Source organism: Rana temporaria, chromosome 8, assembly GCF_905171775.1.
Source record: "Rana temporaria chromosome 8, aRanTem1.1, whole genome shotgun sequence".
NCBI lineage: Eukaryota > Metazoa > Chordata > Amphibia > Anura > Ranidae > Rana > Rana temporaria.
Window position 1 is genome coordinate 12,837,834 of NC_053496.1, and position 447,500 is coordinate 13,285,333.

The 447,500-nt window shown below is 45.5% G+C and overlaps 2 protein-coding genes across 3 annotated transcripts; both read left to right on the forward strand.

Annotated features, from left to right (window-relative positions):
• The first annotated feature begins 20,385 nt into the window (after positions 1-20,385).
• On the forward strand, positions 20,386-237,978 carry LOC120946684 (ovostatin homolog). 2 transcript variants are annotated; one of them, XM_040361310.1, is made up of 38 exons: positions 20,386-20,518; positions 31,045-31,104; positions 35,824-36,025; positions 40,103-40,259; positions 47,995-48,047; positions 52,705-52,725; positions 55,857-56,025; positions 58,284-58,368; positions 60,585-60,711; positions 64,381-64,495; positions 68,389-68,501; positions 85,631-85,789; positions 98,441-98,680; positions 110,041-110,098; positions 123,423-123,565; positions 129,864-130,013; positions 131,922-132,089; positions 134,269-134,380; positions 137,728-137,751; positions 141,597-141,672; positions 146,386-146,617; positions 150,020-150,143; positions 155,425-155,543; positions 157,575-157,626; positions 161,474-161,557; positions 165,780-165,956; positions 168,320-168,398; positions 174,013-174,166; positions 180,631-180,711; positions 187,484-187,646; positions 196,908-197,125; positions 200,106-200,321; positions 212,604-212,731; positions 219,877-219,967; positions 224,305-224,364; positions 229,001-229,100; positions 234,151-234,206; positions 237,955-237,978. In XM_040361310.1, the coding sequence occupies exons 1-38, from the start codon at positions 20,454-20,456 to the stop codon at positions 237,964-237,966; spliced, it is 4,443 nt and encodes a 1,480-aa protein (XP_040217244.1). In that variant the 5' UTR covers positions 20,386-20,453; the 3' UTR covers positions 237,967-237,978. The 2 variants fall into 2 exon arrangements, with proteins under 2 accessions (XP_040217244.1, XP_040217245.1); XM_040361311.1 differs by lacking the exon at positions 31,045-31,104.
• Positions 237,979-295,852: 57,874 nt separating this feature from the next.
• LOC120946685 (ovostatin-like) lies at positions 295,853-445,900 on the forward strand. The gene is made up of 36 exons (XM_040361312.1): positions 295,853-295,972; positions 310,861-311,044; positions 314,193-314,349; positions 317,759-317,811; positions 319,625-319,645; positions 324,552-324,720; positions 326,148-326,232; positions 328,630-328,756; positions 332,643-332,757; positions 333,858-333,973; positions 334,966-335,124; positions 338,724-338,954; positions 351,659-351,716; positions 355,954-356,096; positions 357,115-357,264; positions 359,732-359,902; positions 362,640-362,808; positions 371,432-371,507; positions 372,373-372,601; positions 375,031-375,154; positions 379,405-379,523; positions 379,981-380,032; positions 383,206-383,289; positions 386,402-386,578; positions 389,581-389,662; positions 392,635-392,791; positions 395,264-395,338; positions 412,853-413,015; positions 416,899-417,128; positions 423,093-423,308; positions 428,072-428,196; positions 431,874-431,964; positions 434,855-434,917; positions 439,200-439,302; positions 444,009-444,063; positions 445,615-445,900. Exons 1-35 carry the CDS (start codon positions 295,908-295,910, stop codon positions 444,056-444,058), a joined length of 4,389 nt encoding a protein of 1,462 aa, XP_040217246.1. The 5' UTR covers positions 295,853-295,907; the 3' UTR covers positions 444,059-444,063; positions 445,615-445,900.
• Positions 445,901-447,500: the final 1,600 nt, after the last annotated feature.

Here is a 447,500-nt window from a genome sequence, read left to right on the forward strand (position 1 = left end):
CCCAAGGGGTTTTTACAGTTCGGGACTGCGTCGCTGTGACGGTATCGGTATGATATCCCCGTCAAGCATTCCCTCCTCTCCATACAAGAACATCACAGGATTCCCCACACATGAGTCAAGACTGGATGCTGGAACCAAGACACTTTATTGACACAAAAACTCAGCTTATATGTGGTTACAGCCTGTTAGGAACGCCCCCCTCACACAGTGGGGTTTCCCATACAGATTATAGGAGACAAGTCGGAGCCGACCATGCAGACACGTTTCTTTAGATAAAGACATCAGGGGAGTTAATTAATACACTGAAGCAATCAGACTATTTAACATACTACTTCTCTAATCATTTAGCCTGATGATACAATACTCATCTTTTAAGGGTAAACACAGATCTTCTTTACACAACACAATAGATCAATTAACCTTTAGAATAGTGAGGGGACATTAGCACGTCAATAACCGGTCAGAGGAATGAATCACACATGAAATTCCTTTCTACCTCTACAGACATGGCTAGCAGGGAGCAGTAAACTGAGACATATAGGCAAATGTATCACAATGGCCCCCCTTTTGCTCCCTGCTCCGGCAAATCCGGTTGGACCTTCCCTGGTCCAGTAGGGTTGACGGGTTCAGAGCTTTTAGTCCGAGGTTAACTCCGTTTGGCATGACTGACCTCCCTTGGCAACTGCTTCAGACTCAGGTATGTCACCGGGTCGTCAGATCACACGCCGGTCAGTCCCCAAGTCTTTGTGCGATCTGCAAAGTCACCAGAAGTCAGTGTGAAGACAGCGAATGGGTCTGTGCGCCGCCATCTAGGTGTCCCGCTATGGGAGGGGCAGGTTATGGCTCTGAAGTGACAATCACAGGAGATTCATAAACAGAAAAAGTTATATTTGTTGAAATGCTGTAGCACTGGTGCTCAGAGTCCGGGGGGGGGGGGGGGGAGAGAGGGGACTCAGAGCCCCATAAGGTCAGCCACCCCCTGCTCCCTCCGCAGCCGCCGGTTCTCCTCTTGGAGCTTCTCCAGCTCCATCTCCAGTTCATGGAGCCTGGGGGGGTCAGCCCGCTGTGACCTCAGGTGGTTGTTCTCCTCCTCCATGCGGCTTATGCACTCCTCCAGCTCTATGTACTCACGGATCAGCTCCTGCTTGCTCATGTCCTGCAGGCTCTCCACGTGGTCCTTCATCATCAGGAACTGGGTGGTGGTGTAAGGGGCCACCGGTGGGCCCTTGGCGAACATCTCGGCCCGCATCTGGGACGCCCGCTGCGACTCCCTCTCCTCCAGTCGCTTCTTCTCCTCCCAGGTCAGCTTGTTATACGGCTTCCAGGACCTCTTCTTCTTGAAGGGTGGCCGGCGGTGCCTCTTTCTGCCCAGCTCCCTCCAGGGCCCCTCCGGCTCAGGGCTGGAGCCCATGACCAGCTGATAATGGTGTTCCCTGTTGTCCGTAATAGCAGATTGTACCATGAGGGCTTCGTAAGGGGTGCCCAATGGTTCTTCCCGACCCCGCTCCTGGGGATCCCAAGCCGAGTCTACACAATGGGCTGCTGCTGGTGGGCGGTACCCAGGTTGAGACCAATTTGACCTGGTGTTGTCATTCATGGGGCAATTCTGCTTGAAGTGACCCAACTGTTTGCACCGGAAGCAGCGTTGTTCGTTGTCCTCCTGGCATGGATAGCGAGGGCTAGATGTCACCGGTCTGTTAGGAGGTTGGTATCTAGCGGCTGGTGGGTGTGAGGGCACCGTTTGTGGTGGAGGTTGTTCCTGTGGTGTGATCTGGTTCGTCTTGCGAGTATCCGCATATTCATCCGCCAACTTAACGGCCTCTGGTAGAGTCATGGGCCTGCGATCTCTCACCCAATCTTTGACATCCGTCTGGATGTGATTGTAAAATTGCTCCAGGAGCATTAGTTGCAAAATGTCCTCTGCGGTGGTGGCCTGGCTGCTGTTAGCCCAGTTAGAGGCCGACCGGGACAACTGGCATGCCCATTCCGCATAAGAGTCTTTCGTGGTTTTGCGTGAGTCCCTGAACTTCTGTCGGTGGGACTCTGGGGTTACTGCATAACGAGCCAGGAGCACTTCTTTAACCCGGGCGTAGCTATGGATATCCTGATCTGGCACGGTCCGGAAAGCATCAGAAGCTTTGCCTGACAGTTTGCCTGACAATATTGCGACCCACTCTCTTCTAGCTATTCGGTGCAGGTTACATTGTCGCTCAAAATCCGCCAGGAAGTTATCAATCTCACAGTCCTTTTCATCAAAAGCTTTAAAAGCGCTAAACGGAATCTTCCTCGTGTCTGCTGTGCTGTACTCACTGTTTGGAGAAGGTGCAGCTGCTTGTCGGACTGCTGCCAGTTTTAACTGTAGCTCTGCATCTCTTATTTGTTTAGCCTCCTGTAGTTCTGCATCTCTTATTTGTTTAGCCTCCTGTAGCTCTGCGTCTCTTATTTGTTTAGCCTTCTGTAGTTCTGCGTCTCTTATTTGTTTATCCTTCTGTAGTTCTGCGTCCCTTATTTCTTTAGCCTCCTTCGCTAACAGGTCCATCACTTTCAGCACCACATCCGGCGTTGGGTTCGGGCCGAACCACGCTAGATTCTCTCTCATTAGCTTGTTGGCTGGCGATTCCTCCTCCTGAATCACTGGTGTCTCCATCTCTTGTACTGCTGGCGTTGCTGCAATCCCGTCCTCCTGGTCTAGCTCCATTGATTCTGCTATGATGACCCGCTTGGTTTTGTTGCTAGCAATCCTTCCACGAACTTCCAGTAGTTCTTCCAGTGTCTGCTTGGAATCCGGGTGTAAAGGAGAGTAGAAGGGAAAATCCCACTGCTACCAACCAATTGTGACGGTATCGGTATGATATCCCCGTCAAGCATTCCCTCCTCTCCATACAAGAACATCACAGGATTCCCCACACATGAGTCAAGACTGGATGCTGGAACCAAGACACTTTATTGACACAAAAACTCAGCTTATATGTGGTTACAGCCTGTTAGGAACGCCCCCCTCACACAGTGGGGTTTCCCATACAGATTATAGGAGACAAGTCGGAGCCGACCCTGCAGACACGTTTCTTTAGATAAAGACATCACTGGAGTTAATTACTACACTGAAGCAATCAGAATAATTAACATACTACTTCTCTAATCATTTAGCCTGATGATACAATACACATCTTTTAAGGGTAAACACAGATCTTCTTTACACAACACAATAGATCAATTAACCTTTAGAATAGTGAGGGGACATTAGCACGTCAATAACCGGTCAGAGGAATGAATCACACATGAAATTCCTTTCTACCTCTACAGACATGGCTAGCAGGGAGCAGTAAACTGAGACATATAGGCAAATGTATCACAGTCGCTTTAACAGACAATTGCGCAGTCGTGTGATGTGGCTCCCAAACAAAATTGGCGTCCTTTTTTCCCCACAAATAGAGCTTTCTTTTGGTGGTATTTGATCACCTCTGCGGTTTTTATTTTTTGCGCTATAAACAAAAATAGAGCGACAATTTTTAAAAAAATGCAATATTTTTTACTTTTTGCTGTAATAAATATCCCCCAAAAACATATATAATTTTTTTTCCCTCAGTTTAGGCCGATACGTATTCTTCTACCTATTTTTGGTAAAAAAAATCGCAATAATCGTTTATCGGTTGGTTTGCGCAGATTTATAGCGTTTACAAAATAGGGGATAGTTTTTTTGCATTTTTATTTTTTTAATTTTTTTTACTAGTAATGGCGGCGATCAGCGATTTTTTTCGTGACTGCGACATTATGGCGGACACTTCGGACAATTTTGACACATTTTTGGGACCATTGTCATTTTCACAGCAAAAAATGCATTTAAATTGCATTCTTTATTGTGAAAATGACAGTTGCAGTTTGGGAGTTAAACACAGGGGGCGCTGTAACATTTAGGGATCACTGTGTATGTGTTTACTAGTGTAGGGGGGTGTGGCTGTAGGATCAAGTCGATCGAGTCTTCCCTATAAAATGGATCACTCGATCGATGCGCCGCCACAGTGAAGCACGGGGAAGCCATGTTTACACACGGCTCTCCCCGTTCTTCAGCTCCGGGAAACGATCGCGACGGAGCGGCTATAAACAAATAGCCGTGCCGTCGTCCCGGATCGCTCCCCGAGCGGATCCGACCTCCGCAAGTACCGGGGGGGGGGGGGGGTCCCGATCGGACCCCCCACCCACGTCTAGGCAGGCACGTACAGGTACGTTGATGTGCCTGTCCGTGCCATTCTGTCGACGTAAATGTACATGAGGAGGTCGGGAAGTGGTTAAGGACCGCCTCCTGCACATATACGTCGGCAGAATGGCACGGCTGGGCACAAGCATGTACAGGTACGTCCTCTTTAAGTGCCCAGTTGTGGGTCGCGGGCCGCGGACCCGATCGCCGCTGGAGTCCCGTGATCAGTCCCCGGAGCTGAAGATCGGGGAGAGCTGTGTGTAAACACAGCTTCCCCGTTCTTCACTGTGGCGCCGTCATCGATCGTGTGTTCCCTTTTTTAGGGAAACACAATCAATGACGTCACACCTACAGCCACACCCCCCTACAGTTAGAAACACAAATGAGGTCAAACATAACCCCTTCAGCGCCCCCTAGTGGTTAACTCCCAAACTGCAATTGTTATTTTCACAGTAAACAATGCATTTTTAATGCATTTTTTGCTGTGAAAATGACAATTGTCCCAAAAATGTGTCAAAATTGTCCGATGTGTCCGCCATAATGTCGCAGTCACGAAAAAAATTGCTGATTAGTAGTAAAAAAAAAAAATTAATAAAAATGCAATAAAACTACCCCCTATTTTGTAAACGCTATAAATTTTGTGCAAACCAATCGATAATCGCTTGTTGCGATTTTTTTACCAAAAATATGTATAAGAATACGTATTGGCCTAAACTGAGGAACACATTTTTTTTTATATATTTTTGGGGGATATTTATTATAGCAAAAAGGAAAAAATATTGCATTTTTTTCAAAATTGTCGCTCTATTTTTGTTTAAAGCGCAAAAAAATAAAAACCGCAGAAGTGATCAAATACCACCAAAAGAAAGCTCTATTTGTGGGAAAAAAAGGACGCCAATTTTGTTTGGGAGCCACGTCGCACGACCACGCAATTGTCAGTGCCGAATAGCAAAAACTGGCCAGGTCCTAGCCAGACTATTTTGTTGTACGAATGGAACGGGAAATCCCCGTACTGCTGTCGGTGTCCTATCAATATGGGTCCCTTATCAGATAGTGCCCGGCCTGGACTGCGCATGCGCAATCGGAGATCACGGAAATCTCAGAGAATGAACATCTGTTACATCAGCTGTAGTTGGAGCATGCGCAGTTAACACGCCGCCACTCGCTGGCCGCGCTTACTCAATACAGCAAGGAGCGGATGGGTGTATTATGCTTATCCACGCCGCTTGTTCTATCACATGGGGGACCCATCTCGATAGAACAGCGCTAGCCGCCCTCACTCAATACAGCAAGGAGCGGATGATTATCATGCGGCCTTTTCCCCTTATTGTGTTTGAATGTATAACCATACATGCGAGCATTTGATAAAACCATCCGCCCCTTGCTGTATTGAGTGAGCATGGCCAGCACTGTTCTATCGAGATAGGTCCCCCATCTGATAGAGCGAGCGGCGTGGATAAGCATCGGCAGCGAGCAGCATGTTAACTACGCATGCTCCAACTAAAGCTGATGGAACAGATGTTCATTCTCAGACGTTTCCGTGATCTCCGATTGCGCCTGCGCAGTCTAGCCCGGGCACTATCTGATAGGGGACCCATATTGTTGGAACACCGGGACACAGCGCTGTATACTGTATGCACCTGATACAATATACAGTTTATACAGCGCTGACAGTGGGCACAGCTGCTAATAAATGGAAATTGTTTGTTTGGCCCAAATGAACCATTTGCAGTCTTAGGCTCCTTACACACGACCGAACATGTCTGCTGAAACTGGTCCGCGGAATAGTTTCAGCAGACATGTTCGGTCGTGTGTAGGCCAGAGCGGACAGGATTCCAGCGTACATTTGCCCGCCGGGCCTTTTTCCAGCGGGCAAATATTTCCAAACTTGTTTAGAAACAGCCCGCTGGAATCCTGTCCACTCGGACATGTTCGGTCGTCTGTACAGACCTACCGTACATGTCCGAGCGCCCGCCATCCCTCGCATTGCGTCGAATGACTTTGACGCATGCGTGGAAGCATTGAACTGGCAGGGCCGCCCACGTCGCCGCGTCATCGTCGCGGCGACGGCGCGGCCACGCCCCGCGTATTGTTTACGCACGGATTTCTGTATGATGGTGAGTACAGCCACCATACAGAAATCCCCGGGCAGACATGTACAGTGAAAACGGTCCGGCGGACCGGTTTCATCGTACATGTTTGCTCGTCTGTACGCGGCCATAGTAAAACTGGAGTTAGACTTTAAAGAAGGAGAAAACCAATGCACCTGAAATGCCCTTTAAGACCAATTAGCAATGGTTATGAAACCAGGAGATGTTTTCTTTATTGAGGTTTATAGTGCATATGAGGATTTGAACAGCTACTTGCCCCCAGGCCATTGGAGTCCAGCGCTGGCTGCCATGTTGTCAGTGTGTGTTGACTCTTCATCACCTACTCTTCCTGCTACTGTCATTCAGACACAATTACTTGGCTCATATTAGCAGCAATAGCTCCCTGATGATTTGCATGTTCAGCTTCCGAGATCCTGGCACCTTTCTTCCAAATTAGCTACCGAATGACCCAAACTGGCTTATTCCATTATTCGCTTCCCGAAGAACAAGTCTGCGATACAACAAACTCTGCACACGTGGCTTTCTCAGGGATGAGTGTTTGCATTTCACTCACAGTTTTATTTGTTATTTCAGAGAAGGAAATTTATTCCCTCTATTATTTGGCATAGTCAATTTTTTTATGACAGTGGCTACGTGTCTCTTGCCGCAGTCTGTACAAGATGTGGCTAATTGGCGTTTAGAAATATTATGTGCATTAAAGAAGCATTCCAGGTATGGATATTTTATACATACATTGGTCAAGCTTAGACAATATAACTATTGTAAGTTATCGGGGTGATTAGATTCAAGTGGTGCAGGCAGTTCTCCAGAAACGTGCCACTCCAGACTGCGTTTTTAAAGGCATGGCAGCCCACTTTTACAGTATTTAAAGGAAAATAAAAAATTCAAACAAATAGTAATCTTCCCTCGCAGGGGGTTCCACCATCACTGCATAAACACACTACCCGAGTACCCGAGTGTTGTGAGTGCATGAGTGTTGTGAGTGCATGACTGTTGTGAGTACCCGAGTGATGTGAGTGCACGAGTGCTGTGAATGCATGGGTACCAAGTGCTTTGAGTGCCCAAGTGCTGTGAGTACCCGAGTGATGTGAGTGCCCGAGTGCTGTAAGTGCACGAGTGCTGTGAATGCATGAGTACCAAGTGCTGTAAATGCCCAAGTGCTGTGAGTGCCCGAGTGCTGTGAGTGCTGTGAGTACCCGAGTGCTGTGAGTACCCGAGTGCAGTAAGTACCCGAGTGCAGTGAGTACCCGAGTGCAGTGAGTACCCGAGTGCGGTGAGTTCTCCAGAAACGTGCCACTCCAAACTGCGTTTTTAAAGGCATGGCAGCCCACTTTTACAGTATTTAAAGGAAAATAAAAAGTTCAAACAAACAGTAATCTTCCCTCGCAGTTCCACCATCACTGCATAAACACACTACCCGAGTACCCGAGTGTTGTGAGTACCTGAGTGATGTGAGTGCAAGAGTGCTGTGAGTGCATGAGTACCAAGTACTGTGAGTGCACGAGTACTGTGAGTGCACGAGTGCTGTGAGTGTCTGATTGCTGTGAGTGCACGAGTGCTGTGAGTGCCTGAGTGCTGTGAGTGCATGAGTACCCGAGTGCTGTGAGTGCATGAGTGCTGTGAGTGCATGAGTGCTGCGAGTCCCCGAGTGCTGTGAGTGCACGAGTAATGTGAGTGCACGAGTAATGTGAGTACCCGAGTGCTATGAGTGCACGAGTGCGGTGAGTACCCGAGTGTAGTGAGTACCTGTGTATGTGAGTACCCAAGTTCTGTGAGTGCACAAGTGCTTTGAGTACCTGTGTACTGTATTGTTAAATATTAGTGTCAGGAAGTTGGCTGTTAGTTACAAGCACCCTCCCCATGTTGAGGGCATGTGGCCTGGTACGGTCTAGGAGGGGGGGTGGGACGCTCGCTCGTTGCCCCCTTTTCCTGCAGCCTGCAAGGTTGCGTGCTCGGAAAAGGGTCTGGTATGGATTCTGGGGGGGACCCCCACGTCATTTTTTTTAATCTTTGGCGTGGGGTTCCCCTTTATATCCATACCATACCTGAAGGGCCTGGTATGGATTTTGGGGGGACCCCATGTCATTTTTTGAAAATAAAATGGCGAATGGTTCCCCCAAATATCAACACTAGACTTGAAGGACCTTTTATGGACCGGGGGGAGGGGGGTTGGGGGGTGGGGGATCCATGTCGTTTTTTTCAATGATTTTTATGTATATTGCCAGGATACGGTAATACATTACATCCGCAAGCGGTTTAAATTATTTTTTTTCCTTTAGAAATGTCATTCTGCTGCTGTCATTCATTACACTAAGTACGGCAACTATATTAGCATCCTTACACAGTGTGAGGCGTGGACTTAGCCCCCTGAGCCATGATTGGCCAAAGGCACCCTGCTTTTGGCCAATTATGGCTCTCTTAGCAGAGCACACTGTGATTGGCCAAAGCATGCAGGCCAGGTGTATTCTTTGGCCAATCATAGGATTCACAGTGCATTATGAGGGGAAATAATGTTCAGAATTCCCCAAACGATTGAACACCCAATGTTTGGGTCGAACTTACGTACAAACTAAGGTCTGCATGGACCAAAGGGTGAGTACATGGATTAAAAACTGGCTAAAGGGGGAGTTCAGATGGTAGTGATAAATGGGGAGTACTCTAAATGTTTTTTGTGGAAAGTGGGGTCCCCAAGGGTCCTGTCCTGGGACCAATCCTATTTAATTTATTCATAAAAGCTCTAGAGGATGAAATAAACAGCTCAATCTCAGTATTTGCGGACGATACTAAGTTAAATAGGGCAATAGCACTTACTCATGGCAGACACGTTAAAACTTATTTCATGGAATGTTAGAGGGTTGAACTCACCTGACAAGCGGTCCCTAATGTTTTCCTATTTAAAGATACACAAACCCCATATTATCTGTCTTCAAGACACTCACCTTACGGGATCTAAGCTAAAGTCCCTTAAACGTCCCTGGTTGGCTACTCAATATCATGCCACTTATTCCAGGTTCTCACGCGGGGTCTCGATTTTGGTGGCAAAGGCCCTCACGGCTGAGACTTTGCGTGTGAAGTCGGATCCCGCGGGTCGATTTGTTATACTTACCCTCCGTATAGCTTCCTCAATTCTCACGTTAGTAAACATATATATTCCCTCACGGTTTTCTCCAGAGGTTCTCTCCCATCTATCGTTAATGTTTTTATCCAGAGTCCTGGGTCTCCTGCTCTTTGTAGGTGATTTCAACGCTGTACTTGACCCTACGGTGGACCGCTTGCAGGGTGGGGGCAGGCCCTATCTCTCCTTTGTTGACTGGACCCAGGTATTTGCCCTTACCGAGCTGTGGCGTTGGAAGCACCCGGATGACAGACAGTTTTCCTGTCATTCGGACTCTTTCCATACTATGTCTCGCATAGATATGGCATTCGCCCCGGCGGATGTACTTCCACTGGTTCTTTCAATTACGTGTTTGCCCAGAGGGATTTCGGATCATGCCCCTTTGCTGGTTGGTCTCCTCCTCCTGCCAAAATCGGGCCCTCAGGTCTGAAGATTGAATTCCTACTGGCTTGAGGATGAGATTGTGCAGGTAGAGTGCCAAAAGGGTATGACTGAATACTGGAGACTGAACCAGGGTACCACTGGATTCAGCAATGCCTGGGATGCTTCCAAGACAGTGCTGAGAGGAACCTTTATGTCCCTGCGCACTGAGGAACTAGAACAGGCTTTGGTGCAGACAGAGGCTGAGTACTCTAAACGGCCTTCTGCGACCACGTTGCCCCCTCTGGCTTCATAGTCGCAGGGAATATGAACTTTGTTTACTAAATCTCACTAAAAAACGTATGCTCTATGTCACACAGAAGACCTTTGAGCATGGCAACAAAGTGGGTCGCCTACTCGCATATCTTACCAGAGCTGATTGTGCCCCTCTATCCCCAGGGCAGGGCCGCCATCAGGGGGGTACAGGCAGTACACCTGTAAGGGGCCCGGGGGTCCCCAGGGGCCCGGATGACAACCCCCTTTTAAAAAAAAAACTAATAATATTTTTTTTTTTTTTAGGGGTCCGGAGGTCCTCAGGGCCCCAGATGGCAACCCCCCCCCTTTTTATATTTATTTTTATAAAAAATATATATTTTTTAATATACAGGGAGTGCAGAATTATTAGGCAAGTTGTATTTTTGAGGATTAATTTTATTATTGAACAACAACCATGTTCTCAATGAACCCAAAAAACTCATTAATATCAAAGCTGAATATTTTTGGAAGTAGTTTTTAGTTTGTTTTTAGTTTTAGCTATTTTAGGGGGATATCTGTGTGTGCAGGTGACTATTACTGTGCATAATTATTAGGCAACTTAACAAAAAAAAATATATACCCATTTCAATTATTTATTTTTACCAGTAAAACCAATATAACATCTCAACATTCACAAATATACATTTCTGACATTCAAAAACAAAACAAAAACAAATCAGTGACCAATATAGCCACCTTTCTTTGCAAGGACACTCAAAAGCCTGTCATCCATGGATTCTGTCAGTGTTTTGATCTGTTCACCATCAACATTGCGTGCAGCAGCAACCACAGCCTCCCAGACACTGTTCAGAGAGGTGTACTGTTTTCCCTCCTTGTAAATCTCACATTTGATGATGGACCACAGGTTCTCAATGGGGTTCAGATCAGGTGAACAAGGAGGCCATGTCATTAGTTTTTCTTCTTTTATACCCTTTCTTGCCAGCCACGCTGTGGAGTACTTGGACGCGTGTGATGGAGCATTGTCCTGCATGAAAATCATGTTTTTCTTGAATGATGGTGACTTCTTCCTGTACCACTGCTTGAAGAAGGTGTCTTCCAGAAACTGGCAGTAGGACTGGGAGTTGAGCTTGACTCCATCCTCAACCCGAAAAGGCCCCACAAGCTCATCTTTGATGATACCAGCCCAAACCAGTACTCCACCTCCACCTTGCTGGCGTCTGAGTCAGCTGGAGCTCTCTGCCCTTTACCAATCCAGCCACGGGCCCATCCATCTGGCCCATCAAGACTCACTCTCATTTCATCAGTCCATAAAACCTTAGAAAAATCAGTCTTGAGATATTTCTTGGCCCAGTCTTGACGTTTCAGCTTGTGTGTCTTGTTCAGTGGTGGTTGTCTTTCAGCCTTTCTTACCTTGGCCATGTCTCTGAGTATTGCACACCTTGTGCTTTTGGGCACTCCAGTGATGTTGCAGCTCTGAAATATGGCCAAACTGGTGGCAAGTGGCATCTTGGCAGCTGCACGCTTCATTTTTTCTCAGTTCATGGGCAGTTATTTTGCGCCTTGGTTTTTCCACACGCTTCTTGCGACCCTGTTGACTATTTTGAATGAAACGCTTGATTGTTCGATGATCACGCTTCAGAAGCTTTGCAATTTTAAGAGTGCTGCATCCCTCTGCAAGATATCTCACTATTTTTGACTTTTCTGAGCCTGTCAAGTCCTTCTTTTGACCCATTTTGCCAAAGGAAAGGAAGTTGACTAATAATTATGCACACCTGATATAGGGTGTTGATGTCATTAGACCACACACCTTCTCATTACAGAGATGCACATCACCTAATATGCCTAATTGGTAGTAGGCTTTCGAGCCTATACAGCTTGGAGTAAGACAACATGCATAAAGAGGATGATGTGGTCAAAATACTCATTTGCCTAATAATTCTGCACTCCCTGTATTTGTATTTTATTTTTTTTATTAAAGTGCCAATTTTTTTTTTTTTTGCAGGTCCCCAGGGGCCCAAAGGCCCCCCAGAGCCCCGGATGGCAACCCCCCCTTTTTTTATTTTATTTTTTATTAAAGGGACAATTTCTGTTTATTTGTTTAGTGGTCTGGAGTTTTTTTTTTATATATATATATATATATATATATATATATATATATATTTTTTTAATTTTTATATATATAATATTATTATTATTATTATTATTATTATTATTATTATTATTAAAGGGACCAGAGGTCCCCAGGGCCCCGGATGGCAACCCCCCTTTATGTATATGTATATATATTGTATTAACCACTTCCCGACCGGATGGCAACCCCCCTTTTTTTTATAAAAAAAAAATTATATTATTATTATTTTTTTTAATATATATATATATATATATATATATATATATATATATATATATATATATATTGTATTAACCACTTCCCGACCGCCGCATGTACATATACGTCGGCAGAATGGCACGTACAGGCACATTGGCGTACGTCCCTGTCTAGACGTGGGTCGGTGATCCCCTTTATAGGGGAGACTCGATCGATGACGTCATTCCTACAGCCACACCCCCCTACAGTTGTAAACACACACTAAGTGTACACTAAATCCTACAGCGCCACCTGTGGTTAACTCCCAAACTGCAACTGTCATTTTCACAATAAACAATGCAATTTAAATGCATTTTTTGCTGTGAAAATGACAATGGTCCCAAAAATGTGTCAAAATTGTCCGAAGTGTCCGCTATAATGTCGCAGTCACGAAAAAAATCGCTGATCACCGCCATTAGTAGTAAAAAAAAAAAAATTAATAAAAATGCAATAAAACTATCCCCTATTTTGTAAACGCTATAAATTTTGCGCAAACCAATCGATAAACGCTTATTGCGGATTTTTTTTACCAAAAATAGGTAGAAGAATACGTATCGGCCTAAACTGAGGAAAAAAATATTTTTATATATGTTTTTGGGGGATATTTATTATAGCAAAAAGTAAAAAATATTGAATTTTTTTCAAAATTGTCGCTCTATTTTTGTTTATAGCGCAAAAAATAAAAACCGCCAAGGTGATCAAATACCACCAAAAGAAAGCTCTATTTGTGGGGAAAAAAGGACGCCAATTTTGTTTGGGAGCCACGTTGCACGACCGCGCAATTGTCTGTTAAAGCGACACAGTCCCGAACTGTAAAAACACCTTGGGTCTTTAGACAGCATATTAGTCCGGGGCTTAAGTGGTTGAAGGGCTCAGAGGTCCCCAGGGCCCCATGTGGCAAACCCCCTTTTTTTTATATAAATGTTTATGTTTTTATTGTTGTTCATATTTTTTCTTATTTTTTTTTTTTATTAAAGGGCCCAGAGGTCCCCAGGGCCCCCGGATGGCTACCCTGCTCCAGGGGGCCCATGCCTGAAGCTGTGTAAGGGGCCCCATAATTCCTGATGGCGGCCCTGCCCCAGGATATTAGTCTCAGGGAATAAGATTAGTGCTGTCCCTCAGGATATAGAAGAGGGACCTCAGCTGTGTCTGGCAGTGAACCTTCTCGCTGAGCTATCTGGGATGCTGGACAGTTCCTTGTCTGATCTGCTGGACAGCTCCCTGTCTTGTGTCTTGATTGCCTTGAACCCCCTTGCTTCTCCCATGCACTTCCTATATAAGCCTTGTCTCAGCACTTCCTCTTTGCCAGGTTATTGTGCCTTCCCAGCCAGTGCCTTGCGATTTGTCTACCCAGCTGCCATCTGTATTTGCTACCACTTGTGATTGACCCTCGGCCTGTTCCTGGACTACTCTATTGCCTGATCCCAACCTGCAACCACCCGTGTTTGACCCTCGGCCTGTTCCGGGACTACTCTATTGCCTGATCCCAACCTGCAACCACCCGTGTTTGACCCTCGGCCTGTTCCTGGACTACTCTATTGCCTGATCCCAACCTGCAACCACCCGTGTTTGACCCTCGGCCTGTTCCTGGACTGCTCCATTGCCTGATCCCAACCTGAAACCACCCGTGTTTGACCCTCGACCTGTTCCTGGACTACTCTATTGCCTGATACCTGCTCTGCAACTGCTATTGCTACTGGCCTTCAAGCCTGACGCCTGATAATGACAGACAGTGTAGAATGGCCATACCTGTTTCGGGTCTTGCAGTTGTATGGCTTTGGCCCTCGGCTGATTGCCTGGATCCGACTCCTCTATACCATGCCACTCGCCCGTATTCGCATTAACTCACAGGTTACTGACGCCTTTCAGATTACCAGGGAAACCAGACAGGGCTGCCCTCTATCGCACCTTCTGTTTGCCCTGGCTATGGAGCCCTTTTCTATTCGGATCCGTACTTCCCCACTCCTTCATGGCTTACCCATAAATGGTATAGAGGAGCGGATCTCTCTCTATGCAGACGATACACTGGTGTACTTGGCTGGCTCTCAGGACTCACTTGCTAATGTCATTTCTGCTGTGGTATTGTTCTAAACACCGGCAAAATGTGCCACTTTACAGGCATACTATAGACACTCCCCATGTACAGAATTTAAAGGAATATTTTATTTTTATTGTTTTACTTTAAGCATTATTAAAATCACTGCTCCCAAAAAAACTGCAGTTTTTAAAACTTATTTTTGCATTGATACATGTACCCTGAGGCAGGATCCGGGTCCCCAAACCCTTTTTATGGCAATAACTTGCATATACCGTAAGCCTTTAAAATTGGCACTTTTGCATTTTCATGTTTATGTCCTGTAGACTTTAACTGTGTTTGTCCAAACTTTTTGCCTGTTCGCAAGTTCTGGTGCGAACCGAACCAGGAGATGTTTTTTTTATTGAGGTTTATAGTGCATATGAGGTTTTGAATGGCTACTTGCCCCCAGGCCATTGGAGTCCAGCTCTGGCTGCCATGTTGTCAGTGTGTGTTGACTTTTCATCAGCAACTCTTCCTGCTACTGTCATTCAGACACAATTACTTGGCTCATATTAGCAGCAATAGCTCCCTGATGATTTGCATGTTCAGCTTCCGAGATCCTGGCACTTTTCCTCCAAATTAGCTACCGAATGACCCAAACTGGCTTATTCCATTATTCGCTTCCTGAAGAACAAGTCTGCGATACAACAAACTCTGTACACGTGGCTTTCTCAGGGATGAGTGTTTGCATTTCACTCACAGATTTATTTGTTATTTCAGAGAAGGAAATTAATTCCCTCTATTATTTGACATTAGAATTATTTTTATGACAGTGGCTACGTGTCTCTTGGTACCATCTGTACAAATTGTAGTTAATTGGCGTCTAGAAATATTATGTACATTAAAGAAACATTTCAGGTATGGATATTTTATACATACATTGGTCAAGCTGAGACAATATAACTATTGTAAGATATCGGGGTGATTAGGTTCAAGTGACGCATGCAGTTTTCACTAGGAAAAGAAAAAGTTCAAACAAACAGTAATCTTTCCTCGAAGGGAGTTCCACCATCACTGCATAAACACACTACCTGAGTGCTGTGAGTACCCGAGTGCTGTATGTACCCAAGTGCTGTGAGTGCATGAATACTGTGAGTACCCGAGTGCTGTGAGTACATGAGTACTGTGAGTACTTCAGTGCTGTGAGTACTGTGAGTACACGAGCGCTGTGAGTACTGTGAGTACACGAGCGCTGTGAGTACTGTGAGTACCCGAGTGCTCTGAGTACTGTGAGTGCACGAGTGCTGTGAGTACTGCGAGTACCCGAGTGCTCTGAGTACTGTGAGTGCACGAGTGCTGTGAGTACTGCGAGTACCCGAGTGCTGTGAGTACTGCGAGTACCCGAGTGCTGTGAGTACTGCGAGTACCCGAGTGCTGTGAGTACTGTGAGTGCACGAGTGCTGTGAGTGCTGTGAGTACCCGAGTGCTGTGAGTACCCAAGTGCTGTGAGTGCACGAGTGCTCCGAGTGCTGTGAGTACTGCGAGTACCCGAGTGCTGTGAGTGCACGAGTACTGTCAGTGCACGAGTGCTCTGAGTACTGTGAGTACCCGAGTGCTGTGAGTACTGTAAGTACACAAGTGCTGTGAGTACTGTGAGTAGAGTACTGTGAGTACACAAGTGCTGTGAGTACTGTGAGTACCCAAGTGCTGTGAGTAGAGTACTGTGAGTACCCGAGTGCTGTGAGTACTGTGAGTAGACGAGTGCTGTGAGCAGTGCCGATCCTGACCTCCCAGGGGCCCTAAGCAAAATTACATGTCACATTAAAGTTGAGAAGCGGGGGGGGGGGGCGGGGTGGCACTGCCGACAGTGACATGTCACATTAAGGATTAAATTTGAGAAGCGGGGGAGGGGGTGTTCTGCTGTCGGAAATGACATCTTATATTAAAGTGAGAAGCAGGGGGTGCTGACTTCTTACTTCTTACCTCTTCTCCCATGCAGCCAGCGAGGTGAGGGTCCGAAAATGATTTCTCACCAGGCGGGGCCTCTAGTAATTTGGGGGGCCCTCTGCAGCTTAGCGGGGCCCTAAGCGGCTTGCATAGTGAGCCTATAGGGCGGATCGGCCCTGACTGTGAGTACCCGAGTGCTGTAAGTACCTGAGTGCTGTGAGTACTGTAAGTACCCGAGTGCTGTGAGTACCCGAGTGCTGTGAGTACTGTGAGTACCCGAGTGCTGTGAGTACTGTGAGTACCCGAGTGCTGTGAGTACTGTGAGTACCCGAGTGCTGTGAGTACTGTGAGTACCCGAGTGCTATGAGTACTGTGAGTACCCGAGTGCTGTGAGCAATTTTTTAAGTGTGTTTTTTTGGTGGGAAATGGAACAGTTTCATGACTTTAAAAAAAACAGCAAAGTTAACCCAATTTTTTTGTATAATGTGAAAGATGAAGTTACGACGTGTAAAAAGATACCTAACATGTCACGCTTTAAAATTGCGCACACTCGTGGAATGCCGCCAAACTTTGGTACTAAAAAATCTCCATAGACAACGTTTTAAACATTTTTACAGGTTACCTTTTTAGAGTTACAGAGGCGGTCTTGGGCTAGAATTGTTGCCCTCGCTCTAACATTTGCGGTGATACCTCACATGTGTGGTTTGAACGCTGTTTACATAAGTGGACATGGTGTACATATGCGTTCATTTCTGTGTGCAGGCGGGGACTGGGGCGCTTTAAAGATTTATTTTTTTGTTGTTTACTTTATTTTTTATTTTATTTTTTACACTTTCTCAGTAAATTGTATTCACTTTTATTCCTATTACAATGAATGTAAAAATCCCTTGTAATAGAAATAGTGCATGACAGGTCCTCTTTATGGAGAGATGTGGGGTCTATAAGACCCCATTTCTCTCCTCTACACAGGAAATACTGATATTAAAAAAAAATACGATCTCGGCCTTTCCAGCCTAGTAATGGCAATGTTTACTTCGGCCGGGCCTGACGTGATTTTATAACATTGTGTCCAGGCCTCCGAAGGTCATAGAGACTGTCCGGGAACATCTGGTCACCAGAAATCTCTATGGCAAACTTTTGGCGCCGACGGATTCTTTCTCAGGCTCGCCGATTGCACGGGCGAGCAAGTAGAAACACCGGAGGGCGTCGGGGGAATGTCCCCTTCTGCCTAGTGGATATTATTTGGTCTTTGTGAAAGTTAGAGAGTCTACAAGCTATGGTGCAACTCATAACAAATTGATCACATCTGATGTATTGACGGCCTATCTCACAGATGGCACTAATACGTGGCACTAATGACAGATGGCACTAATACGCGGCACTGATGACACGTGACACTGATAACAGATGGCACGTGACACTGACAGGTGACACTGAGGACAGGTGGCACTGGGGACAGAGGACACTGATAGGTGGCAATGGGGACAGATGGCACTGATAGGTGGCACTGGGGACAGATGGCACTGTCAGGTGGCACTGGAAGCAGGTGGCACTGGGGACAGATGGCACTGATAGGTGGCACCTGGGACAGATGGCACTGACAGGTGACACTGGGGACAGATGGCTCTGATAGGTGGCACTGATAGGTGGCACTGGGGACAGATGGCACTGATAGGTGGCACTGAGGACAGATGGCACTGACAGGTGGCACAGGGGACAGATGGCACTGATAGGTGGCACTGGGGACAGATGGCACTGGGGACAGGTGGCACTGGGGAAAGATGGCACTGATAGGTGGCACCTGGGACAGGTGGCACTGATAGATGGCACTGGGGACAGATGGCACTGACAGGTGACACTGGGGACAGGTGGCACTGGGGACAGATGGCACTGATAGATGGCACTGGGGACAGATGGCACTGATAGGTGACACTGGGGACAGGTGGCACTGATAGGTACTGTGTTTTATGAAGTGTTTATTCACTCACGCTGCAACACAGGTCGCTCTCCCTCCTCACACGCGGTCTCTGTGTAAGGAGGGAGAGCCGGCAATGAGAGATGATCTCATATGTTTACATTTGAGATCATCTCACATTGGACATTGGACACGCCGATCGAGTGCTAAATGGCCGCTGTGATTGGCTATTTAGCACAATCTGTGATTGGCTGTGTCCAAGGGACATGGCCAACGCAGATTTTCCCTGATGCGTGCCCGCAGCGGCACGCGGGGAACAAGTAAACAGGAGGATCTCCAGGGACGCCCTCCTGGCAATTGAGCGCCGCGCTGTAGATGTCTTTCGTCTATAGCATGGGCTCAAAGTGGTTAAGATATCCCCACTGAAAGCCCAGGACATGCAGTCACTATATCTGGTCACCCACAATACACAGAAAATTAAAATCCAATTATTTTAGTAAATTATAAACTATAATTATAATTATAATCATCAGCAGTATATAGAAATTGTGTGACTTCTATCAGTGCCTGGTTAAAGTTTGAGGAGTTGTAATTCTACTCTATAGCCCTGTACACGCGATCGGATATCTGATGGAATCTAATCCGATGGATTTTTTCGTCGGATATCCGATGAAGCTGACAACTCTGGGCTGGCTGGTGGACAACTCTGGGCTGCCTGGCGGGAAACTCTTGGCTGGCTGGCGGACAACTCTGGGCTAGCTGGCAGGAACTTTGCCTCTTCACTTGTGACAACTCCGGGCAGCAGCTCCACCTCTTCCAGGTCATACTGTGGCTGCAAGGGAATGTCTGTACTTGCGAGTGTACGTAAAGCGGGGTATGCCTATACTAGGTATCCTATTATCTCTATCCATATGCAAATAGGATGTGGCATGATACGCAGTGATGTATCGCAAAAAATGGCTTGGGCAGGAAGGGGGTAAAAGTGCCCTGTATTGAGGTGGTTAAATTATGTAGAGGGTTCTTTATTGTAAGAGCGGTAAGGATGTGGAATTCCCTTCCACAGGTGGTGGTCTCAGAGGGGAGAATCAATGGTTTCAGGAAACTATTAGATAAACACCTGAACGACCACAACATACAGGGATATACAATGTAATACTGACATATAATCACACACATTGGCTGGACTTGATGGACTTGTGTCTTTTTTCAACCTCACATACTATGGGGTTCCTGAGGGTTGGTTGGTGGTGGGTAGATATATATTGGTGGTATATATCAGAGATGGTTGGTAGGGTTTGGGGCCTGTCTCGGGATGGGCACCTTCCCTATCTGGTTAAGTGGGCTATTGGTCAATCGGGCTGAACAGTGAAGGAACGATCAAGTCTCGGAGCTGGTAGGAACATGGCTAGAGGCCAGAATATCTTGGTGATGGTGTCAGCCCATGACATAGCATTTGTTTACCTTCTCTCAGGAACCTCTTACGCAATAGGTGGAAAAAGTTATTTGGGTTAATAAAAAGTTGTTATGTTTAAATATATATATATTTATTTAAAAGATAATATATATTTATTAAAATGGTTATTTTATAAGTTTATTTTATGTTACCTTTTGGAATTAATAAAGGGGCATTTAGTGGCCAAATTAATCCAGAAGGTGTCATGTCTTTAATCTAATGATAAGTGTATGTAGGGGTTTTTTATTCTAAAGGGGTCATGAGCTAGGACTCTATCAGTGCACCAGTCATGGCTATTGTCCAACTCCATAGGAAAATAAAATCCATTAAACAATAGTGTATCTACTGTAATGACACAGGTGGTAGTTCTCTTCCTCTTTCCTTCGCAACTAGCTCAGCCTTACCCTGAGGCAAGCATTGTTCAGAGATTTCATCTGATCCAAAATATTCTAGCACCTGACATGTTCCTCTTGCAGTCTAAACATTTACTACCTGGATCCTGATCCAACTTAGCAAAGATTCCTTGTTGCATAATATTTGGACAGCTGTGCATAGGTGTCAAGAAACGTAATCATGTTCATGGGGTGGCACCAACAGATCTCAGAGGAGGTTCCACCTTTAGGTCTATAAAAGTTCCAGGTTCCAGGTATACCTTGAAGCTGCGTCCTGCTCCCAGTCCGGCCAGCATCTGTGAAGATGGGTTCCAGAGGTCTTCTGCTGAGTGTCACCTTCCTGAGTCTCATTGCTGGAGGCATATCAGAGTAAGACATTTTATTTTTTTCTTTACTTAGGAAGTAGAGAGGCCACCATTGGTGAACTCTTCTAAAAACACCAGTTCTTTAGCTGTCATGCTTTTCCTAAGGTTTTGGTGGCTTTTCTAGACACTGATCTCAACAAGTATGCAGATCAGGAGTTCACTTTGACTTTTCTGATCTGTTCGCTTGCTCTGAGCCTGTGACTTACAACATGCTAAAACCAGAGACGGACAGTTGACTACTGTTTCATAGCTCCCAACTGTCCCCTGGTTTTGAGGGACTGTCCCTGATTTGGAGCAATGTCCCTCAGATAAAGGAGGGGGCGGGGGGGTTAGCACTTTAAATGAGATGTGTGTTTGAACAGTAAACAATCGTTCCAAAAAGAAATATATAAAAAATTTTTTTTTATTCATAATGACATAAATGGCACAGGAGGCATAGTACCAGGGCCGCCATTAGGGGGCCCCTTACACGGCTTCAGGCATGGGCCCCCTGGAGCAGAGAACCGGGGGGGGGGGGGGCACGAATTGAGAAGCGGGGGGCTCTTTACAAAAAAAAGAAGAAATAAAGAAAAATATATATAAAAAAGGGGGGTAGCCATCCGGGGCCCTGGGGACCTCTGGGCCCTTTAATAAAAAGAAAAAAAATAAATAAAAAATATATATAAAAAATATATGTTTATTTTTAAAAAAAAGGGGGGGTTGCCATTTGGTGCCCTGGGGACCTCTGGGCCCTTTAATATAAGAATTAAAAGGAATAAAAAAATATAAAAAAAAAAATAAAGGGCGGTTGTCATCCAGGGCCCTGGGGACCTCCGGACCCCTAAAAAAAAAATTGTCCCTTTATTAAAAAATAAAATAAAAATATATTTAAAAATATATATATTTTTTATAAAAAAAAGGGGGGGTTGCCACCTGGGTCCCTGGGGACCTCCGGTCCCCTAAAAAAAAAAAAAAAAATTGACCCTTTAATAAAAAATAAAATAAAAATATATTAAAAAAAATATATATTTTTTTATAAAAAAAAAATAAAAAAAGGGGGGGTTGCCACCTGGGGCCCTGGGGGCCTCCGGACCCCTAAAAAAAAGGGGGTTGCCATCTGAGCCCCTGGGGACCTCTGGGCCCCTTACAGGTGTACTGCCTGTACCCCCCTGATGGCGGCCCTGCATAGTACATAGCAAATATGACAGACTGATGTGAATTATAGCCCAGACAATTCAAATGTTGCACAAAAATAAGTAAACTTCCTGTAAAAGATGGAATATAGACGCATAAAAAACTGCATTGAAAATCTTGACGCGTTTCGTGGATATCATTCCACTTCCTCCGAAGCAAATGCAGAATGCATGTCTAAAAATAGATAAAGATATTCCAAATTACTAAAAAGAAGGACAGGGGGATGAATGAAACTAACCACCACAAAAGATTACTTACATAACAGCCCTATGAAGGGTCATAAGATGCTGGGAGTTTACGGAAGGCTGGGGAAGGTCCCATGTTGGGAGCTGAGGGGACATTCATCCACTGATAGCCAAGGCGGACAACCCCACACCCAAGGGGAGGAGCAGAGGAAAGAAAGGTGTCCAGGAAAAAGGACATGCCTGGCAGCACATCCCGAATCTGAAATGGTGATGGAGAAATAGAGTGAGGTGAGGGAGATGGGACTTGAAAGGAGCGAACAGCCAGTGTGATGGTAAAGAAAAAGAGTGGGGAATGCCAGGCAGCAAATCTGAAATGGTGATGGAGAAATTGGGTGAGGTAAGGGAAATGTGATTAGAAAGGAGCAAACACTGTCCCTCATTCCTCCTCATTTGTCCCTCATTTTGGTCTGATCTATATAGATGTATATAAAATGCACTTTTTATCTATCAAAAATTGTTTCCCAGTGCTAAACCTTTCATCTGATTTCTAAATTTCTGCATTTGTAAGTTCTAGAAGCAAATATAAACCAATACGGGTGGTAAAAAAAAAGCACTTGTGAGTTTAACCAAACTTGTTTTTTTGTGCAATTCTCCTTTAAGGGGGCATGGCAAGGGGTGTGTCCTATGCCTGTATACTTTTTCTGATAGGTGTCCCTCATTCCCATCTCAAAAAGTTGGGAGGTATGCTGTGTGCAGATAGAGGTCAACAATGGGGATGAGCCAAACTGTCAGTTGGGCATGGGTGTAGGAACCCTTACAAATCTGGGGGGGACAGCATTTTTACTCGCCAGGTATATTCGTATCTCAAGCCAATAGATCAAACTATTAAAGCAATCCAGAGAGGGTAATGCGAAGAGCAATATGCAGCAATAAAAAAATAAACCATCATCAACCGGTATAGCATTAGTAAAAACCAACCCACATGGCATCAGTAAAAATCAACCCACATGGCATCAGTAAAAATCAACCCACATGGCATCAGTAAAAATTAACCCACATGGCATCAGTAAAAATCAACCCACATGGCATCAGTAAAAATCAACCCACATGGCATTAGCAAAAATCAACCGACATGGCATTACTAAAAATCAACCCACATGGCATAAGTAAAAATTAACCCACATGGCATCAGTAAAAATTAACCCACATGGCATCAGTAAAAATTAACCCACATGGCATCAGTAAAAATTAACCCACATGGCATTACTAAAAACTAACCCACATGGCATAACTAAAAACTAACCCACATGGCATCAGTAAAAATCAACCCACATGGCATCAGTAAAAATCAACCCACATGGCATCAGTAAAAATCAACCCACATGGCATCAGTAAAAATCAACCCACATGGCATTACTAAAAATCAACCCACATGGCATAAGTAAAAATTAACCTACATGGCATTAGTAAAAATCAACCCACATGGCATTAGTAAAAATTAACCCACATGGCATCAGTAAAAATGGTGGCACAGTGGCTGCGTGTGATGGGCACAGTGGCAACAAATGATGGGCACAGTGGCAACAAATGATGGGCACAGTGGCTGCGTTTGATGGGCACAGTGGATGCGTTTGGGCACAGTGGCGACAATTGATGGGCACAGTGGCTGCGTTTGATGGGCACAGTGGCTGCATGTGATGGCACAGTGGCTGCGTGTGATGAGCACAGTGGCGACAATTGATGGGCACAGTGGCTACTACGTTTGATGGGCACAGTGGCTGCATGCAATGGCACAGTGACTGCGTTTGGTGGCACAGTGAGGCTGCAATTAATGTTTGTTTTTTTCTTTAGTCAGAGAAGGCAAGCTCAAAATAACAAACATTTTTTTAAACTGCTATTTTTTATTTAAAAAATTAACCCACATGGCATCAGTAAAAATGGTGGCACAGTGGCTGCGTGTGATGGGCACAGTGGCAACAATTGATGGGCACAGTGGCTGCGTTTGATGGGCACAGTGGCTGTGTGTGATTGGCACAGTGGATGCGTTTGGGCACAGTGGCGACAATTGATGGGCAGTGGCTGTGTGTGATTGGCACAGTGGATGCGTTTGGGCACAGTGGCGACAATTGATGGGCACAGTGGCTGCATTTGATGGGCACAGTGGCTGCATGTGTTGGCACAGTGGCTGCGTGTGATGAGCACAGTGGCGACAATTGATGGGCACAGTGGCTACTACGTTTGATGGGCACAGTGGCTGCATGCAATGGCACAGTGACTGCGTTTGGTGGCACAGTGGCTGTGTGTGATTGGCACAGTGGATGCGTTTGGGCACAGTGGCGACAATTGATGGGCAGTGGCTGCGTTTGATGGGCACAGTGGCTGTGTGTGATTGGCACAGTGGATGCGTTTGGGCACAGTGGCGACAATTGATGGGCAGTGGCTGTGTGTGATTGGCACAGTGGATGCGTTTGGGCACAGTGGCGACAATTGATGGGCACAGTGGCTGCGTTTGATGGGCACAGTGGCTGCATGTGATGGCACAGTGGCTGCGTGTGATGAGCACAGTGGCGACAATTGATGGGCACAGTGGCTACTATGTTTGATGGGCACAGTGGCTGCATGTGATGGCACAGTGGCTGCGTTTGGTGGCACAGTGAGGCTGCAATTAATGTTTTTTTTTTTTTCTTTAGTCAGAGAAGGCAAGCTCAAAATAACAAACATTTTTTTAAACTGCTATTTTTTATTTAAAAAAATATGGTCACCTCAGCCTGAGGTGACCATAATTTTTTAAATAAAAAATAGCAGTTTAAAAAAATGTTTGTTATTTTGAGCTTGCCTTCTCTGACTAAAGAAAAAAAACATTGAGGTCCTCAGCTCAGTCCAACACCCCCTCCCCACACAATACTTTCTTACTTTTTATGAAGGTTCTGTCTTCTTGCAGACAGTTTTTACTGTAATCAGTAAGGCAGGCCAGGCCCAGGCGCAGCAGCAGGCTCCTTGTGACCGTGAGTCACAACTTGTACTCTGACTGGCGCCGACAGTCACTCTCGCTCCCTCCTCCCTCTCTCACCTCCGGCCGCCGGCGTGACGTCACGCGGTGCACGGCGGTGGAACTGGAATGAACCAACTCAATCCTCCATGGGGGGGGCCAGAAGACGCACAGAAGGAAAGGGAGCCAGCCAGGAGCGCACGCGGCAGCCAATTAGTCGGCGCCAGCGGGCACACAGTTTAGTGAGCGCAGTCACATCTGGGGGGGATTTTACCATACATGTCCCCCCTGCATTTTTTCGTGGGGGGGATGCGTCCCCCCCGTCCCCCCCGGTTCCTACGCCCGTGCAGTTGGGGCAGAGTTTGGCAAACTTCAAAAGCCAAAACCCATTAAAAATCAATGGGTGTCAAACATGTTACATCAAAAATATCAATTTTGTCGACTAATAGGCAAAGAGTTTTCAACATACTTGCATGGGGGGGGCATTGTATTGGGGAACATCTATCAGTGCTACATTTAAAAAAAATCCCATTTGGCTATCAGCACAGATTTTTTAAAGCACTAAAATGTACAAAAGAAAAATGGTTTTAATTTGCCAAAAAATTGTATCTTCTTTCTGTCTTCTATAAAAAAAAAATTATAAAAAAAAAAAAAAAAAAGGCAAACAGACACCTGTTAAGGTCTCCTAAAATATTTGGCGATCCTTTATCGGGGTATGTGTGATTTTTAATTTTTTCTTCTAAAAAGAAGCCAGAAATTAAATGCAATTTGGCAACATGGCCCCCACCCGTCCCTATAGCCTAGCAGGGCGGAAGTGACGTCAAAACGTCAGTCCCGCCCATGCGTCTTAAAGGCACATTTTTTTGCTGTCATTTTTTCAAATGACAAAATTTCAATTTTTTTTTTTTTTTTTTTTGCATTTAAGTCTAAATATGAGATGTGACGTCTTTTTGACCCCAGATCTCATATTTAAGAGGACCTGTCATGCTTTTTTCTATTACAAGGGATGTTTACATTCCTTATAATAGGAATAAAAGTGATCAATTTTTTTTTCCAGTGTAAAAAATAATAAAATAAATACAAATAAATAAGAAAAAAAAAAATTAAAGCGCCCCGTCCCGACGATCTCGCGCGCAGAAGCGAACGCATACGTGAGTAGCGTCCGCATATGAAAACGGTGTTCAAACCACACAAGTGAGGTATCGCCGCGATCGTTAGAGCGAGAGCAATAATTATAGCCCTAGAGAATTTTTTAAACGTCGCCTATTGAGATTTTTAAGGGTAAAAGTTTGATGCCATGCCACGAGCGGGCGCAATTTTTAAGCGTGACATGTTGGGTATCATTTTACTCGGCGTAACATTATCTTTCACAATATATAAAAAAATTGGGCCAAATTTATCGTTGTCTCATTTTTTAATTAAAAAAAGTGAATTTTTTCCAAAAAAAGTGCACTTGTAAGACCGCTGCACAAATATGGTAGGACAAAAGTATTGAAATGATCGCCATTTTATTCTCTAGGATGTTAGAAAAAAACATATAATGTTTGGGGGTTTTAAGTAATTTTCGAGCAAAAAAAAAAAATGTTTTAGTCTTGTAAACACCAAATCTGAAAAATACCCAAGGTACTGAAGTGGTTAAGGGGGATCCTCATGGAAAAACAAAACAAAAAAAGTTCTTCTTTGTAAATCCATTATAAATCATGATGCTTGCTGCCTTCCAACTCGTTGAAATAAAAAAACCTGACAGTACCAGTGCACGACAAATTCCGATAGTACTGCTTGCCGAATGACAGCTAAATAAGGGAAAAGACAGGGACACTATTGACATTATTAACGATAACGATTATTAACATTATTAATAGACATGTGCATTCATTTTCGTCCGAATTTCAGGTATTTTCGTTATCGTTTTAACAAACGAAAATGAACGCGCAGAATCCGAAATCCGAAAGATTCGAAAATGAAAAAATGTTTTATTTTCGTTTTCATTGATCCAACAGTTGGATATAGATAGGAGATTCGACACAACGGTGACAATAGCGATCTGTGTCTATCGAACCTGTGGTTGAATGTGCCTAACCTTACTATTAGTCCAAGATTATTCTACATAGAGAGAAAAGATTCGACATTATAGAGAGAAAAGATTCAACATAATTATAGTTATAGTTTTGGGGTTGACCATTCGACATGAACAACGAAGATTCGACAAAGCAGCGAAAAAACATACAAACGTTGAATCTGTCATTGAAGGCTTATGGTGTCTGTGGAAAGTTCCAAGAAGATTCGACAAGCAGCTAAACTGTACGACGCCACAATCGTACGTTTCCGGTCAAATGCTCGGCCCATAGGCTATAGAAGAATTTGAATGTTGATTGACTAGTAATAATCATTTATAAATATAATTATTACTAGTCTCATACAACATTAGAATTCTTCTATAGCTTGTAGGCGGAACCGTCGACCGGAAATGTACAATTGCGGCGTCGTACAGTTTAGCTGCTCCGTCCAATCTTCTTAGAACATTCGACAGACACCATAAGCCTTCAATGACAGATTCAACCTTAATTCGGATTTTCGGACGAATGCATTTTTTAACTAAACAAGATAAATAAAAAAAAAATTTCAGGAGTAACTAAATTAATTTATACATTTTTCGTACGGAAACGAAATTCCGAAACAAAATATTTCAGTGTGCACGTGTCTAATTATTAACAATAACAAAATTAGTTAATGTCATTGCCTAAAGATGGTTAGGATTACAAAAAAAGTTTGTGATTGACTACAATTTACAAAAGATATTTTCTAAAAAACTGCTGCACTTAATAAATTCCCTTGAATACTGTTCTGGTGCACTGTTTCTCCATAGTGAATAAACATGTGCAAAAAATCAGGGGAATAAAATCCACCTCTCTATATAATGCCTTTGCTGATCCAAAATAATTATATATAATAAAAAAGTGCTGAGTGTATTCATTTAAACATAGCTGATGAGACATACTATTAAATGCAATACATTAAGGCCCAGATTCACAAAAGAGATACGACGGCGTATCTCCTGATACGCCATCGTATCTCTGTTTTAGGGTCTTCCTAACTATGCGACTGATTCATAGAATCAGTTTCCCATAGTTAGCCCTAAGATCCGACAGGTGTAATTGAATTACACTGTCGGATCTTAGGATGCAATACCTCGGCCGCCGCTGGGGGGAGTTTGCGTCGTAAACCAGCGTCGGGTATGCAAATTAGTACTTATGGCGATCCACAACGGTTTTTCGCGTTCGCTACGTCGCTGCTAGTCTAGTTTCCCGTCGCAAAGTCAGTCGTCGTTTTTGCTGCCCTAACTTTACACAGCCCACGTATGTGCTGTATAAAGTATGGCCGTCGTTCCCGTGTCGAAATGTGAAAATTTTTTGTTCTTGTGTAAGACGTCCGGGAATACGAAAGTACGCTACACACGTCGCCGTTCGAAAAAATGACGTCACTTCGCGCAAAGCACGGCGGGAATTTAAAAACGGAGAATGCGCAGTAGGTCCGGCGCGGGAGTGCGCCTAATTTAAATGGCCAGCGTAAGTTTTCATGCAAGTGCTTTGAGAATCAGGCACTTGCGATGAAAACTTGCGGCGGTGTAACGTTTTTCCGATACGTTACGCCGCCGCGATTCTACGTGAATCTGGGCCTAATTTCATACTTCAAAATATAGTACAGGCACACCCCACTTTTAAGTACACAATGGGATCAGAGCATGTATGTAAAACTAAAATGTACTTAAAGTGAAGCAATTCCTTTTGTTCACTTCTCAATGCAGGTAAATACACTATCTCTATGGGAAATCTTGGTCAGCTTGACATGGCACTGCTCCCTGTTTTTTAACATTTAACATTGGCGTCTGTGGGAAATTTTGGTCAAATTGACATGGCACTGCTCCCGAACAATAAGTGACAGGGACATCAAGCTTGGGGAGCACATTAAGGGGACCCAGAACTATGACATGGTAGATTACTAAGGCAAGCTGGCTGAGCAGATATGTTGTAGTCCTGGGTCCCCTCTCGGTGCTCCCCGAGTTTGATGTCCCTGCCACTTATGGTTCGGGAACAGTGCCATGTCAAGCTGACCAAGATTTACTATAGAGGTCAATGTTAAAAACCAGGAGCAGTTCCACGTCAAGCTGGCTAAGATTTCCCATAGACGTCAATGTTAAAAACCAGGAGCAGTGCCACATCAAGCTGTCCAAGATTTCCCATAGACGTCAATGTTAAAAAAACAGGAGCAGTGTCACGTCAAGCTGGCCAAGATTTCCCATAGACATCAATATTAAAAACCAGGAGCAGTGCCACGTCAAGCTGGCCAAGATTTCCCATAGACGTCAATGTTAAAAACCAGGAGCAGTGCCATGTCAAGCTGTCCAAGATTTCCCATAGACGTCAATGTTAAAAACCAGGAGCAATGCCACGTCAATCTGACCAAGATTTTCCATAGACACCAATGTGTCCGTACTCGCGAGTGTACGTAAAGTGAAGGTACGTAAAGTGGGGTATGCCTGTATAATACAAAATTGTGCTCCAATGTATGTACAGTAAACCAACTTATATTCCAAAGACCATGTGAAAAAAAGAAAAATATCTCCTACAGTTCATAAAATTTCTCTGCTGAAATTGGGTGTATAATTCCAAATATCCCACATGCAAAGAGATGTGCGAAAGCATCCTTGTGCAAAATAAAGCAGATCAAAATGTGATTGTGGCTCCAAACCAAAACAATTGGCTGCTTACCAGACCAAATAATCCCAGTTCACAAATCATATGCGCCTTATAAAAAATCACATCTGAGGGTTGGTTGTCAGTCGGCCTTAATACAAAATACAGACTAAAACTTGCGCTAATGGAATGATAAATAAGTGAAACAATAGTGAAATAGTACAAAAATAGACCACAGCTGCTGTTGCAAAGGTGCTAGAACCTTAAAGATAAATATATAAATTTGTTAACAGCGCTAGTGGAATGTGGATTTTAACATATTTAAACGTAATTAAATACAAAATACAATTGAGGTAAATAAAGTGCAATAAGATGAAATAAAGTGCAAAGTGCTTCCATGGCAACTCAAACCTCCAGGTTGAAAGGAATCTCAGAGAACACACTCCCCTCTTATCTCTCTCCTTTACCTCCCTCCTTTTTTCTCTCTCTTGCTCTGAATTTTTTTTTTTTATTATTATTATTTTTTTTTTTTATTATATTTTTTGGGAAAAAATGTTTTTATATAGACTTGAGCTGCTTTGGTTGCTTGTAATATTATGTTGGTTGCATTTATCAGTATACTATTTGTATGCTATATTTCTCTTGTATTTTACTTTGTTGTGGTATTTGAATGTACCTTTCTTTCTCTTTCAATAAAAACATATTAAAAAAAAAAAAAAAAAACACACTCCCCTCTTGTGACCCCCATTCACCAGAGTTAATGGACCCTCAGCTTTGCAGTCCAGGGGTCAGAAATGCTTTAAAAGGTTGTGGCATATAGATCCGAAGTTAGAGAAGCTTCCATAAACAATTTTTTATGTGGACCGAGGAAGATGGTGCATATTAAAAGAGAGAAGAAAGTACATAGTGATGTACTGCCGACACTGGATAACTGCGCACTAACAAAACGCCACTCACGAGACGGCTTGAAAAAAAAGGCATCAGTGTGTTTTCCGGGTTTGCAGCTGCAGCGTGCGTTCCATGGAAAACTGGAAGTTGTGTCACTGGTACGTGAAACCCGAAATACGTCAATGTGTTTCGCCCCTCCTCCAGGGCGATACATTGACGCGTTTCACCCACCTCCAGGGCGTCCTTGATGATGCCATGGAGGAGGGGCGAAACGCATTGACGTATTTCCGATTTCACGTACCAGCGATGCAACTGGGCTCTGTGGGGGACAATTGAGTTCCTCTACACCAGACCAGTCAAACCATGTCTTTTTGGAGCTGTTTTTTTTTTTTTACATAGATGTACAGTCAGTACAGGTAGAACTGAAAAGTGTTCTTCATCAAACTGTTACCACAAGTTTGGAAGAGCACAATTGTCTAAAATGCCCTTGTATGTTGTAATATTAACAGAACCCCTTCGTTGGAAACACTTGAACTCATTTTGCTTTGGTAAAAGAAGATAAACTCACATTATTAAATCTCTATTGTGTTCTTTACTACAGATCAGTTCAAATTCTACCTGGTCCTGTGCCAAATGAATCATGCCACTCTCCAGAAATCGGGTATGTCTGTTCTGATGTCTTTGTAGTCTTGTTGAAGTTTAAGGGCCAGATTCACAGAAGAAATACGCCGGAGTATCTACTGATACTCCGGCGTATTTTCAAATTTGCCGCGTCGTATCTTTAGTTTGAATCCTCAAACCAAGATACAACGGCTTTTGACTTCGATCCGACAGGCGTACGTCTTCGTACGCCTTTGGATCGTAGGTGTAATACTTCGGCGCCCGCTGGGTGAAGTTCGCGTCGTTTTCCGCATCGGGTATGCTAATTAGCTGTTTACGGCGATCCACGAATGTACGCGCGGTCGTCGCATTCTCTTACATCGTCGCTAGTCGGCTTTTCCCGGCGTATAGTTACAGCTGCTATTTCTTGGCTTATATTTAGACTTGCCATGTTAAAGTATGGCCGTCGTTCCCGCGTCGAATTTTAATTTTTTTTTTTTTTGCGTAAGACGTCCGGGAATAGGAAAGGACATAACGCACGTCGCCGTTCAAAAAATTACGTCGGTGCGACGTCATTTCGTGCAAAGCACGGCGGGAAATTTCAAAACGGAGCATGTGCAGTAAAATCTGTGGTCATTGAAGGATTCATCTGCAGAACATCTTTGTACAGGGCTGGACTGGGGCAAAAATTTGGCCCTGGACTTCATCCAGACTGGCCCACTTTGACAGGTCTCTCCCATGGTGGCCGGACAACTCCTGCACCCCCCCCACCCAAGCCCCCTCTCCCCCTTCACTAGCCACTAGCCGTTCTACTTTATTAGAGTAGAACGGCTGGTACTCTTATAGGCAGTACCAGTGGGGAAGCTAGACATTATGGGCCAGATTCTTGTGGAATCCACGGCGGCGTAGCGTAAGCCATTTACACCACGCCGCCGCAATTTACTGGAGCAAGTGCTGTATTCTCAAAGCACTTGCTCCGTAATTTGCAGCGGCGTAGTGTAAATGGCCCGGCGTAAGGCTGCGTAATTCAAAGGGGGCGGCTTGCATTTAAATTAAGCGCGCCCTCGCGCCGATCGAACTGCGCATGCGCCGGCCGTAAAAATAGCCCAGTGCGCATGCTCCAGCTCACGACGGAAAACGTCAATGAAGCCGACGTGAGCGTCATTTACGTAAAGCCCTATTCGCGAACGACTTAGTAAAACGACGTAAACGATGGAAAAAGACGACGCTGTCCCAACGCCATATTAAGTATGGCGTCGGGACAGCGTCCTCTTTTTCCATCGTTTACGGCATACGACGGACCTTCGTAAATTTACCCCTCATATAGCAGGGGTAAGTTTACGCTTACGGAAACGACGTAAACGACGACGAGGCGGCGCAAAAACTTTCGGGAATCGGCGTATCAGGCTCATTTGCATAGACAAATGAGAAATCGTCGTAAACGCCATCTAGTGGCCAGCGTGGAATTACATCTAAGATCCGACGGTGTAAGTGACTTACGCCAGTCGGATCTACGCCGTATCTATGCCTAAATGATTCTCAGAATCACTCGCATAGATACCCGAGCTCAGAAACAGAGATACGACGGTGTATCTGGAGATACACCGTCGTATCTCTTTTGAGAATCTGGCCCTTTTTCACCCGGGCAAAGAATCAGTTCCGTGCCCCCCCCCCCCATGGGACAAGATTAGGCAGAAGTGAGAAACTCCCAGGCTATAGCTGTTGAGTCAGCTGTCTGTCCCCTCCCCCATGCTCCTCTGTCACCCCCCCCCCCTGCTCCTCTGGTCCTCCCCCTGCTTCTCTGTTCCACCCGGGTCAGCGCTGTGGGGAGGAAGAGAGAGGAGCGGAGGGGGGCAGCAGTCTGCTGTCACTGAAGCCGGCCCTCTGAGCCATCGGCCCACCGGGAAACTCCCTGTAGTCCCAATGACCAGTCCATCCCTGTCTTTGTATGATCTCTAATCCTCACTAGTAAAAATTACTGAAAGAATCACTCTACTTACAGAGGAATTCCAGGTATGGATTATTTTACATAGTTACATTGGTTTAGCTTGGACCAATGTATCTACTGTATGTATTTACCATGTCTGTAGGATCTCTCTAGTAGCTGGAATTCATTGTAGTAGACAAAACTACTCCAGTAGCTTCCGGGACCAGTGCCAAGCAGCTGTCCTGCCACATTGTGAACACAGGAGGTCGGCATCTTGGCACAGACACCATTCAGGGAGTGCTTTGCATTCCCTGAGTGGACAAGGTGGAGCGCATGATGGGCCATATTCTGGTACATTGTAGGTGGGCGGCGCGTGAGCCATTTACACTACGCCGCCCCAACCTACAGGAGCAAGTGCTGTATTCCCCAAACACTTGCTCCGTAGTTTGGGGCGGCGTAGTGTAATTGGCCCGGCGTATCCCCGCGTAAATCCAAGGGGGCGGCTTGTATTTAAATTAAGCGCGCCCCCGATTCGAACGAACTGCGCTTAAAATAGCCCAGTGCGCATGCTCCAGTTCTCGGCGTAAAACGTCAATGACGCCAACGTGTGCGTCATTGACGTAAAGTCATATTCAAGAACGACTTAGGGAAACGACGTACCCGACGGGAAAAGACGACGCGGACCCGACGCCATACTTAACATGGCGTACGTGGAACTGGCGTAAGGTTACCCCTCATATAGCAGGGGTAACCTTACGCTTACGCAAACGACGTTAGTGACGGTTACGCGACGCAAATTCGTTCGGGAATCGGCGTATCAGGCTCATTTGCATAAACAAATGAGACCTGAACGTAAACGCCACCTAGCGGCCGGCTGGGTAATTACATTTAAGATCCGACAGTGTAAGTGACTTACACATGTCGGATCTTAAGCGTATCTATGCGAAAATTATTCAAAGGGCCAGATTCACAAAGAGATACGACGGTGTATTATCTACAGATACACCATCGTATCTCTGACTTACACTGGTCCTATCTATGCGTCTGATTCATAGAATCAGATACGCATAGATAGGGCTAGATCCAACAGTGTTACAATGTGTTACACTGTCGGATCTTTTTTTCAATTTAAAAATGGCGCCGGGGGCGTTCCCGCTGATTTACGATAAATAATATGTAAATCAGCAAGATACGGAAATTCACGAACGTACGCGGACCCGTCGCAGTGTTCTTACGTCGTTTCCGTAGCGGTTTTCCGTCGTATACTTACCCCTTCTTTTATCAGGCGCAGCCAATGTTAAGTATAGCCGAAGTTCCCGCGTCGAATTTAATTTTTTTAACGTCGTTTGCGTAAGTCGTTCTCGAATACGGACGGACGTCGTTTACGTAAGCGTCGCAACCACTGACGTCCTAGCGACGTCAGTGGGAGCAATGCACGCCGGGAAATTTCGCGGACGGCGCCTGCGCATTTAAATCGGCGCGGGAACGCGCCTGATTTAAATAGTACACTCCCCTAGCCGCGGAATTTGAATTCCGCCGGGGGATTTAGGATCCGCCGTCGCAAGTTTGGAGGTAAGTTGTTTGTGAATTAGCCACTTGCCTCCTAAACTTGCGGGAGCGGATCTTAATTCACGTAGAACGAGCGGATCTATAGATCCGCTGCGCTACGTGAATCTGGCCCAATGAATCACTCACATAGATACGCAGGCCAAAAAAGAGAGATACTCCATCGTAACTTTACTCAGAATATGGCCCTATGTCTTCACCCCACCTCTTTAGCCAAGTGGCTGACTGTAGTGAAGTAGTATCATAGGTGTGTGCAGCCTATTGCATTAGGGTGTGCACCCCCAAAGCTCCAACACATATGCAGTGGATGGTGTCAGTAGGGCAGTGGACGGTGTCAGTAGTTTTTATTTTTATTACCGTATTTATCGGCGTATAACACGCACATGCGCATAACACGCACCCTAACTTTAAGAGGGAAGTTTCAGGGAAAATAACGTTCCACAGCCCCATGCGTATAACACGCAGGTACAGTTTACCCACTATTTATTTTTTATTATTATTTTTTTATTTTTTTTATTATTATTATTTTTTTGGGGTGAAAGATCAGGGGTCTAAACAGGGGGAATATGTGCCACATGGGGTAATTAGGGTGTGCCCAGGCACACCTGGCACACCCTGTGTGCACGCCTATGGAAAGGAGCTGTGTGTTAGTGGGCGTCCTGACACTCCTGCTCGCCCCCCTCTCACCTCAAGAGGCTGTCTCCACACCAGGAAGCTTTTTAGGGGATTTTTCTTTACCTTTACAACCCCGAATTTACCATTCACAAAAACGGCACGTAGACATAGGTGCCCGTTTTTGTGAAAATATCTCCTTAACCGTGTAGGTTGAGGAGATATTTCTTGCACCTACAGGTAAGCCTTAATCTAGGCTTACTTGTAGGTGCAAGTTGTGTGGTTGGCTTTACAACCACTTTAAGAATGGAGAGCGAGGAAGGAGCTAGTAAATATGTAATTTACCTGCTCTTTCCTTTCTAAATTAACACAATTAACACACTCACTGGGGGTTATTTACGAAAGGCAAATCCACTTTGCACTACAAGTGCACTTTCAACTCATGGGGCCCCCGGGTAATAGGAGATTATGGGGCCCCCGGGCAAAAAGAGATTATGGGGCCCCCGGGCTATAGATTATGGGGCCACACAGTATACACACATACAGTATACATGCACAGTATACACACACACAGACACACAATATACACACACATACAGTATACATACACAGACACACAATAACCGAATGGGAATATCTTTTTGGGCAAATTAAAATGTCCTGTTCTCTTTACAGCACTGAACCCCCACCCCCCAAATGTGACTATACGATGATCGCATCATTCAGAATGGCCAGCGGATCCCAAAGCAAAGTCTGCACGAGGATGAAGAGTGAAAAGCCCGTCACTATCACGGTTGTGCTGGAGTATTTTTCTGAAATCTTAACCATTCTCATCAAACCAGACACTTCTAATCATTATGAATGCACTGAATTCACCGTAAGTCATGTCCTTTCAGCTACAAAAACTCAATGTTCTAATATATCCTTTATACAATCCCACCATTTATGGACATACCGCTAAGGGAGCACAACATCACCCTGCAATAAAGTGTGAAGGTGTACTCTACCCCTGCTGTACACCACACATGCCTTCTCTTCTTCCAGTACTGACACTGAGCCCCGCTAGCTTCCTTCGATGCTCCCATCAATTCAGCAGGAGTGGTTGGGGGCAGTGGCGTAGCGTGTGGGGTGCCAGGGGGGCCACCGCCCCGGGTGCAAAATTTAGAGGGGCGCTGTCACGAGTGTGGAGAGGAGGGAGCACCAACAACAGATGGGACATAGGAACATATGCACAATGTCACCACTCCAGGCTTTACCAGTCATTATCAAGCACACTCTACTCTTCCCTACAGCCACCGCTGTCTCACACAGTGCATCATGTGACCAGACTGGAGCTAGCTGAAAATAGGTAAGTCCACGGGTCAGGGAGGCGCAAATTACTTGCCTCGCCCCAGGCGCTGACAACCCACGCTACGCCACTGGTTGGGGGTTTCATCCTGAGACCATAACACCCATTGTGTCGTGATGATTGAAGCGCCAACACCAGCCATTCCCCGATAAATTGCCCCCCAAATTTTTTTTCTGGAAGTGCCCCTCCCGAGACTAGACTCTGGAACCGCCCCCTGCATTAAATGTAACCATATTGCTACACTTAGGCCCCATACACACGAGAGAATTTATCCGCGAATACGGTCCAGCGGACCATTTCCGCGGATAAATCCTCTCGAGGATTTCGGCGGATTTTCATGCGATGGAGTGTACTCACCATCGCATTGAAATCCGCGCCGAAATCCTCTGGCGATGACGTGTCGCGCCGTCGCCGCGATTATGACGCGGCGACGTGCGCGACGCTGTCATATAAGGAATTCCACGCATGCGTCGAATCATTACGACGCATGCGGGGGATCCCTTCGGACGGATGGATCCGGTGAGTCTATACAGACCAGCGGATCCATCCGTTGGGATGGATTCCAGCGGATAGATTTGTTTGGCATGTCAGCAAATATCCGATCTGCTGGAAATCCATCCCAGGGGAGAAATATCCGCGGAAACAGATCCGTTGGCGTGTACACACCATAGGATCTATCCGCTGAAACCCATCTGCTGGGATTTTTCAGCGGATGGATTCTATGGTGTGTACGGGGCCTTAGAGGCGCCTCTCTTCTCTTTTATACTCAGTTGTGACATGACGCTACTCTTATATCAAGACATCGCTTGTATATCAAGTCAAAATGTATTACAAGTTAGCTTGTCTTGCAAAACGCTCTCAAACCAAGGTTTTACTGGGGTAGATTCAGATAGATTAGCGGATCTTTAGATCCGCGTAATCTATCTGATTTACGATACGCCGGCGCAAGTTTGAGAGGCTAGTGCTGTATTCAGAAAGCACTTACCTCAAAACTTGCGGCGGCGTATCGGAAATCCCCCGGCGGAATTCAAATTCCGCGGCTAGGGGGCGTGTACAATTTAAATCAGACGCGTCCCCGCGCCGATCGAACAGCGCGTGCGCCGTCCGCAAATTTTCCCAGCGTGCATTGCTCCAAATGACGTCGCAAGGACGTCATTGGTTTCGACGGGAACGTAAATTACGTCCGGCCATATTCGCGAACGACTTACGCAAACGACGTAAAAAATTCAAAACTCGGCGCGGGAACGACGGCCATACTTAACATAGGATACGCCGCACTTACCCCTCCTATAGCAGGGGTAACTTTCCGCCGGAAAAAGCCGAACGCAAACAACGTAAAAAAAAAAAAGCGCCAGGCGGTCGTTCGTTTCTGAATCGGCGTAAGTGCTCATTTGCATATTCGACGCGTAAAAGATATGGAAGCGCCACCTAGCGGCCGGCCTGGAATTGCAGCCTAAGATCCGACGGTGTAAGTCATTTACACCTGTCGGATCTTAGGCATATCTATGCGTAAACTGATTCTATGAATCAGGCGCACAGATACGACGGCCGGACTCAGAGATACGACGGCGTATCAGGAGATACGCCGTCGTATCTTCTTTCTGAATCCGGTCCAAAATGTATTACAAGTTAGCTTGTCTTGCAAAACGCTCTCAAACCAAGTTACTCTCAAACCAAGGTTTTACTGTATCTACAACTGGTGGTTACCATATAACACACTGGGCCAGATTCTCAAAGGGCTTACGATGGCGCAACGCCATTTGCGCCATTGTAAATCCTAATCTGGCCCGGCGTATCTATGCGACTGATTCTTAGAATCAGTTACGCATAGATATCCATTAGATCTGACAGGCGTAAGGCTCTTACGCTGTCAGATCTTAGATGCAATTTTTTTCCCGCCGCTAGGTGTCGCCGACGTCGTTTTCCCCGTCTATGCAAATGAGCTATTTACGCGAGATTCCCGAAATTACGCGCGGTCGACGCAGTGAATTTACGACGTTTCCGTAGCTTTTGCGATGCGTAAAGTTGCCCCTGCTATATGAGGGGCAACCAATGTTAAGTATGAATATACACTAAAAAACCGCGCTAACACAACACTACAAATATAGGCAGCAGCTAGCGTGTGATGACAAGAAAAATAAACAATATAAAAAGCCGCGCCAAATAACAAAAAATGAATATAATAGTTCAACAGTCCACAGGTAGTGTGAGTAATAGTGGATATTGGATTGATTCTCCAGCAGAAACAAAAACACTGTATTGATCAGAGGCTGATTTGCATGTAAAGATGTTGATTTTTCAATGCACCAGGTGACATGCATACACTGTGTGAGATCCCACCACCGGAATTGTGTATCAGCTTACCAGATAGCAAGCCTTTGGTGCAGTTGGCTATAACCCAGCCACGGCCTTTAAATCCCCCGGGCTCAGATTTCCAATCAAAAAGACAGCTGAGGTTTGGAGTTGGTGTGTAATTCCGATTTAGGGCACCCCACAATTCATCAGCAACCACAGTTTACCGATACGCGTAACCCAATCCGGCTCACATGTAGACAGGAGAATAGAAAGGGACGCAATAGCGTGATATCGTAGGTATACAAATTTATTTAAGAAAGTAATGTACTTACACTTAGGCAGTATAAACACAGCATTAAACAGATAAAACAAGCCGGCCGGCTTACGGAGCCCTCCTCCTAGGCGTGGTGACGTCACTGACGCTGCCTCCAGACGCGTTTCGTCCTATTGGACATTGAGAATGTCCAATAGGACGAAACGCGTCTGGAGGCAGCGTCAGTGACGTCACCACGCCTAGGAGGAGGGCTCCGTAAGCCGGCCGGCTTGTTTTATCTGTTTAATGCTGTGTTTATACTGCCTAAGTGTAAGTACATTACTTTCTTAAATAAATTTGTATACCTACGATATCACGCTATTGCGTCCCTTTCTATTCTCCTGTCTACATGTGAGCCGGATTGGGTTACGCGTATCGGTAAACTGTGGTTGCTGATGAATTGTGGGGTGCCCTAAATCGGAATTACACACCAACTCCAAACCTCAGCTGTCTTTTTGATTGGAAATCTGAGCCCGGGGGATTTAAAGGCCGTGGCTGGGTTATAGCCAACTGCACCAAATGTTAAGTATGGCCGTCGTTCCCGCGTCTAAATGTAAAAATGTACGTAGTTTGCGTAAGTCGTCCGTGAATGGCGCTGGACGCCATTTACGTTAACGTCGAAACCAATGACGTCCTTGCGACGTCCTTTAGCGCAATGCATGTCGGGAAATTTTAGGGACGGCGCATGCGCAGTACGAACGGCGCGGGAACGCGCCTAATTTAAATGATCCACGCCCTCTACCTGGATCATTTGAATTAGGGCCGGAGGATTTACGCTACGCCGCCGCAACTTTACAGGCAAGTGCTTTGTGAATCAAGCACTTGCCCGTAAAACTTGCGGCCGCGTAACGTAAACGAGATACGTTACGCCGCCGGAGATTTACTCCATTCTACGAGAATCTGGCCCACTGTATACATACCCCAGGTGATTACAGGAATTCTCATTTCTTCTTCTTCTTCTTCTTCTTCTTCTTCTTCTTCTTCTTCTTCTTCTTAAGGTGCCAGAAGTTGATGAGGAGACACAAGCTTTTATCAGTTTTGCGGCTACTGGTGACGAGGTTAATGTGGCGGATCGAAGAGCTGTCGTGATTGTTGTCCCGCAATCAGCCTGCATGTTTCAGAAAAGCCAACCTATCTACAACCAAGGGGAAGAAAGTGAGTGCAAAGGAAGTGAGGGAAGGTCAGACCCTCCCAAAACGTATGCTTTTTTTTCTGTCTGTTTAGAAAAAGACGAATATCCGCAGATTAAAATGATAATTTATTCTCTGTTACATAAAATGATAAATGGTTGTGGAAAAACAGGTCAGTGACATCCATTGCATCATTTGCAGCATTGTACTGCGAGTCCTGCCTGATGTGATGCTCCTCCACGGGGGAGGGAGAGGGGGCGGATCCATAGGGTTGCCCACACCTCCCAACTTTTTTAGATGGGTATGAGGGACACCTACTAGCAAACGTATATAGGCATGGGACACACCCCCCTGCCACACCCCCTTTGAGGAGAATAAAACAAATAAAAAAAAAGGTTAATTAACCACTTCAGCCCCGGACCATTATGCAGCTAAATGACCGGGCCACTTTTTTGCGATTCGGCACTGCGTCGCTTTGACTGACAATTTTTTTTTTTTTTGAATAAACATTTTATTGAATATTTTCAACAGTACAGCGTAATTCAAGACAAAAAATACTTCGGTCATATTACAAATATCATCTTGACGGAATCTTATATTGACAAATCACCCTGCAAGACTATATACTTTCCTATGCAACAATACAACGACATCGTTAAACTATAAAGGAATGTAACCGGACAAGAGATCGAGTGTCTCGGGGCGACCCACAAGTCCCACCTTGGCAGAGGAATGCGAGCTCCGTGGCCTTCCACCAGACGTCTGTGTCCGGGGTCCCCCTCTGCCCTACCCACCCCTTAACGGGGACTTTCTGTGGGCAGCACAGAGAGCGGACCGGTGGAGATCGGAGCAGAATAAGTTTAACTTCCAATATCTATGGGAGGCGATAGCCAATATTTGGCATACTACTAGTGGCTATGGTTCCACACTACCCCGCCAATTTAGGTCAGTCGGTTTCTATATTTTTAAGGGAGCATATGGTCCTATATAAGAGAAAAAAGGGGGGGTCGGACTTATCTAACTGTTAGGATTCTGGGTAAGTGTACCCCCTGATGTTATGTTAGGAATCATGTAGAACTCGGGTATCGCTTATGTAGGGGGATCTCTATACCGTGCCCAGCATGACCATGTCTGTCTGTAATTCTCGTGCGTATCTTTGGCTTGATGGATTAGGCGCTCCATCTCCTCCACCCTGTCAACACGGGCATGCCAATCCTCGACTGTCGGAACCGTTTTGGATTTCCACCACTTGGGGATACATTGGGTGGCCGCATTCACAAGGTGGAGAGTTATTGATTTCCGATATTGCATTCTAGGAATAGGCGTATGGTGTAGTAAGAACTGTGCTGGATCAAGGTTAATTGGCATTGTTGTAATTCGTACAATACGTTCATGCACCTCTTTCCAAAACCGGGCTAAATGAGGGCATTCCCACCAGATATGTAAAAGTGATCCTTCTGCTACATCACACCTCCAGCAAGATGAAGAAACTGCCGGAAAGATTTTATGGAGTTTCTCTGGTGTTCGGTACCACCTAGTACAGAGCTTGTATCGATTTTCTTGTGCTGAGACATTAATAGAACCCCTATGTGTGTGGTCCCAGATCCGGTCCCAGTCCTCGTCAGACAGGGATATGGAAAGATCCCTGTCCCAGGCTGAACGTGTGTTAGAGGATGGAGCAGATTCCGGTGTCAGTAGTGTGTGCAATGTGGATATCAGATGGCGTTTTGGTTCACCCGCTGTACATATTTGTTCTAGGGGGGAGAGATCTCTGCACCATTTCTGATGTGTCTGGGTAGGGCCTAAAAAGTGCTTGATCTGGAGATATTTAAATATGGACATATTCACCTGAGGGAGAGCTTTAGTTAGTTCCGAATAGGCTAATAAGATACCTTTGTGGAAAAATTGATGAGCTCGAATAGCCTGAGAGTTGGGATCCAATACTGGATGTTTGTAGGATATGTTTGGTGTGAAATCTGGGTTGTGGGATAAAGGGGTCAACGGGCCCGGGGAGGGAGTTGTTTTAAGTGATCGACATATTATCTTGAAATTTTTAAGCGTTGGGCCTATTAACGGGTGGTTCAGACCTTCTATAGGTATCGAATGGTAATCTATCCACGGCAAATGTGTAATTGGAAAGGGAATGAATGCATTCTCCAAGGCAATCCAGTCCTTGTTACAGCAGTGTAGATGCCAATCTACCAACCTTGTGAGTAAACAGGCTTTGTGATATAGGGCTAGGTCGGGTATTCCCAAGCCCCCCCTGTGTTTTGGTTGGATCAATTTGGACCAGCTCAGTCTGGGGGCCTGGCCTGCCCATAAAAATGTTCTACAATGTTTTTTAAATGTTGCAAAAAAGGTCTGAGGGATTGTGATCGGAACCGCCTGAAGAAGGTATAAGACCCTCGGGAGGATATTCATCTTGAGGATAGCTGATCTACCAAACCATGAAAATCTGCCGTTGTTCCAGTCCGATAGGTCTGACTTAATCTTTGAAAGAACCGGTAGAAAATTTAGAGCAAACAACCTACTCAGGTCTTTAGGGATCTTAATGCCCAGGTAAGTGACATAATCTGATTCCCACCTAAAGGGGAAGTTTTGTTTACATAAGTTGACTACTGAAGATGATAGAGAGATATTTAGGGCTAACGATTTGTCAAAATTAATTTGCAAATTCGATATGGTCTTAAACAGTTTGAAGTCTGTCAAAAGGTTGGGGATTGTGGTTATCGGATCCGAAAGGAACAGCAGGACATCATCTGCGTAAGCCGCTGTTTTGTACTGCCTTCCCCGGATCTCGACACCCTTAATGGCTTCATTCGCCCGAAGCTTTCTGAGAAAGGGTTCCATCGTGAGGATAAAAATAAGGGGGGATAGGGGGCAACCCTGACGTGTTCCGTTGGCTATGGAGAAGGCGCTCGATAGGTGGCCATTAACCCTAACCCGGGCAGTAGGAACAGAGTAAAGCACTTGGATCATTTGGGTGAGGCGTGGTGGTAAGCCCACTTTAATCAAAACTGCCAGCATATAATCCCAGGCCACTCTATCGAACGCCTTCTCAGCATCCAGTGACAGAAAAAAGCCACTTGTTTTTGAGGAGGACAGCCAATGATGTATGTTGAGGGCTTTAATGGTATTGTCCCTTGCTTCCCTGCCAGGGACAAACCCGACTTGATCGGTTGTGATAAGTTTGGGGAGCAATGGGAGAATACGGTTGGAGATTATTTTGGCATACAATTTAACTTTGACTGACAATTGCGCGGTCGTGCAACGCGGCTCCCAAACAAAATCGATGTCCTTTTTTTCCCCCCACAAATAGAACTTTCTTTTGGTGGTATTTGATCACCTCTGCGGTTTTTATTTTTTTGCGCTATAAACAAAAATAGAGCGTCAATTAAAAATAAAAAAAAATTCAATATTTTTAACTTTTTGCTATAATAAATATCCACCAAAAATAAATAAAAAAATAAAAAAAAATTCCCTCAGTTTAGGCCGATACGTACAAAAGTTTTAGGCCCAGATTCTAAAAGGGCTTACGACGGCACAACGACATGTGCGCCGTCGTAAGTCCTAATCTGGGCCGTCGTATCTATGCGACGGATTCTTAGAATCAGTTACGCATAGATAACCATTAGATCCGACAGGCGTAAGGCTCTTACGCTGTCGGATCTTAAATGCTATTTTTTTTTTCGCCGCTAGGTGTCGCCTCCGTCGTTTTCCCGTTCGAGTATGCAAATTAGCAAAATACGCGAATTCCCGAACATACGCGCGGCCGACGCAGTGAAGATACAACGTTTACGTTAGATTTGCGACGTGTAAAGTTGCCCCTGCTATATGAGGGGCAACCAATGTTAAGTATGGCCGTCGTTCCCGTGTCGAAATTTAAAAATTTACGTCGTTTGCGTAAGTCGTCCGTGAATGGGGCTGGACGCCATTTACGTTCACGTCGAAACCAATGATGTCCTTGCAACGTCATTTAGCGCAATGCACGTCGGAAAATTTTAGGGACGGCGCATGCGCAGTAAGTTCGGCGCGGGAACGCGCCTAATTTATATGATCCACGCCCCCTACCCGGATCATTTGAATTAGGCGGGCTTGCGCCGGGGGATTTACGCTACGCCGCCGCAACTTTACAGGCAAGTGCTTTGTGAATCAAGCACTTGCCCGTAAAACTTGCGGCGGCGTAACGTAAATGAGATACGTTACGCCACCGCATAGATGCGCCGATCTGCGAGAATCTGCCCCATAGCGTCTACAAAATAAGGGATAGTTTTATGGCATTTTTATAAAAAAAAAAAATGTTTTTACTATTAAAGGCTGGCGGTCAGCGATTCTTTTTTCGTGACTGCGATATTATGGCGGACACATCGGACACTTTTGGCACATTTTTAGGACCCATTGTCATTTTCACAGTGAAAAGTGCTATAAAACTGCACCGATTACTGTGAAAATGACACTGGCAGTGAAGGGGTTGAACACTAGGGGGCGCTAAGGAGTTAAAGGGGTTGTAAAAGTTTGTTTTTTATTTTCTAAATAGGTTCCTTTAAGCTAGTGCATTGTTGGTTCACTTACCTTTTCCTTCAATTTCCCTTCTAAATGTATTTTTTTTCTTTGTTTTCTTTGTCTGAATTTCTCACTTCCTGTTCCTCCTCAGTAAGCTGTTCTAAATGACTTTCCACCGCTCGGATGATGGTGGAAAGCTTACTGAGGAGAAACAGGAAGTGAGAAATTCAGACAAAGAAAAGAAACATTAAGGGAAATCAAAGAAAAGGTAAGTGAACCAACAGTGTACTAACCACTTAAGGACCGCCTCCTGCACATTTACGTCGGCAGAATGGCACGGCTGGGCGCAGGCACATACAGGTACGTCCTGTGCTAGTACCCAGCCGCGGGTCGCCGAATCGCAAAACCTGGCCGGGTACTTTAGCTGCCTAAAGGTCCGGGTCTTAAGTGGTTAAAGGAACCAATTTAGAAAATAAAAAACTAACCTTTACAACCCCTTTAAGTGTGTCCTATTGTGTGTTTCTTACTGTAGGGGGTGTGACTGGACGTGTGACGTCAGTGATCGTCGTTTCCAATAACAGGGAACAGACGATCACTGACATTGCCACAGAGAAGAACGGGGAAGGTTTGTTTACACTCACCTCTCCCCGTTCTTCAACTCCTGTGACACGATCACGGGACACCGGCAGCGTTCGGGTCCGCGGGTCCCACGGGTGCGGTCACGGAGCTTCGGACCGGGTTGCGAGCGCGCCGGCGGCGGCACGCTCGGGACCCATGGCTGGGTTCTTAAAGGGGACGTATCTGTACGCCCTTGTGCCCAGCCGTGCCACTCTGACGACGTATTTTGGCGTGCGGCGGTCCTTAAGTGGTTAAAGGAACCTATTTAGAAAATTTTAAAAAACGAACCTTTACAACCCATTTGATCTTATTTTCTGGGGCCTGAACAGAGGGCCAACAAAGGTGAATTTATGGTGTTCTGGGGCCTGAACAGAGGGCCAACAAAGGTGAATTTATGGTGTTCTGGGGCCTGAACAGAGGGCCAATAAAGGTGAATTTATGGTGTTCTGGGGCCTGAACAGAGGGCCAACAAAGGTGAATTTATGGTGTTCTGGGGCCTGAACAGAGGGCCAACAAAGGTGAATTTATGGTGTTCTGGGGCCTGAACAGAGGGCCAATAAAGGTGAATTTATGGTGTTCTGGGGCCTGAACAGAGGGCCAATAAAGGTGAATTTATGGTGTTCTGGGGCCTGAACAGAGGGCCAATAAAGGTGAATTTATGGTGTTCTGGGGCCTGAACAGAGGGCCAACAAAGGTGAATTTATGGTGTTCTGGGGCCTGAACAGAGGGCCAATAAAGGTGAATTTATGGTGTTCTGGGGCCTGAACAGAGGGCCAACAAAGGTGAATTTATGGTGTTCTGGGGCCTGAACAGAGGGCCAATAAAGGTGAATTTATGGTGTTCTGGGGCCTGAACAGAGGGCCAACAAAGGTGAATTTATGGTGTTCTGGGGCCTGAACAGAGGGCCAACAAAGGTGAATTTATGGTGTTCTGGGGCCTGAACAGAGGGCCAATAAAGGTGAATTTATGGTGTTCTGGGGCCTGAACAGAGGGCCAACAAAGGTGAATTTATGGTGTTCTGGGGCCTGAACAGAGGGCCAATAAAGGTGAGTTTATGGTGTTCTGGGGCCGGCTTTAAAGTGTACCTGTTTTGAGCCTGAGCCTTGAGCTTCCATGGTTGAAATAACTGAAATTGAAGGAATGGAATGGGGTGGGTCAGGTTTCTGGGGAAAGGGCTGGAAAATGCTGGATATCCTTCATCCAGGAAACGAGATGGGCTCTATATGACATGCTGAAGCTAGGGTGACCACGTGTCCCGGATTGCCCGGGACAGTCCCGCATTTTGAAGGTCTGTCCTGGGCACTTTCATTCCAGGACAATACAGAGTCCCGGAATGAAACTTAGGCCCCGTACACACGACCAAACATGTCTGCTGAAACTGGTCCGCGGACCAGTTTCAGCAGACATGTTCGGTCGTGTGTAGGGCCGAGCGGACAGGATTCCATCAAACATTTGCCCGCCGGGCCTTTTCCCAGCAGGCAAATATTCCTGGACTTGTTTTAAAACAGTCCGCTGGAATCCTGCCCGCTCGGACATGTTCGGTCTTCTGTACAGACCTACCGTACATGTCCGAGCGCCCGCCATCCCTCGCATGCGTCAAATGACTTTGACGCATGCGTGGAAGCATTTAACTGGCAGGCCCGCCCACGTCGCCGCGTCATCGTCGCGGCGACGCCGCGGACACGCCCCGCGTATTGTTTACGCGCGGATTTCTGTACGATGGTTAGTACAGCCATCGTACAGAAATCCCCGGGCAGACATGTACGGTGAAAACGGTCCGGCGGACCGGTTTCATCGTACATGTTTGCCGGTGTGTACGCGGCCTTACACAGCTAACCCCCGGGTCAATCTGATGACCCCAAAAAAGGCCACCACATCACCGCCTTACTGACAGTACTTGTCCTGGCAGGGAATGCCTGGAGGAGCACAATCCCCGCCCCCTGCTTGTGATTGGAGAAATCATAAATCCCGCCTCTTGTATCCAGGGCTTTTTTTTCAGGGGGAACTTGGTGGAACTCAGTTCCACCACCTCTGGCTCAGACCCTTGGGGGGGGGGACTGCCACAATCACTTGAAACACAGAAGTCCGATTTCTGTGTTTACAAGCGACAGCTCTGCACTCTGTGTAACCCCCTGAACTCTCCACTCTGTATGTAATGCAATCCTCTTGTTTAGTGTCCCTAAAAGACCCTTCTACTGTTCGTGAAATTTGTCTGACCACACCCACTATTTGATGTGATTTGGAGTGTGTGTGGGTGGAGGGGCTTTGGGTGGTTGTGGTTGAGTTCCAGCACCTATTGTTTGAGAAAAAAAGCCCTGCTTGTATCCAATCACTGTGCTGTGATTCGTTACAGCACAAGCTGATTTTTGGGAAGGGGGGTGTCCCTGAATGGTAGTTTGGAAATGTGGTCACCCTAGCTGAAGCTTCTAATTCACACTGCGGGATGCTCATAGTGTGCAGTCAAATTGGAGTTTCATATTTTCATTAGAAGCTATCTCTGTGATAAAAACAAATTTTACATTTTTTTTTTAGTTCCTACAGTCTAACTTTTCCAAACTCTTTCCAAAATAAAAACTATTTGTTGGGTCTATCTCATATGTACCAGAGATCCCTGTAAAATTCTGTTTCTTTTTCCGCAGTACAAGTAAAGATGGTATGTTACGATGAAAACATGAACCAAGTTGTAAGAAATGTAAGAGACTTTACTAATGTTTCTGCTCCTTATATATATATTTTCATGGCCTCAGGCAGTTTACTCTCAATGATTCAGCAAATATCATAATTGAATTGTCTCGTTGTTTGCCTCATCTATAGTATATGGCCCACCATAGTATTATAGAATCCTCCTATGTGTAGAGATCACCTCCCTTCCCTCGAAAACATGGTAATGGTCATTCCCCGCCTGCCAGATGACCGCACAGCTTCCTCGTTATGTTGTACTCTCCGTTGTCCAATGGTTTTACCGTATTTATCGCGGTATAACGCGCTCCCGCGTATACCGCGCACCCCTAAAGTGGCCCCCAATCCTGTGGAAAAAAGTTTTTTTGTACTTACAGTTTTGGTGTCTTGCGCAGCGTCCATCGGCGGCCTCGTCGGGTCCGGCGTCCTTCTGCGGCTTCGGGTGTCCTCTTCGGCGGGTCCGGCATCCTTCTGCGGCGGGTCCGGTGTCCTCTTCGGCGGGTCCGGCGTCCTTCTGCGGCGTCCTCCCCGCCACGAGTTTGAATACTGGCATATACCGAGCGCAGTACACTCGTGAATCTTCGGGCAGGCTCGGCAACTGTCGCGCTGACGTCCTGTACGTACAGGACGTCAGTGCGAGAGGCGCCGAGACTGCCCGAAGATTCACGAGTGTACTGTGCTCGGTATATGCCGGCGCAGTATTCAAACTCGTGGCGGGAAAGCGGTATCGGCGTATATCGCGCACCCACGATTTTTACCCTGATTTTCAGGGCAAAATAGTGCGCGGTATACGCAGATAAATACGGTACTTAATGGAAAGAGTGGGTACAGGTCCACAACTGGCGAGGCAGTCAGGTACTAGGATGCCAGTTACCTACTCTACCATTACAAATAAAAGACTATTGATACACTATATGGCCCAAAGTCTGTGGATGCCAGACCAAAACACTTACCGTATATACTCAAGTATAAGCCGACCCGAATATAGGCAGAGGCACCTAATTCAACCCCCAAAAAACTGGGAAAACGTATTAACTCAAGTATAAGCCATGGGTAGGAAATGCAGCAGCTACTGTAAGTGGAAAAGAGGGTCAACAATGCCCATCTGCAGCTTCACTGTGCCCATTTGCAGCCTCACTGTGCCCAGTTGCAGCATCACTGTGCCCATCACAAGCCTCACTGTGCCCATCGCATATTTCACTGTGCCCCGTTGCAGCCTCACTGTGCCCATCACAAGCCTTACTGTGCCCATCGCATGCCTTACTGTGCCCATCACATGCCTCACTGTGCCCATCACATGCCTCACTGTGCCCATAGCAAACATCACTGTGCCCATCGCAAGACTCACTTTGCCCATCGCAAGCCTCACGGTGCCCATCGCATGCCTCACTGTGCCCATCGCATGCCTCACTGTGCCCATCGCAAGACTCACTTTGCCCATCGCAAGACTCACTTTGCCCATGGCATGACTTACTGTGCCCATTGCATGCCTCACTGTGCCCATTTGCAGCCTCACTGTGCCCATTTGCAGCCTCACTGTGTGTGATCGCAAGCCTCACTGTGCCCATCACACGCCTCACTGTGCCCATCTCATACCTCACTGTTCCCATTTGCAAGTCTCACTATCCCCATTGCACGCCTCACTGTGCCCATCGCAAGCCTTACTGTGCCCATCGCAAGCCTCACTGTGCAAGCCTCACTGTGCCCATTGCAAGCCTCACTGTGCCAATTGCAAGCCTCACTGTGCCCACCGCATGCCTCACTGTGCCCATTGCGTGCCTCACTGTGCCGATCTGCATACCTGATCTCCATGTCATGCAGTGGGCAGTCGTCCAGAGTAACCCCGCCCCGCCTCCTCCTCGGTCTCGTCCCTGATAGACGGAACACTAAGTTTCCCAGCAGTGAGTCAGTCTTCAGTGTTCCAGCCATCACGGACAAGGACGAGGAGGAGGTGGGGCGGGATTACATCGGACGCCCTCTGACTGCATGACACAGGGGCTGATCGGAGAGACTCGAGTATAAGCAGAGGGGGGTCTTTTCAGCACAAAAATGTGCTGAAGACTCGGCTTATACTCGAGTATATACGGTATATGTGTTTATTGGACATCCCATTTTAAGACCATGGCCATTATTGTGGCCAACCTTGACAGTTAAAGCAGCATCAGTACATGAGCTTGTTGGACATCCTATTTCCAAAACCACGGTCATTCATTTGAAGCTGGCTTTTAGCTTTGCAGCTATCACTGCCTCCACCCTTCCGGGAAGGCTTTCCACAAGTATTTTCAAAAGTGTCTGTGGGCATTTGTGCCCATTTAGCAAACAAAGTAAATGGCATTTGAATGAGAAGACCTGGCTCCTATTAAGCGTTCTAAGTCATCCCAAAGACCCCTTTCACACTGGGTCGGTTTGCAGGCGCTATTGCGCTAAAAATAGCACCTGAAAAAAAAAATAGATGGCGCTTTACCGCCGACGCACCTCCTGCCCCAGTGTGAAAGGGGCCAAAAGGTGTTCAGTAGTGTTGAGGCCAGGGCTTTGTGCAGAACACAACTTCCCCAAAACCAGTCTCACCAGTGGCGGCTAGTGCTCAAATTTTTTTGGGGGCGCAAACAAACGAAAAAAAAAAACATCAATTGCAGCCTCACTGCCCATCAAACACAGCCACTGTGCCATCAATTGTCACCACTGTGCCATCAATTGTCGCCACTGTGCCATCAATTGTCGCCATTGTGCCATGCCATCAATTGTCGCCACTGTGCCATGCCATTAATTGTCACCACTGTGCCATCAATTGTCGCCACTGGGCCATCAATTGTCGCCACTGTGCCATGCCATCAATTGTCGCCACTGTGCCATGCCATCATATGTCACCACTGTGCCATCAATTGTCGACACTGTGCCATCAATTGTCGCCACTGTGCCATCAATTGTCGCCACTGTGCCCATCTATTGTCGCCACTGTGCCTATCAATTGTCGCCACTGTGCCCATCAATTGTCGCCACTGTGCCATGCCATCAATTGTGACCATTGTGCCATCAATTGTCGCCACTGTGCCCATCAATTGTCGCCACTGTGCCCATCAATTGTCGCCACTGTGCCCATCAATTGTTGCCACTCTGCCATGCCATCAAGTGTCAGCCACCCTCCCTCCACGCTCCCTCGATGTCTTCTCCCGCCCTCAATGTCGCTTCAGCCAATCAGGTTTCCGGTAACCAGACCCGGTGAACCTGATTGGCTGTAACACATGTCAGTGTTAACCAATGAATGCACACCCTAGGCTCTGATAGACACTTCCAAAACCAACCGCTGTTCTTCAGATGGCCGGCGCTCACCAGGGGCCGGCCAACTGAATAGTGGGCAGCAGCGGCGCCGGCGACAATACATAGATTCATGCAATGCATTGCAATTAGGGTTGTCCCGATACCACTTTTTTAGGACCGAGTACAAGTACCGATACTTTTTTTCATGTAGTCGCCGATACCGAATACCGATACTTTTTTTAAATGTCATGTGACAGTTTTCAAACCACAATACAGACTAAGGATATTTTCTTTAGAATTATGAAGAACTCTAACTCAAGACATTATAAAAGAATAAAAATGAGTAAAAATGAATAAAAATGTTTTATTTGCTTGTCACGCAGTAGTAAAAAACTCAAAGAATTTTCATAGAAAATGTTGATAAATACAAAAAAAGTATTCTATTTAGGTATCGGGAGCATTTGCGCGAGTACGAGTACTCCCGCAAATACTCGGTATCGGTCCCGATACCGATACTAGTATCGGTATCTGGACAACCCTAATTGCAATGTATTGTTATCTTGAGTGACAGGTGCGGGGGAGAGGGTGGGGGGGGCGGCGCTCCTGCGCCCACTATAGGGTGACCAGACATCCCCAGTTTCAGGGGACAGTCCCCTGATTGAGGACACTGTCCCCGGACCAAGTCTGTCCCTGGTTTTGTCCCCAGATTGGATTTAATAGGGGGCAGGGGCAATTTCAAAGACAGTCAGTGTAGAATTAAAATAAAAAAAATTGAATTAAACACCCCTGCTAGCTTAGGGGGGTTGTATTTTTTTCATTTTCATTCGGCTCTGCTCGCATGTTCTTCTGCCTTGGCTCAAATCCTGGCCAGCCACCTGCTTATCTCCTTGGCTTCCCTGGCAGAGTGATCTTCCTCCGCTCCCCACCCAGTAGTAGCCGGGGCCCGGAGAGTAAGACTTGACAGGCTGTGAGGCAGGGGCGGCATGCAGAGAGTCGCAGATTGTTGCCATTACTAGTAAAAAAAAAAATATGTCCCCTGATTTTATTTTAAAAATCTGGTCACCTTAGCCCACTATGGACGCACTGCCACTGAATCTCACCAAACCATGTGATTATAGAGTTGGCTTTGTCCACAGCCATGCTAAAACTGAAAAGGTCCTTCACAAAACTGTTACAAGGCTGGACGCCACCAATTGGCTACCATGTCTTTGTATGATGTAGTATTATTAGAGCCCTTCCCTGGAAACACCTGAATTTATCAGGAGTGGGATCCACACACGTTTAGCCAAATGGTGTGTAACCGCGGTGTGTGTATGTTCAGTTTTTTTTAATCAATGCCAAATGATACAAACCATTTATTTACTGCTTTTTGAATAATACCTTGTTTTTTCTTTTATTTTAATTTTTTACAGTTCACAACAGTCACACTTGTGGTAAGACTTGACTTGTTTAAGATGCTTGGTTGTCATTCATGATGTTTCCATATGTTGTTATAATGGTGTTATTTAACCACTTGCTTACTGGGCACATATACCCCCCTCCTGCCCAGGTGAAATTTCAGCTTTCGGCACTGCGTCGCTTTAACTAACAATTGCGCGGTCGTGCCACGTGACTCCCAAACAAAATTAACGTCCTTTTTTCCCCACAAATAGAGCTTTCTTTTGGTGGTATTTGATCATCTCTTCGATTTTTATAAACGAAAGAAGAGAGACAATTTAGAAAAAAAAAACACAATTAGCTAGATTCAGGTACAGTTACGACGGCGTATCAGTAGATACGCCGTCGTAAGTCCGAATCCGCGCCGTCGTATATTTAAGCGTATGCTCAAACTGAGATACGCTTAAATGTTGCTAAAATACGACCGGCGTAAGTCTCCTACGCCGTCGTATCTTAGCTGCATATTTACGCTGGCCGCTAGGGGCGTGTACGCTGAATTATGCCTAGAATATGTAAATCAGCAAGATATGCCTATTCACGAAAGTACGTATGCCCGTCGCAGTAAATATACGCCGTTTACGTAAGGCGTTTTCAGGCGTAAAGATAAACCACCAAAAAGATGGCGCAGCCAATGTTAAGTATGGACGTCGGACAGCCGTCCAATTTCACATTGTTTGTGTTAGCCTGATTCAGAATGGGGCTGGGCGTAGGTTACGTTCACGTCGAAAGCAAGGACTATTTGCGACGTGATACTGAGCAAGCGCGCGCATGCGCCGTACGATCGGTGCTTCATTTACATGTATGGTAATGAATCGTGAATTCATTACCATACAACACGCCCCCTACCTGCCTATTTTGAATTAGGCGGGGTTACGTCGGGCCGTTTGCACTACGCAGACGTAACTTAGGAGGCAAGTGCTTTGTGAATACAGTACTTGCCTCACTATGTTACTTCAGCGTAGTGCAAATGGGATGCGCTACGCCGACCTAAAGATAGGCGGCTGTACGTAAATCTAGCTGAATATCTTTTACTTTTTGCTATAATAAATATCCCCAATTTAAAAAATCTTTGATTTTTATCATGACTGCGACTTTTTGGGGGACACATCGGACACTTTTGACACATTTGTGCGGCCATTGTCATTTATACAGTGATCAGTGCTATAAAACTGCACTGATTACTGTGTAAGTGACACTGGCAGGGAAGGGGTTAACACTAGGGGGTGCTGAAGGGGTTTAGTGTGTCCTAGGGAGAGATTCTAACCTTGAGGGGGCTTGGCTACCAGTGACACGTCATTGATCTCTCCTCCTGATCACAGGGAGCAAAGAGCACTGTAATGTCACTAAGAAGAACAGGGAAATGCCATGTTTACATCGGCATCAGTGTTAATTTTGACAGCAAATTTCTGCCGACGTATATTGGGAAGCGGTTAAAGCTTTGTTATTTTGGAAATTCTTGGAGGATTTTTAAAGCCAGACTCCAACTACGTCCCTCCTACTCTTGCTTCCCCATCCTCTTATGCCTCGTACACACGATCTGAATTTCCGATGGAAAAAGTCAGACGAAATTTTACCATCGGAAATTCCGACCGTGTATATGCCCATCAGAGTTTTTCCATCGGATATTCCGAGGAATTCCATCGGAGTTTAGATAGAGAACATGTTTTCTTTTACTCCGATGGAATTCCGATGTGAGTTTGGCCGGGCAAAAGCGTGATCGTGTGTACAGGGCATTACTGTGCTGTCCAGTAATATGAGTTCTTAGTGGCTCCATGTGCTCTAAATTTATTAAAGAAATATGTTGCACATGAAGTGAAATGGTACTTTCTCTGCATAATTACAATTGTTAAAAAGAAATGTTAAAGTCACTTCCTAAACATCTTGCCACCTTAGGAAAAGGCTTGTTTTGTTCTTCCATAGATCATTTAAGAGAAGCCCAGAGCCAAATACAGAGTATAGGCAGAGGGCTGGCATGACTAAGTAGCAGGGAACCGTAGAAAGGGTTAAAAAATAGGGGAGTGCCAACTTTAGTTTGGAGGGGGTGGCCAGAGTTAATATTTTCCCGGGGTAGGAGGGTCTTGGGGAAAGGTCTGCAGTTCAGAGCGGGGGCAGCACAGGAAGAGGAAGCTCTCACCCTCCCTATTATGTTGGGATTGTATGTACCGTATTTATCGGCGTATAACACGCACCCTAACTTTAAGAGGAGAGTTTCAGGAAAAAATCTTTCTACAGCCCCCTGGGTATAACACACAGGCACAGTTTACCCTCTATTTTCAGGGTAAAAAAGAGTGAGTGTTAGGCCTCGTACACACGTCCGAGGAACTCAACGGGCAAAACACATCGTTTTGCTCGTCGAGTTCTGTGTGAAGCCGCCGAGGATCTCGGCAAGCCGAAATTTCCCATTGAACAACGAGGAAATAGAGAACATGTTCTCTATTTCCTCGCCGAGATCCTCGTCGGCTTCCTCGGCCAAAAGTGTACACCTGCCCGGGTTTCTCGCCAGAATTCAGCTCCGATCGAGTTTCTGGTTGAATTCTGCCGAGAAACTCAGTCGTGTATACGGGGCCTAATACTCCAATAAATACACTAATGTGTTGTATTGGGGTGGATTTGGCGGTTGGGGATGTTTGGAGGCAGTAGACATTTTGACCAATTTGGCATAAGTGGGGAACCATCAAGGTATGGGATCCTCGGTTATTGCCAGCTAACCGTGGTTTAGCTGGCATTGGTTGATGGGTATCAGCGTGGGGAAGGTTCAGAATGCTATGGTCCTTGAGTCGGTGCACTGGGACTGGGATCTTGGATGGCCCCGCTGGTAGGAGGGAAAATTTGGTCAATGCCTTCAATCATCTTCAACAGGGTGGCAATTGTATATGTGAAGGATTGTGTAGTGAAATAAATATGTTGGATTAATTTGTTAATAAAATGGCCAAGCGGACAATTTTACTCCGAAATGGATGTTGCCTGGTTATTTATAAGTTAAGGTATACTTTTGGGTAATATGGCAATGGGAGGTTTACCTGACTTACTATAGTCAAGGGTTATCTAGAAGAAATATAAAATATGTATACATACAATATTCCTACAATCAAGCATCATTTCCAATGATTCATTTATTTTTCTGCAGGACCCAAATGGAGCTCATGTTTGTCAGATTCTCAATCCCTCGATAATCCATGGTGTGGTGCACGTGGTCTTCGAACTATCTCCTCTCGCAGAGCTTGGGTTTTGGCAAATAACGTTTGAAGATGATAAGAAAGCAACTGAATATGTATCTGTTCAGGTTAATAGATTCGGTGCGTTGAATTGTATCACCCTTGTAACTGATGTAGTGTGTAATGCAGAGATGCCCATTGTATAAGTTCTCACTTTATCTGGTCCCCTTATCTAGGCCATCGAATACTGAAACCTTTAAGTTTGGAATATAGGGCCAGATTCACAAAAGAGATACGACGGCGTATCTCCTGATCAGTTTACAGGTAAGAGTTTTGGCACTTCAGGCACTTACGCTGTAAACCTGCGGCGGTGTAACGTAAATCAGATACGTTACGCTGCCGTGGAGCAACGTAATTGTATCTGAATCTGGCCCATAGTGTGGAAGTAGATCTCTGACATTGTTGTTCTCTGTGACCACACTGAGGAGATTTTACCTTTAGGCCTCGTACACACAGGCAAAAATCTCGTCAGGGAAAAAAAACGTTGCTTTTCCCAACGAGATTCTTGGCAAGAATCTCTTGCCGCCTAAGTGTACACACTGACCTTTTCAAAAGAACCGCGGTTCTCTTGAAAGGCAAGAACGCGGTGACGTCATTGCGTACGACGAGCGTGCGCTCGTCACATTTGATGCCGTCGCCGCCATCTTGCTTCACCCTACCTACGCCGTGGAAGCTAGCGCGCATGCGTCAAAGTCATTTCGAGCACCGCGATAGGTAAGTATACACACACTATCGGGTTTCTCGTCGGGAAACAGGCCGACAAGAATCTCGACAAGAAAAAAGAGAGCGCAGGTTCTCTATTCTTCTTGTTGAGATTCTGGCCAGATTTCCTGACGAGAAACCTGAAAGCCTCGTACACACGAACGGGAATCTCGGCAAAAAGCAGTTTTCTTGCTGGTTTTTGCCGAGAAAACCGGTCGTGTGTACAAGGCCTTCCAGTAAAACCTTGGATTGCGAGCATAATTTGTTCCAGAAACATGCTGGTAATCCAAAGCACTTGTATATCAAATCACATCGCTATAATCTTTTTACATGGACTATCAACTGAAGGACTTATGAATAAATAGTTGTGGAACGAATCATTTGATTTTCCATTATTTCTTATGGGGAAATAATGGAAACTCAAATGATTCATTCCACAACTATTTATTCATAAGTCGTTCAGTTGATAGTCCATATAAAAAGATTATAGCGATGCGATTGGTTGTGTAACCAAAAAATTTCCATCCACAATGCATTCTATGCATTAAGGTGAAAAAACATCTGCCGATTATAGCAAAAAAACGTATATAGGCCCAGATTCACAAAAGAGATACGACGGCGTATCTTCAGATACGCCGTCGTATCTCTGAGTTGAGCCGTCGTATCTATGCGCCTGATTCTTAGAATCAGTTACGCATAGATATCCATTAGATCCGACAGGCGTAAGTATCTTACGCCGTCGGATCTTAACTGCATTTTTTTTTTGGCCCGCTAGGTGGCGCTTCCGTCGAAATCCGCAAATTCCCGAACGTACGCGCGTCCGACGCAGTAAAGTTATGACGTTTACGTTAGGCTTTTCCCGGCGTAAAGTTGCCCCTGGGTCTATGAGGCGCAGCCAATGTTAAGTATGGCCGTCGTTCCCGTGTCGAAATTTTAAAAAGTTACGTTGTTTGCGTAACTCGTCCGTGAATGGGGCTGGACGTAATTTACGTCCACGTCAAAACCAATACGTCCTTGCGGCGTATTAGGAGCAATGCACACTGGGAGATTTCCACGGACGGCGCATGCGCCGTTCGTGAAAAACGTCAATCACGTTGGGGCCACAGTAGTTTAACATAAAACACGCCCCCCCTTCCACATTTGAATTAGGCGGGCTTACGCCGGCCAATTTACGCTACGTCGCCGCAACTCACGGAGCAAGTGATTTGAGAATACGAGGGATATGGAATTAGCGGACCTCCAGCTGTTGCCAAACTACAAGTCCCATCATGCATCTGCCTCTGGGTCTCATGCTTGATGCTGTCAGAGTCTCGCTATGCCTCACGGGATACCCATGGGCAAACTGTGCATCCAGAACCCCTGGTTTATTGAACATAGTATAGGCTGGCACTGCCCAACTGTATAATGCAGTATTAAAAAAAAAAAATAGCAGAATTCAGAAATCATGAGTTCACATGAAAAACAAGTCACAAAAACTCATTATACTGTAGTTGCCTCTTTATGAAACGCGTAGCCCGCTGCTATGGATGGAGCCTGGTACACCCATTACAGGGGGACTGCATTGCAAGAGTATCAGGGATAATATATACAGCAAGTGCCCTCCTAGGATGAGAGTTGATGATGTTATTCACTTTCAGATCTACCAAGAGTTGATTGGAAAGCCAAGTGTCCCGACACCATCTCTGTTTTGGACGAAAAAATTGACATTTCTGGAGTTGCAGAGTAAGTACAGTTCAAGCTCACAAGTCTATAAACCGCCTTCTACTCTGAGGGCATGTTCATATCATAGTGGCAAGGTAACATTCAGCGTGTGTTACACGTGTTGGTGCATAAGAGTGCCACCTTCTCAGTGGAGAGCAGCTGAAAATACTACATTCATGAATTTTTGGTCCATTGTGGTACATTGGGCAGCCCGTTTAAACAAATGAGCTTCATTGTGATGCACCTTAAAGCGGAGTTCTGGCCACAATTCCACTTTTTAAATATAAATACCCCTGTAATACACAAGCTTAATGTATTCTAGTAAAGTTAGTCTGTAAACTAAGGTCCGTTTTGTTAGGTTGTTACAGCATTTAGACACTTTATAAAATAGAAATTGACTGGGGCCATCTTAAGTGTGGGCATTATGAAGCCAGACTGTATGACTTCCTGGATTTCAGCCTTGCAGATCTAGCACATGCTCAGTGCTGCACAAGCAGTGTAATAGGTTTCAGATTAGGTTTCAGCACCTGTACTGTCCAAGTCACATGATTCTTCGAAACTGGGGAGTGCACAGACTCCTGGAAAGTTACACCCACTACATTCCCAGGAGTCTGTGCGGTGTAGGTTAGGAAGCTTAAGCACCTAGGTGCAGGAAGAGGGAAGATTAACTATTCTGCCTAGCAACAACACTTTGAAGGCATCTAAAAAAAAAAAAAAATTCTTAAAGGACTAATGACATTTTTTTAAAACTACTGATGTAATGTTATATTTATGGGTGGAACTCCACTTTAACATGCAACTGCATTCAACACGAAGCTGTTGTAAACGGGCCCTGTTCTGTTTTAAATGCTGCTTTATGCATTGACATACCTCCTTAGGCCCCGTGCACACGACCGAACATGTCCGATGAAACTGGTCCGCGGACCAGTTTCATCGGACATATTCGGTCGTGTGTACGGCCTATGGGACCGTTTTCCAGCGGACAACAGTTTCTTAGCATGCTTAGAAACTTGTCCGCCGGAAACCTGTCCGTCGGACATGTCCGCTGGTTAGTACGTCAAACCAGCGGACCGAAATCCCGCGCATGCGTCAAATTGATTCGACGCATGCGTGGAAGCATTGAACTTCCTGGTTTGCGTATGTCGCCGCGTCACCGTCACCGCCACGTCACCGCGTTCTCTGTCCATGGGGATTTTGGTCTGATGGTGTGTACACACATCAGACCAAAATATCCCAGGAGACATGTCCGATGAAAACGGTCCGCGGACCGATTTCATCGGACATGTCTCCTCGTGTGTACAGGACCCGAGACCCAGTTGTCTAGACCAGTGTTTCTCAACTCCAGTCCCCAAGGCTCCCCAACAGGTCTAATAAAATTCCCATTAAAAAAAAAAAAATCAGCTTAGTCGGATACGCATTCTTCTACATATTTTTGGTAATTGGTTTGCGCAAACGTTATAACACCTACAAAATAGGGGATATAATTATTACTTTTTTTTATTACTAGTAATGGCGTTGATCTGCTTTTTTTGTCACGACTGCGATATTGCGGCAGACACATCGGACACTTTTGACACATTTTTGGGACCATTCACATTTATACAGCGAACAGTGCTATAAATATGCACTGATTACTGTGTTAATGTGACTGGCAGGGAAGGGGTCAACGCTAGGGGGCATCAATGGGTTAAATGTGTATCCTGGGAGTGATTCTTACTGTGGGGGGAGGGGACTGACTGGGGGAGGTGACCAATGGTTGTCCCTATGTACCATCTCTCTCTAACAGGACGTGGATCCATGTGTTTACACACAGAGCTCCACGTCCCTGGCTCTGTGACTGCCGATCGCGGGTGTTTGGCGGACATCGCGGCCGCCAGGCACGCGCATCAGCACCTGTGTGACACGGCGGGCGTGCGCCCCCCAGTGGCGCGCGGCCAGAGGCCGTATATAGATGGCCTCCCAGCAGATTAGAGCCACCTTGTGGCCGTATATAGTCGGCTGCCGGGTGGCTAGTGGTTAAAAATGGTCGTATGTACGCGGCATTAGAATGGCCCAGTCACAGTCCAGACCCAAATCGCATTGAGACTCTGTTTGAAGACTTGAAAATTGCTGTTCACAGACGCCCTCCATCCATTTCAAGGGGGTATGAATACTTTTTCAAGGCACTGTATGTACCTGTGCTATACTGTTTATTGCTTTCCTCCTCACAAATGCTTATATATTCTTCCGTTCTCCAGATACACATATGGGGACCCTGTACCAGGCACTGCTGTGGTCCGGTGCTGCAGAACTGTACCTAAATATGGAAGAGAAGCCAACTGCTTCCGGGGTATTGATGACATCTGCGATGAGTTTACAACAGAGGTGATTAACCACTTCCATACCGGGGCACTTACGCACCTTCCGCCCAAGCCAATTTTCAGCTTTCAGCGCTGTTGCGGCTTGAATGACAGTTGCGCGGTCGTGCTACACTGTACCCAAATGAAATTTTTAGCATTTTGTTTACAGAAATACAGCTTTCTTTGGGTGGTATTTGATCACCTCTGCGATTTTTATTTTTTGAGCAACAACTTAAAAAAGACCGAAAATTTTGAAAAAAATAAAGTTTTTATTTTTTCCTGTTAATTTTTTTGTAAATAAGTACGTTTAAGTACACGCGGCGGTCGGCAAGTGGTTAAAGCCTCGTACACACGATCGGATTTTCCGCAGGCAAAGCGTCTGACTTTTGTCCAAAGGGTGTTGACCAGGATTTTGTCTTGCATACAAACAACACACAATTGTCGGCCAACAAACACGAACGTAGTGACGTACAAGACGTACTATGGCCCGGATTCACAGACATCGGTGCATATTTATGCCGCCGTAGCGTATCTCTTTTACGCTACGCCGACGCAGCGCACAGATGCAAGCACTGGATTCACAAAGCACTTGCTCCCACTCGCTGTTAAAGATACGCTGGGTTTCCTCGGCGTAAGCCAGCGTAGGTGGAAGTGGGCGTGAGCCATGCTAATGAGGCTTGACCCCATGCAAATGATGGGCCAAGCGCCATAGAAGTACTTAAAATGAACGGCGCATGCGCAGTCCCGTGGCCGCATCCCAGTGCGCATGCTCAGAATCACGTCGAATCACTGCCTACGACGTGAACGTAACCTACGCCCTAGCCCTATTCACGTACAACGTAAACGACAAGAGATACAACGGCTTGTGTTCCCTGGCCCATACCTTTGCATGAGTTGCGCCTCCTATATGGGGAATAACTTTACGCCGGACGTACGACTTACGCAAACCGCGTATATTATGCGCCGGGCGCAACTACGTTCGTGAATCAGCGTATCTCCCTCATTTGCATATGTGCATAGAAAATCTATGGGAGCGGCAAATGCGCCCGGCGTAAATATGCACCCACGATACGACGGCGTAGGCAAGTTACGTCGGTCGTAGGAAGCCTATTTTCAGGCGTATCTAGTTTTGTGGGCGCGGTGCACAGATACGACGGCGCATAGTTACACTTACGTGGCGTATCTCGAGATACGTTGGCGTAAGTGCTCTGTGAATCCGGGCCTATGTGTTTTTTCAGCTCTTTAGCGGGCACCGTCTGCTAATGTTGTGTTTGGTGAGCATTGCTTCCGAGCATGCGCATTTGTACTTTGAACTTTTGCCAGAAGGACTTCTGTACACACGATCGGAAAATCCGAGAACAGACCGCCATCCAAGCCTGCCATCCAACATTTGTCCCCGGGAAAATCCGACAATTGTCCGGGGGTGCATACAAACGATCGGATTTTCGGCCAACGGTCTGTCAACACACAATTCCCGTTGGAAAATCCTGATCGTGGGTACGAGGCTTTAGTCTAAAATTCTAGGGCCAGATTCACGTAGCTCAGCGGATCTATAGATCCGCTCGATCTACGTGATTTAAGATCCGCTCCTGCAAGTTTGAGAGGAAAGTGGCTAATTCACAAACCACTTACCTCCAAACTTGCGGCGGCGGATCCTAAATCCCCCGGCAGAATTTAAATTCCGCGGCTAGGGGGAGTGTACTATTTAAATCAGGCGCGTTCCCGCGCCGATTTAAATGCGCATGCGCCGTCCGCGAAATTTCCCGGCGTGCATTGCTCCCACTGACGTCGCTAGGACGTCAGTGGTTTCGACGCTTACGTAAACGACGTCCGTCCGTATTCGAGAACGACTTACGCAAACGACGTTAAAAAATCAAATTCGACGCGGGAACGCCGGCTATACTTAACATTGGCTGCGCCTGATAAAAGAAGGGGTTAGTATACGCCGGGAAAGCCGCTACGGAAACGTCGTAAGAAGACTGCGTCGGGTCCGCGTACGTTCGTGAATTTGCGGATCTCGCTGATTTACATATTATTTATCGTAAATCAGCCGGCGCCATTTTTAAATGGAAAAAAAGATCCGACAGTGTAACACAGTGTAACACTGTCGGATCTTAGCCCTATCTATGCGTATGTGATTCTATGAATCAGGCGCATAGATAGGACCAGTGTAAGTCAGAGATACGATGGTGTATCTGTAGATACACCGTCGTATCTCTTTGTGAATCTGGCCCCTAAAGTCTAAGGGCCAGATTCACGAAGCAGATACGACGGTGTATCTCAGATACACCATCGTATCTCAGCTTTTTTCAGGTCCTATCTATGCGCCTGATTCATAGAACCAGTTACGCATAGATAGGGCTGAGATCCGACAGTGTTACACTGTGTTACACTGTCGGATCTTTTTTTTGAATTAAAAATGGCGCCGGGGGCGTTCCCGCTGATTTACAATGAATAATATGTAAATCAGCGAGATACGCGAAATTCACGAACGTACGCGGACCCGACGCTGTGTTCTTACGTCGTTTCCGTAGCGCGGTACCCGTCGTATACTTACCCATGCTAAAAGCAGGGGTAAGTATTGTTAAGTATGGCCGTCGTTCCCGCGTCGATTTGTATTTTTTTTACGTAGTTTCCGTAAGTCGTTCTCGAATACGGAACTACGTAGTTTGCGTACGCATCGAAACCACTGACGTCCTATTGACGTCAGTGGGAGCAATGCACGCCGGGAAATTCCCCGGACGACGCATGCGTATTTAAATCGGCGCGGGAGCGCGCCTGATTTAAATATGACACTCCCCTAGCCACGGAATTTGAATTCCGCTGGGGGATTTAGGATCCGCCGTCGCAAGTTTGGAGGTAAGTGGTTTGTGAATTAGCCACTTGCCTCCTAAACTTGCGGGAGCGGATCTTAATTCACGTAGAACGAGCGGATCTATAGATCCGCTGATCTACGTGAATCTGGGCCTAAGGGCCAGATTCAGAAAGAGATACGACGGTGTATCTCCGAGTTCTGCCGGTCGTATCTATGCGACTGATTCAGAGAATCAGTTACGCATAGATATTCCTAAGATCCGCCAGGTGTAAGTGTCTTACACCGTCGGATCTTAGGCTGCAATTCCAGGCCGGCCGCTAGGTGGCGTTTCGTTTTTTTTTACGCGACGAATATGCAAATTCGGATTTCCTCCGATTCAGAATCGAGCGACCGCCCGGCGCATTTTTTTTACGTCGTTTGCGTTCGGCTTTTTCCGTCGTAAAGTTACCCCTGCTATGTGAAGGTGTATCCTATGTTAAGTATGGCCGTCGTTCCCGCGTCGAATTTTGAAATTTTACGTCGTTTGCGTAAGTCGATTCAGAAAAGGGCTGGGCGTAAGTTACGCTCACGACGAAACCAATGACGTCCTTGCGACGTCATTTGGAGCAATGCACGCTGGGAAATTTTACGGATGGCGCATGCGCAGTTCGTTCGGCGCGGGGATGCGCCTGATTTAAATTTTACACGCCCCCTACCCGCGGAATTTGAATTCCGCCGGGGGATTTATGATACGCCGCCGCAAGTTTACAGGCAAGTGCTTTCTGAATAAAGCACTTGCCTCAAAAACTTGCGGAGGCGTAACGTAAATGAGATCTAAAGATCCACTCACCTATCTGAATCTGGCTCTCAAAGACTAAAATGTCTACTTTGTCCTTGCAGCTGGACGAGGACGGCAAGTTCAGTGGATGGATGGACTTGGCTAAATTTAACTTACCATTTTCTGGACTTTCAAATTACATGACGTGTGACATTACAATGAAAGAAGACGGGACAGGTAAGGTCTACCTCTTTTGTTCCAAATTAAAGTAAATCTACACAATAGAGATAAAAGAATGGGCACGACCGCCTACTAAAAATGCTAGTTGATGGACTGTAGCCCTAATGTACGTGTTGCAGAAACAGGGCTGTCTATAATTCTGATTGGACCCTGGGCAAAAAAAAATTTGGGGCCCCCCTCCAATGCAATTTTGCTCTCCACCTGCTCTGAGGCCCCGTACACACGACAGAGGAACTCGACGTGCTTGGCACGTCGAGTTCCTCGTCGAGTTTTGGGATGAAGCCGCCGAGGAGCTCGGCGGGCCGGCTTCTCCCATAGAAGAACGAGGACAACGAGAAAATAGAGAACATGTTCTCTATTTTCTCGTCGAGTTCCTCGGCGGCTCCATCGAGCCAAAACTGTACAGACGACAGAGATTCTCGGCAGAATCCGGGTTTTGACCGAGTTTCTCGGCGAATTCTGCCGAGAATCTCTGTCGTGTGTACGAGGCCTGAGACTAAAGCCCCGTACAGACGAGCGGACTGTCCGATGAAAACGGTCCGCCGGACCGTTTTCTTTGGACATGTCCGCTCAGAGATTTCGGTCTGATGGTTGTACACACCATCAAACCCAAATCCGCGCGGACAGACAGCGTGGTGATGTGGACCAGTTTCAGCAGACATGTTTCGGTCGTGTGTACGAGGCCATACAATAAATATCAGCTAGACTTAAAATCTGTTTACTGTATCAGATCAGGCAGTGATTGTGATTGGTTGCCAGAGGTTACAGCACATCATTACCACTTGCTGACTGGTTGCTAGAGGTTACAGCACACATTACAGCTCACTGATTAGTCACTAGAGGTTACAGAACATGATTTCTTCTTGTTGGTTGGTTGCTAGAGATTACTGTACAGTAATACTGCTCACTGATTGGTTGCTAAAGGTTACAACACATCATCTCTTGACTGCAGAGGGGCATGATATGCATATGAATGCCACCTTCATTACATATGAATGCAGCTGGCCTCAACTATTTACATATGAATGATCCTGTTATTTACATATGAATGATCCCGCTATTTACATATGAATGATCCAGCTATTTACATATGAATGATCCCAGTATTTACATATGAATGATCCCGGTATTTACATATGAATGATCCCGGTATTTACATATGAATGATCCCAGTATTTACATATGAATGATCCCACTATTTACATATGAATGATCCTACTATTTACATATGAATGATCATGTTATTTACATATGAATGCTCACGTCATTTACATATGAATGGTCCTGTTATTTACATATGAATTCTGCATGCCTCCGCTATTTACATATGAATGATCCCGTTATTTACATATGCATGCCTCCATTATTTACATATGAATGATCCCATTATTTACATATGAATGATGGTTATTTACATGTAAACACAGGGGGCTAGATTCAGAAAGACTTACGACGGGCGTATCAGTAGATACGCCCTCGTAAGTCCGAATCCGCGCCGTCGTATCTTTAAGCGTATGCTCAAATTGAGATACGCTTACATGTTGCTAAGATACGACCGGCGTAAGTCTCCTACGCCGTCGTATGTTAGGGTGCATATTTACGCTGGCCGATAGGTGGCGCTTCCATTGATTTCCGCGTAGAATATGCAAATGATCTAGATACGCCGATTCAGAAATGTAGGTGCGCCCGGCGCATTTTTTTAAGTCGTTTACGTAAGGCTTTTTCCGGCCTAAAGTTACCCCTGCTATATGAGGCGTAGCCAATGTTAAGTATGGACGTCGGGACAGCGTCAAATTTTGCGTCGTTTACATCGTTTGCGTAAGTTGTACGTGAATAGGGCTGTGCGTAAGTTACGTTCACGTCGAAAGCATTGACTATTTGCGGCGTGATTTCGAGCATACGCACTAGGATACTTTCACGGACGGCGCATGCGCCGTTCGTTAAAAGCGTCAATTACGTGGGGTCACAACTATTTTGCATACAACACGCCCCCTTCCAGCCTATTTTGAATTAGGCAGGCTTACGACGGCCCATATACGCTACGCCGCCGTAACTTTGGGCGCAAGTTCCTTCTGAATACGGGACTTGCCTGTCAAAGTTACGGCGGCGTAGCGTATATGAGATACGCTACGCCCGCCTAAAGATAGGCATTTGTATCTGAATCTAGCCCAGGGTCGGTAGGTGAGTCATCTGTACACAATAGGGCAGAGTTGGGCAGCATTAGTATCAGCACTTCACACTGAGATATCAGGACACAGCAAAGGACTAAAACTTCAAGGGACAAGGGAATTTAAACTGGGATAGTTGGCAAGTATGAGGCTGCTGCTTTGGGCCCCACAACAATGACAGGGCCCCTTTTGCCCTGCCTTAAAGACGGCCCTGCATAAACACATGTTAGGTTATGTATGATATGCCGGGGAGACTCCATCCACACTCAACGAACATTGCCCCAATACCAGGACTTCTGATGTATTTCATGTGCTTGCATACACCTACCTGGACTGTACGGCCTCTCCTTTTGCTTGGATTGCTTCACTTCTTATTATACAGTATGTTTTGCACATGCCAGATTACTCCCTACATGCATGCAGTGGCGTAGCGTGGGTTGTCAGTGCAAGAGATTTGCGCCCCCTAACCCACAGATTTTTAGCACTCTCTGAGCCTCTTCCACTATTACAGTAGTACTGACCAACCTGATTCCTACACCGACCTACCTGATCACTATACTAAACTACCTGATTCCTACACTGACCACTAAACTGACCTATCTGATTGCTATACTGACCACTACACTGACATACCTGATTTCTATACTGACCACTACACTGACCTACCTGATCACTATACTAAACTACCTGATTTCTACACTGACCACTAAACTGACCTATCTGATTGCTATACTGACCACTACACTGACATACCTGATTTCTATACTGACCACTACACTGACCTACCTGATCACTATACTAAACTACCTGATTCACACACTGACCACTAAACTGACCTACCTGATTTCTATACTGACCACTACACTGACATACCTGATTCCTTTACTGACCTGCCCCCCCCCCAGTCTCCGCATGGTCACAATCCCGGGGATCACCATGGCTGGTCTTCAGTGTACATTTACTCACTGCTGTGTCAGTGTCACTGATGGAGCCTAAGCCGGGACAGCATCGCAACTTTTTTTTCATAGCGAAACGGAAGAGCTCACAGTCTCCTAGACTGCCCAGGGCAGGAGAAGAGCTGCAGGTAACCTGCTGTCTGCCGCTGCGCCCCTCTAAATTTTGCGCCCTGGGCAACCGGCCCCCTGCCCCCCCCATGCTACGCCACTGCATGCATGCATTCAGCTGGGCTCATCTTGCCATGTTCATGGTTACCCTCAGGCAGGGGCAGACTGACCATTGAGGCTCTCGGGCACTGCCCGAGGGCCCCATGCCACTAGGGGGCCCCATCAGGGTTGCCAGGCTCAATAAAACCAGGGATAGTATGTGTGTGTGTGTGTATACTGTGTATGTATACTATATATGTGTGTGTGTATACGGTTTGTGTATATTGTTTGTCTGTGTGTGTATACTGTGTATGTACACTGTATGTGTGTGTGTGTGTGTGTGTGTGTGTATATATACTGTGTGGCCCCATAAGCTGTTGCCTGGGGGCCCCCAAATCTCCTATTGTCCGGGGGCCCCATGAGTTGTCAGTACGTCCCTGACTAGAGGGTGAAGATGACGGCAGCCTCATATGTTATTTGTCAGCCTCCATAGGGACCTTGCGACCAAATACTGAGCTGCCTGACAATTCTGTGTGATGGGGGAGAGAATACAAGTGAATAACAGCATACACAGTCAGCCCTGAGAGCTCATTCACAAACATGGACTCTTTTTTCACAGGTGATGTGTATCCTAGTTCCTGCTACATGCAGATCACCAACAGGCTCGCTGTCATCCGGCTGGATCGTACATTCATAGGCTCGAGCTACAATAAAGTCCACCTACCAGTTGCCGTGAGTATAGCACATTCTAGGTAAATGTAAGCATGCGTGCATTTTTTTTAACCACTTAAGCCCCAAACCATTTGGCTGCCAAAGTCCAGGCCACTTTTTGCGATTCGGCACTGCGTCGCTTTAACTGACAATTGCGCGGTCGTGCGACGTGGCTCCCAAACAAAATTTACGTCCTTTTTTTCCTCACAAATAGAGCTTTCTTTTGGTGGTATTTGATCACCTCTGCGCTTTTTGTTTTTTGCGCTATAAACAAAAATAGAGCGACAATTTTGAAAAAAATGCTATATTTTGTACTTTTTGCTATAAAAAAATATCCCCGATTTTTTTTTTTTTTTTTTAAAGCAATTTTTTTTTTCAGTTTAGGACGATATGTATTCTTCTACATATTTTTGGTAAAAAAAAAAAAAGCAATAACCGTATATTGATTGGTTTGCGCAAAATTTATAGGGCCAGATCCACAGATAATTAGATGGGCGCAGCGTATCAGAGATACGCTACGCCGCCGTACCTTACCTGGTGGATCTTCGAATCGTCAAAGAATTTGCGCCTTAAGTTACGGCGGCGTAGTGTATTTCTGGCGGCGGAATTCAAATCGGCGGGTAGGGGGCGCGATTCATTTAAATGAAGCGCGTCCCCGCGCCGAATGAACTGCGCATGCATCGTTCTGAAATTTCCCACCATGCAATGCGCTAAATGACGTCGCTAGGAAGTCATTTTTTTAATTTAGACATGAGTTACGTCCATTCCTATTCACGGACGACTTACGCAAAAAAAAAAAATCAAATTTCGACGCAGGAACGATGGCCATACTTAACATGGCAAGTCTATCTATATGCCGCAAAATACCGGCTTTAACTATACGCCGGAAAAAGCCGACTGCAGACGACGTTAGAAAATGCGACGGCCGCGCGTACGTTCGTGGATCGTCGTAAATCGCTAATTTGCATACCCGATGCGGAAAACGACGCAAACTCCACCCAGCGGGCGCCGAAGTATTGCATCTAAGATCCGAAGGCGTACGAAGCCGTATGCCTGTCGGATCAAACCCAGAAGCCGTCGTATCTTGGTTTGAGGATTCAAACTAAAGATACGACGCGGGAAATTTGAAAGTACGCCGGCGTATCAGTAGATACTAAAAGTATATATAATATTGCGCAAACAAGAGTAGATCTAGGCTGCCAGCATAACAAAAGGATGGTTTGTGAAAAATATGTGAATAAATGTAGCGCCTAATAAATGAAGAAAAGAAACCTTAAAAAAGGATCTCTAAAAAGGAAGAAAGAAAGAAGTATTCCAATGGTGGATATTCTTTCATCCACTCAGAGAATATGTAAAGTGCACAACCATGTGAGGTGAGTCTTTAAACCCTGTATATAGTGGTGAGTAAATAATTAAGCTGAGTGTTTAATGTGAGCACCAGGTTATAATATTTAATCCAGTGATCCGGGACTGAAAGCCTTCCCTGAACAAAGGGAGGGCAATAATATAAATGTCCCAAAAAATTTGCACTAGTGGTAACAATCAAGTGATAAGTGAATGCATCAGCTGTTAGCCGACAAGGATAAAAGTGAATAAAGAAAAAAACTCTTATCCACCAGAGTGATGATGTAATAACATATACAGTCCTAAGCTTACATGACACTCGTGCAACTTATTTGGAAGTTCAGAATATAGCAATTCTTTACCCAAAAAAATTATATATACACTGATCTGGGTTCAAACAATTGTAATGAACAGAGTCTTTGTAAAAACAAGTCCAGTGTAGACAAATCAAAAGTGTCTGTATGGCTGACATACACACAGCAAAGGTCCTTGTGAGTGATGTATAGTGAATGTATATAAAAAAATTCTTCCAATGTGAGATAGAGCAGATATCTTCAACCCGGCAACTTATCAAGAGATATTTTGATAAATAGAATAGGTGGGTACTCTTACCAGAGCAGTTGGACCCTCTACTCACCGTACGGTGGGAGGGTCGTCAAGGCTTGTACAGACCGATTGTCTGAATCCAGAAAGTGGTCACTTCTATATTCAAGGATGACTTGGTTGTTCAGAGATATCATGCCAGACTTCTCACTATCAGCAATGGCTCAAAACACATGCGGAAGAAAAAAATATAGAGGTGCTCCTCATGGTGTAAAACTATTATATTTAATAGTATAAAAATTCCAAAATTCAAATAAAATCATAAAAGAGGCTGACACAGCCACACATGATGAAAAAACAGCACACCAGAAAAATCGATCACACACAAAAATGCAAAAAAACAATATTCCAAAAAAATGATATAGCAGCAAACTCCCACCTTTGGATAGGTAAGGGAGTAATTCAATAGTATGTAAAATGCAGCGGAGGTACGTTTGGAACGGTCACCCTACCGGTTTCGTCACAACAAGGACTTCAACTGGGGTATCTCCCAGTTGAAGTCCTTGTTGTGACGAAACCGGTAGGGTTTCGTCACAACATTGGAATATTGGAATATTCCAATATTGGAATATTGTTTTTTTGCATTTTTGTGTGTGATCGATTTTTCTGGTGTGCTGTTTTTTCATCATGTGTGGCTGTGTCAGCCTCTTTTATGATTTTATTTGAATTTTGGAATTTTTATACTATTAAATATAATAGTTTTACACCATGAGGAGCACCTCTATATTTTTTTCTTCCGCATGTGTTTTGAGCCATTGCTGATAGTGAGAAGTCTGGCATGATATCTCTGAACAACCAAGTCATCCTTGAATATAGAAGTGACCACTTTCTGGATTCAGACAATCGGTCTGTACAAGCCTTGACGACCCTCCCACCATACGGTGAGTAGAGGGTCCAACTGCTCTGGTAAGAGTACCCACCTATTCTATTTATCGAAATATCTCTTGATAAGTTGCCGGGTTGAAGATATCTGCTCTATCTCACATTGGAAGAATTTTTTTATATACATTCACTATACATCACTCACAAGGACCTTTGCTGTGTGTATGTCAGCCATACAGACACTTTTGATTTGTCTACACTGGACTTGTTTTTACAAAGACTCTGTTCATTACAATTGTTTGAACCCAGATCAGTGTATATATAATTTTTTTGGGTAAAGAATTGCTATATTCTGAACTTCCAAATAAGTTGCACGAGTGTCATGTAAGCTTAGGACTGTATATGTTATTACATCATCACTCTGGTGGATAAGAGTTTTTTTCTTTATTCACTTTTATCCTTGTCGGCTAACAGCTGATGCATTCACTTATCACTTGATTGTTACCACTAGTGCAAATTTTTTGGGACATTTATATTATTGCCCTCCCTTTGTTCAGGGAAGGCTTTCAGTCCCGGATCACTGGATTAAATATTATAACCTGGTGCTCACATTAAACACTCAGCTTAATTATTTACTCACCACTATATACAGGGTTTAAAGACTCACCTCACATGGTTGTGCACTTTACATATTCTCTGAGTGGATGAAAGAATATCCACCATTGGAATACTTCTTTCTTTCTTCCTTTTTAGAGATCCTTTTTTAAGGTTTCTTTTCTTCATTTATTAGGCGCTACATTTATTCACGTATCAGTAGATACGCCGGCGTACTTGCTCTGTGAATCTGGCCCATAGCATCTACAAAATAGGGGATAGTTTTATGGCATTTTTATTATTTGTTTATTTTTTAATAGTGATGGCGGCGATCAGCGATTTTTATTATGGCTACGACTTTATGGCGGACACTTTTGACAAATTTTTTGGACCATTGTCATTTTTACAGCGATCAGTGCTATAAAAATGCAATGATTACTGTACAAAATGACACTGGCAGGGAAGGGGTTGACCACTAGGTGGCGCTGAAGGGGTTAAGTGTGTCCTGGGGAGTGATTCTAACTGTTAGGGAGAGGAGCTACCAGTGACACATCACTGATCACTGTTCCCGATCACAGGGAACAGTAGATCCCTGACATGTCACTAAGCAGAACAGGGAAATGGCTTGTTTACAAAGGCAACCCCCTGTTCTGCCTTTGCCAACCGCGATCGCCGGCCGCCCGGGAACATCGAGTTCCCGGGATCTGCGGGCGCACTCACAAGGCTGGGCGTCAAATTTAAACATACGCCCATTTGCCTGCCTGTGCCTTTCCTCCAACGTATATCGGCTTGCGTCGGTCGGCAAGCGGTTAAGAGGTTCTTTTTTAGTGATATCCTTTTATTACCTGTTATTTCTACAGCAAAGGAAATTAAAGGAAATCTTCCCAATGCAACAAAGATATTAAAAAATAAAAAAAAAATTCTAAAAGGGGTTTTAAAGCTGAACTCCAGGCAGGGTATAAAGGACACAAACTATTCAGCTCTACAATCTACAGTTGAACCTCAGATTACGTGCATAATCCGTTCCAGGAGAATGCTCACAATCCAAAGTACTCACATACAGGGGCGTAACTAGATATCACAGGGCCCCATAGCAAAATGTTGTATGGGCCCCCCCCCTGAAAAAAAAATCACGCCCACCAAAATGCCCCACATCCTTTATTTGATATCATTATAACTAAAGAGGACCTGTCATGGCTCTATACATGTATAGGAGTATAAAGAGGACCTGTCATTGCTCTATACTTGTATAGGAGTATAAAGAGGACCTGTCATGGCATTATACGTGTATATAGAAGTATAATGAGGACCTGTCATGGCTCTATACATGTATGTAGGAGTATAAAGAGGACCTGTCATGGCATTATACGTGTATATAGAAGTATAATGAGGACCTGTCATGGCTCTATACATGTATGTAGGAGTATAAAGAGGACCTGTCATGGCTCTATCCTAGTGATTAGGAACAGAGATCTCTCTCCTCCTCCAGTCAGTCCCACCCCCCCCAGTTAGAAACACCTCCCAGGGAACACATTTAATCCCTTCCCTGACAGTGACATTTACACATTAATCAGTGCATTTTAATAGCACAGATCGCTGTATAAATGTGAATGGTCCCAAAAATGTGTCAAAAGTTTCTGACCTGTCCACCGCAATGTCGCAGTCTCACAAAAAAAAAACAGATCACTGCCATTACTAGTAAAAAAAAATAATAATAATAAAAATGCTTGAAGTGCATAATTTCTATTATTACATTGTTATATAAAATAGTTCAACTCACCATATTGCAGAATCAGTAGGAGCCCCGAGCGTGTCACTTGCCAACGTCACCTGCCTTCAGATGCGGATTGTCACTTGCCGCGTCACCAGATGCGGGTTGTCACCTGCCACACATTGCAGATTGTTACTTGCCACGATGTCACACATTGAGGATTGTCACTTGCCACCTGCCACACATTGCAGATTGTTACTTGCCACGATGTCACACATTGAGGATTGTCACTTGCCACCTGCCACACAATGCAGATTGTCACTTGCCACAACGCCACCTGTCACACATTGTCACTTGCCACAACGTCACCTGCCACACGTAGCAGATTGTCACTTGCCACATCACCTGCCACACATTGCGGATTGCCACTTGCTGTGTCCCAGAGTAAAGGCAGGCAGCAGAGAGATAATGTAATCTCTCTGCTGCCCGCACAGTGGGGACAGATCTGCAATGATGCAGATGATGTCATCTCTCTGCTCCCCCGCCCGCTGATTGGCAAGCAAGCCCGCTCACCCGCTGACTGTTCTCCTGTTCTGCCCGCAACGCCCAGGTGAATGGAGCGTGCTGGCAGAACAGGTGGAGCGGGCTGGCTGGCACGTGGGCGTCAATTTGCCTCACAGTGGAGCGCGGAGCGGGCAGAACGGGCTGGCAACAATTTGTCTCACAGTGGAGCGGGCTGGCGGAAATTTGCCCCTCAGTGCAGGCAGGGCCGGTGCTAGGCAATTTGGCGCCCTAGGCAAGACCAGCTATGTGCGTCCCCCCCCAAAGAAAATGTCCCTGCATCCATCATATGTAATGTGCACCAGTAAATTTAAGGGGGTGGGGTGGTATGAAGATTACAGGGGGTGGTAGGAAGATGACAGGGGTGGGTGGTAGGGAGGTGACAGGGAGGATGGAGATGACAGGGGTGGGTGGTAGGGAGGTGACGGGGAGGATGGAGATGACAGGGGTGGGTGGTAGGGAGCTGACAAGTGTGGGTGGTAGGAAGCTGACAAGGGTGGGTGGCAGGAAGAAGACAGGGAGGATGGAGATGACAGGGGTGGGTGGTAGGGAGGTGACGGGGAGGATGGAGATGACAGGGGTGGGTGGTAGGGAGGTGACAGGGAGGATGGAGATGACAGGGGTGGGTGGTAGGGAGGTGACGGGGAAGATGGAGATGACAGGGGTGGGTGGTAGGGAGCTGACAAGTGTGGGTGGTAGGAAGCTCACAAGGGTGGGTGGCAGGAAGAAGACAGGGAGGATGGAGATGACAGGGGTGGGTGGTAGGGAGGTGACGGGGAGGATGGAGATGACAGGGGTGGGTGGTAGGGAGGTGACGGGGAGGATGGAGATGACAGGGGTGGGTGGTAGGGAGCCGACAAGTGTGGGTGGCAGGAAGAAGACAGGGAGGATGGAGATGACAGGGGTGGGTGGTAGGGAGGTGACGGGGAGGATGGAGATGACAGGGGTGGGTGGTAGGGAGGTGACGGGGAGGATGGAGATGACAAGGGTGGGTGGCAGGAAGAAGACAGGGAGGATGGAGATGACAGGGGTGGGTGGTAGGGAGGTGACGGGGAGGATGGAGATGACAGGGGTGGGTGGTAGGGAGGTGACGGGGAGGATGGAGATGACAGGGGTGGGTGGTAGGGAGGTGATGGGGAGGATGGAGATGACAGGGGTGGGTGGTAGGGAGCTGACAAGTGTGGGTGGTAGGAAGCTGACAAGGGTGGGTGGCAGGAAGAAGACAGGGAGGATGGAGATGACAGGGGTGGGTGGTAGGGAGGTGACGGGGAGGATGGAGATGACAGGGGTGGGTGGTAGGGAGGTGACGGGGAGGATGGAGATGACAAGGGTGGGTGGCAGGAAGAAGACAGGGAGGATGGAGATGACAGGGGTGGGTGGTAGGGAGGTGACGGGGAGGATGGAGATGACAGGGGTGGGTGGTAGGGAGGTGACGGGGAGGATGGAGATGACAGGGGTGGGTGGTAGGGAGGTGACGGGGAGGATGGAGATGACAGGGGTGGGTGGTAGGGAGCTGACAAGTGTGGGTGGTAGGAAGCTGACAAGGGTGGGTGGCAGGAAGAAGACAGGGAGGATGGAGATGACAGGGGTGGGTGGTAGGGAGGTGACGGGGAGGATGGAGGTGACAGGGGTGGGTGGTAGGGAGGTGACGGGGAGGATGGAGATGACAAGGGTGGGTGGCAGGAAGAAGACAGGGAGGATGGAGATGACAGGGGTGGGTGGTAGGGAGGTGACGGGGAGGATGGAGATGACAGGGGTGGGTGGTAGGGAGGTGACGGGGAGGATGGAGATGACAGGGGTGGGTGGTAGGGAGGTGACGGGGAGGATGGAGATGACAGGGGTGGGTGGTAGGGAGGTGACGGGGAGGATGGAGATGACAGGGGTGGGTGGTAGGGAGCTGACAAGTGTGGGTGGTAGGAAGCTGACAAGGGTGGGTGGCAGGAAGAAGACAGGGAGGATGGAGATGACAGGGGTGATAACATGTATGACAGCCTCAGAAGTAGGATGGTGGGATCATCGTGCTCCTCGTCACCCCCCTGTTCCTGGCATCCCACTGGGATGCCAGGAGCAGGGGGATGACGAGAAGCATGATGATGACAGCAGACAGTAGGTGGCATCACAGCATTAGGGCTGTGTGTAAGGTCATCACAAGCAGCTGGTAGCAGGGACATTTCGGGCGCCCTTGTTCAGGGAGTGAAATCGTATGCTTGCAAGCCAGACCCCCCCCCATCCCCATCATCATTAAAAAAAAATTGCAAGCCAAGCCAGCCCCCCCACCCCCCTCCCTCCATCATTATCATGAAAAAAACATCAGGTCCCCCTCACTCAGCCTGTGCTGTTACTCACGTCTCACGGCGGTCATCTGTCACGATGCTCCCCCACTGGGTTCTGGCGCGCTGATACATGTCCCGCCCTCCTCCTCTAGACCAGCTTGTGTGACAGACAGCTCACTGGCTCTATCACACGAGCTAGTCTTCTCTAGGAGGAGGGCGGGACATTTATCACAGCGCGGCGCGCTCTTTTCCTCCGCTGCCGCACTCAGCAAAGCCGTACAAAAGAGCCGCACTAGACACTCGGCGGCGGCGGCAGTGAAAAAAAAGAAACCTCATTGCCTTGCCCTGCTCACCGGGCCCCACTCGGCTGCGGGCCCCATAGCGCCCGCGTGGGTTGCTATGGCGGTAGTTCCGCCACTGCTCACATATCAAAGCGAGTTTTCCCATTGAAGTCACTGGCCCAGATTCAAGAAGCAATTGCGCCTGTGTAACCATAAGTTACACGGCGCAATTGCTTACTTGCTCCGGTGTAACGAGTGCTCCTGATTCAGGAACCTCGTTACACCGACTGCAGCCTAAAATCTGCGCGGCATAAGGCTCTTATGCCTCGCAGATTTTAGGCTGCATTCTTGCGTGTGCCGCTAGGGGGCGCTCCCATTGTGATCAGCGTGTAGTATGCAAATTGCATACTACCAACTGATTCACAAACTTGCGCGGGCCCCGCGCAAGCCAGGTACGGAGTTTCCGTACGGCAACTTTAGCGCAAGGCTGCCCTTTCTAATAGCAGGGGCAGCCAATGCTAAAGTATAGCCGCAGCTCCCGCGCCGTGAAATTTGAATTTCACGGCATTTGCGTAAGTGATTCGTGAATGGCGCTGGACGCCATTCACGTTCACTTTGAAGCAAATGATGTCCTTGCGACGTCATTTGCCGCAATGCATGTCGGGAAAGTTTCCTGACGGAGCATGCGCTGTACGCTCGGCGCGGGAGCGCGCCTAATTTAAATGATTCCCGCCCCCGGGGGGATCATTTACATTGCGCGCGCTTACGCCGGGCAATTTTGCCGGCGCGCCCTCGCAATTCACGGAGCTCTGTGAATCGAGGGCAGCGCAAAATATTTGTGTGGGCGCAGGGCAAAATCGTTGCCATGTGCCCGCGCAAATATAGCGCAATTCTACCTGAATCTGGGCCCTTGAAAACTAAAATAATTTGTTCTGCATTGACTTCAATGGGATGCAATACCGAATGCGGCCAGAGGTGGGGGGGGCACCAGAAAGCGCTGAAAACGGCCGAAAAAGCCAGAGGACACTTCGGCTCGTTGCATGAGCCCCCATACTTCAGGCCAAATGAGGTATTGCAGGCCAATGTTCGGCTTCTCTTGGCTCCTGCGCCCCATGTACCCCAGGCCAAATGAGGTACTGCCGGCCCTTTTTTCAGCTTCTGCGCCCCCGTACCTCAGGACAAATTAGGTACTGCAGGCCTATTTAGCTTCAATTCTGCTCGTCTTGCAAGTCAACACTCGCAAACCGAATCAGAATTTTAAAAAAAAAGTTGCTCGCAAATCAAAACGCTCTCAAACCAAGTTACTCTTAAACCGAGGTTCCACTGTACTCATAATTAATTGTGTCTATTAAGTGCAAGCAGTGATTTTAATTCAAATAGTTTTTTATTGGAATTTCAAAGTACAGTATTACAGATACAATAACAAGCGAGAAACATGTCATTAAAGTGGTAACGTACCTACTATGACATTATCCAAGTATTGAGTGCACACTAAAAGGTGCGTCCGGTTTCATACGGTATAACAATAGGAGTATAGGTATTAACAAAAACCAAACCGAGCAGAAGGTCTAGGGGTGAACCTAGTGTGTGTTGTGTCTGTAGCATAACACAAGGGGGAGGGGAGCAGGGGACAGGGAGTGGGAGAGAGCATGCTGAGAAAGGGGGGGGGGTAGGGGGGGGGAGGGGGGGGGGAGAGGGAGGGGTAAGGTGAGCACCAGTAAGGATTTTAGTATAGAGCACAGTTGTATCATTTGGTGTATGTGGTCGTGTACCAAAGGGTCCAAGGGTTCCACAGGGCAAGTAGTTTTGAGTAAGTGGGTTTCCCCCGAGCCGAGACAGTTTCATACGTATGGTGTGTTTGTACTAAGTTAATCACTTCCGTGAGTGTGGGAGTGTCTTTTGTTTTCCATTTCCTGGCAATCAGTAGCTTTGTCGCTAGGAGAATGTGCGTGGTCACCAGTCTATGGTTTGGTGGTAGGTCATTGATAGTTAGGTTAAGGATGGCCAGGTGGGAGGATAAGAGTATGGGGGAATGAAAGATCTCCCGCATGGTTTTCTCTACTGCCCCCCAAAGTTGTTTTATGCGTGGGCAAGTCCAAAAGATATGTAAGAGAGTGCCAGGTAGGGTGCACTCTCTCCAGCACATGTTAGATGTGTGTGTATAGAATTTGGCTATTTTGTGAGGTGTCATGTACCATCTCATGAGTATTTTTTGGGAGAGCTCCCACAGGGAGGTACAGGATGTGTATTTGTAGATCGATTTGATAGCCGCCTGCCACTGTTCATCAGTAAAGTGAGTCTGAACATCAGATTCCCAGTCAGAAAGGGGTTTGGATTTGTGGAAGAGGGTCTTGTCCTGCAGAGTGGAGTACAGTATGGATGTGCCTCTAGGTTTGCTAAGAGTGTTTAAGAAGTAGTTCCAAACATGAATGGGCAAGGAACATTCTAAGGAAGGGTTTGCCGTTAGGCACTTTTGCAGCCTATAGTATGTATAATAGTCTGTGGCTGGAGCATTGTACTGTTGTTGTAGTTGCAGAAAGGAGGTAGTGGACGCAAGGGAGCGAAGGTCAGAGGTGGAGACCACACAGTCTGAAAGCCAGGTCGGGACGGTCAGGTCAGGTGATAGTAATTCCAGTGTCTCTAGGGGGACGGGTACGGGTTTGGTCAGATGTTTCGTCCAGTGGGTGTTGTGGAGGATCCTCCAGGCTTTAACTGAGGCTTGGATGGTAGGTGAGTAGGTGGTCAATGGTGTGTTCTTTGCGGTCATGCTAAACAACCATCTAGATAGGTTAGGTCCCGGTGTCTTGGTGTTTTCTATGTCTCCCCATAGTGTAGAAGGTGATATGGAGAACCAGTCTCTCATCTGGGAGAGGATGGAAGCTAGGTAATAGTCCCTAATGTCTACGTGCCCCATTCCGCCCACTGATCTGTGTTTAATGAGTTTGGAGTGACTACATCAAGGTCTTTTCCCCTGCCATACAAATTGTGTTAAGATGGATTGTATAGATTGGAGATACGAGCGTGAGAGAGGTATAGGTAGCGTGCGGAAAATGTACAGCAGCCTGGGGAGTAACATCATTTTGAAGGCCGCTAGGCGGCCTGCCCATGAGAATTCATGCTTGGAGAGGACAGTAGTTTCCTTGATCAGGATATGCTTAATGTTAGTGTAGTTATGTTTAGAGATATCTTTGAGTGATTTAAAGAGTGTTATTCCCAGGTATGTTATTCCATTTTCGGCCCATGCGTAAGGATAGGTGTTTCTGAGTATGTTACTTGTAATTGCATCTAAACCCAAGTCTAGAATATGAGATTTTTGTTCATTCACCTTATAATAAGAAACATTACTGAATCTCTGTAGCAGCAGTTGTACCGAAGCCAGGGAGGATATTGGGTCTGTCAACATTAATATCACATCATCCGCGAATAAATTAATTTTGTGGTCTTTAGTGCCTAAGCGGAAGCCCGTTATAGCGGCGTGAGCCCTGACATGTTCCGCAAGAGGTTCCATAACTAGGTTGAATATGAGCGGAGACAATGGGCAACCTTGACGGGTGCCGTTGGTTATGGGGAACAGGCGTGATAACATTTCAGAGGTGTATACTTGTGCCGAGGGGGAAGAATACAGCGCCATTATGGCCGACAGTATAGGGCCCTGGAAGCCAAATTTAATAAGGGCGGCTCTCATATAGTCCCAGTGGACTCTATCAAACGCCTTCTCTGCGTCCAAGGATAGGAGCAGAGAAGGCGTTCGTGTGGATCCTGCATCGTGTATGATGTTGAGAATTCTACGGGTAGCATCAAATGTTTGTCTCCCTTTTGTGAACCCAGATTGGTCCTTATGAATGAGTAGGGGCATTAGGTCAATTAACCGGTTGGCTATGAGTTTGGCATAAATCTTGGTGTCTATGTTGAGTAAAGATATAGGGCGAAAATTTTGCGCGTGGGTGGGTTCCTTACCTGGCTTCGGCAGTGTGATAATCAAGGCGGATAACATTTCTGGAGAGAGAGAGGAGGATGAGGCAGCGTCATTGCAAACATTTGAGAGGAAGGGTGCCAGCGTGTGGCCAAAGATTTTATAGTATTCACTGGTGAGTCCGTCAGGGCCCGGGGATTTGTTAGAAGGTAATTTCGAAATGGTTTGTAGAATCTCCTGGGGGGTAAACGGGGCATTTAGTGTTAGGAGTTGGTCGCTAGATAGTCTGGGAAGGTTAATCTCCTCTAGAAACGAGGAAATGTCCTGGGGCGAGGGTTGTGGTACAGATGAGTCATCTTTTAAATTATAGAGAGTGGCATAGTACTGGCGAAAAGCGTCGGCAATGGCCGAGGGGTCTATGACCTTTTGTTTGGAGGTTGGGTGGTAGAGATGTGCAATTTTGGTTTTGGCGTAGTGCCCTTTGATTCTGGCGGCCATGGTCCTACCGGCTTTGTTGCCCGTTGAGTAATGTGTGGCTCCGAAGCGGGTATGGGCCTTCTGATATGAGTCTAAAAGATGGGACCTCAATTCTTGTCTAAGGAGACCTAGTTTGTGTTTGAGAGTATTGTCAGGGTGAGATTGGTTTTGGGCTTCTAGTGACTGGATTTCTGTCGTCAGGGAGTCTAGACGCTGTGATCTCCTCCTCCTCTCCCTAGCTCCTAACTGGATGAGAATCCCTCGTATGAATGCCTTATGGGCATTCCAGAGGACCGAGTTATCGGCAACGGATTTTGCATTCAATGTAAAAAATTCTTCTAGGCTGTTCTTGATGTGGTCTGAGTAAAGTGGTGAGTTCAGGAGTGCTGAATTAGCTCTCCAAACCCTCGTGACTGAGGTCGATGGAGAGTCACTGGTAATCAGGGTGACAGGCGCGTGGTCGGACCACGTGATGGTTCCTATCTCGGATGCAGAGGCAGTGGGCAAGGTCCATTTGTCCACCAAAAAGTAGTCAATGCGTGTGTAGGAGTTATGGCATGGTGAAAAGTAGGAATAGTCTCTTTCGGAAGTGTGGTGGCACCGCCACACATCGTATAGGTCGTGTGACCGTAGGAATGTACCCATCGGCGACGATAATCTGTTGGGTCTGGACGAAGCATCTATTGAGCTATCAGGGACAATGTTAAATTCCCCGCATATGACAAGGCGACCTTGCTTAAAGCGGTCTATTTTCTTCATGAGCTTGGATAAGAAAGGGACTTGCCCTTTGTTAGGTGCGTACACAGTTACGATGGTATATCTTACCCCATTAAGGGAGCAGTCCAGTGCTAAGTATCTGCCATCGGGATCGGTGAGGGTATTGTAAAGGTCTAGAGAGACCGAGGTCTTGAAGGCCATTAGTATGCCATTCTTTTTGTCAGGCCCCGAAGCTTTAAATAGGGTAGGAAAGTCCTTGTTTGTGCATTTGGGCTCAGCTGTGGTCTTAAAGTGTGTCTCTTGTACACAAAGGATATCGCATCCAGAGTCTCTGGCTGTTTTCCATAGCGAGGCCCTTTTGGCCGGATGGTTTAGGCCCTTCGCATTGAGCGATAGGAATTTCGGCATTGTGAAAAGTAGCGCTGTGTGTATATGGTAGAGGTTGTACTCACAGTTCGCTTGGCGTGGAGGTAGGTCCCAGGAGGAGTCTGCAGGCTCGGAGGATCCCGGGGGTGAATGCCTCAGAAGATGCTGTTGCGAGGTAGAAAGGTGCTCTTTCCGGATCAGGATAGGTAGGGAGGAGAAAAGGACAACAGTTATTGCGAGATAGCACAAATGCAATAGGGACAAGCGGGGTGGTGAAGCAGGGGAACAACAGAACACGAACAGGGGTCAGTGGTATACCAGTAGAACCACTGAGCGGTGTATGAGGGTAAAAGTTCGTGGACTAGTGGCAACGAGCAGGCACTGGACCGGAGTGCTAACTGAAATTTTGGTATGGGACAGCACTGAAACATGGTCACTTGATCCCACTGAAGTGGGGATTTGTCATGGGAGGCATTTATTTCTCTGCACCTGGTCTGTGGGACATTGCTTCTCCGTCAGGGATGATCTTCCATTTTCTAAGCAAGTTAATACCCTCCTCTACCGTGTGGATAGCGTGTTTCACTCCATTCTTGGTCACTAATAGTTTGGTCGGGAAACCCCATTGGTAGGGTATCTTGTGGTTGTTGAGCGGCTTGGTGATAGTTTGCAGCTGCCTACGTTGTTGCCTGGTATATTGGGAAATGTCTGCAAAGAGTTGCAGTTTGGAGTACGGTGGCGGCAGTTGATCCAGGCGTCTGTTTTTGGCCAGGAGCATGTCTTTGGCGTGGAAGAAATGTATTTTCATCAACGTGTCACGAGGGACTTCTGCAGGCAGATGGGGGGGTTTTGGTAGGCGATGGATACGATCTATTATAGTCTCCACCGGAGGGAGATCTGGTAGCAAGGTGGAAATCAGTTTAGTGGCATATGTATGAAGATCGGCTGGGACGATCGATTCAGGTATACCGCGAATCTTGACATTATTGCGTCTCGATCTGTCTTCGAGGTCCGCCATTTTAGCCCGCACCCACTGTTGTTCCTCTCTGACATGGTCATGGGCGTCCACTAAGTCATTCACCGTTTCAGTCATGGCGCTCATTTGACCTTCTATGTGCCCCATCCTGCTGCCTAAGTGACCCATTTCTAGTTTAAATGCCGCAAACATAGTGGATATGTCACTGTGTATGGAGCTGTGCAGCGTAATGAGCATGTCCTTAAGCTGCGTGTCTACCGCAGGCTGGTCTGATGTGGGGAAGGCCGCAATAGGGGACGTTGCTGGTGGTAGCATGAGGAGAGTGTCCTGGTCAGGCCTTACCTCATAGGCCTGCGCTCCGGGGTCAAGCCGCATCCGCGTCTTTGCAGGACTGTTGGAGGTGGATGGAGGTCCGGGTGTAGAGGAGGAATCCTGGGGAGTCGTGTGAGGCCGATCGAGAATCTCATCCTCGTCAGGCAGGTCAGTGTAGGCCCGTTCGCCGCGCGGTGAGCGGTCGCGGGCGCCATCTTGGATTCGTCCCCCTGATGCTGAGGAGAAAAAGTCGGTCAGTTTCCGAGGGGCCGGTACTCTTTTCGTTTCCGGGATGTTCCGGTCTGGGTCCCCGCTGCGTGGGGGTCCTGGTGGTGCATTTTGGTGCGTGTAACAGCGCTGTATGCTGGTCGGTTCTCCGTTCAGTGCAGGAGCTGTAGAGTCAGCCGTCCATTCAGCTCGCCGGCTAGCCATGCCCCCCTGCAAGCAGTGATTTTGACCTGCTATCAGTCTATCTGTCACAGTCTGGAGTAAGGCTCAGAGGCCAGTGGCTATAGCAGCAGAGCAGGTATTCACTCAGGTCACCCCGGGGTCTAAGCACTAATCGGTATTCACCAGAGCTCCTGATGGTGGAGAAGGGCTTTTCATGCGTGTTATTGCCAGGTCGCGGTCCTCAGGATAGCCCCACCAGGAGGTGAGCAAGCCGCGGTCCGGAAGCAGATATAACAAGTAGGAATCAAGCAGAAGCGTAGTCGGGGAATGAGCCAAAAGTTGGTAACAAATAGTTGCAGGTTGGGATTCAGCAGAAGCGTAGTCGGGGGACGGGCCAAATGTCGGTAGCGAATAGTAGGAAAGATACGGTCGGCAGCAGGAGACAGGAGCAAGATATTGGCTGGTGATGGCACAATATTCTGGCAACCAGGAAGTGCAGGGACATGGCTTAAATCAGGAAGTTCATGGGAGGAGCAAAGGGTTCAAGGTTCAAGGCAAAAAAGATTCAAGACAAGAAGATCATTCAAGGAATTGTCTAAGGGGCTGTCCAGCATTCCAGGTGGCTTAGCAAGCAGAGTCACCACCAGGCACACCATATTCCCAGGTTCAAGCCCAGGTCCTAACACTATCACAGTTCCTGTAGAGCAGAGCTCAGATTCAGCGAGGAGAAGCGCCACAAGAAGCTTAGCAGGCGGGGGGCAAAGTAACAGAGAGAAAAGCTAATCGCTGTGCTGCTTCTTCTTTCACTGTACAGTCACAGTCTGGGGAGGTGGGTCCAGGAAACTGGGGCTCAAAGGAAGTGGGTTGAATGATGCTGGCCATCAGACTAAACATCTATTGCCAGAAAAAAAAAATTGGTTATGGGGATTGACGGTGAATATTGCAACAAAGGTAATTCTTCTACTTTGTTAGAACTTTGAGTTTCAATCAGCTATATACATTCCAGGCGGATCGGCATGCTGTTTTTCAAAGTAGTCTCTCTGCAGAGTTCTGCACGCACAATCCTCCTCTTTCTGAGGGGTGTTCCTGAACGTCCACTCAGAAGAAGAGAGCGCCCACCCGGCCGTATATATGCAGTGGCCGGGTGGCATGTAGTTAAAATGGCCAAAAACGAAAAACGCCTATAAACGAAACGTTGCTAAACGCAAGTTACTGCGTTTAGAAGCGTTTGGCGTCTGAAACGTCGGAAACTTTGGCGTCTTTTTTTTTTGCCTTAAAAAAAAGGCCTAGAAACGCAACTGCCTAAAAACTACAGTAAACGAACCTGTGTACATGTACACAAGATAACATTGAATGAGTTCAGGGGCAGTTGAAAAAAGTGACTCTGAACGTCCGTTTAGCAGCAGCAGTGTACATGGGGCCTTAGACTTTGCACGTCTAGAATGTACAGTGGAACCTCAAAAAGAGATTTTCCAAGCATTTCATAATTTCATAATGGCTCCGAACAGCGCCAATCTGTACCGTTCAGCTCTGCCCCCCCCCCCCACTTCAGGCCAAACGCAGTACTGCACACTGCTTTGGCTTGAATCCTGCTCATTTTGCGAGAAAACACTCACAAACCGAGTCAGGATTTTTTTTAAATACAGCGCTCGTATTGCGAAACGCTCGTTAACCGCGTTACTCGCAATCCGAGGTTCCACTGTATTTAGCAAATATAAAATACAAAGTTCAATAGGGCTTTACATTTAATTGCTGTTTTTTGTTTAACAGAAGCCAATGTTTAATTGTGTATGCTTTTTTTTTTTTTTTTTAGGCAACATTAACAGATGAGAAAGGCAACCCGTTGCCTTTTGCAAGAATTAAAGTGCAGATTGATGGAGCAGATGTCAAATGTCTAACAACTGACGCTGATGGAAGAGCTGAGACTGAGATAGACACATCTTCCTACAACAATCCCAACATCACCCTTTCTGTACGTACATCATACACAGAAAAGGGATAAATACACACAGGCACTTTTTAAACATTTTTGGTTGTGAACATTGGGGTAGATTCAGGTAGGGGCGCGCACTGCTACGGCGGCGCAGCGTACCGTTTTTACGCTACGCCTCCGTAAATTACTTGAGCTACGCTTCATTCACAAAGCATTTGCTCCGTAATTTGCGGCGGCGTTTCGTAAAAGGGGCCGGCGTAAGCGCACGTAATTTAAATGTTCCCGTAGGGGGCGTGGATCATTTAAATTAGGCGCGTTCTCGCGCCGAACGTACTGCGCATGCTCCGTCTGGAAAATTTCCCGACGTGCATTGCGGTAAATGACGTCGCAAGGACGTCATTTGCTTCGACGTGAACGTAAATGGCGTCCAGCGCCATTCACGATCCACTTACGCAAACGACGTAAATTTCGAAAATCACGACACGGGAACGACGTCTATACTTACCATTGGCTGCGCCTCCTAATAGCAGGAGCAGCCTTACGACGAAAGCGACGAACGCAAACAACGTAAAACATGACCGCCGGGCGCGCGTACGTTTGTGAATCGGCGTGAGTATGCAATTTGCATACTCTACGCTGACAACTACGGGAACGCCACCTAGCGGCCAGCGTCAGAATGCAGCCTAAGATACGACGGCATAAGAGCCTTATGCCAGTCGTCTCTTAGGCTACAGTCGGCGTATCGAGCTTTCTGAATACAGAAAGTTGATACGCCGGCGCTACTTAGCAATTACGCTGTGGATACACAGGCGTAATTGCTTGCTGAATCTACCCCATTAGTCTGAATTTATCATGCCAAGTATGTCCAGCTTTTTTGAAAAAAAAACCTCTATTAAAAAGTAAACTAAGGCTTTAACCACTTGCCTACCGGGCACTTTCACCCCCTTCCTGCCCAGGCCAATTTTCAGCTTTCAGTGCTGTTACACTTTGAATGACAATTGCGCGGTCATGCTACACTGTACCCATATGACATTTTTTTTCCCCACACAAATAGAGCTTTCTTCTGATGGAATTTAATCACCACTGTTTTTTTTTTGCTCTATATAAATGAAAAAATACCAAAAATTGGGGGGTGGGGGGGAAGCAAAACAAGGGTTTTGATAGGTTGTTATACAATTTTGCAAACAGGTAATTTTTCTCCTTCACTGAAGGGCACTGATGATGCTTCTCTGATGGGCACTGATGAGGCTGCTCTGATGGGTACTGATGAGGCGGCACTGGTGGGCACTAATGAGGCTGCACTGGTGGGCACTAATGAGGCTGCACTGGTGGGCACTAATGAGGCTGCACTGGTGGGCACTAATGAGGCTGCACTGGTGGGCACTAATGAGGCTGCACTGGTGGGCACTAATGAGGCTGCTCTGATGGGCACTGATGAGGCAGCACTGGTGGGCACTAATGAGGCTGCACTAATGGGCACTGATGAGGCTGCTCTAATGGGCACCAAGTTGTCTGCCATCCACTGTTCATGGGGTTGCCAGACTTTTTATGTCTACCTTTGTACAAAGTCTCACGCACCTTGGCCCAGATTCACAGAGAGCACGGCGCACATTACGCCGCCGTAGAGTAACCCATGTACGCTACGCCAACGCAGCACAGAGAGGCAAGCATGGAATTCAGAAAGCCAGTGCTCCCAACGCTGCGCCAGCGTAGCGTGGTTATCAAAGGCGCAGGCCGGCGTAGATGTAAGTGGGCGTGACCCATGCAAATGAGGCGTGACCCCATGCAAATGATGGGCCGAGCGCCAGACAAGTACTTATAATGAACTGCGAATGCGCCGTAACGTGGACGCATCCCCCTGCGCCTGCTCACAACCACGTTGGAACAACTGCATAAGATACACTGGATCACTGCGTAAGCCGTGAACGTAACCTACGCTCAGCCAGACACATGTCCAATGTAAAATGCGCCGGCTTGTGTTCCTTGGTGCAGACCTTTGCATGTCTGCTGCTGGGTTGCACCTCCTTTATGGGGCATAACTTTACGCCGGACGTACAACTTACGCGCACCTCACGCAGGTTCGTGAATTGCCGTATGTCCCTCATTTGCATGTTTGAATAGCCAATCAATGGGAGCGGCACCATGCTCCCAGCCTAAATGTGTGCCCACTCTATGCCAGCGTAAGCAAGTTACGTCGGCAGGGTGAAGCCTATTTTTAGGCGCATCTCTGTTTGTGGGTCTTGCGCACAGATACGATGGCGCACATTTGCACTTACGTCGGCGTAACTTGATATACGTTGGCGTAAGTGCTTTGTGAATCTGGGCCCTTGTGTTTTATATAAAACACTCCTATTGGCCTCCCACTGATTAGTTAAAGGACTTCTTTTCACCAACTTGAGGCCAACTGGTACTGCCAACTGATACTGTGCAATTTCTCTTCCATCAACAGGATCAAAGTGAAATTTCTGTTTTAAATGAGCTAAATTCATTCCAGGTGCATCAAAACAAAGGAGAGTTTTTTTTGTTTGTTTTTTAAGCTACAGCCTGAGTAGAAAAGCCTGTCTCCTGCCAGCAGCTACAGAGTAGGACCTTTGCTCTCTGTGGGGAAACTGATCTTTCTTCAAAAAGGTCCGATACGCCCTGTGCTGGGTCAGAGCTGGAGCTTTCCAGTCATCAGAGTGCATAGCTACATAGTCAGGTTGAAAAAAGACACAAGTCCATCCAGTTCAACTATAAAAAAATAAAAAAATAATAATATCATACAATCCCATATACCCAATTGTGATCGGAGCCTGAATACTGGATAGTAATCAACGCCTTACCCCAACCCTAGCGACCTGAGGTGTGCCGTGGTCGCCCGTGAGGGTACGCCTAAAAGAGGGCATACCCTATGAAGAAGTAATTTAAAAAAGGGGGACTGGGTGGGTGGGCACCCGGAAGCAGCGCCGACGTGCATTGGGAGAAGAGGGCGAGCATATGAAGCCCCACGCTCCTCCCACAAACCCAGGCAAGCCAATGGCTAGCCTTAATACTTGTGATCGGAGCCTGAATACTGGATAGTAATCAACGCCTTACCCCAACCCTAGCGACCTGAGGTGTGCCGTGGTCGCCCGTGAGGGTATGCCTAAAAGAGGGCAAAAGGACACCAATTTAGGTACAGTAATAGTTTAATGGCAACTTGAAACAGATACATGCTTAAACCAATAACACCTCAAAAGCCTGCCTAACCTCTGCGTGGGGATCTGGAATGTAACGCTGGAAGCACGAGGACCGCCAGCGGCCCATGTACTTGATGACATGAGCCGGGACCCCCTGTCTGGAAGCTGCAGAAGCAGCACCGATTCTAAAGGAATGTCCCGAGAACCTATTCGGGTTAAACCCCAACCTCCCAACCAGAATCCTTATATGGGAAATGAACTGGGATGAGGAGAGGGCCAAGGTAGGAAAGGGAAGCAAGGGGCTCTCAGGCGGAGCTGCGGCCAATAAACCCACAAGCCGGTCCAAGACCTTCACCGGACACCAGGCCATGTTGGAGCTATAAAACTTTACCACGAACCCCTGCCCCACCTGCCTAGTCTTGTTATTGGGCAGCTGCAAAGAAAAATGATCCGGCCACCTGATGAGATCCCCTTTGCGGAGCGCCGGGGAGTCGGGTCCTGCTCTGGCAACCTCCCCAGGCCTGAGGAATCCGAAGAAGCAGAGGAACACTGCTGCCTCCAAGACCAAACTGGGACCCACCCCGAAAGGTGACAGGGCCAGTAAATCCGCCAACCCCCGCACCATGGACCCTGAGATGGGCAGACGTGTCACCACCGGTCTTCCCTGCGCCTTCTGGATACCCCTGAGCATTGCCCTGACGGGATAAGCCGCAAAAATGGACGGCGATGCAGGTTGAGCCAGGGAAAAATAATGCTGGATACCTGCTAAGTACACCTTGATGGTACTATGCGACAGACCTAGACCATCATGACAAAAAGCCATGAAGGCCAACATGTAACTGATATCATGACCTCTGGCGCAAGGATGAAGGGACGTAAATTTGCAAAAACACCTCCAAGCCGTCTCATAGGCCCTGCGTGTGTTACTGGCCAAAGACCCATGGATAAGTTCCGCTGCCCGACACCCGAAGGTTCTCAGTCCAACCTCCGCTGGGCAAATGGCGGCACCGGCAAGCCCCTCCGATCCGCCTCCGGATGCTGCCGAAAGAAACGAGGGAAATCAGACCTGGACAATGCATCTGCCGCCCCATTGTCCACCCCGCTGATAAACTCCCCCCGAAAGTCAAAATTAAATCTGAGCCCCAACCAGGTCAGCCTGCGCATAAACGCCATGATAGCAAGGGAACCTGACCTCCCCTTGTTAATGATAGCCGCGGTGGCAATATTGTCGGTAAAAAACACGACCGTATGGCCAGACCACGAGGGCCCCCAGGTATATGCTGCGGCCACAATGGGGATAATTTCGAATAAAGCGGACGTTCGGGAAAATCCCGGAATCCCCGCCACTTCCGGAGGCCAGGGCCCAGCGAGCCACTGCCGCCCGTAAATGGCCGCAAAACCCACTGATGCAGCGGCATCAGAAAACACCCTGGGGGAGGCTGGGGTGGGGAGTCGGATGAACAAGGACACCCCATTCCAGTCCCTCAAGAACAAATCCCACATGAGCAGGTCTGCCCTAGCATCGGCCTCCAACCGCACTCTCGAGTCGGCCTCCTGAAAGAGCGGCAGGAGAGCCAACAGGCGAGACACAAACGACCTACCCTGTGGGATAATACGCATGGCGAAATTCAGCATGCCTAAGAGAGACTGCAATTCCCTCTTAGAACATACTGGAGATCTCACAAAGCCATGGATGACCCCACGAATCCTGACCAGCTTGTCCTGTGGCAAGCTAGCAACCATTCGTACCGTATCTAACGTGATCCCAAGGAAGGTGACTGTGGTAGCTGGACCCTCCATTTTGTGGGCAGCCAAGGGGACATTCAGATCCCTGAACAGATCGGTAAGTGTGGCAAGATCCCTGGGCGCCTGAGCCGGGCTCTCCAGTACCAGGAAGTCATCCAAATAGTGCAAAACCTTACCACACCCCAACCGCTCAGCCAACACCCAGTTGAGTGCTGAGGCAAATGTGTCAAACAGCCACGGGCTACTTTTGGATCCAAATGTCAGCTTGGTTGCAAAGAAAAACTGCCCCCGCCACTTCATGCCGTACCACTGCCACAAAGACGGCATGATAGGGAGGAGCTTGAAGGCATCGGACACATCCGCCTTGGACAACCAAGCTCCCACACCCAACTGTAATATGTGCTGGATGGCAGAGTCCACGGAAGCGTATTTCAATGCAAATTCCCCCGAAGGGATGAGGGAGTTCAAACTGGGTATGGGTGATGAATGAGGAGCAGACAGATCGTACACCAAACGATATTTATTCGAAAATTTCCCCTTCACCACCCCAACAGGACTCACCCTCCACATGGCAAATGGTGGGAACAAAAACGGCCCAATGATGAAACCCTTGGCCAACTCCACCCCTAGCAACTCATCCACCAATTCAGGGTTAGTGGTAGCAGATAACAAATTACCGCACTCATGCGACTGCGACGGAAGAGAAATGAGGCCAGTATGAAAGCCCTCCTCAAACCCTTCCACCAAAAATCGCCTGAGCGCTTGCGAAGGGTGATGCGCCAACCAAAAATCCAGCCGTGGAATGTTCACTACACCTAGTCAGGAAGCCCCTGTGGGCTTGATCGGGCAAGCAGTTTTGGGGTGTGCCCTAAAACAAATTGCACAGACGTGCAACAATCTGCACTGATTATAGTTGCATGTCGTGTAGTTGTAATTATTACACAGTTGCGACTTCCCTAGGACATGGATAGGCCTGCCAAGCTTGTCAACTAAGCCCGACGGGCCTGAAGAAGAGCTGCCTGACCCAGGCCTGCTGGCCCCAACTGCCCCCAGATGCTCAATATTAGGACACCAGTTAGCCGTGTGGGCCGCAGACTGGCAGGTGGCACATGTTGGAGACTTTTGGCTGGCAAAATGCCTGCAGAACAGCTCAGTATCGATCACGCTCCAACATGACACCACCTGGAACTGAGCCCACATGGCCGCGACTTTGGCCGAGAAGGATCTGTGATAGTCGTAAAACGAGCTACCGCCATACTTGTGGGCCAAATCTATGATCTTATGTAAATAGAGGTCCAACTCCTCCCTCCTGGCAGGACTAACCCCACAAATGATGTCCCTAAAAATCCCGAAGGCCAGGACGAACTCGGCGATGCTAAGTTTGCGGTTCAACCTGGGATCGCGGGTCCTGAGGACCACCGAGACCTCCCCGCATGCATACGCCTTATTCTCCACTACATCTTGTGACGCAATGAGGAGCGAGGCCAAGTTAACGTCCTTGCCTTCTAGAATATCCTTCTTCAGGTTGGCTGGGATAAAATGGGCAGGGGAGATGGATGGTACCGTACCGAAACTAGCGGGAACCGCCAGAGGAGACGGCCTCTCTGTGACCGCAGCAGGGACAGCCGACGGCCCTGGAATCGAGACAGCTGATGGCCCCGAAATCGGGACAGCCAACGGCCCTGGAATCGGGGCAGCCGACGGCCCTGGAATCGGGACAGCTGCCGGGACTACCACACCGGCTGGCCGAGCCTCCAAAACATCCATCCTATCCTGCAACAGCTGAACGGAGGTTGAAAGAGTGTTCAGCACCGTATGGATTTGTGTCAAAGCGGTGAGCAGGGATGCTTGATCGGTACTGGTAGATGGCTGCGGTATGGACTGCGTGGGAAAAAGGAGTCTGAATAACTCTGCCTTTCTGGCTGAGGCCGCGAAAGGAATGCCCCTGGAACGGAGCTCGGCCATGAGCCTGGGAACAGTCCAGCTTCTCAATGATGGTGAGCTGCCGTGCTCAGAGCCCCTAGACGGTGTGGCCGGGATGAATGCAAGATCCTCACTCTCTGACACGTGGGACATGTTCACAACCTATAAAAAACAACCAACAAGTCAACTACGCCACCCGACAACCCCGCAACTACCTAATGTGTGGTGCAATTTATCGAAGACATGCGCATGACAAACTAATGACCATGACCCCCTGCGTGCATGTAGCGCGAGCCCGAGCACCTGTGGCGCTGCACAGGTAATTAAAAACGCACACTCAGGGCTTAGAACCTACAGACCGTGGTAGGCAGAAATAGGCGTGTAAGTGTGATGCAACGTATGACGTATGAACGTACAGGCGAGTTGATTGCAAACAATCAATTAAAAACGAAAACTCAGCCCGTACTGATCCGAAGACGTGACGGATCTGAATATGTAACCTAACTAAATCCCCTCAAAAGGAAAACAGACACACCTCGCTGGCGCAGACACAGCTGAATCCACCTGCGAAAATATATCACGAATAATTAACAAAATGATAACCACCGTACCGCCATCACCCCCCACCCAGAGTGAACGTGCTCTGCGGTGGAAAGTGACCCTGGGCAGAATGCACCCAGTAACCTGAGCCTGCCATGTGCGAGGCCATGGCCCAGAGCTGCCGTGCGGCCGCGGAGCCTGTAGCCGATGCGCCAGATACAGGTATGCTTGAGACCTAACCCAGCACACCCCATGTTGCGCCAGAGTGAAGCTGCGTAAAGAACTATGCCCTGTGCCCCCCAGAAGCCAGAGGAGTGGCACCGCGCTGCCGTGACCCAACGTGAAAACCCTCCCCCTAACACTCCCAGCGTGACTAAGCGGTGAGTATGCGTGGCTCAGAGGGGACCGACTGATGGTGCACCGTGGGACTACAGGTCCCAGCAAGATCCATGATGCTTGCGGGTAAAACCTCTCACCACCGCCGCCCCCCCAGTGATACCCTGAAGCAGAGGCCCAGACTAGCTACCCGTGCCCCACCCCCCCACCTAACCGCAGTACTTACCTTGATACACCTGCAGTGATACTGCCACCTGCAGGAAAAAACAGACACCCTGCACAAGGGATGGAAGAAAGCAAATCATACCCAGCTCACGACAAACCAGCCCCCCCATACCCCCCCCATCCACCAAGACTATTCTGACAAGCATGAAACATAGCAGCATCTATGCAAAGCATACCAACAAAAGAAATGGCCAGAAATCCAACAATACGTTCCCCAACACCAGCTCCCCCCCCCGGTCCGTATGATGACCAGCCCCCCCGGTCCGTGTGATGACCAGCCCCCCCCTGGTCCGTGAGATGACCAGCCCCCCCCTCCTCTTAGTTGGAGGACGACCAGGCCCCCCCCAGTCCGTATGACGACCAGCCCACCCCCCGATCCACGTGATGATCCGCCCCCCCCCCCGGTCCGTGAGATGACCAGCCCCCCCAAACCTACCTGACCCTACCAGGGCGAAGCAAGGGCGCGCGCACAGAGGTTAGAATGCCACCCGAACGAAGAAGGGAGCCAGGCCACACCCCCGACACGGGTGAACGCCGCCAGCCGACGGATTAGCCGCCCACGATGTGCGGCGATATCGATCGATCGGACGGACGGACGGACGGACGGAGGAGGAGGAGGAGGAGGATCCCGGAACCGGAAGTGATGCGTCCTGACCCGGAAGCAGCGCCGACGTGCATTGGGAGAAGAGGGCGAGCATATGAAGCCCCACGCTCCTCCCACAAACCCAGGCAAGCCAATGGCTAGCCTTAATACTTATATACCCACAGTTGATCCAGAGGAAGGCAAAAAAAAAACAGCAAAGCATGATCTTTACTCATGTGTAGGGTGCTGATGCCAACCAGTTATGACAAACCCTTGCCCTCAACAGAACTTTGTCAGCCGTCAATGCTTTCTCTGTCCAGAACCAGCACTATCCAAGACTCTTTAGCTCACTCAGTCTTGGAGTACATCAGGAATAGCCTTTTTATTTGAGATCTCACACAAATATATACACAAGGGGGTAGATTCAGAGAGCAATTACGCCGGCGTATCTATAGATACGCCGCGTAATTGCCAAGTTGTGCCGGCGTATCTACTTTCTGTATTCAGAAAGCTAGATACGCCGACTTTAGCCTAAGATACAACTGGCATAAGTCTCTTACGCCGTCGTATCTTAGGGTGCATTCTGCCGCTGGCCGCTAGGTGGCGCTCCCGTAGTTTTCAGCATAGAGTATGCTAATTGCCTACTTACGCCGATTCACAAATGTCCGCACGCCCGGCGTTCGTTTTTTACGTCGTTTGCGTTAAGGCTTTTCCGGTGTAACGTTGTTCCTGCTATTAGGAGGCGCAGTCAATGTTAAGTATGGACGTCGTTCCCGCTTCGAAATTTGAATTTTTTACGTTGTTTCCGTAAATCGTTCGCGAATAGAGCTGGACGTAAATTACGTTCACGTCGAAACCAATACGTCGTTGCGCCGTACTTGGAAGCAATGCTCACTGGGATATGTACACGGACGGCGCATGCGCCGTTCGTAAATCACGTCAATCACGTCAGGTCATCACATATTAACATAAAACACGGCCCCCTTCCCCATTTGAATTACGCGCGCTTACGCCGGCCCCATTTACGCTATGCCGACGCGACTTACGGAGCAAGTGCTTTGTGAATACAGCACTTGCTCCTGAAAGTTGCGGAGGCGTAGCGTAAATACACTACGCTGTGCCGCCGTAACTTTAGGCGGAGATACCTGAATCTACCCCAAGGATGACAATACAAACTGTAACCAGAAACCAAATTAACATGAGCTAATTACCAATCCTTTAGACAGCCTAGGTGACTCAGAGGCATGACCTTTAGGACAGACTTGCCGTCTTTTAGCTCAAAAGACACAATCAACATAATCATAAATAGAAACACAGAAAACCTTCACACAATAGCAGAGTTAATTAACACAACCAACAATGGGTGAAATACTCTTATGCCACGTACACACGATCGGTTCGTCTGATGAAAACGGTCTGATGGACCGTTTTCATCAGACCAACTGATCGTGCGTGGGCCCCATTGTTTTTTTTTGACAACTTCATTTTTTTCAGCACGTCGTTGTGTTTTACGTCACTGCGTTCTGATACGATCGGTTTTTTAACTGATGGTGTGTAGGCAAGACTGATGAAAGTCAGCTTCATCGGATATCTGATGAAAAAAATCCATCAGACCGTTTTCATCGGATGAACCGATCGTGTGTACAGGGCATTAGAGTCCACACTAGCCTTATTTACAATAAACACAATATAGCAGACAACAGACAGACAGATGGCTAGAGTTGATGACATCAGCATCTTCTATGAGCCCCAACATTATGAATCAGGCACTATTTATTATAATATGGCATATACAGGGTTCCCAGAGGTTTGTGTTTTGGGGGGACATGAACTTGAATCCAAAGTAACATTACTTCAAGGCATACACCTCGCAAAGAGTATTGTTCCCCTTAAAATCCAGGGCCCATAATCAGAAGGCAAGAGGCTAGCATTCAGTCCTTTCCAAAAGCCTCTGTCCCGGCTCGGTCTGTCACACTCAGTATGAAGCCTGTTTGACCTCAGATATGTGACCGCTGCTTCCTCACAAAAGAGCAAAGGTCCTTCCCTACAGTAAGCTGGCAGGAGGCAGGCTTTTTACTCAGTTTGTGGCTGATTTAGATAGATAACAAGCTCTATGGCCCTGTACACACGGGCAAGAATCTCGTCAGGAAAAAAACGTTGTTTTCGCTGACAAGATTCTTGGCAAGAAACTCTTCCCGCTCGAGTGTACAGACTCCCGTTTCAAAAGAACCACGGTTCTTTCGAAAGGAAAGAACGCAGTGACGTCATCGCGTACGACGAGCATGCGCTCGTCACATTCGATGCCGTCGCCGCCATCTTGCTTCACTCTACCTATGGCGTGGAAGCTACCGCGCATGCGTCAAAGTCATTTAGAGCATGCGCGGGTTTCCACGGCGACAGGTAAGTACACACACTGTCGGGTTTCTCGTCTGAAAACAGGCCGACAAGAATCTCGACGAGAAAAAAGAGAGCAGGTTCTCTTTTTTTCTCGTCGAGATTCTGGCCAGATTTCCTGATGAGAAACCTGAATGCCTCGTACACACGAACAGTAATCTCGTCACTAAGCAGTTTTCTTGCTGTTTTTTGCCGAGAAAACCGGTCGTGTGTACGAGGCTTAGGACATTGAACACCTTTTGTGTTGATACATGTGACAGACTCACCCGGGACAGAGGCTTTTGGAGGGAACTAAATGCTAGCCTCTTGCCTTGCGATCATGGGCCCTGGCATTTGGGGGAACGGTACTCTTTGTGAGCTGTATGCCTGGGGACCCTGTCTATGCCATATTAGAGTGACTGATTCATACTTTTGGGACATACAGTGTAAGGAGATGCTAATGCCGTCATCTCCAGCCATCTGTCTGTTCTCTGTGCTAATTGACCCTGCTATTGTGTGAAGATGTCCTGTGTTTACACTTATGATAATGTGTATTGTATAGCAGGTGAGCAAGGAGACGTGACGTCTACCCTGAAATGTCATATCTATGAGCCACCTAGTCTGGGTAAATGATTAGTTAATTAGCTCATGTTAATTTATGTTCTGGTTACCTCCTCTTTAACTGTAAATAAGGTTGTATTCTTGGTTCTAATAAACACTTTGGCCCGGATTCACAGACAGCAGGCGCACATTACGCCGCCGCAGCGCATCCTCCTGTACGCTACGCCGACGCAGCGCAGAGAGGCAAGCATGGAATTCGGGAAGCCAGTGCTCCCCACGCTGCGTCGGCGTGGCGTAGGTTTAGAAGGCGCAGGCCCGTGTAGGTGGAAGTGGGCTTGACCCATGCAAACCCATGCAAATGAGGCGTGACCCCATGCAAATGATGGTCTGAGCGCCAGACAAGTACGTTTAACGAACTGCGCATGCATCATGCCGTGGACGCATCCCCCTGCGCATGCTCACAACCACGTCGGAAAACAGCTGCCTAAGATACGCCGGATCACTGCCTACGCCATGAACGTATCCTACACGCCCAGCTAGACTCACGTCCAACGTAAACTACGTAAAATACGCCGGCTTGTATTCCTTGGTGCAGACCTTTGCTTGTCTGCTGCTGGGTTACACCTCCTTTATGGGGCTTAACTTTACGCCGGACATACAACTTACACGCACCAGTCGTAGCCTGCGTCAGGCGCACTTACGTTCCTGAATCGCCGTATTTCCCTCATTTGCATATTTGAATGGCTGATCAATGGGAACGCCACCATGCGTCCAGCCTAAATATGCGCCCACTCTACACCGGCGTAGGCAAGTTACGTCGGCTGGATGAAGCCTATTTTTAGGCGTATCTTAGTTTGTGGGTCCGGTGCACAGATACGGCATTGCATAATTTGCACTTACGCGGCGTATCATGAGATACGTCGGCGCAAGTGCTTTGTGAATCCGGGCCTCCATGTTCAGCAGACAAACAAGTCTCGTCTCATTGTGTGCTTGAGAGCAGCTGGAATATCTGATATCTATATCCAGACTGATAGGAAGCGGTATATGACGGAAGCACTCAAGCGCAGTGTGGGACGTTCCCGTTGCAATACACCTGGAATGTATTCAGTTAATTTAAAACGGAAAGCTTTGTTGGGCTTTCATTTACCTTGATCACGATGACATGTTGTCTTTTTTTAAGTGTTACTATGTTATAGTTTTCCTTTAAATAATTTGATGTCTTTCTTTTACTTTTTACTTCCACAGGTCTCTTATGAAGATGACGACCTCTGCTATGGCAGGAATGAATATGACAATTACTACATCAATTACCCCAATGATAAGATGGTGCTCTTTCGTTCTTACTCAAAGTCACGGAGCCATATACGTATAAGACCTCTACAGGGTCAGTTGTCCTGCGATAAGAGTTACAGCATGAACGTGGATTATTCATTCACAGAAGAAGGAGTTGGGAAAGGTGCAACTACCATCAACATCCTATACATTGTGAGTTTTACGCGCAAAATAAGTCACTTGAAAACAATCATGTATATCCACTTAACGCCCGCCCACTGTATATATACGTCCTGTTTTTAAAGATGGATATCTCGGTAACGGCAGCAGCTGCTGCCACAACCGAGGTATCCATCTTTTCAGTGGGCGGGCCTGTAAACGATAACGGCAGTCTCCGCGGCGGATTCGCCGCGAGATCGCGTTATCGGTGGCGGGTGAGGGCCCCCCCTCCCGCCGCTCTCCCGCGCCCTCCGCCGCTTACCGGAGCTGTCGGTAGCGGCGGAGGAGATCGGGTGCTGCTGCCCGATGTGTGAGGACTTGAGTGAGGGCAAGATGGCCCCCACCCGTCCTCATAACTTTGCTGGGCGGAAGTGACGTCAAAACGTCAGTCCCGCCCAGCGTCTTAAAGGGACAATTTTTTTGTTGTCATTTTTTTAAATGACAAATTTTCCTTTTTTCTTTTTCTTGCATTTAAGTCTAAATATGAGATCGGAGGTCTTTTTGACCCCAGATCTCATATTTAAGAGGACCTGTCATGTTTTTTTCTATTACAAGGGATGTTTACATTCCTTGTAATAGGAATAAAAGTGATAATTTTTTTAAAAAAAATAATAAAATCAATAAAAATAAATAAGAAAACAAACACATTTTTTTTTAAAGTGCCCCGTCCCGACGAGCTCGCGCGTAGAAGCGAACGCATACGCGAGTAGCGCCCACATATGAAAACGGTGTTCAAACCACACAAGTGAGGTATCGCCGCGATCGTTAGAGCGAGAGCAATAATTATAGCCCTAGAGCTACTCTGTAGCTCAAAAAATGCAACCTATAGAATTTTTTAAACGTCGCCTATCGAGATTTTTAAGGGTAAAAGTTTGACGCCATGCCACGAGCGGGCGCAATTTTAAAGCGTGACATGTTGGGTATAATTTTACTCGGCGTAACATTATCTTTCACAATATATAAAAAAATTGGGCCAAATTTATTGTTGTCTTATTTTTTAATTTAAAAAAGTGAACTTTTTCCAAAAAAAGTGCGCTTGTAAGACCGCTGCGCAAATACGGTGTTACAAAATGTATTGCGATGACCGTCATTTTATTCTCTAGGGTGTTAAAAATATATATATATAATGTTTGGGGGTTTTAAGCAATTTTCTAGCAAAAAAAACCTGTTTTAGTCTTGTAAACACCGAATCTGAAAAACAGGCTCGGGGCTTAAGTGGATATCAGCATAATGTGGATAATCTTACCAATAGGTGAATTTTCTTAACCACTTTCATACCAGGCCTATTCTGGCAATGTAAAAATCTTTTTTTTTTTTTCCCTAGAAATTCTAGGTAATAAAATGGCGATCGCTGCAACTTTTTACGCCACGTGGTATTTGCGCAGGAATTTTTCAAACGTGTTTTTTTTAAAGAGAAAAACTGTTCCATTATTTAAAACAAACAAAAAAAAAAAACAACAACAGTAAAGTTAGCCCATTTTTTTTTTTTTGTATAATGTGAAAAGATGATGTTACGCCGAGTAAATAGATACCCAACATGTCACGCTTTAAAATTGCGCACACTCGTGGAATGGGGCCAAACTTTGGTACTTAAAAATCTCCATAGGCTACGCTTTGATTTTTTTTTACAGGTTACCAGTTTAGAGTTACAGAGGAGGTCTTGTGCTAGAATAGTGGCTCTTGCTCTAATGCCGCGTATACACGATCGGTCAAACCGATGAGGACGGTCTGATGGACCGTTTTCATCGGACCAAACCGATCGTGTGTGGGCCCCATCAGTTATTCACCCCCCCCCCAAAAAAATTGCAATAAGCGTTTATTGATGGGTTTGCGCAAAAGTTATAGCATTTACAAAATAGGGGATAGTTTTATGGCACAGTAATAGTAATGGCGGCGATCATCGATTTTTTTCATGACTGCGACATTATGGGGGACACTTTTGACACATTTTTGTGACCATTGTCATTTTCACAGCGAAAAGTGCTATAAAAATGTACTGATAACTGTGAAAATTACACTGGCAGTGAAGGGGTTAACCACTAGGGGGCGCTAAAGGGGTTAAGTGTGTCCTATTGTGTTTTTTTTACTGTAAGGGGGGCATGGCTGGACGTGTGACGTCACTCGCTTAGGCCTCGTACAGACGAGGGGTTATCCGCTGGAAACGGTCCGCCGGACCATTTCCAGCGGACATTCCTCCTCCGGATTTTGATCCGATGGCTTGTACACACCATCGGATCAAAATCCGCGCAGAAAAAACATCAGCGGTCACGTGTGGCGCCGTTGCCGCGACGATGACGCGGCGACGTGCGCGACGCTGGAAGGTAAATACTTCCACGCATGCTTCGAATCAATACGACGCATGCGAGGGAGGGGAGCGGACGGACTGATCCGGTGAGTCTGTACAGACGACCGGATCAGTCCGCTGGACTGGATTCCAGCGGATAGATTTCTTAGCATGCTAAGAAATTTATATCCGCTGGAAATCCGTCGGCTGGAGAAATCTCCACCGAAAAATGTCCGCTAGGCGGTACACACGACCGGATTTGTCTGCTGGAACTGATCCGCGGATCAATCCCAGCGGATAGATCCGGTCGTGTGTACGAGGCCCCACACTCATTTCTCCCCGTTCTTCAGCTCCTGTGACCCGATCGCGGGACACCGGTGGCGATCGGGTCGCGCAGTCACGGAGCTCAGGACTAGGCCGCGAGCGCGCCAGCGGCCGCGCGTGCGCAACCTACGGCTGGGCTCTTAAAGGCAACATACCTGTGCTCAGCCATGCCCTTCTGCTGACATACTGTATATCAGCGTGAAGGGGTCCTCAAGTGGTTAAAGCGGGGGCTGGGCATAATTATTATTTATTTTATTTTTTGGAAAATTAATTACATTAAATATTACCTAAAACATATAAATAATTCCCCAATCGATCCAGTAATCATTGCAAACACTTGCCTTATATCCTGTAGCTCACGGTTGTGGCCGTTTCCATCATATGTGCGGGTATGTGAAGCCCAGTTCCTGTTTCTTCCTGGTTTAACTGGGTAACCAGCATGCGACTCTCTATCTCACGCAGTAGAACGGCGCTCGTAGCACAGTTAGTTTGCTGTGTTGCCCCTAATTGCGTCATTTCCTTTATGTAAATGACGTGTTTTTTCAGCAGAGGAAAGCTCACAGACTCCTGGGAAATGATGACACTCATTTCCCAGGAGGCCACTCGGCTTAGGAAGGGGAGAAGACACACCGCGGTCCAGGAACTAGGCAGATTTATTTAGAGGCAATAAAATAATAGTTTTTTGACATAATGTTTTAGTGTATATTACAGGGAAGCTACAGTATTGTGATGGAGTTACATTTTTTAGGGTGGACCTCCGCTTTAAATTTGTAAGGCTTAGACAATCTGTCTCATATAATACAATTCTTTCTAAGGTTAGTTTTGAACGTTCCTCCTGCAAGTATGAGGTCATGTCCCCGTGTTCTTGAACTTAGCTTCATATTGAAAAGTTTATAAAGGTTTCAGTCGTGTCCCTTCTTTCTTCAAGACTGTATATACAATGTTCCTGCAGTCGCTCCTGATATGTTTACCCCCCCCCCCCCAGACCTTTCACCCTTTGGCCCCGTACACACAATAGAATCCATCCGCAGATAAATCCCAGCAAATGGGTTTCTGCGGATAGATCCTATGGTGTGTACACGCCAGCGGATCTGTTTCCGCGGAGAAATCTCCTCTGGGATGGATTCCAGCAGATCGGATATTTGCTGTGATGCACAACAAATCCATCTGCTGGAATCCATTCCAACGGATGGATCCGCTCGTCTGTACAGACTTACCGGATCCATTCGTCCAAAGGGATTCCCCGCACGCGTCGTAATGATTTGACGCATGCGTGGAATTCCTTATATGACAGCGTCGCGCCCGTCGCTGCGTCATAATCGCGGCGACGGCGCGACACGTCATCGCCAGAGGATTTCCGCGCGGATTTCAATGCGATGGTGTGTACACTCCATCGCATAGAAATCTGCGGAAATCTTTGAGAGGATTTATCCGTGGAAACGGTCCGCTGGACCGTATCTGCGGATAAATCCTCTCGTGTGTATGGGGCCTTAGTGTTGCTCATCTCTAGACTTGCTCTATCTTATTAGTATCTTTTTGTAAATGAGGTGTCCAGAACTGGATATGAGGACTAAATAAAATACTATATAATAGGTAGAGGAATAAGAATCTCTTTTACCCACTGGTGATCCCTCTAGTATTAACTAATGATCTATATAGAGGGATCAGGACATCCTTCCTCCCATTGGTGACCTTCCTAGTGATATAAAGATCTATATAGAAGAATCAGGATCTCCTTCCTCCTGCTGTTGATCCCTCTAGTGATATAAAGATCTATATAGAGCAACCAAGACCTCCTTCCTCCTGTTGGTGATTCCTCTAGCAATAGATCTATATAGAGAAATCAGGACCTCCTTCCTACCTACCTCTAGTGATAAAAAGATCTATATAGGTAAATCAGAACCTCCTTCCTCCTGCTGGTGATCCCTCTAGTTATATAAAGATCTATATAGAGGAATCAGGACCTCCTTCCTCCCATTGGTGACCCCTCTAGTGATATAAAGATCTATTAAAAGGAATCAGGACATCCTTCCTCCTGCTGGTGATCCCTCTAGTGATATAAAGATCTATATAGAGGAATCAAGACCTCCTTCCTCCCGCTAGTGATCCCTCTAGTGATATAAAGATCTATATGGAGGAATCAGGACCTCCTCCCTCCCGCTGGTGATCCCTCTAGTGATATAAAGATCTATATAGAGGAATCAAGACCTCCTTCCTCCCGCTAGTGATCCCTCTAGCAATAGATCTATATAGAGGAATCAGAACCTCCTTCCTCCCACTGGTGATCCATCTAGTGATATAAAAATCTATATGGAGGAATCAGGACCTCTTTCCTCCCATTGGCGATCCCTCTAGTGATATAAAGATATAGATTATATATATATATTGTAACAGTAGGAGCTACTGTGATGGTAAAATGGACCCAGGGTATGCACACTTGAGATGTGCAAAACTACAGAACATAGCTGTGGACTGGAGAAGACTGCTTTTGCAGCTTTCTCCAGGTTTTGGTAATCCAGGCTTTGTTCATTACCAGCAGGGTGTGTGTGCTCAGGTGAGCACAGCCCTTTATAATGAGTGTGTGGGAAGACCTCATGGCTCCCAGTAGGAGACAGCTCTTGGAAGAGACAGGAGGTCTCCAGGAATCAGAGAGGCTGTAGGAGACAGCCAGAACGGTGACTGCAAGAGGCAGAGCTGTAGACGCTGAAGGGAAGCGGTCTATGTTGAGGAGTCCGCTGGTCTGGGCAACCAGGATAAAGAGCAGAGGTACTGCTACAGAGAGCCAGAGGAGGACTAGCATTTTTCTATTGTATATTTGATGGAGAAGAACCCCTGCGTGGGAAAACGTTTGTTTGGACTTATTTTTGCCTTTTTAATAAAAATGGGCTACCATGCCCTTAACCATAGTTCCTGGCTGGAGTGAATCGCTGAAAAAACGCCCATACCACGAGAGCTAATAACCCCCAACCTTACAAGTGGTGGATTCATGCGGGCACAAGACGGTGGCATCCGGGTCCTTGCTCCACAGTGAGTTGAGTTCACGTCAGGAACTGTTGGCTGTGTGTGGAAGTGCAGCCAGGCAAAAGGCATTGCAGGTTATGTACCTGTGAAAGGACAATCTTGGCAGAACTGGAGATCTCTGCAAAAGTAAGTTCATCTGTTATATGAACTGTGTTTGTGTGCTTGAGACAGCACAATCTGTGTGCAGCTGAGGAGAGCTTGCATGAAGTGAAAAGCAACTTGCTTTAAAGTGACAGTGCTTCATTTTTGCTGGACGGTGCAAAAGTTTGGTGGAGTGACTGCAAAGATGATGCAAGGGTTTGAGCCTGCCGGAGAGTACTGCAGACTGTTTTTTGCTAAACTAACGCCAGTTAAAGGGGAAGTGCATGTGGTTGCCCCTGGTAACGCTAGTACAAGCAGGCCAGCTGTTAATGTGCAAAGTCCTAAGGTTGAAAGAGGATGCAGTTGGGGAAGCCCTGCTAAGGCTATGAAGCAAGAGCGCTGTTTGCGGTGCAGTGAGTGGGGGCATGTTGTCTCCAAGTGCCCTTTGTCTCAGTCTCCAAGACAAGGTGACATGGCCAGACAAAGGTCTGCGACCATGTTTGGGAAACCTAATTTGAGTGCCAGGAGTGTCCAAAAGTCGCATACAAAGTTCGAGAGGTATGTGGTTGCCCGTAGCAACGGTGGAGATATCAAGTCTGCAAACCACGTGAGAAACGAATTGCCGACAAAGGATCGTGGCAAGTTGAAAGCAACAATGTTTCAAGGATCGCAAAGTCGCTGCGTTTGGGAGAGTCAGCAAAGTACAGCTGGAAGAGTGCCATCTCCCTTGGCAACGAGAGATCAAATGTCAACCGGAAGGAGGAGCTACTGTGGAGATGTAAAGAGGCATCCCATTAAAGATATGTGTAAAAATGTACCATGCCTGGAATGTGGCCAGCTGGGGCATGAAATATTGTCTTGCCCTAGATTCTGGGGTGCACCTGGAGATAATGAGGCTGAGCCAGTTTCCTGTGAAAATATATTTGCCGTCTCCCCTGGCAACAAGGAGTTTTTTGTTGTGCCTCCTGGGGGTGCTAAGGAGTCAGAAATTGCTGCTGCAGTTTCATCCCATGGCCACCAGGGAGAGTTGGCCAGTGAAAGACAACGTACTCAAATGAACATGGCAGCCCCCGTTACAGTGATCGGTAAGACTGTTGCTGGTAAATGCATGGAAAAGATTGACTATGTGAATGTGCACACTGGAGTTGCAGTGACCCCAAATGGGAGATCCACTGTCTGTGTGGAAAAGGACTTTCCTCGCTGCAGTGCCCTGTTCAGTGGGGAGGCAAGTGGTAAACTTGAATATGACAATGTGATGGGTAAAACTGATATTGTGTTGGCTAAAGTTGATGGCCCAGCTGCTAATGGGCTAGTGCACCTCACTAGAGATATAAATGTTGATATGAATACAGTTAAAGATGTGCTATCTCCCCTAGCAACCGTGATGAAGGCCACAGAGGTGTCCCTAGAAACCCCCAGGGAGCTCTGCGTTTTGGAGCCGGAGGTTGCCTGGGACAGCTATGGTGCCACTCTGAAGGATAAGACGGTACCTGAACATGGTAATAATGAAATGTTAAATGCTAAAACTAATATGTTTGAAAACACTCATGATGGAAGTGTCTTAATGCTGTCTGGCAATGACAGGTGTGAAGGTCTTCATGCATTTAATGAAGCGCCACCAGAAGGTGAGAGTGTGGTATTGCAGCCTGCAATGGTTAAAAATGTATTACCACAGTCTGGTTTACACAAAAGTGATGTTTGCAATGTGTCTGTTGCTGAGCCACTCTGTCCCTCTGGTAGCGCAGAGATAACAGATTGGGACAGATGGACAAAAAGCCTGTTGGCTTTGTTGGAAAAGGCCTCTGTTGGTAAGAGTGGAGCAGACATGATTTCTGCAGTGCCAGATGAAGGACCTGCTGAGCAACTTGTATGCAATGGTGCATTTGCTGTTGCAGATGATGTTGCTCACAAGATGGAAGCGCCAAGTAACGGCGAACGCACAGAAGAGGTCATGTCTGTGATCCACAAAGGTTCTAATGATGTGGTAATGGATGGTGCCATGCCAAATGAGCTGATGTTGGTGGAAGTGCCAGAGGGCACAGCAATAAGTGAACTGATTGTAGTCAAAGATCCAAATGTTGTGTTATGTGATGTTCAGCGGTCGGGACAGTTGCTGGCAGAGGATCTCATGCCAGTGGAGTTTGCGTGTACTGAAGCTGCCGGAGACAACCACTCCGTTGGGTGCAGTTCCTCTCCAGACACTGCCCTGCGGAACATGGGTGAAATTAAATATGACAAATGCATTGATGTTTCTGACCATGATGAAAAATGTAGCATGTTGGCGATTTTTGATGGTATGGTTGCCATGGGTGACATCAAAAATAATGGTAGACATGATGGTCTTGGTCAAGTTGATCTGGTTGTAGAAAACCCTGAAAATTGTAGCGAGACAGGGAATGATGGGTTTGACACAGAAGAGGAAAAAGGTATAGCAGAAGTAGGCCCCCTAGAGGTTCAGGAGGGTAATTCTGGGGAAGGTTTCCTGAGGTTTGAGGAACTTCTAGGATCTGAGAAGGATCCTGGTAAAAAATGGTTGGAGGGAAAAAGCCCAAAACTTAGCAAGGTGTCACATGACTTAAAAACCTCAGAGTGGCGAGATAGTCAGGATGTCCTTCAGAGGGAGACTAGGACGAGGCCGCAGTCATATGAGGATGTTGCTGATGAAACTGACAGAATGAAGCATGCAGTGTACATGGGGAAACAAGTGATGCTAAATTTGGACAGTGTTCCAGGGGAGCATCCGGCTGTGGTGGCTACCTCCAGTGAGGTGGATGCCCCTTTAAAGGTCTCGGACCCCCAAGCTGCAGTGAATGAGCCCCTCCATGTCTCTAATAAGGTTAAGGTCCCCAAAAATGTTTGGCATATTGATGTGGAGTGTGTAGAAATTACAGATATGCTAGTGGATTTGCTTGAACTGGTGAAAGCACAGTCCTTGTATACCTGGGTGCCTCCATTACAGTCAGAGGTGGTGGTACTGCGTGGTACCAATGGATGGAGCCAGGTAGTGCAACCTGTGCCGGTTAAAATTAGTCACCAGTGGAACTGGTTAGTACAGTGCTTTCTGATAGTGTGGCAGGTGATCTCCCAGTTTCCTGTGAGGGTGCTTCCGCATACAGTTCAGTACGGAAGGCACTCTGGGGGGCTGCTGGAGACATCAGAGGTCTCTCCGCCTGATGCGGTGATGGAAATGTCTGCTAATGTGGTCCGAGGTGCGGCTGAGCAGTGTTTTGTAAATGGCGCGGATACTGCCTCACCCGTTACAACTAAGAAGGAAGGGCCAGATACGGACACAGCAAAAGCAGATATTTTGTCTCTCACCTACAAAGAGGTACAAGTTGGGGTACCCGGAGACACTCTAAAATATAGTATGGAGAGGAACAAACATTGGGATATGGAAAAGTGTGAGCTGGCAAAAGTTGGTACACCCAAAAGTAGCAGGAAAGGCAGGGGGCCACCAGAAAAGAAACATGAGTTCAGGAACCCCAAGGACAGAGGGAGTAGGCTGGGGAAACAGAATAGTAGGACCCCGTTCCGATCCAGGATAGGGCGTGCCTGGAAACGCACCCGAAAAAAAGATTGGGGCACCTTTGCGCCAGCTGTTAGCTGCGTAGGCCCAATCAAGGATTCAGGCTTGTGTGTTCCGCCCCCTACGGGTTCAAAACAAGGGGGGGAGGTATGTAACAGTAGGAGCTACTGTGATGGTAAAATGGACCCAGGGTATGCACACTTGAGATGTGCAAAACTACAGAACATAGCTGTGGACTGGAGAAGACTGCTTTTGCAGCTTTCTCCAGGTTTTGGTAATCCAGGCTTTGTTCATTACCAGCAGGGTGTGTGTGCTCAGGTGAGCACAGCCCTTTATAATGAGTGTGTGGGAAGACCTCATGGCTCCCAGTAGGAGACAGCTCCTGGAAGAGACAGGAGGTCTCCAGGAATCAGAGAGGCTGTAGGAGACAGCCAGAACGGTGACTGCAAGAGGCAGAGCTGTAGACGCTGAAGGGAAGCGGTCTATGTTGAGGAGTCCGCTGGTCTGGGCAACCAGGATAAAGAGCAGAGGTACTGCTACAGAGAGCCAGAGGAGGACTAGCATTTTTCTATTGTATATTTGATGGAGAAGAACCCCTGCGTGGGAAAACGTTTGTTTGGACTTATTTTTGCCTTTTTAATAAAAATGGGCTACCATGCCCTTAACCATAGTTCCTGGCTGGAGTGAATCGCTGAAAAAACGCCCATACCACGAGAGCTAATAACCCCCAACCTTACTATATATATATATATATATATATATATATATATATATATATATATATATATATTAATATATATAGAGAGAGAAATCAGGACCTCCTTCCTCCCACTGGTGACCCCTCTAGTGATAAAAAGATCTATATGGAGGAATCAGGACCTCCTCCCTCCCGCTGGTGATCCCTCTAGTGATATAAAGATCTATACTGAATGAATGCCATTTACAACCACACTATGATGTAACGCTCCCCAATACTTAAGCGAGAAAATAAAACCCTACGTCACCAAGCGCGTGCTCCCGTCAACCAACCAAAACCTTCTCCAAATCCCTAAATCTTGCTACAAATCTAAGGGAGAATGTAGATTTGTAGTCCAAGGACCACGGCTCTGGAATGCTCTACCCATGACCATCCGCTTGGAAGAAAACCATCAGGCTTTTAGGAAAAAACTAAAGACCCACCTCTTCTGAACGTCCTGTACGACTCTGGATGCCAAGCGCCTTGAGGCGATTAAGTTCGCATTTGTTGTGCTATACAAAAACTTTTTTTTGGCGGGGTTCAGATATAGTATAGTAGGAAAGGGTATGTTTCTCTTAGTTTATTTTTTCTCCCGCCTGTGTTTCTTTAAGTCCTGTCCTGGATTTACAACAGAAAGTGAAAAGAAATGTCTATAAAGTGAAGAGAATTTTCCTCTTATGCCTCGTACACATGACTAGTTTTCCCGTCTGGAAAACTGCCATGACAGCTTTTGGCTGGGAAAACTGGCCGTGTGTATGCTCCATGGCAGTTTTCCCGACAGGAAAACCGCCGGGAATCGCGGCAGAAAAAAATGAGAACATGTTCTCTTTTTTCCTGCCCCGATTCCCGGCAGTCTTTTCCCTGGCAGTTTCTCTATGGGAAACACTGCGGTGGAGCATACACATGGCCGGGATTCCCGGCCAAAGCTCTCACCGCAGTTTTCCCGATGGGAAAACCTCTGGTGTGTACAGGGGGAAGTGACCGAGCAGGTTCTAGTGTTTCCCCCCCAGGATTCCCGGTGGACTTTTTACCGCCGGGAATGCCAATCGTGTGTACGGGGCATTAGACAGTTATCACTAGAGCAGCCTGCAGGTGTCCCCATTGGAAGATTTTCCCTCACCTTTTGCAATTGCGACCAATGTAAAATGTTGTATTTCCCATTACTTTCTGTCTCTGAGTCTGAGACAATGGTCACCAGAATGAACAGAAAGAATGAATCTCTCCAGCAGGGAGAAAAATTCATTAAAAACCAGACAGAAGTTCTAACTTTTTCTTACTCTATAAACTCTAAGAACAGAAAAAAATAATGTGTTGGCTATATATAAAAACGTTTTAAATGATTTGCTTTTTTTTTTTATCTAGTCTGCTTTTATTTTTTTCAGTTTATGTCAAGACACAACATTGCAGCTCATGGTGAAGTCCCTATTGACCTGTCAGAAAGTAAGTAGTGTGGATAAGGGTTGTGTGTGGCTATAGTTCAGAGTGATTCGATGACACCAGTTTTCTTAAATTTTACGTTTTAAAAGAAATTGTTGGTGGAAAATTATAATTACAATAGATGTTCGAACAGGTTTTAAAGTCAAAGTAGAAGACTAGGGGTGCAACGGATCAAAAAAACACTCTGCACTCTGACCCCTCTACATACCAGATATCCCCCCCAGCAATCTGACCCCTCTTCCCTCCCAAGATATCCCCCCAGCACTCTGACCCCTCTACACCCCAGATATCCCCCCAGCACTCTGACCCCTCTACACCCCAGCTATCCCCCCAGCACTCTGACCCCTCTACACCTCAGATATCCCCCCAGCACTCTGACCCCTCTACACCCCAGATAGCCCCCCAGCACTCTGACCCCTCTACACCTCAAATATCCCCCCAGCACTCTGACCCCTCTACACCCCAGATAGCCCCCCAGCACTCTGACCCCTCTACACCCCAGATAGCCCCCCAGCACTCTGACCCCTCTACACCTCAGATATCCCCCCAGCACTCTGGCCCCTCTACACCCCAGATGGCCCCCCAGCACTCTGACCCCTCTACATCCTAGATATTCCCCCCAGCACTCTGACCCCTCTACACCCTAGATATTCCCCCCCAGCACTCTGACCCCTCTACACCCTAGATATTCCCCCCAGCACTGTAACCATATACCATAAGATACCACTTGTATTGTAACCCCACTACATCCCTGATACCCCCTAAACTGTGACCTTTCTACATCCCTAATACCTCTAGCACTACAGCCACCCAAGCTACCCCAAGCATTGCTACCCCCTATACACCCCAGATCCCCTCTCAGCATTGTTTTACCCCATACACCCTTGATATCCCCAGCACCATTATTCCATCCATGTAGTACCCCCTTTTCCAGTGGAGATACAGTGCATGTAAACTTTAGGCTCTGTGCCCACCTCTAACACTGCACTCACCTCCGGGCATTCCAAGCCTTTTGGTGCAAACAGTGCTGGACAGCTGGGCTCACCATGACACCATCAACAATGCTACTTCCACAGGTGGGCTCTCGGTGCTGCCGACACAACAGCTCCAGCTACTACCCCGCAGCCTTCGAGCCCCGAACGTTCAAGCTGCATGGGGCGGAGTCCGGACCCCGGCCGGGTACCCCGCGGTACAGGAGATTCAGTTTCCTGCTCCCGGCCAGACTGATAGGCAGTGCACACTGAGTGCTCACTTCCTGTCAGTCCGTCCGGGAACAGGAAACTGAATCTCCTGCCGCGCGGTACGGACCCGGTAGGGGGGGGTGGGGGGGCCCGGGGGAGTAAAAAGAATATGGGGGGATTAAAAAAAACATAGGGAGGGGGGAGTAAAAAAAAACATGGGGAGGGGGAGGGGGGGAGTAAAAATAACAACATGGGGAGGGGGGAAATAAAAAAGAACATAGGGAGGGGGAGGAGGGGAGTAAAAAGGACAAGGGGAGGGGGAGTAAGAAGGACACAGGGAGGGGGAGGGGGGAGTAAGAAGGACACAAGGAGGAGGGGAGTAAAGTCCAAACACATCCTGGTTATGTTAACTTTCTTGCACCATGTATAGTTGATATCACCATTGTATATTGTAACAATGTTAATCTGTCTTTTCTTTCATTACCTTGCACTAAAAAAGGTGACAAGGGAGGCCTTTCCAGCACATAGCTTATTATGGACAGCCTCAGCTCTGTTTCTGTGTGCTGTATAAAAGGGAGTGCATCCCTTCCCTCCAATCAGCTCTCAGAGCACTCCTTACTAAGCTTTGCAGAGTGTAGTTTCAGATCCTCGCCCCGTTTTTCTAAAAGCTCAAACAAGCAGTATAAATTCAGAACTTTGATTAGCTGTATGTCATGAATATGCATCATGTCTGTCTGCCTACCTGATCTCCATGTGTTCATTAGAGGCAGATCCTGTTCTGGTTTCCCTTCTTATCACTTCCTCTTCCTGTATGGCTCCACCCTAGTCCATCCCAGGAAGCCTATATTAACCTTTGCTCTACAGGTCTGCAGTGCTGTTCAACAGTGTTCCAATGCTCAGTTCCTGTCTGCAGTGTATTGCTAGTTCCTGGTTGCAGAGTGCTACGATCATCTTCCGTGTACCGTTTTGGCTTGTCCCCGACTTCCCTGTCTGCCTGTGCCCCTGACTATTTGCATGTTCCACGGTTATCCTTGTCTGCCTGTTGCCCTGACCTCAGCCTGTCCATCACCACTGTTTGTTCTGCTGGCTGCTTCCCCCTTCTCCCTGCGGAGTGTGACCTGAGGAATCCCGGGAACGCGACCTGGACCCAGTTGCGGCCAAGACCATCCCTACCACCAAGGGCTCTGGTGAATACAAAACTGGGTCTTAGACTCCGCGCCCTGGGTGATCTTGGGTTACGCTTCCTCCCTGCCAGCAGTAGTCGGCTATAGGGTTCACTTCCCTGCGGTGCATCCCTGACCCCTACAGGGTGCACTTGTCACCTGGCCACAGGTGACCTGACAGTTTGAACAGCCATGAACCCGGCCGACGTGCCGCTTCCTGCAGATGACCCATTACAGGGCGTTGTTCACAGACTCGAGACGCATGAAGCTAATCAGGCTCAGGTGATGCGTTTCCTTCAGGATCTGGCTTCCCGCTTTGATCAGCTTCAGACCTCGTTGGGAGCCCCGAATCTACAACCCCAAGTACAACCAGCGGCAGCGGCTGCGCCCGTCGCACCAGTCGCAGAGTCGCATTCACTGAAGCTACCACCTCCAGTCCGTTTTTCTGGAGACTCCAAGGCCTGCAGGGGGTTTCTTAGCCAGTGCACCATCCATTTTGAACTACAGCCTCAAAACTTCTTGTCTGATCGGGCAAAGGTAGCCTATATTATTTCCCTCCTTTCCGGTGAAGCTTTAGCCTGGGCTGCCCCTATGTGGGAGAGGAATGATCCGGTAGTTTTCAGCCTGTTCAACTTCCTAAAGCTCTTTCGGAACATCTTTGAAGAGCCGGCTCGGGCCTCTTCAGCAGCCAGTGCTCCGCTACGTCTCCGCCAAGAATCTCGTTCAGTGGGTCAATATGCTCTTCAGTTCCGTATACTCTCAGCTGAATTGAGCTGGAACAATGAGGCCCTGGTCGCTACCTTTTTACATGGCCTCTCCGACCGAGTGAAGGACGAATTAGCGGGAAGAACCATCCCCGTCGGTCTGGACGATGTCATCTCCCTGTGCAATCAGATCGATATTCGTTTTCAGGAGAGGTCCATTGAGAAAAGACACCAGCACTCCCTAGGTCGTAGTCAGTCTGTGCTTCCCTCACTTCGTCCCGTAGACCACCCCCTGCCTGCTGAGGAACCTATGCAGTTGGGCCGGACCAGACTAACACCCGAAGAACGTGCTAGACGCAGAACTCTGGGCTTGTGCCTCTATTGTGGAGGCAAGGGCCATCTTCGTGCCTCCTGCCCGCTTCGCCCGGGAAACGCTCAGGTCTAATACATTTAGAAGGTGGAGTATTGGACCCAGAAACATCACCTTCCCGTCTGCTCCTTCCGGTGTCCCTTCATGTAGGCACTTCTCCCCTATCGATCTCTGCATATCTGGATTCCGGGGCTGCCGGCAACTTTATGGACTGGAGAACTGCTTCTTCTATGAAGCTTACCCTTTCACCCCTCACTACGCCGCTGGTAGTCTCGGCAATTGATGGCACTATTCTCCCAGGGGGACCTATTCGCTTCCAGACACTACCCATTAGGCTGTCGATAGGATATCCACTCCTGGTGGAGAATCCCTTTCTCATCCTACCTAAAGCCTCCACTCCCATTGTATTGGGCCTTCCTTGGCTACAGCTCCACTCTCCCCATGTGGACTGGGCTTCTGGGCAGATTCTGGCTTGGGGTCCTTCATGTTTCTCGTCATGTCTTTCCAAGGTGACTCCTAAGGGGGAACTTCCGGTTGCTACCACATCAGTATCTTCGGATCTTCCCACTGCTTACAGCGATTACCGGGATGTGTTCTGTAAGAAATCAGCCGAGGTGCTTCCTCCCCACAGATCTTTTGACTGTGCCATTGACCTTGTTCCTGGAGCAATTCTGCCCAGGGGTCGCACATACCCTTTGTCCATCCCAGAGACCCAGGCCATGTCTGAGTATGTCGCAGAAAACCTTGACAGAGGTTTCATTCGGAAATCGTCATCGCCTGCAGGAGCAGGGTTCTTTTTTGTTGCCAAGAAGGATGGTACCTTGAGACCCTGTATTGATTATCGAGGATTAAACGCTGTTACTGTTAAGAATCGTTACCCCTTACCCTTGATATCTGAATTGTTCGATAGGTTGAGGGGTGCCTCCATTTTCACTAAGTTGGATCTCAGGGGGGCGTACAACCTCATTCGAATACGAGAAGGTGATGAGTGGAAGACTGCGTTTAACACTCGAGACGGCCATTATGAGTATCTGGTCATGCCTTTCGGGTTATGTAATGCCCCAGCCGTGTTTCAAAACTTTGTCAACGAAATCTTCAGGGACCTGCTGTACCAGTTTGTTGTCATCTATCTGGATGACATTCTAATCTTTTCGGAAAATCTGCATGTCCACAGGAACCATGTTCGCACTGTACTCCAGCGCCTCAGAGAGAATAATCTCTATGCCAAACTGGAGAAATGCTCCTTTGAATGTTCTGAGGTCCTGTTTCTAGGATGCTTTGTTTCAAGCTTGGGCCTTCGTATGGATCCTGGGAAGGTCTTAGCCATTACCAACTGGCCTCTTCCTGCTAGCCTCAAGGCCACACAGCGCTTTCTTGGTTTCACAAATTATTATAGGCAGTTCATCAGGAATTATTCTTCCATTGCCGCGCCTATTATCGCTTTGACCAAGAAGGGTGCTAATGCCAAAGACTGGCCTCCCGAAGCTGTCTCTGCGTTTCACGATCTGAAACAGGCCTTCGTCTCTGGACCTCTTTTGAGGAGACCAAACCCTGAGGAGGCATTCTTTATTGAAGTGGACGCTTCTTCAGTGGGAGCGGTGCTTCTTCAACTTTTTGAGAGGAGACGTCAACCATGTGCGTTCTTTTCCAAAAAAAATTTCTCAGGCAGAGAGAAATTATGCCATCGGTGACCGGGAACTTCTCGCAATTAAATTGGCGCTAGAAGAGTGGCGTCATCTTTTGGAGGGTTCTCCTCACTCCATAACGATCTTCACCGATCACAAGAATCTACAGTACTTACAGAATGCTAAACGTCTGAATCCCAGACAGGCCAGGTGGAGTCTCTTCTTTTCCCGTTTCAGTTTCACGATTACATACAAACCTGGTTCCTGCAACGGTCGGGCTGATGCGCTTTCTAGATCCTTTGACACCTTGGACGAAGATCTCACTCTTGAACCTGAGCCGATCATTCCAACTTCATGCATTGTTGCCCATTCTACCACCCTGGACTCAAAAATTCCTCCTGGTAAGACCTTTGTCCCCACTGAGCTAAGAGCCAAGATCCTTCGTTGGGGACATGATTCCAAGGTGGCGGGCCATGCTGGTTTCCTCCGGTCCTTCCTACTCATTAGTCGTCACTATTGGTGGCCAAATCTCCGCTCAGAGGTTAAAGACTATGTCAAGGCTTGTCATGTCTGTGCTCAGTTCAAATCCTCCACACAAGCTCCTGCTGGTCTCCTCATGCCCTTGCCCATTCCCAAGGAGCCCTGGGCTCACATTGCCATGGATTTTATCACCGATCTTCCACTGTCTGACGGTAATACGGTCATTTGGGTGGTAGTCGATCGGTTCTCCAAAATGGCACATTTTGTTCCCCTTCCTGGTCTGCCTTCTGCTCCTGCTTTGGTCCCCATTTTTGTTCGAGAGATTTTCCGTCTTCATGGGGTTCCTTCTCATATTGTTTCGGACAGGGGTGTTCAATTCACGTCTCGTTTTTGGAGAGCCTTTTGCAAATCCCTCAATATTGCTTTGGATTTTTCCTCTTCTTACCATCCTCAATCCAATGGGCAGACGGAGAGGGTTAATCAGGAGTTAGAGGTTTTTCTTCGTACCTTAGTCTCCGCTCATCATGACGATTGGTCCTCTCTACTTCCATGGGCGGAATTTTCCCATAACAATCATGTGAATACCAGTTCGCAGAGAACACCCTTTTTCTCAGTTTATGGAAGACATCCTCAACTTCCACTTCCCATGACCTGTTCTCTGGATATCCCAGCTTTGGCTTCAGCTCAAGAGTCATTCAATTCCATCTGGAGCGACGTCCATGATTCCCTCCGGGCAGCTGCCGACAAATTCAAAGGCTTTGCTGACCACCGCAGGCGTAAACCGCCTTCTCTTCAACCAGGGGACAAAGTCTGGCTCTCCACCAGAAACATCAAGCTCCGAGTTCCTTCTCTGAAGTTTGCTCCAAGATTCATTGGTCCATACACCATAATGGCTAAGCTGAATCCAGTTTGTTTCAAGCTTCAGATTCCCAAAAACCTCAAAATCTCTAACTCCTTCCATGTTTCCCTTCTGAAGCCTTTAGTCCTTAATAGGTTCTCTCGTCCTCTCCCCACCACGGCACCAGTCTCTGAGGAGAATCAGGAATATGAGGTCAGTCAAGTACTGGATTCCCGACTCTGTAGAGGCGCTCTTCAGTACCTTGTTCATTGGAAAGGCTTTGGTCCTGAGGAGAGGTCTTGGGTTCCTGCATCTGAGGTCTTTGCACCTCGTCTATTGAAGAATTTTCATCTGAAGTTTCCCTCTAAACCCGGACCCAGGCAGGGAAGGGGGAGGCCTCGTAAGAGGGAGGGTACTGTCATGAATATGCATCATGTCTGTCTGCCTACCTGATCTCCATGTGTTCATTAGAGGCAGATCCTGTTCTGGTTTCCCTTCTTATCACTTCCTCTTCCTGTATGGCTCCACCCTAGTCCATCCCAGGAAGCCTATATTAACCTTTGCTCTACAGGTCTGCAGTGCTGTTCAACAGTGTTCCAATGCTCAGTTCCTGTCTGCAGTGTATTGCTAGTTCCTGGTTGCAGAGTGCTACGATCATCTTCCGTGTACCGTTTTGGCTTGTCCCCGACTTCCCTGTCTGCCTGTGCCCCTGACTATTTGCATGTTCCACGGTTATCCTTGTCTGCCTGTTGCCCTGACCTCGGCCTGTCCATCACCACTGTTTGTTCTGCTGGCTGCTTCCCCCTTCTCCCTGCGGAGTGTGACCTGAGGAATCCCGGGAACGCGACCTGGACCCAGTTGCGGCCAAGACCATCCCTACCATCAAGGGCTCTGGTGAATACAAAACTGGGTCTTAGACTCCGCGCCCTGGGTGATCTTGGGTTACGCTTCCTCCCTGCCAGCAGTAGTCGGCTATAGGGTTCACTTCCCTGCGGTGCATCCCTGACCCCTACAGGGTGCACTTGTCACCTGGCCACAGGTGACCTGACACTGTAGAGTAGAGAAGACCGCAGATAAACAAGTACCACTTATGAATGAAGATGTATTTGTTTAATTTATGTGTATTAGCTTAGACCTGCCACTTCACTGGGTATATGTAAGGTTTTACAACCACTTTAAAGCACACCTTTATATGTTTAGCTTAGCATAGCTTGACTAGTAAAATATTTACCTTCCTCCCTGCTCCAGTGATAGTCACTGTACGGCCCTGCCTGATAGACATGTGCAATTCGTTTAGTTCCGAATTCGTTCTTTAACAAATTTTGTCAAATTCATTAACCAGTTCCCGACCCGCTCATGTACATTTACGTCAGCAGAATGGCACGGACAGGCACATCAACGTACCTGTACGTCCTCTGCTTGACGGGGGTCGGGGGTCCGATCGGGACCCCCCCCCGGTACATGGCGCGGGTCGGTAATCTTCAGGAGCGATCCGGGATGCGGGGGCGGCAGTTCGTTTTTGTCCGCCCCCTCCGGATCGCTCCCCAGCCAATCAGCTTCCTCCCCCGCCCTCCTCTGCCTGCATTGTAAACACAGGCAGAGGAGGAAGTGATGTCACCGCTCCTCCCGTCGGTATTTTCGTCCGGCGGAGGAGCGGAGACATCACACAGTGAGTACACAAGCACTACACTGACACACAGACACATAGGCTTACGATCCCCCCCCCCGGTCACCCCCCGATCGCCCCCACCAGCCCCCCCCTGTCACACCGTCACTAAATTGCAGTGATCATTTACTGATCACTGCATTTAGTTTCAGTGTGACAGGCAGTTAGTGTCAGGCAGTTAGTGTTAGGTCCAGGATAGCCCCCCCCCCCCCAATAAAGGTTTTAACCCCTTGATCACCCCCTAGTTAACCCTTTCACCCCCCTTTTGCCAGCGTCACTAAGCGATCGTTTTTCTGATCGCTGTACTAGTGTCGCTCGTGCCACTAGGTAGCTAGTTTGTTTTTAGGTTCGCCGCCATGTTTTTATAGCGTTAATAAATTTATGGGGGTACCTAACGCTATAAAAACATGGCGGCGAACCTCAAAAAAAAAACTAGCTACCTAGTGGCACGAGCGACACTAATACAGCGATCAGAAAAACGATCGCTTAGTGACGCTGGCAAAAGGGGGGTGAAAGGGTTAACTAGGGGGTGATCAAGGGGTTAAAACCTTTATTGGGGGGGGGGTAGGGGGCTACACTGGACCTAACACTTTTAACCCCTTGATCACCCCCTAGTTAACCCTTTCACCCCCCCTTTTGCCAGCGTCACTAAGCGATCGTTTTTCTGATCGCTGTATTAGTGTCGCTCGTGCCGCTAGGTAGCTAGTTATTTTTTGAGGTTCGCCCGCCAGGTTTTTATAGCGTTAGGTACCCCCATACATTTTCTAATAAAGGTTTTAACCCCTGATTGCCCCTAGAGTTAACCCTTTCACCCCCTATTGCCAGCGTCACTAAGCGATCGTTTTTCTGATCGCTGTATTAGTGCCGCTGGTGCCGCTAGGTAGCTAGTTATTTTTTGAGGTTCGCCCGCCAGGTTTTTATAGCGTTAGGTACCCCCATACATTTTCTAATAAAGGTTTTAACCCCTGATTGCCCCTAGAGTTAACTCTTTCACCCCCTACTGCCAGCGTCACTAAGCGATCGTTTTTCTGATCGCTGTATTAGTGTCGCTGGTGCCGCTAGGTAGCTAGTTATTTTTTGAGGTTCGCCCGCCAGGTTTTTATAGCGTTAGGTACCCCCATACATTTTCTAATAAAGGTTTTAACCCCTGATTGCCCCTAGAGTTAACCCTTTCACCCCCCTATTGCCAGCATCACTAAGCGATCATTTTTCTGATCGCTGTATTAGTGTCGCTGGTGCCGCTAGGTAGCTAGTTAGTGCCAGTAACGCTTACACCCACGCGCAAAACATACTCCCCCCATATGTGGAATTACACCCCAAAATACATTCTGCTGCTTCTCCTGAGTACGGGGCTACCACATGTGTGAGACTTTTTGGGAGCCTAGCCGCGTACGGGACCCCAAAAAACAATCACCGCCTTCAGGCTTTCTAAGGGTGTAAATTTTTGATTTCACTCCTCACTACCCATCACAGTTTCGAAGGCCATAAAATGCCAAAATAGCACAAAAACCCCCCAAATGACCCCATTTTGGAAAGTAGACACCCCAAGCTATTTTCTGAGAGGGATGTCGAGTCCATGGAATATTTTATATTTTGACACAAGTTGCGGGAATATGATAAACTGATTTTTTTTTGCACAAAGTTGTCACTAAATGATATATTTCTCACACATGCCATGGTTATATGTGGAATTGCACCCCAAAATACATTCTGCTGCTTCTCCTGAGTACGGGGATACCACATGTGTGGGACTTTTTGGGAGCCTAGCCACGTACGGGGCCCCGAAAACCAATCACCATCTTCAAGATTTCTAAGGGCATACATTTTTGATTTCACTCCTCACTACCTATCATAGTTTTGAAGGCCATAAAATGCCAAGATGGCACACAACCCCCCCAAATGACCCCATTTTGTAAAGAAGACACCCCAAGCTATTTGCTGAGAGGCATGTTAAGTCCATGGAATATTACATTTTTTTGCCCCAAGTGATTGAATATTGACCAAAAAAAAAAAAAATTACAAAACGTTGTCACTAAATGATATATTTCTCACACATGCCATGGTTATATGTGGAATTGCACCCCAAAATACATTCTGCTGCTTCTCCTGAGTACGGAGATACCACATGTGTGGGACTTTTTGGGAGCTTAGCCGCGTACGGGACCCCGAAAACCAATCACCACCTTCAAGATTTGTGTGAGTGAAATCAAAAATGTATGTCCTTAGAAATCTTGAAGGTGGTGATTGGTTTTCGGGGTCCCGTACGCGGCTAAGCTCCCAAAAAGTCCCACACATGTGGTATCCCCGTACTCAGGAGAAGCAGCAGAATGTATTTTGGGGTGCAATACCACATATAACCATGGCATGTGTGAGAAATATATCATTTAGTGACAACGTTTTGTAATTTATTTTTTATTTATTTTTTTGGTCAATATTCAATCACTTGGGGCAAAAAAAATTAAATATTCCATGGACTCAACATGCCTCTCAGCAAATAGCTTGGGGTGTCTTCTTTCCAAAATGGGGTCATTTGGGGGGGTTGTGTGCCATCTTGGCATTGTATGGCCTTCAAAACTATGATAGGTAGTGAGGAGTGAAATCAAAAATTTATGCCCTTAGAAATCTTGAAGGTGGTGATTGGTTTTCGGGGTCCCGTACGCGGCTAGGCTCCCAAAAAGTCCCACACATGTGGTATCCCCGTACTCAGGAGAAGCAGCAGAATGTATTTTGGGGTGCAATTCCACATATAACCATGGCATGTGTGAGAAATATATCATTTAGTGACAACTTTGTGCAAAAAAAAATCAGTTTGTCATATTCCCGCAACTTGTGTCAAAATATAAAATATTCCATGGACTCGACATGCCTCTCAGCAAATAGCTTGGGGTGTCTACTTTCCAAAATGGGGTCATTTGGGGGGGTTTTGTGCTATTTTGGCATTTTATGGCCTTCGAAACTGTGATAGGTAGTGAGGAGTGAAATCAAAAATTTGCGCCCTTAGAAATGCTGAAGGCGGTGCTTGGTTTTCGGGGTCCCGTACGTGGCTAGGCTCCCAAAAAGTCCCACACATGTGGTATCCCCGTACTCAGAAGAAGCAGCAGAATGTATTTTGGGGTGCAATTCCACATATAACCATGGCATGTGTGAGCAATATATCATTTAGTGACAACTTTTTGTAATTTTTTTTTTATTTTTATTTTTTTGTCATTATTCAATCACTTGGGACAAAAAAAAAAAATATTCAATGGACTCAACATGCCTCTCAGCAGTTTCCCTGGGGTGTCTACTTTCCAAAATGGGGTCATTTGGGGGGGTTTTGTACTGCCTTGCCATTTTAGCACCTCAAGAAATGAGATAGGCAGTCATAAAATAAAAGTTGTGTAAATTCCAGAAAATGTACCCTAGTTTGTAGACGCTATAATTTTTGCGAAAACCAATATACGCTTATTGCGATTTTTTTTACAAAAGACATGTGGCTGAATACATTTTGGCCTAAATGTTTGACTAAAATTTAGTTTATTCGATATTTTTTACTTTTTGTTATAAGAAAAATCTTTTGTTTTCAAAATTTTCGGTCTTTTTCCGTTTATATCGCAAAAAATAAAAATCGCATAGGCAATCAAATACCATCAAAAGAAAGCTCTATTTGTGGGAAGAAAAGGACGCAAATTTCGTTTCGGTACAACATTGCATGACCGCGCAATTACCAGTTAAAGCAGCGCAGTGACAAATTGTAAAAACACCTTGGGTCTTTAGACAGCGTACTGGTCCGGGGCTTAAGTGGTTAATTCAGAAATTTCCGAATTTCCGGATTGTGAATTTCCGGATTGTGAATTTCCGGATTGTGAATTTCCGGATTGTGAATTTCCGGATTGTGAATTTCCGGATTGTGAATTTCCGGATTGTGAATTTCCGAATTGTGAATTTCCGAATTGTGAATTTCCGAATTGTGAATTTTAGAATTTACGAAATTTAGAATTTACAAATTTTCGGAAATTCAGAAATTTGAAAATCCGGAAATTCGAATTTTGGAATATTTAAAATTCTAAACTAGGAAATTTGAACGTTCTAAATTATGAAATTTGAACGTTCTAAACTAGGAAATTTGAAAGTTCTAAAAGTTCTAAATTAGGAAATTTGAAAATTCTAAATTAGGAAATTTGAACGTTCTAAACTAGGAAATTTGAACGTTCTAAACTAGGAAATTTGAACGTTCTAAACTAGGAAATTTGAACGTTCTAAACTAGGAAATTTAAACGTTCTAAACTAGGAAATTTAAACGTTCTAAACTAGGAAATTTAAACGTTCTAAACTAGGAAATTTGAACGTTCTAAACTAGGAAATTTGAACGTTCTAAACTAGGAAATTTGAACGTTCTAAACTAGGAAATTTGAACGTTCTAAACTAGGAAATTTGAACGTTCTAAAAGTTCTAAATTATGAAATTTGAAAGTTCTAAATTAGGAAATTTGAAAATTATAAACTAGGAAATTTGAACGTTCTATAAATTATGAAATTTGAAAATTATAAACTAGGAAATTTGAAAATTATAAACTAGGAAATTTGAAAGTTCTAAATTAGGAAATTTGAAAATTATAAACTAGGAAATTAGAAAATTATAAATTAGGAAATTCAAAACTCTAAATTTAAAAAATTCCAAATGAAAAAATTGAAAAATCGGATATTAGAAAATCAAAATCCCAAATTTGAAAATTCCAAATTCTGAATTTGTTTAACACATTTTGACAAATTAGTTCATTACGCAATTTTCCGAATTTTCAGATTTTGTATTTCCGAAATTTTGAATTTTTCAATTTAGAATTTTCAGATTTCCGAAATTTTGAATTTCCCAATTATGAATTTTCGTAAATTCAAAAAATCGGAAATTCGAAAAATTGGAAAATTTGTATTTTTTAATTTTCAAATTTTCCAAATTTCCGAATTTTTAAAATTCCGAATTTTCGAATCTTTCAGAAATTCGTAAATTCTAAAATCCGCAAATTTGAATATTCAGTAAATGCAAAAAAATGTATAAAAAACAAACACATTTTTCGGCAGTGCACATGTCTACTGCCTAATGCCACAAAGCCTTTGCTATGAAAAAATCCACACTGAGCTCTCTTCCTAGTGTGCATGCGCACTGTGGCATCATTCATTCCTATGGGTAAGTCGTACTCATGACCCCGTTCATCATTGGTAGAGCTGGGAACCATAGTAGGCCCATTGGAACCAGACTGTGGATTGATTATGCTACAGAACTTTTGCTGGGATTTCACAGTGTATGTTCCTCTGTCTTTACAGGTTATAAAGGATCAGTCACAATAGAATTTACCGTTGATAGTACATTTGCAACAGGAGCTACATGCATGGCCTATGCGCACATGACGGAGGACATTATTACAGACACTGCATCACTAAACGTAGACGCCTGCTTCAAGAATAAGGTATGAGCTTTGAGAATAAGGTATGAGCTTTGAGAATAAGGTATGAGCTTCCACAATAAGGTATGAGCTTCCACAATAAGGTATGAGCTTCCACAATAAGGTATGAGCTTTGAGAATAAGGTATGAGCTTTGAGAATAAGGTATGAGCTTTGAGAATAAGGTATGAGCTTTGAGAATAAGGTATGAGCTTTGAGAATAAGGTATGAGCTTTGAGAATAAGGTATGAGCTTCCACAATAAGGTATGAGCTTCCACAATAAGGTATGAGCTTCCACAATAAGGTATGAGCTTTCACAATAAGGTATGAGCTTCCACAATAAGGTATGAGCTTCCACAATAAGGTATGAGCTTTGAGAATAAAGTATGAGCTTCAAAAATAAGGTATGAGCTTCAAGAATAAGGTATGAACTTCCACAATAAGGTATGAACTTCCACAATAAAGGTATGAGCTTTGAAAATAAGGTATGAGCTTCGAGAATAAGGTATGAGCTTCGAGAATAAGGTATGAGCTTCGAGAATAAGGTATGAGCTTCGAGAATAAAGTATGAGCTTCAAAAATAAGGTATGAGCTTCAAGAATAAGGTATGAGCTTCAAGAATAAGGTATGAACTTCCACAATAAGGTATGAACTTCCACAATAAAGGTATGAGCTTTGAAAATAAGGTATGAGCTTCGAGAATAAGGTATGAGCTTCGAGAATAAGGTATGAGCTTCGAGAATAAGGTATGAGCTTCGAGAATAAGGTATGAGCTTCCACAATAAGGTATGAGCTTCCACAATAAGGTATGAGCTTCCACAATAAGGTATGAGCTTCCACAATAAGGTATGAGCTTCCACAATAAGGTATGATACAAATCACAGAATGGACCTGAAATGTCTAAAGTTTAGGTGGACTTTATCATGCAAATATACGCTTTGGGTGAACCAGTGTTACCTGCCAGGGATGTCCACAGCTTGGAGCCAGTCTAACTAAACGTGGGTTGTCAGGACCGGCTTAGAATCACATACAATCTTCTCATATTACTCAGATACACTACATTACCAAAAGTATTGGGACACCTATTTTTACACGCACATGAACTTTAATGGCATCCCAGTCTTAGTCCGTAGGATTCAATATTGAGTTGGCCCTCCCTTTGCATGTATAACAGCTTCAGCTCCTCTGGGAAGGCCGTCCACAAGGTTTAGGAGTGTGTCTATGGGAATGTTTGACCATACTTCCAGAAGTGCATGTGTGAGGTCAGGGACTGATGTTGGACGAGAAGGCCTGGCTCGCAGTCTCCGCTCTAATTCATCCCAAAGGTGTTCTATCGGGCAGGCCTGTCGATACAAGGCAGGCAAACCAAGCAATTGCTTGGGGCCCCGAGCTGGCCTAGGGCCCTTGCCGCGCTTCCTACAGCCACCTGAGCGCTCTATAGAGAGCCTGCAGCAACAGCACTGCTGCTTCCTGCCTTGAGTCATCACAGTCACTTCTTCTTTGTGTAGCATGGCCGAGCAGCTCCTCTTCCTTCCTCCTGTCCTGTCAGTCCGGACTCCGGCCGGGTACCACGTGGTACAGGAGATTCAGTTTCCGGTTCCTGGCCGGACTGACAGGAAATGCACGCTGAGTGCTCACTTCTTTTCAGTCCGGCCGGGAACAGGAAACTGGTAAGGAGGGGGGGGCCTGGGGGCGAGTAAAAAGAACATTGGCGTACATCAGCGTTCACGCCCCTAGCGGCCGGCCGAAATAGACAGTTAAGATACGACGGCGCAGGCCGTCGTATCTTAGCTAGATTTAAGGGTATCTCATTTTGCGAATACACTTAAATATACGACGGCGCAGATTCAGAGTTACGACGGTGTATCTACTGATACGCCGGCTTAACTCTTTGTGAATCTGCCTAATAGTGTCTACAAAATGGGGGATAGTTTTATGGCTATCTTATTAATAATTAATTTTTCATTATAAATGGCGGCAATCTGTGATTTTTTATTTTGACTGCGACATTATGGTGGACACATCGGACACTTTTGACTATATTATTTTGGGACCATTGACATTTATACAGCGATCAGTGCTATAAAAATGCACTGATTACTGTGTAAATTACACTGGCAGGGAAGGGGGGTTAACCACTAGGGGGCGAGGAAGGGGTTAAGTGTGTCCTAGGGAGTGATTCTAACTGTTAGGGGGCGTGGCTACAAGTGACACGACATTGATCACTGCTCCCGATGACAGGGAGCAGTAGATCAGTGTCCTGTCACAAGGCAGAACAGGGAAATGCCTTGTTTACGTAGGCAGCCCCCATTCTGCAGCTCCGTGACGCGTTCGCGGGTCACCGGCGGACATCGAGTTTGCGGGTCCCACGGAACTCACGGCAGGGCCGTGCGCCTGCACAGCGGCAAATTCAAAGGGACGTACAGGTTACGTCCCTTCGCGCAGCCGTGCCATTGTGCCGTTGTAATTGTTCGTGCGGCGGTTTGGCAAGCGGGTAACACAACACAATGGCTTACCACCAATATACAGGTCCCACACCAGGGTTTAGGGTAACGTCTGCTTCGGGGTGCAGCAAATGCTGCAGCTCAGCAATGTCTCAGTCGTCAGGCAGTCCGCACTTTATCACAGCTGTGAACTACTCGCCTCCACCTCACCTCCACCTTACTGAGAGGCGCTGACTCCTCCTGCTCCTTTTCAACCCCCCCCCCCCCCCTGCAGGCATCAAAGGCACCTTTTGGGATCAAAGTCTCTGTAATCAGGGTTTTGGAGGTTATTTCCCACTCAAAGTCTCTTTCGAATTTTGAGTCCCAAATATGAACTTACTAATCCTGAGAATTCTGTAAATCAGTCCTCTCCTCTCCAACCGGACTACCTCAAAATCCTTCACCCTACATGGGTAAGACCCCCTGAGTAATGGGGACACGTATTTTCTGTCCAGCAGTGTTAATTTCGTCGACTAAAACCAACTAAAACGTTTTAGTCAGCTAACCCAATACTATTTTCTGCAAAATGCATCAAACAACGCATTAGTGTGAATGGAGCCTAACACAGGAAGAGATGGACTAATGACTGACTAGACATGTGCAATTAGTTTAGTTAGTTAAATTCGTTTAATGAATTTAGACAAATTACTGAATTCCGAAATTTTTGAATTTCTGAATTTTCAGATTTTTGGATTTCCGACATTCGGAATTTCGAGAGTTAGAAATTTCGAAGATTCGAGATTCGAAAATTCGAAATTGCAAAATTCAAACATTTAAAATTCGAAAATCTAAAATTCGAAAGTTTAATTATCCGAATTTCAGAATTTTCGAATTTCGGAAGCTCGGAATTCTAAAATTCGGAATTCGGAGATTCGAAAATTTGGAATTTTAGAAATGAAACTTTCCAATTTCCCATTTTCGAACTTTGCAATTTTCGAATTTCCCGAAATTCTGAATTTCCGAATTCGGAAATTTGGAAGTTCGGAAATTCGGAAATTCAGAAATTCCGAATTACCCAAAAAAAAAAAAAAAAAAAGCAAAAAAACGAATGAAATGAAAAAAGCAACGTTTTCGACAGTGCACATGTATACCAATGATGCTTTATTTGATTTGTGTAATTTGTGTAAGGCCCCGTACACACGAGAGGATCGATCCGCTGAAATTGATCCGCGGATCGGTTTCAGCGGATAGATCCGCTGGTGTGTACGATCCAGCGGATATTTATCCGCGGATATATTTCGGGCCGACCGATTTCCAGCGGATAAAAATTTCTTAACATGCTAAGAAATCTATCCGCTGGAATCGGCTCCAGCGGATCGATCCGGTGGTCTGTACAGACTCACCGGATCGATCCGTCCGAACCCATCCCTCGCATGCGTCGTAATGATTCGACGCATGCGTGGAATTCCTTATATGACAGCGTCGCGCACGTCGCCGCGTCATCATCGCGGCGACGGCGCGACACGTCATCGCGATGGGAATTCGGCGCATTTCGATCCGATGGTGTGTACACTCCATCGGATCAAAATCCTCAGAGGATTTATCCGCGGAAACGGTCCGGAGGACCGTATCCGCGGATAGATCCTATCGTGTGTACTAGGCATAATAAAAAGCCCTTTTATTCAAAATGCTAATGCCGCGTACACACGACCGTTATTCATGTCATGGAAAAAAAACGACAACGATCGTGATAAAAAATGCTCGAGCAAAGCGCGGTGACGTACAACACGTACAACGGCACTATAAAGGGGAAGGGGATTGGTGAAACTCTTTGGGCTGCTTTATGCTAATTTCCCGTATCATAACTTGCTTCTGAGCATGCACGTTTTCTTCCCCCCTCGTTAAAGCGTACACACGACCGTTTTTCACGACGAGAAAAACAATGAGAAAAATTAGAGCAGGTTCTAAATTTTTAATGCCCGTTTTTCTCGCCGAGAATGCTCTGGAGCCCACACACGATCGTTTTTATTGACCAATTTAAAAAAAAAAATGTTTCTCGTCATAAAAAACGGTTGTGTGTACGCGGCATTAGACTGAAACGAAATTGAAATTTGACGTCAAAATTAACATTGGTCTGTAGCGCATGTTCATGCCTCAATACCATAAATAATAACATATTAGATTTTTCACTCCAGCAGTCTATAATGAGTTTGGAAATTGTAGAGAAATTATTAAAGGGGTTGTAAAGGTAAAAAAAATCCCCTAAATAGCTTCCTTTACCTTAGTGCAGTCCTCCTTCACTTACCTCATCCTTCCATTTTGCTTTTAAATGTCCTTATTTCTTCTGAGAAATCCTCACTTCCTGTTCTTCTGTCTGTAACTCCACACAGTAATGTGAGGCTTTCTCCCTGGTGTGGAGTGTCATGCTCGCCCCCTCCCTTGGACTACGGGAGAGTCAGGACTCTCTCTACGTTGCAGATAGAGAAAGGAGCTGTGTGTTAGTGGGCGTCCTGCCTCTCCTGTAGTCCAAGGGAGGGGGCGAGCACGACACTCCACACCAGGGAGAAAGCCTTGCATTACTGTGTGTAGTTACAGACAGCAGCACTGCAAGGCCAACATGGGGGAAGCCCAGGGAATCGGCACTGCACATAGTGATTAGGGTGTGCCTAGGCACACCCCCTGTGTACGCCTATGTTCATGTGTTAGAATGGCCCAGTCACAGTCCAGACCTAAATCCCATTGACAATGAAAAACTTGAAAATTGCTCATCACCCTGAACACACCATCCCCACTGTGAAACATGGTGGTGGCAGCATCATGTGGCGGGGATGCTTTTCTTCAGCAGGGACAGGGAAGCTGGTCAGAGTCGATGGGAAGATAGATGGAGCCAAATACAGGGCAATCTTAAAAGAAAATCTGTTATGCCCCCGTACACACGATCCGATAGACTTTTTCCATCGGATTTTCTGATCGTGTGTTGCCCAATCTGAGTTTTTTTCATCAGAAATTCCCATGAATTCTATCGGAGTTTAGATATAGAACAGGGATATGCAATTAGCGGACCTCCAGCTGTTGCAGAACTACAAGTCCCATGAGGCATAGCAAGACACTGACAGCCACAAGCATGATACCCAGAGGCATGATGGGATTTGTAGTTTTCCAACAGCTGGAGGTCCGCTAATTGCATATCCCAGATATAGAACATGTTCTATAGTTTTCCGATGAAATTCCGGTGTGATTTGGCCAGGCAAAAGCCTGATCGCGTGTACGGGGCATTAGAGTCTGCAAAAGACTTGAGACTGGGGCAGAGGTTCACCTTCCAGCAGGACAACGACCCTAAACATACAGCCAGAGCTACAATGGAATGGTTTACATCAAAGCATATTCATGTGTTAGAATGGCCCAGTCACAGTCCAGACCTAAATCACATTGAGAATCTGTGGCAAGACTTGAAAATTGCTGATCACAGACACTCTCCATCCAATCTGACAGAGCTTGAGATATTTTACAAAGAAGAATGGGCAAAATAGGCCCTCCCTAGATGTGAAAAGCTGGTAGAGACACCCCCAAAAAGACTTTCACCTGTAATTGCGGAGAAAGGTGGTTCTACGAAGGGTTGACTCCGGGGGGCGCCATACAAATGTCCCCCCCCCACACTTTTCACATATTTATTTGTAAAAAATGTTGAAAACCATTTATAATTTTCCATCCACTTCACAATTATGTGACACTTTGTGTTGGTCTATCACATAAAATCCCAATAAAATACATTTAAGTTTTTTGGTTGTAACATGACAGAATGTGGACAATTTCAAGGGGTATGAATACTTTCTCAAGGCACTGTAAAAGCTTAATTACATAGAAACAATATATCATGCCAAATTCTTGTTCCGTTATAGGTGAATTTGGAATTCACGGAGGAGATTGTGGCCCCAGGAGCGACCGTTCATCAAAAAATAACAGCTGCACCAGGGTCCTTCTGTGGGTTAAGAGGAACAGACGCCTCCTTCACATTGCTCAACCTATATGATGAATTTAATGCTAATCATGTAAGAACTATTTTACATTTTTTATTATTATTTATTTTTATTTATTTATTATTATTATTTTTTTATTATTATTTAACCACTTCACCTCTGGAAGAGGTCCCCTTCATGACCGGGCCACTGCGTTACTTTAAGTGACAATTGCGCGGTTTTCGACCTGGTACCCAAATAAAATTGGCGTCCCTTTTTTTCCCACAAATAGAACTTTCTTTTGGTGGTATTTGATCACCTCTGCGTTTTTTTTTTTTTTTTTTTTACTTATAGTGCAAAAACAAAGCATTGATGTGAACATGTTCTAATTTTTCAATTTCTGAATTTTAGGATTTCCGAAATTTCGAATTTACGAATTTTTCAATTTCGGAATTTCTAAATTTTAGAATTTCAGAAATTCTGAATTTTGAAAATTCGAGATTCGAAATTGCAAAATTCGAAAATCTAAAATTCGAAAATGGGAAATTTGGAAAGTTGAATTTACGAATTTTCGAATTCTAAATTCCGAATGTTTCAAAAATTTGGAAATCTGGAATCCCAAATTTTAGAATTTCCGAAAAAAATGCATGAAACAAAAAAAAAAAAACGACGTTTTGGATGTGGGTCCATTGAATTCTATTACATGCAAAATGCTGCTTTTTGCAGGGGAAAAAGTCCCCGACCCTTTCCAAAAATGCAGAGGCACAAAAAAGCATTGATGTGAACGTGTTCCATAGGAAACCATGTTAAAAAAATTTCCCTGCATTTCTGCAAAATGCATCAAAAAACACATTAGTGTGAATGGAGCCTAATGCCGCGTACACACGGTAATTTTTCATCATGAAAAAAAACTATGTTTTTCCAACTTCATCATTAAAAACGATGTTGCCCACACACCATCGTTTTTGAAAAATGATGAACAAAGGGCGGTGACGTACACCACGTACGACGGCACTATAAAGGGGAAGTTCCATTCGCCTTTGGGCTGCTTTTAGCTGATTCCTTGTTAGTAAAAGACGATTCGTGCTTTTCTGTCTGTTACAGCGTGATGAATGTGCTTACTCCATTATGAACGGTAGTTTTACCTGAACGAGCGCTCCCGTCTCACAACTTGCTTCTGGGCATGCGCGGGTTTAAAACGTTGTTTTTGCCCACACACGATCATTTTTAACTACACGAAAAACGAAATTTTAAAAAACGACCTGAAATAATGCAGCATGTTTGATTTTTTTTTTTACTTTTTTACAGAAGCCGAAAAACTATGTGAAGCCCACACACGATCATTTTAAATGACGTTTTTAAAAACGTTATTTTTCATGCCGAAAAATTATCGTGTGTACGCGGTATAACAGGAAGAGATGGACTAATGACTAGACATGTGCAATTTGTTTAGTTCCAAATTCGTTTTTTAACAAATTTTGACAAATTAGTAAATTCCGAAATTTCTGAATTTTCGGATTTCCGAAATTTAGAATTTCCGAATTTTAAAATTCGAAATTGCAAAATTTGAAAATCTAAAATTCGAAAATCTAAAATTTGGAAAGTTTAATTTCCGAATTTCGAAAATTCGGAATTCGAAAATTCGGAAATTACACTTTCCAAATTTCCCATTTTCGAATTTCGAATTTTGCAACTTCGAATTTTCGAAATTCTTAATTTCCAAATTCGGAAATTCAGAATTCTGAATTTCCCCCAAAAAAAACAAAAAAAAAAAAGAATGAAACGAAAAAAGCAATGTTTTCGGCAGTACACATGTACTGACGCTTTATTTGATTTGTGTAATTTGTGTAATGATAGCCAACACGTTTTGCAGTTTTATTATCTTCTTTATCCAGACTTTTTTTTTTTTTGTAGGTTTTTTTACATGGGAGGGTGGCTTGGAAATAGCAGGACCTTGTATGTATACATTTCATGCAAATTGGACTTCTGTTTCCTTTACAGGTATACAATAAAGTGCAGTCTTATATTTATGGTTTAAATCATAACGACATTCATTATGAGGACCCCAAACCTCCGTGTATTGATGGAAACAAGGAAGACTTTCACAATGGGATGTACTGTAGGCCAAGCAGCTGCAGAACAGATGAGGAAGCCTATCAAGCCTTTAAGGTAAGTTATAGGCTTCATTGCTGTAAAAAAGCTTGACCCCCTGACATATTTATTAAAACCCCCCGCCCCCCTGCCCTGTGTCATAATTCCGAATTTTTGAATTTCCGAAAAAAGCAAAAAACAAAAAAACAAATTCGGCAATTTTGGAATTAACAAATTTGTCAGAATTTGTTAAAGAACAAATTTGAAACTAAATGAAATGCACATGTCTAGTCAATATAGACATGAGAATTCCGAATTTTTTAATTTCCGAAAAAAATAAATAGAGAATTAATGAAATGAAAATGAAAAAAAAAAAAAAGAATTTCGGAAATTCTAAAAATTCGGAATTCGGAAATTCAACTTTCCAAATTTCCCATTTTGAGATTTTTGAATTTGAGATTTTTGATTTTGAGATTTTTGAACTTTAGATTATCGAATCTCGAATTTCGGAAATTTTGGAATTAACGAATTTGTCAGAATTTGTTAAAAAACAAATTTGAAACTAAACGTATTGCACATGTCTAGTCAATATAGACATGAGAATTCCGAATTTTTGAATTTCCGAATTTCCGAAAAAATTAAACGAAAACGAAAAAAAACTAATTTCGGAAATTCAAAAAATTCGGAATTTGGAAATTCAACTTTGCAAATTTCCCATTTTTAGATTTTTAGATTTTTGAATTTTCGAATCTGGAACTTTAGAAATTTTCTAATTTCCGAAATTCGAAAATTCGCACAAATTTCGTAAATTCGAAAAATCATAAATTTACAAATTTCGAAATTCGGAAATTTTGGAATTAACGAATTTGTCAGAATTTGCTAAAAAAAAAAAATTGAAACTAAACAAATTGCACATGTCTAGTCAATATAGACATGAGAATTCCGAATTTTGGAATTTCCGAATTTCCGAAAAAAGCAAAAAAAATAAATAGAAAATTAATAAAACGAAAACGAAAAAAATAATAATTGTGGGCGTTAACCGGTTAATTAATTCAGATTTTCGGACGAATGCATTTTTTAACGAAGCAAAATAAATAAAAACGAATTTCGGGAGTAACTAAATAAATGTATTTTTCGGACGAAATTCCGAAACAAAATATTTCAGTGTGCACATGTCTACATGTGACCCAATCGCGGGACACCGGCGGACATCGAATCTGAGGGCACGGTCACGGAGTGCGCCGGTACCCTGTAAGCAGACAAGATTCTTGAACTATGGAGGTGGATGTCTGTGAAGGTTCTCATTCATTCAGGTCAATCAAAGTAACTAGACTTGCTATATTTTTCTTGAAGACGTTTTGCTGGTCAGCCGTCAAGCTTTCTCAATTCAGAATGACTTGTACAAAAATTCTTTGGGACTGTCCGGCGGTCCCGCGGGGACGTACCTGTACACCCATTTGCGCAGCCGTGCTATTCTATCGACGTAAATGATAATGTGGCGGTCGCAGGACCGCCATCAGGGGGTACAGGCAGTATACCTGTAAGGGGCCCGGATGGCAACCCCCCCTTTTTTTTCGGAGGTCCCCCAGGGCCCCCCGGATGGCAACTCAGCACCCAAAGTCCCCTGACCTCAATTCGCAGGCCCCCCCCCCGCTTCTCAATTAGCGGCACACCATCCCACCTCTCAATTTTCTCAATTCGCGGCAGCCCCCCTCCCTGCTTCTCAATTTGCGGCGGCAGCACCCCCCCCCCCGGATCGGATCTCTGTTCCGGGGGGCATGCCTGAATTGTAAATTCCTGATGGCGGCCCTGGGCGGTCGGCAAGCAGTTATAGGCTTCACAGGCAGACACAATTATGAGGCTAGACCGCTTGGGTATCTGTTTACTTGGCGCAAACTCATCTTTTATATTTTAACAAAAATTGGGTAATAGATTACGTTTGTGTGCTCTAAAATGTGTTTTTATTTTTTACTGAGAATATGCGCTTGATAAAATGATTTTGATTTAAAAATTGAAACAACCCCAATTTTATTCTCCAGGGTTTCTGCATTATTGAAATATATTAAGTTTTTTTTTTTGGGGGGGGGGGGTAACTAATCTTCAGGCCTAAAATGTGCATTTGAACATGTGGAAAAGAATGCAAAACTGTCTATGGCAGTGAAAGGTTCACACCATTCTCAAAGGCCACAAACTATGGTTGCAGTTTTCCCTGTAGTTTTTAATGGAACAAAATTTAAAATTGATGTCGTCTCTCCAGGATCTCAATTTGCAGATGGGTTCAAGTCTTGACACGAGAAGACCCGTAGTCTGTGGGATGGAGAATGAACCTGACTTTTCATCTTCATTTTCAGGTGTCGTTTTTGCTGCAGGTAAATACATATGAATCCTGTTCTGGTATGAAAGGAGCGACCTCATTCCAAAACTGTCACATGACACGAAAAATAGGTATCGGTAAGGCCCCGTACACACCAGAGGATATCCGCTGGAAACGGTCCGCCGGACCGTTTCCAGCGGAAACATCCTCTGGCGGATTTGGATCTGATGGCTGTACTCACCATCAGATCGAAATCCGCGCGGAATACATCCGCGATGACGCGTCGCGCCGTCACCGCGACGATGACGCGTCGCGCCGTCACCGCGACGATGACGCGGCGACGTGAGCGACGCTGGAAGGTAACTACTTCCACGCATGCGTCGAATCATTACGACGCATGCGAGGGAGGGGAGCGGACGGCTTGATCCGGTGAGTCTGTACAGACGACCGGATCAATCCGCTGGACTGGATCCCAGCGGATAGATTTTGTAGCATGCTACAAAACTTTTATCCGCTGGGAATCCGTCGGCTGGATAAATATGCGCCGACATTTGTCCGCTCGGGTCTACACACGAGAGGATCTATCCGCTGGAACTGATCCGCGGATCAATCCCAGCGGATAGATCCTCTCGTCTGTACGGGGCCTAATTGGTATTGGAGAAAACCTGAGAAAACGTATTGGCGCATAGTCTTAAAAAAAATGGTATTGGTGCATCCCTATTTCCAACCATCTATTCTTTTAGGTTGGCCTTTTCTAATATCGAGAGAATAAAACAGTAGGAGTGAGACTTTATGGTGGGCAGCATAGGTGTGCACAGCCTATTGCATTTGGGTGTGCACCCCAAAGCTCAAACACATATGCCTGTGCATGTGTATACAGTATATACTGCGGTGTCAGGCCTTGTACACACGGCCAGACATGTCCGATGAAAACGGTCCGCGAACCGTTTTCATCGGACATGTCTGCTGGGAGGTTTTGGTCTGATGTGTGCACACACCATCAGACCAAAATCCCCGCGGACAGAGAACGCGGTGACGTAGACGACACCGACGTTCTCTGACGCGGAATTTCAATGCTTCCACGCATGCGTCGAATCAATTCGACGCATGCGCGGGATTTCGGGCCGCTGGTTATACGTCATAACCAGCGGACATGTCCGATGACTCATACTAACCATCGGACATGTCCGACAGACAGCTTTTCAGCGGACAAGTTTCTTAGCATGCTAAGAAACTTTTGTTCGCTGGAAACCTGTCCGCTCGGCCAGGAATCCGGTCCGCTAGGCCCTACACACGGTCGGACATGTCCGCGGAAACTGGTCCGCGGACCAGTTTCAGCAGACATGTTCGGTCGTGTGTACGAGGCCTGAGTAGAGCAGTGGACGATGTCAGCAGGGCGGAGTTTGATGTCAGTGGGGCAGTGGACGGTTTCAGTAGTTTTTATTTTTACTATTTTATTTTGTATTTTTTTAGAACTACCGTATATACTCGAGTATAACCGACCCAAATATAAGCCTAATTTTACCTCAAAGAAATGGGAAAACTTATTGACTCGAGTATAAGCCTTGTCTCACTGTGCCCATGCCTCACTGTGCCCATGACTAGACTGACGTTTAACATGTAAGTCTATGGAAGGGGTGCCCGGCTTTGAAAAATCGGTGCTCCCCAGCCTTGTGTCTCTAAGACAACAAACTTTGCACACTTGTAGAGGAACAGGGTCAGTGCTCAAGTCCTGCGGGAACGCATGGGAACAGAGTTCCTGCACTTTTTTCCCAGCAGGAACTCAGTTTCCTTTGCAGGACTAGAGCAGCCGAGCCGCCCGAGCCAATCCTTCACTAAGCGGCGATGCCCAGCTCGAGTCACAGAAAGAACTTGCTTCTTTCTAAATCCTGCGATAACTCACGGCAGACCTCCGCAATGTCTCCTGGGAACAATGACAAAAGCTCCCAGGAGACATTGCGGCATGGAGGAAGTAACGGAATACCTGCACACACCCCGATGAATCCATATACAGGAAGCGGCCAGTAACATAAAGGGTTACTAAGGTACAGTGGATCGAAAAAAAAAAAAACTTGCGGTTTAGTAATTATGCATATGAGCGTATCATTTTTTTTTTGGTGGGGGAGTGGATCTTGGGTGGGAGTTCCCACACTTTTTTCCCCAGGACTTGACCCCTGGCCATGGTGGCTACATGTGTGCCAAGTTTGGGGTCCAGAGGACCTAAGACCGGCCGGTATCGGGTCCCCAAAATCCGGGTGATCAGGGGCAAAAGGGTGACCTGAGTATAAGCCGAGGGGGGCATTTTCAGCACAAAAAAATGTGCTGAAAAACTCGGCTTATACTCGAGTAAATACGGTATATATATATATATATATATATATATATATATATATATATATATATATATATATATATATATATATATATATATATATATATATATATATATATATATATATATATATATATTTTTAGGCGTTGGTGAAATATCACGGGTCTAAACGGGGGGCGTCTGCAGCATACAAGGTGATTAGGGCACACCTGGCACATCTATGGTGGGCAGTGACGGCCACTTCATTAGGGGTGCAGGGGCGCTGCCCCCCTAATCCATGCACACGGGCCCTTATCTCTATGCAGGGCGCATGGTTTTCAAAGTGTTTTTTTTTTTAGAAGCACATGATTAGAGCCTGAGGCTCTAATTGGCTTAAAAAAGGGTGGGCTTGGGGCACTGTATCCCAAGCCTACCCAGTTGTGTGACATTAAAGGGGTTGTAAAGGTACAATTTTTTTCCCCTAAATATCTTCCTTTGCCTTAGTGCAGTCCTCCTTCAATTACCTCATCCTTCCATTTTGCTTTTAAATGTCCTTATTTCCTCTGAGAAATCCTCACTTCCTGTTCTTCTGTCTGTAACTCCACACAGTAATGCGAGGCTTTCTCCCTGGTGTGGAGTGTCGTGCTTGCCCCCTCCCTTGGACTACAGGAGAGTCAGGACGCCCACTAACACACAGCTCCTTTCTATAGCGCCCAGAGGTGATTAAATTCGCATGTGCTGCGCTATATATAAGTTTTTTCATTCATATCTTCAGGAGAATCAGGACACTCTCTACATTGCAGATGGAGAAAGGAGCTGTGTGTTAGTGGGCGTCCTGACTCTCCTGTAGTCCAAGGGAGGGGGCGAGGGAGGGGGCATACGCATGTTCACTTCATCAAACCTGGCCCTCTTTGAAAAAAGTTTGGACACCCCTGCTCTAGAAGCTGTAAATCTTTGAAGTAGACATCGCTACTCCATTGATCTCCACTGGCTTCCAGTTCCCTCTGGGTCCAATCAACATTAAAGACGGCCCTGGTACCACCAACCTTCACCCTATTGCACATTCTAACAATTTTGTCTTCTTTCCACAGAAGGTAGACCTTTTGCGGATGGAGGTAAGTGCCAAAATTCTGTGTATTACACGTTAAAATCAATATATAAATAGGTATTTAAAAAATAATTTCAACAACCTCTATCATATCCCACTTGGTCATTGGGAGGAATTTGGCTCCATCTTTGGTGTCATTGGGAGGAATTTGCCCCCATCTTTGGTGTCATTGGGAGGAATTTGCCCCATCTTTGGTGTCATTGGGAGGAATTTGGCTCCATCTTTGGTGCCATTGGGAGGAATTTGGCTCCATCTTTGGTGTCATTGGGAGGAATTTGCCCCCATCTTTGGTGTCATTGGGAGGAATTTGGCTCCATCTTTGGTGCCATTGGGAGGAATTTGGCTCCATCTTTGGTGTCATTGGGAGGAATTTGCCCCCATCTTTGGTGTCATTGGGAGGAATTTGGCTCCATCTTTGGTGTCATTGGGAGGAATTTGGCTCCATCTTTGGTGCCATTGGGAGGAATTTGGCTCCATCTTTGGTGTCATTGGGAGGAATTTGCCCCCATCTTTGGTGTCATTGGGAGGAATTTGGCTCCATCTTTGGTGTCATTGGGAGGAATTTGGCTCCATCTTTGGAGTCATTGGGAGGAATTTGGCTCCATCTTTGGTGTCATTGGGAGGAATTTGGCTCCATCTTTGGTGTCATTGGGAGGAATTTGGCTCCATCTTTGGTGCCATTGGGAGAAATTTGGCTCAATCTTTGGTGCCATTGGGAGGAATTTGGCTCCATCTTTGGTGTCATTGGGAGGAATTTGGCCCCATCTTTGGTGTCATTGGGAGGAATTTGCCCCATCTTTGGTGTCATTGGAAGGAATTTGCCCCCATCTTTGGTGTCATTGGGAGGAATTTGGCTCCATCTTTGGTGTCATTGGAAGGAATTTGCCCCCATCTTTGGTGTCATTGGGAGGAATTTGGCTCCATCTTTAGTGTCATTGGGAGGAATTTGGCTCCATCTTTGGTGCCATTGGGAGGAATTTGGCTCCATCTTTGGTGTCATTAGGAGGAATTTGGCTCCATCTTTGGAGTCATTGGGAGGAATTTGCCCCCATCTTTGGTGTCATTGTGAGGAATTTGGCTCCATCTTTAGTGTCATTGGGAGGAATTTGGCTCCATCTTTGGTGTCATTGGGAGGAATTTGGCCCCATCTTTGGAGTCATTGGGAGGAATTTGGCTCCATCTTTGGTGTCATTGGGAGGAATTTGGCTCCATCTTTGGTGTCATTGGGAGGAATTTGGCTCCATCTTTGGTGTCATTGGGAGGAATTTGGCTCCATCTTTGGTGTCATTGGGAGGAATTTGGCTCCATCTTTGGTGACATTGGGAGGAATTTGGCTCCATCTTTGGTGTCATTGGGAGGAATTTGGCCCCATCTTTGGAGTCATTGGGAGGAATTTGGCTCCATCTTTGGTGTCATTGGGAGGAATTTGGCTCCATCTTTGGTATCATTGGGAGGAATTTGGCTCCATCTTTGGTGTCATTGGGAGGAATTTGCCCCCATCTTTGGTGTCATTAGGAGGAATTTGGTACATTTCACTGTCTGTTGCAATTCCCCTCATTGGCACAGGAAGTGGGGAGAAATCTTCTAAATGAAGACAAAGGGCAGCAAATAAAAGTTGTCAGAGGTCCTAACACTAAAATTATTTTGGCTGTAGTCGTGTTTTAACATGCAAACACCAACCCCAGTGGCAGCTGCTGTTTTTTTTTTGGGGGGGAGCGTCATTGGGAGGAATTTGGCTCCATCTTTGGTGCCATTGGGAGGAATTTGGCTCCATCTTTGGTGTCATTGGGAGGAATTTGCCCCCATCTTTGGAGTCATTGGGAGGAATTTGGCTCCATCTTTGGTGTCATTGGGAGGAATTTGGCTCCATCTTTGGAGTCATTGGGAGGAATTTGCCCCCATCTTTGGTGTCATTGTGAGGAATTTGGCTCCATCTTTAGTGTCATTGGGAGGAATTTGGCTCCATCTTTGGTGCCATTGGGAGGAATTTGGCTCCATCTTTGGTGTCATTGGGAGGAATTTGGCCCCATCTTTGGAGTCATTGGGAGGAATTTGGCTCCATCTTTGGTGTCATTGGGAGGAATTTGGCTCCATCTTTAGTGTCATTGGGAGGAATTTGGCTCCATCTTTAGTGTCATTGGGAGGAATTTGGCTCCATCTTTGGTGCCATTGGGAGGAATTTGGCTCCATCTTTGGTGTCATTGGGAGGAATTTGGCCCCATCTTTGGAGTCATTGGGAGGAATTTGGCTCCATCTTTGGTGTCATTGGGAGGAATTTGGCTCCATCTTTGGAGTCATTGGGAGGAATTTGCCCCCATCTTTGGTGCCATTGGGAGGAATTTGGCTCCATCTTTGGTGTCATTGGGAGGAATTTGCCCCCATCTTTGGTGTCATTGGGAGGAATTTGCCCCCATCTTTGGTGTCATTGGGAGGAATTTGGTACATTTCACTGTCTGTTGCAATTCTCTTCATTGGCACAGGAAGTGGGGAGAAATCTTCTAAATGAAGACAAAGGGCAGCAAATAAAAGTTGTCAGAGGTCCTAACACTAAAATTATTTTGTCTGTAGTCGTGTTTTAAAATGCAAACACCAACCCCAGTGGCAGCTGCTTTTTTTTTTTTTGGGGAGCGGGGGGCGACAAACACCCCCCGGCAGCTGGCAGGACCCTCAAACCCCCCTAGCCCCACCCTGCGCGCTCGCTGTCTTACCCCATCTAGGTGGCAGGTGGCGGGTATCACAAGCATTCACATAGCCGTCATGACCAATCGCCGTAAATGAACCTAATGGGGGAGATTCAGAAAGAGATACGCTGTCGTATCTCTGAGATCCGACGGTCGGATCTATGCGACTGATTCATAAGAATCAGTTACGCACAGATCTCCCTAAGATCCGACAGGTGTAAGTGACTTACACCGTCGGATCTTAGGCTGCAATCTCCCGCCGGCCGCTAGGTGGCGCTTCGGTTTTTTACGCGACGAATATGCAAATTCCGATTTCCGCCGATTCAGAAACGAACGCCCGCCCGTCGCTTTTTTTTTAACGTCGTTTGCGTTCGGCTTTTTCCGGCGTATACTTACCCCTGCTATTAGCGGCGTATCCAATGTTAAGTATGGCCGTCGTTCCCGCGCCAAGTTTTGAATTTTTACGTCGTTTGCGTAAGTCGGTCGCGAATACGGATGGACGTAATTTACGTTCACGCCGAAACCAATGCGACGTCATTGGGAGCAATGCACGCCGGGAAAAATTCACAGACGGCGCATGCGCATTTAAATCGACGCGGGGACGTGCCTGATTTAAATACTACACTCCCCCTAGCCGCGGAATTTGAATTCCGCCGGGGGAGTTACGATCCGCCGGCGCAAGTTTCGAGGTAAGTGCTTTCTGAATACTGCACTAGCCTCTCAAATTTGCGCCGGTAGATCGTAAATCAGATAGATTACGCGGATCTAAAGATCCGCTAATCTATCTGAATCTAGCCCAATATGTTTATTTCCTAGGATCGCTAGGTCCATCTGGTGGCCCCAATGTGGTATTTTCCCGATTTTAGGTATTTCAGTAAAATACCGCATTTTGGCCACTAGAGAGAGCCAATGGTCATAGGAAATAAACATATTGGGAACATTACAGGGATTATTTGTAATAACTGGGCGAATAATTAAGACATTCCCACAGCAATATATTTTTTTGTAGAAATAGACCCCTTAAATTAACCTCTAAGGGGAGCCCAACTGTTCTCCATTTTTATTTAAAACAAAAAAGTGTTTCCTTCGAGTTCCGCTTTAAAAGTAGGCCTAACCTAGCAAGGCTGCATTAATGAATATGAATGTAAGAGTAATATTTTTTATATTACAGAGCCTAGGGCAACAAGTATTGACACCATTCGTACAGACTTTAGTGAAAGCTTTGGATATACATCAATCATTATTGGGTAAGTGTTCCCCCCCAATGCAGGAAACAATCTGCATTGAGAGAGGTCGTTTTGTAGCTCACATATGACAGCTGGAAAAGCCGATAACATTGGGGTGGATTCAGGTACGACTTGCGCCCTCTTACGGAGGCGCAGCGTACCGTTTTAATGCTGCGCCTCCGTAAATTACCTGCGCTACGCTTCATTCATGAAGCAGTAGCTACGTAATTTGCACGGGCCCTCCTTAAAAATGGCCGGCGTAAGGGCGCGTAATTTAAATGATCCCGTAGGGGGCGTGGATCATTTAAATTAGGCGCGTTCCCGCGCCGAACGTAGTGCGCATGCTCCGTCGGGAAACTTTCCCGACGTGCATTGCGGCAAATGACGTCGCAAGGACGTCATTTGCTTTAACGTGAACGTAAACGGCGTCCAGCGCCATTCACGATTCACTTACGCAAACAACGTAATTTTTTTAAATCGCGACGCGGGAACGACGGGTATACTTAGCATTGGCTGCCCCTGCTAATAGCAGGAGCAGCCTTACGCGGAACCCGAGGAACGCAAACGACGTAAAATGCGTACGCAGGGCGCGCGTAGGGTTGTGAATCGGCGTTAGTATGCAATTTGCATACTCTATGCTGACCACTACGGGAATGCCACCTAGCGGCCATCGTAAGAATGCAGCCTACGATACGATGGCATAAGAGCCTTATGCCAGTCATATCTTAGGCTGCAGTCGGCGTATCGAGCTTCCTGAATCAGGAGCAGTCGATACGCCGGCGCAATTAAGCAATTGCGCTGCGTAACTATGGTTACGCAGACGCAATTGCTTACTGAATCCACCCCACTGTTTGCGTTTTATGGCAGTATCGTTTGGTATTTGTCCATACTAGTAATAAAAATGTTTTTAGCTTTAACCACATGCCGCCAAGTCACGTACCTGTACAGCATTGGCTTCAAGTGGTTGTAGCGGAGTGATGCCAGCCGGCTTGGTTGGCCGGAGACCCGAACAAAGCTGGATTCGGCTCTGATCGGGTTTCGGATGTAGTAACCCTGAAGCGACGTCATGACTTTGCGCCGTTGGCTCCTGAGTAAACCGGAAGTGGTGTCATGACGTCACTTCCGGGTTACTACATCCGAAACCCGAACAAAGCAGATTCCGGCTTTGTTCGGGTTTCAGAGGTAGTAACCCGGAAGCGACGTCATGACATCACTTCCGGTTATTAACCACTTAAAGGCAGGGCCATCTTAATGCAAGGGCACTCCTGGGCACTGCCCAGGGGCCCAAGGTACATGGGGGGGGCCCCCCAAAATAATCTTGCATTACATCATACTTGCCAACTGTCCCCGGATTTGCTGGGACAGTCATGCTTTTTACTAAACTGTCCCAATATGGTCGTGTCCCGGAACCTATACTGTACCCTCCTGATCCCAGTGTTGTGCCCTCCTGACCCCCCCTGTACTGCGCCCCTCTGCATTCCCCTCTGTTCTGTGCCCTTTGCGTTGACTAGTCTTTGATTTACGGAATGTTTTCCTTTTGTAAAATCGATTTTATTGAAAGTACTAATGAATATATGTTTAATTCTATTAACTATTTATACTGTATTTCTTGAAAGTAGGTGTGTAAATTGGGGCAAGCTGGGAGGGGCCCCAGGGCATTACTTTGCTATTAAGACGGCCCTGCTTAAAGGGGTTGTAAAGGTAAAAATATTTTTCCTTAAATAGCTTCCTTTACCTTAGTGCAGTCCTCCTTCACTTACCTCATCCTTCCATTTTGCTTTTAAATGTCCTTATTTCTTCTGAGAAATCCTCACTTCCTGTTCTTCTGTCTGTAACTACACACAGTAATGCAAGGCTTTCTCCCTGGTGTGGCGAAAGCCTCTTGAGGGGGGAGGGGGCGAGCAGGAGAGTCAGGACACTCTCTACTTTGCAGATAGAGAAAAAAAATGTGTTTTAGTGGGCGTCCTGACACTCCTGCTCGCCCCCTCCCCCCTCAAGAGGCTTTCTCCACACCAGGGAGAAAGCCTCGCATTACGGTGTGTAGTTACAGACAGAAGAACAGGAAGTGAGGATTTCTCAGAAGAAATAAGGACATTTAAAAGCAAAATGGAAGGATGAGGTAAGTAAAGGAGGACTGCACTAAGGTAAAGGAAGCTATTTAGGGATTTTTTTTCCCTTTACAACCCTTTAACCACTTAAGGACCACTGCACGACGACATACGTCAACGGAATGGCATGGCTGGACACAAGGGCGTACATGTACATCCCCTTTAAGAACCCAGCCGTGGGTCGCGAGCGGTCCAAAGCTCCGTGACCGTGCCCGCGGGACCCACAGACCCGGTCGCCGCCGGTGTCCCGCGATCGGTCACAGGAGCTGAAGAACGGGGAGAGCTGTGTGTAAACAAACCTTCCCCGTTCTTCTCTGTGGCTTGTCACTGATCGTCTGTTCCCTGTCATAGGGAACGACAATCAGTGACATCACACGTCCAGCCACGCCCCCTACAGTAAGAATCACGCACTAGGACACACTTAACCCCTACAGCACACCCTAGTGGTTAACCCCTTCTCTGCCATTGTCATTTTCACAGTAATCAGTGCATTTTTATAGCACTTTTCGCTGTGAAAATGACAATGGTCCCAAAAATGTGTCAAAAGTGTCCGATGTGTCCGCCATAATGTCGCAGTTATGAAACTAGTAAAAAAAAAAAAAATTAATAAAAATGCCATATAACTATCCCCTATTTTGTAAACGCTATAACTTTTGCGCAAACCAATCAATAAACGCTTATTGCGATTTTTTTTTTTAACCAAAAATATGTAGAAGAATACGTATCGGCCTAAACTGAGGAATAAAAATGTTTTTTTATATATTTTTGGGGGATATTTACTGTAGAAAAAAGTAAAAAATATAGATTTTTTTTCAAAATTGTCGCTCTATTTTTGTTTATAGCGCAAAAAAAAAAAGAGGTGATCAAATAACACAGAAAAAAGCAATTTTTTTGGGGAAAAAAAGGACGCCAATTTTGTTTGGGAGCCATGTCGCACGACCGCGCAATTGTCAGTTAAAGCGACGCAATGCCGAATCGCAAAAAGGGGCTTGGTCCTTTACCTGCATATTGGTCCGGGTCTTAAGTGGTTAAAGTGGATGTAAACCCGAAATATTTTTTATTTTATTTTTTTGATGTCGCAATGTACAGTATACGATTTCCTATCATCTGTGCCCAGTCTTGCCACACAGAGTTAATCCAGCTCTGAGCAATCCTCTTTTATTGTTCAGTGAAATAAAACGGACTTACAGAGAAAAACCTTAGTCCGTTCCGCCCTCTTGCTGTGAGTGACAGGTTATTTACATATCTCATGCACTAGCCTGGAGACAGGCATTATTTTTTAATTCCCACCCCCACTCCTTTTCTGAAGTCATGTGGTTGCTTTTTTGGATTTTGACTGGATGTTAGTGATCATAGCAGAATTTAGTGTAAGGAATACACAGGAAAAAATGCACGTTGACAAGGGGAGTGTAGAGGAGGGCGGGGAGTCTACTGACATCACAACTCCACCCACCGAGCTCCAGACAACAGACCCACCCACAGAATCTGCAGTTTTTCAGTTCTTATACCAGACAGAGGGGAGACATTTGACAGGTAAGGATACATGCAGGAGGCATCTGTAACAGTCACCACCGTTTACGACCTTCCATCAACTACGACAGCTCATCTGACACACAGACAAACCAGCAGGCCTCCCATTTCCCAGAATAACAAGACTTGCTCCGTGTTCTCTGGTTTCAAATGAAGACAATTGTAATGGTTTCTTCTCAGTCTTTTATACAGTACAACCATGTGACAGTATTCAAAGGGACCACCCCCCTAATCACACACTAAGGCTAATTACTAACCATTCTAGACAGGTCGGCGCCGGCCTATAATTATCATGTCTAATCACTGCACATTCCTTCATTAACAGCATAACAAACTTAAAACCCCATCACACACTGAGTTCCCTAGGCAGACGTTCCGTCTCCACATACAGCTTGACACCTATTCACACCTCTGAGCATCACTAGGCTTTAGACAGTGTTATCACACATAAACAGTATTTAGCATGCATAATTAGAGTTCTGGGAGCAGACTTGGGTTAACACCTTTACACAAGGACAATGAAATGTCTTCCAGGCCCTGACTCAATTAGCATGTCACTAGTCAGGGCTAATCATAGAATGAGTCACTATTGACTGGTTGGGCCACCATCCTGCAGTATCTCAAAATCCTGCAATACGAACTATCAGTGATGTCCTATCTCATGTAATACATGAATTATGATTCACTTGCCACCCCATGCCCAAACGGCACAGGGTGGACTCAGACCCAAGAGTTATCAGTGACGCTGACACAGGAGTATCCCCCATCCTCACAAAGTCACAAAGTCTCTGGGTGTCCTGGGTCATTCCGTTACAGCATCTATATCCTTATAGATCAGCACTATGGCAGTAGTTTATAAAGGATGAGAGTGGCTTTACATCCACTTTAATACCGGAATTAGAGGGCTTCCAGAACACTGTTTTCTGCATTAAAGAGGGTTTTTTTTTCTTTAGCATGCATATATAAGAGGAGGATGCTCAGGTTAAAAATGAACTAATTTATGGGACTTATAGAAAAAAAACTCCTTTAGCAACAGGTCCACTTTAAACCCCCAAAAATGTGTTTAACAATTGGTCCAATGCTATTCTTTTTACAGTGAAGGCGGCGAAGAAATAGTCAGTGCGGTAATCTCACAAAGTATCACTTCCTGGGAGAGTGACGCATTCTGCATTTCGGCTAACGAAGGTCTAGGCTTGACCACTGTGCCGGCAACGACCACCACAAAACAGGATTTTTTTGTGCAGTGTTCTATGTCAACGTACGCCATTCGAGGAGAAGCGTTGACTGCCAGTATCGGGGTCTCCAACAACATGGACAAATGCGCACATGTGAGTATTGGGGGACAATTTTGTTGTACAACCACCTCGAAATAGAGTGAACACTCAAATGCTACTACATTCACCCAAAGTGGCTTTGCCTATATAGCTATATAAAACTGTCAATACTACAGTAGAGAGTCAGAGACCCGGGATATGATACACAAAGAGTTAAAGACTGAGTAATGTATGTTCTGTAGGAAGACAGTCAGAGACTGGGGGGACATGTTACAGGTGACTGCTAGAGATCACTGTCATTACAGTCCATTTGCAAAGCAATGTTTGCTTACAGCTCAGTTAAAATGACTGGTATTGCGTATGATATTGGATACCTAGAACATGCTATAATGACCGGAGCCATGTGGTTATAGACTGAGTACATGATGCAGGAGACAGTTAGAGAATGGGGATGTTACAGGAATGGTTGGAGACTGGGGACAAGTTACAGGAGATAGTCAGAGACTGAGGACGTTATAGGGAAGGTTGGAGACTGAGGACGAATTACAGGAGACAGTCAGAGACTGAGAACGTTATAGGGATGGTTGGAGACTGAGGATGAGTTACAGGAGATAGTCAGAGACTGAGGACGTTATAGGGATGGTTGGAGACTGAGGACGAGTTACAGAAGATAGTCAGAGACTGAGGACGTTTGGAGACTGAGGACGAGTTACAGGAGACAGTCAGAGACTGAGGACGTTATAGGGATGGTTGGAGACTGAGGACGAGTTACAGGAGATAGTCAAAGACTGAGGACATTATAGGGATGGTTGGAGACTGAGGACGAGTTACAGGAGACAGTCAGAGACTGAGGATGTTACAGGGATGGTTGGAGACTGAGGACGAGTTACAGGAGACAGTCAGAGACTGAGGACGTTATAGGGACGATTGGAGACTGAGGGCGAGTTACAGGAGACAGTCAGAGACTGAGAACATTATAGGGACGTTGGAGACTGAGGACGAGTTACAGGAGACAGTCAGAGACTGGGAACGTTACAGGGACGGTTGAAGACTGAGGATGAGTTACAGGAGACAGTCAGAGACTGAGGACGTTATAGGGACGGTTGGAGACTGAGGACAAGTTACAGGAGACAGTCAGAGACTGAGGACGTTATAGGGATGGTTGGAGACTGAGGATGAGTTACAGGAGACAGTCAGAGACTGAGAACATTATCGGGAGGGTTGGAGACTGAGGACGAGTTACAGGAGACAGTCAGAGACCGAGGACGTTATAGGGACGATTGGAGACTGAGGGTGAGTTACAGGAGACAGTCAGAGACTGAGAACATTATCGGGAGGGTTGGAGACTGAGGACGAGTTACAGGAGACAGTCAGAGACTGAGGATGTTTTAGGGACGATTGGAGACTGAGGGCGAGTTACAGGAGACAGTCAGAGACTGGGGACATTATAGGGATGGTTAGAGGCTGGGGATGAGTTACAGGAGACAATCAGAGACTGATAACTTTACAGGAATGGATGGAGACTGAGGACAAGTTACAGGAGACAAGTCTCGTACACACGCTCGGTTTCCTCGGCAGGAACCAGCAAGAAAACTGCTGGCAGAGCTTTCTTGCCAAGTAAACCGAGTGTGTGTACGAGACTTTCAGGTTTCTCGTCTGGAAATCTGGCCAGAATCTCGACGAGAAAAATAGAGAACCTGCTCTCTATTTTCTCGTCAAGATTCTTGTCGGCCTGTTTCCTGACGAGAAACCCGAGAGTGTGTATACTTCCCTGTCGCCGTGGACCCGTGCATGCTCGAAATGACTTTGACGCATGCGCGGTAGCTTCCACGGCATAGGTAGGGTGGAGCAAGATGGCGGCGACGGCATCGAATGTGACAAGCGCATGTTTGTCGTACGGGATGACGTCACCGCATTCTTGCCTTTCAAGAGAAACGCAGTTCTTTTGAAAGGTCTGTGTGTACACTCGGGCGGCAAGAGATTCTTGCCAAGAATTTCGTCGGGAAAAGCAACATTTTTTTTCCTGACGATATTCTTACCCGTGTGTACGATGCCACAGTCACAGACTGGGTACAAGTTACAGGAGACAGTCAGAGAATGAGGACGTTACAGGGATGGTTGGTGACTGGGGATGAGTTACAGGAGATAGTCACAGACTGAGGACATTACAGGGATAGTTGGAGACTAGGGACGAGTTACAGGAGATAGTCAGAGACTGAGGACGTTACAGGGATAGTTGGAGACTGGGGATGAGTTACAGGAGATAGTCAGAGACTGAGGACGTTATAGGGATGGTTGGAGACTGGGGGCGAATTACAGGAGATAGTCAGAGACTGAGGACGTTATAGGGATGGTTGGAGACTAGGAGCGAATTACAGGAGACAGTCAGAGACTGAGGATGTTATAAGGAGGGTTAGAGGCTGAGGACAAGTTACAGGAGAGGAGACAGTCACAGACTGGGGAATTTACAGGAATGGTTGGAGAATGAGGACAAGTTACAGGAGACAGTCCGAGACTGAGAACGTTACAGAAATGATTGGAGACTGGGGACAATTTATAGGAGATAGTCAGAGACTAAGGACGTTATAGGGACGGTTGGAGACTGGAGGCAAATTACAGGAGACAGTCAGAGACTGAGGACGTTATAAGGATGATTAGAGGCTGGGGATGAGTTACAGGAGACAATCGGAGACTGGGGATCTTACAGGAATGGTAGGAGACTGAGGACAAGTTACAGGAGAAAGTCAGAGACTGAGGACGTTACAGAAATGATTGAAGACTGGGGACAAGTTACAGGAGATAGAGACTGAGGACGTTATAGGGATGGTTGGAGGCTGAGGACAAGTTACAGGAGACAGTCGCAGACTTGGGGTGTTACAGAAATGGTTGTATTATAAGCACAGGTTACAGGAGATAGTTAGAGACTGGAGACGTTACAGGAATGGTTGGAGATTGGGGATGAGTTACAGGAGATAGTCAGAGACTGAAGAGGTCACAGGAAATGTCAGAGACGGGTCATATTTTTCACATTGGTACACAATGTATGACTCTTTGGCACTCGAAGGACAGCACATAGAGCACCGAAGGGTCACACGTTGAGCACCGAAGGGTCGCATGTTGAGCACCGAAGGGTCGCACATTGAGCACCAAAGGGTCGCACATTGAGCACCGAAGGGTCGCACGTTGAGCACCAAAGGGTCGCACGTTGAGCACCGAAGGGTTGCATGTTGAGCACCGAAGGGTTGCATGTTGAGCACCGAAGGGTCACACGTTGAGCACCGAAGGGTCACACGTTGAGCACCGAAGGGTCGCACGTTGAGCACCGAAGGGTCACACATTGAGCACTAAATAACTACAGGTTGGGCACTAGGGAGGTAGAGGAACTCCTATCAATTATTTCTTATACTAAACAAAAAACACATTTGCATTATAAATTATCTTAATTTCTGTGCACAGGTTGAAGTATCATTCGATGAATCTGAGAACTTTGAGGTGGCCTCTGTGGACAACAAGGGACAGCAATGTGTCTGCGGAAAGCAGAAATCCTTCTGGACAATATCAATCTCATTTAAAATCATAGGTAAGGATTCCGAACCCGGCTTTTATTCTATCCTTATGAAGCAACTGGATTTTTTTATTTTTTTTTATACTTGGGAATACCCGCTGGAAGCATCCCTTCCCCTGTCTCTATACTAGTTCCAGCTGCAGTGACTCTCCATGAGGCTTCTGAGTTTGCTTCCTCCCGATTATTCTCACATAGGAGATTGCCTTTAAAGTGTACCTGTCATTTTGTGGCAAATACTGTGTTGCAAAGAAGGCACTTCCCCCTCCCCCTCTAATTTATGAAGGTTGTTTTATATTTTGGAAGAGTTAAAGCGGAGTTTCAAAATAGAACTTCCGCTTTACGGACCCCCCCCTCCGGTGTCACATTTGACACCTTTCAGGGGGAGGGGGTGCAGTCAGATGCCTGTATAAAACAGGTATTTGCACCACTTCCGAGTATTGACTCCCGTGGGGGACTCCCGTGTCCCCCCCCGCGTTGTCTTCTGGGAAACACACTGTTCCCAGGAGAGAACAGGGACCAGTGACGGCATGCGCAGTAGAGAATCGGGCAGTGAAGCCGCAAGGCTTCACTGCCCGATTCTCTCACCGAGGATGGCGGCGGCAGCATTCGAGAGACGAGCGATTGCTCGTCCTCGTCTGACGGCATCATGGGCACGCTGGACAGGTAAGTGTCCATTTTTATAAAGGGGTTGTAAAGGTAAATGTTTTTTCACTTTAATGCATCCTATGCATTAAGGTGAAAAACCATCCGACGGATCTGCCCCCCCCCCCCCCCCGAGCCCCTGTTTTACTTACCTGTCCACTCGAAAGTTCTGCGCTCTCCCCCGTCATCCTCCTTGGTTCTTAGTCTGGCCGTTGGTTGGCTACACTGGATGGATTGAAAGCAGCGCAGCCATTGGCTGGCGCTGCTGTCTATCACATCCAATGACGTGGCGTGCAGGGGGCGGGGCCGAATGGTAGTTTGGAAATGTGGTCACCCTACCCTGAGGTGACACTGATGGGCACTGATCAGGAGACACTGATAGGTGGCACAGATGATGAGGCACTGATTGGCAGCACTAATAGGTGGCACTGGTGGGCATTGATAGGTGGCACTGGAGGGCACTGCTTAGCAGAGCTGATATGCACTGGTAGGTGGCACTAGTGGGCACTGCTTAGCAGCAGTGGGTCTGGAGTATGTAGGACCGATGTCCTGTTTACACAAGACAGTTATCTGATTTTTTGCCGGGATTGGCCCCTTACATTGATCTGTGATCAGCTGAGTCTCATGAACTCGCTATTCACAGAACGTGCCGGGCCCACCCCACAGAGGGTGCGCAGACATCACATGCACAGAAGGATGTTCGGTACATGGATGCCCTCCTGGCAATTTAGGCACACGCTGTAGCCATCTTTCGGCTATAGCGCAGACGGCAAGAGGTTATGGACTGTACAGTATTTATGGGCCCCCCACAATTCCAAACCATTAGGTTTGACTGATCAGCTGCAACTATATGTATACTGGAGACCTAGACCCATTCAACCTATGTTTAAGAAGAGACAGGTAAGCAATAAATCAATTCAAATTAATCTGAAACTGTATGCAGAGACTGCATCCACCCCGCCCCCCACCTTGTCAAATTTATGAGGCACTTCTCTGCTAAGGTACATTGCTGTATATAGCAGAAGAGCCCTATTGACCAGAGCCTTCCAAGACATTTTCTTCCATAATAATATTTTTAACTTTCTGGCATAAAATAATAAAAGGGTGAGCAGAGTGCTTATTGCTCTAGTGGAAGCCAATTCATCAACCAGGCCCAATAGACAGATGCTTATGGATGGCCCAAAAGTGAAAGTAGCACCTGACGGAATACAGCGAATGACCTGGTTCCAATTGTTTTTTTTTTCCCAGACAATCCCCAAAAATATGTATGAAATCTGCTCCAGAGGCAGAGCATCTCCAACAGGTTGACGAGACCGTACCAAAGATTTTCCCCAATTTATCAGGAGTCAAATATATGCCATGTAAGAACTTCTAATGTAACAGTCGGTCTCTTGCTGATATGATTCGGCGGCACACGGGGACACTGTGAATCGAGCGAGGACCCGCTCGCTCACACAGTGGGGACGCATCGCAGGATCCAGGGACAAGGTAAGTAACTTTGTCTGTGGATGCTGCGAAAGGTAAGCCGCGCCGCTGCACGCTCTGCACATCTACCCCGAGCGTGACTCGGGGATACCGATAGTAGCATGGAAAAACCACCCCGAGTCACGCTCGGGGATACCGCTAAGGGGGTTAACTTCAGGACTCACTACACAGACACACTCCACTGACACACTTCAATATACTGCAGTAAAAGTGCCCAGACGCACTTCAATATACTGCAGTAAAAGTCCACCAACACACTACAATATATTGCAGTAAAAGTACATCAACACACTTCAATATATTTCAGTAAAAATGCCTTGGCACACTACAATATACTGCAGTAAAAATGCTCTGACACACTTTAATATACTGCAGTAAAAATGCACTATCGTACTTCAATATATTGCAGTAAAAGTGCTCTGATGCACTTCAATATACTGCAGTAAAACTGCCCTGACGCACTTCAATATACTGCAGTAAAACTGCTCTGACGCACTTTAATATACTTCAGTAAAACTGCTCTGGCGCACTTCAATATACTGCAGTAAAAGTGCCCTGATGCACTTCAATATACTGCAGTAAAACTGCAGTGACGCACTTCAATATACTGCAGTAAAACTGCAGTGACGCACTTCAATATACTGCAGTAAAACTGCCCTGACGCACTTCAATATACTGCAGTAAAACTGCCCTGACGCACTTCAATATACTGCAGTAAAAGTGCCCTGATGCACTTCAATATACTGCAGTAAAAGTGCACCAACACACTTCAATATATTGCAGTAAAAGTGCCCTGGAACACTAAAATATCCTGCAGTAAAAGTGCTCTGGCACACTTCAATATACTGCAGTAAAAGTGCATCAACACACTTCAATATATTGCAGTAAAAGTGCCTTGGAACACTAAAATATCCTGCAGTAAAAGTCCTCTGGCACACTTCAATATACTGCAGTAAAAGTGCATCAACACACTTCAATATATTGCAGTAAAAGTGCCCTGACACTACACTGAGGCCTCGTACACACGGCCGAGGAACTCGACGTGCCAAACACGTCGAGTTCCTCGGCCAGTTCAGCCCTGAAGCCGCCGAGGAGCTCGGCGGGCCGAGTTCTCCCATAGAACAACGAGAAAATAGAGAACATGTTCTCTATTTTCTCGACGAGTTCCTCGGCGGCTCCATCGGGCCGAAAGTGTACACACGACAGAGTTTCTCGGCAGAATCCGGCTCTGACTGAGTTTCTCGCTGAATTCTGCCGAGAAACTGTCGTGTGTACGAGGCCTGACATACTTCAATATACTGCAGTAATCCAGTAAAAAGACGTTCTGAAGGCAAAAGGGGGTCCAAGCCAGTAATGGCAAGGTGTACTTAATAAAGTGGCCAGTGAGTGAGTGTGTGTGTGTATGTGTATATATATATATAAACGCAACACTTTTGTGTTTGCCACTATTTATCATAAGCTGAACGCAAAGATCTACAACATTTTCTATGTACACAAAAGGCCTATTACTCTCAAACATTGTTGTTCACAAATCTGTCTATGCCTAGATTCACATTGAAGCGATCTGAGAGATCAAATTGCATGACAAGTCGCAGCCTATTGGTGGCAATGGCACTGTTCCAAATGGCGTTGGACCGATTTTCAAAAGAAGTTCCTGCACTACGTTTGCCAATTTAGGCTGCATTCACACCTCGGCGTACTAAATCACGGCGTTTTGTCCCGCGAATTGCGGCGACAAATAGCGGCGTTTTGTACCGCGATTTGCGGCGACAAAACGCCGCGATTTAATGCAGCCTTCACCCCCTCTATGGAGATGGTTCACATCTCCTCTGCCGAACGCAGAAAGACGCCTGAAAAAAAGGTCCGGGACTTTTTTTCAGGTGACAGGCGGCAGGCGTTCGGCGTGGAGATGTGAACCATCTCCATAGAGGGCAATGTTACATCATCCCTCTGGCGTGTCGGGGCGGCAGCGGGCGTCACACTACAGGCGACAAAACGTCTAGGTGTGAATGGGCTCTTAAGGTTAGACTTCAATAGACATCTGTGTATGAAGCCACACAAATGTCTATCAAGTAGCACCTGAAATCACGTAGACCTTACTACTCTGAAATCGCGCTAATTCAAGTGAAGAAACCGTCTCATGAGAAATAGGGGCAAACACAAAAGTTTTGCGTGTATAAATTTTGCTCAGTGTATAATTATATATATATATATATATATATATATATATATATATATATATATATATATATATATACACATATACACACACACACACATATACACATATACACATACATACACAGGGGCAGATTCACATAGAATTAGAACGGCGCAGCGTATCAGAGATATGCTAAGCAGCCGTATCTTACCTGGCTCTAAGTCGAATCCAGGAAGATTTCGCGCCGTAAGTTACGGCGGCGTAGTGTATCTCTGGGCGCGTAATTCAAATCGGCGGGTAGGGGGCTTGATTCATTTAAATGAAGCGCGTCCCCGCGCCTATTGAACTGCGCATGCTCCTTTTTGAAATTTCCCGCCGTGCTTTGCGCGAAATGATGTCGCAACGACGTCATTTTTTGAACTTAGACGTGACTTGCGTCCATCCCTATTCACGGACGACTTACGCAAAAAAAAATTCAAATTTCGACGCCGGAACGACGACCATACTTAACATGGCAAGTCTATCTATACGCCGCAAAATAGCAGCCTTAACTTTACGCCGGAAAAAGCCGACTAGAGACGACGTAAGAGAATGCGACGGCCACGCGTACCTTCGTGGATTGTCGGGAAAAAGCTAATTTGCATACCCGAAAACAACGCGAACTCCACCCAGCGGACGCCGAAGTATTGCATCTACGACCCGAAGACCTGTCGGATCAAACCCAGATGCCGTCGTATCTTGGTTTGAGGATTCAAACTAAAGATACAACGCGGGAAATTTAAAAGTACGCCGGCGTATCAGTAGATACGCCGGCGTACTCTCTCTCTGGATCTGCCCCACAGTGTGTATATATATATATATATATATATATATATATATATATATATATCTGACCACAGTACACTATTCAGTAAAGAAGCTTCAACTGATTTACATATTCGGTTTACATTCCAAATTGTCCATTTTGGCATGTAATGAATGAAATTCCCTTTTTTATATATTTTAAAGGCATTTTCGAACTCGGAATTACAGCGAAAACAACGAAGATCTCTGATACATGTGATGGAGACAATGATGATACCCAGCCGTCCCACTCAGACAAAATCGTACTGATCATCACATCGGAGGTAAGAGGCTATAGGCTCAATTCACTAAGATATAGTGCATGTGTCATCTGCCATAACGGTGTATCTCATTATTACTATTATTACTATTATTATTATTATAGTCAATTATTATTATACAGGATTCATAAAGTGCCAGCATTTTTTTTTTTTGTTCATATTCACTTTTTATTTTATAGACATAAATAATTAGAGTCACATGTTAAAAACATCCTATTCCTTTATCTATGCTCTATCCAATGATTCCCCCCCCCCCCCCAAAAAAAAACACCCCATCCCCCTGCCCTCCCTCCTTCCCTCTTTGATTCCTTCCACCTTCATCAATTCCTCCAGGTTCCCGACTCCCTGAAGTCCCGCCATTTCCCCCATATATCCCGGAATCTCCCCAGTGAGTCTTCTATATGGATAGATTATTCTATGGCTCTTATCGTTTCAACCCTTGCAACCCAGTCCTTCATACTCCTGGGACCTCCAGGCAGGGCCGTTTGAAGGAATTTGGGGGCCCCAAGCAAAATGGACATGGAGCCCCCCCCCGCACGCACTCATGCACCCCCCCCCCCATATTTTTTTTACCCCCCCCTATGTTTTTTTTACCCCCAATGTTCTTTTTACTCCCCCCAACCCCTCCCTCCCTATGTTTTTTATTCCCACCCCGGCCCCCCTCCCCACCCTACCGGGTCCATATCGCATGGCAGGAGATTCAGTTTCAGAAAATTGAATCTCCTAAACCGCGCGGTACCCGGAGTCCGGACTGACAGGAGGATAGAAAGAGGAGCTTGGCTACAGAGAAGGGGAAGTGACGGCTCGAGGCATCAGTGCTGCAGGCTCTCTATAGAGCGCTCGGGCAGCTGCAGCATATAGGAAGCGCAGCAAGGGCCCTGCTTGGGGCCCCAGGCCAGCTCGGGGCCCCAAGCAATTTCTTCGTTTGCTTGCCTTGTCGCGACGGGCCTGCCTCAAGAGACTCGGGATCAGGCTTTTGGCCGCATTCAAAAGAAATGGAACTAAAGTATTCTTATATTGAGGGGCCGTTTTCCTGTGATTTGATAGGTTGCTGCCAATATTCCCTCCCAATAGGGTTGGATCTTTGTGCATTCCCACCAGAGGTGCGCAAAGGTCCCTGGGGCATCTCATTCCCTCCAACAAGTTGGGTGTCCTCTACCAAGATCCTGTGTGCCCTCTGGGGGGGTCACGTACCACATTTCAACTGTCTTTGTATCTCCTGAGGAATGGCACCCCATTCTCAGAATTTTCCTTCTATGTTCCACATCTCTGAGCGAGCCTATCTCCTCTACCCATTTCCCCAAATATGGAGGGAATTCCGGTTCTGTTTCTTTAACCGCTTAACGACTGCCGCATGTATATGTACGTCCACAGAATGGCACGTACAGGCATATGGGCGTACATGTACGTCCCTGCCTTTCCGCGGGTCGGGGGTCCGATCGGGACCCCCCGCTACATGCAGCGGTCGGAAATAGCCGCACCCGCCATCCCGTTCTCTGGTCCCGGTCTCTTCCACTTCCTGCGGGTCGGTGACTCACAGTGCGCTCAGCCTATCAGCGGCCGCAGCAATGTCCCGCCGCGGCCGCTGATAGGCTGAGCGCACTGTGAGTCACCGACCCGCAGGAAGTGGAAGAGACCGGGACCGGAGAACGGGACGGCGATATCGGAACAACGGGGGATCGTAGGCAGGTAAGTGAAAGTTTATTTTGTATAGTTTTACAGCCCGGGCACAGCGGGGGTTAAAAGTTTTAGCTTGGAGAACTCCTTTAACTAATCCCTTTAAGCAGCCTGGTCATTGTTATGATAAATCAGGATTTCACTACAGGTCAGACTTGTCACCAAGCTTCACACAGTAGTTGATACATATCAACACAGAACTCCTTCATACAGAGGCCTCTAGGCTTTGTTAAGACAATAATAAACATTCATTTAGACTTCCCATATTGCAGGGGGGGGGGGGGGTCTTTATTCTCTATATAAGCCATATATAAGCTACGACTAATTGTATATTGCCTCTTTCACTTATTTTGAAAGGCTGAAGGTATTAGAAGACGGGAATCTTCCAGTCACTTTCTCAGTGTCTCAGGTAAGAGCATAAAAGGAATCTAGTAAGTGTTCTTTTAATCCTTTGAAGTAAAGCTTTCCTGTGATAGATGGAGGCGACCATTGCTGCTTCTTATGCCTATCCCTTTTTTTTTTGCTTACTCTATTGTTTCATAATTTAGGGGTCTATTTTATAAAATTTGTATTCCTCTTACATTCGTGCAAGCTGAACGAAACGTCGCCATAATTTTTCTAAGAGATTAGCTCTTGAATCATCAGCTCCATCTAGTGGCCAAAAATGCGGTATCGTTTGCGGTATTACAGAAAACGATACCACATATTGGCCACTGGATGGAGCCGACGATACAAGCGTTAATCTTTTTGGAAAAATACAATGGGCTGGATTCAAGAAGCAATTGCGCCTGTGTAACCATAGTTATGCAGCGCAATTGCTTACTTGCCCCGGCGTAACGAATGCTCCTGATTCAGGAACCTCGTTACGCCGACTGCAGTCTAAGATATGCGCGGCATAAGGCTCTTATGCCCGCATATCTTAGGCTGCATTCTTGCGATGGCCGCTAGGTGGCGTCCCCGTTGTGCACAGTGTATAGTATGCAAATTGCATACTAACACCGATTCACAACGTTGCGCGAGCCCTGAGTACGCAATTTACGTCGTTTACGTACGGCGGTTTTCGCGCAAGGCTGCCCCTGCTATTAGCAGGGGCAGCCCATGTTACGTATACCCGTCGTTCCCACTTCGCGAAATTTGAATTTTACGTAGTTTGCGTAAGTGAATCGTGAATGGCGCTGGACGCCATTCACATTCACTTTGAAGCAAATGACGTCCTTGCGACGTCATTTGCCGCAATGCACGTCAGGAAAGTTTCCCGACGGAGCATGCGCTCTACGATTGGCGCGGGAACGCGCCTAATTTAAATGATTCCCGCCCCCCTCCACTCCTTCGTCTCTCCCTCCCCGCAGTGCTCACCTGTAGGGGAACAGAGAAGCAGGGGTAAGACCAAAGGAGCAGGGGGGACGACAGAGGAGCACGGGGGAGGGGACAGACAGCTGACTCCACAGCTATGGCCTGGGAGTTTCTCACTTCTGCCTAATCTTGTCCCATAAGGGGGGGCACCAAACTGATTCTTTGCACCAAGTGAAATAATGTCTAGCGTCCCCACTGGTACTGCCTATAAGAGTACCAGTACCAGCTGTTCTACTCTAATTAAGTACAATGGCTAGTGGCTAGTAAAGGGGGAGAGGGGGCTTGGGTGGCCGGGGGGGGGGGGGGGCGGGATTTGTCCGGCCGCCATGGGAGAGACCTGTCAAAGTGGGCCAGTCTGGATGAAATCCAGGGCCAAATTTATGTCCCAGTCCAGCCCTGCCTGGAGCAAGTATGTCTTTTTTTTTTCAGTTTTTCGGGTTATTAGTTATTAACAACATTTGTTATTTGGAATAAATTCTAAAAAATTCAAAATTTGTAATGCTTCATTCGTTTGAATGCGATATTTGTTATTTCGGAAATTCGAAAATCCAAAAATTCGAAAGAACGAAAATCCAAAAATGTGAAGATAATTTTTTTTCGAAAATCAGAAATAGTAAGTAACTAAAAATAACGATTTAATTGTAGGTATTGGAATCTCCTTTCAAATTTGCCTGTTTTAGTGAACATAACGAATACGAATTCTTTCGAAGTTACGAATTATCCGAAATAACAAATGCTGCGTCAAAACAAATCTTTATAAAAAAAAAGGGTGGGACTTTAAAAGTGACCACAAGCAGAATAGATTTTATATAAATATATCAATTTTATTACAATACAAAAATAGAGATCACGAATAAAAGACACAATGGAATAGATTGAATCCAAAACAGTGGGCCAGATTCATAAAGAACTGCGGTGGCGTAACGTATCGTCTTTACGTTACACTGCCAAAAGTTTTCAGCGCAAGTGCCTGATTCACCAAGCACTGCATGTAAACTTACGGCGGTGTAACGTAAAGCCGTCCGGCGCAAGCCCGCCTATTTCAAATGGGGCGTGTACCATTTAAATTAGGCGCGTTCCCGCGCCAAACGTTCTGCGCATGCTCCGTGTGAAAATTTCCCGACGCGCATTGCGCAAAATGACGTCGCCAGGCGTAATGTTTTGAACGGCGACGTGCGTAACGTACTTTCGTATTCCCGGACGTCTTACGCAAAAAAAAAATTGAAATTCAACGCGGGAACGACGGCCATACTTTAACATGGCTCTTCTAAAGTTAAGCCATGAAAAAGCAGGCCTAACTTTGCGATGGGAAAAACCGACTAGCGACGACGTAACGAACGCGCGTACCTTCGTGGATCGCCGTAAAAGCTAATTTGGATACCCGACGCTGGAAAACGATGCAAACTCAACCCAGCGGCGGCCGAAGTATTGCATCCTAAGATCCGAAGGTGTACGAAGCCGTAAGCCTGTCGGATCTTAGCCAAATGCCGTCGTATCTTTTATGTGAATTACAAATAAAGATACGACGCGGCAAATTTGAAAATACGCCGGAGTATCAGTAGATACTCCGGCGTATCTCTTCTGTGAATCTGGCCCAATATTTCTTCGAATGAACACGGACCGTGTGTCCGTGTTCACCCGATCCGATCCGACAGACGGAAGAAAAAATAGGGTTTTCTTCCGTCCGCAAAATCGGATCTTTGCAGAGGCGGGTGATTACGGGTGTCAGCGGATAGTCATCCGCTGACACCCGCAATCACATAGGGACCAATGTATGTCCCGTTTTCATCCGCAAACGGATGGATGAAAAAGAGGACATACGGGGGCAGATTCAGATAGATTAGCGGATCTTTAGATCCGCGTAATCTATCTGATTTTCGATCCGCCGGTCCAATTTTGCGAGGCAAGTGCATGATTCACCAAGCACTTACCTCGAAAATTGCACCGTCGGATTGTAACTCCCCCGGCGGAATTCAAATTCCGTGGCTAGGGGGAGTGTACAATTTAAATCAGGCGCGTTCCCGTGCCGATTTAACTGCGCATGCGTCGCCGGCGAAATTTCCCAGTGCGCATGCTCCAAATGACGTCGCTAGGACGTCATTGTTTTCGGCGGCTACGTAAATTCCGGCCATCCGTATTCCCGACCGACTTACGCAAACGACGTAAAAATTTGAATCTCGGCGCGGGAACGACGGCCATACTTAACATTAGCTACCCCTCATATAGCAGGGGTAACTATCCGCCGGAAAAAGCCGAACGCAAACGACGTTAAAAAAAAGCGACGGGCGGGCTTTCGGTCTTGAATCAGCGGTTCTCCTCATTTGCATATCCGACTCGTAAAAAACAGCGACGACACCTAGCGGCCGGCGGGAGATTGCAGCCTGAGATCCGACTGATGTAAGTCACTTACACCAGTCGGATCTATGGGAGATCTATGCGGAACTGATTCTTATGAATCAGTCGCATAGATCCGACCGTGGGATCTCAGAGATACGACGGCGGATCTCAGAGATACGACGGCGGATCAGGAGATCCGCCGTCGTATCTCTTGATGAATCTGGCCCACGGTCCGCACATGTGAAAGGGGCCTAACTGCGCAAATATTGTGCTACATATAAAAATTGCAACTTTTATTCTCCAGGGTCTCTGCTTTCAGAAAATCTAGATTTTTACAGTAGTTTCTGAAAACAAAAAAAAGCAGACTTTAACACGTGCAAAAAAAAATAAAGAACGATCGCACCCAGTAAGAAAGAAGTAAAGTGGGGGGGGGGGGGGCTGTAAAAATGCAGCTCAACCACATGCTTCTACATTCCCCCCCCCCCCACCCCCATCCAAACAAAAGTCTAAACCAGCCCTTAAAGTAGAGAAAAATGCATTAACCTTCTATTCTTCTTTATCCTCAGATTCAACAAATGAAGCAGAAATCAGTGTAGTTGAACCAGATGACTTGGTGCCTGAGTCCTTTGAATTAACTGTACATATCATGGGTAAGTCGACTGCATGAAAACAGATGGGAGGGCACATGGGGTAAAGCCCAATTGGGACCAGACTTACGTGCGTAATTACTGTCTAACTTGGGGCTCCACCTTAACCACTTAAGGACCGGACCAATATGCTGCTAAATGACCCAAGGGGTTTTTTACAATTCGGCACTGCGTCGCTTTAACAGTCAATTGCGCGGTCGTGCGACGTGGCTCCCAAACAAAATTGGCGTCCTTTTTTCCCCACAAATAGAGCTTTTTTTTGGTGGTATTTGATCACCTCTGCGGTTTTTATTTTTTGCGCTATAAACAAAAATAGAGCGACAATTTTGAAAAAAATGCAATATTTTTTACTTTTTGCTGTAATAAATATCTCCCAAAAACATATATAAAAAAAATGTTTTTCCTCAGTTTAGGCCGATACGTATTCTTCATACTTATTTTTTGGTAAAAAAAAATCGCAATAAGCGTTTATCGATTGGTTTTCCCAAAATTTATAGCGTTTACAAAATAGGGGATAGTTTTATTTTTTTTAATTTTTTTTTACTACTAATGGCGGCGATCAGCGATTTTTCTCGTGACTGCGACATTATGGCGGACACTTCGGACAATTTTGACACATTTTTGCGACCATTGTCATTTTCACAGCAAAAAATGCATTTAAATTGCATTGTTTATTGTGAAAATGACAGTTGCAGTTTGGGAGTTAACCACAGGGGGCGCTGAAGGAGTTAGGGTTCACCTAGTGTGTGTTTACAACTGTAGGGGGGTGTGGCTGTAGGACTGACGTCATCGATTGTGTCTCCCTATAAAAGGGATCACTCGATCGATGCAGCCGCCACAGTGAAGCACAGGGAAGCCGTGTTTACATACGGCTCTCCCCGTTCTTCAGCTCCGGGGAGCGTTCGCGAGGGGGCGGCTAGAAACGAATAGCCACGCCCTCGTCCTGGATCGCTCCTGAAGCCACAGGAACCGCCGCATGTACGGGGGGGGGGCCCGATCGGACCCAGGACCCACATCTAGGCAGGGACGTACAGGTACGCCAATGTGCCTGTCCGTGCCATTCTGTCGACGTAAATGTACATGCGGCGGTCCGGAAGTGGTCAAAAGCTGCTTTAACAGCATGAAATCACTTCCTGTTGTAGGGTGACAATGCTTACAATGTACTGCTATGGATCCGCAGCATCGTCACCCCAAGCTGCTTGCTTCTAAATTTGGCCTACCATACACTTCCCCCCTCTCCTCATCTGCTTAACATAGAGTGGAGGTGTTCTGTAGTTCACAGAGGTGACCTGTGGAGGGCTAATTAGATCACTTGAGATAATGCTACAAGTTACAAGCTCACTGGAATTGACTTCACTTCCTGTTTGGTGAAACCGTAGCCGCAGGACAGGAAGTGGAGGGGAAATCTTTAAGATAACAGCAAAAAAACAGAAAAGTTCTAATCCTTTACTACCCAATCAAAAACGCTCTCGACATACACTACTTTTAATGCCCCATTCACATCTAGCGATTTGGAATGTCGGGAAGAATCGGCACAACTAATAAGTCTGCTTGAGAAGTAACAAGCTCATGGGAATTCTGGCACTATTAACCAATCTTTTCCCTCACTTCCTGTTGTCAGCAGGACAGGAAGTAATGGGAAATCTTTTGGACCCAACACAAGTCCTAATCCTTCTCTACCCAATCAAAAACACTTTAACAGATCAAAAGGGAGCAGATATGAGAAGCTTTTTGTTAGGGTTCGCGCTAGGGTGACCACGTGGATTGCCCGGGACAGTCCCGCATTTTGCAGGTCTGTCCCGGGCACCTTCATTCCAGGACAATACAGAATGATACGGAATGAAACTGACACAGCCACCCCTCAAGCCAAACTGATGCCCCCAAAAAAGGCCACCACATCACCACTTTACTCACTGACAGTACTTGTCCTGGCCGGGAATGCCTGGAGGAGCACAATCCCCGCCCCCTGTGTGTGATTGGAGAAATCATAAATCCCGCCTCCAATGTCCAATCACTGTGCTGTGATTCGTTACAGCACAAGCTGATTTTTGGGAAAGGGGGGTGTCCCTGAATGGTAGTTTTGAAATGTGGTCACCTTAGTTCACGTGGCTCTTGAATTTCGCCTTTTTTTTCTCAGAGAATAGTTGTAGGAACCCTTCTGAGTCACCCTTCTTTTCTGCTCCCCCACCATCCCACTGAAAAAAAACAACCCTGCTTTTGGATCTCTTGGACATACCTCTTGGATCGCTTCATGTTTTCCCTTTTTGGTTCATATACATTTTTGATCCCTTGGACCCAACACAAGTCCTAATCCTTCCCTACCCAATAAAAATACGAGCTTGACTGCGTTCCCCCACGCTCCCACTCAAAAAAGCCCTGCTATTGGATCTCTTGGACATACAGCGCCTCTTGGATCACTTCCGGTTCAGGTACATTTTTGATCTCTTGGACCCAACACAAGTCCTAATCCTTTCCTTACCAATTAAAAAACTAGCTTGACATACACTAATGCCGCGTACACACGATCGGTTTGTCTGATGAAAACGGTCTGATGGACCGTTTTCGTCAGACGAACCGATCGTGTGTGAGCCCCATCGGTTATTTATCCATCGATTAAAATAACGAGGAACTTGTTTTAAAATTATCTGATGGTTAACTAACCGATAGAAAAAAACGATCGTCTGTGGGCACGTCCATCGGTTAAAAATCCACGCATGCTCAGAATCAAGTCGACGCATGCTGGGAAGCATTGAACTTAATTTTTCTCAGCATGTCATTGGGGTAGATTCAGGTAGGGGCGCGCAAAACTGCGGCGGCGTAACAAACGACATTTACGTTACGCCTCCGCAAGTTTTACGGGCAAGTGCTTAATTCACAAAGCACTTGCCTGTAAAGTTGCGGCGGCGTAGCGTAAACGGGGCCGGCGTAACCGCGCGTAATTCAAATGATCCCGTAGGGGGCGTGGATCATTTAAATTAGGCGCGTTCACGCGCCGAACGTACTGCGCATGCGCCGTGCCTAAAATTTCCCAACGCGCATTGCGGTAATTGACGTCGCAAGGACATCATTGGTATCGACGTGAACGTAAATGGCGTCCAGCGCCATTCACGGACGACTTACGCAAACGATGTAAAATTTTCAAATCGCGACGCGGGAACGACGTCCATACTTAACATTGGCTGCCTGCCCAAAAACTACGTACGCAAACGACGTAAAAAACGAACGCCGGGCGCACATACGTTTGTGAATCGGCGTAAGTATGTAATTTGCATACTGTACGCTGACAACTACGGAAGCGCCACCTAGCGGCCAGCGTCAGAATGCAGAGACTTATGCCAGTCGTATCTTAGGCTAAAGTCGGCGTATCTAGCTTTCTGAATACAGAAAGTAGATACGCCGGCGCAACTAAGCAATTACGCTGCGTATCTATGGATACGCAGGCGTAATTGCTACCTGAATCTACCCCATTGTGTTTTACGTCACCGCGTTCTGAAACGATCAGTTTTTTAACTGATGGTGTGTAGGCACAACTGATGAAAGTCAGCTTCATCGGATATCATCGGATATCCGATTAAATAATCCGACCGTTTTCATCGGATGAACCGATCATGTGTACAGGGCATTAGGCCTCGTACACACGTCCGAGAATATCGTCGGGAAAAACCTGTCGTTTTCCCTGACGAGATTCTTGGCGAGAAACACTTGCCGCCGGAGTGTACTGACTTTCATTTCAAAAGAACCGCGGTTCTCTTGACAGGAAAGAACGCAATGACGTCATCGCGTATGATGAGCATGCGCTCGTCACATTCGATCCCGTCGCCACCATCTTGCTTCACCCTACCTATGCCGTGGACGCTACCACGCACGCGTCAAAGTCATTTCGAGAATGCGCGGGTTTTCACGGCGACAGGTAAGTATACACACTCTCGGGTTTCTCGTCTGGAAACAGGCCGACAAGAATCTCGACGAGAAAAAGGAGAGCGGGTTCTTTTTTTTTCTCGTCGCGATTCTGGCCAGATTTCCAGACGAGAAACCTGAATGCCTCGTACACACGAGCGGGAATCTCGGCAAGAAGCAGTTTCCTTGCTGGTTTTTGCCGAGAAACCCAGTCGTGTGTACGAGGCCTTCCAGATCAAAATGGATCAGATATGAGAAGTTCGTTGTTAGGATCTACTTATCCTTCATTTCGTCATTTCTTACTTTTGTCTTTCTCTTTAACTGTTAGGTGAGCCTGTGGCCTTAATGGCAGGAAACTACAACAACTTGCTATCTACTCCCTCCGGGTGCTGTGACCAGATGCAGGGTAGCTTGCAGGCCCTTATCTTCCTTAAAGAACATCTAGAGAACCTTGGAGAGCTAACTGATGACGAATCAAAGAAAATGGAGGATAAACTTCTAAAAGGTATGAAAAGACCCCCTTGCTTCCACATATAAAGCAATGAAGATTAAAGTACCATATTTATCGGGATATAGCGCGCTCCCGCGTATAGCGCGCACCCCTAAAAATGCCCGAAATTCCTGTGGAAAAAATATTTTTTGTACTTACAGTTTTGGTGTCTTGCGCGGCGGCCTCGTCGGGTCCGGCGTCCGTCTGCGGCTTCGGGTGTCCTCTTCGTCGGGTCCGGCGTCCTTCTGCGGCTTCGGGTGTCCTCTTCGTCGGGTCCGGCGTCCTTCTGCGGCTTCGGCTGTCCTCTTCGTCGGGTCCGGCGTCCTTCTGCGGTGTCCTCGCGTCCTCCCCGCTCGTTTCCCGCGCCAAGTTTGAATACTGCGCCGATATATACAGAGCGCAGTACACTCGTGTATGGTCGGGCAGGCTCGGCTACTCTCGCGCTGGACGTACGATGCTGCCGAAAAAATATGTAATCTCTTCTCTCTTGACGCAAGATAATAAGCGGGGGGGGGGGGGCCTGGGGACAATCGGGCCCCTTACAGGTGTAATGAAAAGAAAAAAACAGGAGGGGGGCCAGCCAGGCCTGTAAGGGGCCCTGGAGACCATTGGGCCCCTAAGGCCGCATTCACACTACAACGCGGCGTACGCGGCGTATTTTGCCGCGATTTGTTTAACTTTTTTTTTTTTTACAAATTATTTCCATTGCTGTCTATGCCAAACGCCGAAAGCTGCCTGAAAAAAAGGGTCCGGGACTTGTTTTCAGGCGGCAGGCGTACGGCGTGTCGGCGTTTGGCGTGAGATGTGAACCATCTCATAGACAGCAATGGAAATTCGCCCCTCCAGTGGCACGAGCGTTGCGCTTCAGGCGTATATACGCCGAGGTGTGAATGCAGTCTTACAGGTGTAATGCAAAAAATAAATAAATAATATATATAATTTTTTTTTATTTAAAAAAAAAAAAAATGGGAGGGGGGCCAGCCGGGCCTGTAAGGGGCCCTGGGGACCATCGGGTCCGCCCCTTACAGGTGTAATGCCAAAAAAAGGGAGGGGGCAAGCCGGGCCCCTTACTGGCGTAATGCCTGTACCCCCCCCCCCCAATGGCGGCCCTGGTCATGGCTCTCAACAGCCTGCCCATGTGTGTAAGGAAAGGGCTCTTGGAAGATGTAGTTCTGGTGGTATGCGTATCTAAATAGGAACTGACCTCTGAGCGTGTATCCCTGCAAGGAGGAGAGGGAGGTTTAGGTTTTAGGTTAAATTTGGGCAAAAACCTGTCTCAACACTCTAAAGCTGGCCATAGATGGATCCAAATCCGTCTGGTTCAGCTGGGACTGGCTGAATTTTGATCCATCTACGGCCACTCCCGCTCAACAGAAGTTGATCTAATGATCGTCTGCTGTCAAACAGTAAATGTTGGAAATTTTTGCAGACCATTTCTTTCACAGTAAAACAATGCTGCCATCTTGACTCTCAACAGCCTGCCAATGCCTTCTGCATTGGGAAGGGGTTCTTGGGAGATGTATTTCTGGTGGTGTGCATATGTGAATGGGAACTGACCTCCGAGCATTTAATTCTGCAAGAAGGAGAGAGAGGTTTTGGCTTAAATTTGGGCAATGCCTGGACACTTTTAGGTAGATTCAGTAAGAGTTAGGCCGGCTTATCAGTAGATAAGCCGACCTAACTCAGAATCTACGCCGACGTATGTTTAAGCGTATGCTCAAACAGAGATACGCTTAAACATATCTAAGATAGGACGGCTTGCGCCGTCCTATCTTAGATTGCAATTTTTCGGATGGCCGCTAGGTGGCGCTTCCATTGTGGCCGGCGTAGATTATGTAAATGAGATTCACAAACGTACGCCCGGCCGCCGCAGTCGATTTACGCCGTTTCCGTAAGGCCTTTTCAGACCTAAAGTTATTCCACCTATTAGGTGGAATAACAATGTTAAAGTATGGCCGCCGTTCCCGCCGCGAGGTTCGAATTTTTTACGTCGTTTGCGTAAGTCGTCTGCGAATCGGGAGTTACGTCGTTTACGTCCACGTCGAAATCAATAGGCCCTTACGGCGTACTTAGCCGCAATGCGCACTGGGAAATGTAGGCGCCCGGCGCATGCGAAGTGAAAAAAAAATGTCAAAAACGTGAGGTCAAGCCTCATTACCATTAAACACGCCCCCCTCAACCCATTTGAATTAGGTGCCCTTACGCCCGCTCGTTTTAGGCTACGCCGCCGTATATTAGCAGGCAAGTAGATAGAGAATCATTACTAGCCTAGCTAATTCACAGCGGCGTAGCCTAAACAGGCTAAGCTACGCTGCCGTAACTTTATGCCATTGTACCTGAATCTACCTATTTAAGATTTATTTATTTTTCACTTACAGGCTATATGGATATGATTAGATGTCAACAATATGATGGAAGCTTCAGTCGGTATCCAGGCACCTCTGGAACAAGCACTTGGTAAGGACAATGCACAACCAAGTTCACATGGGCATTGCATACATTTACTGAAAAACACAAGTGAATTAGAGGCTGGGATTGACAGCTAATGCAGACTGTTGGACGGAGGCTCAGAAACCCGCAGTAGGCGGGGATTGTCGCTGGCAGAATCTTCCCTAACAACCAGGATTCCAAATCTTTTCTTTTCTAATATACCGTTGTGCTCAAAAGTTTTCATACCCGGACAGAAATTTTTGGCATTAATATTGAAAATATGACCGATCGCGCCAAAAAAAACATCTTATTTAAACCCTTCCCGACCAGCCGCCGCAGTAATACTGCGTCAGGTTGGCACAGCTGCACGAGCCGTCATTGCTGTATGTTGACTCGTTAAGATGCTGTTAGCAAGAGCACGTGCGCCGCCGGCAGCGCCCGCCGGGCACGCGCATCGGCTCTGGGGACACGCTGCGGGCGCTGCCGGTGGCGCACGTGCTCCTGCTACAGCATCTTAACCACATAAGGACCGCCTCCTGCACATATACGTCGGCAGAATGGCACGGCTAGGCACAAGCACGTACATGTACTTTGCCTTTAAGAGCCCAGCCGCGGGTCGCCGGCACGCGGACGCGACCCGGTCCGAAGCTCTGTGACCGCAGCCGCGGGACCCGCGGACCCGATCGCCGCCGGTGTCCCGCGATCAGTCACAGGAGCTGAAGAACGGGGAGAGCTGTGTGTAAACACACCTTCCCCATTCTTCACAGTGGCGCTGTCATTGATCGTCTGTTCCCTGATCATAGGGAAAGACGATCAATGACGTCACACATCCAGCCCCGCCCCCCCCCTACAGTTAGAAACACATATGAGGTCACACTTAACCCCTTCAGCGTCCCCTAGTGGTTAACTCCCAAACTGCAATTGTCATTTTCACAGTAATCAGTGCATTTTTATAGCACTTTTCGCTTTGAAAATGACAATGGTCCCAAAAATTTGTCAAAATTGTCCGAAGTTCAAAAAAAAAAAAAAAAAATTGTCCGAAGTGTCCGCCATACTGTCGCAGTCATGAAAAAAAATCGCTGATCGCCGCCATTAGTAGTAAAAAAAAAAATATATTAATAAAAATGCCATAAAACTATCCCCTATTTTGTAAACGCTATAAATTTTGCGCAAACCAATCGTTAAACGCTTATTACAATTTTTTTTACCAAAAATAGGTAGAAGAATACGTATCGGCCTAAACTGAGGAAAAAATATATTTTTTATATCTTTTTTGGGGGATATTTATTATAGCAACAAGTAAAAAATATTGCATTTTTTTCAAAATTGTCGCTCTATTTTTGTTTATAGCACAAAAAATAAAAACCGCAGAGGTGATAAAATACCACCAAAAGAAAGCTCTATTTGTGGGGAAAAAGGGATGCCAATTTTGTTTGGGAGTCGCGTCGCACGACCGCGCAATTGTCAGTTAAAGCCACGCAGTGCCGAATCGCAAAAAGGGGCAACGTCCTTTAGCTGCATAATGGTCCGGGGCTTAAAGGAGTTGTAAAGAAAAAAATGTTTTCACCTTAATGTAATCTATGCATTAAGGTGAAAAAACATTGAATGCTGCCTCCCCCCCCCCCCCCCCCGAGCCCCCGTTATACTTACCTGACCCCTCGAAAGTCCCGCGCGGTCCCAATATCCTCTTCGCCGCTCAGCCTGGCCGCTGATTGGCTAGAGCGGATGTATTGGGAGCAGCGCAGCCATTGGCTGGCGCTGCTGTCAATCACATCCAGTGACGCGGCGCGCCGAGGGGAGGGGACGAGTGATACAGTGAGCGGCTATGGCCGCTCGCTGTATCACGGGAGAGCGCCTGCAATTACTGACCACCATGCGAGCTCTCGCATGACTGTGGTGAGTAATTGCGGGGAGGACCAGAGACAGCCGCCGAGGGACCCCAGAAGAAGTGGATCGGGGCCACGCTGTGCAAAACGAACTGCACAGTGGAGGTAAGTATGACATGTTTGTTATTTATAAGGTAAAAAATGTTTTCCTTTACAAACGCTTTAAGTGGTTAAACTGTACTTTTTCATGAAAATATGTGTTTGCTAAATGACTGTGCAAATATCGTGTGACGTAAAAAAAAATTAGCAACCACCATTTTATTCTCCATGGCCTCTGCTTTTATAAAACATACAATGTTTTAGGGGTTACATGTTTAGGTTTTTACATGTACAGTAAAACCTTGGTTTGAGAGTAATTTGGCTTGATAGCGTTTTGCAAGACAAGCTATTTTTTTTTATAAGTTTTGACTTGATATACAAGCGATGTCTTGATATAAGAGTAGCATCATGTCACAACAGAGTATAAAAGAGAAGAGAGGAAGCCTCTCAGGCTGCATTCACACCTGAACGCGGCGTATTGTACAGCGATTTGCCGTGACAAAACGCGTCGTTTTTTAGCCTAAAATACGCCGGAGGGGTGATTTAACATTGTCGGCTATGTCGAACGCCGAAGCCGCCTGAAAAAAAGGGTCCGGGACTTGTTTTGAGCTTCAGGCGTACGGCGTTCGGCGTGGAGATGTGAACCATCTCCATAGCCAACAATGTTAAATCACCCCTCCAGCGTATTTCAGGCTGCAATAGCGCCGGGCGTAAAAACGCCTAGGTGTGAATGGAGCCTCAAGTAGTAATATGATTACAGTTAATGAAGGTACAACATTTAGCAACTTATTGCTACACAAAGGGCCCATACACATGATCTGACTTTTTTGACAACAAACTTCAAAATGACCAGGTTTTTAGAAAAATCCGACCGTGTGTACGCTCCATCGGACAAACTTTTTCGGTTTTCATCGGACAAATGTTCGCTCTGCAGACAAACTTTTCGGCAACAAAAGTCTGATGGTGCAAAGTCCGATCGTGTGTTCAGAAACTTTGGATTTAAGTCCAAAGTAAAAACACGCATGCTCAAAACCAATGCAAGAGATCAACCAGCAATGGCAGAAGTTGCCCAAAGGGTGGCACTAAAGAGCAAAAAAAAACACGTTGTACGTCAATTACGTCACTACGTTCGTGATTGTTGGCTGAAAAAGTCCTGCCGTGTGTATGAATACCAACAACGCCCTTCGAACAAAAATCCATGGAAAAGTTTGTTTGAAGTCCGATTGTATGTATGAGGCTTTAGAGACGCCTCTCTCTTTTCTTTTATACTGGATCTCCTGCTGGATTTTGCGTCTAATCCCCTTGTGGAGGCTTCCATTTGTGGATGGACATTTTATGGTTACACAACCTGGTCACATTGCTATAATCTTTTTATATGGACTATAAACTGAATGACTTCTGAATAAATGGTTGTGGAACGAATCACTTGAGTTTCCATTATTTCCTTTGGGGAAATTTGCTTTGATATACAAGTGCTTTGGATTACAAGCCTGTTTCTGGAACAAATTATGCTTGCAATTCAAGGTTTTACTGTATGTGAGAAGTGTTATGTAGCGCTACCCCCTCAGGAGCCGCTGGTTAGATTGGGACGGCATGATTATGTTACCTCTGTGATGTGTCTAGGGATGATGATGATGATGAGCAATGACGGAATCTCCAAACTGCAGGGTGTCGTTTTCTGTGCTTTTATTTCTCGCCTAACATGGCAAACAGTTAACATGAGGTAGATAGAGAAAGGTTGGTGAAAGGAGAATTTGCAGATTCAGGCCTCTGGATACCGGAAGCAGTCCTGCCTCCAATGGGACTTTAACTCATGTCGCCACTCCAGACGGAGTGGGTAAAGTGTACCTGGACAGGCCTCTCACACCGACCTGGCAGCCAGGGTATCACTTAGAACTTCTGAGGAGGAACAAGTCTCTGCCACCGACTTGGCTCTAATGGAATTAGGATTAGGAGTGGAACCTCTGCCACAGGCCCTCTACTCAGGAATGAAGATAATAGAGCGAATCCTCTCAGCGAATATAATTTGCCTGAATCTCCCTCAGGTAGGCTTCTTGGTTTTAGGGGTCACCGACTGACAAGTTGCAGCATACAACTTCTCAGTGCCCGGCCACCCAGATCCCCGATGGATTGTCTAAACCCTGTTGGATCACCTGCCTCCGGGGCTCACCTCAGACCGACACCCCACCAAACAGCACAACTCGCTTGGGATCTTTCTCATGAAGTGTGGGGACTCAGTAAGTCACTGGGGCCCCATTGCAGCTTTAGTTGCTCTGGGCCATGAGGGCCCGGAGTCAGGAACTCCGCATAGCACGTGCGCCCCGGCCTGGTAGGCCATCTCGCCCGGGGCCCGTGATTGTGCACACCCTAAAGGTGGGTGCCGCACCTGGAACCAGGAACGGGCGAACAACCCCACAAAATGGCGTCTGCCTAAAAAAATACCCTCCCCCAGCATGCCCCGCGAGGGAAACAATCCTGATTGGCTGCTGGAGAAAGGCGCCTCCGCCTGGACCCCTCTGGCACCACCTGCTATCCAAAGATGGAACGGTATCTTTGGAACACATAATGAACCCACAGGACAGCCCAGTCTGGCAGAAACCCAATTTACACAAAACAACATGGATGAGAGCAAAGTAACTCTCTCATCCCCCTCTAAATTTAACATAGCACCTGTACTGAAAGTACACAGGCGCTACAGTTAGAATTGGCCTAATTTTGAAGAGCAGAGAGAATGGCAGTGGGTACAATCATGGGCGTAGCATCAGGGGTTGCAACTGTGACCACCACCCCTAGCTCCAGGGGGGCCACAGCTCTGCTCCCTGCTGTCATATTACTTTTGATTTCCTCCTCAAAATTCCAGAGCTGGAGTCCAGCTCTGATCCACCTTGTGTCCCCCAGACACCTTGTGTCCCCCAGGGCCACACCCTTCCTCTGCTCTTATTGAATGGAGTCATGTCATTACTAGGATGAGGGAGGGAGGCGAGGTCATGTCATTACTAGGATGGGGGGGGGGGGGGTGGGCGATGGTTTCCACAAAATATTTTGAATTGCCCTCTCAATATGTACATACATCTCTTGCCTTGTACAGACGAGCAAACATTTTAGATGAAACCGGTCCGTCGGTTATATCTGTATATATATCGCCCGGGGATATCTGTATGGTGGCTGTACTCACCATCATACAGAAATCCGCGAGTAAACAATATGCGGGGCGTGTCCGCGCCGTCGCCGCGACGATGATGGGGCGACGTGGGCGGCCCTGCCAGTTCAATGCTTCCACGCATGCGTCAAAGTCATTCGACGCATGCGAGGGATGGCGGGCTCTCGGACATGTACAGTAGGTCTGTACAGACGACCAAACATGTCCGAGCGGGCAGGATTCCAGCGGACTGTTTTAAAACAAGTCCAGAAATATTTGCCCGCTGGAAAAAGGCCCGGCGGGCAAATGTATGCTGGAATCCTGTCCGCTCGGGCCTACACACGACCGAACATGTCTGCTGAAACTGGTCCGCGGACCAGTTTCAGCAGACATGTTCGGTCGTGTGTACGGGGCCTTTGAAATAACTCTGAGTATCTTGGCACATAATGGGAGTATCTTGGTGTGCAGTGGAAGGGGCAGGTAGTAGTGAGGGGCACCAGGACAACTTTTACATCAGGGCCCACATACTTTAAGCTTCACCTCTGGGCACAATTATGGATTTTCTTCTTTTTTTCAGGGGGACCATCTTAGGTCTTCGTACACTTATCCATCTGAGCAAACACATTTATATTGATGAGAACATCCCAAAAAAAAACTTTGCATACCTAGGAAAAATACAGGACTCGAAAAGTGGCTGCCTTAACCCTGAATGGTACTGGTCCACCAACCAGGTGAGTGCAATACTAACTAAATTATTATTATTATTTTATTTTACTAAATTCATAGATCACAGCAGGCATTTTCTGTAGGCCTTAAGAAAAATGTAGTACCATTCCATCCAGTTTTCTTTTGACTGATGAGATCCTATCACTTTGCCCACTCAGGGCCAACAGACAGTGTGACAGTGGTGGGGCCTGAGAAAGCAGGTTGTATATGGGAAAGCCAGAAATTGTCAGGTTCCCAACAACCCAGAAGATACTAAAAATGAGGATGTGCTTGTTCCCAATGAAGGTGGTATAAGGGCTCATTGACACCAGTAAAATGAACACATTTTGTATCTTGTGTTAGAAAAATGTATCCAAACCCAAAATCAAAAATATAATATGAGGGCTGTACGTTCAGACGTCCTTCATATCTCACCGGTTGGTAGAGTGACTCTTCCTCTATAGTAACCCTTCTTCTTTGCAGATAAATAATGAATTGTAAGCAGAAGCAAGATTGAGTTCTTGATGAAGAAGGGGGTACTGGCTGTCTGATATCAGACATCACCGATATAGAGGGCCATATTCTGAGTATAGTTACGACGGAGTATCTCAGGATACTCCGTCGTATCTCTCTTTTTTGGCCCACGTATCTATGCGAGTGATTCTTAGAATCATTTTCGCATAGATACGCTGAAGATCCGACATGTGTAAGTCACTTACACTGTCGGATCTTAAATGTAATTACTCCGCCGGCCGCTAGGTGGCGTTTACGTTCAGGTCTCATTTGTTTATGCAAATGAGCCTGATACGCCGATTCACGAACAAAATCGCGTCGCGTAACCGTCGCTCATGTCGTTTGCGTAGGCGTAAGGTTACCCCTGCTATATGAGGGGTAACCTTACGCCAGTCCCACGTAGGCCATGTTAAGTATGGCGTAGGGTCCGCGTCGTGTTTTCCCGTCGGGTACGTTGTTTTACTAAGTCGTCCGCGAATACGACTTTACGTCAATGACGCACACGTTGGCGTCATTGACGTTTTACGCCGAGAACTGGAGCATGCGCACTGGGCTATTTTAAGCCCGGCGCATTGCGCAGTTCGTTCGAATCGGGGGGCGCGCTTAATTTAAATACAAGCCGCCCCCTTGGATATACGCGGGGATACGCCGGGCCAATTACACTACGCCGCCCCAAACTACGGAGCAAGTGTTTGGGGAATACAGCACTTGCTCCTGTAGGTTGGGGCGGCGTAGTGTAAATGGCTTACGTGCCGCCCACCTACAATGTACCAGAATATGGCCCAGAATGTTTACTGTGATGGCACCATTAATAAGAACAATGCCTTGTCATTGGTGACTCTTCTCAATGGCGTTCTCCATAAACATTCTGTAGACTTCTGTGGATGTCAGACAGCCTGCACCCCTTCTTCATCAAAAACTCAACAATGGCATATTGCTTCTGCACACAATCTATTATTTACCTGCAGTGAAAAAGAAGAATAGTTACTATAGAGTAGGGATGAGCTTTATGATCGAGACTTGAACATTGTCTGTTTGCCCATTCGCTAAACAACATTGTCTGTTTGCGGAAAATTCGAAAAGCCGCGGGAAACCCTTCAAAAGTCTATGGGAAAAATCAAAAGTGCTCATTTTAAAAGGTTAATATGCAAGTTATTGTCATAAAAAGTGTTTGGGGACCCGGGTCCTGCCCCAGGGGACATGTATCAATGCAAAAAAAAAAAGATTTACAAATGGCCGTTTTTTCGGGAGCAGTGATTTTATTAATGCTTAAAGTGAAACAATAAAAGTGAAATATTAAATTCCGTACCTGGGGGTGTCTATAGTATGTCTGTAAAGTGGCGCATGTTTCCCGAGCTTAGAAAAGTCCCTGCACAAAATGTAATTTCTAAAGGGAAAAAAGTCATTGAAAACTACTCGCGGCTATAAGGAATTGTCGGGTCCCGTCACAGATAAAAGTAATTGGAAAAAAACAGCATGAGTTCCCCCCTTAGTCCATTACCAGGCCCTTTGGGTCTGGTATGAATATTAAGGGGAACACCGAACCAAAATTTAAAAAATAATTGCGTGGGGGTCCCCCCAAATTCCATATCAGGCCCTTCAGGTCTGGTATGGATATTAAGGGGAACTCTGCGCCATTTTTTTTTAAAACACTGGAAACATGCGCTATTTCACAGGCATACTATAAACACCCCCCAGGTACGAAATTTTAAGGAATATTTCACTTTTATTGTTTAACTTCAAGCATTATTAAAATCACTGCTCCTGAAAAAAACTGCAGTTTTTAAAACTTTTTTTTGCATTGATACATGTCCCCTGGGGCAGGACCCGGGTCCCCAAACACTTTTTATGACAATAACTTTTATATTAGCCTTTAAAATTAGCACTTTTGATTTTTTCACATTCGTGTCCCATAGATTTTAACGGTGTTTGCGTATTCTAACAAATTTTTTGTCTGTTCGAATGTTCTGCTGCGAACCGAACCAGGGGGTGTTCGGCCCATCCCTAGTCACAGGTTGGTAGAGCGACTCTTCCTCTATAGTAACCCTTCTTCTTTGCAGATAAATAATGAATTGTAAGCAGAAGCAACATTAAGTTCTTGATGAAGGAGGGGGTACTGGCCAGTGTTGCCAACCTACCAGATTGAAATTTACTGGCACGACACCCGAAATTTACTGGCACAGCCACGTTTTTACTGGCATTTCACAAAAGTTACTAAATTAAATTTTTAGGTGCAAATTTCAGTATTTAGGCTACAAACAAGTACGCTAGTCAAATAGCAATGTGATTTAAAGTAGATACTGTATTAAGGTAAAAAAACATATTTTTAGTGGCGCTTTACCGCCAATTTCGCTGCGCTATTCGGCTGCTAGTGGGGCGGTTTTCCCCCCTGCTAGAAGCCGAGAAAGGATTAAAAAACCGCCGCAAATCGCTTTTGCAAAGGCGCATTGCCGGCGGTATAGCCACGGTGTTCCATTGATTTCAATGGGCGGGGGCGATGGAGAAGCGGTATACACACCACTCCTTCACCGATCAAAATATGCGGCTAGCAGGATTTTTTTTACCGTCCTGCTAGCGCACAGCTCCAGCGTGAAAGCCCTCGGGCTTTTACATTGGAGACACAGCAGCGGCTGAATTACGCCGGCGTATCTACTAGTTTTAAAGTTTTAAAGTTCCCGCGTCGTATCTTTGTTTTGTATCTACAAAACAAGATACGACGGCATCTGGGATCGATCTGACAGGCGTACATCTTAGTACGCCGTCGGATCTTAGGTGCATTTTTCCGCCAGCCGTTAGGTGGCGTTTCCGTCGAATTCCGCGTTGAGTATGCAAATTAGCTAGTTACAACGATCCACGAACGTACGTCCGGCTGGCGCATTTTTTACGTAGTTTGCGTTCGGCTTATTCCGGCATATAGTTAAAGCTGCTATATGGTGGCGTACTTAATGTTAAGTATGGCCGTCGTTCCCGCGTCAAAATTTGATTTTTTTACGTCATTTGCGTAAGTCGTTCGCGAATAGGGATTTGCGTAGAATGACGTCACCGCCGTAAGCATTGGCTTGTTCCAGTTTAATTTCGAACATGCGCACTGAGATACCCCTACGGACGGCGCATGCGCCGTTCAAAAAAAACGTTGTTTACGTCGGGTCACGACGTATTAACATAAAACACGCCCCCATCACATCATTTTGAATTGCGAGCCCTTACGCCACCAAAGATACTCTACGCCGCCGTAAACTTACGGTGCGCATTATTTATGGATTTAGAAAAAAAAAGTTACGCTACGCCCGGCGGGAAGATGCGCCGCGCTAGGTGGATCTGCCGCACAGTGCATAACAAGTCAAGGTAACAAGATTAGCTACAGGGAAACCACATTCAATACTGGTGTATAGCCCCGTAATTGTTAAGGGCACAGCTTTCAAAGTTCACTTCCACTTTAAAGTCATTGTAAATGTTTGCATAAAAAAAAACAAGTTATACTTTAAAAACTTACCTGCTCTGTACAATGATTATGCATGGAGCAGCCCCAGTCCTCCTCTTCTCAGCTCCCCCACCGGCGCTCCTCCCTCCTGCCAAGTGCCCCCAAAGCAAGCGTGTGTGCCTTCTCATTCTTGAGCCTCGCCCCCTGCTCCCTCCTCATGGGCTGTGGCCAATGGCTCCCACTGCTGTGTCTAAACCAATGAGAGGGGAGAGAGCTAAGAGAGCCGCTGCTCTCATGCACATCACAAGATTGAGATGGTCCCAGGTAAGTACAAGGGGGGGGGGGGCTGCATACTAAAAAAAAATGTTTACCTTAATGCAGAGAATGTTTTAAAGTACAAAAACCTTCACCTTTTAGAACCACATTAAGGATTATGTTTTTGTAGAATTTCAGCGGCTCACAGCAGGAGTCCGGTGCGTCTCCATTCACCATTTCAGCCCGAATTTTGGGCTGAATTCAGAACTGAAACGGACTCTGTGGAGATGTGTGAAGCGGCTCCATAGAGAGCCGGTCACAATCTCCTATCATGCAAATTGGATGGGGAGGGAAATCTGCATCCAATTAGCAATAGTGTGAACCGACTCTAAAGGGTGACCCTTATGCCGCGTACATACGATCATTTTCGGGTTGTTAAAAAAGACGTTTTTTAAAAAGTGTCATTTAAAATGATTGTGTGTGGGCTTCAGAGCATTTTTCGGGGTTCTGAAAAACGGGCAAAAAAAATTCGAACTTGCTCTATTTTTTCACGACGTTTTAAACAATGTCGTTTTTCGGGTTGTAAAAAATGGCCGTGTGTGGGCTTTAACGACGTGAAAAACCCGCGCATGCTCAGAAGCAAGTTATGAGACGGGAGCGCTCGTTCTGGTAAAACTACCGTTCATAATGTAGTAAGCACATTCAGCACGCTGTAACAGACAGAAAAGCGCGATTCGTCTTTTACTAACACAGAATCAGCTAAAGCAGCCCAAAGGGTGGCGCCACCCGCATGGAACTTCCCCTTTATAGTGCCGTCGTACGTGTTGTACGTCACCGCGCTTTGCTAGAGCATTTTTTTTTTCACGATCTTGTGTAGGCCGTTTTAATGATCAAGTTGAAAAAAACTTTGGGCTGGATTCAGGTAGGAGATACGACGGCGTATCTCCAGATACGCCGTCGTATCTCTGAGTTGCGGGGTCGTATCTATGCGCCTGATTCATAGAATCAGTTACGCATAGATTTCCCTAAGATCCGACTGGCGTAAGTGTCTTACACCGTCGTATCTTAGGGTGCATATTTACGCTGGCCGCTAGGTGGCGCTTCCGTCGATTTACGCAAGGAGTATGCTAAATAGGTAGATACGCCGATTCACAAATGTACGTACGCCCGGCGCTATTTTTTTACGTTGTTTAAGTTAGGCTTTTTCGGCGTAAGGTTGCTCCTGCTATTATGAGGCGTACGCAATCTTAAAGTGGGGGTTCTCCCTAAATTTTTTTTTTTCTAGCATGTTATTCAGCATAGTAGCGTGAGCTACAGTATGCCTTTATATTTTTTTTTGGCGCCGTACTCACTGTTTAATCGCTTAGTAACGTTTCAGGGGAATGGGCGTTCCTATGCAGAGGGCTCGTGATTGATGGCCGGCTATGGCGCGTCACGCTTGACGGAAATAGCCGAAATAGGAGTTTGCTCTTCATGGCGCCTGCGCAGTCAGCTCCGATGTCTGTGCGCAGGCGCCGTATAGCGCCGAGAAGAGCCGAGACCTACTCCGGCTATTTTCGTGAAGCGTGACGCGCCATAGCCGGCCGTCAATCACGAGCCCTCTACATAGGAACGCCCATTCCCCGCGGGGAGTCTGAAACATTACTACGCGATTAAACAGTGAGTACGGTGCCAAAAAAATATATAAAGGCATACTGTAGCTCGCGCTACTATGCTGAATAACATGCTAGAAAGTTGTTTTTTAGGGTGAAACACCGCTTTAAGTATGGACGTCGTTCCCGCTTCAAATTTTGAAATTGTTACGTCGTTTGCGTAAGTCGTTCGCGAATAGGGCTGTACGTAAGTTACGTTCACGTCTAAAGCATTGACGATTTGCGGCGGAATTTCGAGCATGCGCACTGGGATTCTTTTACGAATGCGCCGTTCGTAAAAAAACGTCAGATACGTGGGGTCACACTAAATTTTAATAAAACTCGCCCACATCATCCAAATTTGAATTAGGCGGGCTTACGCCGGAGCACATACGTTACACCGCCGTAACTTAGGGCGCAAGTTATTTCTGAATACAGAACTTGCGCCCTAATTTACGGCGGCGTAACGTATCAGAGATACCTTACGCCCGCACAACATTACACTGGGCTACCTGAATCTAGCCCTTTTTCTAGAGCCTGAAAAACGTTTTTTTTTTATAACCCGAAAAATGATTGTGTGTACGCGGCATTACATTGTGATTGTTATAAGCTTTGTGTTATATTCATGTATATTGGATAAAATATTTAAACGTTTGTATTTCTTTCACAGGTGAACAATAATGCCACCATCGCGTACAATGCCATGGCGGCATCTATACTGTGGGAAATGTCTGATACATTTAGTGCCGCAGTAAGTACATCATTTGCTGTGATATACTGCTATAAGGTAAAGCAAGCTATTTAGCCCAAAATTTTTTGTTTAGTGATCCTTTAAATGATGTTTCTTCCAGTGTGATTACACGGAAATCATGATTTGATAGACATCAAACATGACATGGATATTATGCATTTTCCCCTTAGGAGATGTACCGTATATATTCGAGTATAAGCCGAGTTTTTCAGCACATTTTTTGTGTGCTGAAAATGCCCCCCTCTGCTTATATTGAGTCACCTTTTTGCACCTGATCTCCCGGACTTTGGGGACCAGGTAGGCCAATTTCTCCTCTACAAGTATGCAAAGATTGTTGTCTGGGGGACCTACGGCTGGGGAGCACCGATTTTTCAAAGCCGGGCACCCCCTCCCATGTTAAACGTCAGTCTAGTCGTGGGCACAGTGAGTCATGGGCACAGTGAGGCATGGGCACAGTGAGGCATGGACACAGTGAGGCATGGACATAGACACAGTCAGGCATGGACACAGTGAGGCATGCACATGGACACAGTGAGGCATGCACATGGACACAGTGAGGCATGCACATGGACACAGTGAGGCATGCACATGGACACAGTGAGGCATGCACATGGACACAGTGAGGCATGCACATGGACACAGTGAGGCATGCACATGGACACAGTGAGGCATGCACATGGACACAGTGAGGCATGCACATAGACACAGTGAGGCATGCACATAGACACAGTCAGGCATGGACACAGTGAGGCATGCACATGGACACAGTGAGGCATGCACATGGACACAGTGAGGCATGCACATGGACACAGTGAGGCATGCACATGGACACAGTGAGGCATGCACATGGACACAGTGAGGCATGCACATGGACACAGTGAGGCATGCACATAGACACAGTCAGGCATGGACACAGTGAGGCATGCACATAGACACAGTCAGGCATGGACACAGTGAGGCATGCACATGGACACAGTGAGGCATGCACATGGACACAGTGAGGCATGCACATAGACACAGTCAGGCATGGACACAGTGAGGCATGCACATGGACACAGTGAGGCATGCACATGGACACAGTGAGGCATGCACATAGACACAGTCAGGCATGGACACAGTGAGGCATGCACATGGACACAGTGAGGCATGCACATGGACACAGTGAGGCATGCACATAGACACAGTCAGGCATGGACACAGTGAGGCATGCACATAGACACAGTCAGGCATGGACACAGTGAGGCATGCACATAGACACAGTCAGGCATGGACACAGTGAGGCATGCACATAGACACAGTCAGGCATGGACACAGTGAGGCATGCACATAGACACAGTCAGGCATGGACACAGTGAGGCATGCACATGGACACAGTGAGGCATGCACATGGACACAGTGAGGCATGCACATGGACACAGTGAGGCATGCACATGGACACAGTGAGGCATGCACATGGACACAGTGAGGCATGCACATGGACACAGTGAGGCATGCACATGGACACAGTGAGGCATGCACATAGACACAGTCAGGCATGGACACAGTGAGGCATGCACATGGACACAGTGAGGCATGCACATGGACACAGTGAGGCATGCACATGGACACAGTGAGGCATGCACATGGACACAGTGAGGCATGCACATGGACACAGTGAGGCATGCACATGGACACAGTGAGGCATGCACATGGACACAGTCAGGCATGGACACAGTGAGGCATGCACATGGACACAGTGAGGCATGCACATGGACACAGTGAGGCATGCACATGGACACAGTGAGGCATGCACATGGACACAGTGAGGCATGCACATGGACACAGTGAGGCATGCACATGGACACAGTGAGGCATGCACATAGACACAGTCAGGCATGGACACAGTGAGGCATGCACATGGACACAGTGAGGCATGCACATGGACACAGTGAGGCATGCACATAGACACAGTCAGGCATGGACACAGTGAGGCATGCACATGGACACAGTGAGGCATGCACATGGACACAGTGAGGCACAGTGAGGCATGCAGGTGGACACCCTAGGTTTATACTCGAGTCAATAAGTTTTCCCATTTTTTTGTGGTAAAATTAGGTGCTTTGGATTATATTCGGGTCGGCTTATACTCGAGTATATACGGTAATATGACTAATTAGACTGCTGCACAATATAGCATGGTCATGTTTGTTATCAAACTGATTGCTATTCTCTTAGGGCCCTTTCACACGGGGCGGATCAGTAATGATCCGCCTCCGTGTGTCCGCAGAGCTTAGCGGGGATCCTCCGTAAAATCCCCGCTGAGCTGGCAGCTGACAGGGCGATCCCCGCACACTGTGCAGGGACCGCCCGGTCTTTCCTCCGCTCTCCCCTATGGGGGGATCGGATGAACACGGACCGTGTGTCCATCCGATCCGATCCGCCAGACGGAAGAAAAATAGGATTTTCCGCGGACCAGTTTCAGCAGACATGTTCGGTCGTGTGTACGGGGCCTTAGTGAACGTAACAAATAAGAAATTTATCTGAAGTTGCAAATTAGCTGAAAAAACGAATGCTGCATCTAAACGTATGGAACGGAACAAATTAAAAATAATAATAAAACGTTTTTATTATTAACTTGTTCCGTTCCATTTGTTTAGATGCAGCATTCGTTTTTTTTTAGGATAATTCGTAAACAAATTGAAGGGAACAAATTAATAATAAATAATAATAATAAAACGTTTTTTATTATTGTTATTAGTGGTGCACCGAAATGGAGATTTCAGAACCGAAACAAAAGCGAAATAAAAAAAAAATAATGTCAGCCCGTAACCGAAACCGAAAATTACTTTTTTTTTTTTTAATAATTGCAATTTTTTTTACTTTTTTTTTACAGTGATTTTTTGTTATTGTTATTATTTACATTTTATTTTTTATTATTATTTACATTTTATTTTTAAAATTATTTATTGCAAATTTTTTTTTTTTTTTTTTAATCAGCCCTGTTGGGGGGGGGGGGGCTTTGGTGAGATATCAGGGGTCTTAACAGACCTCTGACATCTCCCCTCTGAGACAGAGAAAGGGACTAGGGACACAGGGCCAGATTCAGGTAGAATCGCGGCGGCGTAACGTATCGTAAATACGTTACACCGCCGCAATTTTTCATCGCAAGTGCCTGATTCACCAAGCACTTGCGTGAAAAATTACGCCGGCGGCCTCCGGCGTAAGCCCGTGTAATTTAAATGGGCGTGTGCCATTTAAAATATCCCCCCAGCACTCTGACCCCTCTACACCCCAGATATCCCCCCAGCACTCTGACCCCTCTACACCCCAGATATCCTCCCAGCACTCTGACCCCTCTACACCCCAGATATCCCCCCAGCACTCTGACCCCTCTACACCCCAGATATCCCCCCAGCACTCTGACCCCTCTACACCCCAGATATCTCCCCAGCACTCTGACCCCTCTACACCCCAGATATCCCCCCAGCACTGTGACCCCTCTACATCCCAGATATCCCCCCCAGCACTCTGACCCCTCTACACCCCAGATATCCCCCCAGCACTCTGACCCCTCTACACCCCAGATATCCCCCCAGCACTCTGACCCTTCTACACCCCAGATATCCCCCCAGCACTCTGACCCCTCTACACCCCAGATATCCCCCCAGCACTCTGACCCCTCTACACCCCAGATATCCCCCCAGCACTCTGACCCCTCTACATCCCAGATATCCCCCCAGCACTCTGACCCCTCTACACCCCAGATATCCCCCCAGCACTCTGACCCCTCTACACCCCAGATATCCCCCCAGCACTGTGACCCCTCTACATCCCAGATATCCCCCCCAGCACTCTGACCCCTCTACACCCCAGATATCCCCCCAGCACTCTGACCCCTCTACACCCCAGATATCCCCCCAGCACTCTGACCCCTCTACACCCCAGATATCCCCCCAGCACTCTGACCCCTCTACACCCCAGATATCCCCCCTGCACTCTGACCCCTCTACACCCCAGATATCCCCCCAGCACTCTGACCCCTCTACACCCCAGATATCCCCCCAGCACTCTGACCCCTCTACACCCCAGATATCTCCCCAGCACTCTGACCCCTCTACACCCTATATATCCCCCCAGCATTCTGACCCCTCTACACCCCAGATATCCCCCCAGTACTCTGACCCCTCTACACCCCATATATCACCCAACACTCTGACCCCTCTACACCCCAGATATCCCCCCTGCACTCTGACCCCCTCTACACCCCAGATATCCCCCCAGCACTCTGACCCCTCTACACCCCAGATATCTCCCCAGCACTCTGACCCCTCTACACCCCAGATATCCCCCAGCACTCTGACCCCTCTACACCCCAGATATCTCCCCAGCACTCTGACCCCTCTACACCCCAGATATCCCCCCTGCACTCTGACCCCTCTACACCCCAGATATCCCCCCAGCACTCTGACCCCTCTACACCCCAGATATCCTCCCAGCACTCTGACCCCTCTACACCCCAGATATCCCCCCAGCACTCTGACCCCTCTACACCCTATATATCCCCCCAGCATTCTGACCCCTCTACACCCCAGATATCCCCCCAGTACTCTGACCCCTCTACACCCCATATATCACCCAACACTCTGACCCCTCTACACCCCAGATATCCCCCAGCACTCTGACCCCTCTACACCCCAGATATCCCCCAGCACTCTGACCCCTCTACACACTATATATCCCGCCAGCATTCTGACCCCTCTACACCCCAGATATCCCCCCAGTACTCTGACCCCTCTACACCCCATATATCACCCAACACTGACCCCTCTACACCCCAGATATCCCCCCAGCACTCTGACCCCTCTACACCCCAGATATCCCCCCAGCACTCTGACCCCTCTACACCCCAGATATCCCCCCCAGCACTCTGACCCCTCTACACCCCAGATATCCCCCCAGCACTCTGACCCCTCTACACCCCAGATATCCCCCCTGCACTCTGACCCCTCTACACCCCAGATATCCCCCCAGCACTCTGACCCCTCTACACCCCAGATATCCTCCCAGCACTCTGACCCCTCTACACCCCAGATATCCCCCCAGCACTCTGACCCCTCTACACCCTATATATCCCCCCAGCATTCTGACCCCTCTACACCCCAGATATCCCCCCAGTACTCTGACCCCTCTACACCCCATATATCACCCAACACTCTGACCCCTCTACACCCCAGATATCCCCCAGCACTCTGACCCCTCTACACCCCAGATATCCCCCAGCACTCTGACCCCTCTACACCCTATATATCCCGCCAGCATTCTGACCCCTCTACACCCCAGATATCCCCCCAGTACTCTGACCCCTCTACACCCCATATATCACCCAACACTGACCCCTCTACACCCCAGATATCCCCCCAGCACTCTGACCCCTCTACACCCCAGATATCCCCCCAGCACTCTGACCCCTCTACACCCTATATATCCCCCCAACATTCTGACCCCTCTACACCCCAGATATCCCCCCAGTACTCTGACCCCTCTACACCCCATATATCACCCAACACTCTGACCCCTCTACACCCCAGATATCCCCCCAGCACTCTGACCACCCCTCTACACCCTGCTTTGGGGAAAGTGCAGGGGCCCCTGGGCAGTGCCCAGGTGTGCTCTCTCATTAAGACAGCCCTGCAACAGACTAAAGGCTGCAATTAAAGCAAAAGGTGGTTCAACAAAATACTGACATCCTTTTTCCTACTCAGTCATTTTGTTTTTGATTTTTCTTTCTTTTTTTTTCATGTTGGCATTATGGGCCAGATTCACGTAGATGAGCGGCGGTGTAACGTATCCTAGATACGTTACACCGCCGCAATTTTTCATCGCAAGTGCCTGATTCACCAAGCACTTGCGATGAAAACCTACGCCGGCGGCCTCCGGCGCAAGGCGGGCCAATTCAAATGGGCGTGTGCCATTTAAATTAGGCGCGCTCCCGCGCCGAACCTACCGTGCATGCTCCGTTTCCAAACTCCCGCCGTGCCTTGCGCGCCGTGACGTCATTTTTTCGAACGGCGACGCGCGTAGCGTAATTCCGTATTCCCGGACGGCTTACGCAAACGACGTTATTTTTAAAATTCCGACGCGGGAACGACGGCCATACTTTATACAGCAATACGATTGCTGTGTAAAGTTAACGCACCAAAAAAAAAAACGACTAACTTTGCGACGGGAAACTAGACTAGCGGCGACGCAGCCAACGCGAAAAAACGTCGGGAATCGCCTTAACTCCTAATTTGCATACCCGACGCTGGTTTACGACGCAAACTCCCCCCAGCGGCGGCCGCGGTACTGCATCTTAAGATCCGACAGTGTAAAACAATTACACCTGTCGGATCTTAGGGATATCTATGCGTAACTGATTCTATGAATCAGTCGCATTGATAGAACAACAGATACTACGGCGTATCAGCTCTGTGAATCTGGCCCTATATCCTTTACTTGAATGTTATAAGTTGCACTAGTAAATCTATCTTAATAAAACAAAAACTGTGTCTGTCTTCATTTCGGGATACAAAGAAATACATGTGATTATTTGGAATGCAGGGGGGTGGGTGATTATTTTCTATACGCACTGTACATTGTAAAAAATAAAAAATAAATATTGAAATTTCCAGAAGAAGGTCAGGATTGGCGACACACGAGCACATGAGATGTTGGCCTGGCGGTATGCACTGCACTACATAGACGCTGAGTGATGTGAAATGATTACATTGTAATGCGCCGCTTTCTTTTCTAGGCACCGATTCTAGACGGCGTACAAAGGTGTCTTGATAATGCGGACTTTTCCAGCCAGGATACTTCCACCCAAGCTCACATGTTAAATGCTGCAGCTTCAGCTGGAAACTGGGACCAATGGCAGGACATGTACGATTTCCTGGAAACTACGTCCATCAGCGACGGTAATATTCATAGTTTAAATCACAATTACATAGTAGGTGAGGTTAAAAAAAGACACAAGTCCATCAATTCCAACCTATGTGTGTGATTATAGGTCAGTATTACATTGTATATCCCTGTATGTTGTGGTCATTTAGGTGCTTATTAGTGTTGAGCAGAATACGCCATATTCGATTTCGCGATATATCACGAATATATAGCCGAATATTCGAGAAATATTCGCTAAATTCGAATATTCGTGATATTCTATCGAAATGAAATGTTTGCGAAATTTCGCTATTGCGAATGCGAAAATAATTGCGAAATTTCGACAACTGCGGTAGGAGCACTCTGATTGGCTCGGAATATTCGTGATATTTTATCGAAATTTCGCAAAATGCGAATGCGATATTTATTGCGGAATTTCGACAACTGCGTTAGGAGCCCTCTGATTGGCTCAGAATATTCGTGATATTTTATCGAAATTTCGCAAAATGCGAATGCGATATTTATTGCGAAATTTCGACAACTGCGGTAGGAGCACTCTGATTGGCTCAGAATATTCGTGATATTTTATCGAAATTTCGCAAAATGCGAATGCGATATTTATTGCGAAATTTCGACAACTGCGGTAGGAGCCCTCTGATTGGCTCAGAATATTCGTGATATTTTATCGAAATTTCGCAAAATGCGAATGCGATATTTATTGCGAAATTTCGACAACTGCGGTAGGAGCACTCTGATTGGCTCAGAATATTCGTGATATTTTATCGAAATGAAATGTTTGCGAAATTTCGCTATTGCGAATGCAAAAATAATTGCGAAATTTCGACAACTGCGGTAGGAGCCCTCTGATTGGCTCAGAATATTCGTGATATTTTATCGAAATTTCGCAAAATGCGAATGCGATATTTATTGCGGAATTTCGACAACTGCGGTAGGAGCCCTCTGATTGGCTCAGAATATTCGTGATATTTTATCGAAATTTCGCAAAATGCGAATGCGATATTTATTGCGAAATTTCGACAACTGCGGTAGGAGCACTCTGATTGGCTCAGAATATTCGTGATATTTTATCGAAATGAAATGTTTGCGAAATTTCGCTATTGCGAATGCAAAAATAATTGCGAAATTTCGACAACTGCGGTAGGAGCCCTCTGATTGGCTCAGAATATTCGTGATATTTTATCGAAATTTCGCAAAATGCGAATGCGATATTTATTGCGGAATTTCGACAACTGCGGTAGGAGCACTCTGATTGGCTCAGAATATTCGTGATATTTTATCGAAATTTCGCAAAATGCGAATGCGATATTTATTGCGGAATTTCGACAACTGCGGTAGGAGCACTCTGATTGGCTCAGAATATTCGTGATATTTTATCGAAATTTCGCAAAATGCGAATGCGATATTTATTGCGGAATTTCGACAACTGCGGTAGGAGCACTCTGATTGGCTCAGAATATTCGTGATATTTTATCGAAATTTCGCAAAATGCGAATGCGATATTTATTGCGGAATTTCGACAACTGCGGTAGGAGCCCTCTGATTGGCTCAGAATATTCGTGATATTTTATCGAAATTTCGCAAAATGCGAATGTGATATTTATTGCGGAATTTCGACAACTGCGGTAGGAGCCCTCTGATTGGCTCAGAATATTCGTGATATTTTATCGAAATTTCGCAAAATGCGAATGCGATATTTATTGCGGAATTTCGACAACTGCGGAAGGAGCACTCTGATTGGCTCAGAATATTCGTGATATTTTATCGAAATTTCGCAAAATGCGAATGCGATATTTATTGCGGAATTTCGACAACTGCGGTAGGAGCCCTCTGATTGGCTCAGAATATTCGTGATATTTTATCGAAATTTCGCAAAATGCGAATGCGATATTTATTGCGGAATTTCGACAACTGCGGTAGGAGCACTCTGATTGGCTCAGAATATTCGTGATATTTTATCGAAATTTCGCAAAATGCGAATGCGATATTTATTGCGGAATTTCGACAACTGCGGTAGGAGCCCTCTGATTGGCTCAGAATATTCGTGATATTTTATCGAAATTTCGCAAAATGCGAATGTGATATTTATTGCGGAATTTCGACAACTGCGGTAGGAGCCCTCTGATTGGCTCAGAATATTCGTGATATTTTATCGAAATTTCGCAAAATGCGAATGCGATATTTATTGCGGAATTTCGACAACTGCGGTAGGAGAACTCTGATTGGCTCTGATGCAAAAGAAGGGCGGAGAAAATAATCGCGCGATATTCCGATTGCCGAATAATCGCATTGCGATTTTTCGGCAAGATAAAATGATCGCTTCAGCTACTCGGCCCAGGGTCTCTAATCATACCAGCAATGCTTTTAGACGTCGATGGAGATCACTAGGATGTGATCTGTTCTAAAAATAAAATTGAAAAAATTTGAATATTCGGAATAGCGAATATTCACCGCGAAATTCGAAATATATCGCGAATACTCGAATATGCCATATTCGAGCCGAATATTCGCAATACGAATATTCGTGAGCAACACTAGAGCTTATCTAATAGTTTTTTTGAAACCATCGATGCTCCCCGCTGAGACCACCGCCTGTGGAAGGGAATTCCACATCCTTGCCGCTCTTACAGTAAAGAACCCTCTACGTAGTTTAAGGTTAAACCTCTTTTCTTCTAATTTTAATGAGTGGCCACGTGTCTTGTTAAACTCCCTTCCGCAAAAAAGTTTTCTCCCTATTGTGGGGTCACCAGTACGGTATTTGTAAATTGAAATCATATCCCCCCTCAAGCGTCTCTTCTCCAGAGAGAATAAGTTCAGTGCTCACAACCTTTCCTCATAACTAATATCCTCCAGACGCTTTATTAGCTTTATTGCCCTTCTTTGTACTCGCTCCATTTCCAGTACATCCTTCCTGAGGACCGGTGTCCAAAACTGGACGGCATACTCCAGGTGCGGCCGGACCAGAGTCTTGTAGAGCAGGAGAATTATCATTTTATCCCTGGAGTTAATCCCCTTTTTAATGCCAATATTCTGTTTGCTTTGTTAGCAGCAGCCTGGCATTGCTGAGCCTGTCATCTACCAGGACCCCCAGGTCCTTTTCCATCCTAGATTCCCCCAAGAGGTTCTCCCCCCAGTGTATACCGTATTTATCGGGGTATAGCGCGCTCCCGCGTATAGCGCGCACCCCTAAAGTTGCCCCAATTCCTGTGGAAAAAACGATTTTTTGTACTTACAGTTTTGATGTCTTGCGCGGCGTCCATCGGCGGCCTCGTCGGGTCCGGCGTCCGTCTGCGGCTTCGGGTGTCCCCTTCGTCTGGTCCGGCGTCCTTCTGCGGCGTCCTCGCGTCCTCCCCACTCGTTTCCCGCGCCGAGTTTGAATACTGCGCCGACATATACCGAGCACAGAACACTCGTGTATCGTCGGGCAGGCTCGGCAACTCTCGCGCTGACGTCCTGTACGTCCAGGACGTCAGCGCGAGAGGAGCCGAGACTGGCCGACGATACACGAGTGTACTGCGCTCGGTATATGCCGGCGCAGTATTCAAACTCGGCGCGGGAAAGCGGGTATCGGTGTATACCGCGCACCCACGATTTTGCCCTGATTTTCAGGGCAAAAAAGTGCGCGGTATACGCCGATAAATACGGTAAATTACATTCATATTTTTGCCACCCAAATGCATTATTTTACATTTTTCTACATTGAACCTCATTTACCATGTAGTTGACACCCCATTCATTTGTTCAGATTTTTTTTGCAAGGTTTCAGCTCCCGTGCGGGAGCCGACAGTCACGGCACAGCCACTATAGAAACGGCGTGATCGAACCCTTTCTTCAGTGCGCATGCACCGATGACGACGTCGGCGGCGGCAGTGTATATGGTAAATATCTTCTAAAAGGTGCAGGTTAAGGAGATATTTCCAGTACCTACAGGTATGCCTTATTATAGGCTTACCTTTAGGTAAAAGTGATGTGTAATGCCACGTACACACGGTCGGAATTTGCGACAACAAATGTTCGATGTGATGTGAGCTTGTTGTCGGAAAATCCGACCGTGTGTAGGCTCCATCGAACATTTGCTGTTGAAATTTCCAACAACAAAAATTTGAGAGCTTACATTAAGTAGGATCTATATACCACTTGCATGTGTTTTTTTTAACCACTTTAGGACACCTTTGATGTCCTTATCTGACTTATTTAAATAAAATTGATATTTATTTTTTCTACAAATTATGGGGTAGATTCAGGTAGCAATTGCGCCTGCGTAACCATAGTTACGCAGCACAATTGCTTACTTGCGCCGGCGTAACGACTTCTCCTGTTTCAGAGAGCTCGTTACGCCGACTGCAGCCTAAGATATGCGTGGCATAAGGCTCTTATGCCCTCATATCTTAGGCTGCATTCTTACGCAGGCCGCTAGGTGGCATTCCGGTAGTGATCAGCGTATAGTATGCAAATTGCATACTAACGCCGATTCACTACCCTACGCGAGTCCTGCGTACGCAGTTTACGTCGTTTGCGTACGTCGTTTTTTTGCGTAAGGCTGCCCCTTCTATAGCAGGGGCAGCCAATGCTAAAGTATACCCGTCGTTCCCGCGTCGCAAAATTAGAAATGTACGTCATTTGCGTAAGTGAATCGTGAATGGCGCTGGACGCCATTCACGTTCACTTTGAAGCAAATGACGTCCTTGTGACGTCATTTACCGCAATGCACGTCGGGAAAGTTTCCCGACGGAGCATGCGCACTACGCTCGGCGCGGGAACGCGCCTAATTTAAATGATTCCCGCCCCCTAGGGGATCATTTAAATTGGGCGCGCTTACGCCGGGCATTTTGCCGGAGCGCCCACGCAATTTACGGAGCTACTGCTCCGTGAATCGCGGGTAGCGCAGAAAATTTGCGGGGGCGCAGGGCAAAAACGGTGCCCTGCGCCTACGTAAAAAAAGGGCAAATGTACCTGAATCTACCCCTATGTGTTTGTGTCACTTCAAAAGTCCCACCCTTGAGAGGGTATTCTTCGTTTTTTCTATAACTTTAGGGATGTGGTGACTTACAAACATTTGCACTCTCCAGATTGTTGGGCCCTCTTTCCAAAATTTGAGAGCTGGTTTTAATTTTTTTGACAACAAAAGTTGTTGTCGGAAATTCCGACCGCGTGTACACAATTCAACGCACAAAAATTCTACGCATGCTCGGAATCAATTCGACCCATGCTCGGAATCATTAAACGTTGTTTTCCTCGGCTCGTCGTCGTGTTGTACGTCACCGCGTTCTTGACGTTCGGAATTTCCGACAACATTTGTGTCACCGTGTGTATGCAACGCAAGTTTGAGCGAACATCCATCGAAAAAAAAAAAATCACGGTTTTGTTGTCGGAATGTCCGATCGTGTGTACGTGGCATAAGAGTTTATAACCACTTTAACCACTTCAATACCAGGCACTTTCGCACCTTCCTGCCCAGGCCAATTTTCAATTTTCAGTTTTTAGAGCTGTCGCTGCACTGGTGGGCACTAATGGATACCGATACGCTGCACTGATGGGCTGCACCAGTGGGCACGGATGTGGCACTGACAGGATGCACCCCACCTCTCCACCCTAAACAATTATCTCCTCCCCACCTCTCCACCCTAAACAATTATCTCCTCCCCACCTCTCCACCCTAGGTTTTTTGAGATGAAGGAAAAAAAAATCGGCCTAAAATATGGGTCGCAAAAATCGGCAACACATATCGGCCATCGGCCGGCCCGATTTTCAAATATCGGCATCGGCCAGAGAAAAACCCATATCGGTCGACCTCTAGTCCAGAGGTGCAGGGTGCTGTGCAATGTAAATGCATTTAGAGGTGCAGGGGGTTTTGTAATGTAAAGGGGTCCAAAGGTGCAGGGTGCTGTGTAATGTACAGGGATTTAGAGGTGCAGGGTGCTGTGTAATGTAAAGGGGTGCAGGGTGCTGTGTAATGTAAAGGGGTCCAGAGGTGCAGGGGGTTTTGTAATGTAAAGAGGTGCTGTGTAGTGTAAAGGAGTCCAGAGGTGCAGGTGGTTGTGTAATGTAAAGGGGTCCAGAGGTGCAGGGGGTTTTGTAATGTAAAGAAGTGCTAATGTAAAGGGGTCCAGAGGTGCAGGTGGTTGTGTAATGTAAAGGGGTCCGGAGGTGCAGGGGGTTTTGTAATGTAAAGAAGTGCTAATGTAAAGGGGTCCAGAGGTGCAGGTGGTTGTGTAATGTAAAGGGGTCCAGAGGTGCAGGGGGTTTTGTAATGTAAAGAGGTGCTAATGTAAAGGAGTCCAGAGGTGCAGGTGGTTGTGTAATGTAAAGGAGTCCAGAGGTGCAGGTGGTTGTGTAATGTAAAGGGGTCCAGAGGTGCAGGGGGGTTTTGTAATGTAAAGGGGTGCAGGGTGCTGTGTAATATAAAGGGGTCCAGAGCTGTGGGGAGGGCTGTGTAATGTAAAGGGGTCCAGAGGTGCAGGGGGGTTTTGTAATGTAAAGGGGTGCAGGGTGCTGTGTAATATAAAGGGGTCCAGAGCTGTGGGGAGGGCTGTGTAATGTAAAGGGGTCCAGTTATAATGAGAGGGTACAAAGTATTGACAAAGAGATATTAAAGGATGCAGAGGTATGCAGGGGGCACAGTGGGGTGTTTTTAAATATTAAAGTGGGGGGGGTGCCAGATATGAGAGCCGCCCTGGGTGCTAAATGCTGTAGGTACGCCCCTGCATGGATCTACCTGCTTCTGTGGATGTGTGCTCCCTCCACCTCTCCTGCTGCTTCTTTATTATCACCCCACCAGTCATCCAATCACCAATCTTCATAGGAGCAGCTCTGATATGGAGAGACAAAGCACAGCCACTCTAACAAGTAGGGTGACCACATTTTGCGGGTCTGTCCCGGGCACCTTTATTCCAGGACAATACAGTGTCCCAGAATAAAACTGAGACAGCCACCCCCCGGGCCAAGCTGATGCCCCCAAAAAAAGCCGCCACATCACCGCTTTACTCACTGACAGTACTTGTCCTGGCCGGGAATGCCTGGAGGAGCACAATCCCGCCCCCTGCTTGTGATTGGAGAAATCATAAATCCCGCCTCTTGTGTCCAATCACTGTGCTGTTATTCGTTTGGAGCACAAGCTGATTTTTGGGAAGGGAGGGTGTCCCTGAATGGTAGTTTAGAAATGTGGTCACCCTACTAACAAGGTGGCCACCCACACATAAATACATGTAGGTAGATTCACAAAGAGTTAGGCCGGCTTATCTACAGATAAGCCAACCTAACTCTGATGCCGGGTACACACAAGAGGATTTATCCGCAGAAACGGTCCTCCGGACCGTATCCGCGGATAAATCCTCTGGTGGATTTTGATCTCCTGGTTGTACTAACCATGAGATCAAAATCCCTGCGGAATTCCGTCCGCGGTGACGTGTCGCGCCGTCGCTGCGATGATGACGCAGCGACGTGCGCGACGCTGTCATATAAGGATATCCACGCATGCGTCAAATCATTACGACGCATGCGAGGGATGGGTTCGGACGGATCGATCCGGTGAGTCTGTACAGACCACCGGATCGATCCGCTGGAGCCGATTCCAGCGGATAGATTTGTTAGCATGCTAAGAAATTTTTATCCGCTGGAAATCGGTCGGCCCGAAATATATCCGCGGATAAATATCCACTGGATCGTACACATCAATTTCAGCGGATCGATCCTCTCGTGTATACGGGGCCTGAATCTAAGCCGACCTATGTTTAAGTGTATTCTCTAACGCCGTCCTATTTTAGATTGCAATGCTTTGGCTTACCGCTAGGTGGCGCTTACATTGCGGCCGGCCTAGATTATGTAAATGAGAATTTACGACGATTCCCGAACGAACGCGAGCCCACCGCAGTCGATTAACGTCGTTTCCGTACGCGATAGGCCGCCTAAAGTTATTCCACCTATGAGGTGGAATAACAATGTTAAGTATGGCCGCCGTTCCCGCCACGAGGTTCGAATTTTTTACGCCGTTTGCGCAAGTCGTCCGCGAATCGGGATTTACGCCGTTTACGTACGCGTCGAAATCAATAGGCCCGTACGGCCTACTTAGCCGCACTGGGAAATGTAGTCGCCCGGCGCATGCGCAGTGTAAAAAAACGTCAAAAAACATGAGGTCAAGCCTCATTTCCATACTACACGCCACCCTCCCAGTCATTTGAATTAGGCGCGCTTACGTCCGCTCGTTTTAGGCTACGCCGCCAAAAATTTGAAGGTAAGTGGTTTGAGAATCACTAATAGCCTAAATAATTTGTGTAGCCTAAAAAGACTAGGCTAGGCCGTCCTAATTTTAGGCCAACCTATGTGAATCTACCTAACGGTGCACAACAAGGCATTGTAGGGCCAGATTCTCATACATTAACGTTGCTCCTGGGCAGCGTAACGTATGTGATTTACGTTACACCGCCGCAGGTTTACAGGTTTACATCCTGATTCTCAGAACACTTACCTGTAAACTTGCGGCGGTGTATCGTTAAATCGCTCGGCGCAAGCCCGCCCAATTCAAATGGGGCGGGCACCATTTAAATTAGGCGCGCTCCCGCGCCGAGCGTACTGCGCATGCTCCGTCGGGTAAATTACCCGACGTGCATTGCGCTAAATGACGTCGCCCCAACGTCATTTGCTTAGACGTTTACGTAAATGGCGTCCAGCGCCATTCACGGACGTCTTACGCAAACGACTTATTTTTTTTTAAATTCGACGCGGGAACGATGGCCATACTTAACATTGGTTGCCCCTCATAATAGCAGGGGCAACCTTACGCGTCGCGTACGCTACGGAAACAACGTAAATTCTCAGCGTCGACCGCGCGTATGTTCGGGAATCTCGCGTACTTACCTAATTTGCATAGACGACGGGGAAAACGACGATGCGACACCTAGCGGCGGGAAAAAAAATTGCTTTTAAGATCTGACAGCGTAACAGCCTTACGCCTGTCAGATCTAATGGGTAACTATGCGTAACTGATTCTAAGAATCAGTCGCATAGATACCCGGGGCCAGATGAGGAGTTACCACTGCGCAAATGGTGTTGCGCCGTCGTAACGCCTTTGAGAATCTGGGCCGTAAACCGTAACGAAGAAAAGATTAGTAAAAACAAGTGCAATACTAATGAATGGTCTATTGTTTTCTGCTTCCCTATTGGGTACAGCTTCTACCATACAATTCCTTTTTAGCATACATGCTTGATGGAGGGTTTCCGCCGATCAGACCTCCCACCATGTTCCCTACATAACAACTGAACCTTCTTTCTCTCACCTCTAGGTGGCACACAGTTTTGGGTTTATGAGGCTGATGTGACTTTAGTATTATCGCAGTTTTTACAAAAACAGAGTACTGGAAACATCCCGATCACAGCAACCATACTGATAAGCATGACGAAACATCCAAGCCCCAGTCAAGAGCTTTTAAACGCAATGGGCAGGATATCAAAATGGCTGGCTGGTCGAATTACTGGATCTGGAGGTTTTTATGCTGCGCAGGTATTAAAGATTTACTATATAAATGGTTGCCAAAGATTTACAATGGTTTGCCATAGCACAGTAAAGCGTTCTTAGAACATAAGGCATCCAAGTGTCTCATTTTATCACTTATCCCAAAAATAAGAGGATTATTCCTCATTCTAAGCCAGTGGGCGGAGCCACCACACCAATGATTTCTTTATGACCCATCAGCAGGGCCGCCATCAGGGGGGTACACCTGTAAGGGGCCCGGAGGTCCCAAGGGGCCCAGATGGCAACCCCCTTTAAAAAAAAAAAAAAAAAAAAATTCTTTTTTTTTTAGGGGTCCGGAGGGCCCCAGATGGCAACCCCCTTTTTTTTATTTATTTTTAAATAAAAAAAAATATATTTTTTTCCCCACAAATAGAGCTTTCTTTTGGTGGTATTTGATCAGCTCTGCGGTTTTTATTTTTTGCGCTATAAACAAAAATAGAGCGACAATTTTGAAAAAAAAAACAATATTTTTTACTTTTTGCTATAATAAATATCCCCCAAAAATACATTAAAAAAAAACATTTTTTTCCCTCAGTTTAGGCCGATACGTATTCTTCTACATGTTTTTCGTAAAAAAATTGCAATAAGCGTTTATTGATTGGTTTGCGCAAAATTTATAGGGTTTACAAAATAGGGGATAGTTTTATGGCATTTTTATTAATAATTTTTTTTTTTACTAGTAATGGCGGCGATCAGCGATTTTTTTCGTGACTGCGACATTATGGCGGACACTTCGGACAATTTTGACACATTTTTGGGACCATTGTCATTTTCACGGCAAAAAGTGCTATAAAAATGCATTGTTTACTGTAAAAAATGACAATTGCAGTTTAGGAGTTAAAACACCACAAGGGGGGGCTGTAGGGGTTAAGTGTGACCTCATATGTGTTTCTAACTGTAGGGGGCGGGGCTTGACTTGTGACGTCACTGATCGTCTTTTACTATATCAGGGAACAGACGATCAGTGACACTGCCACAATGAAGAACGGGGAAGGTGTGTTTACACTTACCTCTCCCCGTTCTTCAGCTCCGGTGACCGATCGCGGAACACCTGTGGCCATCAGGTCCCGCGGTCACGGAGCTTTGGACCGGGTCCCACGGCTGGGCACTTAAAGGGGACGTACCCTTACGTGATTGTGCCCAGCCATGCCATCCTGCCGACCTATATCGGCGTTAGACGGTCCTCAACCACTTCCAGACCTGCTCATGTACATATACGTCGGCATTTTAAAGATGGATATCTCGGTAACGGCAGCTGACACAACTGAGATATCCATCTTTAGTGCTAAGGGTCCTGTACACGATAACGGTGGTCTTCGCGGCGGATTCGCCGAGATCGCCGTTATCGGTGGCGGGAGAGGCCCCCCGCCCTCCGCCGCTTACAGTTGGCGTCGGTAGCGGCGGAGGAGATCGGGTGCGCTCGGCAGCTGACTGGGGGTGCGAGTGAGGGGAAAATGTCCTTCACCCGTCCTCATAGCTCTGCTGGGCGGAAGTGACGTCAAAACGTCAGTCCCGCCCAGCCTCTTAAAGAAACATTTGTTTTTTGTCATTTGAAAAAATGACAGTTTCAATTTTTTTTTCTTGCATTTAAGTCTAAATATGAGATGTGAGGTCTTTTTGACCCCCAGATCTCATATTTAAGAGGACCTGTCATGCTTTTTTCTATTACAAGGGATGTTTACATTCCTTGTAATAGGAATAAAAGTGATACATTTTTTTTTCAGTGTAAAAAGTAATAAAATAAATAAAAATAAATAAGAAAACAAAAAATTTATTTTTTAAAGCACCCCTTCCCGACGAGTTTGCGCGCAGAAGCGAACGCATACGCGAGTAGCGCCCGCATATGAAAACGGTGTACAAACCACACAAGTGAGGTATCGCCGCGATCGTTGGAGCGAGAGCAATAATTCTAGCCCTAGACCTACTCTGTAACTCAAAAAATGCAACCTGTAGAATTTTTTAAACGTCGCCTATCGAGATTTTTATGGGTAAAAGTTTGACGCCATGCCACGAGCGGGCGCAATTTTTAAGCGTGACATGTTGGGTATCATTTTACTCGGCTTAACATTATCTTTCACAATATATAACAAAAATTGGGCCAAATTTATTGTTGTCTTATTTTTTTAATTTAAAAATGTGATTTTTTTCCAAAAAAAGTGCGCTTGTAAGACCGCTGCGCAAATACGGTGTGACAAAAAGTATTGCAATGACCGCTATTTTATTCTCTAGGGTGTTAGAAAAAAAATATATAATGTTTGGGGGTTTTAAGTAATTTTCTAGCAGAAAAAACTGTTTTAGTCTCGTAAACACTAAATCTGAAAAACACCTAAGGTCCTTAAGTTGTTAAAGCGGGAGTTCACCCAATTATATATTTTTTTCTCTTTTCCCCTTAGATTCCTGCTCGTTGTGTCTAGGGGAATCGGCTAGTTGTTTTAAAATATGAGCTGTACTTACCGTTTTCGAGATGCATCTTCTCTGTCGCTTCCGGGTATGGGTCTTCGGGAGCGGGCGTTCCTTCTTGATTGACAGTCTTCCGAGAGGCTTCCGACGGTCGCATTCGTCACGTCACGAGTAGCCGAAAGAAGCCGAACGTCGGTGCGGCTCTATACTGCGCCTGCGCACCGACGTTTGGCTTCTTTCGGAAAATCGTGACGCGATGTATGCGACCGTCGGAAGCCTCTCGGAAGACTGTCAATCAAAATAGGAACGCCCATTCCCGCAGCGCATACCCGGAAGCGGCGGAGAAGATGCATCTCGTAAACGGTAAGTACGGATCATATTTTAAAACAACTAGCCGATTCCCCTAGACAAAACCAGCATCCATCTAAGGGGAAATAAAAATTGCATTCAGGACGCAGAAATTTTAGGCGTGAACTGGCCCTTAGTGAAAGTAGTTAAAACGTATAAACTTAAACCGATCTTCAAATTATCACAGTTTTTCTTTAAACTTTCCATTTCTTTCTGGCAGTCGACATCATTGGCGATTGAAGCAATGACTCGCTTTAGTCAGATGACCAATACCAAGGAGACCGACGTCGTTGTTTCTGTACTTCAAAATGAAGTGGAGGTTTTCAAAGTGCAGATTAACAACAAAAATCGATTTCTTGTCCAGAGTACGAATATCCCTGTACCCTTTGCGGAGTATACAGTCGCCGTCACCGGGACAGGCAGCGCTTTTGTTCAGGTAAGACAGCCAGAATGAAATTTACTGGACACAACTTTACAAATTTACTGGCACAGCTACGTTTTTACTGGCAATTTCAAAAGTTTCAAAATTATGGGCCAGATTCAGAAAGATGCGCGTATCTTTAGGCGGGCGTAGCGCATCTCATATGCGTAGCTGTGGGGGGACGATCAGACGGAGAAAATAAAAATACAGGCCCGGATTCAGAAAGATGAGCGCATCTTTCTGTGGGCAGATACGTTACGCCGCCGTAAATTTGGGCGCAAGTTCCGTATGCAGAAAGAACTTGCGCCCTTAGTTACGGCGGCGTAACGTATGTGTGGCGGCGTAAGCCCGCCTAATTCAAATGGGGATGTTGTGGGCGTGTTTTTTTTAACAATTTCACATGACCCCGCGTATTTTACGTTTTTTTGTGAACGGCGCATGGGCCGTTCGTGAAAAAATCCCAGTGTGCATTCTCGAAATTTCGCCGCAAAGCCTCATTGGTTTCGACGTGAACGTAACTTACGCAAAGCCCTATTCGCGAACGACTTACGCAAAAAAACGGCGTGGGAACGACGTCCATACTTAACATTAGCTACGCCTCATATAGCAGGGGTAATTTTACGCCGGAAAAAGCCTAACGTAAACGACGTAAAAAAAATGCGCCGGCCGGACGTACGTTTCTGAATCGGCGTATCTACCTAATTAGCATATTCCTAGCGTAACTATACGGAAGCGCCACCTAGCGGCCAGCGTAAATATGCAGCCTAAGATACGACGGTGTAAGACACTTACGCCGGTCGGATCTTAAGGAAATCTATGCGTAACTGATTCTCTGAATCAGGCGCATAGATACGACGGCCCGCACTCAGAGATACGACGGCGTATCTGGACATACGCCGTCGTATCTCGTATCTGAATCCGGCCCACAGTTGTTAGGTGTGGGTAGGATAGGCTTCTCTGAAGAGGAGGGTTTTCAGGGATCCTCTAAAACAGTGGTTTTCAACCTCCTAGTGCCGTGACCCCTTGATAAAATTTCCCAAGTTGTGGGGACCCCGAACGGTAAAATTATTTTCGTAGCGTGGGTTGTCAGCACCCATGGCAAGAAAAGTAATTTGTGCCCCTAACCCACGGACATTTAGCGTTCCCCGAGTCCCTTCACTCGTACGGTATTAAATCCCCTTATGGTACATTTTAGGATATACCACGCTTTCTCTTTGTTCTCCTTTCTTTCCCTTTTTTCTCTCTCTATCCTAATTTCTTTTTTTTTTTCCCCCATCCCTCTCTCTAGCTATCTTTCTTGTTCTTTCTCTTATTGTTTCTCTCTTTCTTTTTTTCCTCCCCCTCTTTTCCACTCCCTTCCATGTAGTCTCTATTTTTATTCCTTCTCTTACTCCTTGGTGGGGGGAATGGGATAAGTGGCAATGCTGGCGGGGGAATGGGATAAGTGGCAATGCTGGCGGGGGGGTGGGATGAGTGGCAGTGCTGGCGGGGGGTTCAGATGAGTGGCAATGCTGGGTAGAGTTCTGATCAGCCAACTTCGGTGCTCTTGATCAAGGTCATCTGCTGATCTGAGAACTGTAGTGAGGCCTTTTAATGGCAACTATAAATCACAGGTAGTGTTACTCACTGTGTCTCCAACTTTGTGGTTTCTCACAGCAGTGACACCTATGCCCAAATCAGGAGATAGTCTCCTCCAGCCCCTCCCACTTCTTGTTCCTCACCAGTCAGGTGACCTCTAGTCTCTGCCCCTCAGCCATGCTGTGAACTGAGTGGGCGGTCACAAAAAGGCTGGGAGAGTGGAGCGGGCTTCAGGAACAGCCCAGGATTCTGGTTGAGAACCACTGCTCTAAAAGCTAATAGAGAAGGAGATAAATGGACAGATTGGGGTAAGGAGTTCCATAGGCTTGGAGAGGCTCTGGAAAAGTCGTGGAGACGAGCATGGGAGCAGGTGATGAGAGAGCTAGAGAGCAGGAGGGCTTGAGAAGAACGAAGAGAATGATTAGGTTGGTATTTAGAGGCTAAGTCAGTTATGTAGCTGGGGGCAGAGTTCTGGAAGGCTTTGTAGGTAGTTGTTAGTATTTTGAATTTAATTTGTTGGGCGAGCAGGAGCCAGTGGAGGGATTGACAGAGGGGAGTAGCAGAGACAGAGCGGTTGGTAAGGTGGATGAGTCTGGCAGCAGCATTCATGATGGACTGAAGGGGGGATAGAGTATGCCGAGGTAAGCCAATGAGGAGGGAGTTGCAGTAATCAAGGCAAGAAATTACCATATTACCGTATTTATCGACGTATACCGTGCACTTTTTTGCCCTGAAAATCAGGGCAAAATCGTGGGTGCGCGATATACGCCGATACCCGCTTCCCGCGCCGGGTTTGAACCACTGCGCCGGCATATACCGAGCGCAGTACACTCGGGTATAGTCAGGCAGGCTCGGCTCCTCTCGCGGTCACGTCCTGGACGTACAGGACGCACAGGACGTAACCGCGAGAGGAGCCAAGCCTGTCCGACTATACCCGAGTGTACTGCGCTCGGTATATGCCGGCGCAGTGATTCAAACTCAGGGCGGGAAGCGGGGATCGAGCGGGGAGGACACCGCAGAAGGACGCCGGACCCGACGAGGAGGACACCACCTAAGCCGCAGACGGACGCCGGACCCGACGAGGCCGCTGATGGACACCGCGCAAGACACCAAAACAGTAAGTACTAAAATGCTTTTTTTACAGGAATGCGGGTCCACTTTAGGGGTGTGCGCTATTCGCCGGAGCGCGCAATACCCCGATAAATACGGTAATTGTAAAGTGTAAATTCATGCGGTTAATATTCGGTGCCTGGATAAATTCCTTCAACAACCAAGAATAGATCATATATTAATCTATACCGGCACAGTATAGACTGCAAATAGACAGTGTATTGGTCATTAGAAAACATTTTCTCTCCCAGGCCCAAAAATAGAGATTGACGTAGGACGGTGCACAAGAGGTGCCCATGGCTATGCCCTGAGTTTGCAAAAAATGTTGTTCTTCAAAAATAAAATAGTTCCGGGTAAGGATGAAAAATAATTGTAGGATAAATTCATTGAGAGGCCAAGTTGTGCGATCCTGGCTCCATCAAGAAGGACTTGGCCATAAGGGGGATGCTTCAGTACAAAGCCTCAACATTGATGGCCACGAGCAGGGAATCCCGAGGGGCCTGAATCCCATTGATGTGCTTGAGTAAATCTATAGCGTCGTGGATGTGCCAGGGTAAGCTCAATGCATAGGGCATCAGGAAGCTATCCACAAACTTACTGGCACTAGGCATGTGCAATTTTTTAAGTTACGAATACGTTTTCCGTCAATTTTCGTTATTTTAGTTGATTCCTTAACATACGAATGAACTAACGGTTTAGCGCAATTAATAACGATATTTTTAAAATAACGAATATGAAAAACAACGAAGATACGAAAGATGAAAGAAACGAAAACATAGAAACAACGAGGGGGCGTGGCCTAGCGTCGGAACGAGATGGACGCCTGATCCCTCTGCTCTGGCACCTGGAAACAGCAAAAAGCACCCACGGGGGTAATATCAGCCTCAACATACCTGGGGAAAGGTGATCGCTGCTCCTCAACACCCAAAGAGCAGATGGAGGCAGGTCAGCAAGCCCCGATTGTAATCCCAGAGATGTTCCGGGCGGCGCAGGCTGTAGGCCCCAAAGCCGCGGCCTCGAGTAAGCCTCCGGCGCCGCTCGGCAGCTCCAGCACACTCGCGGACGGCGCGATCGGCGCCCAAGTAGGGCAGACGCCTCCAATCCAGCAGGCACAGCAGCAGGCACAGTCCCTGAGCCTGGCAGACCTACAGGCTAACCTGCAAGCAGTCGCCATGGACATTAAAGCGTCCTTTACTGCAGCCATAACAGACATCAGAGCTGACATCCAGGGCATAGCTGCAAGGACTGGAGTCATTGAACAGGCCTCAGCACGCCACTCAGAGGCAATCAAGCAAGTACAAAAAAATGCTGACATGCACCTTTCCCATATCATTGAAATGTACCGCCACTTGGAGGACCTCGAGAACAGGGGGAGGCGCCATAATATTCGGATAAGGGGGGTCCCAGAAATGCCGGATCAAATACCTGTAGAACGCACTGCAGAAACAATATTTAATGACATACTAGAAAGACCCCCTGACTCCCCGATCGAGTTTGAGAGAGTCCACAGAGCCCTAAGACCCAGAGGAAGAGAAAATGACCCCCCCAGAGATATAATTTGCTGCCTGGTAAACTTCCCTATTAAGGAAGCAATCTTGAGAAAAGCCAGAGAGAAAAACAGGGTCATCTTTAATGGCACAGAAATAAAACTCTATCAAGACCTCTCAAACATAACTTTGCAGCAACGCAGGGCTTTGCGCCCGATCACAGAGCAACTGCGATCGAGAGGGATACCATACAGGTGGAAGTTCCCCTTCTGCCTTTCGGCTACTTCAAGGGGTCACACAGCGCTGCTTAGAACACCCGATGACCTCCGATCTTTCTGTGAAGCCATGAACATACCTAGAACAGAGGTCCCAGAATGGTACAACTCATTTAAAATAAATGAGCCTTGGGTTGCAGTTTCCAACAATCTCACCCCTAGAGCACAGAGACAGAGAGATCGACGCCGTAGATCGCCGTCTCCTCTCCGAAACAGAAGAGCAGAAGCCCAAGGAGACCCAGGAATCTCTCCACCCAGACGTAGAGATCGAATAGACCACCAGGACCACATGGACACCTAAATCCGATTCCAAATTCTGGAAGATTGAAAGCCGAAGACCAGCCCACTCAAAGCTCCAAACAGATAAATTCAGCCGCCGCAGATTTACAGTTTCTCTGCACATCTCTCTTTAAAGTGTATTAGAGACTGGATTCTGATCTACGCAGGCCCTAGCCTAACCTGACAGACTTATTTTTATTTTTTCACCCCCTTTTTTTTTCCCCCATGTCTTTCTTTCTTTATCTCCTGCAGCAACACCTGTCACCTTCAACAAAGAGAATAGAGCTGCATCCCTCCAAGGTGATCCGACCGGCTAACAAAGAACCAGATAATCTTTCTACAAAAAGGTTTGATGGCCTATATCGTCACGAACTAGTCGCTTGTAAGTAAGGCTCCCTTTTTCACACAGTTCAAAAAGCAAGAAACAACCGTTTATTCAATATGCTATACAGTTCATTTGCTTTTACGGTCGGTCATCTACTTTATGTCAGACAGCCTATCTCTTAGTATATCTTTACCATATTCTGATTGCTTGATACGCAGACACCCTACTGGGATATACCGAGACACTTTTGGGAGATAATAGTGGACTTCTGGTACCTATAAGGGGTGAATTGCTTAATAAGTATCTCAGCCCAAAGTTGTTTCCGATTTTTCTGTTAGAAAGGCTTAAAAATGTTCAGATTACTTCCAGTCATACTTAGAAAGTATATTAGAGCTTAGATGATCTGCATAGATGTTAAAGACATTTGCTACACCTTTGTCTGTTTGTTATGTTTTCTTATTGGGTTGTGTATCCATACTCGCATCATGGGATTTGATGAGACATGGCAGTGATCAATACCTATTTTGTCCATACACCTGCGCCCTAAAGTCCTGGTGCGCGATTAATCTGCTCACCTCAATACTATTGATGACAATGATACCATTTTAATAGACAGATGGCTTTGCGGGCGACGAAATACATGGAATGTAAACCAAATACTCAGTTCGTACGCTTGATCACTGCGATGCCTCACACAGGTGCTAAAATGTTTTCGTATTTGTGTCCAGTTAAATTAGCTGAATAAGATGTTTGGTTCTATTCTGGGTTTTTTCTTTTCCTTCACTATTCACCCCTCGGGGTATCATGCTGATATAAACGTACACAAGGAAACTGCTCAAACTCTTATTGTTAGACAAGTAATCTATACAATACTAAAGCAACACTCCCACCTAGTGGTCGAAAGTAAAATAGTCATTAATGATCTTTCAAGCCTGATATTTTAGATACCCTCCAAATGCTAAACCATTGGGTGTCTCCCCCTGGCCATAAGCCCTCTTTGCGGTTGTATTTATATGCTTAATCCAGTCAACCACCAATTTAACACATGTGACTCAATACCGTCATTTTGTTTTTGTATTTTTTCCTCAACTGACCACAAATATCCCCGTGCCATTAGGTTTTTATTAGCATTTTTGCTGTTCCAGATTGCTACATTCATTGGTTCACAGAACAGAGTAGAGAGATAGGAAGAGTGTAGGTAAGAGTTAAATAGAATACGACTAAATTCAAGAATCTACATTAGATAAGAGTGCCTACTCTGACTGTATACTATTGCTCACAATCAAAAACTAAAAATCCATTTCGAGTCTGATTATAGCCACGAACCCACACAAGGGACAGGTTATTTATCCGTCCTTTGACCCATCCGGTATTTTACACACTAGGGTAGACCAGCTGGTCTAAGCCTACCCCCGGAGTTATATCCCTCAAACCTCCCCCCTCCCCCCACCAACCCCCCCCCCTTTTTTTTTTTTTTTTTTATTATTATTATTATTATTTATTTTATTTTTCTTGCACAACTCCCAGAACACTGTTCATTGACGAGACTTTAGGGTAACTCTAGCTTAAGTTCTCGTGGCATTTTTTTTTGACGCTTTAAAAACAGACATAAAAAACTATCCACACACGATCTGCAGCAATGACTATGAGTAATCAACAGACCATCCCACTATCTGTTAAACTTCTATCTGTAAATGCTAAAGGCCTCAACATACCTGAAAAACGAACCAAATTCCTTAATGAGTTTCACAAACAAAAAGCCAACATCGTTTGCGTACAAGAGACCCACTTCAAAACTGATAAAATCCTGAAATTTCAAGATAGGAGATACCCTCTAGCTTTTCATGCCTCAAACCCAGAAGGGAAAACGAAAGGGGTCTCTATACTTATTTCTAATCAGACTCCTTTCCAAGTGCATGACACCCTGTTAGACCCCAGTGGTAGATATTTATTTATTAAAGGAAAATTAGAAAACCATCCAATGACAATTGCCAATGTCTACGCCCCAAATTCGGGACAAGTTACTTTTTTCCGCAAGATTAAGGATTTGCTGACAACCTTTGCGGCAGGCATTTTAATTCTAGGGGGGGACTTCAACATTCCCTTGAATCCCCTCATAGACACATCGAATGGAGCATCGAGCCTTCCTTACAGAGCATTAAGACAAATCAAGCTACAATTGAAAGATTTGACACTACATGACACCTGGAGAACTCTGTACCCTCAAACCAAAGACTTCACTTACTTTTCCACCATCCATCAAAAATATTCTAGAATCGATTACTTCTTTATATCACAATCTGACCTAACCTTTTTAAAAAAATCGACAATTGAGCCCATGACACTTTCTGACCATCATCCTATAACCACTACACTGACTTTCCCTGAAAAAAAAATAGTGACAAAAATGTGGAGACTCAATTCTGCAATACTAAAAGACCCTGCAGATGTAATCGAGATACAAGACAAGCTGTCGGACTATTTTGTAAGGAACGAAAATGATGAAACCTCTTCTCTAATCCAATGGGAAGCGCACAAATGTGTCATCAGGGGTGAATTCATTAAAAAACTAGCAAGGCTAAAAAAGGAGCGCCAATCGAGAATTAAAACTCTCACAGATCAGATCCACAAACTGGAAATATCACACAAAAGAAACATAGCTGTTTCATCACTCGAAGAGCTAACCAAGACAAGGGCACTTTTAACAGAGGAATTAAACTTGAAAATAAAAAGACAATACGTACTGAGACACAAGATATACTATGAGCAGGGTAATAAGAGTGGAAAGTTATTGGACAAGGCAGTTCAAAGTAAAAAAATATCTTCAACTATACACCAAATTAGAGACAATCAAGGGAAATCACATTCCACAAACGAGGAGATCGCCAAGCAGTTTGAAACATACTATCAATCCCTCTATGACCTTCCGTCAAACCCAAAATGCCCCCAAAATTCAGAGAAAAGAGCAAAAATGATCCAGGATTTCCTAAGAAAATACAGCCCACGAAAGCTAGCTGAAGACAAAGCACAGGAACTTGAAGCCCCTATATCAGGTCCAGAATATGACAAAGCCATCAAAGAGATGAAAATTGGTAAAGCACCCGGACCTGATGGTTTACCACTACAATATTACAAAACGTTTAACGAAATTTTAAAACCAAGATTCCTGAAAACCTTCCAATCGCTCAAGTCCGAACGCCAACCTCCCAAACAACTACTTGAGGCACACATTACAGTAATTCCTAAAGAGGGTAAGGATACATCACAAGTCACAAACTATAGGCCTATATCCTTAATTAACGTCGATGTCAAGATTTACGCCAAAATCTTAGCCAACAGATTGGTACCACTACTCAATTCCTTTATAACTCTAGATCAGGTGGGGTTTATCCCAGGTAGAGAGGGGCGGGACAATACTATTAAAGCCCTTAACATTAATCACTGGTTAACCACTAACAAGAAACAAGGATTCTTCCTATCCCTGGATGCTGAAAAGGCGTTCGATAGAGTGGCCTGGGACTTTATCGACGCAGTACTTGACCACATAGGCATTCTACCTCAAATGAAGTCCTATATCACTGCACTCTACACTAATCCAACAGCTAGAGTACGAGTTAATGGCCACCTATCGAACGCCTTCAATCTATGTAATGGAACGAGACAAGGATGCCCCCTATCCCCCTCTACTCTTTGTTCTGACCCTTGAGCCACTTCTAAATAAAATTAGAGCCAACCAGAACATAAAAGGAATTGAGATTCAGAAAAACACCTATAAAATTGCGGCATTCGCCGACGACATGCTCCTGTTCCTCTCTGAACCTCACATCTCCATACCAAACCTCTTACAAGACTTGGATCATTTTAATTTATTATCCAACTTAAAAATTAATCATTCAAAGTCTAACGCCCTAAACATCACGTTACCCTCAAGGGTAGTAGATCAGTGTAAAACGAACTTCCCGTTCACATGGGCCAAACATAGTATAACCTACCTAGGAATAGAAATCCCTTCAAATCTAGAAGACCTCTTTAAACTTAATTTCTTACCAGTACTTAAAGAAACACATGAAGATCTAAAAAGATGGAACTCTCTGAACATTTCTTGGTTCGGCAGAGCCTCCCTAATCAAAATGACAATACTGCCTCGTTTCCTTTACATTATGCAGACAATACCCATCTTCTTACCTCTGTCCTTCTTCTCCTCTTTTCGCAAGGCCTGCTCTAAATTTGTCTGGAGAGGCAAATCCCCTAGGATTAAACTTACCAGATTACATTTACCCAAAAACAGGGGTGGAATAGCACTACCTGATCTTAAAAAATATCACCAGGCAACTCTTCTAACACGCATTGTAGATTGGAATTTACATAAAGCCGTCAAGGACTGGGTCTCATTGGAACATATACAGTTCACCCAAGATCTCAAGACCCTACCATGGATCCACCCTAAATACCACTTGAAGATTATTAAAAAGCACCCCCTCGTTGGACCTACTCTAAAAATCTTCCACAGCACATTTAAACCCACAAATACTACCCCATGGCTTAGCCCGCTAACAACTTTGAGAAACAATCCAGATTTCCCCCCAGGAATGGAGAATAACTTTTTAAAACATCACTGGCCTCACGAGCGAATCCTGTCCAGACACTTCTTTAAAAACAAGAAGATATTATCTAGAGAGGACCTGAACAAGGACATTAAACCCTTCTTAATTCCTTTTTGGAATTATATCCAAATTAGACATTACTTGACCAAGACCGACACAGCACATTGCTGGACAAGACCACTCACAAAATTGGAAGACCTCTGCACAAAAAAAAACCCACACAGACATATCATATCATCTTTATACAACTCACTGTTCGACGATAAGACGGATTTCTCCAGCTCCTCATGTCAGAATTGGGAAAAAGATATAAATACCTCTCTAACTGATGAGAACTGGGAAAAAATCTTCACGTATGCTCATAAGGGGTCACTAAACGTAGCCACACAAGAATGCAGTTTTAAAATCATCACCAGATGGTACAGAACACCCTCTATTCTACACAAATTCTCGCCAATACTCTCCGACCGATGTTGGAGGTGTAAACAAGAGGAAGGCTCGATGCTCCACATATGCCCATTGATACAAAACTTCTGGGAATCAGTCCACGAGACCATTTCCTTGGTCACATCGGAAAACTTTGACTTCACACCAGCACAATATCTCTTACACTTCAACTCCCTCCCAAAGAAACGGTATCTGAAATCGCTCCCAATGTTTATGATCAATGCTGCACGACAATGTATCCCCGCTCATTGGCGCACAAACATTACTCCTTCCAAAATAGAATGGTTCAGAAGAATAAACAATATAGAAAAAATAGAAGAACTCATAAGTATTTCTCAGGAGAGAATAACGAATTTCTCGACAACATGGTATAATTGGATGGTTTTCAAAGAGTCACAGACATATAAAACAATCATTCAGTAAAACTGAAAAGCACCCTCTACAAGGCTATTAAACATCTTGATAAAGTGGATGGAATATACTGATAAATTACCCTAAGTCAGACAAATCTCAATAAGCTCCCCCTCCCCAATTATTTTTTTTCATATTTTTTTTTTTTTCCCCTCCCCTTCCCCCTCCCCCCTCTCCTCAACCCCTTCTCTACTTATCTTGACCACGAAAGAAATATATAACTGAATAACCTGTTTACTGGTCGAGATGGGTTCCACAAAAAATAAATAAATAGAGAATTCTCTTTGTTTTTTCTCCTTTTATGCTATTTAATGTTCTCTCATTTACGACGCTCTCTCCTCAATTATTTTGTCCGATTAATGACTATATCCTGGCATAAGAGTGTAATTTGTGATACCACGTTATCGGATATTTATCACTATTGTTAACATATGCAGTTATATAATGTATCTATACGATGCTATGTTTGATTTCATATTCACCTAATAAAACTTTATGAAACAAAAAAAAAAAAAGAAACAACGAAAATACCGAACCCAAAAAAAAAAATTATTACGAAAAACAAAATGAACGAAAATGCAAACTTACTAATATTCGAAGACCGAAAAGAAAACAACCGAAATGCCGAACAAAGAATAAAAAACGAAAATCAAAACTAACGAAAAATAAATTACGAATCTTCGGAAAACGGAAATGAAAACAACGAATACAAAAAAATGTAAATTAGCTTTCGTTAGTACTGAAATATTTCTGGACTTTGACCAATAGCCACTGAGCGCTGTCCCTTTCCTCTGAAGAGGTTTGTTCCTTCCCCCAATGAGCTTCTTTCTCATTACCTCCTGGCTCCTTGTGTCTTTTTCTGTGTTAGACTGCAGTGCATCTAATTTCTAGATTTGTATTTGTAATATCTGACATATTTTAGTTTTCTTCTACGTCAGACTTCATTCTAGACAGGGTGTGTGTGCTAACTAAGACAGTCAAGTCAATCACAGTAAAGTACGAATTACAAAATGACGACGAGTAGTGTGTCGAATAAACGTAAAATGTATTCTAACAGAATTACGAATGCAATAAAATCTACAAAAGTACGTTTTTACAATTAAAGGAAATTAGACACGAAAATACAAATGATCATAAAGCAACGAAGATATATTTCTTACGAAAATACAAATGCGGCATGATGGAAAATATAATGTAAATACGAATAGCAAAACAACAAGAATTAAACTAACGTAAAAACGAAGAAAAAAATAAAATCATTTTAAAAATACGAACGCGGCAGAATACAAAATAAAACGAAAATACGAATCTCGATTCAACGAAAAATAAACGAACAGAAAAAAACGGAAACGGAAAAAAGAGTTACGAAAATACTAAAGAGTACGAATACGATAACTAACGTCTTACGAAATTACGACTCGTTACGAATCACGATAAACAAACAGAAACGAAACAGAAATAAACAAAATTTTTTGCTGTGCACATGTCTAACTGCCACTATCTGTCAAGGACCATCTCTCTCTCTCTCTCTCATTTATCATCCTCTCTCTCGTTCTTTATCTCTCTCTCATTTATCTTCCTCTCTCCTTTTTTCTCTCTCACATTTATCCTCCTCTCTCCTTCTTTGTCTCTCTCATCCTCTCTCCTTTATCTCTTACAAACTGTTGGCGCTATATAAATCCTGTATAATAATAATAATAATTAATAATTTCTCCCCCTTTTTCTATTTCCCTCACCCTCTCTCTCCCATTCTCATTCCTTCTTGTTCTTTTCCTTTTTAGTTTACGACTACCTACTACATACAGATCCCTAAAGAAGAACATTCTGCTTTTGACGTGGCTGCCCAGGCAACAGCAATGAATTGCTTCGGTGGGGTGGCAAAAAAGGTCGATGTTACCATTACTATCAGGTACCTCTGTGAACAAACAACACGTTTCAAGGGCCTCTCCAATTCCCCCTTATCAGGGTCTGTACAAGTGAGGGTTGGGAGAAAGTTGGGGTCAGGAATCAGCAGCAGAGGTGGCCAGATCTGTGTGGCTACACTCAAAAAAACTGGGACCAGACGGTGTATGCTTTAAGTGAAATGTATTTACAGTGAAAGGAAATTTTTCCAAACACCAGTACAGAAAACATGAAAATATAAGTTAATCCAGTGAAAAAATACCTGACTAGGGCAGGAAGCAAGAGCAGGATCTAGGCAAACAGAGGCACTTACTAGGAAAGGACCTAAATACCCTCCCAGCAGCCAGAATCAGGTGGAAACTGATTGCTGGGGTCTGCTGGCTACTAGAAGACACCCGCTGGTGGACAATGGAATTACAACCAGCGGCTGGTGGGGGGCGGCACTGACAGCAGCACCCCCCCCCCCCCCGGAAATCTTTGGCATGACACACACCAGCCACCCTCCACATACCGTACCGCAGTTTGACACTGACATCAACCCCCCCAAGGAGGACGGCGTGACCTTCCTGATCTAGGGCTGGCGTGCTGTGGTGTCCTCTTCCGGGATGGGATGTGGGCAGCGGCTCCAGTGTCTGCTACTCCCGCCGCCGTGTGTCTTTTTCCTGTTGCTCCTAAGCGATAGGCATCCAATATGATCGCCTGATGCTTTGGCTAATCGGGAAACAGGTCTAATGACCTGCCTCCTGATTGCCAGGGAGAAACGTTAGTGTGAAAATAGAGAAAATTAATTCAGTATCGTCACACAACAGGGTGGGATCGGGGCGAAGTGCTCTGCGCCCCAAGCCCACCCTATTTTGAAGCCCATTAGAGCCAGAGGCTCTAATCAGGCGCTTCAAAATACACACCCCCTGCCTATCACTGCCATAGTAATTCATGCTCTCGGCGTTCTGAAAGGGGCGCATGGATAGGGAGGCAGCGCTCGTGCGCCCACAATGCACGGCCGCCCCTGGTCAGAAACCATGCTTCATCAGGACCTTGGATCTCAGTAAAAGAATACTGTAACAATACACATAAACACATAATCACTCACCAAAAAAGCCTGGTAGACCCCTCTCCTCATGATCAGTTGAAGCTGACCAACAAATACTAGTTGAGGGGTTCTAAGAGAAATCCCCCCCCCCACCACAAGGCAGGGGAAGAAGGAACCTAATGGCCACAAATCCTCCACCTAAGCTTCAGGGTAGTCCTGAAGGCCCACAATCTACAATCAGCCACTGCCTTGATATTAAGAGCAGTGGGGTGGATTCAGGTACGAATTGCGGCCTCTTACGGAGGCGCAGCGTACCGTTTTAACGCTGTGCCTCCGTAAATTACGTGTGCTATGCTTCATTCATGAAGCAGTAGCTACGTAATTTGCGCGGGCGCTCCTTAAAAATGCCCGGCGTAAGGGCGCGTCATTTAAATGATCCCGTAGGGGGCGTGGATCATTTAAATTAGGCACGTTCCCGCGCCGAACGTAGTGCGCATGCTCCGTCGGGAAACTTTCCCGATGTGCATTGCGGCAAATGACGTCGCAAGGACGTCATTTGCTTCAACGTGAACGTAAATGGTGTCCAGCGCCATTCACGATTCACTTACGCAAATTACGTAATTTTTAAACATCGTGACGCGGGAAAGACGGGTATACTTAGCATTGGCTGCCCCTGCTAATAGCATGGGCAGCCTTACGCGGAACCCGACGAACGTAAACAACGTAAACTGCGTACGTAGGGGCGCGCGTACGGTTGTGAATCGGCGTTAGTATGCAATTTGCATACTCTACGCTGACCACTACGGGAACGCCACCTAGTGGCCAGCGTAAGAATGCAGCCTAAGATACGACGGTGTAAAACACTTACGCCGGTCGGATCTTAGAGAAATCTATGTGTAACTGATTCTAAGAATCAGGCGCATAGATACGACCGGCCGGACTCAGAGATACGACGGCGTATCTGGAGATACGCCGGCGTATCTTCTCTCTAAATCTAGCCCTAAGTCTATCCGATAGGCAGTCATACAGCCAACGGGAGGAGCTTGAACAGCAGGCAGGCATTTCTGCTTTCTACTAATTGAAAGGCTGCGTCTTAGTTTTTGCCAGCCCGCATCAGGATGCGCCATTACTGGTTGGATGTCTAGGTAAGAAACTTTGTAACGGGTTCATGATTTTTTACCAAATATACTGCAAAAATATATTTAAGGTGTATATATATATATATATATATATATATATATATATATATATATATATATGTATATATATATATACACATACACACACACACTTTAAAGCGGGGGTTCACCCTATCGACAGGAAAAAAAAAAAAAAAATTTCTTTTACCTTTAAATCAGGCATTGTAGCGCGAGCTACAGTATGCCTGTCCCAAATTTTTTCCCCCCATACTCACCTTGTAGTCGTCCATCGAAGATACCGGGGAATGGGCGTGCCTCTGGAGACGGAGGATGATTGACGGCCGGCTCTGGCGCGTCACGCTTCTCCGGAAATAGCCGAAAAAGGCTTGGTCTTCACGACGCGTGCGCATAGCCTGTGCGCACGCGCCGTGAAGAGCCGAGACCTACTCCGGCTGTCTTCGGGGAGAGTGACGTGCCAGGGCCGGCCGTCAATCATCCTCCCTCTCCATAGGCACGCCCATTCCCCGCGGGAGCCGAAATCTACGATGGACGACTACGAGGTGAGTACGGGGTTAAAAAAATCGGGACAGGCATACTGTAGCTCGCGCTACAATGCCTGTCTCGATGGTAACATCAAGTACGAGAGGGTGAACTACCGCTTTAAATACAGCTGGTTACTTGTCTGACCACATCTTCCTTTAATTGCTCCTCACGTGTATTGCGAGGGCTGTACCAAAAGTAATGAAAAAACATAACTTTTTTTATTTGCTTACATGGGTTGTTCAAATTTTAAGTGTTATGCCGCGTACACACGATCATTTTTCGGCTCGTAAAAAACAACGGGCCAGATTCACGTAGAATAGCGGCGGCGTAACGTATCGTAGAATCTGTATCGTAGATACGTTACACCGCTGCAAGTTTTCATCGCAAGTGCCTGATTCACCAAGCACTTGCGTGAAAACTTACGCTGGCAGCCTCCGGCGTAAGCCCGCGTAATTCAAAGGGGCGTGTGCCATTTAAATTAGGCGCGCTCCCGCGCCGGACCTACTGCGCATGCTCCGTTTTGAAATTCCCGCCGTGCTTTGCGTGAAGTGACGTAATTTTTTCGAACGGCGACGACGTGCGTAGCGTACTTTCGTATTCCCGGACGTTTTACGCAAGACCAAATTTTTTTTAAATTTCGACGCGGGAACGACGGCCATACTTTATACAGAACATACGTGTGCTGACTAAAGTTAGGGCAGGTCAAACGACGACTAAAATTGCGACGGGAAACTAGACTAGCGACGATCATTTTTTACAAACCGAAAAACAACATAGTTCAAAACGTCGTGCTGCGCTCTCTGCGCTGCGTTGGCGTAGTGTACAGTGTTTGCTCTACGGCGGCGTAATGTGCGCCCTGCTCTCTGTGAATCTGGGCCTCTGTAGTTTTCTGTGGATGTTGGACAGCTTGCACGCCATTGCTTCTGCTTGGAATCCATGATTTACCAGCAATGATAAATAAGAACTAAAGACGAAGAGTTATGCCGCGTACACACGATCGGAAATTTCGACAAGAAAACCGTGGATTTTTTTCAGACGGAATGTTTGCTAAAAACTTATGTTCCATACAAACGGTCACACAAAATTCCGACTGTCAAGAAGTTTAATGCTTCCGAGCATGCGTCGACTTGATTCCGGAGCATGCGTGGTCTCTTGTGCATACAGGAACTTTTCTTGTCGGAAAAATTGAGAACCAGCTCTCAAATTTTTGTTGTTGGAATATCCAACAGAAAAAGTCCGATGGAGCCTACACACACAGTCAGAATTTCCGACCAAAAGCTCACATCGAACTTTTCTTGATGGAAATTCCAACTGTGTGTACGCGGCAATAATGTACTAATGCCGTGTACACACGATAATTTTTCGGGTTGTAAAAATCGTAGTTTTTTAAAAATGTCATTTAAAATGATCGTGTGTGGGCTTCAGAGCATTTTTTGGTTTCTGAAAAATTTCCCCCCAAAAAAATCGAACATGCTCAAATAGAGCATGTTCGATTTTTTTGGGGGGAAATTTTTCAGACAGTCGGAATTTTGTGTGACCGTTTGTATGGAACATAAGTTTTTAGCAAACATTCCATCTGAAAAAAATCCACAGTTTTCTTGTCGAAATTTCCGATCGTGTGTACGCGGCATAACTCTTCGTCTTTAGTTCTTATTTATCATTGCTGGTAAATCATGGATTCCAAGCAGAAGCAATGGCGTGCAAGCTGTCCAACATCCACAGAAAACTACAGAGGCCCAGATTCACAGAGAGCAGGGCGCACATTACGCCGCCGTAGAGCAAACACTGTACACTACGCCAGTGTTTCTCAACTCCAGTCCTCGGGGCGCACCAACAGGTCATGTTTTCAGGATTTCCCTCAGATCAAACTGCTGTGGTAATTACTAAGGCAGTGAAACTGATCAAATCACCTGTGCACAATAATGGAAAGCCTGAAAACAAGACCTGTTGGTGCGCCCCGAGGACTGGAGTTGAGAAACACTGCACTACGCCAACGCAGCGCAGAGAGGCAAGCATTGCATTCAGCAAGCCAGTGCTCCCAATGCTGCGCCAGCGTGGCGTGGGTTTCGAAGGCGCACGTCGGCATAGATAAAAATGGGCGTGAACCCATGCAAATGAGGCGTGACCCCATGCAAATGATGGGCCAAGCGCCAGACAGGTACGTATCACGAACTGCGCATGCGCCGTGACGTGGACGCACCCCCATGCGCCTGTTCACAACCACGCCGGCAAAACTACCTAAGCTACCTCGGATCACGGCGTACGCCGTGAACATAACGTACGCCCAGCCAGACACACGTCCAACGCACAATACGCCGGCTTGTGTTCCCTGGTGCAGACCTGTGCCTGTCTGTTGCCGGGTTGCACCTCCTTTATGGGGAATGACTTTACGCTGGGCGTAAAACTTACGCGCATTTCGCGTAGCATGCGCCGAGCACACGCACGTTCGTGAATCGCCGTATTTCCCTCATTTCCCTCATTTGCATATTTGAATGGCTAATCAATGGGTGCGGCACCATGCGCCCAGCCTAAATTTGTGCCCACCCTACGCCGGCGTGAGCAAGCTACGTCGGTGGGGTGTAGCCTGGTTTTAGGCGCATGTCTGTTTGTGGGTCTTGCACACAGATACGGCGGCGCACATTTGCACTAACGTCGGAGTAACTTGTTATACGTCGCCGTAAGTGCTTTGTGAATCTGGGCCAGAATGTTTATGGAGAAGATGACACCATAGAAAAGCTTTACCAATGACTAGACATTTTGCTTGTCAATGAGGTCATCTCCATTCTGTAGCCTTCTGTGGATGTTGGAAAGTCTTCACCACTCCTTTGTCAGGAACTCAATGACAGCAATTTTTACCTGCAATGAAAAGGAAAAAAGTTAAGCCCTGTACACACGATCGGTTCATCTGATGAAAACGGACCGATGGACCGGTTTCATCGGACGAACCAATCGTGTGTGGGGTCCTATTGTTTTTTTATCCATCGGTAAAAAAAAATAGAAACTGTTTTAAATTTTTCTTATGGTTAACCACTTAAGGACCTGCTCATGTACACATACGTCGTTTTTTTTAAAGATGGATATCTCGGTAACGGCAGCAGCTGCTACCACAACCGAGGTATCTGATTGGCTGAGACGCCTGTCAGTCTTATCCTCGGACGTACGGCTGGTACGTCCCGAGGATGAGCTTCAGGAAGCCGACTACAGCCTCAGGACTACAGCCGCTGGCCCTGATAGGCACTTCCACACAGCCAGTCAGCTGCCGCTATTCAGCTGACCGGGGCTCAACTTCCGGCCAGCTGAATAGTGGGCGGCAGCGGCGAAAATATACAGATTCATACAGTGTATGAATACAGCCAGAGGGGGCGGCGCTCCTGCGTCCCTACGGACGCATTCGCCACTGCACTTAAACATAGGTCGGTGCAGATTCAGAGTTAGGTCGGCTTATCTGAATCTACCTACAAATCTGAAAAACAGCCAAGGTCCTTAAAGCGGTGGTTCACCCTGTTTAATAACATCCTCTCTATGCAAATGCGCTGCTACTTACCCGTTTCCAGGTCGTATTTACGACCTGTCAATCAAAATCCCCCGCGGGGAATGGGCGTGTAAGTCCATTCTCCCCCGTCCTGTCACTCGAATTGTGGCACTCCTCTGTCGACGCGCTGTACTCTAATCGCGCGACATCTCGGCACAACGGGGCGTGAACTTCTTACGCCGGCCGTTGTTATGGCAACCATGCAGTGTTGACGGCGACGCTCGCCGTCAACACTGCACAATGCACGGGAGCGAGCGGTGAATGCTGGGAGGCCAGCATTCGCCCTCTCCCGGAAGAAGACCCTGTCGGCTTCAGTATGCCCACAGGTAAGATGGAAACGTCCATCGCCTCGGGATCAAAAATATAATATAAAGAAAAACAGCGCATAGCACGGCTTAAGGAGTGGGACACCCTGTTAGTGCAGGCTTAAAGGTAAGAGCTGGGGATTAGACCAGAAAAAAAAAAACGATATCCCGCGGAACCACCGCTTTAAGTGGTTAAAAAAAATGATAGAAAAAAACGATCGTCTGTGGGGAAATCCATCGGTCAAAAATCCACGCATGCTCAGAATCAAGTCGACGCATTCTCGGAAGCATTGAACTTCATTTTTCTCAGCACGTCGTTGTGTTTTACATCACCGCGTTGGACACGATTGGATTTTTAACCGATGGTGTGTAGGCAAGACTGATGAAAGTCAGCTTCATCGGATATCCGATGAAAAAATCCATCGGATTAGATTCCATCAGATATCCGATCGTGTGTACAGGGCTTTACTCTACCAACATATGAAATTTGATCGACCCATGTTAGTTCATAAAAAAAGTAATACCCTTTTTTGCATCACTTTTGGCACGGCCCTCGTATATTACATTTTTCCAGACTTACAAAATTGAATTTTCCCATTTCAGATACAAAGGAGATAGAGTGGAGAGTGGCGATGTTATTGTGACTGTGAGCTTAATGACTGGATATCAGCCTGACTTAAGTTCAATAAAACGGGTAAGTCTAAAATTTTGGGGGTTTTTAGATCTAAAAAGTTTGAGAAGCACTGACTGAAACAAGCATTGGATATACGCTGACTGAGCAAAATATTTGGGGGCCGACTTAAATAGCAGTTTAAATGCGTTGCTGGGGTTTTTTTTGTCTGTTAGGCCTTGTACACACGACCGAACATGTCCGCTGAAACTGGTCCATTGGATTCCACGGACATGTTCGGTCGTGTGTAGGGCCGACCGGACAGTTTCCCGGCCTAGCGGACAGGTTTCCAGCAGACAAAAGTTTCTTAGTATGCTAAGAAACTTGTCCGCTGGAAGCCTGTCCGTCGGACATGTCCGATGGTCAGTACGACTCATCGGACATGTCCGCTGGCCCGAAATCCCACGCATGCGTCGAAGTGATTCTAAACATGCGTGGAAGCATTAAACTTCCTGGTGCGCGCACGTCGCGGCGTCATGGTCGCCGCCACGTCGCCGCCACGTCACCGCACTGTCTGTCCGCAGGAATTTTGGTTTGATGGTGTGTACAACCATCAGACCCAAATCTCCGAGCGGACATATCCGATGAAAACGGTCCGAGCGTAAGGGTAAACTTGCCCCTGCTATATGAGGGTCAAGTTTACGAAGGTCCTTCGTATGCCATGTTAAATATGGCGTCGGGTCAGCGTCGGCTTTTTCCGTCGTTTACGTCGTTTTCCTAAGTCGTCTGCGAATACGACTTTACGTCAATGACGCTCACGTCGGCGTCATTGACGTTTTCCGTCGTGAGCTGGAGCATGCGCACTGGGCTATTTTTCCCGGTGCATGCGCAGTTTAATCGGCGCGGGGGCGCGCTTAATTTAAATACAGGCCGCCCCCTTTGAATTACGCGGCCTTACGCCGGCCCATTTACACTACGCCGCCGCAAATTACGGAGCAAGTGCTTGGAGAATACGGCACTTGCTCCAGTAATTTGCGGCGGCGTAGTGTAAATGGCTTACGCTACGCCGCCGCGGATTCTACAAGAATTTGGCCCCCTGTGTTTACATGTAAATTACCGTCATTCATATGTAAATAACATGAGCATTCATATGTAAATAACAGGAGCATTCATATGTAAATAGCGGTGGCATTCATATGTATATCATGCCCCTCTGCAGTGAATTGATGATGTGCTGTAACCTCTAGCAACCAATCAGTTAGAAGTATTACTGTACAGTAATCTCTAGCAACCAATCAACAAGAAGAAATAATGTGCTATAACCTCTAGTCAGTAAGTAATGTGTGCTGTAACCTCTAGCAACCAGTCAGCAAGTGGTAATGATATGCTGTAACCTCTGGCAACCAATCGCAATCACTGCCTGATCTGATACAATAAACTGATTTTAGGTCTAACTGATATTTATTGTATGTCTCGGAGCAGGTGGAGAGCAAAATTGCAGATTGCAAGATTTTTTTTTTGCCCAGGTTCCAATCAACGTTAAAGATGACCCTGCTCAGGATCCCACCAAGGGCTTGCCCCTCTCCTTCCATCTTCCAAGCAAGAGAGCCCTAGAGACCCACACCCTTATGCCGCGTACACACCATCGTTTTCTGCGATGGAAAAAAACGTCATTTTCAAAAACGTCAATTTAATTGACCGTGTGTGGGCAAAAACGTCGTTTTATGTCTTCTAAAAAACGACAGAAAAAAATTGAAGCATGCTTCAATTTTATGTGTCGTTTTTGGCCGACGTCGTTTTCTGTGTTCTAAACATTGACCGTGTGTACGTAAAAACGTCGATTTAAGCCCGCGCATGCTCAGAAGCAAGTTAGGAGACGGCAGCGCTCATTCATGTAAAACGACTGTTCAGAATGGAATCAGCACATTCGTTAAGGTGTTTTTCAGCTTATAGACAAGAAAACGAAATTTAAAGCACAGTCACTGAAAATCACGAATCGTATCTCACCAAACTTTTACTAACACGCAGCAACACGATATCAGCAAAAGAGGCCGTCTTCCGCATGGAAACGACCCTTTATAGTGACGTCGTGCGTGATTGACGGAACTGCGCTGTGCTAGAGCGTTGTGAAAAAGCGATGGTGTGTATGCTACGTCATTGTTCAAATTGAAGTTTGAAAAATGACGTTTTTTTAAAGCACATAAAGCGTCGCATTTTTCCTTCGCAGAAAACGATGGTGTGTACGCGGCATTAGGCTAAACTATCCCCTTGCTACGAGAACCTTAACAGGCCACACACCAGCTACACAGTAAACATTATGGGCCAGATCCACGAAGCAGTTACGTCGGCGTATCTATTGATACGCCACGTACTTCTAGGATGCTCCGGCATATCTTTGTTTTGTATCCACAAAACAAGATACGCCTGAAGCTGGGCTAGATCCGACTGGCGTACGTCTTAGTACGCCGTCGGATCTAAGGTGCATATTTACGCTGGCCGCAAGGTGGCGCTTCCGTCGATTTCCGTGTCGAGTATGCAAATTAGCTAGATACGCCAATCCACAAACGTACGTCCGGCCGGCGCATTTTTTTTACGTCGTTTCTGTAAGGCTTTTTTCTGTTATATGAGGTGTACGCAATGTTTTAAGTATGGACGTCGGGCCAGTGTCGAATTTTCCGTCGTTTGCGTAAAACGTTCGCGAATAGGGCTTTGCGTAGAATTACGCTCACGTCAAAAGCATTGGCTTGCTGCGGGTTAATTTGGAGCATGCGCGCTGGGATACCCCCACGGACGGCGCATGCGCCGTTCAAAAAATACGTCATTTACGTGGGGTCAAGTAAAATTAACATAAAACAGGCCCACATCTTTATGATTTGAATTCCGCGTCCTTACGCCGGCAGATTTACGCTACGCCACCGTAACTTTAGAGGCAAGTGCTTTGTGAATACAGCACTTGCCTCTCAAAGTTGCGGCGGCGTAGAGTTACTACGATACGCTACGCCTGCCTAAAATTACGATGCGCTACGTGGATCTGGCCCATAGTGTATCATTAAAATGGTTGGCACCTACCTTCATACTGCTGGTGGATGAAGAGGATCAATCCTGGTTGAAGAAACCTGAAAGCAGTAAAGTACCGTATATACTCGAGTATAAGCCGACCCGAATATAAGCCGAGGCACCTAATTTGACCACAAAAAAAATGCAAACGTATTGACTCGAGTATAAGCCTAGGGTGTCCATCTGCATGCCTCACTGTGCCTCACTGTGTCCATGTGCATACCTCACTGTGCCCATGCCTCACTGTGCCCATGCCTAGACTGACGTTTAACATGGGAGTATATAGAAGGGGTGCCCGGGTTTGAAAAATCGGTGCTCCCCAGCCATAGGTCCTCCAGACAACAAACTTTGTACACTTGTACAGAAGAAATTGGGCTACGTGTGTGCCAAGTGTCCAGGGGACCTACGAACTGCCGGTACCGGGTCCCCAAAGTCACCATAGAAATGACCGTTTAACATGGGAGTCTATGGAAGGGGCGCCCGGCTTTGAAAAATCGGTGCTCCCCAGCCGTAGGTCCCCCGGACAACAAACTTTGCACACTTGTAGAGGAAGAGAGGGGTTATATGTGTGCTAAGGTTGGCACCGGTACCGGGTCACCAAAGTCCGGGAGATCAGGCGCAAAAAGGTGACTCGAGTACAAGCCGAGTCATGGTCATGGGCGTCCGCTGAAATCTTTTCAGGGAGGGGCGCTTTGGCAGCGGCGATACACAGTCGCATTTAACCATTTCTTCAAACGCTAGCTGGGATTAAACGTGCCCCACTAGCCGCCGAATAGCGCAGCTAAAACGATGGTAAAGCGTCACTTTTTAGCGGCGCTTTACCGATAATGCGGCCAGCTGGCAGTTTGAAATAGCTCTTGAGATAATTCATCTTCACTCCATGCCCATATAAATATAGCCTAGAGAATGTACAGACCCCCCTTCAGCACAGATGGACCTCCCCTTTAGCACAGACCCCCCCTTCAGTACAGACCCCCCCTTCAGCACAGATGGACCCCCCTCCCCCCATCCCATTCAGTACCTCAGATCAGCCATCACCGCTCACAGCAGGTTCCCTCCCCCTGTGTACACATAAACAGTGGAGGGGGTGACTTCACTCTGCTTGCTGTGCCTGTGTGACATCCAGCCCGGGACCGTTGAGACAGCCTGCCGCCACAAAACTCTTCAACACCTTCTCAATTTTCCAGGGGGGGGGTCAATTGCCCCCCGTTGCCCTATGGAGCGGTCGCCCATTTATACGGTATATTGTTTATATGTTTAATGCTATAATGATGTAGAGGGAAGTAATTTCATAATTTTAAAATACGTCAACATGAAGTCAAGGTGGGTCACTCTTACATCTTTTCCATTGAATTTTTTTCTAGTTTGAAAACATCGCAGATTATAGAATGGATGGCAACAAAGTTCTCTTCTATTTATACTCAGTAAGTGAAAATCCTCTCCTCTCTGTCGGATCATTATTAGTGTAAACTTTTTCTCCAACATTGTCCTATATAGAACTGCACCCATCCTCCCTTTGGTAAATGCCAGCGATGACAGTATGTAGGCAGGTGCAGAATGGTGGGGTGGAAGTAATTACACAGACTCCGGGTGTAGAGAACAAAATTGGTTAATACAGAACCCAGTAATTCACATCACACCCTGTGGGAAGGCGCCCGACGTGGAACATTCAGGGCAAGTAACAGCACTGTGTAGCAAAGCAGGTCTCAGTTGAGCCATCAGCGTCTGTCTTGAGCGACGGAATGCGGCCTGGTCAGTCTGGACCCAAATGGGGAGATCTTCCGGTAGAATGACGTGTGTCTATCCTTTTCCTACTCGCCTGGAACCTCTCCCTGCCACCAATGACTGTTTTTGTCAGATGAATGACCTGTCCCTGCACTACCCACACGCTAAATGCGTGCCAAGCCTGGGAGCCAGGGACTTAAATAGGCTCTGCCTGACCCAAGGTGGCTGTTAGAGTCACATGGGGCCGCAGCATCCAATCAGGTAGCTTCTCCAGTGACCCAGGAAACCATAGAGGAACCATGTACCTCTTGCTTTCCCCTTCTCCTGCCATGCTGCTGCGGTTGGGTGCCACCTGCAGTGGAAAAAGTAGACTGCAGAAGTAATTACACAGACTTCGGGTGTAGAGAACAAAATTGGTTAATACAGAACCCAGTGATTCACATCACACCCTGTGGGAAGGCGCCCTACGGGAAACATTCAGGGCAAGTAACAGCATAGAGGAAACGTGTACCTCTTGCTTTCCCCTTCTCCTCCCATGCTGCTGTGGTTGGGTGCCACCTGCAGTGGAGAAAGTAGACCTGCCTACACGTACAAGATATGCCTGGCTGGGCTAGGAGGTGGTTTGGGCCAAGGCTTAAGTACCTCAGGGGACTGAACGTAAAGTGTTTTACTAAACCCACAACAGTAAAATCTGTCTGTACATGCAGAATAGCATGCTTGTTATACTCACTGTGGAACTTAAGGGGTTAATACTCTGTATTGTGTAAAAAGGCTCTTTGATCCTGTAGGTGCAGATCCTCCCCCCCTCCTGCAGGGTCACTCTTGGCAAGTCCAGATAATACACAATCAGAGTGGTCCCCCTGCACATGCTCAGTTTGGTCTCATTGCTGGAGAGAACATTTCCTGTCTTAAGCTGAGCTAGCCAGGTCACATGGTATGACATCACACATGTGGGCGTGAATACAGATCCTGAATGACAGCCCATTCCCTCCTTCCTCCTTGTCAGTAACAGGTGTGACCAGAACTGTGTGTGGACTGCAACAGTGGAAACCAAACGTATGTAAGGTGAAAAAGATGTTTATTAAAGCGGAGCTCCACCCTAAAGGAGAACTTCCGCTCATCGGAAACCCCCCCTCCGGTGTCATATTTGGCACCTTTCAGGGGGGAGGGGGGTGCAGATACCTGTCTTAGACAGCGGCCAATCACAGCAAATATCTCCTAAACGTGTAGGTTTAGGAGATATTGCAAACACCTACAGGTAAGCCTTAATCGAGGCTTACCTGTAGGTGTAACTTCAGGGGGAGGGTTTACAACCACTTTAAGATTAGTGATAATATACAAACACCTCCAATGCAAAACGGTGTACAACAACCAACAACCAAACAGTGACCCACAAATAACAAACAAGTATATACAAGAGATGGGGAATACCAGGATCATAAAACATAGCCAAGCCAGGGTCATACATGGGAGATCAGCAGATAGGGCCAGATACAAGATAGAAGAGGGAGAAGGTAGATGAGATCAGAGCAGGTAAGTAAGGGAACAGGAACACAGGAGGGACAGGATCAGGAAAGGCTCAGGATCAGGATCGGGTAACGGGCTTGCAGGTGAGGGCACAAGGACGATACCAAGGCAACTTGTGTGTGTTGCCAGGTATTTATATACATCTCCTGCAATCAGGCTCAGGTGATGCCTGATAGCAGGAGATAATGTCGGCTCCACACTGCTGGTGTCACGTACCTAGTGGGTGAGCCTGACGTGTGGAGGAAAGCCTCTCGAGGCCTGCTGATAGTGAGACAGCTGGCGCTGGAGCACGGCGGGGTAAGAGTGCCTAGGATCAGTCCTGAAGTCTGTGCAGGTAGTAACCAGGAACTCACAGGCAGGAAGCCGGACTTGGCTGGTAGCAGGCGGGTGAGATGGCAGATAGACTGGCAGACTTGGCAGATGGCCGGCTGGGATGCACAGCAGGAAGCAGGTTCAGACGAGCCGGGTAGACAACAGACAGGCGGATCAGGTATAACAGTAGGCAGGTGCATAGTCGGGTCACAGGCAGGTTTTGGCAATAGACAGGCAGATCAGGTACAGAACAGCAGGCGGGAGCATAGTCGGGTCACAGGCAGGTTTTGGCAACAGACAGGCAGATCAGGTACAGAACAGCAGGCGGGAGCGTAGTCGGGTCACAAGCAGGTTTTGGCAACAAACAGGCAGATCAGGTACAGAACAGCAGGCGGGAGTGTAGTCGGGTCACAGGCAGGATTTTGGCAACAAACAGGCAGATCAGGTACAGAACAGCAGGCGGGAGCATAGTCGGGTCACAGGCAGGTTTTGGCAACAGACAGGCAGATCAGGTACCGAACAGCAGGCGGGAGCGTAGTCGGGTCACAGGCAGGCTTTTGGCAACAGACAGGCAGATCAGGTACAGAACAGCAGGCCGGAGCGTAGTCGGGTCACAGGCAGGCTTTTGGCAACAGACAGGCAGATCAGGTACAGAACAGCAGGCAGGAGCATAGTCGGGTCACAGGCAGGCTTTTGGCAACAGACAGGCAGATCAGGTACAGAACAGCAGGCGGGAGCATAGTCGGGTCACAGGCAGGTTTTGGCAACAGACAGGCAGATCAGGTACAGAACAGCAGTCAGGAGCATAGTCGGGTCACAGGCAGGTTTTGGCAACAGACAAGCAGTACAGGTACAGAACAGCAGGCGGGAGCATAGTCGGGTCACAGACAGGCTTTTGGCAACAGACAGGCAGATCAGGTACAGAACAGCAGGCGGGAGCGTAGTCGGGTCACAGGCAGGTTTTGGCAACAAACAGGCATATCAGGTACAGAACAGCAGGCGGGAGCATAGTCGGGTCACAGGCAGGTTTTGGCAACAGACAGGCAGATCAGGTACAGAACAGCAGGCAGGAGCATAGACAGGGAGTAAGCCGGGAAGGTATCAGGAGTCACACAGGTATCAAGATTTCAGGTAAACGCTGTAGACCAAGCAGCAATAAGTCAGTGTCAAAGCTCTGTTTAAATAGGCCCGACTGGTGACAGTTCCGGTGACAGGTGAGCGCACGTGCATGCGCATGCTCATTTGCAGAAGCGGCCGTTCTGAGCGTCCTTGGTTGGCGCCCGCGCACAGGTGTGCGCCGGGGGACAGCAGCTGTACTCTGCAGACGTCTTTCCTGACAGCTGGAAAGCGACCGCTGGTGGACACCGGTACTACGGCCCATGGATCTAACAGTGCTGCCAGCAGTTGAAACCCCCTTACTACAGATCCTGGCTGTTAGAAGACACCCGCTGGTGGAAACCGGTACTGTGATCCACAGGACCGACAGCGCCACCAACAGGTGAACCCTTTCCTGACACTCCACCATGCCCAGTAACAAAAAAAAAAAAAGGAACACAGCGGGTGGGGTGTCACATGTTGATTGATGGATCAACATGTGATGGACCTCCCATAACAGCATGAGGACACAGGCTATAGTGGAAATCTCCTTCTACCTGGACACACCCTGAAGTTTTTTTACGGGACCGTGGTATGCAGATCAGCCAAAAAGGTATATAGGGGCAGTATTTTAATGTAAAAAAATTAATAAGCTGTGACACTTGTGGGGGGGGGGGGGGGTGCGAATTTGATTTTTTTTATATTACTGGGTTTAATAACACTTTAAATATGTGCATTTCAAACATACAAAGCACATCTTAAAGCGGAGTTCCGGCCACAATTTCACTTTTTAAATATAAATACCCCTGTAATACACAAGCTTAATGTAGTCTAGTAAAGTTAGTCTGTAACTAAGGTCCGTTTTGTTAGGTTGTTACAGCATTTAGAGACTTTATAAAATAGAAATTGACTGGGGCCATCTTAAGTGTGGGCATCATGAAGCCAGACTGTATGACTTCCTGGATTTCAGCCTTGCAGATCTTGCACATGCTCAGTGCTGCACAAGCAGTGTAATAGGTTTCAGATCAGGTTTCAGCACCTGTACTGTCCAAGTCACATGATTCTTCGAGACTGGGGAGTGCACAGACTCCTGGAAAGTTACACCCACTACATTCCCAGGAGTCTGTGCGGTGTAGGTTAAGCACCTAGGTGCAGGAAGAGGGAAGATTAACTATTCTGCCTAGCAACAACACTTTGAAGGCATCTAAAAAAAAAAAAAAAATTCTTAAAGGACTAATGAATTTTTTTTAAAACTACTGATGTAATGTTATATTTATGGGTGGAACTCCACTTTAAAGTGAACCTGTACTTTGCCCATGTAGATTACCCAAGTTAAGGTATTGAGTGTGACTGAGGTATCATTTTTTTTCCAACTATATATTACATTTCTTTTTCTTTTAGGTCAGTGGCACAGAAACTAAGTTCACTATGACAACATACTTGCAGAACAAGGCCTCGACCTTAATGGCAGCCTCCGTTGTAGTAGAAGCTTTAGAAACAGGTAATGTCAGAGAATTCTAACTAATATACGGGTATCAAGTCTGCATGGGGCAATACCTTGGCCTGAGGTGGGAGGGCGCCGGAGCCGAGCAGAGCTGAACGGCGCCGATCGGGGCCATTCGGAGCTGTTCGGAAATGCTTGGAAAATCTCTGAAATGCTCTGTTCCCGAGTTCAGCCGAGGTGTCCTTGGCCCTTACCGAGTGTTTACAAGGCTCTCCGGTGCCCCCCCCCCCCCAACCTCTGGCCGCATGCGGTATTGCATGCCATTGAAATCAATGCGGAACAAATTATTTTCGTTTCCATTGACTTCAATGGGGAACCTCGCTTTGGATTACGAGCATTCTCCTGGAATGGATTATGCTCATAATCCAAGGTGCCACTGTAGTTTTTTAATTTAAAAAGTTTTCTAATTTCCAAAGAGAATAAAATAGAATAGAAAATAAGGAATATATTAGAAACAAATGAATAGAAAAGAATATAACAGAAAGTAAAATAATAGAGTAAAACAGAGCAAAAAAGAATAATAAATAAAAAGAACAGAATAGACTACAATATAATAGAAACAAATAGAATAAAACAACATAGAATATAACCATCTTCTGAAATTCAAGTTTCAAATAGAATAAATGTGAACACATAAGAAAAGAATAGAATAGACTATAATATAATAGAAAAAAAAGCAATAGACTAGTATATAATAGAACGAATATAACCATTTCCCAAAATTCAAATATAATCAATTTGAATAGAATTTAAAACAATATATTAGAATAGAATATAAAATAACAGAATAGTATAGAAAAAGCAATAGAATAGAAAGAATATAACCATTTGCTGAGATTTATAATAGAATAGAACAAATAGAAAAAATACAATAAACAAAAAAAAGGCATAGAAAGAATATAACCATTTCCCAAAATTCAAATAGAATCAATTCTTATTTGAAAAGAATAGAATAGAAAATAACAGAATTGTATAGAAAAAAACATTATAATAGAATTTAAGCATTTACCAAAATTCAAATAGAATACATTTGAATAGAAAATAATAAAACCGAACAAGAATACAATAAAAAAAAAAAAGGCATAGAATATAACCATTTCCCAAAATTCAAATTGAATCAATTCCTATTTGAAAAGAATACATTAGAATAGAAAATAACAGAATAGTATAAAAAAAAACCAATATAATAGAATATAACCATTTACAGAAATTCAAATAGAATACATTTGAATAGAAAAGAAGACTCGATTTGAATAGGAACATGGTTATATCCATTCTATTCTGATTTTTTTTCGATTCTATTATATTCTCTTCTATTCAAATAGATTCCATTAGAATTTTTGAAAATGGTTATAATATTTCTATTCTATTCTTTTTTTAAATTCTATACTATTCTATTCAAATTTCAGACAATGTTTATAATATTTCTATTTAATGCTACTCTTTATTTTTTATTATTTATTATTTTTTTATTTTCTACCCTATTTTGTTCTGTTTTACTCGATCATATTATATTCTTTAATTTTCTGTTACATTCTTTTCTATTTCATTTTTTTTTCTATTCTATTTTATTCTCTTTGGAAAGTCAACTTTCCGAAAATTGATTTCGAAAACCTTTTCGAATCGATCCAAATTCTAAATTTTGAAAATTCAAATCGATTCGAACAAACAAAACGAATTCCAAAAAAGGATTAAACAAATTTAAAACAAAAACTAAAACACATTTTTTCGTTCTGCACATGTCTAGCCTATACCTACAAGCAGACAGATAGCCAGATTCAGGAAACTTACGACGGGCGTATCAGTAGATACGCCGTCGTAACTCCGAATCCGCTCCGTCGTAACATTAAGCGTATGCTCAAACTGAGATGCGCTTAAATGTTGCTAAAATACGACCGGCGTAAGTCTCTTACGCCGTCGTATTTTAACTGCATATTTACGCTGGCCGCTAGGGGCGTGTACGCTGATTTACGCCTAGAAATATGTAAATCACCGAGATACGCCTATTCACGAACGTACGCCTGGCCATCGCAGTAAAGATACGCCGTTTACGTAAGGCTTTTCCAGGCCTAAAGTTATTCCACCAAAAAGATGGCGCAGCCAATGTTAAGTATGGACGTCGGACCCGCGTCGAATTTTAAAATGTGTACGTCGTTTGCGTAAGTCATCTGTGAATGGGGCTGGGCGTAATTTACGTTCACGTCGAAACCAATAAGTCTTTGCGGCATAATTTGGAGCATGCGCACTGGGATATGTCCACGGACGGAGCATGCGCCATTCGCAAAAAAAAACGTCAATCACGTCAGGTCACGATTCATTAGCATAAAACACGCCCACCTCTTCACAATTTGAATTAGGCGCGCTTAGGCCGGCACATTTATGCTACGCCGCCCTAACTTAGGATGGAAGGGCCAGATTCACAGAAGAGATACAACGGCGTTTCTCTGAAACGCCGTAGTATCTCTCAGAGTATCTATGCGACTGATTCATAGAACCAGTTCCGCATAGATAGCCCTAAGATCCGACAGGCGTAATTGTCTTACACCGTATGATCTTAGGATGCAGTACCTCGGCCGCCGCTGGGTTTGCGTCGTTTTCCAGCGTCGGGTATGCAAATTAGCAGTTACGGCGATCCACAACGGTTTTCGCGTTCGTTACGTCGGCGCAAGTCTTAGTTTCCCGTCGCAAAGTTAAGCAATCTTTTTCATTGCTTAACTTTACACCAGCCATGTTAAAGTATGGCCGTCGTTCCCGCGTCGATTTTGAATTTTTTTTTTCCCGGCGTGAGTACGTTACGCACGTCGCGATTCACAAACACGTCGCGCCGCCGTAATTTCGCGCAAAGCACGTCGGGAAAATTTGCGAACGGAGCATGCGCAGAACGTCTGGCGCGGGAGCGCGCCTAATTTAAATGGTACACGCCCCATTTGAATTGGGCGGGCTTGCGCCGGACGTGTTTACGATACACCGCCACAAGTTTACAGGTAAGTGCTTTGTGGATCAGGCACTAACACTGTAAACTTGCGGCGGTGTAACGTAAACGGGTTACGTTGTGCCGCCGCAATTGTACCTGAAGATGGCCCCAAGTGCTTTGTGAATACAGCACTTGCCTCTCTAACTTACGGCGGCGTAGCATATATGCGATACGCTACGCCTGCCTAACGTTAGGCTCTCCTACCTGAATCCAGCTAATAGTAATTCTATATAGGCAATGCCTATGTCATGGCCCCTCTGAACTGACCAATAAAAACCAGGGACAAAGAAAATGGGCAAATAATAATACTTGCTTCTAATAGTAATAGTCCTTAATTAAACCATAACCAACCTTGCCCCCCAATAATTACACATAGACCATTTAAAGTTGGAAGTGGGCAAGGCCACAGCTTTATTGAAAAATACCGGTATAACAAAATTCAAATCTAAAAAAAAAACATGCCAGTCACGGTTACACCGTGAGCATCTCTAAACAAACTGTCTAGTCTAAGAGGCCTGTCTCCACCATCAGTGCAAGACAGGCATTAGACTGACCCCATAATTCAACTTGAGGGCTTAGCCCATGCAGTCATGCCAATTGCTGGCCAGGTAAAACCCACCAAGGAAGCTGTGACGAACAACACCCAATGGGCTGGTGGGTGATCAACTCTTGTGACGTCAACTTCTTCGGAAGAAGTGGGACGTGCTCTGCATAGCCCTTTTCTAGAGTTCTGGCCCCACTCCCTCACCTCGTGCCATTGTGGCCAAGCCCAGCGGAGCCACTCCGACTCCCTAATTATGTTGACGCCCCACTTGGTTGCCAAGCATCCAGCAGTCAAGGCTCCCTTTCCTTAGTTACAAAAAGAAGGTACAGCGCTAATTAATATGTGAAATTTCAAAAATGTGTGAACAAAATGAAAAAAGATGAATACCAAAAGAATGAATACAGGCGATGACGAGCTGCGCATTGGTCACTCCTACGTCCGTTTCGTCGTAAGACGTCGTCGGGGGTCCATCCCCGACGACGTCTTACGACGAAACGGACGTAGGAGTGACCAATGCGCAGCTCGTCATCGCCTGTACGGAAGAGAGCCACACACACGGAGAACAGCTGTTAGGATTCGATTGACTGCACACGCTGTGTTTATTCACAAGCCATTCTACTTCTACTGAATTATAAGTGAAATACTTTACATTAAAGACCTTTTTACTCGCAGTACTTCACCATGGAGCATCTTTGTTCTTCCCTTTTTTTTCCCTAATCATATGAGCGTTCATTTCTCATTCATTGGATTTTGAAGCTGCCGATTTGATTCTCCCCTCCTTTTCACCTGCTGGATATTAGTCTGCTTGAGAGGACTATAAATTTCTCTGGGCTCAACTGACCGCTGTAACAAACGGTCAGTGGATCTGGTAAGCAGATTGGATTTTTACCACACTGGTGTTTTCTTTTGGTGGAAGATTATCAACTTCGTTTTCTCACTATTGGACACTTTATGGACTGTTATATATATATATTTTTATTATCACTTCCATCTTTATCACTTCATTATATTGAATATTCATTCTTTTGGTATTCATCTTTTTTCATTTTGTTCACACATTTTTGAAATTTCACATATTAATTAGCGCTGTACCTTCTTTTTGTATGTATTTTTTTGCTTTAGGTATTTTGAGCAATAGGTACTAGCTGCTTTGTCACCTCATCATATTTCAATATATGCTCTTCACTAGATAGCGCAGTGTTTTCCTAGGGTTTTTCCCAAGGTTTTTTCCCTTTCCTTAGTGCAGGGCTGGTCAAGGGGCCTTCAATTAAATTGACTTCTGGCAAAAGGTAGGATCGAAATTTGGACGGTCCCTGCTGAACCAGAAAAAAAGTTTGATCCATCTACGGCCCGTTAGGATTGGGTGGGTTTAGTTTTAATGCATCAGACGACAAACGCATGTCTTATCTCCTATCTCTCTGGGCAGTACACCTGTCTGTCAGTGGCAAGTCATCAATTTAATTCTCCTTTGTCTTAGACCTTCAACCTGCCACCATTTCTCAAACCTTGTTTATTATCTCTGATTCTAGGGGAGGTGGGAGGTGCAAGATACACGCATCCATGTGCCAGTGAACCTGAGATAGAGGTTTGTATTTTATTTATTTATATAGCAGTTAAAAACCAAATAGATTTATTTTTACTTTGAAGGAAGTGGGAAAGTCACCATTGGGTTCTCGATTTTTCTAGCCGATTGAGTTCTTCATCGAAACAACCAGAGATAGAGGCACCCGCATTCTATACTTTTCCTGTAAAATTCTAGCCTGGCTCCACCCCTTCCTTCCTCTTATGCTTTCTATTGGTCTTTTAACATAACAGGTGGCATCCTTGACCAAGGAGGAGACTTATGGGGTAAAGGGGTGTGGGGCTAAGCTTGACTTTTACGTTTAAAGTCAAATAGTTGCCTATACATTAAGGCTGCATTCACACCTTGGCGTACCTAATCGCGGCCTTTTGTCCCGCGAATTGCGGCGTTTTGTACCGCGATTTGCGGCGACAAAACGCCGCGATTGTGAATGCAGCTTACCCCCAGGTCCACATCTCCTATGCCGAACGCCGAAAGCCGCCTGAAAAAGTCCGGGACTTGTTTTCAGGCGGCAGGCGTACGGCGTTCGGCGTGGAGATGTGAACCATCTCCATAGAGGGCAATGTAAAATCATCCCTCCAGCGTCTTAGGGGCTGCTGCGGCGTTGCGCTTCAGGCGTATATACGCCTAGGTGTGAACAGAGCCTCAGGGGCGGACTGACAACTCATGGGGCCCCTGGGCAATAGGAGATTATGGGGCCCCCGGGCAATAGGAGATTATGGGGCCCCCGGGCAATAGGAGATTATGGGGCCCCCGGGCAATAGGAGATTATGGGGCCACACAGTACACACACATGCAGTATACATACACACAATACACATACACACAATGAAAAGGTACGGGAGAGGTGGGGCAGCTATAATCTTGGGATTTTTACATACTGTCCCTGGTTTTACTGAGGATGGCAACCCTAATGGGGCTCCCTAGTGGCATGGGGCCCTCGGGCAGTGCCCGAGTGGCCGAATGGTCAGTGCGCCCCTCTATACATTGTATCAATAGATCTACAGTTTTGTCATGGAGATTTTGTACATTTCTTTTTATATGTTCAGTTCTAATATCCCGGGGCATGAGCCATATAAAGTCCGAGTATGTTTTGTAAAAAAGGAGGATATACCATGCTAAAATATGCAATACCATGTAAAATGAGGACCGCAGCGATATAAACCAGGTGACATACATAAACTAAATAAATAGCACTAGTCTGTAAAAAAACAAATACGTGCTATAACACAATAAATGGATGTCAAAACATCATAAAGTGAAAAAAATAACAAATAAATTAATACAATTCTAATGCCGCGTACACACGGTTGTTTTTTGTGATGAAATAAAACAACGTTTTAAATCATGTAATAAAACAACGTTTTTGAAACTTCATTTTAAAAAACGACGTTGCCTACACACCATCGTTTTTTCAAAATGCTCTAGCAAAGCGCGATTACGTTCAGCACTCTTTTCCATTGAAGCTCGCTTCATAACTTGCTTCTGAGCATGCGCGGGTTTAAAAACGTCGTTTTAAACGTCGTTTTGCCCACACACTATCATTTTAAATGACACAAAAAACGACGTTTTGAAAAACGACACAAAAAATTGAAGCATGTTCGAATTTTTTTTTTGTCGTTTTTCAGAAGACATAAAATGACGTTTTCCCCCCACACACGGTCATTTTAAATGACGTTTTTAAAAATGTCGTTTTTTTTTCTATTACAAAAAGTGATGGTGTGTACGCGGCATAAGTCCTAATAACGGATGAGAAGAGTCCAAATGTCACGTACCTGGTGGAGATCGAGCTGTAGAGGGGGCTTCTCTTGCACCTCCTGTCCAACACCCCTGGTAGTGATGACAGGGAGTGAAGGACACAGAGTGGCACAAGGGCCGATGCCGTAGATGGCGCTGGCTGGGCCTTGGCAGGAATCAGGGTCATCAACAGCTGGGCAGAGTAGGTTCCGAGACGAGAGGCAGAGGAAGAGATGGGACACAGGCCGGGTTCGGTACACAGACGGGCAGCAAAGTACAGGAACATCAGACAGAAACGGAGTCAGGTAGGCAGGCGGAAGTCAAGGAGCAGGTTCGGGTGATGCCGGGTCAAAACACAGGAAGCTGGAACAGATCAGGTAAACATGCACTAGCTGAAATACCACTCAGCAATATTCATGTGTCAGAGTTCATTTTAAATAGGCTTACTTGGCGCCCATACATGCGTGTGTGCATGCATTGGTGTGCACTGGTATTGGCACACGCCCCGCGCCAATGTGCCAGTACAAGTCCCTCTTTGTACACACACTGGTGTGCCCGTGCTTCTGCCCAGATGCGCGTGTGTTAGCTGGACTTCTCTTACACCAAAGGATAAAGTAGAAGTGCCACCACCAATTGACTTGATGCAGTTTTCTGTGGCACCACACACAGTAGTCGAGGTCTCTTACCAGATAGCCAGGACCACCTATTTCTAGGATGGTCAAACACACAGGCAGAATACCCTCTGGGGGGTAGCAAGCAGCCAAGCCACTAGGACACTGAAATGGTAGATGGATCCTTCACCATAATCCTCCCTCACAGATCATCCAGGAACAGGAGGTGGGCCATATAAAGAAGAAAACTCCAATAGTGTAAAACCATTAAGGTGATATTTATTGAAAAAGAAAGCCAAATGGCTACTTTCAATGTATAAAATCAGAGCGTATAAAAAATGTAATTGCTGGTGTTCTGATGAGAAATGCCCCCTGTCAAATAATGCCCACCCGGTACTGCGCATGGGCATCGCTTGCGCAGTATGAAGCCGCCGAAAACCTCTGAACATCGGAATTTACGATCAGCTGTAGACGGCGCCTGCACACAATAGCCGACATTGTGCCACACGCTCCCAATGCTTGTGCAAGTCTGCAAGGGGCGGATTTCATCATGATGGCCGCATGTGAGAGGCGGATGCCTACAGAAAAGGGTGTATTTTGTAATGATGGGCAATGCTACTAAGATGGGGGTGGAAGTTTTTTTGACGAAAATCAAACACATCTCCTAAACAAATATATCTCTGCTACTGTATTCTTCCTACACACGCAGGTGGGAAACTGGCTGCATTTAGGGGCACAAACTGCTGGAAATTGGGGGCACAAACTGCTGGAAATTGGGGGCACAAACTGGCAGTAATTGGGGGGGAAAAACTGGCTGCATTTAGGGGCAAAAACTGGCAGAAATTGGGGGAAAAAACTGGCTGCAATTGGGGGCACAAACTGGCTGCATTTAGGGGCACAAACTGGCTGCAATTGGGGGCACAAACTGGCTGCATTTAGGGGCACAAACTGGCTGCAATTGGAGGCACAAACTGGCTGCATTTGAGGGGACAAACTAGTGGCGTTTGGGCACATTGGCTGTGTTTAATGGGCACAGTGCGGCAATTAATGATTTTTTTTTTTCAGTTTGTTTGCGCCCCCCAAAAAGTTTGAGCACCAGCCGCCACTGCTGCCGGTGGTATTATCCAAATGTGAAAAAAGGGGGGGGGCTAGGAGGCAGAGCAAAATTAAAGTTAATTTAGGCTAACGGTCCACTTTGGAGACTGCCTATTAAATGATAAAATGTATTATTTATGCACACCTTAAAGGACGACTTATGTTGTCAGCTATCAGGTCATGTTTATAGTCAAGTACACTTGATTTCACTGTTTAGCTGTTATGCTGCACATTTTGAGATGTTGCGATGCGTCAAAACTTTTGAATGAGCGCTAATACAGACACTTTGTATCGTTTGGTTTCTTCAGCAGGCCGAATAACTGTGGTGGCACGAAAAAAACAAGTCCACATTTTAGTACTTAAGAAGTAAGACAAATAGATGAAGAATATTCGTAGATTTTAGATGCAACTAAAAACTGCAAGAATGAAAACTGCAATGAAGTCGCCAGAGCAATGGGAGGAACATAAGACTGGTCTACGCTTGGAGAATTGATAATATTTCATGCATAGTTGTCAAGGTTTTCAAGAAAAACTCCTTCTTTCTAATGCAATATTCGGCTCTTAAATGCTCCATGATTCCTTATTTTAATTTCTGATACCTGAATCATCTCTTAAAGTGTCCATTATGTCAATGCAAAATCTGTAAAGCCCACCATCTACAACTGCCTATGACACGTTGGGTTCAGTGATTGTGCGTTTAGAGTTACATCATAGAAGCAAGCCACATCTGAACAATTCCCCCTGTAATGGATACTTCTAGGGTGTGTAGGCGGTTGAAGGGAGCAAGATAGGCAACATATATTTTTTAAGACCAATTTCTTCTTCTTTCCTGTCTTACAATGTCAATCCACCGAAAAACATAACATTGCTTTGGACTATTTACTGGTTGGCTAAGCTCGACACACACAACTGCCCTTTAGTTCAAGAAGGAAATAGGACTCCTGTGCCACACCAAAGTGTTTTAGTCCAATGAACAAATTTAATTTGATAAAAAAGTTCAAGCAGAATTTGTACAAATAGCCAATGTGTTTTGAGGGTTTCGATCAGGGGTCTCAAACTGGCGGCCCTCCAGCTGATGCGAAACTACAAGTCCCATGAGGCATTGGAAGGCTGACAGTAAGGCCGCGTACAGACGAGCATACATGTACGATGAGACCGGTCCGCCGGACCGTTTTCACCGTACATGTCTGCCCGGGGATTTCTGTATGGTGGCTGTACTCACCATCATACAGAAATCCGCGCGTAAACAATACGTGGGGCGTGTCCGCGCCGTCGCCGCGACGATGACGCGGCGACATGGGCGGCCCTGCCAGTTCAATGCTTCCACGCATGCGTCAAAGTAATTCGACGCATGCGAGGGATGGCGGGTGCTCGGACATGTACGGTAGGTCTGTACAGACGACCGAACATGTCCGAGCGGGCAGGATTTCAGCGGGCTGTTTTAAAACAAGTCCAGAAATATTTGCCCGCTGGGAAAAGGCCCGGCGGGCAAATGTATGCTGGAATCCTGTCCGCTCTGGCCTACACACCACCGAACATGTCTGCTGAAACTGGTCCGCGGACCAGTTTCAGCAGACATGTTTGGTCGTGTGTACGGCCCATTACAAGCATGATTCCCATAGGCAGAGGCATGATGGGACGTGTAGTTTCTCAACAGCTGAAGGGCCGCCAGTTTGAGACCCCCGGTTTAGATGCTTTTTCTTCATCAGACCATATGAATTAATGTAAAGTGTTTCAAGGGTTTCCGATATTCTCTCTTTATCAGGGCTCAAGAATGAATAAATATAGGGGCAGATTCACATAGAATCCACGGCGGCGTAGTGTAAGCCATTTACACTACGCCGCCACAACTTACTGGCGTATGGCCGCATAATTCTAAGGGGGCGGCTTGTATTTAAATTAAGCGCGCCCCCGCGCCGATCGAACTGCGCATGCGCCGGCCATAAAAATAGCCCAGTGCACATGCTCCAGCTCACGACGGAAAACGTCAATGAAGCCGACGTGAGCATCATTGACGTAAAGTCCTATTCGCGAACGACTTAGTTAAATGACGACGCTGACCCGACGCCATACTTAACATGGCATACGGCGGACTGACGTAAGGTTACCCCTCATATAGCAGGGGTAACCTTACGCTTACGTAAACGACGACGAGGCGGCGCAAAATCGTTCAGGAATCGGCGTATCAGGCTCATTTGCATAGTCAAATGAGAAATGAAAGTAAACGCCACCTAGCGGCCAGCGTAGAATTACATCTAAGATCCGACGGTGTAAGTGACTTACACCTGACGGATCTACGCCGTATCTATGCGTAAATGATTCTAGGAATCAGACGCATAGATACCCGGGGCCAAAAACAGAGATACGACGGTGTATCTTGAGATACACCGTCGTATCTCTTTTGAGAATCTGGCCCTAAGTCTTTGGTGGAAGACTTTGAGTGTTGGATTGACAATGTTTGGATAGGCAACCTTAGGCAAGCGTGCAAACCGTAAATGGTTGTAGCTTTTTCAGTTTGACTAGAGTATTGTAGATGTCCTGTGCTCTTACCTTTACCAAAAGCCTAACCCACTGCAACGCACCTCCTCATTCCTTTAAAAAGTTTACAATGCACTTTTAAAATTGGATTTTAGATGCTACAATATTAAAAGGGTTGTATGGCTTTGGTTTAAAAAAATAAAAGAAAATAACAAACATGCTATACTTACCTCCACTGTGCAGTTCGTTTTGTGGCCCCAATCCACGTCTTCTGGGGTCCCTCGGTGGCTGTCTCGGCTCCTCCCCACAAGTGCTAACCCCCTTTATGGGAAGCTCACTCTCAAGGGGGTTAGCTTGCGAGCTTGCTCCCGCGATACAGCCAGCGGCTATAGCCACCGATTGTATCACTCGGCCCCACCCCCGGCGCGCCGCGTCATTGGATGTGATTGACAGCAGCGCGAGTCAACGGCTGCGCTGCTATCAATCTTCAGTGACGAGCCACCTTAAGCTGGGGGAAACCATCGCGGGAACGAGCCCACCGAGTTTTGTGGCTTAGTTAAGTAAAACGGGGGGCTGGAGGGCACAAGAGTGAAAGGTGTTTTTTCACCTTAATGCATAGGATGTATTAAAGGGGTTGTAAAGCTTTGTGTTTTTTCACCTTAATGCATCAAGGTGAAAAAACACCTTGCACTCTCGGGCCTCCCAGCCCCCCCCCCCCCTTTTACTTACCTAAGCCATGAAACTCCTGGGCTCGTTCCTGGCTGTATCACGGGAGCGCGGCCGCAAGATAACCCCCTTGGGAGAGCGCTTCCCATGAAGGGGTTTTTTTTTAAACAAAGCCATACAACCCCTTTAAGGTGAAAAAACATGAAACTTTACTACCCCTTTTAACCACTTCATTACTGGGCACTTAAACCCCCTTCGTGCCCAGACCAATTTTCAGCTTTCAGCGCTGACGCATTTTGAATGACAATTGCGCGGTCATACAACACTGTACCCAAATTATATTTTTATAATTTTTTTCCCACAAATAGAGCTTTCTTTTGGTGGTATTTGATCACCTCTGCGATTTTTATTTTTTTGCGCTATAAACATAAAAAAACTGAAAATTTTGAAAAAAACACAATATTTTTTACTTTTTGTTATAATAATATCCCATTTTAAAAAAAAAAAAAATTCCCTCGGTTTAGGCCGATACGTATTCTTCTACATATTTTTGTTTAAAAAAATCACAATAAGCGTAGATTGATTGGTTTGCGCAAAAGTTATAGCGCCTACAAAATAGGGGATAGATTTATGACTTTTTTTTTTTACTAGTAATGGCGGCGATTTGCGATTTTTTTTTGTCAGGCCTGCGATATTGCGGCGGACATATCGGACACTTTTGACACAATTTTGGGACCATTCACATTTATACAGCGATCAGTGCTATAAAAATGCACTAATTACTGTATAAATGTGACTGGCAGGGAAGGGGTTAACACTAGAGGGTGAGGAAGGGGTTAAATGTGTATCCTGGGTGTGTTCTAACTGTGTGGGGGGAGGGGACTGACTGGGGGAGGTAACCGATGCTGTGTCCCTATGTAAAGGGACACAGATCGGTCTCCTCTCTCCCTGACAGCACGTGGAGCTCTGTGTTTACACACACAGATGCACGTCCCCGCTGTCACCGTCGATCGCGGGTGTCTGGCGGACATCACGGCCACCAGGCACTCGCATCCGCTCCCGAGCGATGCGCCGGGCACGTTCGTTCCCCGCTGCGCGCCCCCAGTCTATAGCGCGGCCCTCTAGTGGTTAATACAAAAATTTGAGAAACCTAAATGGAATTAGGGTTTTAGAAAGGACCTACCCCAATGAAATTGTACTTTCTCCCATAACCAGAGTAGCAGCCATAAGTTTTAAGTACCAACTTTTCACAGTTAGAGAAATGTAACCTGATAACAAACGGGATGCCATACCTAAGATGGGTCTCTCCAGTCTCCATTTGACATTGACTAATAGATTGGTCTTCAAAAACCTAAGAGCCCCCACCTGATATGCACACCGGTCATAACTATTGTTCCCTCATTGTCTCAAACGATTTCACAAAACAGAAATAGAAGGTGATGGTTGGATAGCAATGTTTGGTCAACATTGCAACACTACGTTTAATTGCTGAGCCATGCTTTCCACTTCCTAACCTGTGAAGCTTGCAATCAATCTCCAGAATGTTATATATTATTATTCTGTCTTTCATGAAACACTGGCTGTTTTATGGATTTAATGATTCATTTTCAATGTCTATCTGCAGTTTGCTGTTTTAAACAAATCAGTTGGTTTTAAAATAAAATGTGTTTTCAGCTTGCAGCCCTATAGTGTGATATTTTGTTTTTTTTTGCAAATATTTATGGTCAAGTAGGTAAAGTTTTATGGCAGTTTGCCTTCACATGGGCGTACCCAGGGATGGACTGGCCATTGGGGCTACAGGGAGTTTCCCGTTGGGCCGATGGCTCAGTGGGCCGGCTTCAGTGACAGCGGACCGCCGCCCCCCTCTGCTCCTCTGTCTCTCCCTTCACGCAGCGCTCACGAGGGGGGGAACAGAGAAGCAAGGGGAGGACCAGAGGAGCATGGGGGAGGACAGAGGAGCATGAGGGAGGGGACAGACAGATGACTCAACAGCTATGGCCTGGGAGTTTCTCACTTCTGCCTAATCTTGTCCTATAAGGGGGGCACCAAACTTATTTTTTGCCACGGGTGAAATAATGTTTAGCTTCCCCACTGGTACTGCCTATAAGAGTACCAGTACCAGCCGTTCTACTCTAATAAAGTAAAACAGCTAGTGGCTAGTGAAGGGGGAGAGGGGGCTTGGGTGGCGGGTGCGGGAGCTGTCCGGCCGCCATGGGAGAGACCTGTCAAAGTGGGCCAGTCTGGATGAAGTCCAGGGCCAAATTTTTGTCCCCAGTCTGATCTATATAAAATGCACTTTTTATCTTTCAAAGAGAGTTTCCCAGCGCTAAACCTTTCATCTGATTTCTAAATTGCGCCATTTGTAAATTCCAAAAGCCCATATAAAGGAATAGTAGTGGTAAAAAAACACTTGTGGGTTTAACCAATCTTATTTTTTTGTACAATTCTCCTTTTAAGGGGGCGTGGCAAGGGGTGTGTCCTATGCCTGCATCCGTTTGATGATAGGTGTCCCCCATTCCCATCTCAAAAAGTTGGGAGGTATGCAAATGAATTCCACAAAGTGAATGCTACATGAATCATCTGCCCTTACTTAAAGTGGAGGTTCACCCGAAAAGTACATTTTTAATTGATGCTCATTTTGATTGGGAATCAGGTAGTTTTTTTAAAATCTAAGCTGTACTTACCGTTTTAGAGAGCGATCTTCTCTGCCGCTTCCGGGTATGGTCTTCGGGACTGGGCGTTCCTATTTGATTGACAGTCTTCCGACAGGCTTCCGACGGTCGCATACATCGCGTCACGATTTTCCGAAAGTAGCCGAACGTCGGTGCGCAGGCGCCGTATAGAGCCGCACCGACGTTCGGCTTCTTTCGGCTACTCATGACGCGATGTATGCGACCGTCGGAAGACTGTCAATCAAATAGGAACGCCCAGACCCGAAGACCATACCCGGAAGCGGCGGAGAAGATCGCTCTCTAAAACGGTAAGTACTGCTTAGATTTTAAAAAAACTACCCGATTCCCCTTGACAAAATGAGCCTCAATCTAATGTTAAAATTTTTTTTTCGGGTGAACTCCCGCTTTAACCACTTGTTAAAAAGGGGGAATGGGGTTGGGACTTTGAATGAGGCATGTGATAGACACTACCACAGGCATCCATCCCTGTAAATGTATAAAAAGGGGGGAGAGTTGGGTATGTAATTAAAAACCGAGGTTTAGTTGCATGTATTTGCAAATACCTGGGTAAGCTGCAGGCCAACGCCAAGGCACTCCGTGTACTGCCGTCCTAGCTATGATTTTTAAAGCCTCCTAAAGAGGAGCACAGGCGTGCTAATCAATAGATAGGGGGCAGGTGATTAGCTAAAAAAAAATACCACCAAACTAGGTGCGGACCACATCAAACTGGGTCAGCTAGTCAAAAAATTACAATGCATAAGTTAACTGTTGGTGGTAGATCGGTGGAGGCACGCCACTTTATTCCCTAGGGTGTCTGCTAAAGATATATATATATATATATATATATATATATATATAATGTTTGGGGGTTCTGATAAATTTTCTAGCAAAAACATTATGATTTTTACATGAAAGAGAGAAGTACCAGAATAGGCCCGGTATGAAAGTGGTTAAGGATATAGCAAAATGAATACAAATGTAGGGCCTACCCCCGAAGGAGCCACTTGATGTATTGGGTTCTCTGTTCCTGTGCCCACAACTCTGCAAACAATTCCACACACACCTGGCCGAGCGGAGAATTTTTATGACAGATGTCTGTATATACATCCCCAAGGGCTACAGGTGCTTCAACACCAGAAATGACACAACTTGCTTAGAAAAAAAAAAAAAAAAATGTATTGCAACACAGTAAACAAAGAAATATTCGGTATGAATTAATCCAAACATGTGCACTGCAAAAAAAAAATGTAAATTCTAAATAAAAACTAACAATAACTAACTATTAAATTATAGGTATTGGAATTTCCTTTCAAATTTGGCTGTTATTGAATGTAACAAATTTATCCAAAGTTATAAATTATCCAAAATAACGAATACCGTATCTAAACAAATGGAATGGAACAAATTAATAATAATTTATTATTATTGATTATTATTAAAAGTGGATGTAAAGCCACTCTCATCTTTTCTAAACTCCTGCCATAGTGCTGATCTATAAGGATATAGATGCCTCCTGCATGTATCCTTACCTGTCAAATGTCTCCCCTCTGTCTGTTATAAGACCTGAAAAACTGCAGATTCTGTGGGTGGGTCTGTTGTCTGGAGCTCTGTGGGTGGAGTCGTGATGTCAGTGGACTCCCCACCCTCCTCTACACTCCCCTTGCCAACATGCATTTTCTCCTGTGTATTCCTTACACTAAATTCTGCTGTGATCATACCGTACATTGTGACGTAAAAATAAAAATAAAAATTTGGGTTTACTTCCACTTTAATGCATTATGGGCCAGATTCACAAAAGAGATACGACGCTGTATCTCCTGATACTCCGTCGAAACCAATGACGTCCTTGCGACGTCATTTAGCGCAATGCATGTCGGGTAATTTGACGGACGGAGCATGCGCAGTACGTTCGGCGCGGGAACGCGCCTAATTTAAATGGTGCCCGCCCCATTTGAATTAGGCGGGCTTGCGCCGAGCGGATTTATGTTACACCGCCGCAAGTTTACAGGTAAGAGCTTTGTGAATCAGGCACTTACGCTGTAAAGTTGCGGCGGTGTAACGTAAATGGGATACGTTACGCCGCCGCTGCGCAACGTAAATGTACCTGAATCTGGCCCAATGTTCCACTCATTTAGATGCGGCATTCGTTATTTCGGATAATTTGTAACTTCGGATAAAATTTGTATTCGCTCCGTTCACTAACAGCCAAATTTGAAAGGAAATTCCAATACCTATAATTTAATAGTTATTATTCGTTAGTTTGTTTATTATTTCGAATTTTTGGATTTCGTTCTTTTAAATTTTCAGGTTTCCTTTCCGAATTAACGAATTTGTTAAAATTTGTTAAAAATCGAATTTGGAACAAAACAAATTGCACGTGTCTATTGTGTCTTATTGCAGACACCGATCCTCTTCTGCCTCCCCCTGCAGCACTGCCTGCTTCTCCTATTTCTCCTCCCTCCAGCTGCACTGCACAGGGATTGGTCCTAGCCCATGTGCCCCTTCCATTTGCTGTCTGGACTCATGTGCCCCCTTTTCCCCACAGCACTGCCAGTTTCCCTCCTCTTCTCTCAGCAGCTGCTATAGGCACACAGGGGGATGTTCTAGGATGGAGAGCGGGGGAAGGAGGCAATACACATATCGTTTAGTGGCCCCTCCTTTTCTGAATAAACACAGTGAGCGATCGGTATCAATCACTCCTGTGTACATTCATCACTGAAACATAGTAAACTGTGTTTACTATGCTTTGTTTTGTGAATAAGCAGAAAGCCTTGTATTCATTCATCTGTGCAGCTGAAGCTGCCTAGAAATGCATACCTCCCAACTGTCCCTGATTTGGAACAAAGTCCCTCTGTCCCTCTTTCCTCCTCGTTTTGGTCTGATCTATAGAGTTGTATATAAAATGCACTTTATCTTTCAAAAAGTGTTTTCCAGCACTAAACCTTTCATCTGATTTCCAAATTGCTGCATTTGTAAATTCCAAAAGCCAATATAAAGGAATAGTAGTGGTAAAAAAAAAGAAAAGCACTTGTAAGTTTCACTTATCTTTTTTTTTGTAGAATTCTCCTTTAACCACTTGAGATCCGCGCTATGGTCGAAAGACGTCCACAGCGTGGCTCTCAAGTGCCGGGTGGACGTCCATAGACGTCCTGCTGTTGTTGTTCCCTGTGCGCGCCGCTGGGGGCGCGCAGCGGGGAAACAACGTGCCCGGCGCATCGCTCGGGAGCCGATGCGAGTGCCTGGCGGCCGCGATGTCCGCCAGACACTCGCGATCGTCGGGAACACAGCCGGTAACACAGCAGGACGTGGAGCTCTGTGTGTAAACACAGAGCTCCACGTGCTGTCAGGGAGAGAGGAGACCGATCTGTGTCCCGTGTACATAGGGACACAGCATCGGTCACCTCCCCCAGTCACCCCCCTTCCCCCACACAGTTAGAACACACCCAGGATACACATTTAACCCCTTCCTCGCCCCCTAGTGTAGGGTGACCAGACATCCCCAGTTTCAGGGGACAGTCCCCTGATTGAGGACACTGTCCCCAGACCAAGTCTGTCCCCGGTTTTGTCCCCAGATTGGATTTAATAGGGGGCAGGGGCAATTTGAAAAAAAAATCAGTGCAGAATTAAAATTAAAAAAATTTAATTACACCCCCCCGCTCCGCCGTGCCTACTGGCATAAGGGGGTTGTATTTTTCCCATTAACTGTGACCCTTTCTGATGATCATATGCTGGTCGGAGCGGAGGGAATATTTCTTCAGTTTCAGGCGCATGCCCATTCAGCTTCGCTCGCATGTTCTTCTGCCTTGGCTTAAATCCTGGCCAACCACCTGCTTATCTCCTTGCCTTCCCTGGCGGAGTGATCTTCCTCCGCTCCCCACCCAGTAGTACCCGGAGAGTAAGACTTGACAGGCAGTGAGGCGGGCGGCGACGGGCAGAGAGTCGCTGATTGTTTACTAGTAAAGAAAAAATATGTCCCCGGATTTTATTTTAAAAATCTGGTCACCTTACCCTAGTGTTAACCCCTTCCCTGCCAGTCACATTTATACAGTAATTAGTGCATATTTATAGCACTGATCGCTGTATAAATGTGAATGGTCCCAAAATTGTGTCAAAAGTGTCCGATACGTCCGTCGCAATATCGCAGGCCTGACAAAAAAAAATCGCAAATCGCCGCCATTACTAGTAAAAAAAAAAAAAAAAAACATAAATCTATCCCCCATTTCGTAGGCACTATAACTTTTGCGCAAACCAGTCGCTTATTGCGATTTTTTTTTTTTTACAAAAATACGTCGAAAAATACGTATCGGCCTTAACTGAGAAAAAAAATGTTTTTTTTTAAAAACAATTGGGATATTTATTATAGCAACAAGTAAAAAAAAAATATATATTTTTTTAAATTGTCGCTCTTTTTTTTGTTTATAGCGCAAATAATAAAAACCGCAGAGGTGATCAAATACCACCAAAATAAAGCTCTATTTGTGGGGAAAAAAACGCCAATTTTGTTCGGGGACCACGTCGCACGACCGCGCAATTGTCAGTTAAAGCGACGCAGTGCCGGAAGCTGAAATTTCGCCTGGGAACGAAGGGGGTTTATGTGCCCAGTAAGCAAGTGGTTAACTAGTTGCCGCCCACCCACCGTCAAATGACAGCGTCCCAGTACAGCCTAGCTCTCTCTGCTAGGACATGGCGCGACCCCGATCCCTGTAAAGAGATGCGTCAGCGGCTTTTTAACCATGTGATCGGCTGTGTCCAATCACAGAGATGCCGGTAATCATCGCTCCTTGCCTCACACTGACAGAGTGTGTGACGAGGAGGTCCGATCAGCGGCATCTCCTTGCAGGGGGCAACAAAACATGTAATCAGGGCACTGAGCATCAGTGCCCTGATTATAATAAAGTACCAACCAAAGTGTCACCAATCAGTGCCCACCAGTGCCAGCATTCAGTGCCCATAAGTGCCACCAATCAGTGCCCAATAGTGATGCCATTTAGTGCTGGCTATTAGTCCAGCCTATCAATGCTGTCCATCTGTGTCGCCCATCAGTGCCACCCATCAATGCTCATCAGTACCGCCTATCAGTGCCCACTAGTGCCACCTAACAGTGCTTATCGTTGCCACCTAACAGTGTCCATAAGTGGCAACAATCAGTGGCAAATAATGATGCCAGTTAGTGCTGGCTATTAGTCCAGCCTATCAATGCTGTCCATCATTGCCCATCAGTGGCACCCATCAATACCCATCAGTGCCCATCAATACCACCTATCAATGCCCACTAGTGCCACCCAACAGTGTCCATAATTGCGGCATATAAGTGCCTCCTCATCAGTGCCATCTAAACAGTGCCCATAAGTGCCACCAATCAGTGGCCAATAGTGATGCCATTTAGTGCTGGCTATTAGTCCAGCCTATCAATGCTGTCCATCAGTGTCGCCCATCAGTGCCACCCATCAATGCTCATCAGTACCGCCTATCAGTGCCCACTAGTGCCACCTAACAGTGCTCATCAGTGCCACCTAACAGTGTCCATAAGTGCCAACAATCAGTGGCAAATAATGATGCCAGTTAGTGCTGGCTATTAGTCCAGCCTATCAATGCTGTCCATCATTGGCCATCAGTGGCACCCATCAATACCCATCAGTGCCCACTAGTGCCACTCAACAGTGTCCATAAGTGCGGCATATAAGTGCCTCCTCATCAGTGCCATCTAAACAGTGCCCATAAGTGCCACCAATCAGTGGCCAATAGTGATGCCAGTTAGTGCTGGCTATTAGTCCAGCCTATCAGTGCTGTCCATCATTGCCCATCAGTGCCACCCATCAATACTCATCAATGCCCATCAGTACTGCCGATCAGTGCCCACTAGTGCCACCTAACAGTGCTCATCAGTGCCACCCAACAGTGTCCATAAGTGTGGCATATAAGTGCCTCCTCATCAGTGCCATCTAAACAGTGCCCATAAGTGCCACCAATCAGTGGCCAATAGTGATGCCAGTTAGTGCTGGCTATTAGTCCAGCTTATCAGTGCTGTCCATCATTGCCCATCAGTGTCGCCCATCAGTGCCACCCATCAATACTCATCTTAGCCCATCAGTACCACCTATCAGTGCCCACTAATGCCACCTAACAGTGCTCATCAGTGCCACCTAACAGTGTCCAGAAGTGCGGCATGTAAGTGCCTCCTCTTCAGTGCCATCTAAACAGTGCCCATAAGTGCTGCCTCATCACTGGAGAAGAAAAATTACCCAATTACAAAATTTACTGACAGAAACTAAGTATAATTTTTTTTTCTTTTAATATTTAATTTTTTTTTGTAAATAATTAAAAAAAAAAAAAAAAGCGAATAAATCCCACCAAAAGAAAGCTCTATTTGTGTGAAGAAAATGATAACAATTTCATTTGGGTACAGTGTTGCATGACCGCGCAATTGTCATCCAAAGTGCGACAGCACTGAAATCTGAAAAATGGCCTGGACAGGAAGGGGGTATAAGTGCCCAGTAGGCAAGTGGTTAACGGGGGCGTGGCAGGGGGTGTGTCCTCTGCCTACATACATTTGCTAATAGGTGTCCCTCATTCCCATCTCAAAAAGTTGGAAGGTGTGGGTAAAGGAACTAATAAATCTATGTCCTTAGTCACTTTCAGACGGAGGAGGGGAGAGGGCCCTGTCCAGTAGGCTGTATGGGGCCCCGTGATTTCTAACAGCAGCCTTGGAGCCAGGGGCCAGCCATACAAGCACTCACGGGCAACCCCAGCCTTGCCTAGGCTAGCAAAGTAGTCCACATGAAAAATGAGGTCCTCCACCCAGCACATACATAGATCCGATTTTATTAGAAATCAAAGTATAGATACTGTACAAATCGGATTCATAATTAAACCCCGCCCACGTTAGAGGCCAGGGGCAGTATAACCAGGTGGCAGGGCTGTGGTTTTACCACCACCCCTAACTGCCCAGCTAAACACTGCGTTCGGAGCCCACCCAGGTGTGTTGCAACAGCAAATGATTATTCGCTGTTGCAACACTGAACCTTCTCCTGGCCAATCGGGAAGCGGGTCTGGTACCTGTCACCCGAGTGGCTGACAGTACAGGCGATCCTATTGGACGCCTTGCAAGGAGGAGAAAAGAGATGCACAGTGTCTCTATGTGAGGAAACAGAGCCGCTCCCAGGACACATCTTGCTGCCATTCACCCACTGCCTGACCCACCACTAAGATGGAGTAAGTGTCGGGCAGACAGTGGGCGGGGGGGTGCTGGATGAGTGCTAGTCGCGGGTGGGATGACTTTAGGGTCCTTCTGGATCAGTCCATTTGGCTGGGTGGGGGTGTCACTGAATGAGTCCATTGCAGCCCCCCCCCCCAGATAAAAAACATGAGCTGCCACTGGTCGAACGATTGGTTCCCCATCATTTGTATCAGTGGGAGGAATAGTGTCCCATCATCTGTGTCAGTGGGAGGAATAGTGTCCCATCATCAGTGTCAGTGGGAGGAATAGTGTCCCATCATCAGTGTCAGTGGGAGGAATAGTGTCCCATCATCTGTGTCAGTGGGAGGAAAAGTGCCCCATCATCGGTATCAGTGGGAGAAATAGTGTCCCATCATCGTTGTCAGTGGGAGGAATAGTGTCCCATCATCAGTGTCAGTGGGAGGAATAGTGTCCCATCATCTGTGTCAGTGGGAGGAATAGTGTCCCATCATCTGTGTCAGTGGGAGGAATAGTGTCCCATCATCTGTGTCAGTGTGAGGAATAGTGTCCCATCATCAGTGTCAGTGGGAGGAATAGTGTCCCATCATCGATGTCAGTGGGAGGAATAGTGTCCCATCATCGGTGTCGGTGGGAGGAATAGTGTCCTATCATCAGTGTCAGTGGGAGGAATAGTGTCCCATCATCTGTGTCAGAGGGAGGAATAGTGTCCCATCATCGGTGTCAGTGGGAGGAATAGTGTCCCATCATCGGTATCAGTGGGAGGAATAGTGTCCCATCATTGGTGTCAGTGGGAAGAATAGTGCCCCAAGGGCCAGATAAAGGCAAGCAGTACGTGACCTCAGAAGTTCACTGTATGTTCAGGATCACATGTAGAGCGAGATGAAAACTTGAAAACTTGAACTTGAACTTCTGGAAAGAGGTGAGTCACGGAATGTACAATAGAAGAAGAACCAGTTAGACATCAAAGCCAATCATGAGTGCTCTTCCCTTTCCTTTCACAGGCTTCTATGTTGCTACATGATTACCTTTCCTAATCTGAAAGAATGTTTCATGTAGCAATTTTTTTTGTCTGAGACATTTAGTGCCGGTTCACACAGGGGCAACCCGACTTACAGCGCGACTTTGCAAGGCGAGTAGATATGTGCATTCCCGTTCGTACGAATGTTATTTTCGTACGAAAATGTTAATTTTCGTACCCGCAGAATAATGTGTACATACGAAAAAATGTAAGCACCAAAATACGAAAACTAGGGGATTACAAATGAGCCGCATAACGAACAACCGCAAATACGAACGAACAATCCGACGAAAATACGACAAAGCGAAAACGGCAAAAGAACGAAAATTACATCTATAACAAAAGACTTGCATTCTGTATTTTGTTTGAATCCTTGTTCTGTTCGTATTTAGATTTTCAGTCGTATGTTCATATGACATCTAACAAAAGATTTTCATTCTGTATTTTGTTTTAATCCTTTTTCTGTTTGTATGTTCATATGACATCTTATAACAAAAGATTTGCATTCTGTATTCTGAATTCCTTTTTTCTGTTCGTAATTTGGTTTCAAAATACAGAATGCAAATCTTTTGTTATAGATGTAATTTTCGTTTTTTTTAATGGACAGTGAGTGTAGTTAGTTAGTGAAGCAGCTTCTCTTTTGTGCTGAGTACAGTAGTACAGTAAAGCCAAATAAACTTTTCTGTGGATTTTCGTCTGAAGGGAGAGATCAGTTGGCCAGACTTTTGAACCTGGAACCCAAAAATGGTTTTCTGATGGAGTTTAAAAACGAACAAATGTTCGGTAAAACGATCGTTTTTATGTTTGTTGTTAAAAAAGTCTGACCAAGTGTATGGGGCTTAACAATAGTTATATGGATGAGCCGCGTGTTGAAAGTGCCGCGAATCCCGCGATATATTTACGAAAGTACAAAATGACAAAAATTCACGAAAATTATTGTCTAACAAGTAACGAACATGAATTAAACAGAATAACGAACCATCCCGCATGTACGAAAATAAAACTGTAACCAAAATACGAAACGATCGGAATATGAAAAAATCGCGTTGTACGAAAAACGAACGGGCGTCTTACGAAAAACGAACGGAAACGAACCTACAGAACGATACGAAACGGAACAAAAAAAAACGACTTTGGCTGTGGCCAATCACAGAATAATCATCTCCGTGGGAGGAAGGGGTTTGCCTGAGAAAACTATTTTCTCTTCCTGTAAAGTTGCTTCAGTTAAGACAGTGATCCGACTTTGGAGGCGACTTCCATTGAAATCAATTTTGGGGACCTGGTACCAGCCGGCCGTAGGTCCCCTGGACCCCACTCTTGGCACACATGTAGCCCCACTCTTCCCTCTACAAGTGTGCAAAGTTTTTTGGCCCAGGGAGCACAGATTTTTCAAAGCCGGGCACCCCTTCCATTTTTGAATACATCGTCACATGACCGCGCAATTGTCAGTTAATGTAACGCAGCGACGCAGCGCAAGAAATGGCCTGGTCATGAAGGGGGGGGGATAAATCTTCTGGAGGTCAAGTGGTTAAAGACATCCAATTTAAATGGATTTTAGTATTTTTCAGCTGTAGGGTCTTCACATACAACGTCGGTGCCAAGGCAAAAGCGTGTCTTTTCTCTCCTTGCATGCAAACTGTGTGTAACAATCTGTATACAGGGAGTATAATGAAATGGACACACCCACACACGTATTGCCAAAATACATAGTTTGTGGGTGTGTCCATTTCATCACGCTTCTTGTATTTAGCCTGGAGAGATGGGATGGCTCTCAATTTCATTTAGTAGCACCCTGTATTGTACAATGCAATTCAATCAGAAGGTGTGCAAGGTATAAATCAACGTCTTTGTATTGGAGTGGCCTTTATAAAATAAGTTTAGGTCTAAGTTGGTGAATTTGGGCCAGATTCAAGAAGCAATTGCGCCTGTGTAACCATAGGTTACACAGCGCAATTGCTTACTTGCTCCGGCGTAGCGAATGCTCCTGATTCAGGAACATCGCTACGCCGACTGCAGCCTAAAATCTGCGTGGCATAAGGCTCTTATGCCACGCAGATTTTAGGCTGCATTCTTGCGTTGGCCGCTAGGGGGCGCTCCCATTGTGATCTGTGTATAGTATGCAAATTGCATACTAACACCGATTCACAACGTTGCGCGAGCCCTGCGTACGCAAATTACATAGTTTGCGTACGTCGGGTTTCGCGTAAGGTTACACATCCTAATAGCAGGCGCAGCCAATGCTATAGGATACCCACGTTCCCGCGTCGCGATATTTAAAATCTACGTCGTTTGCGTAAGTGAATCGTGAATGGCGCTGGATGCCATTCACGATCACTTTGAAGCAAATGACGTCCTTGCGACGTCATTTGCCGCAATGCACGTCGGGAAAGTTTCCCGACGGAGCATGCGCTCTACGCTCGGCGCGGGAGCGCGCCTAATTTAAATGATTCCCGCCCCCGGCGGGATCATTTACATTGCGCGCGCTTACGCCGGGCAATTTTGCCGGCGCGCCCTCGCAATTTACGGAGCTACTGCTCCGTGAATCGAGGGCAGCGCAAAATATTTGCGGGGGCGCAGGGCAAAAACGTTGCCCTGTGCCTCCGCAAATAAAGCGCAAATGTACCTGAATCTGGGCCTTTGTTTGTATATTGCTTTTCATTCATCTTACCTCCAACAAAGGAAAATGCATATGGGGGGACCCTTGTATAGGCATTACAAAATACCCCGCCACTTGATCCAGCTATCCGGCACAGGAAACTTACCTAAAAATGTTTTCCAATAAAGGTTTTTGTTGCATATACATTCCCAAATATACACAAAGCTCCATTGCCGTCCCATAACCACACCTCCCAACTTTTTGAAATGGGAATGAGGGACACCTATCAGCAAAAGTATGCAGGCAAAGGACACACCCCCATGCCACGCCCCCTTAACCACTTACCCCCCGGACCATATTGCTGCCCAAAGACCAGAGCACTTTTTGCGATTCGGGACTGCGCCGCTTTAATTGACAATTGCGCGGTCGTGCGACATGGCTCCCAAACAAAATTGGCGTCCTTTTTTTCCCACAAATAGAACTTTCTTTTGGTGGTATTTGATCACCTCTGCGGTTTTTAGTTTTTGCGCTATAAACAAAAATAGAGCGACAATTTTGAAAAAAATTAATATTTTTTACTTTTTGCTATAATAAATATCCCACAAAAATATATAAAAAAAAAAAAATTTCCTCAGTTTAGGCCAATACGTATTCTTCTACATATTTTTCGTAAAAAAAAATCGCAATAAGCGTTTATTGATTGGTTTGCGCAAAAGTTATAGCGTTTACAAAATAGGGGGTAATTTTATGGCATTTTTATTAATATTTTTTTTTTACTAGTAATGGCAGCGATCAGCGATTTTTTTATCGGTACTGCGACATTATGGCGGACACTTCGGACACATTTTTGGGACCATTGGCATTTTTATAGCGATCAGTGCTATAAAAATGCATTGGATTACTATAAAAATGCCACTGGCAGTGAAGGGGTTAACACTAGGGGGCGGGGAAGGGGTTAAGTATGTCCCTTGTGTGTTCTTACTGTGGGGGGGGGGGTGGCCTCACTAGGGGAAACACTGATCCTCTGTTCATACATTGTATGAACAGAAGATCAGCATTTCCCCCCCTGACAGGACCGAGAGCTGTGTGTTTACACACACAGCTCCCGTTCCCCGCTCTGTAACGAGCAATCGTGGGTGCCCGGCGGCGATCGTGACACGCACGGGAGTCGGGGGCGAGCGGGGGGCGCTCGCGCGCCTCCGGCGGCGCGCACGCGCCCCTAGTGGCCGCTCTAAGAGCCGACGTTATACTACGGGCTCTCGCCCAGGAGAGCCGACCTGCCGCCGTAGAATGACGGCGGCTGGTCGGCTACTAGTTAAATACATCTATATAGATCAGACCAAAATGAGGGACAAATGAGGAGGAATGAGGGACAGAGGGACATTGCTCCAAATCAGGGACAGTCCCTCAAAATCAGGGACAGTTGGGAGCTATGCACAACTCCTCTACAAAGTGTGGTTCCTAACTATATCAGGAATAGGGATGAGCTTTGAGTTCGAGTCAAACTCATGTTCGACTCAAACATTGGTAATGAGTAGAAATATAGCGCAACCCCCAAAATTATGTGAAATTATGATAAGAAACAACAACCAAAAATTGGATGAAACGGACAAACTAAATCAATGTATCCACTGGGAGACAATCAAAGAGATAGCAGTTCTCAGATGTTATAAACATATGGTCCACTGATCTAAATGAAAGCACTGGATCGCTGGCTTGACAGACAATATAGATGAATCTTCCACACAATAATAAAACTTCAGCATGTAGGAACTTAAGATTAAAAGGCGGGCAAGCTGGCCCCTTACCATAAAAGATGGATCCCTATGAAAAGAGATCATACAGCCAAATGGTAAGGATTCTTTTTAACCGGAGAAGTGCAGGGGAGGAGGGTCCGTCTTCACAGGTTCCAGGGAACACTCGCGATCAGCTCAGCTCCACTCGTTTACAAATCTCCCGGGTAAGGATGAGCGAATACCCCCCTGTTCGGTTCGCATCAGAACTTGCGAAGACACACCAAATGTTCGTGTGAACTTTAGAACTCCGTTAAAGTCTATGGGACTCGAACATATGAAATCTAAAGTGTTAATTTTAAAGGCTAATATGCAAGTTATTGTCCTAAAAAGTGTTTGGGGACCTGGGTCCTGCCCCAGGGGACATGTATCAATGCAAAAAAAAGTTTTAAAAACTGACGTTTTTTCAGGAGCAGTGAATTTAATAATGCTAAAAGTGAAACAATAAAAGTGTGATATTACTTTAAATTTTGTACCTGGGGGGGGTGAAAAGTCAGCATGTGAAAAAGCGCATGTTTCCCGTACATAGAACTGTCCCTGCACAAAGTGTCATTTCTGAAAGAAAAAAAGGCATTTAAAACCGGCTTTGCGGCTCTAATGAATTGTCGGCTCTGGCAATTCAGAGATGATTCATTCATAAAAAATAAAAAAAACAGCCTGGGGGTCCCCCCAAATTCCATTAACAGGCCGTTCAGGTGTGATATGGATATTAAGGGGAACCCTGTCGTCAATTTAAAAAAATTGAGGGATGATCTCTCCAGCGACGGGTGATCAGCGGTCCGGTCCAGCGATGAGAAGATCCATCCGTCCAGAGCGCAGCAGGCGAGCTCCACTCTCCGCTGGACACAGCCCAGCATAATGACGCGCTGGAGCTTTGACATTACTTATATAGGGGAAGCGGCCACCCGTCACGTGACCTCGCCCCCTCTGACGCACCCTCGTACGTCACTGGGAAAGACTGGTCTGAACCCCATGAAGAAATCATTTCGATGAAACATGTCGGGGAGTGATTACTGAAGTCACAACCGCACACCTTAACTTTCTAAGCTTGAACGTGGAATGGTCTAATCTGCCACCAGCTCAATTACCTAAGCAGCGGCTCCAGTACACCTGCACAAGGGCTGTGAGTAACACTTGGGCTATTCGTTGGTCCGCTGTGACCACTAGTTCACCTGGAGGATATCTTTATTTTTTGTTTTACACCGTGTCAGTTTTTGGATTTATACACTGCTTGTAACAAGAGTTACCTTTGTGAGTGCATTCTTTGGGAGATTTGTAGTGTGTTATTAAAAGTTGTGTTACAGTATCACACTATTGTGCTCTATTTTTCTTATTTGCATATGGCTGTTATCTTGGAGTTTTCTTTTTGCTTCAGATCTCCATCTGTTTAACTGAATGCTCCACTCTATATGAAAAGAAGGAGTTCTATCAACTAAACTGAGGGGGTCAGTTAACAAGCCTGTGTGCCTAAACACGAAAGTGTCAGGCCATTTGTTGCAGTGAGTTTGCATTTCTGATGGGTGGTGGAAGCACGCAGTCACTGTGGTGTGGTGAAAGCACTTATTGAAGATCGGGAAGGATTTTTTCTTTTTCTTTGCTCTCCATTTATGAACTATTTATATATATTTTTTTGTTCACTTAGACAGTTCATGGACTTTATTTGCCAACCTGGTATTTTTTGATGCGATTTTTGCACGGATTTTTGGACACTTATATATTGACTCACTTAGAGGGTGGATTATTTATTTATTTTTCACTATGTCACTATACCAATATTATATTTGTTGATTTACATTTTCACCTATTTTTTTGAGCGCTGTTTAATATCACATTTGGCACCTTATTTATAATAGGTATCACTGTATTTGCATATTAACTATTTTGGATTCTATAATTTTTAAAGCAGCAGCTCTTGCATATTTATTAATTTATTCATTTATTTTATAAATATCACTAGTGTTCACATTTATTCTCCAGCTACGCGCAGTGAGGGTGGCTCACATTAGATGGCCCTTATCTCCACCCCTTTTTTCTACATTATCAGTAGATAAGCCGACCGAGCTCAGAATCTATGCCGACCTAAGTTTAAGCGTATGCTCAAACAGAGATACGCTTAAACCTATCTAAGATACGACGGCTTGCGCCGTCCTATCTTAGATTGCAATATTTTGGATGGCAGCTAGGTGGCACTTCCATTGCGGTCGGCATAGATTATGTAAATGAGTTTGTACGCCGATTCCCGAACGTACGCCCGGCCGCCGCAGTCGATTTACGCCGTTTCCTTAAGGCCCTAGGCGGCCTAAAGTTATTCCACCTATGAGGTGGAATAACAATGTTAAAGTATGGCCGCCGTTCCCGCCGCGAGGTACAAATTTTTTACGTCGTTTGAGAATCGAGAGTTACGTCGTATACGTCCACGTCTAAATCAATAGGCCCGTACGGCGTACTTAGCCACAATGCGCACTGGGAAATGTAGGCGCCCGGCGCATGCGCAGTAGTGAAAAACGGTAAAAACGTGAGGTCAAGCCTCATTACCATGAAACACGCCCCCCCCAACCCATTTGAATTAGGCGCCCTTATGCCCACTTGTTTTAGGCTACACCGCCGTAAATTAGCAGGTAAGTATATTGAGAATCATTACTAGCCTAGCTAATTTACGGCGGCGTAGCCTAAACACACTAAGCTTTGCCACCGTAACATTACACCAATGTACCTGAATCTACCTATTAGTTTCTACTGTATAAAGCCTGAGTTTTACCATTAAAGTATTCATTCGTTTGGAACCTGAGAACAGAGCTTGTGTCTCGTTTTTTCTGGGGAATTCTTATGGATCATGTCTGCTGGATTGTTGGAGTGTCGGATAAGCTGTCGTGGTTGGTGGAATGGAATATCGCAAACGGTGTTAACTCCTGACCCTTACAGCGACGCAGTGCCGAATCACAAAAAATGGCCCGGTCTTTGGGCAGCCAGTTCTTTCAGGACTGAAGAGGTTAATTGGTCAATAAAAGGCTGCTATAGCCATTTAAAATCTATGTCATGCAGTCTGTGTATTTATTGGGGCTATTTGGGGGGGAGCGTTTGGCGAACCAGCAGTAAAGTCGCCTTGTATGGGTTGCTAATGAGATTCACAAGCTTCTCTTCAGCTCAGTAAACATATTGCCGTCCCTTTTCCTGAACTCTACTGGTTGGTAGATTAAAGTCCAAAAGTCAGCTTTGCACCTAAAGCATGCACTACAGAATCTTCAGTGTTGTATGTTGAGGGAATATTTAAACAAATTGCAGGGAAAAAAAAATCCAACCCCAAATAAGGACCCTGCCAATTTTGACCAATCATGTCTCAGCTTTAAATTATTTGTTTTTCTTCTTAACCACTTGCCTACCGCCACATACATTTTTACATTGACAGAATGGCATGGCTGCGCAAATGGGCGTGTCTATACGTCTTCTTTAATTCGCTGTGGTGTGGTCGCTCACGCCGGCGGCGGCACGCTCGCGAGATCCCTGACCATGTCCGCGGGACCTGCGTACTCGATGCCAGCCGGTGTCCTGCGATCGGGTAACAGAGCTGAAGAATGGGGAGATGTCAGTGTAAACACAACATCTCCCCGTTCTTCCTAGTGACATGTCACTGATCGTCTGTTCCCTGTCATCGGGAACAGTGATCGGTGACGTGTATGGCAAGCCACGCCCCCTAACAGTGAGAATCACTCCCTAGGTCACACTTAACCCCTTCAGCGCCCCCTACAGGTTAATCCCTTCCCTGCCAGTGTCATTTTTACAGTAAATCAGTTCATTTTTATAGCACTGATCGCTGTAAAAATGACAATGGTCCCAAAATGGTGTCAAAAGTGTCCGATGTGTCCGCCATAATGTCGCAGTCATGATAAAAATCGCTGATCGCCGCCATTACTAGTAAAAAAAAATGTAATAAAAATGCCATAAAACTATTTCCTATTTTGTAGACGCTATAACTTTACGCAAATCAATTAATAAACGCTTATTGCGATTTTTTTTACCAAAAAGATGTGTAGAAGAATACATATCGGCCTAAACTGAGGAACAAAAAAAATTTTTTTTTTTTATATACAGTATATATATTTTTGGGGGGATATTTATTATAGCAAAAAGTAAAAAATATTTTTTTTTTTTCAAAATTGTCGCTCTATTTTTGTTTATAGCGCAAAAAATAAAAACCGCAGAGGTGATCAAATACCACCAAAAGAAATGAGATAAGGTTGATGAGCGCAATCGCAATTACACCTATTGTGTCAAATAATCGCTGTGAAGCAGTGTATGTACCTTTAAATGTGTCCCAAAAAAATTATAAAATCTGTGAAGTCCAACACTGTGTCCACAAACTCAATATATGCACAAACATGGAATTAAAGAACCATAATAAACTAATACAAGTAGAAACAATGGGCCAGATTCACAAAGAGTTACGCCGGCGTATCAGTAGATACGCCAACGTAACTCGAAATCTAAGCCCGTCGTATGTTTAAGTGTATGCTCAAACTGAGATACACTTAAACCTACCTAAGATACGACGGCCTGCGCCGTCGTATTTTAGGGTGCAATATTTCCGCTGGCCGCTAGGTGGCGCTTCCATTGAGTTTGGCGTAGAATATGCAAATGAGTAGATACGCCGATTCACGAACGTACGCTTGCCCGTCGCAGAAAAGATACGCCATTTCCGTAAGAGGTATGCCGGCGTAAAGATAAAGCTGCCCCCTAGGTGACGTAGCCAATGTAAAGTATGGCCGTCGTTCCCGCGTCGAAATTTTGAAATTTTACGTCGTTTGCGTAAGTCGTCCGTGAATGGGGCTGGACGTAATTTACGTTCACGTTGAAACCAATACGTCCTTTCGGCGTACTTTGCCGCAATGCACACTGGGATATGTACACGGACGGCGCATGCGCTATTCGTAAAAAACGTCAATCACGTCGGGTCACCATTCATTTAAATAAAACACGCCCCCCCATCCTCATTTTCGCTACACCGCCGTAACTTAGGAGGCAAGTGCTTTGAGAATACAGCACTTGCCTCTCTGACTTAAGGCGGCGTAACGTAAATAGGATACGCTACGACGCCTCAAAGATGCAGTGACCTACGTGAATCTGGCCCAATGACTGTGACCAATACAAAAAATAACAGTGCAAATAAACAAATCCAGATCGCTGACTGCTGCTGAAATCCAAATAATAGTATGATCAATGAGAACACATCATAAAACAGTCCATGATATAATAGCTTGAAATCAAAGAAGAAGGGAGTTTCAAATACAGATCTTCCTGGCGGATGGGCTCAGTAAAATGGAGGCTCCCAAACGAATCAATTGGTTAGCAGACCAGACCAGAACAATGACGCTTGTCATCAGATTCCTCTGATGAAGTCACGTGACGACACGCGTCAGGAACAGCCCACGTGACCGGAAGTGACATGAGTCCGTCCCCCAGTCCGTTTGGATGCTATCTATCCTTGTTGGTTTTTATTTTTATGCATGTAAGCGCATATATATTTGTATTAAATTGGTTTTATCCCTACGTACTTCACTATGGGCATTTTTCTTTGTTCTGGTCTGGTCTGCTAACCAATTGATTCGTTTGGGAGCCTCCATTTTACTGAAGCCCACTACAGTCTGAGTTTGGAAATTTGCACACCTAAGCTACGACTTGCCTGAGAGGCTGGAATTCAGCCATTTAAAGCTGTCATAACCCTGCTTCAAGGTAAGCGCTCTGTGAGCCCATCCACCAGGAAGATCTATATTTGAAACTCCCTTCTTCTTTGATTTCAAGCTATTATATCATGGACCGTTTTATGATGTGTTCTCATTGTTCATACTGTTATTTGGATTTCAGCAGCAGTCAGTGATCTGGATTTGTTTATTTGCACTGTTATTTTTTGTATTGGTCACAGTCATTGTTTCTACTTGTATTCGTTTATTACGGTTCTTTAACCACTTAAGACCCAGACCTTTAGGCAGCTAAAGGACAAGGCCAGTTTTTGCGATTCGGCACTGCGTCGCTTTAACAGACAATTGCGCGGTCGTGCGACGTGGCTCCCAAACAAAATTGGCGTCCTTTTTTTTCCACAAATAGAGCTTTCTTTTGGTGGTATTTGATCACCTCTGCGATTTTTATTTTTTGCGCTATAAACAAAAATAGAGCAACAATTTTGAAAAAAAATGCAATGGCCCAGATTCACGAAGCTCAGCGCATCATTAGGCGGGCGTAGCGCAACGCAGATACACTACACCGTCGAAACTTAGAGAGGCAAGCAGCCTATTCAGCAAGCAAATGCGCGCTGCGATGCGCCATCGTAACATAATTTTGACGGCGTAACCCGACGTAATTCAAAGTGGGAAGGAGATGGGCGTGATCCATTTAAATGAAGCGTGACCCCATGCAAATTAAGGTCCGAACGAACGGCGCATGCGCCGTCACGTGATCGCATCCCCCGCGTCCCACTGCGCATGCGCCCCAATTCGCCTATCGTATTCCCCCACGATAACCCAGCCCACCGTTTCCGCCCAGGGCATAAATCCGCCCGGACATGCGCCAGTCAAGTGCAAAAGTACACCTGCTGGTTTTGGTCGTTTGGTGTGGCTACTTTTGCTTTGTTCATATCCAAAAAGATGTCTGAGGCTGGGTCGAAAGATAGGAGGGATAAAAACTTTAGTAATGAGGAGAAGGCGGTCATTATTGATGCCATGACTAAATATAATAAGTTCCTCCACGGCAAGGAAAGTGGCTCGACCAGCAAGGTCCGTAAGGATCAAATCTTGGCACAGATTGCAGCGGAGGTGAGTGCCCTTGGCTATGCGGAACGGCCCCCAAACAAGATAGCCAAGAAGATCAACGACCTGCGGCGTCTTGTGAAGGAGAAGGTGGCCAAGATAAAGAAACACAGAAGGGGCACCGGAGGTGGACCAGCCCTGAAGATAAGACTGACACCTGATGAGGAGGTCATTGCCAGGTGCCTGGAGAAGGAGCAGGTGGAGGGCCTGGAGGGCTTCGAGTCAGTTGATCAGCCCTTGAGGACAGGTGAGTGTGTTTTATCTTTTATCTGGTGTAAAGCATGTGGGGGTGGGGAGTGAATATGTGACAAGTGTGTGGGTCCACCAACATGTGAATGTTTTGTGTCATCCACAGATGTGCAGGATGAAGCGGGCCCATCCTCGGCTGCTGGCCAACCAACCCCATCCCAGGATACCAGTGTCCACACCTCTCCATTAGAGGAAGTGGAGGAGGAGCACAGGCACCTGGATGATGGCATATATCTGGGGGATGAGACCACCATCGCTGGACCCTCCCATACCTCCACCTCCATAGGGGATACCCCCCCAAGGGACTCAAACTTCATTGTAACCCCCCCAAGGCCCTCAAATGTGGGATCCCCCCCAAGGGCCTCCACCCTTTTGGGAAGCCCCCTAAGGGCCTCCGACCTTTTGGGAAGCCTATCCTCCCTAAGGGAAGTGCCCTCAGGGTCCTCCCCATACATTCGTCCCCAAGCCTCACCTGCACCCAGGAAGGCAACTAGGAAGACGAGGGGTGATCCTGATGCCTTAGAAGCCACTTTGGCTATGGACCTGGCCAGGCAGACCCACCATGTGGGTTCTGTGGCATGTGATATGCGCCGGGTGGCAGCCAGCCTGGCCTCCATGCAGCAGACCCAGGCTGCTTTCACTGCCACCATCACCGAAAATGTGCAGGAGGTCAGTGCCAACAGCACTGCATTGGTGACCTGCGTTAGGGACCTGGATGACACTAATTCAGGCCTTGTGGCAGAGGTCAGGAGCCTGGGAGTGGCCATACAGGCCAATACAGCAGCCATTGAGGCGGTGGGGAATCAGACCACTGCGGTCCTCACCCGCCTAGCCCTGGCTTTAGAGGGTATCCAGGCAGCCAGGGAGAGACCGGGGGATGTTCCTCCTCCCAATGACCCACCCCCCCCACCCGCGGCTGCCCCCAGGCAACAGAGGGCACGGAGCCTTGGCACTAGGCGTAGTCCACGTCGGGCCAGATGAGTGCCAGTTAGATTATTTTATTTTTATATTCAATTTGATTTTTGGTTATTAATTGATACTCATGATATGAGTGATATTTTGTTATTATGATACTCGATTGGAGTTGTATTTATTTTATTATTATTCGGGATATATTTATTGACAAATATTTTCAGAGAAAGATACAGCAACATAATTGGAGCCTTGACGTGGCATTGCTGCTCCCAAGTACCGCACGGTGTACTTCGGTCTAATCCAATTTATTGTGGTTTGGGGGGGGGGGGTGTGTTAGGGACCACAGTGGGGTGCATGCGTGCATTCTCATTGTGACATGTTTCATGTGCGTGTTGCACGTGAAAATAAGCCTACCACGAGGCATCTCCTGACTGCTCTTCCCTCAGCAGACGGGGGACCCTCGGTTGGGGGGGGAATGTCTGGTTCGGGGGTCAGGTCATGACGGAGTTCAACCTGCAGGCCCCTTCTCATGGCGAAATTGTGCAGAATGCAACATGCACCGATAATCTGGCACACAAAGTCTGGGGCATACAACAGTGTACCCCCAGACCTATCTAGGCATCGGAACCGTGACTTCAGGAGGCCAAACGTGCGCTCCACCACTCCCCGGGTACGTATATGAGCCTCGTTGTAGCTTCTTTCTCCTGGTGTTTGTGGGTTACGGAATGGGGTCATCAGGTGGGGTCCCAGGGCATATCCAGAGTCACCTGGAAGGGAAAAGACAGGAGGAGGTTAGTCATGCATCTGTCCCTCGTGATGTCTGCATCATTGGGGGGGGGACAGTCATACCTGACACCCATGTCACTCACCAACCAGCCAGCTGTCCCCATACACGTTCTCTTCAAATTGTCTTGGGATGTCGCTTTGCCGGTAGATAAAGCTGTCATGGGTGGCCCCGGGGTGTTTAGCACAGACGTGCCATATGAGGCCTTGAGCATCGGTTATTACTTGTACATTAATTGAATGCCAATTCTTCCTGTTCCGGTACATATGCTCAGCGTCACGGGGGGGCTGGAGTGCCACATGAGAACAATCAATGGCCCCCACAGTGCGTGGAAATCTGGCTATTTTATAGAAATCGGTTCTTGCCTTTGCCTGCTGGACCTCCTGGGTGGGTCTCACAATGTGGTGGGACATCCGTCTCAGGATAGCGGGTACAACTTGGTGCACGCACCTACTCATTGTGGATTGGGACATCCCAGCCAAATTTCCACTGGTTCTTTGAAATGATCCACTGGCTAAAAAATGCAGGGTTGCCATGACCTTGAGCAGTGGCGGCACTGCTTGTGATCGATGTGTTGGGCTGGTGAGGTCATCCTGCAGGGATCGTACTATTTCCATGATGGCTTCAGTGTCAAATCTCAACAAGCGAAACACCTCCGATTCCACAATGCCAAAGAGGTCCATGCGATCTCGGGGTACCCTCTCCTGTGCCCTCCTCCTGCGTGCGCGTAGACGCTGTAGTAGTATGACCACGGCTGCCCCTGACATGTTGGCACACAGATGTGTTGTCCTGCAAGTGTTGTTGCTCAGCTCCTCTGTCACGCTGCTGCTGTTGCTGCTCTCCAGCTGACCTGTGCAAGTCCGTTGCAAAGTTACCCCTGCTTTTATGAAGGGTAAATTTAGATCGGGCGAGCAGCTTACGCGCACCGCGCGTAGCCTACGACGGACAATCGTACACATGTGAATCGGCATTTCTCACTCATTTGCATAATTGAATAGCAAATCAATGGGAGCGAAGAATACGCCTAGCCTAAATATGCGCCTAAGTTTCGCCGGCGGAGGACAGTTGCGTTGGACGGGTGAAGCCTAAGTTCGCGTGTATGTGCTTCTGTGGGTACCGCGCATCGATACGACGGCGCACATCTACACTTACGCCGCGTATCTCGAGATACACCGGAGTATCTCTTTGTGAATCTGGCCCAATATTTTTTACTTTTTGCTATAATAAATATCCCCCAAAAATATATATATATATAAAAAAAAAATTTCCTCAGTTTAGGCCGATACGTATTCTTCTACCTATTTTTGGTAAAAAAAAAATCGCAATAAGCGTTTATCAGTTGGTTTGCGCAAAATTTATAGCGTTTACAAAATAGGGGATAGTTTTATTGCATTTTTATTATTATTATTTTTTTTTTTACTACTAATGGCGGCAATCAGCGTTTTTTTCCGTGACTGCGACATTATGGCGGACACTTCGGACAATTTTGACACATTTTTGGAACCATTGTCATTTTCACAGCAAAAAAACGCATTTAAAATGCATTGTTTATTGTGAAAATGACAATTGCAGTTTCTGAGTTAACCACAAGGGGGCGCTGAAGGGGTTAAGTATGACCTAATATGTGTTTCTAACTGTAGGGGGGTGTGGCTGTAGGTGTGACATCATCGATTGTGTATCCCTATAAAAGGGAACACACGATCGATGACGCCGCCACAGTGAAGAACGGGGAAGCCGTGTTTACACACAGCTCTCCCCGTTCTTCAGCTCCGGGGACCGATCGCGGGATTCCAGGGGCGATCGGGTCCCGGATCTTCGGACCGGGTCGCGGGCGCACGGCTGGGCACTAGCAGAGGACGTACCTGTACGTGCATGTGCCCAGCCGTGCCATTCTGCCGATGTAAATGTGCAGGAGGCGGTCCTTAAGCGGTTAATTCCATTTTTGTGCATATATTGAGTTTGTGGACACAGTGTTGGACTCCACAGATTTTATAATTTTTTTGGGACACATTTAAAAGGTACATACACTGCTTCACAGTGATTATTTGACACAATAGGTGTAATTGCGCTCATCGACCTTATCTCATTTTACCACATTCACAGTGATTTGTATTCACAGATTTGAGCAGCATTTTCATTCATTTACACATATTTCACACGTTATTCACATATTACTTCCCTATTATTGACTTCCCCATTTATTCACCCATTTGTCACCACTAAAAGAAAGCTCTATTTAAGGGAAAAAAAGGATGTTAATTTTGTTTGGGAGCCACGTCGCGCGACGGCGCAATTGTCAGTTAAAGCGACGCAGTGCCGAATCGCAAAACATGGGCTGGTCTTTGGCCAGCCAAATGGTCCGGGGCTTAAGTGGTTAACTTACATTTTTTCTATTTTTATAAATATTGGTTATAATTTTATTGCTAATTATGACGTGCCACAAATGATGTGGAATTAGCGTATGTATAATACTGTGATGGAGAGAAGTGTCTGGAAGTAGAGACGTGACATCACAGGGAGAGCGGGTGTTGCAATTTCAGTCAAGGAAAAGGAAATTGGTCACAAATCCCTCAAGGCTTCTTAATTAAACACCAAGTCATAGCCCAGGTAGTGTTTGCTTAAGAGATTTAGCAAATCGCATTTTATATATGATGAAATGAATCACGGTGTCACCCGGAGTTGGGAAATGTAATTAGGGTCTCTGAAATGCAACTAGGATGTAAAGTTCATTAGTAATAATTACTGTCCTCATAACAGGTTTTACCAAAAATAACATATAAAATATGTTATGGAAAACGTCATAGAAATGTACTGTATGAGCCGCCCATGCCTACATCAAGGCCCGGATTCACAAAGCACTTACGCCGACGTATCTCGAGATACACCGCGTAAGTGTAACTATGCGCCGTCGTATCTGTGCGCCGTGCCCACAAAACTAGATACGCCTGAAAATAGGCTTCCAACGACTGACGTAACTTGCCTACGCCGTCGTATCGTGGGCGCATAGTTACGCTAGGCGCATTTGGCGCTCCCATAGATTTTCGATGCACATATGCAAATGAGGGAGATACGCTGATTCACAAACGTAGTTGCGCCCGGCGCATCATATACGCGGTTTGCGTAAGGCTTACGTCCGACGTATAGTTATTCCCCATCTATGAGGCGCAACTCATGCAAAGGTATGGACCAGGGAACAGCCGTCGTATTTTACGTCGTTTACGTAGTAGTACGTGAATAGGGCTGGGCGTAGGTTACGTTCACGTCGTAGGCAGTGATTCGACGTATCTTAGGGAGTAGTTTCGACGTGATTCTGCGCATGCGCACTGGGTTGCGTCCACGGGACAGCGCATGCGCCGTACGTTATTCGTATCTTTATGACGCTCAGTACATCATTTACATGGGGTCACGCCTCATTAGCATGGCTCACGCCCACTTCCACCTACGCTGGCTTACGCCGAGGAAACACAGCGTAGATTTGGGGGCGAGTGCTTTGTGAATACTGTGCTTGGCGTTCTGCGCTACGCCGGCGTAGCCTAAAAAAGATACGCTACGCCGGCATAAATATGCGCCAATGTATGTGAATCCGGGCCCAAATGTCTTCTTCTCACTCCATGCCTCTGGAACTAGTGTTGAGCAGAATACGCCATATTCGATTTCGCGATATATCACGAATATATAGCCGAATATTCGAGAAATATTCGCTAAATTCGAATATTCGTGATATTTTATCGAAATGAGATGTTTGCGAAATTTCGCTATTGCGAAATTTCGCTATTGCGAATGCGAAAATAATTGCGAAATTTCGACAACTGCGGTAGGAGCACTCTGATGGGCTCAGAATATTCGTGATATTTTATCGAAATTTCGCAAAATGCGAATGCGATATTTATTGCGGAATTTCGACAACTGCGGTAGGAGCCCTCTGATTGGCTCAGAATATTCGTGATATTTTATCGAAATTTCGCAAAATGCGAATGCGATATTTATTGCGGAATTTCGACAACTGCGGTAGGAGAACTCTGATTGGCTCTGATGCAAAAGAAGGGCGGAGAAAATAATCGCGCGATATTCCGATTGCCGAATAATCGCATTGTGATTTTTCGGCAAGATAAAATGATCGCTTCAGCTACTCGGCCCAAGGTCTCTAATCATACCAGCAATGCTTTTAGACGTCGATGGAGATCTCTAGGATGTGATCTGTTCTAAAAATAAAATTGAAAAAATTTGAATATTCGGAATAGCGAATATTCACCGCGAAATTCGAAATATATCGCGAATACTCGAATATGCCATATTCGAGCCGAATATTCGCAATACGAATATTCGTGAGCAACACTATCTGGAACCACCTGCCCGTCCATTTTTTCACCCTGTCCAAGTTTGTCCATGTAGTGGTACTCCCGTAGGGGCTGCTGGTAGTTGTGGTCCATCTGTCACCCTGCCCAGCCAAGCACACAATCCTCAGCTCCACAATCAGTCACCCAGTAGACAGAAAACAGTCCGTGCACTTTGTTTTTTTTTTATATTTATTGGGGGAATTAAACTGGGATGGTGTTAGGCAGTGGTGGCTGGCAGGGCTCAAGTCCTGCGGGAACGTGTGGGAATGGAGTCCCTGCACTTTTTTCACAGCAGGAACGCAGTTCCCTTTGCAGGACCAGAGCAGCCGAGAGCCGCCCGAGCCAATCCTTCACTAAGCGGTAGGCATGTGCAAATTTGGAAAAATTTGTTTTGTTTCGTTTTAATTTGTTATTTAATTAATTTCGTTAAGTTAGATTCGTTACATGTGTTAAATTTGTTTTCGGAATTCGTTCGTTTTCGACCGAATTTCGAAAAATCCGGTCGAATTCGAAAATATTTCGACCGTTTTGGGAATTCGTTCGTTTTCGACCGAATTTCAAAAAATCCGTTTGAAGTCGAAAATATTTGGACCGGATTTGAAAACAAATAGTCTCTTTTCGAATAGAGTGTGTTTTCGAATTCAATTCGAATATCATTTTTTTTTCGAATTCCGATCGAATTTCGTCCGCGGGTTTTCGATTCGGAATCGAAAACGTTCGTTCGGATTCTGTAAATTCGTTAATATTGCAATTCGGGAATTCGTATGCATCCGAATGTCCGAATGATGAAAAATGTGTGCGAATTTCGATTCGGAATGAAACTAAATGCACATGCCTACTAAGCAGCGATGCCCAGCTCGAGTCACTGTCAGGGGCAGGCGAACCTTAGTAATCCTTTATGGTTTCTGGCCACTTCCTGTATATGGATTCATCGGGTAGTATGCGGTTATTCCATCACTTCCTGGATGCTTCTTTAATGGGGGTGGGAGCTGTGCTTCTTCAATCCCTTGAGAATAGGTCTTAACCATGTGCGTTCTTTTCCCCAAAAAAATCTCAGGCAGAGAGAAATGATGCTATCAGTGATCGGGAACTTCTTGCAATGAAATTGGCGTTAGAGGAGTGGCTTCATCTCTTGGAGGGTTCCCCTCCATAATGATTTTTAATGATCACAAGAATCTACAGTACCTACAGAATGCTAAACGTCTGAATCCCAAACAGGCCAGGTGGAGTATATTTTTTACCGTTTTAATGTCACGATTATGTACAAACCCGGTCCCTGCAACGGTCGGGCTGATGCACTATCTAGGTCATTTGAAACTTTGGACTGGGAGTTCACCCCTGAACTTGAGCTGATTGTTCCGACCTCATGCATTGTTGTCCATTCTACCACCCTGGTGTCAAAAATTCCTCCTGGCAAGACCTTCGTCCCCACTGAGCTAAGAGCCAAGATCATTCGATGGGGACATGATTCCAAACTGGCAGGCCATGCTGGGTTCCTCTGATCCTTCCTGCTTCTCAGTCGTCACTACTGGTGGCCTAATCTCCGCTCGGATGTCAAAGTGTACGTTAAGGCTTGTCATGTCTGTGCTCAGTCTAAATCCTCCACACAAGCCCCTGCTGGTCTTCTCATGCCCTTGCCCATTTCCAAGGAGCCCTGGTCTCACATTGGTGATAAAATTCATGGCAATCTCCCAATGTCAGAGAATACTATAGTCATTTGGGTGGTAATCGATCGGTTCTCCAAGATGGCTAATTTTGTTCCTCTTCTTGGTCTTCCTTCTGCTCCTGCCTTGGTTTCCATTTTGTTCGAGAAATGTTCCGCCTTCGTATTGCTTCCGACAGGGGAGTTCAATTTACTTCTCGTTTTTGGAGAGCCTTTTGCAAATCCCTCAATATTGTCTTGGATTGTTCCCTCTTACCACTCTCAATCCAATGGACAGACGAAGAGGGTTGATCAGGAGGTCTGTCTTCGCACCTTAGGCCCCATACACACGATAGAATCCATCCGCTGAAAAATCCCAGCGAATGGGTTTCAGCGGATAGATTCTATGGTGTGTACAATCCAGCGGATCTGTTTCCGCGGATTTTTCTCCCATGCGATGGATTTCCAGCAGATAAATATTTGAAGACATGTCTTCAAATCTATCCGCTGGAATCCATCCCAACGGATTGATCCGCTGGTCTGTACAGACTCACCGGATCAATCCGTCCAAAGGGATCCCCCGCATGCGTCGTAATGATTCGACGCATGCGTGGAATTCCCTATATGACTGCATCGCGCACGTCGCTGCGTCATCATCGCGGCGACGGCGCGACACATCATCGCCAGAGGATTTCGGCGCGGATTTCGATTCGATGGTGAGTACACTCTATCGCATCAAAATCCGCGCAAATCCTCGAGAGGATTTATCCGTGGAAACGGTCCGCTGGACCGCATCCGCGGATAAATCCTCCCGTGTGTACGGGGCCTTAGTCTCTGCTCATCTTGACGATTGGTCCTCTCTACTTCCCTGGGCAGAATTCTCTCACAACAATCATGTAAATACCAGTTCTCAGAAAACACCTTTTTTTACAGTTTATGGAAAACACCCCCAACTCCCTCTTCCCATGACCTGTTCTCCAGATATTCCAGCTTTGGCTATGGCTCAGGAGTCTTTCAATTCCATTTGGGGTGACGTTTAGGATTCCCTCTGGACAGCTGCTGACAAATTCAAAGGCTTTGCTGAATGCCAGGGGACAAAGTCTGGCTCTATACCAGGAATATCAAGCTCCGAGTTCCTTCTCTGAATTTGCCCCAAGATTAATTATTCTGTACACTATAACCTCTAAACTGAATCCAGTTTGTTTCAAACTCCAGATTCCTAAAAGCCTCGAAAACTCTTTCCATGTTGCCCTTCTGAAGCATTTAGTTCTCAATAAGTTCTCTCGTCCTCTCCCTATGCCGGCCCCGGTCTCTGAGGATATTCAGGAGTACGGGGTTAGTCAAATTCTGCATTCCAGGCTCTGTAGAGGCATTCTTCAGTACCTCATGCATTGGAAAGGATTTGGTCCTGAGTAGAGGTCTTGGATCACTGCATCCGAGGTCCTTAAGCTTTGTCTGTTGAGGGGGTTTCATCTGAAGTTTTCCTCTAAGCCTGGGCCCAGGCGGGGGAAAGGGAGACCTCGTAAGAGGGGGGGGGGGTACTGTCATGGATATGCAGTAATGTTTGTCTGTCAGCTTACCTCTCCATGTGTTCAGCTTTAGAGGCCAGCCACTCTCACATGGCTGTTTAAGTAATCTCTCCTCCAAGCATGGCTCTACCCCAGCCTTATCAGGGAACTCTATATTAAAACTATATTAACAAGCCAGCCTTGCTGATCAATATTCTGTTTTTGGATTCCATGTGCTACATGCTCTGTGTGCTATGTCTGATTCTAGTTACCGATCTTGGCTGGTTCTTGACTATTCTTACATGCTTGTCACCCCGACTCTTGGCTATCCTTTGTTGTCGCAGTCTGCTGCTTCCTCTCTACCTCCCTGTAGTCTACTGTGAGCGCGAGCTGGGAGGCCCTAGGGGTCACGACCTGGAGCCAGACTGCAGCTAAATATATCCCCACCACTAGGGGCCTCTGGTGAACAACCGCTGGCTCTTAGGCCGCGTACACACGATCAGTCCATCCGATGAGAACGGTCCAAAGGACCGTTCTCATCGGTTAACCAATGAAGCTGACTGATGGTCTGATGTGCCTACACACCATCGGTTAATGAACCGATCGTGTCAGAACGCGGTGACGTAAAACACAACGTTGTGCTGAAAAAAACGAAGTTCAATGCTTCTAAGCATGCGTCGACTTGATTCTGAGCATGCGCGGGTTTTTAACCGATGCTTTTGCATACTAGCGATCGGTTTTGACCTATCGGTTAGGCGTCCATCGGTTCAATTTTAAAGCAAGTTCTCTTTTTTTTTTTTTGACCGAAGGATAACGGACCGATGGGGCCCACACACGATCGGTTTGGACCGATGAAACGGTCCTTCAGTCTGTTTTCATCGGTTTTGACCGATCGCGTGTACGCGGCCTTAGATTCCGCACCCTGGGAAATCTCATGCTCTAGCTCCCAGTGTCATCCGTGTTGGTACTACAAAGTATCTGATCTCTTTTATCACCTAAAGCCTGTCCGTTCACCCGATCCGATCCGCAGAAGGAAGGAAAAATTTTCCTCCGTCTGCAGAATCGGAGGAATGCAGAGGCGGGTGAGATCGGGTGTCAGCGGATGTTCATCCACTGACACCCGCAATCTCATAGGGACCAATGTATGTCCCTTTTTCATCCTTACATGGATGAATGAAAAAGCAGACATACGGTCCGCAGGTGTGAAAGGAGCCATAAATTCCCTGTGCAAGCCAAAATTCTCCCCTTAAAATAATTTCCCCTCTTCCAGTACAAATCCTTCATCCCAGCTCAAATCCTCTCCCTTTCACCTCCTAGTAAAATTCCTCCATCCTTCAAATTTCCCATCCAAACATAAATCCCACCCCCCTCCAAATCCACCTCTCCCAGCACAAGTCCCCTCTCCCAGCAAAAATCCCCCTAAATCCCTTCTCCTTGCACCCCCCCTCGATTCCCCCTCCTAACAGAAACAGAGATCCACTCTCCTAGTACAAATCCCCCCCAAATCCCCTCTCTTAGCACAAATCCGCCCCACCCAAATCCCCCTCTCCCAGCACAACCCTCCCACACACACACCCAAATCCCCCCCTCCCAGCACAAATCCCCCTATCCCCCTCTCCCAGCACAAATCCCCCTCTCCCAGCACAAATCTCCCCAAATCCCCTCTCTTAGCACAAAACCCCCCCTCTCAAATCCCCCTTTCTAACAGAAATCCACTTTCCTAGTACAAATCCCCCCCCCCCCCCAATTACACATTCTAGTGCAACCCCCCAAAATCCCCACGGCACCCAGGGCTGCCGTCCCTCCTGCCCACCCCTTGTCCTGACCCTAAAGCAAAAAACAGAGGCCCAGATTCAAGAAGCAATTGCGCCCGTGTAACCATAAGTTACACGGCGCAATTGCTTACTTGCTCCGGTGTAACGAGTGCTCCTGATTCAGGAACCTCGTTACACCGACTGCAGCCTAAAATCTGCGCGGCATAAGGCTCTTATGCTTTGCAGATTTTAGGCTGCATTCTTGCATGTGCCGCTAGGGGGCGCTCCCATTGTGATCAGCGTGTAGTATGCAAGTTGCATACTACCAACTGATTCACAAACTTGCGCGGGTGCCGCGCAAGCCAGGTACGGAGTTTCCGTACGGCAACTTTAGCGCAAGGCTGCCCTCTCTAATAGCAGGGGCAGCCAATGCTAAAGTATAGCCGCCGCTCCCGCGCCGTGAAATTTGAATTTCACGGCGTTTGCGTAAGTGATTCGTGAATGGCGCTGGACGCCATTCACGTTCACTTTGAAGCAAATGACGTCCTTGCGACGTCATTTGCCGCAATGCACGTCGGGAAAGTTTCCCGACAGAGCAGAATGCGCTGTACGCTCGGCGCGGGGGCGCGCCTAATTTAAATGATTCCCGCCCCCGGCGGGATCATTTACATTGCGCGCGCTTACGCCAGGCAATTTTGCCGGCGCGCCCTCACAATTCACGAAGCTACTGCTCCGTGAATCGAGGGCAGCGCAAAATATTTGCGTGGGCGCAGGGCAAAATGGTGCCCGTAGTGCAATTCTACTTGAATCTGGGCCAGAGGATCCATCCTAATCAGCAGCTCCTACAGGGGTAACACTACAACATTATTTTACTCATGCACTAAACAATCATGCATTTGCTATAAACAGCAAAACCAGCCCTGCATAATAATTACATAAGGAACCACCTGAACCAGTTTCCTGTCATTGAAAAATGGTCATAGCAGCGACACGATAATCAGAACACTTGTAACCATGTAATAAGTTAGTCACTGTGAAAAATGAGATCTTAAAAACAAGAGCCGGTTGTTAAAGAATGATGATAACCTATAAAGTATTTCTCATGGGATTAGATGTGGCAATATTTATCGAGCAATTTAAATTTGCATGATACACTCACACTGTTAATGGGGTTTAACAAATATTGATGCACACCTTTCTACAATGCAGCTGTGCTGGAGAAATGAACACAACTGCCACTGCTGCTGTTCAAAACAAACCTGCCGGCCCTTTAAGAGTCCATTAACAACATAGGCCCGGATTCACAAAGCACTTACGCCGACGTATCTCGAGAAACGCCGCGTAAGTGTAAGTATGCGCCGTCGTATCTATGCGCCGTGCCCATAAACTGAGATACGCCTGAAAATAGGCTTCATCCGACCGACGTAACTTTCCTACGCCGGCGTATCGTGGGCGCATATTTACGCTGGCCGCTAGTGGCGCTCCCATTGATTTCCTATTCAAATATGGAAATGAGGGAGATACGTCGATTCACGAACGTACTTGCGCCCGGCGCATAATATACGCGGTTTGCGTAAGTCGTACGTCCGGCGTAAAGTTATTCCCCGTCTATGAGGCGCAACTCATGCTAAGGTATGGACCAGGGAACACAGCCGTCGTATTTTACGTCGTTTACGTACTACGTGAATATGACTAGGCGTAGGTTACGTTCACATCGTAGGCAGTGATCCGTCGTAATCTTACGGAGTAGTTCTGACTTGATTCTGAGCATGCGCACAGGGATACGTCCACGGGACGGCGCATGCGCCATTCGTTTTAACTACTTGTATGGCACTTCGGCCCATCATTTGCATGGGGTCACGCCTCATTAGCATGGCTCACGCCCACTTCAACCTACGACGGCTTACGCCGAGGGAACCCAGCGCAGTTTGGGAGGCAAGTGCTTTGTGAATTTGGTGCTTGCCTCTCTGCGTTACGTCGGTGTAGCGTATATTAGATACGCCTCGCCGGCATAAATATGCGCCAATGTATGTGAATCCGGCCCAATCTGCACTCCAGCTTGCTCTATCGGACAAAGCCGGGCTGATTTCAAAAGTGAGAACCCCAATTCGCTATCAAAGGGATAGGGGGGGGGGGTCCACTTGGCACCATGTTACACCCTAAATACAGGCGCAACATGGTGAAAAAATTTGGACTTAGCCTTTAAAGCGGAGTTCCTCCTGCAAAAAAAATTACAATCAAAAGTCAGCAGCTACAAATACTGCAATTGCTGACTTATAAAATATGGACACTTTACCTGTGATCGCCGCCGGTGTCCCACGATTGGTCCCCGGAGCTGAAGAATGAAGAGAGGTGAGTGTAAACAAACCTTCCCCGTTCTTCATTGTGGCAATGTCAGTGATTGTCTGTTCCCTGATATTGGGAAAGATGATTACTGACGTCACACGTCCAGCCCCTCCCCCCTACAGTTAGAAACACATATGAGGTCACACTTAACCCCCTACAGCGCCCCCTAGTGGTTAACTCCTAAACTGCAATTGTCATTTTCACTGTAATCTGTGCATTTTTATAGCACTTTTCGCTGTGAAAATGATCCCAAAAATGTGTCAAAATTGTCCGATGTGTCCTCCATAATGTCGCAGTCACGAAAAAAAAAATCACTGATCGCCGCCATTAGTAGTAAAAAAATATATTAATAAAAATGCCATAAAACTATCCCCTATTTTGTAAACACTATGGCCCGGATTCACATACATTGTCGCATATTTATGCGGGCGTAGCGTATCTAATATACGCCACGCCGACGCAGCGCACAGAGGCAAGCACAGTATTCACAAAGCCCTCGCCCCCAAATCTACGCTGGGTTTCCTCGTCGTAAGCCAGTGTAGGTGAAAGTGGGCGAGAGCCATGCTAATGAGGCGTGACCCCATGTAAATGATGGACTGAGCGTCATAAAGATACAAATAACGTACGGCACATGCGCCGTCCCGTGGACGCATCCCAGTGCGCATGCGCAGAATCACGTCACAACTACTCCCTAAGTTACGACGAATCACTGCCTACGACGTGAACGTAACCTACGCCCAGTACCATGTAAACTACGTAAAATACGACGGCTCCGTTCCCTGGTCCATACCTTTGCATGAGTTGTGCCTCCTATATGTGGAATAACTTTACGCCGGACGTACGCCTTACGCAAACCGCGTATATTATGCTATGGGCGCAAGTACGTTCGTGAATCGGCGTATCTCCCTCATTTGCATATGTGCATAGAAAATCAAAGGGAGCACCCCTTGCGGCCAGCGTAAATATGCGCCCACGATACGACGGCGTAGGCAAGTTACGTCGGTCGTAGGAAGCCTATTTTTAGGCGTATCTCAGATTGTGGGCACGGCGCACAGATACGGCGGCTTATCGGCCTTAACTGAGGAAAAAAATGTTTTTTTATATCTTTTTGGGGAATATTTATTATAGAAAAAAGTAAAAAATATTGCATTTTTTTCAAAATTGTCGCTCTATTTTTGTTTAATAGCGCAAAAAATAAAAACCGCAGAGGTGATCAAATACCACCAAAAGAAAGCTCTATTTGTGGGGAAAAAAAGGACGTCAATTTTGTTTGGGAGCCACGTCGCACGACCGCGCAATTGTCAGTTAAAGCGACGCAGTGCCGAATCGCAAAAAGGGGCAAGGTCCTTAACCTGCATAATGGTCCGGGTCTTAAGTGGTTAAGTAAGAGAATCAGGACGTGAAGCCTTGCTGCACATTCTGACTGGTCCCTGCTGTCTTGTGGGACCTGTGTGTCTCCCAGAAGAAAAATAAAGGTCTGGTGTGACCCCTCTAACACCTCCATCCCTAGTAGTACACAAAGAGACGGAAGAGGTAGCCCTGGGACTTTAGATGAGGTGAGAGAGGTTTAGCCAATGTTCACAGCGAACAATGAGACAAAATCTATTTATTATTTTCAAAGTGTTATGTAACGGAGCGGCAACAACAATGATTGTGAGTTACCCGGCATAATAGCCAATGTACACAGCACAGATGAAAGTAAATATATAAAGATTTACTACACATGTTATACATCAATGAGCAACAATAAAACGTGAAAGTAGCAGGGCCAGTGGATACACATATACAATAAGCAAATAAAATGTGCATAAATATAAACAGGGAAATACGTAGACATAGGGCCAGATTCTCAGAAGAGTTACGACGGCATATCTCAGGAAACACCATTGTATCTGTGTTTTTGGCCCCGGGTATCTATGCGTCTGATTCCTAGAATCATTTTCGTATAGATACGGCCAAGATCCGACAGGTGTAAGTCACTTACACTGTCGGATCTTAAATGTAATTCGCCGCCGACCGCTAGGTGGCGTTTACGTTCAGGTCGAATTTGACTATGCAAATGAGCCTGATACGCCGATTCCCGAACGAATTTGCGTTGCGTAGTCGTCGTTTACGTTGTTTCCGTAGGCGTAAGGTTACCCCTGCTATATGAGGGGTAACCTTACGCCAGTCCGCCGTATGCCATGTTAAGTATGGCGTCGGGTACGCGTCGGCTTTTTCCGTCGGGTACGTCGTTTTACTAAGTCGTTCTTGAATACGACTTTACGTCAATGACGCACACGTCGGCGTCATTGACGTTTTCCGTTGTGAACTGGAGCATGCGCACTGGGCTATTTTTTAGCCCGGCGCATTCGCAGTTCAATCGTCGCGGGGGCGCGCTTAATTTAAATACCCCCTTTGAATTACGTGGGAATACACCGGGCCATTTACACTACGCCGTCGCAAACTACGGAGCAAGTGCTTGAGCAATACGGCCCTTGCTCCAGTAAGTTGCGGCGGCGTAGTGTAAATAGCTTACGCGACGCCGCCGCAGGATCTACAAGAATCTGGCCCATAATGCAGACATCAATAATATCCAGCATGTACAGGCATAAAACAAGCATCAATAAAGCCCTACTAGTTTTGTGAGACCCTGCTCACTTCTTCAGGGGCAGATGCATGAATGTTGTATCTGCAATGTAAGTGATAAAATCAATAGATGTATGTTATTAGATGGGGGGGAAGGCAGAATGATTGGCAAGGGAGGTCTGAAGAAGAGGGACCTCATACTTACCAATGGGCTGAAATGAATTGCCAAACGCTGCATATCAGGATGGCTGCTAGTGCATCCAGCTCGGGAGCTGAGGAGACAGAGCAAACAAAAGCCACAACAGGGGAACATCTAGAGGATCAGCATGGTCTGGATGGGAGTATTTCTCACTGCAGTCTCCACTAAGCCCCTTGTAATTGTAAAGACCGGAGAAAAGACTGGACTTCCACGAAATTCTTAAAAAGTTGCTTTTAATTGTAAAAAATGGAAACAGCACCACAAGTCACAGCAGACAGTGGGGTGGATAGCTGACGCGTTTCGCACTGGGGTATCAGCGCTTATGACTAATGACTAAGCTCTGATACCCCAGTGCAAAACGCGTCAGCTATCCACCCCACTGTCTGCTGTGACTTGTAGTGCTGTTTCCATTTTTTACAATTAAAATTAAAATTGCAATTTAAAATTGCAATTTACAATTAAAAGCAACTTTTTAAGAATTTCGTGGAAGTGCGGCTGTCCAGTCTTTTCTCCGGTCTTCGCTTTGCATTGCCAGCACCCACGCTTCTGAGAGGACACTGATTGCTGAGTGCACTCACCTAGAGCGGCAGTTTCCCTTTTCTCCCTTTGTAATTGTAGCTCCTGGTTACTTCAAAGTACCGGTGCTATTTAAATTTAGACGGGGATCAGAGTGTTAATTGAACTCTGATCCAGTTAATGGGCCGGATTCAGATAGAATAGCCTATCTATCGGCGGGCGTAACCTATCGCAGATACGTTACGCCGCCGTAAATTAGGGCGCAAGTTCCGTATTCAGAAAGAACTTGCGCCCTAAGTTACGGCGGCGAAACGTATGTGGTCCGGCGCAAATCGTCATTGCTTTAGACGTGAACGTAACTTACGTACAGCCCTATTCACGAACGACTTACGCAAACGACGTAAAATTTTCAAAATTCGACGCGGGAACGACGTCCATACTTAACATAGGATACCCCTCATATAGCAGGGGTATCTTTATGCCGGAAAAAGCCGAACGTAAACGACGTAAAAAAATTCCCCCGGGCGGACGGACGTTTCTGAATCGGCGTATCTACCCAATTAGCATATTCTTTGCGTAAATATATGGAAGCGCCACCTAGCGGCCAGCGTAAATATGCAGCCTAAGATACGACGGTGTAAGACACTTACGCTGGTTGGATCCTAGGGAAATCTATGCGTAACTGATTCTATGAATCAGTCGCATAGATACGACAACGCAACTCAGAGTTACGCCGTCGTATCTCCTTTCTGAATCTGGCCCAATGTGTTCAAATTTAGGTCTCTGTCTCAGCTTGGCTGTGCTGTGGGCTCATTCTGTTGTTCCTGGGGTGCATTTCTCACCCCAGGACAGTAGGTGGCAGCAGTGGAGTCAAGGTTTTGGTGCTCTTCCCTAGCAGCCAATCAGGAGGGAGTTGCCCTTGCTGTGCATGCTGGGGGAGGGTATTTATGGGGCAGACGCCAATTGTTCTGGGCCTTCTTCTTCGAGTGCGGCATCCACCTTTAGGGTGACTGCACCACTGCGCCCCGGCATTATGGCCTACCTGGCCGGGGCGTGCATGCCACGTGGTGTTCCTGGTTCCGGGAGCATTTTGGTCCGGAATATTTGAGCTGTGGCGGGGAGCTCAGTGGTCAACTGGGTTCCCAATCTTGATGATTCCAAGCGAGATAGCTGTGCGGTGGGAAGTCCATCTGAGGAGAGCCAATGAGAGGCTGGCGATCCAATAGGGTCTCGACAAACCACCGGGGATCAAGGTATCCGGCCACTGAGAGGCTGGTCACCTGTTAGTCGGTACCTGAAAGCAACTTGAAGGAGATCCAGGCGTAATTCTATCAAGGAGGCTCATCTCCGAAATCACAATCAGGAGGGCCAGTGGCAGAGGTTTCTCCCTGAGTCCATTCCAGGAGGGTCTGTGGCAGAGACTTTTCCCTAAGGCCCCGTACACACGAGAGGATCCATACGCTGGAATTGATCCGCGGACCGGCTCCAGCGGATAGATCCCCTGGTGTGTACAATCCAGCGGATCTGTTTCCGCGGATTTTTATCCCCTGGGATGGATTTCAAGCGGATAAAAATTTGAAGACATGCTTTTAAATCTATCCGCTTGAATCCATCCCAACGGATTGATCCGCTGGTCTGTACAGACTCACCGGATCAATCCGTCCGAATGAATCCCCCGCATGCGTCGTAATGATTCGACGCATGCGTGGAATTCCTTATATGACAGCGTCGCGCACGTCGCCGCGTCATCATGGCGGCGACGGCGCGACACGTCATCGCGATGGGATTTCGGCGCGGATTTCGATCCGATGGTGAGTACACTCCATCGGATCAAGATCCTTGAGAGGATTTATCCGCGGAAACGGTCCGGTGGACCGTATCCGCGCATAAATCCTCTTGTGTGTACGGGGCCTAAAGGTTCCAGTTCATTCCAGGAGGGTCTGTGGCAGTGACTTTTCCTTAAAAGTTCGAGTGATACTCCGGCTGCCAGGTCAGTGAGAGAGACCTGTCCGGGTACACTATTCCCACTCAAGCAGGAGTGGTGCAAGGGCTGTTTCCCTATTACTACGTCTGAATCTGCTATTCTCCTTCTCCTTTCAACTCTACCTTCTTCACCACAAGTTTATTATTTTTACCCGGCTGGGTAATAAAGAGCACAGAAAAGACACCTGTCGTGGACATTCCATTACTGCTATATGCACCATATACCCCTAAGACGGCGGAGGAGCCATGAGGTAACATGCCACCCAAAACAAACCAGCAGCTCCTTCGGGGGTAGTGCTACATAATCATGTCTAGAAAATATCTGCAAGGATGCACATGTATCAGAAGGCATCATGGTTGCAACATGAGCTTAATGTGTAAGGTTGTACTAGATAAAATGTAATCTATATATAAAGATATAAGTAAATGAATTAAAGTGGATGTAAACCCCAATTTTTTTTTGTTGATGTCACAATGTAGAGTATAAGATTTCCTATCATCTGTGCCCAGTCTTGCCACACAGAGTTAATCCAGCTCTGAACAATCCTCTTTTATTGTTCAGTGAAAATTAACTGACTTCCAGATAAAACCCAGTCTAAATAAAAAGTCCTTTCCTCTCTCCTTGCTTTGAGTGACAGGTTATTTACATATCTAGCTTGGACATGTTTATTATATGTTATGTTATTTTTATCATAATACTAGCTGAATACCCGGCGTTGCCCGGTCTTCCTATCTTAACCTTTTGAGGAGGAAAATCATAGTAATATAAATATACCCATCTTTTATATAAGGGTGTAGGTAAGGGTTAATTTAACTGTCATATTTTTATTTGGCATATAAGTAATATGTGTACCAGGTATTATTGAAATATCTCCAGGCGTACAGAAGTTATGTGGGAACATACATTTCCCATTGATTTGCATGGGACTTTAAACAAAAACCCAGACCCTCACAAATGGGGTTAGTTAAGGGATAAATTAACTATCTTATAGTTTAAGTGGACATATAAGTAACATGTGACCAAGTGTTATCGAAATATCTACAGCCGTTTGGAAGTTATGAAGTAACATGTATTTCCCATAGAGTTGAATGGGACTTTAAAGAAAAACCCCCGACCATGGCAAATGGGGGTGGGTAAGGGTTAAACCACCTATCCTATGTTTGTTGCTGACATATAAGCAACATGTGTGCCAAGTTTCATGTTAATATCTTTAGCCGTTTGGACGTGATGCTGGAACATACATACACACACACACGTTGAGTTTTATATATATAGATGAGGTGATCCACAGTTCATTGTATATTACCAGGATGTGTTATGTGGGGGAGGGGTGGATTTCTCACTTTTTATACTGTGGATCACCTCATATTATGATAAACATAACATAACATATGATAAACATGTCCAAGCTAGATATGAAAATAACCTGTCACTCAAAGCAAGGAGAGAGGAAAGGACTTTTTACAGTATTTAGACAGGTTTTTATCTGGATGTCTGTTAATTTTCACTGAACAATAAGAGAGGATTGCTCAGAGCTGGATTAACTCTGTGTGGCAAGACTGGGCACAGATGATAGGAAACATTGTGACATTAAAAAAAAAAAATTGGATTTACATCCACTTTAAGCTTACTGAAGTATATTAGCCAGGGGTCAAGTCCTGGGGAAAAAAGTGTGGGAACTCCCACCCAAGATCCACTCCCCTACCAAAAAAAAAAAATGATACGCTTATATGCATAATTACTAAACCGCATGTTTTTTTTCTAAATCCCGCGATAACTTGCGGCAGACCTCCGCAATGTCTCCTGGGAACAATGACAAAAGCTCCCAAGAGACATTGCGTCATCCAGGAAGTGACGGAATACCCGCACACTACCCGATGAATCCATATACAGGAAGCGGCCAGAAACATAAAGGGTTACTAAGGTTCGCCTGCCCCTGACAGTGACTCGAGCTGGGCATCGCCGCTTAGTGAAGGATTGGCTCGGGAGGCTTTGGCTGCTCTCGGCTGCTCTAGTCCTGCAAAGGGAACTGCGTTCCTGCTGTGAAAAAAGTGCAGGAACTTCGTTCCCACGCATTCCCGCAGGACTTGAGCCCTGATGTTAGCATAAAAGACTATCTGAGATATGGTATCTACATGAATGCAAACCAACATGGTTACAAAGTTGGGATGGGCAGGGAGACTACGGGACAATGTGGAAATGATATAAGTATTACACGTGTAAAAGAACAATGTAACAGACCCAATAGGGATAAAGAAAGTATAAAAGTTATACCTCAGTTTGTTCTTAAAGATATGACCGCTCTATCCAACCATCAAGTTGTGAAACAAAGTTCCAGCCGTGCTGAACATCCAGATATGCCCACAAGGGTCCAAATGCTCCGCCCCCAGCGTCATGTACGGGCGGTGACGCATAGGCGTCAATGAGACGTCCACCGCCAAAGGGGGTGCTCAACTGCAGCAACCACCCAACCGTCCAGGATGACCCACACAGCCCACACCTCTGTGACATCAGGGAGATGTCCGTGTATGGGGGTAGAAAACATGGCGCCGATGTGTAGGTGGCCACCCCTGTCTACAGACAGGGGAGGACAGCAAGAGATCAGGAAAAACAACTCTCCTATGTGTGTCTCTCAGAAGACAGCAGGGGACAGGGCTGGACTGGGACAACAATTTGGCCCTGGACTTCATCCAAACTGGCCCACTTTGACAGGTCTCTCACACGGTGGCCAGACAACTCCCGCCCCCCCCGGGCCACCCAAGCCCCCTCTCCCCCTTCACTAGCCACTAGCCGTTCTACTTTCTAGAGTAGAACGACTGGTACTGGTACTCTGATAGGCAGTACCAGTGGGGAAGCTAGACATTATTTCACCCGGGGCATAGAATCAGTTTGGTGCTCCCCTTATGGGACAAGATTAGGCAGAAGTGAGAAACTCCCAGGCTATAACTGTCGAGTCAGATGTCTGTCCCCTCCCCCATGCTTCTCTGTCATTCCTCCTGCTCCTCTGGTCCTCCCCATGCTTCTTTGTTCCCCCCAGGTGAGCGCTGTGGGCAGGGAGAGACAGAGGAGCGGAGGGGGGTGGCGGTCCGCTGTCACTGAAGCCGGCCCACTGAGCCATCGGCCCACTGGGAAACTCCCTGTAGTCCCAATGGCCAGTCCATCCCTGGCAGGGGATGGGGTGGAGAAGGGGCTGGACAGGAGAGTCAGGATGCTCTCTATGTTGCCGATAGAGAAAGGAGCTGTGTGTTAGTGGGCGTCCTGACTCTCCTGTAGTCCAAGGGAGGGGGGGAGCACGACACTCCACACCAGGGAGAAGGCCTCACATTACTGTGTGGAGTTACAGACAGAAGAACAGGAAGTGAGGATTTCTCAGAAGAAATAAGGACATTTAAAGCGGAGCTCCACCCTAAAGTAGAACTCACGCTGATCGGAACCCGCCCCCCCTCCGGTGTCACATTTGACACCTTTCAGGGGGGAGGGTGGTGCAGATACCTGTCTAAAGTACCTTTACAACCTCTTTAAAACTGATCCTGACTGTAATGAATTGTTGTGTGCCGGCAATATAGATAAAACTCATTGAAAAAAAAAGCATGGGTTCCCCCACAGTCCATTACCAGGCCCTTTGGGTCTGATATGGATATTAACCACTTAAGAGACAAATAGAGCTTTCTTTGGTGGTATTTGATCACCTCTGCGGTTTTTATTTTTTGCGCTATAAACAAAAATAGAGCGACAATTTTGAAAAAAATGCAATATTTTTTACTTTTTGCTATAATAAATATCCCCCAAAAATATATAAAAAACATATTTTTTTCCTCAGTTTAGGCCGATACGTATTCTTCTACCTATTTTTGGTCAAAAAAAAAAATCGCAATAAGCGTTTATCGGTTGGTTTGCGCAAAATTTATAGCGTTTAAAAAATAGGGGATAGTTTTATTGCATTTTTATTAATTTTTTTTTTTTTTTTTTACTATTAATGGCGGCGATCAGCGATTTTTTTTGTGACTGCGAAATTATGGCGGACACTTCGGACAATTTTGACACATTTTTGGGACCATTTTCACAGCAAAAAATGCATTGTTTACTGTGAAAATGACAATTGCAGTTTGGGAGTTAACCACAAGGGGGCGCTGAAGGGGTTATGTATGACCTAATATATGTTTCTAACTGTAGGGGTGTGTGGCTGTAGGTGTGACGTCATCGATTGTGTATCCCTATAAAAGGGATCACACAATCGATGACGCCGCCACAGTGAAGAACGGGGAAGCTGTGTTTACACACAGCTCTCCCTGTTCTTCAGCCCCGGGGACCGATCGCGGGACTCCAGCGGCGATCGGGTCCCGCGGTCCCGACGCTTCGGACCGGGCCGCGGGCGCGTGCCCGTGACCCACAGCTGGGCACTAGCACAGGACGTACCTGTACATGCTTGTGCCCAGCCGTGCCATTCTGCCGACGTAAATGTGCAGGAGGTGGTCCTTAAGCGGTTAAGGGGAACCCTGCACCAAATTAAAAAAAAGAAAAATGGCAAAGGGTCAGCCCCAAAATCCATACTAGACCTTTATCCGAGCAGGCAATAGGAAAATAGGGGGGGCACTCTCTCATCCCCCCCTCTATTCCTGCGGCCTGCATTTGACACAGTTCCCCAAAAAAATGTAAAAAGCATTTGACACAGTTCCCCAAAAAAATGTAAAAAGCATTTGACACAGTTCCCCAAAAAAATGTACTGTACAAAGTAAGGTCTGTTGGCATGGACCATAGGGTGAGTACATGGACCATAGGGTGAGTACATGGACCATAGGGTGAGTACATGGACCATAGGGTGAGTACATGGACCATAGGGTGAGTACATGGACCATAGGGTGAGTACATGGACCATAGGGTGAGTACATGGAATGAAAACTGGCTACAAGGGCGAGTTTAGAGGGTAGTGATAAATGGGGAGTACTCAGAATGGTCAGAGGTGGGTCGCGGGGTCCCCCAGGGTTCTGTGCTGGGATCAATACTGTTTAATTTGTTCATAAACGACCTGGATGATGGGGTAAAGAGCTCGATCTTTGTATTTGCGGACAATACTAAGCTAAGCAGGGCAATAACTTCTCCGCAGGATGCGGAAACCTTGCAAGAAGTTTGGAACAAATTATTTAGGTCAGTGCGTAACCACTTTGGAAAACAATCCAGATCACCTGATGTATAGAATGTTCTTCAGCCCAAGGAGAAAGGAAGTTTTGAAGATTGCCAACAAGGATGTGGAGTTGCCACACTTTCCTATTGTGAAACATGTAATAAGTGAGACATCCTACAAACAGTAGACAATAATAAATTATACCCGATGATCAAGTGACTACAATCTGTCAGAGGATTGTAGAACTCCTGACCATTGCGCAACCTTTTATTGTCACACTGCAGAATGAGCCCCCCATTCCACGATTTGGAGATTTTTTATTTTTTTTACAGAGCTAGCCACATAAAGTGCAGTCCACTTCTGAATGGCTCAAAGTCCAGACTTAAATCCCAATGAGATGCTGTGGCATGACCTTAAAGCGGAGGTTCACCCTCAATGTCAACTTGACCTTATTCAGACCTGCTCCATATTTACTACTACCTTCCGCTAGCCGCAATTTTTTAAATTAGTTCCGTACCTTAATTCAGATGATAATAGCAGCCACTTCCTGCTATGCCTCCTGCGGGAGTGGACGTGTCTCCCTTTTCCACAGCGACCAGTCCTTCATTGGACAGCATCACAGTGTCTCCTGGGAGCAGAGTGTGACGATTCCTAACGCAGAAAGACGAGATATCGCAAGATTTTACTCGTCACATGACTAGGGGACCAGGTCACGTGACGAGGGCGGATCTAATTCCGCCATTTTACTCGATGGCAAACAGGTGAAAGCAGGCATTAGATGTGCCTGTCTTCACAACGGGGCGTGAACATTTCATTACGCCGGCCGTTGTGATGGCAACGGAGCGGGATAGAGCGGTGAATGCTGGGATATCCACATTCACCTCTTCCCGGAAGCATTTTGCTTGTGGGCTTCTCGCTGCCCACAAGCAAAATGGAAACGGCCAGCATAACATTTTATAAAGACACATTTGATGCCGACGGAGAATGCGGGGCAGTAGCAACATTAAATATGTGAGTACTATTTTTTGAACATTAGAAGAGTTTAATAAACAAAAAAAAAAAGAAAAGCTGGACCACTGAGCCCCCGCTTTAGCCACTGGAAGGTTTTAACCCCTTCATGACCGGGCCATTTTTTCTCATACAGCACTACGTTGTTTTAACTGACAATTGTGTGGTCATGCGACACTGCACCCAAATAAAATTGACGTCCTTTTTTCCCCCACAAATAGAGCTTTTTGTTGGTGGTATTTAATCACCTCTGTGGTTCTTGCTTAGCGATCCGTGTTCTTGCTTAGCAGAAACACAAGATCTCTATTTTCCCCTACGGCAGAACGGCGATCTGCCTGGTTTACATAGGCAGACCGCAGTATTGCTTGGCAAAGTCAGCGGCATAATACTTATGGTTTGTAAGAGTGACATTCTGATCACTACTGTAAGGAAGGGGGGGCATACTTCGCACTGGCCATCAAAGTAAGGGGGGCATTCTTCCCACTCCCCATTAAAGTAAGGGGGGGAGGGCATTCTTCCACTGGCCACCAAAGAAAGGGGGTATTCTTCTCACTTGCCATCAAAGTAAGGGGGTATTCTTCCCACTGGCCATCAAAGTAGGGTAGGGGGGGCATTCTTCCCACTGGCCACCAAAGTAAGGGGGGGTATTCTCACTGGTCATCAAAGTAAAGGGGGCATTCTTCCCACTGGCCATCAAAGTAAGGGGGGCATTCTTCCCACTGTCCATCAAAGTAAGGGGGGGGCATTCTTCCCACTGGCAATCAAAGTAAGGGGGGGCATTCTTCCCATGGGCCATCAAAGTAAGGGGGGCATTCTTCCCACTGGCCATCAAAGTAAGGGGGGCATTCTTCCCAATGGCCATCAAAGTAAGGGGGGCACTCTTCCCACTGGCCATCAAACTAAGGGGGGGCATTCTTCCCACTGGCTATCAAAGTAAGGGGGGGGCATTCTTCCCACTTGCCATCAAAGTAAGGGGGGCATTTTACCCACCAAAGTAAAGGGGGCATTCTTCCCACTGGCCATCAAAGTAAGGGGGGCATTCTTCCCACTGTCCATCAAAGTAAGGGGGGGGCATTCTTCCCACTGGCAATCAAAGTAAGGGGGGGCATTCTTCCCATGGGCCATCAAAGTAAGGGGGGCATTCTTCCCACTGGCCATCAAAGTAAGGGGGGCATTCTTCCCAATGGCCATCAAAGTAAGGGGGGCACTCTTCCCACTGGCCATCAAACTAAGGGGGGGCATTCTTCCCACTGGCTATCAAAGTAAGGGGGGGCATTCTTCCCACTTGCCATCAAAGTAAGGGGGGCATTTTACCCACCAAAGTAAGGTGAGCATTCTTCCCACTGGCCACCAAAGCAGGGGGTATTCTTTCCACTGGCCATCAAAGTAAGGGGGGCATTATTCCCACTGGCCATCAAAGTAAGGAGGGGGCATTATTCCCACTGGCCATCAAAGTAAGGGGGGCATTCTTCCCACTGGCCATCAAGGTAAAGGGGCGCGCGCTGCCGGAGGCTCGTTACAGAGCGGGGACCGGGAGCTGTGTGTGTAAACACACAGCTCCCGGTCCTCTCAGGGGGGGAAATGTTGATCCTCTGTTCATACAATGAGCCTGAGGCCACCCCCCTCTACAGTTAGAACACACCAAGGGAACATACTTAACCCCTTCCCGCCCCTTAGTGTTAACCCCTTCCCTGCCAGTGGCATTTTTTTAGTAATCCAATGCATTTTTATAGCACTGATCGCTATAAAAATGCCAATGGTCCCAAAAATGTGTCAAAAGTGTCTGAAGTGTCCGCCATAATGTCGCAGTACCGAAAAAAAAAAACGCTGATCGCCGACATTACTAGTAAAAAAAAATATTAATAAAAATGCCATAAAAATACCTCCTATTTTGTAAACGCTATAACTTTTGCACAAACCAATCAATAAACGATTATTGCGATTTTTTTTAATGAAAAATAGGTAGAAGAATACGTATCAGCCTAAACTGAGGAAACAAAATTTTTTTTTATATATATTTTTGGGGGATATTTATTATAGCAAAAAGTAAAAAATATATATATTTTTTTTCAAAATTGACGCTCTATTTTTGTTTATAGCGCAAAAACTAAAAACCGCAGAGGTGATCAAATACCACCAAAAGAAATCTCTATTTGTGGGGAAAAAAGGACGCCAATTTTGTTTGGGAGCCACGTCGCACGACCGCGCAATTGTCAGTTAAAGCGACGCAGTGCCGAATCACAAAAAGTGCTCTGGTCTTTGGGCAGCAATATGATCCGGGGGTTAAGTGGTTAAAGTAGCTCAAATTCTGCATTCTGCATCCATTCTGGGACTGAATGAGCAATTGATCCTGCTATACAGGGAAGTGACTGTGAGGTGGTTTGTTTCTTCCAAGCAAGCCAAGGGTTATGCAAAACCAAGAGCATGCAATACTGCTTAAAAGTTTGCCCAGAACAACAGGAGCTGTACAAGACAGCCAAGAGAGTACAGTGCGGCCAGTGTTTGTGCAATACAGTCTGATTCTTTGTACAGAGCAGACAGAAGCCTATCATTCCAAGTTGTGAATTTCTTCAGTTCCGGGGTATCCCATGCTCCCCATTCCTATCCAAGTTACCGTTCCAAATAAAACCCAAAACGGGAACCCTCTAAACTGATCTTTGAGCCAAAGGAAGAATGCTGGAAATGCTGCTTGCCTGGTTGTGTATGCTGGGACTGGGGGAAATGGGACCTAATTACCAGCGGCTCCTGTGGGGGTAGCACTACATATATATTCTTTGCTATAGTGTGATTGGTTACTGCATTATTGGCATTTTCCCCATTTCTTTTACAACTGGGGTGTTGCCTATACATTTTTTTTTTTTTTTTATGGATGCTACTTTTTAACCAAAAATATGTAGAAGAACTGAGGAATAAATTAGTTTTTCCTGACAGACTCCATGGCAGACTACATGTGGGCTAACCCCGCCTCTTCTCCAATGTTAAAGGACTCAATTCCCATAAATTTGCACTCACCACTAGGGACTGTGTTCTTTTTTGTCCTCCTCCATGGACCTACATCACATTTTTTTTGTCTGCCATCCGGTCAGGATGTTTCTGGAATTTTGCATACCCATTCATGTGGTGCAGCTCAGGGCCCAACCACGGGCAGGCGAGTAGCTCTTTAAGGCACTAAATACCCCAGTGGTGCAGGGGAGGTTGCCTCTGTATGACTGAAGGTGGACGCAACAATGATTGGCAAGCCGTCTCATTGTTTACATGCTTTGTTTTATGCTTCCCCCTCTTTTCCCTGTACCCCTCGTTGCCCCTAATGGCATCTGGAGCGCTTCTACTTTCCAGGCCACCGCAGTGTTTCCGGGTCAGGGCCGCAACCATTGTTTGGGCATGTGTGGAGCCTCTGCGATAGTGAGGCTTGGTTTGCAAATGCACGGATCGGCAGAGTTCTTTAAGGACGGACTTGAGAGAAGGATAGACCAAGACCTCAAGAGAATTTACAGGCTTGCCGGTATGGCTTGCAAACCTGCCCTGGCTCTAGCAGCTATGTGTAAGGCTATGGAAGCCTGGACAGAAAACGTAGACTCCTTACTCAGGGGCTTTTCAGAAGATTTGGCCAGAAGCTCAGCAGTCAAGGAGGCCTTCTTGGGGGAGGAATCTATCAATCTTATCCGCCTGCTGGGCTGGCTCTGACTATGTTATCCTCGGTCACGGCTAAGCGGGCCTTATGGTTACGTCCTTGGCTCGCCGACTTGGCATCCAAACAAGACTGGTGTAGGATCCCCTTTGAGGGGTCCTCGTTGTTCGGCAAAAAGCTGAATGACGCTATAGCCCGTTTATGAGTGGAAAGTCTGGTTTCCTTCCCCAGGATAGGCGTCTGCTTGGTCGGAATAGATCCCAGTACAGAAGACACAGTACAGAACACTCGAAAGCAGCGCGTTCTTACAGGCCAGGCCAGGACTTCAGAAATAATTGGAGCAGAGGGCAAGCATCCTTCTGAAAGTCTGCTAAGAGCCAGGCATCCAGTGGACATGATCCGGCTAAGTCTTTTTGAGATTGCGCCCGCCCAGGCGGGTCGGGGCTCATCTGCGCTTCTTCCGGCACGTCTGGGTGGCCTTAATCTCGTACTACTGGACCATCAAGACGGTCTCGTCAGGCCACACAAGGTCCTTCACCAGTACTCCTCCCCCCCAGATTTATTCCCACCCTGCTACCTTGGTCAGAAGAGCAGAAGCAGAGGTTACTGTCCTACGTGGATTTGTTGAAGACCCAGGGAGCAGTAGTGCGCATCCCGAGTGAAGAAGAATTCCAGGGGGTATACTCCCCCCCTCTTCTTGGTACAAAAGAAAAGCGGTTCATGGCACCCAGTGATAGATCTAACTTACCTAAACAAGTTTATAAAATACAAAAGATTCAAAATGGAGACTCCGTCGACCATCCAGCAAGCCGTACAGCCAGGCAATTAGTTAATCTCAATCGACTTAAAATATGCTTACTTCCACATCCCAGTGGCAAAGGAGTTTCTCAAATATTGCCGGTTCCAAGTTGGGCAAGAACATCTACAGTTTACCTGCCTCCCTTTTGGGCTGACAACCTCACCCCAAGTCTTTTCTAAAGTTCTTCTGGCCAATGTGGCTCTCATCAGAATGAGAAGGATATGTCTTTATCACTACAAATTGACGACCTCCTGTTGCTGTCCCAAGACAAAGAGCAGCTGCTGGTCCACAGGAAACAGGTGATCCCCACCTTGATCAATTTTGGATGGCTCCTAAACCTGGGAAAAGGCCACCTAGAACCAGTTTAGCGCCTGATATACTTGGGGGCCAAGTTCCATACAGTGGAGAGCACCATTTCTCTCCCAGTGGAGAATGTCCTGGTCACCTGAAAGAGAATTTTATGGGCTCTGAACTCCCCACGCCTGAGGGTCTCACAGTGCCTAAAAATTATCGGCATGATGGTCTCTACGACCCCCATGGTCAAGTGATCCCTGTGGTGGTTACGCCCTTTCCAGTCAGGATTTCTCCAGCAATGGAAATTAGGGGACACAATAAACCTATTCACATATCTTCAGTGATGAGGAACAGCCTTTTCTGGTGGCTTCAGCGCAAAAACCTGCTCAATTGCCATTCCATTGCCCTGCCTCATGGGTCACGACCAATGTGGCGCTGGTTGGGGATCCCTCTTCAGATCGGAACTTGTTGAAGGAAAGTGGGATCCTCATCTTCTCAACCCGGGCTCCAACGTCCTGGAACTTCGGGCAGTCTGGTGTGCCCTTCAGTCCTTCTCTCATCTCTTGAAAGGAGAGTCAGTATTATTAAGAATGGACAACACCACAGCGGTCTCCTATGTGAAGAGGCAAGGGGGCACTCGGAGCTCTACACTACTCTGAGAGGTCAAGCCCATCATGTCTTGGGCCCAGAAGAATCTGACCAACATTTCAGCGGTCTTCATCCCCGAAGTCCAGAATGTCCAAGCGGATTTCCTGTCGCGCACTCGGTTAGACAACAACGAGTGGTCTCTTCATGTGCAGACGTTCGAGTGTATCTGGTCTCTGGGAGTCAATCCCAAGGTGGATCCATTTGCTTCCCCCTGCAACTTCAAGATCAAGAAGTATTGCACCCGGGGCCATTGCAGCCAGGACTTTGGAATAGATGCCCTGACAGATCGATGGAGTTTCAAGAGGGCATACGCCTTTCCACCGCTTCCAATCATCCTCAGGTTCTGACGAAACTTCAAGCGGAAGCGCTCGAGGTGGTGGTAATAGCACCTTACTGGCCAAACAGGCTTTGGTTTCCCCTCCTGATCCAGTTCAGCTTCCGGGATCCGGTGCCTCTTCCTCTCAGGCCAGACCTTCTTTCTCAGGGGGAAGTCCTGCACCCTTGTCTGGCATTGTCTGAGACTGATGGTCTGGTTCTTGGGAGGGAGACGTTGGAATCTCTCTGGTGCACTTCGAGGTTGAAGGATTCCCACCTTAATGAGCTCTAGGAAGACGAGCATGAATAAAGTTTATGGGAGAATATGGGCCAAGTTTGTCAAATTCTCATCCTCTATGAGCAGATCATTCAGAAATCCAGAAGTCCAGGATATCCTCAGCTTTCTTCAATCCGGCCTAGATCTATCCCTATCCATCAGCTCTGTACACGCATTTGGGATTTCCAACGGGAAAAAGTCAATCGGGAAAAAAAAAAGCTAATATTTTTTGTTTATAACGCAAAAAATTAAAAACCGCATAGGTGATCAAATACCATCAAAAGAAAGCTCTATTTGTGGGAAAAAAAACACTTACCTCATCCTTCCATTTTGCTTTTAAATGTCCTTATTTCTTCTGAGAAATCCTCACTTCCTGTTCTTCTGTCTGCAACTCCACGCAGTAATGCAAGGCTTTCTCCCTGGTGTGGAGTGTCGTGCTTGCCCCCTCCCTTGGACTACAGGAGAGTCAGTACGCTCTCTACGTTGCAGATAGAGAAAGGAGCTGTGTGTTAGTGGGCGTCCTAACTCTCCTGTAGTCCAAGGGAGGGGGCGAGCATGACACTCCACACCAGGGAGAAAACCTTGCATTACTGTGTGTAGTTACAGACAGAAGAACAGGAAGTGAGGATTTCTCAGAAGAAATAAGGACATTTAAAAGCAAAATGGAAGGATGAGGTAAGTGAAGGAGGACTGCACTAAGGTAAAGGAAGCTATTTAGGAAAGAAAAGTGTACCTTTACAACCCCTTTAACCCTTTAATTGGCCCTATTAACCCTTCCCCGCCAGTATCATTGGTTCAGTGACAGAGCATTTTTTTTAACCACTGTATTAGTATCACTGGGACCCAAAAAGTGTCACTAAGCCTAGGTTCACACTGCTGCGAATTCAAAATCGCGGTAAAATGCGCGATTTTACCGCGATTTCGCGGCTGCGATTTAGCCGCGATTTCGGCCGCAATTTAATGTAAATCGCGGCCCGAAATCGCAAAAAGTAGTACAGGAACTTCTTTTTGAAATCGCAGATGCGGCGTTGCACTGATTAGGACAGTGCCATTGCCGACAATTACCGCCGATTTGAGATGCGATTTGACATGTCAAATCGCATCTCAAATCGTTCCAAATCGTACCCAGTGTGAACCAGGGCTCAGTGTCCAATTTGTCCACCGCACTGTTGCAGTCCCACTAAAAATCGCTGATCGCTGCTATTACTAGTAAAAAATATTTTTTTCCATAAATCTATCTCATACTAGTTTGGTTTACGCAAAAGCGATAGCGTCTACAATCAATATACGCTTATTGGGATTTTTTGTTTTACCAAAAATATGTAGCAGAATACATGTTTTCCCAAATTGATGATAACATTTGATTTAAAAAAATTAATAAAAAATATTGGATAAGTTTTATAGCAGAAAGTATTTATTTTTTTCAATATTGTCAGATTTTTTTGTTTATAGCGCAAAAAATAAAAAAGCGTAGAGGTGATCAAATACCACCAAAATAAACTCTATTTGTGGGGGGGGAAAAAAAGGACAATTTTATTTGGGTAACACGTCGCACGACCACGCAATTGTCAGTTAAAGTAACGCAGCAGAGTATTGCAAGAAATGGCCTGGTCAGAAAGGGGGCAAATCCTTTCCAGGACTGAAGTGGTTAAATTAAAAATCTTATTTTTTTTTTTATTTCTAAATTTTTTTGTCTTTTTTTGTTAATATAATAAAATATAAAAAAAATGCAGTGGTCAAAAAAAATTAAAAAATATAAAATTTCATTTGGGCACAGTGTTGCATGACCGGCGAAACTGGCAGTTAAAATAGCGCAGTGCCGAATAGCAAAAAGAAAATGCCCCGGTCACGAAGGGGGGTAAAACCTTCCGGAGGGCAAATGGTTAAATACATTTTCATATATTTTTGTTCACCAAATCAAAATGACCTGCTTACCTAATGATATGTAAAGCACGAGCGATGAATGTAGCCTAATACTGACGTACGAGGAGTTCACAGAAGGAAAATACAGCACAGAATTATTTGTATGTCTTCCTGTCCTGGATGAGGACAATGAGGTAGGAGGAAGTCCCCGCCCCTTTCTCAGGTGTATAAACACAGGTGAGCGGTGAGGAGCTGGGACAGGTGTGAGGAGTTGTGTACCTGGTGACATGGAGCTCAGAAGTCTGCTGGCCCTGTGCCTCCTCAGTGTCATCCCTGCAGGCAATGCTGAGGTGTAAGTAACATCTGAGGGGAACTTTTAGACTACTTTTGTTTGTAGCTCCTGTGTACCTGGTGGCTCGGTTGTACCTATTCATATGTATTCATATAAATGTGGTATATGTCTATTAAGAAAGGGGGGAAAAAAGTTATTTTTATTAACCATATTTTAAATAAAATGTATTCTAATAGTTATTAATATTGTATATTCAATGAATCTAATAGTGTTGTTGTTGTTATTATTTATACAATTAATCTAATAGAGTATTAATATTTTTATATAACATTTATTCTAATGGTTATTAATATTGTATATTCAATTAATCTAAGAGTGTTAATAATTTTATTATTATTATTTATACAATTAATCTAATAGAGTATTTTATATAAAATTATTATTTGTAGTACTATTTTTATAAACAATTAATCTAATAGAGTATTGATATTATATACAATTTCAAGTTATTAATTTATATACAATTATTCTAATGGAGTTATTATTTAAAATTATATATATATATATATTTTTTTTTTTTTTTTTTTTCTGCACAACATGCATGCAGAGTGTTTTCCATGTATTCCAATGGCTCTAGTTCACACCATGCAGTCAGTTTTTGGTGCAGAACCTGCTTGCATGGTGTGACCTAGAGCAATTGGAATACATGGGGAAAACACTGTGCATGCATTTTGTGCCGAAAAAATAAATACAAAAATCTGGTGTGAACTGGCCATTTAGAGGTGTGTGTGTGTGTGTGTGTGTGTGTGTGTGTGTGTGTGTGTTTTGTGCAGGGGGAAAAAAAAAAAAACACACACACACACCCCCCTCTAAATGGCCAGTTCACACCAGATTTTTTTAATTATTTTTTCTGCACAAACTGCATGCATAGTGTTTTCCAATTGCTCTGGTCCACACCAATGCAGTCAGTTCCAGACAGTGTCTGGAGCAGAAAAAAAAAAAAAATATGCTGCATTTTTTATTTTTTCCGCTCAGCACTGTACAGGAACACAGCAAATGGTATAAAAAAAAATGCACTGGAACTGCGTGTGGTGGGGGACGGTTCCTTTAAAATCAGGGAGTTGGGGAGCTATGGGATTGTTCTGGAGGAAGTTTTGGCTCTGACATTGTGTTATGCTTTTGTATACCATGTAAAACTTTGAAAATAAAAATTACTAGGAAAAAATATGTATAAATATTATTTAAAATGCTCCATTAATTTTTGTATTTTATATAGAAATACAAATTGTAACGTGTGTGTGTGTGTGTGTGTGTGTGTTGTTTTTTTTCCTAAATAGCTTCCTTTACCTTTAGTGCAGTCCTCCTTCACATACCTCATCCTTCCATTTTGCTTTTAAATGTCCTTGTAGAATTATATAGTCAAAATAAAATCTGCATCAAGTGTACTGACCACTATTCCTATGCTTATTTTGAATGGTGGTTGCCGGTTACCCATAGCAACCAGAGGCCTACATTCACTTTTAAGCCTGAACCAGAGTAGCATCAGCTTGGATTTGGCTGCAATTAGAAAAGGGACAATTTGCCCTTTGTATTGAACAAGTCCGTCTCCCAATATTTAGGAGGCCTGTTCTTAAAGGGGTTGTAAAGAAGAAGAAAAAAGTTCCCCCCTAAATAGCTTCCTTTACTTTAGTGCAGTCCTCCTTCACTTACCTCACCCTTCCATTTTGCTTTTAAATTTCCTTATTTCTTCTGAGAAATCCTCACTTCCTGTTCTTCTGTCTGTAACTCCACACAGTAATGCAAGGCTTTCTCCCTGGTGTGGAGAAAGTCTTGCATTACTGTGTGGAGTTACAGACAGAAGAACAGGAAGTGAGGATTTCTCAGAAGAAATAAGGACATTTAAAAGCAAAATGGAAGGGTGAGGTAAGTGAAGGAGGACTGCACTAAGGTAAAGGAAGCTATTTATGGGGGGACTTTTTTTTCTTTACAACCCCTTTAAGAACAGGCCTCCTGAATATTGGGAGACGGACTTGTTCAATACAAAGTGCAAATTGTCCCTTTTCTAATTGCAGCCAAATCCAAGCTGATGCTACTCTGGTTCCGGCTTAAAAGTGAATGTAGGCCTCTGGTTGTTATAGGTAACCGGCAACCACCATTCTAAATAAGCATAGGAATAGTGGTCAGTACACTTGATGCAGATTTTATTTTGACTATATAATTCTACCCCCCACTGACTTTTTTTTTTTTTATTTTTTATGAAGATTCTAGTCTTCTGGCTTCTGCCTGGCTGTTCTGGTTTTACTGCTGTTATAATTTGTGGTGACAACACTGACATTGCTTTCCTGTGTTGTCACATGTGCTTCCAATGGCATCTATAAGCAGGCACATGGCTGTTCATTACACGTCAATACTGTGATTAAAATTGGGGGCACCATGGAGGGAATTTAATGCCCTTTCTCTTGGGCCCCTTTACACTGGGGTGGGAGGTGCGGTGGCGCTATACCGTTGGAATTGCGGCTAGGGTTGCCAACTCATCCCTTTAAAACAGAGCACATATTAATACAGGTTCTGAGGCTAATTTAATGCAAATAAGGCACCAAGTGAGTTTAATTGCCTCCTTAATCAGCCACAGAACCTGTGTAATTATGTGTTCTGTTTTAGGCTGGGTTCACACTACTACACTACTTTCATCCTACTTTGCTCTGTGTTCAATGTTTCCCTATGAGAGCGTCTTGTAGCGTCCTACACAAGTCGGTCCGACTTTGAAAATGCTCCCTGTACTACTTTTGGTCCTACATTGATCCTACTTCAGGCCCATTGAATATCATTGAAGTTGGACCAAAGTAGTATCCTGTTCATGAAAGTAGGATGGATGTAGGACCAATGTAGGACCAATGTAGCAGAGCAAAGTAGGATCAAAGTAGTGTAGTAGTGTGAACCCAGCCTTAAAGGGATAAGTTGGCAACCCTAATTGCGGCGGTATTCGGCCGCTAGCGGTGTGTTTTTTAACCCCCGCTAGCGGCCAAATAAGGGGTCAATACCACCCGCAATGCGCCTTTGCAGAGGCGCATTGCCGGCGGTATAGCCACAGCTTCTCCATTTCAATGGGAATGAGCGGTGGAGCAGTGGTAAACGCACCGCTCCTCTCACCGCTACAAAGATGCTGCTAGCAGGACTTTTTTTCATCCTGCTAGCGCACCGTTCCAGTGTGAAAGCCCTCTGGCTTTCACACTGGAGGAAACAGCAGCTGCTGTTTAGGGTTAGTTTGCAGGTGCTATTTTTAGTGCAATGGCGCCTAGTGTGAAAGGGGCCTTACTGTGTGTGTGTGTGTTATGACTTGCTTTATGAATTGGGGGGGGGGGGGGGGGGGCTGATAATTGGGAGATTTGTTCAACGCAAACTGTTGCTTGTGCACCAGGGGCAAAGTGTCCTAATGGCAACCACATGCTACTCCAGCTCAGGCTTAGAAGTGAATGTAGGCCTCCTGTTTCTATGCGCAACCACTCTTATAAACAAGCCTAGGAGTAATGACAAGTAAACATAAGCTGGGTTTTTGGTTCTTAACCACTTAAGGCCTAGAAGATTTTCAACGCTTACACTGACCATTGCGCTGTCGTGCAACGTTTTACCCCCAAAAAATTGTCTCTTCTCCACACACACCTTTCTTATGGTGGTATTGGCTCACCTCTGCTTTTTTTTTTTTTTTTCTTTAAGCTATAAGACTCCTTTCACACTGGGGTGTTTTTGCGCTAAAAATGGCGCCTGTAAACTGCCTCTTCTGCAGCCCTGAAGGCCTGAGTGCTTTTACACTGGGGCGGTGCACTTGCGGGACAGGAAAAGAGCCCTGTTTGGGGTGGTGCGGGAGCAGTGTATACACTGCCCCTGCCCTTTGAAATGAATGGGTGCTGTCTTTTTGAAAGCAGCTCTTATGCCGCGTACACACCATCACTTTATGTGATGAAAAAAACCAACGTTTTTAAAAACCTCACTTTAAATGACCGTGTGTGGGGGAAAACGTTGTTTTATGTCTTGTGAAAAACGACAAAAAAAAATTGAAGCATGCTTCAATTTTATGTGTCGTTTTTCAAAACTTCGTTTTTTACTTCACAGAAATTGACCGTGTGTAACAAAACGACGTTTTAAAACAACGTTTTTACACCCGCGCATGCCCAGAAGCTAGTTATGAAGCGAGCTTCAATGGAAAAACGTGGTGAACGTAACCTCGCTTTGCTAGAACATTGTGAAAAAACGATGGTATGTAGGCAACATCGTTTTTGAAAATTGAAGTTTCAAAAACGTTGTTTTTTACTTCACAGAAAATTACGTTTTTTTTCATCACATAAAGTGATGGTGTGTACGCGGCATTAGCGTGCGCTTTTAACCCCTTCGGGGGGAGGGGTTAAAAGCACCCCACTAGAAGTAGCGCTGCTTTACTGCTAATGCTTTATAGCTTTTTGCAGCTTGTACTCCCGAAAGCTGTGCATTCAATTTAAGTGATTGCTATGCCTCAGTTCACACTACTACACTACTTTCATCCTACATTGGTCCTACATTTATCCTACATTGGTCCTACATCCATCCTACTTTCATGAACAGGATACTACTTTGGTCCGACTTCAATGATATTCAATGGGCTGAAGTAGGATCAATGTAGGACCAAAAGTAGTACAGGGAGCATTTTCAAAGTCGGACCGACTTGTGTAGGACCAGTTAAGACAGCTCTCATAGGGAAACAACTTTTAGTCGATCAAATCTTTACTTTTTTTTTTTTTTTCTTCACTGAGTGTACGTCAGTACATATAATAAAAAACTATATAGTGCCTTATCCTCCACCTAAGCCCCATAATCCTGTTATGCATATGCTAATCACATAGTGCAGATTTTTCAGCCGAGTGCCGTTCCAAAGCTTGTCACTTGCTAGATGCTCGCTACTGTCACTCATTAATACAGAAGCGCCATCTCCCCCATTTACCAAAAAAAAAAAATCGGCACAAGATATCCATTTCTTTTAAAGTTCCACCCAAAAACGTAACTCGTGCTTTTTGGATTCCCAGCCCCCTCCGGTGTCACATTTGGCACCTTTCAGGAGGGAGAAGATGCCTGTGTAATCCAGGTATTTGCTCCCACTTCCGGGCATAGATCACCGCAGTGACCTACGCGACGTTGCATGTCTACTTCGTCCCCCCTGCTGTCTTCTGGGAGACCCACGGGTACCAGTGTGATCACGCAGCGTGACTTGCGCATGCACAGTAGGGAGCCAGTAAGTGAAGCCACGAGGCTTCTCTTCCTGATTCCCTTACTGAAGATGGCAGCACCTCCACCCGAGAGTCGAGGGAGAGGACATCGCGGGTGCCCAGGTAGTATTGCATACAATTTAGTGCTGCACTAGATATTATGTAATTGACACACATGAGTGCTGTTAAAAAAATGTATATGCCTTGGGAGCTGCCATGCACTACCTGTACATGGCACCTCCAAAGGCATATAACCTTTTGTTTTTTCTTCCCCTTTTTTTTTTTTTTTTTTTTTTTTTTAGTAGTATGAATGGCCTCAAATTTATCAACTGTCTTTGTGTTGAGTTGCGTAGCCTATTATGTCCGTTCACAGTATAGAACATTCCTACAGACTGCCAAAATGTCTCTTTACAAAGGGCTCCATTTTTCTTCCCAGACACGTTGCTGTCACTTTTCTGGCCCGCTCTTGCAGCTCATCACCTTTTTTTTTGTTTTGCAACATTCTGTGGCCATGTAGTACTCCAAAAAACGTGACTCTAGAGGACAGATTGGGTTTTGTCAGATGATGGAAACATTCAGTGAACACGATGGAATGTGTGATAATAAAATTAAGACATCTTCTCAGAGAGCCTTCAAAAGGTCTATTATTCTGGAGCACTTGACACGGCTTGCTCTCTCAAGCTAAACAGAGCCTATATTTTGGAAGCCCGCCAGAACATCTTTTGGGAATTTTTTTTTTTTTTTTTCTTTTGTCACTCTGTCATTCTTTGGCAGATGAGACATTTTTAATTTGGCACACTGCGCATGAAGAACAAGTAGTTAGAATTTCCTTCAACACTCGGTAACATCAAAGGACATGAATCTTGGAAATTGCCTGGTATTAGCCAGGCATCTTCATATGATCTAGCCTTGGTTGGCCAGGCATCTTCATATGATCTAGCCTTGGTTGGCCAGGCATCTTCATATGATCGAGCCTTGGTTGGCCAGGCATCTTCATATGATCTTGCCTTGGTTGGCCAGGCATCTTCATATGATCTTGCCTTGGTTGGCCAGGCATCTTCATATGATCTTGCCTTGGTTGGCCAGGCATCCTCATATGATCTTGCCTTGGTTGGCCAGGCATCCTCATATGATCTTGCCTTGGTTGGCCAGGCATCCTCATATGATCTTGCCTTGGTTGGCCAGGCATCCTCATATGATCTTGCCTTGGTTGGCCAGGCATCCTCATATGATCTTGCCTTGGTTGGCCAGGCATCCTCATATGATCTTGCCTTGGTTGGCCAGGCATCCTCATATGATCTTGCCTTGGTTGGCCAGGCATCCTCATATGATCTTGCCTTGGTTGGCCAGGCATCCTCATATGATCTTGCCTTGGTTGGCCAGGCATCCTCATATGATCTTGCCTTGGTTGGCCAGGCATCCTCATATGATCTTGCCTTGGTTGGCCAGGCATCCTCATATGATCTTGCCTTGGTTGGCCAGGCATCCTCATATGATCTTGCCTTGGTTGGCCAGGCATCCTCATATGATCTTGCCTTGGTTGGCCAGGCATCTTCATATGATCTTGCCTTGGTTGGCCAGGCATCCTCATATGATCTTGCCTTGGTTGGCCAGGCATCCTCATATGATCTTGCCTTGGTTGGCCAGGCATCCTCATATGATCTTGCCTTGGTTGGCCAGGCATCCTCATATGATCTTGCCTTGGTTGGCCAGGCATCCTCATATGATCTTGCCTTGGTTGGCCAGGCATCCTCATATGATCTTGCCTTGGTTGGCCAGGCATCCTCATATGATCTTGCCTTGGTTGGCCAGGCATCCTCATATGATCTTGCCTTGGTTGGCCAGGCATCCTCATATGATCTTGCCTTGGTTGGCCAGGCATCCTCATATGATCTTGCCTTGGTTGGCCAGGCATCCTCATATGATCTTGCCTTGGTTGGCCAGGCATCCTCATATGATCTTGCCTTGGTTGGCCAGGCATCCTCATATGATCTTGCCTTGGTTGGCCAGGCATCCTCATATGATCTTGCCTTGGTTGGCCAGGCATCCTCATATGATCTTGCCTTGGTTGGCCAGGCATCCTCATATGATCTTGCCTTGGTTGGCCAGGCATCCTCATATGATCTTGCCTTGGTTGGCCAGGCATCCTCATATGATCTTGCCTTGGTTGGCCAGGCATCCTCATATGATCTTGCCTTGGTTGGCCAGGCATCCTCATATGCCGCGTACACACAACAGTTTATCATGACGAGAAAAATGGTCATTAAAGACGACCGTGTGGGCTCCAGAGCATTTTTCATGACGTGAAAAAATGGGCATCTAAAATTTAGAACATGCTCTATATTTTTTTTTTTTTTTCTTGACGTTTTTCATGTTGTAAAAAAAAAAGTGTGTGTGCGCTTTAACGACAAGGGGGGGGGGGGGGGGGGTGACATGCATGCTCAGAAGTGAGTTATGAGAAAGGGAAATTTGCATAAGCTGGTTTGACAAGAATCACGTCGAGGGAAAACATTGTTTTTCGATGACCTGAAAAGTGTGTGTGCGCTTTAACGACAAGGGGGGGTGACATGCATGCTCAGAAGTGAGTTATGAGAAAGGGAAATTTGCATAAGCTGGTTTGACAAGAATCACGTCGAGGGAAAACATTGTTTTTCGATGACCTGAAAAGTGTGTGTGTGTGTGTGTGTGTGTGTGCGCGCGCAAGTTTTTACACTTTATTACCAAAAGTATTGGGACACCTGCCTTTACACGCACAAACTTTAATGGCATCCCAGTCTTAGTCCATAGGGTTCAATATAGAGTTGGCCCACCCTCTGTAGTTTATACCTGCTTCAACTCTTCTAGGAAGGGTGTCTATAAGGTTTAGGAGTGTATTTGTGAGGTCAGGCACTGATGAAGGCCTGGTTCAGTCTCTGCACCAATTCATCCCAAAGGTGTTCTGTTGGGTTGAGGTGCAGGCCAGTCAAGTTCCTCAAACTCGCTCGTCCATGTCTTTGTGCTTTGCGCACTGGTGCGCAGTCATGTTGGAACAGGAAGGGGTCATCCCCAAACTGTTCCTGCAAAGTTGGGAGCCTGAAATTGTCCAAAATGTCTTGGTATTCTGACAGCTTAAGAGCTTCCTTCACTGGAACTAAGGGACCAAACCCAACCCCTGGAAAAACAACCCCACACCATAATCCCCCTCCACCAAATGATTTGGACCAGTGCACAAAGCAGGGTCCATAGGAATTTGAGTGGAGACTGTGCCAGGCCTTCTCGTCCAACATCAGTGCCTGACCTCACAAATGCGCTTCTGGAAGAATGGTCAAACATTCCCATAGACACACTCCTAAACCTTGTGGACAACCTTCCCAGAAGAGTTGAAGCTGTTATAGATGCAAAGGGTGGGCCAACTCAATATTGAACACTACAGACTTAGACTGGGATGCCACCAAAGTTCATGTAGGTGTCCTAATACGTTTGGTAATCTAGCTCAATCTCCTTGAAAACCCATATGATATTGTATAAATCAAAGCAATACTTTATTTATGAATAATTCCTGGTGATGGGGTATGTAGAAAGGATTGGGTGCCCAAAGGGAGAATTCCTGTGAGTGAAAAATAACTGCTTCTGGACAGCAGGAGACATGATAGATCTTCAATTAAACAGAGTTGCAAACTGACCCTAAACAGCGGCTGCTGTTTCTCCAGTGTGAAAGCCTGAGGTCTTGCACACTGGGGTGGTGCGCTAGTAGGACAGGGAAAAAAGTCCTGCTAGCCCCATCTTTGGAGAGGTGTGTGTGTGTGTGTGTGTGTGTGTGTGTGTGTCGCTCCTGTCCATTGAAATAAATGGGAGAGCGTGGCTATACCGCCTGCAATGCGCCTCCGCGGGCAGTTTTAACCTTTTCTTGGCGGGGGGGTTAAAACCGCCCCACTAGTGGCCAAATAGCGCAGCGAAATTGGCAGTAAAGCGCTGCTAAAAATATAACAAATTGAATGCAAACCTCTGAACTACATGTAGTAGTTGGTGTACTTGATGACTAACCTGAAAATGTGGAGGCACCACCTAGCGGCTATAGACGTGTATATATTATATGTGTTAAAATCCTAGGTAATGGCACTTAAATTGTGGCCTGCACCAGAAATCACAAAATGTTAAGAGTCTTTTGTACATCCGAGTGACAATAAAAACAAGAACTGATGCGTTTCAGCAATGGCCTTGGTCGTAGCTGAAATCACAAAGTGCATATGGATTAATGCCTATTTATGAGCATGCCCTTATGCATAATACATGCCTAACACACAATCAAACTAAACATTTTTGGAGGAAGTGGTCCTGTTTCCCTTTTTTTTTTTTTTTTTTTTTCTATGGGGGAAAAAAAAAAATGATATATTTTATAAATATATATAAATTTAATGTTAGTATTTATTGGCGTATAACGCTCACTTTTTTACCCTGAAAATAGAGGGTAAACTGTGCCTGCGTGTTATACGCAGGGGGCCGCGGAAAGTTTTTTCCTGAAACTTCCCTCCTAAAGTTAGGGTGTGTGTTATACGCCGATGGAATACTATATATAAATACATTTATTTAAAAAAGTCATGCTCTCGGACAAATTTTAAATCCTAGAAACTTTTATATCCGGAGAAAAAAATGTCCACCCCCTGTATAAAGATTTGTGGTTATGGCTCTCTAATCTAAACTGTCAGTCAAGGGCACATGGAAAGAATTCATACATTTGTTCTGCTTTCTTTTAGCACATTTTGAGATTTTATTACATCTTGATTACATGTTCCTTTTGTATAATTAGCTTCGTAGGATCTGTGTCTTTGTGGTCGGGTAGGGGTGTGTGAGGTTTCTGAAAGTCCGCCAAGATTATTTATTTAAAGTCTCATGTATCTGTAAGTCGTGTGGTGACCTGTAGGAAAATGGTTACATCAGACTACAGTTTAGATTTTAGTGCCAAGCTACAACTCAGTCGCTCTGTCATGTCTTCTCCATTTTTTGGCAGTCCCAGGAAGTTTATTACAAAAAAGCACACGATCAAAGCTCAAAAGCACACTACCGATCGCCCACATGTTCATTCAGAAAGGGGCTGATAAATACATATTTACTGACCCCTTCCCTCACATATAGCCCCACTCTTCCTCTACAAATGTGCATTTGTTGGCCGGGGAGCACTTTATTTTTTTCAAAGCCGGGCACCCCTTACATAGACTCCCATGTTCAACGTCGGTTTAGTCATGGGCACAGTGAGGCATACAGATGGACACCCTAGGCTTATACGCGCTCCACATTTTTTGTAGTAAAATTGGGTGTCTCGGCTTATATTTAGGTCGGCTTATACTCGCATGTGTATCTCTCTCTCGCGCTCTCGCTCTACAGGAAGGATGTCGTGTGTTCTGAAACGATAACAAAAATCAGGTTCTGGTGGATCTACTGTACAGCAAATCCATGATTAAAGTCTAGTATGGCTGGTCCTAGGCTGCTAACTTTCTGATGGCGACGCAAGGAGACACTTGCTAGATGGTTTGAGTTCATGAATATGAACGGAGGAGAACTTGGTAAAAATGACTGGCGTGCGCCAGATGTGCCTGGGCACACCCTAATCACCAATTGAGATGCAGATTCCCCCTGCTGATATTGCACCAATGCCCCTGAATGGGGCTCCTAAATGGGGGGGGGGGGGGGGGGGACACTGTCCATGTTTTGATACATTTTGGATGCACACCCTAATGCAATGGGCTGTGCACACCTATGGTACAAATGTTCATCTTCATAAAGACTAGCGTCTCCTGACGGCACTAGAGGCAGCCATCTGTCTAGAGTGCCTTCAGGAGATGATGGTCTTCTTCATCAAGCCTTAATGAAGTTTCCTTTGTGCATTCTGTTGTGATTTTATTCATGCAGATTGCTCAAGCCCTGAAGGATGAGGCTTCTGTTGGCTGTGTCTGATGCTCTTAACTATTAAATACAGTAGAACCGTTAATTACGAGCATATTTCGTTCCAGGAGAATGCTCGTAATCCAAAGTACTCGCATATCAAAGCAAGTTCCCAATTTGAAGTCAATGGAAACAAAAATTTTGTTCTGCATTGACTTCAATGGCATGCGGCCAGAGGCACTGGGGGCGCCGGAGAGCCTCAAAGGCCCAAGGTCAGCCGAACTGTCAGGCCTTTCCATGCATTTCCAAACAGCAATGTTTGGCTCTGGCGCCCCCCATCTCAGGCCAAACCTGGTACTGCACACCGCTTTGGCCTGAATCCTGCTCTTTTTGCGAGAACATTTGGAAACCGAGTTAGGGTTTTTAGAAATGCAGTTTAACAAGCTTGTATTGTAAAATGCTTGTTAACTGCGTTACCTGCAATCCGAGGTTCCACTGTACTTCAAAAAGTCCTCAAAGTGAGATGAACCTTTGTACTCCTCCTATACGCATTCAACAATCGGATATCTGCTTTAGTGGACAGTAGACATGTGCATTCCTTTTCGTCCAAATTCCTGGGATTTTCGAGTGATAACAACCGCGCAGAATCAAAGATCCACCATAAATGTTTATTTTCGTTGCAACAACAATTTGATATAGATAGAAGATTTAACGTGATGGTGACAATGGCAATCTGTGGCTATCGAACCTGTGGTTGAATGTGTCTAACCTTAACTCTTATGCCGCGTACACACGATCGGTTAAACTGATGAGAACTGTCTGATGGACCGTTTTCATCAGTCCAAACCGATTGTGGGCGCCATCGGTTAAAAAAAGACCACTCGTTTTAAATTTAACTGATGGATACCTAACTGATAGCAAAAAATCGATCGTTTGTAGGCACGACCATCGGTTAAAAATCCACGCATGCTCAGAATCAAGTTGACGCATGCTTGGAAGCATTGAATTTTTTTTTTTTTTCAGCACGTCGTGTTTTACGTCACCGCGTTCTGAAACGATCGGTTTTTTTAACTGATGGTGTGTAGGCGCGACGGACCATCAGTCAGCTTCATCGGTTAACCAATGAAAATGGTCCATCAGACCGTTTCTCATCGGATGGACTGATCGTGTGTACGCAGCATTAGTCCAAGAATAATCGACGTGGAGAGAAAAGATTCAACATTCAAGACATGAAGATTTTACGAAGCAGCTAAAAAAACATATGATTGCCTCAAGAGGCCATTTATGGTGAAATGCTCCGCCTATAGAAGAATTCTAATGTTGGTTGACTAGTAATATAATTACTATTCATACAACATTAGACTTCTACTCTAGCTTGTGCGCGGAGCATTCAACCAGAAATGTACAATCGTGACGTCTTACAGTTTAGCTGCTCTGTTGAATCTTCTTGGAACGTTCGACAGACACCATAAGCCTTCAATGACAGATTTGACCTTTAATTCAGATTTTTGGACGAATGCTTTTTTTTATTTTTTTACAAAGTAAATCGAAACAAATTTTGGGAGTAACTACATTTTTGGGACAAAAATGCAATATTTCAGTGTGCATGCGTCTAGTGGACAGACTGGCTTGGTCTGTCGGTTTGATCCAATGTTCCATTCTCTGATGTGCGCCTGGCTGCCAAGTGCCTAATGCTTTCCACAGTCAGTAAACGGCTCTGCAGCTGTGTTTTATTTTTGGGTAGAACTTAAATAGGGTGGTGGTGAGCCGAATGATACTCCAGTAACTAAACCTGAAAATGAGGACACTAACTCTTCAGGGTGAAGGCACCTCCTTTTTAGTGTATAGATGAACAGTACAAAACAGGGGCTCTCTAAAAGGTATACAGTCCAGAGCAGGGACAGAATGACCATTTGGGCACTGCCTGAGGCCCCATGCCACTAGGGGGGCCTAATCGTTTATCAGTCCCTGAAATGTCCCTTACCGACATGCTTTTGTTCTAAAAATCCCAAGATTATAGCTGCCCCACCTCTCCAGTACCTTTTCAGCGCGTGGGGCCCCCCATAATCTCCTATTGCCCAGTGGCCCCATGAGTTGTCTGTCCGCCCCTGGTCCAGAGTGTACAAATGGTAACTGCTGATCTCCCAGAAAGTCTTTAGCTCCCGAAGGCTGGTACTCTCTATTTCCTGATCACTTGGCTGTCTCATGCAATGTCGGTCAACTTCTCCACTCCAGTTGCTTGTGTCCTGCATCCTTAGGAGGCTTTCTGTAAATGCTCCAGGAAGATGAAACGAGTCCCCAAGCCAAAGCTGGGTTCCCACAAAAGGTGGTTGCATTCCAGGCAGATGCAATGTCCCAGGGATGCAATAGCCCTCAGGTTGGGTCTTATGCCGCGTACACACGATTGGACATTTCGACAACTAAACCATGGATTTTTATTTTCCATTGACGTTTGCTCCAACTTGCCTTGCATACACACTTTTACACAAATGTTGTCAAATTCCGACCGTCAAAAACGGTGACGTACAACAAGCCAAGAGAAAATAAGTTTAATGATTCAGAGCATGTGTCAAATTCCGAGCGTGTGTAGGATTTGTGTGCGTTTTTTGACTTGAGTACACACGGTCGGAATTTCCGACAAGAACTTTTGTTGTCAGAAAAATTGAACGGCTTTTTTTTTTTTTTTGGGTGGGGGGGGGGGGGGGGGGTTGGAAATTCCGACAGCAAATGTCCAATGGAGCATACTCTGTCAGATTTTCTGACAAGCTCGCATCGAACATTTGTTGGAAATTCCCACCGTGTGTACGCAGCATAACTCTCTCTCAGGAACAAGAGACTCTAGCCCAGGGGTGCCCAACCAGTGGCCCGTGATCCTCCTACTCTGGGATGGAATAAAATAGAAAAAAAAAATAAGTTTGACTAAAATCAGTGTATGTATATATGGGCATATCTGTTCTGCGGTGGTTACTGGGATGAATTCAAACTGATCCACAGGTGCAGAGAAGTGCACCTGCGATTTACCTGCACTGAGCAATAGACTTCTGTTCCCTTCTGAGTTTTGGTGTGCTTTCTGAAAGTGCACCACACCTACAGGATATAGTATAATAGAAGTCTATGGCAAAGTGTAGCTAACCTGCAGGAATGCCACAGGTGAATTGTGCAGCACCCATAAGGCAGGTAAACAACTGTGACCAAATCTGACCATCCTATAAGGCGTGGAAGATGTAAATGTACTTGTGTCTGTTTACAAATGCCTACCACCAATCTGCTAAAAAAAGTGGGCTCTATAGAGCCAAGTGGGCTGCCATCCATCCGCTCATTATGACCCGTGACAGGTTACCAAGTCTCTTAAATGGACCTTGCTCTTCAAAGGGTTGGGCACCCCTGCTCTAGCCCCCTTTATACCTCCCTCAGCCCCCTTCTGGTCATCTACTATATTGACAGGGATTGGCTGGAGAACTACTTAACATGCAGGCTGGGGTCATATTCTCTCCTGTGGGGGGGAGGAGTAATTGAGCCCATAACTACAGAGCCCAGAGCAGACCTAACAAATCAAGCAAGGCTCTCCCTGACTACAGGGAGGCCAAAAACTAAATTTAACTGAACAATGGCACTATGGGGTTCTACATGATGGCGCGGGACAAAAATAAATGGGACTCGATTCTGATATACATTCAGTAAAATGTTTCTTCAAAAAAGAGGACCTCTGAAGTATAGTGTGGGTGGACTTTGTTCTGGTTCTAGCCTGCTAGCTCTCTAATCATGACAAAGGGATCCTTCAGCAGATGAGACAATTCTGGTATGTGTATTGAGTGCCTATTATCTTATAATGTAATTCATTTTTATTTTTTCCAGACAAATTTTACTTTCCATACCTAGCCTCCTGAAGAGTGGGGAGCCAGGAAAGGCATGTCTGACAGTCAAGCGACACACCGATTCCGTGGATGTTCAGGCCATCCTCGAAGTTGGTGAAACAAACCACACTGTTATCAATGATCAGATCCCACCTGGTGATGCCTTTAAAACCTATGAATTACAGGTTAGTGTTGAGATTTTAACTTCTAGCTGTGGTGTAACAGGGGGTAGGAGAAGTAGTGCCCTTTACAGGAAGGCCTTGATTGGCAGTCAACACTAGCTGAAGGATTCATTCGGTGGATTGAATTTGTGGCTGATGAACAGAGCAGATATGCTCGTATGTATTACACCTGTTTCCAGGGCATAAATGTTTATGTGCACAGTAACACGTTTATGAACCAACTAGTATGGCAGCCAGCCAATGGACTATACCAGACTGGGTAAGGAGGATGCACACATCTCCATAATGGGGACTGGCTGGTGGTAGTGACGTCATTAAAGTTCATCTCAAGGCTAAACTTGCTTTAGGTAGAATGTTAAAGGGTTGGAAGGTGTCAGTTGTCACTTCTCATTGGAGAGCTTTCCACTCTCTCCCTGTCTTTGTGACAAGTGTTGGAGAAGAAGAGACCCTCTGTTGGTTTCTCTTTCTCGACTACACAGAGTGATTATAGACTTGGGGCTCCACAAGCAGAGAGCCCCCCTTAGTTGAGTGGTGGGAGTGGCTGGCTCAGGCTCTCAGCAGCTTGCTGATCCTCCTGACCATGTTGTGATCTTGCCCAAGCCTGGACGAGCTCTGACTTCAGCCGATAGCGGGCTTCAGAACAAACTGCACTCCTGTGATCCAAAGAAGCTTTTAGCTGTCCTCCCTTCTCCTTAGCAAATAGGACTGTTTCAAAATTAAGCCCTCAATTGGGTAGTAACTAATACCGAAATTGCCAGAACTTCAACTGGACTTTACTTGGTCACCTTCTTGCTTTGCTGTCTGGTAGAGGTTTATTGCTTGGTTCTCCACTTTAAGACTTGTACCTTACAGTCTAAATACAGTAGTAGATCTTCAAATGTATAAAAAATTTCAGTACAGCACTTCAACATTTTTTCCTTTTGCTTTTTAAAATTCAAATTTTTATTATTTTTTTGACTAATTTCTCAAACAAAAACCACATGCAATGCTAGAAATGTGTTCATGTGAGAAAAATGTTCAAACTGCTCCTTTAAAAAAAAAAAAAAAAAAAAAAAAATTAAATCCTCACTATGGTTTAAAACTTTTTATATACTGGTATTTATTTTTCCTCACGATGGTTGAAAACTAACTTTATGATTAGAAATTTGAATGATAAAGTTATGAATACAACAGTGAACATATTGCCAGCTTTAGGCTGGGCTAACTTCATCGCGGCATGTGGCTCCCAGCAGTGCGTCCCGGTTCACCATTTCAGGCCCAATTTTTTGCTGAAATGGACCAAAAGATACACAGGGCTCCTGTGCAAATTCGCACTAAAGCCACAGCGAAGATGTGCAAACCGGCTCCCTAGTGGGCTGGTCAAAACCTCTGGCTATAGCAAATTGGATGCGGGGGAAATCCATTCTAATTTGCAATGGCGTGAACCCAGTGTAACAAGGTCCTGGGTCCCCTTTGGTCTAATGAGAACCTCTCCGATTTGGGGACAGCTGATATCCTGTGAAGAGTGGGTGTAATGCAAGGTAGATTAATGGATGCCAGACACTTCAATGCAAATATTTATTTTCTGTTGAACAGACCTGTGGAAGAGGAGGTTTAGGGCCAGGACACCCTTTAGTAGTTGCAATGTAAATTGGTAGACTTCAACTTCTATAGGTAGACGCAGCCATGCAGGGAAAGGCATCAGCAAGATGCCACATCTGCATGTGTAGGATCTTTGTCTCCTATGGCACAGTCTTATAATGGTATCTAACACAAGTTGTAACAAACTTCCGTACTTCCTCTACAACCACTTCTAGATCTGAGCTCCCAGTCTCTCACTAGACTTGTTGGTCCACTGCCACTTGATCTCCAGAGCTCTTCCAACCTTCTCACTGAGTATCTTCCTCATGCGTCACCACACTGGCCTGCTCAGTCCCTAGCTTGGCACACAAAGCTGCTCTGCTAGCGTTGCCACCACTGGCAGGCTCCCTAGCTTGGCACACAAAGCTGATCTGCTAGCGTCACCACCGCTGGCTCAGTCCCTAGCTTGGCACTCGGATACTCCTCAAGCATCACCACACTGGTGTACTCAGTCCCTGGCTTGGCACACAAAGCTGATCTGCAAGCATCACCTCTGCTGGCTTGACACCTGCTGAAGCTTCCTAATTCTTCACCATTCCCGGTTGTTGAGAATATTGCTCCAGTACTTCAGCTAATCACTGTGGTCCCGGGTAATAAAGTGGATAATCCCTTAGTGGCGACAGCCTCCCTTCTACCTCCGACAGGTTCTCCAGCCAGCAGAACCATCACTTTATTTTTGGACTGCAAGCTGCAGTCCCAACCCTACCCTGCTTTCTTGCTTCTGGATAGGCCCTCAGACAGCCTAGCAGCCAGATGTGCCTGGGATAGGCCTTAGGCTCTGGCCTAGCAGCACAACAGACAGCTGTCCAGGTAACACAGAACCCAGATCACCTCACCCAAATGGGCTCTCCCAGCAGGCCAAGGGACCCAGGAAGGTCCCTGCCCATTGGCTGAGATACCCTATTCATTCCTAATCGGTCCTTGCAACACCCCAGATACCCAGCCAACTAGTGAAGAAATGGATTCTGGACAGCCACACTCCGATAAAAGCCTTTATTGTAATGAATAGTCAATGTCGATGTGACAACAGAAGCAGGATAAACGGCTGACGTTTTTCACAGCATCATTGTTGCTTAGTCATAGCTATGAGTAGGCAACATTGATGTGTTGAAATATGTCAGCTGTTCTGCTTCTGTTGTCACATGAACGTTGACTATTCATTACAATAGAGGCTTTTATCGGAGTGCGGCTGTCCAAAATCCATTTTTTCAATATTGCTGGTGCCGAGCCTGCTCCTGGCTTCCACTTTGAGGAGGGCATTTTCTTTAGTACACCACCTGGAGCGGTTTTTGCCATTTTTGTATCCAGCCATCTAGTGACCGAAGGGAGAAGTGCAGCAATTCCAGAATTGGGATGGAATCTATTGATCCCCCTAACAATTGGCCAAAGCAACTATGCCTGGGAGGTAAATGTACTAGCAACCCTGCCTAAACATCTGGGTGCTACACCAGTCTTAGACTTCCATCTGGTATTACAATATGCCAATCAATGCATTAACTATTTTGTCTCTAATTGCCCTCCGTCTGTACAGGTGCCAGAGGTGAAACAACCAACTCCAGTGTTCCTCCTCATCAGAGCTGTCAGTGGGAACTACAACTATACGGCTCGCAGGTCTGTGGTCCTCGCTCCAGCTGGCAATGTTGCCTTCATCCAGACAGACAAGGCACTGTACAAGGGTGGCCAGGAAGGTACTATATTTTCTGTTTAACAGCTATAAAAATGAATGTCTTTATATTGTGTTGTGATTCCTGGTTTACCCTAAAGTAGTAGTGTTTTTTTTTTTTTTTTTTTTTTTTTTTTTTTAACCTTTCACACTTGTGTACAATTATTTTCATGCCGTTTTAGAGGTTTGCAAGTTGGCTGCTAGGAGCTCTAACACACAAGGAGGGCATTCTTTAGTGAGTCTTATTGCTCAGACTTGGATTTACGAAGAGTCAACACAACCACTGTATAGTACTTGTAAGCAGAATATAGAACCTGTGTATGAAATCAAATATATCTATCTCTATATATCACAAAGTGAGTACACCCCTCACATTTTTGTAAATATTTTATTCTATCTTTTCATGTGACAACACTGAAGAAATTGCACTTTGCTACAATGTAAAGTAGTGAGTGTACAGCTTGTATAACAGTGCAAATTTGCTGTCCCCTCAAAATAACTCGACACACAGCCATTAATGTCTAACAAGTGAGCAAAACCCTTAAGTGAGAATGTCCAAAGTGTCATTTTTGTATGGCCACCATCCTTCTTCTTTTTTTTTTTTTTTTTTTTTTTTTTTGCACCTTGCCTTAACCCACTTGGGCAAGGAGTTCACCAGAGCTTCACAGGTTGCCCCAGAGTCCTCTTCCACTCATCCATGATGACATCACAGAGTTGGTGGATGTTTGAGACCTTGTGCTCCTCTGCCTTCTGTTTGAGGATGATCAATAGGGTTTAGGTCTGGAGACATGCTTGGCCAGTCCATCACCTTTACCCTCGGCTTCTTTAGCAAGGCAGTGGTCATCTTGGAGGTGTGTTTGGGGTTATTATGTTAATACTGCCCTGCAGCCCAGTCTCTGAAGGGAGGGGGGATCATGCTCTGCTTCAGTATGTCACAGTACATGTTGGCATTCATGGTTCCCTCAATGAGCTGTAGCACTAATACAGCCCTGGGCCATGACTCTCCCACCACCATGCTTGACTGTAGGCAAGACCCACTTGTCTTTGTACTCCTCACCTGGTTGCCGCCACACACGCTTGTCACCATCTGAACCAATTAAGTTTATCCTGGTCTCATCAGACCACAGGACATGGTTCAAGTAATCCATGTCCTTAACTCTGCTTGTCTTCAGAAAACTGTGGGCTTTCTTGTGCATCATCTGTAGAAAAGAGTTCCTACTGGGACAACAGCCATGCAGACCAATTTGTGTGTGTGTGTGTGTGTGTGTGTGTCTCTCCCCACCCCTTCAACCTCTGCAGCAATGCTGGCAGCACTCAGTGTCTATTTCCCAAAGACAACCTCTGTATATGACTCTGAGCACGTGCACCGAACTTCTTTGGTCGGCCATGGCGAGGCCTGTTCTGAGTGGAACCTGTCCTTTTAAACCGCTGTATGGTCTTGGCCACCATGCTGCAGCTCAGTTTCAGGGTCTTGGCAATCTTCTAGCCTAGGCCATCTTTATGTAGAGCAACAGTTCTTTGCCATGAGGTGCCATGTTGAACTTCCAGTGACCAGTATGAGAGAGAGAGCGATAACACCAAATTTAACACACCTGCTCCCCATTCACACCTGTGACTTGTGTAACCCTAATGAGTCACATGACACCGGGAGGGAAAATGGCTAATTGGGCCCATTTTGGAAATTTTCATTAGGGGGGTGTACTCACTTTTGTTGCCAGTGGTTTAGACATTAATGGCTATGAGTTTTCTTGCGGGGACAGCAAATTTACACTGGCTACTTTACATTGTAGTAAAGTGTAATTTCTTCAGTGTTTCATGAAAAGATGGACTAAAATATTTACGGAAAATGGGGGGGTGGTGGAGTGTGTCCAGGGCTCTGTTGGACACATCTGCCCTCACTTTGTCCAATGGCAATTGTTTCCCCAGACAGGAAGTGAAGGTAAATTTGTAACTGACACAGACAGAAACAAGTTGACAGGGCATCTAACCTCCCCCCCCCCCCTCCCTATTTACTTGCTCCAAAAAAATGCTAGGTATACAGAACAAGGGCTTTAGGCCTGCACCCAATGTTCTGTACCTATGTAGACACAGCTGTCTCCTATAGCAACCAAAACCTCGCAACACGTGCAGGGTTTTCTTAGATGGGTCCGCCTTGCTGCTTTCCCAGCCTCTTCACAGTCCCCAGCTCATGAAGAATAACCTCTGGTAATTCATCTAAGAACTCCATCCTTTTCCTCCATGGCCCCAGGTGACAGACAAACTTTTTCTGGCCGGCCTTAGACTCCAGACCTCACACATCCACACCAGACCAAGGTGTGATGTGGGAGGTCCCCGATCACCTGACTTCCTCCTAATAAAAATATATATAAAAAAATACCCTTTCCCAGCATGCTCGGTGGCCTGAAACGTATGCATATTCAGAACCCTCACTGCAGCTCATTACTAATTCCAAAGACAGCAGTGCCACCTATTGACAGAAGGGGCGAACCACAGTTAAATCGGGCTTGGGAGAAAACCCCAAATGGTCACAAAGACTACAAACCAGCTGGGTTGCCACCTAGCACAGCTAAATTTACCAGTAGCCCCATTTAAGACAAAGGTCTTGCACTAAACTGGACTGGCTGGCAATAAAACCTAATGGGATTCTAACTTTTTCCAAAACTACAACTTGTGTCTAGATGTAAACCTTAGCTTTTTGTAGCCATCCCTGACTTTAGGAACAGCTTCCCTGTATTCTATGTGCACAATGCCAAACAGAATAACTGGTGCATTCCTGGAGGGTACAAGTGGCAATCCTAGTCACATACTTGGTACATGTGCCTGAGAACTATGATACTCTATGGCAGGCAAATTGGGAACTCTAAAGGCCCATGCACACATCAGATATTCCGACAACAATTGTCCGGACGTGTTTCGTTGGATAATCCGACTGTGTGTATGCTCCATCGGACAATTGTTGGACAATTTGAGAGCATGCACAGCCAACATTTGTTGGATATTCCAACAAATGTGTTCCGTCAGATTAGCCAATCATGTGGACACAAATCCGTCTGACTAAAATCCAAAGTATGCTCCGAACCAATGCTAAACATCAGGCAATAGCAGAAGTTGCTTAAAGGGTGGCAGTAAAAAGCTGAAAAAACACGTGGCTTGGTGAATGTTGGCTGAAAATGTTCTGCCGTCTGTATGCAGAACAAGTTCCCGGACAATGCCCTTCAGACAAAAATCCACGGCTTTGTCCGATGGAAGTCCGATCGTGTGTATGAGGCTTTAGAGTAATGAGTGCAGCAACCAAACCTAGTTTCTGGAGACCTGGATCATCTCATAGCTGACCAGAACCTCAAACAATGGCTTTTATGTTCAACTTTATTTCTGTCTGGATACTTTACGGTGTGTGTTGGCAATAACTTGGTGCATGTCTTGTCTGTCTACAGTAAAAATGTACGTGATGGCAATGGACAATAATTTACACCCAGTGGAGGAAACGGTGAGTAGGGTTCAGATCTTTATATCATATTTTTTTTTTGAGTAGATGGAAACCCAATCGCTAAAATTCAATAAGCTAAAAGATGCAATGCTGTGGACAGTCAGACCACACATGTATTGCTTGTTTAGCCTTGGAAAGAAGAGTGCTTCCTCCACAACTGACCATGGGTAGGAGCACTACATATTGTTGCTGCAGCTTTCATTAAAATGTCTGTTCACCCATGGTGGTTCTTTTTGGGGCAGTACTTTAGCAAACCAATTGTCATTCAATTATCTGATACCATTGTCTAAGAAAGCTGACTTGCTTAGTGCTTAACCGTGCCAATAAAGTGGGAATGTTCACTATCTTGTAGTTTTTGTGATTGCCATCCATTCAGGGCAGTGGGCAAAACAAATTCCAACTTGCTGGGAAATCGTATACATTTCTTTGAAGTAAACTACAGAATGAACAGGCTGCATGTTTATTAAACCATTTTATTACAAGCTTAAAGAGTGACCCTTAAAATTTTAGTATATAGTGAAACCTTGGATTTTGCAGTACAAGGTGTGTGTTTGTTTTTTTTTTTTTCTCGCAAATCGAGTATGATTCAAGCCTCTGGTGTGCAGTACCACATTTGGCCAGAGGTGTGGGGGCGCCGGAGCAGTTCGGAAATACTCCATTCCTGAATGCAGCCCAACAGTTTTCGAGTCTCTCCGGCACCCCCCACCTCTGGCCACATGCAGTAATTCATGCCATAGAAGTCAATGTGGAACACATTTTTGTTTACATTAACTTCTATGGGGACACATGCTTTGGATTACGAGCATTCTCCTAGAATGGCTTATGCTCGTAATCCAAGGTTCCACTGTAATATCCAATTTACTCCTGATGTTGGTGATGTTGGCCCTGACTTTTAAAGTCTCTACTTACACCATTGACAGTCATTACCGCACCTCAAAGGAATTTGCGGTGGATTGCTCTTTTGAGGGCAGTAAAGCATTAGTTTCCAAGCATATGGGAGGCAATACTGCTGCCTCCTGAACGACTGAAGTTTTTTTTTTTGGGGGGTTACGGTGATGACGGCAAGCATAGGTGTGCGCAGCCTATTGCATTAGGGTGTGCACCTCAAAGCTCAAACGCACATGTATGTGTGTGTGTGTGTGTGTGTGTGTGTGTATATATATATATATATATATATATATATAACAAACAGTGGGGGCAATGAACAGTGTCGGTAGAGCAGTAGGGTAGAAGTTGGTGTCAGAGCAGTGGACAGTGTCAGAAGGGCATTGGGGGGACTTTGGTGAAATATCAGGGGTCTAAACAGACCCCTGATGTCTCACTTTGAGACACAGAAATGGACTGAGGACAGATATTCCCCAGTCTCTTTATATGTATCCAAGCAGCAGGGGGAATCTTCCCAGCACAGGGTGAGCCCAGGCACACCCTTTGCGCACGCCTATGACGTCAAGCCAAACATTTAGTTCATGGTTGGGGTGCAGTCTTGACTTTGATGGGCAATGCAGACTGTAAGGCCGGGTTCACACTGTCCCCGCATGTGGCTCACAGCAGGGGTCCGGTGCATGCCGGTTCAGGTCCGATTTTTGGGCTGAAATAGAACCTGAAACGCACCAAAAAAAGCACAAGTTTTTCGGGCACACGGCACTGGATCCGCTGCGGAGATGTGAACCCGGCCTCAAATGCAACATGGCAATTTAATATACTGTTTGAGAGAATTTTTTGCTTCACAGCCATGGAAAATTTTATGTATGGGACTATCAATCCATTAGTCTAACTTTTTTTTCTTTTTTTTTTTTTTTTTTTTTTTTTTTTGTTCCCTGAAATCTATGTAAAGGTAAGAAAATAAAATATTCAGATTTGTGAGCGCAATCTTTCTACACATTTTGAAGTTGCCATTTAAGGTTCATCGGTAAAGAATGCTGCTCTTCCTAGCATTGAAGCGGAAGTTTTAGTCAACGTCTGTCAAAACATGCGGGTCGCCTGGGAAGATTTTTGATAACTTCCTTCTGCTCAACTGATATTTTCAGAACAAATGGAATGCATACATCTCCCCCTGCAGGGACACAAAGCATTGAAAACATGGGTATTCCCTACTGTGTGGCTTTAATTCCTTTAAAGGTGTTTTAAAGGTTCGTGTTTTTTTTCATGACCAGTGTAGTTTCGGATAGCCCAACCTTCCCATAACCATCATTCCCTCCCCTTAGTCTTACCTTACCCCCCTTCTACTATAAACGAGAGACACAGATGTTGGAGTATAAATGGCCACAACAGCCAATTTTATTTAACCACTTACCCCCCGGACCATATTGCTGCCCAAAGACCAGAGTACTTTTTGCGATTCGGGACTGCGTCGCTTTAACAGACAATTGCGCGGTCGTGCGACGTGGCTCCCAAACAAAATTGGCGTCCTTTTTTTCCCACAAATAGAGCTTTCTTTTGGTGGTATTTGATCACCTCTGCGTTTTTTATTTTTTGCGCTATAAACAAAAATAGAGCGACAATTTTGAAAAAAATTAATATTTTTTGCTGTAATAAATATCCCCCAAAAATATATAAAAAAACATTTTTTTTCCTCAGTTTAGGCCGATACGTTTTCTTCTACATATTTTTCGTAAAAAAAATCGCAATAAGCGTTTATTGATTGGTTTGCGCAAAAGTTATAGCGTTTACAAAATAGGGGGAATTTTTATGGCATTTTTATTATTTTTTTTACTAGTAATGGCGGCGATCAGCGATTTTTTTTTTTTCGGTATTGCGACATTATGGCGGACACTTCGGACATTTTTGACACATTTTTGGGACCATTGGCATTTTTATAGCGATCAGTGCTATAAAAATGCATTAGATTACTATAAAAATGCCACTGGCAGTGAAGGGGTTAACACTAGGGGGCGGGGAAGGGGTTAAGTATGCCTGGGTGTGTTCTTACTGTGGGGGGGGGGGGTGGCCTCACTAGGGGAAACACTGATTTTCTGTTCATACATTGTATGAACAGAAAATCAGCATTTCCCCTGCTGACAGGACCGGGAGCTGTGTGTTTACACACACAGCTCCCGATCCCCGCTCTGTACCGAGCGATCGCGTGTGCCCGGCGGCGATCGCGCCCGCCGGGCACACGCACGGGAGTCGGGGGCGAGCGGGGAGCGCGCGCCCCCTAGTGGCGGCTATACGATAGGACGTATAGCTACGGGCTCTCGCCCAGGAGAGCTGACCTGCCGCCGTATAATGACGGTGCGCGGTCGGCTAGTGGTTAACACATAAATATTTAAATAAAATAACACCAAAACTTTCTTCATTAACAATTTAACAAACCACTTTAATAACCCAGCTTATTGGTCTTTGACGGTAACCCGGCTTCCACCTTAATTTTACCACTACACTGCGGACCCATTAACCATACAGGCCCCCAGCTGACCCAGCTTGGAGACAACCCCTTTTCCACCGCAGTGCAACTATCACCGTATTCCAGTGGACACTGTTCCACTGGAATAACACCCATAAGGGTCCTATCCCACCGATGAGCCCACCACCATTTCCATCACATCTGTAACTGCCACCATCAAAGACCAAAGAACACCGCCACGGCTGTCATGACGACCCTTGTCCACTGACCTGTAATACAAGAAAACGCACAACACAAAATGGGGTGGGTGGGAAAAACTGCCTCCTTGTGTAAAACTCCTTCCCGTACTGTGCCTCGTGCGTCCCCGCCTCCTCCTTGTATATCACTCCACCCCCTTCTGCTCCCACCATGTGCTTTAAGCCCATCCAGCCTCCACCTCCTCTCCCATTAACTCTGTTGCCCAACCTCCACACAGTCATGCCCAGCCCTATGCTATCTTGCCTTTGTCTTTTCACTCCGGGCCTCCCTTCTTAATGCATCCTATGCCTTAAGGTGAAAGACACCTCATTATCATTGGAACCCCCCCCCCCCCCCCCCCGTTTTTACTTACCTGAGCCTGTTCCCCCTGCTGTGCTCCATCTCCTGACGTCCTTCTCCACGGAGTCTGGCCGTTGATTGGATAGAATGATGGCAGCGCAGCCATTGGCTCCCGCTGCTGTCAATCGCATCCAATGACGGGAGCGCGCCTGCAAGCTAACCCCCTCCAATAGAGCTTCCCAGAATGGGTTGGCTTTAGTGGGGAGGAGCAGAGATGGCCACTGTGGGACCCCAGAACAGCAGGATTGGGGCCACTCTTTGCAAAACTAACTGCACAATGGAGGCAAGTATGACATTGATTTAAAAAAAATGTAACCTTTACAATTCCCCCCCCCCCCTTTTTTTTTTTTTTTTCTCTCACGAAGAACGTTACAGGGAAATTGGGGGCCCTTGTTGGTGTACGGCAGCCTTTCTTTTTACCCCAGAGAAACCCTTGAAATTTTTAGGTCTCGGGACCCCTGCTAAAACCAGACCAATGGTCAACAGAATAATGGCCCTTACATTGTTGGTCAGTAGGAAGAATGCCACCCTTAGACAACTAACAAAAAAAAAAATCTATGGTGTCATGCTGCTGGCTCTGCCAAAAGGGGGTGGGTTTTAACCCACATCAGATGGTGCCAATCAGCTACAGGTCAAGAGAACCTTGCAACCTCTGGCCAAAGCCTGTTTGAGAATGATGTACAGTGTAATAGGAAAGTGACCTGTAATAATATGGTACCCAAAATATTGTAGTACAGGGGTCTCCAAACTTTCTAAACAAAGGGCCGGTTTACTGTCCTTCAGAATTCAGGAGGGCTGGACTTTGGCCATTGACGATAGAAAAGGTCCTGACATCAGTGGGGAAAAAATAATACCCCATCTTGGTGTCGGTGAGGGGAATTATACCCCGTCATTGGGCCCCATTGCTGGTTTTGGGAGAAATTGTTTCCCATCGTTGGTGCCATTGGGTGGAATTGTTCCTGTTCATTAGTGTCAGTGGGGGATTTGTGTCCCTTCATTGTCAGTGGGGCTAATAATACCCCATTATTGGTATCGGTGGATGAAATATTGCTTCAAGGGCCAGATAAAAGCAAGCAAAAGGTCGCATCTGGCCCCCGGGCTGCAGTTTGTAGACCACTGCTCTAGTACATTCTTTAAAAAAAAAAAATACGAAAAAAAAAAATAACATTGTAGCATGGTATAACAAGCTGACAGGCAGAAATGTGACTCTACCAAGTGCAAAAAGCAATGGTGATTCATGAAATTCCAAAGGTAGTTTAGGATAAAAAAAAAAAAAAAAAATGTACTATTTAAAATGTACCACAGTAGAATGATTAAGCTAAATGTTGGGCCTTAGGAGTTATTACATTTTAGTAGTATAGGACAGGGGTCTCAACTTTTCAACACGAGGGCCACATTGTAGATTTTACAAGTTTTTGGGGGCCAAAAAATTCAATTATGTATAAAATATCAGCGGTGTCGCCATCAACTGCATCCCTATCAGCAGTGTCCCCATCATTGTTGATGGGGACACTGCTGATGGGGACACCGGTGTCCCATCCACAGTGTCCCTATCATTGTTGATGGGGATGCCGGTGACCCCATGTCCCCATCAGTGGTGTCCCATCAACAGCATCCCCATCATTGCTGAAGGGGACACTGCTGATGGGGACGCTGCTGATGTGTCCCCATTAGTGGTGTCCCCAGTAATGTTCCCATCAGCACAGCAATGTAACACAATAACAAGATCAGCCTGACCTCCATACTAGATGACTTCTGGTCTTCTGCAGCTACCGTCACCGATGCGTGGCACCTCCCTTCTTCCCGCCCACTGTTTGAAGTTGCAATCCCACAAGTGCCGTCACAGGCGCGGCACCTCCCCTCTTCCTGCCCGCTGTTTGAATTAACGATCCTTCCACGAGTGTAGCAGCGGGCAGGAAGAGGGGGGGGGGGGGGTTCCGCGCCGGTGACGTCACTCAAACTTCAAACAGCAGGCGGGAAGAGGGGAGGTGCCGCGTGGCGCCTCAGCTTTTTTTTTTTTTTTAAACGGCATGGCACCATGTTAACACTGCGGGCCGGATAGAACACACAAGTGGGCTGGGGTTTGGAGACCCCTTGTATAGGATGAGGCTGACAAGTTCCAAAACTGAGAACTGCAGGAAGAAGAGTGTCAATGGCATGATTGGTTGGGCAATTATGCCCATATGGTAGGGCACATGAGGAAACAGGGGGGAGGCTAGGTAAAAGTGAGCAAGCCCAAGAAAAGGCCATAATAAACCTAGCCTAGGTATAACGCCAGTGGTGGCATGTCCATTAGGGGCCCCTGATCTGCGTTCGGCCCAGAGGGGATGACACCAGAGCCGCTGCCTGCCACCTAAATTGGGTCCACCATGCTGGAGCAGAGGACACTGGATCCGCTGCCCAAAGCCTGTCGCCTAGATGTGGTAAGTGCCGGACCGGTGGGTGGGGGAAGTGCGATAGTGCCGCTGCTGGGTGTGGTTTGCCGCCCCCTTGCCGGGTTCCTATAGGGCTAGAAGCCTATAGTGGTTTACCCTTGGAACCAGTTGTTAAATGTGTTCAGCTTATCCTCAAGGACAGTCAACAAAATTATTTCCACAACGTTGGGAAAACGCAGAAAAGGCTTGTCCCATGACATGATCACAAAATGTGTATCTGCTGTTGCTGCTCATCTCTGAACATCCTATTAACTGATAATTTTTTTCTTGATGGAGTAAATGAGTTGCTGCGTCTCTCGTTTTAGTCCTTACAGAATTTGTAGAACTGCCTAAATTTCCCTTTTTTTTTTTTTTTTTTTTTTTAGGATCCGGCTGGGAATCTGATACATCAATGGCTGGACCAGACTACGAAGGGATCCTTCCTGTATCAAACTTTCACCATGCTTGAGGATGCAGAGCTTGGAACTTATCAGATTGTAGCTAAAAGACAGTCTGGTGCCTTGGTCACTAAACCTATCAAAACTGATAAGTATGGTATGTATGACTGGTGATTTCTTTGAGCAGTACTATTGGCAATCCTGTGGCAGCTGTTCCATTGCACATAATGGCAGGCTTACCATTGGCATTGCCTTGTGCCCCCCCAGCGCTGACAACTAGACATGTGCAATTAATTTAGTTCCAAATTGTTTTTTTTTTTTATTTAGACAAATATGTTTATCCGGAAATTGAATTTCTTCTTATATTTAATTAGAATTTTCGAACTGATTATAATAAATTATATATATATATATATATATATATATATATATATATATATATATATATATATATATATATATATATATATATATATATATATATATATATATATATATATATATATATATATATATATATATATATATATATATATATATATATATATATATATAAAAATAAATAAATAAATAAATAAATAAATAAATAAATAAATAAATAAATAAATAAATAAATAAATAAATAAATAAATAAATAAATAAATAAATAAATAAATAAATAAATAAATAAATAAATAAATAAATAAATAAATAAATAAATTTTGCAAATCCAAAAAGAATGAAATCTGAAATGACCAACAATAACTTAACTAGTACTAACCATTTTTAAATTATAGGTGTTGGAATTTCCTTTCAAATTTGGCTGTTGAGGAACATAACATATATGAATTTAGTTGAAGTTACAAATTAGGCAAAATAAAAATGTTGCATCTAAACAAAGGGAACAAAATAAGTCATAATTGTTGTTTTGTGCCATTGGTTTAGATACAGCATTTGTTATAATGGATCATTCGTAATTCGTAACTTCGGATAAATCCTTATTCGTTATGGTCACCAAGAGCCAAAATTTTAAAGGAAATTCCAACACCTATAATTTAAAAATAATTTAAAAATGGTTAGTACTAGTTAATGAAATCTGAAATGACCAACAATATCTTAACTAGTACTAACCATTTACTTATCCGAAGTTACGAATGCTCCATTATAACAAATGCCGTATCTAAACGAATGGCACAAAATAACAATTCTAACTTATTTTGTTCCCTATGTTTAGATGCAACATTTTTAATTCGCATAATTTTGTAACTTCAACTAAATTCGTATTCGTTATGTTCATAAACGGACAAATTTGAAAGGAAATTCCCAAACATGTAATTTCAATAGTTGGTTATGGTTGGTGGTTTTGGATTTTTGTTCTTTATAATTTTTTTTTTTTTTTTACTTTTGATTTTCGAAAAAAAAAAAAGTGCACATGTTTACTGACAACGCTGTGCTCTCCTTTAGCCTTTCATTACTTTCTGCTTCTTCAACTCTAGCTGCTTTTTCCATTTAGCCTTTGGGTTGCTACTGAATGATGCCAGAATTCCCTCTGAAGTTAGCAGACCCCAATGTTTAAAGACCAATAACTGGTGTTTTGTTTTTCAGTTTTGCCCAAGTTTAAACTAACGCTGACAGCTCCCAATAGTGTGACCATCCTGCACAAGAATATTTCCATTCAGTTGAATGCCAGGTAGATTAACCAAGACTCATTTATTTTTTTTATTTTTCTTTCTTTGTGCATTTATTTCGATCTTGACACTTGTTGGTCATTGCATCCTAATCCATGTTTATTTGCTAATCATGGCTAGAGGAGTCCATCAGAGAGCCGCAGTAAACTCTCAAGGATCAAATGTACATGAAGCCTGTTCAGTTTATCTCATATTCGGAGTAATTTGCCACCATGAACTGTGTAGGAAACTTGGATAGATGTTCGTTTGGAAGGTCCTTTGTGTTCCCAATTTCTCCCTTTTTTTGTCTGTCTTTTCCCAACTTTATTTATCTTGGTTGCAGTAGATGTTAACCACTTAAAGTGGAGGTTCACCCAAAAAAACAATTTTTAACATTAGATTGAGGCTAATTTTACTAAGCAGAATCGGGTGTTTTTTTAAAAATCTATGCAGTACTTACCATTTTAGAGATGGATGTTCTCCGCGTTTTCCGGGTATGGGCAGCGGGACTGGGCGTTCCTATTTGATTGACAGCTCTTCCGACCGTCGCATACAGCGCGTCACACGTTCCTGAAAGTAGCCGAGCGTTGGTGCGCAGGCAACGTATAGAGCCGCACCGATGTTCGGCTTCTTTCGGCAACTGGTGACGCGATGTATGCGTCCGTCGGAAGGCTGTCAATCAAATAGGAACGCCCAGTCCCGAAGATCATACCCGGAAGCCACGGAGAACCTCTATCTCTAAAACGGTAAGTACTGCATTGATTTTTAAAAAAACACCCGATTCTGCTTAGTAAAATTAGCCTCACTCTGTTAAAGCGGGGGTTCACCCGAATTTTTTTTAAGGACTGAGCCTGTTTTTCAGACTCTGCGTTTACAAGTTAAAAATACGTTTTCTCTCATCGTCCATGGACGGACACAGCTCCTTAAATCTTGACAAGTGGGTTATGTTCCTGTTCACAGGAGAGGATTAGGCAGAAACATGTTAGATAGTTAAATACATGTTGCATTAACAGAGTTGAACAGCCCCGCCCAGGGGGCGGTCCCTCTGAACATAACCCTCCTCCCTGCAGCATGCAGCCTCAGTTTCTTTCTGACTAGCAAAGTAGGATGTATGGCTCCCTTTGGGCCCAGCGCCCTGAGGAAACGTTTTTTCTTTTATTCTTGAAGAATCTTCTATCAACTGTCAGCTGAGACAGGCTGGATATAGAGATTCTTGTAGTCTCCTCATTCCGCCCAGCGAGCATGAGCACACCTTTGCAAAGAGGCTGGGTCTGCCACAACATACCCCATGGCTCCTGGGGTGGCCGGTGAGCTTTGGCTCCAGGGTCCACATACGACTGAGCTGTGGAGTTGTCTTACTCAGTGGACCGGGCTGACAGCTACTCCTACGCGGTGTATGGGACGTTTTGACGTTGCTTCCGCCCTGCAGTGATATGGAGACCCATATCCCCCCCCCCCCCCCCCAAACAGTTTACTATGCTTTGGTTGTGAATTAAATCAATGAGATTTGCTAAGGCAAGTGGGCTGTGCAGTTACTCCAGAGCTTGGTAAATGAGGAAAAGCTTAAAAACGCCTGCAAGAATTTATTTGAAAATAAATTGAACTATTGCTTGCACATGATTAAATGATGGAAGTCAGCAGAGCTTCTGCTCATTTACCAAGCTCTGGAGCAACTGCTCTTGCAAAGTACCATTTGCCTTTAGTAAATCCACCCCAGTGAGTTTATTTAGAAAAGGAAGGCGCTGGTAAATTGCATATTTACTAGCGCCACTCTCCATCCTGAAACGGTCCCTGCAGAACCTGGGGGAGAGGAGGGAAGCCAGCAGCGCTGTGGAGCAGGAGGGGTGGGGGGAAGCCTAGGCAGTAGGGGTAACTGGCCCCTAATTGGGGTGTGGGTGCTTTTTAAGTCAGAAGCTACAAACTCTGTAGCTGCTGACTTTTTAATGAGGACACTTGCCTGTCCTGGGCGCCTGTGATGTCGGCTCTTGTCCTTCAGATTCCATTTTTAGATTGTGTCCTGGCGCCGCCATCCTCACTAAATGGGCAGTGGAGCTCGTTTCCTGGTGTGCTTGGTGAATGGGTGGCTGTCTTTTGGGACACAAGTCCTAGAAGACAGCAGGAGGAGGAAGACTATGGAATAGGAAGTGGCAGATTAGGACGATCTGCCTAGCAACCCTTTTTATATAATTTTTTTTTTTTTTGGTTGATCACCGCTTTAAACCCCCCCCCCCCCCCCCCCCCCCCAAATCGCCATTCTCATCACCCTTTTCCCTGAAATTGCAAAGATCCGTGGCTGAACTCGCAGCCAATCTTCAGACCATCCGCACCGGAACACTTATTTTATTTATTTTTTGTTTTACCCTATCGGACAACCTTTCAAAATTTGTTGTGCAGATCTAAGTCTTATTATTCTTTCCCAGGTACACATATGATCAGGGGGTCCCAGGACAAATATCAGGCAGACTGTGCAGACCACCAAATAACTATTATCCAGGAAACACCTGCAATAGGAGTCCTGATGGCATCTGTGTGCCATTCACTGGAACGGTGAGATCCAACTGCGATCGTAATTGCAAATGTTAACTTTTTTTTCTTTTTTTTTCATTAACCTACATTTCTCTCCCTAAGCCCCTTTCACACTTGCGCAACTTCAAAGTCGCATGATTTTGCTGGGATTTCAAGGAATGTTTGTGTGATTGGCATCAATCGGACCAAAGTAGTGCAGGGACTACTTCTGAAGTCTGAACGACCTGAATGGTTGTCATTGGAAATCATGGGGAACGACTTGTCCCACGATTTGGTACTGGAAAGTAGCATGGCAAGTGTGAAAGGGCCTTGCTTTCCACATTGGTTGCATTTTATGATTCTGATCCATTGAGATCACGTGCCGCATCGACCCATAACAATCGCTCACACTCTACCTTGTAATGACATAAATCATGGTAGATGTACAATGTCCTTCAAAGTTGTACATCTTCAGTATGCTTCAATGCTCCTGTGTTGTAGCCCCCACAGAGATACATGTGCACTGTGGGGGGGGGGGGGGGGAGAAATCATTCAAAAACTGTGTAAGACAACTCATTAATGTTCTGCATAACAGAGTTATGTTAGGCAGCCCATGTGCACTGCAGCTCTCTGCATTATGGTCTGAAGGATTCCTTGCAATATAAAGTGTGATTATTGCGATGTGCGTGATTTACAGCAAGCCGTTTCAAAACCCAACCCCCCCCCCATCTGCTTCAAAGGGCTTAAAGCGGGCATGTTCAAAGTCCAGCCCACGGTCTAATTTTGAACGGCCCGCCTGGTTATCTAAACATGTATATCTTGTGTGGCCCTCGACGATCTTCCAGGGCCACAAAAGAGATGGAATAGATATAGGCTGGCTGCCTTGGAGGGAGGAGGCGGGACAAGTGCCGTGCACACGAGTATTTCCTTTTTACACGGCAGCCTCTAATGGGAAGTCCCATCTCCGGCGCTGCCATTGGACAACTGTTCTGTCCATCAAAGGAGACAGGCCTTTCTCTTACTCCTAAAGAAGCCGCTGTGTAAACAGGAGATTCTCCTGTAGGATATTTTTGGCGCTCATCCTGTCCCCTCCAGGGCTGCCTTCCTGGCAATGGTGGGTGCTCACTTTTTGGCAATATTCTCCAATCCAATATATTTTTCAACTAATTTTAATACATCAACTTCGGAGTGCAATCAGGGAATTTATATAGGCAGTAGATATATACTGATTAGGGCCAAAAAAGAGGCCTAGCACTCCCAGACTTTTCATTATATTTACGGTCAGTATTCATGGGCAGAAGAGCAGACTGGTTTCACAGCGCAGATACTAAACAGTGGGTGAAACTAGAGGAGGACGTTGCTGAAATAAAATTTATCCATGGTGATGATTTAAGCGTAACTTGTGACACCCCTCTCCCATGAAAAATGTTGGTATCTTCCACATTAAAGGCTTGGGATGCAATGGTAAAAAATGAGAAGTGGTCCATGCAGATCGGCCAATGACACCCCTATTTGGAAACCATGAGTTTCCACCAGCAATGAATGCTTCGACATTTTAATAAAATGGAACAGAAATGAGTATACAAGATTGGTCCAGATCCTGATTGAAGGCAAAATGCCCCCGATGGATTCCTTGGGTTTAGATTGCAGAAACAAATGGATACAATATCAACAAATCCGAACATATATTCAATAAATAATTAATAAAAAATGGATTATTGGGTGGACCGGCCACGGAATTTGAGCAGCTATTAATACAGGAAAAAAGACCAACACATGTACTCTCTGTAATATCTTCTCCCCAAAAATATTTGGGGGGGGGGTCTGAGGGCCCCCGAACCCACTTCAAGATAGGAAAATAACTAATATTTCATAACTAGATGGGAGAAAGAACTGAGAAGGATCATTCCCAGAGTGGAATGGGAAAGAGCCTTCCTTATGGTACATAAACTATCAATATCTAGTAGATATCAGGAAAAATATAGAATCTGTACAAGATGGTACAGATGCCCAGTAGATATGCATAAAATTAATATTGAAATTGAGGAGACCTGTTGGAAATGTCAATGCAAAAGGTACAATGTCTCATATATGGTATTCTTGCCCGGAAACATTGATATTCTGAACGAAGATCTACAATGTACATGATAAAATCACGGGGATCAATACACAACCAGATGTACTAGTTGCTCTTTTTTATCTATGATACTGGACCTATACAAGCTATGAAGGGCATTTTAAGACACATGCTTGTGGCAGCATGCACAATTATAGCCCGAAAAGGGGGACACTCAATTGGAGAATGGATATGTGAAATGCATACTCTGGAGATGACAATAGATTCAGAAGCGGGCCTTAAAGAAACATTGAGGATATGGCAGCAATGGGTAGAGTTTAGAGCCTCCACATTAATATCAACATAGTTTCATGTCGGGGAATCTCCTCCTCCTTTTTTTTCTCTTGGGTATGTAGGGTAGTATGAGAGTAGGAATGTAGGCTAGTATGAGAGTAGGAATGAATAGGTATGGGTGTGATAAAATATGAAGGAATCTCCCCCACCAATGTTAAATGAGAACAGACTTATGCATATACATGGAATATGGAGGGGTAAAGATATGTTATTTATTGTGGTGATTGTATGGTCTTGTGTAAATATGAAAAATGTATAGATAGGTGTATGTGTGTATGTATATGTGTATATGTGTGTGTGTGTGTATATATATATATATATATATATATATATATATATATATATATATATATATATATAGTGTGTGTATCTATATATATATATATATATATATATATATATATATATATATATATATATATATATATATATATAGTGTGTGTATCTATATCTGTGTGTGTGTGTGTGTGTATATATATATATATATATATATATATATATATATATATATATATATATATATATATATATATATATATATAATTTGCATTGGTGAATGCCTATATGCCAGTGATGGCGAACCTTGGCACCCCAGATGTTTTGGAACTACATTTCCCCCATCTACACTGCAGAGTGCATGAGCATTGTGGGAAATGTAGTTCCAAAACATCTGGGGTGCCAAGGTATGCCAATCGGCGATTTCATTGCATTAGCAGATCTGCCAGTTTTGTAAACTGACAGGGAGATTGGTGCTGGCTGTGTAAGGTGATGCCTGACTTCAGGTGGTGGTTTAGCTTGTCTGACCTTCCTGTTTTTTGTTTTGTTTTTTTGAAAAGTGTTTTGTAGGCACTCATGATAAGCTGAAGCCCATGTGTACAAGACTTATGCCGCATACACACGACCGTTTTTCGGGTTCTAAAAAATAACGACTTTTTTTTATATCATTAAAAACTATCGTGTGTGTGCTCCAGAGCATTTTTCACGATCTAAAAAATGGGCATTAAAAATTTCAAACATGCTCTATTTTTTCACAATGTTTTTAACGTTGTTTTTAAGGTTGTAAAAAATGGTCGTGTGTGTGTGGGCTTTAACGATGTCAAAACCTGCGCATGCTTAGAAGCAAGTTATGAGACGGGAGCGCTCGTTCTGGTAAAGCTACCGTTCGTAATGGAGTAAGCACATTCATCACGCTGTAACAGACAGAAAAGCGTGAATTGTCTTTTACTAACACGAAATCGGCAAAAGCAGCCCCAAGGGTGGCGCTATCCGAATGGAACTTCCCCTTTAGAGTGTTGTACGTCACCGCGCTTTGCTAGAGCATTTTTTTCACAATGTGTGATCGCATTGAAAAAAAATTGTGTACCTTCTTCGAAAACATAAAAAAAAAAAAACGTGCCTACCACTTTTCCTTCAATGGCCATTCATTGCCTCTTCTAGGTGCCCCTCTGATCCTAGTTTCCATTTTATTTATGGCTCAACTTTTTTTTTTTTTTTTTTTTTTTCTTCTCTTCCCAATAGACCGATTCCGAAGGTACATTTAAAGGAAACGTTGATCTCTCAACATTCCAGCTTGACCGCTCAGGATACCAGATGTCCTTTATTTTGCAGGTCACTCTTACAGAACAGGGGACAAGTAAGTGAATAGTTTGCTAGAAGTGTTAATGTTGTAGCTGCATAATTGGGTTAAAGCCTTTCACAAATTAAAGTCTCTCATAGTTAAGAATACCCAAGCAGAGGTGGTCACCAGCACTGCATTCGGCAAATGGCAGACAACCTTGCCTACAAAGGACGTACTTGTGTACTGATCTGATAAAACCCTGACTTGATGCATTAAAAATATCTATATGGTATTGTTGTGTGTAGGCTAACAAGCCATGTGCATGTTTCATACTCAAATTTCCATATTTTGTCATGTTACAACTAAAAACATGTATTCTATTGGGATTTTACGTGGTGGACCAACACAAACTTGCACATTATTGTGAAGTGGAAGGAAAATGATGGTTCAATTTTTTTTAAAAATCAATGAAAAGTGTGCCGTGCATTTGTATTCTGCCCACTTTACTCTGATACTCCTAACTAATTTCTAGGGGAACGAATTACCTTCAGAAGTCACCTAATTAGTAAATGGCTCACCTGTGTGTAATTCTAATCTCAGTATAAATACAGTTCTATGAAGCCCTTAGGTTTTTTTAATGAACAAATGGCATTATGAACCAAGAAACGCACCAGACAGGTCAGATAAAGTTGTGGAGAAGTTTTAAAGGAGGTTTGGGTTATAAAAGAAAAAAATATCCCAAGCTTTGAACATCTCATGGAGCTCTGTTCAATCCACCATCCGAAAATGGGCAAAGAGTATGGCACAATTTCAGACCTACCAAGACATGGCCGTCCACCTAAACTGACCGGCAAGGAGATCATTCGTCAGAAGCGGCCAAGAGACCCATGGTAACTCTGGAGGAACTGCAGAGATCCACAGCTCAGGTGGGAGAATCTGTCCACACAACCGTTTTCCTCGGCAAAATCCATCAGCCACTTGCTGCACTGTTTATCTCCTAGGGGCTTCTGCACAGTGTTCAGTTTACCTACTGCCCTTTGTGGCTCTTAAGTAGAAGAAAAACTGTCAATTTCACTAGATTAACAACTTAATTGGGTTGCATCAGATATGACCGTACTCTAATCCTTGATGTGTAAATACACGAGCATGAGTATTTGTATTGTGTTCTGTGACAGATGTCCAAGCAACTGAAACCAAAACCATCTCGATCACCAGCCAGCTAGGCCGAGCCCGTTTTGATGATGAGATTATGCGTACAGATTACAAAAAAGGAATTAATTTTACTGTGGGGGTGAGTTGACTTGTAACGTTTTGAAAAATATAAAATTTTATTGAGCATTGTCATGGCAGATTTGGACTACTAGTGGCCAATTTTTTTTCCATGTCTCCATTGTATGACTGTAATCCTCTAGCACAGTGGTTCTTAACCTTTCTAGTGCCATGACCTCTTGATAAAATGCTCCAAGCTGTGGAGTCCCTTCCGCTCATACAGTGATAAAAAAAACCCTTATGGTACATTTTGTGTTATAACTTTTTTAGGTGTTGGGGGGGGGGGGGGGGTGGGAGTGGGATGAGTGGCAGTACTGGGGGGAGTTCTGATCAGCCAACTTAGGTGCTCTTGATCAAGGTCATCTGCTGATCGGAGAACTGTAGTGGGGACTTTTAATGGCAACTAATAACAGGCAGTGTTACTGTGTCTCCAGCTCTGTGGTGTCTCATAGCAGTGACACCTATGCTGAAATCAGATGGGGGGGGGGGTGGTCTCCTCTAGCCCCTCCCACTTCACATTCCTCACCAGTCAGCTGACCTCTAGTCTCTGCCCCCCACCCATGCCGTGAGCTGATTGGGCGGCTGCGAAAAGGCTGGGAAAGCAGTGCAGGCTTCAGGGACAGCTTTTGGTGACCCCTGTCAAATCGTCATTCGACCTCCCCCTGAGGGGGTCCCTACTCCCCAGGTTGAGAACCACTGCTTTAGCAAGAACTTATGCTCATCACCATGAGTCCGCTTTGCATACTGACATGACCCTCGTTATGTCCTACAGTCTACCCATCACACCTAGCTGGGCTTCTTGAAAGGAGGGATGATGATGGGAGATTGGGTTTCTGGGTTATACATGATGTGAGAACTTGCGGCAAAGCAGAGAATCTTGAAAATATACCAGGCTTTTTTTTTTCTCATTGATGGAACATGTACAAGAGGAAGCATATTAAAACTGGTATTGTGATAATGGCATGTGTAAAACTAAAGCATATGTTGACATTTTTTTTTCGCTGCATGCAATAGGTTGTTGTTGAGAATGCACAGGGGCAGCCTGAGAGTGGCCAGGTGGTGGAACTCCAAATGGACGGAATGTTTCTTCAGAACCTGACATCTGATGAGCGTGGCAAAGCACAATGTGAAGTTGATACCTCAACATTTGCCACTTCAAATGTCAACTTTCAGGTGAGTGGATATTGCACTGTACAGCCACATCAGAGCAGATATCTTTCTCGAAGCTGTTTAGTTTATTTTATAGCGCAATCATTCTGTAGCAGTTCAGGGTAATTCTATATAACTCGTTTTAGTAAGTCTAACATTCTATTGTAAGAATACAGACAAGCATTGCGCCTAGTTGGTCAGAAACCAATTAACCACCCAGAGCGTCTTCTGCTCTGTAGGAAACCTTGGCATCTAAAGCACCCTACGTTAATGCAGACAGCAAATGGAAGCTCCATTCAGTTAGGGTCCCTAATAGGAACTCGGGAACCTCTGCACTGTAAAAACATAGGGACACTAGTATGTAGTAAGTCTTGCTTGCATAGTGAGACTAGTGGTTTTGATCTTTTGCCCCCTCCCAAAAAAAGAAAATCGACTAAATGCAAAAAGGTGAGCTCTGTCATGTTGACCAATTGGGGATATTCACTTTTCAGGTTTTTCACCTTTCAGAATAGAGGAAGAAATGAGCTTGGTCACCATGGGCATTAGCTCACTAAAGAGACAGATTTATTTTATAATGACGGCCACATAATGGCTTAAAAGGCAGTCACCCAGACAGAAGTGTTAACTGTCTGCATGGGGGGGTCCGGATGGCCCAATTTCCCTTGCCAGTTGGCCCAATTTCCCTTGCCAGTTGGCCCAATTTCCCTTGCCAGTTGGCCCAATTTCCCCTGCCAGTTGGCCCAATTTCCCTTGCCAGTTGGCCCAATTTCTGCATGGACTACAACTTAATTTTTGAGGGACATGGCGTAGAACACAATTTTTCTCTACTAGGTCTTGTACACATTTCATCACAGATGAGTTTACGTTTTTAGGGTTGCATTCAATATGTGCAAATGTGTCCTTGTTTGAACCCTAACCAAGGCTTGGAGGTGTTCTTAAATATTGTGAGGCAACTTTAAGCAAGGGAAAATGCAATTCTCTATCCACTTTACACTTTTACTCTTCAGCCCAAAGTCCCTAGGGCCTGCTGCTTTGCAGAACCCTCCTAACATGGGGTTCCTGCTGCTTGGAAAGGTAGACCATACAGCCACCAATTCCCCCCCCCCCCCCCCCCCCCCAACACAACCTCCACCATCCTTTACTCCCAAACTGGCTGCTCATCCTTCCTTTTTACCTCAAGTTTCCATCACCCAGAAGGCTAACATGAAGGTTTACACTTCATTCCCTGTTTCCATTCATTGTAAGGTCTTGCTTTTCCTCTGTTCACAGTAAACCAGACCAGAGAATTCACTTAACCAGTAACTTTTACTGACTAAAATGGCATCCATGTACAGTTCTTAATCATCCCTATATCGCAGTTCTTCAGGAATCGCACAGCAATTCAACTAACAGTAACGGTCCTCTTTAAATGTTAGGCTGAGCTTTGGGCTATGCGGTGGCACCCCGTAGCTTGTGATTGCCAAGTGATAACATGGGCCGTTGTCCTGATTCAGGGTCCCAACAAAGGGTTACCCTGCTAGGTTTAACTCTACATCTCCTTTTGTATTGTCATTCTCATGACCAATCTATGCCCACCTACTGGCCCAACCCCTTCGTGCTTAGAGGAAGTTAATCCTCTTAAAAAGAAAAATTAAGGGGGAGGGGGTGCATACCATCATAGGCATAATAGCTAGTATGCATAGCATACTAGCTCATTATGTATTACTTTCCTCAGATGGAAGCCCCTGCAGTGGTCCTCCTTCTTCCCCTCTGACTGCTGACATGTTGTCCCGGACTTACTTCCGCGTATCGCAGCTCTGGCGCTGTGATTGGCCAGAGCCACGATGACGTTGCGCGCGGGAGCCGCTGGTAACGGCACAGACTGCAGCAACGGCACATGGGTCCATTGCTTCGAGTTTTCCCCCAGTGCGTATGTGCCGATGATGACATCTGCACGGTTTAGTAGATATCCTATATGTTCAGGTTTAAGAGATATCCTTGTTGGCTACAAGTATAAGCCTTAAAGAGGAAGTAAGCGCTGATGGGTTTTACTTCCTCTTTAGTCCGCTGCTGCAGCCTGCAAATGAAAAGCATAATGGGCTAGTATGCATCACATACTTGCCCATTAGGTGTCACTTGCCTGCAAAAGAATCCAGCGATGTCCCCACAGTAGGCAGCGTCCATCTTCTGGCCCCTCTTCCTTCTGGGCCACTGACTACGGCACTGTCATTCGCCCACTGTTTACAACCACTTTAATATAGGCTTACCTGTAGCATAAGGTTGTAAAATGGGGTTTACAACCACTTTAAATACCCCTGTTACAGGAAGCACCACAGTCCAAACGGTTGAGGCTGAGTTGATAAGAGGGCTGCCCTTAACCTCTTGTGCTGTTTCACTTGGGGAAGATGACTGGGTAGAACGGGGCACAAAGTGGCACTGATGCCTGTAGGAGAGCGATTTTTGGAATATCTTGGTAGTTGATGCGGAGCTGAAGTGAGTAAGTAGACAGCAGGCAGATGCCAGAGGTCAGAAGTGTAGACAGATGGACAGAGCAGCAACAACCAGGCAACAGAACAGTAAAGAACCGAGTCTGCACATGGCCAGGGTATCAGGTGAGCAAAGGAGGTACCAGAACAGCAGACCGGAAACAAGGTTGGGTCACAACCAGAGTCCGCAACAGAGGATCAGGAACAAGAAGGGTCAAACAGCCAGGTCGATGTACATGGGTGCTGGTGATACTGAGTCATGTAGGGCTTTTAATGTGCCAAAGTCCATCAAACATGCACGCACATAAGCCCATGCAGTATGCTAATGCTCATCGTGCATGTGTAAGTGCTCGTGTAGATGTGCGCAGGGTCCTAATTCTGTGCAGAGTACTATGGACTATTCTGTGTGCAATACACATTTCTTTTGAGCATATAGGCTTGGACAATGTTTTCCTGATGGGCAAACTTGTCACTGAATGTTCATTTCGAATGCCCCGTACACACGAGTGGAATTTCCGCCAGGAAAAAGTCGGAGCTTTTCATCGGAAATTCCGACTGTGTGCATGCTCCATCAGACTTTTGCTGTCAGAATTTCCACCAGCAAAAGTTGAGAGCAGGTTCTCAATTTTTCAAATTGCTATTGAAAAATCAGTTTGTCTGTATGCAATTATGGGGGGGGGGGGGGGGCCACAACACGTTTGGAAACAATTTGACGCATGCTTGGAAGCATTGAACTTTTTTTTTTTTTTTATTTTTTTTTTGCGCCTCGTCGTAGAGTTGTATTTCACAGCGTTCTTAACGCTCGAAAGTTCAGAGAACTTGTGTGACCGTGTGTATGGAAGTTCAGCTTGAGTGGAATTCCGTCCTAGAAAAATCATCTAACTTTTTTTTTTCCGACGGAAATTCCGCTCGTGTGTACTGGGCATTGGTGCAACACTCAAATGACTTTTTTAGGCACCTGCACTTTCTATTAAAAAAAAAACTTAAATGGCATTCGACTTTAAAGAACCAGAATAGTAGGTTGGTGCTGAATAAATACTGGCAACTTTGAAAATGACAAAGCTGAATAGGTCGTCCTAATGTCAGTGTCGGCTAAGGTGTATTGGCATTGATGGTTTTTTTTTTTTTTTTTTTTTTTTTTTTTGGTTTGTTCAACAGCTGATTTACAAGAACCAAGAACAATGCTATGATGGCAACTGGATTGTGCCAACTTACGCCAATGATTATCGATCTGTCGGCCGATTCTTCTCTCGCACTGGTAGCTTTATGCAGCTTCAGGGCCCCAAAGAAGATCTACAGTGCGGTAAAATGCACAACATCAAGGTTCAGTACTCATTTGGCAAAGATGCTCTGGCTGCAGGAGAAACCACCATCAAAATTGTCTTCATGGTAAGCATATGGAGGACTCTAAAAAGGTGTTTATAGGGTTCTTGGACTTGTGATGGGGGAGATAATGCAAGCATGCAAAATATTGCCAGTTGCATAATGATACCCTGAACAAGTATCTATGGCAGGATCTACCCTAGCAGTAGGTCAGTCTCTGAATAGATGGTTTCAAGATGGAGTTCTACTACGTGTGTGTGTGTGTGTGTGTGTGTGTGTGTGTGTGTGTTTTCACATGCATGCATATGCACTACCCCCAGAGGAGCTGCTGGTTATATTTTGGGTGGCACGTTTCCTCTATAGTCTCGCTGTCCAAGGTAAAAGGAGAGTCTGAAGAATTTCAATGTCCACACAATACACTTTTTCTCTTATCGTCCATGGACGGACACAGCTCCTTAAATCTTGACAAGTGGGTTATGTTCCCTGTTTACAGGAGAGGACTAGGCAGAAACATGTTAAATAGTTAAATACATGTTACATTAACAGAGTTGAACAGCCCCGCCCAGGGGGCGGTCCCTCCAGACATAACCCTCCTCACTGCAGCTTGCAGCCCCAGTTTCGTTCTGCCTAGCAAAGGAGAAGGACGTATGGCTCCCTTTGGGCCCAGCGCCCTGAGGAGAAATTTTATTTTATTTTACTACAACTCACAGAGTGAGCATTTTGCACCAGACAGTGGAGGAGCACCGACTCTCTCCTGAGGTTATTAGCCTAGCGGACCAGCTGGTCCAGGGCCTCATATAGGTCTGTGATGCTTCATTGAATGCTGCGCCCTTGTTATCCAGGGCGTCTGTTTCAGAATGGTTTTATGCACACGGTGGTGTAGTGCTTAACTCCATTACTTGGCAGCAAAAGAGTCATTGGTTCGAATCTGCAGTTTCCTCCGGGTACTCCGGTTTCCTCCAAAGACATGTGTGCATACACCTACATAATATACATACACGCTATGTGTGTGTATTATTTAGGGGCAACCCTCCCAGGCCGTCAAAGGCCCAGCTGGGGGACTAATCTGTCCCTGGGTGCATAAGCCGATCACGCCGGCACCCAAATCCTGCCAATGTATATAGCCTTCCCTCCCTGTCTCTAGGTGGGAGGGGCGGCTTGCAGGTTCACAATTCAGTGAAACCTCCCTGCTCTCCGACTAGTGGGTCTGCGAGGTGGTCTCTTCGGAGTACTAGATAGGGTTTCCTCCTATCCACAGAACAAAGTTCTGTCCTTGTGTCTTCCCCTCCCGGCACGTCGGTCTGCCTTGGGCAGTGTGGGATTTGCTAAGCTGCAAGGTAATTTTACCTTTCCTGCAGGACGAGAGTTTTGGGGTTTTCTATGGGCCTCAGGCCCTAAATACCTTTGTGAACGTCGGGTAGTTCCGCATGGAATCCATTTGTTCGGTGGTGTCCTGACGTCCTCGGACATCAGGGACGCATACATGCATGTCCCGTTTTGCACATGTCAGTGTTTTTTTCTGTGCTTCGTGATGAGAGAAGGGTCTCTGTCAGCCTGTGGCCCTCCCTTTTGATCTGGCGTCAGCACCATGGGTTTTCAGCTAGGAGCTCGCACTTATTTGAATTTTGTTGGGACAGCGAGGCTTTGCCTCATTGGCTACTTTGACGACTTTCTTCTGAGAGCAGCTTCTGTCTCCGACCTAGTGGATGGGTTATTCCCATTCAGACCCTCCGAAGATTCGGGTGGATGTTAAACGTTTAGGCCAGAAAGTGTAGCTCAGTGGCAGCAAGCCTGCCCTACATGTGTGCGACCCAGGGTTCAAATTATGGGCATGCTAGGTTCCGACTCAGCGTTGGAGTATCTAGTGTTGATCCAGACTCCTCAGTGGCAAAGGTCCTTCTTCCCCTGGAGAAATTGCAGACTCTTCAGTCTGCGGAGAAGGTATTGGCATCACGCAATCGGTCTTCTCTCCGGGCGCCTGCTGGTTCAGGGTCTGTGGGTAGCCTCCTTCAAGGTGGTACTGTATGCCCAGTTCCACACCCTGGTTTTCCAGTGGAACTACTGTCCAGGTGGTAAAAATCTCTTGTCTCTGAAATCATTAGATTCCTGTGCGCCACCTAGTCAGAGTCTCTCTGAGTTGGTGACAGAGATTCCCGACTCTTCGGTCCGGGAAGTTGTTCCTTCCTTCCAGTGGTCGGTGTTTACGACGAATGCCAGCTCACGGGTTGTGAACCTGGAGGTTCACAAAACTGGGGGGTCCAGTCGGCCCTGAGTCGCTGGACTTGCGTGGACCTATGACCACACCTCCTTGAATGTGTCTGGTCTCGGTAGCTACCCAGGGTCGGGCCTGGCTAGTGCCTGGTGGAAGACCGCCTGGGAATACCAGGTGCTGTCTACTGTTCATTGTCCTACTATTTTAGGCGATCAGGCTATGCTTCTCCTTGTGGTCGACCAATCTGGTTTCAGCCGGACAACGCCACGGCCGTGGCTTCAGTCTACCATCAGGTATGCCGGCAGGCAGACTACTGGAGTCGCCAGATGCTGGACCAGGGCGACTGGTCTTTGTGCTTGGGGTGTTTCGGCTCCCTTGCAGGAGGTGAGCCTCACATGGCATGGATCTCCTGGCAGCTTGTCTCCGCCGCAAGGGTGTCAGTTAGTGGCCAGGTCTAGTGATCTTGTACAGACGCGTCAGTCGCGCTGGTGGCCCTGTGTTGTCTGTATCGGTGATTTTTTGCCATTCCTCCATGGTAGTTGCTTCCTCGGCCGCTCCACAGAGTGGATGCTGAGGAGATCCCGATGATTCTAATCGCTCCAGATTAATCTCAGCGTCCTTGGTACGCTGATATCGGGCGCCTGGTAGCGGAGGCACCCTGGCGATTGCCAGGGCAGGAGGTTCCTGTCTCAAGGTCCCATACTTCCTCCTGTTGTACAGTCACTGACTTGCTTAACATGGTTATTGGAAGCCAGACTTTAGGTGACCAGGGTCTGTCTGACTCGGTCATCTCAACAGGGCACCGTAGTCTTCTTCCGGAGGATCTACCGTCGCACCTCTCTTGGTGCGAAGGGATGGAGTGACGTCCACGGGCGTACTTTCAATGTCCAGGGTCCTGCTGTTTTTAAAGCTTGGATTGGATCTAAAAATTGCTTAAAGCACCGTTTGGGGGCAGATTTCAGCCTTGGCTGTGTTCTTTTAGTGGCCTTTTTGCGGCCCGTTCCCTGGTGGGTCCCCTTTTTTTTTTGTGTGCAAGGGGTTTGTCATATACTTTCCCCTCTTGGCCCATCTCTTCCCCCATGAGTTTTGACTCTGGTGCTCTCGGTTCTTCAGGAACCTTCCTTTTGGAAACATCAGAGAGATTTTCTCTTGACACTATCTCAGAAGGTGGCCCCTTTAGTGGCCTTTACCTCTGTTAGAGGGGTTTCTGAGTTGGCGGTCTTGTCTTGCAAGCCGCCATGCTTGATCCCCCATAAGGATTAGGTGATGGTGCGCCCGCGACCTTCCCTTCTTCCGAAGGAGGTTTCGGCCTTTCATACTTTAGGCGTGGTACGCGCTTTGCGGGTATACCAGCCTACTACGGCTCCATTTCGGAGCTTCTGACTCTTTTTTGTGTCGGTGTCTGGTCCACAAAAGGGCCTGGCGGTCTCGTCGACCACCATTTCTCGGTGGATCGGGCAGGCCGTCATACAGGCCTATGCACCTAAGGGCGGGCCCCCCTTTCCGGTCACGGCACTTTCGACCAGGGCAATTGGTGCTTCCTGGGTTTTTTTTTTTTTTTTTTTCCGACATCATGCGTCGGTCTCACAGGTGTGCGAGGCGGCGATTTGCTCGTCCGTTCACGCTTTTTCCAGAATGGTTGCTGTGAGTGCATCTTATGATGTTTTTTTCAGCCGCTAGTTTTTGCCGGCGACTGTTTAAAGTTGCACCTCCTCCGTTGAGGAGCTCTGCTTGTTTTGGGGTGAAGTTAAAATTGTTTTTACTGATATATTTCCCACCCCTCGTTTTTTGACACTGCTTGGGGACGTCCCACTTGTCAAGATTTAAGGAGCTGTGTCCGTCCATGGACGATAAGAGAAAATAGGATTTTTTGTACTCACCGTAAAATCCTTTTCTCTGAAGTCCATGGACGGACACAGCTCCCACCCCTCCTTTTTAGGTTTGTACTGCTTGTTACGAACTGAGGCTGCAAGCTGCAGTGAGGAGGGTTATGTCTGGAGGGACCGCCCCCTGGGCGGGGCTGTTCAACTCTGTTAATGTAACATGTATTTAACTATTTAACATGTTTCTGCCTAGTCCTCTCCTGTAAACAGGGAACATAACCCACTTGTCAAGATTTAAGGAGCTGTGTCCGTCCATGGACTTCAGAGAAAAGGATTTTACGGTGAGTACAAAAAATCCTATTTTCTTTGATTTTATTTTGCAAAACTTTAGAAAAGGGTGGGTAGGTTCAGGTGCATAATCGCAAATGGGGAAACACTCCTGCTTCCAGCAAACGGTTCTCGTCGCCACTCTAGCCAGAGTAGGTATTGATCACCCGGATAGATCCCTCTCACTGGCCCAGCAGCCGGCATGGCGCACAGAATAAAGTACAGTCTCTGCCACACACCTTCCTTTATGAGGAGACACTTTGGTCCGGAATCCTCTGCCACAGGGTTCAGCACCTGGATCTCTCCCACTTGGCTCTAGAACTTTTGGACCCGACGGGTGACACTGTCAAACCTCTTGGTGTAAGGTGCATCCTTCGATGAAGTTTCCAGGCCTTCTCCCAAGGTACCAGCCTCTTGCATGGCCCTCTCCAGGATAGGTCCTACCCTGGCTTCCTTCAAGTGGCTTCCTCCCGCAGGACGGACAGCACAGGATCACCTTTGCAAGGCAGGCCCCAGCCAGACTACTGGGCCTACAGTCACAGCCCCGGGCCAACGTGGTCCCAGAACCAGGATTCAGGACACGCACCGCGGGCCATGAGGCGCGTGGGACAGACCCTGCACTAATGCTGTCTGTCCCTTAAGTACCCCTCCCTGGCATGCACAGCGAGCAACCACTCTCACTGATTCGCTGCTGAGGGGAATACCCAATACACCTTGACCCTGCTGCCACCCTTGGCCTAGGGTGGTAATGACACCCCCAGGCAAACAATGGTGGATACTCCAAGCATAGTCATGGCTGGAACAGAGGCTAAAATGCCCCTAATCACTTTGATCTGAGCCAAATAACAGCTCAGACCCCACTAAATTTAAAGCAGAGCCTGTTCAACAGGAGCAGGGCGCTACAATACTTTTTTTTTTCTGAGAATAGGTGCAGGAACTCCCTTTTGAGTCACCCCTTGACTCTGCCCTTTACCCACCTCTGAGTACTGTCTCTTAATTCCACCCCTTAACCACTTCACAGTACTGCCCCTTTTAGAGAATGCAGAACAAAGTATCATTTTGAGGTGCTAAGTGTAACGGAACCCCAAATGGGACAGGGGTTAACACCGTTTTAAGATATTCCATTCTGAACCCAAGACAGTTTATTGACACTCCACAATCTGGCGAACACGACCCATACGGATTTCCCCCAGAAACGAAACATACAGCTCTGTTTGAGGTTCAAAACGACTCTTTAATGAGGAAAATCAGGCTCTTATATACAGTCAGCAACCAAATATGAACAATGACTGAACTCCACCCACAACATTATACAATGGTGCCTAACGAGCCCCCTCAATACACATATTTTAGTTAGACATTCTGACTCCAATTCTGACAATCTACATGAGCTAATTAACGAATCATTTACCCAGACAAGGTGACTCCAAGAGGCTACTCTCACCTGCTATACAATACACATTCCTTTAGTAGACATAATTTACATGAGCTAATTAATTACAGCTGACAAGTCAGACATCTGACCTTTTAAGACTGTGCTAACTCACAACACACATCTATCATCAATAGAAGGTTTTTAGAAGCCATACTAAGATGAATTTACATTACAGAAGCAGACGACATTTAACACCTTAACAGTCTGTGTTCCCACATTGAATGAGTCACTCTTTCAATTGACCGGTTGGGTCCAGAATCAACAACCTGTAAATAGTTCTTCCAGACATTCTTGAATATATTGTGGATTACAGACCCATGTTAAAGCAATCCAAGATGTGTCCATTATTTCCTGGCTCATACTTTGTAAGAGCTTCTGGATTCCACGGGCCCTCCCATTACACTAAGTATTTTGTATGGAATTTGTTTTTAACAAAGGCAGTAAAATGGACACCCTTGTGACAATAGATTCACCCCAGCAACAATGGACTTCAACAGCCAGCATCAATAGACCCTCCAGCAGGAATAGATTCCTCAGCAGCCTGCATTAATAGACCCTCCATCAATCGGCAACAAAGACTCCCTCAACAGTAGATCCCTCCCAGCAACGATTAACCCCCAACAACATAAGATTTCCCCCCCCCAGTGAGCAACAGACTACCTCTGCAGCAAGAATAGACCCCCCCTCCCTCTGCAAAAAACGGATCCTCTCCAACAATAGATTCCCCAGCATCAGCCCACGTTCCTGCTGAAGAAAAGCCCTGTGTATATGATAGTGTAGCGCCCGGTTACTTTTCAGAACCGGTGCTAGTGTAAATTTAGAGGGGGTCAGAGAGTTAAGTGACTCTAACCAGGTTGATTTGTTTAAATTTGGAGCCTTTGTCTTGGCTTTGGCTGTGCTGTGGGTTCATTCTGTCGTTTCTGGGGTGCGGGTCATGCCCCAGGCCGACAGGTGGCAGCAGTGGAGTCAAGGATTTGGCTACTTTTCCCAGTAGCCTATCAGGAGGGGGGCTTTCCTAGCTGTGCATGCTGGGGTGGGGTATTTGAGGTAGACTCAATTTTCTTGTGTGGCGCCCACCTTTTCAGGGTAGCCATACAAACGGCACCCTGGCGAAATGGCCTTCCAGGCCGGGGTGTGCGTGCTACGGGACCATGTTGGCACAGAGCAACTGAGTTGTGGCGGGGGGCCAGTGATGCGACTGGGTCCCCCAATCTGAGGAGGTCCTAAGCTGTCTGTTCCTGTGAGAGGAAACTGTTCAGTGGAAAGTCTGCCTGAGTACCCCCAAGAGAGGCTGGTGTTCCAAGAGGGCCCTGACTATCCACCGGGGCCAAAGGTAACTGGGTGCTGAGAGGCTGGACATCGGTCGCCCATCGGCCAGTACCTGAAACAAAAAACTACCTGAAGAAAAATCCGGGTGTCAAATCTGTCAAGGAGGATTCGGGACCACTATTGTCCATTTTGTTCAACCATTGGGAGGGTCTGTGGCAGAGACTTAACCCCAGTTTGAGTGACATTCTGGTTGCCAGCCTGAGAGGGGCCTGTCCGGGTGCGCTACATCCACTCCAGTTAGAGTGGTGAGACAGAAGTTTGTCGTTGGAAGCAGGACTATTACCCATTTACATACACCTGGATCTGCTATTCTCTTCACCAAGTTCTACTGTTTTTACCCAGCTGGGTAATAAAGCACAGAAAAGACACCTGTTGTGTGGACATTCCATTTACTACATTCCCTTCAAGTACCCTAGACGGCAGAGAAACATGAGGTAACATGCCACCCAAAACAAACCAGCAGCTCCTTCGGAAGTAGTGCTACAATAGTGAGCTGTAAGATTTGACATTAAAGCTCCAGGAGAGCCATATATAATGTAAACCTTTTTAAGTATATTTAAATTGCATTGCCCTACCTCAATGTAGATGTTGATATAGACGTGTTATGCAGTTGTGATTTAATAAGAATGAGTTTCTCCTATAACCTTCCAGGACTGCACACCTGAGATGAGGGCTCCTCACCACAGGAAACGATCAATTGACAGCTTGTTAGAAGTCCCCTTGATTCCCAGTATTGTGTTTCTCCCAAACGCAGAGACATGTTTGTTTTAAAGACCGGGGAGGGTCTAATGGTACCCCTGTTGAGACATGTTTTAGGGAGGGCTGAACTAACCTGTAGGCTTGTCCTCACAGGTCGCCCCAAGTGTGCACCAGCGATCTGGCCGCAGGGAGTGTGCGCCATTGCTGCATTTCAAAATCGATGCCATTATCCGCTCTCTGCACTTTCGGGTTTTCCTATACAGGAAGCACTGGTCTCCAAGCCGTGCGGCTGTTCAGAACATCACAGGAAGTGGGCGGCACAGACTCGGTGCAACCCAGAAGTGCTAGGAGACGGCGTGGGAAGCCCTACAGGTGTCTGCCTTCAGGTTAATATTGTGATCACCTCTTCCTAAGAGCCGGTTCACACAGGGGCAACTGACAAGTCGCGACCCGTTCTATTCAATAGAACCGTTCTAATAGGAGCGACGCAAGTCACTCCGACTTAAAAAAAGGTTCTTGTACGACTTTGGGGGCGACTTGCATTGACTTCTATAAAGAAGTCATTTTGCAAATCGCCTCTGAAATTGTCTTCAGGTCGCCTTGCAGAGTCGCCCCCCAAAGTCGTGTGAACCGGCTCTGAGACTTTGATCTCTGGGTCTGTGCTCGTTAAGACCTTAGATGCTTGGGAGGCTTAGACTCGCTCCCACCTGTGTGGGCTAGCTACACCTACTCTGACTTATGCAGTAGTAGAATAGTCGCACACCTCAGACTTCCATTATTTGGAACTACCATGTTCCTTCACTGGTGGGTAAAGGATTGGTATCTGGAGTTCAGGCTATGCCTAGGATATATTGTTGGTCTGACCACACATCAGAAATGCACAACATTGGAAGTTTTGTGTCTTTTCTGTTTGTATAACTATCTCATGGCTCACTAGAAATGCATTATATTGATTGTGACTGTACACTGTTATCAGAAACGCATAACATTGAATTGGTGATACTTCTATTATACAGTATAACTGTACACTGTTGCTAATCAGAAATGCACAACACTGAATTGTTGGCAACATTTGTTGGTTATGACTGTACAAGATTGCTATTCAGAAACACACATTGAATTATTGTTGGTGACATTTCTGTTGGCTATATGACTTTCACTGTTGCTAATCAGTAACGCACGACATTGAGTTACTGATGGCAACATTTCTGTTGGTTAGATAACCTGTACAAGTTTGCTAATCAGAAACGCACATCATTGTATTATTGGTAGTGACATTTCTGTGGGTTATGCGACTGAACACTGATATTTAGCAATGCACAGCATTGCGTTTTTTTTCTAGTGACCTTTCTGTTGGTTACTGATGATGCTACAAGGTTGCTATTAAACGCATTGAGTTGTCGGCGACATTTCTGTTGGTCATATAACTGTACAAGTTTGCTAATCAAAAAACGCACAATATTGGTAGTGACAGTTCTGTGGGTTATGTGACTGTACACTGTTGCTATTCAGAAACGCACAGCATTGAGTTTTTGCTAGTGACCTTTCTGTTGGTTATATGACTGTGCAGTGTTGCTAATCAGAAGTGCACAACGTTGAATTATTGTTGGTGACATTTCTGTTTTATGTCTATACTCTGTTTATTAGAAGTGTGTTGGGGTGCCACTCTGCCGGTTATGACTGCACGTGGTCTAGCACCAGCAATACACAACTGAGGTCGCATGTGTCTTTTCTGTTGTCGTACTGGCTATGTGACTGCATTTCGTGATCATCAGAAATGCACAATATGTGTTAGTATAATTTCTGTTGGTTATGACCGTACTGCGTTCGGTATCAGGAATACACAAAACCAAATTCGTTCTTGTCCTTCTGTCTTGCATCTATTACCTTAGTTTGCTGTACATCAGAAAAACACAGCAGTGGAAGGTGTCTGTCTTCTGTGTGTGTGTGGGTGTTTTTAATTTTTTTTTATATTTTTATTGCTCAGAAAAACTCCAGATTTGCTAGTGTCCTTTCAGTTGGATGTATGACCTTAACTTATTAAGCATCAAACGGTTTGTGTCTTCTCTGTTCTACAGGTGAATGTATATCAGAAAATACAACATTGAAGGCTGTGTGTCTTCCTGTTTTGTATTCCATATAAAGTTTGAGCTTGCTACCCTTCAGAAATGCAAGATTTATGGCCTGTTGATCTGTGATATTGTATATTTGTCACTTTTCTTTCAGACCTTATTTTCCATGCACATAGAAGGAACAAGATTTCTGACTGCAAAAAAATCAGTCCTTTACATTCAGGCATGCCAGAGGCATTCCCTAGACCTGAACCCAGTAGGTTTATAGGACACTGGAAGGTCATAAAATCACCTATCGTGTGTTTTTTTTTTTTTTGTAGTAAGAACTAGGGAGTTGTGCTCCATAGGAGTTTTTGGCTTGAAGATGCAGCATCAGAACTTATCGGACTGGTTCACCCAATCCGATAAGTTTACAGCTCAGCAGGTATCCTTCATGTCGCCCCTCCCCCTTGGACGAACTAGATGTGGCTAACCAATATTCGTCTTTTTACTCCTATAGAATTAATTCCCTGTAGTAAAGATCTGCTTAACTTGGTACTCAATTGTACCAAGAGGCACCTATTGGTGCTTGGAGTGGATTATGGTCTCGGACACCTGATATTTATGATCTAGTTGCACTCGGGTCTTACCAGGCTCCTTTTCTGCTTGGTTGCAATGCATCTACCCACGAGGTTATAAGGAGCCTGTTGATATAGAACACTTTCACATCTGCCGTGTCAGCATTCAGATGGGGAAAAAAAACAGAAGTTGGGTTTGCTTGGTCACATACCTGTCCAGTCCTCAGATTAAGGGAAGCTTATTCCCTGGGCTCAATTATCCTTAAAGCGGATCTCCCACGCAAACTTTTTTTTTTTTTTTTTTTTTTTTTTTTTTTTTTTTTTTAGGGCTATTTAAATGGTGTTTAAACTAAAGTTTCTTTTTTTTTTTTTTTTTCTTTTTTTTTTCCGCGGCCGCTCCGTTGCCATTCTGTGCTAAATATGTAGTTATATTCCCCGTTCTGATGATTGGCCATTTTAACTGTGGGCATAAGCCCACAAGCAGGCACTTCCTTGTTCGGGTGGATGCTGATGTCCCAGCATCCACCGCTCGATCTCGCGCATGAGCAACGGGGAGAAGAGGCGGGAGCGTCAGTGTTGCTATGACAACGGCAAATAGCGCGAGATTTGATATCACGGCTGCGCAGTGAGGACAGGGAGCTATGAAGCGAAGATCCACAGTGCACAGCATCGAACGGGAAGTGACGCAATGCCCGTCAATCTCCCGCAACGATACAGACCGGAAGCCTCAGCAATGTACAGGTACTGTACATATTTACTAAATCAAAACATCCGTTTTTAGGATTGTATATAGCGCAAGTCTCAATGAAGCAATCTTGTAATTAGGGTGGAGATCCGCTTTAAGTGGGTTTTTCCTTTTCGCTATGGCAAACAAAGGGGACCAACAAGGATTATCTGTCAGGAAGGCTTTTTTTTCTAAATCGTTCCCCTGAACAGACTAGTGGTTTAAAACCAGATGTTTGTTTGACCAAAGTAGTACCTTGTTTCACAGAACGTGTGTGTGTGTGTGTGTGTGTGTGTGTGTGTGTGTGTGTGTGTGTGTATATATATATATATATGTGTGTGTGTGTGTGTGTGTGTGTGTGTGTGTGTGTGTGTGTGTGTGTGTGTGTGTGTGTGTGTGTATGTATATGTGTATGTATGTATATGTGTGTATATATATATATATATATATATATATATATATATATATATATATATATATATTATATATTTTTTTTTTTACTGGTAATGGCGGCAATAATCGGCTCAATCAACGTCGCTACTGCTGCACCACCTCACAGCCTGTCAAGTCTTACTCTCCGGCCCCCGGCTATTACTGGGTGGGGAGCGGAGGAAGATCACAAAGGAGATAAGCAGGAAGGCGGTTGGCCGGGACTTGATCCAAGGCAGAAGAACATGCGAGCCAAGCTGAATGGGCATGCACCCGAAACTGAAGAGAAAAATCCCTCCGCTTCGACCAGCACACGATTATCAGAAAGGGGCACAGATAATGGGGGGGGGGGGGGGGAATACACCCCTCTAAGCTAGCGGGGGGGTGTAATTCAGATTTATTTTTTGTCTTTGAAATTGCACCAGCACCTGTTCAAATCCAATCCAGGGACAGATTTGGTATGGGGACTGTCCCCTGAAACCGGAGATGTGTGGTCACCCTATCTTAAGAACCCATGCCACCTAGATCCTGCATCGAAGAGAAGGCAGGGGCATAGGTAGAGAAGACCTGCAGGTCAGTTACATGATCCAGCTAGGATACCTTCATCAAACACTAGGGAGTGGAGGTCAAAATCTGACCTCTAGCAGAAAGGCCTTGCAGGCAGGAGTCCCACCCTAAAGTAGGCCTGTGGTTTCTTTTATTATCCTCTCAGGTGTGCCGCCCTGGAAAGTGATGGGAGAAAACCTACGTTACTTACTGGTAACAGTATTTCTACAAACCTTCCAGGACGGCAGGCCTACTTCCCACCTTATGTGGAGGGAAACATACGCTTGGTGGTAAGTACCTTGTGAACCATTTCGGGATTACTTTATTACATACTGGGGATCAAGGGGAAGGGTGGGGACTTGTAACAAGCTGTCAATTGATTTTGTTTCCTGTGGGGAGGAGCCCTCATCTCTCAGGTGTGCCATCCTGGAAGGTTCATAGAAATACCGTTACTGGTAAGTCTAACGTAGATTTTCTGTCCCTTAATATCCTAGTGCAATATCCTGGACATCAAGGAGTCGCATTCGACTGGACTTGTATTGTAATGGAAAGTGTACATTTACAAATCTAAAACAATAATCTATAGTCCACTAATCTGCTTACTTTTACTGTCACAGGTCATTGCAAGAGCAAAGATTGTGGAATCTGGTGAACATGCTGTGGATGTGTCCCAATGTAAGTTCAGAATGCCAGGCGTCTCCACCCTTGTCAAATATGCCAAGTGGTTTGTGTACTACCATGCTGTCTAATTCCCTAATAGGCGTGGTTATTTTAAGGTGATTAATATGAAGAGCTGTTAAAAGCAGCTAGCAATTGTAGGGCAATAAAACCTTGCCTCCCTTCTACACGTGAGAAAAGCACTATATTAACAAAAGTATTGGAACACCTGCCTTTTTATAAGCACATGAACTTTAATGGCATCCCAGCCTTAGTCCGTAGGGTTCAAAATTGAGTTGGCCCACCCTTTGCAGCTTCAACTATTCTGGGAAGGCTGTCCACAAGGTTTAAGAGTGTCTGGGAATTGTTGACCTTTCTTCCAGAAGTGTGTTTGTGAGGTCACACTGATGTTGGACAAGGTCTGGCTCGCAGCCTCCACTCTAATTCATCCTAAAGGTGTTGAGGTCAGGACTCTGTGCAGGCCAGTCAAGTTCCTCCAACCCAAACTCTCTCATCCATGTTTTTATGGACCTTGTTTGTGCACTGGTGCACAACCATGCTGGAACAGGAAGGGGCCATTCCCAAAGTTGGGACCATGAAGTTGTCCAAAATGTCTTGGTATACTGATGCCTTAAACAGGGGTCTCAAAGTGGTGGCCCTCCAGCTGTTCCCAAACTTCAAGTCCCATCATGCCTCTGCTTGTGGGAGTCATGATTGTAACTGTCAGCCTTGCAATGCCTCATGGGACTTGTAGTTTCGTAACAGCTGGAGGGCCACAAGTTTGAGACCCTGCCTTAAGAGTTCCTTTCACTGAAACTAAGGGGCCAAGCCCAACAACTTAAAGCCCCGCACCATAACCGCCCCCCCCCCCCAGCCAGCCATGTGAGCCGTAGGATTGTTTTCTCAGGAGTGGCGGTAAAACTGGTAAGCCTGAGAAACACTGGCGAGCGTTGGGAGTGGATTCCTGCTTCTGAAGGCAATCCATCAGCTAATTGGCATCTCAGACCACTTTAATGACGGCCACATAATTGAGCTGTCCAGAAATCCAATACAGCTCGCCTTCCAAAAAACACCTACAGTAAAGCATGGAGGTGGTAATATCCTGTTGTGGGGTTGTTGCTCTGCAGAAGGGACTGGAGCAGATGGAAGGAGAAAATGGATGGGGCATAATGCTGTCAAATTCTTGAGGACAATCTGTTGCCCTCTGCTAGAAATTTGTTGATGACAATGACCCACGCAGTGGTTGAAGGGGGGGGGGGGGTTAATGGCCTAGTCCGAGCCAAGACTTGAACCCCATTGAAAGTCTGTGGAATGGCTTAAAGACTGCAGTCCACAAATAGTCACCATCAGATTTACCTGAATTTGAGCAATTCTGCAAATAGGCTGGATAAGACAAAGGGGGTGATTGTTTTCTATACCCGCTGTATTATGTTTTGGGGTTTTAAATTTTCTAGCAAGTGTGTTTTTTTTTTTTTTTTTTACATGTAGGAGAGAAGTGCCAGAATAGGCTTGGGAAGGAAGCGGTTAAATGTTGTGACAAAAGCTATAACCACTTAAGCCCCGGACCATTTGGCTTGCCAAAGACCAGGCCACTTTGCGATTCGGGACTGCGTTTCTTTAACTGCCAATTGCGTGGCCGTGCGACGTGGCTCCCAAACAAAATTGAAGTGTGTTTACTCCTACAAATAAAGCTTTCTTTTGGTGGTTTTTTATTTGCGCTATAAAAGAGCGACAATTTTAAGACTTTTTTTTTTTTTTCCTATAATAAAATTATATATATATATATATATATATATATATATATATATATATATATATATATATATATATATATATATATATATATATATATATATATATATATATATATATATATATATATATATATATATATATATATATATATATATATATATATATATATATATATATATATATATATATATATATATATATAAAATATTATATTCGCATACATACTATATTTTTTTTTTTCTCCTCAGTTTAGGGGCGATGCGTATTCTACATATTTTTGGTAAACAAAATGGCAAGCTTTTGTTTTTGTGCAAATTTTTTATAGCGTCTACAAAATGGGAGCGATTTGAGCTTTTTTTTTTTTTTTTTTTTTTTGTGACTGACATTATGGCGGACACTTTTGATGCCATTTTGAGACCATTGTCTTATTTTTACAGCAATCAGTGCTATAAAAATGCGCTGTTACTGTAAAAATGACACTGGCACTGAAGGGGTTAAGTGGGACCTAGGGAGTGATTCTAACTGTTAGGGGTGTGGCTTGCGGTGACGCGTCACTGATCGCTGTTCCTGATGACTGAACGGACGATCAGTGACATGTCACTAGGGAGAAAAGGAAGATAGTGTAAACACAACATGTCCCTGTTCCTCAGCTCTGACCCATTGTGGGACAGAGTCCGAGCACGATGTGTGCGACCAGGGCCACCATCAGGGGGGTACAGACAGTACACCTGTAAGGGGCCCGGTTGACAACTTTTTTTTTTTTTTTTTTTTTTTTAATTCGTCGGCACCCAAAACCACCCTGACCTCACCCCCTGCTTCTGATCTAAATTCACCCCCCTCTCAATTTGAGGCATCAGCACCCCCCCCCCCGGTTCTCTGCTCCATACCTGAAGCGGTGTAAGGGGCCCCATAATTCCTGACGGCGGCCCTTCGTGCAACCACGCAGCGGCAAATTAAAGATTGTGTGTATAATCTACCCATTTGCGCAGCTGTGCCATTCTGTCGACGTAAAAACTTGTGCGGCGGTCAACAAGTGGTTAATGAACATAAAAAAATAAATAAAATCAAAACTGTAAATGCATGAATTCGAAAGATGGTGACCTAATTTAATGGCAGGTGCACTTTAGTTCCCACACTTTGCGTTTTTATATGTTCATTGTGTTTTTTGTGTTTTTTTTTTTTTTTTTTTTTTTTTATATCCACATCAATACTGGGCACTTTCACCTTCTTCCTCCCCAGGCCAATTTTTTAGCTTTCCGCACTTTCAATGACCATTGCACGGTCTACACTGTACCCAAATGAATTGTTACCATTTTGTTCGCACAAATAAAGCTTTCTTATGGTGCCATTTATTCTTGACTACTTTTTTATTAAGTGAGAGCGGAAATTTGGAGGAAGCACTTTTTTTTTTTTTTTTTTTCTCTTTTATAAAAGAGATCAAATAAAATCAAATTTGTTCATATATTTAAGCCAAAATGTATTCTACTACATGTCTTTGGTTAAAAAAACAAAACAAAAAAAAACTGTTTTTAAATGTGTATAATTGGTTTGTGTGATCATGTACAGATGTGCGCAGGTGATCACGGGGGTGTGTGTGTGTGTGTGCATATGATTTTTACTGTTGCATGTGTGGTGGGGACATGTGTTACTAGGCTGGTGATCGGTGTGATAAAGGCTCGTACTCACTGGCCGGCTGCAGCCATCTGCTCTCCTCTTTTCACTGACCACTTCTGTGTGAGGGGAGCCAATCACCTAGCAACCGCCTCTCTATTTACATCACATGACGGCTGTGATTGGACACGGCCATCCTGTGATCAGGAGGGCCAATCACAGAGCCCTCCTGCTGATCGGAAATGCACCGTGGCATTTTTCTGACCCCCCCCCCCCCCCCCCCTTGGGACGTTCCTGAATGTCCACTCAGGAGAGAGCGCTCACCTGGCTGTATCTGTGCAGTGGCTGTATGGGAAGTGGTTAATCACCTTCCCCCCCCCCTTTTTTTTTTTAACAGATGAAGTGATTCAGGCCCCTTTCAGTTTTTAGGCAAACCCGATCAGACCCTCCATTCAGCCCTATGGACCAGCAGGCATCAATGAACACCTGCCTAACTTCAATCCAGTCTGGCTCACTCTAAAAAAAAAAAACAGGATCCATCCACCTTCATCTAGGCCGATCGGATCAAAGGGCAGTCGGGTGTAAATGGAGGAGATATGAGAAGTCCGTTTACACCCACCAGTCCATATCCGATCATCTGCATAAACTGACGGGGCACGGACCTGTCATCCCCCATGGTTTTCTCTGATCGGCGGACAGATCCCCTGCTGAGCAAATTGGATACCTCCCCGTGTGCCTTCAGTAGAGCATTTACATTTTATGTTGATTTTACCAAAACTTTAGGCTAGCAGCTCTGCCCCTTACAAGCTAAAGGCAGTGAAATTGTGTGTTTTTTTTTTTTTTTGTTTGTTTTTTTAGCCTAACTAATTACATTGTGCTTTCCTCTCAGCTCTTAAAGGAGAATTCAACCTACCCTACGAGGCATCTGCTGATCATGTCCCTACTGTTCAATTTGCCGTACAGTACATGCTGAAGGATGAGCTGGTGGGAGATGTCATTAATCTCAACTTGGAGAAATGCTTCAAAAACCAGGTACGTGGAAACTTTTTGTCTGCAATATGTGGCCTCCAAGAACTCTTAAGATGTGTGGTTGATGGCAGATTTGTCAGGTGGCATGAATGGACTTGTTCAGCTCTAATATATATATATATATATATAATATATATTTGTATTTATCTTCATATAACGCGCCCTGGCGTATAGCGCGCACCCCCAACCTAGAAGGAAAATTCCTGGGAAAAAAATAAATACTTAGTTTTGATGCCCCTCGTCGGTGCCTTCTCCGGCGGCCTTCTGCGGCCATCGTGGTGTCCTCCCCACTGTGTTTTTCAGCCGATCCCCGCTATCCGTGCTGTGTTTGAACCACTCCGTGTTTGAACCACTCGGCGGCTCTCGCGTACAGGATGTGACCGCGAGTGTACTGCGCTCAGTATACGTCGGTGTGGTTCAAACACAGCGCGGGGATCGGCGTATAACGCGCACCCACGATTTTCCCCTGATTTTCAGGGGAAAAAGTGTGCGTTATACGCCGATAAATACGGTGTATATAGTTCAGGAGAAGGGACATGTGGATGATGGTCAGGAGGTCTTGGACTGCATATAGGAGCTTTCAAAAATGTCGGCATACAGAAGTAATTTATTGGTTGTAGCTGGCGTATTTTGCTTTAAATTAGGCTAAATTTGCCCTATTCCATTTGCATGCATTATAGGGTAATTCGCATGTATGGATGTGAAAAGGCTCACAGGTTTTTTTTTTTTTTTTTTTTGCTAAACTGTAGATATGAACTAAAGTGGTGTTGGCCCAGGAATTTATGCAGGCATCAAGTTCAAGGAACCGATAGCGACCTCCTGGAGGAACCTTGGGGTTTCATAGAACCCTGGTTTAGAATTTCCTTATCACGGGTTGGGTCAAAAATTCTAAGGCTTGAAACCAAAGCAGTTGAATCCTATCTGCTGGGAACCATTGTTTGTGCCTATAGAAAGCTGTGAAAAAAACGCAGTATTGCGTGCTATTTACTATTTCTTTATTTATTTTTTTTTCCTCCTGCAGGTTTCTGCTAATTTCACATCACCAAAAGAAACCCCTGGCTCTTTTGTTGGCTTGGCAATGAAAACATCCTCCGACTCTTCCTGCTTAGTCAATATTGTGGATTCAAGCCTCCTGATTCTTAATGCAGGTCAAACCATTTCTGCTGATACGGTAAGATATTGATGCGGTTGAGGCATTGACCTTGGGTGTTTTGCTTAAAAGCCGTTCTCTGCTGAAGAGTCATACTTGTCAAACTTGCAAATTATTTTTTTTCCCCCCTAAATAGCTTCCTTTACCTTTTTTAGTGCAGTCCTCCTTTACTTACCTCATCCTTCCATTTTGTTTTTAAATGTCCTTATTTCTTCTGAGAAATCCTCACTTCCTGTTCTTCTGTCTGTATACACAGCGTAAAGTGAGGCTTTCGCCCTGGTATGGAGAAAGCCTCTTGAGGGGGCGAGCAGGCAAGTCAGGATACTCTACTTTGCAGATGGAGAAAGGAGCTGTGTGTTAGTGGGCGTCCTGACACTCCTGCTTGACCCCCCCCCCCCCCCCCCAAGAGGCTTTCTCCACACCAGGGAGAAAGCCTCGCATTACTGTGTGTTAGGGGTGCGACGGATCAAAAAACTCACCGATCGGATCGATCCTCGGATCAGGAGTAACGGATCGGATCATTTTCGGATCAGTAAAAAAAAGAAAAGCGATCAGCGTTTGTTTTTTTTTCGTGACCGCGACATTATGGCGGACACATCGGACAATTTTGGGACCATTACAGTGGGAAAAATGGCAATTACAGTGTTACTGTTTTACTAGTGTGGGGGCAATGTTGGCTATGGCTATTATTAATGGCCATAGCCAACATTGCCCCCACACTAGTAAAACAGTAACAATGTAATTGTCATTTTTGCCACTGTAATAAGTCATGGCCAACATTGCCCCCACACTAGTAAACGGTAACACTGTGTGTATAGCCATTTTTCCCACTGATTACAGTGGGAAAAATGGCTATACACAGTGTTACTGTTTACTATGGTGGGGGCAATGTTGGCTATGACTATTACAGTGGCAAAAATGGTAATTAGTGTTACTGTTTTACTAGACCGAGTACATCAGTACAGTGAGTTGGCTTCTAATGGCTATTAAGCCATTAGCCAACTCACTGTACTGATGTACTCGGTCCGTCTCCAGGTTACATGCAGAGTCAGCGGCGCAGCGCGCTCTTGCAAAATAGAAAAAATCCACGAGCAGAGGGAGGGGTGATGACGTCAGCGCGCACCGCCGCCGAGTGTACCAAGATGGCCGACCGCTCCGGAGCTAGGCCGAAGCCGCGGTCTTTCCTAAGGCCGCGGTGGCGGTGCGTTCCGCGGATCGCATACTGTTCCGATCAGGTCGACCCGTGCGGATTGGGCACGATCCGTTGCACCCCTACTGTGTGTAGTTAGACAGAAGAACAGGAAGTGAGGATTTCTCAGAAGAAATAAGGACATTTAAAAGCAAAATGGAAGGATGAGGTAAGTGAAGGGGGACTGCACTAAGGTAAAGGAAGCTATTTAGGGAAACAAAATTAGTTTACAACCCCTTAAGTGTGTATGCATGGACAAAACTTTTTTCTTTTTTGGATAGTGTAGGCAAGGAATCCAACTTTTTTTATTGCATTGCAGTCGGCATTCCCACTAGATGTATTCACTCTATTTGGCCTGGTGACACCTGTCGCCAAGACAAAGCAAGAAGAAATCCAAAATATAAGTTGTTGCAAGAAACAAAGGGTAAATCTTCCAGTGACAACTGTTTGAATATAACTCTCCTAACTTTGACTTTTTTTTTTTTCTTATGCTTATGATCTCGACCGGAAGTAAGGGGGAAACCTCCCCAATATGACAAATACGGCAAACCGTGTGTGTGTGTCTCCTCTGTAATCCAGTGGAGCTGTTGCCTGATGGCTCTGGACTGATCAGGGTTCCACGGGCTGCAGGCTTGATTGCTTCGCCCTGCTTTCTGGAAAGCTCCAGAACATTGGAGTGCAGCAGTCTACGTGAACCGTCTGAATATTTAAGGCCCAGCCAATCCCTGGGGAGGTGTGCGCAGAAGGCGACTGGAGAGAAAATGGTCTGGTCCAGTCAGTGCTGCTGTTCAGTAGGAGGAGCACCCAGCCTGGTGGGATACTACCCTCTCAGACATCCCAGTACCTCTAATAACTCGGCAAGGCCCCAGTTATGGTTGGGGGGGGGGGGGGGGCCCTACTTCTGAAGGACTTCGGACTAAAGTAGGGGGGGCTTCATCTAGGATTCAGTCTGGGGAATCCACTAAGTAACTGTCTGCCTGGATCTGAGGGAGGCATTCAAGTACCCAAGGACTTGCAATGTCAGCTAGTCAATCGGGGGTAGAGGAGGCAGAGTCGGGGCTCCATGGCTGCTTGGACATGGGGAGCTGTAAATCAACTGCCCCTAGAGCAAGTTGCTTGCTGTGGGGGCACTCGGCAGGAGGGAGGGGCCAGGAGAGCAGAAGAGGGACCTGAAGAGGACGATCTGGGCTGCTCTGTACAAATCCATTACACAGGGCAAGTATAACATGCTTGTTTAATAGGGGAATGGACTTTACAACCTAATCTTGGAATGCATGTAATTCTATCTTATTGTTACAGGTGTATAACTCTCTTCAGTACACCAGCCTGAATGGATTCTATGCAGCAGGATTCAATCTAGAGCCTCCTCAGCCGCCCTGTATTGATAATAATAAACAGATCCTGGTCAATGGAACCTATTGGCAAATTGTTGACTTCCCTGGGGAAGAGGATGTCGGTAAGGTGTATAGTGTAAGTATTCACTGCTCGTGGACCACAAGCCTACACCCTCAAACAGTAGTACAAGGGAGTCAAACTCCCATTTCATCCTGGGTCGCATCAGTATTATGATTGCCCTCAAAGGGCCTAGTTGTATCTGTAAGACTATATAACATTTGTTGGCTTTTTTTTTTTTTTTTTGAGAGAGAGAGAATCTGTGCAGAAACTCAACCACGTCCTGCCCACCCCCATTGAACCACACCAGGCCGGGGTGTGTGGCCAAATTTCTCCAACAGTGGGAGGGTTTTGAAGCGGTTGTATAGTCCCCTAACAATTATTATTGGTCACCTGTAAAGCAAAAGGCATAATGAGCTAGCTCCATTATGAAATACTTGCCTTAGAACAAGGCGTCGGTAACTTACCTGGTCCACGCCGAGGTAGCTGACATGTTGCCTCGGTGTGTCTTCGGGTATCGCGGCTCCAGCGCTGTGAGTGGCTGGAGCCGCAATGTCATCACTCCTGCGCATGTGCACCGGAGACTTCTTTCTGGCGCCTGCTGGGCCTTAAGCCGAGAATCCCCCTGTGCGAATGCTTACCTGTAGGTAAAAGTTATAAATTTGACTATACAACCACTTTTAAAGGAGACATGGCAGGAGTGGGAAAAAATAAATAAAAAAATGTTTTATTCAGAGTTCAGGCATGCGCTATGTACAGGAGTCCAGAACGGTTTCAGAGAACCAGAGGGGGCAGAATGGCTAAAAGCCCTGGGTGTAAGGGCCACATGCAATGACATTGAGCCTTGTGTTTGACACGTGCAGTAGAACATTTTAAATCTGTTTTAACCACTTCAGTACCGGGTGTCTTTCAGATTTGGTGTTTACAAGACTAAAACAGTTTTTTTTGCTAGAAAATTACTTAAAACCCACAAACATTATATATTTATTTTTTTTCTAATACCCTAGAGAATAAAATGGCGATCATTGCAATACTTTGTCACACCATATTTGCGCAGCGGTCCTACAAGCGCACTTTTTTTAAAAAAAATTCACTTTTTTGAATTAAAAAATAAGACGTCAATAATTTTGGCCCAATTTTTTTATATATTGTGAAAGATAATGTTACGCCGAGTAAAATGATACCCAACATGTCACGCTTACAAATTGCGCCCGCTCGTGGCATGGCGTCAAACTTTTACCCTTAAAAATCTCGATAGGCGACGTTTAAAAAATTCTATAGGTTGCATTTTTTGAGTTAGAGGAGGTCTAGGGCTATAATTATTGCTCTCGCTCTAACGATCGCGGTGATACCTCACTTGTGTGGTTTGAACACCGTTTTCATATGCAGGCGCTACTCACGTATGCGTTCGCTTCTGCGTGCGAGCTCGTCGGGACGCTTTAAAACATTTTTTTTTTCTTATTTATTTTTATTCTTTTTTTACACTGGAAAAAAATAAAAAAAATCACTTTTTATTCCTATTACAAGGAATGTAAACATCCCTTGTAATAGAAACAAGCATGACAGGTCCTCTTGAATATGAGATCTGGGGTCAAAAAGACCTCACATCTCATATTTAGACTTAAATGACAAAAAAAAAGTCTCTTTAAGACGCTGGGCGGGACTGACGTTTTGATGTCACTTCCGTCCAGCAGAGCTATGGGGACGGGTGGGGGCGATTTTTTTTTTTTTTTTTTTTTTTTTCCCCTCACTCGCAACCCCACACAGCTACCGAACAGACCCGATCGCCTCCAACGGCTCCGGTAAGCGGCGAAGAGCGACGGGAGGGGGGGGGCCTCTTCCGCCGCCGATAACGGCGATCTCGCGGCGAATCTATCGTTAACGGAACCGCTCACACTAAAGATGGATACCTCGGTTGTGGCAGCAGCTGCTGCCGTTACCGAGATATCCATCTTTAAAGTGTGGCCGTATATAGTCGTACAGCGGTTCGGAAGTGGTTAAAGGGAGCAATTCGGAAATGTTTACAATTCTGCATAAATACATTCATTTCATAAAAAAATAACCGTATCATTTCGTTTGTAACAGACCCAATAGCCATCGATGGGGAATGTTCAACTTTAATTTTGGTAAAATTGCCTCATCTAACTATTTTTTTCTTAAAAAAATAAATCACTTAGATGGTGAACGTTACAAATACAAATTTAGCTGAAGTTGCGAATGATCTGTAATAACGAATGCTGTATCTAAAAAGGAATGGAATGGAACGTAACAAATTGATGATAAAAATGTATTTTGTTAAATTTGTTTAGATACGGCATTCTTTATTTCAGATAATTTGTAACTTCAGATAGTGAATGTAACAAATGGAAAATGTATCTGAAGTTACAAAATTTCCGAAATAAAGAATGCTGTATCTAAACAAATGGAAACAAATTTATTAAAAAAAATGTATTTCATTCCAACATCCACCAGCTCTGTGTCATGGAGAAGTGGTAGTGGCAACCTGTGAACTCCATGCCCAAGAGGGTTAAAGCAGTGCTGCAAAATAATGGTGGCCACACAAAATATTCACACTTTTGGGCCCAATTTGGACATTATTTTGAGGGGACAGCAAATTTACACGGTTATACAAACTGTACACTCACTGCTTTATGTTGTAGCAAATTGTAATTTCTTCAGTGTTGTCGCATGAAAAGATGTAATAGATTTATAAAAAAAGTGAGGGGTGTACTCTTTTGTGAGATGGTATGTAAGTACATTTTTTGCAATGTGCTCCTGCACATTGCCTGTTCTCATCACATTTCTGTTCTTTCAGAGAATCGGTATGCATATGATCACTGGTGTGCCCTCCCAGCAGCCACAGTTGTGCTCACGGTCCAATTTTTTTGGATCAGGGATAATTGGACGGCCATCTCTGGCATTTGATCGGCCTCTTGCAAGCGCTGACTTCGCATCTACTGTAGTCACAACAAATGCTGTACCAGGTAAGTTCAGTGTGATGGGTTGGTCTCCTTAAAAACCATATAAAACCGCAGAGTAATGTATATCGTGTAATGCATATGTTATGAAAATGTGAAAACGCTTTAGAATGTTGCTATTGCCAAAATCTTTTTGTTTTGGTATAATTTTTTTTGTAAAGAGGCCACACTGATGGGCAGGGATGGACTGGCCATAGGGACTACAGGGAGTTTCCCGGTGGGCCGATGGCTCAGTGGGCTGTTTTTTAAAAGAGAGATGCTGCTTGGAGGACTTTTTTTAACGCCCTGGCAGCGCCCCAGTGTGAAAGCACTCAGGCTTTCACACTAGGACTGCAGCGGAAGCGTTTTTCTGTCGCTTACAGGCGCTATTTTTATCCCAAAAGCGCCTAAAAAACGCCTCAGTGTAAAAAGGGGTCCTACACTCACCCCCTCTCTTTTACACTTACTCTCTTTTTCTTACACTCATCCCCCTTTCCCTCAACCCTCCCTCTCTCTCACCCTCTCATGATATACAATAATGGATGTAGGGGCCTTTTGGTGGGCGTGACTTTTCGGGGGGGGAGCATTTTATTGAATTAAAGTGGGCCGGTCTGGATGAACTCCAGGGCCAAATTTTTGTCCCAGTCCAGCCCTGCTGATGGGTGGCATAGGTGGGCAGTGCTGATATGCACAGCGTGGTCTGGCGTGTGCAGGACTGATTGCCTGTTTACTCCAGATGGTCGGCTTTTGTGGTGGGGGGGGGGGGCTGTATTTACATCACATGATCAGCTGTCCTTGGCTGACAGCTAATCGCCGAGTCTCATTGAATCTCTGATCAGAGTGAGCCACTTCCTGCCTAGCCTATAGCAGAATGACTGCCGGGAATTGGTTCAGTTATCCTGACTGGGCATCATATGATGTCCAGCAGGATAACAAGCTGTCATGCGCCCGCAGGGGCGTGCAGCGCGGCAATCGGTGCTGTGTGTCGGTCTGACACACTGCATCGCCGATCATGGTATGGAGGCTCCTTACCATGTGATCAACAGCTGACCAATCACAGCTGATCATCGCATGAACCAGGAAGTGTCGGTAAGCGGCTTTCCTCGGTCCATGCTGATGGGGAGAGCTGATCAGGGGCGCTCACTGTCCGGGGGGGAGGGGGGGGCTGGGGGCTGTGCTGATTTGCACATTCCCATCAGATGTGCCACCACAGCTGCCAGTCAGTGCCCCATCACAAACAGCTGTAGGTGCCCATATCGGTGCTCTACAGTAACTCATGTACAGTGCCCATCACAGCCGCTTATCAGTGCCACCTATTGGTGCCCATCAATTCTACATATCGGTGCTGCCTCAGAGTCCGTCGGTGAAAGAGAAAACACATTTTAATAACCAAAACAAAGAGAAATGTTGGGGCGTGGTGGAAAGTGTCTGGTATTGAAGTGGTTAAAGCAGGTTTGAAAAAAAAAATGCTTTTCAGACTTTTTTTTTAATCAAATCAATATTTGGGGTGACCACCCTTTGCTTTCAAGGTAGCCTTGCACACAGTTGTTACAGGAACTTGGCAGGTACTGTAGGTGGTTCCAAACATCTCGCAAATCTAAGCACAGATCTTCTGTGGATGTTGGCTGCTTCAAATCCTTCTGTTCATGTAATCCCAGACAGACTCCATGATGTTGATCAGGGCTCTTTGGGGCCAAACCATCACTTCCATGACTCCTTGCTCTTTACGCTGAAGATGTTGCTTAATGACATTGGCTGTATGTTTTGGGGGTTGTTGTCCTGCTACAGCATACATTTGGGGCCAATCACAGGCCTCCCTGATGGTATTAGATTGAAAAGTATCTGCCTGTATTTCTCAGCATTAGCCTAGGTTCACACTGACGGCGGGTTAGAAATTGTGCGAGTTCAGCTCAACTCTCACAATTTAGTTCCCGCATGTCACTCCGCCTTCGGATGCAAGCTCTGTGTCTATTAAAATCGCCAAAAGTAGTGCAGGAACTACCTTTGGGAATCTGGTGCCACAAAGTCGGGGCCGCACTGATTCAGACGGTGCTATTCCTGGCAATAGCCGCCGATTTGGCATGCAATTTCACATGTCAAATTGCATGCTTCACATTTTGGCTGCAGACACTTATTATTGTACCGCTTGGCAGCCCTCCTACAGCCAAATATTTCACCTTTTGACTATCAGTACAGAGCATCTGCTGCCATTTTTCTGCACCCCAGTTCCTATGTTTTTTGTTTTTTTTATAGTTGACTCACTTGGTCTTGTTTCCATGTCGGAGGCATGGCTTTTTAGCTGCAATACTTCCATGAAGACCACTCTTGGCCAGACTTCCTGGACTGTGGATGGGTGTATCTGAGTCCCACTGGCTTCTACCAGTTCTGTGCTGATGGCACTGCTGCACATCTTCAGATGTGGAAGGGGAAGCAAGCATTGCGTATCTTTCATCTGCTGCATTAAGATTCCTTGGCTGATCACTGCATCGTCGGCCCTCAAAGTTGCCCATTTCTTTGTGCTTCAAAAAACAATTTGGACAGAACATCTTGGAACCCCAGTCTGTTTTGAAATCTTTTCCTTGGAGAGACCTTGCTGATGCAGTATACCTACCTTGTGTCTTGTTGCTGTGCTCAGTCTTGCCATGGTGTTTGACCTGAAACTTCCACAACCTCACCTTTAGTAGCAGAATTTGGCTGTTCCTCACCCATTTTGAGCCTGCTAAACAGCTGTTTCAATTAATGCAGGGGTGTCAAACTCAAATTCATTGTGGGCCGCATCAGCATTATGATTGTCCTAAAAAGGGCCAGTTGTATCTGTAAGATTAGATCCCAGTGCATCCTCATTCCATATATTGGATGTCAACTTCTGATGGTGGGGTGGCACAGCACTTGAGTCCCCCACTCTCCCTTGCATCAGTGCTCCCCCCCCCCTTTCCTTATGCTGCTGCTGGGAAGAAGCTGGATGCATTGCTTGAAAGTAGGGGTCGGCTACAGGAGAGGTGCGAGGGCCACATGAAATGGCCAGGAGGGCCGGATTCGGCCCGTGGGCCTTGTTTCAACCTGCATATAAAATAACCATTAACTCACATGTGTCAAACAGTCATTAACACCTGATTGGTTGGTATAATTGGTTAATCATATACCTGACTAATCCTACAAAAACTTTGCGTAAGAACCGATGCTGGTTTGACACTAAGGGTGGTCACAGCAAATTTTTTTTTTTTTCTTTCTTTAAAACTTGGATAAGGGACACACAAGGGAGGGGACATGGTTAAATTACACTGCCTAGTGGCTGAGCCTACTAATATAACATGCATTTGCCACAACTCAATACACTGTACCGTATTATCGGCGTATATCGTGCACTTTTTTGCCCTGGAAATCAGGGAAAAATCGTGGGTGCGCGATATACGCCGATCCCCGCTCAGAGTTTGAACACTGCGCCGGCATATACCGAGCGCAGTACACTTGGGCAGGCTTGGCTCCTCTCGCGCTCACGTCCTGGACGTCCAGAACGTGAGCGCGAGAGTAGCCGAGCTTGCCCAAGTGTACTGCGCTCGGTATATGCCGGCGCAGTGTTCAAACTCTGAGCGGGGAGGACACAGCAGGATGACGCCGGCCCCGACAAAGAGGACACCCGAAGCCGCAGACGGACCCGACGAAGAGGACACCCGAAGCGCAAGACACCAAAACTGTAAGTAGTAAAATGTGTAAACATTTTTTTACAGGAATGTCGGGTCCACTTTAGGGGTGCGCGCTATACGCCGGAGTGCGCAATACCCCGATACGGTAATTACAGTGCCACTAATAAGTCTTGCCTTATCCACTTAAGGACCTTGGCGGTTTTTCAGATTTGGCGTTTACAAGATTAAAAGGAGATAGAGATAGAGATAGGCAATACTTTTTTGTGCAGCGGTCTTATGAGCGCACTTTTTTGGAAACCACTTTTTTTTAATTAAAAAATAACAGTAAAGTTGGCCCAATTTTTTTTGATATTGTGAAAGATAATGTTTCGCCGAGTAAAATTATACCCAACATGTCACTCTTCAAAATTGCGCCCGCTTGTGGAATGGCGTCCAACTTTTAACCTTAAAACATCTCCATAGGCGACGTTTAAAAACATTCTACAGGTTGCATCTTTTGAGCTACAGAGATCTAGAGCTAGAATTATTGCTAATCACTGTGGAGCCAGCGTTGGCACAAGGTAAAAGGTGCCTCTGCTGGCCAGGAAAAGTGGTGATGTGGCGTTCTCTTTTTTTTTTTTTCTTTTTTTTTTTTTGGAGGGGGGGGGGGGGGTCGTCACTCTAGTGCAGTGTTTCTCAACTCCAGTCCTCAAGGCGCCCCAACAGGTCATGTTTTCAGGCTTTCCATTATTTTGCACAGGTGATTTGATTAGTTTGACTGCCTTAGTAATCACCACAGCCATTTCATCTGGGGGAAATCCTGAAAACATGACCTGTTGGGGCGCCTTGAGGACTGGAGTTGAGAAACACTGCTCTAGTGTATACAGTACAGCACTCAAGAGTATGTAACCTACAACATTGGCTTATAGACTGCAGAGTTTAGAAATTGAACATGCAGCACGAGTGTAAAGATCTGCAGGAAACAAAACTCTCATGCCGCATACACACCATCACTTTATGTGATATAAAAAAACGACACTTTCTGTGAAGTAAAAAATGACGTTTTTGAAACTTCAATTTTCAAAGACGAAGTTGCCTACACACCATCGTTTTTCTCACAATGTTCTTGCAAAGTGAGGTTACGTTCCACCACGTTTTACCATTGAAGCTTGCTTCATAAGTAGCTTCTGGGCATGCGTGGATGAAAAAACGTCTTAGAAAACGACGTTTTTTGCTACACACAGTCAATTTCTGTGAAGTAAAAAGTGCACTTTTGAAAAACGACACATAAAATTGAAGCATGCTTGAATTTTTTTTGGTCGTTTTTTACAAGACATAAAACGACGTTTTCCCCCACACAGTCAAAGTGACGTTTTTAAAAACGTCATTTTTTTTCATCACATAAAGTGATGGTGTGTACGTGGCATTAGGGTTAGTAGTCAGTGGGAGGAGAAAACCTTATCTCCTACACTCAAAACAGAGTACAGGATGAAGAGGTGTGGAATACGGAATGCAAAATACAGGCTGAGGTGGTATGGAACGTGGAGTGCAGAATACAGAATGAGGTGGTGTGGCATAGGGAGCATACAGTGCAGAGTACAGAGTGAGGTGGCGTGGAATAGGGAACATCTAGAGTGAGGTGGCGTGGAATAGGGAGCATCTAGAGTGAGGTGGCGTGGAATAGGGAGCATCTAGAGTGAGGTGGCGTGGAATAGGGAGCATCTAGAGTGAGGTGGCGTGGAATAGGGAACATCTAGAGTGAGGTGGCGTGGAATAGGGAACATCTAGAGTGAGGTGGCGTGGAATAGGGAACATCTAGAGTGAGGTGGCGTGGAATAAGGCTCCATTCACACACACGTGTGTGTGTGTGTGTGTGTGTGTGTGTGTGTGTGTGTGTTTATGCAATTTGCAGAAATGCAGGGAATTTTTTTTTTTAACATGCTTTCCTATGGAACGTGTTCACATAAATTTTTTTTTTTTTTTTTTTTTTTTGTGCCTCTGCGTCTTTGGAAAGGGCCGGGGACTTTTTTTCTGCAAAAAGCAGCGTTTTGCATGTAATAGAATTCAATGGACCCGCATGCAAAACGCGTGCCACGGTTTGCGTTTTTATCTTTATTTTTTTTTTTAACCTGTTTATAGCCGGTTGTTTAAGGAAATGTAAAAAAATATAAAAATTGCCGGCTAAAAAAAAATTATACAAAAAACGCAGCAAGCACAGCAAAAAGCACTGCAACAACGCTCAAAAGCAACGTGTATAGGTGTGACTCGAGCCTGAGGAACATCTAGAATGAGGTAATGTGGAATAAGGAACATCTAGAATGTGGTGGTTGTGCTGCCCACAAGATCCCTTTATGGATTAGCATTTCAGGGCACAGCCTGAATCTGCAGGACTCTAGGACTTTGTTAAAATCCCTGGAGACCATCCCACATAATTTGGGATGGTTGGGAGGTATGTATAGATCTTGGACACTTGAAGGCTCATTTAACCACCTCAGCCCCGGAACCGAGGGAGAGAGAATTTTATCGTGACTGCGACATTATGGCGGACACTTGACACCATTTTGGGACCATTGTCCTTTTTTACAGCGATCAATGCTATAAAAATGATAGTGGCGGGGGTTAACCTGTAGGGGGCATTGAAGGGGTTAAGTGTGACCTAGGGAGTGCTTCTAACCACTGGGCTTGTCTTGCTGTGACACGTCACTGATCGCTGTTACAAATTACAGGGAACAGACGATCAGTGACATGTCACTAGGAAGAACGGGGAGATGTTGTGTTTACACTGACATCTCCCCATTCTTCAGCTCTGTGACAATCGTGGGACACCAGCGAACATTGAGTACAGTCACTGAGTTTGCAACAGCGTCGCCAGCGTGCGACCATACGGCCGTGTGTGTGCATATACATACCGTATTTATTGGCGTATACCGCGCACTTTTTTGCCCTTAAAATCAGGGCAAAATCGTGGGTGCACGATATATGCCAATACTTGCTTCCTGCGCTGTGTTTGAACGCGGCCACCGACATATCGCAGTACACTCGGCCATGCTCGGCTCCCCTCGCGGTTATGCGAGAAGCCGAGAGGAGCCGAGCGTGCCCAAGTGTACTGCGCTCGGTATATGCCGGCGGCGTTCAAACACAGCGTGGGGATCGGCTCTGAGACAAAGTGGGACAAGCGGGGAGGACACCATGAAGGCTGCAGACAGACAACGGACAAGGCCGCCGATGGACGGCGGGCAAGATGCCAAAACTGTAAGTAATAAATAAAAAAAAATTCCAGATCAGGGGTGCGCGCAATAGGCCGGTAAATATATTATGCATGCCCAGCCGTGCCATTCTGTCGACGTAAATAGACGTGCAGCTAAAAATGTTCATTTTGGTCCAGACACCAAAAGCACCAAGCTAAGAAGTATCTCATTCATCCTTTTAAAGTCCCGCCAGAGAGTTTCCATGTGGTTTTTTTTCAAAATGGATTAGAGGCAATGACTCCACCAAATTATGTATGCACACCATAAATTATAAAGAAAAATGTATTTACTACAATATCTAAAAAAAAAAAAAAAATCCAATACATGAAGGTCTTCTTTCAAAGACTGCATATTCAAATGACACAAGGTATAAAACCACTTCATTAGAACACTCTTGTATACATAGTGCATCTCTACGCGTTTCAAGATTTTAATGTAAATCCTCTTGCTCAGGAGAAAGTGGTGTAGAGATTATGTATGATCTATAAAGGGAGGCCCGGAGCAAAAGACAGCAAAGACTAGCAGAGGGCCGGGCATGACAGAGTGTCTAGTGACACAGGAAGGGTTAAGCAAAGGGGGTTGGAGGTAGGAAGAGCAGGATTGGTGCAGAGAGGGGCGGGGGAGTTAGAAGGATCAAGTTCAGAGGAGCGGCAGGATTGGCTGGGAGTAGCAGGGGAGTTACCCTATAAAAGGGTGGGGCGGGGCCAGGCGGGCACTTGCAGTCAGGAGAGCAACGAGGAAGCAGCTTTTCCCACCCTCCCTCCCTTATTGCATTACCAGTTGTTGCCGGTGTTTTTCTTTTGCAGGTACGGTGTTGGACGGTCGTCACGACAGCTGGGTTGGCGGTTAGTTCTGTTGGTCCTTTATGGTGGCAGTAGAAAACGTGTGAAAACGGGGGTGGGGGGCTCATCAATATGATGGGCCCCTTAAGTGTATCCCAGCGAAAGGTTAGTTGGGATACTGTAACGTTTGCACTGCGGGCGGGGGTTGTCTCCGAGCGTACTACACGGACTGGAGGCCTAAAAGTTTAATGTTTGCTCGCAGTGCATTGTTCATCTGGTATATGGTAAAATGGTGGAGAATGGGTGTGCTGCCAGAAAGGACCAACAGAGTGGGGGTTTATTGTATGTCATTGACGTTGGATATTTACTGTTTCATTTAAGTTGGAGTTTTTATTGCAATTTATGTTTTAATAAAATAGGCTGTTGTGGCCAGTTTACTCCAAAGCAAAGGTGTGGTCTCTTTACTATATAGTAAGTGGGGGACAATTAAGGGGTGGAGTACATGGGGTCTCAACGGTCGAAGGTTATTGTGTCATATCTGGACTACACTAGTCATGTATAAAGATGCATATAAAGTATATGCATACAAAAAATTAGGACGCATCAATTTTGTCCATAGACAAACATACAGACCAGCATAATGTTCACCGATCGTATATACAAAGGTAGGTATCTTGATATATTGCGTCAAGTTAAAAAAAAAAAAATAAAAAAAAAACGGGGATGAGCAGCAGGGCACCAAGGAGAGGCTGTGCTGACAGAGCAAGTCCAGATGGGCCGATGCACAAGGCGTCCAAAACGTACACGAAAGCCATAAGGGGGAGCTAATGAGTAGAGTATACACTTGACCCAAGACCGAGAAGTCCAAGCCAATAAAGATATTGGAACCAAATCTGTTGAAGTTGATCCGTTTTGAATCGCTAATTAAAGCAACAGTTTTTTTTCTTCAATACAGCAAACAAATTGTGTTCAAATATGGAATATTTTTATTTTCTAGAAAGTGTTGCAGCCCCAGTGATCTCCGTGAGGAATTTTTTTCCAGAAGTGTGGTTTTTTGGGATCTCGCAAGTGGGGTGAGTGTTTTTGTACTTCTGTTGCAAAAAATGTGTATACAATACAATCTCAGAGATGGAAGCACCTAGGATGTGAAGAATAATATTGATGTGATTGACCTTTGTGCCTCATTCAGTTGAGTCGGTGGTGTGGCACAAAGTACCTCAATGTATGGGTGTTCTAGTCTGACACTGAATGTAACGGACATTTTTCTAACTGACCAAAAAGTGTATCGACCATTTTGAGATTCTTTGTTTCTGTTCAACAGATTCAAATGTACAAACATTTTAGACTTTTGCTCTTTGTTGGATAAATGGGCTGCACTGATTTATTAACAGCATGGTACCCGACCACGGTGTACATCATTGTCGTGGGGACAACTTTCCTACAGACCACTGGTGTCACGGGGCATTTCTGCAGCAGACCACTGGGGATTGTGGGGTCCTCATTAAAGTGAGTTCCACCCAAAAATTAAACTTCCACTTTTTGGAGGGGGGAGCAGATGCCTGTGTAATCCACATATTTGCTCCCACTTCCTGGCACAGATCACCTCGGTGACCTATGCCACGTCCGGTGCCTACTCTGTACTCCCACTGTCTTCTGGGAGACGCACAGCTCCCAGAACACAGCAGGGACCAGTGACATGCGCAGTAGGGAATCTTAATCTCAAGCTGAGCGTAGTGTAACCTGCCACCTACATTTGGGAGGGGGTTGTAGGAGATACCACCCCACCCCCGCTGCATACTGGGTTGCTTGATGTGGCAGAGCTGTGTTTAATAGGACCGGGTAGAACAGTTTAAATCCTTTTACTTGGTTGTTCCAGATAAAAATCAGATGTCTGCTACATTAAAACTTGTAGCTTTTATTTTTCGAATCTATTTTCAGGGCAAATGGTTCCATTTTAAACCTGGAGGTCCCTGGAACCATCACAGAGTGGAAAGGCGATATGATGTGTCTCTCAAATGGGACTGGTTTCGGCATGACCAAATATCCAGCCAACTTCACTTCCTTCCAGAAGTTCTTTGCAGACCTCTCCCTTCCAGCTTCCATCGTCCGTGGAGAAAGCATGCGTCTGGTGGCTTCTGTGGCCAACTACCTTGACAAATGCGCCAAGGTGACTACTGTCTCTATTTTGGTTATTTGGGAAGCACGTGATTTGTACATAAAGGTTTTGTTCTATCGCAAGACGCCCAATTAAAACTAGGAAGAGACTGCAAATTTTTACTGCATATATAATTAAGTCAGACATTTGCTCAAGTTTATTTTTTATTTTATTTGTTTCATTAACCATTTAAGCCCCGGACTATTTTGCCAAAGTCCAGGCCACTTTTTGTGATTTGGCACTGCGTCGCTTTAACTGACAATTGAGAGGTCGTGCGACGTGGCTCCCAAACAAAATGTACTTCCTTTTTTTTTTTTTTTTTTTTTTTTTGCACTGTAAACAAAAATGGTGACATTTTAGAAACAATATTTTTTTGCTATAATAAATATCCCCAATTAAATTTTTTTTTTTTAAAAGCCATTTTTCTTCTCAGTTTAGGCCGCTATGAAGAATACATTTTTTGGTCTAAAAAAATTGCAATAAGCAAATATTGATTGGTTTGAGAGTTTATATTGTCTACAAAATGGGATAGTTTTATAGCATTTTTTAATTTTGTTTTATCATGACTGACTTTGTGGATCACAAATCAAACATTTTTGACTTATTTTTTATTTTTTTGGGCCATTGTCATTTTTACAGTGATATGCAAAATGCACTGGTTACTGTGGAAATGACACTGGCAGTGAAGGGGGTTAACCACTAGGTGGCACTGAAGGGGGTTAAGTGTCCTAGGGAGTGATTCTAACTGTTTAGGGGGAGGAGCTACCAGTGACGAGTCACTGATCGCAGTTCCCGATCACAGGGAACATTCGATCAATCATGTGTCACTAGGCAGAACAGGGGACTATGAACAAGTCAGTGCTACTACCCATACATTACATGGAAAGCAGAGCTCCCGGGTTGCTCGATACAGTCGCTGAGTAGAAGTAAATGGGGGGGGGGGGGGATGATCCGGACGCTGCTCTTAAAAATTGACATTTATTGACAGGCCACAGTAGACAAACGCAAATAGGAAAGGTTGACAAGTTTCAACCTATACGGCCTTGGTCATAACCATTTACAAAGGCATCCCCCTGATCTGCCTTTGCTGACCGCAATCGTGTGCCGCCCCGGAATTTCGGGTTCCCGGGACCCGCAAACGCACTCACGAGGCGCGCGGCGGACACGCCTGCTCATTGGGTGGCAAATTTTAAAGGGACTTGCAGGTACACCCATTTGCCTGTCCGTGCCATTGTGCAGACGTATATCTGCATGCGGCGGTCGATATGTGGTTTAAGTTGTAGGCGGGTCACGTCGGCTTTCTCCACTGCAGGTGGTGCTGAACCACAGTGACACTGCAGGGGAGAGAGGGGCAGTCAAGAGGAATATGGTTCACTGGGAGAGCCATCTGGTTATATGCTGCCATCCCATGTGACTCTGGTGGCCATCTTGGGTCAGGCAAAATCTATTTAAGGCCCTGACTCCCAGGCTTGGTGTGCAATTTACTTGTGGGTAGTGTATGGACAGGTTAACATATGGCAGGGAGAAATTCCAGGTGAGTAGGGGCAGAATAGGGACTCTCAATCCTTCCTGGAAATGTCCCCATTTGGGTACAGACCGGCCAAGCCACAGTCCACCCCTCAAGATGGACGCTGTTGGCACCTCTGAGACCTGCTCAGCTACACACTATTGTATATCATGAGCTGTTGAGTTCCTTGCCGCTGGGCTGGTTGTGATCTGCTGGATTCTACATTAATACAAGTTCATTTCTCTGCAACTGGACTCCCCTGAGTGCTTGCTGCCACCGCACCATGCTACACCTCCCCACAAAGCCAGAGCCGGTGTAAAAAGAAAACGTACTAATCCAGTCAAAAGATAGGATTTTCATGCCCTCATTAGCACACAGCTCCAGAATAACCATCTGAGAAGATTTGGAGGCAATATGATCAGTATATGAAATACAAGACCCAAGGGCCGTCCTGAAACCCGGACACAATATTCAGACAGGAATGTGGCTTAGAACAGGTCACCATAGGAGGGTGAGGGGGCACTATGTGCGCCACATTACTATTCTCTTTGGAGTGCCCAAAGGTGTCGCAGGTCTGTTACAACTCTATAAATCGGGGGTCTCCAAACATTCTAAAGAAAGGGCCAGTTCTGAATTTGGGGGGGCCGGACTGTGCCCAGTGGGAGTAAACAATGCCCGATCTTTGGTATTAGGGGGAGAAATAGTTGGTGTCCATGGGAGGAAATGTGACCAATATTTAATGACTTAAGGGCCCGATGAAGGCAAGCAAAGGGCCACAGTTTTTTGAGACCACTGCTATAGTGTACACTAAAAATTTATATTTTTGCTGAGGACCGCTAAAGCGTCCGGGTTTAGCTTGAAAAAGTGGCAACCCTAGCTGTCTTGGTGCTTCTGCAATCAATGTTCTATTGACATCTTTGCTGTGTTTCCCCAGGTACGTGTCACTTTACAGTCTTCAGATGACTTTGTAGCGGAACCCATTCACACGGAATCGGTGAAATGCGTTTGTTCACAAGAAAGAGCCACCTTCTCCTGGAAGATAAATGCTACATCCATAGGTATTGGAAGAATTGAGGATTGTATTAAAAAGTTCAACATATGTATAGTATGAAGTTTATCTAGATTTGTTGAAACATTTGATACTGTACAACATGACCCTTTAACCACTGAAGGACCGCGACACGACTATATACGTCCTTAGTTTGAAGAGAGATCTCGGTAATGGCAGTGGCTGCTGCCACAACCAATGTAGCCATCTCTTCAGGTGGCGGTTTTGTCAATGATGGTGGTCTCTGCAGCGGCTTCGCCTTAAGATCACTATTGGCGGCGGGAAAAAAAGGGCCTTTACTGCGCCCTCCGCCGCTTACCGGAGCCGTCGGCAGCGCTGGAGGCGATTGGGTCCTTTCTCATACTGGGTATGGATGCGAGTGAGGGCAAGATGGCCCCCCCACCCATCTCCATACCATAGCAGGGCCGAAGAGACCTCAAAATGTCGCTTCTGTCCATACGGCTTAAAGGGCCAATTTATTTTTGTCATGTTTTTTCAAATGACTTTTTTTTTTTTTTTTTTTTTATATTGCATTTTAGTCTAAATATGAGATCTGGGGTCTTATTGACTACAGATCTCGTATTTAAAAGACCCTGTCATTCATTCTTTCTTCTATTACAAGGGATGTTTACATTCCTTGTAATGGGAGTAAATTACCCAATTTTATTTTTAAACGCACTAAAAATTAAAATCTACTTAAATAAAGTGTCCCTACACACTCGCGCACAGAACTGAACGCATACGTAAGTAGCACCCGCATATGAAAACTGTGTTCGAACCACACAAGTGAGGTATCGGTGCGATCGTTGGTGCGTGAGCAATAATTCTAGACCTCTCTAACTCAAAACATGCAACCTGTAGAATTTTTTTTTTTTAAATGTTGCCTATGGAATTTTTAAGGGTAAAAGTTTGACACCATTCCATGAAGTGTGACATGTTGGGTATCAATTTATTCGGCGTAACATTATCTTTCACAATACAAAAAAAAATTGGGCTTGCGTTACTTGTAAGACCGCTGCGCAAATACGGTGTGACAAAGTATTGCAATGCCCGCTATTTTATTCTCTAGGATGTTAGAAAAAGTGTATAATGTTTTGGGGTTCTGAGTAATTTTCTAGCAAAAAAAGTGTAAACGCAGAGTCTGAAAAACAGGCTCGGTCCTTAAGTGGTTAAAGGGTTTAAAGAATATATGCCGATGGCAGGAATTGCATGTATATAATATATGTGTAAGTATGAGATGGATAGATAGATAGATAGATAGATAGATAGATAGATAGATAGATAGATAGATAGATAGATAGATAGATAGATAGATAGATAGATAGATAGATAGATAGATAGATAGATAGATAGATAGATAGATAGATAGATAGATAGATAGAGATTATATATTTATCTATCTATCTATCTATCTATCTATCTATCTCATACTTACACATATATTATATACATGTAATTCCTGCCATCGGCACAAACGATGGGGCACAATTGCTCCCCCTAATGCCAATGATGTGGCACTGTTCTTCGTGTGTTGATTACTTCAAAAAACATTCAGCTGCCTTCCTTGGGAAGCAGAATATACAGAGCTATGGGAATTAAGGTCTTAAACGCATGTTAAGCCTATACTAACATGTGTGATTTGCAAGTAATGAGACTTTCAAACACGTCCTACAGCCTAAGAATCAGAAGGGGATAGAGGTAGTAAGCAGGTCTTGCAAAAGCATTCGACCTTTGAGTACGGGAAACAAAAAAAGGGGAGGTATACCAGAGGAGAGTTGGTAACCCAAATGGTCGGACATTAAAGGCGTAGTACACACTAGAATTTATAAAAAAAAAAAACATTTTATTAAACAAAATTGATCATACATATAGCATTAGAGTATTGAAAAAGCATAAATAACACCATAAAGTGAGGCCTTTGTGCCAACGTGTTTCGCCGTTAGGCTTCATCAGGATTCATTGATGGGAAAGGAGAGAATGGGTCTCACTTGCGGGAAAGTAAAGATCTTCTACATAAGTGTTCCTTTCCTGGACAGGTTCTCCCCTGGTTTCCTCCATTGAGCGGCTTCTTGCAGGACAGACGGCACAGGATCACCTTCAAAGCGTAGGCCCCAGTCAGGAAAATGGGGCCTACCAGGCGGAAATGCAGCCTCGTGCCAATGTGGCCCCAAGAGAAATACACCCTGACCTGCTTGAGTTCCAACATTGGCCTGTGGTGGTAACACCACCTACAGGCAAACAAAGGGAAATCCCTCCAAGCACAGCCAAAGCTGGAACAGAGGCTGATTTAGCTCAGACACCCACTAAATTAGCCTTTTAACGACCAAAGCAGATACACTGTATATAAACAGAATAAGTCCAAGCATACAAGTCCCTTTTAGGCTTATTAGTATTGGCAAAATGTGAGAGTATCCCCCTGGAGAATAACCGTATGCTTATCGACGCTTAACAGCGAAACACATTGGTGCAAGGGACTAACTTTTTTTTCATGGTGTCTTATGCTTTTTTTTAATTCTCTCTAATGCTATATGTATGGTCAGTTTTGTTTAAAGGCGTAATACACACTAAAATGTATACAAAAATATACTTTATTAAAGTGGTTGTAAACCTGGGGAAAAACCACCTGCAAGACAAAGCCATAATGAGCTAGAATGATTTGTAGAACTCCTCCTGTTTGAAGGAATGTCTGAGGTTAATTGGCTGTTTGTGAAGCCACCAAACTCTATTGTTGCTATTCAAAAGTACTAAATAAAAAAAGCGCAGGCTATCCAGGGAGGACTGTCTGTTTCGCAAAACAAGCGCGATTTCAGGCTAAAGCAGTGTGCAGTACCACGATTGGCCTAAGGTAGGGGGGCACTGGAGCCAAATGGCTTTCCAAGGTGTCCTTGGACCTTTCCGGCAGTTTCTGAGGCTCTCCAGCTCCCCCCCACTTCTGGCCACATGCGGTATTGCATGCCATAGTCGATGCAGAACAAATTATTTTCGTTTCCATTGACTTCAATGGGGAAACTCGCTTTGATATGCGAGTACTTTGGATTATGAGCATTCTCCTGGAACGGATTATGCTCGTAATCTGAGGTTCCACTGTATTCCTGAAATGTTTTTTATTTTGTTTAAATGCATTAATCTGAAAATCCGAATTAAAGTGGAGGTTCACCCTTAAAAAATATTCTGACATGACATGGAGTCGCGCCATCCTGCCGACAATGCCGGGGGTTTTTTTTGGTTTTTTTTTCTCAGCACATACCTCGTTATCACGATTTTCACCCCCCCTGGACTGGGCGTTCCCAAGCACTGACTGTGATTGTCAGGCTTCCGAGCGGCGCATACTGCTCGTCAAAGGTTGACGACAGAACCCGAACGTCGGTGCGCAGGCGCCGTATAGAGCCGCACCGACGTTCGGGTTTTTTCGGCAACGTGCTGTGACGCCCAGTATGCGCCACTCGGAAGCCTGTCAATCACAGGCAGTGCTTGGGAACGCCCACTCTCGCGGGATTGCCGGGGGTGAAAATCGTGATAACTAGGTATGTGCTGAAAAAAAAAACACCGGCATTCTGTCGGTAGGATGAGGGTTGAATCTGTCAATTGAAGATTTATGGTCTGTTGAATGTTCCAAGAATCGCCTAAGCAACTAAACTGTACGACGACGCAATCTTACACTTGCGGTCGAATGCTCCGCCCACAAGCTATAGTAAAATTCTAATGTATGACTAGTAATTATATTTATTAATTATTATTACTAGTCAACCAACATTAGAATTCTATAGCCTATGGGTATATGACCATAAATGCCTGCTTGTGGCAACTGTTTTTGTCAAATCTTTTCTCTGTCAAATTTTAATAAAGAGTTGGGCTAGGCCCATTCAACCACATTTTCGAAGGACACAGATCGCCATTGTCACCGTCATGTCGAATCTTCTGTCTATATCGAACTGTTGTCACAACAAAATTGAGCTTTTTTTTTTTTTTTTTTTTTTTGGATCTTTCGGGTTCTGCGTGTTTATCGTTAAAACAAATGCAAAAATCCCTGAAATTCGGGTGAAAACCAATGCACATGTCTACTTATTAGCGCAGGAGACATTGACTACGTGTAGCGTATATTGAATGTCCACAGAAGTATCGCATTTCCTTGGTAAATGGGCCTAATTATGTAAACCTTGCTGTAGATTGTTGCATCTGCCTTCTGGTCACTGCGGCCCATGACTGACAATACCAAGGTATACTGTGAAAATGGTAATAACGTGTACTTCAATTGTACAGGTGTTGCTAATGTCTCTGTGACGGCTGAAACCATTCACATTGGCGACTCATGTGAGGGACCTGCTGATCCTAAAGAACCAAACCACAAGGACACCATGGTGCAGAGTTTCATTGTGGAGGTAAGTGGACAAAGATTGTTGGACAAAAAAATAAGGCTAACCTTTACAACCTGGAAAATAAGTCTTGTATACATTATAGCATGTCTACACTACAGTATATACTGTTGTGTATATGTTATTGCTCTCTTGGTTGGTGTCTCAACACATATCCTCTGGCTTATCGTATCTTGCACTTGCCGCCTATTTTTGTGAAAACTTTTATGGACAGCCAACGTTTTTATACTTGCCTGGATTCCTATGCTAATGCATGGAGCTACGCAATTCTACAATCATGACATCTATGCATTAAACGGATTATAACTTGATGGGACAGTACAAAGATTTATTTTTTTAATAATTTTTATAATTTTTGTAATACATTTTATAATGTAATTTTTATAATGTAATTTTTATAATGTAATTTTTATAATGTAATTTTTATGTTTATAATTTTTAAATTTGTATTCTTCTATTTAAGCCTGAAGGCCTCAAACAAGAAGTGACCAAAACCAACTTTGTCTGTGTCAAAGGTAAGAATATTTGGTTGCTTCCTAGGACTGTTAATGGTCCATTCAATGGTATATTCCACCATTTTCAAAAAAATATGTATAAAAATTAACCACTTCCCGCCCGGCCCATTGTAAAATGACGTCCACAACGGACCTCTAACGATCCGGGTGGACGTCATATGACGTCCTGGGCTTTGCGGGTGGATATCTGAATGATGCCTGCAGCTAGAGGCATCATTCAGATATCCTTCTCGGCGATTCTGCACAACGTAAGAATGATCATAGCGGCGGTTCCGCCGCTAGATCGTTCTTACAGGCGGTGGGAGGGGACTTCACCCCCCCCCCCCCCCGCCGCCGCCATCCGGTGTTTCTCCGGGCTCTCCCGTGCCATCGGTGCCCGAAGAACGAATCATCCGTCGCTGGCAGGAAGCATAGAGATGACTGGTGACCAGATGGTCACCAGTCATCTCTATGACCGTCGGAGGACCCGGGCGCGATTTGATGACGTCACGCCTGGGTCCCCGTAAGTAAACAAAGCCGCAATTGCGGCTGCTAAGCAACAGTAAGGATGAGATCGGTGAATTTTTTTTTTCACCGATTTCATGCTTTCCAGCCTGGAGGAGAGATGTGGGGTCTTATTGACCCCGCATCTCTCCATAAAGAGTACCTGTCGCACACATTTCCTATTACAAGGGATGTTTACATTCCTTGTAATAGGCATAAAAGTGATAATAAAAAAAATAAAATAAAAAAGTGTAAAAATATATGTACAAAAAAAATAAAAATAAAAAATTAACGCCCCTGTCCCCAGTAGCTCGCGCGCAGAAGCGAACGCACAAGCAAGTCCCGCCGACATATGTAAACGCTGTTTAAATCACATATGTGAGGTATCGCCACGTGCGTTAGAGTGCCAGCAACAATTCTAGCACTAGATCTCCTCTGAAATTTTTTACAGGTTACCAGTTGAGATTTACAAAGCGTTGCCTATGGAGATTTTTAAGTACCGAAGTTTGGCGCCATTCCATGAGTGTGCGCAATTTTAAAGCGTGACATGTTAGGTATCTATTTACTCGGTGTAACATCATCTTTTCACATTATACAAACAAATTGGGCTAACTTTACTGTTTTGTTTTGTTTTTTTTTAATTCATGAAACTATTTTTTTCCCAAAAAAAGGCGTTTGAAAAATTATTGCGTAAATACCGTGGAAGATAAAACGTTTCAATGACCGTCGTTTTATTCCCTAGGGTGTCTGCTAAAAAAACATATATAATGTTTGGGGGTTCTGCGTAATTTTCTAGCAAAAAAATTATGATTTGTACATGTAGGAGAGAAGTGCCAGAATAGGCCTGTTATGGAGGTGTGTATAAAAGCCCGGTATGGAAGCGGTTAACTTGCGTTTTTTTAAAATCAAAAAGTGCCCTTCACAACTTTTTGTATTTGAACCTGCCAAGCATTCCCAATATGATTGTGGTTGCAATGCTCGGGCTTCTGCAAACTCAAGCTGCAGCTCCTGCACCAAGCCCTTCAGTTACAAAGCATGAGAGTCTCAGTGGATGATACTGCACCCTCATTTAAAGACTTGGTGTATAATTTGTAATTTAAACTTGAGCACATGGGGTGAAAAAAGTAGTAATTGCCAACCTTTCCGGACCTCAAGGACCACTAAACTAAAAATTTTGAATCATGTGGACCACTAACAGTTTACATGCCTTATACCTTAATCCCCCCCCCCCCCCTCCATGCTGCTCTGGTCCCCCGCAGCGCTCGCCTTCTCTCCCTGGCTAGATAACTTCAGCGTGACTGAATACAGACATGCTCCTCGGGAGTCGCACTGAGAAGCTCATCATACAAACCGGAAGGACGGCTGCCACTCACAGCTGTGACATAAGCTTCCTCGGAACTCGTTCTCCTGGTCTTTCCTTCCCCAGCTCTCCATCCTGTCTGCTGCCACGGAGAATCTAGATGGAGAGCGGGGGAAGGAAAGACCAGGAGAACGAGTGCAGAGAAAGCTTGTCACAACTGTGTCTGGCCGCTGTCAATCTGGATTGTATGATGAGCTTCTCAGTGTGTGACTCCTGAGGAGCATGTCTGTATTCGGTTACGCTGAAGTTAATCAGCCAGGGAGAGGGGGGGCGGTCCGCTGTCACTGAAGTCCCGATGGCCATTACATGCCTGGAGCCAGGTCGCCAATTCTAGTCGCCAATGTGACCTGGCGCCTGGGATTTGTCGAGCCTTGCCTTATACACATAATGCTCTGGCTCCCCCCCCCCCCTTCATTCCCCGTCATCACACGGCTGCCTTACAGACTTGCCATTTGATCTCCCCTCCTTTATTCAGCCATGTGTTTGAGCTCTGTGCTCCCTCCAACATCTGATCAGCGCTGCCATTGGAAGTCCCCTCGTTCTTCACCTTCTGTTCTTTGCACTACTTCCGTTGTCTCCGGAGTTCATATCAGTCAGAACTACAGAGGAGGCATCGTGTATCAATGCATGCTGACAGTATTAACTATCGGTGCACATTGAGAACACTGGACACAAGATTGGGCAGTACACATCTGCCACAATGTTGATTTGCGGCAGAACCCCTAGGGGCCATCAATTTTCTTGTGGTCTACAGACCACTGGACCAGAGGACTGACTAGCAAAGGTTGGTCCTACTTTTTAATTTTGTCTTCAGAATGGCGATCAAGTTAAAGTGATTGTCAAGTCTCGTGTTTTATCATTTAAAAAAAAAAAGCTATACTTCTCTGTGCAGTTGGTTTTGCACAGAGCAGTCCGGATCCTCTTCGGTCCCTCTCCTGGCCCCTCCATTCTATTGAGTGCTCCCACAGCCAGCAGCTTCCTAAGGTGGCATCGATGCTGAGATACTGCTGTGTATCCATTCAGACATGGAGACCCATCCCCTCTCTCCACTGATAGGCTCTCAAAGTCAGTTAGCCAATCGCAGCATAGCTGTGTCTCAGCCACTCAGGAGGAGAGTCCCAGATGGCTAAGACACATGGACATTGCTGGAGAGAGATGGGGCTCAGGTAAGTAATTAGGGGGCTGAGGGATGCTACTTTTGTGTATAGAATGCAACTTCTGCCTTTACAACTCCAAGTTCTGTGCTCTCAAGAACTGACTGTCCTCAACTGTGGAGATTTTATAGTTTGTTTTTTTTTTTTTTTTTTTTTTTGTTTTTTCTTTATCACAGGTTCAAACGCATTCGTAGAAGTTAATATCAACCCCTCGGGTAGCATTGTTCCTGGGTCTATGTCTGCGAAGTTTCAAACAATGGGTAAGCTGAAAGATAAAGAAATTTGCGCTAGGGCCTAAGTGTGCTCTCCAGGATGTATAATGATAGCGAACGCATGACTATTGTAAAACCGATGCACTTCCCTTTTAAATACCCCTTTACTTCCAACCTCTACCTTAATCATTTGAGGCCACACCGGAAGTTGGGAGAAAAAAAACGGGCTGTAGCAGCCTTATTTATTAACACAAACTCTTAAGATAACATTAACATAAACATCTGTTATAACTCATCAGTCCACACTAGTGTTGGTCTCTGCAGGAAACCTCGATCACCATCCATGTAAAATATACTGCACTGCGGTACCTCTCCAATATGCTGATAGGCCTCAAGCCAACCGGCTGGCTCAGAGACAACCCGTGACCGCAGTGCCCCATTACCAATACTTCCAGCTAGCCTCCGTTATCTGAAATGCCAATAACTGGACCCATATCACCGACAGGTCCTGAACTCTTCTTTCCGAGGTATCATCCTTCACCCGCAAAGACCAACACCCGCCGCTGCCACGACAACTTGATCAACTCAATCCTGTGCATGAAAACAAGGCAAAACACAAAACAAACCACAAACAGACACACACAAAACAAAACTTAGGGGAGGGTGGGAAGGAACTTCTCTCCATCCTCTGCTGCCTGGGGGCGGGGTCAGCTCCTTTTTTTTCCTTCTCTGTCCCCACCCCCATTAACCACCCAATCCTAAACTCCCTAACAACCCAGTACCCGGTTTCCCTAGTCATGCCAGCCCTCCACCTATTGCATGATATTTCATTGCTCCGGGCTTTTCTATACTGATACAATATATACAGTGAGGGAAAGTAATTTGACCCCCCCCCCCCCTGCAGAGTTTAAGTTTATCCACGTATAAAGAAATTAATGGTCTAATTTTTTTTTTTTTTTTATCATAAATGTGTTTTTAAATGGAGACCAAATATCAACCAAAAATCCAGAGAGAGTGTTACAAATGTTCCAAATAAAATTTCAGTTCAGTGAGTAAAGTATTTGATCCCCAAGCAAAACACGACTTGCTTGGTGAAGAAGCCCTTGTTGGAAGACCAAGGCCAAACATTTCTTGTAGTTCAGGTTTGCACACATCTCAGGAGCAGTGGCGACTGGCGCCACAACCTCCCGTATTTTTTGTTTCTAAAAGTAGTCTACTGGCTTTGTGTTGCCTCAATGCACTATTCTCCAGACCTTTTTAACCAAAATGCAGGTAAAGGACCTTGCCCCTTTTTGCGATTCGGCACTGCGTCGCGTTAACTGACAATTGCGCGGTCGTGCAACGTGGCTCCCAAACAAAATTGGCGTTTTTTTTTTTTTTTTTTTTTTTTCACAAATGGAGCTTTCTTTTGGTGGTATTTGATCACCTCTGCGGTTCTTATTTTTTGCGCTATAAACCAAAATGGAGCGACAATTTTGAAAAAAAATCTATTTACTTTTTGCTATAATAAATATCCCCCCAAAATATATAAAAAAACATTTCCTCAGTTTAGGCCGATACATATTCTACCTATTCATGGTAAAACGCAATAAGCGTTTATCGGTTGGTTTGCGCAAAACTTATAGCGTTTACAAACTAGGATAGTTTTTATTGCATTTTTATTTTATTTTTTACTACGAATGGCGGCAATTTTTTTTTTTTTTGTCTTCTTTTTTTTTTTTTTTTTTTTGTGACGGCGACATTATGGCACTTCGGACAATTTTGACACATTTTTGATACCATTGTCATTTTCACTGCAAAAAATGCTTTTAAATTGCATTGTTTATTGTGAAAATGACAATTGCAGTTTGGGAGTTAACCACAGGGGGCGCTGTTGGGGTTATGTGTTCCCTGAAGTGTGTTTACAACTGTAGGGGGGTGTGACTGTAGGTGTGACATCAATTGTGTCCCCCTATAAAAGGGATGACATGATCGATGCTGCCGCCACAGTGAAGAACGGGGAAGCCGTGTTTACACACAGCTCTCCCCGTTCTTCAGCTCCGGGGACCGATCGCGGGACTCCAGCGGAGATCGGGTCCCACGGTTTCGAACCGGGTCACGGAACCCACCCACGGCTGGGTACTAGTACAGGACGTACATGTGCCCAGCCGTGCCATTCTGCCGACGTATATGTGCAGGAAGCGGTCCTTGAGTGGTTAAGGACGGCCTAACGCCGATATGTCGGCAGAATGGCAGGCTGGGCACAGGTACGCTGCCCCCCTACAGTTAGAAACACACATGAGGTCACACTTAACCACTAGGGGTCAAGGAAGGTGTTAACTCCTAAATTGCAATTATCATTTTCACAGTAATCGGTGCATTTTTAATAGCACTTTTTCGCTGTGAAAATGACAATGGTCTCAAAAACGTGTCAAAAGTGTCCGCCATAATGTCGCAGTCACGAAAAAAATCGCTGATCGCCGCCATTGGTAGTAAAAAAAAAAAAAAAAATTAATAAAAATGCCTTAAAACTATCCCCTTTTTTGTAAACGCTATACATTTTGCGCAAACAATCGATAAACGCTTATGGTGTTTTTTACCAAAAATGGGTAGAATGCGTATCTGCCTAAACTGAGTTTTTTTTTTTTTTTTTTTTTTTTTGGGGACATATATTATAGCAAAAAGTACAAAATATTGCATATTTTATTTTTTTCAAAATTGTCACTCAATTTTTGTTTATAGCGCAAAAAATAAAAACCGCAGAGGTGATCAAATACCACCAAAAGAAAGCTCTATTTGTGGGTGAAAAAGGACGTTAATTTTGTTTGGGAGCCACGTCGCACGACCGCGCAATTGTCAAAGCGACGCAGTGCCCAATCGCAAAAACTGGCCAGGTCCTTTACCTGCATAATGGTCCGGGTAATCTCAGACTACCGTGAGAGCCAGCACCTTTCCCAACCAGTCCTTGCTGTCATACCTATATGGTCAGAAAGCTACGTGTTTGTACAAAGTAGTATATTAAACACAAACTGAATTTATTGTGTATATTTGTCCATGTATGCATCTGTGACGGGACAGAAAAAACTGAAACCCAAGTTTTGTTCCCTTTGAATTTTTTTTTTTCAGTTTTGCCTTGAGTCCATTTGGTAAGGTAACTTGAATTTGGTCTTTTTTTTTGCAGGAGACGTGTTGGGCCGGGTTTTGCAGAATCCTGAGGACGTGATGAAGGGGCCCAAAGGATGTGGAGAGCAAGTTGTTGCTACACTAATACCGATCGTGCGTGCAGTGGAGTTTTTGAGTTTAACCGACCGTCTTACTGAGGGAACTAGAAAACGTGCAGTGCAATATATGTCCAGCGGTAATTTTGATTAATTTTTTTATTTTTTTTTACTGTAAGCATTATATAATCTATTTTGTATATTTACAGTAACTGGTAATTATATTTTTGCTAGTTTTCTGTATTCAACTGTTCTAAAAAATTATTTACAGGACAAGTTGGCCAAAGAGGGGATTTCATGGAAGTCATGGTTTCCATATAATTTGGGAGCCAAACTCAGGGCTGGACTGGGACAAAAATTTGGCCCTGGACTTCATCCAGACTGACCCACTTTGACAGGTCTCTCCCACAGTGGCCGGACAACTCCAGCACCCTCCGGCCACCCAAGCCACCTCTCCCCCTTCACTAGCTGTTTTACTTTATTAGAGTAGAACGCCTGGTACTGGTACTCTTATAGGCAGTACCAGTGGGGAAGCTAGACATTATTTCACCCGGGGCAAAGAATAAGTTTGGTGCCCCCCTTATGGGACAAGATTAGGCAGAAGTGAGAAACTCCCAGGCCTCTGTCGCGCCCCCTGATCCTCTGGTCTTCCCCCTGCTTCTTTGTTCCCGCCAGGTGAGCGATGCGGGGAGTGAGAGGAGGTGAGCGCTGCGAGAAGGGAGAGACAGAGGAGCGGAGGGAGGCGGTGGTGGTCCACTCACTGAAGCCGGCCCACTGAGCCATCGGCCCACCGGGAAACTCCCTGTAGTCCCAATGGCCAGTCCATCCCTGGCCAAACTTATTTGCAGATTGAATTTGCTCTGTGTTTTAGGTGGGGTCATTCATTTCTGCCTTTCACAGCTGACCATTGAGGCATAAAGTAATGCGCTACCTTTCTCTGCATGCTAAACCTGGCTTTTGGCTTTATGTTTAATTACTGTATTTTTTTTTGCGTATAACACTCACTTTTTTCACCCTGTAAATTGGACATGTGCACTGCAGAAAAATTGGTTCGTTTTTTTCGTTTCATTCGCTTTCATTCGCTTTTTTTCGGAAATTCCGACTTTTTCAAATTTTCAAATTTCGAAATTTCACATTTCGGAAATTAGAATTTCAAAATTTCGGAAATGTAAAAATTCTAGAATTAACAAATTTGTCAAAATTAGTTAAACATGTCTATGTGCAAATAGTGTTTGTGTTATATGCCGATACTGCAATTTGGGCTGCCTTGGAGAGAGCGGGGAGGGGGGCGGGCCAAGCGCCGCCACATTACATACAGCGAGAATCTCCTGTTTACTCGGACAGAACACTCCTATTACAGAGGCTGCTATCATCGAAGCCGGTCCAGGAGGCGGGACTTTTATTAATACACAAACAAGGTCAAACCGGGACTTTGTTTTAATGAGGCTGCCGAGTAAATGGGAGATTCTCGCTGTATGTAATCTGACAGTGCTCATCCTGCACCCTCTTTGAGAAGGGCATTGATCAGGCTGCATTCATGGAAATGGGGTGCCTGGGCAATTGTGAAGCTGCAGATGACATTGACCCTTACTTTGCTACATAGTTTTTTTAAATTTTAAGTATTTTTTTTTTTTGTTTTCCCTGAAACTTCCCTCTTAAAATGAAGGTGCGTGTTTTATGCTGATAAATACTGTACACTCTGACTAGCAATGGAAACCATAAACAAATGGGAAAACATGTTTTCAAGGTGGGGGAAAACAAAAATAAAAAATGATGTAGATATGAAAACCCTTTTTAAAGCCTAATTCACAGTTGGAAAGATTTTTTCATCCCTTTTTTGCTTGCACAGAAATTGAGGAAGTCTCCACAGCGGGACTACAACCCGATGGGGTGAGAAGGGTTGAAAGCTTCGGGTGGAGTTGGGTTTTAGCTACTTTAACAGCTTGACGACCGCCGCACAACGATATACGTCGACAAAATGGCACGGCTGGGCACAAGGGCATACATGTATGTCCCCTTTAAGATCCCAGCCGCGACCTGTTCCTCTTCTCCGCGACCATCCCCACGGAAGCGATCGCCGCCGGTGTCCCGCGATTGGGTCAGAGGAAGAACAGGGAGATCGAGATAAGTGTAAACAAACCTCTCCTCGTGCTTCCTAGTGTGTCATAGGGAACAGCGATCAGTGATGTCACACGCACAGCCACGCCTGTCCCACAGTAAGAACACTCCCTTAAAGCACACTTAACCCCTACAGCACTTCCTGGTTAACCCCTTCACTGCCAGTGTCCTTTTTACAGTAACCAGTGCATTTTTATAGCACTGTTCGCTGTAAAATTACAATGGTCCCAAAATAGTCAGATGTGTCATAATGTTGCAGTCACGATTAAAATCGCTGATCGCCACAATTACTAGAAGAAAAAGTGTTAATAAAAATGTAATCAAACTATCCCCTATTTGGTAGAGGATATAGATTTTGCGCAAACCAATCAAACGCTTATTGCGATTATTTTATTTTTTCCTACCAAAAATATGTAGAAGAATATGTATTGGCCTAAACCTTTTTTTTTTTGGGGGGGGGGGGGGGATATTTATAGCAGAAAGTTAAAAATATTGCATTTTTTTTTTCAAAATTGTCGCTATATTTTTGTTTATGGCACAAAAAATAAAAACCGCAGAGGTGATCAAATGCCACCAAAAGAAAGCTCTATTTGTGGGGAAAAAAGGACGCCATTTTGTTTGGGAGCCACGTCGCACGACCACACAATTGTCAGTTAAAGCGACGGAGTGCCGATTCGTAAAAAGGGGTCAGGTCCTTTAGCTGCATAATGGTCGGTCTTTGGTTAAGCAACACTGCCTTACCAGCTGATTGAAATGACCATGTTTACCAACTTGGAGTAGATACTGTATATTTGGGGAAACCACCTCATTGGCTAAGCAACAGCTTAGACAAAAAAAATTGATCCATGTACAGTGTATGCGCCTATATTTAATGTGTATGGCTCCATATCAATTTGATCAGCCAGTTCAATTTTGAATGTAAATTTGACACCTTCCCACTACCATGTGTTTTTGCAAGATGCTTGAGATATTGTAATATTGGCATTTATCCTAAATTCTAACCTCCCATAATGGTTCTTCCTAGGATATGTAAGACTAATGGGTTTCAGAAATTCTGATGGAAGCTTCAGTGCCTTTGGTCAAGGGAGGTCTGAGCCAAGTGGATGGTAAGCTTTAAAAAGAATAGACAGCAGCAACACTAACATTAAAAATTTGTGCTGACGCAAGCCAGGAATTTTGCTTTGTTGTACTTTAAGCTTTAGGAGATTTTTTAGTGAATTCAATAGCTCAAGCAGATGTTGCCTGTGGCTGACCAATTCCATTTTATTCTAGGATTGTCAATGTAAAGTATCCATAGTCCTCTGAGTGTGTCCATAAAAATGCTACAAGGACATTCATTGTAGACTTGGGTGATCATAGTCAATGGAATGTGGGTTGAGGCCGTTATTAAAAACGGTGACCAGTTGCAAATAATGTTTGCCTAAACTTGCAAAATAAAAAAATTGGCTTTACATCTGCAGCAAAATCAGGAGCTGAACTCTTAAGCCCTGTACACACGCTCATTTTTCCCGATGGGGAAAATCATGAGGAGAGCTTTTGGCCGGGAATCCCGGCCGTGTGTATGCTCCTCGCAGTTTTTCCGACTGGAAAACTGTCCAAAAACCACCCGACAAAGGAACCAGTTTTTTTTTTTTTTTTTTCACCCACCCGAAAAAATGGGAAAAACTGGGGAAAAACTGCGATGGAGCATACACATGGCCGGTTTTCCTGACAATCTAAAAAATTGCAGTTTTCTCATCTGGAGAACCGGTCGTGTGTACGAGGCATAAGCCATGTTTAAAAAAAACGGGGTCCTATTATGGCCTTCACAAAATGGGAGCGGAAATAACATTTTTTAACCTTAGATTCCTGCTCATTTTGTCTAGGGAATCGGCTAGTTTTAAAATCGAAGCAGTACGTACTGTTGTAGAGAGCGATCTTCTCCGCTGCTTCCGGGTATGGGCTGCGGGACTGGGCGTTCCTATTTTGATTGACAGTCTTCCGACAGGCTTCCGACGGTCGCATCCATCGCGTCACAATTTTCCGAAAGTAGCCGAACGTCGGTGCGCAGTATAGAGCCGCACCGACGTTCGGCTTCTTTCGGCTAGTCGTGACGCGATGGATGCGACTGTCGGAAGACTGTCAATCAAGAAGGAACGCCCAGTCCCGAAGACCCATACCCGGAATCGGGGAGAAGATCGCTCTCTACAACGGTAAGTACAGCTTCGATTTTAAAACTAGCCGATTCCCCTAGACAAAATGAGCATCAATCTAAGGGTAACAATTTTTTTATGGGTGAACTCCCGCTTTTAATGCTCTTATTGGGTGTATCTGAGGATGCATCAAGTACTCTGGATGCCTGAAGCTCACAAACAAATGTGGTTCTGGGCTGCTATGAGTATTGTCATCAATTTCAACTATGACCTAAATTAAGGAGGGAGACGGGCTAAACCATGTTTTAAAATAAAAATGTGCATTGCTTAAAGTTTTTTTTTATTTTTTTGCTGATTTAATATTTAAAGACACTGTCACTCTGGCTGTTTTAGGCAAAGTGACCATGTCTCTAAAGCAGCCTCTCCAACTGCCTGCCTACCATTTCAGTAGTGGGATCCTATAGGTTAGCCTAAACCTGAAAGACACGGGGCACCTTTTTGGATCCATGAAGAATAGACATGCATTCGTTTTTGTCCGAATGTTGGGTATTTTCGTTTTAACAAACGGCCATGCAGAAATCGAAAGCCGACCGATCCGATATAAAAAAATGCTTTTGTTTTTTGTTGCTATAACAGTTTGATATAGATAGGAGATTCGACATGACGCTGACAATAACAATCTGTCTATCGAACCTGCGGTTGAATGTGCCTAACCTTAACTCTATTAGTCTAAGATTATTCTACATAGAGAGGAAAGATTCGACATTATAGAGACAGTGTTGGGGTTGACCATTCGACATGAACGACGAAGATTTGATGACGCAACGAAAAACATACAAACTTCGAATCTGTCATTGAAGGCTTATGGTGTCTGTCGAAAGTTCTAAGAAGATTCGACGGAGCAGCTAAACTGTACGACGGCGCGATCCTACATTTCTGGTCAAATGCTCGGCCTATAGGCTATAGAAGAATTTTGAATGTTTATTAACTAGTAATAATAATCTATCTCTAACGGCTAAAGATATTAACATGAAACTTGGCACACATGTTACTTATATGTCGGCAACAAACATAGGATAGGTGGTTTAACCCTTACCCACCCCCATTTGCCATGGTCAGGGGTTTTTCTTTAAAGTCCCATTCAACTCTATGGGAAATACTTCATAACTTCCAAACGGCTTTACATATTTCGATAACACTTGGTCACATGTTACTTATATGTCCACTTAAACTATAGAATAGTTAATTTATCCCTTAACTAACCCCCTTTTGTGAGGGTCGGGGTTTTTGTTTAAAGTCCCATGCAAATCAATGGGAAATGTATGTTCCCACATAACTTCTGTACGCCTGGAGATATTTCAATAATACCTGGTACACATATTACTTATATGCCAAATAAAAATATGACAGTTAAATTAACCCTTACCTACACCCTTATATAAAAGATGGGTATATTTTATATTACTATGATTTTCCTCCCCAAAAGGTTAAGATAGGAAGACCGGGCAACGCCGGGTATTCAGCTAGTTAAATATAATTATTACTAGTGTCATACAACATTAGAATTCTACTATAGCTTGTAGGCGGAACATTAGACCTGAAATGTATGATTGTGGCGTCGTACAGTTTAGCTGCTCCGTCGAATCTTCTTGGAACGTTCAATGGACACCATAAGCCTTCAATGACGGATTCTACCTTAATTCGGATTTTCAGACAAATGCATTTTTTAACTAAACAAAATAGATAAAAATGAATTTCGAGAGTAACTAAATCAATTTTATTTTTCGGAAGAAAAACTAAATTCCAAAACAATATTTCGGTGACCCCCTGTGACAAGACTTTATTCTTTACTTAAAGGAAGGTGATTTAAAAAAAAAAATGTCATGCATGTCATTAAAAGGAAGTAAAAAAAATGGCCAGAACATGACTTGATATTTGATTTGTAGGTTGACTGTGTTGGCTTTGCAAACCTTGTGGGATATAAGACCATACACCTTTGTTGCTGACATCTTCGAGCAAGGTGTTCTCTTTTTGGAACGTTTGCAGGACTTGAAAACTGGAGCGTTCAAGCCAGTGGGGACGTTATTTAATAGTGGACTGAAGGTAAGAGCACTGTGGATTTTATCTTTTTCAGCCAGAGGCAAATAGGAAGTCTAGTGCTGAAGTTAACTAAACTACTAAAGGTTCGAATATAAAAAAAATTAAATAAAAAAAATAACACGTTGTACTTGCCTCAACTGTGCAGCTCGTTTTGCACAGAGTGGCCCCCGAACGGCATCTTCTGGGGTTCCTCGGCGGCTGTCTCGGCTCCCCCCCGCTTTTGATAACCCCCTCCGGGAAGCGCTTTCCCAAGGGGGTTACCTTGCGGAGCACGCTCCTGAGTCCTGTATTTGGCGCCCATAGCTGCCAACTACAGGACTCGGCCCCGCCCCCCCAGCCTTTCAATCGTTGGAGTTGATTGACGGCAGCATGAGCCAATGGCTCCGCTGCCATCAATCTATCCAATGAGTCGAGAAGACTGAGCAAAGGAAGAATGCGTTGGAGACGCGGGACTTTCCAAGGCTCAGGTAAGTAAAATGGGGGGGGGGGGCGCTGGGGGGCCATTGATCGTAAGATGTTTGTTCACCTTTAATGCATAGGATACCTTTAAAACCCTTTTAAGTGGGCCTAGTACACACAGGCTGAATGTCGGGTAACATCGACCATTCAATAAAAATCATCCAATCGGCCCATGTGTATGACAGCTGGTCTGACAGAAGCCAGCTGCCTGGAAAATCTATGCTGGGAAAACCTGCGGCTGACCAGCTCCCAATAGCTGAGAGCACTGACCAGAATGTTCTGACATGGGGGCCGTCCCCTTGTCAGAATACAATGGCTTGGAGGGGGAGATCGCTGTACGAACATCAGATTGTGCAAGTACAGCGGCTTCCACTGGAGCCTTTTTTTTTTTTTTTTTTTTTTTGGTCAAACCCGCTGGGTTGACCAAAAAAATGGTGTGTACTAGGCTTTACTGTTGGACAGATGGCTAAGCTACCAATCTCTACCGGATAAAGGGAGTGGGTGTAACTTGTGTAATATAATTCTATTCAAAACTGAATGTTTTTTACACATGCTTGAGGCATGAGTCTTAAAGGGGTTGTAAAGGAATTTATTTATGTTCCCTAAATAGCTTCCTTTACCTTAGTGCAGTCCTCCTTCACTTACCTCATCCTTCCATTTTGCTTTTAAATGTTCTTTTTTCTTCTTCTGAGAAATCCTCACTTCCTGTTCTGTCTGTAACTCAGTAATGCAAGGCTTTCTCCCTGGTGTGGAGAAAGCCTCTTGAGGGGGGAGGGGTGAGCAGGCAAGTCGGGACACTCTCTCTACTTTACAGGTAGAGAAAGGAGCCATCGGTTAGTGGGCGTCCTGACACTCCTGCTCGTCCCCTCCCCCCTCAAGAGGCTTTCTCCACACCAGGGAGAAAGCCTTGCATTACTGTGTGGAGTTACAGACAGAAGAACAGGAAGTGAGGATTTCTCAGAAGAAATAAGGACATTTAAAAGCAAAATGGAAGGATGAGGTAAGTGGGGGAGGACTGCACTAAGGTAAAGGAAGCTATTTAAAGGGGTTGTAAAGCTTCTTTTTTTTTTTTTTTTCTAAATAGGTTCCTTTTTAAGCTAGTGCATTGTTGGTTCACTTACCTTTTTTTCCTTCAATTTCCCTTCTAAATGTTTTCGTTAACAGTAGCATATTTGAAATCTTTTTGGATTTATTTCACATTTTTTTTGATGGATTGAGAAATTCATATGTTATAGTTTGGCACATGGCACTGTATTGGTATTTATTGCACACTATTTGATTGTTTGCACATTTAATTAATAATCATAGACACATGTACGTACTTTTTGTTTTTTGAGTAACAAGTTCACATGATCAGTCGTGGTAAAATGTTTATATAAGTTGGCGCAATACACTTCACAAATGCATAAATGTTTTCTTTGTCTGAATTTCTCACTTCCTGTTCCTCCTCAGTAAGCTGTTCTAAATGACTATATGACTTTCCGCCACTCGGATGATGGTGGAAAGCTTTCTGAGGAGAAACAGGAAGTAAGAAATTCAAACAGAAAAAAAACATTTTAGAAGGGAAATCAAAGATAAGGTAAATGAACCAACAATGCAGTAGCTTAAAGGAACCTATTTAGATAATAAAAGACAAACCTTTACAACCACTTTTAAAGAGAATTTATTTCCTTTACAACCCCTTTAAGCAAAATTTTAAAGGTGGGTGTGTAAAATCCTGTATTGCACCATCCCCTCAAACTTTCAATACAAATTAAATTGGTATTTGCTTGGCACTGCTGTCTAGGATCTTGGTGGGTTCCTTTCCCACATCGGCACCCGCGCAACCAAGCCAAAAAAGCCCAGGCTTCCACTTATTTAAAAGACTTGTATGCCAAAAAAAAGGTCCAAAAAAAACGATGCAGGAGGAAGACCGTTTCTTGGCATGGGTTCCATCAATATAGTACAAAGTGGTTCCAAGATGTCAATTCACACGTAGGATTTAACTGCTAATTTTTTTTTTTTTTTTTTTTGCAGGGAGGTGCTGATGATAAAGTTGGGTTTACATGTGCTGTGGTCATGTTCCTGGCTCGGACTGCTTATGCACCTTCTGTAAGTATTTTATTTTCCAAATGACTGTACTTAATCGTTCTGATCACCACTCAATGATAGTGTTGAGCAGAATATGCCATATTCGATTTCGCGATATATCTCGAATATATATTCGAATATTCGAGATATATTCGCTAAATTCGAATATTCGTGATATTTTATCGAAATTAATTGAATGCGATTTTTCGCTATTGCGAATGCGAAAATAATTGCGATTTTTTAATAACTGCGGTAGGAGCGCTCTGATTGGCTTAGAATATTCGTGATATTTTATCGAAATATCGCAACATGCGAATGCGATATTTATTGCGCAATTTCGAGATATGCTGGAGGAGCGCTCTGATTGGCTCAGAATATTCGTGATATTTTATCGAAATATCGCAACATGCGAATGCGATATTTATTGCGCAATTTCGAGATATGCTGGAGGAGCGCTCTGATTGGCTCAGAATATTCGTGATATTTTATCGAAATATCGCAACATGCGATTGCGATATTTATTGCGCAATTTCGAGATATGCTGGAGGAGCGCTCTGATTGGCTCAGAATATTCCTGATATTTTATCGAAATATCGCAACATGCGAATGCGATATTTATTGCGCAATTTCGAGATATGCTGGAGGAGCGCTCTGATTGGCTCAGAATATTCCTGATATTTTATCGAAATATCGCAACATGCGAATGCGAAATTTATTGCAGATATTTCGAAAACTGCTGTAGCAGCACTCTGAAATCGAATATGTATGATATTTTAACCAAAATACATATTGCGATTGCGATTTTTCGATCGCGCATGCGCAATTGCGCGAACAACACGCGACCATTTCCTGGAGCCTTGCCAGTTTCCCAATATTACAGCAACATGGTGGGAAGCAATTTCTCAAAGTCTGAGGAAAAGTTGCTGATTTGTGTAAGTATTTTGACCACTGTTATTTCATCATCTTCAACTGCATTTAAGTCTAGTTTAAAAGTTAGTATATATGATCAGATATTAGTATTTAACCAAAAATGTGTCTCCTGCTTTTACAAAACTACAAGTCCCAGCATGCCTGGACAGCTGCAGACACCCTGGTTGGCAAATGTGTATTTAGGCACTTTTCCTTGTTATTTAGCATAATGAATTTAAAATTTTTTTGGACATAGGACGTATGCGAACGTCCTGACTTCAGTGTCCTCAAGGCCCAAGGACGTTCGAATACATATTGCCCTTTAGATGTTGCAGAACTACAACTTCCAGCATGCCTGGGAATGCTGGCACTTCTAGTATTGTAAGTTCTGCAGGCCCACATTTTTCAGGCCTTTATGCACGGGTCTCTAAACTGTGGCACCCTAGATGCAGCAAAAGTAAAATTCTTAGCATGCACTGACAGACCGTGGCTGATGGGAGTAGTAGTTTTGCAACAGCTGGAGGTGGACTGGTCTTGAAACCCAGAGTTAGGTAACAAACCCGTAGTGTTTTGCAACCATTCTGCCTCCAGCTGGTTATTTTCTGTTGAAAAGCCTGTGGCGTGCAAAACACAACCCAAAAACTCCACCCGGTGCAAGGAAAAATTTGCACACACCTAAAGAGTGACATCACAAAAAACTGCGACGGTTGCATACGTCAGTGGTCCTCCGAAAAGGTCCCGTCTCTGACCCCCCGGGGCGTTAGGCTCCTGACAGGGAAAAGAGTTACTGTGGTCCATACAGCCGAAGCCATATGGACCCATCTCGGTCCAAGCAGCGCAATCAACACGCGAACAACACGCGACCATTTCCTGGACCCTTGCCAGTTTCCAACTTTATGATCGCAACGCAATCGCAGAGCAAGATGGTTGGAAGTAATTTCACTGTATCTGAGGAAAAGTTGCTGATTTGTGTAAGTATTTTGACCACTGTTATTTCATTATCTTCAACTGCATTTTAGTCTAGTTTAAAAGTTAGTATATATTCATAATTATGCAAATGATAATGGCTGCTATATTTATGTAAAAAAGGTGGCGACGGAAATGGCAGTATATAAAATCTGTCATGTTACCCCTGTCATTGATTAATAAGGCGAGAATGCTTCCAATTGTTGAATAGCATACATTTATGTCATATATCCATAAGGCTGTCAACAAAAGTATTACAATATACTTTGTTCTTCATCTTGCAGAAGTTCCTGGAAACAGGATACGATGAGCTGCGGAGGCAGCAAGAAAAACAGGGAGTTATAAGCTCCCTGATTGAGGAACTAGGCGAAGAACACACTCGCATGGCGATCCTCAAAAAGTGGTCCGACCTGAAGAGGCGCCAGATGAACCGGGTCAGGCGTATCCGGAATAAATATCATCCTGGTAAGTTATTGGTCACAGTTATGTTTTTTTTTCCCTAAAGTGTATTTTGTGCGTGTACTCGAGAGAGGAGCCGGACTGCAGGAGTTGGGAGTAGGCAGGCCTCCCCCAGAGGTAATCTGCCACCTTTCTCCATGCCCCGGGTGGCAATGGCGGGTGTGAGGGGGTCCTCCCACACAGACCGTCCTACCTGCTCCGCTTCGAAGCCCCACGGGGCAGAGGGACTCCCTATAAGGGAGTGAGAGGATTTGCCCGCTCAACCAGCCCCGTTAGTCCTTCGCCTCTCTTTTTAGAGACCGCATGGTCAGAGTGCGTGCATGTTAACCCAATTGCGAGTGCGTGTGTAAGTGTGGTGGTTTTTGTGGGAGGGAGGTGGGCATACTAAGCGCAGGCTTACCTCGCATAGCACACCCACCGGGGGCCGAGCTGAGACCACCAAACTCAATTCACATGTAGCCGAGAGCGGGATCCGAACCCCTAGCTGCAGAGGTGAATGGCTTGTCAGCGCAGTGGCAATCGCGTTGAGCCAGCCCGGGTCCCTTGGGGACAGTTATGGAAGGTCATATGTAATTAATGTAAGGTCAGATGTTGTTAACCAAGACGCCATGTTGTTGTAACATATATCACCACCAGCCAAGGTATTCATAGTACTGTTGGAAAAAAACATGGGACAGCAGACAGGAACACAGAAGTTATGTGGGAACATACTTTTCCCATTGCTTTGCATGGGACTTTAAACAAAAAGCCCGACCCTCACCAATGGGGTTAGTTAAGGGATAAATTAACGATCCTATACTTTAAGTGGACGTATAGATAACATGTGACCAAGTGTTATCGAAATATCTACAGCTGTTATGAAATAACATGTATTTCCCATAGAGTTGAATGGGACTTTAAAGAAAAACCCTGACCAAGGCAAATGGGGGTGGGTATGGGTTAAACCACCAATCCTATATTTGTGGCTGACATATAAGTAACCTGTGTGCCAAGTTTCATGTAAATATCTTTAGCCGTTTGGACGTGATGGTGGAACATACATACATACATGCACACACACGTTGAGTTTTATATATATAGATTCCCACTAAATTCCTGTGTTAGGCGTGGGGTTGTTATAGTAATCCTGTGTACTCCATCAAGTACTTTTTTTTAACATGAGATCGTCTGAACAAAACAAAGGAGACAAAAACAGCTCATTTTACCATGGTGGCAGCCCAGCTCACGCTCAGTCCCCTGTAGTGCCCACAAGACCCTTTAATATAACATTGTCCCATTGGTTAACTGTCTATATAAATTAATTTGTATTCATATACAATACAGTAGAGTACACAGAATTTGCATACGTCATTAGAAAACATTTTTATAATATATGAACATTGTGTTATTATAGGAGCTCCGCTACCAACTGTGCGCCCCAAGCGCACAAGGCGACAGGCCGCAGAGGAGGAGCAGGAGGAGGATGTGGAAGAGGAGGAGAGGGATGAGGAGGAGCAGCCAGGGCCATCCACATCACCACCCCCAGTTCCTGTGGAGGAGCAAGAGGAGGAGCTGCACCCCCCCCCCGAAACTTCTGGTGGAGTAGTGGGTGACGAGGAAGAGGAGCAGGATGAGACGGTTAATTATACCGTCAATCAGGAGGGTAAATATGTGCACATATATTAATAAAATTTCAACAATAAAATGTAGCTCTAAAAATGGACAGCATTTAAAGCAGGGCTGTGGAGTCGGTAGATAAATTTTTCGACTCCGACTCCTCAGTTTTATGTACTTCAGACTCCGACTCCCCGACTCCCCGACTCCGACTCCTCTGTATTAATATGCGAATGTATTTTATAGATTCCTTGAGGGAAAGAAACGCAAACTACCACAGGACTACTGGCTGGGAAGCCAACAGTCTACTGTATTGCACAGTTTAAGCAAAAGACAAACACAATGAAAACAATCAAGTGACTGGATAGTAGCAGCAGGCTTAAACATCAGGAACATGATCTTTAACAGTTCAAAAATACAGACCACATTATTTGGCTGTTTTAGAACCAAAACAAAGCTTATCTATAATGAACCCAAAAAAAAAAATATGAAAAACCTAGAAATGGTTTATATTAATCTTGAAATGTAGTTCTAGGCTTAGCAAATGCAAATAAATGCAATGTAGAGTTCTAAGGAAGAGAATTGCCTCTGCCAGATCCTCTTTCATAGAGTCTCTTAAGTCAGACTTTATTATTTTTATGGCTGAAAATAATCTTTCGTAACGGTCTTTGAAATCCAAATGTTTTTTTCTTATATCCTAACAGTTCTAAAAAAGCTAGAGGTGAAGCAAGCTGCCATGAAAAACCTCACGAAGAGAGTAATGGCAAATGAGCAGCAGATACTGTTTTTGATGCGCCAAAATCAACAACTGGTGCAACAACTGGCGAAAAACATGGATGAGGTGACAGAGCTTCAGAAGTTAATGTCCTAATTTTTTTTTTTTTTTTTTAATAAAAAATGTTATATTTTGCAAAGGTTTCATTTCTTATTGAAATTGTTAGTTTTTTAAACACATCTAACTTCACATCTAACTTCACATCTAACACATCAACATCAACATCAACACATCTAGCTTAATAATAACCGAAAACATTTTATACTATTACTAGCTGAATACCCGGCGTTGCCCGGTCTTCCTATCTTAGCCTTTTGGGGAGGAAAATCATAGTAATATAAATATACCCATCTTTTATATAAGGGTGTTGGTAAGGGTTAATTTAACTGTTATATATTTTTATTTGGCATATAAGTAATATGTATAGCGGGTATTATTGAAATATCTCCAGGCGTACAGAAGTTATGTGGGAACATACATTTTCCATTGATTTGCATGGGACTTTAAAGGAAAACCCCGACCCTCACAAATGGGGGTAGTTAAGGGATAAATTAACTATCAGTGGTATCAGTGAACAGCAGTGGTAATAGGAGTATATATAGAGTGGGAATTAACTTTTTACATAGGTGTCTTGACAGAGCAGCAGCAGCAGCAGTAGTAGTAGTAGTAGTAGATACAGAGTCATATCACTTGGGCAGGAGGTGCCATGATGAACAGCAGTGGTAATAGGAGTATATAGAGTGGGAAATTACTTTTGACATAGTTGTCTTGACTGAGCAGCAGCAGCAGCAGCAGCAGCAGTAGTAGTATTAGCAGTAGTAGTTGATACAGAGTCATATCACTTGGGCAGGAGTTGCCATGATGAACAGCAGTAGGAATAAGAGTATATAGAGTGTGAAACAACTGCTGACATAGGTGTATTGACTGGGCGGCAGCAGCAACAGCAGAAGCAGCAGTAGTAGTATTAACAGTAGTAGTTGATACAGAGTCATATCACATGGGCAGGAGTTGCCATGATGTACAGCAGTCTTAATAAGAGTATATAGAGTGTGAAATAACTGCTGACATAGGTGTATTGACTGGGCGGCAGCAGCAGCAGAAGCAGCAGTAGTAGTATTAACAGTAGTAGTTGATACAGAGTCATATCACATGGGCAGGAGTTGCCATGATGTACAGCAGTCTTAATAAGAGTATATAGAGTGTGAAATAACTGCTGACATAGGTGTATTGACTGGGCGGCAGCAGCAGCAGCAGAAGCAGCAGTAGTAGTATTAACAGTAGTAGTTGATACAGAGTCATATCACATGGGCAGGAGTTGCCATGATGTACAGCAGTCTTAATAAGAGTATATAGAGTGTGAAATAACTGCTGACATAGGTGTATTGACTGGGCGGCAGCAGCAGCAGAAGCATCAGTAGTAGTATTAACAGTAGTAGTTGATACAGAGTCATATCACATGGGCAGGAGTTGCCATGATGTACAGCAGTCTTAATAAGAGTATATAGAGTGTGAAATAACTGCTGACATAGGTGTATTGACTGGGCGGCAGCAGCAGCAGAAGCAGCAGTAGTAGTATTAACAGTAGTAGTTGATACAGAGTCATATCACATGGGCAGGAGTTGCCATGATGTACAGCAGTCTTAATAAGAGTATATAGAGTGTGAAATAACTGCTGACATAGGTGTATTGACTGGGCGGCAGCAGCAGCAGCAGAAGCAGCAGTAGTAGTATTAACAGTAGTAGTTGATACAGAGTCATATCACATGGGCAGGAGTTGCCATGATGTACAGCAGTCTTAATAAGAGTATATAGAGTGTGAAATAACTGCTGACATAGGTGTATTGACTGGGCGGCAGCAGCAGCAGAAGCAGCAGTAGTAGTATTAACAGTAGTAGTTGATACAGAGTCATATCACATGGGCAGGAGTTGCCATGATGTACAGCAGTCTTAATAAGAGTATATAGAGTGTGAAATAACTGCTGACATAGGTGTATTGACTGGGCGGCAGCAGCAGCAGAAGCATCAGTAGTAGTATTAACAGTAGTAGTTGATACAGAGTCATATCACATGGGCAGGAGTTGCCATGATGTACAGCAGTCTTAATAAGAGTATATAGAGTGTGAAATAACTGCTGACATAGGTGTATTGACTGGGCGGCAGCAGCAGCAGAAGCAGCAGTAGTAGTATTAACAGTAGTAGTTGATACAGAGTCATATCACATGGGCAGGAGTTGCCATGATGTACAGCAGTCTTAATAAGAGTATATAGAGTGTGAAATAACTGCTGACATAGGTGTATTGACTGGGCGGCAGCAGCAGCAGCAGAAGCAGCAGTAGTAGTATTAACAGTAGTAGTTGATACAGAGTCATATCACATGGGCAGGAGTTGCCATGATGTACAGCAGTCTTAATAAGAGTATATAGAGTGTGAAATAACTGCTGACATAGGTGTATTGACTGGGCGGCAGCAGCAGCAGAAGCAGCAGTAGTAGTATTAACAGTAGTAGTTGATACAGAGTCATATCACATGGGCAGGAGTTGCCATGATGTACAGCAGTCTTAATAAGAGTATATAGAGTGTGAAATAACTGCTGACATAGGTGTATTGACTGGGCGGCAGCAGCAGCAGAAGCATCAGTAGTAGTATTAACAGTAGTAGTTGATACAGAGTCATATTACATGGGCAGGAGTTGCCATGATGTACAGCAGTCTTAATAAGAGTATATAGAGTGTGAAATAACTGCTGACATAGGTGTATTGACTGGGCGGCAGCAGCAGCAGCAGAAGCAGCAGTAGTAGTATTAACAGTAGTAGTTGATACAGAGTCATATCACATGGGCAGGAGTTGCCATGATGTACAGCAGTAGGAATAGGAGTATATAGAGTGTCAAATAACTGCTGACATAGGTGTCTTGACTGGGCAGCAGCAGCAGCAGAAGCAGCAGCAGTAGTATTAACAGTAGTAGTTGATACAGAGTCATATCGCATGGGCAGGAGGTGCCATCATGAACAGCAGTAGGAATAGGAGTATATAGAGTGTCAAATAACTGCTGACATAGGTGTATTGACTGGGCAGCAGCAGCAGAAGCAGCAGTAGTATTAACAGTAGTAGTTGATACAGAGTCATATCACATGGGCAGGAGGTGCCATCATGAACAGCAGTAGGAATAGGAGTATATAGAGTGTCAAATAACTGCTGACATAGGTGTATTGACTGGGCAGCAGCAGCAGAAGCAGCAGTAGTATTAACAGTAGTAGTTGATACAGAGTCATATCACATGGGCAGGAGGTGCCATCATGAACAGCAGTAGGAATAGGAGTATATAGAGTGTCAAATAACTGCTGACATAGGTGTCTTGACTGGGCAGCAGCAGCAGCAGAAGCAGCAGCAGTAGTATTAACAGTAGTAGTTGATACAGAGTCATATCACATGGGCAGGAGGTGCCATGATGAACAGCAGTAGGAATAGGAGTATATAGAGTGTCAAATAACTGCTGACATAGGTGTATTGACTGGGCAGCAGCAGCAGAAGCAGCAGTAGTATTAACAGTAGTAGTTGATACAGAGTCATATCACATGGGCAGGAGGTGCCATCATGAACAGCAGTAGGAATAGGAGTATATAGAGTGTCAAATAACTGCTGACATAGGTGTCTTGACTGGGCAGCAGCAGCAGAAGCAGCAGTAGTATTAACAGTAGTAGTTGATACAGAGTCATATCACATGGGCAGGAGGTGCCATCATGAACAGCAGTAGGAATAGGAGTATATAGAGTGTCAAATAACTGCTGACATAGGTGTCTTGACTGGGCAGCAGCAGCAGCAGAAGCAGCAGCAGTAGTATTAACAGTAGTAGTTGATACAGAGTCATATCACATGGGCAGGAGGTGCCATCATGAACAGCAGTAGGAATAGGAGTATATAGAGTGTCAAATAACTGCTGACATAGGTGTCTTGACTGGGCAGCAGCAGCAGAAGCAGCAGTAGTATTAACAGTAGTAGTTGATACAGAGTCATATCACATGGGCAGGAGGTGCCATGATGAACAGCAGTAGGAATAGGAGTATATAGAGTGTCAAATAACTGCTGACATAGGTGTATTGACTGGGCAGCAGCAGCAGAAGCAGCAGTAGTATTAACAGTAGTAGTTGATACAGAGTCATATCACATGGGCAGGAGGTGCCATCATGAACAGCAGTAGGAATAGGAGTATATAGAGTGTCAAATAACTGCTGACATAGGTGTCTTGACTGGGCAGCAGCAGCAGCAGAAGCAGCAGCAGTAGTATTAACAGTAGTAGTTGATACAGAGTCATATCACATGGGCAGGAGGTGCCATGATGAACAGCAGTAGGAATAGGAGTATATAGAGTGTCAAATAACTGCTGACATAGGTGTATTGACTGGGCAGCAGCAGCAGAAGCAGCAGTAGTATTAACAGTAGTAGTTGATACAGAGTCATATCACATGGGCAGGAGGTGCCATCATGAACAGCAGTAGGAATAGGAGTATATAGAGTGTCAAATAACTGCTGACATAGGTGTCTTGACTGGGCAGCAGCAGCAGCAGAAGCAGCAGCAGTAGTATTAACAGTAGTAGTTGATACAGAGTCATATCACATGGGCAGGAGGTGCCATGATGAACAGCAGTAGGAATAGGAGTATATAGAGTGTCAAATAACTGCTGACATAGGTGTATTGACTGGGCAGCAGCAGCAGAAGCAGCAGTAGTATTAACAGTAGTAGTTGATACAGAGTCATATCACATGGGCAGGAGGTGCCATCATGAACAGCAGTAGGAATAGGAGTATATAGAGTGTCAAATAACTGCTGACATAGGTGTCTTGACTGGGCAGCAGCAGCAGCAGAAGCAGCAGCAGTAGTATTAACAGTAGTAGTTGATACAGAGTCATATCACATGGGCAGGAGGTGCCATGATGAACAGCAGTAGGAATAGGAGTATATAGAGTGTCAAATAACTGCTGACATAGGTGTCTTGACTGGGCAGCAGCAGCAGAAGCAGCAGTAGTATTAACAGTAGTAGTTGATACAGAGTCATATCACATGGGCAGGAGGTGCCATCATGAACAGCAGTAGGAATAGGAGTATATAGAGTGTCAAATAACTGCTGACATAGGTGTCTTGACTGGGCAGCAGCAGCAGCAGAAGCAGCAGTAGTAGTATTAACAGTAGTAGTTGATACAGAGTCATATCACATGGGCAGGAGTTGCCATGATGTACAGCAGTCTTAATAAGAGTATATAGGGTGTGAAATAACTGCTGACATAATTGTCTTGACTGATCCAAAGGAGTCATGGGAGAAAATCATGTGGTCAGATGAGACTATAATATAATTTTTTGATCATAATTTCACTAACCGTGTTTGGAGGAAGAATAATGATGAGTACCATGCCAAGAACGCCATCCCTAATGTGAAGCATGGGGGTGGTAGCATCATGCTTTGGTGGTGTTTTTCTGCACATGGGACAGGGTGACTGCACTGTATTAAGGAGAGGATGACCGGGGCCATGTATTGCAAGATTTTGGGCAACAACCTCCTTCCCTGAGTTAGAGCTTTGAAGATGGGTCGAGGCTGGGTCTTCCAACATGAGAATGACCCAAAGCACACAGCCAGGATAACCAAGGATTGGCTCTGTAAGGAGCATATCAAGGTTCTGGCGTGGCCTAGCCAGTCTCCAGACCTAAACCCAATAGAGAATCTTTGGAGGGAGCTCAAACTCCGTGTTTCTCAGCGATAGCCCAGAAACATGACTGATGTAGAGAAGATCTGTGTGGAGGAGTGGGCCAAAATCCCTCCTCCAGTGTGTGCAAAGCTGGTGTAAAAATAAAAGAAATTTTTGACCGCTGTAATTGCAAAGAAAGCCTACTGTACCAAATATTAACATTGATTTTCTCTGATGTTGAAATAGTTATATTCAGCACTGTAAATACATCAGGTCCGGGGCTTCATCAGGGAATGCATGGCAAGGGACCCTTCAGCGCCCTGAACCGACGACGGGTGCCAGAAAGTCACCGCCGATCCAGGACTCATTCATCTTTATGAATGTGAGTCTGTCCACGGACTCTGTGGACAGACGGGTCCTCTTGTCCGTGACCACCCCACCTGCCGCGCTGAATGTCCGCTCAGATAGTACGCTGGAGGGGGGGCAAGACAATAACTCCAGCGCATACTGAGCGAGCTCGCGGCAGGTGTCCAATCTGGCAACCCAGTACTCCATGGGGTCGTCGGTGCTCATACTGTCAGAAGCACCGACGGACGCCATGTAGTCTGCCACCATGTGGGCCAGCCGCTGGTGGTGACTGCTGCTGCTGCTGCTGGTGGTGGTACTGGGTCGCTCGGTTTGGAAGAACATCCTCATCTCTTCCATTAGGTCCCCTGCTCGGCTGCAGCTGGGTGCAGCCACCTGCTGGGTGAGATGAGGGGGGACAACTGGAGGCCGGGGAGTTGCCTGCTCCAACCGTCTGACAATGGCTGCCTGCAGTTCCTCCATCCGGTGCTGCCTCCGGCTGGCTGGGATGAACTGCTCCAGTTTCCCCTTGCACCTGGGATCCAAAAGGGTGGCCATCCAGAAATCATCCCTCGTCTTGATGGTCTTAACCCGGGGGTCCCTCCTGAGGCATCTGAGCATGTGGGCAGCCATGGGGAAGAGCACAGCCCGCTGTGACTCCTCAATGCTGGCCAGGTGAATGAGGTGCGACTCTTCTTCCCTGAGGCGCTGCTGGTCAAACTCAGACATGCCCAACCCCCGGACTATCGGTGCCCCCAACACCGGCTCTCCCTCCTGACCAGGCCCTGACTCCGGGACGACACCAGCAACCACCTCCTCCTCCTCTTCATCATCATCCTCCTCCTCCTCCTCCTGGTCCTGGCCCTGGTCTCGGTGGAGCATTGCTGACTCCTCCTGCTCCACCAAGGCACTCTCCCCAGCCTCGAGCAGGCGATCTAGTGTCCTCTCCAGCATGAACAGTATTGGCAGCACGCTATTGAGGCCAATTTGCTCACTGCTGACCATCTTGGTCGCCTGCTCGAAGGAGGACAACACTTGGCAGACCTGGTTTATCTGCCCCCACTGCGCACAGGCGATGAAAGGGAGTTGTGGTGAAGCCCTCTGAGTGCCTAGTTCCATCAGGTACTCCCTCACCGCCCTTTGCTGCTCCCACAACCTCTTCAGCATGTGGAGGGTGGAGTTCCACCGCGTCACACTGTCCACAATCAGCCTGTGAAGGGGCAGATTGTACTTCCGCTGCAATTTGGACAGGGACGCGGTAGCGGTTGGGGAGCGCCTGAAGTGGCTGGCAATCCTACGCGCCTTTGCCACAATGTCACTCAACCCTGGATAAGTGCGCAGGAACTTCTGCACCACCAGGTTGAGGACATGTGCCAGACAGGGCACGTGCGTCAGACTGCCAGCATGGAGGGCGGCGAGTAGGTTGCTGCCGTTATCGCAGACAACCATACCTGGCTGGAGCCTTCGGGGTGTCAGCCACTTCTGGACCTGAGCTTGAAGTGCTTTCAGCACTTCTTCTGCAGTGTGTCTCCGGTCCCCTAAACTAACAAGCTGGAGCACGGCCTGACAGCGCACGTGCCCCACACTTGAGTAGCTACGGGGGCGCTTGCTGGGAGGCTCAGCAGCTGCGGAGACAGTGGCTTGAGGGAGACCAGCAGTTCTCCCCTGGACACCCCGGGGCGGCACCACAAGATCGGTTGCCGACGATCCCTCACCGACGCCTCGGAGGGAAACCCAATGGGCCGTGAAGCTGATGTAGCGTCCCTGCCCATGCCTGCTGGTCCAGCCATCCATTGTCAGATGAACCCTGTCGCTGACAGCGTGATCCAGCGACAGGGTTACATTCTGAACAATGTGCTGGTGTAGGGCAGGGACACCAGTCCTGGCAAAGAAATGGCGGCTGGGGACACGCCATTGGGGTTGGGCCTGCTCCAACATCTGCCTGAAGGGGTTGCTGTCAACTATGTTGAAGGGCAGCAGATGTTGGGCAATAACCCTTGCCAGGAGCCCATTGAGGGAACGCACACGTCGGTCTCCAGGGGGGAAGGGAGTGGTGCGGTCAAAGGCGTCTGAAATCGACGCCTGGCGCCGGACGGCAGTGCGGGACACAGACGTGGAGGGTGCTGTGGAAGTAGAGGTCTGGCTGCCGGTACCAGTACCTCTACTAGAGGGAGCGGGGGGGCATGACCTGCTGGAAACAGATGAAGATGTGGCAGGGGCTGCTGTACCCTGCTCACTTGTGGTGGTGGCGCTGCTACCACCACCACGCTTCATCTCCTCATACAACGCCCAGTGGTTTATCCTGAGGTGCTGGTTCAGGGCTGTGGTACCCACCCGAGCCAAACACTTCCCTCTCTTCACCCTCACTTTACAAATCCGGCAGATGGCCACGGTAGGGTTGTCTGCCACCAGGGTAAAGAAATTCCAGACAGGTGACTTCAGCACCGCCCTCCTGTCAGATGGGGTGACGCTTACTTGCACCTGCTGGGATTCGGTGCGCACAGGTGGAGCTGCCTGCTGCTGCTGCTGCTGCTCCTCCTCCTGACACCTCCTGCTGCCATCACCAGTGGAGACCCTGACGATGGTCTCCCTGGTGGTGACCTGGCGCACCGTTTCACCAGGGTGCCTACCTTCCCCGTCGTCACTGACGTAGTGAGCCGACGCGTCAGATGGCAACCATGATGGGTCACCCTCTTCGCCCCCAGAGATGTCAGACCAAGGGCTGAGATGTGTTGGTCTGAGGGAACCACGTGACATGGAGCCTCTAGCCTGGCTCCGCTGTCCCCTCACCCACGCCTGGGTCTGACTAGGTGCTGCTGTTTCCTGCACCAAAACAGCAGCACCAGTTTGAAGGGATGTCTCTGGGATACTGCCAGCAGGTATCCCATCCTCCTCATCCATCCCTTCAAAAAGGTCCTGACCATCAGGACAGAGCTGGAGGTCTGCCTGATGCATGGCCTCCCCCAAGAGATCCCTATCACTGTCGCTGTCGAACAGTAAGATGCTGGACTCTTGGGGGCTGGGGGGGGGTAGTACAGGCAACGGTGTAATGGTGGTACTACTGTGAGTCGGGACCGACGACTCAGTGGCACTGCTGTGCCCCATGTAGTCCACCACTACTTGAGCCTGAGATGGCAATATCGGGCGGCTGCCCGATGGGAAGAACTCCCGGATCAGGCGTACTCCCCTTGCACCCGATCCTCTACCACTAGTAGGGGCACGAGAGGTACCCCGTGCTGGCAGCGATCCAGCACTGGGAGTAACTCCCCTACCCCTACTGCCACGGCCACGGATGCCGCTCATAATTGCTGATATGTGTGTGGGGGGGTTAAACTTTATTGGGGGGGAAAATGTGAACAAAATGTGTTTTTGTGTTTTTTTTACAAGACAGGCACGCAGACAAAGACGTACACAGACAGCTACTAAACTATAAGAAAAGTAGTACACCAGACAAGGACTACAAAATTAAAGAAAAAAAAAAAAAGCACTAAACAAACACTAACTTTTTTTTTTTTTTTTTAAACACAAAACACAGACACTAAACACACACTAAGCTAAGCTAGATGAAATAAATGTACACTAACAGTGTGTACACTTACTACACAAAATTTAACTAAACTGAACACAAAACTTAGCTTTTATAAAAGCTCTTTAGGGAAAACTAAACAAAATTTGAACTGAGATGCCTATCAAATATCACTGAACAGTGAACCTGCAAGATCTGACAGTAACACAAGATGAACAAAACTTAGCTTTTAGAAAAGCTCTTTTATAAAGCTCAGATCAATATGTGTTCTGAAATCTCTTGCAAATATAACTGAACAGGGAGGATTGCAGGATCAAACAGTAACACAAATGAAAAAAACAGCACAAAACAGCACAAAACGTAGCTTTGAAAAAAGCTCTTGGGTCTATTGCTTTGAAAAAAGCAGTTGATATACTGGAAAAGATCCACTGGAATCACTAAATAGCAATGCTGGTGATGATCTAAATCAATCAAGAACAAAGACACAGGAAACCAGGAAACCAGGAACACAGAAACAGCCTCCACACTCTATAGCAAGCTTCTGAATCTGCAATGAAATGGTGCTGGGAGTGAGCTTATATAATGTCCATGCAGGCAGGTTCCTATTGGTTGCTAACCTGTGACGAGTGTGGAAGGAGAACTCTGATTGGCTCTGATGCAAAAGGGCGGAGCAAATAATCGCGCAATATTCCTATTGCCGAATATTCGCATTGCGATTATTCGGCAATATAAAATGATCGCTTCAGCTACTCGGCCCAATGGCTCTAATCATACCAGCAATGCTTTCAGACGTCTATGGAGATCACTAGGATGTGATCTGTTTTAAAAATGAAACTGTAAAAATCGCTCTGATGCGGAAGATCGGGGCGAGGAAAATAATCGCGCGATATTGCGTTTGCCGAATAATCGCATTGCGATCTTTCTGGAAAATTCAATGAACGCTTCAGCTACTCGGCCCAGGGTCTCTAATTATACCAGCAATGCTTTTAGACGTCGATGGAGATATCTAGGATGTGATCTGATTCAAAAAAAAAATTGTAAAAAATCGAATATTCGGAATTGCGAATATTCACCGCGAATTTCGAAATATAGCGCGATTTCTCGAATATGCTATATTCGAGTCGAATATTCGCAATGCGAATATTCGTGAGCAACACTACTCAATGATTCTTCCACAAGCTCCATAGATGGTCATATCAGTTTTTCTTCTAACCACTTGAAGCCCAGGCCAATTCTGACATCATGGGAACTACATTTCCCATGATGCTCACGCACTCTGCAGTGTAGTTGAGCATCATGGGAAATGTAGTTCCAAAACATCTGGGGTGCCGAGGTTCGCCATCACTGCCCTAGAGAATACAATGGCGGTCATTGAAAAATTGCTGCGCAAATATATAAAAAGTTGCAAATGCTTTTTTTGGGGGGAAACGGTTTCATGCGTTTTTAAAAAAAATTGCAAAAAAATTGGGCTAACTTTACCTTTTTACTGGTTACATGTTTGGAGTTACAGAGGAGGTCTAAGGCTAGAATTATTGCCCTCGCTCTTTAACATTCACGGAAACTCCTCATGTGTGGTTTGAACAGTTTTTATATGTGGGCGGGACTTGCGTATGCGTTTGCTTCTGTGTGCGAGCACATAGGGACAGGATCGTTTTTAAAAAATGTATTGTTAGTTTTACTTTTTTTTTTTTTTTTTACACTTTAAAAAAAAAAAATGATCACTTTAATCACTTTTATTCCTATAACAAGGAATGTAAACATCCCTTGTAATAGGAATATGACATGACAGGACCTCTTTACAGTGAGATGTGGGGTAGACCCCACATCTCACCTCTAGGCTGGGAAGCTGGGAAATAAAAATAAAAAAAATCACTGCTTCATAGCCGAAGCAGCACTTTATTTAAAAAAAAAAAAAGGGACGTGACGTTATAACATCAGAGAAGCACCGGAGGGCGTCAGGAGGGGGATGTCTCCTTTTGCCGCCCGTAAGAACGATCAATCGGCGGAACGGCAGCTATGATCGTTCTTGTGATGAAGGGAATCGCCGTCTGGAAACGTCAATATCTGAATGATGCCTGTAGCTGCACCCATCGGCTATACCACCACAAAGCCCAGGATGTCATATGACGTACCCTGGGCGCTAAGTGGTTAATGTACCAAATCAAAATGTGTATAGAAATTTGTATTATTATCTATTAACCTCTTCCTTACTGGGCCATTATAAAATTACGCCGGCAGGAACCCTCCCTCAAATCGGGTGGACGTCATACGACGTCCTTTCTTCCCGGAAATCTAGGGCGCGCACCCGCGGCACCGCTCGTGACCCAGCGTGTGTGTCCAGCGGCCGCGATGTCCGCCGGGCACCCGCGATTACCGGTGATCACGGCAGGAGTGTGGATCTGTGTGTGTAAACACATGGATCCACCTCCTATCAGAGGTGGAACACACAGAGGAACACACATTGGTCTCTTCCCCTTGTGAGTCCCCTCCCCCCTACAGTTAAAACACACTTTAGGCTGCATTCACACTATAACGCAGCGTATTTTGCCGCGACAAATTGCGGCGTATTGTACCGCGATTTGCCACGACAAAACGGGTCGTTTTAACCTTTTTATTTTTATTTTTTTTACAACACATTGTGGTCTATAGCAAAATGTTTAATATTCATTTTTTTTTTTCAAAATTGTCGCTCTATTTTTGTTCATGGCGCAAAAAATAAAAATCGCAGAGGTGATCAAATGCCACCAAAAGAAAGCTCTATTTGTGGGAAAACAAAAGGACACCAATTTTGTATGGGAGCCACGTCGCACGACCGCGAAATTGCCAGTAAAAGCGACGCAGTGCCGAATCGCACAAAGTGGCCTGGTCATTGATCAGCAAAATGGTCCCGGGGGGGGGTAAAGTGGTTAAGCAATGCAAAAAAAAATTATATGAAATTTTATTGAAATGACAAATATTTCCATGCTTGTAAATTAGGTTGTAAAAAAAGGCCAAAACAAAGTGTGGCATCCTGTGATTCAATTACTTGGCAATACAAAACCAAAGTGCACGGCCAGCTTAACAAGGGGGAATAAGGCAATGATCATGAGCATTAATGCCTACCAATTGTATAAGTGAAGGATGAACGCTCATTGGCTACTGTGTTCCCGCCTTTGTTCTTGTTCCTCCAATGGGCATGCCAATAGATGTTGCAAATAATGAATTCTGTCATTAAAATAGAGCAAGTGCAATATATGTTTATTTTGTACATTTTAATGAGCACCAAATCCTGACCTCTTTCCAGCCTTCTCTGTTGCGTCCAGCTCTCAACTACCTGGACACTGCCTCTCGAGCGGAACAGTCGGTGTACAACTACGCTATGCTTTTCAATGTCTTCCGGTTATCTGGGAATGTGGAGCGTGCCAATGCAATGCGTGGAAAATTGAACGATTTGGCCATTGAAGACGGTACGAAAGCCAACACATTTTTATACTCAAACACGCACACTGTACACACATGCTAAACAATGCAAATCTCGTCATGGTGCAATTCATGATACATAACTTTTAAACCCAGGCATTTAATGAAAAAAAATACTAAGCCCCCTTTCGCACTGAGGAGTTTTTCAGGCGGTATCGGCCGCTAGCGGGGGTTAATATCGCACCGCTAGCAGCCGAATACCGCGGCAATTCGGATGGTATAGCGGCGCTATACCGCGCCTCTGCCCAAGTGTGAAAGGGGCCTTAATGGGTTTAAAGCGAAACTATCAAACCAAGGGGGTGGGGAGGAGTGACTTGTGCATCTTGGGTAAATGAGCCTGGCTCCCCTTTAACAGCAAGTTTTATTTTTGGAGATCTAAGGCTCCTCGGACCAGTGTAAAAGATTGGAGATCTTCCTAATCTTGTAAAGAAAGCCGCACATGCTGTTAAAGTGGAGTTCCACCCAAAAATGGAACTTCCGCTTTTCGGAACCCCCCCCCCCCCCCCCCCTTCGGTGTCGCATTTGGCAGTGGCACCTTTCAGGGGGAGGGGGGGTGCAGATACCTGTATAATACTGGTATTTGCACCCCCTTCCAGGAATGACACCCACGGGATTCACTCCATGTCTTCCCCCCCCCCCCCTTGCATTCTGGGAAACGCACTGGTCCCAGGAGACAGCGGGGATCATTGGAAAAGCGCCGCACTACTCGCGCATGCGCAGTAGGAAACTGGGCAGTGCACTTGCAAGGCTCCACTTCCTGATTCCCTCACTGAGGGCGGGGGTGGCAGAGAGATGAGCGATTGCTCGTCTTCTGTTGCCGACATCACGGGCGCACTGGACAGGTAAGTATCCATTTATTAAAAGTCAGCAGCTGCAGTATTTGTAGCTGCTGGCTATTAGTAGAGACAATCCATCCAATTGGTAATCTACCTTTTTGGTCTTCAGCTCTTGAACTGCGGGTTTACTATGTGACTGTTTCCCGCCACCTTTTTGCTGGTTGCAGTGTTTCCAACCTACCAGATTTAAATTTACTGACGCAACACCCAAAATTTACTGACACAGCCAAGGTTTTACTGGCATTTCCAAAAGTTACAAAATTTGCCAATTGTGCAAATTTCTGTATTTATGCTACAAATAAGTACAATGTGCAATTTATCAATGTGATTTTTAAGGTGGGTATTAAGGCAAAAAAAAAAAACTTATTTTCAATATAAGTAGCTCAGGGACAGGACTGTGCAGCAGCACCGATCACTGGTCACATCCCATCCTGAGTATCGGTAACAGTCTCTCTCTCTCTCCATGCCAAGTGGTCCTTTTTTCAGTCCCAGTCCAAACGGCACTGTCAGTCCCGCTCTCGTCCCACAGACCCACACACGAGGCTCTGGCCGCTCCACTCGGGCTCCCTTGCGTAATGACATCACACGACATGCTCCGCCAGATTCGTCCCCTGCCGGTACCACCCGAGCACACTGTAGCAGGCACTTTACTGGTCCTGGCAGGCTCCGGACCCAAGCTGCCAATTTCCGAGCCACAGACATATTTTTACTGGCAACCTTTTCCACTTGCTGGAAGGAGAAAAGCTCCCGTTTTTTACTGGCTGCCAGTAAAAATACTGACTGTTGGCAACACTGGCCGGTTGGCTTTTTCTCTTGCACTAAGAGGATCTACAATCTTCAAACAAACGCTCTTTCATTGTATGTGTCATTGGTGGATAAATGCTGACCTCTGTTTGTTTTCTATTGCAGGGCCTGGGAAATGACTGTCCACAGGTTAACTGGCCAAGATTTTATACTTTATGGCCTATCAATGTGTGGACATGTCATCTGCTTGCTCTGTGGGATGGGGTGACCAGACATCCCCGGTTTCAGGGGACAGTCCCCGGATTAAGGTCACTGTCCCCGGACCAAGTCGGTCTCTGGTTTTGTCCCCGGATTGGATTTGAACAGGGGCTGGGGAAATTTCAGACAGTTGGTGCACAATTAAAAAAAAAAAAAAAAAAAATTCTGAATTGCACACCCCCGCTCCACCAGCTATTTTTTTCCATTATCTGTGCCACTTTGTGATGATCATGTGCTGGTCGGAGCGGAGGGAATATTTCTTCAGTTTCGGGCGCATGTCCATTCAGCTCCGCTCTCATGTTCTTCTGCCTTGGCTCAAGTCCCAGCCAGCCGCCAGCCTGCTTATCTCCTTATAAAAAAGCAAGTGCAGCTCCAATTGAAGATCCACCTAAATGGAGAATCTAAAGTGACAACCAAATGAGTAACCAATAGTGGTCAAAAATGTGAATGGACAAGAGCAAATTTACTCCTCCAATGGAAAACCCCCACAACCATGAGTGGGTATAAATATATATGGTGCACATAAACCAGCATCTGTGAACTGTTGGTCAACCATTAGATATAATATATTAAAGAGGAGTTCCACCTAAAAATGGAACTTCCTCTTAACCCACTCCTCGCCCCCTTACATGCCACATTTGGCATGTAATTTTTTTTGGGGGGGGAGTGGGGGCTTCAGGAGAAAGGGACTTCCTGTCCCACTTCCTCCTTCCGCCGAGGGGCTGGAAAGGCGATAGGTTAATCTCCTTTTCACAGCTCCTCCCTGTAGGCGAGCGCCTGTCCAATCGGACGGCGCTGCTCGCGCATGCGCAGTGAGTGCCCGGCCGTGAAGCCGAAAGCTGTCACTGCCGGGTGCCCACACTAAGAATGAAGAGGCCAGCGAGGGGGGGTGAGGAGTGGAGCCCCGGCCGGCGCGTCGCTGGAGCCGTGGAGCAGGTAAGTGTCAGTTTATTAAAAGCCAGCAGCTACACTTTTTGTAGCTGCTGACTTTTAATAAACTTAAAAGGTGGAAAACCCCTTTAAGTAAACATGTGAATATCAAAAAAATTGTAGTGATACATGTAGTCCCATTCAATCAGAATAGTCCATACACCGTAAAGGTGGTAGGAATGCAATTTCCCCTCAGGTGGACAATGTATATCCTTTAAAGATGCAATCCCCGGAACATAAGCAGGTTATGTACTCTTACCGGATGGAGTGGACCCAAAACTCGCCATACGGTGGGGGGTCTCAAAGGCTCTTATGGGCTGATTGCCCTCCCCGGTCACCGTCTCGGTCCCTTTGACTGGTTACCCCGAACGTGGTCTGTATCCAATGTAGTCAGGATGTACCCATGGCCAGAAATCTCGCTCCAATCTGAATACCGTAAGCAATAATATTGCACCAATATGTCAGGGGAAAAAAGCTCCTCATGGTGTAAAAATTTTAAATTTGGTAAAATATCAAAAAAATCACACTGAAATCCTACAAAGTTCATGTCCGAATCCAAATTGGCACACAGAAAATATAAAAAAAATTCCAGCAGTCACCCACAATAATTACATGGGTTTTTGACCACTATTTGTTACTCATTTGGTTGTCACTTTAGATCCTCCATTTAGGTGGATCTTCAATTGGCGCTGCACTTGCTTTTTATATCTTTTCACAATTATCCTTTGTGTTGGCTGCCTTACAGTTTAGTTTTAGTTTTTTCAGTTTAGCGCAATATATTACACATTTTTTTTGCTTATCTCCTTGCCTTCCCTGGCGGAGTAATTTTCCTCTGCTCCCCAACCAGTAGTAGCCGGGCACGAAGAGTAAGACTTGGCAGGATGTGAGGCGGGCGGCGACAGGCAGAGAGTTGCTGATTCCTGCCATTACTAGTAAAAAAAGGGATGGAGCTTTGCAGATAATGGATGCCTGTGCTGCTGGAAAGAACTCAGATCTTCACACCTCCTGTATGGACAGCCTAAATCTTGCATTAGATACAAGTGTTTGTTTAGATAGATTAGATTTTTGGTAAATGACTATTTATTCTGCTCTCGACTTCTAGGTGATGGTATTCACTGGCAACGTAAAGACCGACCAAATCAGCAGACTCCTTATCTGTTTTCTGCTCAAGTCGCCTCAGGAGAGATTGAGATCACAGCCATGGTCCTTCATGGTATGGCTTATGGGGAGAGTAGCTCTACAGTTTCCGCAGAAGACCTGAACAAAATGGCAAAGATTAGCAACTGGCTTGTTCGATACCAGAATATACATGGCTCTTACAGCACCACATCGGTAAGGTTTCAGTTTTTGGGAATGCTCCAGAATTTTTCACAATCCATTCAGCTATGGACCAGACTGTGTTTTGTGGAGCTTTAACCACTTTAATACCGGGCTTTTATACCCACCTCAATACCGGGCCTATTCTGGCACTTCTGTCCTACATGTACAAATCATCATTCTTTTGCTAGAAAATTGTGCAGAACCCCCAAACATTATATATGTTTTTTTAGCGGACGCCCTAGGGAATAAAACGACGGTCATTGCAACGTTTTATCTTGCACGGTATTTGCGCAATAATTTTTCAAATTGTTCCATGAATTAAAAAAATAACAAAACAGTAAAGTTAGCCCAATATTTTTGTAAAATATGAAAGATTATGTTACACCGAGTAAATAGATACCTAACATGTCACGCTTTAAAATTGCGCACACTCATGGAATGGCGCCAAATTTTGGTACTTAAAGATCTCCATAGGCAACGCTTTGAAATTTTTTACAGGTTACCAGTTTAGATTTGAGGAGGTCTAGTGCTAGAGTTGTTGCTGGCACCCTAACGCACACAGCGATACCTCACATAGGTGGTTTAAACAGTGTTTACATATGTCGGCGGGACTTGCGTTCGCGAGCTACCGGGGACAGGGGCGTTTTTCTTATTTATTTTTTACTTTTTTACACTATCTGTTTTTATTTTTATTTTTTTATAAACATCCCTTGTAATAGGAAATGTGTGTGACAGGTCCTCTTTATGGAGAGATGCGGGATCAATAAGACCCCACATCTCTCCTCCAGGCTGGAAAGCATGAGATTAATGAACTTTTTTTCACCAATCTCATGATTAGTGTTGCTTACTAGCTGCAATCGCGGCTTTGTTTACGGGTACCCGGGTGTGACGTCATCACATCGCGCCCGGGCCTCCGACGATCATAGAGATGACTGGTGACCATCTGGTCACCAGTCATCTCTATGCTTCCTGCCTGGCCGGACGATTCTTTCTCCGGGCCTCCGATGGCACGGGAGAGCCCGTAGAAGCACCGGATGGCGGCGGGAGGGGGGCATGTCCCCTCCCACCGCCTATAAAAACGATCAAGCGGCGCTATGATCGTTTTTATGTTGCACAGAATCGCCGGCACTAACGAATGATGCCTTTAGCTGCAGGCATCATTCAGATATCCCCCCACAAAGCCCAGGACGTCATGACGTCCACCAAGGATGGGAGATCCCATCTGTGGACGTCAAATGACTATGGGCGGGTATTGAAGTGGTTAAAGAGTTGGTAAATCTTCATGGACCAGTATGCTTTCAGAAGGGAACAGAGAACTGCTTAGAATGTTGAGGTTCAGTTTGCAATTTATTTGCAAGCATGTGAAGTTCACATGTCATTCTTCTCCAATACACAAGACAAAGTACCAATGCTTTGTTGGAAAATAAAAGCCATGCTTATCTCCGTGTAGCACTACCCCCGTAGGAGCTGCTGGATTAGATTTGGGTCTACCGTTAACCTCACTGGTCACCGTATCAGAACCAGGTGTCTGTATTGGAAAATACGCCCACAGATGTATGCAGCAAACACCTAGTCTTGTTCTTTTCCAATGCTTTTATTAAACAACTGGCCACAATAGAGGGATGGAGGGTTAGGGGAGATTCAGATACCTTGTTTGCCGATCACGGGCACTTCCTAGGATCCAGAGGACAAACCGCTTCCCGCACTGGATATCGCAACCACCGGATAGGCATCTCACTGACCTAGCAGCTGGTGCGATGTGTGAACGAAGTCTCTGCCACAGACTGGTTATGCAATCCTGTGGCAGACTGGCATTGTATTCGCCAAACAGTTCTCCAAGTTTAAGCAAAGCTACACAGTACCAGAGTCTTTAAGCGGTCCAGCAGTACTGTGAGGTAGATTGGTCGGGATGTGTCAAACCTTTTTGTCAAAGAAAAAATACACAAACTAAACCATTTTAGGGCACAATAAATTAATTGATGATTTTTTTTTTTGGTAAAGTATAAAAGTTGAAATTGTGCTAAGTAAATACCCAACATGTCAATTCTTTGTATGTAAAATTGTATGCCGCGCATCACTAAATGGCGGGCCAAATGCAGACCGCTTCACTCTCCTATGTGGCCCGCCACGGTACTGTCATTTAGCAACCTTTTCTTCCTCCTCTCTCTGTAATCCTTACACAGAGCCAACAGCGGGAGGTGGGACAGTTCTGGATGGAGGTTGGAGCTACCAGAGGTCAACAAGCAGGCGATTGGATGCTAGCAACCAATCACCATCTTGCAGAATGGGTTCAGATCTGAACCTGTGCATTGTGTGCACACGTTGTGGGTAGGTCAGCCCATTTTAATGGGCTGCACTACCCGCAAGAAAGACGTCTTTGAGATCTTTTCCAAAATAGTGCGGCAGCAACATGCGAAAAGACGCCGCGGGTAACGACATGACGTTCGGACATCTGCTGGAAGAAAAAATTGCTGACTAGACCTCAGTGAATTTTAATTCATTACCCCTGTTGTATGTGTCCATATAATGGTGGCCAACTTCTGTACCCTCTTTTTCCATAGGCAATGCTTTAAAAGTCCCAACAGGTGATCAGTTTTGAGGTAAACGGGAGCTCTGGTGCTAGAATTATTGCTCTATTGGAGACGACACCAATAATTGGATACAACCAACCTGAATAATAAAAGCTGTCCCCAAAATAGGTCCTTGTCCATAATAAAACAGATATCTAGCATCAATTTTGTAAATTATTAGAGGGGACGATAAGGGACTCTATATCCAATAATTTTCTGATGAAAACCATATCATTCGTACTAATCGGCATGGATTTATGAAGGCTCGTTCTTGTCAGACCAATCTATTACCATTCCTAATGAGGAAATTAGCTGCCATATGGATAAAGGAAGGCATTTGAAAATTCACACAAAGGTTTACTTCACAAACTGAGATCTTTCGACATGGACCATAGGTTATGTTCCTAGATAGAAAACTGGTTGCAGGGCCCAGTCCAAAGGGTGGTGCAGTGGCGTTGCTATGTTTGGTGTCACCTGGTGCGGTAAAACATGGTGTCACCCCCGCCCCCCATCATTTAAAGAAGAATGTGCAGAGTGCCCCTCACCCCCATATACCCCCTCCTAGCACAATTCCTCTTTCTTCTTCCTTCACCCCCATATGCCCCCTTCCAGTACAAATACCCCCCCTCGGCACATTACTTTGCCTCCATTTCCCCCTACCAGCACAAGTCATCCCTCTCATATACCCCCTTTCAGCACAAATCTCCCTTCACAGCACAAAATGCCCCCCATATGCCTCTTCCCAGTATAAACCCCTCCTTATACATTTTTTACACTATTTTTACCCCCAAATCCCCCCTCTCAGCACAAATCATCCCAGTCTCCTCCCTCCCTGCACAGACCTCCCCTCAGCACAAATCGTCCCCCATCTCCCCCTTCCTGCACAGATCCCCCTCTCAGCACAAATCTCCCCCAAACCCCTCCTTACACAAATGCTCTTATGAACCCCCTCTGATCACAAATCCCCCACCCCATATACCCCTTTCAGTATTAAACCCCTCTTCTTGCCCAAATTCTTATTCTGCCACCCTCAGCACAAATCCTCTTAATCCCTCCATGCCAAAAAAAAAACCTTAATCCCTCTCGGCATAAATCCTTTTATTGCAAAAATCCTCAGATCCCTGCCCCCAGCACAGACTTGCCGGTTATCGGTTACCAGGACCTCAGTTATTGCTGACACTTTAGCAGCTTCTATCTGTCCCAGCCTGCTGCATGTTGGCAGTGTCAGAGCGCCGGGAGAGATCTCCTTCCCGGGCTCCTCCTCCTGTCCCGTCAGACACGCCAGAGGAGGAACCTGCAGGAAACTTCCCTCGGCGCTCTGACACTAACATGCAGCTGGCTGGGGCAGACAGAAGCTGCTAAAGTGTCGGCAATCACTGCGCTGGAGACCCGGGGACACCCTGCATGAGATGTTGGCAAATGCCGACATTGTAGTCCTGTAGCAGCCCATTGCCCACGTGTGCCCCATGATGCTATCACACTGCACCTGAGATGGGAGCCCCTCCCGCCCACGCCTAGTCCTGACCCTTGTGTCGCACCTCTGGCGGGTGTCACCCGGTGCGGCCCCGCAACGCCACTGGAGTGGTGATAAATGGCAAGCACTCAGAATGGGCTGAACTGATAAGTTGGTTTTTATTTATAAATTATATGGATGATGGAATAAATGCTCAATCTCAGTGTTTGCTGACGATACAAAGCTAAGCAGGGAATAACTTCACAACAGGATGTGGAAACCTTTACAGGAAGTCCTCAATAAATTAATGGGTTGGGCAACCTCATGGCAAATTAGGTTTAAAGGGGTTGTAAAGGTACAACTTATTTATATTTTTCCTAAATAGTTTCCTTTCCCTCAGTGCAGTCCTCCTTCACTTACCTCATCCTTCCATTTTGCTTTTAAATGTCCTTATTTCTTCTGAGAAATCCTCACTTCCTGTTCTTCTGTCTGTAACTCCACACAGTAATGCAAGGCTTTCTCCCTGGTGTGGAGTGTTGTGCTCACCCCCTCCCAGGAGAGTCAGGAAGCCCACTAACACACAGCTCCTTTCTCTATCTGCAACGTAGAGAGCATCCTGACTCTCCTGTAGTTCAAGGGAGGGGGCGAGCATGACACTCCACACCAGGGAGAAAGCCTTGCATTACTGTGTGGCGTTGGACAGAAGAACAGGAAGTGAGGATTTCTCAGAAGAAATAAGGACATTTAAAAGCAAAATGGAAGGCTGAGGCAAGTGAAGGAGGACTGCACTAAGGTATAGGAAGCTATTTAGGGAAACAAAATTTATATTTTTCAACATTAACCACTTCCCGCCCAGTCAATAGCAGATCCACGTCCGGGAAGTGGTTCTGAAATCCTGACTGGACGTCTATTGACATCCTGCAGGATTTCATGCCGTGCGCACCCGTGGGGGCGCGCATCGCGGCGATCGGTGATGCGGGGTGTCAGTCTGACACCCTGCATCTCCGATCTCGGTAAAGAACCTCCGGTGGAGGCTCTTTACCACGTGATCAGATGTGTCCAATCACGGCTGATCACGATGTAAACAGGAAGAGCCGTTGATGGCTCTTCCTCACTCGCGTCTGACAGAAGCGAGGTATAGGAGAGCCAATCGGCGGCTCTCCTGACAGGTGGGGTTCGCGCTGATTGTTTATCAGCGCAGCCCCCCCTCGGATCGCCACACTGGACCACCAGGGAAGCCCACCAGGGAAGGGCAAAAAAAAAGGGGGGCAATAATAAAAAAATAAAAAAAGCAGTAAAAAATAAAGATGCCAATCGGTGCCCACAAATGGGCACTGACTGGCTACATGTGTCCATCAGTGCCACCCCAGTGTCCACCAGTGCCACCCATGAGTGCCCAGTGCCGCCCATGAGTGCCCATCAGGGCTGCATACCAGCGCCGCCTATCAGTGCCCATCAGTACTACCTCATCTGTGTCCATCAGTGCCACCTCATCGGTGCCCATCAGTGCCCGTAATTGAAAGAGAAAACATACTTGTTTACAAAAAAAATTACAGAAAAAAATGTAAAATGTTTTTCACAATTTTAAGTCTTTTTTTTTTATTTTTTTTATTAAAAACGCCTATTTTGTTTGGGTACAGTGTAGCATGACCGTGCAATTTGTCATTCAAAGTGCGACCGTGCTGAAAATTGGCTTGGGCGGGAAGGTGCGTAAGTGCCTGGTATGGAAGTGGTTAAAGGGGTTGTAAAGGTACAAAGTAATGCAACCTGTTATATTGTTCCACTGCAAAACTTTTGGCTGCATCTTCTATAAGGCTTGTATACCAACCTTTTTGTCTTTGCCTGTTTTCCTCCTTTTTTTAATTTTCCACAAGTGCTGATTGTTTCTACATATCGGAACTAAAGTGTTTTTGGTTATACTAAATTGCATTTTTATTTTTATTTTTTCTTCAGGACTCCACGGCAGTGCTGAATGCCATGTGTGCTTACGGAGCCCTGGTGTATCAGAAAAATGCCACAAACACTGTTCAGCTGAAATATGGAGATCAAGTCATCAGACAATTCAATGTTGACGAATCCAGCAGAATCCTCCTCCAGTCTGAGGTTCTTCCTCAGGTTCCTGGGAACTACAGCATGGTGGTGTCTGGGAATGGCTGTGTGCTGATGCAGGTAACGTTCTATTGCTGTTCACTTTTAGTATTGCTTGATCAACATGGAGCTAAACTTTGGATGGAAAAGGGCCCCATGACTTATTACACCATAACTACACAAAGGGGTACATTTACTAAAACAGGAGAGGCCAAAATCTGGTGCAGCTGTGCATGGTAGCCAATCTGCTTCAAACGTCAACTTGTTCAATTAAGCTTTGACAAAAAAAAAAAAAAATGGAAGCTGATTGGTTCCTATGCACAGCTGCACCAGATTTTGTACTCTCTAGTTTTATTAAATCGACTCCGATAGTATCCATTTTTCACTTCAACCACCAAACCAAAGAGGGAGGGTGGGTGGGGAGAGGCATACAAAATGGGAATTTAAATATACCTTCTAGAGACAATGGCCATATCCAAATGGACTGTATTGTGTAGAACAGGGATTCTCAACCAGGGTTCCTCCAGAGGTTGCTAGGGGTTCCTTCAGCATTGGGCAATTTCTGCCTCCTCAAATTTTATTCTGACACCATTGATCTTTCGCTATCTGTAAGGAGGTAATTCTTCCCAATGTCAAAGTGTAAAAACCATTCTTCCCACTGACCATCACTTGGGTATCATGAATTGTAGATTTCAAATTTTTAGCAGGGGTTCCCTGAGACCGGAGAACTATTTCAAGGATTCCTCTGTGTTGAAAAGATTGAGAAAAGCTGGTGTAGAATGATAATCGATGCATTGATTGATGGTTTGCAGGGCTGCCATCATAGGGTACATCTAGTACACCTGCAAGGGGCCCGGTCGTCCCCAGGGGCCCGGGTGCCCCTTTTTTGCACCCCCTTATCTCACGGCAGCCCCCCAGTTCTCAATTTGCGGCAACCCCCCCTGGTCCAGGGGGCCCATACCTGAAGCTGTGTAAGGGGCCCCAAAATTCCTGAAGGTTTGCATTATGTGTTGGATACCCTTTACCTTTTTTTGAATCAAGTTTGAGGTTGTATTTTTAGGATGCAAAAACACATTTGGGGGGGCACACCCTAAAATGCGTTTAGATTCAAGATGGTGCTGTTACAAGACCAACAAACTACAAAACAAATTATAGCGCACACATTTAAGAATGACATTTATCCTGCAAGGCTAGGTAAAAACACCTGAACATATTTTCCCAAAATATGGGATTTTGAGCACACTATATGGTCATTTAGTGTGAAGCCCACTTACTGCGACAAAGTACCCCGAATTGGTGGGTCCTACCCTAGTAATAGGATTTTAGGATGTCTATTCTGTCTAGAAGGTACATTATAGCACATTAAGGTACATTTTTAAAGTCAGCAGCTACAAATACTGCAGCTGCTGGCACCTGAAGCCGATCTGTCCTTTGGCTCACGGGTGGTGGCGCCGCCATCTTCGGTAAGGGAATCGGGAAGTGAAGATGGCTGGCAGAAATGCTTCAGGTGGCAATGACCACAAATTTCCAACACAACTCTCCATTTAGATCAGGGGTGTCAAACTCTATTCCTTGTGGGCCGCATCAGCATTATGATTGCCCTCAAAAATCTGTATCTGTAATCTGCATCTGTAAGATTAAATGTTCAGTGCCTTCCCTTTACATTAGATGTCAAGAGCCACCCGACCATCAGAAGTTTAGTCCCCACTCTCCCTTGCATCACAGTGCACCCCCTTTCCTTATGCTGGGAAGAATCTGGATGCATTGCTTGAAAGCAGAAAGTAAGGGTCTGCAGTAGGACCAGCAGAGGGCTGGAGCTCTCCTGCAGCTGCAGAAGAGGTGCAAGGGCCAGATGAAATGGCATGGAGGGCCGGATTCGCCCCGCGGGCCTTGTGTTTGACACCTATGATTTAGATTATATCTCTAGGCTGATGTGCTCCTGCATACCTCCCAACATTTTGAGATGGGAATGAGACACCTACTGGCAAATGTAATGTATGTAGGCATAGGACAACCCCCTGCCACATCCCGTTAAAGGAGATTTAACCATAAAACAAGTTAACTAAATCCACAAGAGCTTTTTTACCACTACTATTACTTTGTATTGCCTTTTAAAATTTACAAATGCAGCAATTTAAAAATCGGATGAAAGGTTTAGCACTGAGAAATACCTTTAGAAAGATAAAAAGTGTATTTTATATAAAACTTTATAGATCAGATCAAAATGAGGGACAAATGAGGAAAGAGGGTCAGTGCTCCAAATCAGGCACAGTTGGGGGCTATGGCTCCTGTACTCCCTTGCATTTGGACATACTGGTACATGTCATTGGGGCATCCAAAAAAGTTGTCCAATGTATCTCAAAAGGCACATCCAGCTTCTAAACCTGAGACTACCGCATCCTGTCAAGAGTTTGGTTCCACAATCCAGTTTTATTTTAGTCAGTAGCTGTTGCTTATTACCATAGACTCAAAATCATCAGTAAACAGGACCTGTGCTACCACGCATACACTGACGACACTCAACTCTACTTTCGCATCACTGGGACAAAAAAGACCAATATAATGGTCTACAAAAATGCCTTGCATTGATCGATGATTGGATGACTTAGGGCTCCCTCAAACTCAATGGATCCAAGACAGAACTTCTCCTCCACGCAAACCGGAAAAAAAAGCTGAGATTTCATGGACACCACCCACCATCCTTGGACAGATCACCCCAAGCGCCAACGTCAAAAGTCTCAGTCATCTTTGACTCTGAAATGTTGATGGATGCACAAATGGCATCAGTAGTCAGCAGGTCTCACCATCTCCTCCGGCTGCTGTGTAGACTCATTCCCTTCATCCCAAAAGACGACATGGCAGTAGTAGTTGGAACTATCCTCAATCCCCGAATTGACTACGCAAACTCCCTCTATATTGGCATACCGAAATATCAGATTTTGCGTCTACAAGTCGTCCAGAACACGGCAGCGAAACTGGTAACGGAGAAAAAACCCTGGGAATCCATCACCCCTTCACTGAGGACCCTTCATTGGCTAACTGTAAAGGATATGGTCACATTCAAGACCCTCTGTCTTACCCACAAGTGCACACAAGGAAACGCTCCTCAATACTTGTACGAGAAAATAAAGCATTACACTCCTAATTGCATTCTCCGATCAACTAACCAAAACCTCCTCCACATCCCCAAGTCCCGCTACAAATCAAAGGGAGAACGAAGATTTGCAGTCCAAGGACCACGGCTATGGAACGCTCTGCTCACAAACCTCCGCATGGAAGAAAACCATCGGGCCTTCAGGCAAAAACTTAAGACTCATCTCTTCTGAAGGATTAGGACGACACTGGATGGAAATAAGTGCCTTGAGGCGATTCAGTTTTGCATTTGTAGCGCTATACAAGTTGTTCATTTACTCATAGAGAAGGATGGAAATGCAGATCGGACAGTAAGACCCCTTTCACACTGGGGCGTTTTTCGGGCGTTTTTTAGGCGCTTTGGCGTTTAAAAAAAGCCTGTAAAGCGCCTGAAAGAAGCCTCATCTGCAATCCCAATGTGAAAGCCCAAGTGTTTTCAGAGGCCTTTCACACTGCCAGCGCCCGAAAAACGCTGGTAAAGCGCTGCTAAGACCCCTTTCACACTGAGGCGCTTTTCAGGCGCTTTGGCGTTAAAAAAAGCTTCCTCAATGGGAAGGGGGCTTTAGGAGCGGTGTATTAACCGCTCCTAAAGCGCTGCAAAGAAGCTGCATGCAGGACTTTTTTTGACGCCCTGCCAGCTCAGCGCCTCAGTGTGAAAACACTCAGGCTTTCACATTGGGATTGCAGATGCAGCTTCTTTCAGGCGCTTTTTTTTAACGCTAAGACCCCTTTCACACTGGGGTGTTTTTCAGGCGCTTTAGTGTGAAAGCACTCGAGCTTTCACATTGGGATTGCAGATGCAGCTTCTTTCAGGCGTTTTACAGGCGCTTTTTTTAACGCTAAAGCGCTTAAAATGCCCCAGTGTGAAAGGGCCCTTAATGTTGGACCTTCTCTATAAACTCTGTACATTTGTCTCCCACAACAGAACTGTACATCCATATACTGTTGGGCACTATGTACACGGGACACTGCTAAACGTACGTTCAGAGGCAGTTGGACGCCTTTTCCAACTGCCCCTGAACTCATTCAATGTCCATGTACAAAGTCTCATTTATTGCAGTTTTTAGGCAATTGCACTTAACAGTGTTTCTTGAAAGCAAAAAAAAAATGGGTCCAGACACAGATGTCCACATTTTGGACGCTAAACGTGGTAACCCACGTTTAGCAGTGTTTCGTTTATAGGCGTTTTTCGCAATTTTTAATGCTTCTACATGCAAAACACTGCATGTAAACGTGGCAAAACTGACATATCTTTCAAGTTAAATCGTTCAGGAGCGGTTGTAAAAACGTCCCGTTTACATGGAGCCTTATATTGCTTGTGACGCTCAAAGCAAAGGTGGAAAGCATATCCCTGTGTTCCAGAGCATGGGGTGCAGGCTTCTCTTGATGCCAATCCAGAGGACTAGTAAATGTAGAGGAAAGGATCACCGCTACTCCTGACCAGCCCAGGTGAATAAACTAAGGAGTGGACTCGGCCTACATGTCTCCACCGAACCACATCGGGCCGCTACTTATTGTTTGTTCACATGGGCGAGATGGGAGTAGCAGTGATCCTACAGATGCTTACTCAATCTGCTTTTTGATCCTCCTTTCCTTTGTTGCATAGTAAATGGATCTCAGGCTACTTTTTTTTTTTTTTTTTGTCATATGTATTCAAGGTAGCAAAAAATCAGACAAGCTAACATTTGCTGTTTTGTGTCTATTCCCTGCAGACTGGAGTTGTGTTCCACGTTCCGGTAAAACTGCAAAATTCTGCCTTTTCACTGTCAGTGACGACATTCCCAGAGAATTGTCAGAATGGAGTGGCGTATTTGGTTGACTGTCAAGTGAATGCCAGGTAGGATAAATAATTGTCTTTAGTAGTTGAACTGCTTTTTGTTTTTAACTTGATATAAGATGTTCAACAATTGAAGGATGCCGAAATCTGTAGAGGTAAAAAGTTATGTGCTAGTTGTAGAGCTCCTTGTAACCCTTTGCAGTGGGGCATAAATTAAAGCGGAGTTTCGGCCACAATTTCACTTTTTAAATATAAATACCCCTGTAATACACAAGCTTAATGTATTCTAGTAAAGTTAGTCTGTAAACTAAGGTCCGTTTTGTTAGGTTGTTACAGCATTTAGACACTTTATAAAATAGAAATTGACTGGGGCCATCTTAAGTGTGGGCATCATGAAGCCAGACTGTATGACTTCCTGGATTTCAGCCTTGCAGATCTGGCACATGCTCAGTGCTGCACAAGCAGTGTCAGATCAGGTTTCAGCACCTGTGCTGTCCAAGTCACATGATTCTTTGAGACTGGGGAGTGCACAGACTCCTGGAAAGTTACACCCACTACATTCCCAGGAGTCTGTGCGGTGTAGGTTATAAAGCATTAAGCACCTAGGTGCAGGAAGTGGGAAGATTAACTATTCTACCTAGCAACAACACGTTGAAGGCATGATGCCCACACTTAAGATGGCCCCAGTCAATTTCTATTTTATAAAGTGTCTAAATTCTGTAACAAGTAACAACCTAACAAAACAGACCACCAACTTGATACCCAAAATTGTCCACAGGTTACCAGTTTAGTATTAAAAATGGATAGCCTAGTATTATAGAAGTGCATGCATTTGTACATCTCCCTTGCCTGCCAGTGATGCTAATGGAGAACCGATCAGCTGAACTGGGAAGTGACAAAATGTTCACCAAGGCCCATTTAACAAAATTTTAAAATCAATACATTTGGATACAGTATTGCATGACAGGGTAATTGTCGCACTACTTTTGTTGGTATTTAACCACTTGGGATCCGCCTGCCGTCAATTGACGGCTACAGTGCGGATCCCAATTTCCAAACCGCCGTCAATTGACGGCCGCCCCTTAGGGCGGTCCCCGCGCGCGCTCCAGAGCGCGCTGCGGGGAAAATCTGTGTTGGCCGTGTCCCTCGGACACAGCCAATTACAGATCGCCGCGAACGGCCAATCAGAGTGGCCGTTCGCGAGGCGATCTGTGCGGCCAATGAGAGAGGATCTCATATGTAAACATATGAGATCATCTCTCATTGCCGTTTTACACAGAGACAGCGGTGCTGTCTCTGGAGAGGAGACGGATCTGTGTCCCTTGTACATGGGGACATAGATCGGTCACCCCCCCAGTCACCCCCCCTCCACCTACAGTTAGAACACTAAGCAGGGATACATTTAACCCCTTCCTCACCCCCTAGTGTTAACCCCTTCAATGCCAGTCACATTTATACTGTAATTAGTGCATATTTATAGCACTGATCGCAGTATAAATGTGAATGGCGCCAAAAATGTGTCCGATGTGTCCGCCATAACGTCGCAGTCCATTAAAAATCGCAGATCGCCGCCATTTCTAGTAAAAAAAATAATTAAAAAAAAATAATTCTGTCCCCTATTTTGTAAGCGCTATAACTTTTGCGCAAACCAGTCGCTTTTTTTTTTTTTTTTTTTTACCAAAAATATGTAGAAGAATACGTATCGGCCTAAACTGAGAAAAAAAAATTTTAATTTTTTTTTAAATTGGGATATTTATTATAGCAAGAAGTAAAAAATATTGTATTTTTTTCAAAATTGTCTCACTTTTTTGTTTATAGCGCAAAAAATAAAAACCGCACAGGCGATCAAATACCACCAAAAGAAAGCTCTACTTGTGGGGAAAAAAGGACGTCAATTTTGTTTGGGAGCCACGTCGCACGACCGCGCAATTGTTAGTTAAAGCGATGCAGTGCCGAAAGCTGAAATTTCACCTGGGCAGGAGGGGGGTATATGTGCCCAGTAAGCAAGTGGTTAATAACCACCGGGTTTCTTACTATATATAAAAAAAACGAGATTAAAGATTTTGAAAAGTGTTCCTTTCTGTTAAAAATACCAGGGCATTGCAAAATTCCCCCCAAAATGACCACTTGTTTGAAAGTAGACACCACCAAGGCGATCTAATTTTTGGAAATCAAGCGACATGCTGTGATTAAGAGGGTTACAACATGGAGCTTGGTAATGGTGCACTAGATACAGCGCATACATGGAGAAATGAGGTGGAGGGGGTTAATGTACAGGTTACATACAGTTGGAGAATTCATATGAAGCGGGTTAATGTCCAGAATGTATCGGAGAGGAGGGCAGTGTTGCCAACCTACCAGATTGAAATTTCAGACACGACACACCGTTTACTGGCACAGCCAAGTTTTTACTGGCATTTCCAAAAGTTACAGAAATAAACGTTTTAAGTGCAAATTTCAGTATTTAGTTTACAAAAAAGTACGCTATGCAATAAGATTTAAGGTAGATATTGGAGCACAAAAACATATTTCTTTTATTTTCAATATAGCAAAGAAATTAGAATGGGAAGGCAACCTTGCTCCCGACCTGCACATGCTCAGACACTCTCTGCCAGACCTGCCTCCGCCCGAACACACTGTAGCATGCACTGGGATAGTCTTGGCTGGGCGCCACAGCTGTATTTACTGGCAGGAGAAAAGTGCCCTTTTTACTGGCTGCCAGTAAAAATACTGACTGTTGGAAACACTGGAGGAGGGGGGTACTTGCACTCATAAATTCATTCAGCTTTCCTTCCAGCTTGAGGACTGCTGACGTCACTGGCGTTTTTTGATGGGTACACCAACAACCCAGTGGTAATTTACCCAGTGCTATGTTATAAATGCCACTGGATAAATGATCATCCACCACTTTGCTGTTTTTGGACATACAGCTCTATAAATTTGTGGCAGTCAGCGCTTTCAATAATATCTGTGTTTAACATCCCCCAAACCGGAGCTAAAGGGTACGTTAAAGCCTTCAACAAAACTTGCTGAACGCTCTGCAACTGCTTTGTAAAAGTTGGCTCTACGCAAGGCTCCAATACAAAGTTAGAGGGGTTGTAAAGGTACAATTTATACATTTTTTTTTTTTTTCCCTAAATGGCTTCCTTTACCTTAGTGCAGTCCTCCTTCACTTACCTCATCCTTCCATTTTGCTTTTAAATGTCCTTATTTCTTCTGAGAAATCCTCACTTCCTGTTCTTCTGTCTGTAACTCCACACAGTAATGCAAGGTTTTCTCCCTGGTGTGGAGTGTCGTGCTCGCCCCCTCCCTTAGACTACCGGAGAGTCAGGACGCACTCTACGTTGCAGATGGAGAAAGGAGCTGTGTGTTAGTGGGCGTCCTGACTCTCCGGTAGTCCAAGGGAGGGGGCGAACACGACACTCCACACCAGGGAGAAAACCTCACATTACTGTGGTGAGTTAGACAGAAGAACAGGAAGTGAGGATTTCTCAGAAGAAATAAGGACATTTTAAAAGCAAAATGGAAGGATATGAGGTAAGTGAAGGAGGACGGCACTAAGGAAAAGGAAGCTATTTAGGAAATTTCTTTTACCTTTTACAACCCCTTTAAGACATGGGAACAAATCCTTGTAGAGGTGTGTGTGTGTGTGTGTGTGTGTGTGTGTGTGTGTGTGTGTGTGTGATTTATTGTTGCTTCCGCTTATTGCTTTACTTTTTTTTTTTTTTTTCCCTCAGCTATCATGGTATTCATAACAAGTCCAACATGGCTGTGATAATGGTTCCTTTATTCTCGGGATATATAATGGAAGACCGTTCTCTTTCTAAGGTATCGTTCTTAAAGCCATGTGGCAGATTTTACCTGACAAAGCGTCATCAGGGATTTGTTGGGGAGACGGACTACGAGGTGCAGCATAAAAAAATTGTTGAGGTGTTCAAATTTACAACAAATTGTGCAGTGACTTAAAGGAGAACATTAGTGGGGGGGGGGGGGGAATGGCCATAAACCTACCATATGGTCACAAGTAAGACACCCATGTTTCAGTGAAGGGTATTGTGACTGCTACAGCTTACAGACCATTGAGACCGTTGAGTACTTTTTTTTTTTTTTCTTTTAGCTTTGTTTCAACATTTTGAGTAAGGATGAGCCGAATTACGCCCCCCCCCCCCCCCGGTTCAGTTCGCACCAGAACTTGCGAACAGGCAAAAAAAATTGTACGTGTACGAACACCGTTAAAGTCTATGGGACGCGAGCATGAAAAAACAAGTGCTAATTTTAAAGGCTTGTATGCAAGTTCTTGTCATAAAAAGTGTTTGGAGACCTGGGTCCTGCCCCAGGGGACATGTATCAATGCAAAAAAAGTTTTAAAAACTGCCTTTTTTTTGGGAGCAGTGATTTTGATAATGCTAAAAGTGGAACAATAAGAGTGAAAATATTCCTTTAATATTCGTGCCTGGGGAGTGTCTATAGTATGCCTGTAAAGTGGTGCATTGTTCCCGTGTTCAGAACAGTCCCTGCAGCAAAATGACATTTCTAAAGGAAAGGAAATTTAAAATTGATCTTGGCTTTAATGAATTGCAGAGTCTCGGCAATTCAGATGAAACATTGAAGAAAAGCGGCATGGTCCCCCCCTCAAGTCCATTACCAGGCCCTTTGGGTCTAATATGAATATTAAAGGGAACCCCGAACCAAAACCAAAGAGAAAATTGGGGGCATCCCACAAATATCATACAGGCCCTTCAGGTCTGGTATTGATATTAAGGGGACCCCTGTGCTAATTTTAATTTTTTTTTCTAAAGGCGTAGGGGTCCCCCTCAAAATCCATACCAGATCCTTAGGTGAGCACGCCACCTGGCAGGCCGTAGGGGGGGTGAGGGCGCCATCCCCCTCCTGAACTGTATCAGGAGGGGGACCTGAAGGGCCTGGTATGGAATTTGGGGGACCCCACTTTTTTTTTGGGGGGTTTCCCTTAATATTTATACCAGACCACAGGGCCTGGTAATGAACTGGTGGGGGTTGGCGTGTTTTATTTATTTCGTTTTATTGTTCCGGGACTGTTCTAAACACGGGAAAATGCGCCACTTTACAGGCATACTATACACACCGCCAGGCACAATATTTAAAGGAATATTTAACTTTTGTTTCACTTTAAGCATTATTAAAATCACCGCTCCTGAGAATTTTTTTTTTTTTTGCATTGATACATGTCCCCTGTGGCAGGACCCAGTCCCCAAACACTTTTAATGACAACTTGCATACAAGCCTTTTAAATTAGGACTTTTGATTTTTTTCATGTTAATCTCCTATAGACTTTTAAACTATGTTCTGCGGCTTTCGAATTTGCTGCGAACACCACATAATGTTCACTATTGGGTGAACACCAGATGTTCATGCTCGGGCTCATCCCTAATTTAGAGGGAAGCCTATCTTTTCAAGCATGACTGTGTCACTTTGTACAAAGCTAGCTCCATAAAGACATGGTTGACCAGTTTTGGTGTTGAGCCACTTGAGTATCCTCCCATAAGAAAATAACGATCACTCCCAGTGCTCAGAAGTCCTTCACAGAGAAATGGCTACACAGGCGACACGGCTCAATGCTTGGTGAATGTAGCCCACTTCAGATAGGGGCATCCAATGTGAAACTACAAAGACGACAAACTTGGAAGACGCAAACACCAAGTGCATTACCCAGAAAAAAGTTGTTCAAAGACCATATAACTAATAGAATGAATAATCACAAAAGTTCTGTGTTAAACATGTAAGCCAGAGGATGCCATGTGGCACGAGGTTCAAATGTTCCAACAACCTCACGCATACTGGCAAACTGATGCGATTTGGGAGCCCACCCCCTTCCTGAAATGTGTCAGCTTGCTAGTATATAGAGAATTAACGGTGATTTGCTCAATATGTGCCACATCCCTAAATTCGACAAATAAAAAATGGACATTCCCCTTTATGGGACATTGAAGGTACTTTACTCGTATAACTAGCAAACTGATGCATTTTAGGGGGGCACCCCCCCCCTTACTCAGAGCTGAAATGAGTGTTTGCTAGTATACGGGAGGTTGTTGGAGCATTTGAACCTTGCACCACATGGCGTTTAACACTGCACTTTTGAGTATGCATTCTATTGGTTTTATTGTCTTTGAATAAAACCTTTTTTGGATAATGCACTAGGTGTTTGCGCCTTTCCCTGTTGTCTTTCTAACTTGAGTATCCTGCACAGAGCACTTACCACAACTCTACTAAACGCCTTTTGACATGAATTGGAATGCAGATTGTGAGCTAGATCTTTTCATCCAACATCAGTACCTGACCTCACGAACGTTTTTTTGACTAATTCAGAAATTCCCCCAGGCACACTCCAAAATCTTGTAGAAAGCCTCCTTAGATTGGTGGCTGTTATAGCGGCAATGATTGAAGGAGTGGTGACCCAAGTTAATGGCCGTGGTTTTAAAATGTGAGAAGGTAAACTAAAGGCAGGTGCCCACACATTTTGGCATATTTTTTTTTTTTCCGACTGATGGGGATGCTAACCAAGCCGGCAGGCTCTTGAACAATGAAGTTGTAGGTAAATCTTGTAGGTTATAGTTGTATGTAGAGCCAATGAAATTATATGGTGAACTTTAGGGGTCTCGTCTGATACTCTGTGCCAGACTTGTATCGTGTGCTATGTGTCACCTGTTTTTTTTATACGTGTTTTATTTTTAATTTACAGCTGCAATCTCTGTTTCCCAAAGTTGAACAGAAGGACAACAATCTCGTTGTGTATTTGATGGAAGTAAGTCCTCTCCTGAAGTGAATTCTGAATGTAGCACTCGCCCAGAGGAGCCACTAAAAATATTCCCAGGTCTCCCTTGCTAGTACAGACTAGGCTACCAGGCTTGCACTACCCCCCCCCCCCCCCCCAGCAATAATGGCTCCATCTAGGGGATGGACAAAACCCATTTTTTGAAGGGCACATAAGGTACTACTGGTACCACACAAATGCATATATGTAAAAATGCATATTTTAGTATACAATTCAAAATATACATGTAGCACCATATCAATGCGCTACAACAAGTTCATATTGTATGTAGCCTCGGAGGAGCTGCTGGTTGTTTTGGGTCTATGCTCTGGCTCTGTGATTAACCCTTTAAAGTGGCTCAAAACTAGTGTTGCTCACGAATATTCGCATTGCGAATATTCGACTCGAATATAGCATATTCGAGAAATCGCGCTATATTTCGAATTTCGCGGTGAATATTCGCAATTCCGAATATTCGCATTTTTTCAATTTGATTTTTAAAACAGATCACATCCTATCGACGTCTAAAAGCATTGCTGGTATGATTAGAGACCCTGGGCCGAGTAGCTAAGCTGAGGCGATCCTTTTATGTTGCCAAATTGAAAAAAAAAAAATTGCGATTTTTCGCTTTTGCGAATGCGAAAATGATTGCGAATTTTCGATAACTGTGGTAGGAGAACTCTGATTGTCTCTGATGCAAAAGGGGGGGGCTTTGTGTATGTGTATGTTATGAATATTTGTATGTTTGATATTATTATTTTTTGTAAGAAGGAAAAAATTGCGCATACCTTAAAAGGGAGAATACAGCAGCAACTCAAAAATGTTATACAACATAAATTAATACAAGACAGAAAATGGAGTCGCTCTACAAGAATAAAAAATATGTCTAGTGACAAGACATGTGGGCAAATTATAAAATAAGCAAGCGCAAATAACTTGTGAAATACACAGTGAAACAAATATATAAAGAAATATAGTCCCAATAATAGAAAAATAATCTTTCATAAAAATGTCTTTGATATGTGAAGTGAAAAAAAGTCCAAAGCATGCAGCATGAACGTGTTCAATCTTCAAGGTGTTTGATTAACAAATGGCTGTGACAGATGGATAGAGTAAAGAATCACCACCAATGCAAAACACTTTTTATTTTGTATTGTAAAATATCACGAATATTCTGAGCCAATCAGAGTGCTCCTTCCGCATTTGCCGAATATTCGCAATTATTTTGTATTGTAAAATATCAAGAATATTCTGAGCCAATCAGAGTGCTCCTTCTGCATTTGCCGAATATTCGCAATTATTTTGTATTGTAAAATATCAAGAATATTCTGAGCCAATCAGAGTGCTCCTTCTGCATTTGCCGAATATTCGCAATTATTTTGTATTGTAAAATATCAAGAATATTCTGAGCCAATCAGAGTGCTCCTTCCGCATTTGCCGAATATTCGCAATTATTTTGTATTGTAAAATATCACGAATATTCTGAGCCAATCAGAGTGCTCCTACAGCATTTGTCGAAATTGCGCAATAAATATCGCATTCGCATGTTGCGATATTTCGATAAAATATCACGAATATTCTGAGCCAATCAGAGCGCTCCTCCAGCATTTCTCGAAATTGCGCAATAAATATCGCATTCGCATGTTGCGATATTTCGATAAAATATCACGAATATTCTGAGCCAATCAGAGTGCTCCTACCGCAGTTATCAAAAAATCGCAATTATTTTCGCATTCGCAATAGCGAAAAATCGCAATCATTTAATTTCGATAAAATATCACGAATATTCGAATTTAGCGAATATATCTCGAATATTCGAATATATATTCGAGATATATCGCGAAATCGAATATGGCATATTCTGCTCAACACTACTCAAAACCCTCCTTTGGCACACCTGGTACTATGGGGGTAGTGGACCCCAGTAGCTTTGTGGAGAAGCACAATGTCTGTTACACTTCAACAAATTATACAAATAAAAGGGATTACCTTAGAATAAAGGGATCTTGCGATATGAAAGATAGGCTGATAAATGATCCTGACATCCACCCTCAACAATGCCAGACTGAACATCCTCCTTTGTAACTTTCCATCTAGGGGATGAACTTTGACAGATGAGGGGTTTAGGGTCACAGGATACCCCAAAGTGATATCAATCACTGGGCATACAAACTCCTTAACAGAAAATTCTTATGGAAGCAGGCACATGCTACACTCCCAAATCAGGTCTTACTCATGTAGAACTACCCCCGTAAGAGCTGCAGGATATTTTCGTGTGGCATGTTACCTCTATTTCCTCACCATCCAGGATATTGGATGAGAGCTGAAAAAGTTTAATGTCCACATCTTGCACTTTTTCTAAGATTTATTTGCTGAACTTGATAGGAAGATAAAATAAGTGAATGAAGAGGTGGAAGGGTAATGGGTAATAGGTTCAGGTGCGTAGTTTCAATCCGGAAACACTCCTGCTTCCAGTGACACAGCTTTCGTCGCCACTCTAGCCAGACTGGGTTTTGCGCATCCGGATAGGCCTCTCACTAGCCTAGCAGCCCGGGTGACACATTGAAAAACAAAATGATACAGTCTTTGCCACAGACCTTCCCACAGATGGAGATGCTTTTGGGTCCAAAGTCCTCACAGTACAGGATTCAGCACCCGGATCTCTCAAGAGTAACTTCTTGTAGAACTTGAAACTGAAAGACGATCACCATCCAGTGCGTAGACCCAATCTGCCTACTGGGCCTACTCAGAAGATCACAACCCCGGACCAACGTGGTCCCCGGAGCCAGGATTACAGGAACACGCACCCCCGGCCAGGAGGGCCACACACGGGTGTGGTGGGATGACAGACCCAGGATCCACGACCCCAGTCCAGTGACGTCTGTCCCTAAGTACCCCTCCCCAGCATGTACAGCGGGACGATCAAACCCACTGATTGGCTGCCGAGGGAGAATACTCAAATCACACTGACCTAGCTGCTGCCACCCTTGGCCTGAGTAACTACACCCCAGGCGAACAATGGTGGTCACGCACAGCACAGCCATGGCTGAAACAGAAGCCAAATTTTCACACATCACATGTGTCTGAGTAAACTACTGTATTTATTGGCGTATAACACTCACTTTTTTACCCTGAAAATAGAGGGTAGACTGTACCTGCGTGTTATACGCAGGGGCTTGTGGAACGTTTTTTTCCTGAAACTTCCCTCTTAAAGTTAGGGTGCGTGTTATACGCCGATAAATACGGTAACTCTCAGACTTCCCTCTAAATTTACAACCGCGCTGCTTCAAAAAGAGCAGACCGCTACTCATGATGCCCCAGGACCTGCTTGCCACCTAACATCCACAGGTAGATGTGGAACAGACTCCCTCCAAACGTGGTTCTGGTCAGCTCAGTAGATTGCTTTAAGAAAGGCCTGGATTCTTAAATGTACATAATATAACTGAGTACTAAGATTTGTAGGTAAAGTTGATGCAGGGTAAATCTGATTGCCTCTCGGGGGATCAGGAAGGAATTTTTTCCCCTGCTGTAACAAATTGGATCATAATCTGCTGTTTTTTTTGCCTTCCTCTGGATCAACTGTGGGTATGGAGTTGGGTGTATGGGATTGTACTGTGTTTTTTTTTTTTATTTTGATTTTTTTTTTTGTGGTTAAACTGGATGGACTTGTGTTTTTTTTCAACCTGACTAACTATGTAACTATCCTCACTGAGGGCGTTGACAGATCCTTCCCCAGACCTGGACTTCCAAACATTCCCTTCCAGCAAAAATCCATTAGCAATCTCCTCCAGGCCCTCAGCCCAGCTCCTGAGGCCCAGACTGCAATTGTCTTAGTGGCCATATCACAGGAGTAGTGGTCCCAGGAGAACTGGACTCCTCCCTAGAGATGGTAGAATACTATAGTAAGGCCTCCCAAACATATCGCCTCCCCAGTCATCTTCTGGATTCCATCCTCAGGGATTGGCTGGAACATAATATTCATGCTGGTCATTTGACTCTCCCTGTCCTATATTCTGAAAACTTCTTCCAAAAGCAGGTGAGAGAAATCAAGCACCCAGCTAGGAAACCCTGACCACATAAAAACAATCAACCACTGCTCCAAGGACTGCAATGAGGCTAAATTTCTTTTTTTTTGGCTTAACTAGAGGAGAGCCCTTCTGCATAATCCCCTGTGATCAATCTTTTATAAATTTAGTGCAAGGTAAAATAACACATTTTTTATTAAATTTTTTTGACGATTAATTATATGGTTTATTTTTCTTCCCTTTCGCAGATGACCAGTGAAGGTGTCTCCTTTAATATGACACTAGAAATGAGACCCAGAGTGGAAAACTTCCAGCCAAGAACAGCGGTGGTCTATGACTTCTATGAGACAGGTGACTTGCACATTTTTGTCTAGATTCACGTACGGCGGCTTAACTTTCTGCGGGCGTAGCGTATGTTATTTACGCTACGCCGCCGCAATTTAGATGGGCAAGTGCAGTATTCACAAAGCACTTGCTCCGTAAGTTGCGGCGGCGTAGCGTAAATTGACCGGCGTAGGCCCGCCTAATTCAAATGTGGAAGAGGTGGGTGTGTTTTATGTAAATTAATCTTGACCTCACGTAAATGACGATTCGAACGGCGCATGCGCCGTCCGTGAAAGTATCCCAGTGCGCATGCTCCAAATCACGTCGCAAAAAGTCAATGCTTCGGACGTGAACGTAACGTACGCCCAGCCCTATTCAGACGTGTTGCGCAAACGACGTAAAACGTGAAAAATTCGCCGGCTGTCCGACGTCCATACTTAACATTGGCTGCGCCATGTTTTTGGTGGGTTTATCTTTACGCCTGAAAACGCCTTACGTAGACGGCGTATCTTTACTGCGACTGCCGTGTGTACGTTCGTGAATAGGCGTATCTTGCTGATTTACATATTCTAGGCGTAAATCTGCGTACACGCCCCTAGTGGCCAGCGTAAATAGACAGCTAGGATACGACGGCGTAGGAGACTTACCTTATCGTATCTTGGCAACATTTAAGAGTATCTCAGTTTGAGAATACGCTTAAATATACAACGGCGTGGATGCGGACTTATGACAGCGTATCTACTGATACGCCCGTCGTAAGTCTACCTCAATCTAGCCCTTTGTTTTTAAATCTGCATTTTTATCCCAATTACAGATCTATTTTTTTTATTTTTTTTCTAAAATGCAGACCATTGTTTTTATAGTACCTGTCCACACAGGCACATAAACAGGTGATGTGTATTAATGTGAAAAAAAAAAAAAATGAAGTCTGCATTGCCAGTCAGTAAATGACATGCAAATATGCCCAACATATATGGCTGAAAATTTCCTGAAGCATTACATGCACTAAACATAAGGCTGATTCGCTAAGAAAATTGTGCAAATGGGCCTGTTGACTTAATTATTTTGCAAAACCAATTGCAGTAACGCGCTCAGGACCAAGATAATAAAATGCTGGTCCATGATTAAAAGTGGTATTGGCCGATAATTACGCAGAGTAACTAGATACCCAACGTGTCACGCTTTAAAATTGTGCACATTTGTGGAATGGCAACAAACTACAGTACTTAATTTCCATAGGCGACGCTTTAAAAAAATGTAAACGGTTGCCTGTTTAGAGTTATAGAGGAAGTCTAATGCTCTTGCTGCAACGATCGCGGCAATACCTCGCGTGTAATTTGAACACCGTTTACATTTAAAGCGGAAGTAGAACTTCCGCTCATCGGAACCCTCCCCCTCCGGTGTCACATTTTGACACCTTTCAGGGGGAGGGGGGTGCAGATACCTGTCTAAGACAGGTATTTGCGCCCACTTCCGGGAGTCCTCTCTGCAGGTAGTGCGTCACTTGCCACACCCGCCCGCTGTGTTCTGAGAAACGCACGGCTCCCAGAACACTGCAGGGACCAGTGAGGACGGCACATCGCGACTCGCGCATGCGCCATAGGGATTCGGGCAGTGAAGCCGGAACGCTTCACTTCCTGATTCCCTCACTGAAGATGGCGGTGGGGGCAGCAGATAGACAAGTGATTGCTCATCTTCTGCTGCAGACGTTGCTGGGCTCCAGGACAGGTAAGTGTCCATATATTAAGTCAGCAGCTGCAGTATTTGTAGCTGCTGGATTTTAATGTTTTTTTTTAATGGGGGAGCTCCGCTTTAAGGGCGAGACATGCATATGCGTTTTCGTTGCAAATGTCTGATCACTTTTATTGCTGTCGCAAGGAATGTAAACCTCCCTTATTACAGTAATAGGCGGTGACAAGTACTCCTTTATGGAGCGATCTGGGGTCTAAACCCCTGCTCTGCACTTGAAAGTATTAAAAATTCCAAGATTTGCATTTTTTTTTTTCCAGTCATGTTTGTTTGTCAACCACTTCAATACAGCGCATTTTCACCCCCTTCCTTCCCAGGCCAATTTTCAGTTTTCAGAGCTGTAACATTTTGAATGACAATTGCGCGTCATGCAACACTTTTTTGCTATAATAAATATCCCAATTTTTATTTAACTTTTTCATCAGTTTAGGCTGATATGTATTCTTCATATTTTTGGTAAAAAACGCAATAAGTGTTTGTTAAGTTATAGCGCCTACAAAATGGGGGATAAACTTGTGGCATTTTTTTTTTTTTTTTTTCATAATTATATCGTGATCAGTGCTATAAAAATGCACTGATTACTGTGTCGCTGGCAGGGAAAGGTTTAACACTAGGGGGCGATCAAGGGGTTAAATGTGTTGCCTAAAGAGTTATTCTAACTGTCTAACTGTAGGGGGAGGGGACTGACAAGGGGCGCTGACTGATCGGTGTTCCTCTACTGGGAACACACAATCTGTCTCCTCTCCGCTGACAGGGCGTGGATCTGTGTTTGCACAGCCGACTTGTGCTACACTGTTAGTGTAGTGCCAGTCTTATGGGCCGGCAGGGCTGCCATCAGGGGGGCACAGGCATTATTTTTTTGCATTACACCTGTAAGGGGCCCGATGGTCCCCAGGGCCCCAACGCTTACGCTTATTTTGCGTCAGGAAAGAAGAGAATACACTGTTTTTTTTTTCGTCAGCACAAGGGGGGGCCCTGCCTAAAGCTGTGTAAGGGGCCCCAAAATTTGTGATGGCTGCCCTGTCAGATTGATAGACAGGGGGATGTAGTGGCGCTTGCAAATACTAAAAACCGACAATAATTTAAAACAATAAAATATTCTAAACAATGATTCCTAAAGTATGAGAGTGAGTCCGTCCTCTACTGGGGTAAAAATGTGTAACACTCGAGGTCTATGCCCAAAGAATACCATCCAACATCAATAATTAGATGTGGAAGGAACTGCGAGTGAATAAATAATGAAATCCAATGGATAAAAGTGCCTGACTGGCCGCACAGTGTACATGGGATAATAATCCTTTTTTAAAAAATATGTGTCATAAATCCTTAAAGTGCTTGATGAAAAACAAGTGCAAAGTGCTAATAATTAAAACAATAATAGCAGTGAATGAAAGCTCCAGCTCTCCTGGAAAGTAGTGGTTAATTACTAATTAGCAAACACATGCAGGAAAAAGCAACAACTGAAAAGAAGTCCAAAAATGCAAGTGTCCTACAAACCTAAACGGTTCAATCATAAAACTGTTGTTTTTCTGTGCAATGAAAAAGATATAATAATATAATAATAAAATAAAAAATAAAATAAAATATAAAATAAAAAAATAAAAAAATCATAAATAATAGTCCAAAAACAGATAGTACAATATCACTGCAGGATTAGTGATAGTGAATAAAACTATATCCAGTGCACAATCAAGTGATAATGAAATATTAAAAATAAAGTCCAAAGTGCAAAGTGCATCTGTGCTCCATTCAACAATTCAGATGATCAGTGGTTAATTCAGTGAAGACTTGTTACATTGTGCTCATTCAATGAAGACTTGTTACATTGTGCTCATATGTCTGTGAATCAAACCAGCCCGATTTTCCTCAGTGTGGGGATTATTTTTACCAGCCTCTTACCTTCTTGAGGCTTTTACCAAGCCTGTAACAGGAGCTGCTCTGCAGTCACATAAATACAATCCAGGATCCAAAGACGGCTCACACTCCTCCCCATTCAGGCTCTCAAACAGAAACACAGGAATGCCTCCATAGCATAAAACCAAAGGATATCAGTTTAATAAAGAAAAACGAATACACTCACAAACATTGCTGTGTTAAACAGCGTGTGTACAATCGAGTGTCACCGCTCTGCGGCCGCAAAGCAGGTGACTTCACCAGCAAGCCCTCTGTGTCCTCCTCACGCGTATCGCGACAGCCCTACGTCGCTTAATCATAGGATAGGATGCCCTGTCAGATTGGGCTGAGAGGCAAATTATTTCAGCGCCCCCATGAAGCGGCCGCACTGCCCCTGTCAGTTTATTTTTTTACCATCCATGTCCAATTGCAGAAATTTCCCTTCACTTCCTGCCCCATAGCCAAACAGGAAGTGAGAGGAAATCCCTGCAAATTAAGGGAATCCATTGCCTCCCTCCCCCAGGCCCTCGGAACTAGTGTCCCCACTCAAAAACTGGGGCGGGTCTAGGGTGGGGTTAAACATAAAGGGGTGTGGCCTTGAGAGTTTAGTCAGGCCTAGGGCAGCACAAAACCTAAATACACTACTGCTTCAATGTTTACAAGTAATAGTGGTGAGCAGAGGATCTGAGCCAGAGGTGGTGGAACGGAGAAGAAGCTAAGTGATACCCCTTATTGGCTAACATGGTAAAATACTCCACGTAGGATAAAGGTACAAAATTCCCAGAGTAAGTAGAAGGCAAAACCTAGCAGTTGAACTTGGCATTGCCCTGGGTGTCTCTGGGGGAGGAAGTCTCCTCGGCAGGGACACAGACAAGAGATCTAAGCCTGCCCTAACCTATGACGATGGCTTCTTATTTTAATAAAGTCAGTAGACCTGCTGGATGAGTTTTTTTTTTTTTGTTGTTGTTGCTGTCCATATTCTGTTTTGCACACAGATTTGGCGCTGTTTATTGGCGATTTTTTTTTTTTTCGTTTTTGTTTTGCTCTTTGTATTGTATCTTATTTTCCCTTTTTTTTTTTTTTTTTAACAGCAGAAAATGGCGTTGCTGTATTGTACCACCCATGCACTCCTTCAGGCTAAACAAAGTAAGGCTGCTTGGCATAATTCTATGTAATATTTTCTAATATGCAGAATAAAAGTGATGCACCCGTTTTTTTCATTTGATGTAGAAGCATGATGACAAATATAATGCATACAGTTGTATTGGTTTCTCAAGCACAGAGCCCAATGTATTGTTTTCAAACAAATTCATCCACCACTTAAAGCAGAGGTTCACCCAAAAATAAATTTTTAACATTACATTCAGCCAAGTTGTCCTAATGACAATCGGCTGTTTTTTTTGTTTGTTTTTTCGTACATACCGTATTTTCACTGCTGCTTCTGGGTATGTCTTCTGTGGGACTGGGCGTTCCTAATTGATTGACAGGCTTCCGACCGTCGCTGTATGCGACGGTCGGAAGTCTGTCAATCAATTAGGAACGCACAGTCCCGCAGAAGACCTACCCAGAAGCGGCAGTGAAAATACGGTATGTACGGGGGAAAAAAAAGAAAACAGCTGATTGTCATTAGAACAACTCGGCTCAATGTAATGTTAAAAATGTATTTTTGGGTGAACCCCCGCTTTAAGTGGATTTTTTTTTCTTTTAAGGCTTGCACCTTGTACAGTATAGGATTTCATGTCATCTGTACCCAGTCTTTCCACAGTTAATCCAGCTCTGAGCAGTCCTTATCTATCTACAGTGAAGCCCTGTACACACAGCTGGGAATCCCATCAGGAAAAAAAGTTGGTTTTCCTAGCAAGCTTGCCGTGCATACAGACAGCCATTCAAAAGAACCGCCGTTCTTTTGAATGGCGGTGACGTCATTGACTACAACGAGCCGGCGCTGGTCGCATTCGATTTCGCTGCCATCTTGCTACACCCCACACTTAACTTGTATGATACCGCACATGCGTCAAACTCTTATCACGCATGCGCGGGTTTACCTGGGACAGGTAAGCCTACTGACGACCGGTTTTCTCGGCAGGAAACACTCTGCCGGGAATCCCGACGGGAAAATTGAGAGCAGGGTTCTCTATTTTCCCGTCGGGATTTCCTGATGGGAAAACTGCTAGGGAGCATACACACAGCCGGGATTCCCGGCCAAAAGCTCTCCTGGCAGTTTTCCTGCCGGGAATACCGGTCGTGTGTACGAGGCTTTAGATAAAAACTGACAGAGAAATAGGAGTCCTGTTTCTGCCCCTTGCTGTGAGTGACAGGCTCCTGCATGAGATATGTGAATCGCGAGAGACATTCTATATACTTCAGATCCCCCTCCTACTTTCTTTTCCAGATCTCCCAGGATTGGGTGTCAAAGACCTTGTGTGCTCAAGAGGAAAGAGGATTTCTTTCCACTGGGATGGGCATTCTATCGGGGAAGGGTGGGGGAAATCTTATTCCATCCCGATAAAGGCGGTGGTGGGCAGGGGGCGCTGTTCCCTTCACTTCCTGTTCCCTCCCTGCAGAATAGAAAATGAGGGGTTCTAGCTGGTGGTGGGTTCTGGTCATGGCAATATACTGTGCATATTGGTAGTCTTGTCTGACTATGGGATAACCATGCATCTAGGTTGTATAACTGATTAGTCTCTTTGCTTGCAGGAAAACAAGTTCTGAAGATTTGGTCACCCTCCGCTCAATGACAAAACTGCTGTACTGCTTTCTTGGTCCAGATTGCATAACCTATGGAAAAAAAATCTAATGCTGTTGATTTCAATAAAAAAATGTTATCTTTTAATCCAAACTTGCTTATTGCTCATATGATGCATAAAATTACTGCACTAAGTAAAAACAGTACATACAGACCATATCTTTTCAGGAATCCATAAAATCTGAGCAATAACAGAATACCGTGCAAATATTAAATTAATAAAAACCTTGTAATGTATATGGTTGTGAATTTTCTTATTTACGCCGGTCAATATCAAAGTAAGGCAATGGTATTCAACATGTACAGTAACCGCAATATATTTTGGGAAGACTTTTTTGTTTTCTTAGCCATGGTTGGCTTGTTCCCCCTGGTATGCCTGTCACCCCGATCGGCAAAAAATCCACTCTTCCACTAGTGTTCAGGGTAGCTGATGTGTAGGTGTGATGGGGCTAGACTATTTGGAGTAAGGTGTTGATATTATTGGAGTTGATATTATTGGACCTATCATAGAATTCAGGCCTCTGCACATCAACCACTGTGAAGGAGAAGGTGCTATTTTGATGGACTTCTGGTCTCGGGCTGCTAGCTCTCTGGAGGTATATTGGAGAACACTCTGTAAATGGCAAAACTCTGAGGTGGGTATTGTGTAGTGCCCTGTATAACGGGTTAAAACACGAAAAGGTAAAATCAAAGTGTATGTTGTGCAAAGATATCAGATTAAGCCAACACATTTCAGGGAAATGCTTTCCCCTTTCCTCAGCCGGCAATAATACCAGGTTTGACAGTTTGGATCAAGCCCTTACATAAGTCTCCGAATTGTATCTTGTTGTCAGGACCTGGATCATCTGCTGGTGGCACTGTGGTTCCCTGGTCGAAGGTTTGTAATTCCAGTGTCCATCAGCAGGTGTCTCCCAGCAGCAGATCCAAGTAATCAGTTTCTAACATATGCTGGCTACTGGGAGGGTATTTGGGTCTTCCTATATTGGTCCCCCTTGCTCCAGTGTTTTTTCATGCTGCTAGCCATTTTCCTGTTTCTGCTCCTGTACACTGTACCCTGAATCTCGCTGCCTTGTACCTACTCTCCCTTTTTTTTTTTTTTTTTCCTGGTTTCAGTTTTTGTCCCCCCCCCCCCCCTTATCATCTGCTATCTGCACCTCCCAGTTTCCCCTTGTTTTCTGCATTCCCCATTTTGTATATAGCTAGTTGTTAGGCTCTCTGGCGCAGATTCACAAATTAGATACGACGGAGTATCTCAGAGTATCTATGCGACTGATTGATAGAATCAGTTACGCATAGATATCCCTAAGATCCGACAGGTGTAATTGTTTTACACTGTCGGATCTTAGCATGCAGTACCGCGGCCGCCGCTGGGGGGAGTTCGCGTCGTAAACCAGCGTCAGGTATGCAAATTAGGAGTTACGGCGATCCACAACGGTTTTTCGCGTTCGCTACGTCGCCGCTAGTCTAGTTTCCCGTCGCAAAGTTAGTCGTCGTTTTGGGTGCCTTAACTTTAGACAGCAAACTTATTGCTGTCTAAAGTATGGCCGTCGTTCCCGCGTCGGAATTTAAAATTTCACGTTGTTTGCGTAAGACGTCCGAAAGTACGCTACGCACGTCGCCGATCGCAAAAATGACGTCAGTTCGCGCAAAGCACGGTGGGAATTTCGAAACGGAGCATGCACAGTAGATCCGGTGCGGGAGCGCGCCTAATTTAAATGGTACCCGCCCATTCAATTTGGACCGCCTTGCGCCGGACGTATTTACAATACACCGCCACAAGTTTCCAGGTAAGTGCTTTGTGGATCGGGCACTAAAACTGAAAACTTGCGGCGGTGTA

Coding starts and splice junctions, on each gene's coding strand:
- LOC120946684 (XM_040361310.1), top strand. CDS start 20,454: ATGGGTTCCAGAGGTCTTCTGCTGAGTGTCACCTTCCTGAGTCTCATT. Junction 161,558..165,779: donor ATTAACTGTACATATCATGG/GTAAGTCGACTG, acceptor TTTAACTGTTAG/GTGAGCCTGTGGCCTTAATG. Junction 165,957..168,319: donor GGAGGATAAACTTCTAAAAG/GTATGAAAAGAC, acceptor TTTCACTTACAG/GCTATATGGATATGATTAGA.
- LOC120946685 (XM_040361312.1), top strand. CDS start 295,908: ATGGAGCTCAGAAGTCTGCTGGCCCTGTGCCTCCTCAGTGTCATCCCT. Junction 324,721..326,147: donor TATCAAAACTGATAAGTATG/GTATGTATGACT, acceptor TTTGTTTTTCAG/TTTTGCCCAAGTTTAAACTA. Junction 423,309..428,071: donor ATGGCTGTGTGCTGATGCAG/GTAACGTTCTAT, acceptor TATTCCCTGCAG/ACTGGAGTTGTGTTCCACGT.